Raw genomic sequence first — 535,227 nt, 5'->3', positions numbered from 1 at the left:
TTTCATATGGCAGTGTATTTAAACAAAGCGCAGGAAACCAACGTCCGTAAACAGGAAAGACGTCATGACGTTTCAAAACAAATAACAATGTTTAGTTCCGGTTTTGTTTTATCAGTTGCAGCGTAACGTTATAAATTTTTGATAAAATAACGTGATCTGAATCGAGAAATATACTATCAGGAACCAATAGGAATTGTCAAGGTACTGAATTTTTATTCCGTTTTTTAAATAAAATATATATTAGTACATAAATATTCTACATATATGTAGTTCGTAATACGTCATTTACAGCACGAGAGTCATCTTACACCCCGGGGTGTAAGATGGATTTTTCCAGCACCGGTAAAGATACCGGAAATCCCCGTCTGGTATGCAAGAATGGCATAATCTTTCACGAGTGAACACCAGATGCAGTATATTCACGACAGGCATAGCCACAAGTGAAAATTAAAGATATGGTGTTCATGAGCGAAAGATATTTTGATCTTACATGTAAATCAAACAATTTTTTATTTCATGTTCTGACAATTACCCATTTTATAGTTTCTTACCAGTGAAAAATATATTGGATATTTTTCTCTGTGAAAATACCAGATATATATCACTCTAGATACTATTTCGATAATTCACTGAAAAAATGTAATAAAATTGGTTATTTTGAAATTGCATTCTTTCGCCGACTTAAGTCTTCAATATCATTATCATCATCATCATCGTCCTTACTTTTATTAAACTCTATCAAACATAATGAGATACACGTGCTTTCGTGCTCTTTTGAATAACAATTTAATAAACGTGTCTTAATGTAGTGTGTTCTTTGTTTTATCTAAACATTTTTTTTGTTTTTGTTTATCAAAGTATCGTTTTCTTTTTCTGTAGATTAACAAAACGATCAAAACACATTATATTTTCATTAGACATAATACATATACAAATTTAATTGACAACACCATGATAAATTTTGAATGGAAAATGTTTACTTGTTAGAATTTTAAGCTAAAACTAGTAAGAAATTACTGTAGTTGGAATTGACGCAAAAAAAACAACACAATAGGTTTTGAAAATTGTAAAATCTGTTAATTTTCCATTTGTCAATACAGAAAACGGTGCTTAAAGCACATAAATTATTCACATGCACAAATGCCTATTGGCTGATATCCCTGTACATCATTGTTCACGAGAACAGCCAAAGCAAATAATCTACCGATTGTGAATCAGAAACCACTCCTTCTTTTATCCAGCGTCTATCAGAAAACATCGGAAATCCTTTGTTCTCTACATACTATCTTAAATGGGGGTGTAATTTTTGTGCATTAACTTGAAAAAAAAACTCTCTTTTTATCATTTGATCATTCTTCTAATTATTTTTTTTTAATTTCTCGATCGGAGTTTCAATATCTCTCTGCGTTTATTGATGCATTTATATTATGCAAATCGACGGGATATGTACCATCTCAATAAAAACGCACACATCGCTTCACTCAAATTGAAATTTTAAAAAGCTGTTTATGAATGTATGATGCAATATGAAACATGATTCTATTCATAGCTTTTCAATAAAAAATAATTTTTCATAAAGTTGAACATTCCGACACTGAGCGTTAAAATTATGCGTGTACACTAGCTGTGAGAAAGTAAAAGTTCTTACCTTCAATCATTTTGAAGAATAACATAGCAAATATTTCTCTGTGTCCAGTTTACTACTTTATGTAACGTGAAAACTATATTAAGTAGTTTTAAACGTTGTTTGGTTTATCATTTTATACGCTGATTGCTTTGATTTTTTTAGCGGACCGCTTCCGCGTTCGGTAATGGTTAGGTCAACGGTAGGTTCAATATTTTGTCTAAACTTGTCAAATATAAAATCAATTAGAAATTATTTGAAACAAATTATACCCCGAGGAGGGATATTATATATTTCTCAGTGGCCAGGTATTCAAGATTTTCCTAGCCGCGTGTCGTTAAAAGATCGATCGACTCCACTGGCTGACGTCTACAGGAAGTCATCAAATTTCTCGTGCCTTTTGGCGCAGTTTTAATTTTTCTATTTTTGTAAATATCAAAGTATGATAAATACGCATTTTAAGTCTGCGCAATTAATATTGAAAAGAATACTGAAAGGGACCATTAAACTAAAAATCGGAAAGCATGCATTACTGCGTTTTCTGAACTTTGTACTTATATTGTACCTATATTGTACATTTGAACTTATCTAGAGAATGATAAAAGGTGCACTTTTCATCATCTATGTGGGTTTTCCGGCATTTTATCCTTTTTTTAACAAACTTGTATATTTCAAGTCATTGTGGAAATCATATTGAGTAAGGGCATAAAATTTAAAAAAGCTCGTCTCAAATAACCGATTCGATTTTTATTTGTTTTTGTTTATATTTTGTTTAGAAAACTTGATTCTACAGTTTAACATTTACCCTGCTATATTTCTAAAATTGACTGGTGCATCATTCAATTTAGGCAGCACCGCTTCTTATTCAAAGGGCTGTTCGCTGAAAATTCACTGACTGAATAGCGAACAGTGCAGACCATGATCAGCCTGCACGGATGTGCAGGCTAATCTTGGTCTGCACTGGTCCCAAAGGCAAAACCACTTGCCGCCAGCAGTCTAAAGGTTAGTATAAAAAAAACAATTTATTACATTAATTTATCGCAAATACAAATTGAAAATTTTTGTGTACATACCATTATACTTCCATAAATTTTGCTGTGAAGTCTTAATTCACATGACCATCAATTTATAACTTTCATTGACCACTTTATATGAAATTTATATGAACTAAAACGAGTGGTTTTAACACAAAAATACAATAAAAGGCACCATATAAAATATGGCTAATGTAAATGCGATGGGTTCTGGTAACAGGCCGTACCTTCATGTTAATTTTTGTAATTTTCTACAGCGTGATTAAAGATGGTATCACTCCACATGTGCACATCAAATTTCGTCCTTTGATATTAATGATACGAACATTTATTTATACAATTTGATTTCACCAAATTTTTAGAAAATGAATAGAATGTTCTGTTTTTCGAAATGTCTTCAATTCAGAATCCTTTAAAGGAAACATTAAGTCTTATTTGCTGATTTTTTTCCAATAAATATTAATTTGACTTGATGAAAATATCATGAAAAATACATTTCGCCAAGGCAAATGATACTTTGTTTTGTGAAACAAAGCTGCACATGTTCGCTAAATGTATGTGCATTCCTCATTCTATCTTTTTTTTTAATCTGCACATGTTTCTCAAAGAAATTAAGATATTATTTGATTTGGGGAACACATTTTTCATAAATCACATTTTTCACATCCCTGTGAAGAATATGATCCTAGACTTGAGAAGAAATGGACATTTGCGAATAATCACATTTTCACATTTTGTCCAAGCAATTTCTGTGATGCTAAAACCTATTAATTAATGTAGAATAAAATAGCTGTTTGAAAGAGCTTCTTTTAGATTTTCCTATTTTTTAATATTGCATTGTATTCAGTTGCATATGTAATTTTTACTCTTGTGTTTTATTCCATTCATCATACAAATATGACCTTGAAATATAAAATTCTTTTAAGAATTGAAACTTCGTTTTAAATTAGCTACATAAGCTGCTATAAAACTATATGATGTATTGTTTAACTATAAACACTATTTATAAAGCAAAATGAAATAACGAGACCTATCCTTACAAAAGTGTTGTAAAGATTTTATTACCCACCCCCACTCCTCTCCTCTTCAAAAAGACAAAAATTTAGTGGAACTGTGAAGAATATGCTCAGTCTATAAAACTTAAATTGATTCTTCACTAGTGAAGAGAAAGTCCTTTGTGAAAAATATGGTTCAAAACGACTGTGCACAGTTATCGCTCAAAGGTAAACTTCAACCGTAATCATACTAAACACGGCTGATTCTGCCTTTGCGACCAGTGTAGATCATGATCAGCCTGCAAATCCGTGCAGTCAGATCATAATCTGCACTGTTCGCCACTCAGTCAGTATTTTTTGGAAAGCACCCCTTTTAGCAGTAAATGGTACTGTTCAAACTGAAAGATGGACAAGTTCATTATAAAAATTTAGCTGGGTAAGGATTGATAAAAACTACATAAGCTGATTAAAAGAAGGAATCAATATATACATGCAAAAATGAGCTAAAATAAACCAGTGGGTGGCCATGCAGGACAATCCAGTCTCAGATTCAAAAGGTGATTTATTCATATGATAAAACATTACTATCGTTATGTTTCAATTTTCTTTGATCATACCTTGCATCAGAGATTTTTAATTGGACCGCACATTTTTTACGATAACGTGAATATTTATTATTCTCTCGGGGAAAACATAAAAGTAAAAATGTATACGTGTATATGATGATGTCACATATATACATCCCATATACATTATTATGTACTACTTGTATGCTCGTGCATTATAACATTTTATGTCGACATTTCTTACACATATCACCGAAACTGCATCTGATCTTTAGTACTTTTGCATTGACAACATAAATTATGCACTTCCATAACAATAATACAATAATAAAAACCACTTTGGTTATGTCGTCACTGTTGGTAGGTGGGTAAATTATTATTATTCATTTCCTTTTTATTCATGGACGCTAATAAAATTTCCAGTACGTATTTTTGATGGAACATTAGTGGTATTGATTGTAATTTTCGAAAGAAAAATGCACATGACCATTTGTCAAGACACTTCGCATTTTGTATTTCTTTCTTAAAAAAAACAACTTTATTTGTTTTCGCATGGATTTTTTTGAAAAAAAAATCAATTCTTAAGATCTATGCCAAGTATTTCTTTGTATTTAAAGGCTTTTTTTAATCTTGAAGACCAAAAAGAATCAGAAGCATATTTTGGTGTTTGTTACAAATTTATTCCTAATTTTTATTCAAAGCCTTGATTTAGTAAGAATAATTCTGCTGACCTTTCGTTGTTTTGATAATTTTCTAGCATTCTAATGAAATACCGAGAAATATCGACGAAATGGAAGGCTTATTTTCACCATATTTATTTGCCCTGCAGTTAAATATACATTCCTGTACTTCGAACTTTTAAAAAACAAGAACAAAACGGTAACCTATGTTTCAATGGCTGTTTTAATTAATTGGTCAAGGTCTTCCAATGATAAAACTGAATAAAACGAAAACTGTAGAAACCCAGTTGGTGCAGGTGTGAGCATATTTCCATTTCTCTTAAGAGCAGGGATCTGTCGAGAGAGGAACGGCAAGTCAAAAATTTTCGGTAACACATAAACAGTAAGTACTGCTGTATTAGAGAGTGTAAGCATATAGTTAGTCACACCCCGAGAGCTACTTTGGTCACAATCATATAGCTGTCATATAACTGTAGTGTATGACAAGTAAATAGTTTTTATGATACAACGTAAATAAAAGTGTAACACGTTTGGCAATGGGAAATTCAGTCTCCAGTTGTAATGTCCAGCGAACTTAAATATGTGTGTGTTACATTAAATATGTGTATATTTGATAAAAATGTGTACTTTATTAAACTGACTTGGATATTACAACTGGAGTCTGAATTTCCCATTGCCAAACTGATATGTGTGTGTAATACACTTCATTGATGACTTAATTATATATAATACTGAGAGTCATCCAAATTACTTATAAGCTTTGGATTAGATGACACAAAGTGGTACACAATGAGGATGCTGCTGAAAGCTTTAAATGGTCGATATTATATTTGTTATGGACCCTTGAATTCCTTCGTTACTGCCATAGTATAGGTGTACAGATATGTTCTGTCACTGTTGTCTACCTTGGCCAAGTCTCTTTTTTTTGTAACAATATGCCATTTTTTATTGTTACACCAGCATAAATACATGAAGACAGAAGCACAAAGGCCGATGGTTAGCAATGTACCCTTCTAACTTCTTATCAATTTCTAAATGATCATTTTGTTATGTATTTTCACTTCAATATGTGCCGAGGTCCTTCACTTTCTGCTATAACCATCTGAGTAATTGTTGTTATTTTTTTTTTTGTATAAATGTGCCTGTGTAAAGTACTTTATCAATATATTATTGGATGTTATAATAAGACTACCTTGGTCAAAACTTGATACACTAAAATGCTGAATTTCGAACCTTACTTGTTCATATACAGTTTTATATAATAAAATATAAGGTTGCTATCATAATTTATTATGTAACATGCATTGCATTGCACGAAATGAATGAATGATCGCGCCTGATTTGATTAATGTAATTTAGTTCACATAGTTGTTACATGATGCGTGCATGCATATTGACATTTTATTTTCTCTCACCTGTCTTGTCTTTATATATACATTTATCTGATTAAGAACAGAACAATTTTATATTGTTTTGTAATGGATGATGATGAATTGTAGGCGAGGAATTCAAAGTGAATTGAATACAATGTAACAATTGTTGTTACATAAAAAATGTACAGCAGTAAATCAATATATGAGTCGTGCCATGAGAAAACCAACATAGTGGCTTTGCGACCAGCATGGATCCAGACCAGCCTGCGCATCCTCGCAGTCTGGTCAGGATCCATGCTGTCCGCTAACGGTTTCTCTAATTACAATAGGCTTTGAAAGCGAACAGTATGGATCCTGACCAGACTGCGCGGATGCGCAGGCTGGTCTGGATCCATGCTGGTCGCAAAGCCACTATGTTGGTTTTCTCATGGCACGGCTCATATGTGTATTTTATGTGAAAAACATACGTTGTTAAAATTGTGTTAACGTTGTTTCTTTTACGCGTTTTTTTGTCACATCACCACAACGGTCGTGTGAAAACCAGTTTTTTTTCTCAGATTTTCAGCTAGAGGGAGACCCAATGACCCATTTGTAGATTATTTCAGACTTGAGTTGGCACCTTGGTAGAACCACCTACGCTCCGAACCGTGTTCAAATATGAAAGACCTGTACAAGGTTCTAACCAACAGCGGTGAAGGCACGTGACTGATGCATGTTAGACATATAAAATGCATATCTTTTATCACAAAAAAAAAATTTTAGATACAAATTTTCAGACAGCAACAAAAGTAAAATAGTAAACCTATGGTCCGTTTTAACGTGATGACTCACGTGCGTACAACGCAAGATGGAAAATAGTGGACAACGGCACGGCAAGGTCAGATATTTGACCGTAATATACAAATCACGTCATATTTCAACACCTACAAAAAGGCAGTGTATGGTTAGGTTTCAATCATATACAATATACGTCTATCAAGTGCATGAGTGAGCATTTTGAAAATTGAGAGATGCAAGATCTCTTCTTTTTTCTGAAAGTTCCACAATTTGTTTTCAGACAGGAAAATGCAGCGGTTAAAATAAGGGTATTTTAACACCGCTTACAAATTCAAAATCATAACATGAATTGTTGAAAATTCATGAATAATCATAGATTCTTTATTATGTTTCCCAGTTATTTATGTTTTTTAATTAAATATGCAGTACTTTTCACCATAATCCATATATTATAAATATTATGTGAATATGTATATTATTAATCTGATGGATACAGTGTATTAAATTTTTGTCAGAAACTCATATTTATGTAGTCGGATCCATACATTATATTCTGCTTGTCATCTAATTCTACATTAATTCAATGTATGAAATAAATATTGATGATATCTTGTAATGACATATGTGATTTAACACATAAGTTATGTAATTATTCTTTGATATTCCATTTGAATGACGACTTTAAAATATGTGAACAAACAAAGTTTTACCATAGAAAACAAACACTTTTTAAGATTTTACAAGGCTGCAGTTAGAAACAGAAGAAAAAAAGCCATTTACGTTTTCTACAATTTTTGAAAAATATGAGAACAATAGTATGTAAACAAACACATTAGAACTACTAATAAAAACATGCAGAGAGCATTTTTTCCGACCTTAAATTCCTTTTGCAGTCATTTATCAAAATTTAGTTCTTGGAATATATAATTAAATTCAAAATCTATTTTCTCCAAGAAGGATAGAAGACGAAAATTTACATTTGTTATAAAAGCATTGCCGATGGTATAAAAATGAACGTGATTTTTGTAACATTAAAGGGGACTGATAAATTAAATGCGCCTATTCTTGTTATATTTTAATTAATGGTGAACTGTGTTTTTAATGAGTGATTTACATAGTAAGCATGACATTGTAGTTCATGTATTATTTATTGTAATTTGCCTTCAATTTAGCAACAGTAATACCTACATACACTCATTATTTAATCATTATAAAAAATATATAGGTCAAGACTAAATATGAATTAACATGACGATGCGAATTTTCGAGGATACAAAAAATTCTGATTTGATTAAATCATAAATGCACGCATTTTTTGCTATTTCTTTAGACGAATATTGAAATATAAATTAAGATCATGCATCAGTTGATTTTCAAGTCTGCGCAGCTACAAACACAAAAGTTCGAACGATACTAATCTTTTAAGAAAGGAAATATAGAATTTTGCATTATATAACATTCTTTGCCTTTGATATTTGTAGATTTTTCTTCGCTAAAATTAATTTTTGCCACCAGAAGATGGGACTGAAAACAACAGCCTGCTTTAGCTAAAACGAAGAGTAAAATATTGTCAACATTACCTTTGGTTTCTCCCGCGGCGACGTCCCTCGTCATTTTTTAAGCATTTTGGAGTGTTTTTGGATTTCCCTTTTAATAATTTTAACAGCAAACTATATCCTGTAACTGCCTGTTCATTTTTATATCAATTATTTTCTCACAGAGAAATCAACGTGGAGACTTTGTGCAATATCATTTCAGTTGTTATTCGCGTTTGCCATGGCTACATTTGTTTTAATTTTAAATCCAAGAAAGACTTCATACAAATCCGATATGACAGTCAATTAATGTTTTACTTTATAAATACACAGCTTGACATATCATTAAGCATGTATGAATTGTTCACGGCGATGCAAATGATTAATAAAAATGTGACTGTCGGCCATATTTGATAATCATTATTCAAATGAGAATCTTCAGGTATATTCTCGTTTTCACAGACGACCAACGGAGCATGCTCACGCGAATACATGCCGGGCACTGATCTTTCCTATTAGATAAAATGCTTCAGAGGACGTCCTTTCTGCATAAAGATTTATTTTTACGCTCTGCTGGACCGTTGAAAATGAACCTAAATGTCATATTTAGAGGCTAGGTGTGTTGAGAGGTCGATATATAGATAAACGTGACAACTATGTGACTATAAGTATTGATGAATCACCGTTCACTTGCTGGGGTGATTAAGCAAATGTTAATGTATGAACATCATACAGGCCAAGTGTAAAAAGTGTATACGGAATACATCAATAAAAATGAGATCAAAATTCAAACGAGCCACCAACACGACCCGAACATCCGTTCTCAAACTGCTAGGAGCAAAAATACACATCAAGCCGCAGATAATCCTGGCATGACAAAAATGCTCATTCAGTAATTTAGAATTCCAGGGCTTGTCCCGGACTTGTTACCTGTATAAGCGGTATATGCAATTGCTCTGTCAGTAAATACTAATCTAAAGTATGTTCTCGTCATAGTTTGTTTGGCGAATATCATGCTGAACAATAAATATTGAATGGAGAATAACTGGTAATAAGAGAGACGTGACATTCTTTATGGCAATGTTGTTATATTTTCTGGTCCTTTGGGATCACGGAGTCCATTCAATATTCCGCTTAAGCCCGTGCTAGGGGGCGTGAGAGGTATTGCACATTTCATTACCTCTCATGAACAGACTCAATCAAACCCGAGTTTTCTATTATTCTGCTTGGTTGCATTATATGCTTCCAAAGGATCTTAAAATTAACAGATTTTATTAACAAAGCGCAATTTCTAATGCTCCATTTCTTGGCATCAAGGTTCATTATTCTACAATACATTTATCAAATATCTTACACAATGTAGGCCCCATGTGGTTCTGGGACGATCTGTGTATGAAAAGAATTAGAACCACTGCCTTACCCTTGCATGATCGTAAGAGGCGACTTATAGGGTCTTAACACGTGGTTTTGCTGTAACTCTGTGATTCCAGCAGGTATGCAAATGATTCCATACCTCATGTTTTTATTTCGATGTAAATGAGATGTGAAACCAAAATTTGTAGTCCTGTTTGGCGCCATACAACATATACTGTGTTGGTGCGCCGTAAACACCATAATAAATAAATAAATAAATAAATACACACACAATGTAGACAAATATGTTGTTAAGAACATGCTTTTTTTACATTTTGACAAAATCTAGTAGAGCTATTTTATGTACACTGATTTCTTCATTTTAAGACATCTACAATGTACCCATTTTTGAAAAAGTCACAAAACAAAGAAGAATGTCTTGCATCTATTTCAAGAGTAAATTTCATTTATATGGGTACATAAGTTTCACTGCTATATTGTCAAATATCAAACCTATGATATAATGATGCGTTTCCCACATCAAACCAAATGTAAATTCATTTCAAAGATATAAAGATAAAGAAGTTATTTTGTTTTGTCATGATCTGCCTACCTTATAACGAATTTTGTTTGTAAATTCTAGACATTCATGTGTATTATCGTGACTTTTGATAATTTGGTAGATGTCGTAAAATAAAAACAATTACGGCATTACTGATTTTGTTGAAATTTAGATATGTTACTTATGCAATATGTGACATATTTTTCATTTGTGTGAGAAATAAATTTCAAAATGTACTATTAGTAATATGAAAAACACTGCCAAATGATAGAAATTTAGCCGGTGTATTGGAGTTAGGGACGAGCACTTGAGAAGAACCACAAGGCTTTAAAACAGTTTTATTGTCCCTTAACTTGAAATAATACGGGCGTTTCAAAGGTTCGGACTCACACACGATGAGCCAGTCACCGTTCGAGATCCCATATCTTAACGTTAAAGATGGAAAGAACTACATGTCTAAACTTTACTCACTGGAATAGTCTACGATTGTCAAATTCTTTTCATATTCTGACTGACATTGAAATAAATCTACCACTACGCTGTAGCACGACCGACACGTCCCACAAGTAATAAACAAAAGATGAACGCAACAAAATATTATAGCAGTCTCGGTTTGATTGAGTCACAAAAATCACAAAATCCAGTATTTATGGGGTTTCAAACACAACACCAAAACTTTCATTTTGAGAAACTCACAACCTCCTGGTAAACCAGAGGAATGCTGTCTTTTGTTACAAGAGTCGCATTCAACTTTGGGGGGAAGTTAATGTCCTATACATAAGTTAACAAAGCTCTTTTTTGTTGATGGTCACGACTGTTGTACTCTTTATGGTAAGAGGTGCGTAACACCTTACGAAGCTTCAAAGACATTTCGAGGCAACACTTGTACATACTGTCCCACATACCACATACATATTTTATTTTAGCTCGCTTGTGATGAAAGCTTCAAGCTTATTTGAACCAATCTCGGAGTCTGCTTCCTGGAAAAACCAGTACCGGTGTCATATTAGACAGCGTGGTCATGGTTGAACGCACGACCCCCGTGTTCAGCGGCCGACACCTTAACTTCTACACCACCACTCTCCCTGGCCTGGATCTTGCAAATTGTCTCCTTATGTTGAATATATGCATGTGAATATATGTGAGGGCATCAACACTTGACTACCCAAGTCTAGTCATTACAAAGTTGAATTAATGAAAGTAAATCATAAACATGTACAAAAGTGGTAACCATTTTGAGTCATAGAATTTTCCCGGCCTGTTAAACTAATTATACATAAAACTGTCATGTTAAAAAAGGGTTAGAAGTTTGTGAAACAGCAGAACATAGTTATGGGACCTTTGCATTGCATGCAGTATCACCACAGAGAACACGTGTTTGGAGTTTCAGTCTATTCCCACGAGATACCACATTACACAAAATCTTGAAAATAGGCATACTTTTGTAAAAATACAAAACAGACTTATAGAGCTTCACAATGGATGCTAGATAATCACAATGAATAAATGTGTGAAGTTTCTACCCATTCCCATTTTTGTAAACCGAGATACCAGCTTACAAACCAGATTGGGATGTTGATGTGGACACAACCAAGTGCAATAGCTTTACCTATTCTTTGAAGTCAAGCTAAAACCGCCATAGCCCAGACAAGATAAATGATCTTACAAACGTGGCAATGACCTTTGAGCTTAGGGATCTAACGTGCTACACAATATTGTTATGTTATTAGTACAAAGTAATTTGAATATCCATTAAAACATCTAGCAATAGGTCACTAGGACCTTGACCTTTACCCTACTAACACAGTAGAGATCATGCCTGTTGCGCGAGTCATTCTAGTTATTCACCAGCGACAATTTTATGCCAAAGGTCAGTGTGACTTGGACTCGACTGACCAAATAAACCAGCTCTATTTATTGTCCACGGGCAACATCTGCAATTTCAAGTCTATGAATGGAATTAAATTCATGTCAAAGGTCAATGTTATCCTGTGTACTTGACTTACATAGACAACCTCGGGCTTGATCGAAAGTTCGAACAAGATTTCTACTGGTTTGAGCCAGGAATGATTTGCAGTTCAAAGGTCAATCTTATCTTGACATTTCATCTCAAAACAGCAGGTTGTACAGCTGTACGGAGGGAAAACCACCTATTATACAACAAGAGATCACAGAGTGATCTTGGCGCCCACCAATGTGTCATTTTTGTGTGTTCCAAATTTCAAGACTTACTGACTAGCTCAAGGTCAAATTTCATTTCCTTACACAACACTGTGCATGTGGTCTAAATTCGAAAGCTGTAACTTGAGAAATGTGAAAGTAGGTCACTAGATCAATTTCAAGGACAAAGTTCTTTGTACACAAAACTATGCATGTGCATCAATTTTGAAGACTGTAGTTTGAGAAATTTGAAAGTAGGTCACTGGGTCAATCTTAAGGTCAAAGTTTATTTCGGTACACAAAACTATGCAAGTGGTCCAAATTTGAAGGCTGTAGGTTGAGAAATGAGAAAGTAGGTCACTAGGTCAAAATCAAGGTCAAATTCCTCTTCACAACACAAATCTATGCATGTGGTCCAAATTTGAAGCCTGTTCCTTCAAAAATGTGAACGTAGGTCACTAGGTCAATATCAAGGTCAAAGTTTGTTTCGGTACACAATCCTATTCATGTGGTCTAAATTTGAAGCCTATAGCTACAGAAATCTGAAAGTAGGTCACTAGGTCAATCTTAAGGTCAAAGTTCATTTCGGTACACAAAACTATGCAAGTGGTCCAAATTTGAAGGCTGTAGCTTGAGAAATGTGAAAGTAGGTCACTAGGTCAAAATCAAGGTCAAATTTTATTTCGGAATACAAAACTATGCATGTGGTCCAAATTTGAAGCCTGTACCTTCAAAAATGTGAAAGTAGGTCACTAGGTCAATGTAAAGGTCAAAGTTTGTTTCGGTACACAAAACCATGCATGTGGTCCAAATTTGAAGGCTGTAGCTTGAGAAATGTGAAAGTAGGTCACTAGGTCAAAATCAAGGTCAAATTTTATTTCGGAATATAGAACAATGCATGTGGTCCAAATTTGAAGCCTGTACCTTCAAAAATGTGAAAGTAGGTCACTAGGTCGATGTAAAGGTCAAAGTTTGTTTCGGTACAATTACCATGCAGGTGGTCCAAATTTGAAGGCTGTAGCTTGAGAAATGTGAAAGTCAAAATCAAGGTCAAATTTCATTTCGGAACACGAAATTATGCATGTGGTCCAAATTTGAAGCATGTACCTTCAAAAATGTGAAAGTAGGTCACTAGGTCAATGCCAAGGTCAAAGTTTATTTCAGTGCACAAAACTATGCATGTGGTCCAAATTTGAAGGTTGTAGCTACAGAAATGTGAAAGTAGGTCACTAGGTCAAAATCAAGGTCAACTCATGTCAAGGTTCATCTTGCCACTCAAAACCATACATGTGGTCCAAATCTGAATGTTGTAGGTTATTGACAAGAAGTTTTTATAAGCTTTTCCCTATATAAGTCTATATGAACCATGTGACCCCCAGGGCGGGGCCATATTTGACCCTAGGGGGATAATTTTAACAAACTTGGTAGAGAACCACTAGACGATGCTACATTACAAATATCAAAGCCCTAGGCTTTGTGGTTTGGACAAGAAGATTTTCAAAGTTTTTCCCTATATAAGTCTATGTAAACCATGTGACCCCCAGGGCGGGGCCATATTTGACCCTAGGGGGATAATTTGAACAATCTTAGTTGAAGACCACTAGATGATGTCACATACAAAATATCAAAGCCCTAGGCCCTGAGGTTTTGGACAAGAGGTTTTTCAAAGTTTTTCCCTATATAAGTCTATATAAACCATGTGACCCCCGGGGCGGGGCCATATTACACCCCAGGGAAATAATTTGAATCATATTGGTAGAAGACCACTAGATGATGCTTCATACCAAATATCAAAGCCCTAGGCGCTGTGGTTTGGGGCAAGAAGATTTTCAAAGTTTTTCCCTATATAAATCTATGTAAATTATAGAAATAAACAAAGGGCCATAACTTACTAAAAATTTGTTGAACCAGTCTGATTTTCAGGGGGACACAACTAGAATACCAATACATCATTCTGACAAAGTTTGGTCAAAATCCCCCTGGTAGTTTCTGAGGAGATGCGATAACGAGAAATTGTTAACGGAAGGACGGACGGACGGAATGACGACGGACCACGGACGCAGAGTGATTTGAATAGCCCACCATCTGATGATGGTGGGCTAACTAGAATTGGTTTCATAGGACATATATGCCCCCACCCCCCGCTACATACTATGTCAGTTGAGGATGTTAGACCATAAGTTTCAAGGAAATTGTATTCAGAAAAGGTTGTGCATCCGAGCTAGAGCATAGATTTTCTTCCAAGATCGAGCAACTTTCAATTTGTCAAAGGTCAATGTTACCCTGTGTATTTGACTTACATAGACTACCTCGGGCTTGATCGAAAGTTCGAACCAGATTTCTACTGGTTTGAGCCAGGAATGATCTGCAGTTCAAAAGTTTTAAGGGAATTGTATTCAGAAAAGGTTGTGCATCCTAGCTAGAGCATAGATTTTCTTCCCAGATCTGAGCAACTTTCAATTTGAATCATTTCCTTCAAAAGTGTATGAGGAGTTGAACACATATTTCTTCACTAAGGCCCATTTTATGAAATTAAGTCATAATTCTTGAAAAATAGCCGCACAAAAAGTTCCTTCCTTTATCATCATCTACACATCAAGCTTGTTCATCTGTTAACGTTTGAAGCAAATCAGGCTAAAAGTGTGGGAGGAATTGGACAAACAAGATTTCGGGACGGACGGACAGCAGCAATTCTATGCTCTCCCCCCGCCCCAACATAAATGTGGGGGCATATAAGGGGTCAGTTAATAGTACTGTTCTAATTAAGGGTATAAAAAAGAAAACAACTCTAGGTGTGTTGAAACGTTTTTTATTTGTTATAATTTTATTTTTTTTAGTACTTAAAATATGTTTTGTCACAAAATACCAGGGTTATAGTATACTAAGCTAATACTGATTCTATCTTTTATCAGAACTGGACACCTGTATTCATCTAAAACTGAATTTAACACTACAAGTAAGCCTCTTTTAACAGGAGTTACTTGACTACCCAATTATAAAAGAAATTTCCACACCATTAACTGTTAAAACAGGTGCTTACCAAAAAGATACTGACTGAATGGCACGCAGTGCAGATCTTGACCAGACTGCACAGATGTGCAGGCTACCGTGATCTACACTGGTCACAAAGGCAGAATCAATTGTGTCTAGCATAAGGGTTAAGAATTTTTTTTTAATCTGCATAAAATTTGAGTATTTCCAAAGTAAACCAAAGTTTCCAAAAAGTACAATTTGTTAGAAAGATATAACAGTCTCTCTAGCATGGAAAGTAAAGATGTATCAGTTTTGGCCAGCATTTCTCATAACCTTCAAACGTAAACATCATTGAAACCTTCTTAACATATAAGGCAGCCCTAGTCAAAACCAACTGCATCAATCTATCAAGGTTCTCTATGTAAATAAATGGTGGTAAAAAGGGGAAGTTACTGTCAATGAATGGAAAAATGTAAGTTTTTGCACAAGTTTGTTCCATTCCAAGTCAGCTGAAGTCTCTGAGAAAATTGTCCATAGCAATTCCTCTCAGTGGGTGTAGAAGGATGTTAATGGCCCAGATAGATGACCAGCAATGTGCATCTTAAGCTGCTCTGAAAGCCATGTTTATGCAGTGGGGCAAAATGTTCACTTTATATTCAGGTAACATATTGCAGACCACTTGCTATAAGGGTGCTACAGACAAAGCATAATGAAATTCTTGCAAGATTTTTTTTAATGAATTATTAAGCCCTTTCAGTTCCTGCTGTTGCAAAGGTGCAGGACCAATAAAAAAAATTGAGGAACAATACAAATGTGGTGAACATCCCTCAAGTAGTGAGAAAGAGAATCATCTTTTTGTATTATTTCCTCTGTAAGCCATTATGCAGTAGAACAGAGCCACAGAATGATAGCTCTATCTCAGGCCACTGCAGATGTCAGTTAAGAGAGGTAGCATAAAGTGTTTCATAAGCACTGGAGGCTCTTGAGTAATCTATGTGAATAATTTAAGAGAACGAAGTTAACATTGTCACTTTGATGACCCATATAGCAAGCAATTCATGGAACCAAAGAGCTATGAAAATAATTAGTGTATTTTATACTTCTTTGATGGAACAAAGTTCAACAAAATAATGAAAACACTCTATTCTTACGACTGAAGTGCCCATCAGTACTTATAGCTTACCCGGATGGGCTTAAAATGAACAAAAACAATACATCTATTTGTTGTTCAAATAATGTTAAAATAATATAAAGTTAAAATAGGAAACAGCTGTTCTGTATAAATACTTTTATGTAGAAAACAACTAATGTCACAGAGAACAATAACCTGTGCAACTGAGGTAACAGTTTGTCTCATAAAATTCATTCAATGCTTTGTTTCTGCAAACTTCTAAATCTGACATTATGAATTTTCTCAAAAGATATCAATGTGTCCAAAAACTATGTCCCATAAACCATCTGTTGGCTATGACAAGAGATTTAATGTTAGGAACCTTTAACAATTGTAGACTGTAATTCACAAGTAAATTTTAGCAAAAACATTAGAAAATAAATAAGGAATGAGATTTTTCCTCTACTCCTCCAGCAGAAACATGCAAGATGAATTCTATGTTACCTTATAGCGACATATGAAAAAATCAACTGACAAATAATCACTATTAGACTATCCAACTTGCAGCTACTTTACTAACATCTGTCAATTAACAAACAGTTTGATTTTAACACACTAGTATGTATTTACTTTCTAATAAACAACAGACAACTGTCATTAAAACAAGAGACCATATGTCCTGAATCGCTCCTATCCACAGACCAGGTTTTCATTATTTGACCATATTTGACCTAGTTATTGAGCTCATGTGACCCGTTTTGAACTTGACCTAGATATTATCAAGTAAAAATTCTGACCAATTTCATGAAGATCCATGAAAAATATGGCCTCTACAAAGGTCACAAGGTTTTTCTATTTTTGACCTATTGACCTAGTTTTTCGAAGAACGTGACCTGTTTCAAACTTGACCTAGATATCATCAAGGTGAACATTCATCTAACTTTCATGAAGATCTCATGAAAAATATGGCCTCTAGAGAGGTCACAATGTTTTCTATTTTATACCTACTGGCCTAGTTTTTGACCGCACGTGAACCAGTTTCGAAACTGACCTAGATATCATCAAGTGAACATTCAGATCAATTTCATGAAGATCCATGAAAATATGGCCTCTAGAGTGGTCAAAAGATTTTAATATATTTTAGACCTACTGACCTAGTTTTTGACCGCAGTTGACCCAGTTTCAAACTTGACCTAGATATCATCATGAACATTCAGATCAACTTTCATACAGATCCCATGAAAAGTATGGCCTCTAGAGAGGTCACAAGGTTTTTTTATTATTTGACCTACTGACCTGGTTTTTTTAAGGCATGTGACCCAGTTTCAAACCTGACCTAGATATCATCAAGGTGAACATTCTGACCAATTTTAATGGAGATCCATTCACAAGTATGGCCTCTAGAGAGGTCACAAGGTTTTTCTATTTTTAGACCTGCTGACCTAGTTTTTGTCTGCACATGACCCTATTTCAAACTTGACCTAGATATCAACAAGGTGAACATTCAGACCAATTTTCATACAGATCCCATGAAAAATATGGCCTTTAGAGAGGTCACAAGGTTTTTCTATTATTTAACCTACTGACCTAGTTTTTGATGGCACATGATCCACTTTCGAACTTGACCTAGATATCATCAAGATGAACATTCAGACCAACTTTCATACAGATCCCATGAAAAATATGGCCTCTAGAGAGGTCACAAGGTTTTTCTATTATTTGACCTACTGACCTAGTTTTCGAAGCATATGACCAGTTTCGAACTTGACCTAGATATCATCAAGGTGAACATTCTGACAATTTTTATGAAGATCTCATGAAAAAATGGCCTCTAGAGAGGTCACAAGGTTTTTCTATTTTTAGACCTACTGACCTAGTTTTTGACCGCACGTGACCCAGTTTCGAAACTTGACCTAGATACATCAAGATGAACATTCAGACCAACTTTCATACAGATCCCATGAAAAATATGGCCTTTAGAGAGGTCACAAGGTTTTTTCTATTATTTGACCTACTGACCTAGTTTTTTGTCGGCACGTGACCCAGTTTCGAACTTGACCTAGATATCATCAAGGTGAACGTTCTGACCAATTTTAAATGAAGATCTTGTGAAATATTTGGCCTCTAGAGAGGTCACAAGGTTTTTCTATTTTTAGACCTACTGACCTAGTTTTTGATGGCAAGTGACCCAGTTTCAAACTTGACCTAGATTTCATCAAGGTGAACGTTCTGACCAATTTTCATGAAGATCTTGTGAAATATATAGCCTCTAGAGAGGTCACAAGGTTTTTCTATTTTTAGACCTACTGACCTAGTTTTTGTAGGCACGTGACCCAGTTTCGAACTTGACCTAGATATTATCAAGATGAACATTCTGACCAACTTTCATAAAGATCCAATGAAAAATGTGACCTCTAGAGTGGTCACAAGCAAAAGTTTACGGACGCACGGACCGACGACGGACACCGCGCGATCACAAAAGCTCACCTCGTCACTTTGTGACAGGTGAGCTAACAAACAGTGGCTTTGCAACCAGCATGGATCCAGACTAGCCTGCGCATCCGCACAGTCTGGTCAGGATCCATGCTGTTCACTTTCAAAGCATATTGGAATTAGAGATACTGTTAGTGAACAGCATGGATCCTGACTAGACTGCGCAGGCTGGTCTGGATCCATGCTGGTCGCAAAGCCACTATGTTGGTTTTCTCATGACGTGGCTCAGATTATTTCAGAGGAGTAAATAATTATTGTAATTTTTTAAAAAGAGTTTACATGTCCGCAGAATAATTCACGAGCGTGTAGCACAAGTGAATTATTCTGGTGACATAAAACCGATTTTGTATGTATTAATTGAAGTAAAATGCAATTTTGCTATATATTATTTTGATTCTAATATGCCCTTTATTTAACAAAAAAGATTATTTAAAGTCACATACTGTGATAGTTAAAACTAGAAGAATAAATCAGTACAAACACATTTGTTCCAGAAAGAAATCTTTAATGCAGGAAAAAAACTAGAGCTGCTTTTCAGAAAAGCGAATGTCTCCCACAACTGTCTAATCATCTAAATAGCAAGTCAGTCTTTATATACTGTTTACTCACTACAATTCAAGGGCCAGAACTCCAAAATGCCTGGACCGATTTGGCTCATTATCGAACTTGTCTGAGGTCTTAAGGTCAAACACATTTTGTTCAAGTTTGGTGAAGACCAGATGAGAAATGTTCGACTTAGAGTGCTGACAAGAGTAAAAAGGCTGATTTTTCGGTAATTCAAGGGCTGTAACTCCAAAATGCCTTGACCGATTTGGCTAGTTATCGAACTTGGCCGAGGTCTCATGGTCAAACACATTTTGTTCAACTTTGGTGAAGATCGGATGAGAAATGTTCAACTTAAGAGTGCGCACAAGAGTAAAAAGCCCGATTTTTGGTAATTCAAGGGCCATAACTCCAATATGCCTGGACCGATTTGACTAGTTATCTAACTTGGCCAAGGTCTTATGGTCAAACACATTTTAAGTTTGGTGAAAATCAGATGAGAAATATTCGACTTAAAGAGTGCAGACAAGCTTTGTGACAGACAGACACACGGACACACAGACTGGAGCAAATCAATATATCTCCCACACCACTTTGTGGTGGGAGACATAATAAGTGACCCAGTATTGCAGTGGCAATATATGTCCCCTACAGGTGAAAAACAATTTTACTTGACCTTCAAAAGTGACCTTGACCTTTAACCGAAAACCTTGTGTCATGTGCATGACCCATAATATAATTATGGGGAACATTTCTGTGTAGCACTAAAAACTCCTTCGATACAATTAAAAGTAATAGAACAGAATCAAATTTTTACCTGACCTCAACAGTGACCTTGACTTTTAACCAACAAGCATAGATCATGCGCTGCCACATTGTGTCATCATGGGCAACATTTATGTGTACCACTATGATAATCCATCAATGCATATAAAAGTTATGGAGCAGAAACTATTTTTACTTGACCTTCAATAGTGACCTTGACCTTTGACTTACAAGTATAAGTCATGTGCACGCATAGTTTACATATTGCCCTCTATTCACAAAACAAAGTTTTATAACTAAGCTTGAATACTTTTAGTTGTTGCAGGATCTAGATTTGCAGCCAGACAAATGGATGGATGTTGCTATGTAAAATACGTATGGGTATTTATGTGACTACTCTTTTGTTCTCTCTATTGTTCTTTTAGCCACGTGAAAGGAAAATAGCCACATAAAAGCTTATGGAATGAATGACATCAAAGGAAAAATGAAGTTATCTATTGTTCCTATAACCACCTAAGTATGCAAATGTAAGCTCAGATGGACAGATGGATGGAGGGCATTCCTATAGTCCCCTTCAGTTTTCCACTGGTTGGGGACTAATAATCTAAAAACAACTCCACCCCCACCCCCAACAAAACAAAACAAAACAAAACAAATGAAACACAAGATAAAAGAAAAACTAGAACAACAATACATTGTACTTCAGAACTTGAAGGACATCACAGTAAGAAAGAAAGGTTTGAAACCAACATCTGTATGTGGAAAGTGAGTCAAAGTCAGCAACCTTAACCATTTGGTCATGGAGGCTAACTTCTCAGTGCATAACTGATGCCTAATAGCCTACTGCACCTTAAAAAATTTTCTTTAAGTTTTGCTTTGGGCAAGGACAACAGCAAAAAGGGAGGTAATTTGAAATTTATTAAATAGTGTTATTGTTCTTGTGCACTGCACTTTCTCCACTTTATGCAATTTGAATAAATTTCCTTCAGCACTTTTGGGGTTATGACCAGGACAACTCTATCTAAAAAAAAAAACAATGCAATGTTTAATAAGATGTGCTCTTGCAAGCAAAACTTTAACAAAGGTGTGGCGCTGATGCCAACATTGATGTCCGAGTGAATAGAATAGCTTTCTTTATCTCGCATTCTACAAGTTTCTAGCATTCCTGCTGGTCAAGAGATGTCACATGCAGATAGAATATATATTCCATGTCCTGCTAGTAATTTTCTGATACAAATTTTGACGTAATTGAATCAAGAGCAATAGTTATCGTTTCTGAGAGTAACTTAGTGCTTTCTTGCTGTTTTCGTTCTCTTACTCAGTTAAGGTTTGTGAAGTTAGCCGTAAAAAGCGGAAACAGAACAATAACTCTGTATGAGAGACATAGCCACGGTTACCATGAAATCTTTTTTTAATTAATTTAATTAAATCTCTGTAAAGCAAAGGAATTAACATATTCTTTTAATCAGTAATTTGTTGTTTGATCATTCAATCTACCTGCAAGATACAGGATTTAACAGGAAACAGGGAAAAAAGCCGAAGCTTCAAGACATTTCTGACATCGTGAAATCTGATGATTTTCGAAAGGATGGAACATAAAGTTTTTTTATCAAAACCAGTTCATAACCTGTATAAATGAGCTTTTGTGTTTTGTGATTCTGTCAAAATACTTGTACAGTTTGTTGTCCATTTTATGGCTGGCATTTATAAACTATAAACATAACACGATAACCAGACAAATGATTGCAGGATTCTAGTTTGCACTGTAAGCAGCTTAGTTAATTTACAAAATTTGTTGATTATAGCATGGAAGTTTAGCATAGTCGGCAAGATAAAATCGCTACACTGCTTGTTGGTGACAGGATAAGGCATATACTCTATCTCAAAAATCAATATGGATTTCCTTGACATAGTATATCCCATAACCTGCCACCAACAAGTAGTGTAACTAATGGCTGCCACTAAATACAGAGTTGGTGCACCTGTGATATATTACAGACTCCGGTATATACCGGATTAACTAAATTTGAAAGAAAATATCTTAAATGTATATATTTTGTAACCATGGTGATACTAACCCTAACCTTTAGTCAGTATATTCTGCATTTGATACACTAAATGCGTGCGGACATGCAAAAAAATGAGTAATTTTGCCGTGCGCTCCAATGGGTAATAATTCCACGCCTGCGCAAAACGGCTGCACCAACTCTGCAATGAGAAACATTCGTAACTAATAATATCCTTGAAATAGCTGAGCTAAAAATGAGCAAGTCAAAGTTATGGTTCTTGTACATTGTAATACTATTTATACTTGAAATAATGTCACATCAAAACGTACTCACACTAGTGTAATATCAAAATAATGTACAGGCTTTATATCAATCCGAAGACATAAACATGTGATAAAAACCATAATTCATAAGAATTCTTTTATGTCTTCCGTTTAACATAGGCAAACAAGAGTAATTCCTATCACAGTGATATTCATTGCAACCTTATGTCACTGAATACTGTAAAAATTATGTTATAATATACTATTACATAATTTACAACTTATAATGGGATATCCAGATTACTGCCGCCAGCTTTACAGAGGACAAAGTTAAGTAATTTCTTGTTCTATTTGGTTTTTTTTTTGTGTTTTTTTAAATTTCTTTTTTAAAATTCAGTTATATAAAGAGCTCAGAAATAATGAATCAGTCAGTTCAGGAAAAATAAACAAATTTCCCAAACATCTGGAGGCAAGAAAATTGATCTATTTGACACAGAAATGTTGGTAAAAACATTTGGTAGAAAAGCACAATAAAAGACAGTTGTATGCTAAAGGGATTCCAGAAATTACAAGAACTTTACATCATTAATACAAAGTAAGTTTAGGTGATTACACCATCATTTCTCATAAAGAATACATTCTAACTTTATAATTTTTGCTTAAAAACACATAATTTACATTTTTATCACATAAAATTTCTTGAATAATTCAGAAATATCTAATTCTTTTTTAAAATATGAAGACACCTATGGAAACAAACACATTTTGAAAAGAAATAATTCAGTCACATCATTTTGGATCTCAAATTATTAAAAGGGATTTTAAATAAACAAAGATTAAAGACCGGGCAGTATGGTGGAGATGGGACTGTGGTTGTAAAAAAAAAATGCACTGACAAAAACAGTAAGGCAAGGAAAAAATCTGTATCATTACAGGACAATTGTACAAAACATGGAAACACTGCCAGAACAGAATCAATTAGTGTTAAACACTTATTGTAATATGGTCAGACTTAAAATAGTTATTGAAAGAAAACTTTAAAAGGACATCATAAAGACTGGAGCATATCTGAGCAGTCGGCAGCCTTTGAATACCGTGCCAAGTTGTGTGGCACCAGACTCTAGAAGAATACCATGCCATGTGTTTTGAAAGACGATTAGAATATTAATATGTCATGTGGTGAGATAGAAGACTCTAGATAAATACCTAGCCATGTGGTGTGATAGAAGATTAGAAGGAAATCATGTCATGTGATGTGACAGGAGACACCAGAACAAAAGGGTCATTGACCCTAAATTGCTCACCTGTGTACAAGGCTTCAAGTGTGTCTGTATAAGTACAGAGTTAAGTTTCTTTTATGTTAGCCTATATAATATACATGTCACACTCATTTTTGAACCTAGGTCAATAATTTGAATAATTACGATAGAAATTACAAATCTGATATCACACGCCAAATATCAAGGCTCTAGCCATTATTGATTCAGAGAAGATTTTCAATATTTCTTATATAAAAGCTTATAGTCAGTACATGTCAGACACAGGGGCATGGCCATTTTTTTTTTAACTTAGGGTAATAATTTGGACAAGTATGGTAGAGAGTCAAATCTTTATATCACATGCCAAATATCAAAGCTCGAGAGAAAAAGATTTTTAAAGTCTGATAGCTAAAAACCTATTTTTAACCAAAAAGACCCTTACGTTCAATAAACCAGAACCATTTGAAAAATTTTAAAAGAGGGCTACCAAGAGATCATTTGTGTAGTTTCATCGAAATCCATTCAGTGGTTTTGGAGGAGATACTGTATAAAGAAATTGTTGATGAAAAGTGACTACACCCTCTGGGGGACATGTTTTTTGATGAATCAGAAAAATATGAACATTATTTGTAGAAGGTCACCCAAGGACTATTTGTGTAAAATTATTCTAAAATCGGGCCAGCAGTTTCACATAAGATGATTTTTAAAGTTTCCACTATTTACATATCGGCGCCCCAGAATTAGAAGGGCGTAAGTGGAAAATCATAGTTTTCGGCAAAACGAAAAAAACTGTCTATGACAGATACGCCCTTCTAATTCTAAGGGCGTAAGTGGACTTTTCTGGTACTACAATTAAGTGCAGATACGCCCTTCTATTACAAGGATTCTGAAAAACTGTTCACTTACGCCCTTTTATTATTGGTGAATTTGGTCAACACAGCAGTTTGTGACGAAAATTTTTTTTACAGAATTATGCCCCTTGGTGTGTAGTTTCAAAAAATGTATGATTCATAAAAGGGCGTAACTAACACTTACGCCCTTCTAATTCTGGGGCGTCGATATAGGGAAAAGTGACCACGCCCCCTGGCGGCCATGTTTATTGACAAATCAAAATAATTTGAACAATATTGGTAGTCATTAAAGGACCATTTAACAAGAGGACCATGATGGTCCAGAATCGCTCACCTTTTCCCACATGATCCAGTTTTGAGTATGACGTTGTTTTTTCTATTATTTGACATAGTGACCTAGTTTTTGAGCTCATGTCACCCAGTTTTGAACTTGACCTAGATATTATCAAGATAAAAATTCTGACCAATTTTCATGAAGATCCATTGAAAAATATGGTCTCTAGAGAGGTCACAAGGTTTTTCTATTATTTGACCTATTGCCCTAGTTTTTTAAGGCACGTGACCCAGTTTCAAACTTGACCTAGATATCATCAAGGTGAACATTCTGACCAATTTTCATGAAGATCCATTCAAGGGTATGGCCTCTAGAGAGGTCACAAGGTTTTTCTATTTCAAGACCTACTGACCTAGTTTTTGATCGCAGTTGACCCAGTTTCAAACTTGACCTAGATATCATCAAGATAAACATTCAGACCAACTTTCATACAGATCCCATGAAAAATATGGCCTCTAGAGAGGTCACAACGTTTTTTCATTATTTGACCTACTGACCTACTTTTTGAGGGCACGTGACCAACTTTCGAATTTGACCTAGATATCATCAAGATGAACATTCTGACCAATTTTTACGGAGATCCATTCACAAGTATGGCCTCTAGAGAGGTCACAAGGTTTTTCTAATTTTAGACCTACTGACCTAGTTTTTGACCGCACATGACCCTGTTTCGAACTTGACCTAGATATCATCAAGATGAACATTCAGTCCAACTTTAATGCAGATCCCATGGAAAATATGGCCTGTAGAGAGGTCACAAGGTTTTTCTATTATTTGACCTACTGACCTAGTTTTTGACGGCATGTGACCCACTTTCGAACTTGACTCAGATATCATCAAGGTGAACATTCTGACCAATTTTCATGAAGATTTCATGAAAAATATGGCCTCTAGAGAGGTCACAAGGTTTTTCTATTTTTAGATCTACGTGACCGAGTTTCGAACTTGACCTAGATATCATCAAGATGAACATTCAGACCAACTTTCCTACAGATCCCATGACAAGAGGACCATGATGGTCCTGAATCGCTCACCTATCCTCACATGACCCAGTGTTGAACTGAGTATGACGTCGTTATTTCTATTATTTGACAAAGTGACCTAATTTTTGAGCATATGTGACCTAGATATCATCAAGATAAAAAATTCTGACCAATTTTCATGAAGATCCATTGAAAATATGACCTCTAGAGAGGTCACAAGGATTTTCTATTATTTGACCTAATGACCTAGTTTTTGAAGGCACGTGACCCACTTTTAAACTTGACCTAGATATCATCAAGGTGAACGTTCTAACTAATTTTCATGAAGATTTCGTGAAAAATATGGCCTCTAGAGAGGTCACAAGGTTTTTCTATTTTTCGACCTACTGACCTAGTTTTTGACCGCACATGTCCCAGTTATGAACTTGCCTGATTCATCAAGCTGACATTCGCAACTTTTTCATAAAGATCCGTGAGAAATAGGCCTCTAAGACATACAAAAATTTTTTCTTTTTTTTAGACCTATGACCTAGTTTTTGACGCACGTGACCCAGTTTTGAACTTGCCTAGATATCTCAAGGACATTTTCCAATCTTCATAAGATCTCTTGAAAAATAGGCCTCTAGAAATCACAAGGTTTTTCTAATTTTGACTACTGACCTAGTTTGACCGCACGTGCCCATTTTCGAACCTGACCTAGATATCTAAAGGAAAAATTTTCTAAACCCCCTTTTTCAAAAAGATCCTAAAAAATATGGCTTAGAGGGGCAAAGTTTTTCTATTTTAGACCTACTGACCTAGTTTTTGACCGCACGTGACCCAGTTAAACTTGCCCTAGTATCACAAGGTAACCATTTTGACCTATTTTCATGAAGATCCATTGAGAAATAGGCCCTTTAGAGAGGCCAAAAGGGTTTTTTCATTATTGACCTACTGCCCTACTTTCAGGGCATGTGACCACTTTCAAACTTGCCTTTTAATTCATCGATAAACATTCTCCCAAATTTTTCATGAAATCTCTAAAAAAAATTTGGCCTCTAGAGGGGTCAAAAAGGTTTTTTTTTATTTCTGAAATTTGACAATTTTCATGGATCTTATGAAAATTGGCCCTAGGGGTCCAGGTTTTTCTACTTTTAATCTACGCCCTAGTTTTTGACCCCACATGACCCAGTTTCGAACTTGCCCTAGATATATCAAATGAACGTTCTGACCAATTTTATAAAGTCCTTGGAAATTGGCCTCTAGGAGGCCCAAAAGGTTTTTTCTTTTTTTAGACCTTTGACTAGTTTTTTGCCCCCACATATCCAGTTTCGACTTGCCTGTTTCCCAAAGGGAAACATTCTGAAAATTTTCATGAAGTCTAAAGAAAATATGGCTCTAGGGGGGCACAAGGTTTTTCTTTTTTTAGATTACTGACCTAGTTTTTGATCGCCGTCCCCCCTTTTTCGAACTTGACCTAGATATCATAAAGAGAACATTCTGCCCAAACTTTCATAAAGACCCCTGAAAAATGTGCCTCTGAGTGGTCCACAAGCAAAATTTTAGCACGACGCAGGAGCGGACCCCACGCGATACAAAAGCTCCCCTTGCACTTTGGCAGGTGAGCTAAAAATCGGGCTACAGTTTCACAAAAGTTTTTTTAAAATTTTCCACTTTTACTATAGGGAAAATGACATGCCCCCTTGGGCCCATTTTTTTTGACGAACGGTTAATTTGGCAATTTTGTAGAGGGTGACATAAGGCCCTTTTGACTTTTCTATTTATCTTGGTGACCCCTATGTCAACCAAGCAGAACTTTTGTAGAGGACCTCCAGGAACTCCATGCCAAGTTCATAAAAAATCCATTCATTTTTTTGGGAGATGTTTTTTAAAACAAATTTGGGATGGAGGGACGAACGGATGCACGGCACAGCGTGATCCAATAGTCCCCATGAGCAGCCCTCGGGGAAAAAAAACCCAAGCAAATGCACATGCCAGCAAGATGGCTATGGCTATAAAAAATAAGTAATCATGAAAATCAAAAGAAACAGGAAAATAGAGTTATCAAAATAATAAAAGCCTAGTATTTAAAGGTCTCTATGAATAATCGAAAATGATTTAAATTTTTTTGTTTAAATGTTTTTTATCACAGACAAGTTAACTTGACCAAAGTTCCTGGTTTCTGTTCCAGTTAAATCTGTTCCCAACACGTAAAGAATGACTTCCAAAAGATCAAAAAAAGAAAGACTTCAGAGACCTGATTCTAGAAATTGGTGTAAGAATGGGTGAAAAGGGAAAATTGTACTGAAAAATTATGAAAGAATGGTGTTTTTTTAAAATCAGGTGTAAGAAGGGTTTGGTTATGAGAAATCGGGTGAAAGAATGGTGTGTTATGAAAAATCAGGGTAAGAATGGTGTGTTATGAGAAATCAGGTGAAAAGAATGGGTTTTATGAAAAAATTTTGGTAAAAATGTGTTTTAAAGGGACAATTGCCCTGAGAAATGGTGTAAGAATGATGGTTAAGGACAATTCTACTGAGAAATCAGTGTAAAATATGTGTTAAGGACAATTGTCCTGAGAAACGTGTGAAAGAATGAGTTTTAGGACAATTCTATGGAAATCATGTTGGGGTGGTTAAGGGTGATTGACGGAAAAATCTTGTGAAGAATGGTGTGTTATAAAAATAGGTGTTAAGGACAATTGTACTGAAAAATCATAGTAAAAATGGGGGTTTTATGAGAAATCAGGTGTAAAAATGGTGTGTTATGAAAATCATTGTAAGAATGGTGTTTTATGAGAATCGATGTAAGAATGGTGTTTTTATGAGAAATGGGTGTAAGAAGGGTGTGTTATGAGAAATCATGTTAAAAATGGTTTTAAGGAAAATTGTTGGAAATCGCGTTAAGAATGATGTTTTAAGGACAATTCTCTGAGAAATCATGTGTAAAAAATGTTTTAAAGGACAATTGCCCTGAGAAATCGTGTTTTTGAATGAGTGTTTGGACAATTCTCTGAAAAATCTGTGAAGAATGTGGAAAAGGATGATTGTACGGAAAAATCGTGTGTAAGATGGTGTGTTAAAAGAATGGTGTTAAGGACAATTGTCCTGAAAAATCTGGTAAGAATTGTGTTAAGGACAACTGTCCTGTGAATGGTTGTTAAAGAAACTGCCTGAGAAATCATGTTAAAATTTGTGTTTTAAAGGAAAATTGTATTGAGAAATCATGTGTAAGAAAATTTTTTAAGGACAAATGTTCTAAAAAAACAGAAGAACTTTTGTAAAAAGTGAGTCTCCCCCATGCATGTAGTTATAGGCAAAAATCAATGGGGACGGGTTTAAAAAGTAAAGGAGACCCGAGGTGACTGAAATTGGGTATCATTTGTCATGCCCAAATCATCCCATGAAGTTTCAACATTCGGGGCCAAGTGGTTCTAAAAGTTATTGAGGAAAGTGTTTTCCATGTTTCGGCCCCCTGTGCCTTTGGGAACAAGGCCCCCCAAATAAATAGGGTCACTACGCACTTTTCCAAACCAAACCTAGATTTCAACATTCCGGCCCAAGTGGTTCTCAAGTTATTGTTTGGAAAGTGTTTTCCATTTTCACCCCCGGGGAACTTGCCCTTTTGCCAATGAACACCTTCCAGTTGAAGGTTCTAGGTAAAAGGGTTCCCCAGTTACTGACTTAAATGAAGTGTGACAGATGGACGGCCGTGGACAGTGCAAAGAAAATAGGTAAGAGTTGTGGTTAAAAAAATGTACGAGAAATAATGTGTTAGACAGGATCAAGGACAATTTTACAAAGCATCTTTTTTGAACAGCAAAGGAAAAAAAAAAAAGGGGGGAAAAATCGGAACTGGAATGCAGAAAGGAAAACATTTAAAAACAGATAGAGGTTTAAAACCCAAACCCCTTTAAAAACCCATCCTGAATGCAAAGGGGAAAAATTTCCTAATTTAACATTTATCATGAAAAAAACCTTTGGAAGAGGGGCATCAATTGGTAGAAAAAATTAAGCATTTTTTGCATTTCTAATTTCAGATTAGTGTGAAAAGTTTTTAAAATGTTTGATGAAATTTGTAGACGGATATAAAATTTTAAAGACAGTAAAGGAGAACCCCCTACATTAAACATGACGGTTATTCTGATGGAGGAATAAATTTGAAATGAAAAGCTGAGATAAAAATTTAAAAAAGGAAGACTGTTTACAAATTAAAAAAAAGTAAAAAAATTTTTAAAATTTTGATCTTAATGCTATTATATAGAAAACTGTGTTAAAAAAGCACATATTTTTTTTACATATGAAAAGCCCTTCAAAAGGGAAAAAACATGGATAACAAAGGGACCATGATACCCAAAAACCGCTCCCCGACTTTCATGCTAATCAAAAATTTAAAAGCAAATAATTATGCAAAACCCGACAATTTTTTTATTGTTCCCCCAAATTGGAAGCGAGACTAAGCAAACAAATTCTTGCTGGGCTCAGCGCATCAAAACTGGGAATAAAAAAACTGTTAAATATTTTTTTTTAAAACCTTTAATGATTTAGAACAAATTTTAACCCCATGGCGGTCCTGGCCCCTACGCCTTGTTTTTAAAAAAAAATAGTTTTTTTAGATTTTTTAATGCTTTTGAAAATTCAAAAAAAAATGACTATTTCTCAAGTCTTTCCCCAATAATTTGCTTTGAAAAATTGTAGGGGATTCAAAAAATCATTCTACATTCCAAGGAGTCCCCCCCCGTACCTTTTCTTTCAAGAAATTAGCATTTTAGAACAACATTCCTGCAAAAAATTTTTATGATCTTTGTGAAATACCCCTTTTGAGGGCAAAAGACTTTTTTTTCCCCTTTTTGCATGAGACTTTTTAAATTTAAGGGCCTTATTTGGCGGGTGGTGAATACCCAAAAAAACTCAAGGGCAAAACTTCACCCTGAAAAAATAAACATTTGTTTTATAACTCAAGGTAAAAAATTTTGGTAGTGTGGGACAGCTTGAGGCCCCTTTTGCACATTTTTTTAAAAAGTCAAGGGCCCGAACTCTGGGCTTACAAAGTAAATCTAAAACAAAACCAAAGGGGCATACTTCATGGCCAATAATTATTCCCGGTGCATGATGATTTGTAGGTGAATTATTTTTAGCAAATTTCAGACATAAATTCGGATACAAAAAGGCAGACTAAAAATTTGGGCAGCCCAAAATGTATAACCTATTTTAAATTTTCAAGGAACACCCCTGCCAAATTTCCCTTAACTTTCCCTCAAGCTTATAGAGACATTTTCTAAAAAAAAAATGAACGCAGACCCAAAAGTAAGTGACACAATATCTTTTTCCTTGAGCACTTTGTACCCCGGGAGCTACAAGAAAACTAAAAATGAAATATTTTTCTAGTATTAGGAATCATTAAATTAACCTGATCTCTGAACCAGAGCTTTCACCCAAATGTTTTTATTTGACAGTGATTAGGCCACTCAAAAAAAATGCACTTAAAATAAATTTTGCAGTTGTTCAAAATTGAAAAAAAACTTTTTTAAAACTACCCCCCCCCCCCCCCAAGTTAAAAAATTTAAAAAAAGGGAGTTAAAAGCTTTGTATTAAAAAATTAACACAGTAAAAGTTTTTAAGAACTTTTTTCGGCACTTGACCTTTGGGTTCCTGTGATTTTCCCTTTTTTTGCTTCTACAGTTTGAAGGGCACTAGATGAAAGATTATACAGTTAATCAGGGCTTTTGGGGTTTTTTTAAAAGTTGGACTTCTTTTGTAAGTTTGACTACTTATCAAATTTTTCACAAGCAATAATCAAGCTTTAAAAATTTTAGAGACCTAATATACAAAGAATTTCCTAAGGCAGGAAAATGTACCGACCCCATTAGTTTTTGAATGAAAGCTCTTGACCAAGGTGGTTAAAAAAAGTTAAAATTTTGAAATTTTTGTTTGTAATTTTGGTCATTCTTACATTCAAACGTAAACCCGTGGAAATTTTGGCACTTAGTTTTTTTTTTCATTAGTTTTTAAAAAAAAAACAGTCATCAAAATGTTTTCGACATAGACAAACCAATCAAAACAATGTGTGAAAAAAGCAGATGTGTCCATTTTTATTTTGACCCGCTTATTAGGGTTTTTTTTAAAATTTTTAAAATAAATTTTAAATTTGCTATTGGCGTAAAAAATTTTTTAAATTGTTTTCTTTTATCGTCTTTTTTAATTAAAAGTGAGTTTTTCTTTTAGATGGATATTTTCTATGGGGGGTCAATTTAGGACGCATGAAGTGAAAAATCTCAAGCAGTAATATCATTTTGTGTTAAAAAAAAAACAAAAAAATAAAAGGAGGGTTTTTCTTTTGGGGCTGCAAGGGAATTCCCGATGAATGAGAATGGAATTCCGTAATGTTTTGACATTTTAAGACAATTTCAGCAAAATTATTTTTAAATTTTTGCAAAAAAGAAAAATTGGCAAAATAAAGTGGAACAGAAAAAAACCAAAACAATACTACAACTTTCTATGGGACAAATCCTTTGAAACTAAGAATTCTCAAAATGAAAATAGCGCAAACTTTCAATAAAATTTCAACAAAGTAAGTAAAACAGTCAAACTTTTTTTCCTTCAAATCTAAAGGCAAGTAAAACAGAGATCAAGAGATCGTATTTTGTGAGTTTTTTTACATAAAATTGTAAAGGTTTAACATAAAAGAGAACCAGTCATTAAAATTAATATTTCAGCAATTTTTTCAAAAAACACATGAATAATTCCCATTTTGTGGCGTACTTAGTTTTATTTCCTTTTTTTTACCAAACCAACCTGGGCAAAAAAGATGTTTTTGCCGCAGTTATTCTTTAAACATCAAGAGTAGCAAAAATAAAAATCAAGGCCTGAAGGGCCTGGTCGGGTAATGATGATGTATGACAGTATAGCTCCATTTCGTTTGTTTTTTTGTTTTTTTCTTAAAATTCGTAAAAACATCTCAATTTACCCAAAATATTATTCCATCGTTCTTGATCAACAATTAGGTAAATTTTTCCGTCTTATTTGGAAAATTTCCCCCTTGAAAACACCTGGCAGTGCGAATCGATTTTTTTTGGTTGATATTTTCAATGAAACAAAGAAAAAAAAAAAAGTTTGAACAAAATTGTTTTTAATTTGATTGAACAACAAAATTTATATCTATTTAAGTGTTGTCATCTTTTCTCTTTACAAAAATAAAAAATTATTTTTTAAAATGAAGATAATGCTTCCCTTGGCGATTTAAAAAAAAATTTTCTTCGTCTCTGTTTACGGATTGTTTTGAAAAAAATAAGCAAAACCGTGATAGTTCTTATTTTTTCCCCGTACCACTTTATTCATATATTGAGAAATTTATTATCCTATTTAAATATTCTACAGACAAAAAACTTTTATATAGTTTTTTTTTTGAAATTATTTTAAAGTCTTCTTGCTTCCTAGACTTTAAAAATTGGTGATTTTTGTTTTTTCTTTATTTCCGTGTCCGGGTATTTCGGAAAAACGTGCGGAAAAAGCCGAACCCGCCCGAAGTTTAGCTCCGAGATACAAAAATATTTTTGTTACAAATAGTATTAAGTGATAATAATAGTGCGGGAATAATTTTAGTTAATTAAGGGAACCCTTTTTTTGGGATTCAAGCTTACCGCAAAAAAAATGTTACAGGAAAAATGCTGACTATCATGTTAAAAAATAAAAAAAAAAAAAAAGACATGATGCACGTTTTCAACTATATTTTTTCTTTTAAACCCCTGTCCGTATTTTAAAGATTGTTTAATTATACTTATATATCCCCAGTTTTAAATTTTAACCAAAATATGTTTTAAAAAAATTTATATAAGCAACTTTGAGTAAATTGTTTTCGAAGCCCCCGAACAGCCATATTAAGCGCTTTTCGATAGTTGTTTATTAAAAATTAAAAAGTTTTGCAAGTTTTTTGGGTTATCAACCCTTTTTTTTTAGGGTTTTGGGAGATAGGTCGTTTTATTACAAATAATAATTTCTCGGTGACTGCGTAAGAGCATTTTTAAAATTTTAACATGTTTAAAGAAAGACTTAAATAACAATAATTAATTGTTTCATTTTCAAATACAAAGTTGTCAGATACATAAAATAATGGGGCAGTGATTAGTATTTCTTGTATTTTATTTAAATATTTTTTCCGAATACGGTTAATTTTCGATATAAAGTATAGAAATTTTTAGAAAAAATGTTAAAAAATTCGCCCAAGAGGAAAATATTTTAGTATAAGTTTTGTGACAACACTGTGAAAAATTGTGTTATTAATTTTTTGTTTATTCAAAGAAATTAAAAACTTTTTATTTTTTTTATAGCTCTTTGGTTTTTTGTTCTCCCGAAAAATTTTATGTACTTTCCTGCTCCCTATTATATAATGTTTCATTTGTGTAGGATTGTATTTTTGCAATAAATGAAATTGAATTGAACTGAATGTACCCAGCAAATCTCAAAAAGGTTAGCACGCCTAAAAGATATGAAAATCTGTAATCCCCCGTTATTTAAAATATTTGTTATAGTTATTTTGAATAACCCTTTTCACTACATTGTGTCACTTTATCCTAAATCTTTTTTAAAAGACTTTTTTTATGGGTGTTGTTTATTCTTAGGTTTTCCAAATTTTTTTTTTAAAAATCTACATTTATTAAAACATCAGTCAGTCCCCTTTTTAAACCTTTTAAAAACATAATTGCACTACTTTATTACCAAGACTGGCCGGGGGGAAAAAGGTCACCTTCCAATTAACACTTGGTGTCATAAAAAGATACCTTTTTCATTGTCAAATAGTTTGCTATTGTTTTTTGTTCATTTTTCATCTGTGGAAATATGTTTTTCAATGTTCTTAATAGCAAAAATTTAAATTTTTAAAAATTAAATATGATTAATAATAAAAATAAAAAAGAGCACCGCCTTTCGGGGGCTGATGCTCATCTGTTTTTTTTTTTGTAATAGAAATATTGTCCTACCATGATTTTCTAAGTCTAAAAAGGGCCATCATTCTTGCAAAAAGCAGGTTAGAGTTATGTTTCTTGATGTTCAGTGTCCACTTATGATGGTGAAAAACTGTTGCAAGTTTTAAAAGCAATAGCTTTGATAGTTTATGAGAAAAGTTGACTTAACATAATACTCAACCAAGAAATTATTTTCTAAGTCCAAAAAGGGCAATAATTATTGCAAAAAGCAGGATGGAGTTATGTTGCTTGCTGTACAGGGTCAGCTTATGATGGTCAACAAGTGTTGCAAGTTTCAAAGCAATAGCTTTGATAGTTTTAAGAGAAAAGTTGACCTAAACATAAAACTTAACCAAGAAATCTGATATTTTCTAAGTCCAAAGGGGCCATAAATCTTGCAAAAAGCAGGATGGAGTTATGTTTCTTGCTGTACAGGGTCAACTTATGATGGTGAACAAGTGTTGCAAGTTTTAAAGCAATAGCTTTGATAGTTAAGGATAAAAGCTGACCTAAACATAAAACTTAACCAAGAAAACTGATTTTCTAAGTCCAAAAGGGGCAATAAATCTTGCAAAAAGCAAGATGGAGTTATGTTTCTTGATGTACAGGGTCTGCTTATGATGGTGAACAAGTATTCCAAGTTTCAAAGCATAGCTTTGATAGTTTAGGAGAAAAGTTGACCTAAACATAAAACTTAACCAAGAAATCTGATATTTTCTAAGTACAAAAGGGGCCATAAATCTTGCAAAAAGCAAGATGGAGTTATGTTTCTTGCTATACAGGGTCAGCTTATGATGGTGAACAAGTATTCCAAGTTTCAAAGCAATAGCTTTGATAGTTTAGGAGAAAAGGTGACCTAAACATAAAACTTAACCAAGCAACGCCGACGCCGACGCCGACAACCGCTCAAGTGATGACAATAACTCATCATTTTTTTTTCAAAAAATCAGATGAGCTAAAAACGCATTTCACATCTATTTATAATAACTGAAAATGAAATTGTCAAGTTTGTAAGCACTTTAAAAAAATTTTTTTTTTCCTGCTTTCTATTTTTTAAGATAATAGTAGTTTCATGTACATGTATGTTATGCTCGCCTAATATACATGATTTTGTGTATTTATATTTGTTTTTATGTCTCAGTTTCTTTAATGTAAAATATAAAGAAGATAATATAGTGTTGATCATATTTTCATATACTATACCAAAGAAGTATAAAACACTTTTTTATAGCTCTTTGACTATGCAAAATAAAAGAATAAATAACGTAGTGTCTTCTTTTTTCCGTTCCGTATTTTACATTATTGAAAAACAGAATTAAACCAAGTTGATGACTATATTTGCTGTTGTTGTTTTACCGGTACTTAAAATTGGTGTAAAATAAATCACCCTTCCTACTACGTTTTTACAGGAGATCTCTAATCTATAATCCTTGTTTTTTTATGATCGGCACCTCCCGTAATACGATAAGCGGAGATAGCCGAACCATAACGATCTAAAAAATATCCGATAGTGATCGATATTTAGCGAGACGGTCGAAGGGAGACAACAAGGTATAGCGTTGATCTCAATAAACAAGGAAAGATAATAGAATCGATTTTTGCCCAATTCTTCAGTATGACACTTTTCTCCAGTTTCAACAATATATTTTACAAATTGTGATGATACGAAGACATTTAGCAGCAATTGGCAGTATCTGACATTGAAGTTTACGGTTAAATTACCTCTTATTTAAATCTTTTCATAAAAAAGTTGTTTCGTTTCGTGAAAGCAGCCAAACATAGACGATCTACTTTCGATTTCAAAAACTACAAGAAAATACAATTTAATGTTTCGCCGATTTGTTTATTTCTCGAAAAATAAGAATTAAAATCATTTTTAATATCTGTAGTAACTTAACAAACCAGTAAGAGCTTCTTCTTCCGATAATTTATCCGTTTACTGACTGCAAAATTCAACCCACGCAAAGTTTATAGAAATCATACGATGCGTGTATACGTTCAATGTGGGAGAATTAAGGCTGATCGGCTATGTTACCTAACGCATCCAGACAATTTAGATTTTGTTTTTAAAAAAGCATTGTGTGCATTTCTGTAATTTTATATACGTTTTTATACGCTTAGAAATTATTAGACATGCGTATTTGCATTATTTCTATACGTAATTTACGCTAATACGCATCTTATCTGGAGCCCTGTGGAACTATTTTTTGTCTTTCGCTGGATGTTACGCAAGCTTTGTAAGCCTGCGCAATTCATAAAATGCACATTTATGCTTAATGAGTTACATTCGAGTATTGCACAATTACAAGTTATAAATATGACAGATTACATCGTATATTGGTCGTAGCAAAGGGAATTGACACAATTTAACTTCATTCATGCAGTGAACTGTTTGAAGTTTGAGAAATCTAATGGAACTACATCCCTTCACTGTGTTATTTGGTCCATTTAGAGAATCGCTGAACAGCAAGGACTCATCAAAACGCTTTCAGCGTTTAGCCGACTCAATAAGGCATAAAGACCCTAAAAATATCTTAAAACATTAGTTTTTTTTTAAATCATGCTGAACATCAAGATGCATTATAGCAGCAAAATGTGCCGACATGTTTTACTCAATTCAAAATACTTCACAATAAAATTCATTTCAACATTTTTATAACAAGAGGACCATGATGGTCCTGAATCGCTCACATCTTCCCACATGACCCAGTTTTGAGTATGACGTCGTTTTTTCTATTATTTGACATAGTGACCTAGTTTTTGAGCTCATGTGACCCAGTTTTGAACTTGACCTAGATATCATCAAGATAAATATTTTGACCAATTTTCATGAAGATCTATTGAAAAATATGGTCTCTAGAGAGGTCACAAGGTTTTTCTATTATTTGACCTATTGACCTAGTTTTCGAAGGTACGTGACCCTGTTTTGAACTTGACCTAGATATCATCAAGGTGAACATTCTCCGTAATTTTCATTAAGATCTCATGAAAAATATGGCCTCTAGAGAGGTCACAAGGTTTTTCTATTTTTAAACCTACTGGCCTAGTTTTTGACCGCACGTGACCCAGTTTCGAAACTGATCTAGATATCATCAAGGTGAACAATCAGATCAATTTTCATGAAGATCCGTTGAAAAATATGGCCTCTAGAGAGGTCAAAAGATTTTAATAATTTTAGACCTACTGACCTAGTTTTTGACCGCAGTTGACCCAGTTTCGAACTTGACCTAGATATCATCAAGATGAACATTCAGACTAACTTTCATACAGATCCCATGAAAGTATGGCCTCTAGAGAGGTCACAAGGTTTTTTCATTATTTGACCTACTGACCTAGTTTTTTAAGGCACGTGACCCAGTTTCAAATTTTGCCTTAGATATCATCAAGGTGAACATTCTGACTAATTTTTATGGAGATCCATTCACAAGTATGGCCTCTAGTGAGGTCACAAGGTTTTTCTATTTTTAGAGCTACTGACCTAGTTTTTGACCACATATGGCCCTGTTTCGAACTTGACCTAGATATCATCAAGATGAACATTCAGACCAATTTTCATACAGATCCCATGAAAAATATGGCCTCTAGAGAGGTCACAACGTTTTTCTATTATTTGACCTACTGACCTAGTTTTTGAAGACACGTGACCCACTTTCAAACTTGACCTAGATATCATCAAGGTGAACATTCTGACCAATTTTCATGGAGATCTCATGAAATATATGGCCTCTAGAGAGGTCACAAGGTTTTTCTATTTTCAGACCTACTGACCTAGTTTTTGACCGCACATGACCCAGTTTCGAACTTGACCTAAATATCATCAAGATGAACATTCAGACCAACTTTCATACAGATCCCATGAAAAATATGGCCTTTAGAGAGGTCACAAGGTTTTTCTATTATTTGACCTACTGACCTAGTTTTTGATGGCACGTGACCCAGTTTCGAACTTGACCTAGATATCATCAAGGTGAACGTTCTGACCAATTTTCATGAAGATCTTGTGAAATATATGGCCTCTAGAGAGGTCACAAGGTTTTTCTATTTTTAGACCTATTGACCTAGTTTTTTAAGGCACGTGACCCAGTTTTGAACTTGACCTAGATATCATCAAGGTGAACATTCTGACCAATTTCCATGAAGATATTGTGAAATATATGGACTCTAGAGAGGTCACAAGGTTTTTCTATTTTTAGACCAACTGACCTAGTTTTTGAAGGCACGTGACCCAGTTTCGAACTTGACCTAGATATCATCAAGGTGAACATTCTGACCAATTTTCATGAAGATCTTGTGAAATATATGGCCTCTAGAGAGGTCACAAGGTTTTTCTATTTTTAGACCTACTGACCTAGTTTTTGACGGCACGTGACCCAGTTTAGAACTTGACCTAGATATCATCAAGATGAACATTCAGACCAACTTTCATAAATATCCCATGAAAAATGTGACCTCTAGAGTGGTCACAAGCAAAAGTTTACGGACGCACGCACGCACGGACGGACGGACGACGGACACCGCACGATCACAAAAGCTCACCTTGTCACTTTGTGACAGGTGAGCTAAAAATGCAATATCTTTTGTAATCATTAATTTCTTTATGTATAAATATCACATGGAGTTAAATCACAGCCGAATAGGTTTGAATTGATTGTGAATCTTGATAATGGACAAAAACGTTTGTATATACAAATAAAAGTGCTCTATAATATACTGTAATATACTTGTCTTGACCAGAACTTCTGCCACCTGTATTGAGTCCAAGCATCAAAGAGCAAGCGATTCAATAAAAAAAATATTGGAATGGAACATTTCTGGAGTTTGAAGGAACAAAGTTAGACTGTATTTCAATAAAACGATCCTTTACAAAAACCTACATTATACATGTCTAAAGATCAAAGAAAATATTCAATAACAATGATGTTCTGTACAAAAACAACTATAAAAAAGCCTATCCTAAAACCTTGTTTTCCCTTTCTTTACTTAAGATGGGAAAATCGTATGTACAAAAGCATTTCAAATTCTTGTTACCTTTTAACATGTATGTTAAATTCTAGAACACACTTCCCCAAAATTTACTTAAGGTAGGAAAAAAAGGAATCAAAGGAACTCAAAGTCCTCATCAAATTTTACATTACAATAATTATTGTATTACAGATATACTTTGCTTTTACTTTAATTCAAAATCTGGAAAGACAATAGGAAATGATAGAATTTCAAATCCCGAAACATTATTTGCCATTTGTTCAAATACACTCGCGCTCCTTATAATGCTATTCAATAAACCATGGTTTTCGGTACAACGCTGTATCCTCTTTGCTCCCGAATTTTCTAAGACCCAAAACTTTTTTTTCAAAACAATCGGAGCTCGAGGACGTAATTGATCAAAACTTGATCATAACAAGCGATAAAGCTTATCCCATACCTAAACACCTTTGCCGTGAGAACTGACAAAAAAAACCCCAATAATTGTCTGCTAGCTTACTTGTTTGCATAACGCCTTTGTTAAACTTGAATACATGTAGGCATGTGACAATTAGGAAATAAGGACCGTGTCAAAATTAGATTGTTTGCATAACAAGGGTGTAACATCCTTTAGTAAACTTCAGCAACGCTACTGCATTTTAATTTTCATGACCCCATGCTTCTAACACAGGTTACATGTTTATTTCCTGGATACACAATTTCAACTTTCTTTTAGAACCACGATGAAATGGGAAGCTGAAATAGCGTTATAATCTTCTTTTCATATTCTCCAGTAGCATAGAAGGTAAACGAATGTCCCATTTATATGCATAGAATTTCTCATACAACATTAATCAGCATTCAAAATAATGCATAATGCATTATAGGTGGGTGGGGTATTGCATATACGGCCAACCCGCATTACAAATTTAACCCAATTAGATCCACTGGTCTCGCACCTTAGTCCCCAGCGACATTGTTTTAAAGAGGGGTTCGAGTGTAACTACTTTCAACAACAACAAAACCTGCTTTGACTGGTGGGACAAGACAAGACTGTGAGAGTTTATCATTAAGAATAGTGAAAAATTACTTGCAATCTTTAATATATAAACTGCATTACTATAATTTCCAGTAATACATGAAGTAAAAAATCTTAAGATAATTCACTGAAGACATGTAAAAACAAAGCTTTACAGAAGTAAAAAAGAGCAATGACATTTCGTTACTATTACAGTTATAGCATTTCTTATTACTTTAAAATATAATACTATTTACATACTGTATACTTAAACCTATTGTGATACAATGTGCTTGTCTTGACCAGAATTACAGCAATTTGTAATGAATTCTAGCAATAAAAGGTAAAGCGAGTAGGTTCTTTCTTTTTTTTTTGATTTAATGTCGCACTGACACATGATGGGTCATATGGCAACTTTCCAGCTTTAATGGTGGAGAAAGACCCCAGGTGCCCCTCTGTGCATTATTTCATCACGAGCGGACACCTGGGTAGAACCACCGACCTTCCGTAAGCCAGCTGGATGGCTTCCTCACATGAAGAATTCAACCCCCCGAGTGAGGCTCGAACCAACATCGATGAGGGGCAAGTGATTTGAAGTCAGTGACCTTAACCACTCGGCCACGGAGGCCCCTGCGAGTAGGTTCAGTCTAAAAATATCAGGACAGGACGAAGAATTTGAGCAAAGGGAGGCATTAAAACAATGCAAGCTTGAGGGATCAAACACAGACAGTATACATGTATTTAGAATAAAATGATACATGAAAAAAATCTTCATTCAGTAACTCATTAAGATTCTATACAAAAACAACCATAAAAAAATCCTAAAACCTTGCTATGCCCTTCTTTACTTACGATGGGAAAATCATATGTACAAAAGCATTTCAAATTCTTGTCATCTTTTACATGTATGTTAAATTCTAGAACACGCTTTTCCCAAATTTTACATAAAGTAGGAAAAATATTATTAAAGAAATTTTAAAGCCTAATAAAATTTACATTATAATCATTATTGTATTATAAATATATATTCCTTTTTAAATTCTGGTAAGACAATAGGAATTGACAAAATTTCAAATCCCAAAAACATGATTTGTCATTTGTTCAAATAACTTGACTTTCAACAAGAACAAAAGTTAAATTGTTTTCATTGATAAGACAAGTTAAGATTGTAAGAGTATATCCCTAAGAATTATAATAAATTATTTGTAATCTTTAAATATACAAACTGCATTACATTAATTTCAAATTATACATGTAATATAAAATGTATCTTTCTTATTGTTGACAGGTAAATAAAAATATACAGCGAAGAAAAAATGCAACAACATTGCTTACAATTACATTCTTAGTATTTCTTATTACTTAACATATGACAATATTTACAAGACAATATACTTAACCTAATGTTACAGCTGTTTGTAAAACATGTATGCCCCCATCATGGCCTAATCAGTCCCAAAATCATTATGAACATGACCTCTGACCTACTGACCCCCAACAAAACATGGGTAATATACTAACTAATACAAATGCAGACCAAACCATTTCTCAACTTACTGAGTGGAAACCATTTTCTGTCTCAAGTCACCTTGACCGTTGATATATTGATCTAAAAATAACAGTGTCATCTACTAACCAAAGGCATCATCCTATCAGTTTGATGACTGAAGGTAAAGTTATTTAACAAAACTAATTTCAGTTTTTAGGCCATTGTGACCTTGACCTTTAACCTAATGATCCCTAAATATTAACTGCCATCTACTCATAAGATATCGTCCTATATATACATATATATACGAGGTTTAAAGGCAGATCAAAAATATATTGACAGCCTAAATAATTGGGGTCATCAAATGACCAAAGGCATTCTATAAAGTTTAACAATTGTAGGTCAAATATCCTTTAGTTATCAAGTGGAAACCATTTTTTTAGTCTTAAGGTCACTGTGACTTTGACCTTTGACCTACTGACTCCAAAAACAACAGGTTCATCTCCTGACTACGGGCCATTGTCCTATAAATTCTAACAATTGCAGGCAAAAGTTTCCTTTACCGAGCAAAACTATTTTTCATCTCAAGGTCATTGTGACCTTCACCTTTGACCTACTGATAGGGGTCATCTACTGACCACAGGTAATCATTCTTCGAAGCATGACCGTTGTGAGACCAAGGATTCTGTCAGTGACCAGAAAACAAATGTTCTACTGACCAACAATGAGCAAAACAATATAACCCCTCATTCTTCTAAGCGGGATATAATAAATTTAAGATATACAAGCAAAAAACACCAAGTTTCTTTTGGTAAAAATATACAGACAAAAAAAGAACAATATGGTTTACATTTTGTTAGATATTCATATATACATGTTTACTTGTAAGATGCTTTCTCTAATGCTTAACATTCAATTCCAAGAAGAAAAAAAAACACTCTAAGACAAGAGGACCATGATGGTCCTGAATCGCTCACCTCTTCCCACATGACCCAGTATTTGAGTATGACGTCGTTTTTTTCTATTATTTGACATAGTGACCTAGTTTTTGAGCTCATGTGACCCAGTTTTGAACTTGACCTAGATATTATCAAGATAAAAATTCTGACCAATTTTCATGAAGATCCATTGAAAAATATGGTCTCTAGGTTTTTCTATTATTTGACCTATTGACCTAGTTTTCGAAGGTACATGACCCTGTTTTGAACTTTACCTAGATATCATCAAGGTGAACATTCTCACTAATTTTCATGAAGATCTCATGAAAAATATGGCCTCTAGAGAGGTCACAAGGTTTTTCTATTTTTATACCTACTGGCCTAGTTTTTGACCGCACATGACCCAGTTTCGAAACTGACCTAGATATCATCAAGGTGAACATTCAGATCAATTTTCATGAAGATCCATTGAAAAATATGGCCTCTAGAGAGAGGTCAAAAGATTTTAATAATTTTAGACCTACTGACCTAGTTTTTGACCGCAGTTGACTCAGTTTCAAACTTGACCTAGATATCATCAAGATGAACATTCAGACCAATTTTCATACAGATCCCATGAAAAGTATGGCGTCTAGAGAGGTCACAAGGTTTTTTATTATTTGACCTACTGACCTAGTTTTTTATGGCACGTGACCCAGTTTCAAACTTATCCTAGATATCATCAAGGTGAACATTCTGACCAATTTTTATGGAGATCCATTCAAAAGTATGGCCTCTAGAGAGGTCACAAGGTTTTTCTATTTTTAGACCTTCTGACCTAGTTTTTGACCGCACATGACCCTGTTTCGAACTTGACCTAGATATCATCAAGATGAACATTCAGACCAATTTTCATACAGATCCAATGAAAAATATGGCCTTTAGAGAGGTCACAAGGTTTTTCTATTATTTGACCTACTGACCTAGTTTTTGATGGCACATGACCCACTTTCAAACTTGACCTAGATATCATCAAGATGAACATTCAGATTAACTTTCATACAGATCCCATGAAAAATATGGCCTCTAGAGTGGTCACAAGGTTTTTCTATTATTTGACCTACTGACCTAGTTTTTGATGGGACGTGACCCCACTTTCGAACTTAACCTAGATATCATCAAGGTGAATGTTCTGACCAATTTTCATGAAGCTGTCATGAAATATATGGCCTCTAGAGAGGTCACAAGGTTTTTCTATTTTTAGACCTACTGACCTAGTTTTTGACCGCACGTGACCCAGTTTCGATCTTGACCTAGATATCATCAAGATGAACATTCAGACCAACTTTCATACAGATCCCATGAAAAATATGGCCTTTAGAGAGGTCACAAGGTTTTTTTATTATTTGACCTACTGACCTAGTTTTTGAAGGCACGTGACCGAGTTTCGAACTTGACCTAGAAATCATCAAGGTGAACGTTCTGACCAATTTTCATAAAGATCTTTTGAAATATATGGCCTCTAGAGAGGTCACAAGGTTTTTCTATTTTTAGACCTACTGACCTAGTTTTTGAAGGCACGTGACCCAGTTTCGAACTTGACCTAGATATCATCATGATGAACATTCTGACCAATTTTCATAAAGATCCCATGAAAAATGTGACCTCTAGAGTGGTCACAAGGTTTTTCTATTTTTAGACCTACTGACCTAGTTTTTGATCGCACGTGACCCAGTATCGAACTTAACCTAGATATCATCAAGATGAACATTCTGACCAACTTTCATGAAGATCCCATGAAAAATGTGACCTCTAGAGTGGTCACAAGGTTTTTCTATTTTTAGACCTACTGACCTAGTTTTTGACCGCACGTGACCCAGTTTCGAACTTGACCTAGATATCATCAAGATGAACATTCTGACCAACTTTCATAAAGATCCCAAGGAAAAAGTGACCTCTAGAGTGGTCACAAGCAAAAGTTTACGGACGCACGGATGGACGCACGGACGGACGCCGGACACTGCGCGATCACAAAAGCTCACCTTGTCACTTTGTGACAGGTGAGCTAATAAAAGGAACAAGTATTGTCCAATCAAAAAGTGTGAGACAAGCCAGTTCCAGTCTTTCTGACTTGACTGGTTTATTACAAGGACAGGTGCACTAAATCAAGACCATTAGGCCTAACTTGATTTGTTTAATACGGATACAAATGACTTGTTCAGTTAAATAGGGGACAAGTGTACTCAAAACAAACCAGTCTGCCTGCCTGACTTGTTTACAAGTGCACTCAACAAAGACTAAAAAAGGGAACAGTGCACAAGTCTGCCTGACTTGTTCTGTTCAATGTTGCAACAAGTGCACTAAGCAAAGGCCAATAAAAAAATTCAAGACAAAAAAAGACATCACAAAGCCGTGGGAAAATATGTAGTCTAGTCTTTACATAGCTAGGCTCTGTAGCAGCACTTCTTGTTTCTAGTACAGATTTTTCATATCTCTGTAGTGACTGCATTATGTTAACTAGAAAAACTGGGCACGCACGGTTGTGACAGAATTCTGGAAAAGAAGAAGTATTCGTTAAATTTGAGAATTTGAAAAAAATATATAAACTAAACATGATACTACTGAATATACATACTGGTAATGTGCAAACAGATCAAAAGTGAAAATTTGTGCAAAGTGTTTTTTATACACAGAACAGAAACAGAGAACAAGAGCTGTCACAGGAGACAGCGCGCTTGACTATTTCAATGCTAGACAATGAAACTGTGCACATCTTATGAAACTGGAGCTGTCACTGGAGCATTTAATGACTCCAACTGTGGATGAAGATATTGCACAATAGCTTAAAAATCTGTGTCCAAAATATCAAGTAGTAAGAGAGGTAAAGATAAAGTGTATCAAAACACTATTTAAGTATAATTCTAAGAAAAAAGGGGGCAAAATTCATAAAATTTTGGTGTGAAAGTTATGCCCCTTGGGTCATATGATGTGGGTGATGATGTGGAACAACTACCTCAAGTCTGAATCAAATGCATTTCCTAATAATTAACTGAGATATAATGAAAATGCATCAAAATCAACATAAAATACTAAGTAAAAAGGGAGCATAATTCATGAAAAATCAGTGCCAGTGTTATGAACCTTTGTATCATATGATGTGGGTGGTAAGGTGGAACAACTATTTTAAGTTTGAATCAGATCCATTCAGTTATAACTAAGATAAAGTGAAAGTACACAAAAACTTTAAGTCTAAGTAAAATGAGGGATAATTTATGAAATATTGGTACGAGAGTTATGACCCTTGTGCCATATGGTATGGGTGCTGATGTCTGAAATTTTCGGGACCAAAATTTTTGAATACTGACTTGAAAGACATTCAAAATGTATCATACTACATAATACGTCTTTGTTGGAACAAAATTGTGACAGCTTCATACAAAAATTATTCACAGCAAATATTGTGACAGTATGTGTAACAATATCTCAGTTAGACGAAGCATCATCATATTAGCTCACCTGTCGGCCATTGTCCAAAGTGAGCTGAATAACATACAAATACTAAGAGGTAGCTCCTAAAACTCTTTATTTTTCATGCATATACAGTTGAAACTACATTTCTCGAATTCCAAGGGATCAAGCATATAACTTCAAGATACCCAAAATCGGACTTAAAATGATATTTCATGCATGTGTTTTTGAGATGTGACTTGAAAATGAACTCTTCGGAATTTGAGAAAAGCGTGTCTGAGATACTGAATTTCAACTGCATTTAAATTTCCAACAAATGTAGAAAATTCTTTGCCTAAACTGAGCCAGGAAAGTTAAGATATCCCCATTATGTTACATTCAGCAACCTGAACTCTGCTACTTATATAAATGAAATAACGAATAGTACATTGCTTGCAAAGGCCAAAAACTGGAATTTCAATAATCCAACGAACTAAACAAACCATGTGAACACATCAACAACATGCCTCCTAAAAAATGTTTTATCCACCAGTATTATTAAATCCCCCAAAAAAAGGGGGCTTAACCATGATAACATGAATATGAAACTCATGCCTTCATGATGTTTATAATGTATATCCAGTTTCTTTCCAATTTGGTGTGAGCTACAGAAAAATAAGCAGACATTGAAGTCTCAATAATATGCACATGTCTGCATCATGTTCATAACCTGATGATGCATACCAAGTTTCCTTTCAACTGGATGGAAACTGTAGTTCAGTATGCAAGAAATTGTGGGTGATGGACGGACAGTTCAAACACTACACGCCTCCAGAGTTTTCAACAACTGGGCATAAATATAACGAACTTTAATTCTATATAGAAACAACAAACCATCAAACTGTCCTGGAAGGCGGATAAAATCATACAAATAGAGCAATAAAAACCTTCAACTGAGGCAATGGTAAATATGAAATTATCTTTTTTTATTTTTAATAACTCTTGCATTTTGAACAAAACCCAAAGTTCTGTGAGGGTACATAAAGATTACTAATCATCATAAACCGGGAAAGGACTAGTCACCTGAAAAGGACCTACCTATCAATTCTGACAGCTTTTTTCCACATATCGATTTTGACCCTGATCACCTGAATGTTTTTCAGGTCTAGGGGTAAACACTTCATTCTTTTTCTCTTATTTAGCCACACTGATGCAATCAAGGTCAATGGTACTTTAAGGAATACCCAAAAGTAAAACCTCGGGGCATTTAATCTGGGAGGGGCAGCACCTGGTAGAACCACTGACCTTCCATCAGCACAACAATTTTAAATTTGTCCCTAGTTGTTTCCCCTGGAAATTTTATCGTAAGTTTTTCTGCGTCTCCGCTTGATTCATGTAGAGAAGTTTCAGTTGCTTGCAGGTACAGATCAGTGGATAGATTCGTGTTGTTGTTTAATGATTAAAGTAATGTGAAAAACAATGTTTAACAATTTATCTTTATTTATCCATTCAGTCTTACCATAATCCCAAGATAACTTTAAGGAGAGCTGTTGTGTAGTGGCTAAGGTGTTGGCCCCACATGGGGGTCATGGGTTCGAGTCCCACTGTGGCCATGACCATGCCTTCTTATATGGCACCAGTTCTGGCTTTTCCAGGAAGCGGACTGGACAATGTTTCAAATAAGCATTAAGTTTCCATCACAACTGAGCCAAAATAGGTTAGTATAAACTAAGTTTAAATTTTGTGTATGTTACACATTATACAAACTTGTGTGACCACAGTTTCATACATACCGTTCTTACTGAGCCTGGATCTACCACTTCTAACTTCGCAACTCTATTCACATAACTGTCTAAGTCGTACTTCAAGTCTGCAAATTAATGGAGACATACAATTTTTTTTCTTCTGGAAAAGGGTCAGAATAATGAGCTGCAAGAGGTTCAGTGTTTCGTGTGTCACAGGGGTAAATTACTGACAATTCCTGGTATAGGCTCGCAATGTATAATCCCTATATAAAAAGCCTAATACATATAACAATGTTTCTACCATTGAATGAAAGAAGTAGTGTTTAAAAAAATATTGTAATTATTCAAAATGTAGATAAATTGATCACATCACATTTCGTCACAATTTTTTTGCTATATCTGAGTTTCTCTGTATTTGTGTGTTTTTTTTCATATAAAAGGTAAGACTGCGGATTGTTTTTAACTTTTCCTTAAGTTTACAACTGTGATGAAAATTGCAAAATTTGATTTCTTTACAATTAAACACACAGGATTTTGATAAAATCTGGCTATAAAGGGATTTGGTGATAACTGTTGTTTTCTATGGAAGGGGTGGAAGTGCAGAATCATTTTACACTTAAGAACATTTAAAGCTGTTGAAGGATACATTATTGTTGTGCCAATGTAATGGTGATCTAAAAACAAGTCTTTGAAATATTATGAAACCAGAAATTTTTAAAGGGTGAAAACATTTCATCAACTTCCTTCAGGACATGACTGAGAAAAATTTTAATATTTCCCTTACCTACAAGCTTAAATGGCAAAAGCCATTGGGGGAAAGAGCCCAAAAACAATGTTTAGCTTTAAACATTTCTGCCTTATTAATTAACGCTTTGTTTCCATAGTCTATAAATATCACCTCTCCCATTTCCTGTCCATTTTTTTCTGTCCCAAAAGTACACCATGCCCTACAAAACAATCAAGTAATTTAACATATACTTCACTTGAAGCTCAAGCTGTCATTTATGCCCAATGGTAAGACTTCCTAATCATCAAAGCAACTAACTTTAAGACTTAAAACAGTTATGAGAGAATTACATTTCTTAGATAGAAGATATACAAAATCCTATTCAAAAGGTACAATGTTAAATTTGTAGAGACAATGTTGGTACTAAGGCACAAGTGTCACATCATTTTTGAGAGATTAACTCCATTCTATTAGATAAATAAAATGGACGAATATCAAATTTCAGCAGTTTTCTTCATATAACTTTGCAGATCCTTATTTACCTGCATATTAACATACACAAAGTTCAAGTGGATCTTAAAACACTTAAATTCTATTTTAACATTTCGTAAAACATGTCTGCAATTTGCTGAATAAAATCTGCAAATATATCTTCAAAATTTCTGTTTTGCAGACGTAATTTCGCCATTTCCAATTAATTTGCAGGCATTTTACTATATACAAAAGTGGATTGTGAAATACAGTTTTCAACATTTTACAAAGCCAGTTGCAATTAGTCAAGTGCATTTGAGACGCACCATGAGAAAACCAACACAGTGCATTTGCGACCAGCATGGATCCAGACCAGCCTGCACCTCCGCGCAGTCTGGTCAGGATCCATGCTGTTCGTTCTGAAAGCCTATTGCAATTAGAGAAACCGTTAGCGGACAGCATGGATCCTGACCCGACTGCACGGATGCGCAGGCTGGTCTGGATCCATGCTGGTCGCAAATGCACTATATTGGTTTCCTCATGGTACAGCTGAAATACTTTTTTCAACATTTTACCAAGTCAGTAGCAATTAGTCAAGTACATTCTATAAATATAGATGAATTTTTAGCAGTTTTGTTAACGTAAATTCACCTTATCTACTTTATATAAATATGTTTTGTAAAAAGAAATTTAATTCTGTTTGAACATTTAATGAAGAAAGTCTTCAATTTTTATATTTGCTAATTTTCTTTGATTTTTTTTTTTTTTTTTTTTTTTTTTTTTGAGAAATCACAAAATGTTGCTGAAAATAGTGCATTTCTACAAATTTCTGACATCATTGTGAAAACACGACGCATCTTATACAAGTGTTAGTGTTTATCCAGTGTTAGGGTGTGTCTTATAAGTGAATGTGCCAAATATGAGAAAACATACAATGCTGAACAGACATCAACATTGCCAAATTTTTAGGCAAAAAGGGACGTAACCACCAAAAACTGGTTGACTTCTTATAACTAAAATCAGCTGACAATGGACAACAGAAGCCAGACAACCAACCTCTACAAATACCTCATCCTGAACTTTTGCTTCAGGTGACTTAAAAAGCTTATCAATTAATAATACCTGAACCATTCATTTTCAAACTTGGCAACACATCTTCCTAAGCCAATTATAGGACTGGTTTTAGGTTCTAGCTGCAGCCGACTGGCCAGCGTTTCTAGACGATGAAGACCTTGGTTAACACCATTTGCAGACTGTAATTACAAGCATCAAGATTTAACAACAGAACAGAGCATGTCTTTGTAGGTCAATGCAAATCTTTGCACCTAATAAGTGTCACAGGACTTTGATTAATAACAATAGCAAAAGTTGTCAGAAATTACTTACAACTTTGGTAGCTGGTGGTTGGGAATCTATACTGTATAATACACAACTGGCCCAAAGTTGCTTATCTGAGGAGGACTGTGACCCTTTAGACCTTGCTTCTGACCAAATTTTATGAAGATCCATCAAGTGATTTATTAAAATTTGTTTTTTCAACTTTTTACTGTAGCAACAAGCAAGACCATTTGTAAAAATTTGGGAGATGCTACAGACCAAATTTGGTGAAACTTCCCACCAAGTAGTTCATAAGAAGAACTCATTGTATTTTTTTTCTCCAGTTTTTTAGCTCTGCAGCCCTGAAATAGGGAAACCAACAGAACAGCTAGACCCTACTAGGATGCTACACACCAAGTCTAATAATGATCCTTCACAGACAGATTTGAACTTGTTGTGACCTTGACCTCTGACCTACTGAGCAGGTTCATATACTCTGCAAATAGTCTCATTGCCACCTACCAACTATATGCCTAGTAAATTTGAATTCAATATCTTAACTGGATAATAGTTATTCTCTGGACACAAAATATAAGGTGCAAATTTGACCTCTAAGCTCCATTTGTGACCTTGAACTTTGACCCACTGACCTGATTCATGCACTCTGCACAGTGTCTCATCATTACCTATCAGTATGCCAGGTGTAAAGTCAATTGCTGGAATGTTTTTTAAGTTATGCTCCTGTCACGAAATATGACAGACAGAAGCACATGCCATCACATGGAAAAACAGGCATTTAATAAAGATGGGAATTTTACACATACAAGCAACCTTACATGTATGAAATTGCAATCTAACATTTGGAAACTAAAACTGATCAGAAGTTTAATCATTTATAATATATATACTAACATCTTCAAGGATTTGTCCCCAGAAGAATTTCTCGTTCTCGACGTGGGTAATCATCACGGACATTTTCATACCAACGAAACTCTGGAAGTGATCTTCTGCCCTCATCTTTGTACCAATCTTTGTGTAATCTTGTAATGTTGTGGTGAGACGCTGGAAGTTGAAATTGCCTCTATTTGGTTTAAGCGATCTCTCAAAAGCTTTCTCTGCATTCAAGCTGATAGAGGCTGGTGACATCTGTGGTTTACCTGAATATGAATAAAATGGAACTATGACTCTACAAACCACTAAATGTCTATAGAGAAACAAAAGGCCATATATTTAACTCTGTAGAGCAGGAATTATGGCCACTTTGAAATTTCATAGTACTCTCTTACCATGTATCTACATAAAGCGGATGATCACCTGAAAGTTTAAAACTTATCTGTCTGATGGTGACTGATTAATCATAAATTACACATAGGATATACAGATCTGAAAGGCAAATCTTGATGCCCCACACTATTTTGTCTAGGTTCTATTAAATAAAATAACATACCAATACAGGGTCTAGTAAGGAAATTGGAAAAGCCCATTGCAAGAAATGTTTTGAAAATATGCAAAACAAGCAATGACACTGAGCATCCCCATTAAATTGAAATGAAATACCACCAGTACTTTCATAATAGTCTGGATAAACTTTTGTAAGAAACAGACTAACAGAGAAACAGACAAGACAAAATCAACATATCTCCCCATACATAAACTTTTGTAAGAAACAGACAAAGAGACAGACAAGACAAAATCAACATATCTCCACATATGAGTAAACACAATTACTTCAGCTGACATTCCACCAGGTGCTAACGGGGACCTAAGTACCGGTAATCCCACAATTAAAATTTATGTCAAACATTCTACATCCAAAGCTGTCATTGGTAAATAGCTTTTATAACTGACATGAAAGATGGTGGCATCAGCCTTATGAGGCAGTGTTTTGGATAAACTATCGCACTAAGTAGTGTGTGTTTATAAGGCTAATTTATGACATGATGTTCGGAAATTAAAGTCACTCTGTAAAATATACAATTCAAAGTCTGCAGGCTTTTACAACACTTGATAACAGCCAGACAAGAACCCTGCAATGCTACAGAGTATCAATGAAAGACTAGACAAGAACATTACCATGGCATCTAAGAGTTGTGCCTATGACTAGGCATTGCGAATCTTCCTACTGCCAAAATTTAAAGAGTGCAAGTTAGAAACATAATCTTTAGTTCTTTATTATACATGTACAACACAAATAATTATGGTAACTTACCTTGAATAGCCACAGTGCGTTCTGAGTTTCCTGAAAAGTAAGGATCAAATATACATGTATATATTTGTACACTATATGTCATAAATTCAAAAAGATTGTTTTCTTCTATTATTTTGGGCAAGATTTATAAATTCTGCCCAAAACACACAAAACAAGAGCTGTCTCCATAGGATGACACATGCCCCCGATGGCACTTTAAATGAATAGTTATGGCCGATGTTCGAGTTTAGGACCTTTGACCTACAGAGCTGGGTCTTGTGCGTGACACGTCGCTTACTGTGTCACACATTATGCTAGTTATTTTAAAATGCTGCATGAATACAAAGATATGGACCGGACACGCCCCTCAATGCACTATCATGAAAAAGAACCTTTAACATCTAAGTGTGACCTTGACCTTTGAGCTACGAATCTGGGTCTTGCGCATGACACGTCGTCTTACTGTGGTACACATTCATGCCAAGTTATTTGAAAATCCATCCATCGATGACAAAGATATGGACCGGACACCCATCAATGCACTATCCCTTAATGTCTAAGTGTTACCTTGACCTTTGAGATACGGGCCTGGGGTTTCTTGCGCAACGACACGTCGTCTTACTGTGGTACACATCATGCCAAGTTATTTGAAAATCCATCCACCCATGACAAAGATATGGACCGGACACGCCATCAATGCACTATCCCCTTTAAAGTCTAAGTGTGACCTTGACCTTTGAGGTACGGACCTGGGTCTTTGTGCGCGACACCGTCTTACTGTGGTACACATTCATGCCAAGTTATTTGAAAAACCATTCATCGATGACAAAGATATGGACCCGACACGCCATCAATGCAATAACTTTAATGTCTAAGTGTACCTTGACCTTGAGCTACGGACCTGGGTCTTGCGCGCGACACGTCGTCTTACTGTGTACACATTCAAAGCCCGTTATTTGAAAATCCATCCATCGATGACAAAGATATGGACCGGACACGCCCACAATGCACTATCCCTTTTAAAGTCTAAGTGTGACCTTTACCTTTGAGCTACGGGCCTGGTCTTTCGCGCGACACGTCGTCTTACTGTGGTACACATTCATGCCAAGTTATTTGAAAATCCATCCATCGATGACAAAGATATGGACCACCGAAAAAATGCGGACAACTGACAGACCGACAGACCGACAGACAGACAGACGGTTCAAAAACTATATGCCTCCCTTCGGGGGCATAAAAATGTACAATTCACTTTTGTTTTCGTAAATCAAAGTATTATTAACTGAAGAGTAAATATTACAAACAAATTCTCAATCAATATATCTATTACCAATAAACTTGCTTGAAACAAGCAGCATAGATATAAATGAGTACAAATCAAATCAATCCTAAACAAATATGTCATGTATGAGTCATAAATCTAAAGGTGTAATATATATCAAGGTGACATATAATTTTAACCTTTAAAAAAGAAAATAGTGTCTTCTATTTCTTAATGCTGAAACTTAAAAACTTAATGCTGAAATTTTTTGTACCAACATCACAAGGATAGCCTGTTAGGGGTAAGTCTGAGATTATATGTCATTTTCAGTTTCAAGATGTATGAGAAGTAAACATTTTATAGAATGACCAAAAAAAAAACAAAAACAAGAGCTGTCTCCATAGGATGACATATGCCCCCGATGGCACTTTGAATGAGTAGTTATGGCCAATGTTAGAGTTTAGGACCTTTGACCTACGGAGCTGGGTCTTGCGCGCGACACGTCGTCTTACTGTGCCACACATTCATGCTTAGTTATTTTAAAATCCATGCATGAATGACAAAGATATGGACCGGACACGCCCATCAATGCACTATCATGAAAAATGACCTTTAACGTCTAAGTGTGACCTTGACCTTTGAGCTACGGACCTGGGTCTTGCGCGCGACACGTCGTCTTACTGTGGTACACATTCATGCCAAGTTATTTGAAAATCCATCCATCGATGACAAAGATATGGACCGGACACGCCCATCAATGCACTATCCCTTAATGTCTAAGTGTTACCTTGACCTTTGAGATACGGACCTGGGTCTTGCGCACGACACGTCGTCTTACTGTGGTACACATTCATGCCAAGTTATTTGAAAATCCATCCATCGATGACAAAGATATGGACCGGACACGCCCATCAATGCACTATCCCTTAATGTCTAAGTGTGACCTTGACCTTTGAGGTACGGACCTGGGTCTTGTGCGCGACACATCGTCTTACTGTGGTACACATTCATGCCAAGTTATTTGAAAATCCATTCATCGATGACAAAGATATGGACCGGACACGCCCATCAATGCAAACCTTTAATGTCTAAGTGTGACCTTGACCTTTGAGCTACGGACCTGGGTCTTGCGCGCGACACGTCGTCTTACTGTGGTACACATTCATGCCAAGTTATTTGAAAATCCATCCATCGATGACAAAGATATGGACCGGACACGCCCATCAATGCACTATCCTTTAATGTCTAAGTGTGACCTTGACCTTTGAGCTACGGACCTGGGTCTTGCGCGCGACACGTCGTCTTACTGTGGTACACATTCATGCCAAGTTATTTGAAAATCCATCCATCGATGACAAAGATATGGACCGGACACGAAAAATGCGGACAGACTGACAGACCGACAGACCGACAGACAGACAGACGGTTCAAAAACTATATGCCTCCGTTCGGGGGCATAAAAATGTACAATTCACTTCTTGTTTTCGTAAATCAAAGTATTATTAACTGAAGAGTAAATATTTACAAACAAATTCTCAATCAATATATCTATTACCAATAAACTTGCTTGAAACAAGCAGCATAGATATAAATGAGTACAAATCAAATCAATCCTAAACAAATATGTCATGTATGAGTCATAAATCTAAAGGTGTAATATATATCAAGGTGACATATAATTTTAACCTTTAAAAAAGAAAATAGTGTCTTCTATTTCTTAATGCTGAAACTTAAAAACTTAATGCTGAAATTTTTTGTACCAACATCACAAGGATAGCCTGTTAGGGGTAAGTCTGAGATTATATGTCATTTTCAGTTTCAAGATGTATGAGAAGTAAACATTTTATAGAATGACCAAAAAAAAAACAAAAACAAGAGCTGTCTCCATAGGATGACATATGCCCCCGATGGCACTTTGAATGAGTAGTTATGGCCAATGTTAGAGTTTAGGACCTTTGACCTACGGAGCTGGGTCTTGCGCGCGACACGTCGTCTTACTGTGCCACACATTCATGCGTAGTTATTTTAAAATCCATGCATGAATGACAAAGATATGGACCGGACACGCCCATCAATGCACTATCATGAAAAATGACCTTTAACGTCTAAGTGTGACCTTGACCTTTGAGCTACGGACCTGGGTCTTGCGCGCGACATGTCGTCTTACTGTGGTACACATTCATGCCAAGTTATTTGAAAATCCATCCATGGTTGACCAAGATATGGACCGGACACGCCCATCAATGCACTATCCTTTAATGTCTAAGTGTGACCTTGACCTTTGAGCTACGGACCTGGGTCTTGCGCGCGACACGTCGTCTTACTGTGGTACACATTCATGCCAAGTTATTTGAAAATCCATCCATCGATGACAAAGATATGAACCGGACACGCCCATCAATGCACTATCCTTTAATGTCTAAGTGTGACCTTGACCTCTGAGCTACGGACCTGGGTCTTGCGCGCGACACGTCGTCTTACTGTAGTTCACATTCATGCCAAGTTATTTGAAAATCCATCCATTGATGACAAAGATATGGACCGGACACGCCCATCAATGCACTATCCTTTAATGTCTAAGTGTGACCTTGACCTTTGAGCTACGGACCTGGGTCTTGCGCGCGACACGTCGTCTTACTGTGGTACACATTCATGCCAAGTTATTTGAAAATCCATCCATCGATGACAAAGATATGGACCGGACACGAAGATTGCGGACAGACTGACAGACCGACAGACGGTTCAAAAACTATATGCCTCCCTTCCGGGGCATAAAAAAAAAAACAACAGCAGGTGTCACTGCTACCAGGTATTTCCACTGGCAGCCACATACTTATAAGCTCTTACCAGTTATTGATCTTAAATTGATTTGTTCTAAAAGTCAGTCCAAAATCCAAAATATAGGTATTATTTACTGCCCAAAAATGCTGTGAAATTTAATGGCCGAAGATCAAAAACTATTTACTGCAAAATATTTTCTGTTTGAAGGTCTCTTTGACAATCATTCTATAAAAACATTAATTTTGACGGCAGTGACCCAAGCAATTCCTTATTTTTCAATGGAAACCATTTTGATTTATCAGTTTACAGTGACCTTGAAATCTGCCCTTGTAACTCACAAACATTAGGTGGAATCTGTTTACTTATGGTAGTCATCCTATAGAGGTTATTAGCTTTTCCAAGCATTCTCAAACTATTGACAAGACACCATTAATTAATTACAGAAACTGTCATACCAATATAAGCAAAGGAAGACACCCGTTTCTCCTCTTAACAAGGTATAGTAACATTCCTGAAGTTGAAGGCCTTATAAAATTTTAAATATGAAAGAAGTATAGAGTATATGACCAACATAATTCCTTTACCAGAATAAAATCCAGCCATATTTATATCCTAGAACATTACACTAAATATTTAGAAACTGAACAGTAATTTGAACAAATGACCCTGATACATAATGCCAAGGAATAATTAAACAAGAGGGCCATGACGGCCCTGTATCGCTCACCTGACCTGTTAACCTAAAGATCATCAAGATCAAGATTCTGACCAAGTTTCATTAAGATATGGTCATAAATGTAGCCTCTAAAGTGTTAACTAGCTTTTCCTTTGATTTGACCCGGTGACCTAGTTTCTGACCCCACATGACCCAGATTCAAACTTGACCTCAAGATCATCAAGATTAACATTCTGAATAAGTTTCATGAAGACATAGTCTTAAATGGGGCCTCTAGAGTGTTAACAAGCTTTTCCTTTGATTTGACCTAGTGACCTAGTTTTTGACCCCCACCTGACCCAGATTTAAACTTGACCTATAGATCATCAAGATTAACATTCTGACCAAGTTTCATGAAGATATAGTCATAAATGTGACCTCTACGGTGTTAATAAGCTTTTCCTTTGATTTGACCTGGTGACCTAGTTTTTGACCCCCGATGACCCAATATCTAACTCGTCCAAGATTTTATTGAGGGTAACATTCTGACCAAGTTTCACCAAGATTGGGCCAAAATTGTGACCACTAGAGTGTTAACAAGCTTTTCCTTTGATCTGACCTGGTGACCTAGTTTTTGACCCCAGATGACCCAATATCAAACTCGTCCAAGATTTTATTGAGGGTAACATTCTGACCAAGTTTCAATAAGATTGGGTCAAAATTGTGACCTTTAGAGTGTTAACAAGCTTTTCCTTTGATTTGACCTGGTGACCTAGTTTTTGTCCCCCGATGACAAAATATCGAACTCATCCAAGATTTTATTGAGGGTAACATTCTGATCAAGTTTCATTAAGATTAGGTCATAATTGTGACCTCTAGAGTGTTAGCAGTCAAATTGTTGACGACGGATGAACGGACGACGACGGACACAGGGCGATCACGAAAGCTAACCTTGAGCACTTTGTGCTCAGGTGAGCTAAAAATTTGCCATGAATGCAAAGTAATATGCTGGATTAAATTCTACCGAATTTATGATGGTCACAAGAAAACAGTATGGATTACAGTAAAATAGTGATTTCTCTAGTTGCAAGGGTATGACAAAAATATCCCAAGTTATCAGCGATTTAAGCAATCCAAACTGGAAATACAGTTGAAAGTCCATATCTCAAATTCCAAGGGTTTGAACGTTTCTCAAGATAACTGAAATTAGACTAAAAATGACATTTTGTGAATGCCTTTACGTGGCAGGCCTTGAAAATGCCTTTGAATCTGAGACATTGAGTTTCAACTTTAAAGCGTCCGAGACAATATGCATTAATTTATCAAAGTCAGCCCTTGAACTTAAATGATCAGTGTTTCACTGTGTAGCTGTGCAGTGACCAGATCACCATGCTAGCACTACAACACTAGGACTAGGTTATATATATATACACGCTATACTTACTGGGTGGCTCTGTGTAAACATAAAGATGTATATATAATAGAGATATTACCTAAGTTTTTCAAATCATAGGTTTAGAGTTAAAAAACTTTGAAATGAAGAGAAATGTCCATATATTTCTCAAAAACAGAAATATAGACAATATTTTAACCAGAAGTGCGGAGTTATGGGCATTTAATATTTTCATGATAACGAAAATTTTGTGATCAAGGAAATGTAACTCTTCTTGAACATGGAGAGCATAAACATCAAAGGGACATAATATAGTCAATATTTTCTTATTGGGTGCATTTGATTTAACGTTCAACTTTGATCTGGATTGCTAAATACTGATCCATGATACTGTGTGCTAAAAATTTAGAACATCTGGAACAGTCTATTAACAGCAAAACTATGCTTTAGCAGAATCTAAATAGTTAAGCTCTAACTGGGACTGGAACCCAGGACCTCTCACCCCTAAGGCAGACACTCTACCACTTCCCTATAACAGCAGTAGCTAATAGCTATGCAGTTTAATTGCTGGATTACATTGCGTGAACTGGAACAATAATCGGTGAACTCCGGATTATCGGCGTATTCGCTTTGTTACCTAACGGCAATTTTTGTGTAAAGAAAAAATATAATGTAATGCTGCCAATGTCATAATTGGTCTAATCTGCCCAAATTTCTCTGACGTGTTGTTCAAAGTATGAACTTACCAACTGGCAGTACCAGTGAAATATTACTTACACTGAATCTTTTATATTTGCCCTTTTTGCAGCTGCCGAACGGCAAAGACGATGAGATTTGTCCAAATATAAGTAATTATTTTACCAGTTTTGAGAGGATTTCAATTGATGGGAAATTACAGTTACAAACTAAATACCTTTCTGCAACACATGGAGTCATTAGCATTCACTGTCAATCAGTATTATGACTGAGATCGACTGTCATTCATTCATTTCAAAGTTTCATAGACAGAGTCCGCTGTTTACATTTTTATCGTAACCGGTGCACTTGTAAAAATCACTTTTGAAAAATCAAAGTATGCGAAGAGCTATGGTACGGTCTCTATATATAAGCAATGTTTGTGTGTTTTGTCTGAAGGGTTTGAATTGGTTTGACTAATAGCCAAGCTAAAATGTGCAAATATTTGTATATTGTACTGACTATTTTAGATATCTGTGGAAAAGGAAAAAATAGATTTATGGTAATATACAACTATTTTTAAAAGCTGACTTTGTCAATAGTAAGAAGCCAACCTTCAATCTTAAGTTTTCTTTTTTTCCAATCAGATAACAGTATTAACTTTACTTCAAATCAAACCCATGTTTCTTTTGTACATAAAGCACCTGATGACATTTAGATGTGTCAGACCTAAATGATTTCACTGCATACATATGCAAATGTATACATACTAAGTAAACTAAAAGAAAATAAAATTAGGTATAAATTACAATTTATTCGAACACAGAAATGAACTAATTACTGTAAATCTATTTACTTTCAGTGACTGACCTGAACTTGTTACTAGAATAAGCATGTCAAAGCTTGCAAATCACATACTAAAAATATTACATTTAACAAAAAATGTAAGTTGAAACTGCTCTTTAGTAAAATCCTATTATTTATATAGTCTAAATGAAGATATTACAATTGCCTTTCTTCAGAGAAAAATGCTTTTTGAACAGTCGTCCACACCAACAGCACATCAGGCAACTTCAGACAGGTATGGTATTTCAGTAGCAAAACAGTCATATCATTTGATAGCCTGTGTCATTTTTTTTCCCCCAAGACCAAATCTAAAAACTAACCTGTTACAGTGCACATCAAGTTTGGTATCTGACTAACATTTTGCTGATGCAACATTGCTGCGGGATTAGTCAATGTGACCACCAGTTTTCTCCCCTTGAACAGAGTCTGGTCCAAGTTGTCCATGGCAACAACAGCTTGTGACACATCTCCAAAGTCAGCAAAAGCATAGGTGCTGCAATGTATTATATACATGTAACTCAAGCATATTTGATGCAAAATATATACATGTAACTCTCATGTTGCAGTAATGTAGCATTTATAATTTATATATATTATTTCATATTTTATGTTGTTGTAACCCTACTTAAAAAGACAAGAGGACCATGATGGTCCTGAATCGCTCACCTCTTCCCACATGACCCAGTTTCGAGTATGAAGTCGTTTTTTCTATTATTTGACATAGTGACCTAGTTTTTGAGCTCATGTGACCCAGTTTTGAACTTGACCTAGATATTATCAAGATAAAAATTCTGACCAATTTTCATGAAGATCCATTGAAAAATATGGTCTCTAGAGAGGTCACAAGGTTTTTCTATTATTTGACCTATTGACCTAGTTTTCGAAGGTACGTGACCCTGTTTTAAACTTTACCTAGATATCATCAAGGTGTACATTCTCACTAACTTTCATGAAGATCTCATGAAAAATATGGCCTCTAGAGAGGTCACAGGGTTTTTATATTTTTATACCTACTGGCCTAGTTTTTGACCGCATGTGACCCAGTTTCGAAACTGACCTAGATATCATCAAGGTGAACATTAGATCAATTTTCATGAAGATCCATTGAAAAATATGGCCTCTAGAGAGGTCAAAAGATTTTAATAATTTTAGACCTACTGACCTAGTTTTTGACCGCAGTTGACCCAGTTTCAAACTTGACCTAGATATCATCAAGATGAACATTCGGACCAACTTTCATACAGATCCCATGAAAAGTGTGGCCTCTAGAGAGGTCACAAGGTTTTTTTATTATTTGACCTACTGACCTAGTTTTTTATGGCACGTGACCCAGTTTCAAACTTGACCTTGATATCATCAAGGTGAACATTCTGACCAATTTTTATGGAGATCCATTAACAAGTATGGCCTCTAGAGAAGTCACAAGGTTTTTCTATTTTTAGACCTACTGACCTAGTTTTTGATCGCACATGAAACTGTTTCGAACTTGACCTAGATATCATCAAGATGAACATTCAGACCAATTTTCATACAGATCCCATAAAAAATATGGCCTTTAGAGAGATCACAAGGTTTTTCTATTATTTGACCTACTGACCTAGTTTTTGAAGGCACGTGACCCACTTTCGAACTTGACCTAGATATCATCAAGATGAACATTCAGACCAACTTTCATACAGATCCCATGAAAAAAATGGCCTCTAGAGAGGTCACAAGGTTTTTCTATTGTTTGACCTATTGACCTAGTTTTTGATGGCACGTGACCCACTTTCAAACTTGACCTAGACATCATTAAGATGAACATTCTGACCAATTTTCATGAAGATCTCATGAAATATATGGCCTCTAGAGAGGTCACAAGGTTTTTCTATTTTTAGACCTACTGACCTAGTTTTTGACCGCATTCGACCCAGTTTCGAATTTGACCTAGATATCATCAAGATGAATGTTCAGACCAATTTTCATACAGATCCCATGAAAAATATGGTCTTTAGAGAGGACACAAAGTTTTTCTATTATTTGACCTATTGACCTAGTTTTTGAAGGCACGTGACCCAGTTTCGAACTTGACCTAGATATCATCAAGGTGAACATTCTGACCAATTTTCATGAAGATCTCATGAAATATATGGCCTCTAGAGAGGTCACAAGGTTTTTCTATTTTTAGACCTACTGACCTAGTTTTTGACGGCACGTGACCCAGTTTCGAACTTGACCTAGATATCATCAAGGTAAACATTCTGACCAATTTTCATGAAGATCTTGTGAAATATATGGCCTCTAGAGAGGTCACAAGGTTTTTCTATTTTTAGACCTACTGACCTAGTTTTTGATGGCACGTGACCCAGTTTCGAACTTGACCTAGATATCATCAAGATGAACATTCTGACCAACTTTCATAAAGTTCCCATGAAAAATGTGACCTCTAGAGTGGTCACAAGCAAAAGTTTACGCACGCACACACGCACGGACTGACGGACGGACGACGGACACCGCGCGATCACAAAAGCTCACCTTGTCACTTTGTGACAGGTGAGCTAAAAACAACTAGAGTTGCTTTTGAGAAAAGAGCATGTCTCCCACAACTGCCTATCATTTAGTGATTCAAAGTGGTTTGGGACAATTGGATATTGATTCCGATCAGTGATTATTGGAGGTTAGGAAGAATGGTTCCATTCAGAAAATCCAGGGCCATAATTCAAAAGTGCCTGGGCCGATATTTAGCTAGTTATCAAATTTGGCCGAGGACTTATTGGCAAACACCTTTTGTTCAAGTTTGGTGAAGATTGGATGAAAAATGTTTGACTTTAAGTACGGACAAGATTTGTAACAGACTGACAGACACACACACAGACAGGAGTAAATCAATGTCTCCCACACCACTTTGTGGTGGGAGACATAATTAGATTGTTGACAAAAAAATTTCATTACAAGCTTTTCTAAGAATGAAATACCAACTAGAGCTGCTTTTGTGAAAAGTGCATGTCTCCCACAACTGCCTAATTATCTTAATGGTAAGTCTGTCTTTATATACTGTTTACTTAGAGCATATGCGCATGTGCTTTTTTGACACCAAAAGACCCCTATACTTCTTTTAAATGTAGTGTAGGGGTCCTTTTGAGGTCAAAAGTGCGCAAGAAATCTGAACGTTTTTTTTTGGTAATTCAAGGGCCATAATTCCAAAGTGCCTAGGCCGATGTGGCTAGTTATCGAACTTGGCCGAGCACTTATTGGCAAACACATTTTGTTTAAGTTTGGTGAAGATCTGATGAGAAATGTTCGACTTAAAAAAGAGTGCGGACAAGGTTTGTGACAGACACACACACATCCTGACTGACAGACAGGAGTAAATCAATATGTCTCCCTCACAACTGTGTGGTGGGAGACATAACAATTGACTAGATGTACGTCCATAGAATACTGATGGTACCACTCCTATCACTGAATGCATATTTTTGACAAAGTCAAGGCCCATAACTCTAGTGTGGCCGTGTGAAATCCATGTTAAAGATCAGGCGCACAACTTCACATGTTGAATAACAATCCTGTGAGGTTTACAAATCTAGGCCAAACACTTTTTTAGATATGCACAACACAAATCGAGGGCTTAGAGCGAAACTGGTCTATCTGTATACAGAAATAGAAGCAGATAGACCAGTTTCGCTCTAAGCCCTCGAAATATGGACAATGGCAAATCTAAGTGCACCCTCCTCCCCCCAACAAAAAAATCAAAACACAAATTTCTTCTCTGACTTTTAAAGAACCGTTACTGGTACATTTAGTTTTATGCTCTTTTTTAAAACAAATTTTATACAGCCCCTTAAGAGATTTGCATTCAGTAAGAAAGTTTTGACTTTCAACCTTTGTGACTTACCTTCTTGATGTCACGTCATTATTCATAACTGTGACTTTGTGTGCACCAAACTGCCCCAGCAACATCATTAACTCATTCTGCAACATTGAAACAAAACAGTAAACCATTTATTCTCTGCACTGTTGAACAGAACAAACACACAAACTTTATTCGCTTGAACTTGACCATATCAACAAAATTTATACAAGATATTGGGAGTTCTAGCCACTTAAAATTATACATAATATAGGAATTTTGCAGGGACCCGAGAGACTGAGTTTGAGCAATGGGTAGTATCTCAATTATTAAAGTTCAAGTGAAGAAGTTAGACTGTAAAACAAAAGAATCTACATTTTCAAACACTGACATGAATACTGTTTACAACACCTAGAAATTAAATGTGAGCAGCTGCCAAAACCATGACTAAACAATGACAAAAATGCAGAAAAAATGTCAATATAGATGGCACCAGAATTCAGCTGGTTCATAACAGACCTAGTGACAGAAAACATTTGTAACTTTAGGTAAAAAACCTAGCGATGTTATTAGAAAAAGGGTTTGTTGTAACAGTGTGTTGTAAAGTTTTGTATTTTCATCATTATATTAAACTACTAGACTTAACTTGTGCAAGTTATTTATCAAGTTATTTTTGTTTAGCACTGATGGAGAAAGTACTTTACATTTTACATATGTACAATAACTGCATCAGACATTTTTTTTTATGATATTCCTTTCACAGTACCGTTAAAAACTCAAATTATCACGCAGTTTTTTTACGACTTTCTCAAAGGAATGCGTAATTATACCATGGATAGAGCTTCAAACATTTTTTTCCAGCTTGAAAACCCGAAAATATCGGCGAAAATCGGACAATTTTGTCAACTGTCATGTGTTTACATTTTGGGCCGTGCCTTTTTTAACCTCCTTGAAGAGCATTTATTGGGCGGGTCTAAAAACACATACGGAAAAAAACCTCTGATGATATATGATAAAGTTGATTTTATTTGTGAGTTTAAATTTTTTGTATTTGTAAATTTAATTAATAAGTATCGTACATATCCAGAGCACCGGATAATGCGTCAGTTTAATAATTTGGCAAAATACAAAATTTCGCGGTTCCGGGTTGTAGGTGTTTGATCATTAAAATCATTATCTTTCAAGGATGCTCAAATAAATTGCAATTAAAACAGATCGTTTGTTATTTCTTTATTTCCAGCAAATTATTACTGATCAATACAGCAGCTCGTATATTGTTAAACAAACACGCTAATTACCCGCGATTTCATTGTTTGATGTGCCATAATTATGCGATGTTTGTTCGTACGTCTGTTAAAGTGTACTAAGGTGTTGACAGCTTGAGAAAGTTCTCAAATACTTTATAAAGAATTTGTCTGTCAGATACTGTCACTGTTGTCTGCAACCGATTATGCAGCAATTGCAATTTTCACGAGAAATTGTTTTTACGCATGCCGCTAATGGCCGATTTCGACTTTGTAAACAACGTTTTCGACTGATTTTTCGGTGCGTGATATATCCCAATGTAAGCATTTTTCCCAAGATTTTGATACAAGATCGGGGGTGCGTAATATACATGTTAGCGTAATATATTCAAGTTTTTACGGTATTTGTGTGAAATGGAAGACACAGGCAAACTTTAAACAAGCAAACTGCAGATCTACTACTCCTTGGACAAATATAGCCTACCGATACAGACTTTTTCATACCTCAGATGTCCCATATGGGAAGTTTCCTACACTGAGCTGTACAGGATTATAAGCATTGCTGTCTGCTACACCATTCACTTGTTTTATCGGGGAGATCTCCTCCAGATTAGGCATGTCAACATGTCTTGGGTGACGTTCTACCGCTGCTATAGCTGGTGATAAGACCTTCTCCAGTGGAGGCATGTCGTTAGGTAAGCTTTCCAGGGGAGGCATATGACTGTATGGAGAGCTGGGGGTTTCTAGAAGAGGCATACTGTCATTATGCCTGTATTGAGAGCTGGCGGTTTCTAGAAGAGGCATACTGTCATTTTGCCTGTATTGAGAACTAGGGGTTTCTAGATGGGGTATACTGTCATTATGCCTGTATTGAGAACTGGGGGTTTCTAGAAGGGGCATACTGTCATTATGCCTGTATGGAGGGCTGTGGGTTTCTAGAAGAGGCGTACTGTCATTTTGCCTTGGTGAACTCTTGTGTACAGCAAGCTTCTCAAACTGTTTCTCTATGCCCCCTTTGTGTGAATCATCATGTGTCTGTGGATTGTCACCTGAAATACAACAAACATTGCTATAGTTCCACACTACATACATATACTTTGTTCCATCTTAAAAGTGGTATCTGTCAGGTACAAAACCCCAGGTGCTTACCTTCATATGCTGAACAATATTTTTATATGGTTTCATGACTCCTGGTCAAATACTACTTGAGATAAATGCGACATAAACCTCCAGACCCTTTACGTATATTGTTGACTAAGTCAAGGGCCATTACTCTGGTCCAGCAGAGTGAAATCCCAAACAAAACACCAGGTGCAAAACTTCACGTGATTAATAACTATCCTATGAAGTCTCATGTCTATAGATCAATTACATTTCGAGACAAACGGGGCACATGCTTTTAGGCCCTTTAAGTATATATTTGATAGTCAAGGGCCATAACCCTGGTCTTACAGATTGGAACCCCAGAGAAACATAACATACTGAATAACAATTCTATGAAATTTCACTACACTAGGTCAAAAACTTTACGAGACATGCACAAAACAAATTCAAAGAGATGTAAAGACAAGGGTGCCACCCCAAATTTGGGTGGTGGGGGTTCAAAAATAAGGACATTTACTGATCACTGGCAATCATCCTATGAAGTTTGAAGACAGAAGGCAAAATGATTCCGAAGTTACTAAAAAAGCATTTTCAGTCCGAAGGTCATTGTGACCTTGATCCTTGACCTGACTCCAAAACAATAGGGGCCTTGCAGTGACCACATGAAATCATCCTATAAAGTCTTATATCTGTTGATTAAAATAATCTTTAGTTATTGATCAGGAAGGAGCAAAAACGTTCTCCAGTATGGAGGTCAATGACCTTGCATTTTGAGCTTCTGACACCAAAAAACAATAGGGTCATATGATGACCACATGAAACCATCCAATGAAGATTTTACATTTGTAGTTTAAAGTGCTTTTTAGTTTTTGAGCAGGAAGTAGCAAAAACATTAAGTCTGAAGTGACCCTGACCTTTGACTAACTGTCCCCCAAAACAAAAGCAGTCACCAACTCTATGAAACACTGACCAATGTGATATCCAACAATCTCTAGTTATTCGTCTGAAACCAAATTGTCCACTGACCATCTGACAGACCAACGGAGAGCAAAACAATAAACCCCCTCTAAGTGGCCACTTTCAACCATTTCCTTGAAACTGTCTCTTAACACAAGTTGGTGTCTATCTAAATCATAAAGATATACACTATTTTCTCTACTTAATTTCCCATCTAATAACAAAATGACAAGACTTCATTGCATGTACCTTTTTTTCTATTGCCTAGTCTACACTGTAAATCTCTGTTTCTGAATGTTCTTTTGTTTAGGTCATTGATAATTCTGTTTGCCTCTTTCTGATCTTGTGCATCAACAAATGCAAATCTGAAATATACATAAAATGTTCAAGAGATTTTTCTTTGTTACAGGAGTCTTAATATTTGACTTTACAAAAATAATTTATCCCAAGTGACAATTAATGAGTTTAATTTTCAGCCTTAAAAAAACCATTATAACATATATTTATCTATTCTGTTCTATAGATCTTCTTTTTCAATGTCAACCTTTTAGCAAATTTCACCAAATTTTGTGCTCTTTGTGTAAATGCTTCTTTTAGTATTAAATCTTAACCACGAGCTACCATGTACCATTATTGGGACATTTATCACTAAATGGTCATACAAAATCTAAAAGCTCTAAGCCTCACTGATGTTTCAAATAGGTTTACCAATAAAAGCACCTGAAAAGTAATTAACTGGCAGTCTGCTAGTTAACACAATGAAAACTGTAACTTGAAAGCAAATCTATTCCAGCCTTACAGTCTGATGTAAACTATACTCCGTCAAGACTCAGCCTGTGGTCTGCACTGTTTGCTATTCAGTAAGTAAATTTTCAGTGAACACCCCTTCAAATACTAAATGGTACAGCCCAAGTTGAATTATAGTCCAGTTCATTTAAAAAATTTAACAGGGTAAAGGTTAAAGTCAAATTTTCAGACTTTAAATGATCACTATGGGCCCTGGCATGACTTACTTTTTCACGCTCGATCCCTTTGCACCACAGATTCTACATCCTACATAGTTGTATGGGCTGATCAATGATTCTAAATCGCTCTGAAATTTCAAATGAAATGTATACAAAGTATTTTTCTACATAAAGTATGTACTTGACTTGTGATTCTTCAAGTGCAACAAAAACAACAACAAGCAATGTTATACACAAAATACAAGACGGCATTTTCCAGCTGTATGTACAATGTTTTCCTGATCTACTCTGTTCGGGTTTGCTGTGTAAGGAGATCATGTTTTTGGAGCATGGCATTCCCTGTTGAATATTCATCTTTGCTTTCTTCCACTTTCCCCAAAACCCCACTCTTTTATATACCTCTTTACTCATTTTTTGTTTTGCATATAACTATAATGTACTTGTTGGATTCTGAAGCAAACCGATGGCTTTATTTTTCTGCTAGTTTCTTTTTGTTGCTAGCTTACTTTGCAATGCAAGGCTCTCTGACTGTGTCTGTGGTACTCTGTGCTTCTGGGCAATCTACCTTTACCTTATATCTTTCACCAATAATTTAAATGGGCCATCACTCTGTTATAACATCACTATTGAACGAAATAGGGAAAGAGGACCTTATATGATGCTACAGATCAAATATGATGAAGATTCATCCAGCAGTACATGAGAAATCATTTAAAGGTATTTCTATTTTTAGCTCTAGTGCCCCCCAACCTCCATATACACACACACCCGTTTGAAGAATTTGGAAGAGGAACTTATAATGATGCTAGTTTGATGAAATCCATCTAGAAGGTATTTAAAGGTTTTCACTATTTTGAGCACTGGCAGCCCCTAAAAGGGGTCATGCTGAATCATTTAACAAACTTAATAGAGGACCATACCAGGCTGCTACTGACAAAGCTGGTGCATTCTTATCAGCAGTTTCAGAGGAGATGCCATCTGAAGAAAAGTGTTGACAGACGGATGATGAGCAATCACAATAGGTCCTCCCCAGCACCTTGTGCTCAGGTGAGCTAAGAACACGGTTATATCTGCTTACATATAGTACTGTACAAAAATACCAGGGAGAGATGGAAGGGAAAATGGCCAACCCAGTAGTAAGCCATAGGGGTAGAGAGGGGGAAATCTCCTGTCTATAATCTCAACCAGCAATTATCCAGCAGTCCATTTTTTAAGTTGGGAGAATTGGATAGCAGTGGGCAAATGTCCTACATCCTAATCAAATGGTCATTGTGAGAACTTAATTTGCTTACTGAATTACAGTAACTTCTCTGTATGTGTATCTCAATGAGCGTATAATTTACACATAAAATTTAATGTTTAAACTTTAAAGACTTCAAATTTATCATCGTTTAAGATTTATTTGATATTTTAGTGCAAAATAACATTTAAAAGATGTTATTCAAACTCATGACCCCAAGAGTTCTAGCATTGTACTCCAGCATTACTATGACCCCAGAGGTCAAACATTCTACACTTGCACCACTATGACCCAAGAGGTTAAACAATGTACGCTTTCATTACTATGATCCAAGAAGTCAAACATTTTACCCTTGCATCACTATGACCTCAAACATGAAACATTCTACCTTTGCATCACTATGACCCCAGAGGTCAAACATAGTACTCTTGCATAACAATGACCCCAGAGGTCAAACATTCTACACTTCCATCACTGTGACCCCTGAGGTCTAACATTCTATACCATGCATCAATAGTCTGTCCCAGAGATCTGGCATTCTACTCAATAAGATTGCATCACTATGACCCCCGAGTTCTAGCATTCTACTCTTGCATCACTTTGACAGCAGAGGTTTAGCATACTACCTTTGTATTGCAAAGACCCAGAGGACATACATTCTATATTTGCTCACTATGACCAAAGAGGACTAGCATTATACCTATCATCCTTGAGGTCTAGCATTGTGCTATCACATCACCATGACCCTACAGTTCTAGCATTCTAAACCATGTATCCCTATGATCCCAGAAATCTAGAATTCTATTCTTGAACTACTATGATCTTGGGGTCAAGCATTTGCACCCTTGCATCATGATGACATTAGAGGTCAAGCATTCTACACTTGCTTCACTATGACCCCAGAGGTCTAGCTTTATACTGTTGCATAACTATGACCAAATAGGTCTAACACTGTAATCTTGTACCACTATAATCCCAGAGGTTGAACATTCTACACTTGCATCACTAGGAACCCTGAGGTCTTGCACTGTACTCCTGCACCACTATGACCCCAGAGATCAAACATTCTACACTTTCATCCCTTTGACCACAGAAGCATTTCATTGTATTGTTGCCCCACTATGACCCCAGAGATTTAATAATGACCCCAGAGGTCAAACATTGTACCATTGCATCATTATGACTGCTGAGGTCTAGCATTGTACCCTTGCATTATCATGACATTAAAACATTATACCCTATATATATTTACCTCACTGGCCTCGTTGGGCCAATTGCCAATATACACTTCTACTGGTGACATCTGCTGACCTGCAAAAATGGTAAACAGAATTGTAAGATCACACCACTCCCCACAGAACAATCATGTTTCTATATTATGTTCAGTTCCTGACAGAGCACATGTAAATTTTTGTATAGCTTCTACCTGGAAGTGAGTAAGGGGGCTCCATTACCCAGTAGGCAAATACTTCTGATTTACAATCACTTACTATAACAGTGCTCAAGTTCTCACTTTAAACCTGAATGGTTTTACTGCAATCGTTCATGGAATACGACATAGTAACTAGACACCTGCCCACAGGGCAATTGTGGCCCCATTGGCTGTCACTCTACAGTTCTATCTTACTGACAATGCAAGACCAATTACACTTCAAAATATAAGGAAATACAAGATAAACTAGAAAATGCTTTTGTAAAAAAGCGCATGTCTCCCCCAATGCAAAGTCCTATAGGCAAGAAGTCAATAGGGGTCAGGAGCGAAAGTCAAAGAGACACTGATGGTTGGCTGCAACAGGGATCATCTGCTTGGCATGTCCTTTGATCAAGTGACCTCAAAATAAACAGGGGTCATCTACTCTGCATGTCCAATCATCCTATTAAGTTTCAACATTGTAGGTCATGTGATTCTCAAGTTATTTCCAAAAAATGATTTTACATGAACAGGCCACTGTGACCTTGACCTTTAATAGACTGACCCCAAAATCAATAGGGGTCATCTACTCTGCATGTTCAATCATCCTATGAAGTTTCAACATTCTGGGTCAAGTGGTTGTCAAGTTATTGATCGGAACTGGTTATCAATGTTCAGGCCCCTGTGACCTTGAACTTTAACGGAGTGACCCCAAAAACAATAGGGGTCATTTACTCTGTATGAACAATCATCCTATGAAGTTTCAACATTCTGGGTCAAGTGGTTCTCAAGTTATTGACTGGAAATGGTTTTCCATGTTCAGGCCCCTGTGGCCTTGACCTTTAACAGAGTGTCCCTAAAATCGTTAGGGGTCATCTACTCTTCAAGACCAATCATCCTATGAAGTTTCATCATTCTGGGTCAAGTGGTTCTCAAGTTATTGACCGTGACTGGTTTTCAATGTTCGGGGCCCCTGTGACCTTGACCTTTCACAGAGTGAGCCCAAAATCAATAGGGGTCATCTACTCTGCATGATCAATCATCCTATTAAGTTTCAACATTCTGGGTCAAGTGGTTCTCAAGTTATTGACCAGAAATGGTTTTCAATGTTCAGGCCCCTGTGACCTTGACCTTTAATGGAGTGCCCCAAAATCGATAGGGGTCATCTACTTTGCATGTACAATCATCCTATGAAGTTTCAACATTCTGGGTCAAGTGGTTCTCTAGTTATTGATCGGAAATGGTTTTCCATGTTCAGGCCCATGTGACCTTGACCTTTGATGGAGTGACCCCAAAATCAATAGGGGTCAATTACTCTTTATGACCAATCATCCTATGAAGTTTCAACATTCTGGGTCAAGTGGTTCTCTAGTTATTGATTGGAAATGGTTTTCAATGTTCAGGCCCCTGTGACCTTGACCTTTGACGGAGTGACCCCAAAATCAATAGGGGTCATCTACTTTTCATGACCAATCATCCTATGAAGTTTTAACATTCGGGGTCAAGAGGTTCTCTAGTTATTGATCGGAAATGGTTTTCAATGTTCAGGCCCCTGTAACCTTGACCTTTGACGGAGTGACCCCAAAATCAATAGGGGTCATCTACTCTTCATGACCAATCATCCTATGAAGCTTCAGCATTCTGGGTCAAGTGGTTCTCTAGTTATTGATCGGAAATGGTTTTCAATGTTCAGGCCCCTGTGACCTTGACCTTTGACGGAGTGACCCCAAAAACAATAGGGGTCGTCTACTCCAGCAGCCCTACAACCCTATGAAGTTTGATGGTTCTAGGTCAAATGGTTCTCCAGTTATTGCTCGGAAATGAAGTGCGACGTACTGACGGACGGACGGACAGGGCAAAAACAATATGTCTCCTGGGGGAGACATAATGAATCTTAAGGAGCAAAAAAAAAAAAACAACAAGAGGACCATGATGGTCCTGAATCACTCACCTGTCCCCACATGACCCAGTTTTGAACTGAGTATGACGTCGTTTTTTTCTATTATTTGACATAGTGACCTAGTATTTGAGCTCATGTGACCAAGTTTTGAACTTGACCTAGATATCGAGATAAAAATTCTGACTAAGTTTCATGAAGATCCATTGAAAAATATGGCCTCTAGAGAGGTCACAAGGTTTTTCTATTATCTGACCTAATGACCTAGTTTTGGAAGGCACTTGACCCAGTTTCGAACTTGACCTAGATATCATCAAGGTGAACATTCTGACCAATTTTCATGAAGATCTCATGAAAAGTATGGCCTCTAGAAAGGTCACAAGGTTTTTCTATTTTTAAACCTAATGACCTAGTTTTTGACCGCATGTCATCCACTTTCGAACTTGACCAAGATATCATCAAGGTTAACATTCTCACCAATTTTCATGAAGATCTCATGAAAAGTACGGCCTCTAGAGAGGTCACAAGGTTTTTCTATTAACTGACCTAAGGACCTAGTTTTTAAAGGCACGTGACCCAGTTTCGAACTTGACCTAGATATCATCAAGGTGAACATTCTGACCAATTTTCATGAAGATCTCATGAAAAGTATGGCCTCTAGAGAGGTCACAAGGTTTTTCTATTTTTAGACCTAATGACCTAGTTTTTGACCACATGTCATCCACTTTCGAACTTGACCAAGATATCATCAAGGTGAAATTCTGACTAATTTTCATGAAGATCCATTGAAAAATAAAGGCCTCTAGAGAGGTCACAAGGTTTTTCTATTTTTAGACCTAATGACCTAGTTTTGGACCGCACGTGACCCAGTTTCGAACTTGACCTAGATATCATCAAGGTGAACATTCTGACTAATTTTCATGAAGATCCATTGAAAAATATGGCCTCTAGAGAGGTCACAAAGTTTTTATATTTTTAGACCTACTGACCTAGTTTTTGAAAGCACATGACCCAGTTTCGAACTTGACCTAGATATCATCAAGATGAACATTCTGACTAATTTTCATGAATATCCATTTAAAAATATGCCTCTAGGGAGGTCACAAGGTTTCCTATTTTTAGACCTACTGACCTAGTTTTGGACCGCACGTGACCCACTTTCGAACATGGCCTAGATATCATCAAGCTGAACATTCTGACCAATTTTCATGAAGATCCATTGAAAAATATGGCCTCTAGGGAGGTCACAAGGTTTTTCTATTTTTAGACCTACTGACCTAGTTTTTGACCGCACGTTACCCACTTTCAAACATGTCCTAGATATCATCAAGATGAACATTCTGACCAATTTTCATGAAGATCCATTGAAAAATATGGCCTCTAGGGAGGTCACAAGGTTTTTCTATTTTTTGACGTAATGACCTAGTTTTGGACCGTACGTGACCCAGTTTCGAACTTGACCTAGATATCATCAAGATGAACATTCTGACAAACTTTCATAAAGATCCCATGAAAAATGTGACCTCTAGAGTGGTCACAAGCAAACGTTTACGGACAGACGCAAGCACGGACGACGGACGCCACGCGATCACAAAAGCTCACCTTGTCACTTTGTGACAGGTGAGCTAAAAACAACAAGAAACGCGGAAATGCCACAAAACCAGGTTTTCAACACTTTTCATAAGAATAACAAGAGCTGTCTCCATAGGATGACACATGCCCCAGATGGCACTTTAAATGAATAGTTATGGCCGATGTTCGAGTTTAGGACCTTTGACCTACGGAGCTGGGTCTTGCGCGCGACACGTCGTCTTACTGTGTCACACATTTATGCGTAGTTATTTTAAAATCCATGCATGAATGACAAAGATATGGATCGCACACGCCCATCAATGCACTACCATGAAAAAAGACTTTTAACATCTAAGTGTGACCTTGACCTTTGAGCTACGGACCTGGGTCTTGCGCACGACACGTCGTCTTACTGTGGTACACATTCATGCCAAGTTATTTGAAAATCCATCCATCGATGACAAAGATATGGACCGGACACGCCCATCAATGCACTATCCCTTAATGTCTAAGTGTGACCTTGACCTTTGAGATACGGACCTGGGTCTTGCGCGCGACACGTCATCTTACTGTGGTACACATTCATGCCAAGTTATTTGAAAATCCATCCATCGATGACAAAGATATGGACCGGACACGCCCATCGATGCACTATCCCTTAATGTCTAAGTGTGACCTTGACCTTTGAGGTACGGACCTGGGTCTTGCAAGCGACATGTCGTCTTACTGTGGTACACATTCATGCCAAGTTATTTGAAAATCCATCCATCGATGACAAAGATATGGACCGGACACGCCCATCAATGCAATAACCTTTAATGTCTAAGTGTGACCTTGACCTTTGAGCTACGGACCTGGGTCTTGCGCGCGACACGTCGTCTTACTGTGGTACACATTCATGCCAAGTTATTTGAAAATCCATCCATCGATGACAAAGATATGGACCGGACACGAAAAATGCGGACAGACGGACAGACAGACGGTTCAAAAACTATATGCCTCCCTTCGGGGGCATAAAAAAGTATACTGAATCACAGTGCACCACTTTAAAGCACAACCCTAACCCTAACCCTATTTTTAGTAACAATGACCTTGACCTTGATCCCAGAAACCCCAAAATCAATCCCAAGTCATTTTATTTAAGTTTTCTATACACCAAGTTCATCATGATAGCCTTTCCCAAGTTAAGTTATTACGGAAACCCTTTTTCTATTTTAAGGGAACAGGCCCTTGCCTTGGCCCCGAAACCCCAAATCAATCCCAGCCTTTGTCTTGATATAAGTACAACATACCAAGTTTTATTCAAATATCTTTCTAAAACAAAATTATTGAGGGAAACACCATTTTTGCGGCCCACTGCCCGCCAAGACTCCCCAATCTAAAAAATAGGTTTTCAATAAAAACCGGTTTTAAAAAGCAAGGGAAGAAGTATTGCAATTAAATACAAAGTCCTTACGGGGAAAGGTGACTATCTCAACTGTCTGTGTATAAAAAAATTATTGTCTATGTATAAAAAAAAAACTATAACAAAACAATGTTTTGAAAAAAACAGTATTAAAATGTATAAAACTACAGTTGAATTTCGTTTGGGGGGGGTTTAGTAAACATTTAAAATTTTTGAAATGATTTATTTGATATGCTGCAAAAATATGGACAGATAAAACTAGAACTGTCCAGGGTGACTCAACCCCCACCAACGGTAGTCCAGAAAAATGGAACCATAAGAAATCTTAAAAATACTTTGGGTACTTCATCCTGGCTTCCAAAATTTAAAAATACTAGATAATACTAGTAAATATATTAAATCTTAATATTGGATCACTAAAAGTGAATACAAAAAGGTCTTACAAACCATGTTACCACAGCAAATGTTTTACTTTTACATAGGACAAATAAAAAAAAAGTTTGAAAAATATAAAATATTAAAAAACCCTAAAATAGGATTTCAAAAACAGACTTACCCTGGAATTTAGGGGAAAGAAAACTCGTCAAAGTTAAAAAAACACCCGCCTTGCGGGTGCTGACGTTTATCTGTTTTTTTTTTTGTGAAATAAAATTTTGTCCTCCCCATGATTTTCTAAGTCAAAAAAGGGCCTATTTTTTGAAAAGCAGGATAGAGTTAGGTTTCTTGAGTACAGTGTCCCTTATGATGGTGAAAAAAAGTTGCAAGTTTTAAAGCAATAGCTTTGATAGTTTATGAGAAAAGTTGACTTAAAACTAATACTCAACCAAGAAAATGATTTTTAAGCCAAAAAGGGGGCAATTTTTTTTGAAAAAAAGCAGGATGGAGTTATGTTGCTTGCTGTACAGGGTCGCTTATGATGGTGAACAAGGTTGCAAGTTTAAAAGCAATTGTTTGATAGTTTAAGAAAAAAGTTGCCCAAAAATAAAACTTAACCAAGAAAATCTGTTTTTTTAAAGCCCCAAAAGGGGCCAAAATTTTGCAAAAAGCAGGGGGGGTTTTTGTTTTCTTGCTGTACGGGGTCAACTTTGATGGTGAACATTGTTGCAATTTTAAAAGAATAGCTTTGTGTTTGGGGATAAAAGCGACCTAACAAAAAACTTAACAAGAAAATGTTTTTCTAATCCAAAAAGGGGGCAATAAATTTTGCAAAAAAGAAAAGGGGGGAGTTATGTTTTTTGAGTACGGGCGCTTATATGGGAACAAGTATTCCAAGTTCAAAGAAATAGCTTGATTTTTAGGAAAAAATTAAACTAAACAAAAACTTAACCAAGAAATCTGATATTTTCTAAGTAAAAAAGGGGCCAAAAATTTGCAAAAAGCAAGATGGGTTATGTTTCTTGCTATACAGGGTACTTATGATGGGAAAAAGTTTTCCCAAGTTTAAAGAAATAGCTTTGTAGTTTGGGGAAAAAGTGACCAAAACATTAAACTTAACCAGGCAACGCCGACGCGACGCCGACAACCGCCAAGTGATGCATAACTCATCTTTTTTTTTCAAAAATCAGATGAGCTAAAAAATTTTTACTCCCTTTTGGGCTCTAAGCCAATCAGATGGATAAGTGAAAATACTCAAAATTAACCAAAAATTCTAGTAAAAGGGGCACAATTAAAGAAAATTGTGTCAGATTTATGCACCTTTTTCACTGATGTGGGTGATGAGGTGGAAATATTTTAAGTTGAATAAAAACCCATTCAGTATAACTGGATATAGGAAAATACATAAAAATTTAACCCTTTAATTTTCTAAGTAAAAAGGGCTAATTCATGAAAAATTGGTGCATGTTTGCCCTTGTGTCACATGTGTGGGGATAGGTGGAACATCTTTTTTAAATTTGAATCAAATCCTTTTGTATTAATTGGAATAGTGAAAATACATCAAAATAAACCCTTTAAAATTTTTAAAGTAAAGGGGACTAATTCAAAAAAAATTTTTGTCAGACTTAAGCATTTAGTCACTCATCGGGGTTTATAAGTGGGAACAACTTTTTTAAAGTTTGAATAAATCCATTTAAAATAACTGAGATATAGTGAAAAATACAAAAAAATTTAAACCTTAAATTCTAAGAAAAAGGGGACTAATTCATGAAACCTGGTGCAAGAATGACCTTGTGTCACTTTTGGGGGTCAATATGTGGGTGATGAGGGGAACATCTTTTTTAATTTGAATCAAATCTATTCATGAATGGATATAGTGAAAATACCTAAAAATCCCCCTTAAATTCAAAGTAAAAAGGGGCTAATTCAAAAAAAAAAGGGTGTAAGTTTGCCCCTTGTGTACTGATGGGGTGAGGTGGAACATCTATTTTAAGTTTGAATCAAACCCTTTAGTAAAAAATTGAGATATAGTGAAAATACAACAAAATTCCCTTTAAAATTCTAAGAAAAAAGGGAAAATTCATGAAAATTTGGGTGTCAAGGTTTTTCCCTTGTGTCCCATGATGTGGGTGAAAAGGGGGAACATGTATTTTAAGTTTGAATCAAATCTTTTGGTTTAACTGAGTAATGATTTCGGGACCGACGGGGGGGACACAGGGACGGGCTCGGCGCGACAAACTGACTCCTATATACCCCCTCAAACTTTTTTGGTGGGGGTATAATTTTCATCTATTATAATGTTGGTGACTCTAGGGAAACTAGAAAAAGCTTTTGTAAAAAAACGCATGTTTCCCCCCAAAGCAAAGTCCCATAGAAAAAGTCAATGGGGGCAGGAGCGAAAGTCAAAAAGACATGATGGTTTGGGTCTAGGGGTCATCACTTTGCAGTAATCATCCCCAAATTTCAAAACCCCTTTTGGCCCAGGTTTCCAAGTCCTTTCAGGGTTCTTGTCCTTGCCTTATCAATAAACCCTAAATAAATTCATTACCCACCAATTTTCCTATTAATTTCAAATAAATCAATTTTTAATTATTTCCAAAAAAAATTTTACTGAACAGGCCCCCCCCCCCCCGGCTGCCCCAAAAAACAAAAGGGGGGCACACTCTGCTGTTCAATCTCCTTGAAATTTCAAAAATTCTGGGGCAAAATGGTTCTCAAGTTATTGTGGGTGGTTTTCAATGTTCAGGCCCCCTGACCTTGCTTTACTGAAATGACCCAAAAAAAAAAAAAATAGGGGGCATTTTCTCTGCAGAACAATCATCTATGAAGTTTCAAAATTCGGGTGAGAGGTTCCAAGTTATTGTGGAAATTGTTTTCCTGATCGGCCCCTGGGTTGACCTTTAACAGAGTGACCCTAAAATCTTTTTGGGTCATCTATCTGCTGACCCTCATCCTATGAAGTTTCTCATTCTGGGGCAAGTGGTTCTCAAGTTTCTGACCCGGAAAAGGTTTTCAAGTTCGGGCCCCCGTGACCTTGACCTTTATAGAGGCCCCAAAAACATTGGGGTCATCTACTTTGCATGCAATCATCCCATGAAGTTTCCCTTTTGGGGCGTGGTTCTTTGTTATTTATCGGAAATGGGTTTTTAATGTTCAGGGCCCCCGGCCTTGATCTTTTCAGAGGACCCCAAAATCAAAAGGGGTCATTATCTTCATGACCATTTTTCTATGAAGTTTCACATTCTGGGGCAGTGGTTCTCAGTTCCGACCCGGGAAAAGGGTTTTTAATGTTCAGGCCCCTGTGCCCTTTTACCTTTTAAAGGGTGACCCCCAAAAAGATAGGGGGGCATCTACTTTTCATGTACAATCATCCTAGAAATTTTAAAATTTGGGTCAAGTGGTCCCTTTTTTATTTTCGGAAATGGTTTTTAGTTCGGCCCCCGTGCCCTTTCCTTTGATGGGTGACCCCAAAATCAATGGGGTTATCTACTCTTTAGCCATCCCTACGAAGTTTCAACTTCCGGGTCAAAGGGGGTTTTTAGTTTTTGTCAGAAATGGTTTTCAATGTTCGGGCCCCTGTGACCTTGACCTTTGACGGAGTGACCCCAAAAATAATGGGTTCTCTACTCCGCAGCCCACAACCCTATGAGTTTGAAGTTCTAGGTCAAATGGTTTTCCAGTTATTGCTCGGAAATGGTGTGACGTACGGAGGATGGCGGACAGGGCAAAAAAAATATGCCCCCTGGGGGAGCTAAAGTTTATTTGTATGCGTGGGCCCAAAAAATTTAGGACGATCAAATTAAAAAAATTACCCTTTTGAAGCCTGTCTTCTTGCCTTGGGGAAAACCATCACCTGCACCTTGTTTGGATCCTCTTGTCCCTCTTGGCGATCATATTTCTCCTGTTTTGCGTCTCCCCCCCTCTACTTTGTGCTTCCCCGAAATTTTATAGTTTTATTTTCCCCCTCACTTCTGTGCCAAGTTATGACTGTCTGATTTAATTTAAATCCCTCTATATCCCCCCGGGGGTGGGTTTCTGAGCCCCTTGATATCATTCCATTTTCATCATCATCGAAGCTGTTTTTTTCGACTCCATTTTTTCCACCAGATTTACATTGTTTCTTTTTGATCCGCTGGGGGGACCTCCCCCTTCGCCAGTTTTTTATGTTATTACGACCCGATTTTGACAGCCTCTCCTCCTCGTCTCAAATTTTAATCCTACCTATAGTTCTTACCCTTTTTGCAACCTTTTCATCCGGACCTGATAAATGTTAGCCGAAAAAAGAATTTCACAATCAATTTTTAATAAAGACAGGGGGTGCTAGGGAATAAAAAAAAAAGTTTTTGAAATTTTGTGTCTTATATAAATTTGGTTCTTTCAAAATTTAAATCAAACGTTTTTTTTTATAATCTTTATATCAATAAAGGCCACAAGTTCAATCCAGGGCAAGGAAAGAATGGCTTTTCCTTTGGTTAATGCTGGATGGTGTTAAAAAATGGGCTTGTCAAAAATGAAAAATTTTTTTCAATACATACGAGGGTATAACGTTTATCTCCCCTACCTCCCAAGTTGTGCAAACTTCATGCACAGCCTGAAATGTTCTGTATGAAAGAAAAAAGCGCATGTCATACTAATGCATATTAAATATCTAACTAAAACGAATTTTGGTTTAAAAAAATTTTTCTTACAATTTCAAATTTTAAAAAAATTTTTTTTGAATTTTTGCAGGTGTGTGGAGCTACAGAAACGATTCCCATCATGTCGTACTGAAACCCTTCTTCTCCAATCTTTTTAAAAGGGTTTATTTTCTTAAAAAGGTAAAAGCTTTTTGAAAACAAAAAAATATGAAAAGTCAAGGAACTAGAAAAACAGCTTTTACACCGACCTTGACGTTGACCCTTAAAAAGGGGTTAAAGCAAATTGTTGCTCAAGGTAAAATCATGTACTAGAATGTTTTGAGAAAAGCGAAAGTCTCCCCCAACTGCCCTATGAAAAATGTCTCGTTTCTCTAGATGGTTTAGACGAGTTGATCCAATTAGATGGTCTGGATGAGTGGATCCAATCAGTAATTCAAGGGCCATAAATCAAAAGTGCCTGGGCAGATTTGGCTAGTTATCGAACTTGGCTAAGGTCTTATGGCTAAACACATTTTGTTCAAGTTTGGTGAAGATCGAATGAGAAATGTTCGATTTAGAGAGCGGACAATTGTATAAAGGCGGATTTTTCGGTAATTCAAGGGCCGTAACTCCAAAATGCCTAGACTGATTTGACTAGTTATCAAACCTGGCCGAGGTCTCATGGTCAAACACATTTTGTTCAAGTTTGGTGAAGATTGGATGAGAAATGTTCGACTTAAGAGTGCGGACAAGAGTAACAAGAGGACCATGATGGTCCTGAATCGCTCACCTCTTCCCACATGACCCAGTTTTGAGTATGACATCGTTTTTTCTATTATTTGACATAGTGACCTAGTTTTTGAGCTCATGTGACCCAGTTTTGAACTTGACCTAAATATTATCAAGATAAAAATTCTGACCAATTTTCATGAAGATCCATTGAAAAATATGGTCTCTAGAGAGGTCACAAGGTTTTTCTATTATTTGACCTATTGACCTAGTTTTCGAAGGTATGTGACCCTGTTTTGAATTTTACCTAGATATCATCAAGGTGAACATTCTCACTAATTTTCATGATGATCTCATGAAAAATATGACCTCTAGAGAGGTCACAAGGTTTTTCTATTTTTATATCTACTGGCCTAGTTTTTGACCGCACGTGACCCAGTTTCGAAACTGACCTAGATATCATCAAGGTGAACATTCAGATCAATTTTCATGAAGATCCATTGAAAAATATGGCCTCTAGAGAGGTCAAAAGATTTTAATAATTTTAGACCTACTGACCTAGTTTTTGACCGCAGTTGACCCAGTTTCAAACTTGATCTAGATATCATTAAGATGAATATTCAGACCAATTTTCATACAGATCCCATGAAAAGTATGGCCTCTAGAGAGGTCACAAGGTTTTTTTATTATTTGACCTACTGACCTAGTTTTTTAAGGCACGTGACCCAGTTTCAAACTTGACCTAGATATCATCAAGGTGAACATTCTGACCAATTTTTATGGAGATCCATTCACAAGTATGGCCTCTAGAGAGGTCACAAGGTTTTTCTATTTTTAGACCTACTGACCTAGTTTTTGATCGCACATGACCCTGTTTCGAACTTGACCTAGATATCATCAAGATATTCAGACCAACTTTCATACAGATCCCATGAAAAATATGACCTCTAGAGAGGTCACAAGGTTTTTCTATTGTTTGACCTACTGACCTAGTTTTTGACGGCACATGACCCACTTTCGAAACTGACCTAGATATCATCAAGATGAACATTCAGACCAACTTTCATACAGATCCCATGAAAAATATGGCCTCTAGAGAGGTCACAAGGTTTTTCTATTATTTGACCTACTGACCTAGTTTTTGATGGCACGTGACCCACTTTCGAACTTGACCTAGAAATCATCAAGTTGAACATTCTGACCAATTTTCATGAAGATCTCATGAAATATATGGCCTCTAGAGAGGTCACAAGGTTTTTCTATTTTTAGACCTACTGACCTAGTTTTTGACCGCACGTGACCCAGTTTCGAACTTGACCTAGATATCATCAAGATAAACATTCAGACCAACTTTCATAAAGATCCCATGAAAAATGTGGCCTTTAGAGAGGTCACAAGGTTTTTCTATTATTTGACCTACTGACCTAGTTTTTGACGGCACGTGACCCAGTTTCAAACTTGACCTAGATATCATCAAGATGAACGTTCTGACCAATTTTCATGAAGATCTTGTGAAATATATGGCCTCTAGAGAGGTCACAAGGTTTTTCTATTTTTAGACCTACTGACCTAGTTTTTGATGGCACGTGACCCAGTTTCGAACTTGACCTAGATATCATCAAGTTGAACATTCTGACCAATTTTCATGAAGATCTTTTGAAATATATGGCCTCTAGAGAGGTCACAAGGTTTTTCTATTTTTAGATCTACTGACCTAGTTTTTGAAGGCACGTGACCCAGTTTCGAACTTGACCTAGATATCATCAAGATGAACATTCTGACCAACTTTCATAAAGATCCCACAAAAAATGTGACCTCTAGAGTGGTCACAAGCAAGCAAAAGTTTACGGACGCACGCACGCACGCACGGACTGACGGACGGACGACGGACGACGGACGCTGCGTGATCACAAAAGCTCACCTTGTCACTATGTGACAGGTGAGCTAAAAAAGGCCAATTTTTCGATAATTCAAGGGCCGTAACTCCAAAATGCCTGGACCGATTTGGCTAGTTATCAAACTTGGCCGAGGTCTTATAGTTAAACACATTTTGTTCAAGTTTGGTGAACATCGAATGAGAAATGTTTGAATTAGAGTGCGGACAAGAGTAAAAAGGCCGATTTTTTTGTAATTCAAGAGCCATAACTCCAAGACGCCTGGACCGATTTGGCTAGTTATCGAACTTGGCCCGAGGTCTTATGGTCAAACACATTTTGCTTAAGTTTGGTGAAAATCGGATGAGAAATGTTCGACTTAGAGTGCAGACAAGCTTTGTGACAGACACACAGACAGACAGACAGACAGACAGACACACACACACACACACACACACACAGACTGGAGTAAATCAATATGTCTCCCACACCACTGTGTGGTGGGAGACATAATTACTAATGCATACATAGGAGAACTAGACGAGTATCCATAGGACACTGCTGCCCTATTACTGTCACTGTATGGTTGTATGTAACTTGTTGTCAATGCAAGACTAACAAGAGGACCATGATGGTCCTGAATCGCTCACCTATCTCCACATGACCCAGTGTTCAACTGAGTATGACATCGTTATTTCTATTATTTGACATAGTGACCTAGTTTTTGAGCACATGTGACCTAGATATCATCAAGATAAAAAATTCTGACCAATTTTCATGAAGATCCATTCAAAAACATGGCCTCTAGAGAGGTCACAAGGTTTTTCTATTATTTGACCTAATGACCTAGTTTTTGAAGGCACGTGACCCACTTTTAAACTTGACCTAGATATCATCAAGGTGAACATTCTCACCAATTTTCATGAAGATCTCGTGAAAAATATGGCCTCTAGAGAGGTCACAAGGTTTTTCTATTTTTCGACCTACTGACCTAGTTTTTGAAAGCACATGACCCAGTTACGAACCTGACCTAGATGTCATCAAGCTGAACAATCTCACCAATTTTCATGAAGATCCATTGAGAAATATGGCCTCTAGAGAGGTCACAAGGTTTTTTCTATTTTTAGACTTACTGACTTAGTTTTTGACCCCACGTGACCCAGTTTTGAATCTGACTTAGATATCATCAAGATGAACATTCTGACCAATATTCATGAAGATCTCATGAAAAATATGGCCTCTAGAGAGGTCACAAGGTTTTTCTATTTTTAGATCGACTGACCTAGTTTTTAATCCCACGTGACCCAGTTTCGAACTCGACCTAGATATCATCAAGGTGAACATTCTGACCAATTTTCATGAAGATCCATTGAGAAATATGGCCACTAGAGAGGTCACAAGGTTTTTCTATTTTTAGATCTACTGACCTAGTTTTTGACCCCACATGACCCAGTTTCGAACTTGACCTAGATATCATCAAGGTGAACATTCTGACCAATATTCATGAAGATCTCATGAAAAATATGGTCTCTTAGAGAGGTCACAAGGTTTTTCTATTTTTAGATCTAATGACCTAGTTTTTAACCCCACGTCATCAAGATGAACATTCTGACCAACTTTCATAAAGATCCCATGAAAAATGTGACCTCTAGAGTGGTCACAAGCAAAAGTTTACGGAGGCACGGACGCACGGACGACAGACACCGCGCGATCACAAAAGCTCACCTTGTCACTTTGTGACAGGTGAGCTAAAAATATTACCGGTTTGTAAAGGGAGGGGAAGTGGGGAGTCATAGTTATATAACACTAAATGCTTATTTCTGAGAAAGTCAAGGGCTACAACTGTAGTCTTACTGAGTGAAATCTCCAGTCTTATAAAGAGAAATTCCAAACAAATTCTAGGCAGACAACTTTGCATACTCAACAACAATCCTATGATATTCAATGATTTAGGTCAAATACTTTTTGAGATATGCATGATACAAATTTGGACAGACAGACAGAGAAAGGAAAATCTAGACTAAGCACTCTCCTAAAACTTTTGTGGGAAACAAAGAGTGCAAAACTCCCATACCTCTTTAGACTCTAAACCGCTTCCCTTTTTGTTTGGAAAACAAAGGGAGTATAATCCTCGTGGACTTGGTTCCCACTTCTCATTGAGATCATTTGTTGGCAGGAATTTCTCCCCCTTGTTGCTACTCTTCCTACTGGAGTCTGAATCTTCATTACCTTCTGCTCGCTTCACAAATGAAGACACAAATGTGTTTGGTTTAGCAATTCCAAATAATTTGAATGCCATGTGTTGGTCTGAGTACTCCAATCTGAAGATAAAATAACATTTTTATTACATTATAATGACTAGTGTGAAATTGTCAATATTTGTGGTCCAGTCTGCTGACGAAATTAAATCTGGATGAACAAGTAAACTTCCTATTCACTGTATCTTCAAGCTTAGAGATCCACAAATACATATCCAAATGAATTTTGGTCATAACCCCGAATTCTGCTTTGCCAAATATGTTATCTACTATAAATAAAGTTGATACTTCCTTTCTTACTAATTTCATGCTCAGGAAATCAAACAATTTTACAATATTCACAGAAAACTATTATACTTGTTAAGTGCACAACATGAAACATTCACAGGCAGGTGCAAGTGCTGGGAATCAATTCTGTCAAATAGCATTTATTTTATTATAATCGAAATTCAGTCCATTAAATTTTGCTAGTAAATCTTGTATTTCTCAATTTTTAATTTTGGAAACTATACATGTGATTTATCAGCATACTTTGTCATATAGCCAGAAGAAATGACTAGAGTGTATCTCTGCAGGGGTCAAATTTAGCAACATTTTCTAATAGCTAAAAAAGTAGCTAGTGCCCTTTTTGTTCACTAGCTAAAATGAAAAGATACTAGCTAATGTTAAACAATAATATTTAATTACTTTATTAATATCTTACTGGCCAAAACCTAATGATTAATCTCTGTAAGTAGCCAGTCACAAAAAATATTCTATAAGCTTAAAATAGCTAGTGCCATTTTTATCCACTTACAAGCTAAATCCTTCCATGTTAACTTAATGCATGCTGCAATCATGCATTATATCAGAGTTTTGTTGAACAATGAAATATCTTTTAAAAACATAAATGATAACATTCCTTTCATGCAGAAAAATGTATACCTGCCGAACAAATTTTATTAAAGCTTTGAAGACATTTCCTTGGTATTCATAACTTTATCATGACATCACCAAACATAAGGGATTCTTATTGACCAATCAGAGAGCTGCATTTTCAAGTACCTGCCAGTTTCCACTTGGGTATAACGAAGTATATTTACAATGAAAATATAGTGACTTTAGAAATAAATATCACACTATTTCAAAAATCAAACTTAGATTTTTCACTGCACAAGCCCCAGATGCTACAAACAACAAAACTTTGAAGTTTCAATGAAATAAATATATATGGTTTTCATACTTCTATTTTAGTTTAAAGTTTGAGATTTTACATAGGGAGTCTATGATAAAGTCCGAGTAAATGTAATCACTTCCCAAGTGAAATTTGTATCATTCCACAATGTTTTGGACATGTTAAAATTATGAATATTATTGACTAGCTGAAATTAGCTAGTACATTCCAAGCCCACTAGCTATTCTAAAATTCCACTAGCATTTAGCTTGTATGCTTGCCTAAATTTGAATCCTGATCTCTGCTAAAAAAGATCACAACTTTAAGATGATCCATATTTCCTAAACTTACTGTTCATGAGTGTCAGGACTTCTCAGTCATATATTAGTAACAGACAAAATGTAATTTTGTACTGTATGAAGTGTAATTATAAATTAATACATTGTATGTCAGTTTTTGTCAATTATCAAAAGACAAAAAAATACTTACCTGGAATTGTTAACCTTTTTCAAGACTAAATAATACTGTAAAACTGCCTTTCTGACAAAATGAAGACCTGTTGTACAAAGTTTATTTGAAAAATATGCCTTTAAAGTTTATTCTTAAAAAAAGTTGGTGAATTGTAACCAAAATTGCTACATGCTCTTGATGGAGTGCTAAATAAATTCATCTTCCCAAAATGAATGATAATCTTTCACCCTTCATTAGGCCTTATCTTGCTGGACATGATTAATTCTGCCTTTGCGACCAGTGTAGATCATGATCAGCCTGCACATCTGTGCAGTCTGATCATGATCTGCACTGTTCGCCATTCAGTCAGTATCTTCTTTGGTAAGCACCCCTTTGAACAGTTAATGGTATGGTCCAAACTGAAAGATGGACAAGTTTATTATAGAAATTTAGAATGGTATGGGTTAAAATACATTCTCTGATGCCTACCTGCAAACATCTGGTATATCTTTAATAAATTTCTCCAATGTCTGGTACCCATAATCTTTATACATAAGAGGTTTATGTATAATAGACTTGTAGTCCTTGAGGAATGTACTCACTAGGATACCTGAACCATCTGTCTTTGATAGCAGAACTGCTCGAACGTTTTCTTTTATACTGTCCGGGATGTCCATTGTCTACATGTATATTGTTCTGAAATACAGACATAATTTTACTGTTGGACATCCATTTTGCAAACAGCTTCTGTTCTTTTCAATGCAGACGCCTGAACTGTCACTTGTAGCTTTAAAAAATCAAGCATAAATACATGTTATACTCATCTCATTTAAGTTTCTGCATGAATATTAATACTTTATTTATTGGACCATTATTTCAGGACTTTTTGGGATTTTTGAATTTCTTTTCATTTTTCCTTACAGTCAATACTTTCTTGTTTGGCTTATTGGGATAGCTATTTTATTTATCTGATATTTTATATAAGCCTCACCCGCATCTGCATTACAGCTCATAGGGAATCAAAGACTTCAAAAATCAAAAAAGTCACTTAATACTGGTTTGCTACAATTTGTACTCATAACAGAGGAACACCAAATAAATCACAAGGATTCGAACTGGCAGAAAAAAGATTAAAGATTGAAAAATATAATGTTAAATTATGTTGTAACCTAATTTTTTAAATAATAATTAGGGTATTTATGTTTTCCACACATTTGGTAACCCTTAGACAAAGGATGATTCCACAAACAGTTTCTTTTACTTATGTTGGTTAATTCATTATTAAACAATCAGTTCCATGCCGATTATCATTATATCTTGTTAAATAATAAAATAAATAAGTGTATTAATGCCTGATTTTTTTTTCTGCTGAATTTCATTTATAATTCATTTAAGGGTTTGATACACTCTTTAATCTGCTATCAGTTTATTTTACAATAAATTAATCGGCAAGGAACACTGTGTATTCATTTGGAGTTCCTCTGTTATTTAGGTTCTTAAAGAAAAGGTAAACAATCTGGGTGAATGCTGGCATCTGTAAACCACCAAGTTTTAGGTGAATACTGATTTTAAAGTCTTATTTGTCATTTCATTTTCAACAAAATTTAAGATGTTGTAAACAACCCTAAGTCTCTAGAAAAAGGAGGTCCGTACCCCTAGAAAACCCCAAACAGGCTTGTCTTGAGGTGCGGGTACATACCTCTATATATTCAAATTCTAAAGGTATGGATCCGTACCCTAGACACTTCCTTATCTTTGGGCATTTTAAAGCATTGTAATGTTTATGTTTTCCTAGTGAAAAATAACCACACTAGTGAAAAAATGTGTATATGAAATTATAAATCATGAAGTTTAAATCGCGTTGATTACCATCACAGTTCTGATCCTAACTACTTGATATGTAAAGGCAGACATACAGTAAATCTGTGAAATTGGTCTGCCCTGAATTCAAAAAACAGACTAGTGTAGTAAGCTGGACTGAAAAAAAAAGTCAATGCATCACATATGTTGCTTTTCTCCATCATATACAAGCCAGGTGCAATTTTTAGTCCATTTCTCATTGTTTGGTTAACCCAAAGAGTTATAAAAATAAATAGATCAGCAACTTGAAAGACACTGTCTTCAAAAATCGTTTTCGCTTATGAGTAAAACATATGTCATGTAGCACTACTAGCCACAGGCACGGGTCGTGTTTATTTACTTATTTTTTTTTATTTTTTTTTTTTAATATAAAAAAATCCCTTTTTTCACACAATTAACCTTTAATATGTTAGTCAAATGAAAAAAAAAATCGATGACAAAAAATCCGGTCACAGTATCATATACATTGAAAAGGTGAACTACGCGAGCGTAACGCTATGGGAAGCTACTTGGCAAACTTGTAGAACATTTCAAAATCGGAATTTATACACTTGCAGCCATTACCTGCATGATTGCACCTTTGAAACATTTAAAGCCTTCAATAAATACTAAACTGACACTATAAATTGCTTTGAAAAACACAGTACAAGTCTCTACGAGCGAAATATTTCAGTTATCCCCGGTGATTTCATTCCGGATAGCAGACGTGTTCCTGGTTTTTATCACTTTGTTTGGCAGCTGAAATCGTCGAGGATATTTGAAAATTTTCGCTCCTAGGGACTTGTACTGTACATGTGTATTTCAAAGCAATTTATGGGGTCAGTTTAGTATTTATGGAAGGCTTTAAATGTTTCGAAGGTGCAATCATGCAGGTAACAGCTGCAAGTGTTTAAACTCCGATTTTGAAATGTTCTACAAGTTTGCCGAGTAGCTTAATTCCCATAGTGTTACGCTCGCATAGTTCAACTTTTCCAAATATTCTGACCGGACTTTTTGTCACAGATTTTTTTTTCATTTGACTAACATATATAAAGTATATTTGTGTGAAAAAAAACATACTTTTATATCAAACAAAAAAATATACACTGGATCCGTGCCTGTGCTACTAGCAGGACGAGTGAAAATGATTTGCAGGCAGCCCAGCATGGCAACAAGATAGCAACGTAAACCATTTGTCACGCATAATTAAGATAACTTATTTTCTGGGAATTAACAGCATAACGTGAAAACAAAAGGTCATTTATAGTCAGTATATTACAAATTATTATTCTGAGAAAACGTGCAAAACTTTCTACCGGAAGTAAATGCTGAAGTAAGGGCGCGAAATTCAATTGCGAATATCAAAATCGTTTCACGTCGTTGCCGTCTACATAAAGCAGATAGATCTATAAGTGTGGTATATATATATATATATATATATATCAATTTAAATATTTGCAAAAAATTATGCCACATGAAATATGTTATTGTAAGGTTAATCGGTGTATGGTTCTGCGACCCCCATAGGACACTAAACATGAAAGTAAAGCGTTGTTTTACCTCACATATGCTCTAAAGATCCTGTGCGGCAAACAAGTTACTTAAACTTTTGAGAGGGCTTTATTGTCACAGAGCAAAAATGGCCAGAAATCTTTCGCCGAAACGTTAAAATTGGTTCCTATACCAAAAATCTCATGAGTTGATTGTGCCTTACAGACAGTGTCACATATTTCAAATGTCACAGGGTGAGAACAATGTGCGGCCAGACCGGGACTCGAACCCGGGGCCTCGTAATACCGTTCCGATGCTCTACCGACTGAGCTATCCGGCCGCCTACACATTTTCTCCCCGTTTAATTATTCAAGTTCTATACCGTGACATATTTCCCCACCATTTTGGAAATTCGTCCTCGAATTCCGAAGGTATATAATATTGCATGCGTCGTAAGACCGTGACACAATAATAGACTTAAATCCTTTACTTGCAGCAGGCCGGGGGTAGGGGATGTGCTCTCCCTAGACTACAGAGATTGGAGGTTGGTTAGCCTGGGACAAGGAGTTCTGTCCAAGCAAATTCGCTGTAGTACATGTTATTATACATACTTGAGAACTCCATTGCTCTTTAGATAAATTTTGCATGACCACATCCTCAATTGAAACGGTTACAAGTTCTAACTACCTGGATGTGGACGTTCTTTGTACAACCACATGAAGTGGATAAGTTCAAACTTTGTTTTGCGAATCGAAGGAAGACAGAACAATAAACACATATGAGCCGCACCATGAGAAAACCAACAGTACATTTGCGACTAGCATGGATCCAGACCAGCCTGCGCATCCGCGCAGTCTGGTCAGGATCCATGATGTTCGCTTTCAAAGCCTATTGCAATTAGGGAAACCATTAGCGAACAGCATGGATCCTGACTAGACTGCGCGCACTATGTTGAATTCCTCATGGTGCGGCTCATTTTGTCCTCCCGGACACGTAGCATTGTATACTCAGTTACTCGGCTGACTAACATTTGAAGTAAAAAACCTAAAAAACTGAAAACGTTTGAAATAAAAACTAAATATAAAAAACACTTACCAGGAGCGGATTAGAAAAATATCCCCCCCCCCCCCCCCCGTCCCAACCACCACCCCCGCATATAAGTATACTGTTTTATTGGTATTTGACTTTGTACCGTTAATTACTTTTGTGACCATAAATCATCTTCTTCCCGCCTTTCTTCCTATACCGAATTCATATTGCAAACTGGCTTGCTTCAAATGAAGAGAAGATATCCTATATTCTCAAAAAAATCTTAGGCTCTCTCGGCTCATACTAATTATTATAATACACTAAACCCTATGTGGACCATTCTAACAAACTTATTTCTCTTTCGTAAATAAATAGTTTGTCTCATGTTTTTAAAATATAAATACTGTAGCCAAAATTTCAGATTTCTAGATAAATATGTAATCGCGCGTTTTCTGAAACTACCAGCTTTTGGTCTGAATTGGTCTGAAAAGTCGCCTTAAGTCACCACATATCAGATTTAGTACATGCACTAAAACATTTTGAATGCAGTGCGACCTAATTTCTGCTCTTAATACACTGGGTTTCTGTGGAAAGAAGTGAATGATTAATCGATGTATATAAAAACTTAAAAAGCAATGAATTGCTGTTTATACTAGAACGTTATCTGCAGACAAAACTTATTGCTGTTTTTGATAGATCTTGCGCTGTATGCCGTCTTTGACAATAATTTCTAAATGACTGAAAAGACAATTATCTTGCCTAAAATCACCAAATAAATAAATAAATAAATAAATAAATAAAAAAAATAAACACGCTCAATTTGATCTGAAATCTGTTTTTTCAAACGCGGTGGTATATGTCGTCATAAATCATAGTTTTCCTTTTCAGTTTTATTTCCAAACATGATCCAGTACCACACACTTTACGAGGTTTCATTAAGAAATGTACAGTTTTTGAAAAGATCGTTATATATAACAAAGGTCATTATATTGCATCTTTTAGTTTTTTGAATCGCCATTGTTTGGAGTCGATGTATTTTATTTTTTTGATAGATAGTAGATCAAAAGCTTAATACACATATGTTTTCAAGGCCAGATAAGGACAAAAACTTAGGTAATAGTAGCCCGAATGACTAAGGCTGGTAACATCGTATGAGGTCCTCATTTGCGTTAAATCTTATACGGATGAGTTTTGTGAAAGATGAAAGAAATTACCCATAACCATATAATTTTCATATGCATGCAACGTATAAAAACATTTGCTCTGTAAATATTTAATTTTACTCAAATTGATACCGCCACCTTGCCCTAACCAATGAACAGAATCGGCGGTAAAACCCCTGAAATTGCAGACAATTCAAATTTCAACAGTATATCTTCAATATTAGAGAGGGACAGACACATAAGTCACAGTAGCCTGAGATGAAAAAGGGTTTGTAATGCGATGTGCATGCGGTTCCTACCAGCGTTGAGTCGTATAAGGATGCGTCTTGTGAAATCTGAAAAAAAAAAAAAAAAAAAAAAAAAAAAACTAGTGAAATATATCTTTCATATGCAACCTATAGTAACATTGACTCTGTAAATATCAATTTGTTACTCCAATCCTGCTATAAACACTAAACCGATTTGGCAGTAAAGCCTCTCAAATGATAGATCAAAAGCTTAATACACAGTCACAGATATGTTTTCAAGGCCAGACAAGGACAAAAACTTAAGTCATAGTAGCCCGAATTACTATGGTTTGTAACATTGTATGAGGTCCTCCTATACGGATGAGTTTTGTGGAAGCTGAAGGAAATCACTCAGAACCATATATTTTTCATATGCATGCTCTGTAAATATTAAATTTTACCCAAATTGATACCGTAGCACTGCTATAATCACTGAACCGAATCGGCCGTGAAACCCCTCAAATTGTAGATCATAATCTTAATTTCAAAAATAATTCTTCAATATTAGAGAGGAACAAACACATAAGTCACACTAGCCCGAGATTGAAAAAGGCTTGTAATGTGGTGTGCATGCGGTTCCTACCTGCGTTGAGTCGTATACTGATGCGTTTTGTGTAAGCTGAAAAAAAACTAGTGAAATATGTTTTTCATATGCAACCTATAGTAACATTTGCTCTGTAGGCCTAAATAGCAATTGTTATTCCAAATTGATTTCGCCATCCTCCCGTAAACACTAAACCGATTCGGCAGTAAAGCCTCTCAGATGGTAGATCAAAAGCTTAATACACACAGATATGTTTTCATGACCAGACAAGGACAAAAACTTAGGTCATAGTAGCCCGAATTACTATGGCTTGTAATAAGGTCCTCATTTGCGTTGAGTGCTATACGGATGAGTTTTGTAAAAGCATAAGGAAATCACTCAGTACCATATATTTATTTTCCATATGCATCTTCTGTAAATATTAAATTTTACTCAAATTGATACAGTTACCCTGCCCTAATCAATGAACCGATTCGGCCGTGAAACCCCTCATATTGTAGATCATAATCTTAATTTCAAAGATATGTCTTCAATATCAGAGAGGGACACACACATAAGTCACAGTAGCCCGAGATTGAAATAGGCTTGTAATGCGGTGTGCACGCGGTATACGGATGCGTTTTGTGAAAACTAATGAAATATATCTTTCATATGCAACCTATAGTAACATTTGCTCTGTAAATATGAATTTGTTACTCCAAATTGATTTCGCAATCCTCCCCTAAACGTGAAACCGATTCGGCAGTATGCCCCTCAAATGATAGATCAAGAAAAAAAGAAAGAAAGAAAAAAGAAAAGAAAATGACCTTCATGCCGCTGGTTGTACGAAGGTTTATAAATTAATTCTTTATCTAATAAAACATAGACGTTGTTACCCGTCTCATTTCTCCGTCTCAGTTACCATGTTTTTTTCTTTAAAACATTTTTTATACAACAAAGATCAAACACCCACAAACGGGACATGGATACCACTCGTTTGCACCAAGCAGTGGAAAGAGTGTCTTCGGTATTCGCATTAGCCTAAACCCGGTGTCTCTCATTTGCCTGTGCCTTGCCAAATCTAGCATGTAAATGAAGTCGAAAACTTGCACAGTTCAGTTCAGCTCAACATTTCATTACAGTATCATCTATATGCACATTTATATAATACATGCATATAATAATAACAATTGTAGATTTGCAAGAAACTATAATATACATTGTTAAAAATAAAGTCTACAATACATATAATGTTACACTTTGCAGTCATTCTGAAATATTTATTTTCTATTAAAATAATTGTGTTTGCATACTTTGTTATTCTACAATTGACTCCTCCATCTTTGCGAAGCCGAAGGTTTTGGCTACAATACCGTAAGATGAATAGAACGTATGTATGTAAATGCTAATCCTCAATCTGCAGAGAAATAAAAAAAAGGTCATTTATTACAAAACAAACAAATGAAATAACTCCGTGGGGCAACGCATTGGAACGCACCACTGAGTAGTTTAAAAGTTGCGAACCAAGTATCATTGTTAATCTAAACATATTCCACTGTTACATGACAGTAAATGAAAGTTATCCTTGTTTGCTTATAACACCTCTTCAGCTTATAAACTCGAGCCTGTCACACACACACAAAAAAAAATTACGTGGAACCTTTCCCTTATGACGCCAAACTGATCGGGTTTCACGAAGTTGTTAATGGCCTGACCACTATTCGCCGGCCACCTTACACCTTGCTATTTACACAATCTTCTGTTAACAACTAACAACTGTTAGAGCTAGCTGGCTAGAAGAATTAGAGTTTAGTGTTTCATGAAAATTTTAATTTTCGACTTTTGTCATTGGATATAAGACTATATGAAGAGTTTGCAAGACAATGAAACAATGAATCTTGTCAAAATGGTTTGAAATCTAAGCAGCATGTATGAGTGTAAAATCGATACAACTGCTGCAAAATGTTATGGTGACATATTTCTGCATCCTCTTAAGCAGATAGTTTTCACGAATGGATTCGTATAGTTTTTGTGAAAATTTAAAAACATTTCATGAAAAGAAACTCTTGTTCTAAGTGAAAGAAATGCCATATTTTGATGATTTCGACATAAATTTCATTAAAAAGAAATTTTCAAAGAAGCATTTTTTCAAAAAAAGACGAATGTCCTGCAGAAACATCCTTAATAAAATAAACCTTTAACATACTTTGAAAGCAGGAGACGCACAGGGTTTTCCATTTTCATCTGATTTACTTTCTTTTATTTACTTTAAGAAAACACAGTTTATCCTATTGTATGTATTTGTGAATAACTGCGTGACTTGTGTGGCTTATGGACAGAATTTCAGGTTCCTGTGATAAAATGAAGCATAGCAAGATCAACATATTTTGTATTTTGTCTAAATCTTAATATTTCTAGTTTACGTACCAAATTACAAATTAGCTGAGAGGTAAAGCATACTGTTAATTAAACTCCGCATTTACCGCTAAAGTTTGTTTTATTTTTTCATACAACAAGTCCTTCATTTTCTCTATGACACAACGACAGAGAAATATTTGAAGCCGATATGGCAGATGAGAAAATTTTAGTATCATATCAAAGATGATATCAGTTAAATGCATGTACTAAATATACAAACAGAAAGTGAATAATGAACATATGTTATATAAAGACATAATTTATATGCAAATACAAACAAAGAAAGGAACGCACAATACGGAAACCGAATTGCAAATGGATAGGATCTTCTAAACCGCCAAGCAAATTTGAGCCATGTTTCCTGTGTGGACTACCCGTCAGAATCCTTCAGACATAGGTCACCCAGTCTGTTCCAGATTGTCGAAAGGAACATATGCGTCATAGAAACCGCAAACTGGTTTCCAAACATTTCCGTGACATTTCCACGACAATGTTTACTGACCCTCGACAAAATTTCTCCAAATCATTCCTTTCTCTTAAAGATATGGCCGTCATGAGTCGAAGCAGGTTTTTTCTTATAAAATTTTGCGGAGATGTGTCTTAGGTAACCCTCTAATGATATTTTGCAAATGGTTTGGATTAGGTTAAAAATATGCAAGCCGGGATTCGTTTTACCCTTTATGTATGAAGAAAAAATTCTGGATTTTTAAATACGTCCACACACGTGTTTCTTGATTTAAAACTTGTAAAATCCCTCTCGGTCCAGCATAAAAATAATTCTATAGATATTTTTCCTGAGAAAACCTTCACCAAAATTGTTCAAGCCATGTTGTTTCGCCAGAACAACATCGGCCAAAATGGGACAGACTAGTTTTCAATATAGGTCTACACACCGTACTTCGAAAACCTGTGGACCCGATTTCAACGTTATCTCTACTGAGTGAGACGTTCAACTAAGAAACTGTAATATCTGTCGATATCTAATTCCTTTGTCTCTGTCATGTATATAAGCTGTTCTCCGATAATGCCGCATCAGTAGTTGTGGCACCAATACCATCTTTTATATGTCATTCGAAGACATGCCTAGTAATCAGGAAAATACATCTTTAATCTTATTCACACATTCGTTACAACTATAACCCAGGAACATTTTGATATATTTTGAATTTCTTAAACGAACAATTAACTGAATTTAAAATTAATGATGAATAACTGTGCATGGGAATTTTTGCTATGTATGCCATTTGTTTATTTTATTTCTTTCGTAAGGAATGCTGAATTTAAACTTGGAATGTTAAGCCCATTTCGTCACCCGCGGCTTGGATGGGAAAATAATGCGGCAGCAGCCACCATTGCAGTAGACAAGGCACAGAAAGAAGGCATTGTAACTGGACATAATATAAGGTAGTAGTTTTTGCTCTTTTCAGTAATCAGATCCCCCACCAAAGGTGTAGAAGTTATGTTGTCCTTCCGCTCGTTCCTAAACATTTTAAGGCAACCACTTTGACAAATGTAGCTGTTGGCAAGTGAGTCTGCCTTTGCGACCAGTGCAGACCAAGCCTCGGGCTGATTATGGTCTGTTTAGGAAGTAAATTTTCATTAAACACCTCTTCAAATAATAAATGGTACTGCCTAAAATGAATGATGGACAGGTCCATTTTAGATATTTAGCAGACTAAAGGTTAATAAATATTTGACTACAACGAGTTGAAGCATCATAATCATAATCATAATCATAATTTTATCTTGTATAAATTTTGAATGTCTTCCCTTTGCTATTATTTTTCTTTCAACACACTGAATGGAATTTAGTAAACCTGATAAAATAAAAAATGGTGATAAGAGTCTTTAAAATTATTTGTTCCTATTTGTTTTTTTTTAAATATCAGCACATAAAACAATCAGTTTCATTTAACTGAAGCTTAATAAGTAAAAGATGGCAATAACAGGAAGTGAAGTGCTAAAAAACCATAACTCTACGTAGAACATTTTCAGAATTGACTTCTTGTTTATTTATTTATTTACAAATGTTTATTTATTTATTTATTCATTCATTTATTTATTCTTTCTTTATTTATTTTTAAAAAAATATTTATTTATTTATTTTTTTATTTATTTATCATTTTTATTTATTTATCATTTTTATTTATTTATTTATTTAAGATTATATTAAAGAGATTTAAATGGAAATTAACAAAATTATAAATGATATAAAAGTTTAGTGGTAAAAACTTTAAGAATAAAATCTATGTCTTGAATTACGATAAAATAAATTCCTTTTTTATTCTTCATTTTCAATATTTTTGAATATTAGAAGCAATTCCCTTGACTTCCCATAAGACATTTTTTTTATCTGACACAGTGGTGATCATGCCCAGAGCTCTAGTTGGTGTTACGATCAGTGCTTCGTTTTTTAAGGCTTTGAGTGCTTTTTTCTTTGATGTCCTCAAATGAAAATAATGTATCATTATAACTACGACATGAAAGTCACGTTAATGCATGTACTCTGATATTTCTTTGATTTCAGACTTAAAACCTACTACTTCTACTAATATAATACAATTAAACTTAAATGTTAGTTTCTGCCTGTTCAGGTGGGAAATAACTTGAACTCGGAAATGTATACTTTGTAGTCAAAAGGCATCGATTTTAACGTTTTATTTGATTGAAATGTTAATGATCAAGTGACAAAGACTTACAAGTTAGTATTTGCCTATTCAGATGGGAATTTCTTGAACTCTGAAGATATACATGTATATTTTGTAGTCTTAAGACACCGTTTAGAATGGTTTATTTGATTGAACTGACAAAGAAATGAGAAATAGATTATTTTGAACCTATCGTTTTATATAGATACGAAACAGCAAAAAGTGTATACTTAAAATACTGTTATTTCTAAACGTGTTTAAAGCATCAGGTGCCTCGTATGCCGCGTGGTTAAGGTCGCTGACTTCGAATCAATTGCCCCTCATCGAAGTGGGTTCCAGCCTCATTAGGGGCGTTTAATCCAGCTGGCTTACGGAAGGTCATGATCAATGGTTCAACCCAGGCGCCCGTATAATTACCATGACTTTGTTCGCAAAAGATAAAATATGACTATGATACTTTTGCGACTTACAGTGATCGATCAATAATGGAAGTAATTGGTGCTATTTATGAGAGCAATCAATTTTGTTTAAATTAATCCCGTGGTAGCCGATGTAATAATCATATTCTAATTATCTTTCAGTATGAACATCCATCAAGATGGTAAAATTATATTTCATTTCATTAACTAGTATATCGGCAAAATATATTTGTCGATTTACAATCATTGGTTGATAGACAAAAATACAATTAGATTTATCCATTTACAATATTACTTGACAAATATGACCTAAACAATCAACATAAACATTATTATCACATAAAATTCAACAAATATAAAATTCAGTTCTTACGAATAATATCACAAATAATACAAGAATAATCAAATGAAGAAGAAGTTACTTGATTAAGAGAATGTTGCTTCATTTTAAATGCCCCCTTAACATATAGAGCACACTTAAGCATAAGCTTTTTGTGGTTTGTTGACAATAAATTTGCAAACTTTTGCAAATTAGGCCATGGGCCGTATCCTAAATATTTATTTCTTACATCAACATCTTTTGGACAACATAGTAAAGACTGTGACTCAATGCAGACTGGGAGCGCCGGTATAAATTACAGTCTCCGGTACATACCGGATTAACTAAATTTGAACGAAAATATCTTAAATGTATATATTTTGTAACCATGGTGATACTAACCCTAACCTTTAATCAGTATTGTATGCATATTGTACACTAACTGCATGCGGACATGCAAAAATATGCATATTTTTGCCGTGCGCTAGAACGGATTATCACTTTCGGGCATGCGCAGAAGACCGCTCCAAGTCTGCAATGAGTTACATCGCATAGTAAAATGTGGTATTCTGATTCAACAGCGTTATATGTACATAATTTGCATTTGCGATCATTTCATTCAATTATAAACATGTAGAAAATATTTAAATAAAAACTGATATGGGGATATTGATCTATGGTGGCATGTTTAGGACATGCATTTACTTTTTTATGAGATTTTATTTTCTCGTGCGTAAGTCATTTTATCTCGAGTGCACGACATCTTAACTCGAGCGCACGACGTTTATTTGGCAAGTGCACATGGTATTTGCGCATCATTTTAGGAATCATGTACGTCAATATTTTGTCATGTTTGTATGTTACGTTTAGCAAATTATTGTATCATGTAACAAAAACGTCTATATGTTTATGTTACTTAATAAAGAAACTTGAATATCGAATCTTGAATCTTTAGAATTCAAATGTATTTTAAGCAATGAACTTCAAATGAATCTTGTGGCTCTGAAGGCGGAACATACCAGAGGTTACAACGACATATGAAAAATAAACGTGCATTTACAAGAATTTGCCTATGGGAAGCGTGCGTTGTGATTGGTATAGTCAAAAAAGCTACTGGTAGTTTTCAAAGATCCCTTTCCTTAAAAGTACAGATAAGGTTTTGCGAAAGAAAGGAAAACAAAACTGTAATACGGTAAATAATACGAGGTCTTAGTAAGTACAATTAAGATTCCTTGTTTCCTTGGGAAATACCTAATTACTGACCTTTTTGATATTTGATGCAGTTATGTACTCATTAATCAACTAATTCTTAGAACAATAGAAAAATTATAGTACTTCCAGTAAGAAAATCAAGTTCTTCTGTAACAATAGACACAAAGATATAATCTTTATTGATTACTCAGTGTTATCCAGGTAGTTAAGAAGTAACAGTTTATTGTTTATTATAGTCTCATCCATTTACGCACATCAATTTAAAACATACTTATTAACCAGCATGGCTCCAGACCAGCCTGCGCATCAGACTGTGCAGATGAACATCTATAACACCAATGTTAAACACATTTCATAGATTTTTTTTTTCTGTACGTACATATTTCCTCCACATATTTACTTCAATATGTACCCAGTCAATTTCAGGGGTCATTAGAGGATGCCACCATGTCCGTTTCTAAGGTAAAGACAGGATGAACGAATCACTACATGGATATCAGAATCAAGAACTGAAGCAAACTATGAATGCAATTTCATCCAAATCTAATTTCTTCAGTTTTTACTTCAGTATATAAAATACTACATAACTGATACAAATAGTCATAAAATTATAAGTTCCAAAATTACCATGAAAGTCATTTTTATTTTTATGTCCTAGAAAATAGCTCGTACAATGTACTAGTAATATAGGTTGAAATGCACATTTTTATCATAACTTATTTTCACTAGACAACTTTTTTTTCTTTTTTACTGTAAATAGCGGCTTGCATCATACGTAACCGAAAACATAAAAATCATGGGTATCCATATTTTTACTCAGATTTAGGTTGATTTTTACAAAAAGCAAAACAAAACACAAACACACACAAAATCATTTCTAGATAAATATTTTACAAATATTTTTCTTTTGCTTATCTCTGATAGTATAAAACGTAAAATATTATATCCTACGCATATGTAAACAATATAGATATAAACCTTCACCATGACATAAATACACTTTGCAGAAAAACCCAGTAAAAACTATATAATGCATTTTACTACTTCTCCGTCTAGGTATCTCTATATTTTTCATTGCATTATTATTTTCATTAGACATAAAAAGAGGCTTTTTATGTTTTTACCTGCTGAAACATATTCATTCCGTATCCAGCTGAACTTTTAACCCCAAGCAGCCGATCAACAACTCCAGGAACTGCCTTTAATCTTACGGAAAATATCTCTGTAATTACAAACATGAAAGCTCACATATATATTTCTGTTGAAAACAGTTCAAAACTACCTAGATTCAAAGAATAGAAGAGTTGACTAAAACACACCTGTAAAAACTTAACTCTTATAATTTTTGATAATATTGAGATACTTGTCACCTAATATCACATTTGAGATGAACCGATAAGCATTTTTTTAGTGTGTTGATAGATTTGCACGTGCACTTGTGTATAATGTGTCTTATTTGTATATAAAAATACATCTCCTCTCAAGAAATAAAGGTGTTTTACATGGCTTTAATTGATTCTTCCTTTGCGACAAGTGCAGACCAAGACCAGCCTGCACTTCCCTGCAGTCTGATCATGGCCTGCACCGTCCGCCATTCAGTCAGTAAATTTTCAGTGAACACCCCTTTGAATAAAAAGTGGCACGGCCCAAATTGAATGATGGACCTTTCCATTTTAGGAATATAGCAGGCTAAAAGTTAAAAAACCATTTCGTGTGTAAGGGTATCACACTTCCTGTAACTTTGGAATATCCTGGGTACTAGGAGCGAGGATGTGCGTGCTGCTCGAAGCTTACTGCAGTTTTAAAACTTGCCTTACGGTTCAGATTGTTAAGAAACGTCGCTATTTTTCCTAATGAAATTGCTGAACTGGAAATTTTATTGAAAGTGAGAGAATAAAACAAATTATTCCCTTCTTATTTCTAATACGTAACTAAATACATGATATGTAATGGAAATTTGCCTGCCAAAACCAATATCAACGAGTATTATACTTTAAGCTATTAAGCATGATGGCCAATAAACTGAAAGCAGACATGCGCTCTATCTATGTGTAACATCTTTATCCTAATCGGTCTAGAATATTCATGTCAATAATAAGCCTAAGATGTGACCCTGATAGTGTTAATTTGGAGCTATCAGTATATTTGCGGACATCCGAAGTACAAGTAAACGATGATAAAGATGTTAGAATTAAGTTTCCTTCCTTTATCTTTGATATAATACTAATATTTTTGACCTTTTGTCCTGAAGTTTTGATTTAAAGCTATTATATTTCCCAGTTACTGAAGTAGATTCAAAATTATGCCTGATACCCAGTAGTAGAGCTTTATCAACAGTTTCAGTAACTAAGTGAAATATATAATAATCATATTTCCTGGTCACCACACTAAAAAGATGGCCTGTTGGGCTAGTGGTAACACGACTGACTGTCAATCAAGGTGACCGGGGTTCGTATCCCTGTCTAGGCACCGGGAAATTCTGAGATGCTTTAGATTGTCTCCCATGCACCTAATTAAGAGGCCAGTACAAGGAAGTTCAAGGTTAGACGGATTCACCCGTATCGATGCTGTACACCAGGTACGTTAAAGAATCATTCTGTCTATTCGCAGATAGCTCGGCTTAGTAAAAAGGACAGATCTGTATTATAAAGGACTTCTCTCCGTCTGTTCTGGGGGCTTTCTCTCTTAGTCAGTATAGATAAAAATAATCGAGTTAAAAGAGCTTGTATGATATGTTGTGAGTGATTACGATGAATAATTTTTTAAACGTGTATATCAAATCTATTGAGCGATAACAGGAATTTAGTAAAGAAATGTTTGCAATTTCGTCAGAAATATTGTTTTTTTTTCCTGGTAAAATCTTTCTCCTATATACGTCGAAGTGAAACTCTTAAACATTATTTAAAGAATTAGACACACAGATTATGTAATATAACTGAACTACAAAATTATGTTTAGATAATTCAAACAGAAGCATACGAAAAAATTTGTAGGTGAGAAAAAAACACACACATATAGAGACTCCCTAAAACTGGACACGGGCCTGTACGGAACATTTTGAAACACAAACTGTGATAGGACACCCATAACCTTCGAAATTTCTCATGAATGCTCTGCGTTCGTCTTGTTTGTACAGCAATTGATACAGAAATCTGATTGCTTTAACAGTCGCTACGGACATGCTAGACTGGCTCCTAGACTATGATATATCTTTTTACATTTTTATGATTGAATATAGTGAACTGAGCCAGTCTATATCCTATGTCCAATATAATGATAATGATAATTTTAACATCATTCCTCTGTGAAAATCTCTAAAATAGACTGGCTTTTGTCTCTATGAAACTGAATTCGACAAAAAGGGGGAAAATGTAGAAATATAATTATTATCAGTCTAGTGGCTAGTCTACGGCCATGCTTACGTTGTTACTTGTCTAAAAAAATAACGGTTATAACTTCTGCACTCAAAAAGAACCAAATGACTTCATGGTAAGAGCCGAAAGGATCAATTCCGCGGAAACGACACCATTCCAATAGATTGCGTTTAGTTTTTAGTTCTTCGATTGATAAAACTTGTACACGATATTCCGCAATAATCCTTTCAACTTAAATTAATCCCTGGATAGTTTACATTATTATCCTAAAACACATCAATCAATGTGGAAAATTTGTAACAATATCGGAAATCTAATGAAAAATGTTGTTAAAGCAAAATTGTCAGATATATTAATTATTTTTTCGTTACCACTAATTTGTTTTTGTGAAATGTATACAAAAATATGCAGGAATATCCTTTGGAAGCAACGAACGCAATCGTGCAAAGTAACAGCAAACAGGAAGTACAAATCAGTAAGAATTGTGTTCCACTTGAAAGTGATATTGTATCATATACGAATGCGAAATAAATTATGTTTTTGAAAATGAAGACAAGATTTTCTTTTCTGTCAAATTGCATGGATAACGTACTGTCTAATCCATTTGTGATTGCATTATTTGAATTTTATTATCAAACTAACCGACCCCTGCTGTGCTAATGAATGTAGAATTTCTTTTGCCAAATACGAAGATTTATGCCATAAATAATTCGATAAAAAGCATAAGTACTTATAATGTTACGGCGTTTCGATCAGTTTCTGTAAGTCCTCTATTTTTCGATTTTGTAACCCAGATATTAGGCAAAGGTTCATCTACTCCAGTCAAAAATGTATTCATTATTTGGGATCGTTTGAGACCAATGTAGCTTTCAAACAAAATTAACACATATTTGAATTAACCTGGTATATGGATAATGCGAAATTCTGTCTTTTTGAAACTATTATCGGCTATAAATGAAATCTTACAAGATTATTTTAATACTGGCTTTCAAATAGTAACTTATTGACTATGTAATGGTTCTAAAGCAATTAAATACCATTTTAAATACTTTATTCCCCATTTTGGCGATTTACACCTAAATTTAGGGGTTGCAATATTCCACCCACATGGGCTACATTTTTAGCAGTTTTAAAAATTGTATGTGTAATATCTGATAGACAGTCATCTTCATACAAATGAATATTTGAAACATGTATATCCAATCACATTTTTTTCAAGAACTATCTTAGTTCCACCAAAATATCGGATGGAAAATATATGAATAGTGATTCTTTATTTAAGTAATTTTCATGTGAATGAGATGACCTCCTGTTTACATCGTTGTCAGGACGGGAGAAATTCATTTGATGAAACATTTTTCCAATACACTTAAAATGTAGCAATTTTGTCAAAATGTATAATGAAATACTGTAAATGCAGTAAAGATATTCCATTTTGAAAAAAAAAAATCACTTCTTGGGTTTGTTTACATGACTGACCAATCAAAACGCACAGACGCTACCTTATTCCCAGGTATACACTTACCTCATTCCCAGTAAGTTCCCTGTAGATTTTGAATTGGTGGTCTCTGACCTTCAACGTCTTTTCAAGAATGGATTCTGAAAATGGTAATGTAGTTTTCGATGGAAATTATTTTTAACAGAAATCAGATGATTTCTTTTGCAGTAATGAATATTTTGACTGTTATATCTTATCCATACTTTATTAAGATAACAAGTTTGAAAATAACAATATTTATATTAGATTTATCTTATTATTCAAGATTTTTATTCCCATGAAATGAAATGTAACTTATCTAAACAAATATTATCTGTATTATATAATGAATATTTGAAAGTTGTACTTATCCATATAACTGTAAAATATTTTGCAACACATTTAAATCAGTATCTGGTAATTTTGGTTATAGCTGTAATAGCTTTACCTCTTTCATATCTTTTTAACATGTTTGATTGAATTTAAGGCAGCCATTTTGAAAATAGTGGCCATCTTAATTTGAATAGTCTGAGTAACCAGAAAACGTATTTCGTTGATAGGTTAACTAAATTAAATTGTGATTTAATTACTACGTATAGCAACGGCTGCCTAAAATTAGACCAAAACTGTTGTACAAGTGAGTTAAAGCCATCAAAATATTAGTAATCTGATTGCTTAAGCTCATCTTAATAGGCTGGAGATGATTTATTGAAATATTTGCGCTGATATCAGCTTTTGCACTACTTTCATAACTTCTAGTAAAGAATTAGTCTATCAGTATGCAAATCGCCAAGAATTAAAACGCGAACACCAGTTTAAGCCGACTGATATTAGATACAAAGATGTTTTTTTTCCCAGTAAATAATATTTCTATTTTGTTCTACTTATGGCAAACATGTTGATAATGTTTCTTTGTAAATAATTAGAAATTCTTAAGAATTTCTGAAAAATTACTTATATGGCCAGCGGGGCACATCGAGCTCGCCATTTTTTACAAATGTATTCGATATGTAATAAATAATGAAACATTTTGTAACAACCAAAGTCATATATTTATTATTTCTTGCAATAAGATATAAGATCTGTCATGAGAAATGTCACAAAAATTTCGTTTTCACCATCCAAAATCAACATTATGCCGATATAAAGCAAAAATGCATTCATTAGACAAAAAACGTTTTTAAAAGCGTCTTTAAATGTTTCTGACGTGTTGCTCAGACCGACATCCACTCTTAAAGTTTCCTGAAGAATACTATAATATCGTGATAAAATCTTTGCCTAAATTATACGACTTACAGTTTTGTTTTGGCATTGGCTCACTGACCATTAGACAAAGATGGATTGAATATACAGAAAACATAATAAATTTATACGCACTTTTAGTGTAACCTTATTTATCAGCAGCTTACATAGTGAGTGAAATTATTTTTATCTCTTTAAGGCGATTTTCCCACCTTCAGAGATATAAGGGCCAGCCGTTAACTTCAAAACGTATGACCAGGTTCTTTTACTCTTTTGAGACTGGTTTGACATAACAGCAAATAGGGCCTGGTCTTACGTTTTGAAATTAACGGCTGGTTCTTATATCTCATGAAGTGGTTTACCCGTATCAAAACAACATAAAGTTGAATTGCAATTCTTGATTCATATGAAGTCGCATAAAATTCCATTTAGATCTGAGTTATATATCTTTTATGATAACGTTTCAGCGGAAGAGAGCTGTATAAACTGGTTTGTCTGATATGGATATACCAGACATGACAGTTCTACATTGAATTCACAACTTGCATAAAATGAAGATACTATCAAGCATGCAAGCAGACACATTCTAACAATGCTAAATTAATGCGTTTATATTTATCTGTTTAATTGACTGGTTATTCTTAATGATTAGTAAATATTAACAGACTTGCAGATGGTTCGTGCTAATGTATTTCGAAGTTCGTTTTGTTACCTGTTGACAGCATATTAATTATTTGCAAGTGTGATATTAATATCATTATAATTATATAGTTTAAGTCAAGTCAAATTCCTTCACTTAATCTATGTATATTTAAATTCAAAAGACCATATATAAAAAATATTATAGATACTATAAATACGAGGAAGAATAATGAATAATTTGTATTCATTGATTTTCGGAAAGCGTTTGACTAAATCAACAGACCTATACTGCTCTCAGCTGTTTCTTTATAAAGATATGTCAACTTGAAAAGAAGTAATGGTTTATGTACTGAATGGTTAAATGTTAACTCTGATGTACGACAAAGCAGCTCATTGTTTATCAATTTATTCAATGAATTAAAATCAAAGACGTAGCTATTATGTTAAATTTTATGCTGATAGCTTTGTATTGATTACTAAAGATGAAAATGGCTTACAAGATATGTTATCTATGCAGATCACGAGGTGCAAATGCAGATCTCGAGGTGCAAAGCTACTGGAATGTTTGTCATTGTCAATAAGAATATAGTTTTAATGTGGAAATTGTAAAATCGAATATGCATGATATATGTATACCTTGGTTTAACTTCAACCGTATCCCTAGCTGTAACATGAAAGCTAAATTTGTAGCTTAGTTGACGGGCCTGCCTTGGGTCTCCTTAGCGTATAGTACAAGTCTTTTGACGGGTCTTTACAAAGTTGTACCTTTCGTGGTTGTACCAGAATTCACAAATGCATCTTTTGTGTCGGTGCATTTGGGTGAGACTGGAATAAATAGATATATATGAATAATTGGGTTCATGTCTTATTTGCGAACTGTCTTCACAAAGCTTCACAACGCTTCTATTGAAACTGATGTAGGATTAGTAGTCGTTATAGAACTTGTAGAAAATAAGCCATATAAATGGAATCACAAGAAATTTACTCCTTTGATTTACAGCGTTTATTAATTAGCGTTTTTTTGAAGATGGATAAGACATGTTGTTCCCTGTAGATACCTATATTTGAATAGTCTTAATCATTATTATCAATTTTGTTTAGTTCGTTATTCTATGGTTATATTAGTATTGTTTGTGGCGTGTGGCGGCTGTTAAAAAGTCTCTTCGTAAATCCGATCAATAATGTTTGTTACATCTGTCAGGAATTCTTTGAATGCAGATTTTCCTGTTTGACTTCCGTACATTTTTTTTCAAAGATGTGTTAAGGTTATATACTTTCTAAATCTAACAGAAATATACAAATCTTTGAAAAATTAAACAAGCCCTAAGTCTTTTGAAAAATATAAAGATTGTGGCATACTAATACGAGGGCCATTTTAAAAATAATGAGTCAAGCGCTTCCGTAGAAGTCTTACATGCAAACAATTTGTGTTTTATCTGGATGATACATAAATGACTTCATTACTAGTATAATCCTGCAAAGTTTTATTGACATCTATCGTACCATTTCGGAGTTATCTAGTTCTGTACCAGGTGTAGTCATATATACGCAAAATACATGAATCTATTAAAAGCGAAGAAAAATCTGAAATTAGAGCGTACAGTAAAGTACTTTGTTGTTTTAGAAATACCTACAAGGCAGATACTCATTGAACTGCTTACTTCATATGGAAGTCTGCAGTATCAGGTGGATGGCCAGGCAGATCTTAAAGACAAGGCTCTCCTGGCAGGCAAAAATAACCGTGACATCAAAGAACAATGCTGCTGTAAGACGTCTGATTGATAAAGACGCCAAGTATACGGTGTCCGAGATAGCGTCTTTTCTTTGCATGTCAAAGGGAAGAACTCATAAGATTCTCAGCAAGCACTTGAGTTTAAGAAAGGTTTGTGTCCGATGGTTGCCTCACATGTTAACCGCGGAGCGAAAGACCAATAGAGTCACATGTGCTAATCAAACGCTGAACATTTAGATGGTCGCACAACGTCACAGCTCGTAACAGGAGATGAAGCCTGGATATAATTTTATGAGTCACAGCGTCGCGTTGACAACAGAAAGGGACAGAAAGGGGCTGCAAAAAGGTGACCAAAGACAAGTAATTGCAAAAAGAACTAAAAGTGTCCAAAAAGGGTTAACTTTGTATTCCATCTTCTGTAACTCAATGGGTGCTGTTGTACAAGTTTCCACACCGACAGGAAAGTCCGTCATTGGCAAGTTTTAAAGACCGTCCGCTATATTTTTACGTTACAGTTTATTTCTGTTGCAGGCGGGCCTACTTTGCGATGCCTGGCCCTATGGCTGTGTTTGGGTGATCTGTGCTTCCAGGATAACTACCCTTACTTTTTTATAGAGACAAAGTATTGAAAGCTGTTATACGAAAATACAAAAAGAAAATGCGCCCAAGGACTGGTCTTCGTTGTCTCCAGCTGATGCATGAAAAAGTGGTACAAATCAATCATACCGCTTATTCACTAGATCCAAATCCTTTTGACTTTCTCCTCTTTCCAAGGCTTACAAAGATGCTTGCTGGACGCAAATATTTATTGAATAAAGCACTTGAAAGTGGTATTTTCAATAACTTAAGACCTTACCATGGGGAGACTACTCTGCAGAGTTCACCTCTAGTATTGCTTGACTGCGAAAGTGGGTGGAAGTCAAGAGCAATATTTTGAAGGGATATATCAAATTTGAAGTCTAACACAGACTGTATACCATATTCCAGCACAATTATCATTATCTTTAGAATGGGTTTTTAAATCATCTGTGGATTCATGAAAAATAATCAAAGGTAACTACAGAACAATAACAATGTTCTTATAATGTGTCTAAGCATCGAAATATAGTTTGAAAGCAGACAGTTTTCAAAATGTACAAACTTGCGATTCAGGATAAAAGCTTTTGACACCACAATTAATACAATATTTGAACGAAATTACTGCCAACCTGTAGTAAGAGTTTTCTTACACGGCACTACATTCTCCGATTTTTGAAACAATGTCTATCAAGAGAAATCGGAATGACTTTTTATTACTCAGGGTTCTGACTATTTGTTATAATCTTGGATGACTCCAGCCTTACGCATGGCATGATATAGGCCAATTGGGGATAAACATTAAGATGTTTTATTCTTAATATACTGTAATTGCTGTTGACACGGAATGTCTGATTGCATGAGACAAATGTGGTGTTTGTAAAAGCTTGTTTCTCAATCCATTATTTCTTGATCTTAAGGTTTTGACAAAGAAAGCTGCATGATGTCAAGTGTTAAGAGAAACGCGTGATGATTGGAAAACCTTTAGCTTCATTAGAAATAAACTTATCATTAAGAAAATAACTTTACTTGTCATAAATTAAAGATATTGTCTTTTATTAATTTAGTTACAAGGGCAAAAGGTTGTTTGGCCACAAACAGGTCGATATATTGTCGTGTCTGGCTCATTATTACCTGTAATTGATGAAATTTGTCTTCTACATTTATGCTTGCGTCTGTTTGTTGTGGATCTCATCTATGCAAAGTATAACAAGCATAGCCTATAGATGACATTTATACAGAGCATTGCATATTATTATAGCAATTCGTGAAATAGAACTTCTTATTCTTTATGTATACCTCCTAAACTCTGTACATTGATGAACATTAAAAATCTACTACATGAGTTTAGCAGATATTTCCCAACTTGAATATATATCTGACTATTAATTGAAATGTTACATGTAAAAAGCAAGGACAACACAGTCCAACGAGAAAAGTTATTTCAAATAATGCAGCCGGCCATAACTATTAAAAGCGCATTAGCCAGTATTAGAATTATTTAGAGGTTTAATATATTGCAACAAGTTTTCGTTGATTCTATCAGTACCACTAAGTACTCCGAAATTGCTGTTTGTAGAGTTAGCTAGCTAACAACGACATTCTATCATATTAACCTTTACCTATATTTCTAAATTGGACTGCTGGTCCATCAGTCAATTTGGGCAGTACCACTTACTATACAAAAGGATGTTTACTAAAAATTTACTGACTGAAAAGCGAACAGTGCAGACCATGATCTTGGTCTGTACTGGTCGCAAAGACAAAATAACTTGCCGCCAGCAGGCTAAAGATTAATATATATGACATTCTAACGGGACATGAAACTCAGATTCCATAGCTTTTGAACATAATGGATATGTTCTGTTACATTCAGGTAGAGTTTCTTTGCTGCTCCACGTTTAAATTTTGCCAGAATTAATTCTTGCGGAGTTTATAATAGTGTTTACCCTGACAATAACACTTGTATGTGGATGACGGATACAAATAAATGGGAGCACTCGCCCTAAATGACAATTGATACCGATTATGTTGAGTTTAGTAAGCTTCGCGACGTAATAATAACAATACCTGGTGAACGTGTATTAAAGTGGATTCAATTGCATTTTTCTTTATTAGTTAATTTCCCTAGATAGACTATGAATCATGAAACATAGCAGAATTAGAACAGAATGGTAATCAGATTATACTTTACTGATGTTTTTGAGATATTTTTACATAGTTTAATGGTACACGAGCGTTTTTATACAAAATGTCTCTAGAACTCACCAAGTCTAGAGATGTTTCAACGGGTAGAAATAGGATTACTCTCTAAATTCCAGACATTGTAAAAGTCAAAAGATATATTTACAAAGTACGGTCCAGTTAACAAATAAAATTTTGTACGTAATTGTACCGGAATTTTTCAATTGTTGGGAGTATCATATTTTTTTTTACTGTTAATTAATATTACAATGATAAATTCTACAAGAAGATTTTTTATGTACATAGAACGCACCCAAGCAAAATAATAACAAGCTTGGTTTAAGTGAGATTTCTTAACGATACTATCATTATGATAAAATCTTCAAGAAAATCCTTTAGATACACAGAACATACCCAAATAGAATAATATCAAGCTTGGTTTAACCCTTAGCCTGCTAAATTTCTATAATGGACTGGTCCATCATTCAATTTGGGCAATATCATTTATTATTCGAAGGGGTGTTTACTGAAAATTTACTGACTAAATAGCGAACAGTGCAGACCATGATCAGACTGCACGGATGTGCAGGCTGATCTTGGTCTGCACTGGTCGCAAAGGCAGAATTATTGCCGCCAGCAGGCAAAGGTTTAAATGGGATCATGACAAGCCATGAAATGTACAAGCCTCTCACGCCCCTAGAAACAACAGCAGCGTAAATGGAATGGGCTCCAGGATCTCAATTTAAATGACCAGAAGTTATAACAGCACTGTGACCGGCTCAGCCATTTTATTAAAGCCTTCTTTTAATTCAAATTTCAGCGTAGAATTTGGAAAATATCCTAACACCCAAGCTAAGATTCGTTATTTACCTCACCGAGTAAATGTGCAATATTTTATTTTCATTTTGACTGCCGTTTTTGATCAAACGACATGAGACAATCAGCACCGAATACATTAAAAGGGAAAGGAAAGCGCTGAAAATAAAATAGCTGTCTTTTTAATCAAATATTGAAATATACTTACCGTTAACTTGGGAATACTTTCACTGCTTCGCCTGAAAGACAGAATGCAAAATGAACACCAAAACAAATTTATCGTTTAAAATACAAGATGAAGAAACTTTATTAAGAGTCGGTTTTATAAACAATAAAATTAGCTGTAAAAGCTACTAATTGACAAAAAAGGAAAGAAATAAAAAAAAATACATCTGTAAAACAGAATTAACTTGTAGCCTTTGTAAAGTACATAATTATAATAGCCGTGCCATGGGAAAACCAACATAGTGGGTGTGCGACCAGCATGGATCCAGACCAGCCTGCGCATCCGCGCAGTCTGGTCAAGATCCATGCTGTTCGCTAACAGTTTCTCCAATTCTAACAGGCTTTAAAAGCGAACAGCATGGAGCCTGACCAGACTGCGCGGATGCGCAGGCTGGTCTGGATCCATGCTGGTCGCACACCCACTATGTTGGTTTTCCCATGGCACGGCTCATATACTAGTACTGAGAACATTCAGGCAGAAACAACACCTGTTGTTTTATTTTGCAGTGTGTTATGGAAGAACGACCGTTGTAGTGCATCTGGAGGGACCGCTGGGACATTGATGTTCAAAGACGAGGATGTGGATGTTCTTATTGGGCCGCCATGTTCTGGTTGTAAGTTTGTTTTCAATTTAAAGGCATGATATACATGGTAAGCCTTTTTGTAAGTGCTAGCTAGTGATCCCTTGATAATGATCTTATTCAACATAATTTAGATTGAAAAATCAACAGTATCAGCCTACACTTTAAAACCAAAGAAAATGGCATGAAGTAAATAAACTCAAGGGCCAAAAGGTAATGTTCCGTATAACAAGTGGTTTTACTTCCGATATTTTTTCACATATCTAGTCTGATTTAAATTTATGTATAACTTTCATTGACATAAAACTGTACTAGTAACCCATGTCGAACCACATAGTACATTACCTAACCGTCGTATACCATCAACAGCAAAAAACAATTCATTTCATTTAGAAAGTCCCTTTGGACATATTGCAATAGTTGTTTCTCAGCTCGCCAACAGCTTATTGCACAGGGGCCCAATTCAGTAAAATGCAAAAGTTTCATAATGAGCTCTCTCCTAAGTATGAACTTTAAACCGTTACCCTGTCATATTTATTTTGGACAGTACCATTAGGTATTAAAAGGGATGCTTACCGAAAAGATACTGACTGAATGGCGCACAATGCAGATCTTGATGATCTACAGTGGCCGCAACGTCCGAATCAGTCGTATCAACCCTGATAAGGATTAAACGCATCTATTTCAAAGGGTATAACTTGTATCTTTCACAAAATGTGTCATTAATTCAATTTAATGACAGATCTAGGTTATTTTTCTTTAACTGATATATTAGCAATAACCGAATAGTCAACATGAGGCTACTTAGAATGATGTTCGTGAAACACCTTACTCCTAAGTTCTAACTTTGCCCTAAGTTGGCTTCGTGAACAGGTCCCAGAAAACTAGGTAAAATATATAGAGGATATTATATGAGTATCTTTTCAAATTACGAGATGAATAAAATAATAAAATGAGAGACTCTTTCTAGCATTTTATCATTTTTTTTGAACGAGTTTAATAATTCAATGTGGAAAGACACAAATGTAATATTCTTTTTATCATATGTAAGCTTTTCCTGCTGAAACATCAAAATTGCTTCTTTATTTACCTATTACAGACCAAGTAAATTCAACCAACGCCTCTTATACTTATCAAATTTTTTGTAATGGCTTTATTTCATTCACATGACGTTAAAAATCTCGAGAAGCTCAACTTTGAAGCCATGGTAAACCTCTTGTATGCGAGAGTGTCTCTGTACTGAGTACTATCAGTTGCATCTGTCTTGGTTTTATTTTGTCGAGCCATCATAATAAATAAATTGCAATCCTAACCATAATATATTAAGTATGGCTTACGCGTTATCTATTTCAAGAGACAGAAAGCTTCTCATTGTTAACCGGTAAATAGTTATTACCTAAGAAGTACATGCGTCATTTATTAAGTCGTTAAGTCAGCTTAATAAATTGCAGAAAAATAATTATGGGTTTTAAAATATTTTTTTCAAGAAACTAAATAGCTTTTTTATTTCTTTTTTGTATTAAACTGTTTATTTGAATTTTTATATGATGTCCATGTATCATTAGTTAGCCAACTTACCAAACGTCAAATTTTAAAAATTATGTTTTGTACCATATTCGTTTCAAGCTTACTGCTGATCCGGCCGAACAAATCTTTTTCTGTAAATTGATTCTTTCTTTTTTCCTAAGATGGCATAACAAATAAAAAGTAAGAAATCAATTATAGTTTTCAAGAAACTAAACGTGTCTAAATGTTAAGCCGGCTGAACAAATGTTTTTTCTTTTTAACTGCATGTTATCAAATAGCGATTCTTTCTTATATCTAAGCTAGCTTTCCAATTTTTGTTTTATTATCACGTCTTGTTATGCCAGCTTAACAAATTACTTAGATGAATTTCCTTGCAATTAGAGAATGAAAACCATTGACTTACAGTAAGATCGATATATTTACGGAATGAACGCTACGCTTCCATATATTCTTAAATGTATGTTTTTTTCTTCTTCAAATTGGTGTTTTATGATTAGTTTTCATTAAGCTGATATGATAATTGCTTGGGATGAACTTGAATAAAAATGGCCTGCAATGCCGAACAAATCTGTATTTTTTTTCTTGTTAACGTTTTTGATTGTTAAGTCAACAGACTAGTTATTTTGTAACTTTCAAGACTGGCTTAGCAATTGTACCAAATGAGTACGAATTTGTTGCGCGATTTTATGATCATCCCCTAATAAAAGTATCGAAAAAATGGAAAAAAATGAAACCTCACCCTGTACATGAGTTTATCACTATGCACTATATATGGCTCTATCACTAAACTCTGAACATTAGTTTTTTACTACACACTGTGACTATTAAAATTGGTAAAATATTTTTCGCGCCAATATCAAAGATAAACTTGCACATGTCTATCTTTATTTTCAGCAACTACGCCCTCTGGACTTATGGCTAGTTTCTGGAACCTTCCTGTCTTCTCGCAAGCTTCTTCTGATCCGAGCCTTGCAGATAAAAGTGTCTATAAGACTTTGGTTCGTCTTGGTCCACCTTTTAATAAAATGGGCAAGGCTTTTGTTGAACTGTTCAAGCATTATGCATGGACAAGAGTGGTTATGATTTCTAAACGTAAGAACGACAATAGAAACGTATTTTGTGATTACTCCTCGAGGTCAGTGACAGAGGCATTTAATGCAAATGGTATAGAAATAGCAGACTTCATACCTATAGATGCTGGAATAACCGACGGACAGATTGATGTGGTTCTTACTAGAGCAAAACAACGCGGAAGAAGTAAGAAGTAAAGTGTTTGTCATGTTTACAAAACATTAATTCCTTATCCAAATTTAGCAAGAGCTGTCCTTTTCTCAGTGCTTGACTCTAAATTAGAGCTTTGCCAGTACAAGGGGAATAAATCTTTAAAAAATCTAATCAGAGTTATGGCGATTGTTTCTTATTGTGTAGCTACTGTTTTAAGTTTTAAGTCAATAGCTTTGATTGTAACAGAGATATTGGATGTTTTTATAAAACTTAAACCAAAACATTCTAAGTTAAAAAAGGGCATAACTCTGTCAAAATTCAAATAAGGGTTATGGTGATTGTTTCTCTTGATGTAGGCTTTGACAGTAATTAACCATTTAAGATTCAAATCAGAAGATTTGATAGTAACAGAGATATTTGACTTTATCAAAAACTTTAACCAAAAACGTTAACAAGGGGAATTTGATATATATATTTTTTTTAAAAAATCCAGCAATAATCTGAATATACACTTATATACTATCATGTGCAAAAAGCATGTTCTACCATTTGTGCCAATAATAATGACAACATATATTAAAAATAAGTAAAAGTCTGCAAAAATTTTAGATGGATCATATTACACCTCAGTTACTTGAAAATAAGCATACTGATGACGTACTTTCAAGTTATCATTAAAAAACGAAATATAAAAGGTCCAATACGTGTATGATGAGTCCAGTCCTTTTTCCAAACTAATTTTCTTCCCCATCCCTTTTAGCTTCAAAAGAAAGGCAGTTGAGGTCAACATTATCCAATCTCTTTCTCATCTTTGTACTAGGTGGGTTTTAATTGACAAAAGAAAGGTTTTGGTACAGCGCAAGCAAGGTTGAAGACGGAAATTTTTTTCCCTTTTACCTGATCCTTGCCCCCAAAAAGATATTACACCCCGGGAAAAAAAAGGGGGACGCCCTTTGCCTTTCATCCAAAAAAGCGTTCTCTTCACTTTCCCGGGGAAATCTTACTGTCATTTCTGTTTGAAGATTTTTAAAAGTTAAATATTTTTTTTCAAAAACTAAACTTAAAAATGTGTGTTTTTTTAACGACCTACATGTTGCATAAAACAGATTCAAAATAAAGGTAAATTACATGTGTTTTTCAAGAAAAAGGAGAAAGATTTTAAAATATTTCATTTCAGGATTTGCAAACTTCCTTTTAAAATTTTTTTTTCCAATATACCGCCTAAAAAATGCAAAAGGGAAAAACATTCACTTGTGACAGTAAAAAGGTCAAAGAGCAGCTCAATTGATCAATTTCTATATTTAGATCATGTAGCGAAATGGCGCCCCCGATGTAGAACCTTCCGTGCCCTGTATCGAAAAAGATGGCGATAAACCAGGGGAACTACAATTAACGGAAAGTTAATAATAAAAAGGTCGGGCAGCAATTTCAAATGTGGGGCAATTTAAAACTAAAACTAACCGATATCGCTTTACAAATGGGCAAAAAAGGCTTTTTCGAAACACCAATTCGCGGGGAAGTATTCCCCGGGATATTCGCCGCAACCTTTTACAGCGCTGTTTTGGGGGTATCCGCGAGAAACCAGTTATAATGATCGGGGTTTTTCCCCAAAGAACTTAAAAATTGTTCTTTTTGAAAAATTTTAAAAACGACCAATATTTTAAAGTTTAGGGGGGAAAACTCTATGCTTACAACAGGGTAATATACTTCATATGGATAATGAAATTTTCATCCCCCCCCCCCCCGGGGAAGTAAAAAAAAATTTTGTTTCTAATATCTATTTCATATTTTTTGAAAAAGCAAATGAATGAAAAATTAGAGCTTCATGGATTAAAATATGGGAATTTTTAAAAATGAAATAGACAAAATTTTGCAATTTGATCAAACAAGCTAAATTTTGAAAACTTCAATGAAAAAAGTAAAAGGGCTATAAGGTTCTAAAACTTTTAACAATATAAAGAAAAAAATGTTTTTAGGATGAATAGATACATAAACTCTGAAAATTTAAAAATTGAAATTCTTAAAATTCTAATATTTTACTTTAAAATTCAAAAAAAACTAAACTAAGATAAAAAGAGTTCAGTTTTGGGCTTTTACATTTTTCACAGCCTTTTAGAGAAAATTCCTATCAATTGCACTATTTCTGGACAAGTATTTTGGGGCTTTTGGGGTTTGGGGTCTGGTTCTTGGGGCAGTTTACAGCCCTTTCGGGGGTGTTGGGGGAAAACATTTCGCGGCACGTTCGCAATAACTGTTCGCGTGAATTTCCAGCAACTTGTTCGCGGAAGTTTTACAGCAACTAGTTCGGGGAAAAATTAATTTGATTGAAAAGTGAACACCAAGAACATCCCGGGATATGTATCATTTTATCGGGGCCGTTCTTTGCACCCCCGGGGTGTAATGCAACAAGTGTTGGCGTCAATTTTAATATTTCCAAAAGGGGTAAAAAATTTTTACCCCTTCGAAAAATGTTAAATACTACTGTCTCAAATGGTTCGCTTTTTCTCATTTTAAATTTGTTTTGTCTTTGTCAAGGCTCCGGGTATTCGGCTTTCCTCCGATGCGTGTTCTCTTTCTTCTTTTTAACAAAACTCTCGAAAAATGACAATCCACGTAACGACCCTGATTTGAAAGGGAAAGGGGGAAAAAATTTTTCGTGGGAGTATAGAAATCACACAAACTACTTCAATACACTTGGCTGAAACCTTTTTTTAATATTTTACAAAAAAACCTGTTACCTTTATTAAATTAAAAAGCTAAAAAAACATGCTCTAAGCGTAAGTGTGAGGACTTGTTTTTTCTTTTTTTGTTAGCTTGAGAATCCAGTCTACTACTTTAACCTTTTTTTTTCATCTGTAAATGGTTAAATAGACACTGGGAAAAATGCCTTTTTGCATAATTTAAACGTTTCCCAAAGCTAGTTTGATGTAATCGGGGCTTGTTTTCGAGTTTACTGAGGATAAAGTTAAAAACTTAGGAATAAGTCTTTCGAAAATACCATTTTAAAAAATTTCGGCTTTTTTTAAATCTGAAAAATAAAAAGTAGGGTGAACTGTCAAAAAATCGAATTCATCACCTTTTTAAAATTATAAAGTAACAAAAAAATCCATACATAGGAGGGAACATGAATAAAAGCAATGAATTTCCGTGAAAGAAGCTCTGGGATGGTTGAATCTGTACAGTAGTATACCCCACTTTGCTTGTAAAAAAACGGGCCCCATCTTGATGACCTAGTTACAAAAATTTAGTAACAAATTTTGCATAAAAAATTTAAAAAATCAGGCGCGGTGCGGGGGCCCATTTTGAATTCTAATGACGTTTTTATAAAATGCTTGGGAATGTCTTGTATTTTAAAGGGCGTTTCGCGCATATCGAGGGTCACCCTACAGTCCAATAGCCTAATTATTTTCCCCTAATTTTCTATTAAAACGATTTTTTTCAAAGAGGCAACATAGCTAGCCCATTTCGGAACAAACCCTTTTTCCTAAATTTAAAGATTTAGGATAAAATGTATAAAAAATGAAGAGAAAATTTGGGGTATGTACTTCAAAGAGAGATTTCTCGGGGCCATTACTGTAAACTGACATAAAATCACACTTCTGTGCCCCGGAAGTAAACTCATCTAAAAATTGACTTTCTTCCCCGAAAACAATGCTCCCCACATTTCCTACCAAAATGAACAATACATCCACAAAAAATTTAAACAAAAACTACCCCAAATTTAGACCTCTGTTAAGCAAAAAAATTATATTAAAACGGGAGCCATTACGCGACTAGACCAGAGGGCTCCACCGGGTTCCCTTTTTTTGTTAGGCCCGGGAATAACACAAAAACAAAGCTTTAGCTGCGTTATAAAAAACTCTAGTATAAAAATCATTCGAAAGAAAATGTTAATTAATTACTACTGTGTTTCATTAAAACAACGAGAATACCTATTTTAAAAGAAATTAAAAGAAAAACTATTTCCCTCCGATGAAAACCCCGTCGATACCCCCACCAAAAAATGAACCCAACACTTTTAGAATACGATAATACCTTCGTTTCTAAACATAAAAAGCCAATCAAAAGTCAGGGAAACGAACCAATAAAACGTCTCCAATAAAGTCGTTTTGACCAATGAAAACGTCAAAATTTTTAACAACGCGCCAATATTTTAAACGAATGACTCGCGATTCAGAAAGCGAATCTTTTAATAAGAGATGCAACCCTAACCATTGGAATTCTAGGGTGACATGGAAAACTTTACCGTTAACATTTCACCGGCGCAGACGAATTTTGGGACAGGCGTTCTTTTTCTGCAAAGGACAAGGGTAAGTCTGAATACTGACAAAAAAAACTATTTTGACAGGCAAAACCCGTCATAACGAAAAATCAAAAATTTCTGCGCGTTTTATGAGCGTTTAAATTTAAAATGTTTACAATTTTTTAATAAACCGATACGAAATACAATGAAAAAATTTAAACAAAATTTTATTATCACTTCCCATCCGGAAAAATTTCCCAAATGAAAAAGGGATGAATAGAAATACGTTTCACTCCCAAAGCCGATCGAATCATTATTTTGACAAGCGAAACTTTTTTTTCCAATCACCTGCAGGTTGAGACCTATCGTTTTGGCTACTCCACGCTACACATATATTGATTTTAAACAGCGCCGTTAACGCTTTTACATAATAAGAAATTATAGAAAAAATGTCTAAATTTTCCCCGATCGAAAAAGAAACAGAAAACCTAATTTAATGTTCTTTACAATTACTGTCCGGATTTTCGCCTAATGAATCAAATCTTTAGATGGTTGAATAGAAATTTTTTCCTAAAAAACAGCCAATGGAATGCGGATTTTGAAAAGGAAACATTTTCCCAAACCCCGACGTTAAACCCGTATCGCTTTACTCCAACTCCACGCTATTTTAAATTTTTTTTAAAGGCCCCTTTAAACGCTTCTACATAATTATAGAAATGATTAAAGCAAAATTTTTTTTTAAAAAACCCGATCAAAAATAAATAAAAAGCACAAATTTAATCGTCATACAGCATAAAACCGTGATGTCCCTTTTATAGTCCTCTAAACGAATGATATTACCTGTAACTCCAGTTATAACCTCCCCCCCCCATCACCCAATCGGAAGCGAATTTGACAAGGGGAACTTTTTTCAAACCCTACAGGTTAAACCCCCTATCGCTTGGTCTACCCCAAGCTATAATTTTTGATTTTAAACAGCGCGTTAAACGCGTTATACAAAGTATGAAATGTTAAAAAAAAATGTCTTTAATAAACCCAATCGAAAATAAAATACAAGCACTTTTAAATCTTTTCATACGATAAACCGTGATGTGCGTTTTCCTGAGACCCTTTAACCGAATGATATTTACCTGTAGAACGGGTAAATAACACTTCGCTACCTCAACCAATCGGAAACAGATTTTTGACAACGATAGCGCTATTTTAACATTTGGCCGCATTATTGAGCGCGTTTTAAAATTTCAGTGTATATTTTTTAAAAAATATAACGGAATTAAAAAGCAGGTTATTGGGTTTTATTTTTTTCCCTACTTTTTAATTGTAATAGAAAGGAAGTTACTGTTTTTTAAATACATAAAAAATAACTTTTGACCCGGCATCATTAAGCCCGATGCTGTTTTACCTTCCCTTTTCTTTAAAAAACGTAAAGTACAATTTTTTTCCTTTTAAAGCTTGGAACGGCTTTAGCATGTTTGGTATCAAATGAAGGTTTTGACGAGTACATTGAAAAAATTTGTTTTGTTTTATCAATATCCAAAATGGCAGCGAAAAATTTACAGTGGCGAAGTATAAAAATAGAGCCAAAGAAAACGTTCTGATTATTAATATAAACTTATACATTGTTTGGGATTTGCTAGCGATACGGCCTTGAGGGTTTCGCACAGGATCACACATAAAGTCTAAGTAAATTCAACATCTGAAGGTTACGAGTTACTGTATATATACACCACCTCCTCTCCCTCTCTCTCTCCACACTCTTCTCACCTTCTCCTCCCCCCACTCCTCTCCTCCTCCATCTTCTCCTTTCCATCCTCCCCTCTAACTCCTCTCCTACCCCTTCCTCCCTCCTCCTCCACCCTCCTTCACCCCTCATCTCCCCTCCTCCACTTCCACCTCCACTCCCCCTCCAACCTCCTCTCTCCTCCACCCCTCCTCCTCTCCCTCCTCACTTCCTCCTCCTCCTCACTTCCTCCTCCTCCATCCTCTCCTCCTCCCCCTCTTCTTCTCCTCTGCCCAAGGAAAGCGTAAAAATGCCCAACAGAATAAAGCAGTGTCTTTTTGTAAAATACTTACATGATTTCACAAATGCATCAGTGTCCGTTTGCCAATCAGTCTTTCTCTAGATCGACACATGCGGAGACATCAACGTTATTCCACGGAAATGACGAAGCCTGTACAGTTTTTCACCCCTTACAAGCATGGCTCTCAAGAAAAGTCACGTTTCAAATCCATTTCTATTGGTTCAATAAATATATAGCTTGGAGTAGACGCAACGATACGGGGTTAACCTGTCGGTGTTTTGGGAAAAAAGTTACCGCTTGTCAAAATATTTTCATTCGGGGACTTGCAGGGTATTGTTTATTACTGGAGTTCTACAGTAATACATTCGTTAGAGGGTCAGAAAGCGCACATCACGGTTTATGCTGTATGAACATTTAAAATTAGGTGCTTAAATTTCATTTTGGTATCGGGTTTATAAGACTTTTTGCTTAATCTTTCTATAATTAGTATGAAGCGTTAACGGCCTCTTAAAATCAATATATAAGGTGGAGTGACGTAAAGCATAGGGTCTTAACCAGTCAGTGTTTGGAAATGTTCCCGCGTCAAATTACTGCATTCCGATTGGCTGTTGGTAGTGAACGATATTTCTATTAAACCCATCTAAAGATTTGATTCATTAGGCGATTTTCGCGACAATAATTTGTATGAACATTAATTAGGTAATTTCTGTTCTTTTTTCGTTGGGGGTAAATCATGACATTTTGCATAACTTTCTAAATTATGTATAAAGCGTTTAGGCGCTGTTTTAAACATTTGTGTACGTGGAAGTAACGCAAAGCGGATACTTCTCAACTGTCATTTTGTATTGAAAACTTACCGCTTGTCAAAATAATGCATTCCGATCGGCTTTGGTATGAAACGTTATTTCTATCATCCATTGATTCATTAGGCGAAATTACCGGATGGTAAGTTTATAATAATTTAGTTAATATTTCTATTGTATTTCGTATGGTTTATTAAAGAAATTGTAATCATTATTTAATGCGCTCATAAATCGCGCTATGTAAAATTACGATTTGTACGTTATAGTACGATTTAAAACCTTAAAATTTTATTCTTATAGTATTCAGCTTACCGTGTCATTTGCAGAAGAGAACGCCTATCCCGCAAAATTCCTGCGCCGGTGAAAGTGTTAACGTAAAGTTTTCCATGGTCACCCGTATGAATTCCAATGGATGACGGCTGTGCACTCTCTTATATACGTTTCCCATTGGTTCATTTAGCGTGGGATATCGGGGGTTTTCATCCGTTGAGTGCGTAATTTTTGGTTTTTAATTTTTATTAAATTGGTTTTCTCGTAAGTTTTATGAATGGTCAGCAGTAGAAATTTAATTTAACATTTCTTTCGAATGATTTTTAAAACTAGAGTTTTCTTTATAACGCATGCGTATAGCTTTGTTTGTTTTTTCTCCCGCCTAACTAAACAAAAGGAACCAGCGTGTGAGCCTCTGGTCTAGTCGGTATGGCTGCCGGGTATTTGAAACTAATTTTCGCTTAACAAGGTCTAAATTGAGGCTATTTTTGTTTAAATTTCACTTGGATGTATTTTGACATTTGGAAAGGAAACTTTGGAGAGCAGGTTTAAGGGTGAAGTGAAGCCAATTTTAGTATGAGTGTCTTCGGGTCACAGTGTGTGATTTTGATTCATTTACAGTAATGTACCAAGAAATCTCTCTTAAAAATACATGACCCTTTTTTCTCTTCTTTTTAAATTGGGTTTTATCAAAACTCTTTAAAATGAGGAAAGGATTTGTTCTCTGAATGGATCTAGCTATTTCTAGCTCTTTGAAAAAAGTCGTTTTATAAGAAGATAAAGGAAAACTATTTAGGCTATTTTTGACCTGTAGGGCTGACCCCGATATGGGGCGAACACGCCCTAGATAAGTTACAAGACATTCTAAGCATTTCAAATATTCCCTTAAAATTTCAAATGCCGCCGCCACGCGCACTGATTATGAATTCTTATATGCAAAAAAGTTACTAATTATATAACTAGTCATCCAATTGGGCCCGTTTGTTTACAAGCAAAGGGGCGCCTATATACTCTGTACGCTAGACCTTCCTTTTATTTTTATAATCTTCCAATTATATCTTAAAAGTACAGCTTATATATTTCTTTGTTTGACTCTTATAATCAAATGGATACAATTTCTGTCGGTATTATTTAGTGCGTATTCATGCTTTGGTGTATTTGATGATTTTGAAAATAGATACAATTTTAATTGATAAATGATAAAAAAACACAGTCATATCCAACAAATGGAACTTAAAAAGACAGTTTCCCATTACAGCTGATTTGCCATATACACATCAGTACTCAGAGACAACGAAGAGAAAAGCACTTAAATACCGAGATTAACTATTTGTGGTTGAAAATTAAGCAAATGTCACTCTGAAGTATTGAAGTACTGAAAGAAACTAGGTTAATTTACATATTTTGTCATTTGGATATAGAAGTACAAATGAATACAGTTGTGAAGGTTTTTGTATTTAGAAACGCAAAGTATAAGATAATGTTGTTTTTGTTTGTAGGTATGACGGGAAATGTTAAGGTTGACAACAATGGTGACAGGGAACCAGACTATTGGGTGTGGGATCTGGTACCTTCGGGAGCAGAATTTCAGGTCGCTATGGAAATATCGTTGACCTCTGGAGAATCTGAGGTATGGTTAGAATGAGACTAGGTTATATACCTACTGAAATATCTAATGAAATTCAGAAAAGGCAAGACAGAAGACAAATGAACAATAGGTCTTAACTCGAGATACATGAAAGTCTGGCAATATCTGATAACAACGGTATTATACTTGGTACTTACAGGATGGCAGTACGGTGAAATATTACCGCAAATAACTCTTCAGATACGTTCTGTACTTTTACAGGGAAATTTTAACTTTTTCGTGATGATAATCAAATATCATCTTATATAATTTCAGCTTACTTTCGTTGATACTGCTATTTCTTAAAACTGGATTGAAGTGTATCAATTTATGGAGTAAAAAAGGTTTAATATCATCTGTGATGAAGTGTAATTGAAAGATTAGCGCCGTATTACATTTATAGATCAGATAACAAGGCGACATGTCTTGCGCAATATCTAGCTGAATAAAATAACTTCTGAAGAAAACTACACAACATAATCAATATCTTTAAGCCTTCAAACAAAACACAAGTATATTTTTGTCAGTTACAAATCCTCCATACTGTGTACACTTTGCACATGGTACTGTGTACACTTTGCACATGGATATGTCTTAAACACTACACGTTAATATTATGCACACAATGCACACACGTATTTTCATTTACCAGCGCATATCATACCCATACTGTACACACAACATACAAGAGTTACCTTCATAGTTTCGTACACAATATAATATTTTTCACAAACGATCCCTTAAATTATACATAAAATAACATTACAGTGCATTTTTTCAAAAGCCTAACATTCAGACTGTATACACAGACCTGGTAGAGTTTTCATATACCAAGCTCCTAAAACTGTGTTTATTTTTCACACAATATGCAGGATCAATGTGTACACAATACACAGTTATATCTGCCTTCCACATAATCACTGGGCATCATTGTATGACATGAAATTTAATTTCGGTGGAGCAGATATTCAGAGCCGTACGGCCTCCCCTGTAATTCAATATCTAGCAAAATAGTTGATTTCGTGGCAGATTTAGAGCAAAAATTTTCACCCAACTTACCTCGCTCCTAATTTCATTCATTTGATTTTTTTTTAAACCCATTTTCCTTTTAAAGAGGAATCATTTAGGCCTTCTAACATATCATGTAAAGGTCTAATGGATTCGTGCGTTTATCTACAAATTCTATGTAATTATATGTAACAATATTTGTGCCTGAAAACATGTAAGACGTCACATAGACGGAATATGATTCCGAGAGAATCGAACAATTGACAAAAACTTGACACGAGCTGACGTTGCTGGGCAATTCAGCATTAACAAAATCTAACTTATTAAATTTATTTATAATGTTTCAGAAAATACAGCAATTTCGAGATATTATATGGGAAACAGTTGATGGTAATGCTCCACTGTCTACTCCTAAATGCGGATTTTTTAACGAAAATTGTCCGCCTTCAGAATCAAGTAAGAGTAAATTCCATTTGATCATATTACAGTAAAGTAAAAAGTAAATGGTGTCACCTGTACTAAAAGGGCCAACCAGTTTGGCTTATTAGACACCTACATACATTGGACAGCATTACATATAAGTAATATTTTGAAAACAGTGAAACATTTATCACAATAACATTATTCAAATTACGTTTCATGTTTGATTTTACAATGCCATTGGCAAAAAAAAAAAAAAACCACCTCATATTCATTTAAAAATCTATAAGCTTGTTACTTCAAACCATGTTTTATGTGCTTTTCAAATACTCGTGAATCTGAGACTTCGATGAACACTTTTTCATTAGATCATACACATTCTGGTTTGCTTTTTATCTTTAGATTTTTACTTAACGGTAGCCATAGTTTTCCGCTTTGTTGTTTTTCTTGTTGGCGGGTTCCCTTGCGGTTACTTTTCATAGGGTTTTTAAACAATACTTATCATTAAATGTACAATTGGTCCTTTTACCTTAAATCACAACCTCTGTGGTTTCAGTTAAATTGTTACCATTTTGTTTCATTTCAAAGAATGTTGCAAAAAAAGCAGCGATATTAACGCTATAAATTATTTGAATAATGGTAATTACTATTTAAATATACTCGTGACATTTGTATGATATATAAGAGCAATAACGCCATATAACCTCCTCTTTATTATTGACTAGTTTAATTTTTTTCCCGTGCTGAATGTCGTTAGCAATTACCTTTGGGGTCAGATTTTATATCAGTTTCTAAAGCAGTTAAATAATTACTTAATTGCAAAATGCCTCGCAAATTTAAAATATTTCGTTTTGTGAGCATTTTTATGTTTTTAGCAAGTCAAATGCCTTGATTTGCGTATTTTCCCATTTTCTATATTCCTTTGTACAAATTCTGTCATATTATTTTGCTTAGAGATCAAAGTTTGAGCGAGAGGTAGAACTTCAGCTATGGAAGTAAATCGCAACACATTAAAAATGACAAATGTAATGGCTGGCACATCATCAGGTTTGTATCTATTGTTTTTTAATTAAAAGTTGTTAAAATCAAATATTTCTTTTTCATTCAATGTTGGTCATGAAATTCGGTTAGGTAATAGACCCGTAATGAACATCGCTATTTCCGTGCATTTCGTATTCTTCGTATAGAACTTCGGCAATCCTCCTTGGGTTCTGTGCGAGTACATTAACAGACGGGAAGCGAAGTAGCATCGAAGATTACGTAATGTCAGTTTTGCCGATTTTCATTACGGGTCCATTATCTTTATTAATCTTTGGATCAAGATATGACATATTATGGACTGGTTTTAACAAACTACTGGCATCAACAAAGACAGGGTTGTGCTAAATTCTGAATTCTTTCTCGGTATGTGCTCCCCGCCTGATTTGTACTTAAACTGACTTGACTACGCTTCGAAATCCGTTTTAAGGTTCATTTGTTATTTGCAAGAAATAGATTGCTTGAGAAAATATCAATTTCAATAAAAATTATGTCAGATGATCCTTTGGAAGCGTAGATCGCAACCAAGCAAAATAATAGCAGATTTGAGTTGACTATGTCTGTGAAAGGTCACGACCCTCGCTTCCCCTAGCATAAGCGAACTTCTATTACAAGGAATTTGAATGGACTCCATGACCACAAAGGACCTGAAAATATAACAATATCGAGACCAAGTTGGAAGAGATGTTTTACAGCCGCTACTTTGTTACTTGAAGACTGCTGTCAAGATCGGTTTGATGGCTTATGTTCATGAGGAGTAATGAAATTTGAAAAAAAATAAACACCCCTAACACCGTGATATTCATCCATATCATTGTTCAAAAATGCAAAAAGGAAAAGACTCGTTTGTTTAATATTGTGCTGTTTTAATGTACGTGTACGTGTAGCTTTACATCTTGCCTGAACTTGGAATGTGTGTATGTTTCAGCTAAGCATTCACAGCATAGCAGGATCCAAAGCCACCAACGACAGAATATCAGAAATTACGGAAAAGTCCAAGGTTTTCCAAATAGGCTATTAAAAGGAGCCTTCTACCCTCAAAATTGGATCCAGATTATATCTCTAACTAGAAAGTGATAAAGCTGAAACTGAAAGCTAAGGGATTAAAGTTAAAAGACAATTGGACTATTTGTGTTTACAAGAATATGTATTAACTCATGAAATGAAATTTGCAACATACTTCGCGCCTTCTCGCATCGGTCTGAGCGGATTTCTTTAATCTATAATGAGTAAATGTTTAAATGGCTCCTTTGATCTCAAAAGGACCAGTAATCATAACACCCCTTAATACATGTATGGCAGCGTGTTCACTCATAAGACTCGCAATGACGGGCAAAGTGAAAATTAGGGTACGGACGTAACAAAAGCGCTGATCAAAACTATAGCATCATCATTCAGTTGCCTTAGTTTTCACACTGGAGCAAATCTTCCAGAATTTAACCGCAGTAAGTAACTAGTTGTAAAGTAATTGTACGGAACAATTGCTCGATCAGACCCCTTTATTAAGCAACGATTCAGTTGTGTCACAAATCTCTTTTATATAGAATACCCTTTTCTTGAAAATTCTTTGCAGATGCCCAGATATACACACGAAGAAACGTGAATACAATTATTGGCATTTGTTGAAGGGCTATGCCCTTTTCCTCTCGCATATTTTAACAAAGGCCCGTCTTGAGGTAAATCACTTATTTTTCCTTAATAGTGTTTTCTAGCAAAGTTTAATGAACGTTGATGTTTTGCTAAATTTGGCGAGACCAGGTCCTGATTTAAAACATGGCAGTTTTTTAAAATATGAAAAGATTAGGTGCAATTCCGTACACAACTGTATTGCTTACCTATGAAGATATCAGGATCCGAATTCGTATTGAATGTATTATATGCATTAAAGTTTTATTGCCTGTCTGAATTCATACTTGGTGGTATTGCCATACTGTTGCGAGATCATATCACAGTTGTATTGCCTAACTATGACAAGATCAGGCAAAGTTGTACTGCCTAACTATGACAAGATCAGGCAGAGTTGTACTGCCTAACTATGAAATGATCAGGACTCGAATTCATCAACGTTCAAAGTCCGATCTTAGACGTTGATTTTAAAATGTTTAATTTTCTTTTTGCCTTTTTTCTGATAAGAAAGCATTATCTTCATGAACCTTTTGTTTCAACATAGAAATTGTGATTAAAAAAGTGTTTCGAAAAATTTCAGCAATGTTTTTTAATGGTTAACATAGAAGATAAGGATGGACTCCCTGAAAGAGCTGAGCACAACAAAGTCTAAGACTTGAAACTAAGACCAACAGTCCTTGCACTGTTGATGGCTACAGCCTCTACCCAGGGGTGCTTTTCATATTTGAAATACCAAGACTAATGCGCGGAAACATGTTGTTGATGATATGTTTACACTATGTAATGTTGATATCACCTTAATTTCGCCAAAGGCGTCCTTACAAATGAACCATGATGCAATTCTATATGTTTTGATATTCAGTATATATAAATCTGAATGAATCTGTCTTTTTTTTTCAAGGTGGATCACATTTGTTCTTAAATGATGATAATTTTTCATGTTTAATCAACAGTTTCATACTTCCGCTAATTGAAAGAACTACTACAATTTTCTATCCTTAGATCGTGTAAAGAAATGTAGTAATATTTCTAAAAGAATTTATGCTCCATTTTTGTTGGGTGGAGGTGAGGTACACTAAGATTTGCATATGTCCACACTATTGTCCAGATTTATTGCTGTAAAATTTCAGCGTTGAAATAAATCTGTCTGTCTTTTGCCATTTATTTATTTTTTCTAGGACATAATAAGAACGACGATATAAACTGACTGGATGTTTAAAGTTTTCAATTTGTTTATGACCTAAACAATGTAAGGAACAACTTCATTTCTTTCTCATCTGGTATTTTTTTGTTCTTTGTTTTCCATTTTTTATATTATTTGCCGAGCAAACCATTAAGCTGTTGTTCTAAATTCAGACAAGCAATTGTTTTAGTCTTTAGAAGTACCGAATGCTAGCTTCCTTTAGAATTTTTTATGTTAATGCCTTAATTTATAAATTTATCCTTATTTAAGAAGGCAATACATTATTACTTTCTTCGTTACGTTACAGGTAACTTAAAAGCACAATTGCTTAGTTGACACAGATTTGGGGTTCTGAAAGTGGCGGGTTTTGGTTTACTACAGTTAGAAATCATCACAGACATGAACGATCACAGCACAGATATTTTTAATATAAAGTATAACTTCATACAACATTTCATTTACAAAGTGGTCAGCTTATATTGTATTAACAGGGTATTGGGTTCAAGGTTTTAAAGGCCATTTAACATGCTGAAAAATGCTGAGTACATCTAGAAACGCAACGTTTTACCTTCGATTTTTTTCATACTTCTCTTTATAAATTCCTTGTACATGTTTTTTTTGAATTATATAAGGGTCCAAATTCACGTTGAACAAGCACCAGTTAATAAGTTGTAAACCACCATTGCATTTACCAATGCAGGCTCGACGTTTAAAAAAATATTGACTGATACCAAGTGTTGCGTTTCTAGATGTATAAATATGGTACTATTGACAAGATGAAATCAATGTTACTAAATATCAGGACACGAATAATGACCAGGTTCATGTGATTTGATACCTTTCGAATAACTACAAATATGAATTATACTTAGCATTATGTAGAAATTTTGATTTTCCTCATATTCAAGAATTGTAAATAGTTAAATCCGTGCTTTGATTCTTTAATAACAATAATCTAAATATTGATATATACAAAATCGTTTGTACAATTATCTGTCTTGCGTTTATAAGAGGATTCTACGGAAATAAATCAAATGGTATGAGGCAACTCAACTTGGCTGAATCAGTTCAAAAAGAGTCTGTTGAACGAACGTGTAAAGATACATTATTATAATTTAATCTCTTTAAAATTCTGTAAAGTTTGCCATCATTTGTTTGTAATCATTTATTATTGGTCGTTTTGTGGGATTTGTTTATTTCTATATGGCATTGATTTTCTCGCGGTATGTTTTGAGTGCCCTGAAATACTGATTTAACTGCAGTACGTACTTGGGTCACAGAAAGCCGAATATTTGCATACAGTGTTGTCTTGTTTGAGACTCTGTATAGAAGAAGTCCGTACGACACTAGACTGATGGAACCTGCAGGTAAATGGAACATTCTTGAATCTGAAGAATCAGAAATCAAATATTTAAGACAACCAGTGAACCCAGCAAAGTGTCTTTGAAACTAGACTTACTAAATAAATGTTGATGTGTTAATAGATTTTTTAAATTTACTGCAAAATTCAAACCCTTTGAGCTTCTTATGTTGGATGTTAAACTGTGAGAAACTATCTCTTTTTCCCTAAACATCACAATAAAAGATGTTCATGAGTCTGTAAGCCTGTTTTCTCCGAAATGACTCCTTTGTTGGCCGGTAATGTCAAATGACATAACATCATATTGCACAGTGACACCACCACATTGCTTAATAATATGAAGTAAAAATGTATTTAATATAAACCGTGTTTTTATCGTTTCAATAGTGTTATAATAGGGTAGACGTGTATAAACGGAGAGTGTATCGCTCTCACGTGCTGTTAGCACACCCTATATGTGCATATTCCACGGCCAATCGTAAACCAACTACGGTCCTATAATGAATTATTTTCATTACCAAAGTAAAAATGAGTTTCTGCTGCAATAAGGTATCATTCAAGTAAATCTTCATTCACATTTTAAAGCTATATTTTTGAACTGTTTACGGATTTGATGGCATCACAATTTAAAACTTTGGAAAAATTAGTTCCCTCAAATGAGAAAAACTGATGATGATATAGCTGTGTTTTTTCAGAAAAAATCAAACGCAATTAAAGACAGAGGAAGCCCCCTTTTCGCCAAAAGCTCTTCTCGACATTGAAGACACCGAGAGTATGGAAAGTGAAGATAAAGTCAGGCAGATGCTGCACTCTTCTAGACGAATGTGGTCTACGATCCGGAACTTAGACCCATAATTTGAAATAAAAAGACAAATGGAAACTTCATCATGGAAAGTATGCAATATATTTTATTGATTAATTATATAATGTTGCTTGTGCGGTATGATCTTATGTTAAAAACTATGATTTGATAAAACATTTATACTTATATATTATGTATGCATTTTTTTTTCAAAATAAATTAACAAAATATTTTGACGTTTTGAAACCCCATTTTATCTAGGAAGCTGAAAATCTTGATAAAATGGTATTAAGTAGAGAAATTGCAGTGATTTGGGAAACGATTGTTGAACAAAGGACGGGGCAACTGGTCAGGAGAAACGGAATGACCACTATTTTACAGAATGCTACCCACTTATTTTTCCGTTTTTGTTTGTTGTTGTTTTTTTGTTTTTTAAATTCAGCACTAAGTTAATTTTTATATTATGATTGCCTTTTTCAAATACAATCAACCGTAAAAATGTGTCTTATTTAACGTGGGTAGATGCTGGAATGGATGGATTTTTTTTCCAGTATTATATGTGCAGTAACGTTGCTTCGAATCCTAAATGTTATTTAAAAGATAAAAACCGTTTTCGTTTTGTTATTCAACATCAATGAACACTTGACCAGATGTTTTCATTTCTTTGATGAGATCGTGTCCGCCTGATTTAACAGTATTGCGTTCCTTTTTCCACTGACAATAATAAGCAAAGAGCCGAAAAGGTCATTTAATATCGTCACGTATGAGATATATATTCGACTCATTTCCATCCTAAAAACATATTGGGCCATGATGCTAATTTTTTTTTCTGATGGGTACACGTCCAATCTATTATACAAAGTACCGCCGTATTTTAAGCAACTTAATAGTTATGTGTGTAAATGTTCAAAAGTCTTCTAAGATCTGTTTTCCTTTTTTGTTTGTAACTTCATTACCCTTCAATTGATTGCAGTCGTATTCCTTTTTCCAGAACCGTTGCAGAAGATCTTAAATCTGGAAAAAACGTGCAACCGGAAGTATTTGAAAGTGTTACTATATATTTCTCTGATATTGTTGGGTTCACACAATTATCATCAGAGAGCACTCCAATACAAATTGTAGACTTTCTGAATGACCTTTATACTTCATTCGATGCAACGATATCACTACGCGACGTCTACAAGGTAAGTGACATTTCTTAATGTACTAAAATTCCAACAAACAACAAAAACTGTTTAACGGAAAGAAGTCATGAGGAGTGCTTTAACTTGTAACAGGAAACTGCTTCAATAAATCAGTCACAGAAGGGGAAATGCTCAGTGCAGTTCTACGAGCTAATATGTCTTCCTTGTAATCAGATGTAGGGTAACATTCCCGGCTTTTAATTCTTGACATATTTATGGATGCTAGAAAGTTCTTTCGTGTCTTCAGAATTTTGTTAATTACAGTTCTATTACAAAAAAACAAAACAAACAAAAAACAAAAAAACAAAAAAACAAAAAACAAAAAAATCTCGTAGCCATACATTATACAGGTCGGATTAAATAAAAGGAACTTTATTTTATTTTAGATGACGCGAGATTTCTTAGAATAAAGGCAAATTTAAGCTTTATCTAATGTCGAATATGATCAAAAACCAACACGAAGGGCATGATAATTTGGTAATTTCTTAGATATTTCGAGTGCTCTTCGTAAATTGATCACTTTCCTTCATAGCGATTGATCAAAGTAAGTGTTAATATTTTTCATTACGATATGACCAGGTAGAGACTATAGGTGATGCCTACATGGTAGTCAGCGGTCTACCGATCAGGAACGAAGATAGGCACGCAGAGGAAATCGCTAATATGTCAATAGATCTATTGAAGTGTGCGAGCGAATTTAACATTATACACAAACCTGGAACCAAGCTCCAGCTGCGGATTGGTATCAACACCGGACCATGTGCAGCAGGTATATAGATATCACTGACATGCTTTAAAAATTTTCAAGGTATGACAATAACATAATTTATTAACGGATCCAAGGTATTGGAGGGGAGCACGCGTAATTGGCCGTAATTTTTTGTTTGTTTTGGGTTTAACGCCGTTTTTCAACAGTATTTCAGTCATGTAACGGCGGGCAGTTAACCTAACCAGTGTTCCTGGATTCTGTACCAGTACAAACCTGTTCTCCGCAAGTAACTGCCAACTTCCCCACATGAATTATCAGAGGTGGAGGACGAATGATTTCAGACACAATGTCTTAATCAAATCGTCACGGAGAACATACGCCCCGCCCAGGGATCGTAATTGACTGCTTCGCAATATTATAAAGAATTGTTTTGTTACTCATTCTAAACTTAAAAACCTTTTTACTTCTGGATTAAACAGCATTAAAATGAAATTAAAAGTTGTCCAGTCCCAACTGGAACTCCCACGCTATCAGACAAAATGGACGTTAAGGTAACGTTGCATTTTTAAAGTTTGTTTTATTCGAAGGTGTTGTTGGGAGAACGATGCCGCGGTACTGCTTGTTTGGTGATACTGTTAATGTGGCCAGTAGGATGGAGTCAACTGGTGAAGGTAATCTTACATAGCTAGTAAAAAAATAAATCATTAATTCACAATTTAAAAACTTAGTATGGCGCTTTCAATTTTATTTAAAGATAACATTTGCAATAAAATATATTAAGGCAATGGGCTCGTTGTGACAACATGCAAAAAACGTACTGAACGTAACGCGTTTGTGGGCATTATCCGGTTGTTTCGGAAATCTATGCGCGCGTTCAGCTATATTTCGGCCTAAAAATGACAACAGTACGTAAGGAGTGTCACTCAGATAAAAAAAAGCATACGACCTCCGAGTTTCTACCTATGCAGTTTACCTAGAAGGCTTTCACATAAATGTTTGAATACACATAATAATAATATCATATCTACGGTCTGAATTCTATAAAAGCCACTGGCCTAATTATTTAAACATGAGATCCACTAGCTTTTCAATGATCATATATCTGCTATATAGATATTGTACGTACATTTGAACAATAGTAATGACAACATTTTCAACTACATTGCACATTAGTTTACGTGTTTATATTGCACCATTATACTTCATGTTTTTAACTAGTAACTCATTGATTGGATATTAATTTCAGTTATCACATTTCATTTTCCTTATTATCTCTTTTTATCTGACAGTGTATTTTTGTATATGTTTTTTCACAGTATATAATTCGTATGTCGCTATTATTCCTTTATATTCATAAATACTATAGTATACAGTATCTTTTATTCAAGCAATGAAGATTCACATAAGCCAAAGTGCCAAAAATGTTTTGGACCTGACTGACAAATTTCACATAGAATTGAGAGGTTCAATAGCTGTCAAGGTGAGTAACCCAACACATAGGAAAAGGTTAAATTTATATTGACGCATTTAAGAATAATCAGTTACACCTAGCTGCCGTTTGGACTAAATTTAATACCAGTAAGCCTATGTAAAATTCCTTTGCAAGCAATATATAGATGAAATTGCGGGGAAGTGACTGGAATATGTCCCACAGAACCTAGATATTTAATACAATATAACTCAATCATCCGTTAACTACAAGACATTTCAATGAAATATGGTAAAATGTGAAAATGAGAATTTCATACAATATCTATGTGAAATACTTACGTGATTATGACCGTTGAATTTTGACTTTACTGCCGGGAACTTGATATATAATATAAGTGAGTATAATTTTATATAAAAAAAGATAAAGTGAAGAGCCTCAGAATCATAACTCTATCTTGAATAATAGTGAAATTCTAATGTTTAGCTCATCTGAACATTGCTCGAGTAAGCTGTTAGTATAGATGCATAGCCCGGCATCCACATTGCATCAGTCGTCATGCGTTAATATTTCGACATTAACAAATCTTATCAAATCCTGTAGCTTCCAGATATGGATCTAGAATGTATCATCTTGACCTTTCTTAGGAGCCACCAGAGGTAAACTTTTCTGATGAACATGTTACATATTTATGGTCAAATGGCTATGAACTTTTAAAAGATTTTATTAATGAATACGGAGCGAGGTCCATCACCATAAGTAGGACGTAGCCATATATTTATGGGCTAAGTTAAATAATTGATTTGACTCTTATCGCTTATCAAAACTATCCATCAAATTTTTACCAACCAGTCCAGCATATCCTGTGGGAATATGTGAGTGAATTTTTAGAGATTTGCGGTGTGTGAGAGGATGTGGGTATTGTAGCGTCGGGTCGGGGCCGGAGTGAGGGAGGCGGGGGTGTTTTCTCTAAACATATCCGAACTTTGAGCTCAGTTTTTTACCTTGACCATTGCCTTAATGACCTTGACATTATATATGCGTGATTTTCCAGAAATTGGAAAAAAATGGATATAAGATAAAGTGAATAGATTTAAAAGGATACAGTGATCATTTATACAGCATTGTCAAACAAGTTTGCGATTTAAAAAAATGGTATTGCAAAAGATATTTAGTTGCACACTGAATCCTCAGGAAAAGTGTTGAATGGCTTAACAAAAGGCGACTGTATATCTAGAAGTATGACCATTGCGTTTTGTCTCTTTCAGGGAAAAGGAAGTCAGATGACATACTGGTTGTTAGGGCAGAAGGATACGGACCACAGAATGTTAAGGCGGAAGAATACGGACCGCATCATGTTAGAGAGGAAGGATACAGAACACGGCATGTGAGAGCGGGCGAATACAAATCAGGACATTTGAAAATAATTTATACCTATAAATTATGCTCTAAAAACTATGTACAAGCGTATGGAAAAAACTAGTTACTGTTCATACCTGTCATTAAATGTGTTTTGTACTTCAATACAATGTGTTTCACTGTTCTGTTTTAGCCAGGGATTTATTGGTCACTTTCAGTATTACAATCAATTCTCAACCGAAATACGGAAAATCCTTTCATTCAAAATATTCTTCTCGGGGTTCATGAACTATCTTTTAAGAAGTCCATCATATTCTGTTGGATTCCTAGCCATGTTGGTATTAATGGAAATGAGGATGCTGATACCGCAGCAAAGAAATCACTTTCATTACAACAATCTAAATTGAAATTACCATATACAGATTTCAGGGCAAATATCAACAAATACATTTTAACTAAATGTCAGTCTTCATGGAACAATGCTTCGTTCAATAAACTTCGTGAAATTAAACCTACTTTAGGTGAATGGCACCAAGGAAACAGATCTGTTCGCAGGGAGGAAGTTGTTCTTTCTTGTTGTCGAATAGGTCATACTCGGTTGACTCATTCGTATCTGCTGAACAATGAAGATCAACCTGAAAGTGTACCATGTCAAACAACGCTTACTGTTAAACATATTTTAATCGACTGTAAAGACTTCGATCCACAGCGCAATTCATACTATAATGTTCAATCGTTAAAAGAGCTGTTTGAGCAAATTTCAACTGACTAAATGTTACAATTTTTGAAACAAATAGGTATATATCATAAAATCTGAACCTTATTTGATTTTTATTCACAACTTTTATACTTTTTAATGTTTGCAATTGACTTTTTTACACTTTATATGTATATACACTTTTACTTTAATAGTTTTATATATGCTTTGCAATTAGCGTTGTCCATTTAACTTTTTCCCGGCGGTATATGACCTTTTTGTGTTGATTCGCCGTAAAACCCAACTCATTCATTCATTCATTATTGGTCAGTAAATAGTTTTATGTAAGTGCAAGCGGGTTTTGCCTTAGCTCAATTGTTGCGCAGGAAAAATACGCACAAACTGTCAAGAACTACTACAGCTTACAAAGTGAGTGTATTATATACGTCATTGGTATATGAGCCGTGTCATGAGAAAACCAACAAAGTGCGTTTGTGACTAGCATGGATCTAGACCAGCCTGCGCATCCGCGCAGTCTGGTCAGGATACATGCTGTTCGCTTTTAAAGCCTACTACAATTAGAGAAACCGTTAGCGAACAGCATGGATCCTGACCAGACTGCGCGGATGCGAAGGCTGGTCTGGATCCATGCTGGTCGCAAACCCACTATGTTGATTTTCTCATGGCGCGGCTCATATATGTATATATTTGTTAAAAGATGTTTTAAAGTTTTCGAAGTAACGGTGTCACCTGGTCTAAGTCCAAGATCTACATTATATCTCAGCAGAATCCAATAAATGTCATTGTATGACTTCTTATATAAATTGCTGGTCCATAGTCTGTATAATTGACCAGTCTACTGTTCATTTAAGTTTGTTGGATTTAAGTGAAAACTTGAAGAAAGTATATGTATTTCTGATATCATTTGAGAAAACACTTATTGAATGGCTTGTTGGTCAATAACAAAAGCTATTGGCCTCGGTTCTTCGGGACTCATGGACCTCGGTCAATAACTTTGACCACTAGTATTGACTGACAAGTCACTCAATAAGAGTAATTTGTTTGACTTCTTTCGTTTAGTTTTCATCAAGTCAGATTACAGCATTCTAAATGTACTCCTATATACACCAAGGACTTTAAAAATCCAATATATGGCAATCAAACTGCAACTTGTATGCAAATATTAACTGATCCCATATCATGAATATGCATCATGGTGAGGATGCGTACACCAGATATTGCCATTAAGTGATAAGGTATTTTACGAAAACGTGATTATTTTTCGTCAACAAGGTAAGTAAAACCCCGATTTACTATTGAATTATACGACTACAGAAGAAAAGAGCATTATTTTTCATAACTAGATACTGTGTATATGCTCTCACAAGCGTAAAATGAGTCAATCTTAAGTACACGGCCTGTAAACACTGGCTCGTCCTCTTTAAGGAGATGAGTTGAAAAAAGAGCCAATGATACTTCCGAGGAGGCGCTAATGACCGGAACTTTATGCAGAATGTAAACAAAGAAGAAGGGTGAGTAGATTGTTTCCTTTCTCAGATAAATGTAAGGCCCTATTTCAAAAAATAGCCAATGTAGTTCCACTCAGAAATGATTATACTTTTTATATATGCAGGCCATTTTGCAAGGTAAATGCATTCCTTGACGTGAGAACTTTTGAAAGTTGGAAAATGGGGCAAGTTCGAACCAAAAGTGGAGATTTACCCATATATTTCGTCCCAATTTACACATATAAGAGTAAATATACATTGTACCAATTTTTCCCATAATGGTATGTTAAATCTGTATTATTTATGTGTTTTAACGGCGGGTTTTACCCCTCTATGCTCAATTTTGGCTAAGAGGAGGAGCCAAAGCCTTGGAGGAGGCGCAAAAGTCCAGAGTCGGAGCCACTGACCATTTCATTTCCTAGGTGATGAACACTTGTATAAAGCGTTTTCGTTCTCGCAATGTAATATCTATTCCGTTTTAATGTTTATAATTTGATGCTTGAAATTGTATTATACTACCCAAATGCACATAATCTACCTAAAATAACAAGAGCTGTCCATAAGACAGCCCACTCGACTTTTCTCAGTACTTGACTCTGAATAAGAGCTTTGCCAGTAAAACTTTATAAAACTTAAAACTCTAAGTTAAAAAGGGGCTTAACTCTGTCAAAACTCAATCAGAGTTATAGAGATTGTTTCTCCTGGTGTAGACTTTGATAGTAAATAACTGTTTTAAGTTTCAAGTCAATAGCTTTGATAGTAACAGAGATATTTGACTTTATAAAAAAACAATTTCCAACGGCGACGCCGACTCCGACTGCGACGTGAACACAATATCGTTTTGACGATTTAAGCATTGCTGGTCATGTTAGAATGTACACTTCATTTATAAAACTCCCTCGATATTTTTGCTCAATTGTTTTTTTTTATCTTTTCAATATATTTATGTCTTTTCTAATTCATTTAGAAATAATTTTTTTAAGAGTTATTTGAAAGCATAAATAAAATCGAGAAAGGCAGCGATACTATATAATGTAAATATAAGAAATGATTTTTTTTCGATATTCCGCAGAATAGGATCGGCAAATCAGTGAATCGCGCTAGCTGGAAATTAAGTATCAACATACATGTTTCCTTACAAACGTTTTTTAAGTAAAATTAGAAAACTGTATTTATAATTCTGTAACTGTAAGCTCAGTAACGGTCAATACCCATTCTTACTACGTAGCATTAATTAAAAACAAATCTGACATCAAATATTGCCTCTACAGATGGCACCCTCCCAGTACTAAATAATAACTAATTAATATGACTTTGACTGCAGAACGACGACTGACAAACGGACAAGGATAAGACAAAAGCTATATGATACATGCGGTTCGACAGGGGAATAAATATATAACGTTTTCAGTTTCTTTGTTATCGTTAGAACATCTGGGAGAGGTATTTTGAGTGTTAGCATTTTCATATACGTATATGTAATCGAATTAAGCAATTTACAAGTAAACAATTATATTTATTTAGCATTTGTAAGTACCTAGTGAAGCACATATTGCAATTGCATTTCAAGACTACCACAAAGTTAACACTAACTATTAAAAAATCCAAAATGCGTTGGACATGAAAACCGTTGTGCATTAGGAAATGTCCCTTTCACAGAAAATATCATAATTATACAACTTATAACGCCATGATAGCCCATCATTAGATAAGTGCAAAGAAAAGAGAAGTGCAAATATCTCGTAATACATTCTAAGGAAATGAATAGGATGTTGTTAAAACATCATCCATCAGATGTTTGTCACAATCCAAGGAAATCATGATAAAGATCTGGTATGTGAGAATTGATGACACATTAAAAAAAACTAAATTTCAAAGTGCTTTGGCTCCCACTCCGGTTCTTAGCGCCTCCTCTGCGGCGTTGGCTCCTCCACATGGTGATAAATGCACGTGTACGGGATAAACACGCTAGTAAACCACGTAAGTCATGCAGTAGTAAGATATGCTTTTCAGCAAGGTTGATGCAGGGACTATAAAATCTTAAATTTTTGTAAATTAGGATGAAATATATGGGAAAATGTCCACTTTTGGTTTGGACTTACTGTATTTTCCAACTTTCAAAAGTTCTCACGTCAAGGAATGCATTTACCTTGCAAAACGGCCTGCATATATAAAAAGTATAATCATTTCTGAGTGGAACTACATTGGCTATTTTTTAAAATAGGGCCTTACATTTATCGGAGAAAGGAAACAATCAACTCACCCTTCTTCTTTGTTTACATTCTGCATGAAGTTCCGGTCATTAGCGCCTCCTCGGAAGTATCATTGGCTCTTTTTTCAACTCATCTCCTCAAAGAGGACGAGCCAGTGTTTACAGGCCGTGAAGTAGAAATGCTAAAATTTGTGATAAAATGACAAGTTTATCATTTGATAAATGCATGCCGTAAACACATTTGTCCCGATACCATAACCTATTTGCATTGTGGGGAAAATCTGAATCGTATGATTTATTTAGTTACATACAAAGAAAAAATGTGCAAAATTTCAGCTTTGTAAATGTTCAAATCACGGAGAAATCGGTGATAAATGAGCGTCGATAGTGTACTGTGTATTGAGTTTTCAAAGTAATATTTGTACTGTGTACTGCAGTTTGGTGTACTGAGTACTGATATTGAACAACGTGCATATTTTCAGCATTTGTAGTCATTAGATAGACAAGGCATGTAATTCCATTGGCCCAAATGATGGAATGTCTTTTTCTGTTTGCAGATGACATTAGACTTCACAGCGAAAATAACAAGCACCAGTTTGAACACTGATATTACAACTTGCAATTACAGCGGCATGCCAATTGTCACTCCGAGAAACTGTCTAAAGACTAGCCATTGCCGAGTAAAGACCCAGCCACAAGTTCAGCCGTGAAGTTTTATAATAATGTAACACAGGATATGATGATGACAAATGTGGAAAAGGTCTCCCCTTATAGGAAGAGCAAACATGAAAATATGTTATCCTTTCGCCTTTATACTACGAAGAGACAGAAATCTTGGTCAATAGACGACATTTATCGATTATAGTGTCAATAGTTCAAAGGTCAATATCGTAGGGGCTTTGAACTTTTAAAGTGGTTTCTCCTCAATAACCTTAGACTCATTTGACATAGAACCTTCGAACTAGTTTCTCTTGAATTTTTCTTAAAATAATATAGTCAAAGCTATTTTTATTTCTTTAAATGCATTGTTCTGAAAGGTAATTAGCTCACCACTTGCTTCTTACGAAACAAAATGGGTGTCATATGCACTGAGCAATTTGTGTTAAAAGTAGGAGGAAACAGTGCCATGTGTTATTCTTGAAATATATTTTGCACACTTCATTTGTAAGATATGTCATTTCTATGCAAACAGTTCGTTATCACTTTTATGTGATTAACTTCCCTGTTGACCAAAATAGTATATTTATTGTCAAGGTCAACTTCGAACTATAACAAACGATCGGGAACTGACTTGAAGATCATTTCGATTTTTTTCATGTATTAAAACTGTTGAATGTCAAATGTTTATGATCTTTGGTTTAAACATATTTATTCCCAACAATATACATAACTATATTTGTATACTGACATTACAAGTACAGTTGGTGGAAAGGATTAGAACGAAAGACAAATCTTATAGAGTTCTTCTACTATCTTATTATTATCTTTGCTATTTTATGAATTTGTGTTTACGTTTCAAGTTTGTTTAATAAATATTTCAATGTACATGTCTATTTGTTCTTTATCAAAGTAAATCATGGCTTTTACAATATTACTTGTCAAATATAATAATGTTTGGTAAAGTAAATCTGTCACAACAGAACCTATTTCAGTATCAATGCCCAATCTTATGTGGAAGTAATGTACACTCATCACATTTATGCAGTAACTAGCTGCTTCTTTTAATGTCAATAAGTATTCTTCTGTCTTGCATTTCTCTTTCCTCTTAATTTAGCATCAGAAATGCGCTCTGTTATGCAAGCAGTTGTATGATTGTAAAATCATTGGAAGAGTTATAAGCCTGCTCTTCAAAACAACTTGCAGTCTTCACTATACCTCATATTAACCAAGTTGTCGATGAAAACATTTTGCGACGTCAAGAAACTAGGAAACTATAAAATCAGTTAAAGAAAACGTTTCTTGGCAAACAAACTGTTTAAAGGCTATTTATTCATCCATCTGTTTTGTCACATTCTTTTATAGACTGTATAACAATACTCTCTGAAAACCTTGTCTGTCCATGGAATTGCACTCTGTGTAACATTGAAATTTCCATGTACACCGCCGTGTATGTGTCTCTAGATTATATTTCTGTACTGGTAGCATTGTGTAAATGTTGAGTTCTGCTAGATGGCGTGGTAGGTAGCATATATTTCCACTGCCGTCAGTGAACAGGCTCCTCACCATTTGCCCAAATCAAAGTTTTTTTTCTGTTGCAAACTGGTCCCTTTTGTAAGCGGGTTCCTTTTTGAAACAAGTATGTTACTATTTTCTGAATCAACAGTATTTTTTCTGCTTTTTTCTCTGCATATGTCTGGTGCTATCTTGTAATTTACTTTTTTGCGGTTTTGGTCGTTAGCGTACTATAATATTCTCGTCATATGGGTAGTGTTCAACAAAATGACATACAATGGCCTTAAATTCGTTTGTCGAACCAGCCATAAACACACATAAATTTAACAAGTTGAATCTGCAACGAAAAAATTCACAATATAGTATTTATTAGTAGGGTCGGACTTTCTGCTAGATATTGAGAGTAAGTCTTAGTCGCATCCCAATGCAAAATTTTAAAAGACACCTTTAACTGTTTTTGAGATAATTCGTGTAATATCAAATTAAACAATGCTAAATGGAAGAAAAGAATATATATATATATATATATATTTACAACTGGTAAGCATAACAAAAAATATTGCCCGCTGTTGCACTATGGTGACTGAGAGTTACGTTTAGAGCTTATTACATGAATTGCAACAGAGTAAACGCTATAAATATCAATGTAAAACATCACGTATCTTCAGGGCTAAAGAAATTACTGTTTTGTATTTTGAAAAGGAAATGATAATGTACATTTTGTAAGATTAATTCTATAAAACTCAGCGATAATGTAAACAGTCCACAGAAAACCTCTGAATAATAACCAGAGTTGTTCGTAATGTATGGTTTTAATTGCGGCTGCAAGACGTAAATATCCGTGTTATACACAAATTAAATTGAAATTCAGACAACAGATATTTAATTTCAATCAATAAAAATCAATCACTATCAATTTTAGATATAAAAACACAATGTCATTGGCTTTTATCTTTTTGTAAAAGTTTTTGAAAACGAAAGTAGGCTGTCAGAATGTCTGCTCGCGGTGACAAGTTGCCGGTATTTCATGAACATTTTTCTTAATTTTCTTCAATAAAAGGTATTGTCATTGTAGACTTTAATATCAGATACTATCCAGTGCTGTTAAATTGTCTTTGCATCATCACAGTTTGTCAAAGATATTCTTTAGACTGAAGAATTGGGCAATGCTTATGAAAGTGTATCAGTGTCCGGACATAAAATTTTGGATATCCGGATTTTGACCAGCGGGGGTTTAAGACAGGGGTGTGCAGGATAAGAATTGAAAAATTAATTTTCTATTGTTAGTTTTGACTGGTGGAAGGAAGATGAGCCTGGCAAATCGCTCTGTGTTATATGTAGACTGGCAAAATTTGATAATGCATATGCAAGGGGTCATGACACATGAGCCGAACAACAAATCACACTACACATGCCTGTTGTAATACTGATGGTGATTTAGTATTATTTATGAATGTTTCAAACTACTGCATAAATACATGCTCACTGTGTGTGTTTGTATTTGATACTTGGCATTTTGTATTTATAAGTAAAATATGTGTTGTTTTGAAATGTTATTCCTTTGTGTTGTACCATCAAAACTGTAATATACGGTTTAATTAATGACTGTTTTGACCCGCAGCCTCACTTCTCCCTGTTCTGAGAAAACTTCTCCCTATTTTCACTGAAGGGAGAAGTCACTTCTCCCAATTTTTCTGGGCTAGCTTGAACCCTGAGAATGTCAATGCTATGCGCTTCACCGTTGTTGGCCTCATAATTTTATCTTCGGAAAAAGCAGTGGCTCAGAGAAAAAAATTCCCAGTGTGACCCCTGAGTCAGTACAGTAAAATGTGATACAAGTCAATATACAGTACATGTACTTGCAATACACAGTACACTATCGACGCTCATTTATCATCAATTTCTCCGTCATTTGAACATTTACAAAGCTGAAATTTTGCACATGTTTTCTTTGTATGTAACTAAATAAATCATACGATTCAGCATTGTTATCACAAGACAATAAGTGACGATATCGGGAGAAATGTGTCCCCGACCTGCATTTATCAGATGATAAAGTTGACATTTTATCACAAATTTTAGCGTTTCTTCATAAGATTGACTCATTTTACGCATGTGAGAGCATATACACAGTATCTAGTTATTAAAAACAATGCTCTTTTCTTCTATAGTAGTATAATACAATAGTAAATAAGTGTTTTACTTACCTTGTTGACGAAAAATAAACACGTTTTCGGAAAATACCTTATCACTAAATGGCAATATCCGGTGTACGCATCCTCACCGTGTGCATGTGATTTCTTAATGATATTCGAAGCCTGCCCGTTGACCAATGTGCGCATGGAGCTCAAGTTTTAACTCGTGTTACACAAAAGTGAAAGAAATATTTGTTTTACTCTGTATAAACGAATGAAATTGATTTGACTTAATTTTGTTGCAAAACAACGCTTTCTTTACATGCTTTTCGCGTAAAATTTTGTCTGAAAATGATCTTTTTCTAATGATTGGTCATATATTATAAATATTAGAATATGAGTTTTTGTTTCTTAACTAGATCTATCTTAAAAATGCCTAATCAAGAAGAAAAAAAAAACACGTTCGAGTCGGGAATTGAACCAGGGCCTACTCGGCATTTTTCCTACCTGCTTGACCAATACCCCACGAAGAAATTTGCACTTTTCGACCGTTAGATGTAAAGCTTTATAATGAAGGCACTTAACATCAGGTAACCCGTTACAAACGCTGTTAAAATTTAAATGAAAAAAAAAATAGTGAAAACGACTAAATTTAAACTCTCAATTCATAACATTTAATCTGTCAGTAATTTAGTTTCAAAGCCTTCCTCAGAAATATAGTAATAATTTCCTAATATCTAGAATTTTCCTCTCTTTTTTTGTCGTGCAATCAGGAACAGCTGACGTGCCCTTCATGCAAATTTATCATTTAATCGCATGTGCAGATAATAAATAATAAACATGTTAGTGGTGGTGATAAAGATACAAACTTTGGCGATGACAATGATTTTGAAAAAAAGATGATGATGATGATGATGACAACGACGACGATGGTAGTGACAATGTAGAATATTAGAATGATAAGGATGAAGAAAGTTCTAAAATGACGATAAGTATGTTCATAGCGAACAAATTGAATATGACGATGATGATGACATTGACGCGGATGGTCATGAAAAAAACAACAACATAAAAACAACAACGCGATGATGAATTTGTTGTCGTTGCAGTTGTTGATACTGATTATGAAGATGATTATGATTATATGTACATATTCATATGCTGTTCCATTCCAAGATCCTAAACGTACTATATGCATACTTGTACATAACGCATTTGTTGGCACCATAGGTGAATAATAATCATAATCATAATAATTAATAAATATGATAATGATAATAATATTATTTACGTATTATACGAATAAAAATACCAAAACAAAGGTGAACACAAGTAGCTATCTTAAAACGTAATCTTATTTACAATCATACAATGTTACGAAAATGGCCTCCGATGAAAATATGCGTTGAAAGATTATTTAGGCCACACCAAATTGATGTCTTGTTCTTCGGATTTTTTTTCAAAAATATTTGGGGCGAGCGAGCGAAAAAAAAATTAAAATATTTTTTTTTTCAAATCATCATTTATTGATGCGAGCGAAGAGCGATGAAATAAAAAAAGTAATTATTACTTGTGTCATGTTTAACACCAAATAAAGTGTATTTCCATCTATATTGTATGAGAAGCCGAAACAATCTTAATTTTGGTTCAGTAAAAGTGTGTACAAAATAACCTTATCGGCTGATGTTCAAACAACAGTTTCGGAGAAAAGATTCTTCACTGAAATGGGACTTGGACGTAGTAAGTTAGGAGTCCGAAAATACATTTATTACTGGATATTTTATTGTGTTCCTCAGTGTAAAAGGCACATGTGGCAATTAGTGGCTGAATGTTTGTCCCATACATACTTTCAATGTGTCTTCTTTATTAGTATACTTAAGTGGACATGAGAATATTGCCAGGAGTTTCATGTTTGATAATTATTTTGAGTTAGGGTACCTGGTTAGAACTTTATTCAAACTAATTTGACTTGATCCTCGGAATATTGGTGTCGGTTAGGTTGGCCGACAGAAATATAAAACACTCATTAATGTGACCGTCAAATTATTTGGTCTAGTTTGAATTTTTTTATCACGTGTTTGCATTTGCAGGGGACATCAATCATTATACATTGAAAATGCAGTTTGTTTTAAACATAATTACTAACAATTGTGATATTACTTATTTTTTTCTTCTCTGACCCCCAATACTTCTAAGGAAAAGACTCTCAATACTTCAAAGAAAAAAAAAGAAGGTTTTACAAGCTGATACTTACTTTTGCTCTTCCATTTCGCCATTTCTTTGGTGTCTTTCCTTTTTATTAATTGTGGTATTTTTCTAGCAGTCCCACACGAATTTGATCGTTGTCCAATTATAATTTACAGACAACAAATCTCAAACATGGGATACGCCAGATTTTTCAACATCTGGACAGCGTTGTTAGTGAACGTCATTTTTCGTAGTTTTACGTGATTATTCCCAATGTTGAGCTTTAGCTGCTGTAATTTCTACTCAGCTCCAATTCATTTACAATACTTGTTATCACTACCAACTTATTCCAAAGATTATTGTCTGTTAACTAGTATATTTTTTCTAATTTAATTTTACACAATTTATTTCATGCAGGCTGCCATTTTTCATTCGTCTGCTCACTTTGATGAAACAAAACCACTAACATACAGTTAAACTTGTATTGACAGTAGCAAATATGGACGGTCGGCGGGTAAAATGAAAATAAATGTACTGAAAATGACTTTTATTTTTATTTCGTTTTCTCAAAAAATAGGGTCTGCGCTCCCGTAAACTAGAAAATTAAAAAATCCTGGCCTAAATTACAAGCTAGGTGCGTTTAAACTTAGGAATTTCCACCTTTGTTTTTTGTTCCTACTGATTTCGACCCAGCGCAAAAAATACGCCAGGTGCGGGCGGTCAAAAAAAAAATTAAAATATTTTTTTTTCATTTCCCGTCAAATTGGTGCGGGAAATCCGACGAACAGGTAATCCATTTGGTGTGGCCTTAGAATGATAGCAGCTGTGTTTAAATAATTCGATTAAATACTATATATGCAGTTGAATAGCGCTGTCACGCTTACTAAACTAACTGGGTATGGTAGTCGGGTATGAATGAGGAAGTAAATTGCCTAAGTACTTCAAAGAACATAGTAAATTTTCAGAACAAATATACATTGTATCGAGTTTCAGCAGTTATAAGGAAAAACGTTCCACATATGCTTTAGTTACGAAGTGATCAGTGTAATAATTCTACACCGGAAATGGCGTCGTTTTACCCAACAAAGATTGCGAAGAAAGGAGAAGCGAAGCTGGATTTAGCCTTTGGGTTGGACTGTACATCCAGTATGGACCCTTACATTTCAGAAGCCAGGGATAATATAGTTCAGATAGTGAATGAAATCGTTCAAAGTGAAAATTGTGACGTCAGATTAGCTCTTGTTGAATACCGTGACCACCCGCCGGCAGACGAATCTTTCATTACCCAGGTACACGATTTCACTGAATCCGTTGGAACTATGAAAAAGTGGTTGCGGGAAAGTTATGCTGCTGGTGGTGGTGATATCCCGGAAGCAGTTGCCGATGCATTGAATGACGTTTTAAATCTCTCCTGGCGTAAAGAAGCGACTAAAATCTGCGTGTTTATCACCGATGCTCCCCCTCACGGTCTTGGAGGGTACCGTGACAAGTTTCCCGAGGGTTGTCCACTTGGACTAGATCCCATGGAAATTTCAAAACAATTGCGGCTAAAGGGATTGCAATTTATATGGCTGGATGTGAACCGAGCATATGGCTTACAAGGACTTTTACCTAGCAGTAGCACATATAACTGGGGGTCAGTATGTCCCGCTAGAGGAGGCACGGGGTCTTGTTAAAATCATCATATATGGAGCCCGTGAAGAAATGTCGTTGAAAAAGTTGAATGTGAAGTAGAAAAGGAAATAGTTGAGCTCAAAGCGACCAGAAGAGTCATAAATGAAGATGAACTTTCGACAATACTTCATAAAAGATGGGAAACACGTGGCGAAACAACAAAACAACTTACTTTAAACCAACGCGGTTTGGCAACAGCAAAAAGTTCTGCTACTGCCATGGATATAAACAAAAATGGGATTCGATGCGGTCAAAACGCTTTAACAAAACTACAACGCCTTCCACGAGAAAAGCAAGAGGTGCAGCCGAAAATCAACCGACCCAAAAACCAAAAGGAAGGGACGAGGATATGAAGGCTAAGATTGCTATGGCAACCACTGCCCTCGCCGATCTTCAAACTGTCTCCAAGACTCGGGCACCTATTAATGTCGATCTCAGTGGAATAACAGGAGCCGTTGATTCTGGTCCAGCTTTGTCAGAACAGAACAATCCGCCGACCGCCGTGGATAGCGTGAATCCCATTTCCATGCGACGAAGGGAGGGGAGTACCAGTGTATCGACGGAGGGGTGACCTTATCTCAAACCATGAGATTAGTGCAAAAATCTATGATCAAATGACGAAACTCAATCCAGATGAACAGTAACGACTGTACTGTAAAATGCCTTTTGAAAGTTCTTTAGGATCTTCAAGAATTCGAGTGTTTAGTATCGTTTGCTTCAACGTAAATCAAAAATAAATTTTCCATGCGAAGTATACAAAGGTAAATAAGTAGACAGAGATTACTTTGTTGTCAGTCCAACATAACAGTAGCAATAGAGTTCACAGTATAATAAAAAGTGCTATGTATGGCAACAGATATATTCACAAATGACAGGTTAGTGTGAAAGTACACTTATTATACATAAACACAGAACATAACTTAATAATCAGTGCTATTGCTAAATTCAGAATAAAACACGAGGTGCAAAACCTCATTCTTATAACGTTTCATGAATCCAGTATAGATACATTTTGAGATACTATATGAGCCACGCCATGAGAAAACCAACATAGTGGGTTTGCGACCAGCATGGATCCAGACCAGCCAGCGCATCCGCGCAGTCTGGTCAGGATCCATGCTGTTCGCTAACGGTTTCTCTAATTGCAATAGGCTTTGACAGCGAACAGCATGGATTCTGACCAGACTGCGCGGATGCGCAGGTTGGTCTGGATCCATGCTGGTCGGAAACCCACTATGTTGGTTTTCGCATGGCGCGGCTCATATAGAGATAGTGGATGTAGTTCATTTAATAGGTTGTTTATCAGCTGATATTTTTGTCATAATATTGTAATGTTTCTGGACTTTGTCCACAGACACAAATAGTTTCTTTGTAAACAGTATTGTTGCTTTTCTTTTACGAGTTACATATGCATTCATAAAGTACTTATGCATTTATAATTTTACAATGTGGTTGGGTGTTAAAAAAAACTTTATCGTCATAAAAGTGAAATTTGTTTATTTATTTATTTATTCTTTTTAGTTTCAGTACTAGCTTTATTGGCAATTACCAATACATTTGCCTTTGGCCAATTACAAATACAACCCCCGCCCCCCACAAAAAAAAAAAAAAGAAAAAAACACTTAAAGTGAATATATAGATATAATGCTTTTTCATCATGCATACATCTTTTACTGTTAGAAAACACTGTGGCATAGTAGGCCTTAGGCATCGGCTCAAGTATTTGGATCACTAAGCAACAAGACATGAAATGATATTCTGACTCTATGACATTTTGATTTGCATAATTTATACAATTTGTTATCCATTTCTTCATTAAGATATAACTTAACCGTAGACTATTTGTTTTTAGTAATTATTTGATAAATGGTGATAGAGGTATTGCACGTGGTTGATATGTCATCTTATATATGCTGATATTTTATTATGTTATCGCAATGGTTCCGGACTTTGTTCCCATACATACATCAAACGAAAACTGGTCGTTTTCTTTTCATTTGGTCAAGAATACACAGATACATTTTTGACTTAGGCAGTTTTAAACTCTTTTTTTGTCTATCCATATATCCTGTATACGAAATTTGTAGTTTTTCTGTATTTGCATACAGTTTTCATTATCGGAGAAAGTGAAATAATATTTATTATATGTTTTCTGTTTATATGTGTGCCCTTTTTTACCAACATATTACATTTGAAATATATACTTAATTGTTTCCTTATGTTATGTGCGTGGGTAGCAAAGTTAAAATTAAAGTATGACAACTACAAAATTCCTATAATACAGTTTTTAGGTTTTTCCTAGTATCATGAAATGTAAAGATTGCTGTGTATACATGATATACAAATACAATTGAGCCGCACCATGAGAAAACCAACATAGTGCATTTGCGACCAGCATGGATCCAGACCAGCCTGCGCATCCGCGCAGTCTGGTCAGGATCCATGCTGTTCGCTTTCTAAGCCTATTGCAATTAGAGAAACCGTTAGCGAACAACATGGATTCTGACCAGACTGCGCGGATGCGCAGGCTGGTCTGGATCCATGCTGGTCGCAAATGCACTATGTTGGTTTTCTCATGGAGCAGCTCAATTTACCAAAATTATAGCCAAATAACCAGTCATGCAGGTTTGAATCCTGGAAAAATAGGAACACACAACTGTCCGTTACCAGCGCGCACTGGACCGAGGCCGTAGAATACGTTAATTAACACTTAAGTTATAGTTTATTTTTCGAAACGACGATAAATTAAATCAACCGTAGAGGAAGTGAAAATAGTAAATTCGTTACGAACTATATATCTCGTACTAAAAAAACTACTCCCACACGATAATTTAAACGACAGCATGTTTATATTATCGTTTGATTGTTATGGTTCTCATGCATCGTTGAACTCAAAAAGGATGTCAATGATAGAAGTTAAGTGCATACTGTAATGTTATACAAAAATATTTTCTGTATTGAAACGTTTTAATGAAGAAAAATAATAATTATCAAACATGTTATCGTTTAAGTTATCGTGCGGGATTTATACTACTATGATCCTTGACTTATTTTGATAACTCTATCTATATTACAAACTTGACATGGGTCACAGTTTATGGGTTCAGTCGTAAACAAGCGGTAACATTAAGCGTATCTTGGTATTATGGCGATACATATTGTTCTTTAATCTAAATCCACAGGGGATATTTCTTTGTTGCAGTCGAGTATTGAATATCACATATTTATACCGTTATGCAATATACGTTTACGAGTGGCGGCAGATGTAATGTTTAAGGATATACTAAACTTGCAAGCAAAACAAACAAATTTTATGTTTTTTTTCATGTTTAATGTATTTGATATTTTCCCCTTAAAACATGCCAGATATATTGCACACTATTATTCCATCACTCGGTTATTCCAGTAATTCACTGAAAAACATGTTAAACTTCCAGCGGCCATTTTTGGCTGTCATCTGTATTCAACGATTTACCGGTTTACATTTGCCATAAACATTACATTCAATAGACAAGCAGATGTTGTAGTAAAAACATCAGAAACTTTGAAGTTAAGCAATCTATAAGTAATCAAACCGATCACAGGATCTTTTTTGCAAGCTGGAACATATTCTTAAAAATATGACACTTCTCCTTCGTCTAGGCGAAAATCATTTAAGTGGTTAATTTATATGCTGTCGAAGAGTCTGGCATGATACCGAACCAGTGGTCATACTAGTAGCAAGTGATTATCCTTCGAATAAGCCAAGAGCAGGAAGTCAAATTTAGTAAAAAGAGATATATTAGGGCATCTCTGGTCAGAATATTCCGAAAAAACTCACGTACGCCAAATAACAGACGAATATAAAGCGCATCCCGCCTTCCCTGTTGGACGGAAGTTTAGATCACTCGTACTGTGCCATTAATTCATTCGCATCTGAACTCCAACCAATGATTTTAATCAACGACAAATCAATGTTCGGGATATATTTTTCTTAATTAAATATGTTTATCACATGTTTGACGTCATTAGAGTGAAATAAAGCCGTCACATAATATTGATAAAAAGTATAGGAGACGTTGGTCTATAATAGGCAAAGAAAAAAGAAATTTTGATGTGTCAGCAGGAGAAGCTAATATGTGGTAAAAAGAATACTACATTCTTGTTCCTGTAGTAGCCTCTGTGTGGTAGGTTAGAGACCACTCATTATTTTCCATAGGTTTCCTTTAAAACATTATGGCGGGTACGACCTTCCATAAATCGAAACATGCATGGTCAAGAACTGTTTTAGTTCCATCAGATTAACGCACGAATAGCATATGAATATGTGAAAGGTGATTGGAGTATTCTTCGCACGAAGGAAATGTCTCCCTGTTTATATCGCTGGCATGGCGGGAGAAAACCGTTGCGAAACTTTCCCCAGATTCTATACAAATAACTACATATAAAATACACATAAACACACAAGCGCGTACACACAAAACTAAAAACAAAACAAAAGGAAACAAACAAACAAATGTACACCATGTGCATAAGATAGTACCAGAGTGAATAGGGGATAGCAACGCACAATATTGAATATTGAGTAGTGACAGAGTGCTGAGGGTGAATCATAGCTCATGAATTACAACCTTTACCCTAGCAAAAATATGAACACTTATAACAAAACCATTGAGTGGCCTTTAATCCGTTAATTATTTCCGCCTTGATAATTTTTTGTCATTATTAATATATATATATCGTTGCGCATGCGTCGGTCAGTACTGTCATTGTATGTTGTATAACTGTGAAATTTAAATAAATATCAAAGTATGGCGGAGGGCGAGGTACAGAGGAAAATATTAATAGCAATGGACGGAAGTAAACACGCAACCGGTGCATTTGAATGTAAGTTTTTATCTTTAACCTTTTATTTACAAATTAAAGTCACGTAATTACATTGCTGTTGTTTATGTTTATATGTTATAGTGTCCGCTAACTAGATCTACATTTGTTTACCGAAAGCTGGATTCGATGATGTAGCCTGTCATAAGTTTTTCTTAAATACCCACCACAACCTAGTGACCTACTTCGTGCAAATCATTCTGATAATACTACACGAAGATAAAATTAAGGCACTCCCTAAATCAATGTGTTTTCACAAAGTCATCTGCCATTCTCTTTTGAGTATAGTTTTAAAAACATAGAATGATAACTATATTGCGCTGTTTCAGTGTCATAAATACATTCTATGCTAACTTGACATAATGGAAATGAATATGTTGAATAGAATTACCCAAACTTTAATAGGCGGACGATGTTAAGTTTCAAGTTTATTTTCACATCAGTGCATACATTATGTACATTTATATCATTTCATTTTTCAATTGTGTAAAGTACAAAGAAGGAAGTTAATTAGGTTTAAAGTGACAGATCCGTTTTACACATATCAGAGGTCAGAGACAACCGGTAAGGTTTATGTGATCGGTCCAACATTAAATAACGTAAACTATTGAATTTAGTTCGATATTTTGTCAGGCATTTGTCTCGTATCGCAGCATTCAAGAGAAATTGTACAAATGCACTAGACATGACAGATTAATTATTTTACTCAGCTACTTCGTGCTTTCACCTGCATAAATGCGTTATGCTATACTGTTCAGCTTCAACATGCGTTGTAATTTACTGTTCTGCTGCATAAATGCATTACACAATCACACACATTATCACATGATATGTATGACAAGCTTCAACACTTGCACTACATAATCATACATATATATGACAAAGTTGAAATCTTGCACGACATAATAACGCACATCAGCACATCATATGACAAGGTTGAACTCTCACGCTACATTATCACACATCGCATACATGACGAGCTTGAACTCCTGCGTCACATAGTCGCACACAGTAGATCTAGATATTGTAATCTTGCACAGCATAATTACACACGTCATTCTTGCACCACTTTTTTCTTTAACTTAAGCTCGTGTGAACCAAGATTTTCAGTTTAAAATATTAGGCACTTTAACCCTGACTTTGACTTTTCCATGGTTTTGTTGTCGCCTTGAACTTAATGTTTATTTTTTATTATTATTGTGTTTAAAATGAAAAAGCTTGGTTTAAACAGTATTTATTTCCACAATTATATTTACAAACACGAGTAGTACATTTAAATTAACAAAGTTTAATAAAACATACTTCTATCAAAATAGTACAAACAAACAAAGAAAATATAAATCGAATGTATTGGAAAACAAGCTACTTAAAATTTATAAGAATTCCGCTCCATCTAAAAAGAAGCTTAGAATATGGTCTCCAGTCCTGTTATTAGCACTCTAGGTCGGTTAGAACCATTGTGTGAATATCCTGTCTGTTGCTGAAGTAATAGACCTGGCTTTCGCCACCACAATTATATAAAGGGCGGCAATTATCTCTGCACCAGATTTCAATAACTGTCTGAACATGTCCCTGCATGTAGATGATTTATTTCCTTATTTTGTTATATTTTCCGTCAGCTGTAATATTAAGCTTATAGATTATCATGAATACCTGAACTGCTTTTACTTTCAGGTTGTGAAGAATATTTATAAAGATACCGACGCTGTGACCATGGTTATTGTGCAGAACCTGGTGCCAACTTATACGTAAGAAAACGATTTCTTGAAGTTGTTAGCTTTTCTAATGCAACGTTTTGAATACTACTGTAGCCGTACATTGTTTTCATTGTGTTTGATTTAAACACAATGTTGCTCAAAAACCACGGGGAAAGAAAAGCGAGAACACTAACATGAGCTTTAGTCATGTCGACGCACATGACGTCTTCCCAACTTTTATTTTCAACATGGCCGGTACCTAGGTCGAACAATCGGCCTTCCCAAAAGTCAGCTCGATAGCTTTCTCCATTGAAATACTTCAACCATTTTATACGAGGTTTCGAACCCAAAGCAGTAAAGGACATTTCAATGATTCGGATTTAGTAGAAGGCGAACTGAAAATTTCCGCATGCAAAAGCAGATTAGGAACTATGTTATGTAAATTGTATCCAATGTAAATAAAACTTGGTAAGGTAGAATGTTATAAGCCGTGGATCTGCCTATCCTGATGCAGTTACTAGTCGGCCGAACACTTATCAGAAGTAGAAAGAGCAATGACATTGCTTACTTATCACTTATATTAGTCAGAGCGTAGATAGTTCATTCACACATAAAAGGTGTTCGTATAGTGACTGTTTTTGTATCTCATTATACAGAACTTGCTCAGCTGGAAATCTCGAGTGTGATTCTTAGTTAGTCTTTATATTAGTTAAAGTGTACATACTTTCTCCACATGTACTGGGTGTTTATATCTTGTCTGTGTTTGCCTCTCATCATACAGAATACTGGGTGTTTATATCTTGTCTGTGTTTGTCTCTCGTCAAACAGAATACAGAGTGTTTATATCTTTCCTGTGTTTGTCTCTCATCATACAGAACTTTCTCAGCTGGAAAACCCGAGTGTGATTCCTACAATGATAGCAGAGCATGACAAAGAAACTCAAAAAGTTTTAAAGACCATAGACGATATTGCCAAGAAACATAAAGTAAGGTTTGCAAATTTTAATACTCTAATTGATAGACTCTAAATCCAAGTCAGTTATTAGCGTGCTTGGTTGCGTTACTCTTATAATAGTTAAAGGTGGATAATCAGATTTTGGCTAAGTAACGGATTTGTTTTAAACTTTAACATCTGATCATTTACACTCATTTATGTTTAGTTAGCGCTTAATACAAGTTAGGTTTTCACTGGAGATATTTTTAATAATTGGTTTTCCTACTGCAGTTGCCCAACCAAGATCGAGTTATTTTATCATAAGTATAAATGTGATAAACATACTTTACCTAAGAAAATGTATAACTAACCGATATATTGTATTATATTCGTAAAATAATTGCATTAACAATTACATATATTGATTGAATTCATTAGAAATGCAAGTTTGAAAAATTATTATTACCTCCCTTTGCCTATCTTGGTTGCGCAACCAAGATAGAATGGAAAAAAATGAAATTCAGAAGCTACATGCATTTTAAAACCCACCTTTTGATTCAGATTGTTAAATATTTGGTATATCTATCTAATGCGAATGTAAAACTCGGAATTATATGGAAATAAAAAGAAATACCAAGCATTTTAAATATTTTCATATTAAAGGGGAGTAATTACATTTTTTATGAAAATCAATAAAGTATACATTTCTAACAGGGATCTAACTCTAAGTATTGGGTATTTTTGTTTCTTAAATAAATCTCTAACAGAATATACAAAAAGTAGAAAATGTCACTAAATTTTGCTTAAATGTGATTGACCACCTTTAAGCCGAGTTCACTTTGGTTTATACTTATTCATTTAAGCTCGATTGTGATGAAAGCTTCAAGCTTATTTGAACCACTCTCAAGTCCGCTTCCTGGAAAAACCAGTACTTGTGTAATATGAGAAGGCACGGTCGTGACCCCAGTATGGCTCGAACCTAAGACCATCGGGTTGAGCGGCCGACACCGTAACCACTAGACCACCGCTCCCCTTTTAGTTTGCTTGATTGCATTACCTCTTATGAGCGAGCGCAGTCAAGCCGAGTATACTATTACTTTGCCTGGTTTTGTTACCTCTTATAACAGACTCAGTTAAAACCGAGTCTGCTATTTGTCTGCTTAGTTGCATTACCTCTCATTACAGACTCAATTAAACCGAGTCTGCTATTAGTATGTCTGTTTGCATTAATTCTCATGATAAGACTAAATCAAACCTAATCTACAGTTAGTTTGCATTGTTGCGATACCTCTCATAATAGACTCAATTTTTAAACCGAGTCTGCTATTAGTTTGCTTGGTTGTTTTTTTTCTGATAGTACGGGACTCACCTTTGCAGCTACAGTTAATATAGCATGGCGTTTACCTCCGCAACAGCAGCAGTGTGGCGACCTTCAAGGGTTTACCTTTGCAACAAAAGTCTATAAATGCAATGCGGCGATCTTGTTGTATTTACCCTATAAATGCTAAGTGGCGCATTGGATAAACCTTCGCAACAGCAGTTTATAAATGTTGTGTAACGACAGAGCGGGATTTACCCTCACAACAACAGTGTTGCGACCAGTTTCCGTTGGTATCATGGAGACCATTCAATGTTATTTAATTTATTTCGTTGTATACTTCCGGAGAATCCTATAGAATTCATGAGACCATCTCACTACATTGTTATATTCACGTACTTCAAAACTTTAAGGTGCTATGGTCATCGTTAAAGTGTCCTAGTCTACGCAGTAACTCCTACTGTACAGTCAGCAGTTTTACAAAAACAGTTTTAATGAATTAAAACGTAATAGATAATGTATGAATTATGCCTATGTTATTAGCCCACCATCATCAGATGGTGGGCTATTCAAATCACTCTGCGTCTGTGGTCCGACGTCCGTCCTTCCGTCCTTCCGTTAACAATTTCTCGTTATCGCATCTCCTCAGAAACTACCAGGGGGATTTTGACCAAACTTTGTCAGAATGATGTATTGGTACCCTAGTTGTGTCCCCCTGAAAATCAGACTGGTTCAACAATTCTTTAGTGAGTTATGGCCCTTTGTTTATTTCTATAATTAACATAGATTTATATAGGGAAAAACTTGAAAATCTTCTTGTCCAAAACCACAGAGCCTAGAGCTTTGATATTTGGTATGAAGCATCATCTATGTCCTCTACCAAGATGATTCAAATTATTTCCTGGGGTCTAATATGGCCCCGCCCCGGGGCCCAAAAGGGGGTTTTATAAATTTATAAAAGGAAAAATTTTGAAAAACCTTTTAAATTAAAAAACACAGGGTCGGGGCTTTAAATTTTTTTACGCGCCCTTTATCTAGTTCTTCTACTAAATTGTTCAAAATCTTTCCCCTGGGGCCCAAAAAGGGCCCCCCCCCGGGGGGAAAAATTTGTTTACATAGCCCTTGTATAGGGAAAAACTTTAAAAAAACCCTTCCTTGCCCAAAACCAACAAAGCCTAGGGTTTTGGGGGAAATTTGTAATGTAGAAATCATCTATGGTTCTCTACCAAGTTTTTTTAAAATTTACCCCCTGGGGTAAATTATGGCCCCCCCTTGGGTCACATTTTTTCATATAGACTTAATGGGAAAATCTTTAAAATCTTCTTGTCAAAAACCACAACATTCAAGTTGGACCCCCCTTATGGTTTTGAGTGGCAAGTTTAACCCTTTAACATGATTTAAACCTTGATTTTGACCTGGGTGCCCCTACTTTCACTTTTTCGTAGCTACAGCCTTAAAATTTTGGGAAACCACATGCATAGTTTTGGCACTGAAAAAATTTTAAACCTTAAATTTTGACCTAGTGACCTACTTTCACTTTTTTAAAGGGAAAAGGGCTTAAAATTTGGACCACATGCATATTTTCTGTTTTCCCCGAAAAAATTTGACCTTGATTTTGACCTAGTGCCCTACGTCACTTTTCTCAAGCTACAGCCTTAAAATTTTGGACCCATGAAAAATTTTGTTTTTTCTGAAATAAAAATTTGACCTTCTTTTTTAAACCTAGGGGACCTACTTTCACATTTCTGAAGCTACACCCCTTAAAATTTTGGGACCCCCACCCAAATTTTGTGAAACCCGAAACAAACTTTGACCTTTGCATGCCCTATGACCAACTTTCAAAATTTTTGAAGGTACAGGCCTAAAATTTGGGGCCCAAAGCATAGTTCTTTTTCCCAAAAAAAAATTTGACCTTGTTTTTAACCCTAGTTTACCTACTTTCACATTTCTCGCAACACCCATAAAATTTTGGGAAACCTCTTGCATATTTTTGGGGTACCGAAAGGGAACTTTCCCCCTTTAAAGATTGACCTAGTGACCTACTTCCCATTTTCTGTGGGTCCCGGGCTTCAAATTTAGACTTCCATGCATGGGATTGTGAAACCGAAGCAACTTTGACCTTGACATTGACCTGGGCCCCTTTTTAAAACTTTTTTTGAATATGCGGGCTTTAAATTTGGACCACATGAAAGTTTTGTTTCCTGAAGGGGTTTTTTTGACCTTGTTTTTTGACCTAGTGACCTACTTTCCATTTCAAAGCACACCCCTTTAAATTTTTGGACCATTTTCATATTTTGTGTCCCAAAAATAAACTTTGCCCCTTAAGATTGCCCTAGTGACCTTTTTTCCAATTTATAAAAAACTACAGCCTTAAAACCCTTGATGACATCCCTAGTTTTGTGTACAAAGAATTTTAAATCCTTAAAATTGAATTAGTGCCCTTTACTTTTCACATTCCCAAAACTACAGGTTTCAAATTTTTGGACCACGCCCATTTTTTTTTTTACGGAAAAAAAATTTTGACCTTGACAAAGTCAATAATTTTAAAAATTTTGGGAATTTCTAAAAAAAAGGGCCCCATTGGGGGGGCGCCAAATCACCCCTGTGATCTCTTTTTTCATTTTTAAAAAGGGAAATTATGTTAACGATCTAAAAGCTTTTTTAAGTTGTTATTATTAATTTTGGTTAAAACATACAGGGGAACTTGTACACCACCGCGGGAGAGTCGATAGTGAAGGCAGCAAAGAGACCACAATGCAAATTATTGTTGTGGCACTGGGGTTTTGGGTGCGATACGGGGGACAATAAGGGGTACGTGAGCGCCCTACATAGTTCCCTTTTCACATGTACCGGCCCTATAGGGCAAACTTAAAGGGACGTTACTTCTAAAAAAATTTTAACAGTTTTAGGGGATAAAAATTTGTACGTACAAAAGAAAAATTTTTGGGAGTTTTGGGGGTTTAAAATGTAAAAAAATTCAATTTTTTTCTTTTTTTAAAATTAATGATATTTTTGGGGTACAAAACAGTTTTTTTCCCCTTCAGTCATAATAATATTTTTAAAAAAAGGGGGTATTTGGGGTTTAATTTAAACCCTTTCCCCATGCCCTTTTCGTTCTTTTATCGAGACATTATTTTTTTTTTTGAATATCAAATTTTTCGAAAAAGGCCCCTCATCTCCTCCCTTTTTAGGGTTTTGTAATGGTTTTAAAAACCCCCACCCCACCACCCCACGCACAAATAAAAAAAAAAACCCAAAAAGAAACAAACAAACAAATGAAACTTTATGTGCAAAAGATAGTACCAGAGCAAAAGGGTGTTTACCCAACGCCAAAACTAAAATTTCTTTTTATGAAAAAAGTGGTGGGGTGTGAATCATAGCTAAAAAAATTTAAAAATTTTACCCTAGCAAAAAAAATAAAAATTATAACAAAACCATTGAATGGCCTTAAATCCGCAAAATTTTTTGCCCCCTTGATACATTTTTGTTTAAAAATTTATATTATATATAAAATTTTTAAAATTGCGCAAGCCCCTGTCATTTTTGGTCGTTGTGTTTTAAAAACCCAAAATAAAGAAATGAAAAAATTGAAAACAAAAAAATAGGGGGGGGAGGGAAACGCACAGGGGAAATATTTTTAGCAAGGACGGAAGTAAACCCCAAACCCGGGTGCATTTGAATTAATTTATTTTTTTTTTAAATTTTTTATTTAAAAATTAGAGTAAACGTTTTTTAAAAGCAAAAGTTATATTTAAACAGTTTCTTTTAACTAGATCTACTTTTTGTTTACCGAAATCCGACACTGACCATAAATTATTCTGTAAAAATTTTTTTTCCTTAAAGACCCACCACTACCAAAGTTACCACGTTTTCTTCCCGCTTTAACTTCTTTTCGAATAAATTTTTAAATAATACTCCCAACGATGAAAAAATTTAAAAGGAACCTTTCCCTAAATAAATGGATTTCACAAAATCTTTCTGAAAACCTATCCATTCTTTCCCTCTTTTGGTAAATATCACGCATACATAATTAAAATTGATTTTAAATTGTCAATTGTGAAAAGCACAAGGAAAAAAGGGAATTCCCTTGACAATCTGTTTTTTAACACAGACTTTGGCACCGAAAACCCGGGAAGGTCAAATGGGGTCGGCCCCAATTTAATAACGTAAACGTTGAAATTTTCTAAAAATTTTTTGGGTCTGGTTTGTCTCGTGCCCGCATAAATTCAAGATAATTGTAAAAATCACTAAAACAGACAGTTTAAATTATTTCACTCACAACTTCGGCTCGTATTTTTTTTTCCACAAGTATAAATGCATCATGTATATAATCAAAACACGCCCCAATTCTTGCACATCGTTTTTTTTTCCTTAAGCCCCTATGAACCCAAAAATTTTTCAGTTAAAAACATTAGGATTTTTTAAACCTGACTTGACTTCCCAGGGTTTTGGGGTTTCACCTTGAAATTATTGTTACATATTTTTAAAAAGGGCTTTATTTTTTCCAAAAATTTAAATAATAAAACCAAACCAATATCATTTCAAAAAACCTACCTTTTAAATTACTGAATTTTATGGGGTATAACGTGATAAAACCCAAAAATTAAAATTCTAAGTTTCTTTCCCAAAAACTTTTTTTAGCTATTACCCCGTCATTTTCCCGGGGCTTTCCGTCCCCCTTGGGAAAAACACTCATCCCGTTTAAACATACCGGATTTTATAAATGATGAAAAGCTTTAAATTTTTTTCCAAAGATTTAATTTAAAGAAGCCCACATACTCAACACGTTTGTTCGCCAACACTGCCTGTATACATCTGAAAAACATCAAACAATCCCCTTAAATGTTATGGCATCATGATATCCTTTCTAAAAATTTTTTCTGTCACGGGGTTAAAAATTTACCCCTTTTTAAATTTAAAAAGAAGAAAAAAAACACAAAAGGGCAACTGGCTGTAATCTCGCTGAGCTCGTGTAAAGGGCGTGTTTCCCGGTTTTCTTACTAAAAACAAACATCGGCGACAGGGAGTTAAAAATTGTACCTATAAAACTACATTTAAAATCCCAATGTTGCTTCTAAAAAAAAATTTTTTTTAAATGGGAAAGGGTCTTAAACCGAAGTAAAACTTTTTTTCCCATCGAAAGAAGCATGGTAAATACGGGATAATTTTTTTACCAGAAAAATTGTTTCCCGCATACAAAATGGGCTGGAGAAAGCGCCCTTCCGTAAACGAGATCCTTTTTTTTTTGTCACGGGGTTGGCGAATTTGTTCTATATCCCCCCTTTTCAAGTTCCCAAATCTATTTTTTTTTAAGCGAGATTTTTGGGTTTAATCAACAATTAAAATTGGGAAAATTGAAATTGTTTGGCAAATTTGGTGTTTTTTTTTTCCCTATTTTTAATTTTAAAAAAGGAAAAGAAGCTTAAAAATTTGGTCTCAGTACTGTTGCCCAGCACTCTAGGTGGGTTTTTTAAAACCCAAATGTGTGAAAAATTCGCATGTTAATATCTCTGCCCCAAATTGCAATAACTGTCTAAGCTTGTCCTGAAAGAAAGATAAATTATTTTCTTATTGTTTAAATCTTCCGCCCAACTGTTATTGAATTTTATATTATCATAATGCCGAAGTAAATTTTTTTACTTTCGGGGTTTTGAAGAATTTTGTAAAAAGGGATTCAAAAACGTGACCCATGGTATATTGTGCAGAATCGGTGAAAATTTAAAATAAAAAAGGGAAAACGATTTTTTGGGAGGGGTCAGTTTTTTCTAAGGGCAACGTTTTTGAATACTACTGTACCCGAACATTTTTAAACCCCCGCCGATAAAATGGGGGGGGGTATTAAAAGGGCTTTTGTCCGTCCGTGTGTGCGTCCGTGCCCCCCGCAGCCATTTCTCATAACAAGCAGGTAGAATTTTCAAAACGGGAAAAAAAACATAAAACCAACTTTACTGCGATTTTCCCTCAAATTTTTTTGGATGGGTAAATTTCCCTTTTTGATTTTTGGGCCCTTTGATTTAATAAAAAATTCCCGTCTGCACCAAAATTTTCCTTCAGTAACAACTGGTAGAATTCATAAAACTTTTAAAAAAATATGAACCAACATACCCCCGACGTTTGCCCCCCATTTTTTTTTTGGTAAATTTTTTCGTTAGAGTTATTGTCCTTTAATTTTTAAAAATCCACAGATTTGTACAAAAAAAACCCAAACCCAAATTTGGTAAATTTCTTTAAAAACTTTTTTCTTTTTTTTTCCCATGAACATTTATTATAAACAGTGAAGTTGGGGTACACACACCGGGTTCCCCCCACCTTGCCGGGGTCACTACTCCCCCCCCCCAAAAAAAAATCCTTTTTTTATTTTTTTTCCCAAACCTTTTCCCATGAATATTCATAAACCAGGGCAAAGTTGTACCTTTCCCCCCCCCATCTCCCCTCCTCCACCCACCCCAATGCCCACCCCCCCGATCAGCCCCCACCCCCCCCATCTTTTTTCCTAAAATTTTAAATTTTTCCCATGAATATTTTTAACCCAAAAATGTAATTTTGTACCTTCACCCGTTCACCCCCCGCAAAAACGCAAAAAAACCCTTGGGGGAAAGAAAAGGGGGAACACTTTTTTTTTGGGGCTTATTTTCATGTCGCCCTAGTTTTTATTTAAAGCATGGGGGGACCGAGGTAGAAAAAAAAATCGGCTCGATAGTTTTCCCTTCATTGCTTTAAATTTTTTTCATTTAAACCTTTTCAAAAAAAGCAAAGGACATTTAAGATTCATATTTAGAAAAAAGGCTAACATGCAAAAAAAAAATTTTAAGAAATATCTTGTATAAACTTTTGTATGGGCAAAAAAATCCAACCTGAGTAAAACGGGGAGGGAAAGAAGTTAAAAGCCGTGACTCAACCCACCCCTTTTCCATTTAAATTAAACGCCCGAACATTTTTAAACAAAAGCAGAAAAAATTGCTTACTTACATTTATATGATTTTAAGGTTTGATAATTCATTCACACATATGGGGGGTTTTGGGTAATGATTTTTTCGTATTTCTTTTAAATTAAGCTGCTCAGCGGGAAACCCGAGTGGGGTTTATACAAGGGCAAAAATTTAAAGAGTCCCAAATTTTTCCCCTTTTTTTAAAAAAAACAGGGTGTTTATAGTATATCTTGTCTGTCTCTAAACAGAATTTTCTCAGCGGAAAAAACCCAGTGAAAAACCTAAAATGATTGCAGACATAAAAAGAATTCCCAAAAAGGGTTTTCCCAAACCATAGACGTTTTTTTCCCAAGAAACATAAAGTAAGGTTTTTGCGAATTTTAAAACTTTAATTGACACACCTAAAACCGGATCTGGGATAGTATGATGCAGGGAAGCGATAAATAAATTTTGGAGTTTAGGTTATACAAATACTGAATATTTTTGTAAGACTGTTTTATATTGATCTAAGTATGTGAAAAAAAAATCCTACAGTTTTGTGAAACAGGCTCAAGAGCATCTTTTAGCGTTAAATAGAAATAACATTAACACAATGTACCATCATTTTTTTGTGCAAGAAAAATATCAACAATTTAAAATGCCAACACCCTGACAATGAGTTTGAGGTCCCACAATGAATATTATTTTCATTACTCTTCCATAAATTGAACATCAGCTTAATTAAACCAAACACACATTAAAAGTTCATCTGAACAGTTAAGAGGTCAGCTAAGGATAGTAGGGACACAACCTGTAATTTCAATTCCCAAAGAGATGCATTCACTGCATGCAAATATTCATTTATATTGCAGCAGGTAAACTTATCAATGAAATTAGCCATTAGTTTTAAAACCAAGTGTTAAAGTTGACTTTAAATAATTTAATCACAGAAAAAATGGGTATTTATCATTTAGTTACACCATTTTCTTCAGTGCAAATCTGTATTTCAAATAAGATGAATGACGGCTAATTAATGATTCTCCAGAGGATTGGTTTCTCATTTTGTTTGACCTGCAGCAAGTAAACAATGCAGATTAATACTGCCTACTACTGTAATTGTATATTTAGATTTTATGCCATTCATTTCTCTATGTACAATAAAATCTGGCCTGACCTGGCCCGGCCTAGTCGAAAATTGGGCTCATCGGGCCAGGCCGGGCTAGGCCAGGCCAGAGATTAGAACATGCCGTCTTGTTTTACCAGCACATAGTCACCAATTTTAATTTCAGATTTTCTCGTGTTTCTCCGTGTATCAGCATAGTCTTTCATTTTCTGCTTTGATTTTCTGTCATTTTCTCTTGCGTTTTTGTTTTTTTTCGAGTTTTTTTTTGCCTTTGTAAGAATGGCATTTTATTGTTTATGGGTCTTCCATAAAATAGGTCAGAGGGTGTTTCGGATGTCGTTCCGTGCGGTGTCGATCTGTAATTTCTCAGAAAAGCATACATGTCTTTTTCCAATCAGAATGATGGACATGGGAAGATCTGATTGTTTTGCCTATTGTTTTCATGAAGCGTTCACATTCAGCATTTGCCTGCGGCCACAGCGGTGATATTTTCTTGTGTTTGAAACCCATATGCTTAGCAAAATCTTTGAACTGGTGTGAATTCATGGGACTTCCGTTGTCTGACTTTAACGCTTCTGGAATTTCTGCTTCTGAGAAAATTTTGTCTAGCACAAGAATCACTGTGTTGCCTGTGATTGAATTAAGTACTTAAACGAACAGGAAACGTGAGTATTCATTCATTAGCACGAGTAAATACTTTTCATCCGGAAATGGTCCACAAAAGTCCAAGCTAACTACCTGAAACGCATATTTTGGCATTTCACTCATTTGCAGCGGTTCTTGAGTCTTTTTATTTGTTGCTGCTAGACACGGAATGCAACTTTTGCATTTTGCATCTACTAATGATCCATGCCTGGGAAATACACTTTCTCTCTTAATAATTGTTTGGTTTTAACAACTCCCTGATGACCCTCATGAGCTAATGATATCACTTTATCTTGTAATTGCCTAGGGATAACAATCCCGGACTCATGCAGCAGAATTTCACCATTTTGAAGATTTACTACCGTCAGCTCGTTTTTGCAGCGTGACAGGGAATCAATGATTTTGTTTTTGCTTGGGTTATTCAAGTTTCCATATTTGACATATTTAATGGCCATTTGGAGGTCAACGTCCTGGGATGTTGCTTGAATTATTTCATTCATGTTCATGGCTACAGGGACATCATGATATGCCAGGAAATTAACATATTCCTCTGCCACACTTGTTTGTTTGTGTTTTCCTGTGTCTGGGTGTCTGCTCAAGAAATTCGACATGTTCGAATCTCCACTTTTATGTATGACGTTAAAGTCGTATGATAATAGTCACATTCTTCAGCGTTCAAGTCTTGCTGATCCAATTTTTGACTTTGGATTATTGTAGATATTATCAATGAATTTCGCATCAGTGATCACATTAAACTTATGTCCATATAAGTATAATTATATGCCAATGTTCTACACTCCAAACTAGTGTCAAATTCTCTCTTTCTTGCTGAGAATATGAATTTCTTTCAACGTCTGTCAATGATCTGCTTGCATAGCACACAACTTTTCCTTCTTGTAGCATTATTGCGGCTACTCCAACGGGACTTGCATCTGTGATGATCTGTGTTTCCTTATTAGGATCAAAGTAGGTCATGACAGTATCACTGCTGAGAACCGATTTCAGCTTAAGGAATGCTTCTTCTTGTTCATTTTGCCATGTCCATTTTGCATTTTTCTTTATCAGGCGTCTTAGAGGCTCTGCAATTGTGCTGTAATTTTGAACGAAGCGCGACACATAATTTGTCATAGCTGAAAAGCTTCTCACCTCTGGCACATTCTTGGGTGGTGGTATGTTCATGATGGTTTTGACCTTCTTTGGGTCTGCCGACATGCCGTCTTCACCAAATACATATCCAAAGAACTCTAATTTGTTCTGGTTGAATTCACATTTCTTTTTATTTAGCGTAATGTTCATTTGCTGTAGTCGCTTTAAGACTGCTTCAAGCCTTTTGTCATGCTCTGTTTGGTTTCTAGCATATACGATTATGTCATCCGAAATATTTTTCACACCATCTAATCCCTCTAGAGTCGTACTTAAAGCGTTTTGGATAATTTCCGCCGCACTATTTATACCAAAGCTTAGGCGTTTGTATCTTCTCAGTTCAATATGTGTGGTGAATGTCGTAATGTTTCGTGATTGTTCTGATAGTTCCAGCTGGTGATATCCCTGATTCAATTCTAATTTAGCACCGTTTAAGTCCACGATCATATCATCAATAGTAGGAATTATATGTCTTGTGCGTTTTATTGCTTGATTAGGCAATCTCATGTCAACACAAATCCTTGTTTGGTTTAATTTGCTTTTGGGCTTTAGAGCCACCACTATCGGTGATACCCAATCTGTCGGACCATCTACTTTCTCAATGATGTCTAACTTTTCAAGCCTTTGGAGCTCATCTTCAACTTGTTTTCTCAGGTGAAAAGGTATGCGTCTGTGCGGCTGGGTGACAGGTTGAACATTTTTGTCAACATACAACTTAATTTACTTCAGTGTCTTTCATTTTTCCAATACCCTTGAAGACAGACCCATATTTATCGCAAAGTTCATCGACCTTATTCTGTGTTATGACACTTATTTCAGGAATAACCTGGAGATCAACAGATGTCAAATATAATAACAAGTTGCTACTTTTACCTTTTGCCACATATACTGGAGCTGATGTGATCTTGTGTTTGGTTTCAATTGTAGACTGGAACTTTCCTAATAAGTCCACTTTATTAGCACCATAAGCATATACTTTCGTGTCTACCTTACTGAGAGTCATTTTGGTTTTTAGCTTGCTGTATGTCCTTTCATCAGTTACATTTATAGAGGACCCTGTGTCTATCAATGCTTTGACAGACTGACCGTTTATTTGGATGTTCAAATTAGGTCTTGATGACTGCAACGAATTCACCGATAATCCAAATATGCTATTTTCATTTTCACTTTCGCTTCTATTTTCAGTTTCAGTTTCTCTTTGAGAGCTTTCACCATCCATTCTGTTTACGTTTTTCCTACGATTTCTCTGCTTGGACCTGCACACTTTTTTCAAAATGACCTTTCTTTTTGCAGGATGTGCACGTTTTTTCCGTCCGCCGGACATTGTCCTGATTGATGTGGTTATTCGTATTCACAATATTTGAATGTTGCCATCCTTCTGGTCGGATAAGAGTTGTGTTTTGTTGATGCTGACTTGTGTTCATTTCATGACATTCACTGCATCTTTCTTGGAATTGTTCTCAATTTCGGACGCTTGTAGATCCGATAGTTCCAGGGCACGTGTTTCCTTTATTAAATTAAACATGAGATCATCTCGTAAAGCCTTCCTACGTAACCGTGTGGAGGTACAACCTTGAATGATTTGTGATTTAATTTCTTTGTCTGTGTCAGGAAATTCGCAATTCCTGCTTAATGCCCTCAGTCGCGTGTGATAACTGTCTACGTTTTCGCTTGAGTCCTGTTTTGCCTGTCGAAATTTGAAGATTTCGTACTCAGTGCACTTTTTTGGTGCGAAATATTCAGTCAGTTTTCTTTTTGCTGTTTCATAATCGTCCCCGGTGCCTTGCAATGTATCAAATATGTCGTTGACTTCTTCTCCTATATAGTGAAGAAATAATGCACGTTGTCGCGTTTTGTCTTTGATATTCATTCAAATCATAAGATTTTCAAAACAGTTTGTCCATTTTTTCTACCTTGTGTCTATGCCAGGCTCGTTTACACTAAATGCGGGAATCCTTGTGCCATATTTATTGTCAAAATATCAATGTTATTGATAAATGACAGTTGTAACAAAGGTGTCCAAAAAGTGTTCTGAATTTTTAAGTTCCTGCTTATATGTGTAAACATAAATTCCAGCGGGTTTTTTTTGAAAGTACACTTTTTATTTCAATATATCGTAAGTCAACTTTTTTTATCCTCGTCGCCATTGTACTGTATTGAGAAATGAGTAACTCAATAAAACTATTCTACAAGTTTATTTACTAAGGCACTACAAGTGGTCATATCGCATGCATGTATTCAACTAACTTATGATGGTATCAGAGAGACATCCTTCTGCTAGGGGGAGGAGCTGCTATCACTTGATTGACATTGTATTTAACAACACTGCAAGCAGGACACGAATACACACCATTTCTATGGATTTTTTTTCTCTAAAGTTCGTATATTTCATATATACGGGAAATATACATATATGTATATTTGGCGTATACGGGATCCCATATGCTTGACAAATATACGGACTTCCCGTATACTAGTTGTTCCGAATACGGGATCGTATTAGGTCCATATATTTGTAATATACATCCCGTATACTCCCGTATTTTCGAAATATACGGGACCGTATTCTCCCGTATATTGACCCTTTTTTCGCAGTGTAGGTGTTTAAGCAGCGCTTTTATATGAAAACAAGGCAGTCTGAACGACAGCTAAATCCCCCGCCACTGCTATGGATAGTGAAAGGGTAAACCTTTGATTTTAGCTGTGACCTTGACCTTGAACTGACATGGCTGACTCATGAATTCTGCACAACGTCTTGATGAGGTGATCATTTGACCCAAGTTTCATGAAAATCCTTCAAGGGGTTTAGGAGATACAGAGCTGAAACCTTTGACCTTCAGTTGTGACCTTGACCTTGAGTTGACATGGCTGACTCATGAGTTCTTGATGAGGTGATCATTTGACCCAAGTTTGTTGAAAATGCTTCAAGGGGTTTAGGAGATACAGAGTGGACACCAAATGGAAGGCTCAAACCTTCTACCCTTAGTTGTGACCTTGACCTTGAGCTGGCATGGTTGACTCATAATTTCTGCACATCATTCTGATGAGGTAATCATTTGACCCAACTTTTATAAAATTCCTTCAAGGGGTTTAGGAGATATAGAGCGGACACGAAATGGAAGGCTCAAACCTTTGACCTTCAGTTGTGACCTTGACCTTGAGCCGACAGGGCTGACTCATAAGTTCTGCACATCGCCTTGATGAGGTGATCGTTTGACCCATGTTTGATGAAAATCCTTCAAGGGGTTTAGGAGATATAGAGCGGACACAAAATGGAAGGCTCAAACCTTTGACCCTAAGTTGTGACCTTGACCTTGAGCCGGCATGACTGACTCATAGGTTCTGCACATCGTCTTGATGAGGTGATCATTTGACCCAAGTTTTATAAAATTCCTTCAAGGGGTTTAAGAGATATAGAGCGGACACAAAATGGAAGGCTCAAACCTTTGACCCTGAGTTGTGACCTTAACCTTGAGCTGGCATGGCTGACTCATGGGTTCTGCACATCGTCTTGATGAGGTGATCATTTGACCCAAGTTTTATAAAATTCCTTCAAGGGGTTTAGGAGATATAGAGCGGACACAAAATGGCAGGCTCAAACCTTTGACCTTGAGTTGTGACCTTGACCTTGAACCGACAAGGCTGACTCATGGGTTCTGCACATCGTCTTGATGAGGTGATCATTTGACCCAAGTTTGATGAAAATCCTTCAAGGGGTTTAGGAGATATGGAGCGGACACGAAAGTGTTACGGACGGAAGGACGGACGCAGACCATTCCTATAATCCCTCCGCCACGGCGGGGGATTAATAAAACACAGCAAAAATACTGTATGTTTGAATCTCTCCAATAATTTATAATTTGTCAAGTTAGCTCTATGTCACATCGGAGTCAAACGATTTATGAACGCAGAAGTCGAGTTTTAACTGAAATTTCGAGTGAAGACGCCAATATTCAGAAAAAAAACCTACCAGATAGAAATCTAAATAAATCTCAACAAGCATACACAATTTCAATTGCTACCGATTCCTTAAAAGAAAAATATGGGTCATCGTTTTAGATTTCGCTCTATTTTCCGTGGCGCTTCTCCTACCCTTTAGTAAAATAAACGACGTGCAAATTTAAATTTAGTGTTTGTTTGAATAGTTGGATATCATGAAATGATATCACACTGTTTAAACAGATTTATGATTTCGATAGAACTTACTCCTATATGCGACAGTCATTTACAAACAGGCCTATTATTGACAAAAATGCTTAAGAGTCTCTGCTAGTTGTATTAATACTATTAATGAGAGTAGATTTTTATGCGTTTTATAAAAACTTAATAAGTTTCACATTTTTTTTTGCTTATTCTCAGTGTTAAGTATATAAAATTCAATTGAACACCAGCTCATGCGGGAAGAATATTCGTCCCGCAATATAATGATAACGTGTAACTCCAACTAGTTCAGTCACTCACGGTAAATGATATATGCAGATACGAACGACATGAACGATCCGTGACTACTACCGAACAGTCTGAAAAAATTCAAAAAGTTCGAAAATGCATACGTGTTATTTTTTAATTGAAGAGAATGTTAATTAAAAGCTCTCAAACCGTTGAATACTACTGAGTACTTTACGGTAGTTCTGCACGTTTGGTAAACCGTTAGTGATGGCGTAACGTCTTCTATCCGGAAAACGTAGAAAAAAGCCTGGATTCGGCCTACGGAAATGAAAATCATTTTATGAATAATGGCAACATATGAGTGAATTTGTTATAATGGCACTATTACTATCTTTCTAACATTAAGATATGACATGAAAACATCTGACATGTTAAATAATTCAAAATGTCTTATAAACAGTTGGCTAACTGGGAAAATAGGCCTGGCGCCGTATGCATAAAGCATCTTAAGTATAAGTTTTGACTTAAGTTGAAGATTTTACTTAAGTTTTTGGTGATTTCAGCTTAAGTCTAAGTAAAAAAACTTAAGTCCTATTCATAAAACAGCTTAAACTTAAGATACGTAAGAAATGACTTAAGTCAGAAAACAAAATGGCGTCGTGAGTACGATTTAAGTGTTGTTTTTCAGATAAATAAAAGCACTTTAAACATATTTGTGCATGTTGTATCTGTCTGAAATTAATGTTTTTGTTATAATGTTTTCGTCCACAATAAAAGCCAAGAATTGCTTATTACGTTGTTTTATGAATAACAAATATACTTAAGTAAAATAAATTTCTTACCTAAGTAATACTTAAGTAAATAATCAATTTCTTATACTTATACTTAAAATGCTTTATGAATACGGCCCCTGGTCTACAAATCCGTAGACATTTTTAGTACAATATGGTATCATACCTTAAAACGCTTGTTATTGTTTCTTCTATTCAACCAGGGTGGATACCAGGCATAAAAATCCATTTTTATATTTTTGTGAGGCACCAAAAGGGGACAATTAGTTTTTTTCTCAATTTTTAGGGAAATTAAAGAAAATTTTCATTTCATCATTATTTGATGAAATGTGTATCTGTTTTAGATTAAATGTACATGTATTGTAATATGAATAAATATGTTCATCACACTAATTATATTAGAATTTTAGGCCCGTTATATTTTTTTTTCTTTGGAACCATAAGATATGGCCCGTTTATTTTTTAAAACACACACATACATATATACATAAAAAAACAAAGCATAATGTTTGTACTTCATGATCTCACTTATTAACTGAAAAAAAACCAACTAAAATAGATAGTTCTATTCAATTTTCAATTTCAATTCGTTTTTATATATAGTGTACAGTACTTGGATTAACGAGATATTTCATTTTGAATAAAAAATATGACGTCTTGTAGAGTGCTATAACATTTCCAGACAGTACAGAATGTAGAAAATTAAAGTCTTTAAGACTAATAATCAATTAATATTCATCTTCGAAGGTAGCAGTTAATTTTACAGTTTTCAAATGTGTGTACGATATTAATATTTTGTTGTTCAATGAAATATAGTGATTAGAATATACAGGCCGTACTAAGGCACTACAATTTCCGATATTTGGATAAAAATATACATAGAAAATTAAACTTTTGTCAGATATGGAGCATATTTGTAACATAATTGTACAGAATATGTATAAACAATAACTAACAAGCAACAAAAATATATAAAGTACATATTTTATTTCTTGAAAACATGAATTGATAATATCTACCACAGAGATCCCTGAAATCAACCAGGAGCACCTCCCTATTGGGAACTTAATCAACCGCAAGGGCACCGGGAATTCTCCTGACCCCAAACAATCATGAAATGAAAGCGGTAGAGATTACAATCCATGCCTCCAAGATATTTAGGTTTTAGAGTTCTGACTGTGGATGTGACTTTCAAATATACATGACGACTTTGTGACGTCAATTAATTGATGTACATGTGTCGTCAATATACTGGTGTACAAGAAGTGTTTATTTACTACGTTATTATAACTTGATGTAGTCCATAATTGACTAACAAGGATAAGAAACAGGAACTTGAAGTACAAAGTAATCAAACGTTAGACTAAAACATTATTATAGATTCTATTAGAATTTTAAATACAAATGGAGGTACTGAAAAAAAAAAAACATTAATGCGTCTGTTACAAAAAGTCTTTACCTTAAAGACATTCACGACGCAAAGTTATGTTCCTTTTTACCAACAATGAGGACATCAGATTAAGTTATCTATTGCCGAAATCGAAATAATAGAGTAACAAGATGTGCACAATTACTGTGTCAGTACTTATAATATACTTTTTTTTTCTAATCAGTATGTTCTTCTTTCAAATACTTGAAAAAATTATTCAGAATAGGATGATTGTACTTCTTATTCTGATAATAATTTTCCAATACGAAAAATTCATTATACAGTACTTTCATCATATTAATAATTCTTGCCCTGCTATCACTTATCATATAAGATTTATAAATACTAAAGCCAATATGACTTAGAATAATATTAACATCTTGATAAGCTATGAGCTCTGTTTTATATCCCACGACAAAGTATTCTAGATCATCAAAACGTTTACATATTTTAAGCTTTTGGAAAATGGAATGAATTACATCCCAAAGTGGGGTGACATATGGACATCTAAAAAGAATGTGTTCAATTGTTTCAACGTTCTGACAGTGATTACAACAAGAGGAGTCAGATATTTTCCAAGTAAAAAGATTTTCTTTTGTTGCAATTATTCTATGTAAAAGTTTTAATTTAAACTGTTTCACCCTATTGTCTATGATAATCCTATTCAACATAAAATATACGGAATTCCAGTGTATAGACCTTTTAAATGCCTGTTCCCAATATCTATGAATATATGGTTTTTCACTCTTTTTTATCCCCCCGCCAAAGGCGAAGGGGATATTAGAAATGCTCTCCGTCCGTGCGTGCGTGCGTGCGTCCGCAACGATCTTTGTCCGGAGCATAACTCCAAAAGTACTGGAGGGATTTTCTTCAGACTTCATACACTGATAGAACACATTGGGAGGAAGTGCAGTGTGCAAGAACAATAACTCTACCTTGCCTATTTTTTGAGTTATTCCCCTTTATCTTATTTTCTTAAAAAGTTTTGTCCGGAGCATAACTCCAAAAGTACTGGAGGGATTTTCTTCAAACGTCATACACTGATAGAACACATTGGGAGGAAGTGCAGTGTGCAAGAACAATAACTCTGCCTTGCCTATTTTTTGAGTTATTCCCCTTTATCATATTTTCTTAAAAAAAATTGTCCGGAGCATTTCTTCTTCATGCATAGAGGGATTTTGATATAACTTGGCACAAATGTTCACCACCACGAGACAGACTGTCATGCGCAAGATCCAGGTCCCTAGGTCTAAGGTCAAGGTCACACTTAGAGGCCAAAGGTCAGATACAAGAATGACATTGTCCGAAGCATTTCTTCTTCATGCATAGAGGGATTTTGATGTAACTTGGCACAATTATACACCATCATGAGACGAAGTGTCATGCGTAGTTCCCTTCTTTAGAATTACCTCTCTTTGTTGTTACTTTAAATAGCTTTTATTGTAACTTTTTCATTACTAGTCGTAGGGAAAAATCGAGACCACTTTTCTGTAGTACAACATGCATGCTACATCCAATTTTGAGATGTATTTTGACCAATCTCTACCTGGTTAAGATTTTTTTGTGGAGTTGCAATTTTTTTTTTTTTTTTTTTTTTTAAGATTAACTTCCCTTAGTTGTTACTATAAATAACTTATACTGTAACATTTTTATAATTGACCGTAGGGAAAAAACAAGACCACTTTTCTGTGGTACAACATGGATGTTACTTTCCAATTTTACGTGTATTTTAAGATATCTCTACCTGGTAAGGAGTTTTTTGTGGACTTAGAAAAACAAAAGACTTACAATGATTACTAAACAACCACAAAATTAAAATTCCATTTGCAAATACAGCTGCAAGAGTAAAGAAATTTGCTGTGACGGGCATATATTGTGACATTCTGGCACTCGTGTTCCCTGTTAGCTTTCCATTCCTTCTTTTTACAGTAGCCATATAGAAAAACATCATAGCTATACTGTTCATGAAAATTAATAAAATTTAGCAGTAAACCACCTCACCACTGACTTATTCTTTCTTCCACATCTTTAAAACACCTGATGCGGACCACAACTAAATGGTTCTTCAAAGCTTTCCCCAAAATTAATACTTTCAGACACTAACTTGCCAGGAACTTTAGCCCTCAGTTATAATATGCCCGGCGGGGGGATTGGCCATGTCTAACATGGCTCTTGTTTGATAGAAACATGCTTTTCACTTGTTTATTAGTTAAATTATGTAAATCAATATGTGCCTTTAAACAAGTTTTAACTTTAGTTTGCCACGACGCTGACTGTTTCAAAGTATTTTTCCAAATTGAAGGAATAGCTTTAACAATCCTAGAATATTCTGAAATCCAATTAGATTTGTTTTTTTAGTTGATTTAACATAGCTTCTTCTTTAATTTCACCACCTTTAATTACTTGATCAATAAAGAGTATATTGGATTCTATCCAATTATTATAACATTTTCCTTTATATTTTATAAACTGATTGCCCCATATTACCTGCGTTCTTATGTTATAAAATGATTTTGGATTACAACTTTTATTTACATTGCATAATTCTATGTAATCCATAACTACCTCTCGATAAAACCGTGGTATAGTTCTTTTTGCAGGGAGGGATTTAAAGGAATCAATATTCATATTAGAAATTAAAAGATCTCTGCCATACTGGTTTAAAAACAAAGTCGGGATAATTTTCCAATTTGCACCATCTTCTATACATAAAGATCTAACCCATTTCATCTTTAATGTATTTATATATGAGATTAAGTCAGGTACTTCTATTCCACCATCACTTTTATTTCCAATCAAAATTGATCTTTTAATTTTTTTTTGTTAGTCCACAAAAATTTAAATATCATAGAATTAATTTTATCTATAACAAACTTGGGTGTTGGTATTGATTGGATTAAGTAGGCAAGTTTTGGTAGGATTAAAGACTTTATAACCGTCAGTTTTCCAAAGAAAGTTATATATCGATTACTCCATCTATTAAACAAACTTTGACAGGTTTCAATTTTATTGTTCCAGTTTAACTGTTCACATTCAATAGTATTTGTTCCAAAGTACGTTCCAAGAGCTTTAACATTTTTATTGAATTTAATGCTGTGTAATGGCAATTGGTGAGCGTTTTTTGATTTCCCAATTAGAAGGCCTTCTGTTTTAAATTTATTTAGTTTTAGTCCTGAATGACATCCAAATTCTTCAATTATTTTTAACGCTCCTAATATTTCATCTGTATTTTGCAAGAACAGGGTAGTGTCGTCAGCTAACTGTGTTATTTTGATATTTTTTACCTTTTCTGAGTCTACTTTTATGGATATTCCATTAATATTGTCAGATTGTCTTATTTTGGTAGATACAATTTCAGCAACAATGATAAATAAAAGAGCAAAAAGGGGACATCCCTGTCTAATGCCACGATGTACTGGAAAAAAAAACGTGATTTCCAACCATTATTTATGACCGAAGAACATATATTATTGTAAAGCACTTTTACCCAATTTATAAACTCTTGTTTGAATCCAAATTTTACCAAAGTATCTATTATGAAGTTCCATTCGATTGTATCAAAAGCTTTTTTAAAATCAAGAAATAATATTACCCCATCTATATCGAACAGTTCTGCGTAATCGATGATGTCTTGTATTTGTCTTATGTTGTAACCAATGAATCTGTTTTTAATAAAACCTTGTTGGTCCAGACTTATATTTTTTTGTAGTACCTTTTGTAACCTCTGCGCTAATACTCTGGCAATAATTTTATAATCTATATTAAGAAGAGAAATCGGTCTCCAATTTTCTAATTTTTCAGGGTCACCCTTTTTATACAATAAAGAGAATATACATTGTTTCTGACTTCTTGAAAGCTCTTTTTCCTTGAAAGAAGTTTCATAAGATTTTAGTATCAGAGGTGACAATTTAGTCCAAAACTTTTGATAAAATTCCACTGTCAGGCCATCAAGTCCTGGGCTTTTATTTTGTTTCATACTGTTAATAGCCTGGGTGCATTCCTCCAGGGATATTGCGCCTTCACAAATATCAGCTTCATCAAGGGTTAGTTTATTTTCTAGATTTAATTGATTGAGATATACTTCATGGTCACTAGCACGTATAGACGGCTTATATAAGTTTTCGTAAAAATCAACTTCTTCGGACAGAATGTCTTTAATACTTGAAACACGTTTATTATTTGTTATCAATGAAGTAATAGTTTTTCTATTTTGTCTAGATTTTTCAAGATTTAGAAAATATTTTGTACTTTTTTCTCCGTCATTTAAAATTTGTACTCTAGATCTAATTTGGGCTCCAAATAATTTATAATCATAGATTTTTTTTATTTCGCTTTCAACCTCAGCAATTCGCTTATTATCCCCTTGTTCTGTATACAATAAATTTAATTCCTTTTCTAAATGATACAGTCTATTGTGCCTTTCTCTTGATTTCATTTTTGAATATTTAATCGAGCATTCCTTTATTTCATACTTACAAATTTCCCATTTAACTTTGTTATCTAGTGTTAAGTTAATACATATGTCAATAATGTCATGAACAAGTTTACAATATTCTTCATCTTCAAGATAAGTATTGTTAAGTTTCCAATAGCCTGGGCCTCGTTTTAATGGAGTTTTTAATTTAATGGATATTGCTAGATGGTCAGTACTTTGAATTATTGCAGGTCTAATGTCTGTAGAGTAAACCAAAAGGATTATATTTTTATCAATTAGCAAAAAATCAATACGACTCTTTTCAATACTATTTTTTCTCCGCCAAGTGTATTGCGTTTTATCTTTATTAATCTCCCTCCAAATATCAGAAAGGTTTTTACTCTTAATTAGTTTGTTAAGGTTACTACTAGAAACTATGCTCTGGTTATTTGTGTTCGCAGACTTTGTAATTCTATCTTGAAGCTCAAGAACTTCATTAAAGTCTCCGCCAATTACCTTTATACCAGAAGAATGATCTTTTAAAACTGTTAAGATAGTCTCAAAGAATAGATATCTTGACTTTTTATCGTTTACATTTTTTTTTAATATTTTGAAATTTTAGATAGGTGACGCATAATTTAGAAATATATTGTTTTTACTCTTATTTGTGAAATCTCTACAATATTAAGGTTGAGTATTAAAGGTTCAGGTGAGTAACAGGCATTCTAATACACAAGATAATAAAAAGGCACCACTATGGGCTCATGTTATTGTAGAATAATTGATGAGCAAATTTTAAAGTTTGTTGAAAAGGTTTGGTAAATTGCCATCTTCTTTCATATGTTGTAAACCATAAAATGTACCAGAATATTTTCTTCACAGCAATTTAATATTTGTTCTTAGGTAGTTATTTTTACCAAAGAAAAACAATTTTGAGGCTTCAAAGCGGTTTGAATTACTCACATTTCATGATAATTTAGATTAATAAGTAGTTATTAATTAAATAATCATTGCCGATATAACGATTTATGATACACCATTTTATATGTATAGTGGTGTTCACATCTCTTTAATAGGGTGTAAGTGGAACTTTAACTAATATGCCATAGTATAAATATTGCTCAAAGACCAGATTAATCTTAAATGTGTGACCTCTTGATATGCTAGTAGCAAGTCTACAATAAAATGAGCAATGTCACCTTTACCGGTTTCTTTATTCATCTGATCTCTTGTAACAACTTATAAAGAACATACCCCAAACAGCAATCAGATCATTTGATTCAGCTAGTTGAAAGACAAGTCACAAAAAAGAACAAGGACGAATATCCGACAGGGAAAACCACGTTCCAAAAACACAGCCTCCCCCAAAGGCACACACGAACAACACACACACACGACGCACGCTCGCACGCACGCACACACGCACACACACACACACACACACACATACACAAAATAAACACACAAGGACAAAACAAACAAAGACATTTTAACCAATCAGCGGAGCCGTTGTCAAGTATTTAGGTTTCTGCTGCTCAACCTGGAGGTCGGCATTTCATGTACCACATAGCATCAGTACTGGGGTGTGTCCACTTAAGTAAATGTCACAATGCCACTACACAGCTGATAATTACATTTTATTATTGTAAATATTACATTACCTGAAAAGGATCACTGATGTTCATGTGAACATGCAGCGCCTGTTTTCCCAACAAGCTATATTTTTGGTAGGTTGAGTTTATGAAGTAGCCTCATAGAAAAATCTAATATTTTCAAAAATGATGTGATCGTCAGTATTTTGTGTAATTTTGTGCCTTGCAGATTGTAAATATCGGCTCTTCTTTGTCCTCATACACTCACTTCTATTCATGCTATAGGAACAAAAATGTCCAGGACCTGTGAAATCTGTTTGTTCACATTTTGATAATAGAACAAGTATGTATATTTTGTTGTTCGTTATTAAAGATGGTTATACTTGTTACGATTCCTGAGAGTAAGCATTTTTATTTCTGGCACCTAAGTGATGGTCATGGCTAAATTCCACCCTGAGGGCCCTCCATGTAGTTTCAGCTCAACATTTAAAAATTGTTAATTTTAATTGTTAATTGTCATTTTTTCACTTCTAGGCTTATTATGCTCAAGAAACCTATTTTGCTCTGGTTAAAAGAACTGAGTACATGTCTTAATAGTTGTTAGGCTTACTTTGTATCTAAAGTTACAAAAACATTTCGTATTGTACATACTTTGCCATCACGTCTTTTATTTACACTGTTATGCAACTGTGAAAAGGTGGAAGGACTAGGAGAAAGGTTAACTTCACTTTTTACTGGTTTAATTTCCAAGTTGTGTTTTTACAACTGACAGTTCCAGATCTGTGCTCCACTTTGTTCCTTTGTGTGTCCGTATCTTTCTCGTTTTCTATATATTTTACTTTGCTCATGTATATTAAGTTTGAGGGGAAGGTTCTTTCTTCGAACGTAGTTTTTCTTAATGAATATTAGTCCTTGCGATTTTTTGTCCAGCCTCATGCTCTGAAAATACTCTCAAAAAGCAACAAGAGCTGTCACAGGAGACAGAGGGTCGACAATTTCGATGCTGGATAGTGAAACTGGGCACATCTGAGGAAACTAGAGCTGTCACTGGAGTGACTCCAACGGTGGATGAAGATATTGCACAATAGCCTGAGTCAAAAATATTAAGTTATAAGAGAGATAAAGATAAAGTGTATCAAAACACTATATAAGTATATTCTAAGAAAAAAGGGGGCATAACTCATTCAATATTAGTGCAAAAGTTATGCACCTTGTGTCATATGATGTGGGTGGCGATGCGGAACAACTACTTTAGGTTGGAATTAAATATGTATTTCATAATAACTGAGATATAATGAAAATGCATCAAAATTAACCTTAAATTCTAAGTAAAAGGGGCTCAGTTCATGAAAAGAATTCAGTTATTACAGAGATAGAGTGAAAGTGCATCATAACTTTAACCTTAAATTCTAAGTAAAAGGGGGGAACAATTCATAAAATATTTGTGCCAGAGTTATGGCCCTTAAGTCAGATGATGTGTGTGATGATGTTGAACAACTATTTTAAGTTTGAATCAAATCCATCCAAGTAATTACAGAGATAAGTAGGAAAAAGAGAAAGTGTAAGAAAAACTTTAACCAAGGTAGGGACGCAGAAAGACGCCGACGCCGGGTCGAGAAGGATAGCTCTCCTTATACTTCGTAAAGTCGAGCTAAAAATGCAACATCCATTCTTTAGGACAGTCTAAGCATGACCTTTGTTACACAAGCATATGACGCCTGTGTTGTAATTCCTTTCACTACCACCTTAGAAACTCATATTAATTACATTTCTATATACAGAAATTCGATCATCAGTAATTAAGGAATACCAAATATCCGAAAAAGACTTGATACTGTTAAATGATTAATTAATTGACCAAGAGTTTAAGTTTGTAAGTTTGAAGATTTTACGCCGCAAAACACTTTTGTGTGTGATGTAGACGCGATAACAAACATTTACGTGTAATGTCATAGAGTTTTCTATATTGTAGTATACATTTGGTGACTCTACCATTTCATAACAACTGAATGTCAATTTGTTTTCAGACCTATATATTTTATTTCACCACATTGTAAATGTTTATTTACAACTGTGAGAAGTTTCATTAAAATCTATGTAAAAAAATGAAAAATGTATGAAAAAATTCTATTCGCGAAAATGTTATGAAATGTATGATTTCCCCATACTGTAGACTACTATCATGAAAAATTGTGTGAGGTCCAAATTTTTCAAATCAGTCTAGTAGCAAAACATCAAGCACACGACACTGTCTTTTTATTTACTGTTTTTTCTAAGTATGTTCTGAAGTATTAAAAAATAAGATCTAGTCAAATTCTACATTGTAGAAAAAATTCGATCCGAACATGCAGAATTACCTTAACTATACATTTATTTTTGTTTTCAGCACAAGTACGTGTATTTGCACGTGCTATATATACCGACACCAATTATTAACGTCGGCTTGAAATTATACAGTGAATTGAAAAAATTATTGATTTCATAAAACATAATAAAGGCTTTAAACAGCAGTTATGTTTTGCAAAGTCTCTATTTTACTTTCTGACCACAGTTATTTAATCTAAGTACTAGTTTCTGTTGTACACATGCTTTCAACATCTTCAAATTGAAAATTAAAAACTGTGGTATTTGTATGGTTTAGAATAAGGATATAAGATATGGAATGTATGTAAGCATAAAGGGTAATTTTTCATAACAAACTTGGACTGTAAGCCCTAATCATATATTGTTTTGATATAACCTTTAGGGAGAGCGCCGATGTACGTGGGTTCAATCCTCAGGCGAGGCGTATATTCTTCGTGACGATTTGATAAAAGACACTCTTAAATTGACAGGCTCTAAAATCTCATTAGTTACTGGCGTGCTTCGTTACGTAACCACAGAGAAGAAAGTCTGCTATGGATGTTCTTAACTGCGTTTCTCTGATAATAGTTAAACCGAGTTCACTTTTAGTTTGTTTGATTGCATTAGAGCAGTCAATCCGAGTATACAATTTCTTTGCCTGGTCTTGTTACCTCTAATATCAGACTGAATTAAATCGAGTCTGCTATTAGTATGTATGTTTGCATTAATTCTCATGATTAGACTAAATCGACCAAGTCTACAATCTGTTTGCATTGTTGCGATACCTCTCAAAATAGACTCAAGTTTTAAAGCTGAGTCTGCTGTGAGTTTGATTGGTTGTTTTTCTGATAGAATGGAATTCACCTTTGCAACTACAGCTAATATAGCGTTGTGGTGACTGTGTGGCGTTTTACTTCGCAAAGGCAGTCGTAAAATGCAATATGGCGACTTTCAAGGATTTACCTTTGCAACTCAAGTCTATAAATGCACTGCGGCGACCTTGTTGGTTTTACCCTATAAATGCTAAGTGGCAGCTTTCGCAACAGCAGTTCATAAATGTTTGTAACGACAGGATTTCCCTTCACAACAACAGCTCTGCGACCACTGTCCGTTAGTGTTTTTATCATGGACTCCTTTCAATGTTATTTTATTGATTTCGTTCTATACTTCTTCAGGATCCTATAGATTTCTTGTGGTCATCTCACAATGTTGTCAAAACTTTAAGCTGTTATGGACATTGTTAGAGTTTCCTAATCTACGCAGTAACTCCTACAGTCAGAAGTTTTTCATGAACTAAACCGTAGAAGATAATGTATATATTATGTTATTAATATATTTTAGGTTGAACATACAGTGTAACGTTTACACCAGCCGGCGGGAGAGTCGATAGTGAAGGCAGCTAGAGACCACAAAGCTGATATCATTGTATGTGGCACTCGGGGTAGTGGTGCGATACGTAGGACTATAATGGGTAGCGTGAGCAACTACATAGTTCACCATTCACATGTACCCGTCCTAGTATGCAAATTTGAAGACGTTACCTCTGAATAGATTAGTCAGATTATGGGAGTATCAGTTGTAACGTACGAAAGCGTAATTTTGGAGTATTGTTTGAATGTAAAGAATCAACTTTTCATTTTAAAATTATGATACTTTGTGTACAAAACAGATGGTTTCCCTTCAGTCATAATAAATATATTTATCAAATGGCGTATTTGTGTTGAATTAATCCTTGTACCCATGTCCTTCGTTCGTTGATCGAGACATTATGTGTTTTGACTATAGAGTTTCGTTAAAGCCATCATCTCCTCCCTTATAATGGTTGTAATGCTTGTACACGCACACGCACACACGCACACGCACGCACAAAACAAAAAATACTAAGTAAAAACAGGGTTATTGTGTAATTCTGCCAAATATGTGTAGAGAATAATTTTGAAGCAACCAAATATTGACTTATTTTGAAGGAAAATATACCATCGTAAAGGTATTGAATTGTTTTTTTTAAGGAAATATCCGGGATGGTATAATAGAATAAAAAGAAATGTGCATTGTATGACATTTTCTATGGTAAATGTACCATTTTCCTATATAAATCAATGCAAATTTAGGAATAGGATTTATCAGTTGCGCTGTCTGATGGCTTATCAGATCATGTGCCGTAGATGTACTGATAAGATCGCCGAAGAGGAGAATTGTTCAACATGCAAAACAAAAAGAAACAAACAAACAAACAAATGTACATCATGTGCAAAAGAAAGTACCAGAGGGAATAAGGGTTAGCAACACGCAAAAATGAATTTCGAGTAGTGACAAAGTGGTGAGTGTGAATCATAGCTCATAAATTACAATCTTTACCCTAGCAAAAATATGAACACTTATAACAAAACCATTGAATGGCCTTAAATCCGCTAATTATTGCCGCCTTGATACATTTTTGTTATAATTAATATATATATATATATATATAGTTGCGCATGCGTCTGTCAGTTTTGTCGTTGTGTGTTTTATAACAAAATAAAGAAATTGTAAAATTGAAACAAATATCAAAGTATGGCGGAGGGCAACGCACAGAGGAAAGTATTGATAGCAATGGACGGAAGTAAACACGCAACCGGTGCATTTGAATGTAAGTTTTTTTTTTTAAACTTTTATTTACAAATTAGAGTCACGTTATTACATTGCTATTGTTATATGTTACAGTTTCTATTAACTAGATCTACATTTGTTTACCGAAATCTCGACACTGATCCGATGATGTATTCTGTAATAAGTTTTTTCTTAAAGACCCACCACTACCTAGTTACCTACGTTTTCTTCCCGCATGAACTTCGTTCGAATCATTCTGATAATACTACACGATGACGAAATTAAGACCCTTCCTAAATAAACGTGATTTCACAATATCATATGCAAACTTATTCTGTCATTCTGTTTGAGTATAGTTTTAAAAAACGTAGAATGATAACTATACTGGGCTGTTTCAGTGTCATAAATACATTCTATGCAAACTTGACATGATGGAAATGAATATGTTAAAAATCCCCAAAACTTTACTAGGCGCATGTGTATTTTTCTATTTTTTATTTTCACTTAGTGCATACTAATGTCTTTTATTTCATTATCCGAATAAAAAAACCAACAGAAAATGTGCAATTTTTTTAAATTTTTAATTCAATAACATATTTTTGAATAAAACATTGATATTTAAAATAAAGTAAAAAAAACCCGTGGTTATTCTTGTATTGGGTTTTGTGCCCAAATTTTAAAAAAGGGTAACCGGCAAACAATCAATCCGGTCGGTAACCGCCAAATTGTGGGGAAAAATAAACCCCCGCCCAAAAGAAACCAGGGTGTTCTCAAAAATTCTAACCGGAACTAGCTACATTTAATTATTTACAGAGAAACAACTTTAACGGGGCCAAAACTTCCATCAATGCTGGGTTTCACTACGCGGAAAAAATACAGACGAGGGGTATCTCCTTTACTCACGGGGACCTAGTAATAATAAAAAATAAAAGGTCACCAAACCAGACACGCATGTGTGACTAGCACCCCGATATGACCCCCTTCATTAACCCTAGGGGACCATATTTACAAAAAAACTAATGGGGTAACCCAGTTAAGTCGCAACGCAACGCAAAGACTGTAGTATTAGCCCAGCCAGCATTATCACTTAGAAAGGCTTATAGAGCTGACACGGCTCTAAAAGTATTCCAATACTAGGGCAATATTTTTTGGTATACTCAATCCCACACAATTGACTATAAAATGCTCTGCCCCTAGCCCACGATTCACACTGGTAACTCGCGAGACCCGGAAACCATCCCGGTTTTAAATTTCAGTTTGAAAAAAGTACATACTTGAATGTTAATTTAAACGAAACTAATAAAAAATTGTAAATTATGCTACGCCTAGTAAATTTTAAATCGCAAATTTTTTTCCCCGCAAGCATATAATGGTGACTAAAAATAATTATAATATGTTGCCCATAAAACATATTAAGGAAAATATTTCCTTCTTTTTAAATTTTTATACAAAAAAGAAATCGCCCTTTCGCTAACATATACACAAAAATGTAATCGGAATAGTTCATTTGCTTGTATAAAACAAATCTTAAAAAAGTGAATAGCGAACGACCTTTAACACTTTGTAATTACACTTTAAATACACTAACACGCAACATAAAAAATTTTATAACACACTTAAGCCGTCAAAAAAGCGGGCCGCAATGTTCAACACAAATTTTGGTGACATCAATAGAGTTCTATCGTCATTACAACTGCTCCAAAAGTCTTATCCAAGTTTTGCTCGTCAGTGGGGAGGCAAATTGTTGAAACACAAAAACTTGAAAGAGCAATTTGTTTGTCTAAAATCAGATAAATAGGAACATGCCATAAAATGTACCGGAATTAAAATAAGTGAATTTACGAATAGTATTAAAATTTTTGTCAAAAAAAACATATTTACTACTTTTTACTTGGGGGGTGGTGGGGGGGGAAAATTTAAAAAGCGTTGTTTTGTAAGTTGTGAAAGTTTTTCTGACTGAGAAAATTTCAAAAAGGTTTTTTGCGTTATATTTTGTTTTTTTGCGTTGGTTCCCAACAAATCTGGTTTTTTAAAAATTTTTCGCTTATAATAAACCTGGAACCAAAACCCGTTTCTTCACAAAGGGTTACTAAAAAAATACATGATCATACATTATAATAGTAGGATAGAACAGATACAAAATGCCAATATAAACGCGATGACAAACGGGCAATTCGTAAAAAATAAAAGCAATTATTTCAAAGATAAAAAATTATATTTTTTCTTATCCCAAATCAAAACCAACAGAAAAGTCAAAATTTTTTTCAAATTTTTTCAGTAACTATAATTTAAAAAACATTGATATGTTAAAATAAAAAAACAAAAGCATCTGTGGCTTATTCTAAAGTATTGGGGGTATTTTGGCCACTCAGGTTTTAACGGTAACCACTAAACAATTTAAACCGGCGGGGGGGGAACCAGCAAATGTAGGGAATAAATCACCGACCAAAAGAAACCGGGGTGTTTCTAAATTCTAACCGGTACTAGCCTTTTTTAAACATTTTTTCAAAGAAAACAACTTGTAACGTGGCACAACTTCCTTTAAGCTAAAAGGTTCACTACAGGACAAAATGACAGCGATGGTATCTCCCCTTACTCTAGGTGACCCTAATAATGAAAATATCAAACGTGCACCAAACCCGACCAGCACTGTATGACTAGCATCCTCAGATTGATCCCTTCATTTCCTACGGGTAACCCTGTTTTTCAATGAAAAACTAATCCGGGGAACCGTTAGAGTCGCAAAAGCAAAGCAAAAATACTGAGTGATTTGCACCCGCCGGTTTATCACTTTAGCAAGGGTTAAAAAGAACACGGCTCTAACGAACCTATAAAGATATTTCCAGAGTACTAGGCAATACCTTTGTATACCAAAGCCCAATGACTATAAAATGCTCTGCCCTAGTCCCCCGTTCACACTTAACTCGGTGAGCCGGAACCAGGGGCCCCAGGTTTTAAATACAGTTTGAAAAAAAGTACATACTTGAATTTAATTAAAACTGAAACTAATATAAAATTGAAATTTTGCTACGCCCAGTCTTTCGTCGGCAAATTTTTTTTTCCCCCCCAATAAATTTCATTTAAATTTATCCCCCCCAAAAAAATTTTGGGAAAAAAAACATACTAAACAAATTGCATTCACGGGAAAAAGAAGACAGACAGCCTTTCATAATTTGCTAATCTTTTAACTAAATTATTAATACGTGTTTATCAAAAAAGCGTTTTTGGAAAAATAAAACTCTAGGGCCCAAAAAATTTTTAAAGACTCCGTCGGGGCGATAAAAGGGCCCTTTTTGAGTCAATCTCTGTTATAAATTTTGTCGAATTTTCCCGATTCTGAAAAGATTTTCGACCGATTCTATCAGACGTTTTCCCTTTTGCATCAAAAAAGGCATTCCCCCCTCTGAACCTGACCAATCTTTTGGGGAAAAAATTTTTGCCATATAATTATCGTGTTTAAAATGCATCTCTGAGGTAAAATTATCTCTGCCTTAAATTTTCAATTTCCGGAGTTTTAATGTAATTAAATCGTTACCACTAAAAAGACGGAAATTCTAGGCGGTGTAGACGAGAAGAAACCGAGTCTCTATGTGTTTTCTAAGTCCGCTCCAACCCAAACCTCTCTTACCCACCATGCAATTGACAGTCCTGTTATATTCAGGTTAGGTTTTCCAGCGGCTGTAGCATGTGACCCCGCCCGAATACGGATTGAATCGCCAAGAATCCAAACATCTAAATATAAAAGTAACGGTATTGACATTTTTCTATACCGATTGCTATATAACTCTTACTTAAAAGTCAACGTATATATGTTTTATAGCAGTCTGATGACCAGCGGCCCAGTTTCATTATAATTTCGGACGGATAACCCTGAGCAGCCAGGTCCGTCGCTCTGCCAATTCTGAAACTATGTGACCTGAAATGTCCAGAATTGTAACGTGTTTTACCTATAGCCAAAGAAAAACACGCTAGAAAATTGAGATCTAGTCACAACAGCGCCGTTTTTATGGCAAAAAAGGAGAGTTTGTTTGTTTAGGACGTATTTTCAAAAACTCCGTAAGTTTTAAAACCGGACAGATACCAATATTTTGCCTGGGTAATTTAATAACGGCTGGTTTTCCTTTTTGTCTTGTTTTATAATGACGAAGTTGTATTACCACATACTGATTATTTTGATAAAAACAAATATCGTTAATGAGTATTGCGTGATTTAATTGGAAAGAGCGTGTTGCTGTCAACTCACTGACCCGAAAAAGGCCAAAATAAGCTAGTGTAAATAAAGCTGAGAAAAGTAGGGTTTCATACGCATCATAACAAACAGTTGGTAGTTTATTGCAGATTTCTACCAAAATATTCATAGTTTATCGGCGCCCGTTTATCATAGGTTGACCTACTTCTATGACAACCTTCTAAAATTTTTCTTAGTAAAGAAATTGTCATTTAGACTATAATAACCATTAATTTTATGGAAATAATTTATGCCCGCCAAATATGTTGTAATAGACCTTGGTGAAAGTCCCTTTTCGAAACAGAAGAATAAAAACAGAATAATATCTACTAATGGAATCGGCCATAACACGGCGAGATTGTAATTATTCCTAAATTTCTCAAACATATTTAATGCGGTATTGTATGCCAGCGATGAGTTTGGTGCTAAAGACGAGTAGACTAGTTGTCTTGCTCTACACTGAAGACGTTCCACAGAAAAGAGGGTACCAGGCTGGGTTCGAGGTCCGCTTCTGGGCGAGCTCCCTGAATCGTGTCAACTGTGAACGAGATAAGCAATCACAGATGTATTCTCATGACCTGGACATGAACTGCTTTAATCCAAATATTCAGCTGAAGACAACGTAACGTTATCAACCTTATAAGACACATAACCCTATCGGCTTTTGGATGATAATTTATTTAAGATGTGAACGACTGCAATGTTGTTACAGTTAAATTTAATCTTTTGTTTCTACTGAGGACCCCAACAAATAATGATACCATTTTGGGAAAAAATTCGAGCACCTAATGTCCGAAGTAATACCTACCTATGCCTTCATGGGCCATTTGCATACCCGGGACCGGAAAAAAATTTCCCAAACCCAAAATTTTTGCCGTCTCACTATCGGAGAACTTTTTTAACGCGCATTTGAAACCCAATATCGCGTGGAACAGGATACCTTAAAACCCTTTAGAAATGTAAGCCAAGTCCAAGTCCAATCTATTTCCTTTTAAGACAAAAGACGGGAAAGGGTTTTGAAAGGCCGCAGATTGATCTATTAACGGCAAAAAAAGGGCCCTACCCATCGTAAAACACACACAAAATTAAGAAAACCCAAAATGATGATTGCATTTTTTTTAAAAAAGTTTTTTGATTTTCGTATTACGTCTTGAATTTTGTTAAAGGGAAATTCTTCCCATCATATTTTAAGCGAGTTCTAAACCAAAAAATATCAAAATTTCTGTAGGGGCCCTCCTTTTTTTCCCTTTTTCCGCAAAAGGGGAACGCCAAGTTCAGACATAACTTCACAGAAAATTTGTAAAGCCCGAGTACACGCTTCTGTTTTTTTTCCCTCCACCCAGAAAATCACCCCACAAAACTCTAAAAAATCTAAAAATTTTTTTCCCAAAATTTATACAACTTAAGAAAAACCGATGGTAGGTTTTGTCAAATAGAATTTACCCTCAAAAAAAAAAACCGAGTATTCAAAATCGCGGGTTTTTTAAAGTTTTAAAATCTATAACGTTTGCGAATTTCCGTTAAAAAAACATTTTACAATTTTGTCCTAATCTTGAACCAGTCTAACGGTTTCATCAAATTTTTTCCCCGCAAGAAGATTGAGTTTGGGGGTTTTGCGTTAAGGGCAGGCGCGCCCGATCTTGTGCATTAACGTCTGGGGTGGGACCTTGACATTTTTAAAAATGGTGGCGAATCGCAATAGGCCAACTGCATTGCCCCCCCATTAAAATCGTTGCACGATACCTATTTAATTTGTTGTGTCTCGAAAATGGGCCCCAAAATTCATACAAACCCACCTAAATCATTTTTGATTTTTGACCAAGGATGACGGGGAGACAGCTTCGAACAAATTGCTCGTCATACTCCCCCACTCAAAGCCCCTGTCTCACGCGGCTTCCCTAATATTGTACATATAAAGTAATAATTTTGACACTTTATCCACGAGATTTGAAAGGTAAACTGATGCATAAATTAAAAAGGCATTAGACTTTCTCATGTCTTTTAATTTTTTTCCTTTCTTCTTTTTTCGAATTTTTAATCTGCATATCTGAATTTAACCTTTAAAACGAACCGTTTTAAAATCAGACAACTCAACCGCTCCTTTGAGCATTAAAGCCAATTTACATACAGCCGTTGCAAATTTTTGTTTTTAAACGAGGTTGGGAAAGCACTGCAATATCGCGGGGGAACCGTCCGACGTAAGCAAAATTTCAAAATTATTGGCGCTTGCGTTGTTTAAAAAATGGAGCTTATGTACATTCACGCCCCTGTTTAAACTCCCTAAAATAACTAGCCCTGACACTTTCGTTTCTGCCCGACATAGTAAACCCGACAAAAGGCTGGACACACCCCCCAAAACTTTTATTATTACTTTAAAAAAATTTTAAATGTCTATTGGGGAAACTGTGCCCTCTCATGAGGGTTCAAAATCTTGAAATTGCACCACCAGCTTTATCTTTCAGCTCCGGCCTTACCAAACCTTTCCCGCTCATCCCCCTTCGCTTTCGGCCCCTGCCACCATTTCTGTGGCGGGGGGGTTCGCCCCGCTTCCGCCCGGGTCCGCAGCGGCAGGTCTTCCTGACTTCCCCGGGGAGTCCCCGTCTGGCATTTCTAGCAGGCTGTCTTGCGTTGCCTAGGGGTTCCTGTCTTGCCATTTCTGCCGGTTCTTGCCTGACGTTTCTAGCCGGTTGGCGCCTAACATTGCCGGCGGGCTCTTGTCTTGCCCCTTCCGCAGGCTGTTGTCTGGCATTTCTGGCGGGTTGGCGCCTAACATTGCCGGCGGGTTCCTGTCTTCCGGCGGGCTCATGTCTAGCCCTTCTCCCTCTGCCACGTGGCATCTTCGTATATATGCGGCTGTCTGATGACGCTAAACTGGCGATGCTTCAAACAGTCAAAGTCAAAATCTAACAAGCGTTGTTTCGTAAGTTGTGAAAGTTTACTGACTGAGAATATTGCACGAGTTTCTGCGTTATATATGTTCATATTTTGCGTTTGGTTCCCGAACAAATCTGGTTTATAAATATGTTTCGCTTATAATAAACCTGGAACCAAAACCAGTTTTGCTTCACAAAGCTTACTAAAAACATACATGATCATACATGTATAGATATAGATAGGTATAGATACAGGATGACAAACTGACAATTTCGTAAAAAATAACAGCAATTATTTCAAAGATTGATATTGATATTATTTTATTTGTCAATTGTGGAAAGCACAAGGAATGAAGTTACCTTAGGTTTACATTGACAGACCTGTTTTACACATATCATTGGTCAGCGACAACCGGTAAGGTTGATGTGGTCGGTCCCAAATTAAGTAACGTAAAGTGTTGAATTTATATAAATATTTTATCAAGCCTTTGTGTCGTGTCGCAGCATTCAAGAGAAATTGCACAATTGCACCAGACATGACAGATTAATTAATTCACTCAGCTACTTCGTGCGTCATGATTTATTTTCCACCAGTATATATAATTGCATCATGTATATATAGTGTTCAGCTTCAACTACTGTTCTGCTGCATGAATGCATTACACAACCACACACATCATCACATCATATGTATGACAAGCTTAAACACTTTCACTACATAATTATAGTCATAATCATTATGACAAAGTTGAAATCTTGCAACGCACAATAACGCACATCAGCACATCATATGACAAAGTTCAGCTCCCACGCTACATTATCACACATCGCAGACATGACGAGTTTGAACTCCTGCAATCACATAGACACACAGAGTAGACATTGTACTCTTGCACAACATAATCACACACGTCAGTTCTTGCACATCGTTTTTTTATTCGCTTAAGCTCCTATGAATCAAGAATTTCAGTTTAAAGACATTAGGCAGTTTAAACCTGACTTTGACTTCTCCATGGTTTTGGTTTCACCTTGAAATTATTGTTACATATCTTTAAAGCGTTATTTTTTCAATATTTCAAATAATTATATCCATCCAATATCATTTCAGGAAAACCTACCATTATATTACTGAAGTTTATAGGGTATAACGTGATACATTCAAAATTAAAATTCTAATGCTCGTTCTCACTTTTCTTAGCTATTACTCGTCACTTTCGGGCATTCTGTCCACATTGGCAACACTCATCCCGCTTAACATACCGGATGTATAATGATGAAAATGCGTTACTTTTTCCAAAGATTTAATTTCATGTAAGTCACATACTGCAACACGTTTGTTCGCCAGACACTGCCTGTATATCATCTGTGTACATCAAACAATGCCTTATATGTTATGGCATCATGATATACCTTTCTATAAATCTTTCTGTCACGTGTTAAGATTTTAGTCCCTGTTTAATCAACTAGAGAAGCGGAAATTGTATTAGATGGCAAAGTTGTGTGTTTTTTTCCCTATTATTGTATTAAAAGGAAGAAGCTTAGAATTTGGTCTCGAGTACTGTTGTCAGCACTCTAGGTCGGGTTAGAACTAATGTGTGAATATCCTGCATGTTGCTGAAGAAATATACCTACAATTCGCCACCATGATTCTATAAAGGCGACAGTTATCTCTGCGCCAAATTGCAATAAATGTCTAAACATGTCTCTGCATGTAGATGATTCATTTTCTTATAGTCTGAGTCACTGGCACCAGATCAGAAAGAAAATGCCTCCGTACGTGTTATACCCTACCCCTAGGTATTCTATAAGAACCATGGTCGTGAACGGGAAAATACACTAACCCATTTCAATCGCGTATTTCATACCTAAAACACGCAGTTCAGTAAATGTGTACTATTAATATTAAACAAGCAGTAATTTATCTTCCGTTGTGTACCGGTCACATTTCTCCAATACTTCTTATAGTAGTCGCATCTTGACCGCGATGGTTGACCTTAGGCTGATTATTCATACCGATTATTTCATTATAGAAATCAAGGGTGCTTAGGGTAGCCGTGTATATTTATATGGAATTAGTTTGTATACAGTGCAGTATCAAAGTAAATATACTTACATTTGATCAGTTAAAACCTTCCAATACAATAATTTATATTTATTCAAATTCATATTTCCTTTTTCTCGTGCAACTCGTATTTTACCTACACTCCTTTTCAATAATAGGTTGTACCTTATTATTTATTATAATGCAAAGGTCAACCATCGGGGTCAAGTTGCGTCCACTATATCTTAGAAAAACAACGGGTAGTTTACAGTTTTTTCAAAGGTACACAAAAAAATCTTGCTTGAACTTCCCTAGTGAAGTTCCGTTCTAGATTACAGACACACTCTGATTGGCTGATGTGAAAATGTATGTCAGTCGTCATTTTACTACACGTGTACGCTAAAATGTTTATATGCAGCATAAATGTGCAAAATGAATTAAATAAACAGAATAGTTGTATACCAATGTATGATTTTAAATTCAAAATCATATACAAGATGAACTTCATTCATCATTTCGAGTCTTATCGTAAAACTGTGAATATATTGCATTCTGTTTTTGTTTGTTTACATTTCGTTTAACATGTGCACATTGCCGTGACCTCTAGACCGGATGTTCATTAGGGGAGTTCACGCAAGTTTTTTCTGTAACGTTGACTAAAGCATAAAATATATGAAGCATCTCTGCAATATGGAATATTGAGACAATGTGACTGGTGCACGATGGAAGATAAATTATCGCTTGTTTAATATCAATAGTACACATTTACTGAACTGCGTGTTTTAGCTATGAAATACGCGATTGAAATGGGTTAGTATATTTTCCCGTTCATGACCATGGTTCTTATAGAATACCTAGGGGTAGGGTATAACACGTACGGAGGCATTTTCTTTCTGATCTGGTGCCAGTGGTCTGAGTGTGAAATCTTCCGTTAGCTTTTATATGAAGCCTTTATTATCATAAATGACCGAAGTGGATTTTACTTTCAGGGTTTGTGAAGAATATGTATAAAGATTCAGACACTGTGATCATGGTATATTGTGCAGAATCGGGTGACAACTTAATACGTAAGATTTTTTTTTGATTTTTTGAAGGGGTCATCTTTTCTAGTGTAACGTTTTGAACACTACTGTAGCCGTACATTGTTATCCCCCGCCGATGAAATCGGGAGTGGGTATTGGCGTTGTCTGTGCGTGCGTGCGTCCGTGCGTCCGCAGCCATTTCTCAGTAACTAGCAGGTAAAACGTGAAATAAACATGAACTAACATACAGCGATGATGCCCGTCAAGCAATTTTTGGATTGGTCAATTTCCCTTAGAGTTATTGACCTTAATTTAATGAAAAATCACGTCTGCAGCCATTTCTCAGCAACAAGCTGGTAGAATTTCATGAAATTTGAAATAAATATGAACCAACATACTTCGATGATGCCTGTCATTTTAATTGGTCAATTTTCCTTAGAGTTATTGCCCTTTAATTGTTTAAAAATCCACAGATTTGTACATAACAAACCAACCAATTGGTAGAATTTCATTAAACTTCTTTTATTCTTTTCCATGAACAATTATTATAAACATGTGAAGTTGTGTACCCACACCTGGTCACCATCTTGCCTTGATCACACACCCCCCCCCCCCCCGCCCCCCCCCCCCCCCCCCCCCGCAAAAAGATAATATTTTTTAAAATTTCTTTTTCAAATTTTCCATGAATATTCATCAACATGCAAAGTTGTACCGTTCTCCCACCTCACTCCTCCACCCAGTCATGCCCTACACACCGATCATGCATCCCCCACCCCATTTTTTCTCATTTTTAATTTTCCATCAATATTTATAATCAACATGTGAAGTTTTGTAACCTCACCCGGTCCCCCCACTGCCCCCCTCCCCCCTCCCCAACCACCACAAAAAAAAACATTCATTTTCTGTTAAGTTGATTTTGACTAATGAAGTTATTTGCTTCTTAGTAACATCCTTAACTTTTTGCCGGATATATTTTTTTTTGCCATTCCTCACCACAAATCCTTTCGGCAGGGGATACCAATTCATCGAATTTGCTTGTTTTCTTTGTGTCGGCTTGATTCAAACGCAATATTGCTTAAAAACTTCGAGGAAAGAAAAGCGGGAACACTTTAATTTTTGCATTTAAGTCATGTCGACCCCAGCTTCTATTTCAGTCATGGCCGGATGGATACCTAGGTAGAACAATCAGGCTCGACAGCTTTCTCCTTTGCATGTAATTGTTCATTTCATACGATGTTTCAAAACAGCAAAGGGCGTTTAATGATTCGTATTTAGTAGAAGGCGAACATGCAAAAGTAGTTAAAAAATATCTTATATAAACTTTTGTATCTAGGCAACAAAACCAATCTGAATAAAACTTGGTAAGGCAAGGTATAGATAATTCATTCACACATATAGGGTGTTTGTATATGGACTGTTTCTGTATTTCGTTATATATAAGCTGCTCAGCTGGAAAGCCCGAGTGTGATTATACAATGCATAAATTAGAGAGTACATAGTTTCTCCATAAATACAGGGTGTTTACTAGTATATCTTGTCTGTCTCTCAACAGAATTTTCTCAGCTGGAAAACCCGAGTGTGATTCCTACAATGATTGCAGAGCATGACAAAGAAGTTCAGAAAGTTTTACAAACCATAGACGATATTGCCAAGAAACATAAAGTAAGGTTTGCGAATTTTAATACTTTAATTGACACACTCTAAAACCGAGTCAGTTATTGGCATGCTTGGTTGCGTAATCTCAGAGAAACAGAGTTTGTTATGAGTAGTCTTGGTTTCATTACTCTTATACAAGTTGAACCGCGTTCACTTTTAGTTAACCAACTACTGTGAAATCATTAATATTCGTGGGGGACTAATTTTCGTGGATTTCGTGGTTGAGTCAATCCACGAAATTTAATCCCAATGAACAAGTAAAAGTACCATTCATTTTATGTTCAAAAGTTGAAATCCACGAATTCATATCCCCACGAAATTGCCGTTTTGACCAAAACCACGAAATTTCATGCCCACGAAATTAAATGATTTCACAGTATGAAAAAGCGCAGTCAAACCGAGTATACGAGTAATTTGCCTGCTTTTTTACCTCTCATAACAGACTCAGTTAATTAATCAAACGAGTCTGCTGCTAGGTTGCTTTATTGCATTACCTCTCATTACAGACTCAATTAAACCGAGTCTGCTATTAGTATGTCTGTTTGCATTTATTCTTCTAGTTGACATACTCTAAAACCGAGTCAGTTATTTGCGTGCTTGGTTGCGTTCATCTTGCGTAACCACTGAGAAAACAGAGTCTGCTATGAATGTTCTTATTTGCGTTTCTCTGATAATAGTTAAACCGAGTTCACTTTTAGTCTGTTTGATTGCATTAGCGCAGTCAGTCCGAGTATATGATTACTTTGCCTGGTTTTGTTACTTCTCAAAACATACCCAATTAAAACCGAGTCTGCTGTAAATATGCTTAGTTGCATTATCTCCGATTACAGACTGAGTTAAACCGAGTCTGATATTAGTATGTCTGCTTGCAGTAATTCTCATGATTAGACTAAATCTAACCAAGTCCACAATCAGTTTGCATTCTTGCGATACCTCTTATAATAGTTTCAATTTTTAAACCGAGTCTGCAATAAGTTTGCTTGGCTGTTTTTCTGATAGAACGGGATTCAACTTTGCAACTACAACTAATATAGCATTGTGGTGGCCATGTGGTGTTTACCTTCGCAACAGCAGACTGTCGTTAAATGCAGTGTGGCGACCTTCAACGTTTTACCTTTGCAAACGATAGTTTATAAATGCAACGTAGCGGCCTTTTTGATATACCATATAAATACTAAGTGGCGGCCGCATTGGATTTACCTTTGTCACAGCAGTTTTTAAATGTTGTGTAGCGACCTTCACAATAACAGTGTTGCGACCAGTTCCGTTCATTCAATGTTATTTTATTGATGTCGTTCTATACTTCCGGGGAATCCTAAATATTTCATGAGATCATCTCACAACGTTGTCAAATTCACGTACTTTGAAACTTTAAGGTGTCATGGTCATCTTTAGAGTTTCCTAGTCTACGCAGTAACTCCTACAGTGCAGTCAGTAGTAGTTTTACAAAACAGTTTTCATGAATTAAAACGTGATAAAAATGTATAAATTATGTTATTCTCTACTTCAAGGCAATATCGTTAACTGATCTAAAAGCTCTTTGAAGTTGATATTATTGATATTGTAGGTTGAACATACAGTGGAACGTTTACACCAGCCGGCGGGAGAGTCGATAGTGAAGGCAGCTAGAGACCACAAAGCTGATATCATTGTATGTGGCACTCGGGGTTTGGGTGTGATACGGAGGACTATAATGGGTAGCGTGAGCGACTACATAGTTCACCATTCACATGTACCCGTCCTAGTATGCAAACTTGAAGACGTTACCTCTGAATAGATTAGTCAGATTATGGGAGGATCTGTTGTGACGTACGAAAGCGTAATATTTTGGAGGATTGTTTGAATGTAAAGAATCAACTTTTCATTTTAGAATTGTGATACTTTGTGTACAAAATTGGAGTTTCCCTACAATCATAGTAAATATGATCATGACTGCGAGGCGCGAAATTATGAAAAGTTTACGATTTCGAGTTTCATTATCGTGGTCTGCGTTTTGCTATAGTGATCTCGCACTTTAGGCTTCGCCATCATGTGAAGGCTATACTATAAGTGCAGGATCACAATGATGAAGGTTAAAAGTAAAACAAAACAAAAAATTAGAAAAATTAAACGAGACTTACATGGAATTACACGCCACAACACGTGTATCATTGAAGGTTCCATGTGCACCGCCGTATGAATACATCTGCGGATGTCTCTAAATTGCTTTTGTACTTCTAGCATGTGTAAATGTTGAGTTCTGCTCAACCCGGGGCTAGAGGGCGTGGACAGTAGTATGCATTTCCACTACCGTCCATGAACAGGCTCAATCAAACCGAGCCTGCAACATTTTTGTTTTTGTCGTGTTGAACGATCTGTGGAATTTCCACTTTTTCTATTTTACCTTGGTAAAAGTCGAAGTTTGATTTTAATTCTTTGAGTAAGAATTGAGTGAGGGCTTAACTGAGATTCGGTTGCACATGCGCAGATCACTCTTAAAATTGTGTTTTTCCCATTAGTTAATAAAAACATGCAGCAATTAATTTCTAATCTACAACACACTGTCGGGTGGGAGGGCGGCAGTTAAGCCCTCACTCAATTCTTACTCAGTTGAAATCAAAATTCGACTTTTACCAAGGTAAGTCTCGTTTAATTTTTTAAATTCTTTTTCGTTTAAGAATTTCGTTCAGGCTTACCTGAGACTTTGAAGCCTAATGTGAAAAAACACCTAGACTAAGTGCCGCAACACACTTTCCTGAAATTGATCTCTTCCTGTATTAATTTTCCTATCGTAAATTGTGCAAATGTATTTTCTGTAGACCAACCAGCTTTTTCTAATATTGTCCCAATAGGTACTCCTGAAGCCTTGGCTTTAGATGTTGATGCTGCTCTAACACTATGAGAGCCGAATACTTTAGTGTCTATCCCAGATCTACACATAATAGTTTTGATCCATCTGGAAATGGTGTCTCTTGTAACATTATTATATGGTTTAACATAACTGAGTAACAGTCTATTAGGATTTTTGTCATTCCTTATGACATGCGTGCGTGCTAAATATTCCTTTAACACAGTATAAATACAAAGCCTCCTATCTGGAGGATAGGCCTTAAAAGAAATAAAAACTATATTACATCCTGGCCTATTCTGTTTCAACATACCATCAAACTTGAACACAAACTCTGTTTTCAACTTTTTGTAACTGTTATAACAAATTAACTGTAACGTCTGTACGCGTGCAGCCTGAGTCAGAGCCATGAGCATCACCAGCTTAAGTATAAGGTTTTTTAACGAAAGATGTTTTACCGGTGAAAGTGTCTTTAAATAAACCAATACTTTATTCACATCCCAAACGGCAGCATAACGCGGTTGTGATGGTCTTGCTGCAAATACACCTTTCATGTATCTAATGACCGATGAGTGGTTACCAACTCGAAAACCTTCAACATTAATTCTCAGAGCAGAAAGTGCTCCCCGTGCTGTATTAAGGCTTTCATAGCCGAGACCTTTATTAAACTGCTCAGTAAAAATTCAATTACCGTTTCCAAAGCTGGTGAAATTGGAGAAATTTTTCTTTCAGTACAGTAGCGAAACCACCTGTTAATATGTGTGAATTACTGCCTTTTTGTTCCTGATTTCCAGGACAGCACGAAAATTTTGGTAGAGTCTTCTGAAAAGCCACATTGTCTGATACTATTCCTGTCACTTAGCAAGCAATCAGTCTGAGTTTTCCTTTCAGGGGATTTGTTACCTCTTGATTCGGTAGTTTCAGTAGACCTTTTTTCTTGCGAACAATGACTGGTGTCTCCACCAATATTTCCATAAGTCTCGGAAACCAAGGCTGAGTCGGCCACAGTGGCGCTATGATGATGCCCTTGGCCATGTCTCTTCTCATTTTCTGCACGCATCTTCCTAACAAACTGAAAGGAGGATAAACATACACATTATCTACAATCTTCCAATCAAAGGTAAATGCATCTACGTAACTGCAATCAGGATCAGGTTTCCAAGAACAATAATAATGTCATGAGTTATGCACCATGTCCAAATATCAACAGCAATCCTATTACAATGAAGAGACACAGTTCCACCCATATTATTAATATAACTGACAGCAGTCGTATTATCTGACATTACTTTTACATGTGTGGAAACAATAGACTTCTGAAAAGACCGTAATGCATGGAAAATTGCAAGTAATTCCAATACATTTATGTTTGACTGACTTTCTTCAACAGTCCACCTACCGCCTATTTTTTGGGTTAGGTACTTAGCCCCCAGCAAAGGAAGGACGCATCCGTTTCAATAATGTTACTTGGATTTGACCTGTCAATTATTCTAGACTGTTGCCGTAAATTCTGAATCCACCAAGCTAACTCAGCTTTCATTGTGTCTGTAAGTGGCATAACTGCATCGTAATTACCAAAATTATGCTTCAGAGAAATAGTTTTTGCTAGTTTTAAATCTCTATAATGCAACTTTCTATAGTCTACGGCAGAAAAACTAGCTACAATAAGACCAATAACCTTGGCCACCTGTCTTATTGGTGCCTCAGATTTTCCATACAAATCTTGACATTCCTGAATAATTTTATCCTGCCTTTCTTTTGGCAATTTGACTATCATTTCTTCAGAATCTATTATGTTTCCCAAGTATGCAAATTTTGTAGTCGGAGCCAATACCGACTTTTCTTCATTTATAATAAAACCAACCTGTGACATCAGGTTAACTGTTACATCAATATTACCAACACATTCAGTAAAAGTATCACCCAACAAAATGCAGTCATCAATAAAACCTGAGCTTATGTATCCCAGACTACGTAATCTTGCATAAATGGGCTTCAAAAGCTTTGTGAAAAGACGAGGGCCTTCGCTGACTCCATTAGCTAAGCAGGTATATTGGTCGCGCCAAATGAAACTGAAACATTTTTGCTGTTCATCAGCTATTTTTATAGAATAATATGCGTGACGGATATCAACTGATCCCATTTTTACACCTTTCATTATTAATGTAAGAGCTTTTTCAAATGTTTCCATTTTGAAATGTTTATTAGGAATAAAAGTATTAACCTTTTTTCAAATTAAAAATCAATCGGTATTCACCATTCTTTTTTAGTCGTAAGAAAATTGGTGATAGTATTTGACCTTCCTCTGCCTTGACAGGCACAATAACTTTCAAATGTAAAAGTTTCTCAATTTCACGATCAATTTGTTGAGATTCAAACATGTTAAATTTATACTGAATGTTATGACAAAATTTTGTTTTAGAATCTTCTTCATTAATTTGAGGATCAGATGTTAATTTTTCCCATTCTTGCACAAATTGTGCCAATCTACCTGCTTGAAAATCAAAAACATTTACCTGTTTTACTGCTTTAATGGCATCCTAGACCCTCGTCTCTGGTAGTTTTTTTATTCAACTGCAGATGTATCAGGGTCAAACATTCCCCGGCCTCTTGGTCACATGCCACGGCCATATCCACCCCTAAACCGGAACCCTCGATTCATGAGTCTACGAGTTGGTCCCTCTCTGAAAGGGCGGCGATCAAACATCCTATTACTGATTTTTGAGCAGTCTTCAAGCTCTTTGGCTGATTTAGAGACATCGTCCGCAAATAAGAATTTCTTAACGGTCGGGACTGGCAACACAAATGAGTATACTCCTTGCTCATTTCCGGACGTAAAAAAATCCTTTCTAGTCAGGTTCACCTGTTTGTTCGCATGCCAAGCAAGGCGAGCACATCATTACACTGATCAGTCACAGTTCCTAACTGTCCATCAGAATGCTCTTATTCAGTCTTAGCCAGCGGATTCACCGCTTTCACCAAGATAGTGCTACTTTTCACTATAGATTCTTCAATATGCTGACGTTTCCTATCAGATGTACGTGCATTTGGCGAGACTGCGTCCCAAATTAACTAATTCATTTTAACCACAGTTAAAGCGTCACAATTTTCAGACTTCGCATTAAGGTCATCTTTCATTAGTTTATTGTAATGTTCTTCATCGTGACCATTCAAAAATAACTCATTCACTGTAGATGCCAGAACCGAATCAACTTTATCATCACAAGTTTCTGTACTCTTAAATCGTTTAGCCATGTCTTTAAACCTATTATTATTATTCTCATCTTCGTCACATTTTCTCTTTTTCTGTTCGTTAGAATCCTGACGTTCACTATCGTCAAATGACTCCTCGTCATCATCATAATTCTCATATTCAAATTCGTCGTACAATTGCTCATAATTTTCCACTTTACTCGCTAACTCTTGAATTTTCACATTCTGATCTTTCATTTGCTTATCGAACGAACTTTTCATAACTTCCAACAAGTTAAGAATCTTGTCTTCGGCAGTTTTAACCATACTCGACGAGCTGGCTTTTGCCTCGACCTTTTTAGGCGCTTTCGCCGGCGCTTTGCCTTTATTCACTTTTTCTTTATCTTTTTCACCTGATTCCACAACTTTCTTCGAAGTTGTATTCCACAACTTTCTTCGAAATTGTATCTCTCGATTCTTTACTAGCATCCGTCATTATGACGGAAATGAAAAAATCACACCACGTGCGACCTAAAATTCGCCTCGTTTCACTAAATTAAATTTACTAGATATGCACTACGTGTATACAAAATTGTGTCAGTAACTAATCAAACAAACTAGAATGAAATGTTCAATAAATTCTTCGATAAAATCGATCTACGACCGATTAAAAAAAATTTAAACTACGAGGCGTGTTCCTGCAGAATTGCAACCAGAAAAGTGATCTACCATTTTGACGTTAGAAATTGCTTTAAATAAATCAAAACTTGTCTAAAACTATCCTGATTTATATAAAGCCTACTAGCCGTAGTATATTCATGCTGTACGTATATAGGGCAAACTAACTTTTCAAATTGTCTTTATACGACGGAATGACAGGAAATATTTTACTTTCCATTATTATAACCGTTACTATAAATAGTAACAAAAAACCGTTTAAAACGGTCATTACGGTCTCTGTTGACGAATCCGTAATGGCGCAGTGCGCCTCACGCGCAATAATCATAATGGCCCTAGGTAACCGGAACGCCAGCGTGTTCTGACGTTGGCGTCATTTAGCAACGTCATTATGGTGGATGAAAGAGCGCTGAAATCATTTTCAGATCGATTGTCAAATATTGATGGCACTGTTGATGAAAAAATCAATACAGATGATGCTTAGGTCCTATAAGTTTGTAGAAAAAAATATGTAAAATGAAAATACCAAGATGAATATGAAGCGAAGGTATATGATAAAAAGGTTAATAAACGGCTTGTTGTGCCTTCTAGCCATAATGGCACACCTAGTTTCATAATGGCCCTCGGGCAGTTATGTGACTAGGTGTGCTATTATGGCAAGAAGGCACAACCAAGTCGTATATTAACCTCTTATTATTGCAAATTGCAACGATCCTCAGCCTACATTCAATAATTAATCATTTTAGTTTCAGTGTTAAACCCTTTAAATAGTTTTCTTTACGAAGTAATGTCTTCGCGTTGCTGTATATTAATTTTATACAAAAATGAAGAATGCGTCATTGTTTGTACCAAAATGAGGTGTCCGTAAACAAACACAGCACAGTATAGTTAAAGTGAAACATCATTCGATGTTTGTATGAATAGCTGAAAGCTGGTGATAAAATATAAATGAGTGCGACTTTTTGCCTTTTGTACGTGCGTGTCTGCGCTGCTGTGGTCTACGTTGTAGGAATACTGCGATTTTCCTGTTGAATATTCATCCTTGCTCCACCTTCCCCCGACCCTTTTATCTATCCCTTGCCCCCCCACGCCACCACACCCCCAGCCCCAACACCCCCCCCCACTCCCCTCCAACTTGTTGTTGGATTTTTTAAGCAACGTGTGTACAACATTTTTCCGTTACAGCTTTTTTGTTGTTGTGGGCCTACTTTGCGATGCATGAGTATGGCTGTGTGTTAGGGTGTTCTGTGCTTCCGGGATATCTACCTTTACCTTTTTTTTTTTTTTTAAAAAGAAAAATGCTTCATCATAAACAGTTATGTTAGTTGGTGCTTAAAAAGTTGAGTCGTGTTATATAAATCATAAAATTGAAAGTTTTATTTTTTCAAAGGAACATAAATCAACTGTAGTCATCTTATAGTAACGCACAAGTAAATAAAAAAAAGATCATTTTAAATTATCGGATATAATACGCATTATTAATATGTGCGATATATTGTAGTATTATACATAATTTATATAAAAGTATGTACTGTACATGCAATAACATCGTTGGCATGAACGTCGGTATATCACGAATGTTTGCCTTATGACACACAAAGAGTAAACAAGAAAATTGCATCATTTTAATAATAATAAAACTGTTTTGGTTTGCCAAAGAATTCTGCCGTACTTACATCGAAATGTTGTTTTTATAACACAATTTTGTTTTGTTACGGTATTGATTGTGTTCAAAATAAACGGGGGAAAAACGTGTAATAAAAACACAACTTTGATGATGAACAACGATGGTAAGATGGTGAAAACGCAATGGTACAATGATGAAAACACGAGATTACATGAACATTTGACCATCGTGATTTCATCATCGTGCCATCGCACCGTCGTTGTTTCATTATAGCGCCATCACGCCGTCTAGCTTTTGTGCATCGCGGTTTAGGATTCAACTCGAATGTGTCTGTAGGACACAGGGTGTGCCCCCCACCCCCCACCCCCACTGGTACATTTGTCACAAATAAGGTGAAATAATTCAAATGTTTGCAGTCTTAATGGGGTATAGCCTAAAAAAAAAATTATGAAAAGGATTCATTATTCCATACCATATACTTTCTGAGCTATGAGCATCACAAACGAAAAATCTACTACTTTGGCTATTTCGTGGGCCATAACACTGTAATAAATGCTAAAATTCTCAAGAAGAATGCCAAGTGTGCAAGGTCACATTATGATAAAGATTCAAGCAATGTTTCATGAATTTACATTAAATATTTTCTGAGTGAGGCACATAATTAGGTGAAAATGTGCATCATTTTACTATTTCAGGAGCCATAACTCTAAAAATAGTGGGCGGACTCAGATGAAAAATAGTAGGTGCGCAAGTTCATATCATGATAAAGACTCAAGCAAGGTTACATCAATTTATATCAAATACTTTCTGAGCTAGGGATGTCACAAGGTGAAAATGTGCATTTTTGACTATTTCAGGGGCCATAACTCTAGAAATAGGGCGCGGACCAAGATTAAAAATAGGAGATGCGCAATTTCATATCATGATTAAGACTCATGCAAGGTTTCATGAATCTATATCAAATACTTTTTGAGCTAGGCGTGTCACAAGGTGAAAATGTGCATTTTTGACTATTTCAGGGGCCATAACTCTAGAAATAGGGCGCGGACCAAGATTAAAAATAGGAGATGCGTAAGTTCATATCATGATAAAGACGCATGCAAGGTTTCATCAATTTATATCAAATACTTCTTGAGCTAGGCGTGTCACAAGGTGAAAATGTGCATTTTTGACTATTTCAGGGGCCATAATTCTAAAAATAGGGGGCGAAGCCTGACGAAAAATAGAAAATGCGCAAGTTCATATCATGATAAAGACTCATGCAAGGTTTCATAAATTTATATCAAACACTTTTTGAGCTAGGCGTGTCACAAGGTGAAAATGTGCATTTTTGACTATTTCAGGGGCCGTAACTCTAAAATTAGGGGGCGGAGCCAGACGAAAAATAGAAGGTGCGCAAGTTCATATCATGATAAAGACTCATGCAAGGTTTCATCAATTTAGATCAAATACTTTTTGAGGTAGGCGCGTCACGAACTTCGGACGGACGGACGCACGGACAAGAGCAAATCTATATGCCCCCACCACTCATGGGGGGTGGGGGTGGGGGGGGGGGGGCACAATAAAAGTCGCGATTGTCCAAACGGAACACCGTAGATATCGTATGAAAACATTAAAGGATATTAAATGATGTAATGTCATCGTTATTGTGAGACAGGTCGGACGGTAATATAGTAGTAATAATAATACAACAGGAACTGTTCTACTCATCTTTCATCTACGCTACAATGTCAAGCTTGTCAAGCTTATGTTAATTTCAGTATAACGTTGGTTCAACTTGAATTAATATGTGAATTACATAAAGGACAGTGCAAGATTTGAGGAGCTTTAAAGCTATAACAAGATGGATGACGAGGGTGACATGCCGACAGCGAAAAAGGGGAAGAAAGTCTTGCTGGCTATGGATGGAAGTAAACATTCCGTAGACGCTTTTGAATGTATGTATTTTTACATTTTCTAAATTGCCTACTTAACACAGAAAGAAGATACATTAGTGTAAACTTAATATTCATACAATAGATTGTTTTCTATTTTTCATAGTGTCACTTGCTGTATGTTGATACAGCCGTAAACAAGATGTTAAAAACAACAACAGTGACGAAAATACATCGTTTTATAGATTGAGTAAAAATGCGAAAATAGATTTTTGTATCATCTAATTGTAATAATAATATATACTTAAACGTAGCAGATCTTCTAAGGTACGATGTATATTGTTAAGATCAAGTGGAGTGGCGGTTTGGTGGTTAAGGTTTCGGTTGCTCAACCCAGGGGTCGTGGGTTCGAGTGACATTGAGGTCGCGACAATACCTTATAGAAGTATTTGTTTTTCGCTAGTTGTTCACATAAGCTTGAAGCAAAAACAAACGGCCTGAAATAAATTAGTATAAACTCTATGTACATTTAGTTCATAAAGATCAACTTTATTTATATTGTTAATTCGCCGACGGTCATGGCGTATATAGAGACCGAACAATTTCGATGCAATATACATGCTAGTGGCGTTCATGTTAAAGACATTATGTTGGGCTTGTAGAAAAAAGACGTTTTGAAACTTAAGTAACCATCTTATATAGATGTCTCAAGTCAGATTACATGAAAATAGAAGAAGAAATGAAACTTTGGTAAAGTGAACAATCGTTTGAGACGACCATTTCTAATTTGTAATTGTTAATATACAGTTAAAACCTGTATACAATGGCATGACATTATATAGCCCGCAAATGAAAGGAAAATAGACTTCCTGTCGTGTTGCAATAAAGATGCCGTAATTTGCATTTAACATATATTTCTTTCAGGATATAATGTTTCAAACTTCCTGTCTGAACATCTATACTTCACTTAACAGCTTTTCAGTATCGTTTGTTGTGACATATGCATTTTCAGATCTACTGAATACTTAGCATAAGTTGTGACAACTTAAAGGGACTAACCCACATATTTTAGACGAAACATAATTCTCTCAAATATAAGTACTCTGAAAATGACTAGAGGTACAAACTTATTGACATAAGGATTTGAAAAATATTCTTATAAAAAAAACCCAAAAATATTGTGCAGAGGGTAGTAAACCGTTGCAACGCTTTTGAAATAATGCAGTTAGTTGCACATTAATGTATGTCATATTTGTTTACTAAATCTTATCTAATTTGAACTGGAAAAAAACATTTATGCAAACATTTATGTACTTCCTAGTCTAAACAAATAGTTTCAGGTAACACATCGGACTGCTGTATTTAGTTTGTTTTAAATTAATTTACAAAATTTTCATGGAAGATATATCTTTCTGCTTGAGTAAATGTTTCACCGGCTTCCTGGTCATGTAGGTTGGGTCTCTCGTCATCAGACCACTTTTGGGTACAATTCGAGCCCTGCAAGCATTAAAATACTTTAATATGCGGATCTCATCCAGATGTATGGGGTTTCTAGTTCTACTAAGCCCGTCCGCGCATGATACGATGTAAACAGAGAAAAACTACGGTCCTTGTGCAAAGAATATCAGTTATTTTCAAATACGATTTAAAAGACTGATCTGATCTATGTACGTATTATGTCTTATTGACCATTTTGAATATATTTACACATAGGGTATGCAGAAGAACTACACAAGGAACCAGACACAGTGATCTTCGCGTACAGTGCCGACCACCAGACATATCTTTCCGGTAAGTTATTTCCTGCAGATATATTGCTTACTTTCATATCTTGTTTTATTAGTCGATAATTTCCCATCTTCACATTTCCAAGTCTGCCCAACATTTGAACACGAGAAATGTGACGTAGTGTTTCTGTAGGTTTCTTACAATTGTAAAATGTTTTAATTGGGTTCTTGACATATCTTCTATCAAACTTTCCATTGAGCTAATAGTTGGTTCCAACAAATGTACGGTCACACAAACGACCCGTCATCAAATACTAAAACTATCAACAAAATGTGACAAGCAAACAACGGTCCATACATTTTTCTATCCTTGATTAACATGTTCAGCCCATGTTTTTTTTTACATCTGGCATCATTTTCTAACAATCACTTTGAGAACTACCGTCATCTTAAGAGTTCTTGACGTCACTGTGAAAGTGTCAAAGCAGCCTAACATTATACGATTCTTGTGAATGCAAAAAAGAAATGATGTCAAAGCATATGAAACTGTACCATTCTTTATATTGTCAATTCAAAGAAGAAATGACATGCCTTAAGTTAGCTTATGTTAATGTTCATGTAGTTTCATATTCCTAAGCATCGTATTTTAGTACTTTAAAATAAATATTTCCTGTGATACAGGTCCCTCGTCAGCAGATGACGATTCAGCGTTCGAACGCCCTGAAGACCAAACAAGAAAAGTGTTTAGAGCCATCGATGAAATTGCAAACAGATATAGAGTAAGAAATTTAAAAATGTTTCATGTTGTGTTAGTACATTAAACACAAATATATAACAGCGTTCATATAAATATATGGCAATTCTCTTGACTTAACTGAGATACATTTTAGTTCAAGTAAGTATTACACAAGTAACTAACAATTTCCAAACACTAGTTGGAGGTCGTCCAAGACAACTCAACTCGTCCCCATTTTGGTCATTTCGCCACCCTTGATGATTTCAAATCGGTCATTTCGTTCCCCATTTTTAGGCACTTATTTTTGTCGAACTTTACCTCTAAAGTGGAAAGCTCTATATTACATACAGATTTTGAATTGCTGTTTCAGGTTAAACACATGCTACAACTTTTACACGAACCGCTTGGCGAATCAGTGTTGAAGGCTGCCGAACAACAAAATGTTGACATGATTATTATAGGAGGTCGGAGACATGGAAAGTCAAACGACCTGGGTGCTACCACGAACTTCATCGCTTTTCAGTCGGATGTACCCGTGCTTATCTACAAATACACAGATACCGAATCCGATAACAATAATTCCAAAGACTATAAAAGACAGAGATCAGAAAGTTTTAGTGACAAGGTCAAGGCGATGTTGAAAATACACTGAATCATCACCCGTTTTTTTGTTGTCCAAAACAAAAAGAGATAATAAAAAGACTAAAAAAACTGTTGGAACGAGTGTTTAGCTATATCAATGCACTAAGGCGTCAGCTTGGGGGATGCATGCCTACTCTGCAGTGTGTGGCTTCGGTTTCATTTGATACCCTTACCAATTTCAACTATCATTAGTGTATGTATTAACCGGGCCCGTTTTAAGGTATGGACTGGATAAGTTCATGACCAATGTGAAACTGATATTCAAATATGAAACCAAGAACTGAAGCAAAACATGACAAACTGATTTAATTTTCTTAAACTTTCATTTCAGGACATAGAATGTTACATAATTCCAAGATTCACATGAAGAAAAAACTGCATTTAAATTTCTGAAAAAAATTCTCCAATATACAAAACAAAATTGGCACATTTTTCAGTGGACAACTTTTTGTGTTTTTATCACATAAGAAGCTGAAATCATAAACAAAAGAAACTATTCAAATATGGTATTCCATATTTCTTTCTTAGATATTTAAGTTTAATTACTTAGATTTAGGCTCATGTTTTCAAATTAACTCATTTTTAGACAAATATTTTTTTTCCATTATCCCTGACAGATTATATTGTAAATAACATTTGCTACAAATATAACAACAGTATAAGTAAATTACTGTTATAACATGCATACAAAAAAAAAAAACAACAACAAAATTTCCATTATATGCATTTTCTTTACTTTCCCTCCTCTTACTTTGTCAATAGCATCTCTGTTTTCATTGCATTTGCCTTTCCTTTAGACAGAAACTGACCGTTTCACATTTTTAACCACCTCAGAACATTTTTTTTTCAAATCCAGCTTGTTTCGACTAACACGAGGTGTCTGCTACTAATCCATATTTCATGAAATACGAAAAAATCTCCTGTACTTTGTAAGTTGTCACAGGATGCCACTTTGCCATTTCTATCATATATATCTGTTTCCATAGCAACTGTATTTTGCCACAGAAACTAAATAAATGGGTGTGTATATAGTCCTTATTGCTGCACTTTTAAAGTTATTGCAGGATCCCACTTTGTGTGACTGACTTAATGACAGCCAGACTGGATGGGTATTCGTTACCTATGAAACACAAATAGGAGACGTAAGTAATGCCGGTTGTTCAATCTGTTACATACATTATTATTTCCTTCACATCATATTTATATCACCTTACCCACTGTACTAGACCATTCAAACCAGAATCTTTAAGCAAGATATAATTCGAATGCTAACAACCCGAGGACATTAACTAAAGGTCTTTTAAAACAATTCATCAATATATGGCCATTCTTTCACACTTGCAACTTGTATTCAAATATTTTTATATTCATTTATTACGAGTCATTAAATCTTATCCAATATAATGGTGGTTTCTTTCGTGATACTTGAAGCATGACCAATGTGCACGTGTGACTCATAATTCAAGCCGAATAAATTTCCCAGTGCGCAATTTACAAAAATTCAATTTCATTACATGTTGAAGTTGATTATGTACAATCTCACAAACAACCATTTCTTCAAAAATTCCGGACTTCTATTAAATTATACGTATATTCTTAATCAGTCTTCATTTTAATTCTTCTCAAAATTACGTGATTATAATATAAAAATCTTTTATAATAATGCTATAAAGTGAAACATCTAACACTATCCAGTTATTTCGATATGGGAGAGCAACCAAGAATATACTGGACAGGCTGCAGCTCAAGCGTTCCATGTTTTACACCTCCACATTGAATGTTTTAAATTACATCCACGTAACCTATGTTGGCATTTTTCAACACAAAAGCAACTAAACCTTTTAACATTGTAAAAACTGGTAAATTTATTTATCTTTTAACGAAGGTGTAGCAAATTATATACATAGTGGCCCAAAGTTGATCACTTGACCTTGACTGTTTGATCTTGCCAAACTTGGGAGAGTACTTGAAAATGATTATACAAGCAGTTCATGATAACAAGTCTTTTAAAGGTATTTCTTTTTTTAGTTCTAGCAGCCCCTAAAACTGGCAAAGAGCTCCCATTTTGAGAGGACCTTTTAATGATGCTAGAGTTCAAGTTTGAAGAAGATCCATCAAGCTTTTCATTAGAAGAAGTTGCTTAAAAGTTATTTCTATTGTTAGCACTAGCACTAAGCAGCCCCTACAAAAGGCCAGGTGCCCTAATTTGAATAAATTTAGGAGAGGACCTTATAATGATGTAAAGACTAAGAGAAGAAGTTGCTTAAAAGATTTTCTATTTTTAGCTCAAGCAATATCTAAAAGGGGCCAAGCATCCTCATTTGAACAAACTTGAGAGAGTACCTTATTCTGATGCTACAGACTAAGTTTAATGAAGATCCATCTAACAGTTCATGAAAAGAATTTGTTTAGATGATTGTTTATATTTAGCAATGTGACCCCTAAAAGAAGCCAAGTGTCCCCATTTTAAAAAACTTTGAAGAGAATCTAATAACAATGCTACAGACCAAGTTTGATGAAGATTTATCAGGTCATTCATGAGAAGAAGTTGTTTGTTAAAAAGTTTTTCTATTATAAGTACTAGTAGCCGCAAAAAGGGGCCAAGAGTCCCTGGATGCTAAAGACCATGTTTGGTGTAATTTCAACCAATAGTTTCAAAGAGAAAGATGTTAATGTAAATTGTAGACGATGGACAACTGACAATAGATGCGGACCATCCACCTATACTAATAAATGGATATTCAATAACATCAGAATCTCTATATGTGCGAATAAAAGTAATCTGAATATGAGCTTCATGAGCGTCGCTCACACTTCATTCAGAACAGAAAAATTACTTCCTTAATACCATTTATTCTGCATTATTTCACAGATATATGCATTACAAAAATCTTCTTGGATCAAATTTTCCAAATGCGCAGATGGAGCGTTTTTGAGGTCAGTGAGTGTAGATTTGCAAAATTCTTTCGTTATCTTTAAAATGTCATATTAATACAGTTGTATTAACTTAAATAACAAACAGACATCATATTTAAAACATAAATAATAATAAGTTGACAAATTTTATGTAACTTTTTTTTTACGTTATTAAAATTTATAAAAAAATATTACTATGGCAATGATAATAACTTGCATGCAAAACTTCAACCAAATTTTCTAAGTCTAAAAAGGGTCACAATGTAAATTAAACTCAACCAAGAGATATTTAACTTGATTATTACTTTTCACTAAAATTACTTTATTTTGAGTCATTTTTAAGATGTCAAATTCATAAACAATGAAAATCTTGTAAATGATTATGTCATAATTCATCTATTCAAGAATCATCTACATCCTGATTAATCAGCATTTTATAGTAAAATTTGTCAACAACATGTAAAGCATAACAGACACAGGGCAACTATAATAGCACACACTGAGTGGCATATACTCAGATGAGCTAAAACTCTTGTTAACATTAAAAATAAATGTATCAAAAATACATATACAACATTATAAAATGTGATGTAATATCTGACAAACAGGCGAAAGTGCAGAGTAACTGCTTTACGTAAAATGGTTATAATACAATGCTGATAAAAAAGAAATTACATCATGGGTAATACAAAAAAGATACTGTATCTGTTGTAACATTTGTTTTTGCTGTTCTTAATACATTGATATAATTCTGGTGATATGCAGATAGCAAAGACCTTATGCAGCTGATCCTCATGGCATAATATCAGAAACAGGCAGGCATTTGGCTAGGCAAGCACCTGACTAGAATAATCATGTTCATTAAGACAGTAGCTTGAAACTTTATTCCTAAAATGCGAAACCTGTCATTACGCCTTGTTTGCAACAATACACTTAATTCATATTGGACAACAGATACAAAATGTACATACACATGTATGCCTTACAGATACATTTTAAGGGCCAATGTAGTGGTCCAGTGGTAACAATATCTGATTATGAAACTAGGGGTCTTGTGTTGGTGACCCTATTATTGGGATGAGAGTCCTGTGTATTGGTGCTTTACATCTAACACCCTAAAGAACCAGGGAAGCTTATGAAACTGGAACATAATTATATTCTGTACCTTGCACTCTCCTCCCACTAAAATTATTTACAAATCTTCTTGGGGAGTTGCAATATAGGATACCAGTGACAGCTACGAATAACCTTTAATACATACAATGTATACATTGTTGGAACATGGCAATTTCAATTGGATCTTGTATACATGTAAGCCATTTACACAGAGTCACCTTTGTAAAATTAAAACAAGCAGAACCAATAACAAGAGGGTCATGATGACCCTATATCGCTCACCTGTTAAACTTGGCCTTGGAATCATCAAGATTCTGACCAATTTCACGAAGATAGGGTCATAAATATGGCCTCTACAGTGTTAACAAGCTTTTCCTTTGATCTGAGTGGTGACCTTATTTTTGACCCCACATGACCTAGTTTCGAACTTGGCCTAGGAATCATCAAGATAAACATTCTAATCAAGTTTCATAAATATAGAGTCATAAATATGGCCTCAAGAGTGTTAACAAGCTTTTCCTTTGATTTGAGTGGTGGCCTAGTTTTTGACCACACATGACCTTGTTTCGAAACTGGCCTTGGAATCATCAAGGATAACATTCTTGTCAAGTTTCATAAAGATAGGGTCATAAATATGGCCTCTGGTGTGTAAACAAGCTTTCCCTTTGATTTGAGCGGGTGACCTTGTTTTTGATCCCACATGACCCAGTTTCAAACTTGGCCTCGGAATCATCAAGATAAACATTATAACCAAGTTTCATAAAGACAGGGTCATAAATGTGGCCTCTACAATGTTAACAAGCTTTTCCTTTGATTTGAGTGGTTGACCTAGTTTTTGAACCCACATGACCCAGTTTAAAAGTTAGCCTAGGAATCATCAAGATAAACACTCTTACAAAGTTTCATAAAGATAGGGACATAAATATGGCCTCTGAAGTGTTAACAAGCTTTTCCTTTGATTTGAGCAGGTGACCTAGTTTTTAATCCCGCATGACCTAGTTTCAAACTTGGCCTAGGAATCATCAAGATAAACATTTTGAGCAAGTTTTATGAGGATAGGACCATAAATAAGGCCTTTGGAGTGTTACCAAGCTTTTTCTTTGATTTGAGTGGGTGACCTAGTTTTTGACCCCATTTGACCCAGTTCTGGACTTTGGATAAAGACCATCAAGATAAACATTTTGTGCAAGTTTGTATCAAATCAAAGCATAAATGAAACCTCTATATGGCTAAAAGTGCCAAATAGAAAATTGTGCCCCTTTCAGGGACAGTAACTCTAGAACTCATGATGGAATCTAGCCAGTTTTCGAAAGGAACCAAGATCTTATAGTGACTTAAGTTGTATGTAATTACGACTTAAGTTGTATGTAAGTGTGGTTAAAATCGAATTTAAAATGTCACTTTATCGTGTTCACAAGGTAAAAATTAACAAATTTTGGCTCTTTCAGAGGCCAATCAATGGTCGTAACTCTGGAATCTATGATTGTATATGAAGGATTCGTTATGGAATCCACGATCTATTGTTGTTAAAGATATTTTGCAAGTTTGTATCAAATCAAACCGTAAATATATGGCTGCAAAAGCCAAAATAGCAAATTTTGGCCCTTTAAGGGGCCATAACTCTGGAACCCATGATGGGATTTCGGCAGTTTTCAAAAGGAAACGAGATATTATGCCAATACAAGTTGTGTGCAAGCTTGATTAATGTTGACTTCAAAATGTGGTCCCTATCATGTTTACAAGAAATTGTGGATGGTCTCTATCATGTTCACAAGCCAAAATAGCAAATTTGGCCCTTTAAGGGGCCATAACTCTGGAACCCATCATGGGATTTCGCCAGTTTTCGAAAGGAAACGAGATATTATGCCAATACAAGTTGTGTGCAAGCTTGATTAATGTTGACTGCAAAATGTGGTCCCTATCATGTTCACAAGAAATTGTGGATGGTCTCTATCATGTTCACAAGCCAAAATAGTAAATTTTGACCCTTTAAGGGGTCATAACTCTGGAACCCAAGATGGGATTTCGCCAGTTTTCAAAAGGGAACGAGATATTATGCCAATACAAGTTGTGTGCAAGCTTGATTAATGTTGACTGCAAAATGTGGTCCCTATCATGTTCACAAGAAATTGTGGATGGTCTCTATCATGTTCACAAGCCAAAATAGCAAATTTTGGCCCTTTAAGGGGGCATAACTCTGGAACCCATAAAGGAATCTAGCCAGTTCAATAAAGGCACCAAGATATTATGACAATACAAGTTGTGTGCAAGTTTGGTTAAAACTGATTGCAAAATGTGGTCCCTATCATGTTCACAAGAAATTGTGGATGGACGACCGATGGACGGACGACAGATGGACGATGGACAAAGGGCAATCACAAAAGCTCACCCTGTCATTATGTGATAGGTGAGCTAAAGATTATGTTTATAAAGTTTCAACAAATTTTCAAGACATTTCTATACATATCATATACATGTATACTTATTCCTTACACCGTAACTGCCCTTTAATAACAGTGATAGAAATTTTTTACTAAATAATTCTGAGTTCTTTGAGTTTTTCCAAAACTGAGTCTTTAGGTTTTGGCTTGAACTTCAAACTTTTTGTCAGTCTGTGAACAATACTAGCTGTCATCTTTAATGGCATGTTTTGTTTCAAGAGGTCCATTTCCACTGGATTGTGGACATTTAGGCCAGAAGGTGTGTAGTAAATTTCAGTGCTTGCCATAGCATTATTCACCGACGTCAAATACTGTAATATGTCACAACCCTGCAGAAGTAACGTGCGGTTTATTTCTTGGTACATGTAGTGAAGCATATAAGATCCAGTTGCTTCTGCACGAAACGCATTCTTCCCTGAAATGAATATTATCAATGTATAGTTACATAAACCACTTCAAAAATAAAATCATAACATCACAGGAAGATGATAACAACCTTAGAAGGAACATCAGATTATCTTGTAACAAAACAGTTTGTTGAAATGCAATTGCTGAAGTAATCTAAACTGCTAAAATCCACATACTTAATAACATTCCTATGAAGTTTCATCACTCCAAGTCGAACAGTTTTTAAGAAATGTATCATTTAGAAGACATTCTGAACATAAACATTGCAATTTCTATCAAATCACTAAATATGATTGTATTATATATTGGACAATGTCTATGATACATCTGATATGTAAAATTATCAAAGCTGACATTTTCTATCATATACCATACACTCAATTACTTATATGAAATAATGTTTTATATTCCTGACATTTTACATAATATACCTGATACTTTTATACACTACATAAAAAATTATATATCTGACATTATGTTTTATGTTCCTGATATTCTCTATTATATACCCGCTACTTAATACTTTTACACTTGACATATATTAGTCATAAATCTGACATTAAATCTGACATTAAATGGGGTCATTATACTAGTAGCTCAATCTGGGATGCTGTATTCTGCTCAAGTGGATTTTGCCAGATCGGATCTTATGAGGCACGCATGTGCTGAGTGTGATCCCTCCTTGCAATATCCGTGAGAGCCAAATATAAAATGCCAGGTCTAGCTACAGTTATAATGACCCTTTTATTAAATACCTCCACATTTATGTTTGTTTATTTGTGATTGAAAAAAATCTTAAATGTTTATTGATGTTAAAATAAAATGAGTGATGGTTTTGTTTGCGCTATTTATATAACCATGTCAGGTCATGCATATTCAATGAAAGTAGTCTGGCAACATACAATACAAAAGGTGCAATACGGAATTTTTTTCTGCCTGGTCATATTTACTTGTGAAATACAATCCAAATTTTTGACAGAATTTATATAGGTATATAATACAAGTATGGCAGAATGTCGAGCCCGCCAGCTGTCAAGTGTGACCTTGACCTTAGACCTAGGGACCTGGGGTGCGTTTCATAAAGAATCTTAAGTCTGTTTTTACTCCTAAGTGCAAAACTAGGTGAAAAGTGCGTTTCAAGAAAAATCTTAATGCGCACTGTGTGTGAAATTAAGACTAAAATTAGGACTATTCCTAGGGGTGCCTCAGGGCACCCCTAACTTTTATCTTTTGTCTTAAGACAAACACTACGTGCAAAAATAAAATGGCGGCGCCCATGTATTTTGCGCTTCTCAGTGATTTTCCCATTATAAATCCTGAAAAACTTAGCCCAACTGATACTTGATTTTGTAATACATCTTCCAATACTGTGAAATTATTGGTGACGCAATAAAAGGTACATCGACCAATCAGAAACTTGTTTGCAATTGGGTCGGAGACAGTGTTGTTTTTATCACAGAGCTCACACAAAATGTACATGTAGATTTATTCAGTTTCAACGCTGGACATTTAACATTCTTGAGGTATGTTTCGTCTACAGTTACTTGTTTTATTGGATTATTGCATCATTTATTGCTTGCGTTATCGGGGCTCAAAACTAATCACTCTCCACCCACCCAGAAACACAGTGGTTCGGCTCATGCCTAGGTCCAGGCCCTACCCTATAAGAAAAACACTGTGTTTTTCTTACAGGGTAGGGCCTGGACCTAGGCATGAGCCGTGCCCAGAAAGGCACCCAGTGACCAGCAGGGAAGGATCCAGTATGTGGGTTAAGTGTCGTGCGGAGTTTTTAGAGTTTACCACCAAAGTAGCCTGGTGGTAGAGCGTCCGCTTCGAGTGCGGAGGTCTTGAGTTCGAGCCCTACCAAGATGTAAAAAAAAATGGTACTAGCAGCTTCCTTGCTTGGCGCTCGGCATTAAGGGGATAGCGCTAGGACTGGTCAGCCCGGTGTCAGTATAATGTTACTGGGTGGGGTATCATGTCATGTGTCTATGGCATGATATTCCGGTGAGACAGCACTATAAAGTTGGGCATTGTGCTCACTGCTACAAGTAGACAACGTCGTTTATATGACTGAATTTTTTTTTAAAAAGACGTTAAATCCGAACACACACACACACCCAACCGGCAGTTTAGTAATTTCAATTACTAGACAAAATAAATTTAGACTTTTTACAAGGGCGTAGGAGCTGGGGTGGCAGGGGTGGCGCCCGCCGTCCCAATATTTCGAGCAGTCGGGCAAAATGCCGAACTCGTAAGTTTTTGAAATTAAAGCTAGAAAATACAATTGAAAATGAATACAGCGGTGTTCCATTTATCATGAAGTGCATAGGCAGCTGATACATTCACAGAATCTTGTCTCATTGCTGACACCTTGCTACATCACCTTGGTAACAGGGTAACCATATTGTACAAAATCAATACATCAAAGTGACCAACATGACCAAGGCTGCTGCATTTTCATGCCCTGCAGACTCAGAATATATGCGATACATTAATTAATGAAAGTTAATAGTATTGAATTGCTTACTACCGAACAGATTATAGGCACTTGCAATGGCAGCATTCGCTGAGTTATCTTCCCACATGATTTGATAGGTGTCGCTACGGGCGAATAGGTCCTATCATGCGTATACTCTCGGCTTTTATCATAGATAAACTCTTTTTCTTAACCTTTCATGCATTTGACAGCTGAATAAAAAAGTATTTAAAGTATTAAAAAAAATCTAATCGTGTAATTTATCAATATAATCTATTTGGATAGCTGTTTCTTCTGTTTTTAACATAAAATTTAAAGCCTGGTAAAATTTTAATCATTTCAAAATGCAGGCTTGTAATATATAACTGAAATTATTATTGTAGCTTTAATTTAAGTGAGTCACATTTCCGTACAATTTATAAGCAAAGTGGGGCTAGCTATAGTAGCTAGTTGAAAAATATTGCTAAATTTTACCCCTGAATGGAAGCTTTGTTTCAAATAGACAATGGTTTCTCTGGAAACATTTAGTTTGCATAAAATTGCCTATAGGGGGTTCAAGAATATGTCCTTGAAGCAGACTTAACACTTCCTGCTCCCACTTAGGTGTTAAATATAGGTCAGATGTTAATGTAATGTGTATAATAAGTTTTCTTAATACATTACAATTTGAAATAATGTCTAATATGTCTCACATTTGTTTTTATTTTTAAAGCTTCACAGATTTGTGGTATGTGTATTATAAATCCTACGGGTGTTTTTATTAAATGTAGAGATTTATATTTTCACTTTATGTGGGCAAGTTGCTGTGAACTGAATTGACTGAAAATTAAAGAAGCAGCATCATAAAATTAAATTAACACGTGGTATGTCAACTTCTCAATAGAGATCATTTATGCCTCATGGATGATATTTTCATGAAATATATGAGAAAACACCTATAATAAATTAATTGGGCTGATGGAAAATTGAAGGGACATCTTATCACAAGAGTATAATTATATTCTAACATTTTACAGTAATTATTATTATAATTTCTATATTATTCAAGATCTCATTGCATTAAACTGTGTATGCAGATCTTTCCGATTAATTTGTAACTTTAGGAATATATACTGTCTAGTATACTGATCCTTATTCTAAGAATATAGTCTGAATACTTGTACAATGATAAAATGACTTTCCAAGGAGGCATTTCAATATTGAAAAATACTTTAAAGCTAAATAAAAGCATTTATTGTCACAATTAACAAACATAACAATCATGCAGTCCATATATAAACTGACACACAGAAAATGCACTTTAAAACAGTCCTTACAGCTAGCCTCACAGAGTATCAATAAATATAAATAAAGCTCTTTCCTCAATTTCTCAAGGGATAAACAGCTGAATTTTGATAACATAATCGGATATTTTCCAAATCTACTAATATAGTCTGAAGTGACAGCGACTATATAATGTAAATTATGTAAACAAAATTTTCTAGGACCTATTCGCATGTAGCGCCACCTATACGCGCACCTGTTTAATCAGGGGAATTAACTGACCGATATCGCCCATTAATGTTGTGTCTCAAATTCTGCCTAAAAGGTACTGCTTCTGTATGGAAATGGAAAATACCTTTATAATGCCATTTAGTGACTAAAATGCCATAAGCATCGGATTACCCCTTTTAGTCAGGGTCTTGTGCTCGATCCCCTACTTAGACATAATACTGGTTCTCAGTAACCCTGGCAAGACATTGTCAGTATCTAACATCGTACCACCATTACAGTGTTTAAACACAGTAAACTGTAAATACTAAATAGGGGTGAAAACTCAAGAAAAAAGCAAGACTGTTCAGCCCAAGAAGTCGCCAGATTGCACCAATTACTCTAGCTTTATGCATTTTTTTTCCAGGGGCCACCCGGACCCCGTTGATGTGAGGGGGATACCCCCTCCCAATACCGGTACCACCCCCTCCACCACCCCAATGCTCAAATCCTCCGTACGCCCCTGCTCTATCAATTTTTCTGGGTGAAGCAAGACAAATGATTGATAGAGCTATCGCAATTTTAGGATATCAAAAATTCATGCTTGCCATATTTTAGTTCGGGATCCACATTCAGTCACCACAACAGGTGACTTTTTCATCTTTTGATGGTAGAAAATCTTCAAAAAGTTCTCAGGTGCCCCTCCAGGCATAATATTTCAGGTATGGGCGTGCACTAGGGTTGAGCTACTGACCTCAGCCTCTGTTGGCCATGAGGTGGATTATGACTTCATCACATGAAGAATTCCACACCCCAAATGAAGTCAAAATTTTCGGTGAGGATCATGTGATTCAAAGTCACAAACCTTAACTATCCTGTCATTGCAGCCCCAGAAATGGCCTGTACTTGAACAAGTTTCTTGTAAGATTTACAATGATTGCCCAGACAGGGATTTGAATCCTAGACCTCTGGATTGGCATTCGTCACTTGCCACAAGCAGTCGCATGTATATATAGCAGCTGCCTATACGTAGGAGATTTTATCCACAGTATTTTCCATTGGTTTTGTTTTTGGTCTCTAGGACAGTAATCAGACTGTACTAGAAAACATATAATTCATTCATTTTTAGCTTAATCATAAATTTTGGGATATTTGAGATAAAGAAGGCAGGGCAAGAAATGGCTGTCCGCACTCTGGACAAAAAATGAGCATGTTTTGATGGAACATCATTAGTTCCCAGGTATATTATGTCAATTGAACAAAATGCATTCTTAATTATAAAATTCATCTCGAACCACACGCACTATTTCGCAACTGTTCTGAACATTATTAAAACCAGAATGTGAAAAAGTGATGAAAATTTATTTCTGACGCATGTAATATTTCCTAAAGAAACTAACTGAATGGCTTGCTGGACAATGAAGTCAAAAGTGTTGCTCTCTCTTTAGGCCTAAGGGCAATAGTTTTCATTGTTACATGACTCCTTAAATATAAATTGCTACTACAAAACTGTAACCGGTCTATATTATTCAACATGACCTTTTTTTTTGTGTGTGTACTAGGCTAATAAGTACAAAATTTAGAAATAAAACTGAAAATAATTTTTTGGTCATGCGGGACTGTTTAGAATCATTTCCATTTAATAAAATCCGAATCATTTAGAATGTGGTAATAGCTCAAATTTCAGGTGTCAATAGTCATTCGACATTGAAGATAAAACTCTTTCATTCATTTTTTCATCCAGTCAGATTACAGAATTTGTACTATGAAATTGTAGTGTTTTTTTTTGTGATTTTGACTATGAAAGAAAAGTCATTCAGTAAGTGTTTTTTACATCATAACGACTTTAAAATTTTTAATTTCCTGTTGTATTTTTAGCTTGACTTTTTGATTTTTTTAAAAATAGTACAGCTTTTGTTGTCCCCTTCTTTGTCATTTGTCTGTGTCACAAAAATATATGTTTACAGTGAGTCAGTGATGATGTAAACATTTCTAAAACCATTAGGCCAAATGTTTTCAAACTTTAAACAGGTCTTTGGCATCATGAGATAACCTCAGGTGCAAGATATATCTCTAGATTTTATTTCTGTCTAAATTAAGTGCTTTTTAATTAACTTAAGATTAATTTTAAAAGTTTTGCATGTAAGGCTTTGTAAGCTTGTGTCTTACGAATTTTTACCAATGTTTTATGACTTTCCACACATCTTTCACATCATAGGATCTGACATACCTCACAGTTTTCATAACTGTGGCATATATTTTTAACAGTTTTATGCACCTTTTTCAGCTGAGAAACATGTTTCTGAAGCTGTTACTGTTATAAATGTAATTTTAAGCTAGCATTAAGTGGAAGGGCTTCATAGTCGAGCGCTCTGACATTAGATGGTCTTTTTAAATTTTTTACTTGTTAGCCCCTGTGAAGATAAGTTAAATATTGCAGGCCCGGCTCCAGGGCCGGGCAGAGGGGGCCCGTGCCCCCCCACCCCAGTTGGCTGAGAAGTGACCTTTACTCGTCAAAAATGCACCCAACTGTTTTGACAAAGGAATAATATTTTCTCAAAATTTAGACCCAAAACACACCAGAGGCCACCCAGGGGGAGAGCCCCCTCCCCCCCCAAATCAAGAGGGGGTAACTCCTCCATTACCTAAAAATTTTAGACCTAAAAATGCACCAGAGGCCCCCATTTTCCTGCCTGTATTTCAAAATTCCAGGGGAGAGCCCCCTGAAATCCTTAGAAAAAGGGGGACTACCCCACCAGTAAATGCACCAGAGGCCACCATTTTATACCTGTATTTCACAAATTTCCCAGGGAGAAACCCTGACCCCCCTTCCCTGGGCAGAGGCTCCCCTCCCGTACCTACCCACACTCGGCGCTATGTGCCTCAACGGTGACGTTTTTTTCTAGACTGGTGCCCCCCATTAATATTTCGGACCCGGGCCTGTATTGAACGGTTTATATAGCACAAACTATGTACTGATGACTATGTACTGGTGACTTACTGGCAAGCAGCTTCAGTTAGTGTATTGTATTCTGTAGACTTCAGTTTAAACAGACAAAAATATTCCTTTATATAGGGCAAAAAACAAAATGGCTGCACCTGAGAAATCCAACATAGTGGCTTGCGACCAGCATGGACCCAGACCACCTGTGCATCCGCGCAGTCGGGTCAGGATCCATGCTGTTCGCGTTTCAAAGCCTATTGCAGTTAGAGAATCCGTTAGCGAGCAGGGATCCTGACCAGGCTAAAATTTCTTTTGTTGTTTTAAAAAAAGATCTTTGAATTATTTGCCAGATCATTTCTATTCTTGTGCCTGTGTACATGTAAACATTTTAAAAATGTGTTATTGACTTAGTTTCTTCTAAATTTATAAACATGTCATTTTGCAAGTATATAGTATTTTATCCCCCCGAAGGGAGGCATATAGTTTTTGACCGTCTGCCCGCAATTTTCGTGCCCGGGTCCATATCTTTGTCATCCATGGATGGTTTTTCAAAAAACTTGGCATGAATGTGTACCACAGTAAGACGACGTGTCCACGCAAGACCCAGTCCGTAGCTAAAAGGGTCAAGGTCACACTTAGATGTTAAAGGTCTTTTTTCATGATAGTGCATTGATGGGCGTGTCCGGTCCATATCTTTGTCATCCATGGATGGATTTGCAAGTAACTATGCGTAAATGTGTGGCACAGTAAGACGACGTGTCGCGCGCAAGACCCAGGTCTGTAGCTCAAAGGTCAAGGTCACACTTAGACGTTAAAGGGTCATATTTCATGATAGTGCATTGATGGCGTGCCACTCCATATCTTTGTCATTCATGCATGGATTTTAAAAATTATTGGGCATGAATGTGTACCACAGAAAAGACGATGTGTCGCGCGCAAGACCCAGGTCCGTAGCTCAAAAGTCAAGGTCACACTTAGACGTTAAAGGCCATTTTTCATGATAGTGCAATGATGGGCATGTCCGGCCATACTTTGTCATTCATGCATGGATTTTAAAATAACTACGCACGTAAGACGACTTTTGTTGCGCGCAAGACCCAAGTCCGTAGGTCAAAGGCCCCTAAATTTAACATCGGCCATAACTATTCATTCAAAGTCCCAATCGGGGCATGTTAAATCCTATGGAGACAGCTTTTTGTTTTCATTATATATGTATATAACAGAACTAGTCTGCAAATAATTACTGAAATATTTTCTCATTTTTTAGCAGACTCCAGATAGAAGTTCTTTCCAATGTAAAGTGAATTGATGAAATCTTGAAAAAGTGTTTGTGAGTTTTGGGTGTTGTCCAAATATTAAAAATAATGGAGGTTTGTATTAAAGATTTTTTTAGACTTAAATATCTGAAAAATGTTATTTTTTTAATGCAGGGGGGGTTAGTAAAAGGGGTCGGTATCATTTATATTCTCTATAAACCCTTATCATGCTGGACACAATTGATTCTGCCTTTGCGACTAGTGTAGATCATGATCAGCTTGCATAACTATGCAGTTTGATCAAGATCTGCATTGTTCCCCATTCAGTCAGCATTTTTGGTAAGCACGCCGACAGTTAATGGTACTTTCCAAACTGACAAATGGACAATTTTATATAAAAATTTAGCAGGGTAAGGGTGTAGGATTTGCAAGGTTTGAAACTTTTTAATTGAATTAAAATTTTTCTTCTTCAAGTCGTAACTAATGTAGCAAACATAGTAAAAAATGGGAATTGTTTTATCACATGAGAGTCAATCATTATCCCTGTGAGATCTTAGATTCTCTTTAATGTGTCAGTGAAAATGTAAGATGGGTTTTAAAACATCAGTTTTTGATATACATTTTCAATTATTATTTAGTAAAATTTGAAAAGTACAGTGTAAAAAACTACTATAACTATTGACTAATAAACTATTCGTTTCAGCAGCTGCCAGATGAATGTACTTTCCAGATGTAATCCATCACAAATGATGCCGGTTTGTATTTACCAGATGTTTACCAAATATAGGTTTTTTTTATCCCAATGATATTTAAGGTTCTCTAAATATTTGAGAGATTTGTTTTTAAACCCGCCAAAGGTGGGCATATTAAAATGGCACTGTCCGTCCGTGCGTCTGTGTAAATTCTTGTCGGGCTGTAACTCTGCCACCCGTGAAGGAATTTGAAATAACTTGAAAAAAATGTTTACTATTATCAGACAATGTGTCATGCCCTAGACCCAGACCCCTACCTCCAAGGTCAAGGTCACACTAGAAGACAAAGGTTAACAAGGTCCTGTTTTGTGTCCGGTTCATAACTCTGCCTTTCATAAAAGGATTTAAAATTTACTTAGCTTAAATGTTCCCCATAATGAGGTGACATATCATGCGCAATATCCAGACCCCTAGCTCTAAGTTCAAGGTCACACTTAGAGGTTAAAGGTTAACATGGTCTGTTTCTTATTAGGTCGATAACTCTGCCAATCGATGGAGTGATTTTAAAATTACTTGGGCATAATTTTTAAATTGTTTCCTGTAATGAATGACGTGTCACGCGCAAGACCCAGATCATTACCTCCTAGGTCAAGGTCACACTTGAAGGTCAAAGGTTAACATGGTCTGTTTCGTGTCCAGTTCATAACTCTGCCATCCATAAGGGATTTTGAAATAACTTGGCATAAATGTTTTACCGTAATGAGAAAACGTGCCCATGTGCAAGACCCAGACCCCTAGCTCCGGGGTAAAGGGTTTCACACTTAAAAGTCAAAGGTTAACATGGTCTGTCTCTTATCTATTCCATAACTCTTTAGTGAACAGTTTTTTCTCCAGAAAAAATGTTTTCAAGTCTTATTTCTAGAAAATATTGTAAAAAAAGTAAGAAACACTTGTCACAAGGACTGTCAATCTGGATGCCCAGTTAAAGACTTACCTTCTTTTTGTAATTATTGTACATGTTTATCCCCACCTCTGCAACATGTATGTTGTCAGTTACTTTAGGAAACTTAAGTAATTTCTGGTACATAATGCAGAAAAACAGCCGATTCACTGACTGCCTTGACATAACTGAATCACTACCCATATATAATGAATAATAAACCCAAAAACATGATTATATAATGATATAAAGATAGGTCATACTTACTATCTGTAAGCCACTGGGTGAATTTAATATTTTCTGGTATATTATAATGAATTTGAAGTGACACTTATTACTGTGTGTATATAGTTATCTTTAAATTAAATTGATGCATGATTATAGAATTGTACTTTTTTCTATTGTAGGGTCAAATTTGATGGTAATTCAAAACAAATCTTCAAATTGACAATGGCAAAAAGCAAGTGGAAATGGAATACTCCAGTTTTATGAAAATGGTTAGGGATGGATAACTTTTTCCCGTGAAAAGTGCAAAGATCTATACAGTACTGGTGGGTTCTTTGAGTCTGTTTTTTATTTCAAGCAGTATCTTTATTATGCTCTCTTCGAAGGAGGGGGATATTTTTGCTGATGTCGGTCTGTCTGTCGGTCCCCAGACCAAACGGTTTCCAGATGATAACTCTAAGAACGCTTGGCCTAGGATCATGAAAGTTGATAGGGGGGTTGGGCATGACCACAAATGACTATTGATTTTGAAATCAGGCCAAGAGGCAAGGTCACGGTGACCCGGAATAGTGAAACATTTTCCGGATGATAACTTGAGAATGCATGGGCCTAGGATCACGAATCTTTATAGGGAAGTTGATCATGACCAGCAGATGACCCCTACTGAGTTTTAGATTACTGAGCCAAAGGTCAAGATCAACAAGGCCTTGTATAGAAATCATTTCTGCTCGATATCTTGATATATATTATTCTTAGAGCTGTCATATTTCACAGGGTGATTGGTCTTCTTAAGTTGACGACCCCTATTGATTTTGGGGTCAAAGGTCAAGGTCGAAGGTCCTAATTGGTTAAATCCATTTCTGATATTACCTTGAGATAACTATTTGACCTTGAGCCTTCATATTTTATTGAATGTTTAGTCTCCTGGTCATTTGCAGGTCAAAGGTCAAGGTCATTTGGTCAAATCCATTTTAAACAAATATCTATACATGTTTGGCCTGCATACTTCAGATTTGATAGGTTGATTGGTCTCCTTTAGTTTAATTACCTTTATCAATTTAGGGTCACTGGTGAAAGGTCAAGGTCACCTAGCATCAAATCCTTTATAGATCAGTATCAGCAAAACTGATTTACCCAGTCCCCCTTGAGAAGATGACCTCTAATAATTTCCGGTCATGATGTCATATGTCAAGGTCACCTAGGGGAAAATCCATTTCAATTCAGGAATTTTTTGCAGCAGCTGTCAACAAACTGGGATTCATATTGTGTTTTGAACTGTCTGTCTCTCAAACATTTTTGTGTACCAACTCCTCAAGTGCATGTGCATATTGTCCAATTATTTTTCTAGAGTTATGGCCCTTCTTTCGGACTTTGAAATTTTATATCTATATCAGAACATTATGTCAACAACTGTCCTCTTCTTTCTGGAGTTATAGCACTGTTGTTAAATTTATTAAATACTCTGTCAAGCACTTTCAGGGGACATGTGTTACACAATTATGGCATCATTTTACCACCACAAAACGAAGTTTGAGGTAGGGGGGTATATAGGAGTGAGCTTGTCAGTCGGTCTGTCAGTCCGTTGATTTTCGTGGTTTCCGGACAGTAACCCGTGAAAGGCTTAACAGATTTAAATAATGTATGGTACACAGGTGTAACATTACAAAATACAGGGAAATTCAACTTTGAGGTCAGTTGGTCAAAGGTCAAGGGAAAAAAGACCAGGAACAGTTGAATGGTTCCGGATGATAACTTCAAATGCTAGGCATAGGATCATAAATTTTGGTACACAGGTGTAACATCAAAAAAAACAGGTCAAGGTCGACTTTGAGGTTAGTAGGTAATAGATCAAGATCACAATGACCAGGAACAGTTACACACTTAGACATCAAGAATAGTTTAACTTAGTGTGCTCTGTACATCCACTGGGACGGTTTGTTTGGGGCTATTTAACGCCGTTAATGATAGTTCTAGTTCATTTAAAGGGGTTAGCCCTTAAGGGTTTAGTGTTTAAAGTGAAATTATACGCATTTTTTCAAATAAAAATCCACTGAAATAGATGTGTGTAAAAAGGGTGGGGGAAATTATAGCTTTTAACCCAACATACCAAACTCTTCCTGTTACCAGTATGAAATAATAACATTCCAAATATGACTTTTCTTATTTTGTCTGGGGCAGTGTTTTTTAAGAGAAGTCAAACTGCACAGTTTTGCTTCCCTATAACTTTCAGAAATCTCTACCTATAGGTAAGGGAGATAATTGCTTAGAAGTTTGAAAAAAGAACTATTATTTCATTAGTTCCGTTTCTTTATTTCTAAAAAATCAGCTCCAAATATTTATGCGGCATTGTCGTTAATTTAGCACTTTTAAATGCACAGCAACCGAAAATTGCTTTTATTAAACATTCACCAAAAACACACTATGTGCAGTAAGATGCGCATAATGTCGCTTTAATCAAATTTGACCAAGCCAGGATATGAATGAAACTTCATAGTATAAGCCTGTGTTGTAGTTGTGCATATTCTAGATGTTAAAAGGGTTGGATAATTTTAACTTTTTAAGCTATTTGAAGAAGACATCACCTATTTGTTGGCATCCATATCAGCATCATGATTAAGTGAAGTTTTTTTTTAGCTCCCCTGAGCAAAGTGCTCAGGGGGAGCTATTGTGATCGCTCACCGTCCGTCCGTCCACACTTTCCGTTAAAAAAACATCTCCTCTGAAACCATTTGGGAATTTGATTTAAACTTGGCCTGGACGTTCCTTGGGTGGTCCCCTTCAAAATTTTTTCAAAGAATTTAATTCCACACAGAACACTGATTTCTATGGCAACCGAAAGGAAAAAATTAAAAAATCTTTTTGTCCAAACTGCAAGGGGGTAGAGCCTCGATATTTTGGCATGTGACATCATTCTAATGGTCCTCTAGAAGAGTGTTCAAATTATGCCCATGGGGTGAAAAGAGGTCACAAGTTTTTCATAGACTTATAAAAGGAAAAAAACTTTAAAAATCTTTTTGCCTGAAACTGCAAGGCCTAGGCTTTTGATATTTTGGGATGTTGCATTGCCTAGTGGTCCTCTACCAAAATTGTTCAAATTGTCCTGGGTGAAAAGAGGCCCCCCTGGGGTCCCAAGTTTAACATAGACTTATATAGGAAAACAAATCTTTTTGTCTGAAAGTTCAGGGCCTAGGCCTTTGATATTTGGTATGTAGCATTACCTAGTGGATCTCTAACAAATTGTTCAAATTATGCCCCTGGGGTTTAAAAAGGGGGCCCCGCCCTGGGGGTCACTTGTTATATGAGTTTTTATCGGGAAAAATACTTTAAAAATTTTCATATCATATTTCCTAGACTGTTTAATTATAATTACCTGTTGACGCAAAGTGATTAGGGGGTCACTTGACTGTGACCTTGACCTACTGACCTACATTTTTTGTACTTTCTTTTTTTTTTTTTAAGGTACAGCCTTGAAATTTGGATGACATGGTACATTTTTTTGCACACCGTCTAAAACTGACTTTCAGTGAACCACGAATTGACCTACCTGACCTACCCTTTTTTAACATTTAGCATCAGTTTGTGATTTGAAACTGTGGCTCATATTACTCAGGTGAGCGATTCAGGGTCATTTATGACCCTCTTTTGAAGCTACAGCAAAGAGATTTGGACCACATGTATAATGTTTGAACAGATTTCAATACTCATCTTGAAAGTCTTTAAACATGACCTACTGACCTACTTTTTCGTTTTTGAAGTACAGTATAGAAATTTGGGCCACCTGTATAATTTTTGATACGATTTCAATACCATCTTGAATAGTCTTAATCTTGACCTACTGACCTACTTTCTTGTTTTTGAAGATACAGCATGGGAAAATTTTGGGCCATATGTATAACTTTTGATACAGATTTCAATACTCATCTTTAATATTCTTAACCCGACCTGCTGACCTAAATTTCTTGTTTTGAAGCTACAGCAAAGAGATTTGGACCACCTGTATAATTTTTTTAACAGATTTCAGTAGTTATCTTGAATAATTTTTACCATGACCTTCTCACCTAGTTTTTGTGTTTGAAGCTTTAGCAAAGACATTTGTTCAAGCAACTTGAAGCAATTAAACTCAGGGATCGATATAGGGCCATCATGTCCCCCTTGTTTATTTTGCCATTAACAACTAGTGAGAATATGTTAAAACTTCACAAAGGAACTGTGACCACTACAAAAGTTTCATAAGTCTTTATGGTGATTTACAAAGTTTATGATGCTTACATTTTTTGGTTAAGTCTTTAATTTCTACTAGCATTCTTAGCTCACCTGAACACAAAGTGCTCGGGTGAGCTATTGTGACTGCGCATTGTCCGGCGTCCATCCGTCCGTTTACACTTTCTTTAAACATCATCTCCTCTGATACCTTTGTGAAGTTGATGAATATGTGTATGGTGAAACTTAAAAAACCTTCTTGTACGAAACTGCTGACCCGATTTGAAAATAATTTCACATACATAACCTTGGTAACCCCTACAAAGATTGTTAGAATTATTTTGATTCATCAAAAAACATGGCTGCGAGAGGTAAGACCATTTTTTCCATATATGTATATATCGGAAACATAAACATTCTAGTCGAAACAGCAGGGCCAGTTTTAAAATAAATGATTTTTTGGGTGACCCTTTACGAATATTGTACAAATTATTCTCTTTCATCAAAGTATTGCCACTAGATGTGGTCACTTTACCCCTTATTTATGTAGTGGAAACTTTTATAAAATCTTCATGTTTAATATTGTCATATCACATCATTCCCCAATGTCTTACCCCCACCTTTACCCTTCCCCTCCCCCACGACCCCAAACCACCAACAACAACTAAACTCAGGTGAGCGATATAGGGCCATCATGGTCCACTTGTTTTGTATACATGCTGGAAAACAATTACACTTTTTTGTCTTTCAGGTCTGCTCAGCTTGGTCAGTTCACAAATATTTTGTTAGAAAATCAGCAAAGCCACCGACTTGAATACAAGCCATCGACTTGAATACATTGGTTATTTTCCATGTACCAACAATATGGAAATAAAATTTGTTTATAAATTTGAAAGGCATATTAGAATTTTTAACTTTGTTAATTGATCCACCACCACGAGTGGTGGGAGTTATAAGAATGGTCTCCGTCCGCCCGAAACAATTATGTCCGCTCCATATTACTTAAACTCCTTGAAGGGTTTTCATGAAACTAAGGTCAAATGATCACCTCATCAAGATGATGTGCAGAACTCAATGAGTCAGTCATGTAGCTCAAGGTCAAAGTTACAATTCGAGGTTTAAAGTTTGAGACTTCCATTTTGTGTCCGCTCTGTATCTCCTAAACCCCTTGAAGGATTTTGATTAAGAAATGAAATGATTAACGTGATTCATGGATTTGCTGATCCTATTCTGTCATTCATTTCGCATGAACACCAAAAAAAAATAGTTTCATTTCTTATATAAATTTACATTATAATATTTTCTTTCCATTTGTAAGCAAGAAAATATTATAAATTGCAGGTATTTTGAGGCATTTAACATTAAAATTAGCCCTCATCGATGTGGGTTCGAGCCTCACTCGGGGTGTTTTAATTCTTCATGTGAGGAAGCCGTCCACTGGCTTACGGAAGGTCGGTGGTTCTACCCAGGTGCCCGCCGTGATGAGAAATGCACGGAGGGGCACCTGGGGTCTTCCTCCACCATTAAAAGCTGGAAAGTCGTCATATGACCTATCATGTGTCGGTGCGACGTTAAATCTCCGCCCCCCCACCTCCCCGCAAAAAAAAATAAATTAAAATTAGCTTCCCGGCCATTGCGTTCAACCAGACAGAACAAGTGCGACGTCATATTGAGCCGCACCATGAGAAAACCAAAATGTGCGTTTTCAACCAGCATGGATCCAGACCAGCCTGCGCATCCGCGCAGTCCCGGTCAGGATCCATGCTGTTCACTAACCCGTTTCTCTAATTGCAATAGGCTTTAAAGTGGAAAAGATGGGTCCATGCTGGTCGCAAACGCACTATGTTGGTTTTCTCATGGCCCCGGGTCATATAAGGAAACGTTCTCCATGACTCTACGCGGACGTCGTCAAACCAGTGGTCGGTTATCACTCAGCAGTGATGACGTAACTTTTGCATCTTTCCTTTCGCTGTTCATACGAAATGAACGTCATAATTTTCAATGGAAAATAATAGGGCGAATGTAAATATTATGACTTGGCTGTAATGTATACTCATGATTCTTTTTTATATTAAACTTATTTCCTGCAATCTCTCAGCATATCGCTTGGAACAAATTCATTGATTTCGTTGTACATAGACTATAAAATATGCTTAACAACGTCAATGCTTCCACCTAGTACCGTCAACCCTTCCACTATCCATAACAGTGGCAGGGGATATAGCTGTCTGCCTTGTTTACAATACCAATGATTAGCTGACATGAGAAGAGGGGCTGCTTTAAAGATAAATCTTTCATTTTTATCAGCTGATTCGCCTTAATGCTTGAGCAATACTTCAGTCTGTTAAGACTATGCAAATTTCAATGTAATGTCGATATTTGAGAGGTGATAACTATCAACAAAAAAAGTCTCCAATGACAGTCCTAGTCATTTTGTCTGAAAACATACGAGGAATCCAGTTATCCCATATACAAACCTTTGATCTTTTAGTAAGAAGATAGATCCGGTGGACTTCATGCATGCTCCTCAGTAGATATACTTCCAATTGCATTGCAGTAATATATTTGATTATTTACACAAACCTATTGGCTTCTAGATGTTCAAGTTATAAAATAAAGAATTCACATTTTATACACTACTGTAAAAGCACATATTTCCGCAGGGTTAAAATTTCGCGAATTTGAAATTTTGTGTATGTTTACGAGGTTAAATATTGACGAAATTGTAAAAATTGTATCCTACTTGAATTATACTAATGGTGAATATTAATGCAAGGATTAATTTTCGTGAGAGTAGGGCCTCGCAAATATAGCAAAAATTAAACCCTCGTGAACATTTCTGCTTTTACAGTACACACAGATGCCTAATCTGCCAACATAAAATATACACTCCGGCGGTAATACATCGTACAAATAATTTCACTCGGGCTATGCCCGACGTATAACGACCCATCGTGCATAAATAGTGATAAAACACTTTTTTGCTATAAATTATTTCTTAATTAAAAGACTGGCGGAAAAAAATACAGCACACTAAAAGAGGAACTTGTTTCCCAACTGCTCAAGCTCTGTTGACATGTCATAGGGCAAATATAAGCCCATGTTCTACATTCTAGCATAAAACTGCCGTTCTTGTCACTTTTCAGGGGTGATTTAACAATAGATAAAACATGTGTTAACAGAGATTCTCGCGCTCACGTACTGTTAAAATAGCTTTTTATATATGCGCGTTCTGTACGGCCCAAAATGGATTATTCAAATGCAAATTACATCAACGTGAAAAAAACACAGTTGAACTATCATGCATTTCATGGAAATTTAATGACGTTGAAGGACAATGTTCTCATTTATTAGATTTTACGCACTGTATGCTAGAATAGCGTTAGCGCATGTTCATTTCGTGTCATAACATCTTCAGAATCGGGATACGTTGGTAGTTACCGTACCCTCGCCCTACCGGGCTCGGGCACTAGCCAATCCCTCAAAATTCTGCAGATGTTATAACACGTGTTATCCCTACAAAGGAAATGGGGAAAAAAAGAAGAAAATCGTTAAGTTGTCGACTTTTTTAGCTCACCTGTCACAAAGTGACAAGGTGAGCTTTTGTGATCGCGCGGTGTCCGTCGTCCGTCGTCCGTCCGTGCGTCCGTCCGTGCGTCCGTAAACTTTTGCTTGTGACCACTCTAGAGGTCACATTTTTCATGGGATCAACTGACTCAGAACTTAACTTGTATCCCCCTAAACCAAGATTAGAATTTTTTCGAAAAAGCTTTGAATACTCAGGAGCAAAAATCTGGAATACACTGCCAAATGATGTCCGTCAGGCAAAAAGTCTTGCAAGCTTTAAAAGTAAATACATAAGTCATTGGAGAATGTCTTCTATAGGTCAAAGTTCATAAGCAATAATATTAAAGTGTCATATTCAAATTTTTGTAAAGTAATTATTCCAAATTTTGTCTATGATGACTTTATTATGTTGTTGTTTTGTACAGTCATCGAAATTGTGTGATGTTATGTTTATATCTATTTCCTTTGTTTAAAAATTTGTCATGAAGCATCTCTTCATCTATTATAAAGCTTGTTTTTGGTCTCTCTTCATATGCTTCTAGCCTACATTTTGAAGGCAAAATTCTCATTAAGTATTTAAACAATGCCCAAATCGTTTCGATTCAATGATAAACCAATGTGTTAGTTAACTTATTACAGCAGAAACTGATTTGTTTCTGTTCCTTTCAAGATATTTTTCTTATTTTATCTGGGCCAGGGTATATTTTATTGAAAAAATTAAATGTTTAATTTCCGTAAAAATATAATGTCATCACTTTACGGAAGTTTTGAATATATGAATTCCAGTCGAATAATGTGACAAAATCTGTTTATTTAAGGAAAAAAATAACGTTTTAAGATTAAAATCCTATAAATAAATAAAAAATAGAACGATATTTTTGCAAACAATCTGTACTTGATTTATCTATACACTGTTCGTTATTGATGCATTACATGTGTGAATAGGTATACATGTATAAGTGACCGGTCTGGGGTGACTAACTCAAAGGTCCCTTAAGTCCTAAGGTGGCCGTAACGTCACATTTTCTTGCTTGTAGGGATTTTCTTGATTAACTCAATCTTCTCGTAAGATACGAGATACCTTAAGTAATGCCGTATCTTAAGGTAAAATAAATGGTGCCTTATCTATATCGTAAATAGATAGAAAATTGAAGAAATTATGTTTTGTTTAACTTTCTGATTAATTTTTCATTTATAATCTAGCTTTTCCCATTTCTGTTGTTTTTAAATCGATGTAGAGGTAATTTCCTAAAAAAATATGGGTTTTTTTCGTCTGCCTGCAAGGCAACTATCATTTCAAACCATATAAAGTTGCCTTAAAACAAGTATTGAGCAATGGCATTTTATTTAGTAAAAAAACATACGAGATACGAGAATTAATGAATCTTCAAATGACCTCAAACATGCAAGTCACTTTTTGAATTGATGGTATAAACCTTCCGATGTTCATCAAAACATTTTTTTTTAAATCCCAACGTGTATAGGTAATTTTCAGTCAATATTATATAAATTGAGATTTCGTATGTTAGTTATAATAATACTGATACTTCCTTCTTTCTTAGATCATATATTTTGCTGTGTGATTAACGCATCTATTTCGGACTCCTACTTACGAGGACATGTTTGAAGAAATATCGGATCTCGACGTTTCAGTCGTTCAATTAAGATGTTCCACATTTTAATGTAATTAGCTAGTTCAGTGATTGATAAAACATTTCTGTTGCATATGCATATCTGACACTCTGGGATACAGTCAAAATAAATGTACTTGCCTAATGCAGATTTTGGTACTCCTAGTCCTACAGTTTAGTAAATATTTCACAACTGTCATTCATATATGTAATAATTTCTATTGTAGACAAGCACTTTAAATGCTTACCGTGCTCAAATGTAGATTTATATCAACAAAAGTTTTACCACTATTACAAAAAGCGGATGACAGGTTAACAAAATTTGATATCCTTTCATGATCCTTTTATGATTAAGACACGTTAGTAAAGAAATTTTAGTAATCTTCAAAAGATTTACCAGATATAATACTGAATCAAGTTTAACGGTCAAAAAAGTTTACTTATCAAAATGACAGTATATGTTATCAGATACATTTGCATCATAATCTAAACACTACTAAATGCAAAAGTGTCTACAATACTATGGAAAAAATGGTCCAATGAAACTGCTTTTAAATGTAAATAGTGAAATGAATGCCGCAAGTTAAGTCTTTTTGCCTTTAAAGTTGCTTGGATCTCATTCATGTCATTACTTGGTAATATGAACATAAGTTGCAGTGTCATTGCATTTGTAAAACAAAATGAGGAAAAAAGCTCTTGATAACTGCATTCGAATGATATAAACAGACAGAAACCTTAATACTGTAAATGTACAGAAATTCAACTAGAGATGAATGTATATCTACGTTCATTCCAAGAAGAGTAGAGGATCAAGTTTCCCGTCAAATTTTTCGACCTACATTACTCAAATTTAGAATTTAAACTAACAACAGCAAAACTCATTCGGTCAGATGTGTTGAACTTAATGATAAATTCTTGTTACACGTTTACACATACCATTGCTTCAAAATTGTGCGAGTATTTTATAAGAATAAAAATTTATATATTTATCATACTAAAAAAAGTATATTCGTGTAGTACACGTTAAGTCTTACAGCTTTAAATATATCCATAATGTCTGTCTCAAATAAGTTATGTCATACATTGTAGATACCAGTATAAACTTTGATCTTCCTCTTCAGTTTCAAATAAGCTCCAGAATTGTAGTATCAGCCAAGGATGAGGGTCAAATGTGTTGTCCATAATTATATAAAAACAATATCTTAGAGCTTTTCGTTCAGAACAATACATACGTCAGTTTGGGAAGTTTCTAGAATGGCTACTTAAGGCAAGTGGCTGCTTAATTAATACCTGTAGGTGACCGCTAATGCAGTCTTCTTCTTCTTCTTGTCGTTCGCATCTACACTTTCAGACCAGTAGCCTCGATGAAACTTTTGGTCTGCCTAAGATCCTCAATGCCTCCATACAGTTTCTGGTGGATTGAGGTATCTATTGGCCAAGTCGCAGCTCGCTCCTGGTCGTGCCTTTTACATCTCTGAAGTATATGCTCCGCAGTCTGATCTTATTCACCACATGGACAAGTTGGCGATGATGTCAGTCTGTATTTCTTGTACATGTGAGCATTGAGCTTGTTGTGCCCTGAGCGGAGCCTGACCATCATCACTTGTTCAGACCGATCAAGGAGATGAAAAGCATCTTCCTCCATCCTCGTTAGTGCCTTGATGATGGTGACTTTCTCCTTGTAACTCACAGGTATTGTAGGTTGTTCTGAGTGAGCTCCTAGCTTAGCCAGTTTGTCTGCCTCTTCATTGCCTGCAAGTCCACAATGGGATGGAATCCACTGAAGTGCTACTTTGCAGGTTATACTCAGGCTCTGCATTCTCCTGGCTAGCTGCGGAGCTTTATTGTTGATCAGAGCTTCCATGACAGACAGTGCATCTGTGAAAAAGACGACTGAGGAGCTTTCTTCTGCCGAGTCTTTAACTATTGAGACGGCCTTCATGAGTGCTTCAGTCTCTGCCTTATAGTTGCTGCAGTGTTTTCCTGTGGCTGCATGTAGTGTTTCTCTCTTGCCAGATGGGTATTGAATGAAAACTCCTCTCCTCCATCTTTGACGGCGCATGTGGCTGATCCGTCTGTATAGACATGAGTCCATAATTCCGGAGGATAGTCTTCATTGATCATAGCAAGTGTGAGGCTCTTCCGAATGCCTTCATCCTCTTGCTTCCCGCGGTCAAGACGAGGAACAGCAAGTCTCACAGTCACTGAGGACAGATCATTCGCTAGTGGGTTTATGATGTCTTCACTACCTAAGAGAATCGTTGGAATGCTCAGCTCAGTTTTGAACTCTCGGTTGAGTTTCTTTGCCTCATGTACGAAGCTGCTACGTTTGAGCCGATTCTTTGTATAGCCATCTAGCTTGGCTTTCATGGGATGGTCTTGAAAAGACCTGAACTTCTCTGCTTGAAGCAGAACCTTTGCATGTCTTCTGTCTTGTAACGGCTGTGTGCCTGTTAGCTTCTCCATGAAGGAGATTGGTGTAGACTTTGTAGCACCTGTCATGATCCGCAATGCTTGGTTCTGAACCTTGTCTAAAGCCTGTTGGTTAGTTTTGGCAGTAGTGGACCAGGCAGTTGAGCTATACTCTAAATGGGGTCTCACTGTTCCCTGATATACTGTCTTGAGTATTTGCTCATTTGCTCCCCACGTTGTTCCAGCAAGTTTGCGCATCATGGCAAGCTTTTTACGGGCCTTCCCTTCTGCTTGACTAATGTGGGGCTTCCAGGTTAGCCGTTTGTCAAAGGTCACTCCAAGGTATTTTGCCTCGTCTGCTTCAATCAGCGAAGTATTTCCCATCTTGATTTTACCCGCCCTCTGCTTTGACGACAGGGAGAATAGTGTGGTGGACGATTTCTCTGTATTGATCGATACACACCAATCTTCAGCCCAAGCTGAAAGCTTGTTGATGGCTTCTTGCATCCTGTATGTGGCTGTAGTGGCATGTTCTTCCTTACACCATAACACCAGATCGTCAGCGTAGAGAGCAGCCTTAACTCCTTTCGGTAGTTCAAACACCAGATCATTGATGAAAAGCAAGAAGAGTGTAGGGGATAAGACTCCGCCTTGTGGGACACCATGACGCAACTGGAACTTCCTACTGCTGGCATGTTCTAAACTGACTCTTGCTCTCCTGTTGTGGAGGTATGACTTAATCCACCTCAGCATGTGACCTCCTACTCCAGTCCTCATCAGCTTGACGAGGAGTCCATCAGTCAAAACTTGGTCAAACGCCCTCTGCAGATCAATCCATGCTGTAAGCATGACTTTCTGCTCTTGGAAGGCGTCCTCTATCTCTTGCGATAGATAAGTGGTCTGGTCCTCAGTGGAGCGGAATTGTCTAAAGCCAGCTTGTTGCGTTGCAAATAGGTTGTTAGTCTCCATGTACCACTTCAGGCGTGCATTCACAATCCTCTCCATGGTATATCCAACACAGCTGGTTAGGCTGATTGGGCGGTAGCTTGCAGCCTTCTTTGGATCCTTCCCTTTCTTGTGGATGGGGGTCATGACTGCCTCTTTACATATCTGTGGAAGCAGTCCTTGTGTCCAGCTGTAGTTGTAAATCTCCAGGAGTTTGCAAATTGCTTCAGTGCCTAGATGGGTCAGCATTTCATTTGTGACTCTATCTGGTCCAGGAGACTTCTTTGTCTTCAACTGCCTAAGAGCTGTCTGTAGCTCATACAGTTTAAGACCCTGCTTCATGCATTTTGGTGTCACTTGGCTTGTCTGCCTTTCCCTTTTTTCTCTTCGGGCCTCCCTTTGCCGTTCCCTGTTGATGGGGATGTTGGAAACATCTTTGTAATTAGAGGCAAAAGTGTTTGCCGCTTGTTTACCCGTCAACAGTTCACCATTCTCTTCCAAAGTTACTGAGCCTCTTCCTGTTTCTTCATCGTTCAGCTGTCTCGTCAATCTCCACAGCTTTTGGCCATCTCGCTCTAGCTTGAGCGAGGCTGTTTTGTTTCTCCAGCTCTTCCTCTGTGCTTCCCGTTTGTGCCTGAGGAATTTGGCCTTGGCTTGCTGTAGAGAGAGGTTATTTTCTTGTGAGGGATTGTTTTCTGCTTCCTCCCTGGCTTCTGATAACTTTGCCTGTAGATTCTCCAACTCATCACTCCAGTAGGGCTTATAGTCCTTTCTTGCTCCTCTTGGAATGGCGCTGTAAGCAGCCTTAAGTATACTGGCGTTGAAGTCTTTGAAAACCCGGTTGATGTCTCTACCTTCCACTCTGATGTCTTTACAGAGCTCATCACTCAGACTTTGGTAAAAGGTCCATCTGGCCTTCTTGTAGCTCCATCTGGGGATGTTAGATGAAGTAGAGGCTATACGGTCCATAGTGAGTTGGACTGGGCGGTGGTCGCTACCACCTAGTTGTTCACTGACTACCCGCTTGACATGTCCATGTATGTCATCAGTACATAAAGCAAGATCAGGGGTTGATGTTGTTCGCCAGCTTTTGGAGTAAAAAGTTGGGGGATCATCTGGCTTGTTGATGAGGTTTAGCTTGTTATCATCTTGCCAGGTCTCCACTTCCTCTCCACGTTTATCCAGGTGGTCATATCCCCAGCTTTGTGAGTGACTGTTAAAGTCTCCTACAATGATGAACCTGGTTTCATCAGTTGTAACTTTGTCAAGGGACAGAGCTTTGTCACTTGGAGAGTATATGTTCACAAGTTTCAATCTGAAATCGTTCTTTCTGAGGCTCAGAACTTGGAACTCGGAGTCATCCATATGCGTGTTGGTCTGGATGTTGTTCCTGACCAATGTCATGATGCCTCCTTTTCGTCTGCCAATTCTGTCACAGCGGAAACACTGGTATCCTCTGACTTTGAAGGATTTCTCTGGCTGTAGGTGAGTTTCCTGAATGCAACAGACATTGATGTCTTTCTCATGGAGGATATGCTCAAGTTCAGCTTTCTTGTTGAAGACACCCTCCGCATTCCAATGCATCAGCCTGAAAGGTTGATGCGGATTGGTTCTTTTCCTTGGTATGTTCCTCCTTCTTCTCTTTGCATGTTGTGGATTGAAGGAGGGACCCCCAGTAGCTGTGGGTGGACTCTGTCGAGGCTCAGAGCCCGGCACTGAATCCCCCTGGAGGGACCTCAGAGATTCAGCACCACGTTGTTGAATACCGGATGGCTGTGTAGACATAGCGATATTGCATGGTGCTGTGGTTTTTTAAGAGAGTGCCAATGGCCCAGCACCTCTGTCTTCAACTCTCTAGGTTTCTTTCGGGGTTACCTCACCCTTAGTTCCGAGTTAAAACCCTATCCTGGGAACACAGGAGCTATTTGTCCCATAGCTGGGGTCTGTTCATAGGCATCAGGGCGTGTCCACACACCGGTGGGCCTGGCATGCCACATGTCTGGGGGCAGACCTCCTCCGAGTCCCCTGCAGTTCTGCCTGAGGCCGCAAGGTGCTCAGTTACCGTGTGGCGCCAACTCGGAGGCACTGCAAAAGGGCTTGTCTGCAGAGAGGCTGTGTACTGGCAGGGAAGACTTACGCACTCGGCTCCTTTTTCACCAGAGTGCTAGCCAGCGGTGGAGGCTGAAAGCGGAAGGTGACAAGCACACAACACACAGCACACCACACTTGACGCATCAGCAGACCAATTGCCACGCTAATGCAGTATGTACTGTATACCTCTATCATAGTTCAACATTTCATAGAAAACTAATATCCTTTTCAGCATGACAGCAACTTAAGACGGAACTTTGATTGTAGGGAAAATTGTTTGAACATTTTTACATTTAATTTTACTCGTATGAGATAAACCAGGAGCTCCATCAAGAAGAATATTATACATTCACCTCCCAAAAAGTAAGTCCTGTGTTGCACCCGAGACCGCCATCGCAAGAGAGACACATTACAAACGAATCATAAATTAATATTAATACCCGGGGTAGACCAAAGAGTGGAAAGAGTATTTTTTTCTTTTAAATAAAAACAGCGCACCAAGGTGTGTTTTCATATCATATATCCTATTATTGCTTGGGGTAGTCCCCCCCGCCCCCCACACACAAACTATCCAATGGAGGAGGGTGGGACACGACCTCCCTAACTAACCACTGTCGGAGCTTTGCCTTTACCATTCAAATTTACCTAACATATATATACATATTGTTTATAATTTTGTCGCTATTGTATATATTCAATGTATTATTGATCAGTTACAAACTGTTTGAGTACAATTACATAAGAACCTATTAACTTTTCCTGATCACAAATGTGGTACTTGACTTCTTTTACTAGAAAACACATTAGGGTGCCTATTGTAAGCCATTAATTTCATACGAATTTCATTCACTGTTTACTTATAGGCCCAGCCCGCCCGCTTAGCTCAGTAGGTAAGAGCGTTAGTCTACGGATCGCGGAGTCGTGAGTTCGATCCTCGGGCGGGGCGTATGTTCTCTGTGACTATTTGATAAACGACATTGTGTCTGAAATCATTAGTCCTCCACCTCTGATCATGTGGGGAAGTTGGCAGTTACTTGCGGAGAACAGGTTTGTACTGGTACAGAATCCAGGAACACTGGTTAGGTTAACTGCCGCCGTTACATGACTGAAATACTGTTGAAAAACGGCGTTAAACCCAAAACAAACAAACAATTACTTATAGGCCCACTGGGCCGGGTGTTTTTTGATATGTCTGAAAAAGGCGACAAATAATTATATCAACTATAATTATACTTTCCGCGGCCGTAACGTAATAAAACATATTTGCGTCTGATGGCCCTTTCACGCTTCCGTAGAATAAACAACTATTACACGAAATTCATTTTAAAAATATTTCTGAAATGTCTAGGTTGCCGCTTTCAAATACGGAAATATCTGACATCCGATGAATATACATATACTGACACTTTTAGACAACAGCATAAACGACCTTTAGAACGATTTTACGAAGTTCCAAAAATCTCCATATACCCTTGCTCCGGTACGGACACCTGAGGGGTTTAATAAGTATTTTCTAACTGCTTTAGTTAAACTGAATCTACACAAAAATGAAGGAAATTATTACAAGTTGTTATATAATTTTTCCTTGAAGATAGGACATTTACAAATGTGAAAGATTCCCGTTTCATTTTTATGCACTTTTTTACATTTACGGTATCGTAAGTCAGGCTCAACATACGAGGTTGATAAAGTATGCTTTGAGTTATCGAAATAGCGTTACCTTAGTGTTACCTTAACACTGTCGTAAATAACCTCGTAAATTCAGCGATATCGCAAGTTTCGAGTTAGCCACCCCAGTTTTATTACAGTGGTTCAGGTAGTTATTTATTAAATAAGTACATGTACAGTAGTTCTGTAAAAAGTGATGGCAGATATTTGTGTGCTGTATAACATTAATACTAAGAAAAGGCAGTCATCTTATCAAGACTGTAGGGTTGGTTCTTGCTTGGGATAAGTACCAGTGGCACAGATAACATTTGAGCCGCGCCATGAGAAAACCAACAAAGTGCAATTGCGACCAGCATGGATCCAGACAAGCCTGCGCATCTGTGCAGACTAGTCAGGATCCATGCTGTTCGCGAACGGTTGGTCTAATTCCAATAGGCTTTAAAAACGAACAGCATGGGTCCTGAACAGACTGCGAAGATGCCCAGGCTGGTCTGGATCCATGCTGGTCGCAAAGCCACTATGTTGGTTTTCTCAAGGCACGGCTCATTTGGCTTAAATATGTAATAAAAATGTATCCGAAATGACAGTTCTTTGTGGGGCTTGAATAAGGAAGCTATATCGGGAAAAAGTTAAATCGGGATAAGTCTGTCAACAACCAATCTAATGTTGTCTAATCAGGGCTGAAGTTGTTGGCAAAACACATTCGAAATGTGTCATTTGTAGGGCTAAGGTAGAAGCAGGTCGCTGCATAAAAATTCCCCCGGAATTCGGCTGGACCTTATAGTTCGTTTTCGCGTCTAGCCCTATTTATATATCCCATATGCATGGAAAGCAACTTGACACATCACTTTCGTGGTATCACACTGAATGTGAATCCGTCACTGATAGGACCTGCCATGAAGCTACTGTTCTTGACCTATGCATCACAGGCATATCAATGCTAAGCGTTATTTTTGTTGGATAGACTATAGTCAGGATAAGATTAAATGCTGTGCACATATTGCCTGTTTTTTGTGGTGTTTAGGCCTAGTCAGCCGCAAAGAACAGTCTTCAATTCAGTTTTCACAGAAGGAAGAACATGAAGTGATGAATGCGTGTGACATTTAGTATGTGTCTAAAAGAAATAAATATAAAAGCACAGATGAAGATGAAAAATAAAGAAATGAAAAATATATAAGAAATACAAAAAAATAATAAAAACAAAACGTAAAATAAATTACATCCTCGTCGCTAGTGGCGTGCAAGTCGCGAGGAGGGCATGCAGAAGATTACCTGGTATGTTGCAAGTATGTTAAAGCACATATTTTCCAATCTACTGCAACAAACAACCAGGATAACCCTATGAAAATTTAACCCAACGAACAATAACCCTATGTGTACCCTTTCAAACATTTGTATAGTGTTTGAGTTACAAACAGATGTAAACATATGTGACTATCAATTTATTAAAAATGAATATATAAAGTATTGGTTACTTTTAATTTGGGAACACCCTGTAGTTATATATGTGTATAATTAATATTTACATTTGTGGCCAAGTATGGTTTTGATGCACGGGTGGGAACAATGTTGTATAAAAAAAAACACTTTTTATATCTATATAACAGGGTACGTAATTCTATTTAGAACAAAAATCAACATTTTATGAAACAAATATTGAAAATTTGACTTTAAGAAATAATCTCAAATATGTATTTTGATGGCATATGTAATTATATACTTATTTCTTAGTGGTTTATTTTTCACTCTTGGAGTAGGCAAATTCATATAGAAAGTGTCCGAAGTCCTTTACAATATGGTACACATATACACGACTATATACACAAACAATAAATGGGAAACAAAACTCCTATGATCATAAAATCAACCCTTCCAGACAGGCCGAAATAATTAATTATCATTGGCAACTTGTTAATCTTCTCTCTTCCTCCGTAGTAGTAGGCTCATCATCATGCCATTCACTCTTATCAGTGTGAATCATGTCTTCTATATACTTTTGCATTCTTTGCGAATGAGTTCCGTCTTCTTCTAATTGCTTTTGTGCCATGTTGTCTCTTCGAGAGTCAAAATGTAAATGACTGATGATTTGTGTTCACACCTATTTATACTCTTCCAGAGAGCAAAACAAGTACGTCATAAATGACGCAATTGATGACATCATTGCAATTACATTTCGCTCCAAAATAGAAAAGAACTATTTTTGTAGTGTAATATAGACTTTGAACTCACTTACACTTTCGCGTACTAATACAAAGATGTCCTTCGTACTTTTTGAGATTGGGACTACTTACTTTTGCTAGCTTATATGAAGGACATTTTTTCTAGATGCTCTTAGATTCACCTACTTTAGTTATTCTTTACAAGGAATGATCTCCTATGGAACAAGGATCAGAGATGAGTGTCACACCTACAGTCAAAGATGGATGTCGACTTTCAGAGGTAAGTCTCTCCCTTGTAGGTGAGTAATAATAATAATAATAATAATAATAATAACGACTTTATTTTACGTGGATAACATATTTGATGTTTAACCAATTTTCAATATGGTCTACATGTTACATTACCATAGATGAGTGCCATGCCAACTGTCAAGGGATGAGTGTCACACTTACAAAGATTAGTGTCACAGTTATAGTTACATGTACTGGGATTTTTCAAGGGAAAAATGATTGATTTTGTAAAATTATTTTTCACTAGCGCAAAGTAGCCCGTCAACAGTACAAGCTTACTAGTGCACTTGAATTAGGAACACCAATATCAGCTAGAGGATGTATAATTATGACTGAGCCATGCCATGACAAAACCAACATAGTGGGTTTGCGACCAGCATGGATCCAGACCGGCCTGCGCATCCGTGCAGTCTGGTCAGGATCCATGCTGTTCGCATTCAAAGCCTATTGCAATGAGAGAAACCATTAGCGAACAGCATGGATCCTGACCAGACTGCATGGATGCACATGCTGGTCTGAATCCATGCTGGTCGCAAACCCACTATGTTGGCTTTCTCATGGCACGGCTTAATTATTCATTTTGTATGTGTATTAAAATGATTGTTCAATGTGGACAAGGAAGCATCATATAATGCCTCCAGTAAATATAAGATTTGGAAGGCGTTATTTATTTGTTTATCTATTGATCATCTACCCGTACTGCCACATCTATTCTATTTTCATTTGCACAGAAAAAATATTTTCTGGAATGTGTAAAGAAATATAAATTTATGTACATAAATATCCTGAATATACACTTTATTCAAATTGCACCACTTTTACCAAATTTATTTACACAAAACTATATCCAACCATAATCCAATTCTATTAAATTGATTCCTGACTACCATTAGAAAACAGGTCCCAGAAATGTCAAAAATTAGCTATATACAAACAACAATAATGCAAAGAATGTCAAAATCAAAATGTAAAATGGTCATTATTGCACCCCAATGTTTTTTTAAAATGAAAGACAATTATACGAAACAAGATCTTCGCTGTCACATTTTCAATATTAAAATGCAGCAATGGTTTGCGATAAATCATAATAAATTCATTGCAGAAAATGTGCCCTCACCGTTACCTATGACTGATTTAATAATGTTTATTGCACAAATATGTAACCTGGGACCTGTTAGAATGTGTTAAAGAAAAACTTTATACACTACTAGAAATAAATAAAACAACAATAACATGATTCCAGGGTTCTGCCAAGGATCAAAAATGGTGGGGACACATGTCCCCTTGGTATAAAAAATGTGCCATTTTCAAAATCTTGAACAACACTGAATGTAACACATTACAAAAGTTGAAGTCTTTAATGTTACAATAGTCCTTTTAGTATAGTACCTTTTTGTCAATTTGGCATCACACACTGCTTTTTGACAACAACCAATTTTTTGCACCCTTTGTGGTTTGATTTTGTGACACATTTTCAGTTTTAGAGACAATCAGTGACGGACACATTCACCTGCCGAGATAGTGGGTGCAGAACTGTAAACAACATCAGGTTTGTGTGGTCAGTATTGGGTTTTTATGAAGCGACAAGTAGTAGGCCATTAATCATTAGACTGAATATTTCTCTTGTCTACAGATACAGGAACGTAGCTTAAAATTGTTCCTTGTTAATCAAAATCACGTTTTTGCGTGGAACACTTCTACTAGGATTTGAAAGAAAAATGAACGATTCATATTCAGTTCTGGTTGTCCCGTACGCACATTCGTCTCTATCATTTGCTTCTGGACCAATTTAAGTTCGACATCCATTATCTTTACGCGAGATTCTTGTGATATCGCAGCCTCAGCTGCAGGAAAATTTATCTAAAAAAAGATACTGTGAAATCCATACTTTTCCGCCATTCTCCAAATACAACCAATGATTCCCATATTATAATGTATGGTACGGTGATGACTCATGACCTAATTAAATTTTTTCTGTTATTTCTAACTTCCAGTTTGATTTTCTTAAACATGTTAAAATGGGTATTCTATATAGTAGCTTTAAACTCGTGAATAAAAACAATAAAAGAATATATTGTTACCTCACTCAGTCATTGTCATTCTGTCTATCCAACTTGGACCAAGTCACACTTGCAATCATACAAAACACATCCCTTATTATAGATATTGAGGATTTATCTGATGAGCACATGTATTGGAAACCCCAATTTTAATACAGTGTATTGCAATAATGCTAAACTATCTCAGTCGTGACGTGTCCTTAAAATTAGATTTTTAGAAATGCTATTTTTGAAAATAAGAGTTTCTTTATTTTTATTTCACATTGATCATAGAAATAAGGCTAAGGAATTTTGCTAAGTTACAGAGCGTTATGGTTAATCTTTGCATTTGCATTTTTTCTCCGCTAATTTTCAGTGAAGTTGCTTATTTCTACCACATCTGTTTCATATTTAGTTTGGCCCATTGTAAAATAGAAATGATTTCTTTGTCTTAGATCAATTTAACAACTTTTTTAGATTGAAAGCTAAAAAATAACGTTAATAGGGGCCATAACTTTAAAAATAGGGGATGGAGCCAGCCAAAAAATATACGAGGTATGCAAGTTTACATCATGATAAAGACTCGTGCAAGTTTTCAACCATTCATACCATATACCTTTAATACCTTAAAATTGAGCTAGGTGGGTCACAAGGTAAAAAAGGTGCAATTTTACTATTTTAGGGGCCATAACTCCGAAAATAGGGGGCGGAGGCAGACAAAAAATAGGAGGTGCGAAAGTTCATATCATATAAGACTTATGCAAGGTTTAATCAATTTATATGTAATACTTTTTGCGTAAGGCACGTCACAAGATGAAAATGTGCATTTTTGACTATTTCACGGAGGGGTGGGGGGGGGGGGGGGGGAAGACCTAAATGAAAAATAGGAGGTGCGCAAGTTCATATTAATATGATAAAGACTCATGCAAGGTTTAATAAATTGATATTACACACTTTTTGAGCTAGGCGCATCACAAGGTGAAGATGTGCATTTTTTACTATTTCAGGGGCCATGACTCTGGGAATAGGGGGCGGACCCAGATGCAAAAAAGCAAGTTCATATCTAGTATACTAATCATGATTAAGACTCATGCAAGGTTTCTTATAGTCGTATATTAAGGTGGAATGCGCCCCAAATTTTTTGCCGAATTTCGTCCTCAAATTTATACTATACAAAATTCATGATATATGCGATTGAGCCCCGGTTTTACTTTGTCGCCATTCTGTTCGTGTTGTTTGCTATTGTGTCAGAAACATGGCCCGTGACGTCACTTTCTGTGCAACGCCAAGTTCCGAGTGTTTTCGGCATTTTTCCATTCCTGCGCTCTGAATGACATTTGAATGAAAGATACAAAATAATTATCACTTTGCATTCAGAAAGTGCTACTCAATGGTACAAAATTCAGCGAAATAAGATTTACGCTTAGGACGTCAGGGACGATATTGTGACGTCAGAACGGAAAAAACGCACATCAAGGTTTGCCACAAATTTTGCCTTAAAATCCAGTTAAAAAATTGGCTCGATAAAAAGACGTATCCTTTTAGTATGTTGTTTCGCAACGTGTGTACGTCTAGTAGACACATAAAAACATAGGGGTCACATTTTTTTCGCAATATAACATAACTTTACCCCCACCCCCACATGGTTTGAGGCTACATGTCGTTAGAATTAAAAAGACTGTGTTTTCAAATTACACAAGTCACGTTCGTGTTAAAAACGAAATGTATTTATTATAAGAAATTTCCACGATATGTTCGATCTGAATTGCAGATGCCATGTACTAGTGAAAGGAAACAACTTTGATAAAATGTATATCTTGTACTATTGTTCATTAATCTTCGCTAATATTTTAGGGCGTTTTCGTTACTTTACGCAATATTGTATCCTCAAAATATCTATAATTACACAGATAACCTTTATATTAAAGCGTCTGACTTCCACGCACCTTACCACGGGGTCGAAATTACCTCAGACTTTTTTTTAAATTCAATGTTTTTTTTTCTTACAATATCTTTTGCAACGAGTTTCACGAATTTTAATTTCTCTTGTAGTACATTTTCGGGAGTAAATTGTCTTCTTATTTAAGATACATTTAAAGATTTTTATTCGACACTTGCTACAAAATATCTTGAATACAAGCGTATTTCTTTCAATAAATGAACTATACAAAATAGATAATTATATAAATTTTCCGTCCTGATTTGGAGATAAAATTTGAAAAAAAGATGTTAGACTGAGGACTAACCCCCAAACCCCGAGATTGATGGCTAATCATTTTGTCCCCGCAGCTACTTGTACATGTGATATATATATATATATATATATATATATATATATATATATATATATATTTTTTTTTTTTTTTTTTTTTTTTTTTCTTAATCATCAAGAATACTTACGCAGTAGTTATTTCTCTATTGAGGGCCAGGGTAATATTACTCTCTCCATTCCTATTGATGATTTCAAAGCTTGAAGAATAGATGTCTTTTCTGTTACTAACCTTCTCAGTCTAATGCAAAATGCTAACTTAGCTTTGTAAAAAAAATGCTAGTATGCGGACAATTGACGATTTAATTTCGTGAAAATTTGTACTTAAACATATTTTAAACATTTAGAAATTTCGTTCATATGTAATTTTATGATATGGGGGTTTGCCTGATTTTACCAGAAATATTTATCGACGCATGTCGGACTGTTGCTCCATTTCACATGTATAATCAGCACGAAAATAGTATACCAGAGCCTATATCTGGTATGAAATTAATATTTTTACACGGATTAATTTATTGTGAATCATGAAACAAATTCTACCAATTTAGACATCAATCTCCACATCTTATTCATGCGAGATTACGAGTTGAGAGAAGAGTGTGTGCTATACCTATAATGCTGAGCAACTGGTATCATTTTTTTCACATCCTTGGTGACCTTCCGCACGAGAGCGACAAAGAGACAAAGACAATGGCAGTGTACTAGTCCAGCGAATAGACTTTATTCTTAAAAGATAGATCTTCAGATGACGATAAAGTATTGCAGCTGGTCAGACGCAAAGAATCTATTCTTGAGACAGTGTCCTTTTATTACAATAAAGCACAACTGCTGGGCCGATGCAAATAATTCAATTCTTAGAACCTTTTGATCAAGTGCAGTTAGAAATTCTTAATAATGAATACTAAAATAATGTTATAAAACCCTCACCATTCCAGCTAAGGACGCAGATTTAGTAAAAGCCATATCTGTTTCTCCGATGCCCTGATTGTAGAATTTTTTATTGTTCACAATCTGAACACTTCAGATTTAAATAATCATAAATTATATCAAGGAAATGTCCGTAATCACCTGAATGTTTCAATTTATTACATGGTTTAAAAATGCGACATTTTTTTAACACTTTTTTAGCAAATCTCACCATATGTCTCTCAATACTTTCATGTCGATTCATTTCATCAATTCACTCCAAATTTACCGTTAATTCATGTAGCTTCGCACACTTTTTAGATTATTTTGTTAAATAAATGACGATTAAGCGTGTTATGTCTTAATGGGGTAGGGGTAAAATATCAAGGCGTGTTATAGGTGCTTTACCAAACCCCTATAAAAATCCTTAAAACCAAACCAATAAACATTAAAACAACCAAAACAGTTGGACCAGATAATTTATCAAACGTAATTATTAAAGTCTGTGCGAAGCAACTAGCACCAGCTATAAAAAACAATATTTCAAACTTCTGTACACATTGGTGAATTACCACATAACTGGGTCAACGTTAACGTACACCTGTATTCAAGAAATGAGATATCCACCTTGCAGACAGTTACAGACGTGTCCTTAACATCCGTGACAAGCAATATTTTAGAACATATAATATGTAAATATACCCTGAACCACCTAGAAAGTAACAAATTTCTTACAAATCTAAATCATGGCTTTACAGTAGGTATGCATATGAGACGCAACTTATTGCGACACTTGAAGATCTTCTTAAGAACAATGATGAAGGACATCAAACTGATGTTATTATAACTCGATTTATGGAAGGTCTTTGACACAGTTCCACACGAGTGACAGCTGTGCAAGATGAAAAGTTACGGACCAGTTCATACATGGATTAAAAACTTTATAACAAAAAGACGCATTCAAGTGATAGTGGATGGCGAAGCATCACATAAAGTAGCTTTTGACTAGGCAGTCCCCCAAGGTACGGTACTGGGACCAATGCTATTCCTTTGCAACATTAAATACCTAGAAATTTTCATTTCACATAACTTAACTCGCAAATAAAAGCCAACTCGACCATGGCATGTTTAAGAAGAAATCTGAAAAAAAACTGCACCAAAAAATGTCGACAAACAGCGTATGTTTTAACGGTCAACGGAATGATTACTTACGGGCTATGGAGCAATCAAAGTTAATTTTTTAATTGTTTTTCATAATTTGAAAGTTTAGGTACATTCTCTACATACCGTAAAATTGCGAGTTTTTGGTGTCAGGGTCCAGTTCCGCAACAGTAGAAAAAACTGGGGTGTCACCGGGTGGGCGTTGTAGAGAGAGTGGACGCCCGACACGCCCGGGTGAAGGCCATCCTGGTTAAGGTCTGGTTTCCGAGCAAGGGTGGACTTTTGCGTTTGGTCAGGAACGCTCGAAAACGCTATTTCGCCTCCAGCAGTTGATTGCCTGGCCGTAACCGTTGAAGAAACTAGGGTTTTAGGGTCACTATGTCAAAGTTCAAGGTCATAAGGGCCAGAACATTGGGAAACCATTTTCAATCCATAACATAAGAACCACTTGACCTAGAACTTTAAAACTTAATTGTATGATCGGACATGTCAGGTTGATGATCCCTATTTATTCACCAAGTCAACCAAATGTATCTCTTTTAATCCTTCTCATGTCTCCTAATTTGACTTGCGTACTTCTAACGTTTCAGGGATAATCGTCGTCTAGTTTTGACTTCAAACGATGGTTTTTCAGTATATAAAGCTATATCTCGTTGCGTATCTCTCACTCAATAACATTAGGCTAGTGGGGAAAAAATAATATGAAATAAAATGAGTCTAGGTAAATAGAATGATGACAGATGTCATCACCAAAGTATAATTTATTTTAGATTTTGTAGTAGTAATGATTTCCTACTGTATTTCACATGGTCTCCCGTTTTATCTATTGATTTTACCCTAGTTGTATTGAAGATTCACACTTTTTTTCAGTCCACTTCCTGGAAAAAAGTAAGATTAAGGTGTTGTCGCGACCCCAGAACCTACAACTCCAGGATCCAAAGGCAGACATCTTAATATTGACCCCGTTTCAAGTTTTTTAATCAATCACTAGCCAAAATTAACTCCATGTGATCTCTACTCGTGACTATCTTTTAATGCCAGGCAAAAGACAAAACCACATTGGAACTGCAACCAGTGAAATTGGAACCTTGACACATTAGTTCCGCGCACACGATACTAGGAGAAAAAAGACAACATTGTTCTGACAAGGTATAAGGTACGTATTATACCAATGTAATATAGCAATTATATTAAAGTAACTACAATTTAAACATATTGATGACTAGAAGTCTTAATCTGTAAAAAGGCATTATAGACCCTATAATTCTATTAATTCAGTACCAGAGACATGATGAATGAATTGACAAAAATGGTTGACGCAACAATTTAAAACTGTGACAATTTTTCAACACGAACCAACATGTTTCTTTAAAAAAAAGCTTTTTAATGTTGTATAGCAACAGAACACTATATACAACATGCCCTGATCTGTGAAAGCTGAAAGAAATGGAACAGGCAGTATCATATATATTTTTTCAAATGCAGCGTATAGTAACATTAGCTCTGTAAATCTTAAATTTTCTCCAGATTGATACCGTCACCCTGGCCTGACCAGTGAACCGAATCGGCAGTGTGACCCCTCAAAATGTAGATCAGACCATACACTTCAAAGACATATCTTCAATGGTAGAGAGGGGCAAACAGAAAAGCCACAGCAGCCGGATATTAAAACATGCTTGTAATGCGATTTCTATATCAAATGCAGCGTATAGTAACATTATCTCTGTAAATCTTAAATTTTCTCCAGATTGATACCGTCACCCTGGCCTGACCAGGGAACCGAATCGGCAGTGTGACCCCTCAAAATGTAGATCAGACCATACACTTCAAAGACATATCTTCAATGGTAGAGAGGGGCAGACAGAAAAGCCACAGCAGCCGGACATTAAAACATGCTTGTAATGCGATTTCTATATCAAATGCAGCGTAGAGTAACATTAGCTATGTAAATCTTAAATTTTCTCCAGAATGATACCGTCACCCTGGCCTGACCAGTGAACCGAATCGGCAGGCAGTGTGACCCCTTGAAATGTAGATCAGACCATAAACTTCAAAGACATATCTTCAATGGTAGAGAGGGGCAAACAGAAAAGCCACAGCAGCCGGATATTAAAACATGCTTGTAATGCGATTTCTATATCAAATGCAGCGTATAGTAACATTAGCTCTGTAAATCTTAAATTTTCTCCAGATTGATAGCGTCACCCTGGCCTGACCAGTGAACCGAATCGGCAGTGTGACCCCTCAAAATGTAGATCAGACCATACACTTCAAAGACATATCTTCAATGGTAGAGAGGGGCAAACAGAAAAGCCACAGCAGCCGGACATTAAAACATGCTTGTAATGCGATTTCTATATCAAATGCAGCGTATAGTAACATTAGCTATATAAATCTTAAATTTTCTCCAGAATGATACCGTCACCCTGGCCTGACCAGTGAACCGAATCGGCAGGCAGTGTGACCCCTCGAAATGTAGATCAGACCATACACTTCAAAGACATATCTTCAATGGTAGAGAGGGGCAAACAGAAAAGCCACAGCAGCCGGATATTAAAACATGCTTGTAATGCGATTTCTGTATCAAATGCAGCGTATAGTAACATTAGCTCTGTAAATCTTAAATTTTCTCCAGATTGATAACGTTACCCTGGCCTGACCAGTGAACCGAATCGGCAGTGTGACCCCTCAAAATGTAGATCAGACCATACACTTCAAAGACATATCTTCAGTGGTAGAGAGGGGCAAACAGAAAAGCCACAGCAGCCGGATATTAAAACATGCTTGTAATGCGATTTCTATATCAAATGCAGCGTATAGTAACATTAGCTCTGTAAATCTTAAATTTCCCAGATTGATACCGTCACCCTGGCCTGACCAGGGAACCGAATCGGCAGTGTGACCCCTCAAAATGTAGATCAGACCATACACTTCAAAGACATATCTTCAATGGTAGAGAGGGGCAAACAGAAAAGCCACAGCAGCCGGATATTAAAACATGCTTGTAATGCGATTTCTATATCAAATGCAGCGTATAGTAACATTAGCTCTGTAAATCTTAAATTTTCTCCAGAATGATACCGTCACCCTGGCCTGACCAGAGAACCGAATCGGCAGGCAGTGTGACCCCTCGAAATGTAGATCAGACCATACACTTCAACGACATGTCTTCAATGGTAGAGAGGGGCAGACAGAAAAGCCACAGCAGCCGGACATTAAAACATGCTTGTAATGCGATTTCTATATCAAATGCAGCGTATAGTAACATTAGCTCTGTAAATCTTAAATTTTCTCCAGATTGATACCGTCACCCTGGCCTGACCAGTGAACCGAATCGGCAGGCCATGTGACCCCTCGAAATGTAGATCAGACCATACACTTCAAAGACATATCTTCAATGGTAGAGAGCGGCAAACAGAAAAGCCACAGCAGCCGGATATTAAAACAAGCTTGAAATGCGATTTCTATATCAAATGCAGCGTATAGTAACATTAGCTCTGTAAAACGTAAATTTTTTCCAGATTGATACCGTCACCATGGCCTGACCAGTGAACCGAATCGGCAGTGTGACCCCTCAAAATGTAGATCGGACCATACACTTCAAAGACATATCTTCAATGGTAGAGAGGGGCAAACAGAAAAGCCACAGCAGCCGGATATTAAAACATGCTTGTAATGCGATTTCTATATCAAATGCAGTGTATAGTAACATTAGCTCTGTAAATCTTAAATTTTCTCCAGATTGATACCGTCACCCTGGCCTGACCAGTGAACCAAATCGGCAGTGTGACCCCTCAAAATAATGTAGATCAGACCATACACTTCAAAGACATATCTTCAATGGTAGAGAGGGGCAAATAGAAAAGCCACAGCAGCCGGATATTAAAACATGCTTGTAATGCGATTTCTATATCAAATGCAGCGTATAGTAACATTAGCTCTGTAAATCTTAAATTTTCTCCAGAATGATACCGTCACCCTAGCCTGACCAGTGAACCGAATCGGCAGGCAATGTGACCCCTCGAAATGTAGATCAGACCATACTCTTCAAAGACACATCTTCAATGGTAGAGAGGGGCAAACAGAGATCCCACAGCAGCCGGATATTAAAACATGCTTGTAATGCGATTTCTATATCAAATTCAGCGTATAGTAACATTAGCCCTGTAAATCTTAAATTTTCTCCAGATTGATACCGTCACCCTGGCCTGACCAGTGAACCGAATCGGCAGTGTGACCCCTCAAAATGTAGATCAGACCATACACTTCAAAGACATATCTTCAATGGTGGAGAGGGGCAAACAGAAAAGCCACAGCAGCCGGACATTAAAACATGCTTGTAATGCGATTTCTATATCAAATGCAGCGTATAGTAACAGTAGCTCTGTAAATCTTAAATTTTCTCCAGATTGATACCGTCACCCTGGCCTGACCAGTGAACCGAATCGGCAGTGTGACCCCTCAAAATGTAGATCAGACCATACACTTCAAAGACATATCTTCAATGGTAGAGAGGGGCAAATAGAAAAGCCACAGCAGCCGGATATTAAAACTTGCTTGTAATGCGATTTTTATATCAAATGCAGCGTATACATTGTAGTAACATTAGCTCTGTAAATCTTAAATTTTCTCCAGATTGATAGCGTCACCCTGGCCTGACCAGTGAACCGAATCGGCAGTGTGACCCCTCAAAATGTAGATCAGACCATACACTTCAAAGACATATCTTCAGTGGTAGAGAGGGGCAAACAGAAAAGCCACAGCAGCCGGACATTAAAACATGCTTGTAATGCGATTTCTATATCAAATGCAGCGTATAGTAACATTAGTAGCTCTGTAAATCTTAAATTTTCTCCAGATTGATACCGTCACCCTGGCCTGACCAGTGAACCGAATCGGCAGTGTGACCCCTCAAAATGTAGATCAGACCATACCCTTCAACGACATGTCTTCAATGGTAGAGAGGGGCAGACAGAAAAGCCACAGCAGCCGGATATTAAAACATGCTTGTAATGCGATTTCTACATCAAATGCAGAGTATAATAACATTAGCTCTGTAAAACTTAAATTTTCTCCAGATTGATACCGTCACCCTGGCCTGACCAGTGAACCGAATCGGCAGTGTGACCCCTCAAAATGTAGATCAGACCATACACTTCAAAGACATATCTTCAGTGGTAGAGAGGGGCAAACAGAAAAGCCACAGCAGCCGGACATTAAAACATGCTTGTAATGCGATTTCTATATCAAATGCAGCGTATAGTAACATTAGCTCTGTAAATCTTAAATTTTCTCCAGATTGATACCGTCACCCTGGCCTGACCAGTGAACCGAATCGGCAGTGTGACCCCTCAAAATGTAGATCAGACCATACACTTCAAAGACATATCTTCAATGGTAGAGAGGGGCAGACAGAAAAGCCACAGCAGCCGGACATTAAAACATGCTTGTAATGCGATTTCTATATCAAATGCAGCGTATAGTAACATTAGTAGCTCTGTAAATCTTTTCTTTTCTGCCAAATTGCATGGATAACGCACTGTCTAATTCATTTGTGATTGCATTATTTGAATTACATTATCAAACTAACCGACCCCTGCTGTGCTAATGAATGTAGAATTTCTTTTGCCAAATACCACGATTCATGCCATAAATTATGTTTAATATTGTAAACCACTTCGATAAAAAGCGTAAGTACTAACAATGTTACGGCGTTTCGATCAGTTTCTGTAAGTCCTCTATATTTTCGATTTTGTAACCCAGATATAAGGCAAAGGTTCATCTACTCCAGTCAAAAATGTACAAAATGTATGTTCAGTTTTAATAGAAAAGGCAACATCTGAATTATATTATTTCAACGTCTTTTCAAGAATGGGTTCTGAAAATTGCGCCATTTTGAATAAAACAATAAATAGCTATTGAAATATACTGGTAATGTAGTTTTCGATGGAAATTATTTTCAACAATAATCAGATGATATCTTTTGGAGCAACGAATATTTTGATTGCTATATCTTATCCATACTTAATTAAGATGGCCATTTTGAAAATGACAATATCTATATTAGATTTATCATATTATTCAAGTTTTTATTCCCATGAAATGTATCTTATTTAAACAAATATTATCTGTATTATATTATGAATATTTGAAAGTTGTAGCTCATCCATATAACTGTAAAATCTTTTGAAACACATTTAAATCAGTATCTGGTAATTTTGGTTATAGCTGTAAAAATGTAGCCTCTTTCATGTCTCTTTCAGATGTTTGATCGAATTTAAGACAGTCATTTTGAAAATAGTATTTCGTTGAATTAAATTGTGTGATTTAATTACTACGTACAGCAACGGATGCTTAAAATTAGACCAAAACTGTTGTACAAGTGAGTTTAAGCCATCAAAATATTAGAAATTTGATGGTTTTAGCTCATCTGAATCGACTGGAGATGATTTATTGAAATATTTGCGCTGATATCAACTTTTGCACTACTTTCATAACTTCTAGTAACGAATAAGTCTATCAGTATGCAAATCGCCAAAAAAATGAAACGCGAACAACAGTTTAAGCCGACTGATATTAGATACAAAGATGGTTGTTGTCTGTAAATAATATCTTTATTTTGTTCTACTTATGGCAAACATGTGGATAAGGTTTCTTTATAAATGATTAGAAATTCTTAAGACTTTCTGAAAACGTACTTGTATGGCCAGTGGGGCACACCGCCATTTTTACAAATGTATTCGATATGTAATAAATAAAGTAACATTTTGTTACAATCAAAGTCATATATTTATTATTTCTTGCAATAAAATATAAGATCTGTCATGAGAAATGTCACAAAAAATTCGTTTTCACCATCCAAATCAACATTGTGCCAATATAAAGCTTAAGTGCATTCATTAGACAAAAACGTTTTTAAAAGCGTCTTTAAATATTTCTGACGTGTTGCTCAGACCGACATCAACCCTTAAAGTTTCCTGAAGAATACTATAACATCGTGATAAACTCTTTGCCTAATTTATACGACTTACAGTTTTGTTTCGGCATTGGCTCACTGACCATTAGGCAAAGATGGATCGAATACACAGAAAAAAGAATTTATACGCAGTTTTATTGTAACCTTATTTATCAGCAACTTGCATGGTGAGTGAAATTATTTTTTTAGGCGGTTTGCCCACCTTCAGAGATATAAGGGCCAGCCGTTAACTTCAAAGCGTATTACCAGGTTCTTTTACTCTCTTGAGACGGGTTTGACATAATAGCAAATAGGGCCTGGTCTTACGTTTTGAAGATAACGGCTGGTCCTTATATCTAATGTAACGGTTTACCCGTATCAAAACAACATCAAGCTGAATTGTCAATTCTTGATTCATATGAAGTCGCAAAACATTTAATTCAGATCTGAGTTATATATCATTCATGATAACCTTTCAGCTGAAGAGATCTTTGTAAACAGGTTTGTCTGATATTGATAAAACAGACATGACAGTTCTACATTGAATTCACAAGTTGCATAAAATGGAGATACTATCAAGCATGCAAGCAAACACATTCTAACAATGCTAAATTAATGCGTTTATATTTATCTGTTTAATTGACTGGTTATTCTTAATGATTAGTAAATATGAGCAGACTTACAGATGGTTCATGCTAATGTATTTCGAAGTTCGTTTTGTTACCTGTTGACAGCATATTTATTATTTGTAAGTGTGATATTAATATCATTATAATTATATGGTTAAAGTAAAGTCAAATTCCTTAACTTAATTTATTTAAAATACCATATATACAAATATTATAGATACTATAAATACGAGGAAGAAAAATGAATAATTTGCATTCATTGATTTTCGGAAAGCGTTTGACTAAATCAACAGACCTATACTGCTCTCAGCAGTTTCTTTATAAAGATATGTCAACTTGAACAAGAAGTAATGGTTTATGTACTAAATGGTTAAATGTTAACTCTGATGTACGACAAAGCAGCTCATTGTTTACCAATATATTCAATGAATTAATCAAAGACGTAGCTATTATGTTAAATTTTATGCTGATTGCTTTGTATTGAATACTAAAGATGAAAATGACTTACAAGATATGCTATGCAAATCACGAGGTGCAAAGCTACTGGAATGTTTGCCAATGCCAATAAGAATATAGTTTTAATGTGGAAAATCTGAAATCGAATATGCATGATATAAGTTTCATTCTTTAACCGAACCCCTGGCTGTAACATGAAAGCTAAATTTGTAGCTCAGTTGACGGGCCTGCCTTGGTGTATAGAACAAGTCTTTTGACGGGTCTTTACAAAGTTTTACTTTTCGTGATTGTACTAGAATTCACAAAAGCATCTTTTGTGTCGGTGTTGAAAATTTTTAATGCACAAATTCTGTTCAACACAGAGTAGTGAGGTACTGGAAAAATACACCGTTGTTGCTATTCAAGGTGGAGTGGGTCAGAGACCAGTTAATTTATAGAATAAATCCATGGAAATCGGTTTCTAACCATTAAAACAGAAGCTTAAAGAAAATAACGAAAATTTTTGCATAGTCGGTCGATAAAGACAATACTAAATGTAAAATAACTGACCGTCTGTAGTGAAATATGTAAGCTGTTCTTCCTTTTAACAGAAACAGGATGTTAAGTGATGTATGTACCTTATTGATAAATAGTCATATTACACAACATCAAACTATTCGAAATAGAGAGCTTTAGGTTTAATGACACTAGTAATAAGAAACTAAGAACTTGTAGGCCATTCAAGAATTATGATTGTAATGTTGAGCGGTATTGTAAGCTACTTTTACCATTCTGCACTACCACAATTAAGAATTGAAACCGGAAGATATAAAAACATATTGAATCGGTTTCTGTGAAAACTGGAGAAGAGAACATTAAACCATCTAAGTGTGTAAGGAATTTTGGTGCTTTTCTAGACTCCAAAATGAGCATGGAAAACATATTAACTCAGTTTGTAGATCAGGATACGGACAGCTACGTCAAATAAGCCACATCAGGAAATATCTAAATACAGGTGCTACAAAATCGCTAGTAAATTCACTCGTTACTTCACTCCTTGATTATTGCAATGCGCTCTTGTATGGTGTTCCGATGGCCTTGCTGAATAGACTTCAAAATCTTCAGAACACTGCAGCTCGAATCATCACGAGAATATCGCGTTATGATCACATTACACCGGTATTAAAGAACTGCATTGGATACCAGTTACTCACAGAGTGGACTTTAAGATTCTAGTTCACACATACAAAGCATTGCATCACCAATCACCGATCTATGTTAAAGACTTGCTAGAACTCTATCAGCCAGCAAGAAATTTGAGATCCAAGAACAACTCAAAACAACTAGAGGTTCCAAAAAGCAAAACTGTGAGGTACGGTGATCGTAGATTTTCCTCAGCTGCACCAAAGTTATGGAATGTTCTTCCGGCTACCATTAGAGACGTTAAAAGCTTGGATGCTTTCAAAAGATCATTAAAAACACACTTTTTCTTTAAGGTCTATTGAAACTTTGCACTGGAAAACAAGCTTTATATGACTTTGAAATAGGAACTATTTACTGTTGTTTATTATTCTTTATAATATCTAGTTTAAATGTAGAGTAAAATCTGATTCAGGCTAAATACCTTTTATTGTTGATATTTTTTTTTTTGTGTGTTGTATTATATGTCCATATCAGTCTGTGATATGTAGTTTGTACAGCGCTTTTGAACGTTTATTTTATGGATGAAAAGAGCGCTATAAAAATCTGGTAAATAATAGTAATAATAATAATATAATAATTTACCTTAATCTGAAATAACATGTCTATTTTGTACAGACTATTTGGAGACAGAAATGCGTGTTTTACTTGTATTTCCCGTAATATTTTGCTCAAAGTGATACATTGTCTATGAGGTGGGAGGGGCTCATTCTTGATGATATGTGATGTAATGCTAAATTTGTATCTCAGACATGGTCAGACTCTTAGCAAGACCTGCGGTGATATATCAAACTTTAAAACGACACATTATGTCGTGAAAATGTCATTTTTTAAGCAGTTATTACTAAAACTGGTATCAGTTTTTATTGCAATTATAATATATTCTAAAATGATATGTGAAACTTTCCAAATATCCAAGCAATATTCAAATATTCGCAAGTGCATTTAATTTAAATTCTGACAAACACACATTATCATTTTTATACAGTAGTGTGTAATTTGTAATTTTGTATATCTTGCACACTGGTGATTTTTCATTGGGTGTTATTTTATTTTTGATATCTCTACTGAAATGTTGTTTAATATAATATTTAGATTAGACTCTAATAATTCTAATAGGCTAATAAGATGGTTATATACATGTATATTTCTTTATGCTTTTGGGTGAGACTGGAATAAATAAATATATATGAATAATTGGGTCATGATTCAACAAGGTCATTGTCTTATTTGTGAACTGTCTTCACAAAGCTTCACAACGCTTCCATTGAAACTGGTGTAGGATTAGTAGTCGTTATAGAACTTGTAGAAAATAAGCCTAATAAATGGAATCACAAGAAATTAACTCCTTTGATTTACAGCAATTATTAATTAGCGTTTTTCTGAAGATGGATAAGACATGTTATTCCCTTTAGATACCTATATTTGAATTGTCTTAATCATTATTATCAATTTTGTTTAGTTCGTTATTCTATGGTTATATTAGTATTGTTTGTGGCGTGTGGCGGCTGTTAAAAAGTCTCTTCGTTAATCCGATCAATAACGTTTGTTACATCCGTAAGGAATTGCGTTCTACATTCACCATGCTCATCCGGCTTTTGGTGCGGTATTGGTGGCCGCGTTCTTTGAATGCAGATTTTCCTATTTGACTTCCGTACATTTTTTTTCAAAGATGTGTTAAGGTTATATACTTTCTAAATCTAACAGAAATATACAAATCTTTGAAAAATTAAACAAGCCCTAAGTCTTTTGAAAAATATAAAGATTGTGGCATACTAATACGAGGGCCATTTTAAAAAAAAATGAGTCAAGCGCTTCCGTAGAAGTCTTGCATGCAAACAATTTGTATTTTATCTGGATGATACATGAATGACTTCATTACTAGTATAATCCTGCAAAGTTTTATTGACATCTATCATACCATTTCGGAGTTATTTAGTTTTGTACCTGGTGTAGTCATATATACGCAAAATACATGAATCTATTAAACGCGAAGAAAGATCTGAAATTAGAGCGTACAGTAAAGTATTTTGTTGTTTTAGAAATACCTACAAGGCAGATACTCATTGAACTGCTTACTTCATATGGAAGTCTGCAGTATCAGGTGGATGGCCAGGCAGATCTTAAAGACAAAACTCTCTTGGCAGGCAAAAACAGCAGTGACGTCAAAGAACAATGCTGCTGTAAGACATCTGATTGATAAAGACGCCAAGTATACGGTGTCCGAGAAAGCGTCTTATCTTTGCATGTCAAAGGGAAGAACTCATAAGATTCTCAGCAAGCACTTGAGTTTAAGAAAGGTTTGTGTCCGATGGGTGCCTAACATGTTAACCGTGGAGCGAAAGGCCAATAGAGTCACATGTGCTAATCAAACGCTGAACATTTAGATGGTCGCACAACGTCACAGCTCGTAACAGGAGATGAAGCCTGGATATAATTTTATGAGTCACAGCGTCGCGTTGACAACAGAAAGGGACAGAAAGGGGCTGCGAAAAGGTGACCAAAGACAAGTAATTGCAAAAAGAACTAAAAGTGTCCAAAAAGGGTTAACTTTGTATTCCATCTTCTGTAACTCAATGGGTGCTGTTGTACAAGTTTCCACACCGACAAGAAAGTCCGTCATTGGCAAGTTTTAAAGACCGTCTGCTATATTTTTACGTTACAGTTTATTTCTGTTGCAGGCGGGCCTACTTTGCGATGCTTGGCCCTATGGCTGTGTTTGGGTGATCTGTGCTTCCAGGATAACTACCCTTACTTTTTTATAGAGACAAAGTATTGAAAGCTGTTATAAGAAAATACAAAAAGAAAATGCGCACAAGGACTGGTCTTCGTTGTCTCCAGCTGATTCATGAAAAAGTGGTACAAATCAATCATACCGCTTATTCTATTCACTAGATCCAAGTCCTTTTGACTTTCTCCTCTTTCCAAGGCTTACAAAGATGCTTGCTCGACGCAAATATTTATCGAATAAAGCACTTCAAAGTGGTATTTTCAATAACTTAAGACCTTACCATGGGGAGACTACTCTGCAGAGTTCACCTCTAGTATTGCTTGACTGCGAAAGTGGGTGGAAGTCAAGAGCGAATATTTTGAAGGGATATATCAAATCTGAAGTCTAACACAGACTGTATACCATATTCCAGCACAATTATCATTATCTTTAGAATGGGTTTTTAAATCATCTGTGGATTCATGAAAAATAATCAAAGGTAACTACAGAACAATAACAATGTTCTTATAATGTGTCTAAGCATCGAAATATAGTTTGAAAGCAGACAGTTTTCAAAATGTACAAAGGTGCGATTCAGGATAAAAGCTTTTGACACCACAATTAATACAATATTTGAACGAAATTACTGCCAACCTGTAGTACACGGCACTACATTCTCCGATTTTTGAAACAATGTCTATCAAGAGAAATATAAGACAGTATACAAATATTTATAATTTGAAACTGTGATAGCTACACCACGGAAATGTCGACAACTCTTTTCCTTGTGGTGGCGCTAGGGTTTAGTAGTCGTGTCAATGCTGGGCACTAAATTTCGTTATCGGAACGACTTTTTATTACTCAGGGTTCTGACTATTTGTTATAATCTTGGATGACTCCAGTCTTACGCATGGCATGATATAGGCCAATTGGGGATAAACATTAAGATGTTTTATTCTTAATACCTTGTAATTGTTGCTGACACGGAATGTCTGATTGCATGAGACAAATGCAGTGTTTGTTAAAGCTTGTTTCTCAGTCCATTATTTCTTAATCGTAAGATTCTGACAAATAAAGTTGCATGATGTCAAGTGTTAAGAGAAATGCGTGATGACTGGAAAACCTTGAGCTTCATTAGACATAAACTTATCATTATTTATACATAGTTTGAAGTTGAGCTGGTTAAGAAGACTTTCATTGAATAATTGTGATACTTGGAAAGATTTAATAAATTTTCCTTTCAAGAACATTTTCACTTTAGGTGCAAGTTATGCCAAGTTAATGGCTGGGAGAATACAAAATCCATTTTGGAAAGACGTTCTTGAAAGTTGGTACTGTCTTTGTGAATCTATTGATATTACAGACCTGCAACAAATTTTATATTCTCCTCTTTGGAATAATCACAACTTCAGATTCAAAACATATATGAATAACAATTGGTACAAGAATAAGATTATCAATGTTATAGATCTTCTAAATGAAAATGGAAATTTTTATACGATAGATGAGTTAAAACGTATATATTCAGTAAATGGTACATTTTTAGACCTACATAGAATTATGAATAATATACCAAACGAGTGGAAAGAAAAGATAAGAAATAATAAAACAGCTGTCCACAAATACAACGTAGATATTAACCCATACTTAAGATTACTTGTTAAAGATAAAAAGGGCAGTAGCTCTTTTTATAATACCATTACAAGAATTAAGGAAATATACATACCAAATAAATGGAACCAAACATTAGGACATATCTCAGAATTAGAATTTAAATTATTTTGCAAAAATATAGAAACAATCAAGGAAGTCAAACTAAAAAATTTTCAATTTAAGATAAATCAAAACATTCTAGTAACTAAATCATTTTTGTATAAAATAAATAAAGTCGACAGCAATTTATGTTCATATTGTCGTCAACAACAAGAGACAATAGAACATTTAACATTTGAATGTGCACATGTTAATAAGTTTTTATTTGACTTAAGTAATTGGGCAAAAGAAAGATTTAATATTGACATTAATTTACAGAAAAAAAATTTCATTTTTTCGTATGATACCTGTACCAATCGAGCTGGAAATTATCTTGCTTTACTTCTAAAGTATTATGTTTATAAAACAAAGTTTAAAGAAAACTGTTGTAGGTACCTCTCTATACCAATGTTCAAGGTTTATTTTAAAGATAAACTTATAAGTTTGAAATACATTTCAGCCATAAATAATAAAACATCTGAATTCGAACAGAATTGGTCTCAAGTTATCGAAACGATAGATAACTAAGCAAAAATTAACAACAGAATTTAAGAAATAAAGCAAAGTAAAATATTTCCTAACCTGCCAAAATATCATCTTTAATAATACCAAAATATTGAAAAATAAAAACTTGTTAATTCCGATCTTTTATTAATAGAGCTAACCATAACTGTCTACTAAGAGTTATTAAGGGATTTTTCATTTTATTAAATCAGTTTCCCCCATTTTTCACTTTTTTCTTCCTCTTTTCTTTTTTTTTTTCTTAAACAACTTGAGCATATTTCTGTTAAATATGTGCTCCTTTTTTCCTGTCTATATTTTTTTTTCTCATACACATTTCATCATATTTTCGTAAAATATTACCCCAATTTGTAAATTGCCTGATAACAAATGTCAATGATAATATACGACTTAAGATAGTATATGAAGTAGTTATAAAAATATGTATACATAATAGATCACTAAGATTACATGTTGAACAATATGTCTTGATATTTACATTATTAATTTATGTAATTGTACGTTTGCATCATGTGTTTATATGTATCTATATATGTACGTTTGCATCATGTGTTTATATGTATCTTTATATGTATACAATTTGAAATAAACGGGGTTACCAAAAAAAAAAAAAAACTTATCATTAAGAAAATAACTTTACTTGTCATAAATTAAAGATATTGTCTTTCATTAATTTAGTTACAAGGGCAAAAGGTTGTTTGACCGCAAATAGGTCGATATATTGTCGTGTCTGGCTCATTACCGCCTGTAATTGATGTAATTTGTCTTCTTCATTTATGTTTGCATCTGTTTGTCGTGGATCTCATCCATGCAAAGTATAACAAGCATAGCCTATAGATGGCATTTATGTAGAGCATTGCATATAGCAATTCTTGAAATAGAACTTCTTCTGTACATTGATGAACATTAAAAATCTACTACATGAGTTTAGCAGATATTTCCCAACTTGAATATATATCTGACTATTAATCGAAACGTTACATGTAAAAAACAAGGACAGCACAGTCCAACGAGAAAAGTTATTTCAAATAATGCAGCCGGCCATAACTCTTAAAAACGCATTAGCCAGTATTAGAATTATTCAGAGGTTTAATATATTGCAACAAGTTTTCGTTGATTTTATCAGTATCACTAAGTACTCCGAAATTGCTGTTTGTAGAGTTATCTAGCTAACAACGATCTTCTATCATGTTAACCTTTACCTATATCTCTAAATTGGACTGCTGGTCCATCAGTCAATTTGGGCAGTACCACTTACTATACAAAAGGATGTTTACTGAAAATTTACTGACTGAAAAGCGAATAGTGCAGACCACGATCTTGGTCTGTACTGGTCGGAAAGGCAAAATAACTTGCCGCCAGCAGGCTAAAGATTAATATATATGACATTTTAACGGGACATGAAACTCAGATTCCATAGCTTTTGAACATAATGGATATGTTCTGTTACATTAAGGTAGCTAGAGTTTCTTTGCTGCTCCACTTTTAAATTTTGCCAGAATTAATTCTTGCGGAGTTTATAATAGTGTTTACCCTGACAATAACACTTGTATGTGGATGCCAGGTATAAATAAATGGGAGCACTCGCCCTAAATGACAGTTGATACCGATTATGTTGAGTTTAGTAAGCTTCGCGACGTAATAATAACAATACTTGGTGAACGTGTATTAAAGTGGATTCAATTGCATTTTTCTTTATTAGTTAATTTCCCTAGATAGACTATGAATCATGAAACATAGCAGAATTAGAACAGAATGGTAATCAGATTATACTTTACTGATGCTTTTGAGAGATTATTTACATATTTTAATGGTACACGAGCGTTCTTATACAAGATGTCTCTAGAACTCACCGAGTCTTGAGATGTTTCAACGGGTAGAAATAGGATTACTCTCTAAATTCCAAACATTGTAAAAGTCAAAAGATATATTTACAAAGTACGGTCCAATTAACAAGTAAAATTTTGTACCTAACTGTACCAGAATTTTTCAATTGTTGAGAGTATCATATTTTTTACTGATAATTAATATTACAATGATAAAATCTACATGAAGATTTTTTATGTACATAGAACGCACCCAAGCAAAATAATAACAAGCTTGGTTTAAGTGAGATTTCTTAACGATACTATCATTATGATAAAATCTTCAAGAAAATCCTTTAGATACACAGAACATACCCAAATAGAATAATATCAAGCTTGGTTTAAATGGGATCATGACAAGCCATGAAATGTACAAGCCTCTCACGCCCCTAGAAACAACAGCAGCGTAAATTGAATGGGCTCCAGAATCTCAATTTAAATGACCAGAAGTTATAACAGCACTGAGTGAACGGCTCAGCCATTCTATTAAAGCCTTCTTTTAATTCAAGTTTCAGCGTAGAATTTGAATAATATCCTAACACCCAAGCTAAGATTCGTTATTTACTTCACCCAGTAAATGTGCAATATTTTATTTTCATTTTGACTGCCGTTTTTGATCAAACGACATGAGACAATCAGCACCGAATACATTAAAAGGGAAAGGAAAGCGCTGGAAATAAAATTTAATTTAATCAAATATTGAAATATACTTACCGTTGACTTGGGAATACTTTCACTGCCTCGCCTGACAGACAGAATGCAAAATGAACATTAAAACAAATTTATCGTTTAAGATACAAGTTGAAGAAACTTTATTAAGAGTCGGTTTTATAAACAATAAAATTAGCTGTAAAAGCTATTAATTGACAAAAAAGGAAAGAAATAAAAAAAAACAATAATATTAAAAAAAAATACATCTGTAAAACAGAATTAACTTGTAGCCTTTGTAAAGTACATAATTATATACTAGTATTGAGAACATTCAGGTAGAAACAACACCTGTTGTGTTATTTTGCAGTGTGTTATGGAAGGACGACCGTTGTAGTGCATCTGGAGGGACCGCTGGGACATTGATGTTCAAAGACGAGGATGTGGATGTTCTTATTGGGCCGCCATGTTCTGGTTGTAAGTTTGTTTTCAATTTAAAGGCACGATATACATGGTAAGCTTTTTTTGTAAGTGCTAGCTAGTGATCCCTTGATAATGGTCTTATTCAACATAATTTAGATTGAAAAATCAACAGTATCAGCCTAGACTTTAAAACCAAAGAAAATGGCATGAAGTAAATAAACTCCTGGGCCAAAAATGATTACATTTTTTTCCATCTAGATTTTGATTCAGGTAATGTTCCGTATAACAGGTGTCTTTTACTTCCGATATTTTTCACATATCTAGTCCGATTTAAATTTATGTTTAACTTTCATTGACACAAAACTGTACTAGTAACCCACGTCGAACCACATAGTACATTACCTAACCGTCGTATACCATCAACATAAAAACAATTCATTTCATTTAGAAAGTCCCTTTGGACATATTGCAATAGTTGTTTCTCAGCTCGCCAACAGCTTATTGCACAGGGGCCCGTTTCAGTAAAGTGCAAGAGTTTCATAATGAGCTCTCTCCGAAGTATGAACTTTAAACCCTTACCCTGTCATAATTAATTTGGACAGTACCATTAAGTATTAAAAGGGATGCTTACCAAAATGATACTGACTGAATGGCGCACAATGCAGATCTTGATGATCTACAGTGGCCGCAACGGCAGAATCAGTCGTATCAACCCTGATAAGGATTAAACGCATCTATTTCATAGGGTTATGACCTGTATCTTTCACAAAAGGTGTCATTAATTCAATTTAATGACAGATCTAGATTATTTTTCTTTAACTGATATATTAGCAATAACCGAATAGTCAACATGAGGCTACTTAGAATGATGTTCGTGAAACACCTTACTCCTAAGTTCTAACTTTGCCCTAAGTTGGCTTCGTGAACAGGTCCCAGAAAACTAGGTAAAATATATAGAGGATATTATATGAGTATCTTTTCATATTACGAGATGAATAAAATAATAAAATGAGAGACTCTTTTCTAGCATTTTATCATTTTTTTGAACGAGTTTAATAATTCAATGTGGGAAGACACAGATGTAATATTATTATTATCATATGTAAGCTTTTCCTGCTGAAACATCAAAATTGCTTCTTTATTTACCTATTACAGACCAAGTAAATTCAACCAACGCCTCTTATACTTAAATAAAACGACGTCAACGTGAAAACTTTATTACACTAGTGTATTATCAAATTTTTGTAATGGCTTCATTTCATTCACATGACGTTAAAAATCTCGAGACGCTCAACTTTGAAGCCATGGTAAACCTCTTGTATGCGAGAGTGCCTCTGTACTGAGTACTATCGGTTGCATCTGTCTTGGTTTTATTTTGTCAAGCCATCATAATAAATAAATTGCAATCCTAACCATAATAAATTAAGTATGGCTTACGCGTTATCTATTTCAAGAAACAGAAAGCTTCTCATTGTTAACCGGTAAATAGTTATTAGCTAAGAAGTGCATGCGTCATTTATTAAGTCGTTAAGTCAGCTTAATAGATTGCAGGAAAGTAATTATGGGTTTTAAAATATTTTTTTCAAGAAACTAAATAGTTTTTTTTATTTATTTTTTATATAAAACTGTTTATTTGAATTTTTATATGATGTCCATGTATCATTAGCCAACTTACCAAACGTCAAATTTTAATAATTATGTTTTGTACCATATTCGTTTCAAGCTTATTGCTGATCCGGCCGAACAAATCCTTTTCTGTAAATTAACTCTTTCTTTTTTCCTAAGATGGCTTAACAAATAAATAGTAAGAAATCAATTATAGTTTTCAAGAAACTAAACGTGTCTAAATGTTAAGCCGGCTGAACAAATGTTTTTTTCTTTTCAACTGCATGTTATCAAATAGCGATTCTTTCTTATTTCTAAGCCAGCTTTCCAATTTTTGTTTTATTATCACGTCTTGTTATGCCAGCTTAACAAATTACTTAGATGAATTTCCTTGCAATTAGAGAATGAAAGTCTAAAACCATTGACTTACAGTAAGATCGATATATTTACGGAACGAACGCTACGCTTCCATATATTCTTAAATGTATGTTTTTTTCTTCTTCAAATTGGTGTTTTATGATTAGTTTTCATTAAGCTGATATGATAATTGCTTGGGATGAACTTGAATAAAAATGGCCTGCAAGGCCGAACAAGTCTGTATTTTTTTTCTTGTTAACGTTTTTGATTGTTAAGCCAACATACTAGTTATTTCGTAACTTTCAAGACTGGCTTAGCAATTGTACCAAATGAGTACGAATTTGTTGCGCGATTTTATGATCATCCCCTAATAAAAGTTTCGAAAAAATGGAAAAAAATGAAACCTCACCCTGTACATGAGTTTATCACTATACACTATATATGGCTCTATCACTAAACTCTGAACATTAGTTTTTTACTACACACTGTGACTATTAAAATTGGTAAAATATTTTTCGCGCCAATAATATCAAAGATAAACTTACACATGTCTATCTTTATTTTCAGCAACTACGCCCTCTGGACTTATGGCTAGTTTCTGGAACCTTCCTGTCTTCTCGCAAGCTTCTTCTGATCCGAGCCTTGCAGATAAAAGTGTCTATAAGACTTTGGTTCGTCTTGGTCCACCTTTTAATAAAATGGGCAAGGCTTTTGTTGAACTGTTCAAGCATTATGCATGGACAAGAGTGGTTATGATTTCTAAACGTAAGAACGACAATAGAAACGTATTTTGTGATTACTCCTCGAAGTCAGTGACAGAGGCATTTAATGCCAATGGTATAGAAATAGCAGACTTCATACCTATAGATGCTGGAATCACCGACCGACAGATTGATGTGGTTCTTACTAGAGCAAAACAACGCGGAAGAAGTAAGAAGTAAAGTGTTTGTCATGTTTACAAAACATTAATGCCTTATCCAAATTTAGCAAGAGCTGTCCTTTTCTCAGTGCTTGACTCTGAATTAGAGCTTTGCCAGTAAAAGGGGAATAAATCTTTAAAAAATCTAATCAGAGTTATGGCGATTGTTTCTTATTGTGTAGCCACTATTTTAAGTTTTAAGTCAATAGCTTTGATTGTAACATCATATGTACTGGACGTTATATAAAACTTTAATCAAAACATTCTAAGTTAAAAAAGGGGCATAACTCTGTCAAAAATCAAAATAGGGTTATGGTGATTGTTTCTCTTGATGTAGACTTTGATAGTAATTAACTATTTAAGATTCAAATCAAAAGCTTCTATAGTAACAAAGATATTTGACTTTATCAAAAACTTTAACAAAAAATTCTAAGTTGACAAGTGGGATTTGATATTTTTTATAAAAAAACCAGCAATAATCTGAATATACAGCTATATACTATCATGTGCAAAAAGCCTGTTCTACCATTTGTGTTAATAATAATGTACAACACTATAATATTCAAATAAGTAAAATGTCTGCAAAAATTTTAGATGGTATCATATTACACCTCAGTTAGCTTTGAAAATAAGCCATACATGATGACGTACTTTCAAGTTATCATTAGAAACAGTAATATAAAAAGGTACCACGTACGTGTATGATGAGTCATCAGTCCTTTTTCCAAACTAATCTTCTTGGCCATGCTTTAACTTCACAAGAAAGGTCATGTTGAGGTCAACATTATCCAATCTCATTCTCAGTCATTGTACTATGTACGGAGATTACATCTGACAGAAGAAGGATTCTGGTACAAGCGCATAGACAAGGTATGACAGACGGAAATTACGTTTACCTTCTACCTGATCACTTGCCGCCAAAAGATATTACAACTCCCTGGAAGAAAGGGGACGACCTTGACCTTCATGCCAAAATAGCGTTCTCTTCAGCGTTCCAGGTAAATCTGTACTGTCATTACTGCTTGAAAATGTTTAAAAGTTGGAGTATTTTCTTGCGAAATTTGAACTTGAAAATGTGTGTATTTTAAACGACCTACATGTTGCATACAAACAGATATCAAAATAAAGGAAAATTACATGATGCTTTTCAAGAAAAAAAAGAGAAAGATTTTAAATATGTTTATTTCAGGACTTGACAAACGTCCCCTGTAAATTATCTTACACAAGACACCGCTAAATAAAACGTCAAAGACACGAAAACATTCAAACAGTAGTAAGGTCAAACAGCAGCTCAATTGATCATATTTCTATATTTAGATCAGTGTAGCAGAAATGGCAGGACCGGATGTAGAAGCCTTCCGTGACCTAGTATCGAAAAAGATGGCCGATGAACCATGGAACTACAATTACACGGCAGTTAATAATATAAAGGTCAGGACGCAATTTCAAAAGTAGAGGCAAATTAAACCTAACCCATATCTATCTTTACGAAATGGACCAAAGATGGGAACATGCTGCGAACACACCTATTCGCAGGAAGTATTCGCGGGATATTCGCCGCTAGCCGCGAACATGCTGCGTTTGATTTTATTCTGGTTCTCGGGATTTTCGCAGGAAGACCAATTAATAATGATCGGGGCTTATTCGCCAGAAAAACTTAGAAAATTTTAATTTTTTGGTGATCAGTTAATAACAACCAGATATTTTGGACATGTTCAGAGGGAAAGCTGTATGTATTACAGACATTTTCAAATGAGAATGGTAATATACTTTTACATATGATAATAGAAATATATTTATACTTGAGATAATTAAGACAATTTATTTCTAATATCATTACTCATATGTTTGAATTATAGATGAATATATGCTTCATGTGATCAAAAACATGTTGAATTTTGAAAATGAAGTAGATGCTTAAACGTTTGCAGCTGAATTAGATTATCTGAAAGGAAATATAAAAATGCCAATTTAGCTGTATAACTTTGATAACTTCAATGTAAAAGTAAAAATGACTATGAGAGATACATATAACTTATAAGAAATATGAGGAAAAAGTGTTACTAGGATGAAATAGAATACATGTACTCTGGCAAATTAAATTGCAATTAACAACTAAAAATACATATTTTATCTTTAAAATTCGAAATATAACAAGTACTATGATGTAAAAGAGTTCATACATTGACATTTTAAATTTATCACAGCCTCAGTGTTTGAGTTTATAGAATACATTTCCTAACAATTTATTTGAGATTGCACTATTTCTGGACAAGCGATTTTGTAGGCATAAATGGCTTGGTTGTCATGGTTCTTAGCTTGTTCGCGAAATGTTTACAGCAACCTGTTCGCGGGATGTTCGCGGCAACTATTTCGCGACACGTTCGAGGTAGCTTGTTCGCGTGAAGTTGACAGCAACTTTTTCGCGGGAAGTTCGTGGTGGCAACTAGTTTGCGGCAAATCTAGTTTGCATGTGAAAAGTGAACACCAAACGAACATCCCGCGATCATTGTATCTATTTCATCGCGGCATGTTCCTCTGTCATTCGCGGTATGATCGCAACAAGTGTTTGCGTCAATTTATAATATTTCCGAAAGGGTGGGGTATATATATCTAACCTTCGTAAAAATGTATACAAAACTACTATATAAATGCTAGACAAAAGCGAAAGTAAATCTGAGTTCGCTCTTACTACATCTTAAATTTGTTTGTCTTTGTCAAGGGCTCCGAGTATTCGGCTTTCCTCCATGATGTCGTGTATCTCTATCTTCTCGTTCTTAACGAAACTCTCGCAAATAATGACAATCCACGTAACGGAACCCTGATGTTTGAAAGGGCAAAGGGCAAAACATTTCGTGGTGAGTATAGATATATCACTACAAAGCTACTTCAATACACTTAGGCTGAAACCGTTTTTAATATTTTACAACAAAAACCATGTAACCTTTATTAAAATGATAAATTGTCTAATTAAAACATGTTCAGTAATTGTTAGTGTGAGGACTATGATTATTTTTCATGTTATCTTGAGAATCCAGTCTGACAACTTCTAACTCTTTTTTTTTCTATCTGCAAATTGATAATATAAGAAACTCGATGAATCCCTATTAACACTAATTAGTCAACGACCTACCAGGCTAGTTTGACGTAATCGGAGCCTGTTTCATGAAGTTTACTGAGGATAAAGTTTGAACTTAGGAATAAGCCGTTTCGAAAATACCATTTCACGAAAGTTTCAGCTATTCTTAAAATCTGAACAAAAGAAAAGTAAGGTGAACTGTCATGAAATCAAATTCATGACACCTTTTTCAAATTATACAAGATATATCAAATAAAAAAATTCAGACTAAGGAGAGAACTTTGAATAAAAGCTATGAACTTCCGTGAAAGAGGTTTAAGCTGCACGCTAGACACTTCCTTTTTTATTTTTATAATCTTCCAATTATATCTTAAAAGTACAGCTTATATATTTCTTTGTTTGACTCTTATAATCAAATGGATACAATTTCTGTCGGTATTACGTAGTGGGAATAATGCAGAGCGTATTCATGCTTTATTTTAATGGATAAATGATAAGAATTAACAGTCATTTCCAACAAATGGCACTTAGAAAGACAGTTTCCCATTACAGTTGATTTGCCATATACACAGCAGTACTCAGAGACAACGGAGAGAAAGGCACTTAAATACCTGAAGATTAACGATTTAGGGTTGAAAATTAAGCAGATACCATTCTGAAGTACTGAAGTACTGAAAAAAAACTAGGTTAATCTACATATTTTGTCCTTTGGAAATAGAAGTACGAATGGATACAGTTGCGAAGGTTCAACACAAAGTATAAGATTATGTGTTTTGTTGTTGTTTTTTTTGTAGGTATGACGGGAAATGTTAAGGTTGACAACAATGGTGACAGGGAACCAGACTATTGGGTGTGGGATCTGGTACCTTCGGGAGCAGAATTTCAGGTCGCTATGGAAATATCGTTGACCTCTGGAGAATTTGAGGTATGGTTAGAGTGGGACTGGGTTATATACCTACTGAAATATCTAATGAAATTCAGAAGACGTAAGACAGAAGACAAGTGAACAATACGTCTTAACACGAGAAAATATGGAAATTTGGCAATATCTGATAACAATGTTATTATACTTGGTACTTACAGAGTGGCAGTATGGTGAAATGTTACCACAAGTAACTCTTCAAATACATGTTGTACTTTTATAGGGAAATTTTAACTTTTCCGTAATGATAATCAAATATCATCTAACATAATTTCAGCTTTTTTTCGTTGAAACTGCTATTTCATAAAACTGGATTGAATCGTATTAATTTATGGAGTAATAAAGGTTTAATATCATCTGTGGTGAAGTGTAATTGAAAGATCAGCATCGCGACATGTCTTGCGCAATATTTAGCGGAATAAAATAACTTGTGGAGAAAACTATACAGCATAATCAATATCTTTAAGCCGATCAAAAAGTTAACGTTCGCATTGTGTTTTCGATCATGTAAATTGACATCGACTGTCAATGCCAAGCTAATTTAATAATTTAGAAATTAATTCGACATGTATCTCCAAGTTAGTGCCACTGGTCACTTCATAAATAGTAAATAAATAGTACAACTTTAATTGGTCGTAAAATATTGACAATCGTACAACTGCCTGTTCATACAAATTTACTTGTGAAATGCCACCAATTTTTTACAAAATTTATATAGGTATATGATAATATCTGCCTTCCACATAATTACTGTGCATGAATGTGAACTCTGTTTTCGGTAAAGCAGATATTCAGAGCCTTTTCATCAGACATGTACGCCTTCCACTATAATATCACTATCTAGCAAAATAAAAGTCTGATTTCGGTGGAACATATATATGAACATATATATATAGCCTTTTCACCAAAAATATCCATCCTTGGCTTCCTCATTTCATTCATTGTGAATTTTCATATTTGGTTGCGGGTTTACCCCGCTACCAAAGTTACAAGTGTATTTCTGACACTCGTATAGCATCTTTATTTGATTCCTAATCACATCCAAAGGATATTCATGTGCTACCAAAATAGTCCTATTCATGAACAATGCGGATGAATTATCAATGATCAAGCAGTTCTTATTCAATCTGAATCCATTCACACTGACCATTTAGATTATACAAGATGTATCAATGATAAGGTATTCCAGCCTATGGTAACATCACTGATTTCCAGTTGGCAATTTAGATAAATTCATGTAAGGTCAGACAGAGTTGAAAATAGATACGAGGCACATTTGTATTTGTTTCTCATACACGTATATTTATAGATTTGCATTTAGGCAGAAAATAATTCTACCAAAACCCACCAGACGTCTCAAGGCTATAATTTAAATCGCATTTTCCTTTGCATGAGGAAACATTTAGGCCTTCTAGCTATACCATGCAAAAGTCTAATGAAATTGTGCGTTTATCTACAAATTCTAAGTAATTATATGCAACAATAGCTGTACCCGAAAACCTGTAGGACGTCACTTAGACAGAAAATGATGCCGACTGGAACAAACTTGACACGAGCTGACGTCGCTTTGCAACTCAGCACCAGAAAAATCTTACTTATTAAATTTATTTTATAAAATTTCAGAAAATACAGCAATTTCGAGATATTATATGGGAAACAGTTGATGGTAATGCTCCACTGTCTACGCCTAAATGTGGATTTTTTAACGAAAATTGTCCACCTTCAAAATCAAGTAAGAGTAGATTCTATTTGATCGTATTACAGTAAAGTAAAAAGGAAAAGTGTTTGTTTATTATAGTGTCACCCCTACTAAAAGGGCCAGCCAGTTTGGCGTATTAGACAACTACATACATTGGGCAGCATTACATATAAGTAATATTTTTGAAAACAGTGAAACATTTATCACAACAACATTATGCAAATTACGTTTCATGTTTGATTTTACAATGCCATTACAACGCCATTGGCATTTCATTGTTTGATACCATTATGTATATGATTTATCATGATTTTTCTTTTTTAATTTAATTTACAACGCCAGTGAATATACTATGTGTAAAATTAGGCGTTTAATCAAATAAAGCAGTTTCAGTTTCAGTTTCAGTTTCAAAAACCCCCACCTCCTATTCATTTAAAACATCTATAAGCTTGTTACTTCAATCTACCCTACCTATTATCTTATGTGTTTTTCAAATACTCGTGAATCCAGATTTATTATACATGTGTTTGTAAATACTATTATTTGTTAGCATTTTCGTATGCAATGTCTCATTATCTAGGTAATATTGCTATGCTGTTGTACTCATATATGTATGTATTGAATGCCGTAGTCATACATTTGGATAAAAATGTACATATTAGTAATTACCAATGCTGCTCGAAAGTTATACAATCCGAAACCCTGAAACAATATAGCTCTCGTACATGTAATAATAATGTCTCAGACTGTAAAATACCATTTGAAACTGTGAACCAATGCAAACCTCGTATATGCACAAATGACGTCATATATGCTAGAACAAATGAAGCCAGTGCATTGAGCACTCACATTTCTAATAAACAGTCGAATAATATAAGTTATCACCGTGATTCCGTAAATTTGGACGATAAAGCCGATCCTGATAGTAGTTCATCACCTCGCAATAGTGACTATAACATGGGCTCTCTCACTCATACAGAAAATCAAATTAAAATGCTATCTTTAAATGTCTGCGGTCTCCAAAGTAAACTATATTGCCCGGAATTTCTAGATTTAATTAACCAATACAGTTTGGTAGGAATACAAGAATCAAAACTTAATGATTTAGACTCAGTAGAGGTTAAAAATTTTGTTATACATGTTAAAAACCGTAAATCAATCTCCAGACGAAAGTCAGGGGGACTAGCGCTATTAATAAAGAATGAACTGTCCAAATATATAACTATTTTGAATACAGAGAGTACACTCGTGCTATGGTTTACAATATCAAAACTGTTAACGAAAACTGAAACAGATTTACTCTGCGGTGTAGTATATATACCACCAGAAATTCTGAATATGCATCTTCTGACCCTTTTCTGGAAATTCAAACCGATTTTAATAGTTTTGTTAACAAATACTCTGCTTATTGTATTTTTGGAGACTTTAACTCGAGGACTAAATCCCTTAATGACTATATTATATTCGACAATGAATTAAGTGAGATATTGCATTTAGATGAAATTTCCGATGAATATAATTTAGAAATGTCGAAATTTGATATCGCGCCAAACATAAATAAAATACGATGCAATAGCGACAATTCAGTTAATAATTACGGATATCGATTAATAGAATTTCTGCAAACTAATAATTTGTATATAATGAATGGAAGAATAAACGGTGACAAGAATGGCTTAACAACATGTAAAAGTGTAAGTACGGTAGACTATGTCATTTGTAATTCTCTTCTTTTTAAAGATATTTGTTCAGTTAGTGTACTCGACTTTTGTCCGCTCTTTTCTGATGCCCACAACCCGGTTGAGTTTTGTTTTAGTTTTGAAAATAGTCCGGCAGTGAAACCCAAAATAAATAAAAATCCATCAATAAAGCTGTGGGATAAATCTAAACAAAACGACTACATTAATACATTAGATAATAACAAAATACGTGAAATCAATGAAAAACTTTTAACATTCACACTTGTAAATGACTTTAATCAAACTGAGGCTGATGAGATCGTTAACGATATAGCTTCTTAATTCATAGACACTTCTGTCAAGGTATTTGGATATCGAAATGAATCAATAACTGAAAATAAGCAAAATAATAACCAAAACGCACCGAAATGGTTCGGATTCAAATGCAAAAAGGCTAGAAGAGATTTCCATCGAGCCAAATACCTATATAAACTAAGAAAATCAGAAGTAAACAAAACTAATCTGAAAACAAAAAGCAAAACATATAAAGATACATTAAAATTATTTCATAACAAATCAAAATCTAAAAATATTAGAAAACTGAAACGACTTAAAACTAATGATCCCAGACAATTTTGGAAAATATTGAATGAGAAGAAAGCAACTGCTGCTGAAGCACCCATCGACGATTTATATAATTTCTTTAGAGATGTGAACTACGCTGACAATATTGAAAATAATGATTTAAATATACATTCAGATAATACAAATAACCATGAAACTGAAGAGATATTAAATGTAGAAATAAATAGAATAATTACAGAAGATGAAATTGAAAAATCAATAAAGACTCTTAAATCAAACAAAGCTAGCGGATATGATAAAATAGTCAATGAACACATTAAACATACGTATTCCCAAATGAAAAATATTTATGTAAAATTATTTAATCTCGTTTTAGATACCGGTGTTATTCCAGAATCATGGACCATTGGAATTATCAATCCTATTTACAAAAATAAAGGTGATATAAGTAAACCAGAAAATTACAGACCCATTACATTACTGAGTTGTTTAGGAAAACTTTTTACGTGTATATTGAACGAAAGAATCACAAAATATGTTGAAAGCAATAATCTTTTGCATAACACACAAGCAGGATTCCGGAAAGGCTACTCTACATCAGATAACATGTTTATTCTACATCAACTTATACAGTCACTAAATAATAACAAAAAGAAACTGTTTTGTGCTTTTATAGACCTAAAACAAGCTTTTGATACAGTTTGGAGAGATGGATTATGGTTCAAAATTGCAAATTTAAATATAAATGGAAAATGTCTTAACTTAATTAAAAATTTGTATAAGAATATAAAGTCTTGCGTAAGGGTAAATTCTGAACTATCAATTTTTTTCCCAAGTAATATCGGCGTACGTCAAGGCGAAAATTTATCGCCCTTATTATTTTCTATGTTTCTAAACGACTTACATGAATACTTTAGTACTAATGGAAGTACTAACGGCGTAAATATACCAATAGCACATGAAGATGGAACAATAGATCTAATAAAATTATTTATACTTTTATACGCCGATGACACAGTCATTATGTCTGATTCAGAAACTGAACTGCAAAATGCACTTAACACATATGCAGAATACTGTAACCATTGGAAATTTACTGTAAATACTTCGAAGTCAAAAGTTCTTATATTCTCAAAAGGTCGACAGCGAAACTTTAATTTTACTTATCATAATCAACCAATTGAAATCGTTAATGAATATAAATACCTAGGTATATATTTCAGTAGAAGCGGGTCTTTCTATAAATGTAAGAAACATATTGCATCGCAAGCAACAAGAGCTATGTACAGTCTATTGAGAAATTCAAATCGTTTACAACTGCCAATAGATATGCAAATTGAACTATTCCAAAAAACAATCAAGCCAGTTCTACTGTATGGTTCTGAAATTTGGGGATTTGGGAACATAGATGTTATAGAAAGGGTTCAGTTAAAATTTTTGAAACACATTCTTAAAATGAAACAGTCAACTCCGAGTTATATGGTCTATGGTGAAACTGGATGCCCCCCGTTACGTTTAGATATTGAAGAACGAATAATTAGTTTTTGGGCGCGAATATGTAACAGTGACAACAATAACCCAATGTCCAAGTTATCTTCAAAAGTATACCAAGGTATTATATCAACATCAAAAACACTAAATGATGACAATTTCAAAAAACAATACCCATGGTTATATAATATTAAGCAAATCTTTATAAAGTGTGGTACATTTAATATATGGAACGATCACACATTCCCGAACATTAAATGGCTTAAATTGACAATAAGACAAAAGCTTAAAGATCTTTTTATAAACGAATGGCACTCCAGCATTGAAAATTCATCCAAAAGTTCATTTTATAGAATATTCAAGACAGAAGTTGGATTTGAAAAGTACCTAGCAAAATATTCAATTTCTTCATGTTTAACCTTTGCAAAGTTTAGAACTAGGAACCACCGAATGCCAATAGAAACAGGTAACTGGGCAAGAATTCCCTTAAGTGACAGAAAGTGTATATCATGTGATAAAATAGGAGATGAATTTCATTATTCGCTAGAATGTCAAGATCTTAGACAAGAACGAATTAGATATATTAAACCTTACTATTACAGAAGACCAAATACTCTTAAACTGTCCCAACTAATGACATCTGAAAACAAATCTGAACAAACGAAACTGAGTAAGTTTATGAAATGCATCCTTTCTAAGTTTGTACGTTGATTAAATTATATCTTCTATGTAAGTTATAGACTATACTTTTACTTGTTTTTGTCCATTAATTTAATGAATTGCATTTGATTCAGTCTTCTGTTTCGTTTCGTGGGCTTTTAAATAATGATCTATCTGAAATTCCACTTTATTTCCCAATTTCAATCCGAATCATATTACAAATAGTTTGACCACACATGCCACCTATATCAATTAATTTGACTTACCTATACCATACTGTCAAACATAACAGACTATCAAATGCTGACAGATGTTTTGTTTGTTTATTTTTCTGTGTGGCCCTCCACAATTATATTATATTTTACTATTTTATTAAAAAAAAAATGATATCAAGGTATTTCATCATGCCTGATATAAATTATACTTCGATAAAGTAGATCGTTGGAAACCCATTTATAGATGTAGATTTTGTTTAGTGAGTATAATCATTGTTGTAGTGAATATTTTCTTTACTTAAATACACATAAATATAACTGTTTATATAAAGAGCCTCGATTATAAAATGTTATATGTTTTACCTCATGTTTTCATGTATGCCATGAATTGAGAGAATAAAAGAGTTTGAGTTGAGTGACTTCGATGAACACATTTTCATATGATCATACACATTATTTGGTTTGCTTTTTTATCTTTAGATTTTACGTTAACAGTAGCCATAGTTACCGCTTTGATTGTTATTCTTGGATTGGCGGCTTCCATTGGCGGTTACATATTCTATAGGTTTGTAAACAATACTTATCATTAAATGTACAATTTGTCCTTTTATCTTAAATTACAAACCTCTATGGTTTGAGTTAAATTGTTACAATTTTGTTTTGTTTTAAAGAATGTTTCAAGAAAATCAGCGATATTAACGTTATAAATTATTTGAATACTGGTAAGGACTATTTAAATATACTCGTGACATTTGTATGATATATAAGAGCAATAACGCCATATAACCTCCTCTTTATTATTGACTTGTTTAATTTTTTTCCGTGCTGAATGTCGTTAGCAATTACCTTGGGATCAGATTTTATATCAGATTTCTAAACGCTGTTAAATAATTACTTAATTGCAAAATACCATCAGCATTTAAACTATTCGTTCTGTGAGAACTTTTATGTTTTAGCAAGTACAAATGTCCTTGATTTGCGTATTTTCCCATTTGCTAGTATTCCTTTGTACATTCTGTCATATATTTTTGCTAGGAGATCAAAGTTTGAGCGAGAGGTAGAACTTCAGCTATGGAGAGTAAATCGCAACCACATTAAAATGACAAATGTCAGGATGGCTGGCAGCATCAGTCAGGTTGTATCTGTAAAGTATTGTTTTAATTATAGTAGTTATAAAAATCAATATAAACTTTTCATTCAATGTTGGCCATCAAATGTCGGTTAGGTAATAGACCCGTACAGAACTTCGGCAGTCTCCGTCTGGTTGCTCGTGCGAGCTACATTAACAGACGGAGAATGCCGAAGTAGCATCGGAAGATTACGTAATGTCACGTTTCTTGCCGATTGTCATTACGGGTCCATTATCTTGATTAATCTATAACATATTATGGCCCGTTTCTTTCCGATTGTCTTACGGGTCCATTATCTTGATTAATCTATGACCGCCAGCTTAGCTCAATAGGGAGAGCGTCGGTCTACGGATCGCGGGGTCGGGAGTTCGATCCTCGGGAGGGGCATATGTTCTCCGTGACGATTTGATAAAAGACATTATGTCTGAAATCATTCGTCCTCCACCTCTGATTCATGTGGGGAAGTTGGCATTTACTTGCGGAAAACAGGTTTGTACTGGTACAGAATCCAGGAACACTGGTTAGGTTAACTGCCCGCCATTACATGACTGAAATACTGTTGAAAGTGCGTTAAACACAAAACAAACAAACAAACATAGATTCTCCATCTATTATGGATTGAGTTTTGACAACTGGTTGACATTACACGGTCACAGGCTTGTGCTAAATTCTAAATTCTTTCTCAGTATGTGTTTCTCGTCTGATTTGTACTTAAACTGACTTGACTACGCTTTGAAACATATTCTAAGGTTAATTTCTTATTTGCAAGAAATGTATTGTTTGAGAAGCTTGAGAAAATATTAACTTCAATAAAATTCTGTAAGACGATCCTTTGGAAGCGCAGAACGCAACCAAGAAAAATAATAGCAGATTTAGGTTGACTGTGTCTGTGAAAGGTCGCGACCCTCGCTTCCCCTAGTGCCGGCATAAGCGAACTAATATTACAGGGAATTTGAATGGTCTCCATGACAACAAAGGATCTGAAAATATAGCAACATCTAGACCAAATGCGAAGGGATGTTTTACGTCCGCCACTGCTGTTAAGATCGGTTCGATGGATTATGTTCATGAGGAGTAATGAAATATGCAAAAACAACACCCCTACCACCGTGATATTCTTCCTTATCATTGTTCAAAAATCCCAAAAGGAAAAGACCTGTTTGTGTTATTGTGCTGCTTTAATGTAAGTGTACGTGTAGCAGTATACGTTTTGACTTAACTTAGAATGTGTCTATGTTTCAGCTAAGCATTCACAGCATAGCAGGATCCAAAGCCACCAACGACAGAATATCAGAAATAACGGAAAATGTCCAAGTGTTTTCCAAGATAGGCTATTATAAAGGAGCCTTCGTAGCCATCAAAACTTTGGATCCAAGATGTATATCTCTAACTAGAAGTGATATGCTGCAACTGAAAGCGGTAAGCATCAAAGTTAAGACACTCGTGCTATTTGTGTTTACAAGCACATATATTAACTCATGAAATGAACTTTGCAACACACTTCGCGCCTTCTAGAATCGGCCTGAGCGGATTTCTATAATAAGTAAATATCTAAATGGCTCCTTTGATCTCAAAAGGACAGATAATCATAACACCCCTTAATTCATGTACGGAAGCGTGTTCACTCTTATGAAGGAATAGTCTCAATGATGGGCGAGTTGAAAATTAGGGTACGAACGTAACCAAAGCGCTGATCGAAACTGTAGCACCATCGTTCAGTTGCCTTAATTTTCACACGATCATGCATTAAAATGCCCTTTTATGAATGTGTAATATTTTTTTATAAGCTCACTGGTTCAACACTGTACAAGTCATAACTGGAGCAAATCTTCCAGAATTTAACCGCAGTAGTAACTAGTTGTAAAGTATTGTACGGAACAATTGCTCAGATCAGACCCTTTATGAAGCAAACGACTTCAGTTGTGTCACAAATCTCTTTTATATAGAATACCTTCTCTTGTACACTGTCTTTGCAGATGCGAGATATACACAACGAGAACGTGAATACATTTATTGGCATGTGTGTTGAAGGAGCTATGCCATGTATCCTCTCAGCATATTGTAACAAAGGCAGTCTTGAGGTAAATCAGCTTATGTACCCATATATGGTAAATCGAATATATTATTATTATTATACCAGATTTATACCATATATATATGCTTCTCTTTTGTCTAAACATAACAGATAAGGATAGACACCCTGGAAGAACAGAGCGCAACAAAAGTCTAAAACTTGAAACTGTAACGAGTTCATGCCCTAGCAATGTTCAAAAGCACATCCTATGCTCAGAGCTGCTTTTCATATTTGAAATATATAGGCTAATGCCAGGAAGAATGGCGCTGTTAGTATATGTACACTATGTAATGTTGATATCACCTTAATTTCACCAAAGGCATCCTTCTAAATGGAACTATGATGCCATTGTATATGTAACATGCTTTGATTTTCGTATTGTATATATAAATGAAGCTGTCTTTCTTTCGAGGTGGTCACATTTGTTCATAAATGATGATATTTTTTCATGTTTAATCAACAGTTTCATTCATCCGCTAATAGAAAAAATTGTTACAATTTTCTTCCCTTAGATCAATTAAAATGTAGTATAACAGTGCGAGTAATATTTCAGAAAGCATTTATGTCTCCCCTCCCCCATTCCTCCATTTTTATTTTCTGTTTGGGTTTGGGACACTTATATTTGCCTTTGTTTGCACATCAGGCAAAATTTATTACTGTATTACACTACAGTTTCAACGTTGACATTTTTTTCTGTCTTTTGCTTTGCCAATTATTTATTTTTCTAGGACATAATAGAGAACGACGACATAAAACTGGACTGGATGTTTAAAGTTTCACTCGTTAATGACCTAACTAATGTAAGGAACAACTTCATTTCTTCTCATCTGGTATTTTATGTTCTTATGTGCATTTATTTATATATTTGCCGAGCAAAACCATTAAGCTGTTTGTTACGTAAACTTCAGACAAGCAATTGTTCAGTCTTTAGAGTACCGAATGCTAGCTTCCTTTAGAATTTATATGTTAATGCCGTAATCTATAAATGATCCTATATTTAATGAAGGCAATACATTATCTACATTCATCTTCGTTACGTTACCATGGTAACCTTAAAAGCAGCAATTGCTTAGTTGACAACAGATGGGTTCTGAAAGTGGCGGATTTTGGTTTAGCTAGAGTTAGAAATCATCACAGACAGCTGAACGTATCACAGCACAGATATTATACAGGTATAACTTCATACATTACATTTCATTTACACATGTCAGCTTATATTTGTATTAACAGGATATTGGGTTCAAGGTTAACGGTCATTTTAATCATGCTGGAAAATATGCTGAGTACATCTAGAAACGCAACGTTTCTACCTTCGATTTTTTCATACTTCTCTTTATAATTTCCTTGTACATGTTTATTTGAATTATATCAAGGGTCCAAATTCACGTGTGAACAAGCACACAGTTAATAAGTTGTAAAACCACCATTTGCATTTACCAATGCAAGGCATCGACGGTTAAAAAAATATTGACTGTATACCAAGTGTTGCGTTTCTAGATGTACTCAGTATAGTTCTATTGAGCAAGCATGAAATCAAATGTTACATAAATATCAGACACGAATAATGACCAGGTTTCATGTGATTTGATACCTTTCAAATAACTACAAATATGAATTATACTTAGCATTATGTAGAAATTTTGATTTTCCTCATATTCAAGAATTGTAAATAGTTAAATCCGTGCTTTGATTCTTTAATAACAATAATCTAAATATTGAAATATACAAAATCGTTTGTACAACTATCTGTCTTGCGTTTATATGAAGATTCGACGAAAACATTGAATAATATTAGACAACTTGGCTCAATCAGTTCAAAAAGAATCTGTTGATGAGATGTTATGAAAAAATGAAAATGCAAAATTCCCTCCAGCCTTCCAGCCCAGGCTTAGGCAGAGTTCTGTAATAAAAAACCCAAATAAATTTACTACAATAAAGCTTTTTTTGTTAACTTCGTAAACGAACTTGTAAAGAAACATTATGGTAATTTTATCTCTTTAAAATTCTTTAAAGTTTGCCCTCATTTGTTTGTAGTTATTTATCATTGGTCGTTTCGTGGGATTTGTTTATTGCTATATGGCATGATTTTCTCGCAGGTATGTTTTGGAGTGCGCCTGAAATACTTGATTTAGACATGCAGATACGTACTGGCACACAGAAAGCCGACATATTTGCATACAGTGTTGTCTTGTTTGAGACTCTGTATAGAAGAAGTCCGTACGACACTAGATTGATGGAACCTGCAGGTAGATCTAAATGAAACATTCTTGAATCTGAAGAATAAGAAATGAAGTATTTTAGACAACCAGTGAACCCAGCAAAGTGTCTTGAAACTAGACTTACTATAAATGTTGATGTGTTAATCAGATATGTTACTTTACTGCAAAATATCAAACGTTTGAGCTTCTGTATGTTTGATTGTTTGAAACTGTGAGACAACCATCTCTTTCCCCCTATAATATCTCAATAAAAGATGTTCATGCAGTCTGTATGCCTGTTTCTCCGTAATGACTCCTTTGTCTGGCCGTGTATTGTCAAATGACATAACATCATATTGCACAGTGGACAAGCCAGCCACATCTGCTTAATAATATGAAGTAAAAATGTATTTTAATATAAAACTGCTGTTTCTATCGTTTTCAGTAGGTGTTATAATAGGAGAGTAGACGTGTATAAACGGAGAGTGTATCGCTCTCACGTGCTGTTAGCACACCCTATATGTGCACATTCCACGGCCAATCGTAAACCAATTACAGTTCTATAATGAATTATTTTTGAACTGTTTACGGATCAGATGGCATCACAATGATACTTTGGAAAATTAGGTCCCTCTAATGATGAAACAACTGATGGATGATATAGCTGTGTTTTTCAGAAATAATCAAACGCATTAAAGACAGAGAGAAGCCCCCTTTTCGTCCAACAAGCTCTTTCATCGACATTGAAGACACCGAGAGTGAGTGGAAAGTGGAAGATAAAGTCAGGCAGATGCTGCTACATCTTCTAGACGAATGCTGGTCTGACGATCCGGACTGTAGACCCATAATGTCTGAAATAAAAAGACAAATAGGGAAACTTCATCATGGAAAGTATGCAATATATTTTATTGATTAATTATATAATGTTGCTTGTGCGGTATGATCTTATGTTAAAAACTATGATTTGATAAAACATTTATACTTTATATTATTATGTATGCATTTTTTTCAAACTAGATTAACAAAATATTTTGACGTTTGAATCCCATTTTATCTAGGAAGCTGAATATCGTTGATAACATGGTATTAATGTTAGAGAAATATGCAGTGAATTTGGAAACGATTGTTGAACAAAGGACGGAGCAACTGGTCGAGGAGAAACGGAAAACTGACACACTATTGTACAGAATGCTACCCACGTATGTTTCCGTTTTTGTTGTTGTTTTTTTTTTGTTATTTAAATTCAGTCACGTAAGTTAAGTGTTATATTATGATTGCCTTTTTCAAATACAATCAACCGTAAAAATGTGTCTTATTTAACGTGGGTAGATGCTGGAATGGATGGAAATTTTTTTTCCAGTATTATATGTGCAGTAACGTTGCTTCGAATCCTAAATGTTATTTAAAAGATAAAAACCGTTTTCGCTTTGTTATTCAGCATCAATGAACACTTGACCAGATGTTTTCATTTCTTTGATGCGATCGTGTCCGCCTGATTTAACGGTATTGCGTTCCTTTTTCCACTGACAATAATAAGCAAAGAGCCGAAAAGGTCATTTAATATCGTCCCGTATGAGATATATATTCGACTCATTTCCATCCTAAAAACATATTGGGCCATGATGCTAATTTTTTTTCTGATGGGTACACGTCCAATCTATTATACAAAGTACCGCCGTATTTTAAGCAACTTAATAGTTATGTGTGTAAATGTTCAAAGTATTCTAAGATCTGTTTTCCTTTGTTGTTTGTAACTTCATTACCCTTCAGTTGATTGCAGTCGTATTCCTTTTTTTCAGAACCGTTGCAGAAGATCTTAAATCTGGAAAAAACGTGCAACCGGAAGTATTTGAAAGTGTTACTATATATTTCTCTGATATTGTTGGGTTCACACAATTATCATCAGAGAGCACTCCAATACAAATTGTAGACTTTCTGAATGACCTTTACACTTCATTTGATGCAACGATATCACTACGCGACGTCTACAAGGTAAGTGACATTTCTTAATGTACTAAAATTCCAACAAACAACAAAAACTGTTTAACGGAAAGAAGTCATGAGGAGTGCTTTAACTTGTAACAGGAAACTGTTTCGTTAAATCAGTCACAGAAGGGGAAATGCCCAGTGCAGTTCTACGAGCTAATATGTCTTCCTTGTAATCAGATGTAGGGTAACATTCCCGGCTTTTAATTCTTGAAATATTTATGGATGCTAGAAAGTTCTTTCGTGTCTACAGAATTTTGTTAATTACAGTTCTATTACAAAAAAAAAAAAAAAAAAAAAAAAAAAAAAAAAAAAAAAAAAAAAATCTCGTAGCCATACATTATACAGGTCGGATTAAATAAAAGGAACTTTATTTTATTTTAGATGACGCGAGATTTCTTAGAATAAAGGCAAATTTAAGCTTTATCTAATGTCGAATATGATCAAAAACCAACACGAAGGGCATGATAATTTGGTAATTTCTTAGATATTTCGAGTGCTCTTCGTAAATTGATCACTTTCCTTCATAGCGATTGATCAAAGAAAGTGTTAATATTTTTCATTACGATCTGACCAGGTAGAGACTATAGGTGATGCCTACATGGTAGTCAGCGGTCTACCGATCAGGAACGAAGATAGGCACGCAGAAGAAATCGCTAATATGTCAATAGATCTATTGAAGTGTGCGAGCGAATTTAACATTATACACAAACCTGGAACCAAGCTCCAGCTGCGGATTGGTATCAACACCGGACCATGTGCAGCAGGTATATAGATATCACTGACATGCTTTAAAAATTTTCAAGGTATGACAATAACATAATTTATTAACGGATCCAAGGTATTGGAGGGGAGCACGCGTAATTGGCCGTAATTTTTTGTTTGTTTTGGGTTTAACGCCGTTTTTCAACAGTATTTCAGTCATGTAACGGCGGGCAATTAACCTAACCAGTGTTCCTGGATTCTGTACCAGTACAAATCTGTTCTCCGCAAGTAACTGCCAACTTCCCCACATGAATTATCAGAGGTGGAGGACGAATGATTTCAGACACAATGTCTTTAATCAAATCGTCACGGAGAACATACGCCCCGCCCAGGGATCGTAATTGACTGCTTCGCAATATTATAAAGAATTGTTTTGTTACTCATTCTAAACTTAAAAACCTTTTTACTTCTGGATTAAACAGCATTAAAATGAAATTAAAAGTTGTCCAGTCCCAACTGGAACTCCCACGCTATCAGACAAAATGGACATTAAGGTAACGTTGCATTTTTAAAGTTTGTTTTATTCGAAGGTGTTGTTGGGAGAACGATGCCGCGGTACTGCTTGTTTGGTGATACTGTTAATGTGGCCAGTAGGATGGAGTCAACTGGTGAAGGTAATCTTACATAGCTAGTAAAAAGATAAATCATTAATTCATCAATTTAAAAACTTAGTATGACACTTTCAATTTTATTTAAAGATAACATTTGCAATAAAATATATTAAGGCAATGGGCTCGTTGTGACAACATGCAAAAAACGTACTGAACGTAACGCGTTTGTGGGCATTATCCGGTTGTTTCGGAAATCTATGCGCGCGTTCAGCTATATTTCGGCCTAAAAATGTCAACAGTACGTAAGGAGTGTCACTCAGATAAAAAAAAAAGCATACGACCTCCGAGTTTCTACCTATGCAGTTTACCTAGAAGGCTTTCACATAAATGTTTGAATACACATAATAATAATATCATATCTACGGTCTGAATTCTATAAAAGCCACTGGCCTAATTATTTAAACATGAGATCCACTAGCTTTTCAATGATCATATATCTGCTATATAGATATTGTACGTACATTTGAACAATAGTAATGACAACATTTTCAACTACATTGCACATTAGTTTACGTGTTTATATTGCACCATTATACTTCATGTTTTTAACTAGTAACTCATTGATTGGATATTAATTTCAGTTATCACATTTCATTTTCCTTATCTCTATTTATCTGACAGTGTATTTTTGTATATGGTTTTTCACAATATATAATTCTTATGTCACTATTATTCCTTTATATTCATAAATACTTTAGTATACAGCATCTTTTATTCAAGCAATGAAGATTCACATAAGCCAAAGTGCCAAAAATGTTTTGGACCTGACTGACAAATTTCACATAGAATTGAGAGGTTCAATAGCTGTCAAGGTGAGTAACCCAACACATAGGAAAAGGTTAAATTTATATTGACGCATTTAAGAATAATCAGTTACACCTAGCTGCCGTTTGGACTAAATTTAATACCAGTAAGCCTATGTAAAATTCCCTTGCAAGCATTATATAGATGAAATTGCGGGGAAGTGACTGGGATATGTCCCACAGAACCTAGATATTTAATACAGTATAACTCAATCATCCGTTAACTACAAGACATTTCAATGAAATATGGTAAAATGTGAAAATGAGAATTTCATACGATATCTATGTGAAATACTTACGTGATTATGTCCGTTGAATTTTGACTTCACTGCCGGGAACTTGATATATAATATAAGTGAGTATAATTTTATATAAAAAAAAAGATAAAGTGAAGAGCCTCAGAATCATAACTCTATCTTGAATAATAGTGAAATTCTAATGTTTAGCTCATCTGAACATTGCTCGAGTAAGCTGTTAGTATAGATGCATAGCCCGGCATCCACATTGCATCAGTCGTCATGCGTTAATATTTCGACATTAACAAATCTTATCAAATCCTGTAGCTTCCAGATATGGATCTAGAATGTATCATCTTGACCTTTCTTAGGAGCCACCAGAGGTAAACTTTCAAAAACATTTTCTGATGAACATGTTACATATTTATGGTCAAATGGCTATGAACTTTTAAAAGATTTTATTAATGAATACGGAGCGAGGTCCATCACCATAAGTAGGACGTAGCCATATATTTATGGGCTAAGTTAAATAATTGATTTGACTCTTATCGCTTATCAAAACTATCCATCAAATTATTACCAGCCAGTCCAGCATATCCTTTGGGAATATGTGAGTGAATTTTTAGAGATTTGCGGTGTGTGAGAGGATGTGGGTATTGTAGCGTCGGGCCGGGGCCGGAGTGAGGGAGGCGGGGGTGTTTTCTCTAAACATATCCGAACTTTGAGCTCAGTTTTTTACCTTGACCATTGCCTTATTGACCTTGACATTATATATGCGTGATTTTCCAGAAATTGGAAAAAAATGGATATAAGATAAAGTGAATAGATTTAAAAGGATACAGTGATCATTTATACAGCATTGTCAAACAAGTTTGCGATTTAAAAAAAAATAGTATTGCAAAAGATATTTAGTTGCACACTGAATCCTCAGGAAAAGTGTTGAATGGCTTAACAAAAGGCGACTGTATATCTAGAAGTATGACCATTGCGTTTTGTTTCTTTCAGGGAAAAGGAAGTCAGATGACATACTGGTTGTTAGGGCAGAAGGATACCGACCACAGAATGTTAAGGCGGAAGAATACGGACCGCATCATGTTAGAGAGGAAGGATACAGAACACGGCATGTGAGGGCGGGCGAATACAAATCAGGACATTTGAAAATAAGTTATACCTATAAATTATGCTCTAAAAAAACTATATACAAGCGTATGGAAAAAACTAGTTACCGTTCATACCTGTCATTAAATGTGTTTTGTACTTCAATACAATGTGTTTCATTGTTCTGTTTTAGCCAGGGATTTATTGGTCAGTAAATAGTTTTATGTAAGTGCAAGCGGGTTTTGCTGTAGCTCAATTGTTGCCCAGGAAAAATACGCACAAACTGTCAAGAACTACTACAGCTTACAAAGCGAATGTATTATATACGTCATTGGTATATGAGCCGTGTCATGAGAAAACCAACATAGTGGGTTTGCGACAAGCATGGATCTAGATCAGCCTGCGCATCCGCGCAGTCTGGTCAGGATACATGCTGTTCGCTTTTAAAGCCTACTACAATTAGAGAAACCGTTAGCGAACAGCATGGATCCTGACCAGACTGCGCGGATGCGCAGGCTGGTCTGGATCCATGCTTGTCGCAAACCCACTATGTTGATTTTCTCATGGCGCGGCTCATATATGTATATATTTGTTAAAAGATGTTTTAAAGTTTTCGAAGTAACGGTGTCACCTGGCCTAAGTCCAAGATCTACATTATATCTCAGCAGAATCCAATAAATGTCATTGTATGACTTCTTATATAAATTGCTGGTCCATAGTCTGTATAATTGACCAGTCTGCTGTTCATTTAAGTTTGTTGGATTTAAGTGAAAACTTGAAGAAAGTATATGTATTTTTGGTATCATTTGAGAAAACACTTATTGAATGGCTTGTTGGTCAATAACAAAAGCTATTGGCCTCGGTTCTTCGGGACTCATGGACCTCGGTCAATAATTTTGACCACTAGTATTGACTGACAAGCCACTCAATAAGAGTAATTTGTTTGACTTCTTTCGTTTAGTTTTCATCAAGTCAGATTACAGCATTCTAAATGTACTCCTATATACACCAAGGACTGTAAAAATCCAATATATGGCAATCAAACTGCAATTGTATGCAAATATTAACTGATCCAATATCATGAATATGCATCACGGTGAGGATGCGTACACCGGATATTGCCATTAAGTGATAAGGTATTTTACGAAAACGTGATTATTTTTCGTCAACAAGGTAAGTAAAACCCCGATTTACTATTGTATTATACTACTACAGAAGAAAAGAGCATTATTTTTCATAACTAGATACTGTGTATATGCTCTCACAAGCGTAAAATGAGTCAATCTTAAGTAGAAATGCTAAAATTTGTGATAAAATGACAAGTTTATCATTTGATAAATGCATGCCGTAAACACACTTGTCCCGATACAATAACCTATTTGCATTGTGGGGAAAATCTGAATCGTACGATTTATTTAGTTACATACAAAGAAAAAATGTGCAAAATTTCAGCTTTGTAAATGTTCAAATCACGGAGAAATCGGTGATAAATGAGCGTCGATAGTGTACTGTGTATTGAGTTTTCAAAGTAATATTTGTACTGTGTATTGCAGTTTGGTGTACTGAGTACTGATATTGAAAAACGTGCATATTTTCAGCATTTGTAGTCATTAGATAGACAAGGCATGTAATTCCATTGGCCCAAATGATGGAGTGTCCTTTTTTGTTTGCAGATGTCATTAGACTTCACAGCGAAAATAACAAGCACCAGTTTGAACACTGATATTACAACTTGCAATTACAGCGGCATGCCAATTGTCACTCCGAGAAACTGTCTAAAGACTAGCCATTGCCGAGTAAAGACCCAGCCACAAGTTCAGCCGTGAAATTTTATAATAATGTAACACAGGATATGATGTTGACAAATGTGGAAAAGGTCTCCCCTTATAAGAAGAGCAAACATGAAAATATGTTATCCTTTCGCCTTTATACTACGAAGAGACAGAAACCTTGGTCAGTAGACGGCCTTTATCGATTATAGTGTCAATAGTTCAAAGGTCAATATCGTAGGGGCTTTGAACTTTTAGCTCACCACTTGCTTCATACGAAACAAAATGGGTGTCATATGCACTGAGCAATTTGTGTTAAAAGTAGGAGGAAACAGTGCCACGTGTTATTCTTGAAATATATTTTGCACACTTCATTTGCAAGATATATGTCATTTCTATGCAAACAGTTCGTTATCACTTTTATGTGATTAACTTCCCTGTTGACCAAAATAGTATATTTATTGTCAAGGTCAACTTCGAACTATAACAAACGATCGGAAACTGACTTGAAGATCATTTCGATTTTTTTCATGTATTAAAACTGTTGAATGTCAAATGTTTATGATCTTTGGTTTAAACATATTTATTCCCAACAATGTACATAACTATATTTATATACTAACATTACAAGTACAGTTGGTGGAAAGGATTAGAACGAAAGACAAATCTTATTGAGTTCTTCTACTATCTTATTATTATCTTTGCTATTTTATGAATTTGTGTTTACGTTTCAAGTTTGTTTAATAAATATTTCAATGTACATGACTATTTGTTCTTTATCAAAGTAAAACATGGCTTTTACAATATTACTTGTCAAATATAATAATGTTTGGTAAAGTAAATCTGTCACAACAGAACCTATTTCAGTATCAATGCCCAATCTTATGTGGAAGTAATGTACACTAATCACATTTATGCAGTAACTAGCTGCTTCTTTTAATGTCAATAAGTATTCTTCTGTCTTGCATTTCTCTTTCCTCTTAATTTAGCATCAGAAATGCGCTCTGTTATGCAAGCAGTTGTATAATTGTAAAATCATTGGAAGAGTTATAAGCCTGCTTTTCAAAACAACTTGCAGTCTTCACTATACCTCATATTAACCAAGTTGTCGATGAAAACATTTTGCGACGTCAAGAAATATAGGAAACTATAAAATCAGTTAAAGAAAACGTTTCTTGGCAAACAAACTGATTAAAGGCTATTTATTCATCCATCTGTTTTGTCACATTCTTTTATAGACTGTATAACAATACTCTCTGAAAACCTTGTCTGTCCATGGAATTGCACTCTGTGTAACATTGAAATTTCAAAATACACCGCCGTGTATGTGTCTCTAGATTATATTTTTGTACTGGTAGCATTGTGTAAATATTGAGTTCTGCTAGATGGCGTGGTAGGTAGCATATATTTCCACTGCCGTCAGTGAACAGGCTCCTCACCATTTGCCCAAATCAAAGGTTTCTTTCTGTTGCAAATTGGTCCCTTTTGTAAGCGGGTTCCTTTTTGAAACAAGTATGTTAATATTTTCTGAATCAACAGTATTTTTTCTGCTTTTTTCTCTGCATATGTCTGGTGCTATCTTGTAATTTACTTTTTTGCGGTTTTGGTCGTTAGCGTACTATAATATTCTCGTCATATGGGTAGTGTTCAACAAAATGACATACAATAGCCTTAAATTCGTTCGACGAGCCAGCCATAAACACACATAAATTTAACAAGTTGAATCTGCAACGAAAAAACTCACAATATAGTATTTATTAGTAGGGTCGGACTTTCTGCTAGATATTGAGAGTAAGTCTTAGTGGCATCCCAATGCAAAATTTTAAAAGATACCTTTTACTGTTTTTGAGATAATTCGTGTAATATCAACTTAAACAATGCTAAATGGAAGAAAAGAATATATATATACAACAGGTAAGCATAACAAAAAATATTGCCCGCTGTAGCACTATGGTGACTGAGAATTACGTTTAGAGCTTATTACATGAATTGCAAAAGAGTAAACGCTATAAATATCAATGTAAAACATCACGTATCTTCAGGGCTAAAGAAATTACTGTTTTGTATTTTGAAAAGGAAATGATAATGTTCATTTTGTAAGATTAATTCTATAAAACTCAGCGATAATGTAAACAGTCCACAGTCAGTACAGTGAAATGTGATACAAGTCAATACACAGTACATGTATTTGCAATACACAGTACACCATCGACGCTCATTTATCATCAATTTCTCCGTCATTTGAACATTTACAAAGCTAAAATTTTGCACATGTTTTCTTTGCATGTAACTAAATAAATCATGCGATTCAGAATTTTTATCACAAGACAATAAGTGACGATATCGGGAGAAATGTGTCCCCGACCTGCATTTATCAGATGATAAAGTTGACATTTTATCACAAATTTTAGCGTTTCTTGATAAGATTGATTCATTTTACGCTTGTGAGAGCATATACACAGTATCTAGTTATTAAAAACAATGCTCTTTTCTTCTATAGTAGTATAATACAATAGTAAATAAGTGTTTTACTGACCTTGTTGACGAAAAATAAACACGTTTTCGGAAAATACCTTGTCACTAAATGGCAATATCCGGTGTACGCGTGCTCACCGTGTGCATGTGATTTCTTAATGATATTCGAAGCCTGGCCGTTGACCAATGTGCGCATTGAGCTCAAGTTTTAACTCGTGTTACACAAAAATGAAAGAAATATTTGTTTTACTCTGTATAAACGAATGAAATTGATTTGACTTAATTTTGTTGCAAAACAACGCTTTCTTTACATGCTTTTCGCGTAAGATTTTGTCTGAAAATGATCTTTTTCTAATGATTGGTAATATATTATGAATATTAAAATATGAGTTTTTGTTTCTTAACTAGATCTATCTTAAAAATGCCTAATCAAGAAGAAAAAAACCACGTTCGAGTCGGGAATTGAACCAGGGCCTACTCGGCATTTTTTCTACCTGCTTGACCAATACCCCACGAAGAAATTTGCACTTTTCGACCGTTAGATGTAAAGCTTTATAATGAAGGCACTTAACATCAGGTAACCCGTTACAAACGCTGTTCAAATTTGAATGAAAAAAATAGTGAAAACGACTATATTTAAACTCTCAAATCATAACATTTAATCTGTCAGTAATTTAGTTTCAAAGCCTTCCTCAGAAATATAGTAATAATTTCCTAATATCTAGAATTTTCCTCTCTTTTTTGTCATGCAATCAGGAAGACAGTGCCTTTAACAAATTCATCATTCGTTTATCTTAGACCAGTAATAGGAACAGCTGACGTGCCCTTCATGCAAATTTACCATTTAATCGCATGTGCAGATAATAAATAATAAACATGTTAGTGGTGGTGATAAAGATACAAACTTTGGCGATGACAATGATTTTGAAAAAAAGATGATGATGATGATGATGATGATGATGACAACGACGACGATGGTAGTGACAATGTAGAATATTAGAATGATAAGGATGAAGAAAGTTCTAAAATGACGATAAGTATGTTCATAGCGAACAAATTGAACATGACGATGATGATGACACTGACGCGGATGGTCATGAAAAAAAAAACAACATCAAAACAACAACGCGATGATGAATTTGTTGTCGTTGCAGTTGTTGATACTGATGATGAAGATGATTATGATTATATATACATATTCATATGCTGTTCCATTCCAAGATCCTAAACGTACTATATGCATACTTGTACATAACGCATTTGTTGGCACCATAGGTGAATAATAATCATAATCATAATAATTAATAAATATGATAATGATAATAATATTATTTACGTATTATACGAATAAAAATACCAAAACAAAGGTGAACACAAGTAGCTATCTTAAAACGTAATCTTATTTACAATCATACAATGTTACGAAAATGTCCTCCGATGAAAATATGCGTTGAAAGATCAATTAGAATGATAGCAGCTGTGTTTAAATAATTCGATTAAATACTATATATGCAGTTGAATAGCGCTGTCACGTTTACTAAACTAACCGGGTATGGTAGTCGGGTATGAATGAGGAAGTAAATTGCCTAAGTACTTCAAAGAACATAGTAAATTTTCAGAACAAATATACATTGTATCGAGTTTCAGCAGTTATAAGGAAAAACGTTCCACATATGCTTTAGTTACCAAGTGATCAGTGTAATAATTCTACAACGGAAATGGCGTCGTTCTACCCAACAAAGATTGCGAAGAAAGGCGAAGCGAAGCTGGATTTAGCCTTTGGGTTGGACTGTACATCCAGTATGGACCCTTACATTTCAGAAGCCAGGGATAATATAGTTCAGATAGTGAATGAAATCGTTCAAAGTGAAAATTGTGACGTCAGATTAGCTCTTGTTGAATACCGTGACCACCCGCCGGCAGACGAATCTTTCATTACCAAGGTACACGATTTCACTGAATCCGTTGGAACTATGAAAAAGTGGTTGCGGGAAAGTTATGCTGCTGGTGGTGGTGATATCCCGGAAGCAGTTGCCGATGCATTGAATGACGTTTTAAATCTCTCCTGGCGTAAAGAAGCGACTAAAATCTGCGTGTTTATCACCGATGCTCCCCCTCACGGTCTTGGAGGGTACCGTGACAAGTTTCCCGAGGGTTGTCCACTTGGACTAGATCCCATGGAAATTTCAAAACAAATTGCGGCTAAAGGGATTGCAATTTATATGGCTGGATGTGAACCGAGCATATTGGCTTACAAGGACTTTTACCTAGCAGTAGCACATATAACTGGGGGTCAGTATGTCCCGCTAGAGGAGGCACGGGGTCTTGTTAAAATCATCATATATGGAGCCCGTGAAGAAATGTCGTTGAAAAAGTTTGAATGTGAAGTAGAAAAGGAAATAGTTGAGCTCAAAGCGACCAGAAGAGTCATAAATGAAGATGAACTTTCGACAATACTTCATAAAAGATGGGAAACACGTGGCGAAACAACAAAACAACTTACATTAAACCAACGCGGTTTGGCAACAGCAAAAAGTTCTGCTACTGCCATGGATATAACAAAAATGGGATTCGATGCGGTCAAAACGCTTTACAAAACTACAACGCCTTCCACGAGAAAAGCAAGAGGTGCAGCCGAAAATCAAACCGACCCTAAAAACCAAAAGGAAGGGGACGAGGATATGAAGGCTAAGATTGCTATGGCAACCACTGCCCTCGCCGATCTTCAAACTGTCTCCAAAACTCGGGCACCTATTAATGTCGATCTCAGTGGAATAACAGGAGCCGTTGATTCTGGTCCAGCTTTGTCAGAACAGAACAATCCGCCGACCGCTGTGGATAGCGTGAATCCCATTTCCATGCGGACGAAGGGAGGGGAGTACCAGTGTATCGACGGAGGGGTGACCTTATCTCAAACCATGAGATTAGTGCAAAAATCTATGATCAAAATGACGAAACTCAATCCAGATGAACAGTAACGACTGTACTGTAAAAATGCCTTTTGAAAGTTCTTTAGGATCTTCAAGAATTCGAGTGTTTAGTATCGTTTGCTTCAACGTAAATCAAAAATAAATTTTCCATGCGAAGTATACAAAGGTAAATAAGTAGACAGAGATTACTTTGTTGTCAGTCCAACATAACAGTAGCAATAGAGTTCACAGTATAATAAAAAGTGCTATGTATGGCAACAGATATACTCACAAATGACAGGTTAGTGTGAAAGTACACTTATTATACATAAACACAGAACATAACTTAATAATCAGTGCTATTGCTAAATTCAGAATAAAACACGAGGTGCAAAACCTCATTCTTATAACGTTTCATGAATCCAGTATAGATACATTTTGAGATACTATATGAGCCACGCCATGAGAAAACCAACATAGTGGGTTTGCGACCAGCATGGATCCAGACCAGCCAGCGCATCCGCGCAGTCTGGTCAGGATCCATGCTGTTCGCTAACGGTTTCTCTAATTGCAATAGGCTTTGACAGCGAACAGCATGGATTCTGACCAGACTGCGCGGATGCGCAGGTTGGTCTGGATCCATGCTGGTCGCAAACCCACTATGTTGGTTTTCGCATGGCGCGGCTCATATAGAGATAGTGGATGTAGTTCATTTAATAGGTTGTTTATCAGCTGATATTTTTGTCATAATATTGTAATGTTTCTGGACTTTGTCCACAGACACAAATAGTTTCTTTGTAAACAGTATTGTTGCTTTTCTTTTACGAGTTACATATGCATTCATAAAGTACTTATGCATTTATAATTTTACAATGTGGTTGGGTGTTAAAAAAAAACTTTATCGTCATAAAAGTGAAATTTGTTTATTTATTTATTTATTCTTTTTAGTTTCAGTTCTAGCTTTATTGGCAATTACCAATACATTTGCCTTTGGCCAATTACAAATACAACCCCCGCCCCCCACAAAAAAAAACACTTAAAGTGAATATATAGATATAATGCTTTTTCATTATGCATACATCTTTTACTGTTAGACAACACTGTAGCATAGTAGGCCCTAGGCATCGGCTCAAGTATTTGGATCACTAAGCATCTAGACATGAAATGATATTCTGACTCTATGACATTTTGATTTGCATAATTTATACAATTTGTTATCCATTTCTTCATTAAGATATAACTTAACCGTAGACTATTTGTTTTTAGTAATTATTTGATAAATGGTGATAGAGGTATTGCACGTGGTTGATATGTCATCTTATATATGCTGATATTTTATTATGTTATCGCAATGGTTCCGGACTTTGTTCCCATACATACATCAAACGAAAACTGGTCGTTTTCTTTTCATTTGGTAAAGAATACACAGATACATTTTTGACTTAGGCAGTTTTAAACTCTTTTTTTGTCTATCCATATATCCTGTATACGAAATTTGTAGTTTTTCTGTATTTGCATACAGTTTTCATTATCGGAGAAAGTAAACTAATATATATTATATGTTTTCTGTTTATATGTGTGCCTTTTTTTTACCAACATATTACATTTGAAATATATACTTAATTGTTTCCTTATGTTATGTGCGTGGGTAGCAAAGTTAAAATTAAAGTATGACAACTACAAAATTCCTATAATACAGTTTTTAGGTTTTTCCTAGTATCATGAAATGTAAAGATTGCTGTGTATACATGATATACAAATACAATTGAGCCGCACCATGAGAAAACCAACATAGTGCATTTGCGACCAGCATGGATCCAGACCAGCCTGCGCATTCGCGCAGTCTGGTCAGGATCCATGCTGTTCGCTTTCAAAGTCTATCGCAATTAGAGAAACCGTTAGCGAACAGCATGGATCCTGACCAGACTGCGCGGATGCGCAGGCTGGTCTGGATCCTTACTGGTCGCAAATGCACTATGTTGGTTTTCTCATGGAGCGGCTCAATTTACCAAAATTATAGCCAAATAACCAGTCATGCAGGTTTGAATCCTGGAAAAATAGGAACACACAACTGTCCGTTACCAGCGCGCACTGGAGCGAGAATACGTTAATTAACACTTAAGTTATAGTTTATTTTTCGAAACGACGATAAATTAAATCAACCGTAGAGGAAGCGAAAATAGAAAATTCGTTACGAACTATATATCTCGTACTAAAAAAAAAATACTCCCACACGATAATTTAAACGACAGCATGTTTATATTATCGTTTGATTGTTATGGTTCTCATGCATCGTTGAACTCAAAAAGGATGTCAATGATAGAATTTAAGTGCATACTGTAATGTTATACAAAAAAAATTCTGTATTGAAACGTTTTAATGAAGAAAAATAATAATTATCAAACATGTTATCGTTTAAGTTATCGTGCGGGATTTATACTTTTATGATCCTTGACTTATTTTGATAACTCTATCTATATTACAAACTTGACATGGGTCACAGTTTATGGGTTCAGTCGTAAACAAGCGGTAACATTAAGCGTATCTTGGTATTATGGCGATACATATTGTTCTTTAATCTAAATATTTCTTTGTTGCAGTAGAGTATTGAATATCACCTATTTATACCGTAATGCAATATGTTTACGAGTGGCGGCAGATGTAATGTTTAATGTGAAGGATATACTAAACTTGCAAGCAAAACAAACAAATTTTATGTTTCTCTTTCATATTTAATATATTTGATATTTTCCACTTAAAACATGCCAGACATATTGCACACTATTATTCCATCACTCGGTCATTCCAGTAATTCACTGAAAAACATGTTAAACTTCCAGCGGCCATTTTTGGCTGTCATCTGTATTCAACGATTTACCGGTTTACATTTGCCATAAACATTACATTCAATAGACAAGCAGATGTTGTAGTAAAAACATCAGAAACCTTAAAGTTAAGCAATCTATAAGTAATCAAACCGATCACAGGATCTTTTTTGCAAACTGGAACATATTCTTAAAAATATGACACTTCTTCGTCTAGGCGAAAATCATTTAAGTGGTTAATTTATATGCTGTCGAAGAGTCTGGCATGATACCGAACCAGTGGTCATACTAGTAGCAAGTGATTATCCTTCGAATAAGCCAAGAGCAGGAAGTCAAATTTAGTAAAAAGAGATATATTAGGGCATCTCTGGTCAGAATATTCCGAAAAAAATCACGTACGCCAAATAACAGAAGAATATAAAGCGCATCCCGCCTTCACTGTGTTGGACGGAAGTTTAGATCACTCGTACTGTGCCATTAATTCATTCGCATCTGAACTCCAACCAATGATTTTAATCAACGACAAATCAATGTTCGGGATATATTTTTCATAATTAAATATGTTTATCACATGTTTGACGTCATTAGAGTGAAATAAAGCCGTCACATAATATTGATAAAAAGTATAGGAGACGTTGGTCTATAATAGGCAAAGAAAAAAGAAATTTTGATGTGTCAGCAGGAGAAGCTAATATGTGGTAAAAAGAATACTACATTCTTGTTCCTGTAGTAGCCTCTGTGTGGTAGGTTAGAGACCACCCATTATTTTCCATAGGTTTCCTTTAAAACATTATGGCGGGTACGACCTTCCATAAATCGAAACATGTATGGTCAAGAACTGTTTTAGTTCCATCAGATTAACACACGAATAGCATATGAATATGTGAAAGGTGATACTTTAATCATGGGAGTATTCTTCGCACGAAGGAAATGTCTCCCTGTTTATATCGTTGGCATGGCGGGAGAAAACCGTTGCGAAACTTTCCCCAGATTCTATACAAATAACTACATATAAAATACACATAAACACACACGCGCGTACACACAAAACTAAAAACAAAACAAAAGGAAACAAACAAATAAATGTACACCATGTGCATAAGATAGTACCAGAGTGAATAGGGGATAGCAACGCACAAAATTGAATATTGAGTAGTGACAGAGTGCTGAGGTTGAATCATAGTTCATGAATTACAACCTTTACCCTAGCAAAAATATGAACACTTATAACAAAACCATTGAGTGGCCTTTAATCCGTTAATTATTTCCGCCTTGATAATTTTTTATCATTATTAATATATATATATCCTTGCGCATGCGTCGGTCAGTACTGTCAGTGTATGTTGTATAACTGTGAAATTTAAACAAATATCAAAGTATGGCGGAGGGCGAGGTACAGAGGAAAATATTAATAGCAATGGACGGAAGTAAACACGCAACCGGTGCATTTGAATGTAAGTTTTTATCTTTAACCTTTTATTTACAAATTAAAGTCCGTAATACATTGCTGTTGTTTATGTTTATATGTTATAGTGTCCGCTAACTAGATCTACATTTGTTTACCGAAAGCTGGATTCGATGATGTAGCCTGTCATAAGTTTTTCTTAAATACCCACCACAACCTAGTGACCTACTTCGTGCGAATCATTCTGATAATACTACACGATGACAAAATTAAGGCACTCCCTAAATCAATGTGTTTTCACAAAGTCACATGCCATTCTCTTTTGAGTATAGTTTTAAAAACATAGAATGATAACTATATTGCGCTGTTTCAGTGTCATAAATACATTCTATGCTAACTTGACATGATGGAAATGAATATGTTGAATAAAATTACCCAAACTTTAATAGGCGGACGATGTTAAGTTTCAAGTTTATTTTCACATCAGTGCATACATTATGTACATTTATATCATTTCATTTTTCAATTGTGTAAAGTACAAAGAAGGAAGTTAATTAGGTTTAAAGTGACAGATCCGTTTTACACATATCAGAGGTCAGAGACAACCGTTAAGGTTTATGTGATCGGTCCAACATTAAATAACGTAAACTATTGAATTAAGTTCGATATTTTGTCAGGCATTTGTCTCGTATCGCAGCATTCAAGAGAAATTGTACAAATGCACTAGACATGACAGATTAATTATTTTACTCAGCTACTTCGTGCTTTCACCTGCATAAATGCGTTATGCTATACTGTTCAGCTTCAACATGCGTTGTAATTTACTGTTCTGCTGCATAAATGCATTACACAATCACACACATTATCACATGATATGTATGACAAGCTTCAACACTTGCACTACATAATCATACATATATATGACAAAGTTGAAATCTTGCACGACATAATAACGTACATCAGCACATCATATGACAAGGTTGAACTCTCACGCTACATTATCACACATCGCATACATGACGAGCTTGAACTCCTGCATCACATAGTCGCACACAGTAGATCTAGATATTGTACTCTTGCACAGCATAATTACACACGTCAGTTCTTGCACCACTTTTTTTTCTTTAACTTAAGCTCGTGTGAACCAAGAATTTCAGTTTAAAATATTTAGGCACTTTAACCCTGACTTTGACTTTTCCATGGTTTTGTTGTCGCCTTGAACTTAATGTTTATTTTTATTATTATTGTGTTAAAATGAAAAAGCTTGGTTTAAACAGTATTTATTTCCACAATTATATTTACAAACACGAGTAGTACATTTAAATTAACAAAGTTTAATAAAACATACTTCTATCAAAATAGTACAAACAAACAAAGAAAATATAAATCGAATGGATTGGAAAACAAGCTACTTAAAATTTATAAGAATTCCGCTCCATCTAAAAAGAAGCTTAGAATATGGTCTCCAGTCCTGTTATTAGCACTCTAGGTCGGTTAGAACCATTGTGTGAATATCCTGTCTGTTGCTGAAGTAATAGACCTGGCTTTCGCCACTACAATTATATAAAGGGCGGCAATTATCTCTGCGCCAGATTTCAATAACTGTCTGAACATGTCCCTGCATGTAGATGATTTATTTCCTTATTTTGTTATATTTTCCGTCAGCTGTAATATTAAGCTTATAGATTATCATGAATACCTGAACTGCTTTTACTTTCAGGGTTTGTGAAGAATATTTATAAAGATACCGACGCTGTGACCATGGTATATTGTGCAGAACCTGGTGCCAACTTATCACGTAAGAAAACGATTTCTTGAAGTTGTTAGCTTTTCTAATGTAACGTTTTGAATACTACTGTAGCCGTACATTGTTTTCATTGTGTTTGATTTAAACACAATGTTGCTCAAAAACCACGGGGAAAGAAAAGCGGGAACACTTTAACATGAGCTTTAGTCATGTCGACGCACATGACGTCTTCCCAACTTTTATTTTCAACATGGCCGGTACCTAGGTCGAACAATCGGCCTTCCCAAAAGTCAGCTCGATAGCTTTCTCCATTGAAATACTTCGACCATTTTATACGAGGTTTCGAACCCAAAGCAGTAAAGGACATTTCAATGATTCGGATTTAGTAGAAGGCGAACTGAAAATTTCCGCATGCAAAAGCAGATTAGGAACTATGTTATGTAAATTGTATCCAATGTAAATAAAACTTGGTAAGGTAGAATGTTATAAGCCGTGGATCTGCCTATCCTGATGCAGTTACTAGTCGGCCGAACACTTATCAGATGTAGAAAGAGCAATGGCATTGCTTACTTATCACTTATATTAGTCAGAGCGTAGATAGTTCATTCACACATAAAAAGTGTTCGTATAGTGACTGTTTTTGTATCTCATTATACAGAACTTGCTCAGCTGGAAATCTCGAGTGTGATTCTTAGTTAGTCTTTATATTAGTTAAAATGTACATACTTTCTCCACATGTACTGTGTGTTTATATCTTGTCTGTGTTTGCCTCTCATCATACAGAATACAGAGTGTTTATATCTTTCCTGTGTTTGTCTCTCATCATACAGAACTTTCTCAGCTGGAAAACCCGAGTGTGATTCCTACAATGATAGCAGAGCATGACAAAGAAACTCAAAAAGTTTTAAAGACCATAGACGATATTGCCAAGAAACATAAAGTAAGGTTTGCAAATTTTAATACTCTAATTGATAGACTCTAAAACCGAGTCAGTTATTAGCGTGCTTGGTTGCGTTACTCTTATAATAGTTAAACCGAGTTCACTTTGGTTTATACTTATTCATTTAAGCTCGATTGTGATGAAAGCTTCAAGCTTATTTGAACCATTCTCAAGTCCGCTTCCTGGAAAAACCAGTACTTGTGTAATATGAGAAGACATGGTCGTGACCCCAGTGTGGCTCGAACCTAAGACCATCGGGTTGAGCGGCCGACACCGTAACCACTAGACCACCGCTCCCCTTTTAGTTTGCTTGATTGCATTACCTCTTATGAGCGAGCGCAGTCAAGCCGATTATACAATTACTTTGCCTGGTTTTGTTACCTCTTATAACAGACTCAGTTAAAACCGAGTCTGCTATTTGTCTGCTTAGTTGCATTACCTCTCATTACAGACTCAATTAAACCGAGTCTGCTGTTAGTATGTCTGTTTGCATTAATTCTCATGATAAGACTAAATCAAACCTAGTCTACAGTTAGTTTGCATTTTTGCGATACCTCATATAATAGACGCAATTTTTAAACCGAGTCTGCTATTAGTTTGCTTGGTTGTTTTTTTCTGATAGTACGGGGCTCACCTTTGCAGCTACAATTAATATAGCATGGCGTTTACCTTCGCAACAGCAGCAGTGTGGCGACCTTCAAGGGTTTACCTTTGCAACAAAAGTCTATAAATGCAATGCGGCGACCTTGTTGTTTTTACCCTATAAATGCTATGTGGCGCAGGGATAAAACCTTCGCCGCATTTTTAAAGTTGTGAAACGACAGAGCGGGTTTTTCCCTTCACAACAACAGTTTTGCACCTTTCCTTGGTATCAGGGAGACCATTCAAAGTTTTTAATTTTTTTTCGTTGTATATTTCCCGGGAAATCTAAGAATTCATGAGCCCATCTCCTCATTGTTATATTCAGTACTTCAAATTTTTAAGGTGCTATGGTCACTTTTTAGTGCCCCGTCTACGCAGTAACTCCTCTGACAGTCAGCAGTTTAAAAAAAAGTTTAATGATAAAAGTAATAGAAATGTTGAATTGGTCATGTTATTCTTTATTCAAGGCAAATCGTTAACTATCAAAAAGCTTTTTTAGTTGTATTATTGATATTGTGGTTGAACATACAGTGGAACGTGTACACCACCGGCGGGGACGATAGTGAAGGCGGGCTAGAGCCCACAATGCTGATATTTTTGTAGTGGACTGGGGGTTTGGGTGCGATAGGGGACTTTTAATGGGTAGGTGGGGTTACTATTTCACCATTCACATGTACCGGTCCTAGTATGAAAACTTGAAGACGTTACTTCAAAAATAGATTGACAGATTATGGGAGTATCATTTTTTAACGTACGAAGCGAATTTTGGAGTATTGTTTGAATGTGAAGAATCCTTTTCATTTTAAAATTATATACTTTGTGTACAAAACAGATGGTTCCCTTCAGTCTAATAAATATTTTTATCAAAGGGGCGTATTTTTGTTAAATTAATCCTTGTACCCAGTCCTTCGTTCTTTTATCGGCTTATGTTTTTGAATATGATTTTCGTTAAGGCCATCTCTCCCTTATTTGGTTGTGGGGTTTACCGCACACCCCGCACGCACGCCGCACAAATAAAAAAAAACAAAAAGAAAAAAAACAAACAAATGTACTTTTTGCAAAAGATATACCGAGCGAATAGGAGATAGAAAACGCTCACTGAATTTCGGTTGACAAAGTGGGGGTTTGTGAATCATAGTCTAAATTTACAATTTTTTCCCCAGAAAAAATATAACATTTTAAAACAAAACCATTAAATGGCCTTAAACCCCTAATTTTGTCGCCTTGTACATTTTGTTAAATTAAATGTATTTTTTTTTAATTATAGTTGCGCATGCGTCTGTCATTTTTGTCGTTGTTGTTTTATAACAAACTAAAGAAATTGTAAAAATGAAAAAAATATAAAATATGGCGGAGGGCAACGCCAGGGGAAAAGTTTTGTAGCAATGGAGGGAAAAGTAAAACGAACGGTGCATTTGAATGTAAGTTTTTTTTTTTTTTTAAACTTTTATTTACAAATTAGAGTCACGTTATTACATTGCTATTGTTATATGTTACAGTTTCTATTAACTAGATCTACATTTGTTTACCGAAATCTCGACACTGATCCGATGATGTATTCTGTAATAATTTTTTTCTTAAAGACCCCCCATCCCTTTTACCTCGTTTTTTTTCCCGCATGAACTTCGTTCAAATCTTCGAAAAACTACACATGAAAAAAATTAAGCCTTCTAAAAAAAATGTGTTTTCAAAAAATACTGAAAACCTACCCAGTCATTCTTTTTTGAGTAAGATCAGCGCATCTTTTGTACATTGTTTTTGTTTGTCATTTGAAAAGACGGGAAAGGGAATTTAATAACATTGACAGTTCTGTTTTCCGCTTGGGGTCCCGCAACCGGTAAGGTCTATGTGGTCGGCCCCAATTTAAGTTACGTAAACTGTTGAAATTTTCTAGATATTTTGTCTGGTTTGTCTCGTGTCGCATCATTCAAGAGTAATTGTACAATTGCACTAGACATGACAGATTAATTATTTCACTCAGCTACGTCGTGCGTCGTGATTTATTTTCCACTAGTATAAATGCATCATGTATATAATCACACACGTCAGTTCTTGCACATCGTTTTTTTATTCGCTTAAGCTCCTATGAATCAAGAATTTCAGTTTAAAGACATTAGGCAGTTTAAACTGACTTTGACTTCCCAGGGTTTTTGGTTTCACCTTGAAATTATTTTTAATACTTTAAAGCGTTATTTTTCAATATTTAAAATTTTTTAATCCCCCAAATACTTTCAGGAAAACCCTACCATTTATTTGAAGTTATAGGGTATAACGTGATACTTTCAAAATTAAAATTCAAATGCTCGTTCTCATTTTTCTTGCTTTACCGTCATTTTGGGGGCTTTGTCCACTTTGGGCAACACTCACCCCGTTTAAAACATCCCGGTGTAAAATGAGAAAATCTTATTTTTTTCCAAAGATTTAATTTATGGTAAGTACATACTGCAACCTTTTGTTCGCCAGACCTCCCCTGTATATCATCTTGTAATCAAACAATGCCTATTGTTATGGCTCATGATTACCTTTCAAAATCTTTCTGTCACGTTTTAAGATTTTAGCCCCTGTTTAATCAAAAAGTAAAAAAATACACAGAAGGCAAGGGCGTAATCCGCGTGAGTCGTGTCAGAGCGGGTTTTGGGCGTTTCTTACTAAAAAAAAACATCGGGAGCATGGAGTTACAATTGCCATAAACTACTTTAAAAATCATTTAGCTTTAAAAAAAAAATTAGTTTAATGTAAATGGTCTTAAACACGAAGTACACTTTTTTTTTTTTCCATCAAAAGAAGCATGGTCATACGGTGATAATTATTTTACCGTGAATAATTGTTTTCGCAAAAAAAGGGCGCGGGGGAGAAAGCCCCCCTTTCCCGGTAAACGAATCTCGTTTTTTTTTAGGGGGGTTTGGGAGATTTGTTCTATATGCCTTTCAAGTTGCCAATCTATTTATTTTTATAGCGAGATCTTTGGTTTAATCAACTATTGAATCGGAGATTGTATTAGATGGCAAAGTTGTGTGTTTTTTTCCCTATTATGGTATTAAAAGGAAGAAGCTTAAAATTTTTGGTCTGAGTACTGTTGTCACACTCTATCGGGTTGAACCCAATGTGTGAATATTCTGCATTTTAAATTTTCCCTGCGCCAAATTGAATAACGTCAAAGCATGTCTCGCATGGATGTTTATTTTTTTATTGTGTTAAATTTTCCGTCAACTGTTATAAAAGTTTATATTATCATAAAGACCGAAGTAAATTTTACTTTCGGGTTTGTGAGATTGTAAAAAGATTCAGACAGTGATCTGGTATATTGTCAAAAATCGGGTGACAATTTAAATTAGAAAACGATTTTTTGGGGGCGGTCAGCTTTTCTAATGCAATTTTTTTTTAAAATACACTGTAGCCGAAAATTGTTTCCCCCGCCATGAAATGGGGGGGGGTATTGAAAGGGCTTTTGTCCGCCCGTGTGTCCCGTGCGTCCGTCCGCAGCCTTTTTTCAGTAACTAGGGGGTAAAATTTCATAAAACTTGAAATAAACTAAACCCCAACATACTGTGATGTTTGCCCGTCAAGTTTTTTTTGGATCGGTCATTTCCCTTGAGTTTTTCCCCTTATTTAATGAAAAATAAAGCTGCATTTCTCAGTAACAAGCTGGTAGTTTTTATAAAATTTACATAAATTAAACCAAACAACCCGGGGCCCCGTCTTTTTTTAATGGTAAATTTTCGTTAGAGTTTTGCCTTTAAATTGTTTAAAAACCCACAATTTTAATAAAAAACCCACCAATTGGTGAAATTTCGTTAAAATTTTTTTCATTCTTTTCCAGAACATTTTTTAAAAAATGTGAAGTTGGTACACCAGTGGTCCCCACCTTGCCTTGGTCATACTCCCCCCCCCCCAAAAAAAAATTTTTTTTATGTTTTTTCAAACCTTTCCATGAATATTCATACTTGCAAGGGGGTACCCCCCCCCCCTCACTCCTCCCCCCAGTCTCCCCACCCCCCCGATCATGCACCCCCCCCCCATCTTTTTTCTCATTTTTTTTCCATGAATATTTTAATCAACTTGTGAAGTTTTGTCCCTTTCCCCCCGGCACCCCGCTGAAAATTCGTTAAAAATTTCGGGGGAAAGAAAAGGGGAAAAACATTTTGTTTGGGCTTATTCATGTCGACCCTACTTTTTTTTCGGGCGGGGGGGTCCGAGGAAAACAATAGGCCGATAGCTTTTTCATTGATTTAAATTTTTTTATTTCATTCGCTGTTTCAAAACAGCAAAGGACATTTAATGATTCATATTTAGTAAAAGGCTAACATGCAAAAGCAAATTAAGAAATATCTTGTATAAACTTTTGTATGGGCAAAAAATCAACCTGAGTAAAACTTGGTGGGGTTTAAATGTTATAAGCCGTCCCAAACCCCATTGTTTCGTTATTAGTCGACTAAACACTTTTATCAAAAGCAAAAAACATTGTTATTATCATTTTTGAGTTAAGGGTTTAGTTAATTTCTTTCACAATATAGGGGTTTGTATATGGACTGTTTCTGTATTTCGTTATATATAAGCTGCTCAGCTGGAAAGCCGGTAGTTTATAAAATGAAAAATTAGAGGAAATTGTTTCCCCATAAACAGGGTGTTTATAGTATATCTTGCTGTCTCTCAACAAAATTTTTTCTCAGCGGGAAAACCCCCGGGTGTGATTCTACAATATTGCAGAGCATGACAAAAAAGTTCAGAAAGTTTTACAAACCATAGACGATATTGCCAAGAAACATAAGAAAGGTTTTTGGGGGAATTTTTAATACTTTAATTGAAAACCTCTAAAACCGAGTCAGTTTTTGGGTGCGGGTTTGCGTAATCTCAGAAAAAACGGTTTGTTTTAGTCTGGTTTCATACTCTTAACGTTGAACCGCGTTCACTTTTTTTAAACCCACATAAAAGCGCGTCAAACCGGGTTACGAGAATTTCCCGCTTTTTTACCTTATAACGACTAGTTAATTTTAAATCAACGAGTTGCTGTAGGTTGCTTTATTGCATTACCTCTCATTCAGACTAAATTTAAACCGAGTTGCTTTATTGTCTGTTTGCATTTATTTTTGTTGCATACCTAAAAACCCGAGTCAGTTTTTGCTGTTGGGTTGCGTTCATCTTGCGAAACCACTGAGAAAAAGAGTCTGCAAAATGTTCTTATTTACTTTTTCTCTGATAATATTTTAAACCGAGTTCCTTTTAGTCTTTTTGATTGCATTGCGCAGTCGCCCGAGATTGTTATTTTCCCGGGTTTTTGTTACTTCTAAAAAAATTCCCCAATTAAAAACCCGGTCTGCTGTAAATATGCTTATTGCATTATCTCCATTACGAGGGAAAAAACCGAGTTGATATTAGTAGTTGCTTGCAGTAATTTCTGTTAGACAATTGACTAAAGTATCCCTATTACGGCTAGGACTGAAAACGACCTATTCTGCCTCGTTCTGAGACCCTTTGTAGCCAATCAGAGCTTTATTACAACTTTGAAAATCTGCCTGATCCCTTGTTTTGAATTTAAATTTTTTAGCCATCTGATTTTTTGAAAAAAAAGATGAGTTATTGTCATTTGGGCGGTTGCGGCTCGGCGTCGGCGTCGGGCGTTCCCGGTTTAAGTTTTTTTTTAGGTCAGTTTTTCTCCTAAACTACAAAGTTTTTCTTTGAAACTTGCAAACGGGTTCACCTCTAAGCTGACCCTGTACAGCAAGCAACATAACTCCACCCTGTTTTTTTGCAAGATTTAGGCCCTTTTTGACTTAGAAAAATCAGTTTCTTGGTTAAGTTTTATGTTTAGGCAGCTTTTTTCCAAACTATAAAAGCTTTTGCTTTAAAATTGAAATACTTTTTCACCATATAAGTTGACCCGTATGCAAAAAAAACATAACCCATCTTTTTTTTTTTGCAAGTTTTTGGGCCCTTTTTTACTTGAAAATATGATTTTTGGTTTAAAGTTTTTTGTTTAGGTCAACTTTTCTCCAAACTATAAAAGCTTTTGCTTTGAAACTTGGAATACTTGTTACCCTCTAAGCAGCCCTGTACATAAAGAAACATAACTCCATCTTGCTTTTTGCAAGATTTTTTGCCCCTTTTGGACTTAGAAAATCAGTTTTCTTGGTTAGTTTTATTTTTTAGGTCAGCTTTTATCCTAAATATCAAAGCTATTGCTTTTAAACTTGCAAATCTTGTTCCCCCATCATAAGTTGCCCTGTATGCAAGAAAAAAACTCCGTCCTGTTTTTTGCAAGATTATGGCCCCCCCTTTTGGACTTAGAAAATATCATTTCTTGGTTAAGTTTTTATGTTTGGGTCAACTTTTTTCTTAAACTATCAAGCTATTGCTTTGAAACTTCAACACTTGTCCCATCATAAGCTGCCCTAAAGGCAAGCAACTAACCCCATCTGCTTTTTGCAAAATTTATTGCCCCTTTTTGACTTAGAAAAATCATTTTTTGGTTGGTTTTATTTTTATGTCCTTTTTCATAAACTTTAAAAGTAGCTTTAAAACTTGAAACGTTTTTCACCCAAAAGTGGACACTGTCACAAGAAACAAAACCCTTACCCTGCTTTTTGCAAGAATTGGCCCCTTTTTTTGATTGAAAAATCATGGGTAGGGACAATATTTCTTTACACAAAAAATATCAGATGGGTCGCACCCGAAAGGGGCGGAATGTGTCAGATAGCCGGTTACTCAGTGGGTAGGCCCTTGTTTTTGAAACGGGGGCCCCGGGTTCGCCCCGGGAATGCTGACTTTTTTCTTACTCTTTGAAAATTCGAAAAGTCGTTGATTGGTTAAAATAAAAATGCAATTTGGGAAAAATCCAAAAATTCAGGGGGTTGTGAATGGGTCTTTCTCGATCTTCGTTTAAAAGATAAAGTACTTAAGTCAGATTGTGATTAACAAAATTAAACCCAAATCCCAATCTTTTGATTCTTGCGATCCTTTAAAATATTTTTAAATTTTTTAAACCCGGTCTGCAAAAGTTTGCTTGCTTTTTTCTATAAAGGGGATTAAATTTGCAACTACAACTAATATAGTTTTGTGGGGGCCATGGGGTTGTTTACCTTGCAACAGCAGACTGTCGAAAAAGCAGTGGGGGGGGGGGGGGGGCCTCCGTTTTCCTTTGCAAACGATGTTTATAAAGCAAGTAGGGGCCCTTTTTGATATCCCATTAAATACTAAGTGGCCCCCCGCATTGGATTTCCTTTGTCACAGCATTTTTAAATGTTGTGTAGCGACTTCACAATAACAGTGTTGCGCCCTTTCCGTTCATTAATGTTATTTTATTGATGTGTTCTATACTTCCGGGGAATCCTAAATTTTCATGAGATCATCTCAAACTTTGTCAAATTTCACGTATTTTTGAAACTTTAAGTGTCATGGTATCTTTGGTTTTCCCTATTACGCAGTAACCCCCTACAGTGCGTCAGATTTAGTTTTAAAAAACGTTTTTCTAAATTAAACGGATAAAATGAAAAATTTATGTTATTCTCTACTTAAAGGGCATATCTTTAATGTTTAAAAAAAGCTCTTTGAAGTTAAATTTTATTGATATTGTGGGTTGAACATAAGGGGAACTTTTTACACCAGCCGGTGGGGAGCGTGTGAAGGGCAGCTAGAGACCACAAAGCTGATAATTGTATGTGGCCTCGGGGTATGGTGTGTCGGAGGCTATCATGGTAGGGGGAGTGCTACATTTTTCACCATTGATGCCCCGCCCTAGTATGCAATTTGAAGACTTTACTCTGTGATTAGTCAATTAGGGAGTATCAGTTTTAAACCGTACGAAGCGAAATTTTAGAGGATTGTTTAAATGAAAAAGAACAACTTTTCTTTTTAAATTATGAGATTTGTGTTTTCCCTTTCCCGTCATAATAAATTATTTATCAATGGCGTATTTGTTTTTAATTTAATCCTTGTCCTTTGCCCCTGTTTTTTAACTTCTTCGTAGATCGACCTGATGTGTTTTTTGATATAGAGTTTCTTTTTTCCCATTCTCCTCCCTTAAAATGACTGTAATGGTTGTACGCGAAGAACGAGGTCACAATGGAAATGCGCGAGATCATGATGACGGAGCGCAAAATAATTTCGCACTTTGTTCGTGGTCGTGGTCTTGCGCTTGCCGCTTCGCAATTGTTATCTAACGCTACGTGCATTTCTTGCTCTAGTGATAAGCGAAGCGCGGGATTACACTGGCGAAGTGCGAAGTCGCAATTTTGCGTTTCGCAAAACGTGATCCCGCACTTCGCGCAAGCGCGAGGCGAAGATCATGACTGCGAAGTGCGAAATTTTTAAAAAAATCGTTTTGGGTTTTCATTTTGTGGTCTGGTTTAGTATAGTGACTCGCGCGTTGTTTCACACTCACTAAAGGCTATACTATAAGTACAGGTCAAAATGTAAAAGCCGAACTCACGATGGCAAGGAAAACAATACAATATTCGGTTTCAACATCGTAATCTGAAAATTTCTAATGTCTTTTAAGTGGTATAACTAACAAGGGTTTTTTGAAAAAGTCCAAAAACGTTTTACTTTTTTAAAAAAAGTAAAATTCTTTTTCAGTCCGCTTTAAAAGAAATGGCATGTGCGAGTTTTAGGTGAATCCTTTTTGTGTTTAAAAAATTTTGCTTTAATGTGTTTTCTAAAAATTCCATTTGTCAACCCCTACTGCCATGTTTTTTAATTTAAAAAATTTAGTATATGTGTTTTATTTTTTATAGACAGAATGACGGGAAATTTTAATTATTTTCCATTATTGCGAACGGAAAACGACTCATCTACTTTCAAAAGTTAAATTTTAAAGTTTCGTTTTAAACCCCTTTAAATAATTTTCTTACGAAGAAATGTCCGCTGTATAAAAATTAAAATAAATGTAGAATGCGTCTTGTTTGTACCAAAAATTGAGGTGCCCCTAAACAAACACAGCACTGTATGTTCAAGTAAAAAAAACTTCGGGGTTTTGTTTGAATTAGAATATTGTTTTCAAGCCTGAATAACTGAAGGCTGGTGATGAAATATAAATGACTGCTTGATAGCGTTACTGACTTTTTTGTCTTTTGTACGTGGTGTCTGCGTGCTGGGTTTTTACGTTGTGGGAAAATGCTTTTAAAGGAAACGTGGCTTTTCCCGTTAAATTTCCCTTCCCAAACCTTCCCCCGCCCCCGGGACACTTTTATCTCCCCCTTTTCCCACCCCCCCCCTTTTTTTTGTTTTTGCATATTTAAATGTCTTTTTTTGGGATTTTTTAAGCAACGGCTGTCTACAATATTTTTTCTGTTACAGCTTCTTTTTGTTGCGGGCCCTTCCTTGCAAAGCATGACTTGCTGTGTGTTAGGGTGCTCTGTACTTCCGGGAATTCTTGCATAAAAACTACTTTTTTTAACTTGATTCTCACGGTGGCATAGAGGGGACATAGGAAATTTTTATTTATCACGTGGCACGTGTTAGTTTCCCATGTCAAACGGTTAATTAAACAAGTGGCACGTGAAAACTATCAGTTCGACGTGGTAGCTAAACGTTCGCATGGGAAATATTTTATCTTCACGTTCGCGCGCAGTAGCTATCACTTCCATAGGAAATATTTTATTTATACGTGGCACGTGTCGAAAAACACGTGCGACGTGATAAATAAAATATTCCCAGTCCCCTCTACCACCGTGGGCCCGCCCAGTATTAAGGGAGAAAAATCGTGTGCAAAAAAGGCAATTCACTGCTTTTAAATACAGTTTTTTTATTTTAAAAATTCTTTGTCAGGGTGTGTATATGTATTTCTGCGAATTGAATCTGGTATCTGCGTTTTCATTTTCCTAATATTTCCTTTTGTACAAAAAAAGATGCAAATTAATCCATAGTATGTTTTACTGTATCAGTTACCAAAACCAAATACACTACCCCCAAAATGTACGTACTCGCTACACCCCTTCTTTACACCCATTTTAAGATTCATTTTTTGTTGATAACCGTGAATGTATAAGAACTGCGTGTAACTTGCGCAATTGTTTGTTTTTAGGAATCTACACTTACCTTTTATCTTTATTTATTTTTTTTTGTGTGGAAAAAATGCTTCATCATAAACAGTTATGTTAGTTGGTGCTTAAAAAGTTGAGTCGTGTTATATAAATCATAAAATTGAAAGTTTTATTTTTTCAAAGGAACATGTATATAAATCAACTGTAGACATTCTATCGTAACGCACAAGTAAATAAAAAAAATCATTTGAGCCGCACCATGAGAAAACCAACTTAATGACTTTGCGACCAGCATGGATCCAGACTAGGCTGCGCATCCGCGCAGTTGGCTGACCATGCTGTTCGCTAACGGTTTCTCAAATTGAAATGGGCTTTGAAAGGAACAGCATGGACCCTGACCGCTGCGGGGATGCGCAGGCTGGTTGGATCCATGCTGGTCGCAACCCCTTTTTGGTTTTTTCCATTGCGGGGCTCATTTTAAATTTGGATATGATCTTAAAATATGTGAAATATATTGCAGTATTAACATAATTTTACATTATTTACTGTTTAATGAATAACATCGTTGGCTAAAACGTCGGTATATCAGAATGTTTCCCTTATGACACAAAAAGAGAAAAAAGAAAATTCATCATTTTAATAATAATAAAATTTTTTGGTTTTTTCCCAAAAAATTTCTGCCGTATTCATCGAAAGTTGTTTTTAAAACCCCAATTTTTTGTTTTGTTACGGTTTTGATTGTTTCATAAATGTTTAAAAAAAAGTGAATAAAATACAATAAAAAACTCGATGTAAACAACGGGGTAAGAGGGTGAAAACGCATGGTACAATATGAAAACCAGTTTTACTGAAATTGACCATCGTGTTTTCATATCTGCACCACCGTCGTTTTTCATTTTTGGCCACACGCCGTCTATTTTTGTGCATCGCGGTTTGGGATTCAATTAAAGTCGCTTTTGTCCAAATGGAACCCCGTGAATTTCTTTAAAAAAACTTTAAAGGGATATTAAATTGTAATGTCTCTTTATTGTGAAAGGGCGGCGGAATATGTATAATATAATAAAACAAAAAACTGTTCACCATCTTTCATCTCGCTACAAGTAAAGCTTGTAAGTTATGTTAAATTTTCAGTATAACTTTGGTTTCATTTGAATTTTTTTTGGGAAATTCCATAAAGGACAGTGCAAGATTTGGAGCTTTAAAGCTAAAACAAGATGGATGCAAAGGTGACATGCCGCTGCAAAAAAAGGGGAAAAAGCTTGCTGGCTATGGATGGAAGTAAACATTCCGTAACGTTTTTGAATGAGTTTTTTTAAATTTTTCAATTGCCTACTTAACACGAAAAAAGTACGTTAGGGGAAAATTAATATTCATACAATAAAAATTTTTTTTCTTTTTTTTATAGTGTCATTCTGTATTTTGATACGCGTAAACAGATGTTAAAAAACAACGTGACGAAATACATTTTTTATAGATTTGAAAAAAATTGCGAAAATAGTTTTTTGTATCATCTAATTTAATAATAAATATACCCAGTAGACCCTTTAAAGGGTAGAGTGTTTTTGTTAAAGTAAGTAGAGATAAAAGGGGGTTTGTTAAGGTTTGGGTCGCTCAACCAGGGGGCCATGGGTTCGTGCCACATTGGGGTATCGACAATACCTCATATGAACAAGTACTGGTTTTTCCAGGGAGCTGACTCGAGAGTTGTTCACATAAGCTTTAAGCATTCATCACAAACGAGCTGAAATAAATTAGAATAAACTAAATCTACATCTAGTTCATAAAGATCAACTTTATTTATATCCGGTTAATCCGGTAATGGCGTTCATAGAGACCGAACAATTTCTACCTGAAATATATATACATGTTAGTGTCGTTCATGTTGTAGACAATATGTTGGGCTGGTAGAATAAATACGTCATCTTAAATGTGTCTCAAGTCAGATGACATGAAAATAGAAAAAGAAATAAAACTCTGGTAAACTTAAAACAATAGTTTGTGACAACCATTTGCTAATTTACAATTGTCAATATACAGTTAAAACCTGTGTATATAATGGCATGGCTTTTTATAGCCAAAATGAAAAAAAAAACGTTCCTGTGGGTTTTGCAATAAAGTTTTTTTTTCTTTTTAAAATATTTCTTCAGGATAAATTTTTTCAAATTTCCTGTCTGAACATCTTACTTCCTCAATAGCGTGGGTAATATCTTCTTCCGAATAGCTGTAGGACAATGCTTTTTTTGTTTTTTGGGGTTTTTTTTTGGGGGGGGGGGGGGGGGGGGGTGGGGGGGGGGGGGGTGGTTGTTGTGACGTATGCATTTCAATCTACTGAGTACTTTGGTGGAATTTGCAAAATGGTTTTTTTACAAAATTTGACATCGCGGAAAATTTTTTTTTTCAAAATTTTACTTTTTTGTTTGTCATAAAAAGTTTATAAATATTTTCTAATTTGAACTGGAAAAAAAACCTTTTTGTACTTTCCCGTTAAAATAGTTTTTTGATCAGAAATTTTTTTCAAAATATCGAATCTGTATTAGTTTTAAAATTTTTCATGGAAAAGATCTTTTTTGCTTGAGTAAAAAGGTTTTTTAAAGGCCCTTTTTCCCGGTTTAGGTCTTTAGATCCTTGTTGGTTTCTGCAACCTCAAAAACTTTAAAAGTAAAGGTACCAGATGTCTTGGTAAGATTTATGGAGTTGTTTGTTCAAACCCTGCCCGCCCGGCAGGTGGTTTTCTAAGAAAGGCAATTTGGCTTTAATGTTTAAAAATAGTCAGGTATTTTCAAATAGATTTAAAAGATATTGATCATGCGATTTGTCTTATTCCATTTTTATTATTTACCATAAAGGGGTTTCGAAAAACCCAAAGGAACCGAACCCGTGATCTTCGGTACGTGCCGGGCCACCAGACAATCTTTCCAGTAAGTTATTTCCTGCAGATATCTTGTTTCCTCTCTTGTTTTATCAACTGATATATCATTTAGAGTCATGACAAGTATTCTGTTTCAGGTGTCTGTCAATATTTATTCCGTTCGGTTTTCATATCGATATAATGCAGTTCACATGGTGCCTTACCAGCTTTAAGGATAAAAAGAAACCCCATGTGTTCTTTCAGACATTATTGCAGTCACTGACTGACACTAGGGCAATGCTAGAGACATTCCCTGGTCCATCTAATTAGCTTCTCCACAGAACAGAAATCTGAATCCCAGTCTGAGCTCGGTGAGGTGTAAGCGCTTCTGTCGCCTTCTAACCTCTTGGTAATTTAAACCCCCCCCTCCCCTCTCCCAAGTCGTCCAAAATCCGAAAACGAGAAGTGTAATTTGTGACTTATAATGGTTTGGGGTTTCCCAAAATTTTAAAATGTTTAGCAGGGTTTACTATCAAACCTTCCTTTTTCCTTTTTGCTGGTTTTAAGAAACTAACGGTCCCCTCTTTAAAATTTTAAAAGTTAGCTAAATGTGAAAAAAAAGGTTCACGCATTTTTTTCCCTTCTAAACGTTCAGCCCAGTAATTTTCCCTGACATCTTTTCTTTCATCACTTTGGAAACTATCGTCATCTTTAAAAATTTTTAATCGTGATTCGAAAATAACAAGCGCATAAAAATTTTATCTTCTTTAATTGTCAATGCAAAGAAGAAAAGACTGCCCTTTAATTGCTTAGTTAAGTTCATGTAGTTTTCTATTCTTTAAGCAAAAATATTTTGTATTTAAAATAAATATTTCCTATGGAGGCCGCGTCAGCAGAGAAGATTCGCGTTCGAACGCCCTGAAGACAAACAAAAAAGTGTTTTTAAGCCCCTTGATGAAATTGCAAAAAGATTAAAAGGAAGAAATTAAAAAAATTTTATGCTGTTTTAGTACGTTTTTGTATATTTTGGGATTCCTTTTTACTTCACGAGTCAATTTAATTCAGTAAGTATTCCACAAGTAAACTAAAAATTTCCAAAAACGGTTGGGGGTTGTTGAAGCGAAAGCTAAAAAGAAATTTTTTTTTTGCTCCCTGCCCAAAAAACAGGTGAGTTTTGTATCGCGCAGTGTCCGTGTCCGTGCGTCCGTGCGTGCGTCCGTCCGTCCCCCCGTAAAAATTTTGCTTGTGACCACTCTAGAGGTCACTTTTTTTTATGGATCTTTTTGAAAAATTGGTCAGAAACATATACTGGCAAGTTCGAAAATGGGGCATTGCCTTCAAAAATGGTCGTAGGTCTAAAAATAGAAAAACCCTTTTGACCCCTTAGAGGCCATATATTTCCAAAATCTTCATGAAAAAATTTGGGCGAATGTTCTCTTGTAACTAGGTCAAGTTCGAAAAATGGGTCACGTGCCTTTTAAAAACAGGTGAGGTCTAAAAATAGAAAAACCCTTTTGACCTCTTAGAGGCCCCTTATTTCACAAGATCTTCATGAAAATTTGTCAGAAAAGTTCATCTTGTGATATCTAGGTCAGTTCGAAACGGTCCCCCGTGCCGTCAAAAACTAGGTCAGTTGGTCAAAAAATAGAAAAACCTTTGACCTCTCAAAGGCCCCATTTTTCATTGGATCTGTATGAAAATTGGTCAGAATGTTCTCTTGTATATCTAGGTCAAGTTCCAAATGGGTACGTGCGGTCAAAAATAGGGCTAGGTCTAAAAATAGAAAAACCTTGTGACCCCCTAGGGCCCTTATTTCATGAGATTTCATGAAAATTTTGGGCAGAATGTTCCCTTGATGTTTAGGTCAGTTTTGAAAATGGGTCCGTGCCTTCAAAAAATAGGTCGTAGGCAAATAATAGAAAAAACCTTGTACCTCTTAGAGGGCCCTATTTTTCTGGGATCTGATGAAAAATTGGGCTGAATGTTCATCTTGTGATTTAGGCAAGTTCGAAAATGGGTCCGTGCCTTAAAAACTAGGCATAGGTCAAATAAAGAAAAACCCTTTTGCCCCTCTTTTGCCATATTTTTTTTATGGGAAACTGTATGAAAGTTGGTCTGAATGTTCCTTTTTGAGTCTATCAAGTTCGAAACGGTCTGTGCGGCAAAAATGGGCATAGGTCTAAAAATGAAAAAAACCCTTTTGACCTCTTGAGGCCATATTGTGAATGGATCTCCATAAAAATTGGTCAAATGTTCCCTTGATATATTGTTCAAGTTTTTAAACGGGTCAGTGCCGTCAAAAAATATCGTAGGTCAAATAATAAAAAAACCCTTTTGACCTCTCTAGAGGCCTACTTTTATGGGATCTGTATGAAAGTTGGGGCGAAAGTTTATCTTGATGATATCTTGGTCAAATTCGAAGTGGGGCATTTGCGGTCAAAAATATCGTAGGGCTAAAATTATTAAATTTCTTTTGACCCCTCAAGGCCATATTTTTCAATGGTCTTCCTGAAAATTGTCCCGAATGTTCAATTTTTTATCAGGTCAAATTCGAACTGGATCACGTGCGGGCAAAAATAGGCCAGTAGGTATAAAAATGGAAAAACCTTGTGACCCCTCTAGAGGCCATATTTTTCAGTGGATCTTATGAAATTAGTGAATGTTCACCTTTATGATTCTAGGTAAAAATTCAAAAAAGGGTCCCCCCTTCGAAAACAGGGCGTAGGGCAAATAATAGAAAAACCTTTTGACCCCTCTAGGACCATATTTTTCGTGGACTTCTTTAAAAATTTGGGGAAAAATTTTTTTTTGTAATATCTAGGTAAAATTCAAAATGGGTTCAAATGGCTCAAAACTAGGCATATGTCAAAAATAGAAAAAACGATGTCATACTCAAAATGGGTCATGTGGGAAAAGGGGAGCGTTCAGGCCTCTGGTCCCTTGTTTTCCCTCGCACAAAATATTGGTCGTAAACCCCTGATTGGCGTTTCTGAGAATCTGATTAAAAAAAATGTATTTTAAGGATCCTGCAAGATTTTTTGAATTTCATTTCCTTTTCATTCCGTGTTATATTTTTAAAGAAAAATATAAATCTATAAACTTTTTTAATACCTCCCATGCTTAAAAATAAGAAAGTCCCATAGTTTAAAAAACCCCTTTAATGTCTTAAGCGGGAAAGCTCTATATTAACACAAATTTTAATTGCTGTTTCGGTTTTAAAATATGCAAAAACTTTTAACGAACCACTTGGCGAAACAGTGTTAAGTGGGCCCAAAAACAAAATGTTGACATGATTATTATAGGAGGTCGGGGACAGGAAAAATCAATGACGGGTGCTACCACGAACTTTTATCGCTTTTTAGTCAAGTACCCGTGCTATCTACAAATACATAGATCCCAATCGGAAACAATAACCAAAGACATTTAAAAAACAGAGATCAGAAAGTTTTAGTGACAAGGGGCAAGGGGATGTTGAAAAAACACTGAATCTCACCCGTTTTTTTTGTCCAAAATAAAAAGAGAATAAAAAAAACTAAAAAAGCTGTTGGAAGGTGTTCAGCTAATCAATGCACTAAAACGTCAACTTGGGGATGCATGCATACTTGCAGTGTGTGGCTCCGGTTTTTATTTTTACCCTTACCAATTTCAACTTTTATTAGTGTATGTAATTTTAACAGGCCCCTTTTAAGGTATGGACGGATAAGTTCCCCGACCAATGTGAAACTGATATTCAAAATGAAAACCAAAAATGAAGCAAAAAAAATGACAAAAAGATTTTAATTTCTTAAACTTTTTTTGGGGCATGAATGTTACATAATTCCAAAAATTTAAATGAAGAAAAAACGCTTTAATTTCTGAAAAAATTCTCCAAAATACAAAAACAAAATTGGCACATCTTTCGTGGGGCCCTTTTTGAATTTAAATCATAAACAAAAAAAAACTATTCAAATATGGTATTTTCCTATTCTTTTTTAGATTTTAAGTTTAATTTTCTTGGTTTAGGCTCATGTTTTTTAATTAAATCTTTTTAGCAAATAATTTTTTTCCTTATCCCTGACAGATTATAAATTTTAAATTTAAAAATTTTCCCCAAACTAACAAAAGAAATTTTGTAAACTACTGTTTAAAATGCATACATCCCCCCATACAAAAAAAAAACAATAAATTTTTCCTTATATGCTTTTCTTTACTTTTTTCCCCCTCTTACTTTTTCATTTGCATTCTGTTTTATTTAAATTTTCCTTTCCCTTTTGACAGAAAAATGACCCCTTTCACATTTTAACCACCCCAGAACTTTTTTTTTCCCCAATCCCGCTTGTTTCGACTAACACGGGTGTCTGCTACTAAACCATATTCCCTGAATAGAAAAAATCTCCTGTACTTTTTTAAGTTGTCCAGGATGCCCTTTTTCCATTTTTTATCTTTAAAATTGTTTCCATGCAAGTATTTTGCCCCAAAACTAAAAATGGGTGTTATTGTCCTTTTGCTGCACTTTTAAAGTTATTGCAGGGTCCCCCTTTGTGTGATGACTTATACAAACCATGGATGGGTGTTACTACCTATGAAACACAAAAAGGAGACTTAGTAATGCCGTTTTTTCAATCTGTTACTCATTTTTTTTTCCTTCACATCATATTTATTCACCTTCCCCTTACTAGCTATTTAAACCAAAAACTTTAAACAAGATATAAATTTGAATCTAAAACCCAGGCTAAAAAAAAGGTTTTTAAACAATTCATCAATATATGCCCTTCTTTCACCCTTTCAAATTGTATTAAATATTTTTTTTCTTTTTACGAGTCATTAAAACTTTCCCCAAAATAAGGTGTTTTTTTCGTGATCTTGAAACAGCCCAAGTGCCCTGTACTCATAAAATTCAAGCGAATAAATTTCCCAGTGCGCAAAATTTTCAAAAATTCTTTCTTACGTGAAGTTGATTATGTACAATCTAAAAAAACAACCATTTCTTCAAAAATTCCGGACTTCTATTAAATTATCGTATTTTTAATCAGTCTTTATTTTTAAATTTTTCTCAAAATTACGGATTTAAAATAAAAAATCTTTTTATTTTGCTTTAAAGGGAAAAATCAACACTACCGTTATTTCTATGGGAGACAACCAAGAAAATTTTGGACAGGTGCGCCAGCGTTCATGTTTTACACCTCCCCATTGAAGTTTTAAATTACTCCCCGTAAAACCCATGTTGGCATTTTTTTAAACAAAAAAAAACAAACATTTTAAAATTTTAAAAATGGTAAATTTTTTTATCTTTTAAGAAGGTGTAGCAAATTATTACTAGTGGCCCAAAGTTGCTCACTTTCCTTGACGTTTTATCTTGCCAAAATTGGGGAGTACTTGAAATTGATGCTACAAAAGGTTTATGATAACTCTTTTAAAGGGATTTTTTTTTTTTTAGTTCTCAGTCCCTAAAACTGGCAAAAAGCTCCCATTTTTAGAAGACCTTTTTTGATGCAGAGTTTAAGTTTTAAAAAATCCATCAAACTTTTTTATTGAAAAATTTCTTAAAAGTTATTTTATTGTTTGCCTAGCACTAAACACCCTACAAAAGGCCAGGTGCCTAATTTTTAATAAAAATTTTGGGGAGGCCTTTAAAGTGTAAAGACTAAGAGAAAAAGTTGCTTTTTAAAAAAAAATTTTATTTTTAGCCCAAAGCATTCTAAAAAGGGGGGAAGCATCCTCATTTTAAAAATTGGGGAAAAAAAAAAAAAAAATTTAAGAAAATCCATCTAAACGTTTTTTGAAAAGAAGGTGTTTTTGATGATTGTTTTTATTTAGCAATGTGCCCCCAAAAAAAAGCCAAATTTTCCCCTTTTAAAAAAATTTGAAAGAATCTAAAAACAATGCTACAACCAAGTTTGATGAAGTTTATAGGGCTTCAAGAAATTGTTAAAAAGTTTTTCTATTTTAAAAAAGTAGCCGCAAAAAAGGGGCCCAAGATCCTGGATGCTAAAGACCATGTTTTGGGGTATTTCACCCAAAAGTTTCAAAGAGAAAATTTAAAAAAATTGTGACGTGGCAAATGAAAATAATCGGGCCATCCCCTATACTAAAAAATGGGTTTCAAAAAACATCAAATCTCTTTAAAGTGCAATTTAAAAAAATTGAAAATAGCTTCATGACGCGCTCACACTTCATTCAGAACGAAAAATTACTTCCTTAAAACACATTTATTCTGCATTTTTTAATATATATGCATTACAAAAATCTTCTTGGTTTTAAAATTTTTAATGCGCAGATGGGGCGTTTTTTAGGTCAGTGAGGGGAGTTTTGCAAAATTTTTTCTTTTTCTTTAAAATTCATATTAATTTTAGTTGTATTAACTAAATAACAAAAAGAATCATATTTAAAAAAAAATAATAAATAAGTTGACAAATTTTTTTGTAAATTTTTTTTTTTCGTTATTTAAAAATTTTAAAAAAATATTACTATGGCAAGATAATAACTTGCATTGATAACCAAATTTTCTAATCTAAAAAGGGCCAATGTAAATTAAACTCACCCGAGTATTTAAATTGTTTTACTTTTTACTAAAATTTCTTTTTTTGAGTCATTTTTTTAAAATGTCAAATTTTAAAAAAATGAAAAACTTGTAAATGATTATGTCTAATTTTCTATTCGTCTTACATCCTGATTAATCAGCATTTAGAGAGTTAAAAGTAAAATTTTTTCAACACCTGTAAAACATAACAACACGGGCAACTTAAAAGAACACTGAGTGGGATAACTCGATTTACTAAAACTCTTGTTAAATTTTAAAAAAAAAAAGTATCAAAAAAAAAATAACAACATTTTAAAATGTGATGTAATATCGAAAAACAGGGGGAAAGTGCAGGTTGTTTGTAAATTCGGTAAAAAAGGGTTTTAAAAATGCTGATAAAAAAGAAAATTTCATCATGGGTAATACAAAAAAATTTATCGTTGTAAAATTTTTTTTTGCTTTCTTAAAAATTGATATAATTTTGGTGATATGCAGAAGCAAAGACCTTATGCAGCTGATCCCTGGCATAAAAACAGAAACAAGAGGCATTTGGCTAGGGAAGCACCTACTGTAACATGTTCATTTAAAACGAGTTGAAACTTTATTCCTAAAATGCGGAAACCCCGTCATTAGCCGTTTTGCAAAAATACATTAAAATTTATTTTGGACAACAGATACAAATGTACATACACTTATGCCTTACAGATACTTTTAAGGGCCATGTAGTGGTCCAGTGGTAACAAATCTGATTTTGAAAATAGGGGTCTTGTGTCGGGGACCCTTTTTTGGGGTGAGAGTCCTGTATTATGGGTTTAATCTAAACCCTAAAGAACCAGGGAAGCTTTGAACGGAACATAATTTATTCTGTCCTTGCACTTTCCCCCACAAAAAATTTTTTACAAATCTTTTTGGGGAGTTGAATTAGGATACCCGTGCAGTCGATAACCTTTAAAACATACAATCATAATTTTTGTAACATGGCAATTTCTTGGATCTTGTTACATGTAAGCCATTTTCACAGAGTACCTTTTTTAAAATTAAAACGCGAACCAATAAAAGAGGGTCATGATACCCTTATCGCTCACCGTTAAACTTTGGGCCCTTGGAATCATCAGATTCTGACCCAAATTTTACGAAGTGGGTCTTTTTTAATATGGCCTCTACAGTGTTAACGTTTTCCTTTTTTCGGTGGTGCCTTATTTTTTTCCCCAATGCCTAGTTTCGAATTGGCCCAGGAATCATCAAGATAAAAAAACTAATCAGTTTCATAAAATGGTCAAAATAGGGGGCCCCGAGTGTTCAGCTTTTCCCCTTTTTTTTGAGGGTGGCCTAGTTTTGTGGGGGGGGGCCCATGACCCTTTTTTCGAAAAGGCCTTTGGAAACTCGGATAACTTCTTGTCAAGTTTCTAAAGATGGGGCTAAATAGCCTCGGTGTGTAAAAAACTTTGGAATCCACGATCTTTTTTGTTAAAGTTTTTTTTGCAAGTTTTTATCAAAACAAAACCCTAAATATGGCTGCAAAAGCCAAAAAAAGCAATTTTGGCCCTTTTAAGGGGCCTACTTGGAACCCTGATGGATTTCGGCGTTTTCAAAGGGAAAAGAGTTTTTTATGCCCAAAACAAGTTGTGTGCAAGCTTTTTAATGTTGACGCAAAATGTGGTCCCATATGTTTACAAAAAATTTTTGGTGGTCTCTATCTGTTCACAAGCCAAAAAAAGCAAAATTTTGGCCCTTTTAAAGGGGGCATAATCTGGAACCATAATGGAAACTAGCCCGTTCAAGGGAAAAAACCCGAATCATGACAATACAAGTTATGTGCAAGTTTGGTTTTAAAATGATTGCAAAAAGTGGTCCCTATCATGTTTAAAGAATTGTGGAAGGAAAGACCGTGGACGGCGCGATGGACGATGGCAAAGGGGAAACACAAAAAACTCACCCCGTCTTATGGGATGGGGAGCTAAAGTTATGTGTATAAGTTTCAAAAATTTTCAAGACTTTTTTTAATATCATATCATGTTTCTTTTTCCTTTTCCCCAACTGCCCTTTAATAACGTGATAGAAATTTTTTACTAAATAATTCTGGTTCTTTGAGTTTTTCCAAAAATGGTCTTTAGGTTTTGGCTTGAACTTTAAACTTTTTTTTCGTCTGGAAAAATACTAGCTGTATCTTTAATGGCATTTTTGTTTCAAAAGGGCCTTTCCCCCGGGTTGTAGACTTTTTGGCCATAGGTGTGTAGTAAATTTTAGTGCTTGCCATAGATTTTTCACCGATGTCAAATACTGTAATTGTCAGGGGCCCTGCAAAGCAAAAAGTGCGGTTTATTTCTTGGTCGTAGTGAAAAAAAATATAAAATCCATTGCTTCGCCCCAAAAGTTTTCCCTGAAATGAAAATTTTCAAGTATGTTAACATCCACTTTAAAAATAAAATCATAACATACAAAGTGTTTTCAACCCTTTGGGAAATTCAGATTATTTGTAACCAAAAAAGTTTTTTTGAAATGCAATTGCGAAATAATTCTAAACTGCTAAAATCCACATACTGAATAACTTCCTATAAATTTCATCATCCAGTCGAACATTTTTTAAGAAATGTATCATTTAGAAGACTTTGAAAATAAACTTGATTTTTATAAAATTTTCCAGTTTTTCTGCCATCCTAACCCAACAATGTGATTGATTTTTAAAGGCAATGTTTGATACAGCTAATGTAAATGATCAAATGACATTTTTTTATCATTACCATACATTTAATTTTTATATGACATAATGTTTTTATTCCCGACATTTTCTTAATATACCTGTACTTTTATACACACATAAAAAATTTATATCTGACATTACGTTTTATGTTTCCCGCATTCCCTTTATATACCCGCTACTTAATACTTTTACACTTGACATATATTAGTCATAAATCTGACATTAAATCCTGACATATTAAATGGGGTTATTATACCAGTAGCTCGATTGGGATGCTTTATTCTGCTCAATGGATTTTGCCCGGCGGATCTTATGGGCGCCCTTTTGCCCAGTGTGATCCCTCCTTTCAAAAACCTGGAGCCCAACCAAAATCCCAATCTAGCTACAGTTGAAGACCCTTTTTCTAAATACCCCCACTTTTGGTTTATTTTTAATTGAAAGAAAACTTTAAAAGTTTTTTTATGTTAAATGAAAAAGTGACGTTTTGTTTGCACATTTATTTAACCTGTCAGGTCTGCATTTCAATGAAAGTATCTGGCAACAACAAAACAAAGGTGCAATACGGAATTTTTTTCTCCCGGGCATATTTATTGTGAAAATGCAATCCAAAATTTTTACAGAATTTTATAGTTATGTACAAGTTGGCAGAATTCGGCACGCCCGTGTAAGTGTGACCTGACCTTGACGTAAAACCGGTTTTTGCCAGACACCGGGCTCTAAATTGAACATTCATGCCAAGTTACATCAAAATCCCCCATGCATGAGAGAAAGCTCCGGACAAACTTTAAATTTGCCTTTGCCCCCAACTGTGCCTTGACCCTTTTGGTAGGAACATGGGGTTTTCGCATGACACTCTTTTCCCTTTAAGTAAACTTCATGCCCAAAATAAACAAATGGGCCCTGATGACAAAGTTATGGTCCAGACAAAAAACGGGCGGGTTTCAGCACGACAAAACAACCCCCAAAAGGGGACGGTAAGTTGGTTCACCGCAAGCGGGCTCGAAAAAATCAAAATCACATCAATTTTTTGTTTTCCTTTGGGTTTCTATCATAAATATCCCTTTCGTTTAAAATTTCATACCTGATGTACCGGGGGACATGATAAGACAATATCTGGGCATTTAATCAACAATATCGTATGTTGACTGCCGAACAGGTCTTATTGGGGTCTGGGTTTGCGTCTATTTTGCAGGGCCCCAAATTTTTTTTGGGGCATCCCTTTTCGGTATCCAGCTGTCGTTTTGTCTTTTTTAAAAAAAATAACTTAAACTAACAGTAATACTAGAACTGTTATCGAAACATTGTAATGAGTGAAAAAATTAAAAGAGATAAATAATCGTGAATTTCATAGAACACATGTCACTTGTAGGTCTAGAACAATCGAAGTACCGGTAGTGTCTTTCTGAAGTCAGAACAAAATAATAAAATTTAACTAACAAAGCTAAAAAACTGGATATTTGTTTTTTTTTTAATAAAAAAAATTCTTTAAAATTTTTAAACCCAACAATAAAATATTCTGCTCTTTAATTCACATGTTAAAAATAAAAGGAAATTTCTTGCGCAAAATTCCTTGCTAAGGATACTAGGCTGTTTTAATATCATCATAGAAAAAAATTTAAAAAACTAGTAAACCCCCCAGAGCAGGTAATTTCAAATCCACAATTTTACTGCCCCTTACGCAGACTAAAATATAGTACATGTATGACAAGTTGCCAAAGAATGTTAATAAAAAGTAAAAGCTTACGCAAATTAACACAGTTAAAAAAAAACAAGATCAAAAAAAATTTCATACATACACAAGAAAAAAACAAACCCCGTGTAAATTCCAAAAAAAACACCACCTTGGGGCGTCCGGGTTTTGGGGAAATTTTTGGATTTGGGAAAACTGGTAATTTGGACAATGCATAAAAATAAGCCATTTTTTTGCTTGAAGCAATTTATTTTATGTAATTTTGACTGTGTTCAGGCATTTAAATCTGAAAAATTTTTAAAATGCAAAAGTCTAACAAAGGCTATGTACATCACGGCCTAAAAAGACATGTACATACACAGGATCTAACAAAGACTATGTACATACACAGGATCTAACACAGACTATGTACATACACAGGATCTAACAAAGGCTATGTACATACACAGGATCTAACAAAGACTATGTACATACACAGGATCTAACAAAGGCTATGTACATACACAGGATCTAACAAAGACTATGTACATACACAGGATCTAACAAAGGCTATGTACATACACAGGATCTAACAAAGACTATGTACATACACAAGATCTAACAAAGGCTATGTACATACACAGGATCTAACAAAGGCTATGTACATACACAGGATCTAACAAAGACTATGTACATACACAGGATCTAACAAAGGCTATGTACATACACAGGATCTAACAAAGACTATGTACATACACATGATCTAACAAAGACTATGTACATACACAGGATCAAACAAAGACTATGTACATACACAGGATCTAACAAAGGCTATGTACATACACAGGATCTAACAAAGACTATATGTGCATACACATGTTCTACCATAGGCTACATACATACACAGGATCTAAAATATATACATTTGTATAAAGGTTCTTACAAAGCCTATGTACATACACAGGATCTAAAATAGGCCACAAACATACGCAGGAACTAACATGGACTACCTACATACACAGGATGAAACATAGACTACACACATACACACACGGGATCAAATGTAGGTTATATACATACATAGGCCACATATATACAGTACACTGGATGTAACAAAGACTAGGTATATACACAGGATGTAACTACTTTCATACACAGGAACTAACACAGACTACCTACATACACTGGATCTCACAAAGACTACATACATAACATAGAATCTATCATAAGCATTGCATATACACGGGATCTCTCAACAAGAGGGCCATAATGGTCCTATATCACTCACCTGTTATCATTGCACTTAAGGACAAGAAGGTCAAAAAATCATAATCAAGATCAATCAAAAGAATTATGAGAAAACATAGTTGAAATTTTCTTAAAGTTACTTCAAATAAAATTATTTTCAAATCAGGCCAGTAGTTTCATACAAGAAGTTTTCTGTATAGCTATATGGGAAAATGAGCCCCTCCCGCAGGTGGACACTTTTTCAATGAATCAAAATTATTTGAAGGAATTTGGTAGAGGGTCACCCAAGAAACATTTGTGTGTAAAATTATTTTGAAAATGGACCAGCAGTATCTGACAAAAAGATTTTCAAAGTTCTATATAGGCATATAGGGAAAATAAGCAAAACCCCTTGGGGCCATGTTTTTCGCTGAATCAAAATTATTTGAAGCAATATAGTAGAGGGTCACCCAAGGAACACTAGTCTTGTGTAAAATTGTTTTGAAATCAGTTTTCTATACAGCCATAAGTCCAAAGGAAATGAGCAACAAATGGAAGAAATTTATGCAAAAAGAAAAAAAATCTAACAAGTACAAATATGTCAAAATACACCTAAAAATTGGAGGTAACACCCATGTTGTACCACAGAAAAGTGGTCTCCGTTTTTCCCTACGGCCAATAATAAAAAAGTTACTAAATAAGCTATTTATAGTAACATAAAAGGGAAGTTATAAAAAAAATTATTGTAAGTGAACAAAAGAAAGATCTACAAATAAGAACAAGAGCAATGCAATGCAATGCAAATGTGGAAATGACAAAAGTTCTGTGCAAGTCTGATTAAATTCAAATCATAAATGAAGCTGCTATTGTGCAGACAAGGTCAAAATAGCTAATCTGGCCCTTTCAGCGGGGGATAACTCTGGAACACATAACGGAATCATGCCAGTTCAAGAAAGGAACCAAGACCTTATGGTAATACAAGTTGTGTGCAAGTTTGGTAAAAATCAAATCATAAACTAAAGCTATCACTGAAGGTGATGAATGTACCCCCCCACCCCACCCCCGCATGCACTGACACAGTACATTGCAATTTGACGCACACAAGCATAATTATGTGGACTGTAAGTATAAGGACTCTATGTATATAGTATAGTAACAAAAAACAAAGTCCTATAACTCTGCAGAATATTTATCTCAAATAACGTAACATGCACCGTTGGTACTGACCACTTGTGTGGAGTTTCATTAAATTGTGTGCAAGGGTTCGGGAGATTAGGTGCGCACAAGATTGCATATGCAGACTGTATATTAACAAAAACAAAGTCCCATAACTGTGCAGAATTTGTTACTGAAAGAACCTAACATGCACCATGCACAACTAGGGTTACTACTGATCACTCGTGTTAAGTTTCATTAAATTGTGTGCATGGGTTCAGGAGATTATGCGCACACAAGATTGCATATGCAGACTGTATTATAGTATAGTAACAAAAATCAAAGTCCCGTAAGTCTGCAATTTTTTTTTGTTAAAGAACCTAACGTGCACCATGCACAACTACTGTTGTTACTGATCACTTGTGTGAAGTTTCATTAAATTGTGTCAAGGGGATACGAAAGGTGGCTGTAGTTTTCTTGTTTCTAAATAAAAACATTGAAGTGACCATTCATTTTCTTAGTTAGGTCATTTCTCATACAGTGGTTATTGTTTCATTACAAAATTCTGAAAAAAGTCGATTTCAAAATTCAAGCCGATTCAGTTAATCTAACCCGCCGATTTTTGATGATATCTGTATGAAGTTTTTATTATTAACACTGAGTAACCACCTCGTATAAAACTGAAAGTAAACTGTGTAAACTAGAAATAGATATTTAAATCAATTCATCGATGGAAATCAATTTAACGTAGGTAATACAACTAACATGTCATTCTTTTACCATAGATAACAAATAATTGTGTACAATATTCCAATTAATCGCATGGTTAAACAGCAATTTTCTTTATAAAAACATCTTTTTTGCACTCGAACATGTCGACAATTAAACGCAAAGTGTTAAAGACGTAACCGCGGCGCTAATTGGCTAAACACAATCGACTCTGGTGTATCGGATAATTTGATTCGCTTTCACACTTCTCGGTAGCCTGGGAATCCAGTCTGACAATTTCTAACTTTTTTTACCTGCAAATTGACAATTTCACAACAGCCAATCAGAATTGTTTTGTAATCTAGAACGGAACTTCTCTAGGGAAGTTCAAGCAAGTTTTTTTTTTGTGTAACGTTGAAATAATTATAAACTACGCGTTGTTTTTCTAAGATAAGATGTATTGAAGAAATGTGACCGGTACACAATGGAAGATAAATTACCAGTTGTTTCATATCCATAGTACACATTTACCTACGTGCGTGTTTTAGGTATGAAATGCGCGATTGAAACTGATTAATATATTTTCCCGTTCATGACCAAGGTTCTTATAGAATACCTATGGGTAACGTATAACATGTACAAAGGCATTTTCTTTCTGTTCTGGTGCCAGTGGCCGCCACACGGCACTTAAAACTTGCTGTTGTGACAGTTAATAAAATCTGTAAGAAGATCCCTTGGAAACTTAGAATGCAACAAAGCAGAGTAATCGCAGACTCGCTTTAACTGAGTCTATGATATAAAGTGAACTGTTAAGATGAAGTGGGTACAGCATAAGTATTTAAAGTTTACTTGATCTTATTGTGATATACTGTTAGATCCACAAGTTACGTTATACGATTTGCGTTAATTTTGACTTAATTTTGGAAGACCCAGAAAAAAGCTATACACTGGATATCATTTCCTAATTACTCCATCAGCAGATAAAACCAAATTCAAAATTTCAAAACTTCGCGTGTCCTAAATTGATTAAATTTACGATGGAAAATATGCTATCATAATTTGTTTCCAGCATGTTATGATTTTTTTTTTCAACTAAAAGGTTCATGTTACAGACCTTAAGGTTATGACATCATTGCTGTATGTTGTGAAAGGTATTGTCTTATATTCAAAGAGAAATCATGCAAAACTTTTCTTACGGAAAAGGTTGATCAAACTGCAAAAACAACAAAGTACAAATTAAATTAAGTTACAGTGGGCACAAAATAATCTTAACATTTATCGTCGCCTCTTCAACACATTTTTTTTCACGCATTTTCGCATCTCTCAGACAATTACATTTGTAGATGTTCGTTTGTCATCAGTTTGCAAATCTTAACTAATAGGAAAATATTAAAACGGCTGATTTCTTTCATAACGAACGTCACGACATTCTCAACTCATCGAAAAGAATCCATTTTATGTATTTCCCCGTAAAATGGTTTGGTGTCACTCTTAGTTAGAGTTTTTGGGCGCACATTGTATACTGGAATGTAAGTATGTATTTACAAATTCCCGATTCAACTCCTTTTCATGTGTATATTGTATGGATAATAAACTTCCGCTTAAAGGGAACTCGTGTTTGAAACCAATCAGCATATAATGCACAGTGTCTGTGTAAAAAACCAAAGCATGTTTGCATGTATAAACAGTATTGCATGTTAGTATAAAAAGATGAAAATTGATGTATATATACCCAAAGTGTGAATTCGTTCTACTGCTTTAAAACTGGACAAAGTTTTTTTTCTTTTTTTTTTAAATGAGGCTGTTAATACAGTTAGATTTGTTATATTTAGCCAACTTGAATAGATGTGATGTTGATATTCACTAAGTACAAGAAACGACGACAACGACATTATGCATTCACCGCATTATACGACGTTTTGTTTCGTTTTGAACTCTTAGATAGGTGTTTGTTATAAGCTAGTTTATTTGATCTTTTTCTTCAAATACATGAGCTTTTTCGACGTCCACGTGTGCGTCAGCGTTACAAAACGTTTTCTTGTTTAAACAGGTGTTTTAAAACTACTTACTCAAATGCTTTCAAACGTGTCAAACATGTCTTCTGCAGCATATCTTCACCTCGCATGGCAAGAAATGCTGTTATCATAATGTGAAAATTATGCTCGTTTTTAATAAAGAAATTTCTGTTAAAAGTTTTCAAGTAGTCAGGTTGCTATTTACTGAATGTCTCCGACATACAGTTTGCAAACTGTGCTTCTTTTGAAAATGAGAAAATTTTGCTGAATCTTTTGTTGAAGATAGTATCGAGTGAATGGGCTTCAAAAAATAGAGTACGCTGTCATTACAGCTCTCATTTGTACTGTGGCCACAGATCACATCAAAACAAAATCTTCTAAATTTTCCAAATTAGGAATAACAAGAACTGTCTCCATAGGATGACACATGCCCCCGATGGCACTTTGAATGAATAGTTGTGGCCGATGTTAGAGTTTAGGACCTTTGATCTACGGACCTGGGTCTTGCGCGTGGCACGTCGTCTTACTGTGGTACACATTCATGCCCAATAATTTTAAAATCCATGCATGAATGACAAAGATATGGACCGGACACGCCCATCAATGCACTACCATGAAATATGACCTTTAACGTCTAAGTGTGACCTTTGTGCTACGGACCTGGGTCTTGCGTGCGACACGTCGTCTTACTGTGGTACACACTCATGCCAAGCTATTTAAAAATCCATCCATGGATGACAAAGGTATGGACCGGACATGAATGCACTATCATGAAAATGACCTTTAACGTCTAAGTGTGACATTGACCTTTGAGCTACGGACCTGGGTCTTGCGCGCGATACGTCGTCTTACTGTGGTACACATTCATGCCAAGTTATTTGAAAATCCATCCATCGATGACAAAGATATGGACCGGCCACGAAAATTGCGGACAGACCGACAGACGGACAGACGGTTCAAAAACTATATGCCTCCCTTCGGGGGCATAAAAATATCACCTTACTCTTCTCCCAAAGTCTTTATCATTTTCATATTATAAGAATGTATATTGGCGTCTACTTAGCCTGGGAATCCAGTCTGACAATTTCTAACTTTTTTTTACCTGCAAATTGAAAGCCTGGGGAAACATGTTTTTCGAAATCGTATACTTCCGAAGGTTTCCGAACATTTCCGGCCCATAGACAAATACCAGTTTTTACCTCCCATAGCTTTTCCAGCAAGTTGTAATTACTTTTAAATATGTCAGTAAACTGGCATTATCCCGTTATTTGGTCCGCGGACCAGTAGCTTCCGGGCCTTATTTTCTTGGAATAATCTAACTTTCTTGAAATTATTTATCGGTGTTTCTCACCGGTAATGGCTGGTCAAAAAGTAGTCCATCCTAGAATGTAGTTCCTACAGTGTTGCAAAAAGAGTATAGTTATTCGTCGGGTGACTATAGTCTATATCAAAAGACAAATGCAATTTATTCCGTATAGTAAACCGAATATAAAAACTACTTACATGTGAGTTAGCTGTCCAGTCCAAAATTATTTCCACAGCAGATGAACAACGAAATTATATTCGGTTTACTTTACGGAATAAATAGCATTAGTCTTCTGATATAGACTATAGTCACCCGACGATATATACTGCTGGTATTTGGTTTGCGTCAGAAAATTTCTATATATTAACAAATTATTCTAATAGTCTGTATCAAAAGACTAATGCAATTTATTCCGTATAGTAAACCGAATATAAAAACTACTTACATATGAGTTAGCAGTCCAGTCCCAAATTATTTCCACAGCAGATGAACAACGAAATTATTCGGTTTACTTTACGGAATAAATAGCATTAGTCTTTTGATATAGACTATAGTCATCCGATGAATGATATCGCCGCTGTATATACTCCTGGTATTTGGTCCTCATCAGAAAACTTCTATATATTAACAAATTATTTAAGAATGTCACCCCCAAACGTCTGCCGAGCCCCATTTCCTCTGAAAAAATGCTCTCCCAAAGAAAACCCTTTTCCCGGGGATACCTCCTCTTATAAGGCATTAGAATGAATCTATTGAAAATAATTCGTCTCTCTATATATACTCCTGTTATTTGGTCCGCGGACCAAATAAGTTCTTCCTCACTATATATACTCCTGGTATTTGGTCGGTATTAGAAAACTTCTATATGTATGAATTATTTTCAGAATGTCACCCCCAAAAGACTGCCAAGCCCCATTTTCTATGAAAATATGCTCCCCAAAGAAAACCCTTTTCCCGGGGATACTTCCCCTTATAAGGCATTAGAATGAATTTATTGAAAACAATTTCCCGGGGATACTTCCCCTTATCAGGCATTAGAATGAATCTATTGGAAAACATTTTCGTCTCTCTATACATATTCCTGTTATTTGGTCCGCGGACCAAATAAGTTCTTCGTCGCTATATATACTCCTGGTATTTGGTCCGCATCAGAAAACTTCTATATCAATGAATGTCACCCTCAAAAGACTGCCAAGCCCCATTTTCTATTAAAATATTCCCCCAAAGAAACCCTTTTCCCGGGGATACTTCCGCTTATAAGGCATTAGAATGAATCTATTGGAAAACATTTTCGTCTCTATATATATACATCTGGTATTTGGTTCGGACGTGTATAATTTATTATGTGTATTCCTACGCGACCTAACATGACCTCATCAGTGACTGGCGGATGGATAAACTGTGATGTTTTTTTAGAATGGCGGATGGATACGGCATGTTTTCTTTACAGAACCGAAACGAAACATATCGTTTAAATATTGTGAAATTTATTTGGTCCGCTTACCAAATAACAGGATAATCAGTAAACTTAAGTTTGCATCATAGCCATCAAGATGTTATATAAATGCAGGCCTAGTGATCTACGAAAATTGCCGAATTTTCGACAGAATTGCCTCGTTTTCGTTTCAAACAAGCGCAAATATGGCCACATGTTAATTAGGCTAATTATAGAAAATCGATAATCAGTAGTAACATGGAAACTCCTTCAGATTTCCCCAGGCGTTGATAATATCAGAAGCTCGATGAATGCTAATTAACACAAATTAGCGCAAATTATGTTGGATCTTTAATGCATAGATATGATGTATTATTTCTTCTGACAAAACACAAATATTATCAACGGCTTCCCAGGCTAACTTCTCGGGAAAATCTCGCAAGTACCTAAAGTAGGAGGAGCTTAAATTATGCTTTCGGCGTGTGTCTATGTGTATTCAACACTCATTTTGGCTGATCACTACCAAATAGAATGTAAGCCTCTGCACAAGTAGTCCAAATCATAGTACTAATCTTTTTTCCTTTCCTAGTGCATTTTCACAAGTAGTCCAAATATAAATAGTACTAATCTTTTTTCCTTTCCTAGTGCATTTTCTCGAAAGCAACGTACTTACTTTTACCCTACCGCGTTTCAGTATGTATCACTTTGCATTCTATTGAAATCGGCATGTTCCTATCGCATGCTAGGTAAAAATGGCGGCGTAAGAATTTAATGTCTCGAAAAGAGAAATTGAAAGAAGCGAAAAGTATTAAATTCAGCGAGCTGTATTTAACGAACTGTAGTTTTCTTATATAAAAGTTAACACCCCCTTTTCTTTTTGTTTTTCTAAAGTAGCGATCTAGCTCTTTATGGGAATATAAGTCTCTGAAAATCTGATATGCTAGAAAATGTCGAAAAACCGTTATGAAGTAAGTGGATTTTATATGAAATAAAGAAGAGCTGGATTTAGTGGTGTTCAGTCTTTTGACACCGTGCAAATTGTCAACAGTCCGGGTGGCGGTAATTAGCGAATGCGGATATCAAAGAAAATTGGGCGACTTGCATTTCGCTTTGAAGTTGGTTTTGAGCGAAGTTTGAAGTTCCAAAGTGCCTATTTCGCTCAAGTCGCCCACTGGCGAGAGCCCTGCTTATGGTGATACAAGTTGTGTGCAAGTTTGGTTAAAATAAAATCATAAATGAAAGCATTATTGTGCAGACAAGAAATTGTTGACGCACGCACAATAGCAAATTATGTCCCTTTTTAAGCGGCAATAACTCTAGTACCCGTAATGGGATCAGGCCAGTTTAAAAAAAACCCCAAAAAAACCGAGATATCATGCCAATACAAGTTTTGTACAAGTCTGATCAAAATTGCCTGCAAAATGTGGTCTCTATCGTGTTCACAAGAATTTGTGGACGGACGACGGACGATCACAAAAGCTCACTACGTGACAGGTGAGCTAAAACATATATTTACACAGTATCTAACATAAGCTATGTAGAATAGAGGTTGATTCTTGCTTCAGCCATGCTGATTCAAAGTAGATAGTTACCATTCTGAGGCTTGATTTAACTTCTAGTTGAGACTTTCGACTCCATATACACATACACACATACTTAGGATCTAACAAAGACAACATAGGTTAAACAAGAGCTCGTCGTACACGAAATGCCCCCCTTGATGCATTCAGTAATTGCACAAGGAAGCCTGTACCTCCAAAAAGGTGAAAGTAGGTCACTAGGTCAATAACAAGGTCAAAGTTTTTTTCGGTACACAAACCTATGCATGTGGTCCAAATTTGAAGGCTGTAGCTAAAGAAATGTGAAAGTAGGTCACTAGGTCAGGATCAAGGTCAACTCATGTCAAGGTTCATCTTGCCACTCAAAACTATACATGTGGTCCAAATCTGAAGGATGTAAGTTATGGACATGAAGACTCTAAGTTTTTCCCTATATAAGTCTATATGAACCATATGACCCCTGGGGCGGGGCCATATTTGACCCTAGAGGGATAATTTGAACAAACTTGGTAGAGAACCACTAAATGATGCTACATTACAAAATATCAAAGCCATAGTCATTGTGGTTTGGACAAGAAGATTTTCAAAGTTTTTCCCTATATAAGTCTATGTAAACCATGTGACCCCCAGGGCGGAGCCATATTTGACCCTAGGGGAATAATTTGAACATTCTTAGTAGAGGACCACTAGATGATGTCATGTACAAAATATTAAAGCCCTAGGCCCTGTGGTTTTGGACAAGAGGTTTTTCAAAGTTTTTTCCTATATAAGTCTATATAAACCATGTGACCCCCGGGGTGGGGCCATATTTGACCCCAGGGAAATAATCTGAACAATCTTGGTAGAGGACCACTAGATTTTGCTACACACCAAATATCAAAGCCCTAGGCCCTATGGTTTTAGAGATCAGAAACCGTTTAACTGTTCCTGGCCAATGTGACCTTGACCTTTGACCTAATGACCTCAACATCAATAGGGGTCATCTGCTGGTCATGGCCAACCTAACTATCAATTTTCCTGATACTAGGTCCAAGCGTTCTTGAGTTATTGCCTGGAAACCATTTTACTGTTCCTGGTCACTGTGACCTTGACCTTTGACATACTGACCTCAAAATCAATAGGGGTCATCTGCTTGTCATGACCAACCTCCCTATCAACTTTCGTAACCCTAGGCCTAAGCGTTCTTGAGTTATCATCCGGAAACCGCTTTACTGTTCAGGGTCAGTGTGACCTTGACCTTTAACATACTGACCTCAAAATCAATAGGGGTCATTATCAACCTCCCTATCAACTTTCATGATCCTAGGCCCAAGTGTTCTTGAGTTATCATCCGGAAACCGTTTTACTATTCAGGGTCACTGTGACCTTGACCTTTGACATACAGACCTCAAAATCAATAGGGGTCATCTGCTGGTGATGACCAACCTCCCTATCAACTTTCATGATCCTAGGCCCAAGCGTTCTTGAGTTATCATCCGGAAACGGATTGGTATACATTCCGACCGACCGACCGACCGACATCTGCAAAACAATATACCCCTCCTTCTTCGAAGGGGGGCATAATAAATAAGACCTAAAAAGGACTAACCATTAACACATTCTTGACTGATTCTACACGAGTACAGAGAGGTCACTAGTCCAGCGAATGTGTCATCATGTAGCCCAGCATCCGATGGTTGAATGTTTGACAAATTGGTAGATGAAATGGACACTTTAACTTCCGCCCCTGTGTCATAATTGGCCAAGGCTCCGTCCCTGTATGCAAGGTGACCTGATCTACATGCCTGAAATTTAAAACCAATATGGCCTTCTCCAGTACTGCATCTGATAAGCACACAACACGTTTAATCATCAAATATGGAAAATCATCTCTCCACATAACCAAACAAAACTAGATGTGTGTCCATACGACACTACTGCCCCCACTCCTGTCACTGAATGCATTTTTGATTACCCGTCAGTCAGAGGCCATTATTCTGGTCTAGTTCTGTGAAATCCCAGACAAAACACCACATTTTTGGGAGCATAATCAACTTAGGCCTTTAAATCATTTCATAATATCTATAGTCATTCTGCATTGTTCTTTGAAGGGGCTCTATGACCGAGAGGTTAAGGTCTGCAATATTTCATCATGAGCAGGCACCTGGGTAGAATCATCGACCTTCCGTAAGTCAGCTGGATGGCGTAGGTGGTTCTAAGCGTGTGCCCAACCATGCCTGAAACACTGCAGAGTGGAACCTGGGATATTCCTCCGCCAGTAAAAGTTGGAAAAGTTGCCACATGACATAAATTATGTCTGTGGTGCTCGAAGCCAAACAATAACAACATGGTCACCAGAGCTTACAGTAGATATAAAGAAAATTGAAACATAAAAATGTTGACTGCATTCAAACCTTATACTGTGTAGTTTTCAGTAACGTAATGAAATGGAAGAAACAAAAGAAACCATACAAATTACCTGTAGGAAAAACAATTTTGGTTTCCCATTTAGAAAACTCTCTCCACTCTTTCCATCAAAGAATTCTAGAATCTCATCCACGTACAGTGGTTCTCCGTCAATCCCAAGTACAGCATGACGCCAAACAGCGGCATCTTGTGGTAGATGCATATGCATTGGGGTTTCTGTTACCTCTTCCTCACGGCCATGTGTACTCAATACAAGGGCAAAGCAATCCGCATCCAAATTCAAGTATGATTTACTAGCTGTTGAATAAAAAAAAGAAGAGCCAAAATGGTTGTTTTTTTTTTTACACAAAACAAATGTCTGCGTTATCACAGCCCAAACGATGAACACCTGGATTATACTATATGATCATTTTGTAAATTGTTAATCTGATACCCAGTTGACCTTAGAAAGGGTTGGCTGGAAGATGCACCCTCCTGTCCCATTGTGGCGTCATTGTGTCATGTCACATAATAATCAAACTGAGTAAAAAGGGGAGACATACTTCAAACAAGAGGGCCAAGATGGCCCTAGGTTGCCCACCTGAGAAACACACTATAACGGTGTAAACATGTTTAACCTAGTGATTTCATGGAAACAAATATTTTGGTCAATTTTCATTAAGACGACTAAAAATGTGGTCTCTTGAGTTTAAACAAGTATTTTCTTAGATATGACCTAGTGACCTAGTTTTTGACCCCAGATGACCCATATTCTAACTTGACCTAGATTTTATCAAGGCAATCACTCTGACCAAATTTCATGAAGATCAATTGAAAAATACAACAGATTAATTCTTAATATTAATCTCATTTATTCTGGCGAAGTTTATATAAATTTAGAACATGTACACTAATAAACGTTTAAGCCTGGCCTTAATCGAGATGTTTATTTCACAGCCTACTGCACTTCGTGAAGTTAAAATCACGTGGTATAAGAAATATATAAAAGCCCTGTTTTTAATTAATCGGCCTCTTTCTTACACTGCACTCGAAACAAAATAAAACCCGCCCACCGCATCCTTATGTCCAATTATTGGATATGAACATTGTATATATTACAATTAACAGACAATACTTATCGGATGTTACTGAAACTAGAATGTTGCTGCCTAGATTTCATATTTTCAGTTCAGCGTTCAATTTTCTTTGATGTTACCGGGCAACTGAGTCGTCCCATGATTCAGGCTGAATAACAGAATACATTGGAAACGACAGAAGTTTTGCCAATGGAACTCCCTAGAGAACAAGTAATGTTGAAATTAATTGTGCCATCATTCACCAGTGATCATTTCGTTCCTTTATATGCGAATTGCTGGACGGTAACATCATTTATATGTGACAATGACCTTTTTGTTTAAAGGTGAATTTTTAACATAATGAAAGTCTAGCTTGAAATATTAAAGTGTTCTCTGACAATAACAGTTCCTTCCTTAAATACTTGTAAGAGCAATGGTGTTGGATAACTCGAGGATTTCGGAATATACTGTGAAAAGACAATTTCTGTGTTCAAATATAATCTTTATAACTGATAACTTAATTCTTTGTACTATATATCTAATTAACACTTTTATTGTATTTTATGTAGAAATATAATGATAAACAATTTAAACTTGTCATGACGGCGGAAAATTCTTATGGCAAGGTGCGATCACGGATGCCCATATTAGGTTCTGAGGGCATACTTCCATGCGGGAATCAAAATTTACTGCATGCCTATGGTCGTATTTTTATCCGACAGTGCTGATCTGGGGGTGAATTGCGATTTATAGGATTCAAAAATTTATTTTCTGGTTAAATGAGCGTTAAAAGGACTAGCAAGATAGCTATGACTAGGCGTTCTTCTTACTGCTCTCATATTTATTAGGACGTTTTTTGAGATAAAAAGTAAGTAATATGTTGCACAGGTTCTACTAAATCGCTGGGGGACGGCGATGGTGGTAACAAGGATTATGTATTTATCGCCGGGGGCCGGCGATAGCGGTAACAAGGATTGTGTATTAATCGCCGGGGGACGGCGATAGCGGTTACAAGGATTGTGTATTAATCGCCGGAGAACGGCGATAGCGGTAACAAGGATTGTGTATTAATCGCCGGGCGACGGCGATAACAAGGATTGTGTATTAATCGCCGGGGGACGGCGAGTGGTAATTAGTATTATATATTAATCGCCGGGCGACGGCAAGGATTTGCAGATAATTAATTTGTGTCATTGCGAGTACAATTGTATAAGTGCAACAAGGGTTGGGGTCTCCAGGGTTCTGCAACTGGTCAAGGCAATCATTCTGACCAAATTTCATGAAAATCTGTTAAAAAATACAGTCTCTATCGCATACACAAGATTTTTTCTATAATTTGACCTACTGACCTAGTTTTTGACCTGAGATGACCCATATTCAAACTCGACCTGGATTTCATCAAGGCAATCATTCCAACCAGATTTCATGAAGATCAATTGAAAAATACAGTCTCTATCACATACACAATGTTTTTCTTTGATTTGACATAGTGACCTAGTTTTTGACCCCAGATGAACCATTTTCGAACTCGGCCTAGATTTAATCGAGGTAATCATTCTGACAAAATTTCATGAGGATCAGTTCAAAAATACAGCCTCTATCGCATACACAAAGTTTTTCTTTAATTTGACCTAGTGACCTAGTTTTCACGGTGTATACCCATATCGGATCCCTCTCTGTGGAAAATGAGAAAACGAATCTCTCTCTGTTCACGCACAGGACACTCTCTGTTCTAAACAATGAACTCCAACGTTAGTCAGCTCGGAAAATCAAATTTTTCGTCCTAAACACATTTTTGTGCATAAAAACATATGGCCCACGGAATGACGTACGTAGCTATATACCGTTGCTTTTTTTTTATCTTTACATTAAAATTTTGTTTTATCAGTTCACACAAGTCCAAACGAAGATGCAATGTAGACGGAGGGTACTGGCTTGGATGAACATCGTGCGATGTTTATGAAACTTAAATACGACTTTCTTAAATATAGCAAATTTTTCTGGTACCTTAGATGTGAAGTCGTTGATCCTATCTTACATATAAACACACTTTATGTGGATATTTTCATCATGTTTCCTTAAAAACGCCCGACCTTCGATTTCGTTGATGCACGGGATCCCTTCCAGTCGGTGCAATTTTGCTTCGCAGGATCCCTCTTGACTTTCTGCACCCGGCACCTGAACCCTCTTCGAGAAAGTTTTCCATCGTCACCGGCACTCTCATTTAAAGAGAAATTTAATACAAATAACCAGACGTAAATTTTATGTTTAAAAGTGAAGGCAAATTGAAATAATGACAGAAAATACAGTCACAGATTCAGTGCCACTCATCGAAAACGATGAAATGAACGATATCGTTCCGGTAGGGACAGCTGAAACAAGAGATTACAGCCTAAATCTAGACCGCACTACAAAGAATAAACTTTTTTGCAGCAGAAAGAGATAATTATCAAATAACAGAAACCGGAGGGGGCATCAAAATTTCGTTCAACGCAAAATCGTACTCGACACTGAAATCAACCGCAGGTAACTATTTTGTATCTCAAGGAAACTGTTACACATGTTCACATTCACCAGTGTTTGACAAAAAGGGGAACTTGGTTGAAGAAAAATATAAAATATCGGACGACAAACCCCATCTTTACACACTTAATTTATATCATACTAAATGGTCAGCATTAGTCAATGGAAAGAATGCTCAGCGTTTTACTGAAATAGACCTCCCAAAACTGTTACATGTTACAGGGTCGGAAAGGTTTTTAGACAAGAGTTTCGATCATACAGACCTAAAAACTGTTTACAATTTGGAGAACAGCTATGCAAATAATTATGACCAATCTACAGTAAGTGAACAAATAAATGTTAACGTTAGTTCTCAAAATGTTGAAAATGATATCGGCGTGTATGATATTAATAATGACAAGGTATTATGCATGCTAGCAACTATCCATGAAAGTGTGAGCTTATTGCGTGATACCCTAGAAAGTCATATGCAAATTACAGACAGAAATTTTGGTCAACTTCGTGATGAAATACAGTGTATAAAAAGTCATGTGACATGTGTAAGTGAACAAACAAAAGCGGAAATTGATGAAATAAATGCTGTTACGAATACCATGAAACAAAACATCAAACAGAATCATGAATCACTTTCACGAAAGCTGCAGCAAACGATGGATTGTGTCAAAAATATGCCAGTGCGGCAACAGAAACCGAATGAAACTGAAAATCAGTATACGAGTACAAATATTTCACAGCAATACGAAACACCAAAAAGAGAAAAGACTCTTATAATTGGTGATTCGATAATACGAGGAATTCAATCAAAGGGATTGAAGGATTACGTGGATATAAACAAAGACAGTGGTGCTAAAATTGCAGATTTATCAGACAGACTGAATAGGTTAGATACACGTCACTATGCCAACGTCATTATACATATTGGCGGAAATGACGTCAGTGGCGGTAAATGTGATGAGACGTCGTACCAACAGCTCTAAGACCTAACAAGGAAACTTCAAGATGAACATTGCAAAGTATACCTTTGTACTGTCTGCCCAAGACAAGATGTTGATGTAAGCATTTTTAACAATAACGTACGTACTATCTGTCAGGAAACTGGGGCTACATTAATTGAGACTTACCAGGCATTTATCTACGGCAATGGAGATACGGTTAAACATTACTTTTCAAGTGATGGTATTCATCTCAACAATTACGGTTCAAGGACTTTAGTAGCGACGATATATGAATACGCTACAATAGTGAAAAACAGTCAGCGTGCTGAAAATGCATCCATGAAACAACCTGCTTCTCAGCGTTCATTTGCTAATAATAATATTCGAACATATGGAAACAAACTTCAACAACACAATAGGGCGTTTTGCTTCAAACGTGGGATGGTTGGCAACCATTTGACTCGTGATTGTAGGGTGCAGACAACAAATTCTATGTATTACGAAGGAAGACGTGAACAACCGAGGAGACAACAACTATGGGACTACGGAATGCCCGGAAGTGACTATATTTTTCCTGGAGAGGGTAGTCACGGAAGTTTTAAACATTAGGAAAAGTATGACAGATGCTCAAACTTTGGCAACTGGACCAATCAGCATACTTTAGATAACAATAGTAAATATACTTATAATGAGGTAAATTTTAATATATTGAAACAAGATTTTTGTGAAGATATAAGAAATAACTCGTATATTCATCGAAATAGCATACCTGGTCATGGTCAAAATACTTATTTATTAAGTAATTCAGAAAATATGGTATGTAATATATGTTTTCTTGTGTTTGAAAAATGTTCATGCGACAAAAAGATTACAGAAGATGCGTCATATATATCTGACTTTTCAGATAAAATTACAAAAAATCTAACCAAATATAATTCGACATATAATACAGATCAGTCCATGTTATCGGCGGTTAAGGTATTTGGGAAAATTTGTCAAGATAATTGTTTGTGTTATGAGACAAAAGTAGTTAACGATCTATATAACAACGACAAGAATTCAAAAGGCGTACCTAAATCCCCAGTGAATGAGGTCGTAATTCTATCCACAAATCTCATGAACGTAAATAATTCAAAAACTGAGCATAAAAAAATATATTTTGAAGGAAAAGGACTCTTTATTTCTAGTCTAAATATACAACATTTATTACCAAATTTAGATGAAATTAAACATATATTAGGTAATTCTAAATCGCCTAAAATATTTGATTTATGTGAAACATTTCTTAATGACAGCATCACAAATGATTATGTAAACATACAAAATTATGTTTTTGAAAGACGTGATAGGCTCAAAAGAAAAGGTGGGGGGATAATTATATATATATCGGACACCATAACTTACAAGCGTCGCAATGACTTAGAAACAAATGATATTGAATCGATTTGGATACAGGTTTTTATTTCAAACAGTAAACCTTTTCTTTTAAATTTTGTTTATCGTCCACCGAATTCTTCTCAGTCTTGGATTGATTCTTTTGAAGCACAAATCGAAATGGCCGATTTTTCACTCCTGGAATATTATGTCCTAGGTGATTTGAACATCAATTATTTGCCAGGAAATAAATCAGAAATGTTTAGTAATTCGAAATGGGTAAACACTTTAACTAAGTTCGTTTTGGAACAGTTAATACAAAATCCAACTAGAACAACAAAAAGAAGTTCGACAATAATTGATCACATATATATGCAAAAAATGTTGATAATATAAAAAAAAGTATTTGTTCCATCACTGTCTATTAGTGATCATTTTCCTATTTGTATGGTGCGTTCAATTGATAGAAAAAGCTCTAAACCGAAAGGTGTACATAAAGTAATAAAATATAGAATGTTGAAACATTTTGATGAAAACAATTTTCAGTGCGACCTTCTAAACTATGGACTTGAAATAACTGAAACTATTGTTAATCCAAATCAGTCTTTAGATTTCTTTTACTCTGTTTTAAATACTGTTTTGTCGAAACATGCGCCTATGAAAGAGAAACGCGTAAAACGTGAGCATCAACCAGACTGGTTCACGGAAGAAATAAAAACAATGATAAATTCACGTGACTTCTGTCATGCCAATCGAGACATTGATCAATACAAGTTATTGAGAAATAAAGTAAATTCCATGATAAAAAAAGCCAAGAAAAATTTCTTTAATAAAGCCATTGAAAACAATAAAGATACTTGCTACTTTTGGAGAAACTTAAAAGATGTTTCTAACTTAAAGGAAAAATGTCACTATTCCGTCTAAACTTAAAACTACTGATAAAGTGCTGGAAAGTGATGATTTAAACATTATAAATGAGTTATATAAGCATTTCATAAATATTTCAAGTATTATAAAAAGAACTTCTTTTTCTGAAAGTAATTTCTCTGATCTGAAAGAGACACTTGATTCACACTTAGGAGAACATGCCTTTAGTATTCCCAATATAACAACACTTGAAGTAAAAGATATTATTTCTAAACTAAATACACATAAATCTACAGGTCTCGATGGAATAGGGCCTAAAATTTTGAAACACTGTGGGGATGTTATTATTCCGTGCATTACATCAATTATAAATAGCAGTATATACTCTGGGATTTTCCCTGATAAACTTAAAGAGGCTCGTGTCTTACCTATTTTTAAATCAGGAAGTAAAGAACTTGCAGAAAATTATCGCCCAATCTCAATTCTACCTACCATTTCCAAAATATATGAGCGCCACCTAGCCACACATCTTCAATTATTTTTTCAAATTACAAGTATAATACACGACAAACAGTCTGGATTCAGGAAAAATCATTCTTGCAATACAGCATTAATCAGATTAATTGATGCTTGGATTAAAGATATTGATAGTGGAAAAATAATTGGAACAATTTTTCTTGATTTAAGAAAGGCGTTTGATCTTGTCGACCATGAAATATTACTTTACAAATTGTAATTATACCATTTTTCTGGAAATACACTAAGTCTTTTTAAGTCTTATCTATCAAATAGAAAACAGTTAGTCCAGGTGGGTAACTTACAATCAGACATACTTACCGTCAAATCGGGCGTTCCTCAAGGATCTATTCTAGGACCTTTATTGTTTTTGATATATATCAATGACATATCAATGATACATCATGAACTTAATATAGACTTATATGCTGATGACTCTACACTGCATAACTCCGGTTATCAGTTAGATGAAATTCAAAACACTTTACAACAAAACCTCGACTAAGTCAATGAATGGTGTATTCTAAACAACATGTCTTTACACCCAAAGAAAACGAAATGTATGATCATCGGTTCTTCGATGAAAGTAAATAAATGTAATGCTCTAAAATTAAAAGTAAATGACCTAGAGCTAGAAAATGTTACAGTGCAAAAATGTTAGGTATTTATCTAGATAATACACTAAAATGGCATGCTCAGACAATGTATGTAAAAAATTGAATGCAAAAATTGCACTTCTGAAAAATATCATCTTTTATCTTAGCGATGAAGCAAAATTGATGTATTATAATGCATATATCCTTCCCATTCTCGATTATTGTTGTACTATTTGGGGAAAAGATACAAAATGTTACATAAATAAAGTGCAAGTAATACAAAAAAGAGCGGCCAAGATTATACTTAACAGACCAATAAGGTCACCTACATTAGAACTTTTTAATGATCTAAAATGGCTTAAATTTAGTAACAGGGTAAAATATCACACAGCTGTGATGGTTTACAAATCTATGCATAACATGGTACCGATCTACATGACTGAAATATTAAGTGTCTCAAATAATAAATTGCATAATCTACGATCAACAGCTCACAAAGATCTTGTTTTGCGTATAACACCTCGTACAAATTATCTTAAAGATTCATTCTCGTACTTCAGCGTTAATATTTGGAATAAATTACCTGCTGAAATTAAGGAATCAAATACATTACAAACATTCAAAAATAATATTAAACAACATTTGTTCATGTTACAGTCCAGTGCTTAAAATAATTATATTATTACAGTTTTTACATATCATGATGTCAGTTATTTTATTATTATTTTGTTTTGCTGTTGTTCGTTTTTTTTTCTCTTTAATAGTCTTATAATTATTTGAGTGTATGTCGGATGGTTGAATGGGAAGCTTCTAATCGTATTTAATACATTGATCCTTGATATATACATTGATATATATATATATTTTTTTTAAATATGATTTTGTGAAATTTATCGTAAATGTTTGTATACATGTGTATTGTTGTTGTTGTTGTTAACTGAAGGCCATACTGAAAATAAGTTTACGTTTCATTTTCATGTTATGTACACTTTGAATGTTACCTTCATTAAATAAAGATTTTATTATTATTATTATTATTATTATTATTATTATCTTCAGTGTTAGAATTTTGAGATGGTATTATTATTGAAAACAACATCTGTTTCTAAGGGTATAGATCGTAGTGTTTTTCCTCCCCTAATATGCTTTTAAATTGAAAATAAATCAGCAATTTCACATAACATTCATATTTAAATTTTATTATAAAATTTACTGATACCTACGGAAGAGCATTAGTGCCAGGTGTATGTCATTTATTAACTCAAACTTTCTAGTTACTAACTCGAAATTTCGAGTTTTTTAGTTGAAATTTCGAGTTACTAAGTCAAAATTTCGAGTTACTTATCTCGAAATTTCGAGTTGCTATGTTGAGATTTCGAGTTACTAAGTCGAAATTCCGAGTTACTTATCTTGAATTTTTTAGTTACTAAGTACAATTGTTTACGTTGATGTATCGGTCCTGGCCAAGATTAGGTACCCGGTGTAGTCACTGGGTAGCCCTACAGGGTCATATGGCAGCGTTTGCTCATAGAAAATATCTCTATTTAAACAATGATTCTTTATTTATTGATTTTGTTGGGTGTAACATCGCACCGACACAGGCGACTTCTCAGCTTTTATGCTGGAGGAAGACCTCAGGTGCCTAAACCATGCTAAAGTCTGGAAGTTTTCCGACCTAGTTTTAGCCCATATGCCATATGTCGATGAAATATAGACATACCTAAATGAAAGTGTAATTATGAGTTTAACCAAGTTTGGGTACATTGACAGACCTTGATTTTGAGGAGAGGTCATAGAAGGTGACCGGGAAGTATTCAAACTTTGAATATTTTATTATTTCACTACTTTGACTATGTCTGGAAGGTTTTCGACCTATTTCGAGCTCCTAACACATGAATATATTAATATATAAATGAGGGTTTATATCCTGGATACAGTTTGAAATCTGGAGTAGCTTTAGATACTATAGTAGGTCATACATTGATGTATGTATATGTTCAAGTCCCTACATGTTCGGTACAATATATGGATGTGTATACAGATGATTCCACTTTGAAGAGTCAAAAGTCGTGCATTACATTTTTGGCCTTTGACTGACGAACGGACGTTCAAATTTTGCTGATAAAAGGGCAAGATAGTAATTCAAAATTCGAAATTTCGAGTTAATAAAACCGCAACTGGCACTAATGCTCTTCCATAGATATCGTAGTGATACACAAATAACTTTTAAAAGCGAATTTGTATAATTTGATTTAAAACAAAAGAGGGGCCATTCATGCATAGCTAGTCTGGAAAGGTTCAGCGACACATCTGTACTTACCATAACAAACCCCGATCCACCCGGGCACACAAGTCTGTACCGAAAACGTCAATACATACACTGACGCCTGACTTTCGTATCGGATGCGTGGCGTAATTGAATGTGTGTCGTGGCATTAACTTTTTTTTATTTAGTTCAGTATTGTCAATCTTATTCAGACTATTGAAAACTAGAAATGTGTCCATGGGACACAGATGCCCCCACTACATGACATTAGTCAGGGGCCAGAACTCCTACAATACTGAATGAATCCGGATGCGAAACCCCAGGTGCACAACTACACATGCTGACCAACATTCCTGTAAACTTTGGTGATTCTAGGTCAAATACTTTTGGGGCTATGCGCGACACAACATTAAAATGACCAATTTTTTACTAAGTCAGGGGCCATAACTCCTAAATGACTGGATGAATCCGGACGCGAAACCCCAGGTGCACAACTACACATGCTGACCAACATGCCTGTAAAGTTTTGTGACTCTAGGTCATATACTTTTGGAGCTAGGAACGACACAACATTAAAATGACCAATTTTTACAAAGTCAGGGGCCATAACTTCTACATGACTGCATGAATCCGGACGTGAAACCCCAGGTGCGCAGCTACACATGATGACCAACATTCCTGTAAACTTTGGTGATTCTAGGTCAAATACTTTTGGAGCTATGCGCGACACAACATTAAAATAACCAATTTTTTACTAAGTCAGGGGCCATAACTCCTACATGTCTGGATGAATCCGGACGCGAAACCCCAGGTGCACAACTACACATGCTGACCAACATGCCTGTAAAGTTTTGTGACTCTAGGTCATATACTTTTGGAGCTAGGCACGAAACAACATTAAAATGACCAATTTTTACAAAGTCAGGGGCCATAACTTCTACATGACTGAATGAATCCGGACGCGAAACCCCAGGTGCACAACTACACATGCTGACCAACATTCCTGTAAAGTTTTGTGACTCTACGTCAAATACTTTCAGAGCTACGCGCGACACAACATTTTCGGAAGGACGGACGGACGGACAGACGGACGGACAAGAGCAAATCTATATGCCCCCCCCCCAAAGTGGGGGCATAAAATATAGTGCAGTTTCTTTACATTGTATGCGTATGCAATAAAAAGGTTATCATCTTTGCATCGGTACATTTATATGCACTCGATCGTTCTTAAGCGGAAAAATATTGCGCTCCTAAAGTCGAACTATCTATTTTGCTGTGGCAAAACTCGTGCATAGCTAATAACCTATAATTATTGTTTTGCTTTTAAATACGAACACCATTTCATAACTCTAACATTGAAGTTAAATTGAGAGGGCACCTGTGCCGATAGAAAAATAATTGTGTCCGAGAGGGTTCCTGTGCCGTATGTAGAGAGTCAAGAGAGATCCTGTGAATCAGAAGCAAAATTGAGCCGACTGAGAGGGATCCCTTGCATTAACGAAATCGAAAGTAGAGCGTTTTTAAGGAATTATGATGAAAATATCCACATATTGTGTTTACAAATAAGATAGAATCAACGGCTTCACATCTAAGGTACTAGGTATTTGCAATATTCAAGGAAAGTCGTATATAAGTTTCATAAACATCGCAAGATGTTCATCCAAGCCAGTACCTTCGGCTATATTCCATCTTCGTTTGGACTTGTGTTAACTGATAAAACAAATGTAACAATAAACAATAGTGCCAGAATGTCACAATCATATATGCCCGTCACAGCAAATTTCTTTACTCTAGCACCTGTATTTGCAAATGGAATTTTAATTTTGTGGTTGTTTAGTAATTATTGTAATTTTTTTGTTTTTCTAAATCCACAAAAAACTCCTTACCAGGTAGAGATACCTTAAAATACACCTACAATTTGAAAGTAACATCTATGTTGTACCACAGAAAAGTGGTATTGGTTTTTCCCTACGGTCTATTATAAAAAAGTTACAATATAAGTTATTTATAGTTACAACTAAGGGAAGTAATCTTTAAAAAAAAATTGTAAGTCCACACAAAAATCCTTACCAGGTAGAGATATGTCAAAATACACCTCAAAATTGGATGTAACATGCATGTTGTACTACAGGAAAGTGGTCTTCATTTTCCGCTACGACTAGTAATAAAAAGTTACAATACAAGCTATTTATAGTAACAACAAAGGGAAGTAATTCTAAAGAAGGGGCCTGCGCATGACACTTCATCTCACATCTCATGATGGTGTACAATTGTGCCAAGTTACATGAAAATCCCTCCATGCATGAAGAAGAAATGCTTCGGACAAAGTCATTCTTGTATCTGACCTTTAGCCTCTAAGTGTGACCTTGACCTTAGACCTAGGGACCTGATTCTTGCGCATGACACTCTGTCTCGTGGTGGTGAACATTTGTGCCAAGTTACATCAAAATCCCTCCATGCATGAAGAAGAAATGCTCCGGACAAAGTTTTCATTCTTGTATCCTTTGACCTCTAAGTGTGACCTTGACCTTACATCTAGGGACCTGGTTCTTGCGCATGATACTCTGTCTCATGATGGTGAACAATTGTGCCAAGTTTCATCAAAATCCCTCCATGCATGAAGAAGATATGCTCCGGACAAAGTCATTCTTGAATTTGACCTTTGATCTTTAAGTGTGACCTTGATCTTAGACCAAGGGACCTGGTTCTTGCGCAAGACACTCCGTGTCATGATGGTGAACAACTGTGCCAAGTTTCACCAAAATCCCTCCATGCATGAAGAAGATATGCTCCGGACAAAGTCATTCTTGAATTTCACCTTTGATCTCTAAATGTGACCTTGACCTTAGACCTAGGGACCTGGTTCTTGCGCATGACACTCCGTATCATGATGGTGAACAACTGTGCCAAGTTTCATCAAAATCACTCCATGCATGAAGAAGATATGCTCCGGACAAAGTCATTCTTGAATTTGACCTTTGACCTCTAAGTGTGACCTTGCCCTTAGACCTAGGGGCCTAGTTCTTGCGCATGACACTCCGTCTCATAATGGTGAACAACTGTGTCAAGTTTCATCAAAATCCCTTCATGCATGAAGAAGATATGCTCCGGACAAAGTCTGTGGACGACCCCCGCCAACCCGCCTGCCCATCCGCCCGCCAGGGGCGTTCCCATAATACGTCCTGTTTTTTTAAACGGATGTATAAAAAGCAATGGTACATAGCTAGGCCATTCCGTGGGCCATATGTTTTTATGCACAAAAATGCGTTTAGGACGAAAAATTTGATTTTCCGAGCTGACTGACGTTGGAGTTCATTGTTTAGCATAGAGAGTGTCCTGTGCGCGAACAGAGAGGGATCCGTTTTCTATTTTTCTACAGAGAGGGATCCGATATGGGTATACACCGTGGTTTTTGACCCCAGATGACCCATTTTCAAACTTGGCCTAGATTTCATCAAGGTAATCATTCTGACCAATATTAATGAAGATAAATTGAACTAGAAAATGCTTTTGTAAAAAAGCGCATGTCTCCCCAAATGCAAAGTCCTATAGGCAAGAAGTCAATAGGGGTCAGGAGCGAAAGTCAAAGAGACACTGATGGTTGGCTGCAATAGGGATCATCTACTTGGCATGTCCAGTCATCCCGCTAAATTTCAACACTCTGGGCCTAGTGGTTCTCAAGTCACTGTTCAGGCTCCTGTGACCTTGACCTTTGATCAAGTGACCTCAAAATAAATAGGGGTCATCTACTCTGAATGTCCAATCATCCTATTAAGTTTCAACATTGTAGGTCAAGTGGTTCTCAAGTTATTTCCAAAAAATGATTTACATGAACAGGCCACTGTGACCTTGACCTTTAATTGACTGACTCTAAAATCAATAGGGGTCATCTCCTCTGCATGTTCAATCATCCTATGAAGTTTCAACATTCTGGGTCAAGTGGTTCTCAAGTTATTGATCGGAACTGGTTATCAATGTTCAGGCCCCTGTGACCTTGACCTTTAACGGAGTGACCCCAAAAACAATAGGGGTTATTTACTCTGTATGAACAATCATCCTAATGAAGTTTCAACATTCTGGGTTGAGAGGTTCTCAAGTTATTGATTGGAAATGGTTTTACATGTTCAGGCCCCTGTGGCCTTGACCTTTAATAGAGTGACCCCAAAATCGTTAGGGGTCATCTACTCTGCATGACCAATCATCCTATGAAGTTTCATCATTCTGGGTCAAGTGGTTCTCAAGTTACTGACCGGAAATGGTTTTCAATGTTCAGGCCCCTGTGACCTTGACCTTTGATGGAGTGACCCCAAAATCGATAGGGGTCATCTACTTTGCATGTACAATCATCCTATGAAGTTTCAACATTCTGGGTGAAGTGGTTCTCCAGTTATTGATCGGAAATGGTTTTCCATGTTCAGGCCCCTGTGACCTTGACCTTTGATGGAGTGACCCCAAAATCAATAGGGGTCATCTACTCTTCATGATCAATCATCCTATGAAGTTTCAACATTCTGGGTCAGGTAGTTCTCCAGTTATTGATCGGAACTGGTTTTCCATGTTCAGGCCCCTGTGACCTTGACCTTTGATGGAGTGACCCCAAAATCAATAGGGGTCATCTACTCTTCATGATCAATCATCCTATGAAGTTTCAACATTCTGGGTCAAGTAGTTCTCCAGTTATTGATCGGAAATGGTTTTCCATGTTCAGGCCCCTGTGACCTTGACCTTTGACGGAGTGACCCTAAAATCAATAATGATCATCTACTCTTCATGACCAATCATCCTATGAAGTTTCAACATTCTGGATCAAGTGGTTCTCCAGTTATTGATCGGAAATGGTTTTCAATGTTCAGGCCCCTGTGACCTTGACCTTTGACGCAGTGACCCCAAAATCAATAGGGGTCATCTACTCTTCATGACCAATCATCCTATGAAGTTTCGACATTCTGGGTCAAGTGGTTCTCTAGTTATTGATCGGAAATGGTTTTCAATGTTCAGGCCCCTGTGACCTTGACCTTTGACAGAGTGACCCCAAAAACAATAGGGGTCGTCTACTCCAGCAGCCCTACAACCCTATAAAATTTGAAGGTTCTAGGTCAAATGGTTCTCCAGTTATTGCTCGGAAATGAAGTGTGACGTACGGACGGACGGACAGACAGACGGACGGACAGGGCAAAAACAATATTTGACCTAGTGACCTAGTTTTTTGACCTCAGATGACCCATTTTCGAATTCGGCCTAGATTGTATCAAGGTAATCATTCTGACCATAATTCATTAGGATCAATTGGAAAACACAGCCTCTATCGCATACACAAGGTTTTTCTTTGATTTGACCTAATGACCTAATTTTTGACCCCAGATGACCCATTTTCAAACTCAGCCTAGATTTTATCAAGGTAATCATTCTGACCAAAATTCATGAGGACTAACTGAAAAATACAGCCTCTATTGCATACACAAGGTTTTTCTTTGATCTGACCTAGTGACCTAGTTTTTGACCCCAGATGACCCATTTTCGAACTTGCCTAGATTTCATCAAGGCAATCATTCTGACCAAATTCCATGAAGATCAGTTGAAAAATACAGCCTCTATCGCATACACAAGCTAAATGTTGACAGACAGACAGACAACAGACAGACGTCGGACATCCAGCGATTGCTCAGGTGAACTAATAAAAACACAAAAAATATTTCTTTACAGGTAGTGATGGTGGGGTTGGAGATAATGTTAGTGGGGAGGAGTCAAGGTAATCAACCCATGAAACAATATTTATTCAACCAAAATAGAAATCAAATTTTGTTTCCTTTTGGTTATTTAGTTGGCACTGTCATGAAGAAGGGTTATAGAAAGTCTAATTGAGTTGTGATGTCTTATTACTGAGATACAAACTTACTGACAATTTTGACTGCAAACAGAACTTTTTTAACAAAAATAAGACTACATAGTATAAAAGGGCATACGTACCTTCATCAAAATGATAGCAGACTCAGTTTTTTTGTGTGTTGTTGTTGGGTTTAACGTCACACGGATACAATTATAGGTCATATGGGGACTTTCCAGCTTTGATGGTGGAGGAAGACCCCAGGTGCCCCTTCGTGCATTATTTCATCACGAGCGGGCACCTTGGTAGAACCAGCGACCTTCCGTAAGCCAGCTGGATGGCTTTCTCACATGAAGAATTAATCACCCCAAGTGAGGCTCAAACCCACATCGATGAGGGGCAAGTGATTTAAAGTCAGCGACCTTAACCACTCGGCCAGGGATGCCCCTCCAGACTCAGTTAAAGTTTGGTCATGAGAGGTACATCTCTCATGCTCCCTGGTATCTGTTTATTAATAAGCAGAACTCTACTGAACATTGAATAGAAAGGATCAGATACCGTATAGCGGGTTAATTCTGCGGGCAAAAAAATTCTGCGGTTTTGTCCTAAGATGGGCCTAAGTTTATTTCTGCGTTTTTTATTTATGCGACATTCGAGAAAAGCAGGAACTATTTTTTGCGGTTTGCATAAACCTGAAGTAAATTCTGTGCATGGGAAATAGCAAGCGCATTTACTACGTCATAATTAACGACTCAAAGGCATATAGTTCTCGTCAGTTATGTCTTGTTGGGATTATCTAGGTCGGAATCTAGGACAGTGAAGTTGGCGTAGCTGATTTATGTTTAAATCTGATTTCTTTTCATTACCCTGCATGATAAAAAATCAGATTTAAAAATTAATACTGTAGGTCTAGTACCGGTAATTCATTTTGAAAGACATTTTTATAAAATGTAATACTGCTGGAAGAAAAATTTACAATTCGTTTACAGATATATACAAATGCAAAATCTAGTACATAGTCCTCAGCTACAACAGTTACAACACACATTAATTAGTTTGTTTAACTTTTCATAAACCTATAGTATTTTGTGATATATACTTGTAAAGATTACACGCCTGGAACAGTAACCATTCATTCATAGACAATAGATTGATACAATAACAAAAGCAATCAACCACAATCGATATGGTGTGAATAACTTGACAGCAGACGAAAAGCTTGTGAGATAAAGATAACGGGTCATTATATTAAGCGAAATATCAAAGATTATTTCTGCGTCAAAAAAATTCTGCTGATAGTTAAATGTGCGGAATTTATATCTGCCTGACAGCCTCGACCCGCAAATTTGGCAGAAATAAAACACCGCAGAATTAACCCGCTATACGGTAATAATATCAACACTGCAATAGTCCAAGTATGGGGAGACATTTTACAGCCACAACACAACTTAAGAGGCTTCTGTGTTGATAGTTTACAAAATTTATAACATTTTTGTCAAGATCGTTCTGAAGCACAGAATGCAACCAAGCAGACTCTATTTTGCATGATTCTGTAGTCTAACTAATTTGACGCGATCCTAGGAAATATTTAGTTATTTTTCTTATGGGCAATGATCTCCACTTGCGTCCAAAACTTGAAAGCCCAAAATAGTAGAGTAAATTTCCGATGAAATTTTCATCGCTGCCGATCTGGGGGGTTTAAATGCTGATTTTGTTGCGAATACGAAATAAATTCAAATAAAACTTACATGTATCAAAAGGGGATTCTATTCCTCATTTATCTAATATGTAAAAATTATCAAATAATTTCCAAAAATACGAATTTTTGATGATTTAAAGCTATGTGTGTACAAGTACATGATTAACGTTTAACGTGTCTACACGCTATGTGCACAAGCGATAGAACTAAGAACTTTATATGACTGTGTACTCTGATTTATCCTCCATTATTCTGGTCCTTCAAAGTTTTGACGTTTAGATTGCCTGTCACAAATATAAAACAATCTAAAGGTCGAATTATTTTGACTACTTGATTCTGTACGTAAGGAAATTTTTAAAAGTCGTCCTCTTAAGTCATCCAATGATGCCGAATGTATGTGTGGCTTTCGGTCAAGACGTTTTGAGAAACCTACTTACATGGAAGATTTCTGATGCTGGCCTGAATAAAAGGGTGACAACAAAAGCTCTTCTTTTTGAAACAGTCAAGCTAAAATCATTGATAAGTTGAAGGGCTTTGAAAGATGAGTGGACAAAAATACTGTCAGTTTGACATTCAAGTCTCACTGTAGAACTATGATCTTGAACCAAAATGACTAAAAATATATTCTGCAAAGAAACGTCTGCACCAAATTATACTTCAAGGACTATATAAACAAAGTGTACAGACAATGCTTTTCTGGTTCAAACAATGAGTTCTTGACACGACTATTTAAAGAATAAAAACTCAAATAACAGGATATAAACACTGAGATGAGCAAAACAATAAATCCTATCTTCCTTGAACTGCAAATAAAGAAAAAAAACTTCAATGAAACATATCAATCTCTCTGCCGCAGATTGTCAGTTAATTTGGAACCAGTGCAATATATTTCTTTTGCCCGAGATTGAGCAATTTAAGTCATTTGAAATAGATTACAAACGCCCAATCTAGTATTTAATCCGTTACCTCCTAACTTGGAGCCTTGATTTAAACATATAGAGCTAGTCAGAACAAATGCGCAGACAGAAAAAATACCTATTTTTGTAAGGTTACAATATTAAAAGAAAGAATGACTTCGCTCTCATCACTTATTTTTGTTCAAATATTCACACACGTCATTTCTCAACACTGACTAAAGGTATGTTTGAACTAAATGTTATTACATAAAAAACATAACTACCTTGCTTTATTATCTGTTTCATCTCTGATGCCTTGCAATCCTTGACTACTGTCACATGGAAATCGAGAGCTTTGAATAAAGCTTCCATTTTCAAAGCATCCATTTTGGCTCCACGACGGACTGGCTCACCCCCCGTAAAATTCTCATTGGCGATAATAACAGCATGTCCTCTATACTTATTGTTCATAGCATAGCACTCTATCCCAGGCTCTGTACTTACTTCCATTGGCTCCGTCATTTTCCTGAAGCACAAAGATTTCTACCTTGAAATAAACAATACCTGTCTAAACATACAACACACGTACTGAACTATTTTGACTGTGGATAGTGAAAAGGTACATATTTATGATACTATGTATGAGATCGCTGAGAATATATATATATATATATATATATATTGTAAAGCTTTGAGACAAAATTTAAATGGCAAGAAACTTTAATTACTTCTACATTTGCTTATCAAAATAAACTTTCTAAACACATGATAATTGGGAAATGGATTTTAGTTTTGCGTAATTTGTTGGCAAATAAAACACGGTTTTGAGTTCAGATGCATAGTACATTTGTAATCTAATCCTTCTTTGTTTATATAAAAAAATCTTAAAAGTGTTAGAATCAGGGTTATATAATGAAAGGTAAATTTGACTTATCTCATTGGTCGATAACTGGTCACATGCAGGTCAATAGAAAATAATATTAACTGTAAGAGTGATGTTGTTGTAAAGAAACTCGAATGAGCGACTTTAAAAAAAAAATACACACTATACTAAATATAAATCTGTCAAACACTAGCCAATCATATCTAGTTTCCATAAATGCATAATCCAATCATAAGCCTTGTTACATTTCAATAAAATTGTATTGACTGTAAACATTTTTTCTTGTGAAATGTTAATCATATTGCTCTATTTTAAGCTATTTAACAAAACATTATCTAAAGAATAGAATTTGGAGACGTATTTAGAAGTGTCAAGATTAGTTTTATCTTTTCATTTAAGAAGAATTTGCATATATATATATTTAGACTAATTTATATTATTAATTTAACAAACTTTATCTACAAGTTCACGTAGTGACCTAGTTTTTGACCCAAGATAAAAAACTAATGAACTTGACACAGAGTTTATCATTATTATTGATAAACTATATCAGTCAATATTATGATAATGAAAAAGGTCAATATCATAATAATGATGCCTGGACAAGGATTTGAACCCCTAACTATCTGTCCTATATTATCAAAGGTACAATAGACCAATGCTTTAGCCCACTGCATCACTCTGGAACTTTCAAACTATGAGATTGATTAAGTTCTCTCATTACTGACTAAAGGATATATTGAGCAGATACCATTTTCCTTGTTATCAGTAAGAGTGGCCTTGTCCTTGACACAAGTGACCCCAAATACTTTCCCAACCTTTGTTTTAGACTACAAACCCAATTTAGCTCACAGTGCAGTGGTGGATTTTGATTGAATTATACTCATCTTGAAGATGGACTCAACTAACTGAAGAAGAGATCACAGAGTGATCTTGGCGCCCACAACTGAGCCATTTTTGAATGTTCCAATTTCAGGACTAGCTCAAGGTCAAATTCAAGGTCAAATTTCATTTCAGTACACAACACTGTGCATGTGGTCCATGCATGTGGTCCAAATTTCAAAGCTGTAGCTTGAGAAAGTAGGTCACTAGATCAATTTCAATATTAAAGTTCATTTCGGTATACAAAACTATGCATTTGCTTCAAATTTGGAGGCTGTAGCTTGAGAAATGTGAAAGTAGGTACTAGGTAAATAATCAATGTTAAATTTCAATTCAGAACACAAAAATATGCATGTGGTCCAAATCTGAAGCCTGTAGCTTCAGAAATGTGAAAGTAGGTCACTAGGTCAATCTCAAGATCAAAGTTCATTTCGGTACACAAAACTAAGCAAGTGGTCCAAATTTGATGGCTGTAGCTTGAGAAAGGTGAAAGTAGGTCACCAGGTCAAAATCAAGGTCAAATTTCATTTCGGAACACAAAACTATGCATGTGGTCCAAATTTGAAGCCTGTACCTTCAAAAACGTAAAAGTAGGTCACTAGGTCAATGTCAAGGTCAAAGTTTTTTTTCGGTACACAAAATATGCATGTTGTCCAAATTTGAAGGCTGTAGCTTAACTCAATAAGGACGCAGATCGCATTTATGCGTTCATTTTAACTCTTATCGAGTACCGCATGTCGTATTTATCCGTCAAAAGATAACAGGCGTGTATGCCGAGGATCGCATAAATGCGCTATTCGCCTGATAGTACTGTATGCCGCGCGACGTGATTTTACGTTTGTAAGAGTACCAACCATTGGACTGCTGTCAAAGTCAACCAACGAAAATATTTTACTCTAAAGATTAAAAAAAAACCCAGAAGCGATCGAAACAATCAAAATATTTATTATTTAAGCACATTTTTTTAATATACTCATCACTAAATATCGGAATAAGAAAGTTATTTCTAGGTATTGCCTGTTTTATCTTCTCATTCCATTATACCACAGAATCTTTCTTTTTTATTCAGTATTTTTAATTTCATTAAATATAGGTATAATTTTGTTCTTTCATAATGTAACTTGCTATAAAGTTTAGCGATAGATGATATTCAAATAAATATAAAATAAACAAATAATGGCTGTTTTTCTATGTCCAATCTTTCTTAAATATTGCAGTTTTCCGTATTCATGTTACTTCAGTTGGCCTGTAAAACAATTTTGCAAATCAAAATATAGTAAATTTTAAATTATTAATTAGATCATAAATTGTAGTTTCAGTTGTGAAAATTTCAGTTTTATTCATCTTTTATAAACAGATGTTTATCCCCAATTTTGATCAAAGGATGCCTAGATCTTATCGATTATTGATTATCAGTAAAAATCCACAGGCATACAAAGCAGATAAATTGATAAGTGGCTCAGGAATGTATCGGAAAATTGATACCAGTAATTAAGCGGCGATATGGCTGCAGGTATTAATGAGTTAAGAAATGTTGAAGTAGGTCACTAGGTCAAAATCAAGCTCAAATTTCATTTCGGAACACAAAACTATGCATGTGGTCTAAATTTGAAGCCTGTACCTTCAAAAATCTGAAAGTAGGTCACTAGGTCAATGTCAAGGTCAACTCATGTCAAGGTTCATCTTGCCACTCAAAACTATATAAGTGGTCCAAATTTCAATGTAGTAGGTTATTGACAAGAAGATTTTAAAAGCTTTTCCCTATATAAGTCTATATGAACCATGTGACCCCCGGGGCGGGGCCATATTTGATCCTAGGTGGATAATTTGAACAAACTTGGTAGAGAACCACTAGATGATGCTACATTACAAATATCAAAGCCCTAGGCTTTTTGGTTTGGACAAGATTTTCAAAGTTTTTCCCTATATAAGTCTGTAAACCATGTGACCCCCAGGGCGGGGCCACATTTGACCCTAGGGGGATAATTTTAACAATCTTAGTAGAAGACCACTAGATGATGTCCCATATAAAATATCAAAGCCCTAGGCCCTGTGGTTTTGGACAAGATGTTTTTCAAAGTTTTTCCCTATGTAAGTCTATATAAACCAAATGACCCCTGGGGCGGGGCCATATTTGACCCCAGGGAAATAATTTGAATCACCTTGGTAGAGGACCACTAGATGATGCTTCATACCAAATATCAAAGCCCTAGGATCTGTGGTTGTGGACAAGAAGATTTTCAAAGTTTTTCCCTATAAAAATCTATGCAAATTATAACAAGAGGACCATGATGGTCCTGAATCGCTCACCTCTTCCCACATGACCCAGTTTTGAGTATGACGTCGTTTTTTCTATTATTTGACATAGTGGCCTAGTTTTTGAATCATGAAGATCTCATGGAAAATATGGCCTCTAGAGGTCACAAGGTTTTTCTATTTTTATACCTACTGGCCTAGTTTTTGACCGCACGTGACCCAGTTTCGAAACTGACCTAGATATTATCAAGATGAACATTCAGATCAACTTTCATGAAGATCCATTGAAAAATATGGCCTCTAGAGAGGTCAAAAGATTTTAATAATTTTAGACCTACTGACCTAGTTTTTAACCGCAGTTGACCCAGTTTCAAACTTGACCTAGATATCATCAAGATGAACATTCAGACCAACTTTCATACAGATCCCATGAAAAGTATGGCCTCTAGAGAGGTCACAAGGTTTTTTTATTATTTGACCTACTGACCTAGTTTTTTAAGGCACGTGACCCAGTTTCGAACTTGACCTAGATATCATCAAGGTGAACATTCTGACCAATTTTCATGAAGATCTTGTGAAATATATAGCCTCTAGAGAGGTCACAAGGTTTTTCTATTTTTATAACTACTGACCTAGTTTTTGACCGCACATGACCCTGTTTCGAACTTGACCTAGATATCATCAAGATGAACATTCAGACCAACATTCATACAGATCCCATGAAAAATATGGCCTTTAGAGAGGTCACAAGGTTTTTCTATTATTTGACCTACTGACCTAGTTTTTGATGGCACGTGACCCATATTCGAACTTGACCTAGATATCATCAAGATGAACATTCAGACCAATTTTCATAAAGATTCCATGAAAAATATGGCCTCTAGAGAGGTCACAAGGTTTTTCTATTATCTGACCTACTGACCTAGTTTTTGATGGCACGTGACCCACTTTCGAACTTGACCTAGATATCATCAAGGTGAACATTCTGACCAATTTTCATGAAGATCTCATGAAATATATGGCCTCTAGAGAGGTCACAAAGTTTTTCTATTTTTAGCCCTACTGACCTAGTTTTTGAGGCACGTGACCCAGTTTCGAACTTGACCTAGATATCATCAAGGTGAATATTCTGACCAATTTCCATGAAGATCTTGTGAAATATATGGCCTCTAGAGAGGTCACAAGGTTTTTCTATTATTTGACCTGCTGACCTAGTTTTTGAAGGCATGTGACCCACTTTCGAATTTGACCTAGATATCATCAAGATGAACATTCAGACCAACTTTCATACACATCCCATGAAAAATATGGCCTCATGAGAGGTCACAAGAATTTTCTATTATTTGACCTACTGACCTAGTTTTTGACGGCACGTGACCCAGTTTCGAACCTGACCTAGATATCATCAAGATGAACATTCAGACCAATTTTCATACAGATCCCATGAAAAATATGGCCTTTAGAGAGGTCACAAGGTTTTTCTATTATCTGACCTACTGACCTAGTTTTTGAAGGCACGTGACCCAGTTTCGAACTTGACCTAGATATCATCAAGATGAACGTTCTGGCCAATTTTCATGAAGATCTTGTAAAATATATGGCCTCTAGAGAGGTCACAAGGTTTTTCTATTTTTAGACCTACTGACCTTGTTTTTTGACGGCACGTGACCCAGTTTCGAACTTGACCTAGATATCATCAAGGTGAACATTCTGACCAATTTTCATGAAGATCTTTTGAAATATATGGCCTCTAGAGAGGTCACAAGGTTTTTCTATTTTTAGACCTTCTGACCTAGTTTTTGAAGGCACATGACCCAGTTTCGAACTTGACCTAGATATCATCAAGATGAACATTCTGACCAACTTTCATAAAGATCCCATGAAAAATGTGACCTCTAGAGTGGTCACAAGCAAAAGTTTACGGACGGACGGATGCACGGATGACGGACACCGCGCGATCACAAAAGCTCACCTTGTCACTTTGTGACAGGTGAGCTAAAAATAAACAAAGGGCCATAACTCACTCAAAAATTGTTGAACCAGTCTGATTTTCAGGGGGACACAACTAGGGTACAAATACATCATTCTGACAAAGTGTGGTCACCCCCCCCCCCCCCCCCCCCACCCACCCCAGTAGTTTCTGAGGAGATGCGATAACGAGAAATTGTTAACGGGCAGAGTGATTTGAATAGCACATCAGATGGTGGGCTAAAAAATCCAAACCTTAGATTTTCTATATAGGATACTTTTAGGCCAAGTTTAATTTTTTTAATACATCAATGCAACCTGAAGCTACATAAAGGAAATGTTTTTTTTTTTTGCAACAGTGACCTTGATTTCACTGAACTTAAAAGTGCCTAATATTTAAAGTAAAGGGGCATATGGGTTCTGTATCTTGTCATGGTGAGAGACAACTATTTAGTTACATGAACATACAGGGTAAATTAAAATACTATTTGAGCCACACCTTGAGAAAACCAACATAGTGTGTTTGCGACCAACATGGATCCAGACCAGCCTGCGCATCCACGCAGTTTGGTCAGGATCCATGCTGTTCGCTTTCGAGCCTATTGCAATTAGAGAAACCGTTAGCGACCAGCATGTATCCTGACCAGACTGCGCAGGCTGGTCTGGATCCATGCGGGTCACAGATGCACTATGTAGGTTTTCTCATGGCACAGCTCATTTAATTCTTAATTAAACACATTTTTTCTGCTGTATATTTTTTTTCAACTGTACAAAATTGTTTGAAAAAGTGAAAAATGACCGGAGACCATGTTTTGACAAATCTAAAGCATCTGTGCAGAAATAAGTACTGGTGGTCAGGAAATCCTATGACATCCTGGAATTCATTGCTTAATTTTTGTCAAATCATTTTAAAGTACCTTTTTGATATTGTCTTGTTGTACACATTTGAGCAAATAAACTGAAAACTGAAAATGAAATCAGCAACTTGTAAACTGCAAAAGTTTTAGTTTTTATAAACAATCACAGGCTTAAAGGTTGCCATCTAAGAAATTACAATTTAAAATTATTCAGTTCAAACTGCACGAGAGTAACTTGAAGACCCTGGTTATAACTATGTCCTCGCAAGATACTGTATGTAACTATGTACTCCAATACACTGTATGTAACTATGTACTCCAATACACTGTAAATAACTATGTACTCAAAGACACTGTAAATGACTGTGTACTCCAAGACACTGTAAATAACTATGTACTCAAAGACACTGTATATCTATAACTGTATACCCCATACAACAATTTTTTAATTAAGAAATAATTGGTATTAAAATTAGGTTTATCATAGAATAACGACAAACGAGGGTTACTCTACGATGAACCTTATTTAGATACTTATTATTTCGATTCTAACACAACTTACTTCAAATAACATTAGACGAGAATCAGAGGAGTATTTTCATCAAACGTAAATTACAACTGCGTGCTATGCCACAGTACAGAACAGCCAAAATGCAGTGCTCACACAGCATAGTTCCAGGTTGGTTTATTGCAGAATAACACCCAAAATAGTTTTTGCTCTGCAAGTATGTAGGTTAATAGCTGGTCAGGTTTGAATTAATCATAGACCAGGGGTCTTTGATTATAACACTGATAAATTATTTACTGATAATACTGTGTAAATACATACAGTTGAAACTTTGTTTGCTCTAACGATGAATTCAAAGAAGTTTGACAGTACTTAATACCATGATAAATGTTTGAAACAATACTACTAGACATATGACCACAGTCATCCCTGTCTGCAAATTGGAAAACTGCAACCTCGCATTGATAAATCTAAGGAACAGTGGAAGGTATTTTTTTCAATTATCTTTTAAAATATTCAATTTTTGTTCCAACTAATTTGAAATCAGTTTTCAAAGTCTCTTCCTAACGGCCATTTCTTTTTCTAATGGACATGGGTAAAGAAAATGAATAAAATATCTAAATTAAATGTAGATTTAAAACGTGGGACCTCCTCATTCAGTCATGTGCTCTGTTTACTTGCCTAATTTATTTCGCTGTTGTTCCCTTACAAATAACATCTTTTAGGCTGCTAAAAATGTGTTGCGATTTAGTGTATCAAGACCTTATTTGACTTTGAGTTGTTTTTCTAATAGCTGTTTTTTTTTTTAAAAAAAAACATGTCTATTGTCTGTCTAGAAATAAAAACACAAGAAAAATCTTATTTTAGTATTTACTGATCAAGCTGTGTTTTAAAATACACAAATCAAAGGTATAATAAAATCTCACATCAAATATGAATAAATACATATAGTTACTGTAATTTAAAAACAAGAGCTGCCGGAGGACAGCAACGCTTGACAATTCAACTGCCTTGTCAATTGAATGAATATAAAAGTAAAAAATGCGCATGATTTTGTAAAATTGCAAAACAAGGTTACGGAACCTTTACAATGCATATCAGCTCACATACGAAAAATTAACCAAATCGAGGCACTGACGTGGACGCAGAAGCCGACTCTTGGGTGAGTCCAATAGCTCTACCTAATTTCTTTGAACAGTCGAACTTAAGTCTTATTAACAAATTTATGTGTATTAACACAACTATGCATTAGGTGTGAAGAAGAGCACACTTTATATATCTATTGCTGAACACAATACAACAGGGTCTTGCTGGCCCTAGATTGCTCACCTGAGTTTCACAGCTGGACTGAACAACTTTTGTAGGGTGTCACCCAAGTAACTTTTCTGTGAAATTATTTCAAAATTGGGCAGTTTCTTATTTTAGAAATTTTCAATTTTTATAGTCATAAATATAGAGAAAACTATCCTAGTCCCTACCAATCATGTTTTTAGATAAATCAAACTAACTAGAGAAAATTTGGTAGAGGGTCACCCACTGCTGTGAAATTATTGCAAAATCAGACCAGTGGTTTCAGAGAGAAGAAGATTTTCACGCTTTTTCTTGTAGCCATATAAGGAAGACTAGCCCGAGCCTGAGCCTGATCTCAAGAAAGAAAATTTAACTAGTTTTTTACCTAGATTATCCAGTTTCAAACTTTACCTACATTTCCTATACACAACATTCTAAAAACTTTATGAAAATAAAATAGAAAATGTTGCCTATAGAGTAATGTTGACCAAGTTTTTTTCTAGGATTTGACCTAGTGACCTAGTTTTTGACCTCAGTTAACCAAGCTTTGAATTTGATCTAGATTTCATGGAGACAGACATTCTGACAAAAAATATACAATGATCAATAAGAAAATGTGGACTCTGCGGAGTTAACAAGATTTTCCTATGATCTGAAATAGTAACTTAGTCTTTGCCTTCAGAAATTCCAGTTTCAAACTTGACCTAAGATTCATAGAAGTTCCTTCTAATGAAGTTTTATGCAGATGAGGTAGAAAGCCTCGAGAGAGTTAACTTGGTTTTTCCTACTATTTGACCTAGCGACATAGTGACCTAGTTTTTAACCCTTGGTGCCCAGTTATGAATGTGTCTAGGATTTTATTGAGGGTAATATTCTGATCAAGCTTCATTAAGATTAGGCAAAAATTGTGACCTCTAGAGTGTTAACAGTCAAATTGTTGACAAAGAATGACGGACACAGTGTGATAACAATAGCTCACCTTGAGCACTAAGGTGAACTAAAACTAGAACATTTTAACAATCCACTGTTACTGCACGTCATTTAATCATAAATATAGCTCTAACTTAACAATTACTTTATACATCTGATGAGGATCTTATACATATCAGATTAAGAACACAGATAATTACTGTTGCTTTGAAGCAGTGTTTGTATATACCATTACGTAAAATGCACTATAGGAATAGCACTGGTGTCATTACAATAATTTGATAAAATATATCTCAAGGGTAGTACCAACCCTGACAATTGCTCAATAATACTATAGTATCTTCATGACCTCCTTTGATCATACAGATTTGGCACAAGTCAATACATCACTTCAAATGTACATCTTCTGGAATTTCTTCAGAACTGCCGCCATTATCGATTTCTTCGTCTTCGGTTCAAAAACCAGCTGCTTCTGTAACCTGTGCAATATTACCGTTTTAACTTTAAACGGCATATTCTTCTTCAATTCTTCGACTTCCTTCTTTGTGTATACCTTCTCATCTGGTTCAAAGTTAATTTCTACCCTAGCCATATCTCCAGACACGTCAGTCAAGTACTGTAGTAAATTACGACCTCGGACCAGCTTTTGCAGATTCTCTTCTTTATGCATACAGTGAAGTAATCTTGATCCAAGATCCGCACGACGAAATGCAACGTTTCCTGAAACAAGGAAATAAATTATTTCTCTAACACATTTACTTAACCTTTTGCCTGCTAGCGGCAAGTGATTCTGCCTTTAAGGGCAGACAAAGATCAACCAGCACATCTGGGCTGATCATGGTCTGCACTGTTCGCTCTTCAGTCAGTAAATTTTAAGTAAACACCCGTTTGAATAATAAGTGGTACTGCGGACCAGTCTATTTTAGAAATTTAGCACAGTAAAGGTTAAACTGTTTACAGAAACTACAGTAAAGGCAATATTAACATGAGAACATGTTCATGTACTAACTATACAGCATGTTTTCAAACAGATCAATGTACTTGAGTTTATTAAGACTTACGCTATTTAGAATAAAAGAAAAACTGGAAAAAAAATGGTTTTGATTATACATTTTGTCATTACTTTTTCCACTTAAATACAAAAAGTACACTTAACTTGATGGTTGAAGATCTGACTGAAAAGTTGCCCAGGTTTAAATGTCTACCAACAAAGACCTTTTAACAAATGACTGTTACATATAACTTAAATTTAAATGTACCGGTAGTTACAAAAACAGTCAGTTTATATGTTAAGTCAAGATAAATTCATCTGTTACAGATCTTTAAAGTTTGTATTTAACAAGAGCTGTCACTATTGGTGACAAATGCCCTCTAAGCGTGCCCAAGAATGCTACAGTTGTCTGCACAAAATATGCCAGAATAGTTAAGGTATGAATCATTTTGTGACCTTGACCTGAGAGACCTGGGTCATAAGTGTGAAACACCTCAATATGGTTAACATTTGTGTCAAATTATTTTCAAATCCCTTGATAAATGGCAGTGTTATGGACCAGAAAAGACAAGAGCTGTCGGATGACAGCGCGCTCGACTATTCGAAGAATTGATTGAAGAATGGAGTCAAAATATTTCTACAGATATTCAGACAAAAGAAAAAAATACATTAGACAAACAATGTTCCTGTATTTGTGGATTCTGATAAGTATTGCACTAAATGGCAATGTGTGAACCAATTTCAAAGTCCAAAAAGGGCCATTATTCAGCCAAATTAGTTGTCAGAGTTATGTACTTTTGCCTACAGATGGAAATCATGATAATAAACAAGTGTTCAAAGTTTAAAAGCCTTATGTCAAATAGTTTTGACAAAACGTGGACTTGTATGAAATCAGAACCAATTTCCAAGTCCAAAAAGGGCAATAATTCAGCCAAAATATATGACAGAGTTATGTACTCTTTCCTACAGATAGAGACTATTATATTGAACAAGTGATAAAAGTTTCAAAGCCATATGTCAAACACTTTACACAAAATATGAACTGGTACGAAAAACTTAACCAAGATTTCTAAGTAAAAAGGGGCCATAATTCAGCCAAAATCCTTGATGAAGTAATATGTACTCTTGCCTATAACTGGACATGATGATGGTAAACAGGTGTTGAAAGTTTCAAAGCTTTATCTTCAAAGACTTTGTCAAAATATGAACTGGTACGAAAAACTTAACCCAGATTTCTAAGTCAAAAGGGGCCATAATTCTGCCAAAATCCTTGGTGGAGTTATGTGCTCTTGCCTATAACTGGACATGGTGATGGTAAACAGGTGTTGAAAGTTTCAAAGCTTTATCTCCAGAGACTTTGTCAAAATATGAACTGATACGAAAAATTTAACCAAGATTTCTAAGTCGAAAGGGGCCATAATTCAGCCAAAATCCTTGACAGAGTTATGTACTCTTGCCTATAACTGGACATGGTGATGGTAAACAATTGTTGAAAGTTTCAAAGCTTTATCTCAAAAGACTTTGTCAAAATATGAACTGGTATGAAAAACTTAACCAAGATTTCTAAGTCAAAAGGGGCCATAATTCAGCCAAAATCCCTGATAGAGTTATGCGCTCTTGCCTATAACTGGCCATGGTGATGGTAAACAAGTGTTGAAGTTTCAAAGCTTTATCTCAAAAGACTTTGTCAAAATGTGGACTGGTACGAAAAACTTAACCAAGGTGTGACGCCGACGCCGTGGTGAGTAGAATAGCTCTACTTATTCTTCGAATAGTCGAGCTAAAAAAGACCATGTTTACCTTTGACTTCTAATCGTGACCTTTACCTTGGAGCTAGGGGTCTAAGTCTTGCGCAAGACATATCATCTCTTCTGCTTAGTAATTTTAAAATCCCTTCATCGATGGCAGAGTTATTGACCGAACAAGAAACAACATGTTAACCTTTAACCTCTATGTATGACCTTGACCTTAGAGCTAGGGGTCTGGATCTTGCGCATGAAACATTGTTTCATTATGGGGAACATTTATGCCAAGTAATTTCAAAATCCCTTGATGAATGGCACAGTAATGGACTGGACACCTGTTAACCTTTGACTTCTATGTGTGACCTTGATCTTTGAGCTAGGGGTCTGGGTTTTGGGCATGACATATCTTCTTATTATGTGATATGTTTATGCCAAGTTATTTCAAAATTCCTTCATGGATGGCAGAGTTATGGACCGGACAAGAAACAGACCCTGTTAACCTTTGACCTCTAAGTGTGACCTTGACCTTGGAGCTAGGGGTCTGGGTCTTGTGCATGACATGTCGTCTCATTATGGTGAACATTTATGCCAAGTTATTTCAAAATCCCTTTATGGATGGCAGAGTTAAAGCCCGGACAAGAATTTACATGGAGGCATGCACGCACGCATGCACAGACGGACACACAGATGCACAGACGGACAGTGCAATTTTAATATGCCCACCTTCGGGGCCATAAAAATAACCTGCTTTAGTGAAAGGTGAGCATTGGATATCTTTAAGACAATAGAAGGGTGCCATAAAATTTTAACCCATACTATTAAAACTCTGATCTCACATTTGGGACATACGACCCTAAACTAAATAATATTTTGCCCTTATCAAGATCAATCTTTAAGTGAGGTTTGATGCTAACCTCTGTGACCTTAATCTACAGAGTGCCTGGCCCTTAACCACAATGTCTGCACCTTACCAAGACCAATCCTTTTGCAAGGACTGATGATAATAGTGGTTCTAGTTTAGATTTAGTGAAACTGCGAATCATGTCATAAAACTTTGACCTGAATGCAAGGCTGACATATGTGCAATAGCCCTCCTTATGCTTTGAATAGTCAAGCCAAAAAGGGTATTGGTATTTCCTTTCAATTACCTGACATGGCAGGATAGACAAGCAAGCAGTCTTCAGGGCATTTGATAGGAACAATGTCGAATGGTGATGGTCGGATTACACCTGTATCTTGGGAGTGCTTCACATCTGCCTCATCTCCTGGTGGCTCTTGGGGTATGTTTGTGTCCTGAGACCCCTCTACAGGAATGGTAGGACCCTTGTCATCCTTTGCTGGAAGCAGTGGATTAGGAAGATCCATATCAGGTGATGGCGGCATATAACCCGAATCAGGATCACCTCTGGCATCAGAAATATCTTCATCTGAATCAACAATACTGTCTTCATCATCACTGGAACCTGACTCCTGGTCACCTTTCCATTCCTCGTCATCTAAATGATATAGAAAATGTCTTCATATTGTTAAGTTTTTTGCAATGTGTTTACTTACCTACCTTCAAATAATTTAATATGTTCTTCATAGAATATTACTCTTTGTAATACAACTGTGTGAATATCAGTGTTTCAGAGAAAGATTCTCAAAACAGGTTGTAAAAGTCTATCCTATATAAGCTATACTTCTTCTGCCTTTCATTTGTTCTTAAAGAACAACAAACAAATATTTCAGAAATATTTTTTTTCCACATGTTCATAAATTCAAACTTTTCAAGCTGAAAGTGTAACTAATTTCTTTTATATTAAAAAGAAGAAGTTTAATGTTCAGTACAAAACAGATCATGAGCATTAAAATTTTCTCTACAAAATGGAGGTGGGTGTGGGAGGTTAAACCATTTTAACTGTCCCTATATAATAGCCATGGGCATTTTAATGTTCTCTTCAAAACAGACCATGGGTATTATAATTTTCTCTATAAAATAGGCCATTGGCATTTTAATGTTTGCTACAAAATATAACTTAGACATTATAATTATCTCTATAAAAAAAAGCTATAGGCAATTTAATGTCCTCCAAAAAATAGACCATGGACATTATAAGTTTCTCTATAAAATAGGCCAAGGGCATTTTAATTTTTTCAACAAAAAAAACAGGCCATGGACACATTTATGTTTTCTAAATAATGACCCATGAGTAGTTTAATGTTCTCTACAAAATAGAACATGGACACCATAATTATCTCTATAAAATAGGCCATGGTCATTTTGAATAAGAAATAATAGATACAGCAAAATCGTGTTTTAACACTTTTATACATGATGGGCAGTCACATACCAGGCGAAATAATTTCATGAGGGAGCACTCACTGCCTGAGTGAAATTATTTTGAACGACGTTTAACCGCCCCAGTGTATAACAAGTTTTCAAACACGGTTTTTCTATAAATTATTTTGATTCTAATATGTCCTTTAATGTAAAAATTAGATCAAATATGACAAAACTGTCTCTTCGCGCATGCATGGAACCAAATAGTATGTCTTCATGTGCCTTTGTTTATACATGCCAGGACCGGAAATGGTAATACCTCTTATGGAAGAATTCAATTTGGGCTAAAATGATGGCAATTTTTTCTGCAAAGTGAATAACCAACTCACTATGTGTATAAATTGATCAAAACAGTTGTGCAATGTGACATTTCACTTTAAACACGCCATTAAGTAAAATATTTGATCAAATATGAAAGCGCTATTTTTAGATGCATACATGGCGCTAAATATCACATTGATAAGACGTCAACATGATATCGTTGTGATGATTTAAGCTTTGCTAGTCATATTAGGATGTTTCCTACAAAATAGGCCACGGCCATTTCAAAGGCCTATACAAAAAAGGCCATTGATATTTTAATGTTCTCTACAAAAAATGAGAAGGGTATTGCTACTGGTTAATGGCAGCTAAAACAGTAAAATATCTAATTTAAGATAATTATGAAGAGTGAACATTAAACCATTTTATATACATTCTGCATATAAATAACATGTTAATCTTTTCCTATATTTCACAGAGAAAACATTCTGATATAGATTTATGATGACCCTGGATCACTCACCTGAGTAACTGGGCCTACATCCTCTAGAGTGTTAAAAGGCTTTTCCTTTGATTTGACCAGATGACCTAGTTTTTGATCTCACATGACCAAGATTCGAACATGGCGTAAAGATCATCAAGATAAACATTCTGACTAAGTTTCATGAAGATAGGATCATAAATGTGGCCTCTAGGATGTTAAGAAGCTTTTCCTTTGATTTGACTGGGTGACCTAGTTTTTGACCCCATATGACCCAGATTCGAACTTGTTCTAGAGGTCATCAAGACAAACATTCTGACCAATTCTCATGAGTTTCAAATTCAAACTGTGGACTCTAGTGTTAACAAGAGCACCGCCTTGCGGGTGCTGACGCTCATCTGATTTTTTTTGTGTAATAGAAATATTGTCCTACCCATGATTTTCTAAGTCTAAAAAGGGCCATCATTCTTGCAAAAAGCAGGATAGAGTTATGTTTCTTGATGTACAGTGTCCACTTATGATGGTGAAAAACGGTTGCAAGTTTTAAAGCAATAGCTTTGATAGTTTATGAGAAAAGTTGACTTAAACATAATACTCAACCAAGAAAATGATTTTCTAAGTCCAAAAGGGGCAATAATTATTGCAAAAATCAGGATGGAGTTACGCTGCTTGCTGTACAGGGTCAGCTTATGATGGTGAACAAGAGTTGCAAGTTTCAAAGCAATAGCTTTGATAGTTTAAGAGAAAAAGTTGACCTAAACATAAAACTTAACCAAGAAATCTGATATTTTCTAAGTACAAAAGAGGCCATAAATCTTGCAAAAAGCAGGATGGAGTTATGTTTCTTGCTGTACAGGGTCAACTTATGATGGTGAACAAGTGTTGCAAGTTTTAAAGCAATAGCTTTGATAGTTTAGGATAAAAGCTGACCTAAACATAAAACTTAACCAAGAAAACTGATTTTCTAAGTCCAAAAGGGGCAATAAATCTTGCAAAAAGCAAGATGGAGTTATGTTTCTTGCTGTACAGGGTCAGCTTATGATGGTGAACAAGTATTCCAAGTTTCAAAGCAATAGCTTTGACAGTTTGGGAGAAAAGTTGACCTAAACATAAAACTTAACCAAGAAATCTGATATTTTCTAAGTACAAAAGGGGCCATAAATCTTGCAAAAAGCAAGATGGAGTTATGTTTCTTGCTATACAGGGTCAGCTTATGATGGTGAACAAGTATTCCAAGTTTCAAAGCAATAGCTTTGATAGTTTAGGAGAAAAGCTGACCTAAACATAAAACTTAACCAGGCAACGCCGACGCAGACGCCGACGCCGACACCGACAACCGCTCAAGTGATGACAATAACTCATCATTTTTTTTCAAAAAATCAGATGAGCTAAAAATGTTTTTTTTTTGATCTGGCTTATTGACATACATGTAGTTTTTAATCCCATATTACCCAGTTTCGAACTTGACCTAGAGATCATCAAGACTAATACTCTGACCAAGTTTCATGAATATAGGGCCATAAATGTGGCCTCTGGAGTGTTCATGAGATTTTTCTTTGATCTGGCCTACTGACCTAGTTTCTGACCCCAAATGACCCAGTTACAAACCTGACATCAAGACAAACATTCTGACAAATTCTCATGAGTTTCAAACTTAAAATGTGGTCTCTAGACTGTTAACAAGATTTTCCTTTGATCTGGCCTAGTGACCTAGTTTTTGACCCAACATGACCAAGTTTTGACCTTGGCCTAAAGATCATCAAGATAAATATTCTGACCATGTTTCATGAAGACAGGGTCATAAATGTGGCCTCTAGTGTTAAGAAGCTTTTCCTTTGATTTGACCGGATGACCTTGTTTTTGACCCCACATGACCCAGGTTCAAACTTGATCTAGAGTTCATCAAAACAAACATTCTGAATAATTCGCATGAGTTTCAAACTTAAACTGTGGACTCTAGAGTGTTAACAAGATTTTCCTCTGATCTGGCCTACTGAGCTAGGTTTTGACCCCACATGACCCAGTTTCGAACTGAATCTAGAGATCATCAAGACAAACATTCTGACCAAGTTTCATAAAGATTGGGTCACAACTGTGGCCTCTAGAGTGTTAATAAGACAAATGTTGACGGACGACACACCGTGCGGTGGCGGGCGACGGACAAGGACCGGTCACAATAGCTTAATTTGAGCACTTCATGTTCTGGTAAGCTAAAAAAAAAGAAATTTTAGCCTCTAGTGTGTTAACATGGTTTTTCTACGATTTGACCTAGTTACCTAGTTTAAGACCTCAAGTATTCCAGTTTCAAATCTGATTTTCTAGAGACATTCTGACAAAAGTTAATGAATACGATGTAGAAAATGTGGCTTTTAGAGTGTTAGAAAGTTTTTCCTATTAATTGACCTTGTGACCAAGTTTTTGAAACCAGATAACCCAGTAACAAACTCAGCCGAGATATTACTGAGGGTAACATTCTGGCCAAGTTCCACTGTTAAGTCAAGTAATTTTAAAACCAGACAAGACACAAAATTACCCTGCAGACCTTTGACCTTAGAGACTGACCTTAACCTTTGAGGTACAGGCCTGGATCTTGCCTGTAACACTCTCTTGAAGAGAACATTTGTTCTTATGAAATATACATTTTGGACATAATAATTAGATACTCAAAAGGTTTCTTCCACATATTTCTGGAAACTGCTACAATGATGCATAGCCTGTATTTGGTCCTACAAAATAAAGCTATTAAAATGTAGCAGTAAGACCGGCTTACCATCATCAATGCAATCCTTATATATATCTTCTATCTCTGTGAGACAATCCAGACTGTCCAACAAAGCATCATCTCCACGGTCCCCGGCATCAGATGGCTGAATGTTTGACAGTGCACCACCCACTGACACATTGATATTCACACCATAGTCAAATCTTTTATGTTGAAATCCATGCCTTGACCTACAAGCCTGTAAATATCATTTCACAGTAATGATAACTTTGCATAGAAAACCAAGACATTATACAAAGTAGTCTGGTCTAGCTATCACATATAGTGATCGTGCCCGCCAACTTAGCTCAGTAGGTACAGCGTTGGTCTACCGATCGCGGGGTCGTGAGTTCGATCCTTGGACGGGGCGTATGTTTTCCATGACTATTTGATAAACGACATTGTGTCTGAAATCATTAGTTCTCCACCTCTGATTCATGTGGGGAAGTTGGCAGTTACTTGCAGAGTTTGTACTGGTACAGAATCCAGGAACACTGGTCAGGTTAACTGCTCGCCATTACATAACTAAAATACTGTTGAAAAACAGCATTAAACCCAACACAAACAAATCACATAGTGCGATCACTTCATTTCAGGTAGGCAATGTATAATTTCCTGCACATCACAGAATCATTTTTTGAAAACTGCAGATGGAGAAATTGAAAACATCATAACGAAGTCAGATTTAAAAGATGAAAATGTGGTTAACAAAATTAAGACATTTTTCTATGCATTTATTGATGGCTGATTAGTTAAACAGTTGTATTTTTCTGTAATCAGCTAAAAAAAATCCTTTTTCAGGTAATATTTTCAACCATCATAGAATAACATATACCATATTTTACTTTATAAAAATATACATAAAGTGTGTAATTTTCCTAAAAACGTAACATTACAGACGGCAACGCATAATATAACAAGAGCTGTCTGTAAGACAGCCAGTGCTCGACTTTTCGAATTATTGTCCCATAAGCAGGAAATTATTACCCTAAATGTTAAAATATCTATAGAGTTTCAATCCAGTATCTGTATTAGTTTTGGAGTGCAAAACATTAACCAGAATTTATAAGCTTAAAGGGGACATAATTTGGCAAAAATGCATGTCAGTTATGGAACTTGACGCAATCAGGTAGTTTTATAACCCTGAAGACAAATGTGAAATTTCAATTGAATATCTGTATTTGTTTTGCAGGTAGTAACTTGCATGCAAAACTTTAACCAGAATTTTCAATGTCCAAAAGGGGGCATAATTTGGCCAAAATACATGTCAGAGTTATGGGACTTGACCCAGTAAGGTTGGTACTTGACCTAAAAAAAGATTTTCAAAGCTATATGCCTTTAAATGATAGCCATATGTACCTGCATACAAAACTTTAACCAGGATTTTCTAAGTACAATAGGGGGCATAATTTGGCCAAAATGCATGTCAGAGTTATTGGACTTGATTCTATCACCTAGTTTCATAACCATGAGGACACAATCATGAGAAGTTTCAATTCAATATTTGCATTACTTTTGGAGATACTAACTTGCATGTAAAATTTTAACCAGGATTTTCTAAGTCCAAAAGGGGGCATAATTTAGTCCAAAATACATGTCAGAGTTATGGGACTTGACTCAGTGAGGTTGGTAATTGACCTAGAAAAAGAAAAAGCTAAAAGCCTTTAAATGATAGCCATATGTACTTGTGCGCAAAATTTCAACCAAGGTGTAATGCCGATGCCAGAGTGAGTAGAATTGCTGAGCTAAAAATCACATGAACTCCATACATATTCAATACATAAAATGTGAGTATGCATTTCTTATATGTACTATCCTATAGTGTCTACATTTTAAATGATATTGTGCCTCCCATTCTATAAATATTTTGACTTCAAGTGTTTTCTTTCCTTTTATAAAGTAAAAATATACATGGAAGAATATTTATTATCAATGACAAAAACCATCAAATTAATACATTCTCCAACAAAAAGGGTAAACCTACACTGTTAAATCCTTTTGTTGAAGGTTGTCTAAAAATATCCACAACAATGGGTGTTAACCTTTAGCCTGCTGGCGGCAAGTGAGTCTGCCTTTGCAATCAGTGCAGACCAAGATTTATGTTCATTATTTTTCATTTTTGTTGTCCATATCCAGAAATTCAATTTATATAATCTGCATGGCCATATCAAAAATGAAATACAATGTGATTTCTAATCTCAGCCCTACATTTTTCTCTTTAGCATTTAATAAGTCAAAAAAATCTTTACAATGCCAATCAAATGACTAAATTAATCATACTTATTAACAGTCTGAATATTTCTTTGCAATAACAACAAAAATGTGTTGAAGTACTTTTTAAGCTCAATTTGTGGCCTTGACCTTTGACCTATCAGCTGGTTCATATGCTTTGCACATAGTCTCATTCCCATCTCATGCTGTGTTCAAACTGAATTATGCTCTGGACATGAAATGTGAAGAACATGATAATTTGTCCCTGTTGCTACCTTGACCTTTGACCTACTGACTCATTAATGGGCTCTGAACACACCTATATCCCAAGTTTGAAGTTGATACCTTCAGTGGTTATCACTGGTTATGTTCCAGACACAAAAATATTACAGATCTGACATTTCAGCTCAATATATCACCTTGACCTTTGATATACTGACCCAGTTTATGCACTCACCACAACATCTCAGTTCTACTTACTTAAAAGCAAATTTTAAAACTGATATCTTGAATGGCTATTAAGTTACGCACTAGACACAAAATAACATAGACGAATGGACAGAAGGACACATGCACTGAGTATGTGCCATCATATACATGTAATACATCCTCCTATTCCAAAACAGGCCTCTAAAAATGATGCGATGGCACTCAGCATTGTAAAGGAAAATGGCTTTCCTTTTCTCATAATTTTATGGTGATCTACACTAGTGAACTTGTTCCTCATCAACCTAAACAAAATTAGGGTAAACCAACAAAACTATTATTTTAACCTTTACCCTGCTAAATTCCTAAAATGGACTGGTCCATTCAATTTGGGCAGTACCACTTATTATTCAAAGGGGACCGGGTGTTAACTGAAAATTTACTGACTGAAAAGTGAACAGACTGTCAGTGCAGACCATTATCAGCCTGCATGGACGTGCATACTGATCTTGGTCTGCACAGGTCGCAAAGGCAAAACTACTTGCGGGCAGCAGGCTAATGGTTAACTAACAGTATTAAGTCTTTTACAAAAAGAAATATGTTACTGCACCTGTATAAAGAAGAGCTTTGGTTTTCCAGTCAGGCCTTTAGCTTTATCATCCTGGAAGTAACTTATCATGTCATCTATAAATAGGGGACTGTTGTCGGAACCCAGTACACAGTGCCGCCATATTGTCGCACCTTTCGGAGGGTAGCGAACTTTCTTCTCTTCCACTTCTTCACCATGGGAACTTATCACAAGTGCAAAACTATCAGACTTTTGGTTAAAATCCTCATTCTGACTCGCTGAAACAATGTAATTATTTACCCAATAGAGATCGAGTACTAAAAGTGAAAAGTGAAACCTTCGACTCAATAAAGAAGTATAAAACTACTAACCACAGGAAATCAACCTATAAAATTTGATAATTCTAGACAAGACCTTTCTCTGATTAATGACAGGAAACTGTTGTCAGTTGCCATGCAGTGAACATAAAGGATAGTACTGGATTATCATGTATAATAATAGTGCCATACTGTGAACATGAAGTGCCAGTATTGGATTTTTGTTTATAGCAATACTGCCATACAGTGAACATAGAGGGTAGTACTGGATTATCATGTATAATAATAGTGCCATACTGTGAACATGAAGTGCCAGTACTGGATTTCTGTTTATAGCAATACTGCCATACAGTGAACATACAGGGTAGTACTGGATTATCATGTATAATAATAGTGTCATACTGTGAACATAAAGTGCCAGTACTGGATTTCTGTTTATAGCAATACTGCCATACAGTCAACATATTAAAGTGCCAGGACTTGATTCTCCTTTACAATAATACCGCCATACAGTGAATGTGAAGTGCCAAGATTGGATTCTGGTGTATAACAATACTGCCACACAGTGAACATAAAGTGCTAGTACTGGATTCACTGCCATACAGTGAATGTGAAGTGCCAAGACTGGATTCTTGTTTATAACAATACTGCCACACAGTGAACATAAAGTGCTAGTACTGGACTCACTGCCATAGTAAATATAAAGTGCCAGTACTGGATTCACTGCCATATAGTGATAATAAAGTGCCATCACTGGATTTGATGTTTATAACAATACTGCCACACAGTGAACATAAAGTGCTAGTACTGGATTCACTGCCATATAGTGAATATAAAGTACCAGTACTGGATTTACTGCCATATAGTGATAATAAAGTGCCATTACTGGATTTTATGTTTATAATGATATAACCATACAGTGAACATAAAGTACCAGTACTGGATTCACTGCCATATAGTGAATATAAAGTGCCAGTACTGGATTCACTGCCATATAGTGATAATAAAGTGCCAGTACTGAATTTTCTGGTGTATAACAATACTGCCATACAGTGAACATAAAGTGCCAATAATGGACTCTGGTGTATAACAATACCTCCATAAAGTGAACAAAAAGTGCTATTAATAAATTCTCATATCTTCAACTTGAATGATTAATGCATGCATTAACAGAAAGAAACTATGTTCTTTCCTGGCAGACCTTCTTTATCCCAAAGAAACACTTTGATCAACTGAAATAATTCAGAAATGAACTTACCTTTGTATATTTTGTCTTTCATTGATTCAGCTGTCAAATCTTTGTAAACTTTGACCTTGAAGTCAAGGGCTTTAAACACAGTTTCCATTTTCTTTATGTCAACTGTTGAGCCCTTTCTTTTCAACTTTGGGTTTGGAACTTTTTTACCGTCTTTGTCGATTACCCAGAAATTTTTATTCACTATAATTATAGCACAGCCCCTGTACTTGTGATCACACTTGTAGGTAGGAATGCCTCCTGCTTCTGCCATAGCTCTTTTGTCTTAATGATTTATCTGTAAAATCATTACTGCATATGGGATATGAGTAAACTTTGTAGAATCATTACAACATATGGGATATGAAAACTACTAATTAGCTATCTAAAATTACCAGTACATATGAGTTATCTGAAAGCTACGTTAAATCGTTGCTACATGTATACAGGATATGAGTAAGCTAGTAGTAAAGCTACATAAAATTGTAACTACATAAGGGATATTACAGTTACTTTAAATTATGTAAAAACAAGAGTGCCAGAATGTCACAATATATGCCCGTCACAGTAAATTTCTTTACACTAGTACCTGTATTTGCAAATGGAATTTTAATTTTCTAGTTGTTTACATTGTTGTTGTTTTTTTAGAAATTATTGTAATTCTTTTATTTTTCTAAGTCCACAAAAAAAATCCTTACCAGGTAGAGATACCTTAAAATACACCCAAAATTTGAAAGTAACATCAATGTTGTACCACAGAAAAGTGGTCTTGGTTTTTCCCTAGCGTCAATTATAAAAAAGTTACAATGTAAGTTATTTATAGTAACAACTAAGGGAAGTTAATCTTTAAAGAGAGAGAGAGGAAAAAAAAAAAATTAAAAAAAAAAATTACAAGTCCATATAAAAATCCTAACCAGGTAGAGATAGCTCAAAATACACCTCAGAATTGGATGTAACATGCATGTTGTACTACAGAAAAGTGGTCTCGATTTTTCCCTACGACTTGTAATGAAAAAGTTACAATATAAGCTATTTATAGTAACAGCAAAGGGAAGTAATTCAAAAGAAGGGACCAGTGCATGACACTCTGTCTCATGATGGTGTACAATTGTGCCAAGTTACATCAAAATCCCTCTATGCATGAAGAAGAAATGCTCCGGACAAAGTCATTCTTGTATCTGACCTTTGGCCTCTAAGTGTGACCTTGACCTTAGACCTAGGGACCTGGTTCTTGCGCAAGACACTCCGTCTCATGCTTGTGAACATTTGTGCTTAGTTGTATCAAAATCCCTCAATGCATGAAGAAGATATGCTCCGGACAAAGTTTTCATTCTTGTATCCTTTGACTTCTAAGTGTGACCTTGACCTTAGACCTAGGGACCTGGTTCTTGCGCATGACACTCCCTCTCATTATGGTGAACAAATGTGCCAAGCTACATCAAAATCCTTCCATGCATGAAGAAGATATGCTCCGGACAAAGTCATTCTTGAATTTTTCATTCTTGTATCCTTTGACCTCTAAGTGTGACCTTGACCTTAGACCTAGGGACCAGGTTTTTGCGCATGACACTCCGTCTCATGATGATAAACAATTGTGCCAACTTTCATCAAAATCCCTCCACGCACGAAGAAGATATGCTTCGGACAAAGTCATTCTTGAATTTGATCTTTAACCTCTAAGTGTGACCTTGACCTTAGACCTAGGGACCTGGTTCTTGCGCATGACACTCCGTCTCATGATGGTGAACAACTGTGCCAAGTTTCATCAAAATCCCTCCATGCATGTAGAAGATATGCTCCGGACAAGGTCTGTGGACGCTGCCCGCCCACCCGCCCATCAAACGGGCGTATAAAAAGAGATACAAGTATGCTATGTAAAATTGTGACTACACATAGGATATGAGTAAGCTATTTTAAATCACCACTGCATAATGGGATATAAATAAGCTATGTTAAAGTACCACTACATATGGAATATGAGTAAGCTACAGTAAATCACTACAGTCTACTTAGTCTACATAATTGGATATATGAGTAAGCTATATTAAGAGGATAGTGCTAGGACTGGTCAGCCCGGTGTCAGTATAATACGACTGGGTGGGGTATCATGCCACGTGTCTATGGCGTGATATTCCAGTGAGGCAGCAATATGAAGTTGGGCATTGTGCTCACTGCTACAGGTAGACACTGTCGTTTATATGACTGAAAAATTGTTGAAAAGACGTTAAACCCGAACACACACACACACATTATATCACCACTACATATGGGATTTAAACTACCTATGTTAAATTACCACTACATATGGGATATGAGTAAGCTATGTTTAATCACTACAACATATATGAGATATGAGTAAGCTACCGTAAATCATTTCTACATATGGGAAATACAGGGCAGACAATTGGACAGAATGATGTGCATGGATTTGTTTTCATGCAGAATGTTTACTTTATATTTAATAATGAGTGCTATATTAAAAGTTCTGTAAAACCTCAACAGTGGCCTGTTTAGTATGTTAATGTTGAACAATATGTATTATATAAATATTGCATTCCTGAGAGGGTATTATGAAAAATGTTCACCGTGAGATATACAGACCTTGGCTGGCACCTCGCTCGATATTCATATAATACTCATATTTCAAGGGCGAAGATTTTTCATATCACCATAAGGCCAAAATATTTACCGGAAAATCAACACAATGATTTAAATGATTTATTTAATATTAAAAAGTAATTACTAACCAAATAATGAAGACAGAATAAAGGCGTCTTTACTTGTTAGCACTCAGAAATTGTAGCGACTTTGCTGTTTGATAAGACTTTTTGATAGCTATAGCCGAGGTATTTACATATATTGCTTGCCCCTATATTTATGCGCATATTTCAACACTGCATCATTATGCTGAAATCGACAGCAGTTAAAAATGTATGTTTGAAAAAGGGTGGTAACTTTTTTATTTCTGAACAAAACATATGTCTGAGCACCCATTTTCTTAGTTATATCATTTCCAATATGCTGGTGATAGTTTCAATTCAATATTTGATAAAAAATTGTTTTTGAAATTTTTCGCACATAGAACAACCCCATTAAACAAGAGCTGTCGGAGGACAGCAACGCTCGACTATTCAACAGCCTTGTCAATTGAATGAATACAAAGTCGATAAAAGGGGCATAATTTTGTAAAAATGGGAAAAAGGGTTATGGAACCTTCACAGAGCTTATCTGAGCTCATAAAGTGAACAAGTGTGTGAAGTTTCAATCCTTTCCCATAAGTGGATACTGAAATACCAGCTTACATACAAAAACTTAACCAAAAACTGCTAAGTCGAAAAAGAGGCATAATTTTGAAAAAAATGCAAAGTAGAGTTAAGGGACCTAAACAGTGCATGTCAGATCATGACAGTGAACAAGTGTGTGAAGTTACAATCCATTCCCATTAGCGGGTACTGAGATACCAGCTTACATACAAAACCTTAACCAAGAATTTCTAAGTCGAAAAGGGGGCATAATTTTGTAAAAATGCAAAATAGAGTTATGGAACCTGTGCAATGTAGGTCAGTTTATCACAGTGAATAAGTGTGTGAAGTTTCAATCCATTCCCGTAAGTTGTTACTGAGATACCAGCTTACATACAAAACCTTAACCAAGAATTTCTAAGTTGAAAAGGGGGCATAATTTTGTAAAAAAGCAAAATAGAGTTATGGAACCTATGCAATGTAGGTCAGTATATCATAGTGAATACGTGTGTGGAGTTTCAATCCATTCCCACAAGTGGTTACTGAGATACCAGCTTACATACAAAACCTTAACCAAATCGGGACGTGGACGCGGACGCAGACGCATGGGTGAGTCCAATAGCTCTACTATTCTTTGAATAGTCGAGCTAAAAAGTAAAAAATCGGCCGTGTTCACACATGCATGAACACCAGATAAGGTACATTTTTTGTAATTTAATCCTAATCTCAGTCTTTTAATCAATGCGAAAGTATCAACCTCTCAACGAAATATATGAAAAAATAATATCACATGCGCAGAGCACCAAAACAGCGCTGTTGCACATGTGATATGAAATAATGGATCATATCACATGACATTATGCAGAAATTGAAAATAACAATTTTGCTCATGAGATATAAAATCACTGGGGAATATGATATATTATCATGATTATTAAAGTTTTTAATAACAATAATAATAATAATAATAACAACTTTATTTACTGTGGATAACATATTTGGCTTAGTCTTAAAGCCAATTTACAATATGGTCCACATATACATGGCTATATACACAAACAATAAATGGGAAATTTGCATAGGCCATTCATGTGAGGTATAATAAAAAGAAAAGAAACAAACTTCACTTATAAAAGAGTCTTAGTCTTGAGAATATAGATTGCAGTAGCTGGTTATAAGCTTGCAAATGCATTTACAATAATAATTGCTCTGAGAGAAAGCCAGGTAAGAAATAGCATCCATGTGAATTAAGCAAGCTTTGATCTTTTTTGTTGCTTTTCAAACAAAAATCATATAATTAATTGTCATTGGCAACTTGTTAATCTAGCCATGCTCTTAGAATCACCTAATTTAGTTATTCTTTACAAGGAATGATCTCTTTCTCTGAAACAAGGATTAAAGATGAGTGTCACACCTACAGTCAAAGATGAATGTCTACTTTCAGAGGTAAGTCTCTCCCTTGTAGGTGAGTAATAATAATAATAATAATAATAACGACTTTATTTTACGTGGATAACATATTTGGTGTTTCACCAATTTTCAATATGGTCCACATGTCACATTACCACAGATGAGTGCCATGCTAACTGTCAAGGGATGAGTGTCACACTTACAAAGATGAATGTCACAGTTATAGTTACATGTACTGGGATTTTTCAAGGGAAAAATGATTGATTTCGTAATATTTTTTTTTACTAGCACACAGTAGCCCGTCAACAGTACAAGTTTACTAGTGCACTTGAATTAGGAACACCAGTATCAGCTAGAGGATGTATATATTCATTTTGTATGTGTATTAAAATGATTGTTCAATGTGGAGAAGGAAGTATCATATTATGCCTCCAGTAAATATAAGATTTGGAAGGCGTTATTTATTTGTTTATCTATTGATCATCTACCCGTACTGCCACATCTATTCTATTTTCATTTGCACAGAAAAACTATTTTCTGGAATGTGTAAAGAATATAAATTTATGTACATAAATATCCTGAATATACACTTTGTTTTTTCAAATTGCACGACTTTTACCAAAGGACAAAGTTCACTTAAGGAGGTAGGTTACCTTGATATTTGTATGTGCGCATGCCCAACCGGAAGCTAACGTGACGATTTACGACGACATTTATGACACACTAAAATGTGTTTGTATATCCATTCTTCTGAAAAATAATCATGAACCTGCCTCCGATCTAAAGCTTCATGGTGTAATAATACAGAAATAATGAATAAATTGCCACAAAAACGCTTCAAAACATTGTTGACTTAAAATGACGTCATTGACGTCATAACATTACGTGTCAGTTACCGCGCAAAATTAATGGCTTTTATTTTGAAAGTGCGTAATTCTGTGTATTTTCTTTATTTGAATTATTTTTAAACAGCCATTATTTGCTGAAATATCTTTAATGAGTTTTTTGCTCTGAATAATAATCGATATTTTGCTTCTTTTATGTAGTTATATTGAAATGTTTTGCGGAATGTAAGAAAATGGATGGTGGTAACCAATGTTTTTGGGAATATAGCTGGGTGAAAGGTTACTTGTTACGACCATTTTCAAATAAAAATTGGACAATTTGATTTGTTATACCTATTTTTCAGTTTCCGTTGATACATTGTCGCTATTATACTAAGAGTGAGCTCAAAAGTTGTTCAATTTCAGTAGAAAATTGTGGTTTCTTGAATGTAATCGATGTTACCATGGAAACGAAGCCCGTGACCTATATATCTAAATGCAAAACTCAAAAGCGTTGACACTGGTCTATTTAAGGAACACAGCTTCGTCTTTTTATTTTCATTTCAACAATATCCATGATAATAATAGCAGCCTGCAGAACGATTTTTCCATGATAAATGTCAGACGAAGGGTACTTCTGTAAGTATTTTAAGCTGTGAAATTTGTTCGAATAAATGCAAATAACATGAAAACATTACTTATGTTAAAAAAAATAAGTTTTAAAGCTACATTAACAAGAAAGATGATTTTATTCAATATTTTTATAAGAAATTACGACAAAAAGCAAGATATAAGCTATTTTAAACATCTCTGTTGCCATGGTTACTTAAAACTTTAAGAAAAATAGGGTACCATGTAAAGTGCTTGGTATTTTGCTAATAATATTACCCAAATACTCCATATTGGTCATTAACAGAATGGCACTGAAGCCGTCGAAAAAAACGTTTTTATACGGAATTGTTTAAAATGAGAGAAAAAGTGTTACCATGGAAACACAAGCCCCGCGACATATACATTTTAAGCTTATATCAGAAAGCTAACACGCATACTAGTAAAATTATCAATTATGCAGACTTCTACGGACATCAATAAAACTAAAATACACTGAAAAGTGTTAAATATCCATATTTTCCTTCTTCTTTCAATATAAAATACACTGGGAGGGTCATGTTCTTCAAACCTTGATAAAAATTGAACTTGAAGGGACAGAGATAATCGAAATTGAGATTATAGCAGTTAAAACATCATATTACACGAAATACAAAATATTGCTGCGATTCAAGTACTTTGAATTTACCCTGGTATCAAGGTAACCTACCTCCTTAAGTCTTATATGGCCTATGCAATTTCGAAAATTTTCAAATTGGCTATAATTTGAAAAAAACTATATATTGTTAACTACCAGAATGTTTATCTACTGCAAGGAATTTTGTTTTTATAAATGAATTTATTATTTTGTTCACAACATGTCTGTGAATATTACTGAAATCGCAGAATTTTGGGAAAACGGGCATTTTTTACCATATTTAGGTCTTATGGGAAAGTTTTTAGTAGTGAGCACACTCAAGGACCACAAAAATATTTTGACCATTGGTCCAGCTTATTTCACAGAATTTATGGTCATTTTTTTTTTTATTGTGGTCGACAGTTGTGCTCGTAACGAAAATTTCAGATACCTATGTTTAAAAATTCTATTAAAAACTGAAGGTTTCCCATACCAATAATGTTAAAATTATTTTCAGTTATGTCCGATATTTTCTTATATAATGAATAAATTGTAAAATGTTTTGTGCAGTTTGATAAAACAATACTATTTCATGAAAGAAAACATGTTCTTTACTAAATTTAGAGACTTTCTTTTTTTAGGCCATTTATGTGCAAAAGTGAACCTTCTCCTTTATTTAACAAAACTATATCCAACCACAATCCAATTCTATTATATTGATTTGCTGACTACCTAGAAAACAGGTCCCAGATTGAGAAATGTCACAAATTAGCTATACAGAAATAACAATAATGCAAAATATGTCAAAATCAAACGTAAAATGGTCATTATCGCACCCCAACGTTTTTTTAAAATGAAAGACAATTATATGAAACCAAGATCTTTGCTGTCATATTTTTAATATTAAAATGCAGCAATGGTTTGCGATAAATCATAATAAATTCACTGCAGAAAATGTGCCACTTAAGTGCAAGAATCACCATTACCTATGACTACATGTAATTTAGTAATGATTTATCGCACAAATATGCAACATGTATTGAAATTGAGACTGCATAAATCTCAGTTCTTTGTGATTGTCTTTTGTGTTATAAACAATTAGGATGGGATAATGACTGTTTTCTGGGACCTGATCGAATGTGTTAAAGAAAAACTTCATACACTACAGGAAATAAATACAAGAGGGCCAAGATGGCCCTAGGTCGCTCACCTAAGAAACACTCCATAACAGTGTAAAACATGTTTGACCTAGTGATTTCATGGAAACAAATATTCTGACCAATTTTCATTAAGATTGGACCAAAAAATTGGTCTCTTGCAATAAAAAAACCATTTTCTTAGATATGACCTAGTTTTTGACCCTAGATGACCCATGTTCAAACTCGACCTAGATTTTATCAAGGCAATCATTCTGACCAAAATTCATGAAGATCAACTGAAAAATACAGCCTCTATCACATACAGAAGTTTTTTCTTTGATTTGACCAAGTGACCTAGTTTTTGACCTCAGATGACCCATATTCAAATTCGACCTAGATTTCATTAAGGCAATCAACCTGACCAAATTTCATAAATATCAACTGAAAAAAACAGTCTCTATCGCATACACAAGATTTTTCTTTAATTTGACCTAGTGACCTAGCTTTTGACCTCAGATAATCCATATTCAAAACCGACCTAGTTTTCATCAAGGCAATCACTCTGACCAAATTTCATGAAGATCAATTGAAAAATACATCCTCTATTGCATACACAATTTTTTCTTCGATTTGACCTAGTGACCTAGTTTTTGACCCCAGATGACCCATTTTCGAAATCAGCCTAGATTTATCAAGGTAATCATTCTGGCTAAATTTCATGAAGATCAGTTGAAAAATACAGCCTCTATTGCAATACACAAGGTTTTTCTTTGATTTGACCTAGTGACCTAGTTTTTGAACCCAGATGACCCATTTTCGAACTTGGTCTAAATTTCATCAAGGCAATCATTCTGACCAAAATTCATGAAGATCAATTGAAAAATACAGCCTCTATCGCATACACAAGGTTTTTTACGTGATATGACCTAGTGACCTAGTTTTTGACCCCCGATGACCCATTTTCGAACTCGGCCTAGATTTCATCAAGGCAATCATTCTGACCAAAATTCATGAAGATCAATTGAAAATACCGCCTCTATCGCATACACAAGGTTTTTCTTTGATTTGACCTAGTGACCTAGTTTTTGACCCGAGATGACCCATTTTCGAACTCGGCCTAGATTTCATCAAGGCAATCATTCTGACCAAAATTCATGAAGATCAATTGAAAAATACAGCCTCTATCGCATACACAAGGTTTTTCTTTGATTTGACCTAGTGACCTAGTTTTTGACCCGAGATGACCCATTTTCGAACTCGGCCTAGATTTCATCAAGGCAATCATTCTGACCAAAATTCATGAAGATCAATTGAAAAATACAGCCTCTATCGCATACACAAGGTTTTTCTTTGATTTGACCTAGTGACCTAGTTTTTGACCAGAGATGACCCATTTTCGAACTCGGCCTAGATTTCATCAAGGTTATCATTCTGACCAATATTCATGAAGAAGAATTGAAAATACAGCCTCTATTGCATACACAAGGTTTTTCTTTGATTTGACCTAGTGACCTAGTTTTTTACCCGAGATGACCCATTTTCGAACTCGGCCTAGATTTCATCAAGGTTTTCATTCTGACCAATATTCATGAAGATTAATTGAAAAATACCACTCTATCGCATACACAAGGTTTTTCTTTGATTTGACCTAGTGACCTAGTTTTTGACCCGAGATGACCCATTTTCGAACTCGGCCTAGATTTCATCAAGGTTTTCATTCTGACCAATATTCATGAAGAAGAATTGAAAAATACAGCCTCTATTGCATACACAAGGTTTTTCTTTGATTTGACCTAGTGACCTAGTTTTTGACCCGAGTGACCCATTTTCGAACTCGGCTTAGATTTCATCAAGGTTATCATTCTGACCAATATTTATGAAGATTAATTGAAAAATACCACCTCTATCGCATACACAAGGTTTTTTCTTTGATTTGACCTAGTGACCTAGTTTTTGACCCGACATGACCCATTTTCGAACTCGGCCTAGATTTCATCAAAGTTATCATTCTGACCAATATTCATGAAGATTAAATGAAAAATACAGCCTCTATCGCATACACAAGGTTTTTCTTTGATTTGACCTAGTGACCTAGTTTTTGACCCGAGATGACCCATTTTCGAACTCGGCCTAGATTTCATCAAGGTTATCATTCTGACCAATATTCATGAAGATTAATTGAAAAATACAGCCTCTATCGCATACACAAGCTAAATGTTGACAGACGACGGACGACAGACGACAGACGACGGACGCCGGACGCCGGACATCGAGCGATCAGAAAAACTCACCTGAGCATTGCTCAGGTGAGCTAAAAACAACAATAACATGATTCCAGGGTTCTGCCGAGGATCAAAACTGGTGGGGACACGTCCCCTTGGTATAAAAAATGTGGAGACATTTTCAAAATCTTGAGGACAACAACATTGGACCGTATGTCATTGAAAATAGATAGTAACACATTACTAAAATTGAAGTCTTTAATGTAGTCCAACCATTGATACTTCTTTTACTCGTATTACTTGGACAAGCAATTTAAGTAGAAAAGCTCGGAGTAAGTTATCTATACTTTTTATTGCATTGTGGTCTAAACAATAGGACATTTAATTTTGGAACAGCGTGATAACTTTTGACTGTCGCTGTCCTGTCAAGTCCAACCTTATTCTGCATACTTCTGTTAGGAAATCCCCAATGAAATCCATTGGGAACGTTTTCTGGTACATGTACAATGTATTTGTAACAATTACATCTCTGATAATGAATTTATGTTGACAATAATTTAAATGATTAAAGCATAAAATTGCCTTGCTGACATTTTTTAATGTTTATTTTGTGTTTTGTTTCAGCAATTTAGCATCATGGGCACTCCGCTGTGGATCAAAAATGGTGTCAGGTTAGGTATCTCTTCTTCCAAAGATTTAAGTCTTTTTTTTTTAAATTATGACTTATATTCAAGTCCGGTTACCGGACGGCTAGCAAATCCTCAGGGGATTTTCTAGTCGTCTGGTAACTGATTTCTTAATGAATAAGTAATGATTTTATATAGTTTTAAATGTTATTTACTTAAAATATCAATAAATATCTGATTTTTCAGTCGATTAAACGCAAGAGATCATGTTTGTTTACGAATCCGTTAATATTCTATTTTTAGAAATGATAAAACATTGATCGCCGAATGTCCATATGCAATTTTGTAAAAAGTGATGTTTTTTTCTAACGGCCTAAACTTTAATTATTAAAATACAATTATATATATATTTTTTGAAGAATGGAAAGCTTAAAAAAGCAATTCATTCATTAATTTTGACTATAATTATTTCAAAATAACATGGATTAATGAACGCTTAACTACTGTTTTTCTTAAAGTTTTGAACATCACGCTGCCGCTTTTGAAATTAGATGTCATTTAAAACAGTTATTCATTAAAAAATATTTGAATACTAAAATATGAAAATTTGAAAGTACTTAAAAACTGTTTTAATTTTAAAAATCCAGTGAAAAACTTGTTAAAATTTAAAAATTCCGTTCCCATAAAAGCCTCCAGATGAACAGATTTTAATAAGTGACGTCACGTCGATCTCGCCATTATTGAGTTCGGCAAACTTCTATTTTATCAGCTGAATAATGCAGTGATTTATTGTAAATGCTTATAGTATGTATTTACACAAAATTTTGTTTGCAGATAAGTATCGATATCTTAAGTAAGTAACATTAAAACTATATAAAATCATGTCTTATTCATTAGGAAATCAATTACCGGACGACTAGAAAATCCCCTGAGGATTTGCTAGGCGTCCGGTAACCGAACGACTAGAACATTTTTGGATTTTTTAACCTATTTGTTTTCTTAACAGTAAAATGCAGATATGGGTAACCACGGTAAGGCTTAGAGGGGTGGCAACTTCAAACAACAGATCATAAAATAAGTCATCAGGTCATCCCGATAAGCCAAATAAGAAAGGCTAATTGCATTGATAATAAATGGTAAGTTTTAAAATATGCTGAATATGTATCAATCAATGTTTGAGATAAAATTATGTTCAGTGTGTTTTAACAGATTTTGTTTGTTTGTTTGTTTTGGGTTTAATGCTGTTTTTCAACAGTATTTCAGTCATGTAACGGCGGGCAGTTAACCTTACCAGTCTTCCTGGATTCTGTACCAGTACAAACCTGTTCTCCGCAAGTAACTGCGAACTTCCCCTCATGAATCAGAGGTGGAGGACTAATGATTTCAGACACAATGTCGTTTATCAAATTGTCACGGAGAACATACGCCCCGCCGGAGGATCGACCCCGCAATCTGTAGACCAACGCTCTTACCTACTGAGCTAAGCGGGCGGGTTAAAATAGTGGCTGATACTTGGAAGCACAGGTGGCAGTATGCCTGTTTCTCGTCGATTCGAGCTTTCTCATCGATTCGAGCCCTTGTGTTTTAGTAAAATTCATGCCTATTTAGCATGTTCTTCCATCAGAAACTTGTGTCATTTACATTTTAAAATGCCTTGGAAAATATTAGTCATGAAACCACTGAAAAATTGAGTAAATACCAATTTTAATATTTTGCATCAAAAATTCCTTATTTCAAAAGGAAATTACATAGTGGGTAATATTGTGAGCCCAAGTTTCAAATTAAAAGCATCCTGAGCATATTTAGACTGTTGTAACGAGTGAACAAGAAGTCAATCTTGATAGAAATTTGCTTTATGGAAATAGAATATGCAAACATTAACACTTAATGACCTTCCAAACGAAGGGCTCGAATCGATGAGAAAGTTTTAAAATGATGTGGAGTTTGACCTCATTCAGTCTTGTGCAAAAAAATACATATAAAAGATGATAATATTGTAATTCTTATTGCCCATTGTTATATGTAAATATTTTTGTAACAAAAAACAAAAATTATTTAATTGAACAGTTTTACAAAAATATGCACAACGCTGAAAGATTTAAAAGGCTCGAATCAAGGAGAAAGCAGCATAACATACCTAGGATACAGTATGGTTCCATGAGCCATATGCACTTAAATTTACTACAATTACAATGTTTTCTTAAGAAAAAAATGACAAAAAGCCGTTTTGAAAAAAAAATTGCACCTGTGACAATGAGCCATGGTGACAATATTTAAGTGCATATGGCTCATGGACCCATACTGCATCCTAGGTACGTTACTGCCACCTGTACTTCGAAGAGGGGAGGGAAGTGTGTCTGAAAGCTAAGATTTAATCTGCCTTACTTCATAGGCGAATTAACATATTATATTACTGATCACATACCTGCAATAATACAAAGTTTTCAAAATGCGAATTTTAGCCAATATTAACAGAAAATATCATACCTCTGATTGTCGACTTTCGTTTTCGGGATAGACCTACAAGTGGCGTCTATTTTACAAGGGGAAGCAACTGCGAAATGTCTCGGCTAGAATATAGTGTACCACTAAAACACCCAATAAAAATGAAGATTCAGCTTTGTAATGTAAGACACGTAAAGCGGTCTACAATAAAAACAAATGTCTAGTATGTGCCTGAGATGTATATGTTTTATTGGAAACAGCTTGATCAATGTTAAAAGGAAGTGGCTATTCCTACGGTCCCGTAAGAATAGCCTCACAGGCTATTCCTACGGCTCTCCCGTAAGAATAGTGAAATAGCCCGCAGGTGGCTATTCCTACGGCTCTAAAGACAGTTTGTATGTCCACCTTGTATTGCATTGTACTGAATTAATTCAACTGGTATATTTTCGAACAAATTGTTTACTTTTCAGTTTCACACCCAGGGCGCCCCCTCCCAATAACTTGACCAATTAAGCTAATTGGCGTACATTTTGAAAGTCAGCAGACCTATAACAAACCCAGTTCCATAAAATGTTAAACAACGTTTTTTTTTTCTGTTTTTTTTTCTTTTGTTTTTTTTTTTTTTTTAAAGAAAAAGGCTGTTAAAACCTCAAAAACAACTACAAAACTGCAGGACACAGCTAAAATTGACTCGTTGTCAAAAGATTGTTAAGAGAATTAGCTTAATTGGTCAAGTTATTGGGAGGGGGCGCCCTGGGTGTGAAACTGAAAGTGGCTATTCCTACGGTCACGTAAGAATAGCCTCACAGCAATACAAGGTGGACATACAAACTGTCTTTAGAGCCGTAGGAATAGCCACCTGCGGGCTATTTCACTATTCTTACGGGAGAGCCGTAGGAATAGCCTGTGAGGCTATTCTTACGGGACCGTAGGAATAGCCACTTCCATGTTAAAAAGTAGAATCTAAGTTGTTTAACTTGCATGTAAATCTAGTCAAAATAACTCGACGGTCAGATTGTTTTATATTTGTGACGGAGATATTGCCCGTAAGAAAACTTGTGAAGAATGGTTGTTAAGGGACAATTGTACTGAAAAATCTATGTAAGAATGGTGTGTTATGAAAAATCAGGTGTAAGAATGGTGTGTTATGAGAAATCAGGTGTAAGAATGGTGTGTTTGGAGAAATCAGGTGTAGAATGGTGTGTTATAGAAATCATGTGAAAAAATTTGTGTGTTAAGGACATTGTCCTGAGAAATCGCGTGTAAGAATGATGTGTTAAGGACATTCTACTGAGAAATTCATGTGTAAAAATGTGTTTAAGGACAATTGTCCTGAGAAATCGTGTGTAAGAATGATGTGTTTAGGACATTCTACTGAAAATCATGTGTAAGAATGGTGCGTTAAGGATGATTGTACGGAAAAATCGTGTGTAAGAATGGTGTGTTATAAGAATAGTGTGTTAAGGACAATTGTACTGAAAAATCATATGTAAGAATGGTGTGTTATGAGAAATCAGGTGTAAGAATGGTGTGTTATGAGAAATCAGATGTAAGAATGGTGTGTTATGAGAAATCAGGTGTAAGAATGGTGTGTTATGAGAAATCATGTGTAAAAATAGTGTGTTAAGGACAATTGTCCTGAGAAATCGCGTGTAAGAATGATGTGTTAAGGACAATTCTACTGAGAAATCATGTGTAAAAATAGTGTGTTAAGGACAATTGTCCTGAGAAATCGTGTGTAAGAATGATGTGTTTAGGACAATTCTACTGAGAAATCATGTGTAAGAATGGTGCGTTAAGGATGATTGTACGGAAAAATCGTGTGTAAGAATGGTGTGTTATAAGAATAGTGTGTTAAGGACAATTGTCCTGAGAAATCATGTGTAAGAATTGTGTGTAAAGGACAACTGTCCTGAGAATGGTGTGTTAAAGACAACTGTCCTGAGAAATCATGTGTAAGAATTGTGTGTTAAGGACAATTGTATTGAGAAATCATGTGTAAGAAAGAAGTGTTAAGGACAAATGTTCTAAGAAACTAGAAGATACTTTTGTAGAAAAGTGCATGTCTCCCCCAATGCATAGTAGTTATAGGCAAGAAGTCAATAGGGGACAGGTGCAAAAGTCAAGGAGACACCGATGGCTGACTGCAATTGGGATCATCTACTTGTCATGTCCAATCATCCCATGAAGTTTCAACATTCTGGGCCAAGTGGTTCTCAAGTTATTGATTGGAAAGTGTTTTCCATGTTCTGGCCCCTGTGACCTTTGAACAAGTGACCCCAAAATCAATAGGGGTCATCTACTGCACATGTCCAACCATCCTATGAAGTTTCAACATTCCGGACCAAGTGGTTCTCAAGTTATTGATTGGAAAGTGTTTTCCATTTTCAGGCCCGTGACCTTGACCTTTGCTCAAGTGACACCTTCTCTAGTTTGAAGGTTCTAGGTCAAATGGTTCTCCAGTTACTGATCTTAAATGAAGTGTGACAGATGGACGGCCTGATGGACAGTGCAAAGACATAATCATGTGTAAGAGTTGTGAGTTAAAGACAAATGTACTGAGAAATCATGTGTTAGAACAGTGTATCAAGGACAATTGTACGAAGACATCATGTGTTTGAACAGCAAAGGAATAAAAAAAATGGGGGTATAACATCAGAGAACTGGAATGACAGAATAGGAAAACATTTACAACAGATAGAGGTTTCAAACCAAACACCATTAACAACCCATCCTGAATGTCACAAGGGGAAAATTTCCTATATGTTAACACTCTTATCATGAAACAAACCTTTGGAAGATGGGGCATCAATTGGTAGTAAAAATTAAGCACTACTTTAGCATTTCTCTATCTTCAGATTAGTGTGAAAAGTTTTTACAATGCTTGATGTAATTGTAGACGGATATCAAATTTAAGACAGTAAGACGAGAAGCACCATACAGTTAAACATGACAGGTTATTCTGATGGAGGAATCAATTAGTAAATGACAAGCTGTAGATAATAATTAAAGAAGGAAGACTGTTTACAAACTTACAAACTGATCATGAAAGTTTTAAATATTGATCTTATATAGCTATTATATAGAAAACATGTGTTACAAAGCACATATTTATTTTACATATGATAAAGACCTTGGAGAATGAAAACATGGATTAACAAGAGGACCATGATAGCCCAAAACCGCTCACCTGACTTTCATAGCTAATACAGATATAAAACGCAAATAAATTATGCAAAACTCCGACAATTTTTATATTATTGTCTCGCCCACTTGGAAGCGAGACTAAGCTATCCAAATTCTTGCTGTGGCGTCAGCGGCATCAACAACTGGGAATAGCTCAAAAACTGTTAAATATTTTTCTTTTAAACCTTAGATGATTTAGAAACAAATTTTACACCCCATGGCGAGTCCTGGCCCCTAGTGACCTTGATCTTAAAGAAAATAGCATTTTTAGATTTTTTAATGCTTTTGAAAATTCACAAAAAATGACTATTTCTCAAGTCATTCCACATAATATTGCTTTGAAACCTTGTAGGATGATTCAAAAACTCATTCTACATCTCCAAGGCGAGTCCTGCCCCCTAGTGACCTTGACTTTCAAGAAATTAGCATTTCTCAGAACAACATTCCTGCAAAAATTTCATGACTCTTTGTGAAGTACCTTTAGAGGGCAACAAAGACTTTTATTCCCCTTTATGCATGAGACTTTTAATTGAAGGGCCATAACTTAGGTCTGGCTGAGTGACATACCAAACAAAACTCAAGGTGCAAAACTTCACATCCTGAAAAATAATCATTTGTTTCATAACTCAAGGTAAAATAATTTGTGAGATATGTGTGGCACAGACTTTTAGGCCCTTTATGCACATTTTTTTAATAAGTCAAGGGCCAGAACTCTGGTCTTACAAAGTGAAATCTAAAACAAAACCAAAGGTGCATAGCTTCATGTGCTCAATAATTATTCCAGGCTGCATGATGATTGTAGGTGAACTTATTTTTAGCAATATGCAGACATAAATTCGAAGATACAAAGGCAGATCTAAAATTGGGTCAGCACAGATGTATAACCTATTTTAATCTATCAAGGATCACCCATGCCTAATTCCATTAACTTCCATCAAGCAGTTATAGAGACATTATCTAAAAAAAAAAATGAACGCAGACCAACAGTAAGTGATCACAATATCTTGTCCTTGAGCACTTTGTACTCCGGTGAGCTACAAGAAACTAAACTATGAACATATTTTTCTAGTATGAGGAATCTATTACATAGAACCTGATCTCTGAACCAGAGCTTTCACCACAACTGTTTTATTTGACAGTGATTAGGCCACTCAAAAAAGCTGCACTTACACATAATTTTGCAGATGTTCAAACTTGAAAATAAACTTTTACACAATCTATCAAGGTTGAACAACTTAAACAAAGGGAGTTAACAGCTTTGTATTAAAATAATTAATCACAGTAAGAGTTTTAAGAATCTTTTTTTGGCACTGTGACCTTTGGATGTTACACTGTGATTTTCCATTTTATTGCTTCTACAGTTTGAAGGATGCACTAGATGATATGATTATACAGTTAATCAGAGGCACTTCGGGTGTTTTTTAACAGTTAGGACTTCTTTTGTAGAGTCTGACATACTTATTAAATTATTTCACCAAGCATATAATCAAGCTTTAAACTTTTAGAGACCTAATATACAAAGAATTTCCTCAAGGCAGGAAAATGTATCCAGACCCCATTAGATTATTGAATGAAAGCTCTTGACCAAGGTGGTTAAAAAAAGTTAAAATTTAGAATTATGTTTGTAATTCTGGTCATTCTTACATTCAAGACGTCAACCATGGTTCCCTAGTGGAACTTCTGGCACTTTAGTTTGTTTACATTACTGTTTAAAAAAATCAGTCAATCAACATAGTTTTCGACATACCTGTACAAACCAATCAAAACAATGTGTGAAAAAGAGCAGATGTGTCCATTTATATATTGACACCAGCTTATTAGGATTTGTTTAAATTTTTAAATATAAATTTCTAAATTAGCTATTAGAGCAGTAAATATTTCTTAAATTGTTGTCATCTTTTATCGTCTTTATTAATTAATTGTGAGTTTTTCTTTTAGATGTGCACGAGTTTTCAATACGGCGGGTCAAATTTAGGACAGCAGTGATAGCTGAACATCTCAAGCCAGTAATTATCATTTTGCATGTTAAAAAAATAAACAAAAGAAATAAAAGAGAGGTTTGTCTTGGGACTGCAAGGAATTCCTGATGAATGAGAATGGAATTCCGTAATGTATATGACATTTTAAGACAATACAGCAACATATATAGTTTTAAGTTTTTGCAAAAAAGAAAAATTGAGCAACTAATGCTAGGAACAGAAAATACCAAAACAATACTACAACTTTCTATGGTACAAACTCCTTTGAACCTACAGAATTCTCAAAATGAAAATAGCGCAAACTTTGCAATAACATTTACATACAAAGTAATGTAATACAGTCAAACTTTGTTCCTTCAAATCTGAAAGGCATGTAATCAGAGATCAAAAGATCAGTATTTTGTGAGTTTTTTTACATCAAATCGTTAAAGGTTTAACATAACAGAGAACCAGTCATTACAATTAATATTTACAGCACATATTTTACAAAAACACATGAATAATTCCTTATTTTGTGGCAGTACTCTAGTTTTATTCCTTTTCAGTACCACTAACCAAACTTGTCAAAATTGATGCATGTTGCTCAGCAAGTTATATCTTTAAACTATCTCAAAGTAGCAAACTAAAAATCAAAGGCCTGAAGGGCCTGAGTCGGCTAATGATTGATGTACTGACAGTACAGTCTACCAGTTTCAGTTTGTTTTTAGTTTTTTTCTTAAAATTTCGTAACACATCTCGATATTTACCCAAAATATTATATCCGGATACGATTACACTTTTCTCCAGTTTCAACTATATATTTTACAAATTGTGATGATACGAAGACATTTAGCAGCAATTGGCAGTATCTGACATTGAAGTTTACGGTTAAATTACCTCTTATTTAAATCTATTCATAAAAAAGTTGTTTCGTTTCGTGAAAGCAGTCAAACATAGACGATCTACTTTCGATTTCAAAAACTACAAGAAAATACAATTTAATGTTTCGCCGATTTGTTTATTTCTCGAAAAATAAGAATTAAAATCATTTTTAATATCTGTAGTAACTTAACAAACCAGTAAGAGCTTCTTCTTCCGATAGTTTATCCGTTTACTGACTGCAAAATTCAACCCACGCAAAGTTTATAGAAATCATACGATGCGTGTATACGTTCAATGTGGGAGAATTAAGGCTGATCGGCTATGTTACCTAACGCATCCAGACAATTCAGATTTTGTTTTTAAAAAAGCATTGTGTGCATTTCTGTAATTTTATATACGTTTTTATACGCTTAGAAATTATTAGACATGCGTATTTGCATTATTTCTATACGTAATTTACGCTAATACGCATCTTATCTGGAGCCCTGTGGAACTATTTTTTGTCTTTCGCTGGATGTTACGCAAGCTTTGTAAGCCTGCGCAATTAATAAAATGCACATTTATGCTTAATGAGTTACATTCGAGTACTGCACAATTACAAGTTATAAATATGACAGATTACATCGTATATTGGTCATAGCAAAGGGAATTGACACAATTTAACTTCATTCATGCAGTGAACTGTTTGAAGTTTGAGATATCTAATGGAACTACATCCCTTCACTGTGTTATTTGGTCCATTTAGAGAATCGTTGAACAGCAAGGACTCATCAAAACGCTTTCAGCGTTTAGCCGACTCAATAAGGCATAAAGACCCTAAAAATATCTTAAAACATTTGTTTTTTTTTTAAATCATGCTGAACATCAAGATGCATTATAGCAGCAAAATGTGCCGACATGTTTTACTCAATTCAAAATACTTCACAATAAAATTCATTTCAACATTTTTATAAAAAGTGCAATATCTTTTGTAATCATTAATTTCTTTATGTATAAATATCACACGGAGTTATATCATGCACACAGCCAAATAGGTTTGAACTGATTGTGAATCTTGATAATGGACAAAAACGTTTGTATATACAAATAAAAGTGCTCTATAATATACTGTAATATACTTGTCTTGACCAGAACTTCTGCCACCTGTATTGAGTCCAAGCAATCAAAGAGCAAGCGATTCAATAAAAAAAATATTGGAATGGACCATTTCTGGAGTTTGAAGGAACAAAGTTAGACTGTATTTCAATAAAACGATCCTTTACAAAAACCTACATTATACACGTCTAAAGATCAAAGAAAATATTCAATAACAATGATGATTCTGTACAAAAACAACTATAAAAAAACCTATCCTAAAACCTTGTTTTCCCTTTCTTTACTTAAGATGGGAAAATCGTATGTACAAAAGCATTTCAAATTCTTGTTACCTTTTAACATGTATGTTAAATTCTAGAACACACTTCCCCAAAATTTACTTAAGGTAGGAAAAAAAGGAATCAAAGGAACTCAAAGTCCTCATCAAATTTTACATTACAATAATTATTGTATTACAGATATACTTTGCTTTTACTTTAATTTAAAATCTGGAAAGACAATAGGAAATGATAGAATTTCAAATCCCGAAACATTATTTGCCATTTGTTCAAATACACTCACGCTCCTTATAATGCTATTCAATAAACCATGGTTTTCGGTATAACGCTGTATGCTCTTTGCTCCCGAATTTTCTAAGACCCAAAACTTATTTTTCAAAACAATCGGAGCTCGAGGACGTAATTGATCATAACTTGATCATAACAAGCGATAAAACTAATCCCATACCTAAACACCTTTGCCGTGAGAACTGACAAAAAACCCCAATAATTGTCTGCTCGCTTACTTGTTTGCGTAACGCCTTTGTTAAACTTGAATACATGTAGGCATGTGACAATTAGGAAAATAAGGACCATGTCAAAATTAGATTGTTTGCATAACAAGGGTGTAACATCCTTTAGTAAACTTCAGCAACGCTACTGCATTTTAATTTTTATGACCCCATGCTTCTAACACAGGTTACATGTTTATTTCCTGGATACACAATTTCAACTTTCTTTTAGAACCACGATGAAATGGGAAGCTGAAATAGCGTTATAATCTTCTTTTCATATTCTCCAGTAGCATATAAGGTAAAAGAATGTCCCATTTATATGCATAGAACTTCTCATACAACATGAATCAGCATTCAAAATAATGCATAATGCATTATAGGTGGGTGGGGTATTGCATATACGGCCAACCTGCATTACAAAATTAACCCAATTAGATCCATGGGTCTCGCACCTTAGTCCCCAGCGACAGTGTTTTAAAGAGGGGTTCGAGTGTAACTACTTTCAACAACAACAAATCCTGCTTTGACTGGTGGGACAAGACAAGACTGTGAGAGTTTATCATTAAGAATAGTGAAAAATTACTTGCAATCTTTAATATATAAACTGCATTACTATAATTTCCAGTAATACATGAAGTAAAAAATCTTAAGATAATTCACTGAAGACATGTAAAAACAAAGCTTTACAGAAGTAAAAAAGAGCAATGACATTTCGTTACTATTACAGTTATAGCATTTCTTATTACTTTAAAATATAATACTATTTACATACTGTATACTTAAACCTATTGTGATACAATGTGCTTGTCTTGACCAGAATTACAGCAATTTGTAATGAATTCTAGCAATAAAAGGTAAAGTGAGTAGGTTCTTTTTTTTTTTTTTTTGATTTAATGTCGCACTGACACATGATGGGTCATATGGCGACTTTCCAGCTTTAATGGTGGAGAAAGACCCCAGGTGCCCCTCTGTGCATTATTTCATCACGAGTGGGCACCTGGGTAGAACCACCGACCTTCCGTAAGCCAGCTGGATGGCTTCCTCACATGAAGAATTCAACCTCCCGAATGAGGCTCGAACCAACATCGATGAGGGGCAAGTGATTTGAAGTCAGTGACCTTAACCACTCGGCCACGGAGGCCCCTGCGAGTAGGTTCAGTCTAAAAATATCAGGACAGGACAAAGAATTTGAGCAAAGGGAGGCATTAAAACAATGCAAGCTTGAGGGATCAAACATAGACAGTATACATGTATTTAGAATAAAATGATACACGAAAAAAATCTTCATTCAGTAACTCATTAAGATTCTATACAAAAACAACCATAAAAAAATCCTAAAACCTTGCTATGCCCTTCTTTACTTACGATGGGAAAATCATATGTACAAAAGCATTTCAAATTCTTGTCATCTTTTACATGTATGTTAAATTCTAGAACACGCTTTTCCCAAATTTTACATAAAGTAGGGAAAATATTATTAAAGAAATTTTAAAGCCTAATAAAATTTACATTATAATCATTATTGTATTATAAATATACATTCCTTTTTAAATTCTGGTAAGACAACAGGAATTGACAAAATTTCAAATCCCAAAAACATGATTTGTCATTTGTTCAAATAACTTTACTTTCAACAAGAACAAAAGTTAAATTGTTTTCATTGATAAGACAAGTTAAGATTGTAAGAGTATATCCCTAAGAATTATAATAAATTATTTGTAATCTTTAAATATACAAACTGCATTACATTAATTTCAAATTATACATGTAATATAAAATGTATCTTTCTTATTGTTGACAGGTAAATAAAAATATACAGCGAAGAAAAAATGCAACAACATTGCTTACAATTACATTCTTAGTATTTCTTATTACTTAACATATGACAATATTTACAAGAAAATATACTTAACCTAATGTTACAGCTGTTTGTAAAATATGTATGCCCCCATCATGGCCTAATCAGTCCCAAAATCATTATGAACTTGACCTCTGACCTACTGACCCCTAACAAAACATGGGCAATATACTAACCACAGGCAACCATCTGATGAAGTAAGACTACTGCAGGCCAAACCATTTCTTAACTTACTGAGTGGAAACCATTTTCTGTCTCAAGTCACCTTGACCTTTGATATATTGATCTAAAAATAACAGTGTCATCTACTAACCAAAGGCATCATCCTATCAGTTTGATGACTGAAGGTAAAGTTATTTAACAAAACTAATTTCAGTTTTTAGGTCATTGTGACCTTGACCTTTGACCTAATGATCCCTCAATATTACCTGCCATCTACTCATAAGATATCGTCCTATATATACATATATATACGAGGTTTAAAGGCAGATCAAAGGACCAAAAATATATTGACAGCCTAAATAATTGGGGTCATCAAATGACCAAAGGCATTCTATAAAGTTTAACAATTGTAGGCCAAATATCCTTTAGTTATCAAGTGGAAACCATTTTTTTAGTCTTAAGGTCACTGTGACTTTGACCTTCTGACTCAAAAAACAACAGGTTCATCTCCTGACTACGGGCCATCGTCCTATAAAGTCTAACAATTGCAGGTAAAAGTTTCCTTTACTGAGCAAAACTATTTTTCATCTCAAGGTCATTGTGACCTTCACCTTTCACCTACTGATAGGGGTCATCTACTGACCACAGGTAATCAATCTTCGAAGCATGACCGTTGTGAGACCAAGGATTCTGTCAGTGACCAGAAAACAAATGTTCTACTGACCAACAATGAGCAAAACAATATAACCCCTCATTCTTCTAAGCGGGATATAATAAATTTAAGATATACAAGCAAAAAACACCAAGTTTCTTTTGGTAAAAATATACAGACAAAAAAAAGAACCATATGGTTTACATTTTGTTAGATATTCATATATACATGTTTACGTGTAAGATGCTTTCTCTAATGCTTAACATTCAATTCCAAGAAGAAAGAAAAACACTCTGAGATAAAAGGAACAAGTATTGTCCAATCAAAAAGTGTGAGACAAGCCAGTTCCAGTCTTTCTGACTTGACTGGTTTATTACAAGGACAGGTGCACTAAATAAAGACCATTAGGCCTAACTTGAATTGTTTAATACGGATACAAATGACTTGTTCAGTTAAATAGGGGACAAGTGTACTCAAAACAGACCAGTCTGCCTGCCTGAAATGTTTACAAGTGCACTAAACAAAGACTGAAAAAGGGGACAAGTGCACAAGTTTCAAGTCTGCCTGACTTGTTCTGTTCAATATGGCAACAAGTGCACTAAGCAAAGACCAATAAAAAAAATTCAAGACAAAAAAGACATCACAAAGCCGTGGAAAAATATGTAGTCCAGTCTTTACATAGCTAGGCTCTGTAGCAGCACTTCTTGTTTCTAATACAGATCTTTCGTATCTCTGTAGTGACTTGAGTTATGTTTACTAGAAAAACTGGGCACGTACAGTTGTGACAGAATTCTGGAAAAGAAGAAGTATTCACTATATTTGAGAATTTGAAAAAATATGTAAACTAAACATAATACTACTAAATATACATACTGGTAATGTGCAAACAGATTTAAAGTGAAAATGTGTGCAAAGTGTTTTTTATACATAGAACAGAAACAGAGAAAAAAGAGGGTCATGATGACCCTGGATCGCTCACCAGAGTAATATGAACTACATGTTTCAAATGTCAAACTGATGATTTTTAGAATTTTTTTGGAAGATTTTCTGATGTACAATCAAGTAACCCCTGGGGCGGGGCCAAGTTTACCCTGGGGGTCATGAATGGAACAAAGTTTGTAGAAGTCTACTAGGCAATGTAACATATCAAATATCTAAGATCTAGGCCTTCTGGTTTATTTTTAGCAAATTTATGAAGATTTCCCTATATACAATCAAGTAACCCCTGGGGCTGGGTCAATTTGACCCTGGGGGGTCCAGATTTGAATTTTTTTTGTAGAAGTCTACTAGGCAATGCTACACATCAAATATCTAAGATCTAGGCCTTCTGGTTTATTTTTAGAAATTTTTTGAAGATTTTCCTATGTAAAATCAAGTGACCCCTGGGACGGGGTCAATGATTTGAACAGATTTTGTAGAGGTCCACTAGGCAATGCTACACGTGAAATATCTAAGCTGTAGGCCTTCTGGTTTATTTTTAGAAATTTTTTGAAGATTTTCCTATGTAAAATCACGTGACCCTTGGGCCGGGGTCAATTTTGACCCCAGGGGTCATGATTTGAACAGATTTTGTAGAGGTCCATTAGGCAATGCTACATGTCAAATATCTAAGCTTTTGGGACTTCTGGTTTATTTTAAGAAAAATTTGAAGATTTTTCTATGTACAATCAAGTAACCCCATTGGGCGGGGTCAATTTGATCCTGGAGGTCATGATTGAACAAATTTTGTAGAAGTCTACTAGGCAACGCTTCATGTCAAATATCTAAGATCTAGGCCTTCTGGTTTATTTTTAGAAAATTTTTGAAGATTTTCCTATGTAAAATCAAGTGACCTCTGGGGTGGGGTCAATTTTGACCCTGGGGGTCATGATTTGAACAAATTTTGTAGAGGTCCACCATGCAATGCTACAAGTGAAATATCTAAGCTCTAGGCCTTCTGGTTATTTTTAGAAATTTTTTGAAGATTTTCCTATGTAAAATCAAGTGACCCCGGGTCATGATTTGAACAACTTTAGTAGAGGTCCTCTAGGCAATGCTACATTTCGAATATCTAAGCTCTAGGGCTTCTGGTTTTTGAGAAGAAGATTTTTTAAGATTTTCCTATGTAAAATCAAGTGACCCCTAGAGCGGGGTCAATTTTGACCCCGGGGTCATGATTTGAACAAACTTGGTAGTGGTCCACTAGGCAATGCTTCACACCAAATATCTAAGCTCTAGGACTTCTGGTTTTTGAGAAGAAGATTTTTTAAAGTTTTTCCTTTCTGTTGCCATGGCAACCAAAGTTCTGCATGGAATTCAATTCTTTGAATAATTTTTAAAGAAGACCATCCAAGGAACATCCCTGTGAAGTTTCATCAAAATTGGCCTGTTGGTTTAGGAGGAGATGTTGTTTAAAGGAAAGTGTGGACGGCCGGACGCCGGACGGTGAGCGATCACAATAGCTCACCCTGAGCACATTGTGCTCTGGTGAGCTAAAAAGAAACAACATCAATCAAAATTGAACAGAACACGAATAGCATGCATATTGACAATGTTTACTGGCCTGTTTAGCCCAAGTTGCACATCTGAAGAGGGATCCAAAAATGTTTCTACACATAAGCATAAATAATATTGTAAAAAGTTAAATTTTTTTTGTAATCTATCAACCCTTCTGGCAGCCCAGAATTTAGCCCTAGGGATCTAGCCTCAACAACACTGGCAGAAAACCACTTGTCTTTTCAGAAAATGTTTCAAATCTAGAACAATCACAACTCAAATAATAGGTCCCTTTGGTAGGGACAAAAATGATCTGGTGGTAATGATTTGAATATACATATATACTATACAGAATGGCTTAGTGGTCATTAGTCAAAACTATTGCCTGATGTCTGAAATTCTGGGGACCAATAGTTTTGACTACTGACTGGAAAGACATTCAAAATGTATTTTATTACATGACATCAGAATATGACTTTCACAAGTTTATTTTTTACTTATTATAGTGCAGTAAACATGTGCTGAATATTGACTGGTCATACAGCACCAGATTAATACAGGGTGTTGTGTAATTATTACAGGTTATGAGATTTGTATCGAGAAATATGCACGAGTCCTGCAGCAGAAATATTGCGCGACTTTGGGAGCGCAATATCATTTTGCGAAAGAACGAGTGCATATTTTTTAAATGGAAATCTAATAATCTTTTTATAACATACACATACTACATTTATAATTAATATAGAAATGATATAAGTTTGTTTTTAGCTAGAACAGATTGAAAATATCGTCGATAAAGAACTTTTAAATGCGACGACATGCATGAAACTGACATCACAAATGACGTCACGCACCCAATATGAAATCTGAACATCAATATGGAAAAATAGTGATGTTTAAGGTTCCACTATAACTCAACTGAGTTTATGAATGAGTATTTAATAATATATAATACTGTGAAATCATTTAAATTCGCTGGCATGAAATTTCGCGCAAACGTGTAAAAAGGACTGTTTCGCGCGGGCTTTAATTCGCGCATTTTCAATTTTAGAAATGAAAACATATAATTAAAAAATAATAATCGCGCCGTCTTAAATTTGCGCATTTGGTCCTAGCGCAAAATATGCGAAAATTCATCCTAAGCGAATAAAAATGATTTCACAGTAGGTCTTTGTTCGGACAAAATTGAGACAGCTTCATATAAGAATGATTCACAGCAAATATTGTGACAGTACCTCAGTCACACAAAGCATCATCATATTAGCTCACTTGTTGACATTTGGCCAAAGTGAAATTACAAGCTGGATAACAAACAAATACTAAGAGGTAGCTCCTAAAACTCTTCATTTCCATGCATATACAGTTGAAACTACATATCTCGAATTCCAAGGGATCAAGCATATAACTTCAAGATACCCAAAATTGGACTTAAAGTGATATTTCATGCATGTGTTTTTGAGATGCGACGTGAAAATGTTTTCCGAATTCTTCGGAATTTGAGAAAAGCATGTTTGAGATACTGAAATTCAACTGCATTTAAAATTCCAACAAATGTAGAAAATTCTTTGCCTAAACTGAGCCAGGAAAGTTAAGATATCCCTATTATGTTACATTCAGCAACCTGAACTCTGCTACTAAATTTTCATAAATGAAATAATGAATAGTACATGCTTGGAAAGGCCAATAACTGGAATTTCAATAATCCAACGAACTAAACATAAACCATGTGAACACCATCAACAACATGCCTCCTGAAAATGTTTTATCCACCAGTATTATTAAATCCACCAAAAAAGGGGCTTAACCATGATAATATGAATATGAAACTCATGCCTTCATGATGTTTATAATGTATATCCAGTTTCTTTCCAATTTGGTGTGTGCTACAGAAAAATAAGCAGACACTGAAGTCTCAATAATATGCACATGTCTGCATCATGTTCATAATCTGATGATGCATACCAAGTTTCCTTTCAACTGGATAGAAACTGCAGGAGTTCAGTATGCAAGAAATTGTGAATGAAGGACGGACAGTTCAAGCACTACATGCCTCCAGAGTTTTCAACAACTGGGCATAAATATAACGAACATTAATTCTATATAGAAACAACAAACCATCACACTGTCCTGGAAGGCAGATAAATCATACAAATAAGAGCAATAAAAACCTTCAACTGAGGCAATGGTAAATATGAAATTATCTTTTTTATTTTTAATAACATCTTGCATAGGAACAAACTCAAAGTTCTGTGAGGGTACATAAAGATTACTAATCAGTCATAAGACCAGGAAGGACTAGTCACTGAAAAGGACCTACCTATCAATTCTGACAGCTTTTTTCCACATATCGATTTGACCCTGATCACCTGAATGTTTTTCAGGCCTAGGGGTAAGGACTTCATTCTTTTTCTCTTTATTTAGCCACACTGATGCAATCAAGGTCATATGGTGACATTAAGGAATACCCATAGTAAACCTCTGGGCATTTAATCTGGGAAGGGCAGGCACCTGGGTAGAACCACTGACCTTCCGTCAGCACAACAATTTTAATGTTCCTAGTTGTTTCCCCTGGAAAGTTATCGTAAGTTGTCTGCGTCTACCGCTTGATTCATGTAGAGAAGTTGTCAGTTGCTTGCAGGTACAGATGCAGTGGATAGATTCGCTGTCTGTTGTTAATGATTAAAATTATGCGAAAAACAATGTTTAACAATTTATCTCTATTTAACCACTCAGTCTTACCAAAATCCCAAGATAACTTTAAGGAGAGCTGTTGTGTAGTGGTTAAGGTGTTGGCCCCTCATGTGGGTCATGGGTTCTAGCCCCAATGGGGTCAAGACCATGCCTTCTTATATGACACCAGTTCTGTCTTTTCCAGAAAGCGGACTGGACAGTGGTTCAAATAAGCATTAAGTTTCCATCACAACTGAGCTAAAATAGGTTAGTATAAACTAAGATAAGTTTACATTTTGTGTATGTTATACATTATACAAACTTGTGTGACCAGAGTTTCATACATACCGTTCTTACTGAGCCTGGATCTACCACTTCTAACTTAGCAACTCTATTCACATAACTGTCTAAGTCAAACTTCAAGTCTGCAAATTAACGGAGACAATTATTTTTTCTTCTGGAAATTGGTCAGAATAATGAGCTGTAAGAGGTTCAGTGTTTCATGTGTCACTGTGGTAAATTACTGCTAATTCCTGGCATACTAGGCTCTCAATGTATTATCCATATATAAAAAGCCTAATGCATATAACAATGTTTCTACCATTGAATGAAAGAGGTAGTGTTTAAAAAATATTGTAATTATTCAAAATGTGGATAAATTGATCAAATCACATTTCACTACAATTTTTTGCTATATCCGAGTTTCTCTGTATTTGTGTTGTTTTTTTCATATAAAAGATAAGACTGCAGATTGTTTTTCTTTAACTTCTCCTAAAGTTTACAAGTGTGATGAAAATTGCAAAATTTGATTTCTTTACAATTAAACACACAGGATTTTGATAAAATCTGGCTATAAATGGATTTGGTGATAACTGTTGTTTCTATGGAAGGTTGGAAGTGCAGAAATCATTTTACACTTAAGAACATTTAAAGCTGTTGAAGGGATACATGATTGTGTTGTGCCAATGTAATGGTGATCTAAACACAAGTCTTTGAAATATTATGAAAACCAGCAATTTTAAAGGTGAAAACATTTCATCAACTTCCTTCAGGACATGACTGAGAACAATTTAATACCTTCTTACCTACAAGCTTGAATGGCATAGCCATTGGAGGAAGAGTCCAAAACAATGGTTTAGCTTTAAACATCTCTGCCTTATTAATAAATGCTTTGTTTCCATAATCTATAAATATCACCTCTCCCATTTCCTGTCCATTTTTTTCTGTCCCAAAAGTACACCAGGCCCTATTAAACAATCAAGAAATTTAACATATACTTCACTCCAAGCTCAAGCTGTCATTAATGCCAACGACAGACTTCCTTATCATCAAAGCAACTTTAAAACTTAACAAGAGCTGTCTCCATAGGATGACACATGCCCCCGATGGCACTTTGAATGAATAGTTATGGCCGATGTTAGAGTTTAGGACCTTTGACCTAAGGACCTGGGTCTTGCGCGCTACTCGTTGTCTTACTGTGCCACACATTCATGCTTAGTTATTTTAAAATCCTTGCATGAATGACAAAGATATGGACCGGACACGCCCATCATTGCACTATCATGAAATATGACCTTTAACGTCTAAGTGTGACCTTGACTTTTGAGCTATGGACCTGGGTCTTGCGCGCGACACGTCGTCTTACTGTGGTACACATTCATGCCCAATAATTTTAAAATCCATGCATGAATGACAAAGATATGGACCGGACACGCCCATCAATGCACTATCATGAAATATGACCTTTAACGTCTAAGTGTGACCTTGACCTTTGAGCTACAGACCTGGGTCTTGCGCACGACACGTCGTCTTACTGTGCCACACATTTATGCGTAGTTACTTAAAAATCCATCCATGGATGACAAAGATATGGACTGGACACGCCCATCAATGCACTATCATAAAAAATGACCTTTAACTTCTAAGTGTGACCTTGACCTTTGAGCTACGAACCTGGGTCTTGCGCGCGACACGTCGTCTTACTGTGGTACACATTCATGCCAAGTTATTTGAAAATCCATCCATGGATGACAAAGATATGGACCGGACACGAAAATTGCCGACAGACCGAAAGACGGTTCAAAAACTTATGCCTCCCTTTGGGGGCATAAAAACAGTTCCGAGAGAGTTACATTTCTTACATATAAAGATTAACAAAATCCTATTCAAAAAGTACAATGTTAAATTTGTAGTGACAATGTTGGAACTAAAGCACAAGTGTCACATCATTTTTGATAGATTAACTCCAATCTATTTGTCAAATAAAATGGATGAATATCAAATTTCAGCCATTCTCTTTGCGTAATGTCGCAGTTCAATAATTTATTAACCTGCGTATTAACATACACAAATTTCAAATGGATCTTAAAACACTTATATTCTATTTTAACATTTTGTACAAAATGTCTGCAATTGCTGAATAAAATCTGCAAATATATCTTCAAAATTTCTGCTGTCTAGCAGACGTAATTTCGCCGTTTCCAATTAATTTGCATGCATTTTACTATATACGAAAGTGGATTGTGAAATACAGTTTTCAACATTTTACAAAGCCAGTTGCAATTAGTCAAGTGCATTTGAGCTGCACCATGAGAAAACCAACATAATGCATTTGCGACCAGCATGGATCTAGACCAGCCGGCACCTCCACGCAGTCTGGTCAGGATCCATGCTGTTCGTTTTGAAAGCCTATTGCAATTAGAGAAACCGTTAGCGAACAGCATGGATCCATGCTGGTCGCAAATGCACTATGTTGGTTTCCTCATGGTACAGCTGAAATACTTTTTTCAACATTTTACAAAGTCAGTAGCAATTAGTCAAGTACATTCTATAAATATAGGTGAATTTTTAGCAGTTTTGTAAACGTAAATTCACCTTATCTACTTTCTGTAAGTATGTTTTGTAAAAAGAAATTTAATTCTGTTTGAACATTTAACGAAGAAAGTCTTCAATTTTTATAATTGAAAATTTTCTTTCAATTTTTTTTGTTGAGAAATCACAAAATGTTGCTGAAAATAGTGCATTTCTACAAATTTCTGACATCAATGTGAAAACAGACGCATCTTATACGGGTGTTAGTGTTTATCCAGTCTCACCCTAAACCTTTGCTTCAGGTGACCTAAAAAGCTTATCAAACAATAATACCTGAACCATTCATTTTCAAACTTGGCAACACATCTTCCTAAGCCGTTTATAGGATTGGTTTTAGGTTCTAGCTGCAGCTGACTGGCAAGTGATTCTAGACGATGAAGACCTTGGTTGACACCATTTGCAGACTGTAATTACAGACATCAAGATTTAACAATAGAACAGAGCATGTCTACATTTGGCCAATGCAAATCTTTGCAACTAATAAGTGTCACAGGACTTTGATTAATAACAATAGCAAAAAATGTCAGAAATTACTAAGGTTGCTGGTGGTGGGGAATCTATACACAAACTGGGCATGAAGATTTTATGAAGATCCATCAAATGATCCATTAAAATTTGTATTTTTCAATTTTTTACTGTAGCAGCAAGCAGGACCATTTGTAAAAATTTGGGAGATGCTACAGACCAAATTTGGTGAAACTTCCCACCAAGTAGTTCATAAGAAGAACTCATTGTATTTTTTCTTTCTCCAGTTTTAGTTCTGGCTGCCCCGAAATGGAACCAAATAGAACAGCTAGGCCCTAATAGGATGCTACACACCAGGTCTAATAACAAGAGCTGTCGGAGGACAGCAACGCTCGACTATTCAACAGCCTTGTCAATTGAATGAATACAAAAGTTGAAAAAGGGGCATAATTTTGTAAAATGCAAAGTAGAGGTATTGAACCTCTGTACTGCATGTCATATCATGACAGTGAACAAGTGTGTGAAGTTTCAATCCTTTCCAATTTGTGGATACTGAGATACCAGCTTACATACAAAAACTTAACAAACAAGAGGGCCATGATGGCCCTATATCGCTCACCTGTTATCATTGCACTTAAGGACAAGTCTTCAAGGTCAAAAGATCATAATAGAAATCAATCAAAAGAATTATGAGAAAATATAGTTGAAATTTTCTTTAAGTAACTTTAAAAACAAGATCTGAAAACTTTTTGTAGAGGTCCACTAGGCAATGCTACATGTCAAATATCTAAGCTCTTCTGGTTTATTTTTAGAAAATTTTGAAGATTTTTCTATGTATAATCAAGTAACCCCATGGGGCAGGGTCAATTTGACCCCAGGGGTCATGATTTGAATAAATTTTGTAAAAGTCTAACTGGCAATGCTACATGTCAAATATCTAAGATCTAGGCCTTCTGGTTTATTTTTAGAATTTTTTTTTAAGATTTTCCTATGTAAAATCAAGTGACCCCTAGGGCGGAGTCAATTTTGACCCCGGGGGACAAGGTTTGAACAAATTTTGTAGAGGTCCACTAGGCAATGCCACATGTCAAATATCGAGTCTCTAGGCCTTCTAGTTTATTTTTAGAAAATTTTTGAAGATTTTCCTATGTAAAATCAAGTGACCCCTGGGGCGGGGTCAATTTTGACCCAGGGGGTCATGATATGAAAAATTTTTTGTAGAGGTCCACTAGGTAATGCTACATGTCAAATATCTAAGCTCTAGGCCTTCTGGTTTATTTTTAGAAAACTTTTGAAAATTTTCCTATGTAAAGTCAAGTGACCCCTAGGGCGGGGTCAATTTTGACCCCCGGGTCATAATTTGAACAACTTTAGTAGAGGTCCACTAGGCAATGCTACATGTCAAATATCTAAGCTCTAGGGCTTCTGGTTTTTGAGAAGAAGATTTTTTAAATATTTTCCTATGTAAAATCAAGTGACCCCTGGGGCGGGGTCAATTTTGACCCCGGGGGCCATGATTTGAACAAATTTTGTAGAGGTCCACTAGGCAATGCTACATGTGAAATATCTAAGCTCTAGGCCTTCTGGTTTATTTTTAGAAATTTTTTGAAGATTTTCCTATGTAAAATCAAGTGACCCCTAGGGCGGGGTCAATTTTGACCCCAGGGTCATGATTTGAACAATTTTAGTAGAGGTCCACTAGGCAATGCTACATGTCAAATATCTAAGCTCTAAGGCGTCTGGTTTTTGAGAAGAAGATTTTTTAAGATTTTCTTATGTAAAATCAAGTGACCCCTGGGGCGGGGTCAATTTTGACCCCGGGGTCATGATTTGAACAAATTTGGTAGAGGTCCAATAGGCAATGCTTCACACCAAATATCTAAGCTCTAGGGCTTCTGGTTTTTGAGAAGAAGATTTTTAAAGTTTTTCCTTTCGGTTGCCATGGCAACCAGTGTTCTGCATGGAATTCAATTCTTTGAACAACTTTGAAAGGGGGCCATCCAAGGAACATCCCTGTGAAGTTTCATCAAAATTGGCCTGTTGGTTTAGGAGGAGATGTTGTTTAAAGGAAAGTGTGGACGGACGTACAACGGACGGACGTACAACGGACGCCGGACGGTGAGCGATCACAATACCTCACCCTGAGCACTTTGTGCTCAGGTGAGCTAAAAACTGCTAAGTCAAAGGGGCATAATTTTGTAAAAATGCCAAGTAGAGTTATGGGACCTTCACAGTGCATGTTAGATCATGACAGTGAACAAGTGTGTGAAGTTTCAATCCATTCCAATTAGTGGATACTGAGATATCAGATTACATACAAAAATTTAACCAAAAACTGCTAAGTCGAAAAAGGGGCATAATTTTGAAAAAAAAAAAAGAGAGTAGAGTTATGGGACTTGCTTAGTGCATGTCAGATCATGATAGTGAACAAGTATGTGAAGTTTCAATCCATTCCCATTAGTAAGTACTGAGATACCAGCTTACATACAAAACCTTAACCAAAAATTTCTAAGTCGAAAAAGGGGCATAATTTTGTAAAAAAGCAAAATAGAGTTATGGAACCTGTGCAATGTAGATCAGTTCATCACAGTGAATAAGTGTGTGAAGTTTCAATCCATTCCCACAAATGGTTACTGAGTTACCAGCTTACATACAAAACCTTAACCAACAAGAGATCACAGAGTGATCTTGGCGCCCACCAATGTGCCATTTTTGAGTGTTCCAAATTTCAAGACTTACTGACTAGCTCAAGGTCAAATTTCATTTCTGTACACAACACAAATCTATGCATGTGGTCCAAATTTGAAGCCTGTACCTTCAAAAATGTGAAAGTAGGTCACTAGGTTAATGTAAAGGTCAAAGTTTGTTTAGGTACACAAAACTATGCATGTGGTCCAAATTTGAAGGCTGTAGCTTGAGAAATGTAAAAGTAGGTCACTAGGTCAAAATCAAGGTCAAATTTTATTTCGGAATACAAAACTATGCATGTAGTCCAAATCTGAAGCCTGTACCTTAAAAATGTGAAAGTAGGTCACTAGGTCAATGTAAAGGTCAAAGGTCATTTCAGTACACAAAACTATGCAAGTGGTCCAAATTTGAAGGCTGTAGCTTGAGAAATGTAAAAGTAGGTCACTAGGTCAAAATCAAGGTCAAATTTTATTTCAGAATACAAAACAATGCATGTGGTCCAAATTTGAAGCCTGTACCTTCAAAAATGTGAAAGTAGGTCACTAGGTCAATGTCAAGGTCAAAGTTTTTTTCCGATCAAAATCAATGTCAAATTTCATTTTGAAACACGAAACTATGCATATGGTCCAAATTTGATGCCTGTACCTTCAAAAATGTGAAAGTAGGTCACTAGGTCAAAATAAAGGTCAAAGTTTTTTCCAGTGCACAAAATTATGCACGTGCTCCAAATTTGAAGGCTGTAGCTACAGAAATGTGAAAGTAGGTCACTAGGTCAAAATCAAGGTCAACTCATGTCAAGGTTCATCTTGCCACTCAAAAATATACATGTGGTCCAAGTTTGAATGTTGTAGTTACTGACAAGAACATTTTAAAAGCTTTTCCCTATATAAGTCTATATGAACCATGTGACCCCCGGGGCGGGGCCATATTTAACCCTAGGAGGATAATTTGAACAAACTTGGTAGAGAACCATTAGATGATGCTACATTACAAGTATCAAAGCCCTAGGCTTTGTGGTTTGGACAAGAAGATTTTCAAAGTTTTTCCCTATATAAGTCTATGCAAACCATATGACCCCCAGGGCGGGGCCATATTTGACCCTAGGGGTATAATTTGAACAATCTTAGTTGAAGACCACTAGATGATGTCACATACAAAATATTAAAGCCCTAGGCCCTGTGGTTTTGGACAAGAGGTCATTCAAAGTTTTTCCCTATATAAGTCTATATAAACCATGTGACCCCCAGGGCGGGGCCATATTTGACCCCAGAGAAATAATTTGAATCATCTTGGTAGAGGACCACTAGATGATGCTTCATACCAAATATCAAAGCCCTAGGCTCTGTGGTTTTGGACAAGAAGGTTTTCAAAGTTTTTCCCTATATAAATCTATATAAATTATAGAAATAAACAAAGGGCCATAACTCACTCATAAATTGTTGAACCAGTCTGATTTTCAGGGGGACACAACTAGGGTACCAATACATCATTCTGACAAAGTTTGGTCAAAATCCCCCCAGTAGTTTCTGAGGAGATGCGATAACGAGAAATTGTTAACGGACGGACGGACGGACTGACGGACGGACGGACGGACGGACGGAATGACGGACGGACGGACCACGGACGCAGAGTGATTTTAATAGCCCACCATCTGATGATGGTGGGCTAAAAATTTCTAAGTCGAAAAAGGGGCATAATTTGTAAAAAAGCAAAATAGAGTTATGGAACCTGTGCAATGTAAGTCAGTTTGTCACAGTGAATAAGTGTGTGAAGTTTCAATCCATTCCCACAAGCGGTTACTGAGATACCAGCTTACATACAAAACCTTAACCAAAATCGGGACGCGGACGCCGATGCGGACGCCGACGCATGGGCGAGTGCAATAGCTCACTATTCTATGAATAGTCGAGCTAAAAATCCATCATAGACAGATTTGAACTTGCTGTAACCTTGACCTTTGACCTACCAAGCAGATTCATATTCTCTGCAAGTATTATCATTGCCATCTACTAACTATATGCCAAGTTTGAAGTCAATACCTTAACTGGTTAATAGTTATTCTCTGGACACAAAATATAAGGTACAAATTTGACCTCTATGCTCCATTGACCTTGAACTTTGACCCACTGACCTGGTTCATGCACTCTGCACATTGTCTCATCATCACCTATCAGTATGCCAGGTTTAAAGTCAATTGTTGGAATGGTTTTTAAGTTATGCTCCTGTCACGAAATATGACAGACAGACAGAAGCATACGCCATCACATGGAAAAACAGACATTTAATGAAGGACATCTAACATACAAAAGCTACCTTACAAGCATGAAACTGCAATCTAACATTTGAAAACAGAAACTGAACAGAAGTTAAATCATTTATAATATATATATACTGACATCTTCAAGGATTTGTCCCCAGAAGAATTTCTCGTTCTCGACATGTGTAATCATCACAGTCATCTTCATGCCAACGAAACTCTGGAAGTGATCCTCTGCCCTCATCTTTGTACCAATCTTTGTGTAGTCTTGTAATGTAGTGGTGAGACGCTGGAAGTTGAAATTGCCTCGATTTGGTTTAAGCGACCTCTCGAAAGCTTTCTCCGCATTTAAGCTGATAGAAGCAGGCGACATCTGTGGTTTGTCTGAATATGAATAAAATGGAACTTTAAACTCTACAAACCAATAGGCTAAATGTCTAGAGAAACAAAAGGCCATATATTGAACTCTGCAGAGCAGGAACTAGAAATTGCTTTTGTAAAAAAGCGCATGTCTCCCCCAATGCAAAGTCCTATAGGCAAGAAGTCAATAGGGGTCAGGAGCGAAAGTCAAAGAGACACTGATGGTTGGCTGCAATAGGGATCATCTACTTGGCATGTCCAGTCATCCCGCTAAATTTCAACACTCTTGGCCTAGTGGTTCTCAAGTCACTGTTCAGGCTCCTGTGACCTTGACCTTTGATCAAGTGACCTCAAAATAAATAGGGGTCATCTACTCTGCATGTCCAATCCTCCTATTAAGTTTCAACATTCTAGGTCATGTGGTTCTCAAGTTATTTTCCAGAAATGATTTTACATGACCAGGCCCCTGTGGCCTTGACCTTTTAATAGACTGACCCCAAAATCAATAGGGGTCATCTACTCTGCATGTTCAATCATCCTATGAAGTTTCAACATTCTGGGTCAAGTGGTTCTCAAGTTATTGATCAGAAATTGTTTTCCATGTTCAGACTCCTGAGACCTTGACCTTTAACAGAGTGACCCCAAAATCCATAGTGGTCATCTACTCTGCATGTTCAATCATCCTATGAAGTTTCAACATTCTGGATCAAGAGGTTCTCAAGTTACTGATCGGAACTGGTTATCAATGTTCAGGCCCCTGTGACATTAACCTTTAACAGAGTGACCCCAAAAAACAATAACGGTCATTTACTCTGCATGAACAATCATCCTATGAAGTTTCAACATTCTGGGTTGAGAGGTTCTCTAGTTATTGATCGGAAATGGTTTTCAATGTTCAGGCCCCTGTGACCTTGACCTTTGACGGAGTGACCTCAAAATCAATAGGGGTCATCTACTCTTCATGACCAATCATCCTATGAAGTTTCAACATTCTGGGTCAAGTGGTTCTCTAGTTATTGATCGGAAATGGTTTTCAATGTTCAGGCCCCTGTGACCTTGACCTTTGACGGAGTGACCCCAAAATCAATAGGGGTCATCTACTCTTCATGACCAATCATCCTATGAAGTTTCAACATTCTGGGTCAAGTGGTTCTCTAGTTATTTATCGTAAATTGTTTTCAATGTTCAGGCCCCTGTGACCTTGACCTTTGACGGAGTGACCCCAAAAACAATAGGGGTCGTCTACTCCAGTAGCCCTACAATCCTATGAAGTTTGAAGGTTCTAGGTCAAATGGTTCTCCAGTTATTGCTCGGAAATGAAGTGTGACGTACGGATGGACGGACGGACAGACAGGGCAAAAACAATATGTCTCTCCCTACAGCCCCTTTGAAGTTTCATAGTTCCTCTCTTAGCATATTTCTACATAAAACAGACTGATGACTATGTAAAAGTTTAAAACTTGTCTGTCTGATGATGATTAAGGTTACACATGTTTGTTTTGATGCATTTGTAATAGCGTGCGAGTGTTGAAATTTCACATAACTAGGTGAAACACAGTTTTCAACGATTGTTTATTTTTATTTCTTTACAAATGGCATTCATTTTCAAAGGGGGACAACTTTTTCAGAATATTTTCAGTACGGGACAGTACGGCAGAACATGTAATGGTCAGGTAAAATATTGGTAACTATGTTATTCGTTTATAAAATATTTCTGTGTTTTGGTGATATACTCCTAAACCTTAATGAATGATAAGCTACATATAGGATATACACATTCAAAAGGCAAAACCTGATGCCCCGTCCACTTTGTCTTGTGTCTACTAAATAAAGGACACGAGGGTCATTATGACCCTGAATCACTCACCTGAGTAATATGAGCCACATGTTTATAATCGCAAACTGATGCTAAAATATTAGAAAGTAGGTCAGTAGGTCACAATCATAGTCAGTTTTAAGATTGGTGTACAAAACTGTACATGCCATCCAAATTTCAAGGCTGTATCTTAAAATACAAGAAAGTAGGTGAGTAGGTCAAGGTCACAGTCAAGTGACCCCTAATTGCTTGGGTATAATTAAATAGTAAAGGAAAATATGACCTGATAATTTTTGAGTTTTAATATTCTTATATACTTCATATAACAAGTGATCCCCAGGGTAGGGCTTCTTTTCCCCCAAGGGGCATAATTTGAACAATCTTGTTAGAAATCCACTAGGCAATGCTACATACCTAATATCACAGGCCTAGGCCTTGCAGTTTCCAGCAAGAAAATTAAAACAAGAGGACCATGATGGTCCTGAATCGCTCACCTCTTCCCACATGACCCAGTTTTGAGTATGACGTCATTTTTTCTATTATTTGACATAGTGACCTTGTTTTCGAGCTCATGTGACTCAGTTTTGAACTTGACCTAGATATTATCAAGATAAAAATTCTGACCAATTTTCATGAAGATCCATTGAAAAATATGGTCTCTAGAGAGGTCACAAGGTTTTTCTATTATTTGACCTATTGACCTAGTTTTCGAAGGTACATGACCCTGTTTTGAACTTTACCTAGATATCATCAAGGTGAACATTCTCACTAATTTTCATACAGATCCCATAAAAAGTATGGCCTCTAGAGAGGTCACAAGGTTTTTTTATTATTTGACCTACTGACCTAGTTTTTTAAGGCACGTGACCCAGTTTCAAATTTGACCTAGATATCATCAAGGTGAACATTCTGACCAATTTTTATGGAGATCCATTCACAAGTATGGCCTCTAGAGAGGTCACAAGGTTTTTCTATTTTTAGACCTACTGACCTAGTTTTTGACCGCACATGACCCTGTTTCGATCTTGACCTAGATATCATCAAGATGAACATTCAGACCAATTTTCATACAGATCCCATGAAAAATATGACCTTTAGAGAGGTCACAAGGTTTTTCTATTATTTGACCTACTGACCTAGTTTTTGAAGGCACGTGACCCACTTTGGAACTTGACCTAGATATCATCAAGATGAACATTCAGACCAACTTTCATACAGATCCCATAAAAAATATGGCCTCTAGAGAGGTCACAAGGTTTTTCTATTATTTGACCTACTGACCTAGTTTTTGATGGCACGTGACCCACTTTGGAACTTGACCTAGATATCATCAAGGTGAACATTCTGACCAATTTTCACGAAGATCTCATGAAATATATGGCCTTTAGAGAGGTCACAAGGTTTTTCTATTTTTAGACCTACTGACCTAGTTTTTGACCGCACGTGACCCAGTTTCAAACTTGACCTAGATCAAGTCATCAAGACCAACTTTCAACAGACCAAAAATTCCTTACAGACATAAAAGATATGCCTTTAAGAGATGTCACAGTTTTCTTTTATTTGACCTACTGACCTAGTTTTTGAGGTCACGTGACCCAGTTTCGAACTTGACCTAGATATCATCAAGGTGAACGTTTGACCAATTTTCATGAAGATCTTGTAAAATATATGGCCTCTAGAGAGGTCACAAGGTTTTTCTATTTTTAGACCTACTGACCTATTTTTTGAAGGCACGTGACCCAGTTTCAAACTTGACCTAGATATCATCAAGGTGAACAATCTGACCAATTTTCATGAAGATCTTGTGAAATATATGGCCTCTAGAGAGGTCACAAGGTTTTTCTATTTTTAGACCTACTGACCTAGTTTTTGAAGGCACGTGACCCAGTTTCGAACCTGACCTAGATATCATGAAGATGAACATTCTGACCAACTTTCATAAAGATCCCATGAAAAATGTGACCTCTAGAGTGGTCACAAGCAAAAGTTTACGGACGGACGGACGCACGGACGACGGACACCGCGCGATCACAAAAGCTCACCTTGTCACTTTGTGACAGGTGAGATAAAAAAAATTCCTATATAAGTCATTGTAAAACTAAAGACCCCCTGGGGCAGGGCCTCTTTTCAACCCAGGGTTATAATTTGAACAATTTTGGTAGACGACCATAAGGCAATACTACAAACCAAATATCAAAGGCTTAGGTCATGTGGTTTTTAGACAAGAAGATTTTTAAAGTTTGTTCCTACATAAGTCTATGTAAAACTTGTGACCCCAGTGGCAGGGCCTCTTTTCATCCCAGGGGCACAATTTGAACAATCTTCATAGAGGACCGTTAGATGATGTCACATGCCAAACATCAAGGCTCTACGCCTTGCGGTTTTGGATAAGAAGATTTTTAAAGTTTTTCCTTTCGTTTCTGCATAGAATTCAATTCTTTGAACAATTTTGAAAGGGGGCCACCCAAGGATCATTCCTGTGAAGTTTTATGTAATTCTGCTCAGTGGTTTTCAAGGAGAAGATTTTTTTAGAAAATGTTGACGGACGCACAAAGCACACCGCACGACTGACATTGAGTGGTCACAAAAGCTAGCTAAAAAGGCTCATCTCAGGTGAGCTAAAAACATACAAAATTAATGCAGGGTTCTAGCCAGGAAATCTGAAAATACTAGAAATGTTTTGCAAAACAAGCAACAATACTAAGCATCCTTTCTAGGGATTCCCTAAACAGTTTGGTAAAATACCTTCAGTACTTACAGAGTAGTCTGAACAAACTTTTGCCAAAGACAGACTAACAGAAAGACATGACAAAATCAATATATTTCCAAACATAATTACTTCAACTGACATTCCAGAAGGTGTTAAGGCAGAGCTTAATGATCCTACCAAAACAATTTACTTTTAAAATTTTGGTTTATAGTTTATCTTACTGACGTCAAAGAGTGTGGCACTGGCCACATATGGCCGTGTTTTGGATATACTATCACACTATCTGTCGAGGTATTAAGGCTAATTTATGACATGATACTCAGGCAATTAAGGGTTTATGGGAATAAAAAGGAATGGCAAATATATACTATTCATACACGTCACTCAATAATAGCCAGGCAAGAACCCTGCAATAGTACAGAATATTTCAATAAAAGACTAGACAAGAACAGTCCCATGGCATATATGAGTCTGTGTATATGACTAGGCATTGTGAATCTTCCTATTGCCAAAATTTTGAGAGTGGAAGTTAGAAACTTAATCTTCAATTCTGCGTCATACACATATATCTATGCAGACTTACCTTGAATAGCCACAGTGCGTTCCGAGTTTCCTGAAATTTAAGGATAAAATATACAGGTATATAATTTGTACACTTATGTTAAATATTTAAAAAGATTAATTGTCTTCTTACTATTATTTTGGGCAAGTTTTTTAAAATTCTGATCAAAACAAACAAATGAATGTACAAATAACTTCTTGTTTTCGCAAATCAACACAACTATAGAGTAAGAATTGATAAAGAAATCCTCAATTTATATACCTATTACCAACATATTGTTTAAAATAAGCAGCATTGAATTAAATAAGTACAAATCAAATCAACCCATGAGTGCATCAAAAATGTAAAGATGTAACATCAATTAAGGCGACATATTTAAGTTAATATAAAAAACTTTACAAAAAGAAAATAGTATATTCCATTTCTTAATGCTGAAACTTAAAAACTTTATGCTGAAAATTTTTGTACCAACACCATAAGGATAGCCTGTCAGAGGTAAGTCTGAGATTACATGTCTTTTTCAGTCTCAAGGTGTATGAGAAGTTACCATTTCACAGAATCACCACAAAAACAACAGGGGTCACTGCTACCAAGTATTTTTCACTGGCAGCCACATATTTATAAGCTCTCACCAGTTATTGATCTTAAAACTGATTTAATCTAAAAGTCAGTGTGGCCAAAAAACTTCAAAATATAGACATCATTTACTGCCCAAAAATGATGTGAAATTTAATGGCCGCAGATCAAAAACTATTTACTGCAAAATATTTTCTGTCTGAAGGTCTCTTTGACCTTGCTCTCTGACCTACAACGTCAATCATTCTATAAAAACATTAAGTTTGATGGCAGTGACCCAAGCAATTCCTTATTTTTCAATGGAAACCATTTTCATTAATCAGTTCACAGTGACCTTGAAATCTGCTCTACTAACTCAAAAACAATAGGTGGAATCTATTTACAAAAGGTAGTCATCCTATAAATCATTCCTAAACTACTGACAAGACACCATTAATGTATTACAAAAACTGTCATACCAATATAGGCAAAGAAAGACACCCCACTCCTCTGAAGGAGGTGGCATAACATTCCTCAAGCTATGAGCCCACGATCGAAATATTAAAGGAGTACTGAGTATATGACCAACATAATTCCTTTACCAGAATAAAATCCAGCCATATATATCCTAAAACATTACACTAAATATTTTGAAACTGAACAGTAATTTGAACAAATGGCCTAGATACATAATGCCAGAGAATTCTTTACAAAATTGCACTGAATGGATTAAATTCTGCCGGATTTATGTTGGTCTTCAGAAAACAAGAAGGCATACAGTAAAACACTGATAACTCTTAGTATCAAAGGGTATGACAAAAATACCCAAGTTATCAGGGATTCTAGCAATCAAAACCGAAAAACAGTTAAAACTCGGTATCTCAAATTCTGAGGGTTCAAGCGTTTGACTTCAAGATACCTGAAATTCAACTAAAAATGATATTCTGTGCACGAGTTTTCAGAACAGGACTTGAAAATGCCTTCAAGATAGCCAGAATTTTAAGATAAGCAAGTTTGAGATATCGAGTTTCAACTGCATGAAGAAAACGTCCGGAGACCATATGAATTGCCAAAGTCAGCCGTTGAACTTGAATGATCAGTGTTTCACTGTGTAGTAACCAGATCACCATGCTAGCTCTACAACACCAGGACTAAGTTATATATATACACACTATACTTACTGGGCGGCTCTGTATCAATATAAATATATATGTATAATCAATGTTTGTAGTCGATTAAAAAGCCATTCAGAGCTTATGTTGTATTGTTATATGTCTTACCGACTTAAAACTTATCTTTGAGTGTTTTGTTTGGCTTGAAGGGTTTTAATTGGATTGACTAATTATAGTCAAGCTAAAAAGTGCCAATATTTCCATACTGTACTATTTTAAATATTCAAGGAATAGGTTAAAATATTTTTAGCACACATCTGACATTGTGGGAGTGAAATAAAGTCATTACAAAATTTTACACTAGTGTAATAAAGCTTTGACATTGCCATCATTTTAAGTGTAGGAGACATTGCCATTGGTTGAATTGACATGGTCAGTAATAGGTAAAGAAAGAAGAAATTCTGTTCTTTTACTAGGAAAAGCTAACATGTGATAAAAAGATTATTATATTTGTGCCTTTCCACATTAAATATATTAAACTCGCTGAATAAAATTGATAAAATGCTCGAATTAGTGTTAATCTCTGTTCATTTAACTCATCACTCTAAGCCTCCTCTACCAGAGAATCCCTATTAACTCCCTTGACATTTAACTCAGCCTGCAGGATTAGTCTCCCTTATTCGTAGAAGTACAACTTGTTAATTTAAGTACAAATATCAACATTTGTTTTGTTAATTAAAGCATCATTAAACTTTAAAGACAAAAATGTAAAATTAAGCTGCCCTCTATATGGAACAAATAAAAAAAAATCTAACCATTACACTACAGTAAACAAACACTGAAAAATATAATAAAATAACACAACATGTTGAAACAAGAGCTGTCGGAGGACAGCAACGCTCGACTATTCAACAGCCTTGTCAATTGAATGAATACAAGTTGAAAAAGGGGCATAATTTTGTAAAATGCAAAGTAGAGGTATTGAACCTCTGTACTGCATGTCATATCATGACAGCGAACAAGTGTGTGAAGTTTCAATCCTTTCCAATTTGTGGATACTGAGATACCAGCTTACATACAAAAACTTAACAAAAAAGTGCTAAGTCAAAGGGGCATAATTTTGTAAAAATGCCAAGTAGAGTTATGGGACCTTCACAGTGCATGTTAGATCATGACAGTGAACAAGTGTGTGAAGTTTCAATCCATTCCAATTAGTGGATACTGTGATATCAGATTACATACAAAAATTTAACCAAAAACTGCTAAGTCGAAAAAGGGGCATAATTTTGAAAAAAAAGAGAGTAGAGTTATGGGACTTGCTTAGTGCATGTCAAATCATGATAGTGAAGAAGTATGTGAAGTTTCAATCCATTCCCATTAGTAACTACTGAGATACCAGCTTACATACAAAACCTTAACCAAAAATTTCTAAGTCGAAAAAGGGGCATAATTTTGTAAAAAAGCAAAATAGAGTTATGGAACCTGTGCAATGTAGATCAGTTCATCACAGTGAATAAGTGTGTGAAGTTTCAATCCATTCCCACAAGTGGTTACTGAGTTACCAGCTTACATACAAAACGTTAACCAAAAATTTCTAAGTCGAAAAAGGGGCATAATTTTGTAAAAAAGCAAAATAGAGTTATGGAACCTGTGCAATGTAAGTCAGTTTGTCACAGTCAATAAGTGTGTGAAGTTTCAATCCATTCCCACAAGTGGTTACTGAGATACCAGCTTACATACAAAACCTTAACCAAAATCGGGACGCGGACGCGGACGCAGACGCCGACGCCGACGCCGACGCATGGGCGAGTGCAATAGCTCACTATTCTATGAATAGTCGAGCTAACAAAAAAATTAAAGGTGTGACCACAAACTTTTAACTGAAAATATGTATCAACGGTAAATAACTTCATTGTAGTTCACTTGTGTTCTAACTCAGTCAATTCTTAAAACTTGAAGTAATACACATATTACAACAATTCCTTCAACATTTGTCCTGTCTGTAGTACTTCAATTAACTGGAGGCCTGTCACCCCAAATTTTGTCATACAGTTTGCTAACTGAAATTGACCTGGACACCATTTAACACACCTAATGTCATTGTTTGATACTGATTCCTGAATAGCAGCAATGTCTATCTTGAGCCTTTTGTCATCTAGTTGAGAAGATAGCTTCAATGTTTATATTGTCTACATATGCTGAAATTTGGATTGTTTTATCAGGAACTCTCAATAAATTTGTTAACATACTTCTATAGTAAATACTTGCTTCTAGAACTTCCTGAAGGCTGAGAGATTCTGCTGCTATTGTAGACCTAACAACACATTTGATTTTATTTACTTTCCATGATACAGGGCAGTAGTTCCCTTTACCATCAATTAACCAAAGTATATTAAGCACTTGTACTGCCCTTTCCATTGTCCAGATTTCCCAGAGAAGCACCTGTAAATACTACCAAAGACATATCTGAATCCAGACAAGGATATCTGATGAACGATTCAAGTTCATTCAGTCTACAAATCTTTCACAGTTCCTTGTTTCAGTTTTGTACTGATTTCCATCATTTCAAAAGCCACATCTGTCTGGAGCTCCATACAACCCAATTCAACTTTCCTTTCCAAACAGTTGTCTAAACCAAGTTTGTTCATCAGATCAGAGTTCAGATTCTTTTTCAGAGGCTCTAGCTACACTAAGATTTTCCACCTGTATATTTTTAACATAAATTGTATGGTCTAAAATGATATCTTTCTCATTTTGCTGAAGATCAAAACAAATGTATTTGAAGGACTTTTCTTCTATCTTTCCTGCCAGAATCATGTCAATCATATGTAAAATCCATCTATCTTTCCACTGTTTCAAATCCATCAACACTTTTTCATTGAATTCCTTTGCGACATTGCAACAACTGGTCGTGATGGAGTTCTTGTACACACTTTACAAAGTTCACATTTTTTATCAATGTCATTTAAATCCTCTTCATATTAATTTTTCCATATTCCTGCATCTTGAAGTAACGACCGTAATCTTTTCATTGGTGGGTGTTCGCACTGTCTTTGCAACTTTAGTAATGTCTTGTATCAATCTTTCACAGTCACCCAGCAGTACAGCACATACACTCTGAACTTCAATCTTGTCAGATTTGTCAATAGGAATTCAATAATGACCAGATGATGTTAAATTAAGTCCTACATCTCTACCAAAAATATTTGCTGTGTCATTTTGCAAACCCATTTTTATATCTGCTGCTTTCATTGCTGTTCTCGGCAGTAAGAGTGGAATATCAGAATCTACTACATCTGTTTGGATTGTAACTTCTTTACCGGCAATTACTGCTGGAATCATAAATTCACCCTTGTACCATCTCCAAATTTAAATACTTTTTGTCCCTCCTTTTTCTCTACCAACTGTGTCTAAATTCATAATGTAATCTTTCAATCATTTCTTTACACACACCGTACTGCTACAGGCACTGTCTAAGACTGCTCAATGTTGAGCATCTGTACCTAATTGTGATAAATCGTCTTTATTATAACCTGTAAATAAAACCACATGATCATCCTCTGTTACAGTAACCTTAGCCGTGTTTTCATAACTATCAGGACAGTTAGCAAGTAAATGTCTGTAAGAACTACACGATTTACAAGTTACTGTCTTACCATCTGCCCCCGTGGGGTTCATTTTCTTGCTTTGATTCCTATCTCGGCTCTTGTAATTTGAACGTCTACTACAGCCTCGGTTTTCTCTATCTCCTCTCCGTACTGCACCCTTTTGAACAAAGTCTGGTCTGGCTGTCACATCCTCTGCAGCAAGCAATGCTTCCTCATTTTGTACTAGAAATGCTGGTTCAAGCTCAATGGCTGATCCCTTGCCATGTGAAGATAACACCCCTTCCAAAACACCACCTTTGAACTTTTTCAATGAACGCTTAGCCTCATCGTATAATGTTTCCTTACTTTCATAATTCATTCCTGTTAAGACTTATTACTTTTCTTCTTTTGAGATATTGGCCCTCCTAAGAAGTTTAAATGCTAGGATTTCAGAGGCGAGTTTCATATTCTTCTTTTCTATTATCCTGTACTTTGAATCAAACTCGGCAATATATTCATTAATTGATTGGCCATCCAAACGTTGAAAATCCTCAAATTCCTCAAACTTTTCTAGACTATCTGTCAAATCTTTAGCTAAATGTTATCCAAAAAATGAATTAAAGTATCTAACCCGTCTTCCTTTTTCAATTCATCCAAGTTTAATTGTTCAAAAACAGTTTCACGAATTTTATTCTCATCATCTTCTGGAAGTGATAATGCTATAGCAACACCCTGCTTTTTCTTATCCAAGTCTGTAACATCCCTCCAGGCCAGTAGTTCATGTTTATACAGTTCATATGTTTTTGATTTCAGTGATGGTGGGTTTATTTTTGTTGCCATTCTTCATCAATTATAACACTTTACAAACAAAATTTGCTGTCCTACAGATAATACTTTCACTAAACCCAAAAATTGACACTGTCCTCTTCAAATAATATTATTATTTTGCTCTGCTACCACTTGTTAATATCTGTTATCAACTGTACATGTTTACTAATCTCTCTAAGCCTCCTCTACCAGAGAGTCCCTATTAACTCCCTTGACATTTAACTAAGCCTGCAGGATTAGTCTCCCTTATTCATAGGAAGTACAACTATTAACACTTATTCTCTCATTTTATTTTTTGATTCAACAAGTTTAATAAATTCAATATGAAAAGACACTAAAGTAATATCCTCTATTTAAGAACACAGACAATTGTTTATAAATGTTGTACTGTGTAAGTGGATATCAGGGCCTCCATTGGGCCTCAGAAAGTTGTAGCCATTTTTTGAAGAAACTGCCAAATTGAAGCTGAATTATTTAAATTTGGCCTCATTATAATAAAATTCTTGTAGCCACTTCCAAAAATCTGTAGCCAGTTCTTTGAATTTGTAGCAATTGGCTACATTGACAAATGGCAGAGGCCCTGGATATAAGGTAAAAAACAAAACAAACTGCCATTTCAAGACATTTTGAAAGTTGAAATACATTGTATTAACTGAAGTATAAAAGCTTAGTTTATTTATCTTTACTTGACTATAATGATGTGTCTTAGTGAAAGCGGAAAGTAACGCTGACTGGTTTCTTTGCAAATTTTTTAGCAAAATTTGCGAACATTTCCATGTTGCAAACTTTTCCACGTATACAGTATTTGTCTGGAACTGCTTCAAATAATAAAACACAAATCTATGATCTTATCAAGTTATTTTTTTTCCAATCAGAACACAGTATCATCTTTACTCCTAATCAAACCTACACATTTTTTAAATATGGCGCCTGACAGCATTTGGATGTGTCTGACCTAAATGACTTCAGAGCACATAAACTCAAATGTGTATAATCATATTGAATAACTTTAGTGTTGAATAAATTTGATGTCAATTTGAGCAAAACCAGTGACTGGCTTGAATGCCATTTAAAAATAGAAAGACCATGTCAACACTTGCAAATTTTTATTTGAATATTTCATGTATTCAAAATATTCAAACTAGATATTAACTCAATACATTTAACAAAAAGAACTGAAACTGCTCCCTAATAAAAAATAATCTAAATGAACATATTACAGTTGCCTTTCTTGTGAGAAAATGCTTCCTGAACAGTTGTCCACACCTACAGCATATCAATTAACTTAGATTTCAGACACTTGGTACTTCAGATGCAAAAACGTCATGTCATTTGATAGCCTATGTGTCATTTCTTTTTCCCAGACCAAATCTAAAAACTAACCTGTTACAGTGCACATCAAGTTTGGTATCTGACCTACATTCTGCTGATGCAATACAGCTGCAGGATTAGTCAATGTGACCACCAGTTTTCTCCCCTTGAACAGAGTCTGGTCCAAGTTGTCCATGGCAACAACAGCTTGTGACACATCACCAAAGTCAGCAAAAGCATAGGTGCTGCAATGTATTATATACATGTAACTGAAGCATATTTTATGCAATGTATATACATGTAACTCTCATGTTGCAGTAATGTAGAATTTATAATTTATATACTATTTCATATTTAATGTTGTTGTAACCCTACTTAAAAAGAAAACAACTAGAGCTGCTTTTGAGAAAAGAGCATGCATGTCTCCCACAACTGCCTATCATTTAGTGATTCAAAGTGGTTTGTGACAATTGGATGATTGATTCCGATCAGTAATTATTGGAGGTTATGAAGAATGGTTCCAATCAGTAATTCCAGGGCCATAATTCAAAAGTGCCTGGGCTGATATTTAGCTAGTTATCAAATTTGGCCGAGGACTTATTGGCAAACACATTTTGTTCAAGTTTGGTGAAGATCGGATGAGAAATGTTGGACTTAAGGTACGGACAAGATTTATGACAGAATGACAGACACACACACAGACAGGAGTAAATCAATATGTGTGGTGTGGTGGGAGACATAGATTGTTGACAAAAAATTTTCATTATAAGATTTTCTAAGAATGAAATACCAACTAGAGCTGCTTTTGTGAAAAGTGCATGTCTCCCACAACTGCCCAATCATCTTAATGGTAAGTCAGTCTTTATATACTGTTTACTTAGAGCACATGCGTATGCGCTTCTTTGACACCAAAAGGACCCCTATACTTCTTTTAAATGTAGTGTAGGGGTCCTTTTGAGGTCAAAAGTGCGCAAGAAATCTGAACGTTTTTTTGGTAATTCAAGGGCCATAATTCCAAAGTGCCTAGGCCGATGTGGCTAGTTATCGAACTTGGCCGAGCACTTATTGGCAAACACATTTTGTTTAAGTTTGGTGAAGATCGGATGAGAAATGTTCGAGTGCGGACAAGGTTTGTGACAGACACACACACAAACTGACTGACAGACAGGAGTAAATCAATATGTCTCCCTCACCAGTGTGATAACAATTAACTAGATGTACGTCCATAGAATACTGATGGTACCACTCCTATCACTGAATGCATATTTTTGACAAAGTCAAGGGCTGTAACTCTGGTGTGGCCGTGTGAAATCCATGTTAAAGATCAGGTACACAACTTCACATCTTGAATAACAATCCTGTGAGGTTTGCAAATCTAGGCCAAACACTTTTTTAGATATGCACAACACAAATATGGACAATGGCAAATCTAAGTGCACCCTCCTCCCCCCAACAAAACAGAAATTTCTTCTCTGACTTTTAAAGAACCGTTATTGGTACATTCAGTTTTATGCTCTTTTTTAAAATAAATTTTATACAGCCCCTTAAGAGATTTGCATTCAGTAAGAAAGTTTTGACTTTCAACCTTTGTGACTTACCTTCTTGATGTCACGTCATTATTCATAACTGTGACTTTGTGTGCACCAAACTGCCCCAGCAACATCATTAACTCATTCTGCAACATTGAAACAAAACAGTAAACCATTTATTCTCTGCACTGTTGAACAGAATAAACATACAAACTCTATTCACTTGAACATGACCATATCAACAAAATTTATACAAGATATTGGGGAGTTCTAGCCACTTAAAATTATACATAATATAGGAATTTTGCAGGGACCCGAGAGACTGAGTTTGAGCAATGGGTAGTATCTCAATTATTAAAGTTCAAGTGAAGAAGTTAGACTGTAAAACAAAAGAATCTACATTTTCAAACACTGACATGAATACTGTTTACAACACCTAGAAATTAAATGTGAGCAGCTGCCAAAACCATGACTAAACAATGACAAAAATGCAGAAAAAATGTCAATATAGATGGCACCAGAATTCAGCTGGTTCATAACAGACCTAGTGACAGAAAACATTTGTAACTTTAAGGTAAAAAACCTAGCGAAGTATTAGCAAAAGGGTTTGTTGTAACAGTGTGTTGTAAAGTTTTGTATTTTCATCATTATATTAAACTACTAGACTTAACTTGTGCAAGTTATTTATCAAGTTATTTTTGTTTAGCACTGATGGAGAAAGTACTTTCAGTTTACAATATGTACAATAACTGCATTAGACATTTTTTTTACTGATATTCCTTTCACAGTACCGTAAAAACTCTAATATATCACGCAGTTTTTTTACGACTTTCTCAAAGGAATGCGTAATATATACCAAGGTAGAGCTTCAAACATTTTTTTCCAGCTTGAAAACCCGAAAATATCGGCGAAAATCGGACAATTTTGTCAACTGTCATGTGTTTACATTTTGGGCCGTGCCTTTTTTAACCTCCTCTTGAAGAGCATTTTATTGGGCGGGTCTAAAAACACATACGGAACAAAACCTCTGATGATATATGATAAAGTTGATTTTATTTGTGAGTTTAAATTTTTTGTATTTGTAAATTTAATTAATAAGTATCGTACATATCCAGAGCACCGGATAATGCGTCAGTTTAATAATTTGGCAAAATACAAAATTTCGCGGTTCCGGGTTGTAGGTGTTTGATCATTAAAATCATTATCTTTCAAGGATGCTCAAATAAATTGCAATTAAAACAGATCGTTTGTTATTTCTTTATTTCCAGCAAATTATTACTGATCAATACAGCAGCTCGTATATTGTTAAACAAACACGCTAATTAGCCGCGATTTTCATGTTTGATGTGCCCATAATTATGCGATGTTTGTTCGTACCTCTGTTAAAGTGTACTAAGGTGTTGACAGCTTGAGAAAGTTCTCAAATACTTTATAAAGAATTTGTCTGTCAGATACTGTCACTGTTGTCTGCAACCGATTATGCAGCAATTGCAATTTTCACGAGAAATCGTTTTTACGCATGCCGCTAATGGCCGATTTCGACTTTGTAAACAACGTTTTCGACTGATTTTTTGGGTGCGTGATATATCCCAATGTAAGCATTTTTCCCAAGATTTTGATACAAGATCGGGGGTGCGTAATATACATGCTAGCGTAATATATTCGAGTTTTTACGGTATTTGTGTGAAATGGAAGACACAGGCAAACTTTAAACAAGCAAACTGCAGATCTACTACTCCTTGGACAAATATAGCCTACCGATACAGACTTTTTCATACCTCAGATGTCCCATATGGGAAGTTTCCTACACTGAGCTGTACAGGATTATAAGCATTGCTGTCTGCTACACCATTCACTTGTTTTATCGGGGAGATCTCCTCCAGATTAGGCATGTCAACATGTCTTGGGTGACGTTCTACCGCTGCTATAGCTGGTGATAAGACCTTCTCCAGTGGAGGCATGTCGTTAGGTAAGCTTTCCAGGGGAGGCATATGACTGTATGGAGAGCTGGGGGTTTCTAGAAGAGGCATACTGTCATTATGCCTGTATTGAGAGCTGGGGGTTTTTCTAGAAGAGGCATACTGCTTTTTGCCTGTATTGAAACTAGGGGTTTCTAGATGGGGCATACTGTCATTATGCCTGTATTGAGAACTGGGGGTTTCTAGAAGGGGCATACTGTCATTATCCCCTGTATGGAGGGCTTGTGTTTCTAGAAGAGGCGTACTGTCATTTTGCCTTGGTGAACTCTTGTGTACAGCAAGCTTCTCAAACTGTTTCTCTATGCCCCCTTTGTGTGAATCATCATGTGTCTGTGGATTGTCACCTGAAATACAACAAACATTGCTATAGTTCCACACTACATACATATACTTTGTTTCCATCTTAAAAGGGTATCTGCCAGGTACAAAACCCCAGGTGCTTACCTTCAAAATGCTGAACAATATTTTTATATGGTTTCATGACCCCCGGGTCAAATACTACTTGAGATAAATGCGACATAAACCTCCAGACCCTTTACGTATATTGTTGACTAAGTCAAGGGCCATTACTGGTCCAGCAGAGTGAAATCCCAAACAAAACACCGGGTGCAAAACTTCACGTGATTAATAACTATCCTATGAAGTCTCATGTCTATAGATCAATTACATTTCGAGACAAGCGGGGCACATGCTTTTAGGCCCTTTAAGTATATATTTGATAGTCAAGGGCCATAACCCTGGTCTTACAGATTGGAACCCCAGAGAAACATAACATACTGAACAACAATTCTATGAAATTTCACTACACTAGGTCAAAAACTTTACGAGACATGCACAAAACAAATTCAAACAGATGTAAAGACAGGGTGCCACCCCAAATTTGGGTGGTGGGGGTTCAAAAATAAGGACATTTACTGATCACTGGCAATCATCCTATGAAGTTTGAAGACAGAAGGCAAAATGATTCCGAAGTTACTAAAAAAGCATTTTCAGTCCGAAGGTCATTGTGACCTTGATCCTTGACCTGACTCCAAAACAATAGGGGCCTTGCAGTGACCACATGAAATCATCCTATAAAGTCTTATATCTGTTGATTAAAATAATCTTTAGTTATTGATCAGGAAGGAGCAAAAACGTTCTCCAGTATGGAGGTCATTGACCTTGCATTTTGAGCTTCTGACACCAAAAAACAATAGGGTCATATGATGACCACATGAAACCATCCAATGAAGATTTTACATTTGTAGTTTAAAGTGCTTTTTAGTTTTTGAGCAGGAAGTAGCAAAAACATTAAGTCTGAAGTGACCTTGACCTTTGACTAACTGTCCCCCAAAACAAAAGCAGTCACCAACTCTATGAAACACTGACCACTGTGATATCCAACAATCTCTAGTTATTCGTCTGAAACCAAATTGTCCACTGACCATCTGACAACCAAGGGAGAGCAAAACAAAAACCCCCTCTAAGGACCACTTTCAAACCATTTCCTTGAAACTGTCCTTAACACAAGTTGGTGTCTTTCTAAATCATAAAGATATACACTATTTCCTCTACTTAATTTCCCATCTAATAACAAAATGACAAAACTCCATTGCATGTCCCTTTTTTTTTCTATTGCCTAGTCTACACTGTAAATCTCTGTTTCTGAATGTTTTTTTGTTTAGGTCATTGATAATTCTGTTTGCCTCTTTCTGATCTTGTGCATCAACAAATGCAAATCTGAAATATACATAAAATGTTCAAGAGATTTTTCTTTGTTACAGGAGTCTTAAAATTGATTTTAAACAAAAATAATTTATCCCAAGTGACAATTAACGAGTTTAATTTTCAGCCTTAAAAAAACCAAATTATAACATATATTTATCAAATTCTGTTCTATAGATCTTCTTTTTCAATGTAAAACCTTTTAGCAAATTTCACCAAATTTTGTGCTCTTTGGTAAATGCTTCTTTTAGTTTTAAATCTTAACCACGAGCAAACCATGTACCATTTTTGGGGACATTTATCACTAAATGGTCATACAAAATCTAAAAGCTCTAAGCCTCACTGATGTTTCACATAGGTTTACCAGTAAAAGCACCTGAAAAGTAATTAACTGGCAGTCTGCTAGTTAACACAATGAAAACTGTAACTTGAAAGCAAATCTATTCCAGCCTTACAGTCTGATGTAAACTATACTCCATCAAGATTCAGCCTGTGGTCTGCACTGTTTGCTATTCAGTAAGTAAATTTTCAGTAAAACACCCCTTCAAATACTAAATGGTACAGCCCAATTTGAATTATAGTCCAGTTCATTTAAAAATTTAACAGGGAAAAAGGTTAAAGTCAAATTTTCAGATTTTTAAATGATCACTATGGCCCTGGCATGACTTACTTTTCACGCTCGATTCCCTTTGCACCACAGATTCTACATCCTACATATTTTGTAGGGGCTGATCAATGATTCTAAATCGCTCTGAAATTTAAAATTTAAAAATTATACAAAGTATTTTTCTACATAAAGTATGTACTTGACTTGTGATTCATCAAGTGCAACAAAAACAACAACAAGCAGTGTTATACACAAAATACAAGACGGCATTTTCCAGCTGTATTACAATGTTGTCCTGATCACTCTGTTGGGGTTTGCTGTGTAAGGAGACATTTTTTTTTGGGAGCAGGGCATTCCCTGTTGAATATTCATCTTTGCTTTCTTCCACTTTCCCCAAAACCCCACTCTTTTATATACCTCTTTACTCATTTTTTGTTTTGCATATAACTATAATGTACTTGTTGATCTGAAGCAAACCGATGGCTTTTTTTTTCTGCTAGTTTCTTTTGTTGGGGGGCAGCTTACTTTGCAATGAAAGCTCTCCTGCTGTGTCCTGAGGTACTCTGTGCTTCTGGCAATCTACCTTTACCTTATATCTTCACCAATAATTTTAAATGGGCCATCACTCTGTTATAACATCACTATTGAACGAAATAGGGAAAGAGGACCTTAATGATGCTACAGATAAAATATGATGAAGATTCCATCCAGCATACATGAGAAATCATTTAAAGGTATTTTCTATTTTTAGCTCTAGTGCCCCCCACCCTCCATATACACACACACCCTTTTGAAGATTTGGAAGAGGAACTTATAATGATGCTAGTTTGATGAAATCCATCTATAGGTATTAAAGGTCCAATACTAAGGAAAGTGAACATTTTAATTTCTTTTAAAAAGCACAGAAACTATTTCATTTTATTGGAAAATGAAAGTTGGTATGCAGAAATTCGAAATAAATCGCCGTATATGTACAATTATTTTTCTATGAAGTATGAAGGAAGTTAAAAAGACCTGGGGGGTCATTCTGTCGATTCATTGAAATTTCAACATAATACCCATACATTTCTTTGAGTTCCAAAGACCTTCTGTAAATTTTGACCTGCCAGTCTTCATTATTTAGTGTCTTGCAGAAGTCTATGCACTGGCTATGAAAAAAATTGCCAACTCACTTTCCCTTAGTAATGGACCTTTAAAGGTTTTCACTATTTTGAGCACTGGCAGCCCCTAAAAGGGGTTATGCTGAATCATTTGAACAAACTTAATAGAGGACCATACCAGGCTGCTACTGACAAAGCTGGTGCATTCTTATCAGCAGTTTCAGAGGAGATGCCATCTGAAGAAAAGTGTTGACAGACGGATGATGAGCAATCACAATAGGTCCTCCCCAGCACCTTGTGCTCAGGTGAGCTAAGAACACGGTTATATCTGCTTACATATAGTACTGTACAAAAATATCAGGGAGAGATGGAAGGGAAAATGGCCAACCCAGTAGTAAGCCATAGGGTAAGAGGGGGAAATCTCCTGTCTATAATCTCAACCAGCAATTATCCAGCAGTCCATTTTTAAGTTGGGAGAATTGGATAGCAGTGGGCAAATGTCCTAAAATCCTAATTTCAAATGGTCATTGTGAGAATTTAAATTTTGCTTACTGAATTACAGTAACTTTTCTGTATTGTATCTCGTAAGCGTATAATTTACACATAAATGTTTAAACTTTAAAGACTTCAAATTTATCATCGTTTAAGATTTATTTGATATTTTAGTGCAAAATAACATTTAAAAGATGTTATTCAAACTCATGACCGCAAGAGTTCTAGCATTGTAAACCCCCATTACTATGACCCCAGAGTCAAACATTCAAAACTTGCACCACTATGACCCAAGAGTAAACAATGTACGCTTTCATTACTATGATCCAAGAAGTCAAACATTCTACCTTTGCATCACTATGACCCCAGAGGTCAAACATAGTACTCTTGCATAACAATGACCCCAGAGGTCAAACATTCTACACTTCCATCACTGTGACCCCTGAGGTCTAACATTCTATACCATACATCACTAGTCTGTCCCAGAGATCTGGCATCACTATGACTCCAGAGTTCTAGCATTCTACTCTTTCATCACTTTGACAGCAGAGGTTTAGCATACTACCTTTGTATTGCAAAGACCCAGAGGACATACATTCTATATTTGCTCACTATGACCAAAGAGGACTAGCATTATACCTATCATCCTTGAGGTCTAGCATTGTGCTATCACATCACCATGACCCCACAGTTCTAGCATTCTAAACCATGTATCCCTATGATCCCAGAAATCTAGAATTCTATTCTTGAACTACTATGATCTTGGGGTCAAGCATTTGCACCCTTGCAAACATGATGACATTAGAGGTCAAGCATTCTACACTTGCTTCACTATGACCCCAGAGGTCTAGCTTTATACTGTTTTCATAACTATGACCAAATAGGGCTAACACTGTAATCTTGTACCACTATAATCCCCCGGTTGAACATTCTACACTTGCATCACTAGGAACCCTGAGGTCTTGCACTGTACTCCTGCACCACTATGACCCCAGAGATCAAACATTCTACACTTTCATCCCTTTGACCCAAAGCATTTCATTGTATTGTTGCCCTACTAGACCCCAGAGATTTAATAATGACCCCAGAGGTCAAACATTGTACCATTGCATCACTATGACTGCTGAGGTCTAGCATTGTACCCCTTTCATTTTCATGACATTAAAAATTATACCCTATAAAATTTTACCTCACTGGCCTCGTGGCCAATTGCCAATATACACTTCTAAATGGTGACATCTGCTGACCTGCAAAAATGGGAAACAGAATTGTAAGATCACACCACTCCCAACAGAACAATCAGTTTCTATATTATTTCAGTTCCTGACAGAGCACATGTAAATTTTTGTATAGCTTCTACCTGGAAGTGGGGTAAGGGGCTCCATTACCCAGTAAAGGGAAATACTTCTGATTTACAATCACTTACTATAACAGTGCTCAATTTCTCACTTTAAACCTGAAGGTTTTACTGCAATCGTTCATGGGAAAACGACATAGTAACTAGACACCTGCCCACAGGGCAATTGTGGCCCCATTGGGTGTCACTCTACAATTCTATCTTACTGACAATGCAAGACCAATTACACTTCAAATATAAGGAAATACAAGATAAACTAGAAAATGCTTTTGTAAAAAAGCGCATGTCTCCCCCAAAAGCAAAGTCCTATAGGGGAAGAAGTCAATAGGGGGCAGGAGCGAAAGTCAAAGAGACACTGATGGTTGGCTGCAACAGGGACATCTACTTGGCATTGTCCTTTGATCAAGTGACCCCCAAAATAAACAGGGTCATCTACTCTGCATGTCCAATCATCCTATTAAGTTTCAACATTGTAGGGCAAGTGGATTCTCAAATTATTTCCAAAAAATGATTTTACATGAACAGGCCACTGTGACCTTGACCTTTAATAGACTGACCCCAAAATCAATAGGGGTCATCTACTCTGGGATGTTCAATCATCCTATGAAGTTTCAACATTTTGGGTCAATGGGTTTTCAAGTTATTGATCGAACTGGTATCAATGTTTCAGGCCCCTGTGACCTTGAACTTTAACGGGGTGACCCCAAAAACAATAGGGGTCATTTACCTGCATGAACAATCATCCTATGAAGTTTCAACATTTTGGGTTGAGAGGGTTTTCAAGTTATTTAAATGAAATGGTTTTTTCCCTGTTCATGCCCCTGTGGCCTTGACCTTTAACAGAGTGTCCCTAAAATCGTTAGGGTCATCTACTCTTCAGACCAATCATCCTATGAAGTTTCATCATTCTGGGTCCCAAATGGTTCTCAATTTTTGACCGTGACTGGTTTTCAATGTTCGGGGCCCCTGTGACCTTGACCTTTCACAGAGTGAGCCCAAAAAACAATAGGGGTCAAACTACTCTGCATGATCAATCATCCATTAAGTTTCAACATTCTGGGGCAAGTGGTTCTCAAGTTATTGACCAGAAATGGTTTTCAATTTCAGGGCCCCTTACCTTGACCTTTAATGGAGTGCCCAAAATCGATAGGGGTCATCTACTTTGCATGTACAATCATCCTATGAAGTTCAACATCTGGGTCAAGTGGTTCTCTAGTTATTGATCGGAAATGGTTTTTTCCATGTTCAGGGCCCCTGTGACCTTTACCTTTGATGGAGTGACCCCAAAATCAATAGGGTCAATTACTCTTTATGACCAATCATCCTATGAAGTTTCAACAATTTTGGGTCAAGTGGTTCTCTAGTTATTGATTGGAAATGGTTTTTTAATGTTCAGGCCCCTGTGACCTTGACCTTTGACGGAGTGACCCCAAAATCAAAAGGGGTCATCTACTTTTCATGACCAATCATCCATGAAGTTTCAACATTCGGGGTCAAGTGGTTCTCTAGTTATTGATCGGGAAAAGGTTTTTCAATGTTCAGGCCCCTGTGACCTTGACCTTTGACGGAGTGACCCCAAAATCAATAGGGGGCATCTACTCTTCATGACCAATCATCCTATGAAGCTTCAGCATTCTGGTCAAGTGGGTTCTCAGTTATTTATCGGAAATGTTTTCAATGTTTAGGCCCCTGTGACCTTGACCTTTGACGGGGTGACCCCCAAAAAAAATAGGGGCGTCTACTCCAGCAGCCCTACAACCCTATGAAGTTTGAAGGGTTCTAGGTCAAATGTTCCCAGTTATTGCTCGGGAAAAGAAGTGCGACGTACTGACGGACAGGGCAAAAACAATATGTCTCCTGGGGGAGACATAATGAATCTTAAGGAGCAAAAAAAAAAAAACAACAAGAGGACCATGATGGTCCTGAATCACTCACCTGTCCCCACATGACCCAGTTTTGAACTGAGTATGACGTCGTTTTTTTCTATTATTTGACATAGTGACCTAGTATTTGAGCTCATGTGACCCAGTTTTGAACTTGACCTAGATATCGAGATAAAAATTCTGACTAAGTTTCATGAAGATCCATTGAAAAATATGGCCTCTAGAGAGGTCACAAGTTTTTCTATTATCTGACCTAATGACCTAGTTTTGGAAGGCACTTGACCCAGTTTCGAACTTGACCTAAAATATCATCAAGGTGAACATTCTGACCAATTTTCATGAAGATCTCATGAAAAGTATGGCCTCTAGAAAGGTCACAAGGTTTTTTCTATTTTAAACCTAATGACCTAGTTTTGACCGCATGTCATCCACTTTCGAACTTGACCAACATATCATCAAGGTTAACATTCTCACCAATTTTCATGAAGATCTCAGAAAAGTACGGCCTCTAGAGAGGTCACAAGGTTTTCTATTAACTGACCTAAGGACCTAGTTTTTAAAGGCACGTGACCCATTTCGAACTTGACCTAGAATCATCAAGGTGAACAATTTTGACCAATTTTCATGAAGATCTCATGAAAAGTATGGCCTCTAGAGAGGTCACAAGGTTTCTCTATTTTTAGACCTAATGACCTAGTTTTGGACCGCACGTGACCCAGTTTCGAACTTGACCTAGATATCATCAAGGTGAACATTCTGACTAATTTTCATGAAGATCCATTGAAAAATATGGCCTCTAGAGAGGTCACAAAGTTTTTATATTTTTAGACCTACTGACCTAGTTTTTGAAAGCACGTGACCCAGTTTTTGAACTTGACCTAGATATCATCAAGATGAACATTCTGACTAAAATTTTTATGAATATCCAATTAAAAATATGCCTCTAGGGGGGTCACAAGGTTTTCCTATTTTTTGACCTACTGACCTAGTTTTTGGGCCGCACGTGACCCCCTTTTCGAACATGGCCTAGATATCATCAAGCTGAACATTCTGACCAATTTTCATGAAGATCCATTGAAAAATATGGCCTCTAGGGAGGTCACAAGGTTTTTCTATTTTTAGACCTACTGACCTAGTTTTTGACCGCACGTTACCCACTTTCAAACATGTCCTAGATATCATCAAGATGAACATTCTGACCAATTTTCATGAAGATCCATTGAAAAATATGGCCTCTAGGGAGGTCACAAGGTTTTTCTATTTTTTGACGTAATGACCTAGTTTTGGACCGTACGTGACCCAGTTTCGAACTTGACCTAGATTTCATCAAGATGAACATTCTGACCAATTTTCATGAAGATCCATTGAAAAATATGGCCTCTAGAGAGGTCACAAGGTTTTTCTATTTTTAGACCTACTGACTTAGTTTTGAATAGCACGTGACCCAGTTTCGAACTTGACCTAGATACCATCAAGATGAACATTCAGACCAACTTTCATACAGATCCCATGAAAAATATGGCCTCTAGAGAGGTCACAAGGTTTTTCTATTATTTGACCTACTGACCTAGTTTTTGATGGCACATGACCCAGTTTCGAACTTGACCTAGATATCATCAAGGTGAACATTCTGACTAACTTTCATGAAGATCCATTGAAAAATATGGCCTCTAGAGAGGTCACAAGTTTTTTTTCTATTTTTAGACCTAATGACCTAGTTTTTTGACCACAGTTGACCCAGTTTCGAACTTGACCTAGATATCATGAAGATGAACATTCTGACCAACTTTCATCAAGATCCCATGAAAAATGTGACCTCTAGAGTGGTCACAAGCAAAAGTTTACACACGGACGACGGACGCTGCGCGATCACAAAAGCTCACACTGTCACTTTGTGACATGTGAGCTAAACAAGAGGACCATGATGGTCCTGAATTGCTCACCTGTCCCCAAAGGACCCAGTTCTGAACTGAATATGATGTCATTTTTTCTATTATTTGACATAGTGACCTAGTTTTTGAGCTCATGTGATCCAGTTTTGAACTTGACCTAGATATCATCAAGATAAAAATTCTGACCAATTTGCATGAAGATCCATTGAAAGGTTTTTCTATTTTTAGACCTACTGACCTAGTTTTTGATTGTAGTTGACCCAGTTTCAAACCTGACATAGATATCATCAAGATGAACAATTCAGACCAATTTTCATGAAGATCCATTGAAAAATATGGCCTCTAGAGACTCAGAGGTCACAAGGTTTTTCTATTATTTGACCTACTGACCTAGTTTTTGTCGGCACGTGACCCAGTTTCGAACTTGACATAGATATCATCAAGATGAACATTCTAACTTTCATGAAGATCCATTAAAAAATATGGCCTCTAAAGAGGTCACAAGGTTTTTCTATTTTTAGAACTACTGACCTAGTTTTGGACCGCACATGACCAAGTTTCGAACTTGACCTAGATATCATCAAGATGAACATTCTGACCAACTTTCATAAAGATCCCATGAAAAATGTGACCTCTAGAGTGGTCACAAGCAAACGTTTACGGACAGACGCAAGCACGGACGACGGACGCCACGCGATCACAAAAGCTCACCTTGTCACTTTGTGACAGGTGAGCTAAAAACAACAAGAAACGCGGAAATGCCACGAAACCAGGTTTTCAACACTTTTCATAAGAATAACAAGAGCTGTCTCCATAGGATGACACATGCCCCAGATGGCACTTTAAATGATAGTTATGGCCGATGTTCGAGTTTAGGAACCTTTGACCTACGGAGCTGGGTCTTGCGCGCGACACGCGTCTTACTGTGTCACACATTTATGCGTAGTTATTGGGTTTATCCATGCATGAATGACAAAGATATGGATCGCACACCCCACCAATGCACTACCAGAAAAAAGACTTTTAACAGCTAAGTGTGACCTTGACCTTTGAGCTACGGACCTGGGGGCCGTTTTATCAACGTGTCGCAGGTAACGTCAAAAATGTCCGCAGACGTTATTTCTGCGACTTTTGTCTTAAAACACCGTTTTACCTAAAGGTGTCCTAGGATCGATTCTCGCTACAATGCGCAGTCTTTGTCGTAGACAATAATCCCGCGAGTCACAGTCTGTGTAATACATTTCCGGTGAACGTCAAATTGGTTGTCTATCACAAAAGTAGACGATAAAGGTCACTAAAAAATCGAAGTGGAGGGCGACAGGGAGGTTTATTTTGGGTGGTGGAGGAGGTTACCGGAATGAGAAATTGGGAGAAAGTTATAGCCCGACAACTCAGCAGATGATAGGAACCAGTTGGTCTGAAACTACTACTAAAAAGTGAGTATCAGGAAATGGGTTGTTTAACCCCGCCCACCCAAGTGTTTATAAACCCAAACAAACGGTTGTTGACCTAGTCTGTGTTGAGCGCTTTTAACTCCTTGATAATATAATCCCTTTCATACGATTAAAAACGACTTTTTTTTACTTGGAAACATGGTCCGAATTGTCCCCTAGTCAAAATAGTTCGCACGTTCAGATTGTTTATTCTAGGGTCAATCTAAACTCAAAAACCGTGGAAGGACCAAAATACTGGAAGTTAAATCATAGTACACAGTTCCGTGCAAACAGGTAAAGTTATTGGTTTTATATATAGGTTGAAAACACAAAGAAACGCTGGATCGTGTACATACACACAAAGTATAAATCACCAGAAAATGGTTAAGTTTGAATATTATTGTAATTAGTTAACATAACATAAGCTTAATGAGGAATTGAATCCGCCTTGTAAGCGCGCATCTAACATGTATATTATTAGTGCATCTATAGTATTCAGTAGAACTATTAATTAATTAATCATGATCAATATAAAAAATCTAAGCATAGTTCTAAACCTGCTGTATAATACTTTATACATGATTGAGTATTTTATGGGCTAACCTAGAAAACATATAAATATTTTTAATCAATTGCTGCTGTTAAGTTTCAGAAAATAGAACACCTTTTAGTTTTAATTGAATTGCTTTCTTAACCCAAAAAATCACAGTTTCGTGTCGGTAGCTGTAATGGTCAAAATCATATCTGGCTATTATAATTCTATGTGAGTGCAGCTGCTGCCAAGAATGTTAAACTAGTCTCCGGTGAAAACCTATTAGAAAGTTTTATTTTTTTTTTAATTAATTACCATTTTAAAGTATTTGACACCAACGGTCTGTTAGAAACATGATTTCTTTATAAAATTACTACAATTTTTGTTGTCGTAATATAATTACAAGATTGGCAGGTGTATATATTATATTGAAACTAAGCCCTTCAGCAGGTAAAAAATCAAAGTCCTTAGTGTCTTTAAAAATAGCTTAAGGAGAATTAAGTCAGCCTTACTTCTGAATTTCTTGACAGTTGCTTCTGGACTAAGATGCTGACAAAGATTGGAAATTTTTGCAATATGAAAGAAACAAAGAATTACACCAAAGTCAAAAAAATGATATTACTGTCAATATGATAATCGAATGTTAAATTTAAAAAACACAGTGTAGTAAAATAATAAGCATGAGTGGGAAGCTTATTACTTCATTCAGCTGTTGCAATCAGGATCCATGCAGCCTGACCATAATCTGCACGTCTGCATGCTGTTCAGTTTAATTATCCCCAAAAACTATAATGGTAACTGACCTAATTGAAGCTAAAGCAGGGCCATTTTATAAATACTTAGCAGGGTAGAGAACAAAATAACCATCTCAAAGTTTTAATTATGTGTCTTTTCTTTTCTTTTTTTCAATAGCTGTTAATTCTTATTTAGTTTCAGAGTTTATATTTTCTAATTAATATGAATTAAAAATGTAGTGCCTGAATAAAAGTGGTCATTTTTGTATATAAACTTTTACTTTTAATAAAGATTTGTCACCAAATTTCAACATGTGTAAATCTTTTCCTTTTATGTAATAGTGACAAATGCAAGTCTATTTTAGGATATTCACTAGGGTACAATGGCTGTAAGATATTAGGTTGTAGAGATAGGCTGCTGCATTTCACAATCTTTAAGATATAGAAATGTAATATCATAGTCTCTAGCTTGTCTGATGACAAAATAATGAAACAATTTCTGTATTACTTTAAACAATCAATCGGTCTTAACTTTCAAGAATCAATGCTAGTTGGAGGAAAGGAGAGGAATGAAAGCAAGTAGAGAAGAATGGAGAGATATTAGGTCCGTGGATCTGTTTAGTATTCTTAGTGGGTTTTTTAGAAAATACAACAGAATTTTATTGTTGGTGATTATAGAATAAAATAATATTATTTCCTGAACTGAGATAAATCATTTAAAGCACGAGCGTCCTCTTACACCCTTACACCTTTTCCAGCACCGTTAAAATTACAGAAAATCCCCGGCTGGTATGAAGAAAACCACTGTTTTATAAGACTGAAATGATTTATTTTCGACTGCCTTTTATTTTGCCACAGTCTATGTACTGTGCAATGATTTTTTTCGACTGAGCCTTATTTGCCACAGCTAGTTACGTTCATTTGGAGAAAAAAATGAAGTGAACTAGAGGAAATACTATTATTATGTCCTGCCCTGATGAGTCTAAATAATGAAACCGGTAGGTAGACAAAAGTATTATATATACAAGGAAACCCATTGGAATGTTTTTATTTTCTTCCTGAACAAATAAATAATGCCAATTCAATTTTTTCTTAAATAATTTTTAAAAAAAGTTTTTAATTTTCAGTATGTAACAATGTGTCCCAATGCTGGTAATAGATTATATATTTCTTTGTTTCAAATAGTATTAAATATTTGTTCAATAAGACAGTATAAACCTGTTTTAGTTTAAACATTACTCACGTGTAATTTAAAATTAACCTAGTATTACTAAATTGAAATTAATTGTAATTATGTAAGCTTGCAATTTCTTGTAGAGACCAAACAAATCAAGGAAGTGAAGAGCGACAGAGGCCAAGAAGACAGTGGGGAGTAGCGAAGCGCCATGTCTGTCATCTTTGGAAAGAAGGTAATTCATCAAAACAAAAAATTTCCTGAGTCTAAAATACATTTGTCAGTTTTGCAATATATTGCTATTTTATGTATTTGTCCCTACAGGTCTGATCTATCAGTTCCATTGAGTCCAAACACCACACTGTTTTATCAATTATACATAATATCTCGCCTGCAGGGGGGTTCAATTGATTTTTCCCCAGTAGGTTCAAGTTGCAAAATGTGTTAATTTCATTTCAATGTACTCTTAGATATCTTTTTTTTTGTCATATAATACAAATTCGATTATTATATTTCAGATACTTGGTACTCTACCATCTTGTTCTTGGATGAATTCCTGGTGGGAGAGATGCGGGGTTGGGTGCCGGTGTCCAGTATGCATGGTATTTGAATTACTAATAAGATTTATTTTACCCCCATAGATGGCATTTAAGTGCTTTCTGTCCATATTAAAAAGTGACATGTGGGCATGCATACTACCCTGAACTTATAAAACGGTTCAATAGTGCCAAACCTCATACAAAGTTAATGAGAATAAGAGATGGTTGTGCACATAGGTACAGAAGTGCGCCAAGTAGGCTTTAAAGTAGGTCTAACCATTTAAGTTTGAAAACTCAAGAGAATTGTCAGAATATTTGTCTTTATACCTCTAAGGTCGGGTACGAATCTAGTAATGTGGGATCAAAAAGAAGGTCAGTTATTCAGATCAACAAAGGAAAAGCCTGTTTACACTCCAAAGGCCATATAATTTTTATCTTAAATACAGACTACTGTTCAAACGGATGTATCAATTGTTTGTTAAAAAGGGATGCATGCATAACAATGTTATTTTCATAAAAAAACCGTTTACTTAAAAAAATATGATAAAGAAATTTGCATAAATCATTAAGTTTTATTTTTTTAAACTTCAAAGTTTTTACATTGCACAATCATTAATTATGTTAATGCCCCAGTACATGCCTATCTCAGATGCCAGAAATTCCCAGACAAATTTGAATGAGATTTTACAGACAATTCAGGTCAGTTATAGGTATACTGTAAATCTAAAAATTGGCATATGTCTATAAATCTACAGATATTGAAAATTATTTAAATAATGTCAGGATTAATTGCAAGTTCTATACTGTTCTAAAACTTGCACAATCTCATAATTAAATTTAGTATAAAAAAATCCGCCCCCCCAAACACAGTTCTACAGCTGACAGTACATGTAAGCAGTATTCTTCGGCCATAAAAATACTTTGTTTTTCCCAGAGTAATCCGACCCTAACTGAATTTATACACTGGAGATTTTGCTTTCCACTTATGTAATTATTTCCAAAAAGTCAGATTAAGTCATGCACCTGAGAAAAAAGTCAAATCTAACTTCCCTGTTTGTTTAGCATGTTAAACAGAAACAAAGGATTTTTAACCTCAAAGTGGTTAAAACAATAAGCAATTAAATTTGCTGACAGATTATAAATTACTTTTAAGCTCATTTGTCATATCTTGACAAGGTGAGGTAGTGAAGCTAGATGTTCGTCATCCAATTGTGTGTCAACAATTTGTAATATTGACCAACTTATGTAAAAGAAAACCTTCCTTATTCTTCAGAACCTCTTGCAGATTACACCAAACTGCATAGGAATAAACTTGGAGGTTCCTTTTTCAAAAATGCCTAACAAATTTAATACATACAACACATTAGTATGCTATTATTGCAAAGTGATTCTAGTAAGATTGTTTGAATTATGCCCATGGTTGAAAAGAAGCCTCAACCTAACCTCTTCCTTGTTTTAAAACACAGCCTTGAAATTTTTGGATGACATGTACAGTTTTGGCACACTTATTTTAATGTGACTTTCAGTGACCATTTATCAATGATTGACCTACTTTCTTCCTTGGTACATGTAGCTCATATTACCAAAGTGAGCGATTCCATTATGACCCTCTTTGTATTGGTGTTTAAAGTATATTTGTAGATGGAGAAAGAAAGTTCCACAAAAAGGTACAGGAAAACTATTTCATGAAAGCTGCTGAAAAAGCTAAAGGTATGTTATATAAATGCAGTGTTTAACTCTTACTTTATGGTTATTTTTGGTTGACTCAACTTGGAATGAAGCTAGTATCACTTGTGAGAACCTGATTCTTCTGCTCATTAGTTTGTTTATCCTGCTCAGAAGTAACACACACTTCAAATTGCTGAATTTATTTTGATCCAATTTTCATTTTTACATTTTTAGCTCACCTGTCACATAGTGACGAGGGGAGCTTTTGTGATCACACCTTTCGTCAGTCCGTCCTGTGTCCTCCGTCAACAATTTTTCCTTGTCTGCACATAGTGTTTCATTTATGATTTTATTACACCAAACTTGCACAGAAACTTGTTCTCACAAAGATCTTGGTTTCATTTCTTGAACTGGCCAATCCCATTATGGGTTCCAGAGTTATGGCCCTGAAAGGGCAGAAAATTAGCTATTATGACCTTGTCTGCATAATAGCAGCTTCATTTCTGATTGAATTTTACCAAACTGGCACAAAGACAACTTGTATCACCATAAGATCTTGGTTCCTTTATGAACTGGCCAAGATCCATTATGGCGGTTCCAGAAGTTAATGGCCCCTGAAAGGGCCAGAATTAACTAATTTTTGACCTTGTCTGCACAATAGCACTCATTTATGATTTGATTTTAACCAAACTTGCACACAACTTGTATCACCACAAGATCTTGGTTCCTTCTTGAACTGGCCGAGATTCCTTAACGGGTTCCACAGTATGGCCCCTGAAAGGGCCAGAATTAGCAATTTTGACATTTGTCGCTGCACAATAGCAGCTTCATATTGATTTGATTAATCATACTTGCACAAAACTTGGTCACAATAAAGATCTTGATTCCTTAGTTGAACCGGGCCACGGATCCAGATCCCATAATGGGTTCCAGAGTATGGGCCCCTGAAAGGGCCAAAATTAGCTATTTTGACCTTGTCTGCAAAATAGCAGCTTTATTTTATGATTATTTTTAACCAAAACTTGCACACAACTGTATCACCAAAAGAACTGGTTCCTTTAATGAACTGGCCAGATTTCTTCATGGGTTCCAAGTTATGGGCCCCTTAAAGTCGCAAAATTGCTATTCTGGCTTATGCAGCATATAGAGACGTCATTTATGGTTTATTTGATACATAACTTCCAAAACAACTTCAACAACAATAATTCTTGATTCATGACAATCAGATCCAAGCGTAGGTTCAGCAAGTTATTTTATATCTGATTACCTACCCTGAATTTGTAATCAAAATGGATTAAATCAGTAAGTACTTAAAGGACGTATTTGAAATTTCATTATTGTTATAGTTTGGACTGAGCCAATCAGGGTAGAATAACTATGGACGATTTTATGTCAATTACCTCCCTTATTTCAAATTTAAAATGGGAAATCTCCATAACTAATGAAGATACTGATCTGAAATTTCATTTATGTCAACAGATTTATTTGGCAGAATCCTTCTTTTGGTCACTATACAATAATTTTTTTTTGTTTTTAATTACTTTCCTTTACATTACTATAAATAGCTGTATATTTAGTAACTTTTTTAAATTATTGGCCGAAAGGGAAAAACCGAGACCACTTTTCTGTGTAACAGCTGGATGGTACCTCCAATTTTAAGGGGTTTGGTATTATTGACGATATCTGTACCTTGTAAAGATTTTTTTTTTTTGGTTAAATTTCTTCCCTTTGTTGTTCGTCCTTTTACTGAGGACCTTCTGTCCTCAAGTGCAATGATAAACATGTGAGCGATATAGGGCCATCATGCCCTCTTGTTTAGCTTTAATACAAGAATCGAGTTCTAGATATTGACAAGTGCAATTGCCTCTGAAAATTCATTAGTCTTCAGACAGAAACAGTCATGTTGATAATTAAGAAAGAGAATGCATAAAAGTCAATAGCTCAATGTAAACCCCTTTACCCAGCTAAATTCTTACAATGAACTTGTCCATATTATCAATTTGGACAGTTCCATTTGAGTTAAAAGAAGGTGTTGATTTTAAGCACAAACAAAACGTTGATAGTGCAGTTGTGCAGGTATGCTGATCGCAAAGGCAAAAAGGGGGGGGGGGGGGGGGGGGGTGGGGGGGGGGGGCAATTTAAACCCCATGTTTTCAATTTTGGGGTGTAATGGGGTGTGCCGGTTTTGTAGATTTAGAGGCCTGAAAAAGAGTTACATAGCATTAGAGTTTTTTGTGTTTCTGTAAACTGAAATTGAACGGATACATTACATCATGTTCCTGTTTTATAATGCAGTTCCAGATCATCACGGCAACCTGATTTTAGCATTTCGAAGAGTACGGCAGTAACTGGAAGATTTACAGAAGAAAGGCAATAAGTAAATTCTCTCTTTTAAAAAGATTTTATATTTTAGAGCTTAAACTTGAGCGAAATGGCTAAAAACAATAGACTACAACTGTAAATGGGATAGCTATCAAGTTAAATTTTAAGTCCATCTAGTTACCAGTCATAGACAGGAAAATACTGTTGCATTCATTTTTACAAGTCTATCGATAATTTCACTCAGTTCCTTTTTTTTTAAACTAGTGCGGTAATCTGTAAGAAACAGTGTAAGCTATATCCTTGTAATGTATCTTGCTCAGCATTCTGGTCCACTGCCCCGAGGTGGCATTTTCGACTGCAAACATTTTGTTATTGGGCTGCAAGTATTCACAAAGAATTACATATCAACACCAGTGGACAGGCCAAGATCCTGTTAATTGTTCTTATGCATTTCTTTTATGCTTTTAGGTGGAACTGGAGAATTTATTTACAAGATGGAGGAGAAGAAAGTGGCGATTACAGTTAATTAACAAAACGCTCTCCAGCATTTACAGCAGTTTTGAAAGAACTTGGTTGCAATAAAAAAAGAAATTAGACACTGAGATTTGAGAGCAACTTTTTGCACCATTTGAATTTTAAACATTGATAAATCCTATAATACTTTCAAATCCAAGGAAAAGCTTGTTAACACTAGGTATCACAATTTTGGCCCAATCTTATGAAACTTGCTTAGAATTTTACCCTATAATCACATCTTGGACGAGTATATATATTGGTTATCCTTGACTCAGAAACTAGGTCACCAGGTCAAATCAAAATGAAAGCTTGTAACAATCAAGAGGTCACACTTTTGCCCAATCTTTAATGAAACTTGTCAGAAATGTTACCTCAATAAAATAATGGATGGGTTCCGATATCGGGTTATTTGGGGTCAAAAACTAGTCACCAGTCAAATCACAGGAAAAAGCATCTAAAACACTGCAGAGGTCACATTTTATACTTATCTTCATGAACTAAGTCCAGACAATGTTAATCCAATGATCTTTAGGTCAGTTGAATCTGAGTCAGGTTGGGTAAAAAATTTGGTCATGGGTCAAATCAAATGAAAAGCTGTTAACACTTTTTAGAGCCACAGTTATGACCATATCTTAATGAATCTTTGTCAGAATGTTAATCTTGATCTTTTAGGTCCAATAGGCCATTGAGCGATACAGGCTGTAAACATTTAGCCCTGATGTGATAGAGGCTTGTCTTTTTACCTTGATCTTGCTGAAAGTAGGTCAGAATGATTGCCTTGAATGCTTGTCGGTAGTATTTAAATAAATATGGTAGTCAGGGATCAAAGCTAGTCAAATCAAACAGTAACCTTTTGTATGTGATAGAGCTTGTATATTTAGCCACACCCTGTCAAATAGTGGAAAGGTAGCTTTTGTGATCACGCAGCGTCCGTCGTCCATCCATCCGTGCGTAACTTTTGCTTGTGACCACTCTAGAGGTCCCATTTTTTGTGGGATCTATGAAAGTTTGTCAGAATGTTCATCTTGATGATATCTAGTTCAAGTTTGAAACTGGTCAACTGGGGTTCAAAAACTAAGGTCAGTAAGGTCTAAAAATTATTAAAATCTTTTGAGCCTCTCTAGAGGCCCATATTTTTCACAATGGATCTTCATGAAAACTGATCTTGAATGTTCACCTGATGATATCTAAATCAGTTCGAAACTGACCACGTGCGTTCAAAAAGCCAGTAGATATAAAAATAGAAAAACCTTGTGACCTCTCTAGAGGCCATAATATTCATGAGATCTTCATGAAAAATAGTTAGAATGCTCACCTTGATATATCTAGGTAAAGTTCAAAACAGGGTCACGTAACTCTCGAAAACGAGGTCACAGGTAAATATAGAAAAACCTGTGACCTCAGTAGAACCATATTTTTCCAATGGATCTTCATGAAAATTGGTCAGAATATTTATCTTGTTATGATCATACAGGTCAAGTTCAAAACTGGTCCACATGAAGCTCAAAAACTAGGTCACTAAGTCCAATTAATAGAAAAATAACGACGTCATACTCAAAACTGGGTCATTTGGGAAGAGGCGAGCATTCAGGACCAACAAGTCCTTCTTGTTAAATTGATTTTTCATGTAATTTCGTCAGAATGCTGGGCCTAATGAATTCAAAGTCAAGTTCAATTATGGGTCAACAGGTCAAACACTAGGTCATTAGGTCAAATTAAAGAAAATACTGTCTATACACAAGATTTATTTTGTTCAAACTGTAATGATAATTGCTCCAGAAAATTTTTTTACATGAATCACTAGGTCAAACAGTTTACACTGTTATGGTGGTTTCCCAGATGAGCGACCTAGTGAGACATCTTGCCCTCTTATTACCCAGTTCCATACCCGATCCTGGCATCATGTCACTGAAGTGAATGTTTGCATGCACGTTCAGTTGGCTACATGGCAATATAGCTTTTAAACTTTCTTTTCTTTTTTCTAGGTCTATTATAAAACTGACTGGTCAAGTTCCTAACTCTGACATGTATTTTGAGCAAATAGTGGCCTTCTTGAATTTCACTTGCAAGTTACGTCCTCTAGAACTAATGCATATTGAATCTTTGCATGAGTTTTCAGGATCATAAAACTAGTCGGCAGCATAAAGTCAATAGCTTTATCAAGCCTTTGTCTAAATCATGCCCCTTTTTGGAATAGAAAATCCTTTTAAAGTTTTGCATCAAGTGCATACAGCATAACCTGAGCAGCAGATTAGAATTCATTTTTGCTTGCAAACGCTCACTGGGTCGAGCCCCTTAGTCTAACATGTATTTTGGGCATATTATGTCCCCATTTGGGGACGGAAAAATTCTGGTTTAGATTTTACATGCCAGTTACTACCTTCAAACAAAATGGTGATATTATATTGAACCTTCACATGTTTTAAAAGTATTTGCCCGCTCAAGTACCATAAAGTCTGACATGCATCTTCATCAAATAGGTCCCCTTTGTAAATTTTGAAAATTTTGTTAAAGTTTTGAAAATAAAGTTTAACATGCAGGTCACTATCTACAAAACTAATCAGATACTGGATGAAACGCTTGAGATAATTTTCACATTTAGATAATATTTACCTGCTTCTTGGACAGTAATTCAAACAGTCAAGCATACGCTGTCGTAACAACACACTTGTTTATAAAAAAATTTAGAGGTAAAATACCTTTTTCATTTTTTAGCTCACCTGAGCACGAAGTGCTCAAGATGAGCTTTTGTAATGTGATCACCCCTGTGTCTGTGCATCAACAATTGAACTGTTAACACACTAGAGGGCACAGTTTTGGCCCAATCTAAATTAAACTTGGATAAATTGGTTTACCCCAAACAAATAATCTTGGAACAAATTCGATATTGGTCATCCTGGTGTCAAAAACTAGGTCACCTGGTCAAATTCAAAGGAAAAGTTTGTAACACCCTAAAGGTCACAATTTTGGCCCAATTTTAAAAACCTGGGGGGGCACAATTGGTTACCCTCATTAAAATCTTGGATGAGTTTTATATTGGTTACTGACTCAGAAACTAAGGTCACTAAATCAAATCAATGGAAAGGCATGTTAACACTCTAATGTCACAATGTGGGCCAATCTTAATAAAACTTGGTCAGAAATTTACCCGTCAACTTGGAAAGGTCTAGATCGATTTGATATGGGTTTATCCGGTTAAAAAAACTAGGTCACCAGGTCAGATCAAAGGAAAAACTTGTTTTACACTGTAGAGGCCACATTTGCGACTGTATCAAACATCATGAAACTGGTCAGAATGTTAATCTTCCTTATCGATAGGTCCAAGTTCAAATCTGGGTCAGTGGGGTCAAACACTCGGTCACAAGTCAATCAATGGAAAAGCCTGTTAACATAGAGGCCACCATATATGATTTATCATCGTGAAACTTATGAGAATGTTAATCTAGATGACCTTAGGGTCGGTTTGAATCTTAGACATGAAGGGTCAAAAACAAGTCACAGGGACAAATCAAAGGAAAAGGCATTCTAACACTTTAGAGCCCACATTTAAGACTGGTATACTTCTGAAACTTAGTCAGACTGATAATCTTGATTATGCATTAGGTCAAGTTAGAATCTTAGACCTCTGGGGTCAAAAACAAGGTCTCAGGGTCAAATCAAAGGAAAAGCTTTTAAACACTATAGAGACCACATTTTATAACTGGAGTGTAATATAAAGCCATTACATAAAATGATAATACACTAGTGTAAAAAGCATTGACGTCGACGTCAATTAATAGTATAGGCTATGGTCGGTCAAATTGACTTGTATATATAGTAAAAAGAAAGTCGTAATTTTTGATGTTTCGACAATAAAGGCTTACATGTGATAAAAAGAATATTACATTTGTGACTTTCCACATTGAATATATTCACTCGTTGAATAAAATGATAAAATGCGAGCCATATCAAATGCTGGCATAGCCTCGCAATTATCATATTTATTCAACCTCGTTTAAATAAATTCAATATGAAAAGACACCTCGAAGAATATTCCTATATTATTTTTATTAATATTGATTTAGTGCATTACATCAAACCTAATATTAACTTCAGTGAATATATTGTCTTACAAGCTGTTATTTGTCAAATACACATTAATGTGTATAATTTACATTTGAAATATCAGGACTTTTACACATTTCACTGTAATTTTCCAGAGTTGTTAAGTGGTTCCCCCTTTGTGTTATAGTAATATGAATAATTTATTTGTATAATTTCATAATGATTTTAGCTTCAATAAATTTTTAACTTATAAATCCTAACTGCTGTCAAATGTTAGTTTCTTATCAATCAAACCATTATGAAAAGACACTTGTGTAATATCCTCTATTTGTTCAATTATTCAGATTATCTAGAACAAACGTTATTTGGTCATATAGGAAAACTGAGTCTGTATTGATCGAATAAGTTCTAACTTGGCTTTTATGAATCATTGTTGGAATTAAAACGTCGCTCATTGGATACCTAGGGGAAGTCAAGTCATAGAGATTTCTACAGATGAACAGGTATAAACCCATATACAGTAAAAAATGTACCTCTTTATAAGTATGGCTGGCTTTAAATAGGCAAGAAATTGTCTAACCAGGAATGCCCCCCTTGAACAGAAATAATATGCTCACTGAAAGCAAAACAAAAGCTATACTGTTCTGGAGCTCAATGTGACCTGACCTTCTACCCATGCTGGTCATGATCACTTCACTAACAAACTTTCATGATCCTAGGCCCAACGTTCTTGATTATCAACCGGAACTGATTGGTTTTGGTCTAACATACCAACAGACAGACTGACAGCCATCTGTAAAAAATATACCACTCCTTCGATGGGAGGGGGCACAAAAATCAGCTGTTCTTTCTTCAGGAAAAAATGTCATAAAAAAGCAACAATAAATTCCTTGGTCCTACATTATTATTTCGGTAAAATGCCAAAAATGCTGTTTGAAAAAACACATTACAGCAAATCAAATAAATATTTTCATTGAAATAATCGGACCAGCCGTGACCTATTCTCCGAGCCAGAACCTTGATGGTGGCAGCTTGGCATACAAAAAGTCCATCACTGTGTCACTTTCTGCGAAATCTACATTCAGTGGTTATATGTCAATCAATACAAAGTTGTGAAGCCGCACACATCGCAAGCTTCTGCTGGCGACTGTTGCCAGCACTTGCTTGGTTACAACATCAGGCATCCCCGGACTTGTGTAAACACCTGAAAAAGTAACAATGATTTATTTCATGGAAATAGGGAGGGTTAGAAAATTTTGGAGAAAGTCATTCAAATGTAACCACACTACTAGCTATAGTTTAACTGATATTTTTTCAATCTCTGTGTCATAACAGTTCTCACCTAGAAGATACTAACATTACAATGTAAAGTTATCACTCTCAACACTAAACTCCAGTATGTTAATCAATGGGCCTATAGATATTTTTTGTTTTACTTCTGGTGTATTAATGAAACCAACATAGTTGTCATGTTTGAATATAATCGATTCACACGTTAGAGATCGAGTCCTGGAAACATTATAATTCAGAGATCACTATTACTATAATACAGACTTATGCTTACTGAACAGAATAGTAGGAAGCACTTTATGTCAAACAAAACTATGAGCTAACACTAAAGGAGATGAGAATGTACCCCCAGCCCCCCCCACCAACCTCCCCTGCATAATTATGTGGACCTGTATGTATACAGTATAGTAAACACAAAGCAGTGCCCATAACATTATGCAGAATATTATCTAAAAGAACAAAAACATGCCCCATGCACAACTAGAGTTGGTAATATCACTTGTGTGAAATTTTCATTAAAATTGTTGCGAGGGTTAACGAAAGATTAGGGCGCGCATAAGATTTGCATATGCAGACGTATGTACATAGAATGGTAACAAAAAACAAAGTGCCATAACACTGCAATTTTTGTTCTTGAAAGAACCTAACAAGCCCATGCAACAAGTACTGTTGTTACTATCACTTGTGTGAAGTTCATTAAATTATGTTTAATCGAAGAGAGAGATGGTGCCACAAGACAGTGTCTATGTATATAGTAAATAGTACGTAACAAAAACCAGAGTCCATAACTCTGCATTTTTTTCTGGAAGAAACCTAACATGCCCCATGCATAACAACTGTTGTTACTGATCAACTCTGTTGAAGTTCATTTAAATTGTTTAATGGGGATGAGGAGAGAACGGTGTGCACAAGACTGTGTCTATGTAAAAAGTAATAGTAACAAAAACCAAGTCCCAAAACTTTGCATTTTTTTTCTGGAAGACCAATCATACTCCATGCACAAATACTGTTTGTTATTTGTCACTTGTATGAAGGTTTCATTAAAATTGTGTCAAGGGGATGAGGAGAGATGGTGCTCACACGATTGTGTCATATGGACAACAGACAACCTAAACCAGATATTACACCCCCTTACAACTTTGTTGTCGGGAGCGGGGGTACAATTACCTCATATGTACCAATAACATAAGCTTGGTGGGGCGGGGAAAATTAATAACAATTATTTTAGAAGTCATATATTCCTACAGTAATAACCATTAAAGCACAAAACTTAGCAGAAAAGGGTTCAAGGTTCCTTTCTTAACACTTAACATGATGTTTATTGCTCTATGCAGACAAAATAAGAATATAAACAAGAAGCTGCTGAAAGTACTTATTTTCAAACCATTTATACGCAATGAACTTACAAAGGTATTTCATGTAAATATATTACCTGAATCTGGATTTTAAGAACCCCAAAAGAGCCATTTCTACAACAGACGGCCAGAACTGTGATGATTGTAAAGTTTACTTCACAACAGATGAAGGATTTAAGATTGTGTCATAAGATAACTCCTGAGTGGATAACCAACTGTCTCCAAGGAGATATCCTAAATCAGCAAACACCAAAACAACCTGAAAAAGTACACACATGAAATAAATAATCCTTGTCTTATAAGCGCGCCAGAGAAAGTTCTACATCTGACTAATGCCTCTGTTTATATAACAAAACTGAAATACTAAATATATGATGTGTTCTGATAATATTAAAAAAGAAAGTATAACTGACACATACCATGCAAAAAGCAACTGAACACAATTGGACCAACTTATTCTGTTTGTTGAAATGTCTGCCTGGGTACAACAATCTTGTGCAGAATGAAATACTGCTCTTATTATAAGCCATATAAAAAGGTATGATTTGCACTGAAAGCTTTGAAAATACCTTCAATCCACAATTGTTGAAGATGAAAGAATCATGTTGAGATCCAGCCAGCCTTGCATACATATCCAAAATCGAAAATTATAACATGTAACTGGGTGGTAATCAAGCACATTGTAACTTATATACCATGAAATGGTAGTAATATTGTCAACAAATAAAAATAGACTAGTCAACCAATCAACTAGAGCATTTAATAAAAGAGAAAAAAGTTTTTTAAACTTAAAAGACAGTATAATAAATTAAGGCATCTTTACCTTAACAATACAATTGTAAAAAGTGGGAAAAGTGTAATTAACATCGAACACAGGATAGTTTATAAACCTTTTGAAACTGAAATAAATTAAATGAAATTAAATGAAACAATATAATACACATACCTTCATATTTACTGTCAACAACAGCTGCATATTTATGGCAAGAAACCCCTTCCTACAGAACATATCTGCCCCACATTTTTCTGCTGGGGCTGTGTTGCAAGAAAAAGAAATGCCTTATATACATAATGTGGTACATATTAAATTTTATAATTCAACTCCCTTGATGATGGAGACAACTACTTCCAGTTTTGATACCATTGCATATGAATATCAGCCTGTAAATCCATGCAGTTACATTTCAAAAGTATGTTAAACTTGTGAATATTTTCCACGATTTTTAAAATAAATAATCATTTAATTTACAGTATAATTATCCTATTTTGTGGGACTCACAAAAGGACAAGACAAGTCCTTACTTTATTTTGTGAAAAATTCTTCCAGAGAGTCTGTTCAAAATGAACTGATACTAGTAACTGATATACCTTGTCCACTATGGCACTCAGATCAAGATCTTAACTGATTGCTAAAAATATGATCAAACGTTTAATTTTAATTGCCACAAGCCCTGAAAATGATAAGTTCATTGTAAAAATTCAGCAGGGACAGGTGAGTTGGTTCTAAAATGCTACGCAAGTATAAATATCACACACACACGCACAAACAACACGCATAAACTTAGGACATTTTTTCAATAAAATATACGAAAACCAATTCATACTGTCAATCAAAAAAAAATTAAAAATTAAGTGCTGAAAAAAATTGTTCAATAAAATTGACAGAATGATACTCAGATAGGAATAAGCGTTCTGTCATTGGGTCTCCTATTACATTTGGCCAACCCGCCAATTTGTTTGTAGAAAACTGCTTCGTACAATTCAGCTTTTCCAAGGAAATCTATAAACAAAAAAAACGTACAATTACCTATACAAGTTTATATCAGCATCGAATGTTGTCACCCATGTTTAATTTCTACAAACAATTGTTTGTTATTGTTATACAAAAGCCTAGCTCTTACCAAACTAGTATAACTTGAACTGTGCTTGCTGAAAATATCTCATTATGTTGACAAAATTCCGGTAAAATTCATGACATCATCACAAAGGTTTAGAAAAGGTAGTGTAGTAACACAAATTTAGAACAGCCACGATAAACATGCTCAGCACTAAAATGTACAAGTAAGTGGGGCAGACACAAGCAAAACACATCTTACATTCTGATCATGAGCTTGCAACATGAAAACTCCCTATGATAGTAAATGCTGCTGCCTAAATTGAAAGATGAAAGGTTTTAATACCTTATGGTGTCTAATGTTTGTCATAAATAGCTGAGACATAACTGACTCGACAGCATGGCAGAACTACTTACTTCCTGCTTACAAACATGAAGGTCTGCTAACCTCCGAGTGAACACCTTTAGCCAGGTATCTCAGTTGTAAACAAAGAACCTGAAATATAAATTATTTTGCAATCAGTATATGACACTGGCAAAGAGTAAATAACGCATTACAACAAAATTTACAGAGCTGCATATGTATATACTGCCTCTAGAGCATAGTGGTAAAGTGTTTGCCTGATTGTGGAGGTCTGGGGTTCGATCCCGGCTATGTCATACCAAAGGCGTGAAAAAAGGTACTGGTACTACCATCACGGGCACTCAGCAATGAAAGGGTTTACTACAGGAGGTAGAAACTAAAGCACAGATAAGTACCTGTTCCTGGATACCAGGTTTTGTTGCACAAGAGCTTTGTAGCTTTGTTGCATCTACTGTATGGGATGATAAAAAAAAAGCCTGCAGCAGTGTGTATATAAGTATATAATCTGTCTAAGATATCGTTGTCCGATTACTCAGTTTGGTTAGAGCATCTGACATGCAAGCAGAAGGTCCGCAGGTTCCGAGTCCTTATCGGGCTGCACATTTTTTCCACTCCAATTACAATGTCTATGATATCCGATACTCATTGTAGACACATCACCCACAAAGATAAATGCGCGCAGTCAGTCAGATCACAGGAGCCTGAATCTATCTATAATGTCAAAATGGCTAAATATAAAAAATGCATTGACCCCTCCGATATAGATAGAATTTCAGGCTCCTGTGGTCAGATGCAATGCTGTTTGCTAACTGTCTCAAGTTGACACACTACAGCATGGATCCTGACGCCGACTGTTCAGATCCATTAAAGTCACAAAAGCAATTAGCTGGTTTTCTCATGGCACGCCTCATATTTAGTGCTCTCAGTAGTCAATTAAAAAGCTAGTTTAGAGCTTAAAGTATGTATACATATACTGTATTAATTTATTAATTGTCCATGTGACGACATAATCAGACTTATATCTTATCTTACTTATGTGTAAATGCCACCTGTGTGAAAACGGACTGCCTTGCAGTTTGATAGAACAAATTCCTCGGCCTGTGCTAAATTAAATTTCCATAACAGTGAACAGTCTTCTCAGTAAGATCTCTGTGTTACAGGGGCGAAAGTAACAAAAAAACCTGTGCATTTTAGGAGTTAACATTTTAATTCATTAGTTCAGTACATTGAAATAGATGTAGGGTCCATTATAGATCCTTAACAACCATTAAAACATTACTCTGTGCTTTCAATGTTTGTTATATTTTTCAAGGTCAAGGCCATGATTTATACAGTAGGGTTACAGGTAGATGGTTACAGGCGCAAAGAAAATGTAAGAAGCGCAAAGGATAATAATTTGGTAAAGTGAGCGGAACCGCAGTAATCAAAATTAAAAGGAGGGCTCACCTGAATTTCTGCACTTATTGAACACGATCTCCGTGTAGGTTTCATCAAGTCGTCAGCGAGTAGCCCTATCAAAGCTTCGATCGACACTCTGTCTAACCGGTATCTAGACATCACCTCAAAATCTCTTAACTGATCCAATCCTATCCTTTCACGGAACAGTCTATCATTTCTCCTTCCTTGGCAATTGTACAAATGCAACAATGCGGCCATATTGAATACAATAGACTGACGTCGCTAAGACGTCTACGACGGCACGTATGTTGTCGTAAGTCTGCGACATTTTCTACGACGTCGTAGACCACGACAAACGTTGATAAAACGGTACCGAACTGTCTGCGACACCTCTAAGACAAAAACATGCCTGCGACATGTCGTAGAACGTTGATAAAACGGCCCCCTGGGTCTTGTGCACGACACGTCGTCTTACTGTGGTACACATTCATGCCAAGTTATTTGAAAATCCATCCATCGATGACAAAGATATGGACCGGACACGCCCATCAATGCACTATCCCTTAATGTCTAAGTGTGACCTTGACCTTTGAGATACGGACCTGGGTCTTGCGCGCGACACGTCGTCTTACTGTGGTACACATTCATGCCAAGTTATTTGAAAATCCATCCATCGATGACAAAGATATGGACCGGACACGCCCATCGATGCACTATCCCTTAATGTCTAAGTGTGACCTTGACCTTTGAGGTACGGACCTGGGTCTTGCGCACGACATGTCGTCTTACTGTGGTACACATTCATGCCAAGTTATTTGAAAATCCATCCATCGATGACAAAGATATGGACCGGACACGCCCATCAATGCAATAACCTTTAATGTCTAAGTGTGACCTTGACCTTTGAGCTACGGACCTGGGTCTTGTGCACGACACGTCGTCTTACTGTGGTACACATTCATGCCAAGTTATTTGAAAATCCATCCATCGATGACAAAGATATGGACCGGACACGCCCATCAATGCAATAACCTTTAATGTCTAAGTGTGACCTTGACCTTTGAGCTACGGACCTGGGTCTTGTGCACGACACGTCGTCTTACTGTGGTACACATTCATGCCAAGTTACTTGAAAATCCATCCATCGATGACAAAGATATGGACCGGACACGAAAAATGCGGACAGACGGACAGACAGACGGTTCAAAAACTATATGCCTCCCTTCGGGGGCATAAAAAAGTATACTGAATCACAGTGCACCACTTTAAAGCACAACCCTAACCCTATTTTTAGTAACAATGACCTTGACCTTGATCCCAGAAACCCCAAAATCAATCCCAAGCTACAACTTTATATAAGTTTTCTATACACCAAGTTTCATCATGACAGCTCATTCCTAAGTTAAGTTATTGACCGGAAACCCTTTTTCTATTTTAAGTAACAGTGACCTTGACCTTGACCCCAGAAACCCCAAAATCAATCCCAGCCTTTGTCTTGATATAAGCTACATACATACCAAGTTTTATTCAAATATCTTTACTGAAACGAAAGTTATTGACCGGAAACACCAGTTTGACGCCGCCCATCTGCCCGACCAACGACATACCCCAATCTAATAACTCAGGTTTTCAATGAAAACCTGGTTAAAAAGCAAGGGAATGAAGTATTGCAATTCAATACAAAGTCCTCTACTGGGAAGGTGACTATCTCAACTGATCTGTGTATAAACAATATTGTACTATGTATACAATAAACTATAACATAACAATGTTTTGATAAAACATGTATATACAATGTATAAAAATCTACAGTTGTAATTTCGTTTGTGGGGGGTTTAGTAACTACAGTATAATGTTGAAATGATTTATTTGATATGCGTGACACAAATATGGACAGATCAAACTAGAACTGTCACAGGAGTGACTCATACCCTCACCATACGGTCTAGTCACAGAAGAATGGCAACCATAAGAAATCTTAAAAATACTTTGGAGTACTTCATCCTGGGCTTCCACATATAAGTAATACTAGTATAATACTAGTAAATATATTAAATCTCTAATATTAGAGATACACTAAAAGTGAATACAAAAAAGTGTCTTACCGACCCATGTTACCACAGACAAATGTTTTTACTTTTTACATAGGACTAATAATAAAAAAGTTTGAAAAATACGTAAAATATTGAAAATCTAAAAATAGGATTTCTAAAAATAGACTTATTCCTGGAATTTAAGGGGAAGAAACCCAGTACAAAAGTTAAAACAAGAGCACCGCCTTGCGGGTGCTGACGCTCATCTGATTTTTTTTTGTGTAATAGAAATATTGACCTACCCATGATTTTCTAAGTCTAAAAAGGGCCATCATTCTTGCAAAAAGCAGGATAGAGTTATGTTTCTTGATGTACAGTGTCCACTTATGATGGTGAAAAACTGTTGCAAGTTTTAAAGCAATAGCTTTGATAGTTTATGAGAAAAGTTGACTTAAACATAATACTCAACCAAGAAAATGATTTTCTAAGTCCAAAAGGGGCAATAATTATTGCAAAAAGCAGGATGGAGTTATGTTGCTTGCTGTACAGGGTCAGCTTATGATGGTGAACAAGTGTTGCAAGTTTCAAAGCAATAGCTTTGATAGTTTAAGAGAAAAAGTTGACCTAAACATAAAACTTAACCAAGAAATCTGATATTTTCTAAGTCCAAAAGGGGCCATAAATCTTGCAAAAAGCAGGACGGAGTTATGTTTCTTGCTGTACAGGGTCAACTTATGATGGTGAACAAGTGTTGCAAGTTTTAAAGCAATAGCTTTGATAGTTTAGGATAAAAGCTGACCTAAACATAAAACTTAACCAAGAAAACTGATTTTCTAAGTCCAAAAGGGGCAATAAATCCTGCAAAAAGCAAGATGGAGTTATGTTTCTTGATGTACAGGGTCAGCTTATGATGGTGAACAAGTATTCCAAGTTTCAAAGCAATAGCTTTGATAGTTTAGGAGAAAAGTTGACCTAAACATAAAACTTAACCAAGAAATCTGATATTTTCTAAGTACAAAAGGGGCCATAAATCTTGCAAAAAGCAAGATGGAGTTATGTTTCTTGCTATACAGGGTCAGCTTATGATGGTGAACAAGTATTCCAAGTTTCAAAGCAATAGCTTTGATAGTTTAGGAGAAAAGCTGACCTAAACATTAAACTTAACCAGGCAACGCCGACGCCGACGCCGACAACCGCTCAAGTGATGACAATAACTCATCATTTTTTATCAAAAAATCAGATGAGCTAAAAAAGGTTACTGCCCTTTGGCTCTAAGCCAATCAGAATGAGATATAGTGAAAATACATCAAAATTAACCTTAAATTCTAGGTAAAAGGGGACACAATTCAAGAAAAATTACTGTCAGAGTTATGCACCTTGTGTCACATGATGTGGGTGATGAGGTGGAACATCTATTTTAAGTCTGAATCAAATCCATTCAGTAGTAACTGAGATATAGTGAAAATACATCAAAATTAACCTTAAATTCTAAGTAAAAAGGGGCATAATTCATGAAAAATTGGTGTCAGTGTTATGCACCTTGTGTCACATGATGTGGGTGATGAGGTGGAACATCTATTTTAAGTTTGAATCAAATCCATTTTGTAATAATTGAGATATAGTGAAAATACATCAAAATCAACCTTAAATTTAAAGTAAAAGGGGACATAATTCATAAAAAATTTATGTCAGACTTAAGCACCTTATGTCACATCATCTGGGTGATAAGGTGGAACAACTATTTTAAGTTTGAATCAAATCCATTTAGTAATAACTGAGATATAGTGAAAATACAACAAAATTAACCTTAAATTCTAAGTAAAAGGGGACATAATTCATGAAAACCTGGTGTCAGAGTAATGCACCTTGTGTCACATGATGTGGTCACATGATGTGGGTGATGAGGTGGAACATCTATTTTAAGTTTGAATCAAATCTATTCAGTAGTAACTGAGATATAGTGAAAATACCTCAAAATCAACCTTAAATTCTAAGTAAAAAGGGGCATAATTCATAAAAAAATGGTGTCAGAGTTATGCACCTTGTGTCACATGATGTGGGTGATGAGGTGGAACATCTATTTTAAGTTTGAATCAAATCCATTTAGTAATAACTGAGATATAGTGAAAATACAACAAAATTAACCTTAAATTCTAAGTAAAAGGGGACATAATTCATGAAAACTTGGTGTCAAGAGTTATGCACCTTGTGTCACATGATGTGGGTGATAAGGTGGAACATGTATTTTAAGTTTGAATCAAATCCATTTGGTTATAACTGAGATAATAGATTTCGGGACGCGACGGGACGGGACACGACGGGACGGGACTCGGCGCGACAAAACTGACTCCTATATACCCCCCTCAAACATGTTTGGTGGGGGTATAATTATCATACTATCGTATAATGTTGGGTGACTCTAGGTGAAACTAGAAAAAGCTTTTGTAAAAAAGCGCATGTCTCCCCCAATGCAAAGTCCTATAGGCAAGAAGTCAATAGGGGTCAGGAGCGAAAGTCAAAGAGACACTGATGGTTGGCTGCAATAGGGATCATCTACTTTGCATGTCCAATCATCCCGCTAAATTTCAACACTCTTGGCCTAGTGGTTCTCAAGTCACTGTTCAGGCTTCTGTGTCCTTGACCTTTGATCAAGTAACCTCAAAATAAATAGGGGTCATCTACTCTGCATGTTCAATCATCCTATTAAGTTTCAACATTGTAGGTCAAGTGGTTCTCAAGTTATTTCCAAAAAATGATTTTACATGAACAGGCCACTGTGACCTTGACCTTTAATAGACTGACCCCAAAATCAATAGGGGTCATCTACTCTGCATGTTCAATCATCCTATGAAGTTTCAACATTCTGGGTCAAGTGGTTCTCAAGTTATTGATCGACCTGGTTATCAATGTTCAGGCCCCTGTGACCTTGACCTTTAACTGAGTGACCCCAAAACAATAGGGGTCATTTACTCTGCATGAACAATCATCCTATGAAGTTTCAACATTCTGGGTCGAGAGGTTCTCAAGTTATTGACTGGAAATTGTTTTCCATGATCAGGCCCCCGTGGCCTTGACCTTTAACAGAGTGACCCTAAAATCGTTATGGGTCATCTACTCTGCATGACCAATCATCCTATGAAGTTTCATCATTCTGGGTCAAGTGGTTCTCAAGTTACTGACCGGAAATGGTTTTCAATGTTCAGGCCCCTGTGACCTTGACCTTTCATAGAGTGACCCCAAAATCATTAGGGGTCATCTACTTTGCATGTACAATCATCCTATGAAGTTTCAACATTCTGGGTCAAGTGGTTCTCTAGTTATTGATCGGAAATGGTTTTCAATGTTCAGGCCCCTGTGACCTTGATCTTTGACAGAGTGACCCCAAAATCAATAGGGGTCATCTACTCTTCATGACCAATCATCCTATGAAGTTTCAACATTCTGGGTCAAGTGGTTCTCAAGTTACCGACCGGAAATGGTTTTCAATGTTCAGGCCCCTGTGACCTTGACCTTTAATGGAGTGACCCCAAAATCGATAGGGGTCATCTACTTTGCATGTACAATCATCCTATGAAGTTTCAACATTCTGGGTCAAGTGGTTCTCTAGTTATTGATCGAAAATGGTTTTCCATGTTCAGGCCCCTGTGACCTTGACCTTTGATGGAGTGACCCCAAAATCAATAGGGGTCATCTACTCTTTATGAACAATCATCCTACGAAGTTTCAACATTCCGGGTCAAGTGGTTCTCTAGTTATTGATCGGAAATGGTTTTCAATGTTCGGGCCCCTGTGACCTTGACCTTTGACGGAGTGACCCCAAAAATAATAGGGTTCGTCTACTCCAGCAGCCCTACAACCCTATGAAGTTTGAAGGTTCTAGGTCAAATGGTTCTCCAGTTATTGCTCGGAAATGAAGTGTGACGTACGGACGGATGGACGGACAGGGCAAAAACAATATGCCTCCTGGGGGAGACATAATGATTTATTTGATATGCGTGGCACAAATAATTATATGGACAGATCAAATTAAGAAATTACCTGATCTAGAAGCACTGTCATCTTGCCTTGGGGAATGACCATCACCTGCACCTTGTTTGGATCCTCTTGTCCCTCTTGGACGATCATCATTTCTCCTGTTTGCGTCTCCACCACCTCTACTTTGTGCTTCCCTTGAATTATTATAGTTTCTATTTTCCCCATCACTTCTGTGACCAAGTTCATGACTGTCTGATTTAATTGAACTCCCTCTATATCCCCCAGGGCTGGGTTTCTGAGCCCCTTGATCATCATCCCAATTTTCATCATCATCGAAGTCTGGTTCTTTTCGACTCCATTTATTTCCACCAGATGTTACATTGTTTCTTTCTGATCCAGCCTGGCGTGAGCCTCCACTATCGCCAGTGTTCTTTCTATCGTTATTACGACCCCCAGATTTTGACAGCCTCTCCTCCGCTCGTCTCAATTTTAACTCCTCACCATATAGTTCTATAGCCTTCTTTGCAACCTTTTCATCCCGGTACCTGATAAATGTTAGCCTGAAAAAGAATTTCAACAATCAGTGTGTGTGTGTGTTCGGGTTTAACGTCTTTTTCAACAGTTTTTCAGTCATATAAACGACGGTGTCTACTTGTAGCAGTGAGCACAATGCCCAACTTTATAGTGCTGCCTCACTGGAATATCACGCCGTAGACACGTGATATGATACCCCACCCAGTCACATTATACTGACACCGGGCTGACCAGTCCTAGCACTACCCTCTTAATGCTGAGCGCCAAGCGAGGAAGCTACTAGTACCATTTTTTACGTCTTTGGTATGACGCGGCCGGGGATCGAACCCACGACCTCCCGCACTCGAAGCGGACGCTCTACCACTAGGCTACCGAGGCGGTTTTCAACAATCAATCTTATAATGAAATACAGGGGAATGCTAGGTAATAAATACAAGAGTTTCTGATATTATGTGTCTTATATAAATTGGTTCATTTCAAAATATAGTCAAACAGTTTTTTTGATAATCTTGATATCAACTAAAGGCCACAAGTTCAATCCAGCGGCAAGGTAAAGAATGGACTTCCACTGCTGGTTAATGCCTGGTAGTGGATGATTAACTGATGGACATTGTTCTAAAACATGTAACATAATATTTTACAATACATACGAGGGTATAACGTTGATCTCCACTACCTCACCAAGTTGTGCAAACTTCATCGCAACAGCCTGAAATGATTTTGTCATAGAATGAAAACCGCATGCATGTCATACTATTGCATATTCAAATATCTAACCAAGTATGAATATTTGGTTTAATACTTTTTCTTACAATACACATTTTAAAGCATATCTATACTAATGAATTTTTGCAGAGCTGTGTGTAGCTACAGAATCTGATTCCCTATCATGTCCTGTACTGAAACACCTTCTTCTCCAAATCTTATTAAATGCTTTATTATACAAAAGCTAATGGAGCTCACCTGATGACTGTTTGGTCTTAAATATATCTTGACATACTGCCTTAAAAAGGTAAAAGCTGTGTGAAGTACAAAACAAGAGGACCATGATGGTCCTGAATCGCTCACCTCTTCCCACATGATCCAGTTTTGAGTATGACGTCGTTTTTTCTATTATTTGACATAGTGACCTAGTTTTTGAGCTCATGTGACCCAGTTTTGAACTTGACCTAGATATTATAAAGATAAAAATTCTGACCAATTTTCATGAAGATCCATTGAAAAATATGGTCTCTAGAGAGGTCACAAGGTTTTTCTATTATCTGACCTATTAACCTAGTTTTTTAAGGCACGTGACCCAGTTTCTAACTTGACCTAGATATCATCAAGGTGAACATTCTGACCAATTTTCATGAAGATCCATTCAAGGGTATGGCCTCTAGAGAGGTCACAAGGTTTTTCTATTTCAAGACCTACTGACCTAGTTTTTGATCGCAGTTGACCCAGTTTCAAACTTGACCTAGATATCATCAAGATAAACATTCAGACCAACTTTCATACAGATCCCATGAAAAATATGGCCTCTAGAGAGGTCACAGCGTTTTTTCATTATTTGACCTACTGACCTACTTTTTGATGGCACGTTACCCACTTTCGAATTTGACTTAGATATCATCAAGGTGAACATTCTGACCAATTTTTATGGAGATCCATTCACAAGTATGGCCTCTAGAGAGGTCACAAGGTTTTTCTATTTTTAGACCTACTGACCTAGTTTTTGACCGCACATGATCCTGTTTCGAATTTGACCTAGATATCATCAAGATGAACATTCAGACCAACTTTCATGAAGATCCATTGAAAAATATGGCCTTTAGAGAGGTCACAAGGTTTTTCTATATTTGACCTACTGACATAGTTTTTGATGGCACGTGACCCAGTTCAAACTTGACCTAGATATTATCAAGATGAACATTCAGACAACTTTCATACAGATCCCATGGAAAATATGGCCTCTAATTAGGTCACAAGGTTTTTCTATTATTTGACCTACTGACCTAGTTTTTGACGGCATGTGACCCACTTTCGAACTTGACTTAGATATCATCAAGGTGAACATTCTGACAAATTTTCATGAAGATTTCATGAAATATATGGCCTCTAGGAGGTCACAGGTTTTTCTATTTTTAGACCTACTGACCTAGTTTTTGACCGCACGTGACCCAGTTTCGAACTTGACCTAGATTCATCAAGATGAACATTCAGACCAACTTTCACACAGATCCCATGAAAAATATGGCCTTTAGAGAGGTCACAAGGTTTTTCTATTATTTGACCTACTGACCTAGTTTTTGAAGGCACGTGACCCAGTTTCGAACTTGACCTAGATATCATCAAGGTGAACGTTCTGACCAACTTTCATGAAGATCTTTTGAAATATATGGCCTCTAGAGAGGTCACAAGGTTTTTCTATTTTTAGACCTACTGACCTAGATTTTGACCGCACGTGACCGAGTTTCGAACTTGACCTAGATATCATCAAGATGAGCATTCTGACCAATTTTCATGAAGATCCATTGAAAATTATGGCCTCTAGAGAGGTCACAAGGTTTTTCTATTTTTAGACCTACTGACCTAGTTTTTGACGGCACGTGACCCAGTTTCGAACTTGACCTAGATATCATCAAGGTGAACATTCTGACCAACTTTCATAAAGATCCCATGAAAAATGTGACCTCTAGAGTGGTCACAAGCAAAAGTTTACGGACGCACGCACGGACGGACGACGGACGACGGACACAGCGCGATCACAAAAGCTCACCTTGTCACTTTGTGACAGGTGAGCTAAAAATATGCCAAAGTCAAGGAAACTAGACAAATCAGCTTTGACACACTGACCTTGACGTATGACCTTAAAATGGGTTAATGCAAATTGTTGCATCAAGAGTATCAATCATGTACTAGAGATGCTTTTGAGAAAAGCGCATGTCTCCCACAACTGCCCCTATGAAAAATGTCTCGTTTCTCTAGATGGTTTAGACGAGTTGATCCAATTAGATGGTCTGGATGAGTGGATCCAATCAGTAATTCAAGGGCCATAAATCAAAAGTGCCTGGGCAGATTTGGCTAGTTATCGAACTTGGCTAAGGTCTTATGGCTAAACACATTTTGTTCAAGTTTGGTGAAGATCGAATGAGAAATGTTCGATTTAGAGAGCGGACAATTGTATAAAGGCGGATTTTTCGGTAATTCAAGGGCCGTAACTCCAAAATGCCTAGACTGATTTGGCTAGTTATCAAACCTGGCCGAGGTCTCATGGTCAAACACATTTTGTTCAAGTTTGGTGAAGATTGGATGAGAAATGTTCGACTTAAGAGTGCGGACAAGAGTAAAAAGGCCAATTTTTCGATAATTCAAGGGCCGTAACTCCAAAATGCCTGGACCGATTTGGCTAGTTATCAAACTTGGCCGAGGTCTTATAGTTAAACACATTTTGTTCAAGTTTGGTGAACATCGGATGAGAAATGTTTGAATTAGAGTGCGGACAAGAGTAAAAAGGCCGATTTTTTTGTAATTCAAGGGCCATAACTCCAAGACGCCTGGACCGATTTGGCTAGTTATCGAACTTGGCCCGAGGTCTTATGGTCAAACACATTTGTTTAAGTTTGGTGAAAATCGGATGAGAAATGTTCGACTTAGAGTGCGGACAAGCTTTGTGACAGACACACAGACAGACAGACACACACACACACACACACACACAGACTGGAGTAAATCAATATGTCTCCCACACCACTGTGTGGTGGGAGACATAATTACTAATGCATACATAGGAGAACTAGACGAGTATCCATAGGACACTGCTGCCCTATTACTGTCACTGTATGGTTGTATGTAACTTGTTGTCAATGCAAGACTAAGCATATTACCGGTTTGTAAAGGGAGGGCAAGTGGGGAGTGATAGTTATATAACACTAAATGCTTATTTCTGAGAAAGTCAAGGGCTACAACTGTAGTCTTACTGAGTGAAATCTCCAGTCTTATAAAGAGAAATTCCAAACAAATTCTAGGCAGACAACTTTGCATACTCAACAACAATCCTATGATATTCAATGATTTAGGTCAAATACTTTTTGAGATATGCATGATACAAATTTGGACAGACAGACAGAGAAAGGAAAATCTAGACTAAGCACTCTCCTAAAACTTTTGTGGGAAACAAAGAGTGCAAAACTCCCATACCTCTTTAGACTCTAAACCGCTTCCCTTTTTGTTTGGAAAACAAAGGGAGTATAATCCTCGTGGACTTGGTTCCCACTTCTCATTGAGATCATTTGTTGGCACGAATTTCTCCCCTTTGTTGCTACTCTTCCTACTGGAGTCTGAATCTTCATTACCTTCTGCTCGCTTCACAAATGAAGACACAAATGTGTTTGGTTTAGCAATTCCAAATAATTTGAATGCCATGTGTTGGTCTGAGTACTCCAATCTGAAGATAAAATAACATTTTTATTACATTATAATGACTAGTGTGAAATTGTCAATATTTGTGGTCCAGTCTGCTGACGAAATTAAATCTGGATGAACAAGTAAACTTCCTATTCACTGTATCTTCAAGCTTAGAGATCCACAAATACATATCCAAATGAATTTTGGTCATAACCCCGAATTCTGCTTTGCCAAATATGTTATCTACTATAAATAAAGTTGATACTTCCTTTCTTACTAATTTCATGCTCAGGAAATCAAACAATTTTATAATATTCACAGAAAACTATTATACTTGTTAAGTGCACAACATGAAACATTCACAGGCAGGTGCAAGTGCTGGGAATCAATTCTGTCAAATAGCATTTATTTTATTATAATCGAAATTCAGTCCATTAAATTTTGCTAGTAAATCTTGTATTTCTCAATTTTTAATTTTGGAAACTATACATGTGATTTATCAGCATACTTTGTCATATAGCCAGAAGAAATGACTAGAGTGTATCTCTGCAGGGGTCAAATTTAGCAACAGTTTCTAATAGGAAGTGTCTAGGGGTACGGATCCGTACCTCTAGAATCGGATTCTAGAGGTACGGATCCGTACCTCAAGCCTGTTAGGGGTTTTCTAGGGGTACGGACCTCCGATTTTCTAGAGATTAAGGGTCATTTACATTTCAAATTTTGTTGAAAATGAAATAACAATTCATCAGAATTCACCTTAAACTTGGATCTAAATGGTTTACAGATTACAAAGTTCATCCGATTTGTTACATTTTCTTTCGAAACGTAAATAACCGAGGAACACCGAATAAATCATGAGGATTCGAACTGGCAGAAAAAAAGATATAAAGATTAAACAAAAAAAAGAGTTAAATATCTTGGGGGAAAAAAACTATTTTTAATGATAATTAACCCTTATGGTATTTATGTTTTCCACACATTTGGTAGCCGTTACGAGATACAAGGGATGTTTTCACAAATAGTTTCTTTTACTTAATGTCGGTTAATTGATTATTAAACAATCAGTTCCGTGCCGATTACATTATATCTTGTTAAATAACAAAATAAATAGGTGCATATTATTATGCTTAATTTAATTTTTTTCTGCTGAATTTCAAATAGAATTCATTTTACGGTTACAAGCACTCACTATCTGTTATCAACAGTTTATTTTACAACCAACTTCGTCATGGAACAGTGTATTCATTGTGGAGTTCCTCGGTTATTTAGGTTTTGAAACAGAAGGTAAACAATCGGGTGAACGCTGGAATCTGTAAACCATTTAGATCCAAATTTTAAGTGAACACTGGTTAAGTCTTATTTTTTATTTCATTTTCAACAAAAATTAAGATATATATAACCCTACGTATCTAGAAAAAGGAGGTCCGTACCCCTAGAAAACCCCTAACAGGCTTGTCTAGAGGTACGGATCCGTACCTCTAGAATCAGATTCTAGAGGTACGGATCCGTACCCCTAGACACTTCCTTTCTAATAGCTAAACAAGAGGGTCATGATGACCCTGGATCGCTCACCAGAGTAATATGTTTCAAATGTCAAACTGATGATTTTTAGAAATTTTTTGGAAAATTTTCCAATGTACAATCAAGTAACCCCTGGGGCGGGGCCAATTTTACCCCGGGGGTCATGATTTGAATAAAGTTTGTAGAAGTCGACTAGGCAATAATACATATCGAATATCTAAGATCTAGGCCTTCTGGTTTATTTTAAGCAAATTTATGAAGATTTCCCTATGTACAATAAAGTAAACCCTGGGGCTGGGTCAATTTGACCCTGGGGGGTCAAGTTTGAACAAATTTTGTAGAGGTCCACTAGGCAATGATACATGTCGAATATCTAAGCTCTAGGCCTTCTGGTTTATTTTTAGAAAATACTGAAGATTTTTCTATGTACAATCAAGTAACCCCATGGGGCGGGGCCAATTTGACCCCGGGGGTCATGATTTGAAGAAATTTTGTAGAGGTCCACTAGGCAATGCTACATGTCAAATATCTAAGACCTAGGCCTTTTGGTTTATTTTAGAAATTTTTTGAAGATTTTCCTATGTAAAATCAAGTGACCCCTGGGGCGGGGTCAATTTTGACCCTGGGTCATGATTTGAATAAATGTTGTAGAGGTCCACTAGGCAATGCTACATGTGAAATATCTAAGCTCTAGGCCTTCTGGTTTATTTTAAGAAAATTTTTGAAGATTTTCATATGTAAAATCAAGCGACCCCTAGGGCGGGGTCAATTTTGACCCAGGGGGTCATGATTTGAACAACTTTAGTAGAGGTCCACTAGGCAATGCTACATGTCAAATATCTAAGCTCTTGGGCTTCCGCTTTTTGAGAAGAAGATTTTTTAAGTTTTCCTATGTAAAATCAAGTGACCCCTGGGGCGGGGTCAATTTTGACCCCGGGGGTCTGATTTGAACAAATTTTGTAGAGGTCCACTAGGCAATGCTACATGTGAAATATCTAAGACCTAGGCCTTCTGCTTTATTTTTAGAAATTTTTTGAAGATTTTCCTATGTAAAATCAAGTGACCCCTGGGGCGGGGTCAATTTTGACCCCGGGGTCATGATTTGTAAAACTTTAGTAGAGGTCCATTAGGCAATGCTACATGTCAAATATCTAAGGTCTAGGGCTTCTGGTTTTCGAGAAGAAGATTTTTTAAGATTTTTCTATGTAAAATCAAGTGACCCCTGGGGCGGGGTCGATTTTGACTCCGGGGTCATGCTGTGAACAAACTTGGTAGAGGTCCACTAGGCAATGCTTCACACCAAATATCTAAGCTCTAGGGCTTCTGGTTTTTGAGAAGAAGATTTTTAAAGTTTTTCCTTTCGGTTGCCATGGCAACCAGAGTTCTGCATGGAATTCAATTCTTTGAACAATTTTTAGAGAAGACCATCCAAGGAACATCCCTGTGAAGTTTCATCAAAATTGGCCTGTTGGTTTAGGAGGAGATGTTGTTTAAAGGAAAGTGTGGACGGACGGACGGACGGACGGACGGACGCCGGACGGTGAGCGATCACAATAGCTCACCCTGAGCACTTTGTGCTCTGGTGAGCTAAAAAGTAGCTAGTGCCCTTTTTGTTCACTAGCTAAAATGAAAAGATACTAGCTAATGTTAAACAATAATATTTAATTACTTTATTAATATCTTACTGGCCAAAACCTAATGATAAATCTCTGTAAGTAGCCAGTCACAAAAAATATTCTAGAAGCTTAAAATAGCTAGTGCCATTTTTATCCACTTACAAGCTAAATCCTTCCATGTTAACTTAATGCATGCTGCAATCATGCATTATATCAGAGTTTTGTTGAACAATGAAATATCTTTTAAAAACATAAATGATAACATTCCTTTCATGCAGAAAAATGTATACCTGCCGAACAAATTTTATTAAAGCTTTGAAGACATTTCCTTGGTATTCATAACTTTATCATGACCACCAAACATAAGGGGTTCTTATTGACCAATCAGAGAGCTGCATTTTCAAGTACCTGCCAGTTTCCACTTGGGTATAACGAAGTATATTTACAATGAAAATATAGTGATTTTAGAAATAAATATCACACTATTTCAAAAATCAAATTTAGATTTTTCACTGCACAAGCCCCAGATGCTACAAACAACAAAACTTTGAAGTTTCAATGAAATAAATATATATGGTTTTCATACTTTTATTTTAGTTTAAAGTTTGAGATTTTACATAGGGAGTCTATGATAAAGTCCAAGTAAAATGTAATCACTTCCCAAAATTAAAATTATGAATATTATTGACTAGCTGAAATTAGCTATTACATTCCAAGCCCACTAGCTATTCTAAAATTCCACTAGCATTTAGCTTGTATGCTTGCCTAAATTTGAATCCTGATCTCTGCTAAAAAAGATCACAACTTTAAGATAATCCATATTTCCTCAACTTACTGTTCATGAGTGTCAGGACTTCTCAGTCATATATTAGTAACAGACAAAATGTAATTTTGTACTGTATGAAGTGTAATACATTGTATGTCAGTTTTTGTCAATTATCGAAAGACAAAAAAATACTTACCTGTAATTGTTAACCTTTTTCAAGACTAAATAATACTGTAAAACTGCCTTTCTGACAAAATGAAGACGAGTTGTACAAAGTTTATGTGAAAAAATAAGCCTTTAAAGTTTATTCTTAAAAAAAAATGGTGAACTGTAACCAAAATTGCTACATGCTCTTGATGGAGTGCTAAATAAATTCATCTGCCCAAAATGAATGATAATCTTTCACCCTTCATTAGGCCTTATCTTGCTGGACATGATTAATTCTGCCTTTGCGACCAGTGTAGATCATGATCAGCCTGCACATCTGTGCAGTCTGATCATGATCTGCACTGTTCGCCATTCAGTCAGTATCTTCTTTGGTAAGCACCCCTTTGAACAGTTAATGGTATGGTCCAAACTGAAAGATGGACAAGTTTATTATAGAAATTTAGAATGGTATGGGTTAAAATACATTCTCTGATGCCTACCTGCAAACATCTGGTATATCTTTAATAAATTTCTCCAATGTCTGGTACCCATAATCTTTATACATAAGAGGTTTATGTATAATAGACTTGTAGTCCTTGAGGAATGTACTCACTAGGATACCTGAACCATCTGTCTTTGATAGCAGAACTGCTCGAACGTTTTCTTTTATACTGTCCGGGATGTCCATTGTCTACATGTATATTGTTCTGAAATACAGACATAATTTTACTGTTGGACATCCATTTTGCAAACAGCTTCTGTTCTTTTCAATGCAGACGCCTAAACTGTCACTTGTAGCTTTAAAAAATCAAGCATAAATACATGTTATACTCATCTCATTTAAGTTTCTGCATGAATATTAATGTTTTATTTATTGGACCATTATTTCAGGACTTTTTGGGATTTTTGAATGTCTTTTCATTTTTCCTTACAGTCAATACTTTCTTGTTTGGCTTATTGGGATAGCTATTTTATTTATCTGATATTTTATATAAGCCTCACCCGCATCTGCATTACAGCTCATAGGGAATCAAAGACTTCAAAAATCAAACAAGAGCTGTCGGATGACAGCGCGCTCGACTATTCGAAGAATTGATTGAAGAATGGGGTCAAAATATTTCCATAGTTTTTCAGACTAAACAAAAAAATGGATTAAACAAAAAATGTTCCTGTATTTGTGGATTTCGATTAGTCTTGCACTAACTGGCAATGTGTGACCATGATGGCAAATATGTTAAGTTATATGTCTGGCAAAACATGGACTTATATGAAAAATTTAACTAATTTCCAAGTCCAAAAAGGGCCATAATTCAGTCAAAATAGTTGACAGAGTTATGTACTCTTGCCTACAGATGGAAATCATGTTGATAAACTAGTGTTAAAAGTTTCAAAGCCACAGTTCAAATAGTTTTGACAAAACGCTGACTTGTTAAAAAAAACTGAACAAATTTCAAAGTCCAAAAAGGGCCATAATTCAGTCAAATAGTTGTCAGAGTTATGTACTCTTGCCTACAGATGGAAATCATAATGATAAACAAGTGTTTAAAGTTTAAAAGCCAAAATGTCAAATAGTCTTGACAAAACATGGACATATACAAAACAAAAACCAATTTCCAAGTTCAAAAAGGGCCATAATTCAGCCAAAAAAGACGAGAGAGTTACGTACTCTTGCCTATTGATAGAGACTATTATACTGAACATGATATAAAAGTTTCAAAGCCATATGTCAAACACTTTACACAAAATTATAAACTGGTACGAAAAACTTAACCAAGATTTCTAAGTCAAAAGGGGCCATAATTCAGTCAAAATGCTTGATGGAGTTATGTACTCTTGCCTACAACTGGACATGTGATGGTAAACAAGTGTTGAAAGTTTCAAAGCTTTATCTCAAAAGACTTTGTCAAAATATGAACTGGTACGAAAAACTTAACCAAGATTTCTAAGTCAAAAGGGGCCATAATTCAGTCAAAATGCTTGACAGAGTTATGTACTCTTGCCTACAACTGGCCATTGTGATGGTAAACAAGTGTTGAAAGTTTCAAAGCTTTATCTCAAAAGACTTTGTCAAAATGTGGACTGGTACGAAAAACTTAACCAAGATTTCTAAGTCAAAAGGGGCATAATTCAACCAAAATGCTTGATGGAGTTATGTACTCTTGCCTACAACTGGACATGGTGATGGTAAACAAGTGTTGAAAGTTTCAAAGCTTTATCTCAAAAGACTTTGTCAAAATATGAATGGTACGAAAAACTTAACCAAGATTTCTAAGTCAAAAGGGGCCATAATTCAGTCAAAATGCTTGACAGAGTTATGTACTCTTGCCTATAACTGGACATGGTGATGGTAAACAAGTGTTGAAAGTTTCAAAGCTTTATCTCAAAAGACTTTGTCAAAATGTGGACTGGTACGAAAAACTTAACCAGGGTGTGACGCCGACGCCGACGCCGTGGTGAGTAGGATAGCTCTACTTATTCTTCGAATAGTCGAGCTAAAAAGTCACTTAATACTGGTTTGCTACAATTTGTACTCATAACAGAGGAACACCAAATAAATCACAAGGATTGGAACTGGCAGAAAAAAGATTAAAGATTGAAAAATATAATGTTAAATTATGTTGTAACCTATTTTTAGCTCGACTATTCGAAGAATAAGTAGAGCTATCCTACTCACCACGGCGTCGGCGTCACACCCTGGTTAAGTTTTTCGTACCAGTCCATATTTTGACAAAGTCTTTTGAGATAAAGCTTTGAAACTTTCAACACTTGTTTACCATCATCATGTCCAGTTATAGGCAAGAGTACATAACTCTGTCAAGCATTTTGACTGAATTATGGCCCCTTTTGACTTAGAAATCTTGGTTAAGTTTTTCGTACCAGTTCATATTTTGACAAAGTCTTTTGAGATAAAGCTTTTGAAACTTTCAACACTTGTTTACCATCACCATGTCCAGTTATAGGCAAGAGTACATAACTATGTCAAGCATTTTGACTGAATTATGGCCCCTTTTGACTTAGAAATCTTGGTTAAGTTTTTCGTACCAGTTCATATTTTGACAAAGTCTTTTGAGATAAAGCTTTGAAACTTTCAACACTTGTTTACCATCACCATGTCCAGTTGTAGGCAAGAGTACATAACTCCATCAAGCATTTTGACTGAATTATGGCCCCTTTTTGACTTAGAAATCCTGGTTAAGTTTTTCGTACCAGTCCACATTTTGACAAAGTCTTTTGAGATAAAGCTTTGAAACTTTCAACACTTGTTTACCATCACAATATCCAGTTGTAGGCAAGAGTACATAACTCCATCAAGCATTTTGACTGAATTATGGCCCCTTTTGACTTAGAAATCTTGGTTAAGTTTTTCGTACCAGTTTATATTTTGTGTAAAGTGTTTGACATATGGCTTTGAAACTTTTATATCTTGTTCAGTATAATAGTCTCTATCAATAGGCAAGAGTACGTAACTCTCTCCTCTTTTTTGGCTGAATTATGGCCCTTTTTGAACTTGGAAACTGGTTTTGTTTTGTATATGTCCATGTTTTGTCAAGACTATTTGACATATGTCTTTTAAACTTTCAACACTTGTTTATCATTATGATTTCCATCTCTAGGCAAGAGTACATAACTCTGACAACTATTTTGACTGAATTATGGCCCTTTTTGGACTTTCAAATTTGTTCAGTTTTTCCTACAAGTCAGTGTTTTGTCAAAACTATTTGAACTGTGGCTTTGAAACTTTTAACACTAGTTTATCAACATGATTTCCATCTGTAGGCAAGAGTACATAACTCTGTCAACTATTTTGACTGAATTATGGCCCCTTTTGGACTTGGAGATAAGTTAAATTTTTCATATAAGTCCATGTTTTGCCTAACATATAACTTAACATATTTGCCATCATGGTCACACATTGCCATTTAGTGCAAGACTAATCGAAATCCACAAATACAGGAACATTTTTTGTTTAATCCATTTTTTTGTTTAGTCTGAAAATCTATGGAAATATTTTGACCCCATTCTTCAATCAATTCTTCGAATAGTCGAGCGCGCTGTCATCCGACAGCTCTTGTTTTAAATAATAATTAGGGTATTTATGTTTTCCACACATTTGGTAACCCTTATACAAAGGATGATTCCACAAACAGTTTCTTTTACTTATGTTGGTTAATTCATTATTAAACAATCAGTTCCATGCTGATTATTATTATATCTTGTTAAATAATAAAATAAATAGGTGTATTAATCCTGATTTTTTTTCTGCTGAATTTCATTTATAATTCATTTAAGGGTTTGATACACTCTTTAATCTGCTATCAGTTTATTTTACAATGAATTAATCGGCAAGGAACACTGTGTATTCATTTGGAGTTCCTCTGTTATTTAGGTTCTTAAAGAAAAGGTAAACAATCTGGGTGAATGCTGGTATCTGTAAACCACCAAGTTTTAGGTGAATACTGATTTTAAAGTCTTATTTGTCATTTCATTTTCAACAAAATTTAAGATGTTGTAAACAACCCTAAGTCTCTAGAAAAAGGAGGTCCGTACCCCTAGAAAACCCCAAACAGGCTTGTCTTGAGGTGCGGGTACATACCTCTATATATTCAAATTCTAGAGGTACGGATCCGTACCCTAGACACTTCCTTATCTTTGGGCATTTTAAAGCATTGTAATGTTTATGTTTTCCTATTGAAAAATAACCACACTAGTGAAAAAATGTGTATATGAAATTATAAATCATGAAGTTTAAATCGCTTTGATTACCATCACAGTTCTGATCCTAACTACCTGATATGTAAAGGCAGACATACAGTAAATCTGTGAAATTGGTCTGCCCTGCAGTCAAAAAACCGACTAGTGTAGTAAGCTGGACTGAAAAAAAAAGTCAATGCATCACATATGTTGCTTTTCTCCATCATATACGAGCCAGGTGCAATCTTTAGTCCATTTCTCATTGTTTGGTTAACCCAAAGAGTTATAAAAATAAATAGATCGGCAACTTGAAAGGCAGATAGAGCAAATCTCGCCAACATTCGCGGCTGCAAACGAGATCTTGTTACCGGAAGTTCTCCATGCGCCATTTTGTATGCGAAAGATATGACACTGTCAATTATTAATTATCTCCGTATGACCATGCTGTTTGGTTAACCTTTTATCGATGTGGTTATAGCGAGCTCGAAGAGCAGGCCTAAAGGGCCTGCTCGTGAATCGAGCTTTACGGTAATGCAAGTATACTTTCACACTTGGTGATGGATTTGAAAAGTTTTGTCGGAAGTTTTAAAAAAGCGCACCCTAGCGGACTGGTGGCGTGCTCACAGGAAGTACTTCTTTCCGGAGTGAATACAGAACTTCATTCAACTGCTTAAAAATTATTCATCACTCAACAATAATGACAGAATGATTTCCAGTTGTTTGAAAAAAAAAACAATATTTGCATTTAAAAGATCAAGCATCGGCCAGAAAATGGAAAAAAATGTCATTAATAAGCAGAAAGAAACGGGAACGCGGTAATGACGTCACCGTGACCCATAAATTTTTTTTTTTTTTTTTTTTTAAATTTTTTTTTCTTTTTTTTATAATTTCTTTCCATTTCCACATCCAAAGTATCATACATTCATCACAAACATTGATTTTATATGCCAAAAAAGATATTTACATAGAATATCAAGCGTAGCTGGAAAAATAATTCTACCTACATAAACAGGATTTTTTGAAAGTGTACATGTCTATTCAAAAAAGAAATAAATTTACCTATATAAACCAGAATTGTTTGAAAGTGTATAAGTGTACATGTCTAAGCAAATAAACATTGTTCATTATCTTCAAGTAATATCATCTTGTATTCATATGGAAACCATTCTAAAAAGATAGACTAGTAATATATTAACAGTGAAAAGACCGTACACATGATCAGATAGTTTTTCAAATGCTGTTTGAGTAACTTATTAGTAAATAAACTTAACTTGCAATGTTTGAGTCTACATTAATATCGTTAATAGTTGTATTATAATTTGTTATCCTTGGTGACCCATAAATTTTGCAACGTATGATATTCACTGTTATAGGCATGGTGACACTAAATGTAGACGTTTTAGCGAATAGGTTCTCCTGAATTCTTGTGACAAATAAATGATGCATAATATTTTTAGATAAATCCGATTTCTTTGAGCTCGCTTTGAGGCTTTGCCTTAGTTCATATTAGTGTCTGCATACCGATCACGAGGTCCGAGGTTCGTGCCCCAGAAGGGACCTTGATATTTTCTCTCCCAGGGTTGACTTTGTTTAGACCAATATAACTCTTATGTAATGTAACTGTAAGTGCCATTTTTAATGGACTTTAAAAAGACACTGTCTGCAAAAATTGTTTTCGCTTACGAGTAAAACATGTCATGTAGCACTACTAGCCACAGGCACGGGTCCAGTGTTTATTTTTTTTTTTATTTTTTTTTTTTTTGTTTAATATAAAAAATCCCTTTTTTCACACAATTAACCTTTTATATGTTTGTCAAATGAAAAAAAAATCGATGACAAAAAATCCGGTCACAGTATCATATACATTGAAAAGGTGAAATATGGGAAGCTACTTGGCAAACTTGTAGAACATTTCAAAATCAGAGTTTATACACTTGCAGCCATTACCTGCATGATTGCACCTTCGAAACATTTAAAGCCTTCCATAAATACTAAACTGAGCCTATAAATTGCTTTGAAAAACACAGTACAAGTCTTTATGAGCGAAATATTTCAGTTATCCCCGGTGATTTCATTCCGGATAGCGGACATGTTCCTGGTTTTTCACTTTGTTTGGCAGCTGAAATCGTCGGGGATATTTGAAATATTTCGCTCCTAGGGACTTGTACTGTACATGTGTATTTCAAAGCAATTTATGGGGTCAGTTTAGTATTTATGGAAGGCTTTAAATGTTTCGAAGGTGCAATGATGCAGGTAACAGCTGCAAGTGTTTAAACTCCGATTTTGAAATGTTCTACAAGTTTGCCGAGTTGCTTCCCATAGCCTTACGCTCGCACAGTTCACACCTTTTCCATATATGCTCTGACCGTACTTTTTGTCACAGATTTTTTTTTCATTTGACTAACATATATAAAGTATATCTGTGTGAAAAAAAACATATTTTTATATCAAACAAAAAAATATACACTGGACCCGTGCCTGTGCTACTAGCAGGACGAGTGAAAATAATTTGCAGGCAGCCCTGCATGGCTTATGATGGTCAAACACGATAGCAACGTAAACCATTTGTCACGCATAACTAAGATAACTTATATTCTGGGAATTAACAGCATAACGTGAAAACAAAAGGTCATTTATACTCATTATATTACAAATTATCATTCTGAGAAAACGTGCAAAACTTTCTACCGGAAGTAAATGCTGACGTAAGGGCGCGAAATTCAATTGCGAATATCAAAATCGTTTCACGTCGTTGCCGTCTACATAAAGCAGATAGATCTACGTGTGGTGTATATATATGTTACGCGCATATAGCCAATCTGCGCATTTGGTAAATCGCGCAGCGCAAATAACCAATTTGTTATCTGCGCAACGATTTGTAAATCGGGCAACCTTATATATTTCTTATATGCGCAGGGTAACTGTCTTGCGCGTTTGGTAAATGAGTCTGCGCTTTTAACATATGGATGATATCTCCCGATAAAATTGAATATCATTAGAGGGTTACACTTGTAGGCCTACATAAAACAGTTTAATATTAAAACTGAAGAAGATCAGGCACGCGTAAAGGTGCGAATTAACTGTGCTTAATTTGTAAAGAACAAGAAAAACATTTTTTTTAAAGTAAATGAGCGTATTTATGCGGTAATTTCAATGAGATGCTCACGTCGCTGGTAGTTTATGGACTTAAAATTTCTGTTGACGACGGTATTAAGAGTCATTTGTCATAGGTGTTAAAAAACTTTAAAATGATACAAAATATCCAAAGTATATTTAATAACACAAGTTTTTTCATTTATTATTATATTTTTTTTTTAACTTTTAAACGCCGTAGCCTGTGCGGGATGTCGATCCAGCGCTAATATCAAATCCTGAAATGACACCGATATTTCAAATATATATTGATCATTTCTTACAGATCGTATTGATATTTTTTGATGTTTTGTAGTACAAAAGAGTAATTTCCGCCAGAACGTGAACGAAATTTTGTTGCTGCGCAAGATGTGTCCTGCGCTAATAGAAAATCTGGAAATTACTCTGATAATATGAATAACTGCCATAAACCATGCTAACTTTTACATTGTTTAACAATTACAGACTGATATTGCAAATCTAGGTTTTAAAAATATGTCATAAATTTATTTCAACATCAGTAAATTCATGGGAGTCGGTCACCAGGTTTTAATATCTGCAGTATGATACAATATGCAATAAAGCTCAAACATGCGTGAAGGTGTGATTTCCTTCAGATAGCCACATCGTCCTCTTTATTCTTTTTATAACTAAAGTATTTTTATTTCATTCGATCACACGCAGTCATTTTATACCGGATATAGAACATAAAGGAGACTTAAATAAAAGACTGAATTGCCACACACTTACCACAATTCACCATATCGCTTTTTTCATCATATTGAAAAAGCGCAATTCTTTTTTACCAACGTGAGCGTATCTCTTGACATGGCCAAGATTAAAAACAAAACAAAAATAAGTAGAATTAAAAGATGATTCTTACAGATCTTTTATACTTATATCATCTTTTAATGTTTTATAGTGAGACAGGTAGAATAACTAATAAGTTTCGTCAAAATGTGAACGAAATTTTACATTTTGTAGGTGCGCAAGATGTGTGTCCTGCGTTAATAGAACTCTGAAAATTACTCCAATAACCTGAATATCTTTTATAAACCATTTTAACTTTTACTTCGTTTTTCGATTACAAGCTAAAAATGTAGCTTTTGAAAATCTGAATATAATGTTTCATCCGTAGCCTGCGCGGGATGTTGTTCCTGCGCTAATAGCAAATTATGAACTGACGCCGATATTTCAAACATATTTCAGTTCTAAAAGATACTATTTATGTAACTTCATAAAAATGTTTTGGGAGTAGAAAAAAAATAGAAAGAAGCGTGATTTCCGTCATAACGAGAACGAAATATTACATTTGTTATCTGCACAAGATGTGTTTGCCCTGCGCTAATAAAAAATCTGGAAAAAATCCTGATAACTTGGATATCTTTCATAAACCATGCTAACTTTATCATTGTTTTGTGATTACAGGCTGAAATTGTAGCTTTTGCTAAATGAATATTTTGTTACATCTATATCCTGCGCCGGATATCGGCCCTGCGCTAATAAAAATCTGGAAATAATCCTGATAACTTGGATATCTTTCATAAACCATGCTAAATTTAATTTTGTTTTATGGTTACAGACTAAAGTTGTAGCTTTTGCAAAGACAAATGTAATTTTAATTCTGTAACCCGCGCGGTTATGACAGAAATCACTCTTTTTCTATTCATTTTTTTTACAGTATTCATTTGAAAGTTACATAATTAGTATGTTTTATGAATGAAATATATTTGAAATACAGTGTAATTTCAAACTTTGCTATTAGCGCAGGACCGACCTCCCACGCAAGTTACAGGTATAATATTAAAGATCCATTTAGAAAAATTATAGTTTAAGTTTGTAATCGTAAATCAAAGTAAAAGTTAATATGATTTATAAAAGATATTCAAGTTATCAGAGTAATTTCCAGATTAATTATTAGCGCAGACACACATCTTGCGCAGATAAAAATGTAATATTTCGTTCTCGTTGACAGAAATTACTCTTTTTCAATTCATTTTTTTACAGTATTCATTTGGAAGTTACATAAATAGTATGTTTTATGAATGAAATATATTTGAAATACAGTGTTATTTCAAACTTTGCTATTAGCGCAGAACCGACCTCCCACGCAAGTTGCATGTGTAACATTATAAATCCATTTAGATTTGTAAAAAACTATAGTTTTAGTCTGTAACCGTAAATCAAAGTAAAAGTTAATATGATTTATAAAAGATATTCAAGTTTTCAGAGTAATTTCCAGATTTATTATTAGCGCAGACACACATCTTGCGCGGATAAAAAATGTAATATTTCGTTCTCGTTATGACAAGAATCACTCTTTTTCTAATCATTTTTTTACAGTATTCATTTGAAAGTTACATAAATAGTATGTTTTATGAATGAAATATATTTGAAATACAGTGTAATTTCAAACCTTGCTATTAGCGCAGAACCGACCTCCCACGCAAGTTACAGGTGTAACATTATAGATCCATTAAGAATTGTAAAAAAACTATAGTTTTAGTCTGTAATCGTAAATCAAAGTAAAAATTAATATGATTTATAAAAGATATTCAAGTTATCAGAGTAATTTCCAGATTTATTATTAGCGCAGACACACATTTTGCGCGGATAAAAAATGTAGTATTTCGTTCTCGTTATGACAGAAATCACTCTTTTTCTAATCATTCTTTTACAGTATTCATTTTAAAGTTACATAAATAGTATGTTTTATGAATGAAATATATTTGAAATACAGTGTAATTTCAAACTTTGCTATTAGCGCAGGACCGACCTCCCACGCAAGTTACAGGTGTAACATTATAGATCCATTTAGATTTGTAAACAAAAACTGTAGTTTTAGTCTGTAATAGTAAATCTAAGTAAAAGTTAATATGATTTATAAAAGATATTTAAATTATCAGAGTAATTTCCAGATTTTCATTTAGCGCAGGGCACCGAACACATATCTTGTGCAGCTACAAAATATAAAATTTCGTTTACGTTTTTGTGAATATTAGGCCTACTCTTTATTCAATCGATTTTATACTATAAAATAATAATATAGATAAGACCTGTAAGAATTTTCTTTTAATTCTGTGACTTTTTTATTTCATCTTTTATCTTAGACATGTTGAGAGATATGCTCCCGTTGGTAAAAAGAATATTATTGTGAAATTTCAAGATATTTCAATATAGTAAAAACGATATTTTGCTAAGTGTGTGCTCGGGTGAAGTAGAAAATTATAAAAATAGCCTAAAACATACCAGAGGACGACGTGTGCAAGCTGGAGGAAATCACACCTTCACGCATGTTTGGGTTTTATTGCATCTTGTATAAGATCGGAGGTATTGAAACCTGGTGACCGACTGCCGTGAATTTACTGATGTAGAAACAAATTTATGACACATAATTTAAGTACCAAGATATTCAGCATTTGACATCTATATTTATTAATAAATTGACCAACTGCATGATTTATCAAACACGAAATGCAAATTTCTGATATATAAAGTTACATTTGTTATTTGCGCTGCGCATTTGGTAAATCGCGCAGATTAAATTTATCCTGCGCAACGATTGGTAAATCGTTGCGCATATAACCAACGTACAAAAATTTGTTATATGCGCTGCGCGTTTGGTAAATAGGGCAGATTGGTTATTTGCGCTCAACATGTATATATTAATTTAAATATTTGCAAAAATTATGCCACATGAAATATGTTATTGTAAGGTTAATCGGTGTATGGTTCTCCGACCCCCATAGGACACTAAACATGAAAGTAAAGCGTTGTTTACCTCACATATGCTCTAAAGATCCTGTGCGGCAAACAAGTTACTTAAACTTTTGAGAGGGCTTTATTGTCACAGAGCAAAAATGGCCAGAAATCTTTCGCCGAAACGTTAAAATTGGTTCCTATACCAAAAATCTCATGACCTGATTGTGCCTTACAGACAGTATCACATATTTCAATAACAGACTTAAATCATTTACTTGCAGCAGGCCGGGGGTAGGGGATGTGCTCTCCCTAGACTACAGGGATTGGAGGCTGGTTAGCCTGGGACAAGGAGCTCTGTCCAAGCAAATTCGCTGTAGTACATGTTATTATACATACTTGAGAACTCCATTGCTCTTTAGATAAATTTTGCATGACCACATCCTCAATTGAAACGGTTACAAGTTCTAACTACCTGGATGTGGACGTTCTTTGTACAACCACATGAAGTGGATAAGTTCAAACTTTGTTTCGCGAATCGAAGGAAGAGAGAACAATAAACACATATGAGCCGCGCCATGAGAAAACCAACAGTACGTTTGCGACTAGCATGGATCCAGACCAGCCTGCGCATCCGCTCAGTCTGGTCAGGATCCATGATGTTCGCTTTCAAAGCCTATTGCAATTAGGGAAACCATTAGCGAACAGCGGACACGTAGCATTGTATACCAGGCCCGTGTGCAGGATTTGTTTGCTGGGGGTGGGGGTGGGGGGGGGGGGGGGGCAAACCTGGGGTTGGTTACGGGATGGGTATCCCCTCCCGCTTGTGAAATTTTTTTTAATATGGCACATGAATAGATGCATTTTCCTGCTACCTGAAACACCTTTAAGGATGCATGAATGTATTATATATTTAAGGAAAAGTCTACTTTTTAATAATTTCATCAAGCCTTTTCAATGTATGTATGATTGTACAGTCACAGTATATGGACTTATTTTTCTGTATGATACCCAGTTGAAAAAATGTTGAAGTTTTAAGATGACTATTAAGTAGACTAGCTCCTATACTATGATGATTTTTCCCCCCACATTTTTATGATTTCATGTAGTGAACTGAGCCAGTCTATATACTAGTCCAATATTACAATTTTAACATAAGTCCTCTTAGAAAATCTCTAGAATAGACTGGCTTTTGTCTCTATGAACATAAAAAAGAAAAAAAATCATAGAAATATCGTAATTATCAGTCTAGTGGCTAGTCTAATTATTAAAGGTATCCTATTTGCAAAATGGCCAAATGTTTTTAGATTTCCAACAAAACAAACGAAGTATTATGACAATTACTATTTACATCACAGATTTCAAATGACAATGAACTCTTAACTGTAACAAAGATCTATAAAAATAAATAGATGTGTATTTTATACTTCTTTGACTGTACAAACTATAACATCACAGCACATATTAAATGATATTTTTATGTATAAAAGCCCTCATAAGTAACGAGTTTTAGATGCGTTTTTTAAGATTTACTGAGAAACTACTTTTAAAACTATGAGAGTTTTTAAGAAAGGTTATTGGACCCAAAAGAGTAAAATTGATACAGTAGTTTCAAATTCATAATTGTTGTAAAATTAAAAGATAAGATAAATATCTATCAATTTAATAAATTTGGGGAATGTGCCTTAATGTAAAAACAAAATACAACCATCATAATGTTTCAATTTTCAGATTCATTTTATGATTTACTTAACAAAACCAACAATGTAATGATAATTTTATAGAACAGAACAGAACAGAACAGAATTTTATTTCACTTGAACTAAAAGTTCCTCGTGATAAATACATTTACAAGCATATTTGCATGGCATGAAAATACAGATGACATTCAAACAATTATAACGGATTTTGACATTAATCATATACATATATTTATGAATTATTTGTAAGATATTTCAGGATTTGGATGGACAGATTAACATTTAAATAGCATACAAGTACTATACAGTTAATTATATAATATTCAATGTCGCACCTATGCGCCGCAGGTCAATTAATTACGCTACACAAAAAGTAGTTCGGAACTGTTTAACATCAGTTTCTTAACTAAAAAACAACAACAAGAGCTTACAGTGCAGATGAGTAAACTAATTACACTACACAAAAAAGTAGTTCGGGACTGCTTAACATCAGTTTTTAACTAAAAACAACAACAACTAGAGTTTACAATGAAATTAGTAAGATACAAGCCGAGTGGCGCATAGGTTCAACAAAACCATACATGTCGGTAAAATGTCCATGTTATGCAACGTTGTAGATAGATGTGACCTCTATGCTTACATAGCATTTATCTCATTTTTGAAATCTTCATGTCTGATTCATGTATAGTTAACTAAGGTACTGACTTTTATAATGTAGCGATACGTAAAATGGACACATTACAAAAACATGTTGCGTTACAATATTACGCAGTTTTGAAACACGATATAATGACATTTATGCTTTAATAACAACAATAAACGGCTAAAGTCTATAGAACACAAAAAGTAGTTCGGAACAGTTTAACTTCAGTTTGTATGAACATAATTCCACATATACATGTATTACATTTATTGGACTAACTATTCATGATCTGGTATCGCAGTTCCACTGCTTCATAAATAAATTTGCATAACATTTCAATTTCATTTTTTCTGCTACTATTTAATAATTGTATAAATTTAAACATACTTGGTCTATTTCTGTAATAACTTTAATATACAATCGTCTTAACCTTTCATATGGTGGACACTTAAAAACAAAATGGAATTCATCTTCAATATCATTTGTATTACAAATTTCACAAAACCTTTGGTTACGATCTACTCTTTCACGTGAAAATCTACCTGTTTGTATTCTGAGACTATGTGCTGAGATTCTTATTTTTGTTAATGCTATTCTTAGTTTTCTCGATACTATATTTTCTAAATAAGATTCCAATCCAAAATTAATTTTAACAGATCTATACAATATAAGAACATTATTCGAATCTATACTGGCTCTCCATTCTTGTATATACTCGTCTAATAATCTCTGTTTAAAAACACTCAAAAACTGACTCTGGTTTACATTTGTAGGATTTAACCAAACATCTAAAAAGCCATATCTTTCAAGTAAGTTTCGTACTTGTGTGAACCAGTTATTGCATCCCTTACGGGCATCTTTCAAACCAGAATCAACTATACACTGGATAATAATATTATTTGCATTCGTTATTTTAAACCAATATCTAATGATGCGGATGTATCTATTTATATATAGCGGATATCTTCCAAGCTCACCGTACACAGCTACATTACAACTAGACTGTCTTACACCAAGAAGAACTTTACAAAATCTAATATGAATATTTTCTAATTTTTTCGACTTAGAAAACCCCCATATTTCGCTACCATACATAATTGTCGATGCCGCAAAGGAATCAAATAGCTGTAACGCCAGTTTTGGTTTTGTATCATATTTCTTTAAATTAGCTATGAGGGTACTAAGAGCTTTTAAACCTTTACCATACAAAGTTTGAGTATTTAAATTAAAATTTCCAGTATAATTAAGTGTAACCCCTAAATAATTAAAGTCATTGACTACCTCTATAACAGCTTCTCCGTATGTCCATTTTTCATCGGCTTTCAGACCACCTCTCTTACGAAAAACAACTATCTTAGTTTTGGGCACATTTACCTCCAAACCCCATTTATTACAATATTCGAGTAATTTATCTAATGAACATTGCAGATCAAAAGGATTTTCACCAATAAGAACCATATCGTCAGCGAACAAAAGTAAAATCAAACAAACATCTTGAAAACATATACCAGAATTATCCGAACTTTGTAAATATAGTTCTAGATCCTCTATAAACAAAGAAAACATTACAGGCGAAATTATCTCCCCTTGACGTAAACCTATAGAAATATCGAAAAAGTCAGAAAAACTTCCACATGACTTTATACATGATTTTACTGAGTTGTACATACTTCTTACAATTCTTAGTAATTTACCATTTAAACCAGTATTATACAATTTATACCATAGTGCATTCCTGTAAATGGAATCAAAACAACGGCGTAAATCAATAAATGCACAATGCAATCGTTTATTTTCATTCAAAAATTTTTCAATCAGGGATTGTAAAATGAACACAGCATCTATTGTTGAGCAACCTTTTTTTAAATCCGAATTGTGCATCGGATATCACATTATTTTCATTGCACCATTTAGTAATTCGTTGGTTTAATACACTAGTGAACAGTTTACCAAGATGACTTAGTAAGGTTATACCTCTGTAATTTTGTACATCTTCTTTATTTCCTTTTTTATGCAACGGTATTATACAACCTTTTGTCCATATTTCCGGGAAAATACCGGATTCTAAAATATTATTAAATAATTCAGTAATATGACCTGAAAGAATATCACTTGCTTCAATAAAGTATTCATTTAGCAGGTTGTCCATACCAGCTGCTTTATTTCTGTTAAGCATCGAAATTGCTTTACATACCTCCTGATAGGATATATTTCTATCTAATTCAGAAAAAACAGTGTTAAAATCATCAAAATCGTGACTATTAATAAAATTTTCTGCACTCTGGTTAGAAGCATGATTTACACCCGAGAACATATTCTCAAAATAAAGTTTAAAATCATCTATTCCTATTCCATTATTATTTGCCCCCTTTTGACTTTTAAAATAACGCCAAAACTCCCGAGGTTTGCACCTTTTTAAGTTTTCAAAATTTTTTGTTAATTGCCATTTAAAAGACCTGCGTTTTTTCTTTATAAGATCTTTGTATGATTTCTTTAACTGCACCAATTCCAGTCGATTAGACTCCGTATGAGACTTATTGAACTGAGAAAGAGCATTTTATACAAACGTTTTGCCTCTCTACAGTCATAGTCGAACCATTTAGACGACTTATCTTCTTGTGTGACTTCGAAATTGTCAATTTTACTGCCATATTTTAAGAATAAGGGTCTGCCACCCCCCTAACTACGTCCGTGAATGCGTTTACCATTTCATTTATACTATTTGCATTGTTTATCTCATATTGGTAAAAATGTCATTTAATACTGGTAGCTTTGCTATCAATCCAGCACGGTATGCTTCTTTTGCGTTATCATCCCATTTGACAAACTCGTAATTGAAGGATGTGGAGCAATTTTCAACCCCTGAATGACACAACACTTTAAATTTTAAAGCAGAATGATCACTGAACTCATTGAAATTATAACATTAAAATTATTTATCATGTTAAAATCTTTTTCACTTAATAGTAAATAATCAATCACGCTGGCTCCATTATAACTATAACATGTATATACACCTCTGCCAAAATCGGCGCCTAGACGACCGTTACCTATTCTAAGGGAGGTAGACTTGCACATGTCTATTAGCCTGTTACCATAAGAGTTACTTCCCTTATCCATTGAAAATCTTGGCAGGGCGTATCAATAAAATATTCATCCTCGTCGATGTCCGACACTTAACTATCACATAAGATAAAATCGTTTTTACACGATGTCCTTGCGTACAATCACCGAAATAAGAACCGTGCCTCTAGCTTTGAAATATTCTATATCATTTTGCAAACAGTCAAATAAGTCTATATCCAAAATATTTGCAACCGGGGAATTTTCGGGCCATAAATATACTGCCGCCAAGTAAATATCGGAAGAGTTTTTGAAGAAATATTTATCAAACTTTATCCAAACAATCGTATCATGTACATTTTTTACAAGAGTAATTCCATCTTTAATACTATTTCGTACGTATATCACAATTCCACCGCTATTTCGCTTTGCATTGCGATGCCTGAATTTTCGATATAAATTGTAACAAAAATAACCGTCTAATTCAATGTTACTTGATTTACTAGTCCATGACTCCGTAAGTATAATAAGATCGTTTTCCGTCAAGAAATCTGTGAAATTTTTCATCCCCAGCTTTTATTATATTTCACTGGCTTATCACAGTAGGTTGTCCCCCTTGAAAATTATCCGATAATCAATATTGGTTTCCCTATTCATATTACGTTGAGCAATAGATTATATAGGAAATTTATTTTTAATGATTAATTTCAAATATGTCTTTTGGTTTGTGAATATTTTACCAGATATGACAGTAAACTTTAATTTCTCCTCTTCAATTTAATGTGAAAATATTTATTCTAACTGAACATCTTCTTGCTTCCAATTTTGTTTTAAAAGTATCACCGTCGCTTATATTGAACATATAGTGAAAAACAGTGAACTTTTCAATTTCTTTTACTTGAGAGGCAAATAAGTCATATTTTCCAAAGCATGACAATTTATTATCACATATGTAGGTATTCTTGACTTTATAAACTATACAATAATATAATTTTAAGTGTAATAAGGTAAAGGCTTCTTGCTTCCATTTTACTTCAAAGTGTACCAAGAAATAAAAAAAAACTTGACTGTGGAGTTCTGATTAACTTACACCGTGTTAATTTAAGAAACTGCATATACCAACAACTGACGTACGATTCAATATAGTCTTTTGAAATAATAACGTTCATAATTGTTAATAAGTCAAAAAAAAACAAAACAAAAAAACAGAATAGAACGGAGCTTTGATTTTTCACCAAACTGTTTATGATAACAATACGAATCAACATAAATTACATAATTTCCGACTGAAAGCTAAATATCTTATTGAAACATTCGACGACAGGAGAAAAACTACTTCAAAGAATAATTTTCTAATGAAATAGTGTAATTTGCAAGTTAGGCGCTCATTGAAAGCTAGTGAGAGGGGGAGAGAATGTGCACATTTATTTAAACAAAAGACACAGCATGGTTTCCACGATGTGCAAAGAAAGGGTGAAATTAACAGACGCACAATATCATGTCTATTTTAGAAATGAAATCCAAGCTTTAAACAAAATTGGCATGCTTTCCATGAATTTGCACGGTAGGATTATCTCTTCAGTCCGACCTGCATTTTTGTCACGGTTTTGTTCGTGGAAAGCATGAAAAACAGCCCTCTTTACAGCTAAAGACTTTAGTTTACACGATAAATTTGATTTCATGATTGAATTGTATGGTATGTACAAACACATATCTGATTGGCATATTTGATTTATATATAATCAAGTAACTTAGGCACTATAAATAAGTAGACAGGATGAATCAGTGCTAATTGTTTTTAAAAAAATGAGTTAGGATCTCTATGATAGACATACACCAATACTGATCAGAGAAAATCAAAACTTGATTAATAATTCAATAGATTCTTTCTTTCTTTGATTTCTATGGAAAAGCTTGGATCAAGACCAGTTAATAAAACATGTGTGTGCGTGTTTTAGTAACATGTATGTTTTTTAAGATTGTTTTGCTTGGGGTTTTCTTTGCCATTGCCTGTCAAATACAGTATTGCTAAGTTTATTACTTTATTTTATCATGTTTTAAAAGGTAAACTTCTAGGCATGAAAGTTAAACAAAAGTACCGTTATATGGACAAGAACAATCAGTCAAAATGAGAATCCATGTATCTTTACAAAAGTTTCGTTTTTCTCGAGGAAAATTATTATTTATACATGTGTTTGTGGGAAAGCTCGTTTATAAAATAATCCTCGGATTTCAATGTTTAGCCGTCATTTTCTGGAGGAATTCAAAGTTTCAAAAGAAAAGAAAAGAAATTTATTTGAATGTTTTCATTTTCTGTTACATGACAACACGAATTTCGCAATATCATAAGCTAACATAATGTTTTTCTTACAGAAATGTGTTATATCTTTACATGAATAATACTTCTATATGAATCTATAAAACAACAAGATTTATATCAAAAACTGGCTACATATTTTGTTGCTTTCTATGGAGTAACATGCGAGTTTATTTCCGTGTATAACCTAAAGTAAAAAATTAGATCAATGCAAAATCAATGACAAAGAATTATTGATTTAGGTAATGAATGACACGGCTTTAGCTAATGTAAGCGAGGCAATCCAATTTGAAGGGAATTGCTTTACACAGTCAATAATTAAGGGAGATAATTCTTGCAAATTCTCGTTAAAAGCTGACCATGTGTCCGCTCTTTTAGCAGAACTAAGTCCGTTGCAGTTCCAAACTAAACACTTAAGTCCATCCGCGAGCTCCTACGCGTCGGAAACAACTTTGCCGTTGACGTATAACTTATCGTATGAGACCCAGGCAGTATTGCCGGCCTCCTTTTCCTGCTTCATTTTCCTGAAAAGACTTTTCCTTTTCACTGCAATTTCCGGTGGAAACTGCTCCGTGATATAATAACTCGTACTCCTAAGTTTATGACTGGATTTCCGAACAACTTCTCTGTCCTGGAACAGGTTGAACTTGCAAACAATGCGGCGAATTTTAGTTTGCCTTTCAGTTTGATCTTGTGCAGGAGGACCCATACGATGTACCCTTTCAATTTTCATATTTGCAACTAATTCTCTTGCAAGCTGTAGTTTTTCAACCATGAAATGTCGGAGGATAGTTTCTGTTTTTTCAGGATTTTCATTTGTTTCTTCCTTAATTCCACCGAAAATCAAATTATTGCGCATGGATTGCGATTGCATATATGTCAAGGTCTCTTTCATTTCGACATTTTTCTTTTCAAGATTTTCAATCCTCTTACGAGCCACCTCACTTTCGATCTCAGTGGACGATACACGATTTACAACATGATCAATTTTTGAATCCGTCGCTTTGGATGTAGAATCAAAATGTAACCATAGTTTTTTAAGTTCATAATCAAAATTGTCTACTTTATTTTCTAACCCTTGGACCTTAGCTTCTACTTTTCTTTGTATTGACTCAAGAGATTCGAGCTTCTTATCTACATCGATCAGTTTCAAATTAATTTTTCCCAGCATAGCAATAATGTCTGCATTTGTGGGTCCATTTGACTCGCCTGCCTTAGCCTCCACCATATTGCCAGACGCTACCAAAGACACTTGTTCGTGACCCACCTGATCGTTCAATACATCAAAGCTATTGTTGACAGGTACAGTTACCTGCGGGGTAATCTCCTCTTCGTATAGAATAGAGTTCGTCTCACTCAATACCTGACTTAAGTCTATTGTATGGTCTATAGCCGACGGGGATAATCCGTATTTTGATATTTTACTCAGATTTTGTTCATCATCACTTTCACTTTTTTTCTTCCTTTTCTCTCTTTTTTTATTTTTCATATTAGAACAGTTTTATGTTCATCAAATTCCCTGTTACATTCTCTACTCACTGATATAAAATTCTTAAAAATCAGTCCACTATTTAGCTATATTTTCGCCATAATCCGTGAGACACAAAAAACACGTCTTACACTTTTCCCGCCATGATATCTAGATTATAACACTTCCAAAGAGTAAAAAACATAATAGTTTCTCCACTACCCAATCAAGTACCGATCAAGCGATCAATGAAGCATGCACAGATAAACTTTTATCTGTGACATGCCTGGGGCTAATTTCCACTACCGGACACGGTTTTATGTCTCTTCAGCCTGTGTATTGCTGTCAAATTAAGCCAGTTGCGCTGGTGTATAAATTTGTTAATTGAGGGGCCCATAGTAATAAAAATCGTAACTAGCCAGCCAGCTGGGGGGGGGGGGGGGGCCTGGCCCCCCACCTGGACACGTGCCTGGTATACTCAGTTACTCGGCTGACTAACATTTGAAGTAAAAAACCTAAAAAACTGAAGAAAACGTTTGAAATAAAAACTAAATATAAAAAAAACTTACCAGGAGCGGATTGGAAATGTTGTACTTAATTACTTTTGTGACCATAAATCATCTTTTCCCCGCCATTCTTCCTATACCCGAATTCCTTATCATGTAAACTAGCTCGCTTCAAATGAAGAAAAGGTATCCTATATTCTCAAAAAAAAAGCTTAGGCTCGCTCGGCTCACACTAATTATTATAATACACTATACCCTACGTGACCCATTCTAACAACCTTATTTCTCTTTCATAAATAAATAGTTTGTCTCATGTTTTTAAAATATAAATACTGTAGCCAAAATTTCAGATTTCTAGATAAATAAATAATCGGGCGTTTTCTGAAACTACCAGCTTTTGGTCTGAAATGGTCTGAAAAGTCAGATCACATATCAGATTTAGTACATGCACTAAAACATTTTGAATGCAGTGCGACCTAATTCCAGTTACTGGAACAGACCCGGAGAGAGATTAGAAACTACTCGCACCCTAGGAGGCTCTAATTACATGGTAATTGAAGTGATGGCCAGTTTACCAGCATGCAGTCAATAAAAAGCAATAAATCACATGTAGCAGTGTTGATAAGCCTTGATGCAGGAATTAATGAATAACATATATAAAATGATAGTGTGCTGTTTATAGTGAAGGCATTTTTTTTCAGGAAACTTGATATATGGATAAGACAAAATTAATCAACATCAATTTTGCGCAAAAATAGTTAAAAACTATGCAAATAAAATGGGTCTTATTATTAGAATATAATTCAAAGCACAGAATATATTTCATCACAAAATTTTCTAATTAGAAGACAATATTGAAAATATCTAGAAGATGGCAGTCTGAAGAATATGCTTATCATTATAATACATGTCTGTCTGTCTGTCTGTCTGTCACTAAAGATGGAATATGCAATAACATGTCCTTGAAATGGAAAATTATCCTGTGACGACAAGCAAGAGCTAAAAGAACCATTTTCAGATTGGACCAGATGTTGTTTATTATGCATGGCGATGTACCATGTACATAATTCTATTCTGATCTGTTCTGTTATTATTAAATATTTGGACCAACAATGTTCCATGATATATAATTATAAGAAAGTTAAAAAACTTTGCAATTTCAAATGTGTTGCTATGTCTATTATCAGAGAGTATCCGAATGACCTAACAAGATTGGTAAAAGCCTGTATATTTTGTATATTTTATGTGATTACTTTTAAAGTGTAAATCACCTGTTAATTAAGTATATAGGATTAATTGTTTTACTCTTCCTGTTTTATTTAACAAAGGTATTCTTCTTCGTGGCCTTTTCGAAAAAAAATGAACAGAATGAATGTGAACGTAATTTTAAGATGTATATAATTCATTACATTGATTTTTTTTTTATCGTTTTAATTTGTTAGCATGTACACAGCACTGTGTAGCCATAGCTAGTTCCATTCATTGCTAATCAATCGTAAGCTCAGCAAAGAGGCATTTTGTTTTTAGCTCACCTGTGGATGAGCTTTTGTTATCATCCTTCGTTCGTCGTCTGTCCACAATTTCTTGTGAACACGATAGAGACCGCACTTTGCAATCAATTTTAATCAAACTTGCACACAACTTGTATTGGCATAATGTCTCGATTCCTTTCGAAACTTGGCCAGATCCCATCATGGGTTCAAGGGTTATTGCCCCTTAAAAGGCCAAATATATGGTATTTTGGCTTGTGAACACGATAGGGACCACATTTTGCAATAAACTTTAACCAAACTTGCACACAGCTTGTATGTGCATAATATCTCGGTTCCTTTCTAAAACTTACCAGATCAAAAGCTAAATGCCTCAACCTTTCTCCATGACACTTGGTCAGAATGGTTATCTTCATTCCTGAACCAAATTTAAAACTGGGTCATATGGGGTCAAAAACTAGGCCATCAAGTCAAATCAAAGGGAAAGCTTGTTTCTTGAGGCCATTTTTATGACCCTATCTTCATGAAATTTGGTAAGAATGTTTATCTTGATGATTCCTAGACCAAGTGTGACACTGGCCATGTATGGTCAAAAACTAGGTCACGTGCTCAAATCAAAAGAAAAGCTTGTTAACACTCCAAGAGGCCATATTCATGACCTTATTTTCATGAAATTTGGTAAGAATGTTTATCTTGATTATTTCTAGGCCAAGTTCGAAACTGGTTTATGTGGGGTCAAGGCCAAGTTTTACAGGTGAGCGGTATAGGGTCATCATCACCCTCTTGTTGTGATGTTTGAATGAAATTTATATATTACATCTGAATATGTAAATGAACAATTTTAAGCATGGTTTTTCATATCTTAGTCTTCACAATTTTATAAACCGAAAGTAATGAAGTAACTTCATTGTTCTTGATAACATAGAATAAAGCCTATGTATGCGTTACTGATGTTCACGTGTTTACTAAATGGCAATGTCACAATCTTTCTAAAATGAAATTCAATTGTTACAATGTTTACAATGAAACAATTTCAATAATGTCTTCACAAACTGTGAGAATTTTTAATAAAATCTGCAATGTAGTGCAAAAAATGCGATTTTCCTATAAACTCCAATTACAAAATCTTGCTTAAGGTCCAGATTCATTCAAATCAGTCTAGTAAAAAATGAAAGCATGAGAATATATATATTTTGCAACTTTTTCTTAGTATGTCCTGAAATTCTAAAACGGAGTGGTTTTATCAAATTTTACATTGATGATTATATTTTACCTTCAATGTGCAGAACTACCGAAACTGAATCCACAAACATGTGTATTCGTTTTGTTATTTTAACAAAATAATTGTTACATAATGCAAATTCATGTCAGTAGAGGTAATTTATCAATTTACATGAACCAGTGTACGACATGTTTTTCGTTCCGAAATTCCTATTACGTGTTTCAAGAATAGAGTATAGATAATTTAAGGCGTTGACTTTATTTCTTTTCTTTTTTCTTTTTGAACTTTCTCTATAATATACAAGGAAAATGCTTTTTAAGATGCTTTCAACATGAGCATTTTAGTATACGATCTTTATAAGAGAAGAAATGCAGTGCATATCTACATTATTTGTTTTTGGGTAAGGTGAAACCACTGTTTAGCAGAGTTTTAAAATAGAACAGAGCAGAAAAGACTTTAGAAAACCTGTACGTGGTACATAGGCATGCATAATAAACAACATCTGGTCCAATCTGAAAATGGTTTCTTTTATCCAATTATAGATTCCATCTTCAATAAATGACAGACAGACAGACATACCTAATATATGGATGAAATATAACGATAAGCATATTCTTCAGACTGCCATCTATTTATAAAACATGTTGTTTTTATAAAGTCGCAGCAAGATTTACCTTATTTGACTGATAGACAGGCAAACAGGCATACAAATGTAGAAAATTTGAATAGCATATATAGTCTTCTTACTATCAAATTTCCTGATGAAAGTGATTATATACTAATGATAGGACCCATTATATTTCATAGGTTTTAAATATTTTGCACAAAATTGATTAAAGTGGATGATGATTAATTTTGTCTAATATCCATATATAAAGTTTTCTGGGGGGGGGGGGGGGGGGGCTAAGCTTATCAACACTGTTACATGTGATTTATTGCTTTTTATTGGCTGCATGCTGGTAAACTGGCCATCACTTCAATTACCATGTAATTGGAGCCTCCTAGGGTGCGAGTAGTTTCTACTCTCTCTCCGGGTCTGTTCCAGTAACCTGCTCTTCAGCCAATAGTAATACACTGGGTTTCTGTGGAAAGAAGTGAATGATTAATCGATGTTTATAAAAACTTAAAAAGCAATTGATTGCTGGTTATACTAGAACGTTATCTGCAGACAATACCTATCGCTGTTTTTGATAGATCTTGCACTTTATGCCGTCTTTGACAATAATTTCTAAATAACTGAAAAGACAATTATCTTGCCTAAAATCACCAAAAAAAAAAAAAAAAAAAAAAAACAACAAAAAAAAAAAAAGAAAAAAAAAAACCGCTCAATTTGATCTGAAATCTGGTTTTTCAAACTAAAGATTGGACGCGATGGTATATGTCGTTATAAATCACAGTTTTCCTTTTCAGTTTTATTTCCAAACATGGTTCAGTACCACACACTTTACGAGGTTTCATTAAGAAATGTACAGTTTTTAAAAGATCGTTATATATAACAAAGGTCATTATATTGCATCTTTTAGGTTTTTTGAATCGCCATTGTTTGGAGTCGATGTTTTTTTTTGTATTTCTTTTTTTTTGATAGATGGTAGATCAAAAGCTTAATACACACAGATATGTTTTCAAGGCCAGATAAGGACAAAAACTTAGGTAATAGTAGCCCGAATGACTAAGGCTGGTAATATCAATATCGTATGAGGTCCTCATTTGCGTTAAATCCTATACGGATGAGTTTTGTGAAAGCTCAAAGAAATCACCCAGTACCATATATTTTTCATATGCATGCAACGTATAAAACTTTTGCTTTGTAAAGATTAAATTTTACTCAAATTGATACCGTCACCCTGTCCTAACCAATGAAACGAATCGGCGGTAAAACCCCTGAATGGCAGACAATTCAAATTTCAACAATATATCTTCAATATTAGAGATGGACAGACACATAAGTCACACTAAACACTAAACCGATTCGGCAGTAAAGCCCCTCAAATGGTAGATCAAAAGGTTAATACACATGCAGCTTATAGTAGCATTAGCTCTGTAAATCTTAAATTTCTCCAGATTGATTCGTCACCCTTGCCTGACCAGTGAACCGAATCGGCAGTGTGACCCCTCAAAATATAGATCACACCATACATTTTAAAGACACAACTTCAATGGTGGAGAGGGGCAAACAGAAAAGCCACAGCAGCCGTATATTAAAACATGCTTGTAATGCGATTTCTACATCAAATGCAGCATATAGTGACATAAGCACTGTAAATCTTAAATTTTCGCCAGATTGATACCGTCACCCTGGCATGACCAGTGAAACGAATCGGCAGTGTGACCCCTCAAAATGTAGATCACACCATACACTTCAAAGATATATCTTCAATGGTAGAGAAGGGCAAACAGAAAAGCCACAACAGCCGGATATTAAAACTTCCTTTTTTTTCACAATGCGCATCCATATACGACTCAAAGCAGGTAGGAATCAGTGCAAATCGCATTACAAGTCTTTTTCAATGCCAGGCTACCGTGAAAAATGTATGGTACTGGGTGATTTCTCTCAGCTTTCACAAAACTCATCCGTATAGGACTCAACGCAAATGAGGACCTCATATTACCTCAACGCAGGTAGGAACCGCGTGCAAATCGCATTACAAGCCTGTTTACATGCCGGGCTACCGTGACTTATGTGTTTGTCCCCCTCTATTATCGAAGATATATGTTTGAATTAATATTGTGATCTACAATTTGAGAGGTTTCCCCGCCGATTTGGTTCTTTAGTTAGGCCAGGGTGGTGGTATCAATATGAGTAAAATTTGATATTTACATAGCAAATGGTAGGAAACCGCGTGCAAATCGCATTACAAGCCTGTTTTAATCCCGGGCTGCTGTGACTTGTATGTTTGTCTCTCTCAATTATTGAAGATATCTCTTTGAAAGTAATAGTGTGTTCTACAATTTTCGGGTTTTGCCTCCGATTCGGTTCATGTTTTAATATCCGGCTGCTGTGGCTTTTCTGTTTGTAGATCACTCCATACACTTCAAAGACATTTCTTCAATGGTGGAGAGAGGCAAGCAGAAAAGCCACAGCAGCCGGATATTAAAACATGCTTGCAATGCGATTTCTATATCAAATGCAGCGTATAGTAACATTAGCTCTGTAAATCTTAAATTTTCTCCAGATTGATACCGTCACCCTGGCCTAACCAGCGAACCGAATCGGCGGTGTGACCCCTCAAAATGTAGATCACACCATACACTTCAAAGACATATCTTCAATGATTTGGCGTGGCAAACAGAAAAGCCACAGCAGGGTGACGGTATCAATTTGAGAAAAAAATAATATTTTTAGAGCAAACGTTATTATACGTACGATGCATGCATATGAAAAATGTATGGTACTGGGTGATTTCTTCCAGCTTTCACAAAACTCATCCGTATAGGATTCAATGCAAATGAGGACCTTATATTACGATGTTACAAGCCTAAGTAATTCGGGCTTCTATGACCTAAGTTTTTGTCCTTATCAGGCCTTGAAAACATATTTGTGGGAATTAAGCTTTTGATCTACCATTTGAGGGCCTTTACTGCCGAATCCGTTTTAGTGTTTGGAGTAACAAATTGATATTTACAGAGCTTGCATATGAAATAAATATATCTTAGTTTTCTCTTCAGCTTTCACAATACGCATCCGTATACGACTCAACGCAGGTAAGAACCGCGTGCAAATCGCATTACAAGCCTGTTTTAATGCCGGGCTACCGTGACTTATGTGTTTGTCCCCCTCTATTATCGAAGATATATCTTTGAAATTAATATTATGATCTACAATTTGAGGAGTTTCACCACCAATTTGGTTCATTGGTTAGGCCAGGGTGGCGGTATCAATTCGAGTAAAATTTGATATTTACAGAGCAAATAGTAGAAAACCGCGTGCAAATCGCATTACAACAAAGAAAAATATCAAACAGGGAATGCCACGCACCAAAAGCGCAGCCTCCTCAAAACGAACCCCCCAGCACGCAAACGCGTGCACCACACACACACACACACACACACACACACACACACACACAAGCACACACACACACACACTCAAAGCTTACACATCAGGACAAAACGAACAACACACACACACACACTCAAAGCCAGCACATAAGGACAAAATATAATCTGACAAGACGAACAATAAGCATGCACACACGCGCGCACACAAAGTCAACACACAAGGACAAAACGAACAAACAAAGGAACACAGTGGGGCACCGCCTTGGAACGGTCAGTGGCAAAAACACCACTGGGGAGCTTAAACCGGTTTATGGTGCGCACCCAACCTCACTCTTACCCCCACCATGTTCCAAAGACATGGGACAGTGTAAATAAAAGTAATCCCCTCCAGGTGAATCTCTAACACACGTAATGGAAACAAAAAGGCATGGCATGTAAAACACAAAAGTTCTCGTGTACAAATATATAAAAAACAAACCTTAAGAACCAAAAACGTATGTACTCAATGCCTTTTCAGAAGACAGAGCAACAAGAGAAACACCTTTAGGGGCCCGACGTAACAGTCCAGAAGACAGATATTAAAACAGTTCAGTCCTGGTAGGATTTAAAAACTGCTCATCATAGAGTCCTCCCCCTCTTCCGTCATACGCAATCAAAGAGGGAAGCATAGTGTCCAACTGTAAACGGGTTGAACACTAAACATGCGGTATGTCTCTTTTAATAAAACGTTTGATAATCTTTTCAAATACATTTGGAAAATTACCATGACCCAAGATCTTACGAAGTTTGTAAACCACATCCCCATAAAAAACGGGTTTAGAAATACCTTCTCGCAGAAGTGTGTTTAAATTACTATTGAATTTTAAAACTAAATCAGAATTACGATAATAAAATTTAGTAAAATATTTACGCAATTTGTAATAACGGTAGCCTTGCTGAAGAAGTTTACTTGTAATATATTGATTACGTTCATTGAAATGCTTGACATGACTACACGCTCTGGCAAACCGAATTAATTGAGAAATATATACCCCATAAGATGTAGCCTGAGGTTCATCCCCATCCAAATGGGGAAAATTTACAATACTAAAATTAAAATCATCTCTCTTGTCATAAATTTTGGTATGTATAATATTGTCATAAATAGAGAGATGTAAATCTAAAAATGAAGCATCAGTATCCGAATTGTAAGTTTTAATTAACTGAAGCTCCCTAGGATAAATAGTACCCACCAAATGACCAAAAAAAAAAACGGATTATCAATATCATCCAGATAGTGTGATGTATTATTAAATGCAGTTATAATATCTGCTTGCGTATCTGGAGAAAGGCTCAACATAAAGTCTCTTTCATAACAATATAAAAACAAATCTGCGACAAGGGGTGCACAATTTGTTCCCATGGGAATACCAACAACTTGTCTAAAAACTGCATTCCCAAACCTGATGTAAATGTTGTTCAATAAAAAGGAAAGGGCTTTACAAACTTCGTCACAGGTCTACATAGTATAATGTTTAATAATATTGCTAGTAAAAAAAGCTTTATCAAAATTGCAAGCGATAAATGTAGCATTCTCTCTGGCAAAAGTCTTTTGAATTAGGGTAATTAGTTTGTCATTTATTAAGTTATGTGGTAAAGTGGTATACAAAGTAGAAAAAATCGTATGTACTGACTGTAGATACCTTGTAATTATTAATTTTCAGCTTATCCAGGATTTCGCCAGAATTTTTAATCGACCAAAATAAGTGTTTACCAGAGTTTTCGTATACTTTATCGCAGTATCTTTCCACGTGGGCTTTCACAGCAGTTAGACATGATGTTAATAGTTTTGAAATATTTGTAGTTGTACAAGAGCTTGAATTAGCGATAAAGCGAGCTTTATATGGTTGTTTATGCAATTTAGGAATCCAGTACATGGTCGGTAGTTTAATTTGTTGATCGTCGATACGAACTTTTAAATTAGAAACTTCAGTGATGTGATCAGTAACCAATTTGTTTTCAACAGAAAGACTCAATGTATAAGTTTTAGTGCTATTTAGTTCGTTTTGTAAAACATTAATATAATGCAGGCGTCAAATGATGATAATATTGTTGGCCGCCTTGTCTGCTGGAACTAAGACATACTTAGAATGAAATTCTTGGATTTCCTTTTTCAAATCTCTTAAAGTAAACTTGGGTTTTGGTGGAAGTAGGTGTACATTAGTTTGATAAAATTTTATTCGAGAATCAACAATGTTAAAAATATTTCGTTTCCAAGACGTTAATGCATTGGGATCAGCGTTCTCACGACGACACCATTTAACACAGAAGGTTTCAATGGATTCTGCAATGTGACCACGACAAGCATTAAAATCAATAGTTGAAGAAATTCTATATTTAGGTCCTTTAAAAAATAAATTACGAATACGTTTGTCTTTAATAATATCAAAATTACCAGTGATGACATGACCTGCATCTGAATAGCAAAATTTTGAGTTTTTACATTCGCAGTAAGAAGGAGTATTTGTTTGAACATCTAAGTCGGAAGCAATTTTATTGTAATTGAAAATAACATTTCTTACAGGTGTTTTATATTTATAACAGATAATAGGAACTTCGGAGTTTCTGAAATATGTAGGCACAGAATCAATGACACGTTTATCCTGAAATATACTAGGTACATCGATGAAGTCAATACCTTTGTTCATGAAATATATTTTAAGAAAATGTCTCTCATGGTCAGATTGGATGTCAATATGTGGACGGAGAACATGTTGTGTGTAACTTTGATAAGATATGATACACTGTAAAACGGATCGTTTGAATAACATACTGGTCCGCTTCCTCGTCCAGCTTTTTAAGAGACTGTACAGATAAAGATGAAAGACGAGAAAGCATTGAATGTCTACCAGAGTTTGAAAGAATTAAATCGAGGTCAACAACAGATATATTGACTTTAGATTTTCGTTTAACATTACCATTTCGTCTAATTCCATGAGACCTGGATTTACGTTTCCTAATATTTAAAATAGAAAAGATATCGATATCAGGGTTTTTAGAGATATTACCTTCCTGATAAATATTATCATTTAAGCCCAACGGAAACGGTGACTGTAAATTTTTAATCCATTTGAATTCTGCTACATGTCTGGCTTTAATTTTAAAACTAGATGTGGAATTAGTATCATATGCGATTTGCTCTACTGGTTGCATTGTTACCTGATCAAATGTATGGCCAGATTTACGGAAGTGTTGGTATAAAAATGTAGTAAACTTGTTCCGACTACGCATTTTGTATGAATGTTCACGGAAACGAATTTTTAAAGAACGCCCTGTTTGGCCAACATATTGAATACCACAATTGGGTGCGTTTCAAGTCAGTACACATATCATGTGGGACGTATTTCAATCAACGTCAGAATTAAGTACCACATTAAAAGTTCTGCCATTAACGTTTGAGGTAATTGTAGACCTGTGCGATAAGCCTGTTTTAATCTCGGGCTGCTGTGACTTGTGTGTTTGTCCCTCTCAATTATTGAAGATATCTCTTTGAAAGTAATAGTGTGTTCTACAATTTAAGGGTTTTTGCCGCCGATTCGGTCCATTGGTTAGGGCAGGGTGACGGTATCAATTTGAGAAAAAATTAATATTTTTAGAGCAAACGTTATTATACGTACGATGAATGCAGATGAAAAATATATGGTACTGGGTGATTTCTTTCAGCTTTCACAAAACTCATCTGTATAGGACTCAACGCAAATGAGGACCTCATATTACGGTGTTACAAGCCTAAGTAATTCGAGCTTCTATGACCTAAGTTTTTGTCCTTATCAGGCCTTGAAAACATATTTGTGGGAATTAAGCTTTTGAACTACCATTTGAGGGCCTTTACTGCCGAATCTGTTTTAGTGTTGAGGGGTGTATGGCGAAGTCAATTTGGAATAACAAATTGATATTCACAGAGCAAATGTTACAATAGCTTGCATATGAAAGAAAATATATCTCTATTTTTTTCAGCTTTAACATAACGCATCTGTATACGACTCAACGCAGGTAGGAACTGCGTCTAATTCGCATTACAAGCCTGTTTTAATCCCGGTCTGCTGTGACTTGTGTGTTTGTCCCTCTCTATTACTGAAGATATATCTTTGAAAGCAATAGTGTTATCTAAAACTTGAGGGTTTTTGCATCCGTATAGGACTCAAATGAGTTGTTGTAACCCAAACAAGGAATTTAATAACTATATTAATTGTAAACCTCAATCTGACTAAAGTACATCTCCTATTACGCTACGCATAGGATCTGACAACGAGCTATTCATGGCCTCGTTCTGACAACCCTTCCGCTAGCCAATCAAAAGCTACCTTACAATATCCTGCAAGCTTTAAAAGCCGTGGGTTTTGATATCAACAATTTTTATGTTGAAAGATGTCAGATAGCCGGTTAGCTCAGTCGGTAGGGCACTTGCTTTGTAAATGAGAGGTCCCGGGTTCGAGCCCTGGATTAACTGCAAATTTTTCTTACTCTTTGACATTCGAACAAGTTGTCTGGTTGGTTCAAACAAAAATAGATTTGCGAAAATAAAAATAGCAATATTGGAAATCCAAAATATACAGAAGACGAATGTGAATGGGTCGTTCTCAGATCTTCGTTTAGAAGATCAAGTACTTTAGTCAGATTGTTGTAAACCTCTAAATTGATGCACTGCAGAGGATCTACTTTCAGTCTGATTAATTTTGTCAGTCTTATTTCACGGAAGGCAATGCGATGTTTTCTTTCCCAGTAATTTCTGGACGTCTCATAGAGATATGTGCCAATTTCATGCAATAAATTTAGAACACATAAATTATATATTTCACATGTTATTTGTACTTAATGAAGAAATAATTTGCACAATAGAAAAGAAATAAATCATTCTAAGGAGAACCAGAAAGTATGTGATATTATAACTATACTTTGACTCAGCCGATAAACCAAAACTTAAAACCCTATTTATTTTACTAAGTGTAAACAGACCGTGCAAACAGAAGAAAAATAGGAGCCAAACAATGCGCGGTGTCTTGCATGCAAGTCAATCCTTCATGTACAGCGTAACACAGTTACCTGTCAATTGATTACTGTTTCAGTAACAAAAAAATGAAGAACTTTAAATTGCAAGTTAAGGAATCAAATCGGACAGCTCATAACCGCCAACAGATCTGATCAAGTGATTATACGATATTCATTGAATGAACATCGACATGACGCAAAAAGAATAGAATAGCTTCTTGAAAATGTAATGTGCGTTATTCCGATGTATTGAATAACGTAAGACGTTAGGGAAACTATGAAGAAGCTACGTATGAAAGAATGATGACATGGGCGGAACACCCTAGTTTTTATGTCCTGTCCTTCAATTTAATCTTCTCTGGATCATCCCGCCTTTTGTTCTCATTTGGAACCGCGCTCAAGGCCGTTTGTTTTTACATTTCATTTCCATATCTGAAAACAAAAAATTCAACAGACATTTTCTATAGATTAAAAAATATCGAAAAATATCAATTTTGGTCATTTATAAAGGTAGTTGTTAGGGTAGAAAAAAATAACAACGATAGATAAGTGATTAAAAAAGACAAAGGGAAGAAAACAGAAAGATGAAATAGGCTGACGAAGAATTTAGGACATATTTTTATAAAGTGAGGGAAGCAAAAATATTTTCATTACTTATTGAAGATAAGTTTGTTATACTAGTTATGTCTGGTACTACTTTTTATTTTACAGTTGTAAATAAATGTTTTTAAAGCTAGAGTGAAAAAGATATAACTTTGTGATATGAAGGAAGTATTGAAATAGATCTAATTTGATGCATTTTGATAAAGCAATTGTTTGATCATAAATCCTATTAGAGTTCCAGAACATGTGATCCATGCTTTCAACTTTCGTAGTACAAGAGTCAGAAGCCCGCCCGCTTAGCGCAGTAGAGAGAGCGTTGGTCTACGGATCGCAGGATTGCGAGTTCGATCCCCGGGCGGGGTGTATGTTCTCCGTGACGATTTGATAAAAGACATTTTGCGTCAAATAACAGGATCCATCTATTTCTGATGATTCATATCAGTTTAATTCACCAGGTAATACATTGAAATTCATTCTTTCTGATTTGCATTCTATTCTTTTGGAACTTATGCTATTTAGAAATTCTGAGTTAACTACATGATATTCAGTTTGTAACCGATCAAAAGTTTTAAAATGTTATGATTCCATTTCAAAGAATCTTTAACGTATTATGTTTCCCCACTGATACGAAAATTAAGATAAAACAAATCTTTCTTGACATAGAATCAGTCCATTTATCTTAAAATAGAAAGGTTTTGCGAAATAACTTGTTATCGGATGCTGCGTACTGGGTAATGACGTGAATTACCTGACTGATAGCAGAACTGAAGCTTAAATGAATAAAAATGTTTTCTGATAAAGTTTTTGACTTTTCAGGGAAATTCATTTAACTTTAAACAAGCATTAGCTTAATTTTCATGAAAATTATCTTTCTATCGTATGCAGAAATATTTCATCATATAAAAGCTTTTGAATCCATTTATTTCCAGTCTATCTTGGTTCCACAACTAAGATAGACAGAAGAAGGTAACAGTAATTTCACAAACTTGCATTTCATTTGTAATGAAAATTTCGGCTAAATATAAAGTCGTGAAAAATATAAAGCATAGACATTACATTACATTCATACCAATCACTAGGCGAAGTATGTTTCTCAGTTTTTTTATTCATGATAAACTAACCCAATATTGGTTAGTCAAACAGGATAGAAAAACTAAATTTTAAAGATACCTGCTGTGACAAAATAACACAAATTAATCACTCATTGGTCAAATGTTAAGATTTTGAACAAAAAAAATTAATTGCTAAAAAACCGATTAGCCACAATTAACTCAATGTATTAAACGGTTCGCTCCGAAACTGCTCAAACAAGTATGATGCAGAATCGTAATTAAAAGACACATTTCTCTTACCTTCATGTTTGTGAGTCTACGAACTAACAAAATAAAGACGTCTTCAGTCAAAAGATATAAAGTAGCAATATATAAAACGGATTAGTGTGTTTGTATTCAAGTACTCATTCAAATTAAAAACACTGATTTGGAGGAAAAGTGGTACTCATTGCTCAGATGCTGTATAACATTTTCATGATTGCTAGTTTGTCAAGTTTCGTAAATTTTTGTTGGAATGAGCAAAGTCTCTTTTCACTTAAAGTCGAAGCCCCATTTTCAGGTTTTGTATCGTAGTATATGAGAAATTTATGTTACGAGTGATCTACAGCATTATTTGGAAAAAAAAAACACAAAGATGTCATGCCTCATACAATCTGTGATCCATATTTGATCATAAACATACATAGACAGTATACTTGAAAGTAAGAGGAGAGTGAATTGTTGTAAATCATACCAACGAGTTCAAATAGAAATTCCCTTATTCATTGATAAGGCATTGGGCAACTCTTTAACAAATCACGTAAAGTATTTTCTATTATGTTATGAAAATTGTGACTGATACACTAGCTTTATCAACCTAAATGTTCTTCAGTGATGGTAATTTAACTTTAATTTCATCCTTATTCCTTTATTCCCGACAACATATATGTACGGTTTTGCAACAAATCATATCTCATACCTCTTGTTATTACTTTGCAAGGGCAACAATACAAGCGGGTATTCTAGGGTCCGTAGCCAGAGTCCTGAATATCAAAACACTAAAAACAACTAATAATTTAACACTCGTAGACATTGCTTGTTTGATATGTTAATTCGTTTCTCTAATGATTTTTTTTGTTTTTGTTAGGTTTAACGTCGCACCGACACAGTTATAGGTCATATGGCAAATTTCCGGCTTTGTTGGTAGAGGAAGACCCCAGGTACCCCTCCGCGCATTATTTCATCACGAGCGGGTACCTGGGTAGAACCACCGACCTTCCGTTAGCCAGCAGGATGTCTTCCTCAAATGAGGAAGTCAACGCCCCGATGGAAGTTCGAACCCACATCGGTAAGGGGCAAGTGATTTAAAGCCAGCGACCTTGACCCCTCGGCCACGGAAGCCCCAATGAAAAATTAAGTTAATGCATTTTGTATTTGTAACATGACCTTCCTTAAATACTTGCATAACTGTGTCTGACATGTTTTAACTGATCGTTTTTGTATTCTTACATTACTGTCACATTAACATTTCCACAGACACTTCCTTCCATTCAGCTTGTGTTTTCTAATTCCTGTTCCTTGAGTGATTGCATTCATTTTCAGGCAAATAATACAATGTTTTATGCTGATATAGCCTGCACTTCAAATTGTCTGTATCGTTTTTGAATTCTGACCTACAGCTGTTGTTTCAACTATTATATTACATATAATTTATTTAGAGAGCTGTAATGTTTCCCACTGAATTATCATTAGATTTTTGTCTTTTAATATGAATAAGCCAGACCGATTTTCTTAGACAGTGTTTCTGAAACAATTTGTTGTGACAAAACGCTAAAGACACTGACAGCCATTTCGTTAAAAGCATTGCCTAAAACTAATTTCATATTGATTATGTTCAACTGTGAAAGAGCCAATCATGGCTTCTTGCTTTGAAAATGGGTATTTTACATGCTTTTAAAAGACAAACAAGGAAGCTTCAGTGGCACAATTAAATTTCAAGTAGCGGTAATTCTTCATAAAAATAGTTAGAAAATATCTGCTAGACTGATGATCAAAAAGGATTCGAAACTGATTTTTTTGCTGTCATAAAATTAGAAACCTTATTTGTTAACATAATTTATAAGGAGCTTGCTGTGATATTCAGTTGAGTAAAAATAAAGTTTATAGACTGTAACTTTTATTTTATTCTATTCATAACTGTTGATAAAGTTCAAAAGCTGAAATTTGTTTGTTTGTTTGTGTCGGGTTTAACGCCGTTTTTCAACAGTATTTCAGTCATGTAACGGCGGGCAGTTAACCTAACCAGTGTTCCTGGACTGTACCAGTACAAACCTGTTCTCCGCAAGTAACTGCCAACTTCCACACATGAATTATCAGAGGTGGAGGACGAATGATTTCAGACACAATGTCTTTTATCAAATCGTCACGGAGAACATACACCCCACCCGGGGATCGAACTCGCGACCCCGAGATCCGTAGACCAACGCTCCCCCTATTGAGCTAAGCGGACGGGCCAAAAGCTGAAATGACTGGATGCGAATGCCTCATTTAGACAATAATGATATACAGGGGAAAACATGGCATTATTTAGTAAACAATGGTAATGGGAGGGATGTTGGAATTTTGAGAAGGATACAGTTTTCTAAACAGTTTAGGTGATGTTTATTGAAAATGTTAATATAGCGATCGAATTAAGCAGCGACGAGAGTGAAATGTTCTGGTTTGTTGTCACCCATTTTGTATGTAAAAACGAGACAGTCAAGAGCTTCTTCTTCAAGCCAACAATAAATATGAAATACCAAGCTGTAACGTTATTTGACATACTGTCTGCATGCTTACAACAGATGATTATCATTCGTGACCAAGATGCCTCAACATTCGTAAATAGTGTTGATTTTCAAAATTGTAAAGACTTATCAACATATTAGTCACAAGTCATTCAATTCAGATTTGTCATTTATCCTGTTATCAACTATCAATATCTGAATTGTGGTTACACCTTGCCTGTTAGTACACTGTTCTTGTTCGTTGATTTTGTGATATTGAAGTTTTTGTTTTATAGTAAACTTAACACTTTTTTTAATTACATCGAATTTATTCACAAGACGAACATTAACGCAAAAGGTACTAGTATATAATATGTGATAATGCATGTACATTATCATAAAAAGATTTGAGAGATATTGTTGTAGAAAATCATGAGTAAATATTAGTCACATTCATTTATTATAAAAAGGTTTTGAATATTTACTCATACTGGAAGGCTGAATTGTTTAGTCTAGTAAGATAAAACGTTTTTGTTGTTGTCCTGAGAAATGGATTGTACATAGTAAACATGAATTCAAGAGAAAAATGAATGTTTAAGCAATATTTCTGACATTTTTCGCTTTCGCCTATTCTATATGAGATTTATTTAAAGAAATAAAAACAATAACATGGAGTTAGATCCCTTTCAGAAATGTATATATATTTTTTTCAAGTAAAATTTTGTTATTGTCTCTCTTTACTATGAAAGTATTAAAAAACTGAATATTTCGTTTAATTATATTATGTAATTTCTATTTGCATTTGATAGATAATGGGATATTTCAACAATCTGAACCAAACGAAAACATTTTAACCGTCGTGAATTTTGCGAACTTGCACACTTCTAATGAATTTCGGCTAAATATAATTTTCTAACAAATATAATACAATAGTTCCTAAATTCATTTTATTTCCTGTGCTAGGTATGTTTATCATATAAATACTTGCGGAAAATTAACACTATCTTTGTTTTGCAACCAGGATAAGGAAAGTGAAATTTTGATAATACCTCTAGAGAAAATAATATGTACTAAAGGTCCATAATGCTTTAATTTTTTATCTTAAAAACAGATTAAACAGCTTTCCAAATAGATGCTATGCGTAATAACGTGGTAGAAAAGCACTACCTTTAATACTGTACATGAACTGTTATTGTTAGAGACATAAAGGGAGCTAATTAAAACAATAGAATCAATAAAACATTCTAGTATATTCAAATCTTCAAATCTTCGACAAATGATAAATAAAATAGGTATCGGAAGTATGAGTTTACAAGAAATAAATGTACGTTCCTTTAAGCATTTAAAGCCCATAAATGAGGGTAAATAATCAGATGTTAAAGTCTTTAAGAAATCCTTTACTTGATCAGAATCTGATTAACGACTCTGGAATGTGCTACACGAGTTATATAATGTTACAAAGTTAAAAATCCAAATGAAATGTAGTAACAAGTGGAAACACGAAGACAAAAGATTGCAGGGCGTATCATCTCTTGGATGAAAATGTACTATTTGCAAATGACATCATATATTTGTTTTTATCTCATCAACTATAGTCTCAAAATTAATGACAGATGACAGTAAACTGTAATGCTTAGAATAATGATAAAATACCTTTCTAAATATTTTTATTAGCAGATAGCGTGACTATTTTAATAATGATAAGCTTTCGAGGCAGCTTGAAATCAGGATCAAAGTTATGAATATCTATTATCAGCTAAGAGTAAATAATGTGACAGTGATAGATAATGAAAGTGAAACACTTTTAGCTAATAATTACTATGTAGCTCTAGTTTACAATGAGAAAGAAAATAACGATATCATAGAGTTGACTATTGTATAATCCCAACAGCATTTCATTTGAATTATCTAACATTAAATCTTGCTAAAAGTTCTTATCATTAAAACTAATAATTTCAATGCTGTTGGAAATTGTTCTACCTAATGATTTTTTTTTAAGAAATAATTCTTCAAACGTTAATGAAAAGAAGAAAATATATTCATCACACGCTTCTGCTATCTCAAAACCAAAAACAAGTATTTTGTTTTCTCGCTCGCCTTGCCTTATTTTTGGTATGACATATACACAAACCATAAATCAAAACTATTATGGGAAATCATTATCAATTTGAACAAATGAAACACATGTAAGTTAAAGTTAAACAGACAGGTCAAAATTACGTATTGTTGTTCTATGACATTCATAAATGAACATTGAAATAGATGAGGGGGGCATTTCCTCTGTATTACAATTAACAGTATATAAGTACATAATATAAATAATGTACGGTAGATGACGCATTTTAATGCAGATGAGAAACCGGATTCAAATGTATGATCTATTATAAATTGCCAACAACAAATTCGGAACATATTACGTAATTCAAAAAATGTCTTTGATAAATACACATGGTATAAGAAATTAACTGAGCATCTAAGTCAGACGCTGAGTAAGGGTATTTAGTGTGCCTTATCAACTTCTTTTTAACTATAACACAAGAATTACCAGGTCTCCTGTGTTAGATTTATCACAATGTTTCAGACTTTTTCAGTTAGATAAAAAATCAAAGGCCTGAACGGCCTTAGTCGGCTAATGATTGATGTACTGACAGTATAGTCTACCAGTTTCAGTTTGTTTTTAGTTTTTTTTCTTAAAATTTCATAACACAGCTCGATATGTATCCAAAATATTATATCCGGATACGATTACACTTTTCTCCAGTTTCAACAATATATTTTACAAATTGTGATGATACGAAGACATTTAGCAGCAACTGGCAGTATCTGACATTGAAGTTTACGGTTAAATTACCTCTTAAATATTTTCATAAAAAAGTTGTTTCGTTTCGTGAAAGCAGCCAAACATAGACGATCTACTTTCGATTTCAAAAACTACAAGAAAATACAATTTAATGTTTCGCCGATTTGTTTATTTCTCGAAAAATAAGAATTAAAATCATTTTTAATATCAGTAGTAACTAAACAAACCAGTAAGAGCTTCTTCTTCCGATAATTTATCCGTTTACTGACTGCAAAATTCAACCAACGCAAAGTTTATAGAAATCATATGATGCGTGTTTACGTTCAATGTGGGAGATCGGCTATGTTACCTAACGCATCCAGACGATTCAGATTTTGTTTTTAAAAATGCATTGTGTGCGTTTCTGTAATTTTATTTACGTTTTTATACGCTTAGAAATTATTAGACATTCGTATCTGCATTATTTCTATACGTAATTTACGCTAATACGCATCTTATCTGGAGCCCTGTGGAACTATTTTTGCCTTTCGCTGGATGTTACCCAAGCTTTGTAAGCCTGCGCAATTCTTAAAATGCACATTTATGCTTAATGAGTTACATTCGAGTATTGCACAATTACAAGTCATAAATATGACAGATTACATCGTATATTGGTCATAGCAAAGGGAATTGACACAACGTAACTTCATTCATGCAGTGAACTGTTTGAAGTTTGAGAAATCTAATGGAACTACATCCCTTCACGTGTTATTCGGTCCATTTAGAGAATCGCTGAACAGCAAGGACTCGTCAAAAGGCTTTCAGCCTTTAGCCGATTCAAAAACGAAATGTAGGAAGAACGCGATCTCATGGGAACATTGACATTTTCTACCATGATATCTTTATAAGCCCTTTGTGACAAAGCTGGTAATCTGATTATTGTCACTATGTTTATCTATTTTTTTTAAAAAGTCTGTATTATTTCTGTAATATGCATCAGATTTATGCATCTTCCATCAAAGCGATGGCGCCAAGCCTGTCTTTCAGACATTACATTTTGTAAACTTTTAGCATTGTGTGAACCGTTGGATAATCTCAAAATATTTCTCGTAAATATTCATTTCAGATGACATTTAAGACACTGCTTTTGGATAGGAGTGCAAAATAAATGACGTTAATAACTATTATTATCCAGATTGTTGCATAAATATTGCATAATGTTATATTTTGAAATGGCTTTCATTCAAGGACATACTGCTGCACAAAAAGAGGTTCAAGTGTACTTCAGACAATGGAACTGTAATGCATATTGCACTGAGTACTCTTCACACTCACATAATTCTGTATAGGCAAATTTTCATTCGTATCACAAGACTCTTATTACTGGTATTGAAATCAACATGAAGTTTGAAACAGATGAATATAACATTAGTTTGAGATATGCTGATATGCTCAATTACGGTTTGTTTGCTGAGGGTTTTTAATCATTACAAAACATTACAGATAGGCAACGGAAATCGGACATACCGAGAAAATAACATATTTGTGACAATTTTCAGCGAACTATGTGAAATTTACCCGAAAACAAATATGTTTTAATCGTTACTTGGACTCAGTGTTGTTACATTTTCTGGCCTTTGGGATCATGTGGGGCGCATTTAATGTTTATTGATAATAGAGTTCCGCTTAAACTGATGCTAGTTGGCGTAAGAGATTTTGCACACTTTATTACCTTTCATGAACAGACTCAGTCAAACCGAGTCTGCTTATATAATTGCTTGGTTTTGTTCTATATGCTTCCAATAGATCTTCTTATGGATTTAATTATCTATCACAACAGCTGTCTTTAAGTGCTATGTGTTTGTTTAAAAAAGTCTTCCCCTGCTCGGACTTAGTGTTGTTATTTTTCTGGTTCTTTGGAATCATGGAGTCAATTCAATATTTATGGATAGTAGAGTTCCTTTTAAGCCGACTTTAGGGTGATGGAGGGTGAGAGGTGTTGCCCATTTCATTACTCTCATCAACAGACTCAGTCAAACCGAGTCGGCTAATATTTTTTCTTAGTGGCGTTCTAAGCTTCCAAGGGATCTTCCAATAGATTAAATTGAAACAGATAAATCTAATGTAATTTCAGCCCAAATTTCAGTTCGCATGTGCAAAATATTAATTTGACATTATGCTAAATGTAATCTTTTGAACAAAGTTTCACTTTTTACTTCATAAAAAATATACTTTGTCAACTGACATATATTTTCTGAAAGTTTTATTTTATTTCCTTACTTGCGTCAGAATATCGTTAAAAATTTGGGTACTTTAATTTTTGTTCAGTGCAAATTGCTTTAGTCTGTTTCACTGATCTGTCTTATCGAATACAGAGTCAGTTACAAACCGATTAAAAACGTACAGATTTCTGTACGAATACCATAATCCACCGCGCGAATGCTCATCTAAAAATAGCCAGGCTTTCCCAAAGAGAAATGTGTAGCTCAGGTTAAACCTTGGTATTGAATGCATATAGTACATGTACATGTCTTATTAATCCTGAAAGGATTGTTCAATCACCTAACATAACAAGTTAAACCTAAAACTATGAAGGTTTAAACAATACACAACTGATAAGCGCTTCCAGTCAGCTATATTGTCCATGTTGTAGAATAGGTAGGTATAGAATAGATCTACTGGTAACAAAATTATTCTCTTTCTACGCAGGTAATCTAGTATTGATGATAGAATTGTAGATTTCTAATTAGGTATAACTTATTGAAATCTTCTGCACAACTTCATAAATTAATGACTTTCCATATCCAGTGGGTCAAATTAGGCCTACTAATGTATCTCCATCATTTATTTTTTCTAACACATTCAATGTTTTGGGTTTAAGGATATTGAATGGTATGTTGCTTTCTTTATTTTTATTTTTATTTATTTATATTTTTACAGAAATATCTATTGTTTTTGTAAATTCCATCTAGCAGCCGACAAAAAAGAAAGATCTAAAATAAAAGGGAGCTATGCGTGACGTTTACATCGATATATACACTCAGCCAATCAGCGATTGCTATCTTTCACTAATTTTATACCTGGCGCGTCATAGTTCTTGGGTTGTAACAGTCGTTAATATGTAGTATCTAACGCGTGGAAGAGTCTACAAATTGCTTAAACCTGTTTTAGAGCGGGAAACATATTCATCTTTATGACTAGACATGTAATGAGAGGGAGAAAAAACACCAAGAAAACATAAGAATATTTCAAGTTCGTAGCATCATAGGAAAAGACCTCGTATGAGAACAGGTACTTGAAATGAACGTACCTGCCATAGGCTACATCATGCACCTTGTAAATAATATTTCGTTCAAACCTAAAAAGATAATAACTAATTTAGGATGTATTTTGTCCACGAGAGGTCCATATAAGAACGTTTGCATCCGTTTTCAAGGTACAATCTTAAATACATTAGCCAGGAATATGTTTAAAGCTATGCGAAATTACGCAGTTTCATATGTATAAATTTTTATATAATTGTGTAATATTTATAGTTGTACGGAAGACATCGAGATAAACGGATTTTCGGCATTCTTTCTGCTTCAAAATGAAGGTTCAAAATTATACTCTTTCAACGATTTAGTAATATTCTTTACCTGTAGTAAGGTAATAGGTTGATACTATCTTAAATTCTAATGTGACAAACAATGCTTCAATCATCACAACGATATTATGTCACGTCGACGTGATATTTAGCGCCATGTACGCATCGAAAAGTAGAGCTTTCAAATTTGATAAAATATTTTACTCTAAAATCATGTTTAAAACGAATTGCCGCATGGTATAACTGTCTTAATTAATTTCCACACACATTCAGATACTCAAGGTAATATAATTTTAGACCTACACGGCTCTAAAATGAGCTATGAAAATCGATTCAAGCATTTTAGCTCACCTGTCAGTAGTGAAAAGGTGAGCTTTTGTAGCCGCCCTTCTTCCGTCGACCGTCGTCGTCTGTCGACAATTTCTTGTAAACATGGTTGTGACCAATTTTTGCAATTAATTTTTATCAAACTTGCACACAACTTGTATTAGCATAATATCTCGGTTCCTTTCGAAAACGGGCCAGATCCCATCATGGGTTTCAGAGTTATGCTCCCTTAAAGGGCCAAAATTTGCTATTTTTGGCTTGTGAACACGATAGAGGCCATATTTTGCACTCATTTTTAAACAAACTTGCACACAACTTATATTTGCATGATATATCGGTTCCTTTCAAAAACTTATCAGATTTCATCACAGGTTCCAGAGTTTTTGCCCCTTAAAGGTCAAAATTTGCTATTTTGGGCTCGTGAACTCGATAAAGACCACATTATGCAATCAGTCTTGCACACAACAAGTATTGGCATAATATCTCGGTTCCTTTCGGAAACTGGCCATATTCCATCATGGGTTCCATAGTTATGACTCCTTAAAGGGCTACAATTTGCTATTTTTGGCTTGTGAACACGATAGAGACCACATTTTGCAATTGATTTTAATTAAACTTAAACATAACTTGTACTGGCATAATATCTCGGTTCCTTTCGAAACTGGTCAGATTTTATCAGAGTTCCAGAGTTATGGCCCATTAACACTCTTGAGGCCACATTTAGGACCGTAGTTCCATGAAACTTGGTCAGAATATTCGTCTCGATGATTTCTAGGCCAAATCCGAAACTTGGTCTTGTGGGGTCGAAAACTGGGTCACCACTCAAATGAACAACTTGTTTAAAAGTAGGTCATCAGCTTAAATCAAAGAAAATACTTGTAAACATTATAGAGGCCATATCTTTTACCCTATCTTTATGAAACTTGGTAAGAATGTTTATCTTGATGATTCCTTTGATAAGTTCGAAACTGCGTTATGTGGGATCAAGAACTAGGTCACCACTGATAGGAACGGGTTGTTAACACTGTAGAGGCCACATTTATGACCCTGTCTCTATGAAACTTAGTCAAAATGTTTATATTGATGATTCGAAGACAGGTGAGCGATATAGGGCCATCATGACCCTCTTTTTGTTTTACACAACAATTCTTATTTGAGGAAATTATTAGATCTATAACAATTTTAATAACCCATTGAATATAAATGCCTTTAAAAGCACCTATCTCTTTTATTCAGAAAACGTACGGGGGTGGGGGGCAAAATACATAATATTTAACATGACACTGCTTACGAATGCAAATGTGCATTTACATGTATAAGATCTAGCTGGAAAGAACATAGAAAAGGCTAGACGATGGTATCTTTTATTTGGCTCTAAGTAAAACGAAAAGCCTAAGACAGTCTTGTGAGTGTAAGTCTCTCATAATCATGGCCGTAAATTGATAACTCTAATTTTCTTGAAAATAATGCAATTTGATTTAAGAATAAAACTTAAAAATGTCTTTATCAGAGGACAGGCTACAGACAGGCTATATTACTCGTCACTTTATTTAAAAGTGTTGTAAATATACGCTGTTTATCTGCTGTTTTTAAGAAGAAAGAATTATCTAAAGAAATCATTTGGAAATTATAATCTTTCTAAATGGAAAATATGGAAAAATACAAATCTGAATATATCGCAAGCTTAATTTCTACCAATATTATTATACCCCCACAAATCGAAGGTATTTTTTGGGTGGGTGGGGGCTGCGGGGTGTATGTAGAAGTGAGCTTATCGGTCGGTTGGTCGGTCCGTTGGTTTTTCAAGGTTTCCGGACAATAACTCATGAAAAGCTTGACAGATTTAAATAATTTTGGTACACAGGTATAACATTATAAAATACAGGTCAAGTTCGACTTTGAGGTCAGTAGGTCAAAGGTCAAGGTCACAATGACCAGGAACAGTTAAACAGTTTCCGGCTGATAACTTGAGAATGCTTGGGCCTAGGATTATAAATTTTGGTACACGGGTGTAACATCAGAAAATACAGGTCAAGATCGACTTTGATGTCAGGATCACAATAACCCGGAACATTTAAACGGATAATTACTTAAGAACGCTTAGGCCAAGGGTTATGAAAGTTGACAGAGAGGTTGGTCATGCCCATCAGATGATCTCTATTGATTTTGAGATCAGTAGGTCAAAGGTTAATGTCACAGTGACCCCGAAAAGTAATATCATTTCCGGACGATAACTTGAGAACGATTGGGCCTATGATCATGAAAGCTAAAACGAAGGTTGGCCATTAACAGCAGACGACACCTATTGATTTAAAGGTCAGTAGGTCAAAGAACAAGGTCACAGTGACTTGGAAGAGTTAAATAGTTTCTGGATAATAACTTGAGAACGCTTGGACCTAGGATCACGAAACTTAATAGAGAGGTTGATCATGACCGGCAGATGACCCCTATTGATTTTGAGGTTCGACTTTGACATTGGCTTACTTCTGTGACAAGGCCGAATTGTGGGTGAATAATTCGCCACTCCTGTGAAAGCTCTAGTTTCCATAGTAACTCAAACAAAACCTGTCTTAGCACGAAAACCGTGTAATACATTGCCCTATAATAATGATGATAATAATAATAATATGTCAGGATACGAGTTATATGAATACGCCTTTAGTATCTTGAACAATGAAATGGGTCCAATCGCTAAGGTGAATATGTCTTAGACTAGCTGACAAACGATGTAGAAGTTCCTTTGCTAAAACGTATAGCTGATGAGACCAAATATCTCAAATATAATATTTTCCTCTGGCTACCTTGCCTAAATGATTCGTGTACTATTGATTCGTAAATGATTTCAATTAGGACCAAAATAATTTCAGGTATAAGGCAAATCACTAAATGTTTCAAACTAACAAACGATAATCAGCTCAAATTCCTATAGTCTGGAGACTATACTTGACTGGTATTTTTGTTGAAGTTCCCGTCAGACGAAGTCTTTGAATCAGCAACATATGAGTCCTATCGCAAAGATGTTCAGCCTATGGCCTCTTAATTGAAGCTGTAACTCAATAAAATTGCCCTGAATCCTGGATGCTTAGCGCCTATATGCAATCACATATAGCATTCAACTACCATATAGGTATAACCCCGATGCCTTGGCTGTACTTCGCCAATAACACTGAACCTCGTCTATAACCTTGAACTCTCCTATTATCTCAGTAGATTACCGTACTCTTGGTCTCTGCCTCAGCTGTCAGATGCTCAGCCTATATTTGATATCGTCTAAAGCTTTCAAATACAGTTAAGATAAAACTCATATGAGCTGGCCCTATAGCTCAAAACATTGTTACAATTTTGCACCTCTTCTTTAATCTATGAATGTCAGACGTCTTCTTTTTCATAATTTATCCGCCCTGACAGCGTAATTGCGATGACTTTCTCATCAAGGTACTGGGATAATTAGTTGAATCCTCGATGTATCTACATCAATCGCTGGATACAGAATGATCTCTCTGTCATCCATCTACATATCTATACCTTAGCAGGCGTGAGCTTTGATTAGTGCTATTACATAGTATTTTACGAGTACTTGCTCTAACAAACAGCTGGTTCCCTTTAACTGTTGTATATAACATAATGTGCAATGCTGGTATCCAGCTGTCACCATAATTAAACCAAATCAGCTATAAATGACCCAAATTCTATTATTTACAACAAATCAACAATAGTTATATCAATGACAGAATGAAAAAGGAGTCAAGCACTATCTGTGCTTATTGTAACGTTGTAATATATCTAATATACAAATTATTTTGACATAAAAAGACTAATAAAATAAATGTAGTTATGGCTGACACCCGCAAAGTCTTGTATCTAGCTGCATTAGCGTGACATGAGATAAATATATCAATATGACATTGAATTTTACCTTTTAACGTGCCTTCTATAGATGTTTATCTGCGACTGTGGTGCAAGTTTTAATCACCATACAAAAAGTATCTTTAAAAGGCCAGGAGACTATATGAAATACTGTCGTTTTAGCTATTAAACATAACTTAATGCATCAACCTTGAACCGATATGACCGAAATTGATGTTTAGAGCATCGTCTCATGATAGCATATCCTTGTACCAAATTATTTGGAAATCTTTGAATTGTTAAAACGACATGGAGCGGATACAAAATACTGTTTTATTGCAATTGAAAACGTTTACTTGATGTAGAAACTGACATATGTACCTTATAGCTATAAGAACGTAGTTTGCATGACACGAACTAAAGACTGTAAACAGTTTGTTTTTGCCATGTCGTGGATTTGTAGTGAAAGTACATCTGTTCCTCACTTGTGAGAGATATTCGATCTTACTCTAGAACAAACAAATATGCTACATTTGGTGTCCTTAAGATTTCATGAAATGTTGATACCTTTTTCGTACATCAATGCTAATAGTATAAATGATGGATAGAATATCACTAATTCTCTAATGCCTTTGTATTTGAAGCTTGAAGCGTATGATAAATACTTCATTATCTAACCAGGCTGCTAAATATAAAGATATCGATTGTACATAACTTATATTTTGCGTTTGCTTTTAATGTATTTCCGTTCGACATTTAACAGTCCGTATTAAGCAGCTGTCTATTGTTGACACCCTGAATTGTTTTCAAGACAAATTACTATTTTCAAATACTTGTCCTTGGAGTATGAATGAAGAAGACTGAAATAGAAAACAGACATTTATTTCTATTGCTGGATTTGAAACGTACATCTGTACTTTTATCAAAATGTCAAAGCTTCTTCTTGTTAAGAAATGTATCCACATTTGCAAGGACAGTAGCTGTAGGTGAAAACCTAGAATAAGATTCATTTGCGGAACCAAGTATGCATAATTATTATTCATTTATAATTTACTCACGTTGTATCCCTTCATCAGTATGAATAGTTAATAAAAGGACAAAATCAGGTGTATTATAAGCTACAACATATACGTCTTTTAAACCATGTCATTCAAAAGTCATCATTCGTCGTTCATCTCTGATTCATGTGGGGAAGTTGGCAGTTTCTTGCGGAGAACAGGTTTGGACTTGTACAGAAATCCGGGAATACTGGTTAGGTTAACTGCCCGCCGTTACATAACTGAACTACTGTTTCTGTTGAAAAACGGCGTTTAACCCAAAACAAACTTAGCATAACTATCTGTCTGCTTGTCTGCCTACCTACATATGTTAATATCTTGAACATGTGGCTATAAATGATATATCTCCAACCATTGTGCCGTAGTAAACTACAAAAATGTATGTAAATGTACCTTAACGTACTTTACAACAACGGAATCATTTTATTTAAAAAAAATCCGTTTCAAATTCTTTTTTCTCCATTGTGTCAATGGGTAGCACCGGCAAATAATCCAAAGTCAGCATTTCACGTCATTGTCATTTTCATTCACATATCAGTAATTCACAAAACGTTCCCCTTGAGAGAGGGGAGTGCGATACATGATGTATCTTCTTGGAGATTCAATCATTTTAGATGAATTGAAATGAAAATGTAGAAAACCATTGAATTCTTATGGGAAAATGGAAGATAATATCATATAAAACGACAAATTTAATGGGTAGGGTAATTTGCAACATTGTTGTGATACATCAGAAAAGCCTCCCAGGGTGAAGCGTCATAGCAGAAATCTAATTTGGAATTAAACCTATTGTATCAAAACGTAGTCATATATTTCTATAGAAAGTCTTAGAACAAATGCATGATATCATAGAAAGAAATTTACACAGATAGCCTGTACACTGGAGACATTGCTTAAATGTGGATGGTATCTGTGTTTCATTTTTGCGAACGGATCAATACCGCTTCATATATAAGCGTAAATTACGCTGGAAAACACTAAGTTACTTCGCAACAAGGCCTACCATGCTTCAAAACAAGTACTTTATAATATACATGCATGTATTTCGCAAATAAATATGAACAGGCACAAATCCAGACCCGCATCACGTGTATGTAAGGAACCCTTTCATAATAATTCATGACCTGATTCTATAAATGATTCAAACAAAAACAACAAACAAGAAAGAAAAGAAAGGATAGCCAGTTATTGATTCTCCGTCACGAGCCTCTTGTTTACAATTTTTAACTACTGATAATATATTCTTATTCATTTTCAGCAATAAACAAAACGTAGGAATCAATTGTAACGTATATATTGCATATATGTTTGACTTTTGAGATAGTCTTTCAAAACGTTGTGCTGTCGTTCAAGGTGAATGCGAATTTTCTAATATCTTCAAAAGAATTTTGCTGCTGTTAATTAATTAAGAGATGCTGCTCAACAAGGTTTAGCTAGATTAACCATGTATTTTTCAGTTATATTGTTGGTATTACTTCCCTTAAACTCCTACCACCTTTTTACACTCCCTCTTTTTACTATTAGTGAGGATCGGTGCCCACCATATCCGGTTTGAGCTTCCTATTGGCCTATTCCTAGACGATGTCCCACTGTGTTTGTTTGTCTGTTCGTTTTGTCCTCGCTGTCTGTTTTACTGTGTTTTTGTGTATGTGTGCATACGTGCATGCATGCGTGTTTGTGTTGGTTTTGTGCGCGTCAATACTTTTTCTGCTGTGATTTCTGGAACTTGGGATTTTCGGAATGTGAATTACCTTCTGAGTATTCATATATGTTTTTTCCTCCTCCCCTATATCTCCCGTGTTTTAACCACGTCCCATTTTCATGATTTTCATGTTAAATGTTAAAATGTACTTGTTGATGGCTACTTGAAGCAACCCAACTGCTATATCTTTCTGCAATTTCTATTTCAAGCATGTCGACTTTGCGATGTGCGGCTCTGGCTGTGTTTGCTGTGCTCTATGCTCCTAGGAAATCTTTCCGTTTAATTCAAGCGATCCAAAATATACTTCTAGGACTTAATGCATTTATACTGGTTTAATGAATAATATAGTCAGAAAATGGTAAGGAACCCTTTAGACACTTTCAGGCTTTTAAAGTGTCCTTGTCGTAATCTTCAGAACGACGTAATATGTACTATATTTTAAAACTTTGCGTTTAGTATACTTGATATGCACACGTACTTCAAACCGTTTCTGAGAACTTCTTTCTTCTTCCCTCTATACAATGGTATATGCAAAAATCCTCATGATTATGCGGTAGACAAAAAACCAAATACAAGAGTCTGGACCGAGAAAGTGCAGTTAACAAGACACAGCAGCGCCCACGCTATGTGTTTTTTTACATTTTGCGCTGTTCTGTTGGTCTGTTCACTCAA

At 35.4% G+C, this 535,227-nt stretch overlaps 7 protein-coding genes and 2 long non-coding RNA genes across 9 annotated transcripts; 6 read left to right on the top strand and 3 right to left on the bottom strand.

The window, feature by feature from the left end:
- Positions 1-49,543: 49,543 nt before the first annotated feature.
- LOC123566395 (uncharacterized) lies at positions 49,544-484,618 on the bottom strand. Its single transcript, XM_053549139.1, has 14 exons — positions 484,400-484,618; positions 479,643-479,889; positions 476,111-476,169; positions 474,990-475,486; positions 71,665-71,723; positions 69,221-69,300; positions 68,457-68,572; positions 66,651-67,195; positions 64,948-65,024; positions 61,394-61,566; positions 53,484-53,513; positions 52,187-52,431; positions 51,080-51,210; positions 49,544-49,706 (listed from the first exon to the last, which is right to left on the bottom strand). The coding sequence occupies exons 1-14, from the start codon at positions 484,585-484,587 to the stop codon at positions 49,544-49,546; spliced, it is 2,610 nt and encodes an 869-aa protein (XP_053405114.1). The 5' UTR covers positions 484,588-484,618.
- Positions 149,956-150,784, top strand: LOC123566397 (alpha-protein kinase vwkA-like). The gene has a single exon (XM_053549923.1). It carries the CDS (start codon positions 150,158-150,160, stop codon positions 150,767-150,769), a length of 612 nt encoding a protein of 203 aa, XP_053405898.1. The 5' UTR covers positions 149,956-150,157; the 3' UTR covers positions 150,770-150,784.
- LOC128559032 (uncharacterized) lies at positions 157,572-186,067 on the top strand. Its single transcript, XR_008372046.1, has 2 exons — positions 157,572-158,312; positions 185,697-186,067. It is a non-coding gene; the product is annotated as an uncharacterized LOC128559032 (long non-coding RNA).
- On the top strand, positions 186,835-200,609 carry LOC128559031 (universal stress protein Sll1388-like). The gene is made up of 4 exons (XM_053549925.1): positions 186,835-186,984; positions 197,076-197,153; positions 198,661-198,770; positions 200,332-200,609. Exons 1-4 carry the CDS (start codon positions 186,909-186,911, stop codon positions 200,539-200,541), a joined length of 474 nt encoding a protein of 157 aa, XP_053405900.1. The 5' UTR covers positions 186,835-186,908; the 3' UTR covers positions 200,542-200,609.
- Positions 229,219-234,053, top strand: LOC128559033 (uncharacterized). Its single transcript, XR_008372047.1, has 2 exons — positions 229,219-229,280; positions 233,906-234,053. It is a non-coding gene; the product is annotated as an uncharacterized LOC128559033 (long non-coding RNA).
- LOC128559030 (uncharacterized) lies at positions 301,311-304,258 on the top strand. The gene has a single exon (XM_053549922.1). It carries the CDS (start codon positions 301,510-301,512, stop codon positions 302,767-302,769), a length of 1,260 nt encoding a protein of 419 aa, XP_053405897.1. The 5' UTR covers positions 301,311-301,509; the 3' UTR covers positions 302,770-304,258.
- Positions 306,821-310,829, top strand: LOC123566399 (uncharacterized). Its single transcript, XM_053549926.1, has 4 exons — positions 306,821-306,979; positions 308,651-308,728; positions 309,508-309,619; positions 310,780-310,829. The coding sequence occupies exons 1-4, from the start codon at positions 306,904-306,906 to the stop codon at positions 310,820-310,822; spliced, it is 309 nt and encodes a 102-aa protein (XP_053405901.1). The 5' UTR covers positions 306,821-306,903; the 3' UTR covers positions 310,823-310,829.
- On the bottom strand, positions 372,526-400,469 carry LOC123566401 (uncharacterized). The gene is made up of 6 exons (XM_045360443.2): positions 400,383-400,469; positions 387,232-387,505; positions 385,699-385,934; positions 382,461-382,650; positions 377,774-378,121; positions 372,526-374,609 (listed from the first exon to the last, which is right to left on the bottom strand). The coding sequence occupies exons 2-6, from the start codon at positions 387,479-387,481 to the stop codon at positions 374,281-374,283; spliced, it is 1,353 nt and encodes a 450-aa protein (XP_045216378.2). The 5' UTR covers positions 387,482-387,505; positions 400,383-400,469; the 3' UTR covers positions 372,526-374,280.
- Positions 484,619-503,578: 18,960 nt separating the features above from the next.
- LOC128558882 (uncharacterized) lies at positions 503,579-504,373 on the bottom strand. The gene has a single exon (XM_053549138.1). It carries the CDS (start codon positions 504,371-504,373, stop codon positions 503,579-503,581), a length of 795 nt encoding a protein of 264 aa, XP_053405113.1.
- Positions 504,374-535,227: the final 30,854 nt, after the last annotated feature.

The sequence above is a fragment of the Mercenaria mercenaria genome, chromosome 8 (genome assembly GCF_021730395.1).
Source record: "Mercenaria mercenaria strain notata chromosome 8, MADL_Memer_1, whole genome shotgun sequence".
Lineage (NCBI taxonomy): Eukaryota > Metazoa > Mollusca > Bivalvia > Venerida > Veneridae > Mercenaria > Mercenaria mercenaria.
The sequence above is the reverse complement of the archived record's forward strand: the minus strand, read 5'-3'. Positions and strand labels throughout refer to the sequence as shown.

Bases quoted from the DNA above. Each gene is read 5' to 3' on its own strand.
- LOC123566397 (XM_053549923.1), top strand. From the start codon at position 150,158: ATGGCGTCGTTTTACCCAACAAAGATTGCGAAGAAAGGAGAAGCGAAG.
- LOC128559031 (XM_053549925.1), top strand. From the start codon at position 186,909: ATGGCGGAGGGCAACGCACAGAGGAAAGTATTGATAGCAATGGACGGA. The intron at 197,154-198,660 runs GTAAGATTTTTT...GTCTCTCAACAG, and splicing joins ATCGGGTGACAACTTAATAC to AATTTTCTCAGCTGGAAAAC. The intron at 198,771-200,331 runs GTAAGGTTTGCG...TTGATATTGTAG, and splicing joins ATATTGCCAAGAAACATAAA to GTTGAACATACAGTGGAACG.
- LOC128559030 (XM_053549922.1), top strand. From the start codon at position 301,510: ATGGCGTCGTTCTACCCAACAAAGATTGCGAAGAAAGGCGAAGCGAAG.
- LOC123566399 (XM_053549926.1), top strand. From the start codon at position 306,904: ATGGCGGAGGGCGAGGTACAGAGGAAAATATTAATAGCAATGGACGGA. The intron at 308,729-309,507 runs GTAAGAAAACGA...CTCATCATACAG, and splicing joins ACCTGGTGCCAACTTATCAC to AACTTTCTCAGCTGGAAAAC. The intron at 309,620-310,779 runs AAGGTTTGCAAA...TGATATTGTGGT, and splicing joins ATTGCCAAGAAACATAAAGT to TGAACATACAGTGGAACGTG.
- LOC123566401 (XM_045360443.2), bottom strand. From the start codon at position 387,481: ATGGCAGAAGCAGGAGGCATTCCTACCTACAAGTGTGATCACAAGTAC. The intron at 382,651-385,698 runs GTGCAGTAACAT...TGATATTTACAG, and splicing joins CAAAGCTCTTCTTTATACAG to GCTTGTAGGTCAAGGCATGG. The intron at 374,610-377,773 runs GTAATTGAAAGG...TCCTTGTTTCAG, and splicing joins TGTCTATCCTGCCATGTCAG to GAAACGTTGCATTTCGTCGT.
- LOC123566395 (XM_053549139.1), bottom strand. From the start codon at position 484,587: ATGGACATCCCGGACAGTATAAAAGAAAACGTTCGAGCAGTTCTGCTA. The intron at 71,724-474,989 runs GTAATTTCTTAA...CCATTTTTGCAG, and splicing joins TGACAGTGCTTCTAGATCAG to GTCAGCAGATGTCACCAGTA. The intron at 68,573-69,220 runs GTAAGTCATGCC...TGTATATTTCAG, and splicing joins AAGGGATCGAGCGTGAAAAA to ATTTGCATTTGTTGATGCAC.
- LOC128558882 (XM_053549138.1), bottom strand. From the start codon at position 504,373: ATGGTGGAGGCTAAGGCAGGCGAGTCAAATGGACCCACAAATGCAGAC.